The sequence below is a fragment of the Triturus cristatus genome, chromosome 10 (assembly GCF_964204655.1).
Source record: "Triturus cristatus chromosome 10, aTriCri1.1, whole genome shotgun sequence".
NCBI lineage: Eukaryota > Metazoa > Chordata > Amphibia > Caudata > Salamandridae > Triturus > Triturus cristatus.
In genome coordinates, this window is record NC_140593.1 from 958,896,250 (window position 1) to 959,472,965 (window position 576,716).

At 45.9% G+C, this 576,716-nt stretch overlaps 2 protein-coding genes across 4 annotated transcripts; one reads left to right on the forward strand and one right to left on the reverse strand.

Annotated features, from left to right (window-relative positions):
- Positions 1 to 76,158: 76,158 nt before the first annotated feature.
- Positions 76,159 to 431,040, reverse strand: LOC146796323 (uncharacterized). 3 transcript variants are annotated; one of them, XM_085628847.1, is made up of 15 exons: positions 430,942 to 431,040; positions 354,539 to 354,629; positions 314,484 to 314,678; positions 310,000 to 310,043; positions 222,083 to 222,197; positions 207,935 to 208,002; positions 197,172 to 197,248; positions 196,932 to 197,059; positions 189,560 to 189,745; positions 179,947 to 180,025; positions 177,130 to 177,294; positions 141,009 to 142,300; positions 108,222 to 108,349; positions 103,253 to 103,322; positions 76,159 to 77,828 (listed from the first exon to the last, which is right to left on the reverse strand). In XM_085628847.1, exons 1-15 carry the CDS (start codon positions 430,986 to 430,988, stop codon positions 77,568 to 77,570), a joined length of 2,946 nt encoding a protein of 981 aa, XP_085484973.1. In that variant the 5' UTR covers positions 430,989 to 431,040; the 3' UTR covers positions 76,159 to 77,567. The 3 variants fall into 3 exon arrangements, with proteins under 3 accessions (XP_085484973.1, XP_085484972.1, XP_085484971.1); XM_085628846.1 differs by having other exon boundaries at positions 177,130 to 177,297; XM_085628845.1 differs by having other exon boundaries at positions 177,130 to 177,297; positions 197,172 to 197,251.
- A 64,084-nt stretch (positions 431,041 to 495,124) lies between these two features.
- Positions 495,125 to 562,898, forward strand: COQ7 (coenzyme Q7, hydroxylase). The gene is made up of 6 exons (XM_085628850.1): positions 495,125 to 495,280; positions 506,728 to 506,927; positions 538,071 to 538,185; positions 549,417 to 549,556; positions 558,975 to 559,043; positions 562,710 to 562,898. The coding sequence occupies exons 1-6, from the start codon at positions 495,220 to 495,222 to the stop codon at positions 562,785 to 562,787; spliced, it is 663 nt and encodes a 220-aa protein (XP_085484976.1). The 5' UTR covers positions 495,125 to 495,219; the 3' UTR covers positions 562,788 to 562,898.
- The last annotated feature ends 13,818 nt before the right edge of the window (positions 562,899 to 576,716 follow it).

Sequence of the window (576,716 nt, forward strand, 5' to 3'; positions counted from 1 at the left end):
TACCATTCCAGTGACCACTCATGATATAAATTGTATATGAATGCATTCCTGAATCCTGAGTTTGTTGCTGAATTGTATGTGAGAGGTGGGTGTCCTGAATTCAAGAGGATATGCACACACTCCTAGGAAAATAATCAAAATGCAGCATTATTTGAGTACTAGGGTATGAAGACCCCATGTCACAGTTGTCTCAGGTATATTAAAAATGTCTGCCTTCATCTCGGCGCATGCATACACAAGCACATTTCACAAAGCATGCGTCATGACACGTTTCCACATCGAAACCCATCTTGAAATGCTTTTTTCTGTAATAGGAAACCCATTCCAACATTTCCAGCCATGCTTGCATATGTTTCTTGACAAATGCACATGCATGCTGCTAGAAAAAGCATTGGCTGAGCCAATAAATCTGCTTTTGGAGCTGAACTTATTGACTTTGTTAATGCTTGTTTATTTCTGGCATAGCCACTAGGGGGCAACATGTCTGTATGAATGTAGAGATGGACCCAAGACACGAAGTTGTTGGCTCCATCACTAAACCTCCCCTGCGGAAAGAGTGCAGTGTTGCCAATTACTCTAAGGTAGGTGGATTCAAAGCTATATGCAATTACAGCAGTGTTACAACTGTTTGAAAAGGTACATGTCACAAATACACAGGTCACCAATGCAGACTGTCCTCTCTCCTCTACCTTGTCCTGCCCCCTTAGTGCTCGACACCTTTCCATCTATTTCCTGCCCTGTGCTTTTCCGCGACAAACCATTTCTACTTTGAGTGCTCGGCTCATAGGGTTTTGTTCACCTGTCTCGCACTCCCTACCACTCCTCCTTTTTGTGTCTGCCACTCTTGAAACTCCTCACCATTCTCTGTGCTGCTGCAACCATTTATATTGCCTGTGTTTTCTTGCTCTCTCTGATCCAAAATTCCCTATGGGTTTACAAGTCTTCCGAATCGCCTAGCTTCTCAGTACAATGATATGGGCCTATTTGAAGCCCATCATTAATACCAAAATTGAGACGCATAAGCATTATTAGATGACCAAGTGAACTTATGAAATTTGGACTGCATGCACGTGCACCATAATCGGTCAGGAGATCAGGCATGTAGCATACTTTTTGTGAAAAAAACTGCATCTTTATTTTTTGTGCACGTCTCAGCTATGTATCAAACATTTCACCAGGAATTCACCCCTCGGTTTCTTCACTAATCACAACATAGGGCCTCTGAAAGTAGATGTTCACTGCTTGTCTAAATTATATGTGCACTATTAAACTTACTGCGTTTTGGGAGCATTAATTGGTATCATCTGTAAAACAATCTCTGGCAAACCAATAGGTCTTCCATTGGGAATTATTTCTGTGGCATATGCTTGCACTACAAAACACAAGAAAAATGTTAACCATCTCACCAGACTGCTGCTAGGAGGTCACGAGCAGTGGTGACAACTTGATTATTGCTAAGGGGCAAGTGCTATTTTACCTGTTCTCCTGTATGGAAACTACCTACAAGCTCACCCTTGTACAGCCAATCCACTCCCTCTTAATGTGTTATGATCCTCATTTGTGGGAAATGTGTGGTTGATGTGAGGTTTGTGTTCCTTTAAATGTAATCAAAGGAATGTGGGTGTCCATTTGGGACACTGCATGCATGGCTGAACGATCTGGGTGCCAAACACTTGCTGCCCTCTTCCTTCCCTCTGTACTCTTATCACATGCCGAGCTGAGTCCCCCAAATTTTCCTGATCCCAGACAACTCCTATTGTGCTTTCTACCTTTTTACTGTGATCCCCTAGTACTCCTCCTTAGTGCCTTCGCTTTCTTACCCCCTTCTTCTTGTCACATCTTGTTCCCCTGCTTCTGTATTCATTCTTCCAACCTTCAGTGCTATGTTGCATTGTACCTAGGTTCATGCTATACGGGTCCTTAAGTGTACAGTATAGTTGCCTCCCTGAATACAATCCTTCGTCCATGGTGGAAATTGACCCCATTTGTCTGCATGATGAGATTTCCCGTTTTAAACTCAGTCTTGCCTATAGAGGTTTCCATCCACTTAGCCAAATTCTCCTGTCTCGTAACCCCGCCCCACCATCTTTTTTCGTGTATTGCAGATTGATGCCTCAACCATGGACTGGCCTTTGGCTTTGTCTGGCTCAGAGCAAACCCACAATTTGCTGACCATTGGTTGGCTCATTTTCCCCACTCTGGCCTCTGCAGGAGGAAAACGCATGCTACCCCATTTGACCCCATAACTTATTCACTGTTTGGAATAAAGGAAACTCTGCAACAGCATTGTAGAGACAGCACATCTAATTGGTTGCTGGCTCCCTTCTCAGGCTAGGGGCAATCATTGATTTACGGAAACCTGTTGGGACTTGTTAAACAAGGTGATATGAACAACTATTCAAAGAAAAAGGTTGTCCTGTTAACTGTTTAAGTCCCACCATACTGAAGACCTCTATGCAGGATGCCTAATGAATTTGGGCCTGCCTGGGAGTCATGCAATCCTTATAGCTCATCTTGCTTTGTAGCAAGAAAAAAGCCACATAAGAGTATTTCCTTAATCATGGAACTGCAGAGATGCCTTACAGCATCTTTGCAAGTGAGCTTGTTCTATCCCTGCTCCTTCGTGCACACTCAGCAAGCCAATATCTGCCATTTCCAGCCCCTGACGTGTAGTCTGCTCTCATTTGTGGAAGTCCACTATCTTGAGTCCAAAATGTAGGCATCCCTTAAGACCTTTCGGTTTCAGCAATATCACTATATAAATTCACAGGCCCACTTATGCAAAGTCCAAGTAATTTGAACAGGACTGTCTACTCTGACTACCAATAACAAACCCATGGGTTAATCAAGAGTAACTTGTGATATCATGGTCCATATTAGTCCTCATTTAAGTGTACATGACCTCTTCATTGTTGTCCCTAGCTTGAGAAAGCATTCACGGACTTGAATGGTGCAGTGTCACTGACAAAATGTCTAATTACCACCCCCAACATTTGATGCCTCTTCACATGTGTTACAAATAGCTTCCACACCCTCTCAAATGTAGAAAGTCTATCGTGTACATCAGCCAAAAGCTTTTCCATTGCATGCCTTGCCAATACATTGCCCCGCCACATAAAAAATTGAGGGACTCTTGACAATTTCCACATCTTAGCAATGCACAATCACAATGCTAATAGCATGTGAAAGGTAAGTTTCCATGGAGATGAGGACAATGGAAATGCACAGTTTTCTTAGAGGTATCCTAGAAGCAACAACAGAGGTTTTCATGGTAGTATGATGCCAGTTCTCTCTTTAATGTGTGAAATATTTTGCGCAAAAATGTTTGGATGTTTATACTAGGCATGGATTGATGTGCTCCTCTCCCCACAGCCCTTCCAGCACGTGTCAGGTCACTTGAACTTCAATTTGAGGTCAGTAGGTGTGAAATACTATCTGATCAGAAGTAATTTTCCCTGTGTTGTATGCAGATGGAGGATTTGGCCACTTCGGTAATTTCTGTTTCTAAATCCCTTTCCCAGTACTCTTCATATTTATGTTTTGGAGTTCCTGGATATAACTACAGAGCCATGTTATACCCTTCAGCCTAACTATGCTGATAACAAGAATTCCAAATGAGTTACCTCTCTACCTGCTTTATCCCTTGTATCATTGTTATTGACCCAGTAGATCTGTGATAATATATATTTTCTCATATTTGGTCAGAATGAATTTGTCCCTTAATGCTGCTTCAGGTTTGGAGTGGCCACCTTCATGATTTCAGTTATGAAAGTATGGGTCTGTGAGGACAGAGGTGAAGGTGGAGTTAGAGACCACCAGAGTCAGCAGAGCTGAGTAAGAATAAACACCCTTTTTCCTTGTCAGCTGACACCAAAGGCTCAAGAGAGAGCAAGAAAAAATGGGATACTGGGGTCTTAGGAAATTCCTGTTCTACTTCTACCCATGGTTTATTCCCTGGCTATAAGTTTATCTAGGGCTCAGGGCGACTGAGCCAACCTTATATAACCTGATCATCTAGAAAGCCCAATGATCCTTCTGTCAGTGAGTGCATCATGATCGTGCTATGAATCTCCCCAAACAAAGTGTATCAGTTTCTTCATTTGTCCTAATATTGTTTTTGGGAATTCCAGTGGTAATGTTTGGGCTAGGTAAAGGAGGCGCAACATAAATTTAATTTTGAGGCTCGTTCTTCTCCTCATCCAGGATATCTCTAGCTTGTCCTATCAATACAGGTCTACTTATTTTCAAGATACTTGTACTTAAATGTTGATACACAGCATATCGCCACGCACAGCATCTCCGTCTCCAATTCTGCTAACTAACTTACTAAAGCTACCTTAATTATACCTTCGCTTTATTCATGTTCCACCCACTAAAGTTTCAATATCGTAAAAATACGAACTATGATTGGTCAGGCAAGGGGGGGAGATCATCACACCATGCTTACATGACATTAAATTCTATTCAACTATTGTTCACAAACCCATCCCCTTAATTTTTATTTAAAGGTTCAGTTCTCACACATCTTCATGGTTTACTTGCAACAATATATAACATTAGAATGAAACTTCATCTTCGTTGAACTTTTCACCATCCGTTCCCAGGGTATGGCACTCAAATGTTGCTTTCTTAAGTGTGCTGTCATTGACCTTCCTGGCTTCATTCAATGGACATGCGCAGTCTTTCCTTCACTAAGCTTACTTCAGTTATACAAGAGAGGCCCAAATGTGCACTAGTAATAGTCAGAAAGACAAAAATTAATTTCACAAATAAAGTGGTTGCACTGTATACCACCCACCTCTACTCTATTCCCCTTTACTTATTAATACTTTCCCCGCATTAGCGTTCGTAAAATAGCTTGTTTTCTTTTCAGCTAAGCAGATACCATGCAAGCGAGTCTTCAAGACGCCATGTTAGTAGCTTCTGCTCATGCGCAAGAATTTCCCTCCAAGCATTACTCGTCATCCTACGTACATGTAGTTGATGCATGTGCAGTAAAGATTTCCTGTTAAAGTGGTTTTAGTTCTTCGTTCATGTTATCCACGTTAGTAAACACATAAGCAAGCTTGACTAACCCGCGTGTTTGTGTGGTGCGCATTCGTTTTACACAAATTTTAATAACTTTTTAGTGAGTTAAAGGAGCGTATTGCTTATGAGCAATTTTCTTTTCTAAGAGTCCTTGCTCCATCAATCTCTTCTCTGATGGCATTTTGAGCCATCACAAAATTACCCATCCCAAACCAGTTGCCAACTTTCAGCACTTCTCATTCTCATTTTTCTCTTTCTTTCTTATCTTCATCTTTGTTTTCTAAATCTTTCATCTTTTTTGTATATCCTCCCTTTCATTCCCTCCATCTGTATCTCCTCGTATTCCCTTTTTCTTTTCTTTCCTTTCCCAATAACTTCATATCTTCTCCCCTTTCCTTTGTTTCTGGAACATTTACACCAAATCATTATTGTTAAAACTATTATTGTTATACCAACTACTGGAAGAATTATTTGACCTAAAATACTTTTCCCTAGATCAGAAAACCAAGTCCCTATTGGAGAAATACTTTTTGTTAGTCTTTCCCATACATTGTCAAACTCTAGTGGTTTCAAATATTCATGAAGTTTTTTAATATTCTTAATATACCCTCTGATTTCCTTACTTTTATCAACAATGTTGAACTTTCAGCATTCTACAGACTCCGCCCTCTTTTGCTAATAAAATATCAAGCGCAAGTCGATTTTGTAAAACCATAGACCTAATTGCAACCATTTCTGTGTTCATCATCAAGCAACCCCCAGCAGTATCAGTCGAGAGACGATCAACTACTATCGACAATTTACAAATTCTGTGGGAATTCAGAATGACTCCCACTGAAGGTATTAATGCACCAAATATATCGCCTACTATTTCTGAAAAACTAGCTCTCTTTCTCCGTGTGAGTCCGTTAGTGTTTTCACTGTTTCCAGTGATTCTTTTTACATGATAAATTTTCGGAAATACTATGCCAAAGTAGCAGCTTCAGTACCACCGTGCAGGCAACTTATAGTAAGCATTATTCCCACACACGTAGTAAACCCCAGGAAATACTGGATCAGTTCCCCCTTTTAGTCCCCAAAATTAGGAAGTTATGTTCACATTGACTGGAACCAATAAATATGTTATTATAATCTGTCTTTAACCTATGGAGGCAGGTTTTCTCTTTCTTCACAAAGTCTAGCGACATCGCAGCATGAGCCATGCCAGTTGTATAAATTCCCTCCTTCCCAGCCCATGGTGGTTCATGAGCTTTCTGTTCGGCAGCTTTCTTTTTGAAATCCTGTCTCCTTTCCTCAACTGAATTAAAAAACACTTTCTCTTCTTCACGTAATATACACGCTAGATTATTCTCGTGTGCCTTTACTATATCTATTGATTTCAGAGTTAAGAAAAATTCACTCATGAACTGTGCGTCTTGGCTACTAAGTACTGGAATCATATTCTTTCAAATAGGAGGTTTTGAAAATACTACATCTAAGTTTGAATAATACTGAAGTTTTCCGGTTTTATAAAACAGACTTACTAGAACACTACATGATATACCATATGTTAAAGGTAAATGGTGATATGTAACTCCCTCCGACACTGACGTTGGTAATTTCATACAGACCTAACAATCACTAATCTCCATTGTGTCTACGTATAGAAATAACAATTTTGTAAAAACATTTAAAGACGTATCATTATCTAATACTGTGTGATGCAAATTTGTCATCTGCTGCTTCTAATTCTACGCTATCTCCCTTTATAGTAGCTGCTTTCTCATTAGTATCTGTATCATTCTTCTTATTTATCATAAAATAAGGTACCGCTACTGTTAGAAATAACCACACTGAGATCACCAATAACATACTACATATGCAAGCTCTACAACATCTTTGTTTTAAACTTCGTTTCGGTTGCTCAGTGACTTCATTTTTCGCCATTTTAACTTAAGAAGAGATTTCTTTTTCTTTCTTCACTTGGAAATTCAGACTTTTGTTTTTAAGGTGGCCTCAATTTTCTATCATCAATCAGTGCAGCATCTACTTCTTCCGATTCCTCACTTAAATAAAAAATTTCGAGGGGGCGTGGCTAGCGACCGGCAAAGATGGCTGCAGCCTAAGGGAGCTCCGGCGACCACCAGACATTCCCCATTAATCCTGGCATAAATCCGGCATCTGCACCATGTGGTAGCAAAGGCAGAGGCACAGTAAAGACTCGGACAGCAGCTGCGGCAGTTTAGACGGCGAGACCGGGACCGCTGGAGATATAGGGGCAGAGTTGCGGTCCGGAGCCTGAAGTTAAGCTGGGACCTCGCGTGCCCGGAGTGCCCGCCCGCGATAGAGGCGTGGCGCACCGGCTGTGCGGATACCCTGGACACATCGCAAACGAGCGGTGAGTTACCCGGCGTGACAGTATTGGAACCGCCTGATATACGGCTAGCGCAGAGGTCCAACAGACTGGGAGTCCGCTCAGCTGCGCGATCCTTAAGGACGTCGGAAGACTGGGAAACAGCGTCTGAGCCCCGGCAGTGCCCGATCACATGAGGCTAAAGCGGCGGACATAGGGGAGAGAAAGCAGGGGCCCCACACTACGACCAGTATTGCATAGAGCGGCCGTCATAGGCTTTCCCAAGCGGGGAGATAGGAGCGGCTCCCTAACAAGAGTATCGGCCGCAGTACCACCGGAGCAGCCCATAGAAGCAGAGCAGCAAGGCCGGTACAGACTGATGAGCATGAGAAACCCCTAACACCATTGCAGTTTGGGCACCAGCAGGGGGAGGATATACTGTGGCTGGCACTACACAAGAGCACACAAGCGCAGCGCCCCCCCCCCCCCTAAACTTCTCGGGGTTGAATATCTGATGCCCGCCCTCGGAGGGACTAGCACTCCCATTGCAGTTGACGTGAAGCGAACCACTTTGGCCCGGAGGGCCAGTGAGGGAATGTGCGACATCCACTGACACTGATTACAAGGGAACACGAGGGAGCGGGACAGAGAGACTGGCAGACCGCCCGCAATACTCACTCACATCGGTAGGAAGCGACGAACACCGACATCCCCACGCCGACTAAGGGGGGTGCCCTTCTGGGATTTGGGACACCATGGGGGGAAGAGGACAACACCCAGTGCAGAGTAACCGAATAGATAAATACGCTTTTACTAAAGAACAACAAGCCACACTGGGCACGGGACCAAGCACTGACAATAGCCAACAACCAGCGAAACAAAAAGAGATCACCTTGCAGGATGTGATGACCACCCTTCAACAAATGAAAACCTCCATCGGTACTATATCGTGCGATATAACGCTGCTCCGTGCGGACATTTCAAAAATGAACATGAGAATGTCAGAGGTTGAGACCACCACGGCAGCCCTCTCGACGGACACTGCGACGCTGCAAAGGCAAGTGCGTCACCTAGAGCTAACGACCAAGCAGATGGCAGAAAAACTGGATGACCAGGAAGGGTGCTCGCGGCGCAACAACGTTCGCTTGGTGGGGGTGCCAGAAAGCGTCAGGGGGCCAGCTTTAGATCTCTTTGTGGAAGAACTGGTCCAAATACAGCTACAACCTCGTGGACTTTAAATTTCTTTTCGGTGGAAAGAGCCCACCGAGTACCAGGCGGACGGCCTAAGCCAGGAGCCCCACCGCGACCTATTCTGGCACGAATATTCAACTTCAGAGACCGAGATGCGATTCTGCAGGCGGCCCGGGTCGCACACCCCCGAAGGTAGACCACAGCAATGTGACACTATACCCGGATTACACAGCGGCTGTAACTAAGCAGCGACTGAATTTTATGGATGTCAAAAGAGAGCTACGTAATCGAGAACTTAAATACGCAATGCTCTTCCCAGCAAAACTGAGGGTTGAAGCAGAAGGGAAAAGTTGGTTCTTTACGACGCCGGAGGAGGCCCAAGAATGGCTGGAAGAATGGCGCCCAGCCAAAGGACATAACCGGCAAGGGGCAAAACAAAAGCATCAACTCTCTCAAACAACCCCTACCCAAAGAGACAGAGATTAAAACGGGAGCGGACACCGGCACCAGGGCTAGCAGTGACACAGAATGATGCTACGGATGCCATACACAAAGCGGCACGATCATCCCAAGGAGGCGTCGCCATGCCTGGGGAACACTTCACAGCATGCCAAGACAGTAGTGACCCACAGATAAGACATCTGGTAGGTTGAATGGCCTACAGCCCTATACACCAAAGGCCCACACCACAGACGCTGCATGGCGACCTGGTTGAAAACTACTGCTTGAATCGGATGGAAGGAAGGTGCAGATCATACGCCACGGACTATGAGGACACAATCGGGAATGGGCGGGGGACACGGAGTGACTCTCCTCCTTACGCAAGTACACAGTTATGGGACTAAAGCACTCTGCTGAGTTGAGGAGGCGAGTAGTTTTAAATCCGCTGTGCAGGGAGGGGGGTGGAGGGATGGGTTCAGTTAATTGGTTTATTTTTAGTTATGGCAGTATTTAGGATGTTAGGTGTCACAGCAAGGGACAGATCAGACGACATTAGAGGGGACAAGTTGCAAACAGCCCAGAGAGGGCAAATCATTAATGACAAGCATGCCGAAAACAAACTCGGAGGACAGTGATGCAGGTTTTCCTATGCAGACCTCCCAACGATCTGGCCCTCAGTTGAGAGTGATCTCGTGGAATGTGAATGGTCTGGTGGACAAAATAAAACAAGGTCTAGTCTTACACTACCTTAGACGTAAAAAACCCGCGGTTGCACTCCTCCAGGAATCTCACCTGCAGGGAACAACCGTAAAGGCCCTGGACAGATGGGGGTTCAAAATGATAGTACATTCGGATTTTACTTCCGGTTCCAGAGGGCTGGGGATCCTAATAAACAGACGTTTCCCTTTGATTATAACCGGGACACATAAGGACGACCAGGGACGATTTGCAGCAATGTCATGTCAATGGGACGGTAGGATGTATAACATTGTTTCAGTGTATGTCCCGCCGACACAACATCAAGCTTCCCTTCCGTACCTGGGAACATTCCTACTTGCACTCCCCAGCGGGGAACTAATTATGGGGGGTGACTTTAATGCCACCATGAATGCATCCATAGATCGTAAGCCCTCTAGAGACCCCAGTGGTGCCAACCTCCAATTAGTAGAATTCATAGAAGCGCTTGGCCTATTAGATGTCTGAAGAACTAGATATCTGACGGAAAGGCAGTATACGTTCCACTCTGGAGTACATAATAGCCTCTCCAGACTAGACTACATCTTTACCTTAGCTACAGGGATGCTAGGAATGTCAGAGATTGTGCACTTATCCAGGGGTATATCAGACCACTCACCAATACTCATTACATACACGCCCTTCGCCCCGCAGCGACAAAGATTGTTCCCAATTCGTCCGGGATATCTCAAAAAACGTAAAATAAGCAAAGATCTCATTAAGGCAACAAAGTGCTATTTTGAGGAAAATCAGGGCACGGTCCCCTCTCCAAAGACTTTGTGGGAGGCATACAAGACGGTGCTACGTGGGCACGGTGATATCTTTAATTGTGGGACAGAAGAGGGAACGGCAAAAACACATTGATGAATTGGAATTAGAAGTCTCCTTCGCAGAGACGGCCCATATAGCGGACACTACTGATGAGGCGGCACATAGGCTACACCTTGCACTGCAGGCGTATAACGCTTACATACGGGAGGAGGCTAATAGTACGCTTACAAAAACACAGCACACAGTCTACGAACTTGGAGATAAAGCAGGTAGGCTGCTGGCCTGGCTGGAAAAGAAGGAAAGAGCGAGTAAATGGGTGGCGCAGATCCGTTTAGATGATGGACGTATAACAACCGCACCGCAGCAAATTACTGAAGCGCTGGCGACACACTATAAGACAATACACACACCAATAGCCACCGCAACCAGAGATGACAATCTCGCATTTCTCCAAGACATACGTATGCCCACTCTAGCTCCAGAAGCAGTAACAGATCTGGAGAAAGATATAACACCGGAGGAACTCACACAGGCAATAAGAGCATTACAAACAAACAGTGAGGAACTGTTGGTCTAATGGAACAAAACTTGTAAGGAACAAAACTACCAAACCCCAAATACAGAAAGAAACTTTACTGCTTCGGATTATACCTATGATAGGACGTTCAGCGGAGATCACAAAAAGTTGTCAGGATTTCCATCAACTGCCAAGAGAGGCCAGTGTCCTCATCTGGTCATCCTTCAATCTTAGCCACTATTCCTCAAATCCTTGAGGGAAATTGTGTAGCAGTAAGATTGCTTTAATACCTGTACAAACCATGCTTTTGTCCTCTGAAATTAATACTGCCTTTATGTCTTTTATTACTCAATACCTATACTTGAGATGCACTTTACTTGAAACTCGTAGTAAATTAACATCAATCCCCATCTCAATAAAGTTCTTCAAGGAGACCGATAGTCCTTTCTCCATGACACTTATTTCAGCATTTAAGCTCGCCTCCTGGGAACGTCCCGTAAACAGGAAATCAGTGTCAGCACAAGTCGTGACTGCACCAGAGCCGCGGTACGAGGAGCACCATGGAAGACACGTAACGTTACCGAGCACCTTGCCATGCTCTACATTGTTTGTACTTGTTCTTTTCTTTCAACAGCAATATCGCTGCCTTTTCCGCCCCACGGAGTTCTAAATCGGAACCACCGAGGTATTTCACAACTTGCGCATGCGCAGTACAGCGACTTTGTGTTTGCCGCATTTGCTTTCCGTTCTCTGTTGAATGACCATTGCTACTGTTCTATGGCTCGATGTTTGCATCTAACTCTGATATTACCGCATTATGTCATACTGGCACTGAACAGAGATAGCTCTTATTCACGCTTTATGACGTCCTGGGCATAACCTCATGATCATCTATGAGCTACACTTAACATTCCTCACGAATACTAATTTCACAATAATACGTGTGCTACGTTTTTTGCTAATGATTCATGGCCCATTGTATGCATTTAACCCAATTTTCTGACATGACTAGAGGTCTCTACCTCTTTATTTACAGCAGTATGCCACATTGACATTGAACGGCGACAGCTCTCCCTTGACCCTGTCATATCCACATATATTTACGCTTTATGACGCCCTGGGCGTAAACTCACGGTCATTTAAAGACTAACTTCACAACAATAAATGTGTTTTCACCATGTTCCTACTAATACTTTTAACTGTACTAACTTTTTAAATCACGTCTACCATATAGACGGTTCGAATCTCCACTTGCCTATGAAAGGTGTACACCATTATGTATCTAAAGATTTGCCATCTATAATTGCTTCTGTATTATGATTGCAGCTAGACACTGGATGAAACCATACTAACTTAGGACATATGTGTCTGCCTTTCCTCCTCCCTCACTATACATAGGTATTAACCCTACTGAAGTCCAAGCGATTAACTTAGGAACTTCCAACAGATATTGGATATTATCCACTTTCACTTCACCTGAGGTCCTGAAGAAAGCCCCCCGACCCCTTTTGGGCACTCTAGGGGCTGAAACATGTCGACCGATCACTCACTTTTAACTGCAGCGGATACATCACCCATCCTTTCTGCAACTAACTGTTTTTTTAAATATTTTTTCCCTGCGCCTAATAGAGTAAAATTGAATACAGGTAGCCAGAGGAATTTTTTAACTTATCACAAACACCTGAGCACTCCTCACATTTTTTGAATCCCTTTTTTTCCCCTGATCACTACTGGAACGACCAGTGGTTCACCTCCGGGTTGGAGGAAGCTGTTCTTTATTAAACAAAAAGTTAAAATAAGAACGCAAGAACATAAGAGCACGTTCAGATGCAGCAAGACCAACACAAGGCTAACTCGACATTTCGTTGAAAAGAATCACAAAGCAGAGGATTTCACATGGACGGTCTTAGAAAAACCATTTATACCGTCCTATATCACTGACAAAACCCACTTTTTGTTTAATAAAGAACAGCATTGGGTATTCAAGCTGTGTAGTGACCAGCTTGGTCTCAACGATTCGATCCCATGGACTACTTTATCATAGTCCTTGATGGAACAGTTATTCCATGATTGCTGAATGAACCCAGTGGTATATTGTGAACCATTCCAATTTGTCTGGAGTTTTATAATCAGTAATCCCCTTGAGACCTGTTTGAGTTCTGCTCTTTGCCGACAAAAAATCCCTTTCCTTGTCGATAAAGTTACTTCAAAAGTTTTTTTCATCAGGTTTTTTTCATTAGCTGATCAGCGCATGTCTGCTGGCCTTTTATCAATAGACATACTTACACTCATGCTGGTCAAACCTATGCAGACCATGCAACGTCCTACACCATATATAATTGAGGACACTAGTCATGATAACTATCTGGGCTGTCCGGAATTATGACTACACTATTGTGGTACCTATTGTATAGACATTCTCTCGTCCGCTTTATGCATTCGTCCTCACAGCTTACATCGTTAGTACCTGTGGGATGTATTTTTACTTGGCAGACACTAAAGAACTATTATGTTGTGAAATTATGTGGTCATCTTGTAATTTGATTGACCACAGTTCTGCCGCTATGTACACGCACATATACATCGCTTGAACTACCACTTCCTTAAGAGATGAGGTCATCTCGTAGTTCTAACCGAGTGCTCTGATTGGCAACGGCTCGAACGTTACGCATACACATAAATACACCACCTGATCGGCGCCTCGGTACCTCCCACAAACACAGGGGAGCCCGAGGCACCGATGGATAGGTGAGTATTGTGCGTGCATAAATCGTTCTCTTCTATTTTCAACACTTAGAAGTCTGCTTAAACATTAGCGAAGTTTGGGTTCTGCGCAGCACTATACTCTTCATTGGTATGTCTCCAGTACATGAGAACTCACTCATTTCTTTCCTAGTACGTGAGATGTCTTAATCGTCTCCCTATCTTGAGTCGTGAACCACACTTGACCGAGGTTTGACACTATTTTAAATCACCTTGTAAATCACCTCACGATACAATCACCATCGTGACCACTCGACCGAGTGTTCATAGACACACCTGCTTGCCACTCGGTTCTCTATCACACCGACAGACTGTTGCATCTATCGTTGCTCTATTTCTACGAGCATTTCTGACCCAACACAATACGGATGTGGCCACTTGCTTTCCGTTTTCCTCTCTTTCCCTTTTGATAATTGTGTCGAAACTTATTAGGGAAGTCGCACAGTTAATGTCTCCCTTTTTTTGTATGTTTGGATGTTTGGTTGACATAATGAAATAAGACGAACAACATTAAGATTTTAACACATTTCTGAAGGAATACACAGCATTCTTCGCACTAACACTGATCCACTCTCTTATTCATTGTAGAGCGGGGTCTCCCATCCCTGAGTTAGTGACCAGGTGAGGTGAGGTCTGTATATAGAAAGGTGCAGGTGAGTGCACAGCGTTAATAGCTTACTATTACAGTGCGCCAATAATTATTGGCATTTGTTTATAAAGAACCGCCTCGAATGAGGCATTGTTAAGACTTGTAAGAAACTCACTAGACTATACCTATTTCTCCAAACAATAAATACTCTGATTTCTCTATGTATCCATTTGTTCCAGGTGTGAAGATCACCCTGCCCTCTCTGAGATCTCATCACCCAAGGATGTACATTTGACAATTTTGTTTTAAACCACAAGTTCACTGTTGCAGTAGCTCATTTTGATATATAGGTCCTGAAGAAAGCCGGACACAGTTCCATCTAGGCTGAAACTAGTTGACCCACTGTGAAGCAACCTATTTGTTCAAAGTTGCTTTAGCATGTTTTTAATAGGATTGGTACAGAGATGGTGATTAAAGGCTGTTTCTCTCTTTTCCAACTCCTTTTTAAATCTCACTGTCCTGCACTGCACTAACATCATTTCCATCAAGCAAGAGATAACGTACTATCTTTCAAGATCACATTGATCAGCCACCTTTTGCTTCTCTCCTTCTGTGACTAGACTTTGTTTGCTTAGTTGCAATCTTACTGCTACACAATTTCCCTCAAGGATTTGAGGAATAGTGGCTAAGATTGAAGGATGACCAGATGACACTGGCCTCTCTTGACAGTTGATGGAAATCCTGACAACTTTTTGTGATATCCGCTGAACGTCCTATCATAGGTATAATCCGAAGCAGTAAAGTTTCTTTCTGTATTTGGGGTTTGGTAGTTTTGTTCCTTACAAGTTTTGTTCCATTACACCAACAGTTCCTCACTGTTTGTTTGTCATAGGTATTGGGGATTGGAACTGTATTTGGTCGGTAAACTTTCCCTCAGACCCTTTTTCTCCCTCCCGGAGTAGTATATGATGTTCTTGAGCAGCGGACAGCTGCGGGTCTTTTTACACACCTACATTTGGTCTTGCGCTGTTTACTGAAGAACATTAACCCAGAGGTAATGTGTCAGTTAGGCGCAAGTCCATTGTGAACACCAAACATTTCCTTGTTGTCTTGTGAGTTTATTGTCTCTTCTTCCACTGCATCTCCCTGCAGTTTTTTCTCTTTCGTTCTTAGACATGGCTGAATTTAGCGGTCTCACATATGACGACTCTCTTTACCAGTCGATACTGGACACCACACCGAATATATTGAATAGTGTCCCAAATACCACCACGGCCAATATAGATGATTGGGATAAAGTAACAACTCTAAAGAAATCCCATTCACGTACAATAATACATGGTGCCATCATGGCAGAATATCTCAGAGGGAACTGTGCACCTCCAGGCCTAATTGTCACCAATGTCCCTCGGCTATTCCTACAAGATAAAGGCTTTTTAAAAGATTGGTCCCTAATAGCCTGGCGCTGCACACAAGACTGGCTTATCTTGATTATCACCACAGCCAAACGCATAGCTGATGCTATCCTGATAGAAATACAGGTGATAGAGGCACAAATTAAAACTACCATCACTAGTACTCTTTTTAAGAAACAACAAGATGATTCTAACAAATCTAATAAAGAGTTTAAAGACACAATCTTAATATCCAAGATTGAGAAATTCAAAAAAGACCTGGCGAAATTTAAACACGAAGTGGTGTACCCTTACACTAGTGACAACTACACACCTGTAGAATTTAATAAAAAAGGAAAAAGATATGGTTCCACATATTCAGGTAGCAGTTCAGAAGATTACTCCAGTGACTCTGAATTCCCAGAAACGATCAAACAACAACCAAGAGGCCGAGGTTCGAGACGCCCTTGGAGAGGATATGTAGCACCACATTTCCAACAATGGTGGCCCCCCACTCCGTGGGGTTTCCCTCCACAACATTTTCCACAACCAAGTGCATACCAAATGCAGATGCAGGATTTCACCAACCAGCCTTTTTTAGGGTTAGGCCAAGGCCGAACCAGAGGCAGAAGAAGAAACCGACAAGCACAAGTCCACTGGAACTCACCAACTCCGGTCCCCCCACAGGTGAACACCCGCAGCAGATCCAAACAGAACCAACCCCAATCAGGGCAGAACCCGGAAGAGATCTGATAGTGAACCTAAGCCAGAGGGTTCTTACTTCAGATGAACAATCAGTACTCAATAAGGGTTTAGGTTTTGTTGTTACATCAAGTGGTGATGATTTTCAAATACAATGCGAACTCGCGAAATTTGTTCAAAAAATTCGCCTACACCATTTCTTTAAAGATAAAGACATGCTAACATCTACCACAGACATTACCAATACGGGCCTGAGAACACGCTCCACATTTAATCCTCCAGTGCATCAAATTCCACCACAAGTACTCGCTTTCGAAATGAAAGTGAAAGAAGAAATCTTGAGTCTCTGCACAAACAAAGTGAAGAGTTACAGTAACCTCTCTAGGTGTGAATCAACTGCTCTCCGGTCTCTCACTGAAGATAGAGGAATAACCATCAAGCCTGCCGACAAAGGTGGAGCCACAGTTATAATGGATACCCAGAGTTATCGAGAAGAATGTCTCAGGCAACTTGACAACGATAGATTCTATCGTCGCCTGAGAGAAGATCCATCTGGAAGAATTGGGAATACCATCAGTAGGTTAGTGGAAGAAGGACTAACGGAAGGTTGGATAACCTCGCAAGAAAGTACCTATTTGCAGACAATTTATCCGGTAATGCCGTATTTCTACACATTACCTAAAATTCACAAAACCCAAAGACCTCCCCCAGGAAGACCAATTATATCTGGGATTGGTTCCATGTTAGAACCTCTATCAACGTTTGTAGATTTTTTCTTGAGACCACTGATGAGGGAGATGCCAAAGATGTACTCCGCCTCCTTCCCACAGTAGATTTTGATCCAGAACAAGATCTCCTTGTTTCTTTTGATGTTGAATCTCTTTATACATCTATCCCACAAGACGAAACATTGGATACCATTGCTTCCATCCTTAACGATGCGAACTTAGATTCCATCACGCCAGTTCATTTTATCATGGCATTAGCACAGCTAGCAATGAAAGAAAATGTCTTCATGTATGAAGACAGGATCTACCTACAAGTCTCAGGCACGAGCATGGGAAGCGTTTTTGCGCCGAGCCTGTCGAACCTTTATGTGCATAGGTTCGAACAAGAACACATTCTCAATGAGAATAACCCCTTCCATCAGTCTATTAGACTATGGAAGAGATATATTGACGATATTTTGGTAGTGTGGAGAGGCAGCTTGGAATCGGTTGTATCCTTTCAAGAATGGCTAAACACACAAAACGCTTTCCTGAGGTTCACTCTAGAAGCACATAAGACCAGAATTTCCTTCTTGGATCTGCCAATTTTTGTAACACCCAATGGCTTAGCCAGCGAACTTTATCGCAAACCAATGGCCCGCAATTCTCTGTTAAGATAGGACAGCCAACACCCTAAATCTTTAAGAGACAATTTACCGTTTGGACAATTTTTACGTCTCAGACGGAATTGTTCGTCTGCTGATTTATACAAACAACATGCCAGCAATCTTTCGAACCAATTATCAGTGAAATTATATCCTAAAAAACTGATAAAAAACGCATGTAAACGTGCTTTGAACAACCATAGAGATTCACTACTTGAACCTAAACCTGAAAAACCACCACTGGAACGCCTCACTTTTGTTCACACCTTCAGTACACTCTCTAATGGCATCCAGAAGAGCATCCGAAAAAATTGGCGGATTTTGAATACATGTCACCAAAAAATCCCCATGCCTCTTTTTGCCTTCAAACGAGGTCAGAATCTCCGTGACAAGTTGGTCAACACTCGCCTCAAAGAACGAGAACTATCTACGCAAGGCACTTTATGGAATCTACCAGCTATCCAAGGTCACTATCCCTGTGGGATGTGTGCTGTTTGTCCGCAAAGTAAACATTCCAAAACTATAGAGATAGGTACTACTAGACCTTGGATACAAAAATCGTTTACAAACTGCAATAGTGAGAACCTGATCTATCTACTGAAGTGCCCATGCCAATACCAGTATGTAGGTATGACAACCCGGAAAGTTAAAATAAGAATGCAAGAACACAAGAGCACGTTCAGATGCAGCAAGACCAACACAAGGCTAACTCGACATTTCGTTGAAAAGAATCACAAAGCAGAGGATTGCACATGGACGGTCTTAGAAAAACCATTTATACTGTCCTATATCACTGACAAAACCCACTTTTTGTTTAATAAAGAACAGCGTTGGGTATGCAAGCTGCGTAGTGACCAGCTTGGTCTCAACGATTCGATCCCATGGACTACTTTATCATAGTCCTTGATGGAACAGTTATTCCATGATTGCTGAATGAACCCAGTGGTATATTGCGAACCATTCCAATTTGTCTGGAGTTTTATAATCAGTAATCCTCTTGAGACCTGTTTGAGTTCTGCTCTTTACCGACAAAAAATCCCTTTCCTTGTCGATAAAGTTACATCAAAAGTTTTTTTCATCAGGTTTTTTCATTAGCTGATCAGCGCATGTCTGCTGGCCTTTTATCGATAGACATACTTACACTCATGCTGGTCAAACCTATGCAGACCATGCAACGTCCTACGCCATATATAATTGAGGACACTAGTCATGATAACTATCTGGGCTGTCCGGAATTATGACTACACTATTGTGGTACCTATTGTATAGACATTCTCTCGTCCGCTTTATGCATTCGTCCTCACAGCTTACATCGTTAGTACCTGTGGGATGTATTTTTACTTGGCAGACACTAAAGAACTATTATGTCGTGAAATTATGTGGTCATCTTGTAATTTGATTGACCACAGTTCTGCCGCTATGTACACGCACATATACATCGCTTGAACTACCACTTCCTTAAGAGATGAGTCTCGTAGTTCTAACCGAGTGCTCTGATTGGCAACGGCTCGAACGTTACGCATACACATAAATACACCACCTGATCGGCGCCTCGGTACCTCCCACAAACACAGGGGAGCCCGAGGCACCGACGGATAGGTGAGTGTTGTGCGTGCATAAATCGTTCTCTTCTATTTTCAACACTGAGAAGTCTGCTTAAACATTAGCGAAGTATGGGTTCTGCGCAGCACTATACTCTTCATTGGTATGTCTCTAGTACATGAGAACTCACTCATTTCTTTCCTAGTACGTGAGATGTCTTAATCGTCTCCCTATCTTGAGTCGTGAACCACACTTGACCGAGGTTTGACACTATTTTAAATCACCTTGTAAATCACCTCACGATACAATCACCATCGTGACCACTCGACCGAGTGTTCATAGACACACCTGCTTGCCACTCGGTTCTCTATCACACCGACAGAGACTGTTGCATCTATCGTTGCTCTATTTCTACGAGCATTTCTGACCCAACACAAGACGGATGTGGCCACTTGCTTTCCGTTTTCCTCTCTTTCCCTTTTGATAATTGTGTCGAAACTTATTAGGGAAGTCGCACAGTTAATGTCTCCCTTTTTTTGTATGTTTGGATGTTTGGTTGACATAATGAAATAAGACGAACAACATTAAGATTTTAACACATTTCTGAAGGAATATACAGCATTCTTCGCACTAACACTGATCCACTCTCTTATTCATTGTAGAGCGGGGTCTCCCATCCCTGAGTTAGTGACCAGGTGAGGTGAGGTCTGTATCTAGAAAGGTGCAGGTGAGTGCACAGCGTTAATAGCTTACTATTACAGTGCGCCAATAATTATTGGCATTTGTTTATAAAGAACCGCCTCGAATGAGGCATTGTTAAGACTTGTAAGGAACTCACTAGACTATACCTATTTCTCCAAACAATAAATACTCTGATTTCTCTATGTATCCATTTGTTCCAGGAGTGAAGATCACCCTGCCCTCTCTGAGATCTCATCACCCAAGGTTGTACATTTGACAATTTTGTTTTAAACCACAAGTTCACTGTTGCAGTAGCTCATTTTGATATATAGGTCCTGAAGAAAGCCAGACACAGTTCCATCTAGGCTGAAACTAGTTGACCCACTGTGAGGCAACCTATTTGTTCAAAGTTGCTTTAGCATGTTTTTAATAGGATTGGTACAGAGATGGTGATTAAAGGCTGTTTCTCTCTTTTCCAACTCCTTTTTAAATCTCACTGTCCTGCACTGAACTAACATCATTTCCATCAAGCAAGAGATAACGTACTATCTTTCAAGATCACATTGATCAGCCACCTTTTGCTTCTCTCCTTCTGTGACTAGACTTTGTTTGCTTAGTTGCAATCTTACTGCTACACAATTTCCCTCAAGGATTTGAGGAATAGTGGCTAAGATTGAAGGATGACCAGATGATGACACTGGCCTCTCTTGGCAGTTGATGGAAATCCTGACAATTTTTTGTGATCTCCGCTGAACGTCCTATCATAGGTATAATCCGAAGCAGTAAAGTTTCTTTCTGTATTTGGGGTTTGGTAGTTTTGTTCCTTACAAGTTTTGTTCCATTAGACCAACAGTTCCTCACTGTTTGTTTGTCATAGGTATTGGGGATTGGAACTGTATTTGGTCGGTAAACTTTCCCTCAGACCCTTTTTCTCCCTCCCGGAGTAGTATATGATGAATAAGAGCATTACACACAGGGACAGCGTTCTATAAACACGCAGCTCCCCATCTTGTGCCACACCTATTGGCCATGTACACGGATAGCCTAGAACAAGCGATTCTCCCTAGGGATCAGCGCCTGGCCACTATAGTTGCAATATATAAACCTGGCAAACCGACGCAGGAGTCGGTTTGCCAGGTTTGGCCGATCTCCCTGATAAATGCGGAAGCAAAAATACTAGCCCAGACACTGGCAACCAGATTGCAACCACATCTGTCCACAGTGATTCATCCGTATCAGTCCGGATTTATGCCCAACCGCAATACTGCGCTAAATCTGAGTAGGTTACATGGTGTCATAGAGCGCACATCAACCATAGCGGAAGACACAGTTATATTAGCACTAGATGCACAAATGGCATTTGACTTAGTTGAATGGCCCTTCCTTTTTGCAGTCCTTGGACACCTAGGATTCGGGCCCAAATTTTGTGCTTGGATCCAATTATTATATACTCAGCCACTGGTGCAGGTAGTGGAGAATGGCCATATATCGACTGAATTCCCACTTGGATGAGGGACGAGACAAGGCTGTCCATTGTCACCACACCTGTTTGCAATAGTGCTTGAGCCTCTGGCAGCGTGGATTAGGCAGGACCCAGTGATACGTGGCTTAAGGTGGACACTGGACTGGGGAGACCGTATATCGCTATATGCGGACGACATATTATTATACCTATCGTCCCCAGCATGCTCCATTAACTGCCTGTTAGATATATGCACGGCTTATGGGCAAGGATAAGGATACACCATCAACTGGGCAAAGTCACTTCTTTATATCCTACGTGGTCCCCCACCATGGCTCCCATGGGGTTGTGCACTTCAGGTAGCAGATAATGGCTTTAAGTACCTGGGGATATGCATAACGCATGATCGAGCACAGTTCACTGCTCAAAACCTGACACAGCCCTTGATGAAATTAAAAAAAGACGTCAAACACTGGCGCACATTACCGCTGACACTGCTAGGAAAGGTAGCCCTCTATAAAATGTTGGCACTTCCCAGATTTCTTTATGCGCTACAAAATACACCGTTCCCTGTCCCCTCAACATACCTCACAGGGATAAATGCGGAAGTGACGACATTTCTCTGGGATGGCAAAACTCCTTGTATAGCCATGCACAAACTCACTAGAAGCTGGTACGATGGTGGCATTGCCCTTCCTGATATCAAAATATACTATTGGGCATCCCAATTGGTGGCTTTCAACCAATGGCTTCATATTCCCCAAGAGGACCCGGCATATCGAATGGATAGACATCTATTAGACACACCAGGGATTATGGGGGCGCTTTACAACAGGACGAGAAAACACAACCTCACAGGCCCAACTGCACACACGATACAGGTATGGTTTGAGGCACAGAGGGCACTGGGATGGGAAGGAGTGATTACACTAGCTATGCCATTATGGGACACAAAGAGGCTGGGTATGCTGCGCAATACCAAAGGCTTTCACAGCTGGGATCTGATCGGGATATCAAAAGTCAGAGATCTGTGGAAGAAAGGGGAAATGGTCACATTTGCCCATCTGCAAACCACCTACGGATTAGCACAGACAGAAATATTCCGCTACATGCAGGTCAGACACGCACTTCAGTCCTTGTTGCCACCGGGAACACCACCTAAAGAATCCTCCCCATTGGAAGATCGACTCTTAACAGACCTTCTTCACAAAAAGGCAATTTCACAAACCTATCGGAAAATAGTGAATAACTGCCCAGACCCCACGATGGCATTGAAGGCCAGATGGGAGCTAGAAATAGGGGACATAGATGATGCTGACTGGCAGGAGGCACTGGCATCCCCTAGAGAGGCTGCAATACCATTGAGACTTAGATTAGTGCAATTAAATTTTTTACATCGCACATACTATACCAGGACACTATTACACACAATACACCGAGCAGTCACGCCACTTTGTCTTAGGCAATGTGGAGAGACCGGTATAGTTTACCAAACTATATGGCTCTGCCCAGAGATAGCGCGCTACTGGAAAGCGGTGATGTGTACGCTCTCGCAAGTCACAAGTGTCACGATTCTCCCAGAACCTAAATGTTTTCTTCTCAATATCTGGGAACCTACGGATTTAAACACCACTGCTCAGGATTGGGCAACACTGGGCATGACAATAGCAAAACGAAACATAGCGCAACGTTGGGGGTCCGGATAAACCCCCCCCCCCCCCCATTGGAAGAGTCTGAGTCAGACATTAGTGATTGAACATATTTTGACACAAGATATTTATTGGATACGCCGGATCTATCAGGCCCACTGGTTCGAACGGACAACTCTCTAATAAGTATAAACGGCAGAAATAAATTATGTACACTGTTTTACCTGTGTCTGTACACCATAAGAAACATACAGTCATTGTAATGATAAACACAATGTTAATAAAAATTGTTTTAAAGAAATAAAAAAATCTACATTTTCAAATTCTTCTAATATTACATCGGTCCACTCAGGGGCCTTGTATTTATTGTTCAAAGTTCTCAGTCTTGGGCTTCTTCGTGTGTTTCTCACAATTGACTATTTTGACTGAGTTGGACTAGTAATTTCATTTACTTGCTCTGGTCTTTCTCTTGTTTTTCTCAGATAGTATCTCAATCTTTTCACTCCACCTGGCCAGTTGTCACCTTTTCTGACCCTTTTAACCTGAACTGCACTTTCACCCTCTTCGTCTTTTTCTAAAGTTTTTATTTTCAGTATGTCTAGGCACAATCTGTTCTTGATCCAATCACTCTGTAACTGTTCCTGTTCAGGTCTTATTGTTGTTATTTCATCCGCCTGAACCTGTTCTTCTTCCTCTATGTGGTCCTGTTCAGGTCTTACTACAATTTGTTCTTCTGCTGCCTGAACATGTTTTTCATTCTCTATCTGTCCCTGCTCAGGTCTTTGAATAGTTCTGTTCACTTTTGCCTGAGTATATTCTTCTTTCCCGGTCTGGTCCTGCTCAGCGTTTTGAGTAGCTTTATTCACTTCTTCATGAGCGTGTTCTTCTACAGCTATTTGGTCCTCACTACTTTCCTGTCTCTCTAATCTGGTTCTTCCTCTTGTTTGAACAACAACTTCAGGAATGTCAATCACTGGTATCCATTCCCACTGACTTGTGCTCTGTTGTTCCTCGTCTGTTACTTCAGCATCCATCACTCTAGATTCTCCAACTTCACAACCTTTAGCTGTTTCAGCTGGTTCAATCAGTTGCTGTTCTTCTCCACTGGGGCCTGGAACTCTTTTAGTATGGCTTGCATGAATCCAATTGCGTAAACCTGCACACTTCACTGCTGTGGTAGTGACCAGTATGACTTGATGTGGTTTATCCCACCTGGGTGCTAGGCAAGACTTTCTGGAGTGTTTCTTTACTACCACCCACTCTCCAGAATTCAAATCATGCACCTGCGTTGGCTGCCTGGCAACTACGTCTTCTCCAACCTGGTGAGAGACAGAACGCACTAGGTCAGCCAATCCTTTGCAATAGTCCAATACCAGATCATCAGTTATATTCATCAATTTATGTCCAGGAATAAATGCTTGTCTCATTGCCCTTCCCATGAGTATCTCATGTGGACTCAATCCTGTTTTTCTATCTAGAATACTTTGTAGTCCCATCAAAACAAGAGGCAATGCATCTGGCCATTTCAGTGATGTGGATGCACACACTTTTCCTAACCTTGACATGATTTTGCCATTTAATTGCTCAACCACTCCAGAAGCCTCTGCGCGGTATGCACAGTGCAGTTTTTGTTCAATTTTGAATGCTTCCCAGATTAATCGAATTATTTCATTATTAAAATGAGGTCCTCTGTCTGATTCCAAAGTGACGGGGAAACCGAAAACGTGGAATCAACTCCCTCAACAGTAATTTAGCAACTGTGAGGCTGTCATTTCTTCATGTGAGGTATGCCTCTACCCATCTCGAGAACAGGCACACTATGACAAGTACATATCTCAATCCATTGCACGGAGGCAACTCAATGAAATCTAACTGCAATCTCGTGAATGGTCCTTCTGCCTTTCCAATTTTTTCCCAACTGACCACTGTCTTTCTGCCTGGATTTAACTGCTGACAGATTAAACATCTTTGGCAAAGACTACCCTAATCTTTGGATTGTACCAACTCTGTCTGAATAGTCTGATCATTGAATCCCTGCCAATTTGTGTTGTTCCATGGTATACTCTTGCTATTTAAGAGAGTAGGCAATCTGGCATGACTGGTCTGCCATTGGTATATACCCATACATCATCTTCTGTCCTTCTTTCACAGCCTGACTTTATTCAGTTTTCCTTTTCTTTCTCCTCAACTTCATCCTGCAACTGTCTAACCTCATCCCATGTTTCTAGAGCTTAGAAAAACATAAGTTGGCAGCTGATTTGACTTGTTTCAATCTTTCGGTTAAGTGCCATGTTATTTCTTGCACAATATTGAGCAATTTGGTCTGCATATCTGTTACCTGCCGCTACATAGTCATTTCCTGACTGGTGAGCAGCACATTTGACCACTGCTATTTCTTTTGGCAATTGTATTGCTTCCAGCAACTCTTTTACATTTTTGCCATTTCTGATAGGAGATCCTGAAGAAGTCAGAAATCCCCTATGCATCCAGAGCTGGCCAAAGTCATGCACAACCCCGAAACCATATTGACTGTCCGTGAATATGGTTATCCTCCAATTTTTCCGAATTTTGCATGCCTTTGTTAAGGCCACCAATTCAGCTACTTGTGCAGACTTGACTCCAGGTAAACTGGTTACTTCAGTGACCTCCGATATCTTACATACAGCATAAGCTGCACTAAGTCCTCCTCCTTCTGTTCTCATGCATGACCCATCTACAAATATTTCATGATCTGGTTCTTTTAAGGGCACTTCCTTTATGTCAGGACGGGGCTTAGTACACATCTCAGTCACATCCACACAATCTTGATCCTCTTCATCTTTCACTTCTTCACAACATGGATCTGGCAATAATGTGGCGGGATTCATTATTGTACATCTAATTACTGTAATATTTTCTGCTCCCAGAATCACTCTCTCATACTTAGTCATCCGACTAGGGGAAAGGTGCTGTGTATGAGTTCTTGTCAAAAGAATCTCAACTGAATGTGGAACATAAACTTTAACTGGATGTCCCATCACAATCTGCTCACTTTGCTCCAGACTCATACAAGTAGCAGCTACTGCTTTTAAGCAGCCAGGTAAAGCTGAAGCCACAGGATCCAGAGTAGCTGAGAAATATGCTACTGGACATCTGCTTAATCCATGTCTTTGGGTCAAAACTGAAAGTGCACAACTTTCTCTCTCACAACAGAACAGTGCAAATTATTTTGTATTATCAGGCATGCCTAAGGCAGGGGCCTCACACAGACTATTTCACAATTTCAAAAACGCTTCCTCGCACTCATCATTCCAGACAATCTGATATTTTGCTCTTTTCCGAGTCAACTGAATCAATGGTTTTGCCAACAGATAAAACCCTATAATCCACTACCTACAATCCCCAACTACTCCGAGAAACATTCTCATCTCCTTCTGTGTCTGGGGTAATTGCATTTGCTTGATTATCTTTATTTTCTCTGGGGTCACTGTTCTAACTCCTCTTTCTATTTTGTGACCTAAATATTTAACTTCTTGCTGACAAAACTGCAATTTATCTGGAGTCCCCTTGTGTCCTCCTTTGGCCAAATGGTACAGTAATACAATTGTGTCAGTGACACAATCTTCTCATGTTTTTGATGACACCAGTAGGGCATCAATGTACTGAACCAAAACTGAATTCCTGGGCATGACCAATGTTTCTAGACACTTTTTCAGGATTTGATTTAAAATTGAGGCACTCTGTAAACCCTTGAGGAACTCATCACCATGCGAAGACACGGTCTTCGAACTTAAAGGCGAATAAATATTGGCTGTCTGGGTGCAAAGGAATAGAGAAAAAGGCTTGGCATAAATCAATTACTGTAAACCAGCCTGCATTCCAGGGTATCTGATAAAGGATCACTTCTGGATTTGGCACTACTGGGCAACAAGGCACTACAATTTAGTTTATTTTTCGCAAATCCTGCTAGGCTTTTTAAGTCCTATTATAGGCGAAATACAAGGACTACTCATTATTTCTTTCAAAATGCCTTGCTTAATCATTCGGTCAATTTCTGGAGCAAATCCTGCTTTCACTTCTGGACTCATTTTGTATTGTCGTGTGTTTGGATAAACTACATCTTCTTTCACCATTACTTTCACTGGATCTACATTTGACATCAGCCCAATATCTTTTCCTGTGAAATCCCACACTTCTGGGTTTACTGTGGTTTTCAACTCTTCTGGCAATTCACTCTTGGTTATTAATGAGAACATCTCATCTACCTCAGTACCTTGCTTAGCTAGCATCATCTTGTATAGAACGTCTTCATCAGGGGTTTGGAAAGCAACACCATCCGGTGTACAGTAGATCGTGTAATTCATTTTGCACAAGAGATCTCTTCCTAACAGATTTACTGGACTGGAATCACAAACTACAAATCAGTGCATGCCTTTAAAATTTCCAATATGTACCTCCATTGGTTTTGTGATTGGGGTTCTAATCTGTTGATTCGACACTCCTACGACTTGCATTGATTCTCCCGAGAGGGGTAGGTGTGGGATGTCTTCTGTTCTCACAGTAGACCAGGTAGCACCAGTATCCAATAGAAAAGTGATATGACTAACTTCCGCTTTCCCATCAATAAATGGACCTGACTGATCTACCGGCAAGGATGCGCCAAGCACGCACTCCTCTTCCTCCCCCCTCAGGCACCGTCATTGCACATAGTCCGCTTCGTCATTATCATTCTGTAAAAAATATTGTGTAACCACAGAACTTTTCTTACCACTTCCTCCGTGAAATCCCGCGTCCGCACCGTATTTTTGAGTGTCCACAAAGTTTGGCATAGGAGCTGGTGGTTCTTCCAATGTCCAAGCTTTCCACACGCATGACAAGGAAATTTCTTCTTTGCTTCCTCTCTATTTATTTGCCTCTTACTTTACCACCATTTGCCACTTGATCATTTTGATTCTGCTCTTTCACCTGACTATTGGTCTGGGTATTTAATTTATTTTCCTGCTGTTCTGCCAATTTCACCTGTGCCCACATCATTTTCTCCTTTAACTTTCTATGCCTTGCCTCAATGTCATCTCCGTAATACTTGGCATATTTCAAAATCTCATCAATAGACTTGCTCTGCCAGCACAACATCTGCTTCTGAATCATCTGACTAATCTCTGGTTTCAAACGATACACAAACCGATACACAAAATGTTCCATATCCTTATCACCAATGTACTCAAAGCCACTATACTGCTTAAACACCTGCAGTAACCGCTCATAATATGCATGTACAGACTCATTTGGTTCTTGAGTTGTTCTATCTATCTTTACCCAATCTGTTTCTTTCGGAGGGATTTTTCCTTTCAGAAAAGTAATCACTTGGTGATATTTCTTCATCATCTCCTCTAAAGGTGCTCCTCTTTTTGAGTCTCTCGGATATTCCTCATTCAGCCAATCAACTGTAATCTTACACTATGTCCATAAATCAGCAGGTACCACAATATCAAACAGACCATCTAGACTCCTTCAACAGAACCTTAAAAACTTTCGCAAATCTTTCAACCTGTTTGTACCATTTTACGGGTTTCTCTCTTAACCTAGGGAAATGGTTTGTAAATGACAATATATATCCTGTCTGCTCCATGGAACATGAACATATACACCTCCAGGAACCTCTCTCATGGGACACAATCTCTCTGCTTTTTCTGATTCTTTTAGTAAGAATGCAGATGATGCTTCCTTTGCTAGTGCTTTCTCCTTTTTCCTAGTCAACCTAGTTCTCCATTTGTCAATGTCTACCCATTTCTGAAAAATTATCAATAACTCTTTTATCTGTAGTCTTTTACCAGACACATTCATATTCTCCAAATCCTTATCAGTAAACTCCACGCTATATGGTTTCTGTAACAGTTTTGATCTCCCTATATCCACTCCAATCTCTGAAGCAACCTCTGTCAATCTCTCATGAAACAATCTTGCATTTCTGGTTATACTCTTGCATATAAACAATAACTCCTCATTATTGTAAAGGTTCAACCTTTCTATCCCCACATTTCCAGCGATCATCTCTTCCAATTCCACTTTCAATCTGTAAATCTCTAAGCTCTTTGGTGTTAAGCTTCGTTTTTCTATTCCCTGTACCCATCTTTCCAAATCTTCTGGAGTGACCGCTGTTGAGCTTCTAGTTTCTAAAGGAACAATAGATCCTTTTTCTTTCAATTTTCCGGGTGTAACTCTTTTCAGAGTTTCAGTTAAAGGTTCCCTTATTGGAAGGTCCATTAATGAAATGAGTGAATCGCACTCACTGGCCTGATCATCAGATATTACCACCTCTTTTCTGGGATTACTTAAAGGAATTGGTACAGCTTGTGATTTATCTCCATATAATGGAATAACAGGAGCTATAGTCACAGCTACTGTCAAGGCTTCAGTATTTAAATTCAATTGACCTATTTTCTGTACTACTTCTTCTCTAGTTTTATTTAAGACTTCTCTCTCATTATCTTAGAGCACCCTATTAACTAATGTATCATGTAAAATTTCTGGAATTAAGGGTGTTCCCATTACCGGTGCACTTGAGGTGACTCTACTCAGTCCTTCTTGGAATGGTGGAGGATTTTTAGTTAAAATATCCTCTAACAATTCAGCATCCGATTCACCATATCCTGTCACATTCATGCGTTTGTTTTACTCCTTACACTTGCTTCCTGAATGTTCTTCTGCCATTAACACTGGATATAAACCTTCTGATACCATAGCTCTTATCCATTGCTTCATCTGACCTTTGCGTGACTCATGCACATATCTAGGAAAAAATCCTCTATATCTCTTGCCACCTCTGCATTTCTCACGCTCAAATGACTGTCTCCCATTCTTGCAAAGCCTCATACTGAGTTAACCTAGGTCTTGGTTCCAAATCATTCATTCTCATTCTCAAATTCTGAAGAATTCTCCCATTAAACGTACCATGTTCTGGAAAAGCTAAAACTCCATCACCTTCTGTATATTTCATCCAATTCTCCAACCATACACAAGTATGATATCCTCTTTCCATCATCATAAAGGAAGCGGGTGTTTTTGGTGGCGGAATAGGAATTTCCTCTCTAGTCAACACAGGCTTATCTTTCTTAAAGAAATTCTTAATTTTCTTTATTAACAACATTTTTCTCTTTTCTCCATACATTCTAGATGAACGATTTATGAAAGAGTATTCCGTAAACCCTTGAACTCTGCTATCAGTGCGACTTACACCAGCAGTCAAATCCGAATACAACATACAATTTCTTCCTTGACCAATGCTAACAAAGCTTCTATCTAACAACCAATCAGACTCGGACTCGCGCTCGTGGTCTGACCAATGCCAGCACGGCCTTTTGTGATGTCAGTATTGCTCCTTACTACTGACCCCTCATTTACAATATGTTTCTGTCTCAACCAATACCAGCGCGTCACTCTGTGACGTCAGTGCAACTCCTGCGACTGACCCTCCCTACACAAGGTAATGCGATAAACTTATTTTCAACTTATTTTTGTCAACTTTTAAATTGAAACTTCATTAATAACAACATGAATCATTCACTACTCTGTCCCGCTAAACAAAGGATATATTTCGCCTTATTCTGGAGTTTCAGAATTACTCCTCTTCTGCTGCGAGTAAAACCCCTGTTTACCCTTCATTCAAGCTCGGGAGAACCTGCTTCTCCTTCAGTGTTACCCCTACTGGGAAATAAGACCTTTATATGAAATAGTCCCTAGTTTAACACTGCCAGCCCTGCGTAGCTTCTCAGTATTATTGCAAAGACGAGTAACCTCACTGCAGTGTGGCTTCTGTCACCACCCGCTATTCATTTCCCCGGGATTCTGGACGACATAAAACAAGACGCTTACTCTTTTGTTAAAAATAAATCAGTCCTCAATAATAAATATTTATCACCAAACTAGTCAATAATAACCATACCTCTGCTACCAGAAAACTGATCCAGCGGCGTACCAACAACAGATACTCTACTACCATATACTCACCTGGGCCCATAAACACACACAATTTGAGTAAACCGCTGGACTGGTTGATAGGTTTTTTACAATGTTTAGGATTAGTCTAAAATACCTCTATTTATCGTAACTAACCCTTCACAGATCAAAAAGTTCTTTCCTCTGGTCGATGGACCATTAGTTGAGCTAGTTGACGGTGATAATTAACTTAATACTAACTTATCTATACTTTGAATAAAATAACCACAGACTCAGGAAAGTTTTTAAATCTTTATCTAAATTAATTTCTTGTGAACTACTTCAAAAATACAATACAGTCACCATCATCCACTAGGAGAGAAAATTCAATTTGTTAAACACCAAGCATATACTTCGGACTCACACAATGATCAATGCTCAGAAAGGAGAGGACAGAGAGAAAAGTACATCTGCAAAGAATAACGAGAAAATATAATTATCAAGGATGGTGTGAAAGACCAACCCCCTGGCCAAGGAGCTGGTAAGGGTCTCCTAGGATAGGTCAGGCGACAAAGACTTCCGGACAGGATTCAGGGCAGGATAGTTGACCTCTCTAGAATACCAACGATTTCGCCGCACCCCTCTCTGACACTCTCTTCCGACTCGAGAGTCTACCGTGATCTTCTGATCTAACCCAATTAAATTAGGATAGAAAGTTCTGCTTCAGGTTCTGCATTTGGCTCTTTATCAGCATCTCACAGCATCTCTCCCAGAATCAGCATCTCCCACAGCATCTCACCAGCACAGCATCTCCGTCTCCAATTCTGCTAACTAACTAAAGCTACCTTAATTATACCTTTGTTCTCTTCATGTTCCACCCAATAAAGTTTCAATATCGTAAAAATATGAACTATGATTGGTCAGGCAAGTGGGGGGAAGATCATAACACCATGCTTACATGACATTAAATTCTATTCAACTATTGTTCGCAAACCCATCCCCTTAATTTTTATTCAAAGGTTCAGTTCTCACACGTCTTCATGGTTTACTTGCAACAAAATATAACATTAGAATGGAACTTCTTTTTCGTTGAACTTTTCACCATCCATTCCCAGGGTATGGCACTCAAATCTGGCTTCCGCTCAAGTGTGCTGTCATTGACCTTCACGGCTTCATTCAATGGACATGCGCAGTCTTTCCTTTACTCAGCTTACTTCCAAATGTGCACTGGCAATAAAGTCCAAACGACAAATAATAATTTCACAAATAAAGTGGTTGCACTGTATACCATCCATATCTACTCTATTCCTCTTTACTTATTAATACTTTCCCAGCATTAACGTTAATAAAATAGCTTGTTTTCGTTTCAGCTAAGCAGATACCATGCGCGCGAGTCTTCAAGATGCCATGTTAGTAGCTTCTGCTCATGCACAAGAATTTCCCTCCAAGCGTTACTCGTCATCCTATGTAGATGTAGTTGACACATGTGCAGTAAAGATTTCCTGTTAAAGCGGTTTTAGTCCTTCGTTCATGTTATCCACGTTAGTAAACACCTAAGCAAGCTTCACTAACCCGCGTGGTGCGCGTTAGTTTTACACAAAACAATTTTAATAACTTGTTAGTGAGTTAAAGGAGCGGATTGCTTAAGAGTAAGTCTCTTTTCTACGAGGTCTTGCTCCATCAATCCCCTCTCTGATGGCATTTTGAGCCATCACAAAATTACCCATCCCAAACCAGGTGCCAACTTTCAGCACTTCTCATTCTCATTTTTCTCTTTTTCTTTCTTATCTTCATCTCTGTTTTCTAAATCTTTCATCTTTTTGTATATCCTCCCTTTCATTTCCTCCATCTGTATCTCCTCGTATTCCCTCTTTCTTTCCTTTCCCATTAACTTGCTCCATCACGACTACTGCTTGGAATTCTTAGTGTAACATGTTTTGACTGCTTGTTTTAATTATCTGTGTACCAAGGTTAAGTGTTATTTCATGTGGCACGTCGCATCTGAGTTTCTAACCTCTATGACCTTGCAAATTAAGCCTTGTGTTCTCATCTCTTGGAGGGACAAGTGACTAAAGGGAATGATTTGATTATCCAATTGGAGTGCAGTATTTAGTGGTCCACTCGGACACCAGTGGTAAATACGTTGGATTCCTTTCTGTCACCGGTTACTATCCTTGGGCCCTAACAATATGCCTCCCACATGGACAGCAGCAGTGTATGCTTCTAAACATATGCAACAGGTAGAGAACATGTGACAGCAGCATTTGTTTACACCAACAATTAATATGCAGACTTTGTGTGTGGAATATACGCCTCTGCTAATTATCCATGTGCTAGTTGTTTTGTGTATTAATAAAGCCTTTGAGCATTTATTTCTTTAAGTAAATGCCAACATGTTTTACAAAGTTATAATGGTACCTCCTATGGCATCATTTATTAATTTGCATCATGCTTGATTGCCAGCATCAGGTCTTTAAAATCCCCATCCCTTAGTAATTATTGTTGTGGCAATAAGAATTCTGAACCTGTTTTCTTTTCAATTTCTGTTTTTGATTGTCAGTGCCTAAATACTCACGAAATTGTATGAATATTTTTTTAACTTACCTATTGTTCACCAATATGTTCTCAGTAAAGAAATCCCCTTTTCTCCTCACATGTCACTTAACTTGCTTGTTGAAAACTTGAGGTTTAAAACCTGCAAGAGTTTCTTCTTAACAAAACCACTGTGTTATAAAGAATGAAGAATGTTGCTATCTCAGATTAAGCCCATGGTGCTTACTTCTGCATTACAAGCAGTCTCTGAGATATAAACATATTTATCATTAGTACTAGGTTTAATGTACAATTATCGTTTTGATATCTTCATGACATCCTTAGTACCTTGATGCTGGAGACGGCAAAGGTATACATTGTACCATTGTCATTGCGGTATCAAGAATAGCTGTATTTGAGGGAGTACTCATTGTGTCCCTGCAGGTTGGCTCATCTGGCCTTTATACCAGGGATAAATGGATTACAATATCACATGGCCTGCTGGTTCTCTCTGTAACATCTCTGACATGAACTCAGGCCTTCCAAAGCTGTGCAGGTTGGTGGTCATTTCGTTTGTGCCAACAGGAGTCCCGCAGTGGGCACTTTAAAGCAATCTGTTTAACGTAGTTTCTCGTAATTGGATCATCTTTGTAACTTGGGGGCGCTAGGCTTTTGCTCAGTCTTGAGCGACCTTTAAGGTGACTGTTACATTCATGGGGGGGGGAGCCTCCCTCCTGACACCAGGGATCGCGCGCGGCCTACTTAGCGCGCTGCTGAAATAATGAGGCCCACTCGGTAATCACTGTATGGCACGGACTGCCCGCCGGCTCGGCCCATCTTTATTTAATATGCGCGCTCACGCCGGCCGGCATGAGCGCATGGGCGGTCACGGTGTAGCGCGCCAGCGGTAAACGCTGGTGCGCTAACCGTCACAATGAGCACTGCTGATTGATTCGTTAGTTCATTGATGGATTATGATCCAAGGTATCTCCTTATGGACCCTCCTGTTCTTTAGACTACATACTTAGGACCGCATTAAGAGTGATGGTATCCCATCCAGACCTGTAACTTTGTGTGGTATTCTGCCGTTCTAATTAGCCTAATTTTTCCGGGTCTGGTAATCTGGGGTCTGCACACTCCAGATCGGATATTTTCAAACTGGAGACACCCGGCCCTGTTTCACTGTGTGCGGTTGTGCATCGAGTGATGCACATCAGGAACTGTAACTGAGGGCCAAAGCAGGGTCTGGCCTCCACCGGACCCTGTGGCAGTATGGGCAGCAAGCCTTGCTCTCCCCAAAGGCTCCAGATTCCCCGCTCTGCCAATTTCTCATTCTGTCTTGATGGAACTTTGCGCAAGATTTAAATATGTGGTTCTTGTCAGGTTACGTTTTTCATTTTGTGACCCTTGGTGTCAATGCTTCTAATTGTCAGGTCACAGTTAGCATCTTACTTATTGCAACATGTGTAACTCTTTTAGTGGAAGGGCACTCAAAGGCCCACCATTGCTGGCATGTTTTTATTTTATAATCTTTGAAAGTTAACACATTTCCCCTCAAACATCTGTTCTTTGAGACCTGTTCTGTCAGAGCTGGTAATCAAATTTTCTTTATATGTTTTTTGAATTAGTCCGTCACATCCTTTTAGATACATGATTGGTAGCAGAAAGAAATGCCAAAAATCCTAAATCAAAGGGTTTTTTCCTCTTCAAACCCGAAATTAAAGAAGCAAAATCGATTATAGGGGAATTTCCTTCTCTCACTATCCCACTCACCCACTTTCTATTTCCATGAACCTGCAGACCTTTTGTGTGTGTATGGGGGGGGTATTTGTTTTTGACTCCTGCTTCCACCTCCTACCCTCACATCCCCCTGCATTCTCCATCCCTTCTCTTCATTTGGTATTAGACCTGATATCCTTGGCATGGTTTTCCCCCATGCATTTTGCCTACACTTCTCTTTTGTTAAATGTATTCTTATTGGCATTAGGACTTTCCACTTTACCACTCCTACCAATTGATAAAGTGCATGTGCCCTCTCCTTCAATTATGGCAACATTGGATTACAACCAATTGGCACACTTAATTTACTTGTTCCTAGTAAATGGTACTACCTGTACTGAGGATCTGTAAATAAAATGCATCTGAAAGAGACTATTAGTTATGGATTCCTTACCTTAGAATTACCCCCAGGCATCAGACTGAACACAGAGAATTTTATCTCCGAACGACCCTTGCACATCAGTAGGTGGCGTCGGTTGACTCCGCATTCGTCGTGATTGCCGGAATGATGTTGCCGTATCTACTTAGACACCCTCCCTGCGTGCTGACATCAGTTCTTTCTTTTTCCGTGCCAGCCAAGCCAGCGCAGAGCCGGAGAGAGCGGTACCTCTAGTCACATTTTCACTGTCATTTTTTGACCCGCTTCAAACCTTGTGGCTGTTGTCACAAGTTGATGTCTGTTATGGATCCACACCTTGTGTGCTTGGAGGGCAACCACGACCCGAAGTCGTGCTCCGCCTGTCGGGCCATGAATCCGAAGTCTTTGCGGGAGTAGTCCCGAAAGCTTCTAGAGGCCCGGCAGTCGGATCCGCTCCCCTCGTTCCCGATCGAGTGGGAGGTTGCGGGACCGGTCACGGAATCACCACCATCACTCCTCTTCGAAGTCTTTGTCTTTGGGTAAAAGCACAAAAAGAAGGCGAAGAAGCACCGTTGCTCTTCGCGTTCTCCACGGACGCGGGATGCGGAAGGTAGTCATCCGGCTACGCCCGCAGAGCCTGTTGGGTCGGCTGCGGGCTTCCCTCCCATTCCGGGAGCCGGAGTGACTCCTGCCCAATTTCTTAGTTTTTACGAAGCCCTCCACTCCATCTTTAGGCAGCCCAACTCCGCAAGCGCGCCTTTGGGTCCGCGGACACTCTTTGTGGGACATGGCCGCGCAGGTGCTGCCACAGTGCCCGGAGGAGGCCCGGGCCGTTCTCTCCTGTGCAGTTGCTGAGGGTAGAGATGCAGCGAAGTTCACCATACGATGTGGGCTGGACACTGCCGACTCGCTCGGCAGGACTATTTTAACGTCGGTAGCCCTGAGACACCACGCCTGGCTGAGATCCACTGGTTTTTCGGGTGATGTCCAATCAACTCTTTTGGACATGTCTTTTGATAGCCGTCGCTTGTTTGGCGACAAAGCGGAAAATGCGCTAGAGTGCTTTAAGGATTCTAGGGCTGCAGCTAGATTCTTGGACCTTGCTACCACTTCTCTCCCCGCACAGTCTGCTTTTTGCCCCTTTCGTGGGTACAGAAGGGGCGCCCCACTACATCCCACCCAGAGCCACAGGCCACTACCCAGCCTCTGTGTGGCCGGGGACGTGGGACCCAGTGTCGTGGGTCTAGGGGCCAGCGGGCGGGCTAGTCCACTAGCACCCCCTCTGCAGCAGCCTCCAAGCCTTCCTAGTTCCACTTTTCAGGGGCACCAGTTGCCAGTGGGCAGCCAGACTCGCCATCACCTCCCCCACTGGCACAACATCACGTCGGACAGGTGGGTTTTTCAGATAGTCCAAAGGGGCTACTACCTCCGCATCGAGACCACCCCTCCCTCCATGCCACCTGCTTTCCATCGCATGTCAGAGGATCACTAGACCCTTCTCCATCAGGAAGCTATGGCTCTCTTGGCCAAAGGAGCTATCAAGCGAGTCCCTGTGCCAGATAGGTCGTGGTTGTTATTCCCACTACTTCCTGGTACTCAAGAAGGACAAAGGTCTGCATTCTATCTTGGATCTCAGGGACATCAACCTCTTCCTCCGAATGGAGAAGTTCAGAATGTTGACATTGGCTCAAGTCCTGTCTGCCCTTGACCCTGGAGACTGGATGGTAGCATTGGACTTACAGGATGCCTATTTTCACATCCCTGTCCTGCCTGCCCACTGGCGTTACCTAAGGTTCATGGTAGGTCTTGAGCATTTACAGTTTACCGCTCTTCCCTTTGGCCTTACAAGTGCCCCTTAGGTGTTCACAAAAGTTATGGCGGTGGTCGCAGCTCATCTGCGCAGATCAGGGGTTCCAGTCTTCCCCTATCTCGACAACTGGCTGTTGAAGGCGAACACGCCGCAGGCTGTCGTCTCCCACCGCCAGACTGCGGTCGACCTCCTGTATTCGCTGGGGTTCACTGTCAACATGATAAAGTCACACCTGATTTCCTTTCAGAAGCTCCTTTTCATCGGGGCGGTTCTGGATACAGCGCAGTTTTGGGCTTATACTCCTGAACAGCGATATTTGGGCTATGATTCTGATCTTTCAGCCTCTATCCCGGGTTTCGGTCAGAACGACCCTGAGGCTGCTGGGACTCATGGCCTCCTGTATCCTGCTGGTGGATCATGCCAGGTGGCATTTGCGGGCTCTGCAGTGGGACCTGAGGTTCCAGTGGTCACAGCATCAGGGGAATCTTTCCGATTGCGTCCAGATCTCGGATGGCACTGCACACCAATTGCAGTGGTGGCTAACGAACCAGGATTGGGTCAACGGCAGATCGCTCTCCCTTTCCCAATCAGAGTTCACTGGGGTTGACAGATGCATCACTTCTGGGGTGGGGCGGCCATATGGGGGAGGCGGAGATCAGAGGCCTCTGGCCTCCGGCGGAGTCCGGGCTCCACATCAACCTTCTGGAGCTCCGGGTGATTCGTCTTGCACTGAAGGCATTCCTGCCTTCTATCAAAGGGAGAATAGTGCAGGTGTTCATGGACAATACCACCGCCATGTGGTACTGCAACAAACAGGGCAGGTGGGGTCGTAGACCCTATGTCAGGAGGCCCTTCGCCTCTGGACATGGCTGGAGTAACAGGGCACGTCTCTGGTGGTTCAACACCTGGAAGGTTCACTGAACGCCAGTGCGGATGAACTCAGCCACCGGTGCTTGATGGATTACGAATGGCGTCTTCACTTTAAGGCGGTGCAAGGTCTCTTTCAGCAGTGGGAAGAGCCTTGGTTAGACCTATTCACCACCAAAGAGAACGCGCAATGTCCGCAGTTCTGCGCGTTGGAATTTCCAAGGCGGCACTCGCTAGGCGACAAATTTCGTCGCGAGTGGAGTTAAAATCTTCTATACGCCTTTCCGCCTATACCACTTCTGCCCAGAGTGCTGAAGAAGATCAAGCGCGACCGAGCCCAAGTCATTCTTGTGGCTCCGGATTGGGCACGAAGAGTCTGGTATGCCGAGCTTTTGAACATGGCCATCGATCCTCCGATCAGACTGCCTCTTCAGGAGGATCTTCTGTCGCAGCAGCAGGGGACGGTCCTCCACCCGAACCTGTCCAGCCTCCTCTCCTTGCATGGAGATTGAGCGGAGACAGTTGACAGCCTTTGATCTTCCTCCCGAAGTCTGTAATGTAATCTTGGCAGCCAGGCGTCCCTCCACTAAAACTGTATATGCCTGTAGTGGAACAAATTTGTGGCATGGTGCACAGCAAAGGCTGTGCATCCCTTTTCTGCCCCCCTTTCAGAGGTTTTCCTCTTCATTCTTTCCTTGGCCCAGCAGGGCTCTGCTGTGGTCACCCTTCAGACTATCTTTTGGCCACTTTGGCCTTTCTTCGGCTTCCCGATCAGCCTTCTCTTTTCAAGTCCCCTATTGTAAATTGTTTCCTTGAGGGCATTAGTCACTTGTTTCCTCCTTTTCCTTTTGTAATGCCCCAGTGGGACTTGACCCTTGTTCTGACTTACCTTATGTGCGCTCCCTTCGAGCCGCTACTTAATTGTCCTCTCAGACTCTTGACCTTAAATAATGCTTTTCTGGTTGCCATCACCTCTGCTCGCAGGGTGAGTGAGCTTCAGGCTCTTTCTTCTAAACCTCCTTTCCTTGCTTTTCATCTGGACAAGGTTGTCCTCCGAACTCGACCTTCTTTTCTTCCCAAAGTGGTTACCTCTTTTCACATAGGACAAACCATCACTTTACCCACCTTTTTCCTGCCCGCATCCTTCAAAAGAGGAAGAGAGGCTCCACCATCTGGATCCAAAACGTGCGCTCTCAAGTTTCCTGGATCGCACAAAACAATTCCGGATGGATGATCAGCTCTTTGTTGGCTATGTGGGTGCCAAGAAAGGTCGGGCCATGCAAACATGAACCGTCTCTCGATGGGTCATTCTTTGCATTAAAATTTGTTATTCCTTGGCGAAAAAGGAACCTCCAGTAGGGTTGTGTGCCCGTTCCACCAGGGCGACGGCAGCCACTACTGCTTTGGGACGTGGAGTCCCCCCTTCATGACATCTGCCAGGCAGCCACGTGGGCTTCATTGTACAGGTTCACTAAACATTACTGCCTGGACAACCAAGTTAGAAGAGATGGCTTCTTTGGCCTCTCCGTTCTTCAGGACTTCCTGGTGTGAACTTGGTTCGCAGACCCACCTCCGGGATTGGTATTGCTGGGTATCTATTCCAAGGTAAGGAATCCATAACTAATAGTCTCTTTCAGATGAACAAGTTACTTACCTTCAGTAATGATATATCTGTAATAGACTTCTATTAGTTATGGATTCCTTACCGCCCCACCCATCCGCCCCGTTCTGCAAACTGACTGCTAGAGTAAGGGACTCCCTTTCAGGGTTCTAGTTTCATGCACCAGTGGTCAGAGTCTTCCATGGCTCTGCGCTTCCGGCGTGAAATGTCGTGCGCAGGGGCGGCGTCTAGGTAGATACTGCGACATCATTCTGGCGATCACGACGCCAATGACGAAGTCAACCATTGCCACCGACCGTCGCGCAGGGGTACTGCTGAAGAAAAATTCTCCATATCCAGTCTGACACCTGGGGGTAATTATAAGGTAAGGAATCCATAACTAATATATGTCTCTTACAGATATATCGTTACCAAAGGTAAGTAACTTGTTCTACTGGTGGACCTGCTGCACTCATTGTGCCATCAACCAAAGTAACCTTTTAAAACCTGTCTGTTATACCATAGCAGCCTGTAGTGCAGTTTTAAACTGACATTTTTACCTGACAAAACCTTTTGCCAGGTCTTAACTTTACTTTTTAATAACTATGTCACCCCTAGGGTGGCCCTTAAAGCTCAAATGGCAGGATACATTTTATTTATAAAGTTGGATTTGTACTTTTTTGTATTACATGTGCTGGTAATGAAACACTCCTAAATTTGTTTTTCACAACTGCAAGGCTTACGTCTCCCATAGGATAACATAGGATACCTTATTACACTTAATAACTGATAACATTTGCATGGGAGCAGGTAGAAATGTCATGTGTGCTGTCTGAGGAGTTGTAATTTAAAACCCTCTAATGGTAAAGTTGGATTTAAGTCACAATTTTTAAAATGCCCCTTTTAGAAAAAGCATTTTCTTGTCCTAACCATTTGATGACTGCAGCCTGTTCACTGGGTCACATGATTGTTGTTGGAAGTTGGCCTTTGTGTATTACTCACAGACCGCATTACCATAGAAGGTCTGGTTGTTTGCAGGATTTGCCATCTCTGGCAGGATGAGGGTGCATAGCTGTCACCTACCACACTTCCAATTCAACATGGATGCCTCTGCGCACACAGAAAGGAATTCACAGTAACCTATTGTGCCCCCAAATATACTGAGACCAGGGCAGGGAGGCAAGACATTCCAGACCCCTCTGTAGAAGAAAACTCCTTAAGCTTCTCCCACTTCACAGTCGGCACCAGGTATGAAAAGGGGACCCTCAGATCCACTCTTCAGTACACTTCTGGACCATTGGTGGAGCACTGGGACGAAAAATTAAACCTTTTAGTCAAGTCTTAAAAGATTCTTCCCCATTGGTCATATGGACTTGTATTAGATGACTTCGAGCATTGAAAGGGAGGAAACATCAACAGTGCATTTTAAACTTGTGAAGCCAACGTGACCCCAAAATAAGGACCAGAAATCACTGAATAAAGTTAGTTTTATTTTGGTCTGCCACTCAATCCAGTATATATGCAAACCAAAAATAGTCAGTAAATGCAGCAATACAAAAGGTAAGCTAAAGAATCTCAGTAAGTTAAGGTGCAACAAAATTGCATATCAAATTGCAATAATCACTATTGTATAACAGATTCAAGCGTGCAGGTAGGTATTGCATAACAAAACGTAGAAAATGAAAGTTCTCTCCCCAACATAAAGTAATCATAGGGTTATCTGTCAAGGGTCTCTAGATCTGGAGCACTAAAGAAAGTGTTGGCATGATCAGACTTCAATAAAAGTCAGAAAATAAAAGGAAATAAGTGTTTAGCATAAAGCTTACACTTGCAAGAATAGGACAAGCAGAGAGGTCTGTACCTTCTTAAATCAAAACGGAATGTGCTCTACCATCAGCTGTATGAATACCAATTTGAAAGTAACAAAAGATTCAGAAGCATTCTTATCTCCCTCACACCACCAGGGACCAATCAAAAACGCTATTTGAGTGCATCTGAAACATATCTTCAGGTTCACATCGCATCGGACTGAACCTTCAGCTCCCAACCTTAAACAACTTGCCATCCTGGTACATGATGAACAGAAGGATGATGAACCTGCAAGAAAATGAGGAAACATGCTGGCAGGGCAAAAAGCATTTCAGTTGAGACATTTAGTTGGACAAATTTTAGTTAAGCATTTAATGTGCTCTTTGAATATCAGTTAAGATACAAGTTAAATTGTTCCTGTGAGCATAAGCAGTATCTAACATCAGAATGGGTTTAAAGAAAATATCAGCTGATTCCACCTCTTAATCTTTGGGGTTGCGATTCAAATGTTTAAACAAAGGGACTTTAGAGAGCACTAAATCATAATTGGAAACATAATCCTGTAAAGGACCCTTTCTATATAAAAGGCCATGAAACACCAGGTGTTAGAGGAATATGATGGTAGGTGATACCCTCTGCGGCTGATGCAAGTAACTGGATACACACATAGCAGTCCCTTGCACCATAGTGTCAATGTACTTGACATATATCTGGCACCATTGGCTGGAGTCATCAGGTCTTTTGGCTTCCAGCTTACCACCTACGCTGACGACACACAAATTGTGTTGTTGCTGACGGAGGGAGCTGAAAAGAAATCTGGGGAACGCTTCCATGACTGTATGAGTGCTATTTCAGTCTGGATGTCCTCCAATTGTTTAAAACTCAACTCCAGAAAGACCTAGGTCATAAAATTTGGAAACAATCCTCGGGTGTGGACTCCGGAATGGTGGCCGGAGAACCTTGGTTCATGTCCAGCACCCACAAGGAAAGCTATAGACCGTGGAGTATTGGTGGACAACAAACTTACCATGGGGGATCAAGTAAGTATGGTGACTTCAGCCTGCTTTATGATCCTGAGAATCATAAGGAAAATTAAGATCTTCCTAACTGATAGTAATCTAAAGACAGTGGTGTCGGCCCTCATAATGTTACTTTTGGACTATTGGAATGGTTTATATCTCAATGTCCAAAAACAGCATATAAGTAGGCTTCAACTTGTCCAGAATGCAGCTGCCAGACTGATATCGGGAACACCTAAGTTTATCTCTGTGAAGGGAGAACTCCGGAAACTGCATTGGCTCCCTGTTAGGCAAAGAACACATTTCAAAGCATTATGCACCGTTTTTAAGTCCATTAATGGGACTGGTCCTGAGTTCCTGAAGTGTAAATTCCAATGGTATGTTCCAGGCAGAATACTACGGTCTACAGTCACTAAACAAGTGCAAGTCCCCAAATTTAAAAAAAACAATTGGGGAGGCAGAAGCTTCATTCTATGTGCCTCTAGAGCTTGGAACGAGCTTCCTTTTTATCTTAGGAATGCCCCGGAACTCCTTTCTTTTCGAAAGAGTTTAAAGACATGGCTCTTCACTCAGTAGCATTGACCCGTCTTCCCCAGTAACCAGTGCTTAGCGCCAGGACACCGTAGGGTAACCGTGCGCTCTATAAGTGCAAATAACATAACATAACTCCTAAAGTTACTTGAAATAAGCGTTTGAGGAAAAATCTCCTCTTGACGAATCTACATCCATCTAAAATCAAAGTTGTGTAGGCTAGCACCAGGAATTGGGGTTCTAGAAGCAGTTCTAGATCGAATCCTAACTGCTACTATAGTCATACTCCTACTGTGGTTACTAGTTTCCATGACTTCTCTAGAATCAGACAGTTGAGCAGAAATTTGCATCAAGCAGATTTCTTTGTGTGTTTCTACTTATTCAGATGACAAAGTCCATAAATCTGGTGATGAATTTGATTTACACAGCATTGTGAGTCTTCCTTAACCCTACTCAGTCTTCTTCTAAATGATACCCTTATGCAGTCTCTGGTCTAGGTAATCTTAATTCTTTTTAACCAAGTCTATTGATTTGTCTCTAGTAAAAGCGCAGATCAAAGTTCAGTTTAGAGATCTTTAACAATGATAAATTGTGTCAGTCTATTCAGTGTCCAGGAAAAAAACAAAACATATTTCAGCCACAATCTTTAGTTCATGGGGGTTAAACTGTAATTGTCCTGTTATCCTCAAAATCCCAAAGTTCTCTCTCTTCGTCATTTGTTGCAAAGTATGTCCATTCAGGGATAAATACCTCAGACAGGGCACTCTAGGTCTCTTTGAACTCCTGAGTGCAGGTTGTTTTTCCTCACTGTCACTCTGACCAGAATCCTCAGTATTCTCTGGGATAATGTGAGGGCACACACACACTGTAGGCAGACTTGGTCTCCAGCTCCCACTCGGCTTGCTACAGCACTATGCCCTGCCTCAGGGTCTGTGTCTGGCTCAGTTAGTGACACAGGACGAGACTCTCCTGTCTCAATCTCAGCTGTACTCATCAAGACCCTCCCCATGCCGAGCATGTTCTTGCCAATTTACTTTGACTCACTCAACCTCCTCCCGCTGCCTTTCAGTTGCAGCTTGCACTTCTGGAAGAGGTACTTTCACATCACCAAGGTGACACTCTACTCTTCGAATGTGGACAACATAAATCCAGTTGGGGAGACCTCCACACTTAACAGCAGTGTTCGTTATGAGAATAACCTGGTACGGTCTGCGCCATTGAGGTTCCAGACTAAGCCTGGGCGGTAAACCTCGCTCCGCTGGCAGAATTCACAGAATTTTTGGCGCTCCGCGGTCTGTTTTGAGTGAGAAGTTTGGCAAAAAACTCCACCTACTGCTGGAGGAGTGGAGTTTACCACCATGCGCCCAATCGGGTGCATACAGGATGTGTTTCTCACGTCTGAACTCGCTCCTGTTGATTTCTTGTTTTTTTTAAATAAATTTTATTGGCTTACTGCCATTTAGCATGTTTTAATTTGATTGGGCAAGGCTGGAGCACGGACCCACCTCCCCCTGCAGGATGAGGGCTGGGAAGCGGATGTGCTGGCTATGTGGTGGAAGCAGCAGGAGAGGACCGGAAAAACAGACCGGAGCACACAGGTTGAGAAGACAGACTACAGAGCGCCCCTGCTATGCCAGGCTTCTGCAAGGCAAACATTGAGCACAATGCAGGCTGCTACTGCCCTCCTGAAGGCTGCGCTGTTCTTTGTCCTGCTAGCTGCAGATGCTGTCTGTACAAGGACGGCAGTGCGTATTTTAAATGTTTTGATCTCCTGTTTTTTGCTAGCTGCTTTGCTCCCCTGTTACCAATGGGAGAAAGTGAAGGTGGGGCAGTAGCACAGCCGGTGCATCAACAGGGCAGTGCTTGCTTCTCGTTCTCTGGTGCCTGCTTGTGGTAAATTTCCCTGTCACGGTTAGATGACTTGGTACCTTGTCTGCGTTGTCTTCCCCGACCATGCATTGCACACCATGTTATTTTTATCAGGACGACGACATGCATGGTGCTCAGTATATTATTTTTCTGTGTATGACTGTCTATGCGCATTTTATACACCAGTGGGATGGGGAATAGGTAACCCATGCTAAAGAAGTCTTGGGACTAGGTTGACTCGAGTTAGTTGTTTACCAATCAACGTTGTATGTGTTAAGTAAGTTCATTGTATTTTAACCCCTTCGCCGCGGCAGGAATTCCGCCGCGGCGCTGGGGGGGGTTTGGGGGCAGCGCGGTGGCGCTGTGATCGTGACGGAACCACTCCGTCACGAGCCACGGTTGAGCTGTGCTCATGACGGAGTGGTTCCGTCACGTCTCCGCCCACTGCGCTAATCGCCCGCACAGGCGGGGAATTAGCGCCGCGTGGGCGGAGCGGCCGCCAACGGCCACAGCATGACGGAACCACTCCGTCATGAGCACAGTGCAACTGTGGCTCATGACGGAGTGGTTCCGTCATGAGCGGGGAAGGGGTTAAGGTTGCAGTGCCCTATAGTGGCAAATTATATTCACGGGAATAAGATTGTACATTCAACTCGCATTCCATGAGCATAGCATTAGCATATATTTTTATTACACCAGCTCGCAGGAACTCCGTGAAATTCAGCAGAGTTTCTGTGCAACTCAGCGATCTCCACACAGGCCTGTTCCAGACACGATTTTCGAACATGTTTCTTCACCAGTACCTAGTCACCAGGACTGAGATAATACACTGCTCCTAATGCATTGGGGCGGTAGCAGCTCCAACCTGGTGAGACACAGAATGCACCACATCAGCTAGTCCTTTGCAGTAATCAAGAATCATGTCCAATGTTATGTTCGCAATCGCATTTGTAGGTACAGCTGGCAGTTTCATTGCTCTACCCATGATGAATTTATTGGGCGACAGTCCTGGCCTCCAATCAGAAATGCTGGAAAGATTCATTAACACAAAAGGCACAGCATCTGGCCACTTCAAAGACGCTGAAGCACGCACCATGGCTAATCTGGATTTCAAAGTGCCATTGGCCTGCTCCACTATACCAAAAGCCTCAGGTCAATATCTGCAATGTAGTCTTTGCTCCACTTGTAATGCTGTACGCAACATTTTCAGGACCTCATTATTGAAATGAATACCTCAGTCTGACTCCAATGAAGTTGGGAAACCGAACCTGGGTATGAGCTCCCTCAACAACAACTTAGCTACCGAGAGACTATCATTTCTCCAGGTCGGGTAGGCTTCAACCCAGTGTCCGACGATTCACACAATCACCAGGACATATCTCAGTTTGTTGCACACAGGCATCTCTATATTGTCCAACTGCATCTTGTTGAATAGCCCACCTGAGCTTTCCATGTGGGTCCGTGTCACTGCAGTTCTTTTCCCTGCGTTCATCTGTCGGCACACAACACATCTGTGTCACCATCCTTCAGCCAGCAACTGAAAACAGGGATTAAACCAATTCTGTCGAAACAATCTGGCCATGGCATCCCTCCTGACTTATGCAGGGACCATGAAAATGTCTAGCCATTGGAGACAACAAGCTAACAGGCCTTCCATCTGTCAAAACCCAAATGTCATCATCTGCAGCTGGCACTTTCTCCTGTAAACTCTTCACTTTCTCCCAAGTATCAGCTATCATTAACAAAAGGTTGTAATTGGTCTCACCTTCAGATTAATGTACATATTCACCATTGAATGTTAAGGCCCCATGGGCACAATATCTTGGAACCTTGTCATCATATCGGTTGCCAACTGTCAAATAATCGTCTCCGCTAAGGTGGGCAGAACATTTAACTACCGCAATTTTGGTAGGCAGTTGCAGTACCTACAACAATCTCATGACGTGCGCCATTGCATATGGGTGATCCTGATGAAGTCATGAATCCCCTCTGTGACCATAGCTGACCGAAGTCATGAACAGCACCTAAGCCCTACATCAGAGAAAATCGTTTCTTTCAGCTGTTCAGAAACACAGCACACCCTAGGAAGAGCAATCAATTCAGCCACTTGTGCGGATGTTACTCCTTGAAGCAAGGAGGCTTCGACTACTCCTGTGACTGTAAAGGCTGTATATGCAGCTCTTAGGGTGCCACCATCGTCTCTCGTGCAGGACCCATCAGCAAACAATATGAGATTAGCCTCTGTCAGTGGCTCATCTTTTATATCTGTTCTTGGCTTGGTGCATAGTTCAGTGATATCAAGACAGTCATGCTCTAATTCTTAATCATCACCTTCAATTTCAGGTATGGGCAAAAGGGTTGCAGGATTTAAGGTAGCTCACCTCTTAAGGGGCACGTTCTCAGCTGCAAGAATAATCGGTTTGTACTTAGTCAATTGGCTATAGGTGAGGTGTTGAGTGCGTGTATGCATAACAGTATCTCCATGGAATAAGGCACAAATCGGGTAAGGGGCTGACCCATGACAATACTTTCACATCGGTCTATGCTGACACCTACAGCTGCCACAGCTTTAAGGCAGGCCTGCAGCTGCGGAGTCAAGGGTGGCCGAAAAATAAGCCACTGGTCTTTCCATGCGTTTGAGTAAGCGCAGCCCTCCCTTTCACTGCAGAAAAGAGCAAAAGCTTTACTGTAATCTGGCATTCCCCAGTGCCGGGGTATGACTGACTTCCACTCAGCTATAAGAAGGCAATCAAGCAATCTTTATCCTATGGTACCGGATCAGACACATCCTTGCGTGTCAGCCTCTGTAAAGGCTTGGCCACTAGGGTAAAGTTGGGTATCCGGACAATAGCCCACCATTCCCAAAAACATCCCGACTTCTCTCTGGGTAGTTGGCAGATTTGGTTTCAGAATCGCTAAGATTCTTTCTAGCGTCACCTTCATCCCTCCCTTCTCAATGTGATGTCAGAGATACAGAATTCTTTTTGACTTGTAACTTGTAACTTTCTCGGGGACACTTTATGTCCATTCTCAGCCAAATGGTGCAGCAGGGCAATTGTCTCATTTCCAAGCTTTCTGTGTATCTGATGTGACCAGGGGGATGTCAATGTGCTGCACTAGGACTGAATTACAGGGCATTTGTAAGCACTCAAGGTTCTTTTTAAGGATCTGAAAAAAAATTGAAGGGATCTCTGAGTACCCCTCTGGGACTCTGCCTCATTCCAAACCTGGTTCTGGAATCGAAAGGCGAAAGTATACTGACTGTCCTCATGCAAGGGAATTGAGAAAACTGCCTGACACACATCATTCACAGTGAACCATTCAGCCTTTCATGGAATCTGAAATAAAATCACAGTAGGATTTGGCACCCCAGGACAACAAGGAACAACAATGTTATTAATCTTTCTCAACTGGACTATGCAGGACTTACTGCTTGGTTTCAGCAAGCCCATAATTGGTGAGTTAAATGGACTTCCCACATCTGTCTCAAAATCCCTTGCTGTATCATTGACTCAGTCATCGGTGTAATTCCAGCAATCGTTTCAGGAGTCACATTGTACTGAGGGGTTTTTGGGTACTCTGCATTAGGCTTAATGTGGAGAGGCTCAACTCCCTTAATGAGACCTATGTCCTTTCATGAGCAATCCCAGACTTCAAGTTTCACTATATCTCTAAGATCTGATGACAAATCATAGTTTGTCATCAGAGGGTACAATCCAATTGTAGGAGGCTGGCTTAGTATATGGTGCACACTTATTCAAGTGGTGCACCCTGCACTAATCCAGGCAACCCTTATGGTGGTTTTTGTGGTCTTTGCTAACCACAGAAAGCTCTCAAAGTCATACCTGTGAAGAGCACCCTTTAGGCTGATCTTGGAGCAGTGTTAAGCAGCTTGTTTTAACCAGTTTAATCTGTAGTGTGAGTTAAATGAAAAAGACCACACAGTGTTCATACAAAAATACATCTATTTATTACACAACACTCACTACCACATTAGTATAGCTCCTACCTTGAGATATCAACACAATACACAAGAATACTACAAATGCAATCAGGAAAGTAGCACAAAATGCAGTTATCTCCAGGGGAGACCAAACCATATACTAAAAAATGTGTAATGCCCACTGCAAAGGTGAACGGTACTTGGACCAGAAGACTCAGAGGTGCTGGGGACACAAGGAACCACTGTGGTAAGTACCCAGAAACCCCACGGAGGCTGTGTGCAGAGTAGAAACACAGCTGCGTGCCCAATGGAAGTCAATGGAGAAGTTGCAGTTTTAAAGAAGAACCCTTTCCAGAGGGCCCCAAAAAATTCCCTTAGAGGATGGAAGGTTGGAGAGCCACCCCAATCGTGGATGCCCTGTTAACCAGGTTACCTACCCAAAGGAAGCCAGGTGCATAGGGGTGAAGAGACGTCGGAAGCCTACGTAGATGACAATGGATGACTTAGAGAAGTTCAGTAAGGAGTCTGGTGGAATCCAAGGGTGGATTCTGGAAATGAAAAACGTGCACGCAGAGGGGACAGAGTCTATGCCACTCGGAAGTGACCAGGAGGCATGAATACACAATGCCCTCTGATTTTGGGAGGGTTAGAAGAGTCGACGGTGACGTTGCCGCTGCAGCTGTGAGTACTAGGGAATGCTGAGGAAGAAGACCAGGAGCCATCAACAATCTCTGCCATATTGAATGTCAGTGGCTAGGTGGTTGGTGTCCGGCGGAAGCACCAACAAGCCTAGGTAGCAGCAACTGGCTTGAAGATGAAGAAGGAGCAACATTGGGACCAGCAAGGTCCAAGGGACTCACCAACAGCAGGAGAGTCAGAGCAGGCCACAAGCTCGCAGAGGAGGGCCTAAAGCTGTAGAAGACCCTCAGGAGGACCCACAGGCCAAAGGCACAGGAGTCAAAAGAGGCACTCAAGCAGCTCTCTCAAGATGAAGGCCCAGGGTGCAGAGGATGCCGTGAGCACGCTGATTTTGTAGGGAAGAGATGCTGGAACTTCTTGTAGCCCAAAGATCTCTGGAGTGCAGAGACAACAAGGCATGACAATGGAAAGTTGACACGGTGCACAGTGGTTCAGTCTCAGCGGGTCCAACAAGGGATACTGGCCTCAAAATCACAAAGAGGACAGGTCAGGCCTCAAGGGAGTTGCCGAACCACCTGTGTTGCTGAGCCTCGGGAAGTCCATGAGATCACAGGAGCAGCAGACCGGTCAGCTTTGTTGCAGTGCCTGCAGATGCAGGAGAGTGACTCCTTCACTTCAAGAAAGATTTCTTCGGGTGTCCTTGATGCCCACAGGTCTGTGGAAGAACCTGGCAGAAGCACAGACACTGACGACGAAGAAGACATGCACAGCGAGACCAGGAGCAGCAGGAGTATTCATTGGTGCAGTCTTGGTTCCAGTCGAAGTCCAACAAAGTCCAAGTGTACAGACGTGTGAAGAGTGACGTAGTTTCAGGCTTGAGTCTTGTCCCACGATGAATCTAAAGACGCACAGCATGTAAGCTCTTAAGTACCTTAAGGAATGGGTTGGAACAATTCTGAGGTCTCTCCCAGAGGATGGGCTGGACCGAGGGGCTCCCATGTCCTTTGTCCAATTTTGCACCAGAGCGGAAGCCAAGAGCTCCCTGAAGTGGCTCAATCTGGAGTATGAAAGGAGGGTACTAATTGTGCCCTTCAAAGCAGTTTGGTGGTGCTGGCAAGCACCCCCAACCTAGCCCAATACACTAAGTCTTGGCTCGGAGGTGTTCACACCTCCCTGTGACAGGAAACCTAAATTTTCTACCTTCCCCTGCTCGAGCTTGGCTCAGCAGCAGGAGGGTAGAATTGTGTCTGTGGTCGGCAGCAGTAAAGCTTCCTGGTAGACCCTGAAAGGCTATTACCGGGTGTACAGGGGGGGGTACCCAAAGGAGCCCCCAATACATGGGATCATACTTTCAACACTGGAATCGGTGTTAGGGTATGATTCCAACATGTTTGATAGCAACCATGACCGGATTCGGTGCAGCCACTATATAGTTAGACATCTCTTTGACTGATGTCCACTATATGTATTAAAATGCCTGCCACACTTAAAATGCCTGGAGAAACGACTCCGGGGTTTGTAGGGATGTCGTGCTTATGCAATAGCACCCTCAGAACTGAAGAGCCTGCAATAGGGGTGACATAGGTTTTAATTGCAGTGACCTCAGATATAAGGAAACTTATATCTGTTGTGAGAGTTGTTGCAATAGCAGGCCTGTAGTTACCGTTTAAGTGGACTCCAATGGGTGGCACTGCAGCCCATGGGAGACCCCTGGTGTATCTATGCTCTGGGTACCTTAGTAATATATATTAGCAGGGTACACCAGTAGCCAATTGTGGAGGTGCCAAAGTACTTACCATTTCAATTTAGGGGAGAAAGCCCAGTGACTGGAGTCCTGAATATCAGGATCCCAGTCAGACTAGATCACTGGCACCAAGCAAAAAGTGGGGGTAACCATGAAAACAGAATCTACATTCCTACACCAATGTTTAGCCCTTGACTCGCCAGTTTAAAGGCGACATCTTCATCATGTGTCTGAAACTTTACTCTCTTTGGTGTACAGTAAATAGTGTAATTTAACTTGCACAGTAATTCACCTCCTAAAAGATTTACAGGACTAGAGTCAGACACCACAAGCTTGTGGTTCTCTTCAAAGGGCCATATTTTAACAGACACTTCTAGTGTTACTGGATTTGTATTTTGTTTGTTTGCACCTCCTACAACTTGGCTTATCTATCCCGAGAGGGGTAAGTTTGGAACTTCTGCTGTTCTACCAGTGGAACATGTAGCACCAGTATCAATAAAAAATGATACTGGGTCGCCATTCACTTTAGCTTTTACAAATGAGCCACTCTGGTCTACCTCTAAGCCTGCGCTAAGCATGCAATCTATCCGCTCCCCCTCTCCAGCAAGCACTGTCATTGTGACGGATCTGAACCATAACCTTCAAGGTGTCAAACATGGGAAACTTCTGAAACAAGTTTTGGTTCTGGAAGGAATTCTGATTAAAGTTTGGGACTGTTTACATTTTGTTGTGGAGTCGGGGTTTGAGGAATTTACATCACTGGGCTTGTTGCATATTATGACTTTGAAATCTCTTTCTCTGAACATCTTGTTGCTATATGAGGTTGTTAACCTGTACAAACCCAGAATTTTGAACTCAATCATTACTCTGTTGGGATTAAAGACGACATTCCTTCTTCCAGAACCCTAATTTATTACAGTAATTGCAGGGATTCAATTTCTTTAATGTGCCAACATAATTTCCAGTACTCTAGTAAAATTGGGACAACTCGTCCTCTAGCGTGTTGTGGATAGCCATTTCCACCTTGCTTCATACGAACTTCCTGCGGTTATACACCTTGCATAGCACCAACATTTCCTACATACGGTTGACTTTGAGTTCCTCTCTGTGCTGCTATCATCTGTACCAGCATCAACTTCTCCTTCAACCACTTCTGTTTAATTTCTAATTCATCACTGCAATATTTTGAAAACCTCAAAATCTCATTGATCGACTTATTCTGCCAACAAATTAAATGCTGTTGAATCATCATGCTAACTTCAGGTTTTAATCCTGTCAGACACAAAACTTCCAATTTCTTTGCATTTGAGATTCTCCATTCCACTGTGTTGCTTAAACACCTGCAACAAGTGCTCATAAAAAGAGTGCACAGTCTCTTAAGTTTCCTGAGTTGTTCTGTCACTCATAACCCAACCAGTGTCTTTCACAGGCATCTTTCCTTTCAAAAAGGTAATCACTTGTTAGTACAGTTTCATCACCAAAGGCGAAAGGACATGAGATGTTGGATTTCTCTGTGGCTCTTTCTCTGGGCACTGAACAGCTACTTTACATTATGCCCATAAATCACTCGGTACCACTATGTCAAAAACAATTCGCGTGAAATCTTCACAAATCAATCAACCAGGGTGTACCACTCCACTGGTTTATCTAACAATTTGGGAAAATCATTTGTGAATGACACAAGATCACTCCTACTCCATAGTATATGAACATAGTCTTCACCAGGCACTTCTCTCAATGAGAAATTTGAAGCACCTGCTCCATCTATCAAAGACTGAGGCGGCTCTCACTTCGTTTTCTTTGGTTCTTTCTTCTTTGCCCATCTACCTTTCCACTTGTCTAATTGACTCAATTTTTTAATGCTACCAATTAATTCTCTAATTTGCATTTTAATTCCTGAAGTTTTCATACGGTTTGTCATTTTTGTTAAAATATACATAGTAACTTTTCTGCAGGGACTTCATCCTACTTAAATCCACATAATTTGTTCCATCTAATTCAGACATTTTATCATGAGCTTGTCCTGCACATTGAGTGATGTATTTGCACATGTATATGAGCTCATTCTCTTGGTAAGTATCTAATCTGGCAAGATGAAGATTTCCTAAATTCATCTCATCCAACTCTAGTTTTAAGTTGACCACATCTATTGCATTCTCCCTTTTCCGGTGATTGAGTTTCCCTGTGCTCAATCCTGAACTCTCTGCTTCTCATGGGTATCCATTGAAAAACCTAATCAAATTGCCTAATTCCTGTGAATTAAAACTATTTTGGACTCCAGAAACATTGGCATAACCATTCCTTGGGTACTACTGCTGGTGTTAACTAGGGTGAATTCCAAATGGACATGAGCGAATTTTGCAACTCCTGAGAGTGTTCCTCTACAGGGACAAGTCCTGTCTGATTCATTACGGATAATACAGGAGCAACATATTGTCAAGTCGCCATACTGTGGACCGAAGGAGTTCTTCCCGTGCCTCCACATCCGGGAGCAGCATAAACAGTAGTTGACGTATTTACTCTAGCAGTAATTGTCAAAGCATGTGTCGTGGTTCCTGAAGACTCCGGTTTGTACAAAGGTCCTGCGTGACAAATAGTAACCGGAACAGTTATTGCATCTGGGGCATTAGAGACAGTAGATTTAACAGGAGCATGAATTCCTGAACTCTCTTCCATATGGTTCTGATTTGTATTTTCTGGGACAGTGGCACCTTCTGAGCTTCCACTGGTAACAACACCACTCATTCCGGCGTTGTCCGTTCCGGAAGTGACATCCATGGTGCCTGTACAGCCTTTTTAAGATGTATTTTTCTGGTGTGCCTGGAATGTCCTCTAGCAGGGCGGACTGCAACACCTGCAGCACCTGTCCCCGCTCGATACCAGTTATGGATCCTCTGGTGCCTTAAGGGGTGACCATGACATTACGATCTACAGCAACTGTTGCACGATTAATCAGAAGACCACGAGGGAGCAGTCTCTCAAGCTCCTGAAGGCCTGTCGTGCGATGCCGCGACAGTCTTGATCCCGGTCGGGAGGAATGTCCTGGGATTGGTCACAGGGACCGAAATCTTTGTCGCACTTAGTCATCGGGTCAATCGGGTAAGTCCCACTGCAAGAAGTGGAGGACGTTGAAGCGGTCTTTGACTTTGTCTCATCCATTGGGCGGAGAGATGAGGGAGCATCGCCATTCAAGACCTGGCTACATGGTTGAGCCATTTCTTGGGTCAGCTCCACGCTTCCCTGAATTTCCAGGAGCTGTAGCCTCCCCACTCAACTCCAAGAGTTTTATGAGGTCTTGCACCTCATACTCGAGCGCCTGTTCCTGTCGGTGTGCCATCGGGCCTGCAGTTTTGGGAGGGACCCCTAGTGGTTCCACACCGGTGGCTCTGGCCTTGGTGCCAGTTGGGTCCCTTGGATCCACAGATGGATCCACACTGGTGCCCGTCATACCACCTCCACCTTCCCTGTCCCCATTCTGATGCCCGATTCCAACATGAAGCAGGAGGTGCGTCGTCTGATGCTGACTGGAGTCATGCCGTCCAGGCCGGAGCCTGACCCTATTCTTATAGGCAAGGATTGGGAGGAATACCAGCCTTTAGATCACGAAATGGACTAATGTGAGGACTTGGCGGAGGCCAGTGGAATGGACACTTCTCCAGATACTGGTATGCTTTCTCTCCCTACCATGGCTATGGAGGAGGGAGCATTCTTTGCAGTGGTGGTGAGAAGAGGGGCTGAGGTACAGAACCTTAGCCTGCCCTCAGTGGCAGTCAAGACAAACATCTTGACGGAGGTGCTATAGCCGGGAGTGTACCCCTCAGAACCTCTTCTCCCATTTAATGAGGCCCTTACAGATGTCCTGCTTTGGACCTTATCAAAGCGCCGCACAGGGGCTCCTGTTTTGCCCACCCTGATTGCCCACCGCCACTGACCTCTCCAGGGGACCCCAGCTTCCTCACACAACACCTTACCCCAGAGAGCTTGGTGGTCCAACCTTCTACCCCCTACATGTAAATCCTTGTGTATTCCCCACCTCCCCGCCCGTCAGGGAATTCAAGAGGCTGGACACCTAACAGAAAAAGATGTTTTCTTTCACCAGCCTGGCACTGTGGTCCGTGAACACCGTGTGCCTTTTGGGCCGTTACTCCCATGCTCTATGGGATTCGGTTGCGTAGGTGCTGCCCGTAGTTCCAGAGGTGGCCTGGGCCATACTACCCCGGGCAATTGCTGACAGGAGAGATGCAGCTAAATTCACAATCAGATATGGACAGGATACCATTGACTCACTGGGCAGAGTGGCTTCCTCAGGCGTGGCCTTGCAGTGCCTTTCAAGGCTGAGAACAACTGACTTTTCAGGGGATGTCCAAGCTTCATGTATGGGACATGCCCTTTGATTGCTCCTATCTCTTTGGAGACAAGGCGTATTCAGTGATGGAGCGCTTTAAGGACAGCAAGGATACGGCCAGGTCCTTGGGCCCTTCCATGGCCCCTTGCCATTCCCAATTCATCTTTCACTCCTTTCGTCGCCACAGGAGAGGTTTTAGGCTGCATCTATACCCTCCCAGCCACCTCTGCGTGGTCGAGGACTCAGTACCCACAGACCCCTTCGAGTCGGGCAGCCAGAGGTCAGGCCAGTCCACCACTCACCCAGCAGCCTCCATACCCTTATAGTATGCCCTCTTATCATCAATCTAAATTGATGCGAGGAGATACTCCCTCCCCTTCGCGAATACCTCTCCACCTGTGCCACCTGGTTACAACAGACTGATGGAGGGCCATTTCTCCTTGCTCCACCAGGAAGGGGTGGCTCTCTTGGCCAAGGGAGCCATCGAGAGGGTGGCGATGCCAGAAGGAGGTCTTTGTTGCTATTCCCACTACTTCTTGGTGCCCAAGAAGGATGGAGACCTTCGTCCTATCCCAGACCTGTGCCCTCTCAATTTCTTCCTCAGGAAGGAGAAGTTCAAAATGCTCACGCTCACTCGAGTCCTGTCTGCCATGGACCCAGGAGTCTTGATGGTAGCATTGTGCTTGCAGGACGCATATTTCCACATTCCCGTCCTGCCTGACCACAGGCGTTACCAGTGGTTCACGGTGGGCCATGAGCACTTTCAGTTCGCCGTGCTCACTTTTGACCTTATTCGTCCTCCTCTGGTGTACACCAAGGTGATGGTGGTGGTTGCACCTCATCTGTGGAGATCAGGGATGCCAGTTTTCCCCTATCTCAATGACTGGCTGTTGCAGTCAGGCTCACCCCAGGATGCCGTCTCCTACCTCCAGACAATGGCGGACCTCCCGTATTTGCTGGGGTTCACCATCAACGTGCCGAAGTCACACCTGACTCTCTCTCAGATGCTCCCTTTCATTGGAGCTGTTCTGGACACGGTGCAGTTTCGGGTTTATCCTCCCCAAAGGCAAGTCCAGGATATTCAGGCTATGATTCTGATGTTTCAGCCTCTATCCTGGATTTCGGTAAGACTGACTCTGAGGCTGCTGGGCCTCACGGCCTCCTGCATCCTGCTAGTGATACATGCCCACTGGCATATGTAAACACTGCAGTGGGCCGGGAAGTTCCCTGGGTGCAACATTGGAGGAATCTCGCCTACATGGTCCAGAACTCAGAGGGATTGCAAAAGATCTGAAGAGGTGGTTAACGAACTGTAATTGGGATCGGTGGCAGACCCCTCGCTCTTCCCAACCTGATCTCACAGTGATGACAGATGCATCACTCCTGAGATGGGGCGGCCAAATGGGAGAGGTGGAGATCAGAGGCCTCTGGTCTCTGGCAGAATCTGGACTCTACAAAAACTTTCTGGGGCTCTTGGCAATGAGGCCGGTATTGAAAGCCTTTCTACCCTCCATCAGGGGAAGGCTAGTGCAGGTGTTCATGGACAACACTACCTACATGTGGTACTGCAAGAGACAGGGTGGGGTGGGGTCATGGACCTTTTTTCAAGAGGCCCTACTTCTCTGGACATGGCTGGAACAGCAGGGCAACTCAAGGTTCAACACCAGGCAGGCTCCCTGAAAGCCAGAGCGGACAAACTCAGATAAAGTTGCCTAGCGGATCACGAATGGCATCTCTATCCAGTGGTGGTGCAAGGTTGTTGTGTGGTTCCCACTAATCCGTAGGATCTGCACATTTGTTGAACAACATAAAATTTGGATGAGGGGCCTAGACTGATTCCGGGTACTACCGCAGGTTATGTTGGCCTAAAGACCAGCTAGTTCAATGTGACACCGTAAGCCCCCTAACCTTACAAGGGAGCAAATGGTTTCTGGCAACCACTGAACATGACAACCTTGACCCCTCAGGGATTGTGGAAACAGATAAGGACCTTTTGCTCAGCCACTATGGTTACTAGTGCTCAGAGAAATATAGAGTCCACAGTGGGATGTGTTCAATATATTTATTGTACCAACGTTATTCCTGTGTAGAATACATGTGCGGCGATAATCAGTAGACAGAAGCAGATGAAAGTGATTACAAGCACCAAAAGAGTAAATAGTAGATACAGTTCTACCATGGCGCTACAATGGAGTATATATACAGGCATATGATACAAGGCAGTAATCGGGCGTACTCCTACTATGCAAACCCTACTCTCAGTGTACCTAGAGTGTGTGTAGGTGTGAAGCCAGGAATCCCCCAAAGGATGATCCAACCCCATTACCTGGTGGGAGAGAATGTAGGTGCCCGTGTTGGTCACAAACTGGACATCCCCTCACAGAGATGTCAAACAGCTGTTTGGTGAAGTCTCAGCATGCAGGGACCCTTGGTGTCAGCAGAAGTGCCTCCTCTACTAATCTTTGAGGATGCTTTTTATTTATAATAGAAATCAGCCTTGCAATGTGCGTATAGATTAGCGATGTTATGGATATGTAGATAGCCCTGTCACCCCGTGGATGAAGATAGAACAACATTTGTAGATAGTGCATAGAAGGGGCTTGTGCATGATGTTCAAGGCATTGTGATAATGTTGTGCAAAGCTAGATGTGTAAACAAAGAAGTTTTGGGGAAACTAATACAAGATTGTTGTGCATGCAAATGTGTGCAAAAGGTCACAGCAGAAATGTTATTGTGAAAAACAGGACAATGTAAGAAATGAACCAATTCGATACATGGACCTAATCCAGGCACCTAACAAGGTCCCTTTCTGCAGTGGGGAGAACCTTGGTTAGAGCTGTACACCACCGCCGAGAACGCCCAATGCCAGCAGTTCTGTGTGCTGGAATTTTCAAGGTGTCTCTCGCTCTGAGAAGCTTTTTGTCTCGCGTGGAGCTCAGGCCTCCTGTAGGACTTTCTGCCCATACTACTCCTGCCCAGAGTTTTAAAGAAAATTAGGAATGACTGGGCCCACGTCTTCCTTGTAGCTCTGGACTGGGCTCGAAGGGTTTGAGTAAGGCCATTGGTCTTCCAATCAGGCTGCTCCTTCGGGAGGATCTTCTGTCGCAGTAGCAGGGGAGGGTTCTCCACCCAAACCTGTCAATGCTCTGCCTTCTTGCGTGAATATTGAGTGACGATATTTGACAGTTTTTTTACCTTCTTCCCGAACTCTGCATTGTTATTTTGGCAGCCAGACGTCCCTCCACCAAAACGGTATACACCTGCCGTTGGGGTAAGTTTGTGGCATGGTGTGCAGAAAAACAGTTTGACCCCCTTTCTGGTCCCCTTCCTCAGGTTCTTCTATTTATTCTTTTCCTTGCCCAGCAGGGCTCTGATCTGGGCACCTTAAAGGGATACCATTCTTCTATATACGCCTTTCTGCGGTTGCCTGCCCTTTCATCTCTCTTCAAATCCACTATTGCACATCGGTTTTTGAAAAGTTTGCAACATATGGAGGTCAGTGAGCACTAGGCTTTATCATCCAAGCCTCTATACTTGAACATCTACCCTGACAAGTTGGTTGTACAATCTACAGCTTCCTTTCTGCTGAAAGTTGTCACTTCCTTTCATGTAGACCAGTCCATCGCCGTGACTACTTTGTATGCTCTGCCACATCCCTAAAGAGGAGCAACTTCATCGACTGGACCCAAAAAGAGTGTTGTTGTTCTACATGACCACATGAGAGAATTCCGAGGAAATGGCCAACTCTTTGTGGGGTATGTCGGAGTGAAGAAGGGAATTTCCGCGTTGAAGTGGACCATCTGCAGATGGATCATGCTCTGCTTTAAAATCTGCTATGCATTGGCCAAGAAGCAACCCCCTGAGGGCTTACGGGTTCATTCCACTAGAGTCAAAGCTGTAACCACTGCATTAGCATGCAGAGTCCCGGTCCTAGACCTCTGCAATGCAGCAACGTGGGCCTCTCTGCACACATTCACAAAACACTACTGCCTGTACAGTCTGGTCCGTCGATACAGGCACTTTGCCCATAAGATACTCCAGGACTTTTTGGTGTGAAATGTTTTGCAGAACCACCTCAGGGGAGGTATTGCTTGGTTATCTTTTCTAAGGTAAAGATTCATTGGCTAGAAGTCTTTATCGGATAAACAAGTTACTTACATTTGGTAACGTCTTACCTTGTAGAGACTATCTAGCCACAGATATCTTACCGACCCACCCATCATCCGCTCTCTGTGAACGGACTTCCTGTTTTCCACACCAGTGATCAGTGTTCACGAAAAGAAACTGACGTCAGCGTGCTGGGGTGGCACCTATATAGGTACCGTGCACGTCACTTTCAGTACCACCCATCCTCCGCTCTCTGTGAACGGACTTCTAGGCACAAGGCTGTTCCCATTTCAGGGCCCTTGTTTTCCACACCAGTGATCAGTGTTCACGAAAAGAAACTGACGTCAGCATGCTGGGGTGGCACCTATATAGGCACCGTGCACGTCACTTTCAGCACGGCCGACACACGCAGAGCTGAATGATGTCACCAACTGGCGCGCCGGGGTACTGCTTAAGAGACATTTTCAGATCCAGTGTGATGCCTGGTGATAATTCTAAGGTAAGGAATATGCAGCTATATAGAGTTTCTACTAGATAAGGCGTTACCAAAGGTAAACACCATGTTCATCAGGAGTAAACGGCTGACCCAAAGACCACTACATCTTTATATTCAAATATATTAGTGGCAATAGGTCTTCGACAACAGACAGCTGTTAATGTTGTCAGTAGGCAAGACCTAAAAAGTAGCATCACAACAGGAGAGCTGATGCTGCAGTCTTGTTCTACAGACTTTAGAGAATGTGCTCAAAAAAGGCATTCTCATCCAGACCCCAAAGCCAGACCGTTACAAGGACACCCATCTGTTTATAACCCACCCTGTTCTTAATGATTTTTCTTAAATCTCAGGCCTTGCTTATGAGATGTGGATGGTTACTGATGACAGATACATCTTAACACCCAAATTGTGCATGGAGAGCAAATCGGACACTAAGCTGCATGACTAGGAGTAAACATTAAACTATGTGCCACTAAGAGGACTTTGAACTCCCACAAGTCAATGGGAAGCAGACATTATATGGCGATATGGAGATCTCCCTTTTAAGTTATTATGCAAGTGTTTGTTTTCATTAGGAACTTACTTGATGATGTGACGCGCATCATGAAAGTTTGCAAGCAAACTATTTTGTTTGTCTAGTTAAAGTATCACTTATTTGTTTTCTTCTTGTTAATTATATTTTAATGGACAGCCCAGAAAAAAGGAACCCTGACAGAATCATCTCTTAGATCAAATCAATCCAACCAAAGAAAAGTACATGGATTCTTTTCCATCTCTACAGATCATCCATTGTTTTATAGAAGATTGTTTTTGAAACCTAACTTGAGCACCTGTAAACCGCACCTCTAAATATAAAAAATATTTACCACCTATTACGCCTTATGTATTGAAAGCCATCCTTAAGGCTGTGTTTTTCAGGAGCCAGAGCTTGGTTACAGCCACTCTGAACCATAGTTGCCAATTCCAGGGCTAAATAATTTGTTTAAATTGCTAACTTAGAGAAGAAACTATTGTCCATAGCCTGGAAAATCAAAAAAATGCCTTTTGGTTTGTGTGAAGTTTTAGTAAATGTTGAAACACGCTGTTAGAAATGGAAGTCTTTAGTTGCTGGAGGTTTGCTCCCAGTCCAAGCAGGGACCCTTCCTTCTAGTCAGGATAGGGGAGTTACACATCTAGATGACCCTTACTCACCCCCTTGGTAGTTTGGCAAGAGCAGCCAGCCTTATCTCAGAGGCAATGTGTTAAGTATTTGCACAAAACACACACAGTAACACAGTAAAAACACTACAAATGGACACCACACCAGTTTAGAAAAATAAAGTATCTTTATCTAAACTACACAAGACCAAAACGACAAAAATCCAGCATAAATAGCTCAAAATATGATGTTTAAAAGGTTTTCAAGCAAATCTGTCTATGGAAATCTATAGATGCGTGATTGTTACACAAAGTACCTCAAATGCGTCAAAACCCACAAGGTAAAACGGCCGCTGAGGAAGGAAGTGATGGATAGCATAGCGATGCGTTAGTTCCTGAGTCCTCGAGGAGGCAATACAACAGTTCTGCTGCACGCAGGAGAAGTGATGCGACGAATCTGGACTGTAGGGAGAAGTAATGCATCGATTTCCCAGGCAATTTTGGTCTGCACGTGTTGCATCGGAAAAACTTGCCGCACAGGTGCGATGCGTGAGAGAATTCAGGCACAGCGGCCGCTGCATCGATTTCTGTAGCGGCTGACCGGTGATGCGTCTTGTAGCCGCGCAGTAGGGTCTGCCTTGGAGTCAGTTCAACAGCTGTGCATCAGGAATTTCTCCCACACGTCGATGCTGCATCGGAATATTTAGCCACAAGAAGAGCCAAGCGTCGATTCTGTAGATTTCCTCAGTTCTACACAGCTTCCATAGCAGGAACAACGTCCAGGGGTCCAGACTGGAATAGGCACCCCCAGGAAGGTCAGAACTCCCAGGAGTGGAGTTCAAGAAGGCTGTAGGTGAAGTATTTGTGTCCCTGAGACTTCAGAACAAAAGTCCAGTACTTTTCCTCTCCTTGGTAGAAGCAGCAACTGCAGGCCAATCCAGCAAAGCAGCATACAGAGAAGAGGCAGTACTCCTCCTCACAGTTCTTCAGCTCTTCTCCTTGGCAGAGGATCCTTTTCATTCCAGAAGAATTTCTAAAGCTCTGGGGTTTTAGGTTTAATACGTATACACCTTTTTCCCTTTAAAGTCTTTGTTCAGCAAGTCTCTCCTGCTCAGTAAAATCAGTTGTGGTCTCCCTGGTCCAGCTTCACTACAGGAGGTGGAGACAGATTGTGCAGAGCAGCCACAGCCTGTTCAGGTGTCGGTGACAACTCCTCCTACCACTCTAGCCCAGGATGGCCCACCAGCATATGCAAGGCACACCTCAGCTCCCATTGTGTGGGTGTCTGAAGTGAATGCACAAACAGCCCTTGTCAGTTGAAAACCAGATGGTGAATCCACAAGCAAGCAGAGACACACAGGATGGCATTTTCATACACAATTTAAAAAACACCTTCACTAAAAGGTATGTTATTGAATTCTGAGTTCAGAAACTCTAAACTCCAAATCCCTACTTTTCCTAATTGAAAGTTACACTTGTAAAATGTTACAAGGCTGCTCCAATGATAACCTATGTGAGAGCTAGTCCTTCCAATGTTGAAAAACGAAATGCACAGTATTTCACTACCAGCACATGTAAAACACACCAGTACATGTCCTTCCTTTTACATACACTGCTCCCTGCCCAGGGGGGTACCTAGGGCCTACCTTAGGGGTGACTTACATGTAAGAAAAGGAAAGGGTAGGGCCTGGCAGGTGGGTGCACTTGCCAGAGCAACATGGCAGTTAAAAATTGTGTGTGCAGACACAGCAGAGGCAGGTCTGAGACGCACTTGAAAGGCTACTGGTTTGGGTGGCACAATCAGTGCTGCAGGCCCACTAGAAGCATTTGATTTACAGGCCCTGGGCACGCACAGTGCACTTTACTAGTGACTTACCAGTAAATCAAATATGCCATTCATGGATAACCATTCATAATCACAATTTACACAGTGAGCACTTGCACTTTGGCACTGATGAGCAGTGGCAAAGTGCCCAGAGTACCTAAGCCAGGAAAAACGAAATCCAGCACACAGTCAAAAATACAGGTGGTAGAGGCAAAAAGGGGAAACAACGCTAAGGATGCCAGGTCTAACACACGCACTTTCAGGAATATTTTGTTCAGTGTAATTTACCTACCCATCATCAGCCTCTGCATAACCACAGGCACAAATGCACTCCTTCACCCTCCACACCAGGAAAAACTCAAACCTAAGGCATCCGCTTCCTGGTACACTCAAGGGTGAAAAATATGCTTGACCCCCGAACGGGCCGGCTAAGCAGTCATGCGCACTTAAGGAGTGTAAACCACTCCTCTCCCTGATCTGGCCATCCCCTTCCCTAAAGTCACTGACTCAATAGGAAAAATAAAATGATAATAACAGTACGTTATTATCGTTTTTTTTTCCTGTTGAGTAGTGGGGCAACGCTCCTCCTCCTTAGCGGTGGAGCCGCCACTGCAGTTCAGGACAAATTATTATCTTTTATAAGGCATCAGGCCCTTGCACTTACACCCGCTGAAGATTTTTGAGATTGTCGATTAACAAATAGTAACACATATTGATAACCATGGTCTGCTAGTCAGATGTCTGTCTGGGTGTTGAACAAAATGTAGACCTAAGACAATATTCATCTCACGAAGACGTTCAGATGTTGAGGTTGATTAAAATAATTGTTCACTGCTCCGATCAAATCTCTAGCATGCTTTGTTGCCATTGATATCATGTTCTCATTCAGTTTGCAAGCACGACCTCAGACCTACAAGGCAGTGTTTATCAAAATATCCACCTCTCTTATGCTGTCATGGATTAATCCTGGTCTCACATGCTTTACAATGTCTGCCTTCATCTGCTGTCTTGCCTGATCCCAAATTGTGGGTGCACGTTCCATGTATGCATGCACAAATTATATTTTCATTTTAGTATGGCTAGTTGAATGTCAACAGAAAGTCAAAGAAACAATATTGTTTTTATGCCTCAAAAAATAATCTGCTGTATACAATACAATTGGATCAAACCCAATGCTAGCTAACAAAGCAGAGATAGTCATATTTTGAAGAAACATTAATCCTTAATGCCATTCTCTTAAAATGTTCTGCTATTCTGCAACACATTCCGCAGAATCTGGGTCATTTCCTGGATCGTGGCTTATAGATAGTCACTCATAGCAGTGCAGTTACTGTAGCGGCCATTTCAGACATCAAGTCAAAGTTCTTCGCTAGCTACTCTGAAAGACCTGGAGGCCTGGAAAAGTAACCTTAATTTAATCCGCTCACATAGTCAAGTTTCCAAGTTGCGGCGAGCACCGCTGATAAGCTGGCCACTCTCACCATTCTGATCGAGAAGTCAAGAAGTTACTTTTCCATTATTATGGATTTTGGAGCGGCTTTTGATTGAGTCATTAGAGACCAGAGACCACTTATGGAACAGAAACTGTCTGACTGGTACATACCAAAGAATCTACACTTTGCCGTTCAATTACTCTGCTTGGTAACTTGGGTCACTCTGTTTTGTTCCAAGACCTACATAAGTCGCAGCCTGGAACAAGGATGATTAGTACCTTTGCTGTTCAACTTGTACATTGACAATTTGAGTCACCAACTTGATGCTGCTGACCCATTACTTTTCTCCTCTATGCCAAAGACATTGTTTTATTAACTCACAGTGGCTGGCGGGGGGGGGGGGGGGGGGCTGCTTAAAATATTATATTTGTATTTGTAAAAAAGAGAAAAACTTACCAGAACTCAGTATCATCCTCGCTCCGGACCTCTCCTTTCGACACAGGAACTGGAAGCAGCAACTCCCTCGACCAATCCTAGGGCTGCTCTCACCAACATAAGAGCAAACCTAGGATTGCTGGGAGCGGCCTCACTTGGTGCTCCAGAGCGCTCTGGAGGCTTTGGCTTCCTCTAACCCAGTCTTCGTAAGACAGCTGGGTTAATGATGTTTATAATACGCATGTGTGGCTGGCCATTGATAGACGATCAGCCAAAAAGACACGCACACTTTAAACAGTGCCATAACAGCCCACCCTCCTTCCTGATGAGTAACATGCTTCTGTCAGTCCGCAGCGATACCGCCTCCATCCTGACGCTCGGCTCGGGACGGGAGATGAAAAGTAAAATGGTAATTAATTGCCATTTTATTTTTCATCTTGGGGGGATTTTATTGTGGGGCAACGCTCCTCCGCCCAAACAGAGTAGCTGCCCCTGTTAAATCATGCAGGGGTCGGGCTACAGAAGCGCCCCTTCCTACTGCCAGGCAGACTACATGTCCGTTAGTTTAGACAAAACAAGAATTGTCATTTTCAGCAAAAGGATTCACAAACCAGGTTCATTGCACCTTGAAATAAAAATGGTAGAAAATATTTTTAAATGTAAATATCTAGGAACTGGTTGGAGGAAAGAGGTGGCCATGTCAGCAGTTACATTTGTTAAAACCAAAGGTATCATCGCTGTGCTTTACTTTCAACACTTTACTAAATTCCACACAAAAACCCTTTCTGATGCCAACACTTAGAGTGTTGTTAACGCTAAGTTAATTTCTACACCAACATAACTCTCAGAGGCTTTTTTGGGCAAGGGCGGTCAATTTTGCAACATCTACAGGCAGCTTTTCAAACTTCCTCAGAATTCCTCTTGGGGCCCAAAATCGAATAGAGTGCGGCCTAGCAGACCAACAACTGGCCTTGAAAGAGTAATTCCTGAAGAACTGCTTCAAACTGAAAGCAGCCGAAGGAAATACATTAAAACTGTACATTTAGCTGGAAACGACCTCCGAATGCAGCTACAAAAAAATGCTTGGCGCACCTATTTCATCTCCACTAGAAGTGTTAGAGGCACTGGCCCTGTGGAAATCAAATATTCTGTTTTTTGAATTCAAAAGGTCAATAAAAACACAGCCATCTGTCGTTTCAAAACGATAAAATGACATGTCAAATGAGAAGACATGCTTGCCTAGTGATTAATAGTTTTGAAAAGCAACGCCCATGAAAATATTTAGCTGGGCCTATTCGGCCCACTACACATTAAAATGAATGTGGCATTTGTCTCGGCGTCCTGCCAGCTTTGGGCATTCTTCTATGTTTGTCTGAACCTAGGAGCGCTCAGGGATGCAGACTTTGCAAATTGAAACCAGAATCATTGATTCATATCCTCTGAGCCTGCCCGCTTTTATTGATAGAATGCAGGAAATGGCACCCTGCTTTTGCTAATTGTTTTCTTTCTGTTATTCTTTAATTTTCTGCCTCAAAGGAGATCAACCCCATTCTCTGACCAGATTCATAAAATATATGTCCTATGCTGAAGTCTTGTAGGTCAGTGGTTCTTAACCTTTTGACAGCTGTGGACCCCCACTTAATCATTACTGGAACCAGGGACCCCCACTGAATCATTATTGGATTCTAGGGTACCCCCAATGAGTCATTTTTGAATTCTAGGGTACCCACAATTAGTCATTACTGGAAGCCGGGGACAGAAATAAGCATTTATCAAACAAATACACAAATGATGAAATATTTAATTTAATTCACAAACAAATATTAAAAAATAATAACAATTTGAATGGAAAGATTGGAGCTTTTCTAAATTCAATAGAAGCCCTTCATCATCCATAAACCATATTCTGTTTGATACACTTATACTGCTCCCGTGAATTAGTCTGAGAATATCAACTTCCTTAACATTTACAGAATGTTTTACAATGTTCAATTTTACAAATCGCTTCTTTATTATTATACATTTTATTAATCAGTTAATATTATTTAATTTTCTAAGCAATCATGGACCCTCTGAGCAGGGTTCGCGGACCCCCAGGGGTCCTTGGACCACAGTTTAAAAACCACTGTTAAGCATATCAAATTTTTCTTTCCTTGGTTTAGATTATTTTCAATTTTAATGAAACATTGTGCACTTTCTGAACTGGCTCATTTACACTACAATGCACACTCCGCTCTGTTGCATGGCCAACTCTACCCCCACCCCCCTTTTTCATGCTCATTTAGTAGAACTGCCTGCTCGCATCTAAAGCTCATCCTTGTGGTAACTGCTTTTAAATATCTACCTTGCATGATGCTAACTGGTTTCTTGTTTTTGGCTAAGTGGCTTCTTTGACAGTAAGTGTATTTTTTTAATCTATTTTATGGTTGAAATAACTGGAGTAAATTTGGCTTGACTCAAACATGACTGGTTTGCAAAAAGCACAGCCTTGCACCATGGTGCAGTATGAACTGTCGAGCATAGGATTTGTGCTGTAGGTAAACTCTTCCACTACAGATTGCCATTCACAAACAAACTCAAAATGTTTCGGCCCATTGGATGTGCGCCGTGCATTTGGTATTTGCATAAATGAAAACATATCTCCTTGGTTACGGCTGCTTTAAGTAATCGGTCTAGCTATCTTAGCAAATCTTGCTTTGTGCCCAAACTTGTAGGTGTTCTACCTTAACAATACCACCTTGATGCAAAGCATTTTCATGCTGTAAAAAGTGCGCCCTTACCATGCAAAACACCTTTTGCGCAGGATAGTAATGAGCATTTAACACTTCCTGTTGCCTTGCGTTGCAGTATCCTCAGCTCAAATCCTTAGTAGATCTCGGCCAGGTAGCCCTCTTGTGGTACGGCAAAAGTATATTGGATCACAGGCACTCGGCTCTGCACAAGGGCACCTACCATGTTCCTGCTGTTCCTTCACAGTGCAGGGGTGCAGCAGTAATGTACCATTCATCCGTTGTCCCCCTTAGTACAAATATTCCTTTTTATCGACTTGCTATCTTGCTCTCCTCGGGTCCCCAAATCTCTGTTTGGCACTGAATTTTTAATGCAGCTTTTTCAAATAGGGCTTTGGGGGGGCGGCCGACCAACGGGAGCAGCCGCGGCCCGTGGAGGGAGTTCCGTGGGGCGGAAAGGCAGGGCGGGGGAGGGGCAGGGTGGGGGGTACTAAAAACCGGAATATGGATAATTGGAGGTAAGTAAACAATTAAATAAATAAAACAAATTTAGTTGCGCGCCCTGCATCGCAAAATGTGATGCAGCGCGCGCTACGAAATTCATTTTATGTATTTAATTGTTTACTTACCTCCAATTATCCATATTCCGGTTTTTAGTACCCCCACCCTGCCCCTCCCCTGCCCTGCCTTTCCGCCCCACGGAACTCCCTCCACGGGCCGCGGCTGAATGGGAGGCTTGCCCCCCCAGGGGGCTTTGGGCCGGGGGGGCAGCCGGAGTATGGGGGCGGGTTGGGCTGGTTTTGGGCTACTTGGGCAGGTTGGGCTCTGGTTGGCCTCCTTTTGGGCTGGGGGCTATATAGCCGGGCAATTTGTGTGGCGATCCACCATTTTGGTGGATCGTGACACAACGGCCGGCTGGGTGGTTGGCGCGAACATTTGTTGGTTCTTGGCGAACTTGGTTGGGCCTGTGCTCGCGAGCGTCGATCGGCGTGATATTGTCCTGCATGTGTTCCTGCGAGGGAGCGACGTCCTGGGTATCCTGAGGCAGCAAGAGCAAATTGATCTGCAGTCTGTCTATCAGCGTGTGTGGTGAGGCAGGGGTATGGCGCGCTCAGACGACCCGAGGGTGGTGGAGGCCCTCCGCCTCCTTGATGATGCGGGCCGCAACAGATCAGACACGAAGGTGAGGCCTCAGTGGCGTGCGGTGAGCGGAGTCGCCGTGGCGATTCTCACGCGCTGGGAAGCGGGGGGCGACGGGGGGCGCAGCCGCATGGCAGCGGCAGCGCCAGCACGGCGGAGGCGGGGGGAAGCGGTGCGGGGCACCGCGGCCCGTATTGCAGTTTGTGGGGGGCAGTGGGGGGGTCCACCACGTGCGAGGGGGGCAGGCTTTGGCAGTAGAGGTAGGAGAGGCGGGGTAGGCAGGGGGAGAAGGCGACCAGGATGGAGGCTTGAGGCGGGGGGAGGGGGGAAATCAGGCAGTGGGTTTTGAGGGTGGGTCCTCACCATTATTGATTGAGAGCTCGGATGAGGGGGGGGGAGGGGGGGTGTGGGGGAGCTTTGCGGCCAGCGGGGGGGTGCGCGGGGGACACAATTGCAGAGCCCGGGTGGGGGGGAGGTGCAGGACAGGGGGGTGCCAGGGGAGGGCTTGTGGCAGAGGGGGGGTTGCCTTGGAGGTGCCGTGTGGGGGGGTCAGGTGGGGCACCGGTGGGAGGGGAGGGGCATGGGGGAGCTGGGGGGAGGCCTGTGGGGCGCTGGCAGGGACATTGGGGACCGGGGGTGGGATAGGGGGCTGGGTGCGGCCGGGGGGGGGGCAGTACGGCAGGAATTGGATTCTCTTGAGTGGAGTGAGGGGGAGGAGGGTGCGGGGGAAAGGGGTGAGGGGTGGGGGGATGCTTGGGGCAGGGGGTGTGACTCAGGGGCATGGCGGTCGACTCCTTCGCGGCACGGGGGGCATTCAGCCTGGGTCGGGAGGGGCAGGGGGGCACGGGGGAGGCGGGAGGGTGGGGGTGGCGGCGGGCCACTTTACCCCCGGCATGTTGGACTCCACCTATTTGTTTCCACAAGAAAGGCTGGCGAGGTGCTTGGGAGAGCTGCATGTGGCTCCAATCCGCCGAGGGGATGGGCCGGCTCTGCCTTATGCGGGCGGTCACGCTCCAGCAAGGGACCTGGCAGCGGTAGCACACAAAAGGCGGGGCATTAAGTCCCCGCCAGCCCCACCCCGATGGGTCGATGCGGCCACTGGGGGACAGGAGCAGAAGTCCGTCCGCTCAGATCGGGACCCCGAAGAGCGTCACACCAAGCGGCGGAGGGAGAGTGTGGATCTTAGTGAGCTGTTACACACGTGTAGGGAGCGGGTTGGTTTGAGCAGGGGGGAGTGCCACTGGATTATGATGAGGAGAGCGAAGAGGAAGGGGAAATACGTGAGCGGGGCTGGGGGGAGGAGCGAGGTGGGGGGAGCGGAGTAATGCTTTTTCTAGTACCTTACAGGAGGCGCCCCGTCGGAACAAAGCAGCAAGAGTGATGGCCCCCCCTGTTCCACTAGTGAGGCGGCGGGATCCGGTGCGGATGCCGACCTTGACGCCAGGTAAGGCGGAGAACGGGGCAGGGAGGGGTTCAGGTGGGGACACGATCACAGTCTCGGTCGGCACGGATGCGGGGGGGAGGGGGGGTGCATCTGAGTAAGGGCACGTACGTGCGCGACGCAGGGGTGGGACCGGATGGCGCAGGTTCTGCGGGGGGGGGCACAGCGGGCCCGGATGGGGATGGGGGAAGGGAAAGGGCGGCAAGGAGGGGAAGGAGAGCCATGAGCTGCCGGTGCGCAAGCTGCCTTATATGGGCATTACGAAACCTTTGGGGGCACACTTGTCGTTGGCCACTAAAGAAAAGATTTGGAAAGGGGATTATGTGGACATCTTGAGGCTCCTGCATAGGGAGCTGACAGCGAAGGAGGGGTCCAAGAGGAGGAACAGGAGTTAGCCAAGCGTCCGAGGGTGCCCCTGAATATAGAGAATTGGTCCGCGAGGTTTTTGATTTTCGCCAGTGTATACTGCGAAAAATATCCGGAACGGTCCGTTGCCCTTTTTAAGTACATGGACGTGGTCCGGAGGGCACAGGTTACCTACGGGGGATACGCGTGGTCACATTACAATGAGGAGTTTCGGGCGCGTTTGGCCTGGGATCTGGAGGCAAAACGGGTGGAGATTGATTCGGATCTGTACCAGCAGACCTTGGTGGGGGCGAAGTTTGGCAAGACAATCTATACGGCGAGTGGGCTGCACCTCGCGCCCCGCCCTTTCCCAGCCGCCCCACCCGTGGGGGGGTGGGGCAAGGTGACAATACTGGGGGGTCCCCAGTGGGAGCGTGCTGGGATTTCAACAAAGGTCTTTGTACGCGGCAATACTGCAAATTCCGGCATGAATGCTCCAAATGTGGGAAATGTCACCCGGTGGTGCAATGCTGGGGGATGGGAGGCAACCAAGGGCAACAGTCCGCTCCGGGGGACAGCAGGCGGGAAGCCGGGGAGGCCGAGGGGGACAGGGGACTGTGGGAAAGGGCTCGTATGCCGGTTAGACAGGAGCAGTTGGAACCCCTTCTGGCGTCTTATCCAAGGACCGAGGACGCAGGGCTGCTACGGCGGGGGTTCCGGGAGGGTTTCCGGCTAGGCTACGAGGGTCCGCGCATCGCCCGGTGGGCCGAAAACCTGAAATCGGTCACAGCGCATAAGTTAGTGGTCCCAGAGAAATTGGACAGGGAGGTACGGGAGGGGCGGATGGTGGGGCCGTTTGGGGAGGCACCGATCCGGGATTTGATAATCTCGCCCATCGGAATGGTGCCAAAGAAGGAGGGGGGACAGTTTCGCCTGATTCAGCATCTGTCCTGGCCGGAAGGGGCGTCGATCAATGATTACATTGCGGCGGAGTTGTCGTCGGTATCGTACTCGTCAGTGGACGTGGCGCGGCGTTTGGTGACGGCGGTGGGGCCGGGCACACTCATGGCGAAGTGTGATATCAAGTCAGCGTTCCGGTTGATGCCAGTCCACCTGGATGATTATCAACTGTTGGATACACAGTTTGACGGTGCCATTTTTGTGGACAAAGCGTTGCCCATGGGGTGTTTGATTTCTTGTGCTTTGTTTGAGCGCTTTAGTACCTTTTCACAGTGGGCGTTTTCATGGCGCACGGGGAAGGAGACAATGACGCACTACCTGGATGACTTTTTCCTGGTGGGACTGCCCGGTTCGGCGGACTGCCAGCAACAGCTGGACAGTTTTACAGAGCTCATGGGCTAGCTGGGTGTGCCCCTGGCGCCAGAGAAGACACAAGGTCCCAGCACGGTGCTGTCGTTTTTGGGCATTGAGCTAGACTCGGTGGCCATGGAGGCTCGGTTACTGGAGGAGAAAAAGTTGTGCATGCTGGGTTTGGTGGACGACATGCTGGGGCAGCGGAAGGTGACGGTGCGGGAGGTGCAGGTTCTTTTGGGACATTTGAATTTTGCCTGCCGGGTGGTGCGGGCAGGGCGTACGTTTTGTAGACGACTGGGGCGGGGCCTGGCGGGGGGTACATTGCCGCACCATCATATGCGATTGTCGGCAGGCACAAAAGAGGATCTGTGTATGTGGCGGGCGTTCTTGGTGCATTTTAACGGGATCCCGATGGCTCCCCCAGAGGATTGGGAGTGGGATGTCACCATCTCTTCGGATGCGGCGGGAGTGGGTGGTTTCGGGCTATTTTGGCAAGGGAGGTGGTGCGCGGAGGACTGTCCGCCACACTGGCAGGGCAGAGGGAGGAGCATCGCGTTTTTGGAACTGTTCCCGTTGGTGGTGGCTGTGACAGTGTGGGTGCGGGAGCTGGCGCACAAACGGGTGATTTTCAAGGTGGACAATATGTCGGTGGTCCATGTCATCAATCGGCAGTCTGCTAGGGATCCGCAGGTGCTCAAGTTGTTGCGGGTGTTTGTGCTGCGTTGTTTGGAGCATGACATCTTGTTTCAAGCACGGCATGTGCCGGGGGTGGACAATGACATTGCGGATGCTTTGTCTCGTTCACATTGGCAGAGGTTCCATGGGCTAGCCACGGAGGCGGAGGAACACAAGACGCCAGTGCCAGCGGGGATGTGGTCGGTAGGAGAGAAAGGGTCATACAACTGGTAAGAGGGTCAGTGGCCAGGTCAACGTGGAGGGCATAAGAGCAGGCGTGGCGGGAGTTCTTAGACAGTGGGGCGGGGAGGCAGGGCGATCGGGGGGTTCGGTGTGAGCAGGTAGTTCAGTTTATGTTGACGTTGATGGATAAGGGTATGTCGAAGGCGACGATCGCGGGTAAGTTGTCGGCGATGGCGTTTATGGGGAAGTTGTGGTGGGGCTATGCGCCGTCAGCGGGGGAGTTGGGCGCGCGCTTATTGGAGGGCTGGGTGCGAGAACGAGGTGCAACGACTCGTCAGCGTCGTCCCATCAAAGGGCACATTTTACGGGGTGTGCTACAGCACCTGCCTAGTTTCTGCCATAATCGGGAAGAGATTCTTTTGTTTTCCCCTCTTATGTAGTGGATGTATTGTGGGGCCTTCAGGGTGTCCGAGCTGGTGGGGCAGAGGGGAAAGCCCGGGGTTCGATGGGAGGATGTGGAGTTGCCGGCCGGGGAGGTGGCGGTTCGGTTGCAGCGCTCGAAGACGGATCAGCGGGGTGTGGGGACCTGGGTGTTTCTGGGGCCCGCGTCAGAGCAGGCCATCTGCCCGGCCGAGTGGGGGTGGCGGTTGGCATCCAGTTTGCGGTTGGTGGAGGGGGAAATATTTCGCCGGGTCGCGGGGGATCGGGTGACGGCGGCCCAGCTGCTGTGGGTTCTGCGGCACGCCCTGCTCAGCATGGGTGAGGAGCCAACATTTTTCGGGACGCATTCCTTTCGGATAGGTGCGCAACGGATGCAGCCCGCCGGGGATGGGGGAGGGAGGACATTATGCGCTTGGGGAGGTGGAAGTCGGACTGTTACCACATACGTTCGGTTGCAGGGTTCTGGGGGGGAGGAAGTAGGCAGAGTACTTCCTTTGTGCTGACATGTGTCTCTTTCTAGGTGCGGTGGCGGGGCCGGACGTGGCCGGGTTGTCCATCCTCATCATGGGCCACTCTTTCGTCAAGCGAGCGGAGCGCTATGAATGGGAAAAGAGCAGGAATCTTAACTTAGAATTGGATCCTAGGTTGTTTCGATGTCAGTGGCAGGGACAGGGGGGTATGAGATGGCATGAGCTTTTTCCAGTGCTGAACAGGGCTGTAAAAGGGGGAGTGTGTCCTGATGTTTTGGTCATACATTTAGCAGAAAATGATTTGGTGCAATGCAAAGGCCTGGCATTGCTGAAGCAAAAGAAACGGGATTTGCTGGAGATTCGGACACAGTGAGCAGGTTGCTACGTTATTTGGTCAGAATTAATTCCACGGAGACTTTGGAGGGGGCCTGAGCGCCCGGCTGCCCTAGACAGGGCACGCCGGAAGATTAATAGAGACAAGCTGGTTTTTTGTGACAGGGAGGGGATAGGTAGGATGGAACATCCGGAATTACACTATGCGGCTGTGTACTTCTTTAGAGAAGACAGGGTGCATTTGTCTCGGTATGGCATGGAGTTATATATTATTCAGCTGGAGGAGGCGTTGGACAGGGCCCTGGGTGTGTGCAGGTACCCGAAGCGTCGGGAGGCCTAAAGGGGGGTCGAAAGCCGGCAGCTCCGACTTTCGAGTGGCGTTTTTTCCTAGGTCATTGGGGATATATACTGAGCTATGGTTACAGTGGGATAGAACATACGAAGTTACCTAGTTAGGTAGGATAGGAAAGTTAGGAATTGTAAGTTGTGTTATGATTGTTGCAGGGGGGGAAACAATGTTAGGGGAGGGGGTGGGGGGCCAGATAGGAAGGCTATATTTAGTGAGGATTAGTTTTGTACGGCACAGGCCAAGGTATGTTTTATGTAAGGTGCACCTGTTTCCAATAAAGCGGTCTTTTTTTACACCAACAAGCTAGCCTGTGGTCTGTGCTGCCCCCCTTAGGGCCCAATAGGGCTTTGGGGGGCGGCCGACCAACGGGAGGCTCGCACCCCCGGGGGGTTTTGGGCCAGGGGGGCAGCTGGAGCACGGGGGGCAGGTTGGGCTGGTTTTGGGCTACTTGGGCTGGTTGGGCTCTGGTTGGGCTCCTGTTGGGCTGGGGGCTATATAGCCGGGCATTTTGTGTGGCGATCCACCATTTTGGTGGATCGTGACACAAGGGCCGGCTGGGTGGTTGCTGCGAGCTTTGTCCCGCCCTCCCTCCCTAAGAGTGTGTGGGCGCCCCCCCCCTATGATGGTGAATGGGGGCTTCGGTCCGGGCTTGTCAGTCGGGGGTGGTTTTCTTGGGGACAGGTGCATCGGGGGTGACGCTTTGTTCGGGGTTGTCGCTGGAACAGGTACTGGTGTGGTTCACTTTGCTTTGGGGGGCGTTTTTTCCTAGGTCATTGGGGATATATACTGAGCTATGGTTACAGTGGGATAAAACATAAGAAGTTACCTAGTTAGGTAGGGTAGGAAAGTTGGTAATTGTAAGTTGTGTTATGATAGTTGCAGGGGGGGAAACAATGTTAGGGGAGGGGGTGGGGGGCCAGATAGGAAGGCTATATTTAGTGAGGATTATTTTTGTACGGCACAGGCCAAGGTATGTTTTATGTAAGGTGCACCTGTTTCCAATAAAGCAGCCTTTTTCACACCAACAAGCTAGCCTGTGGTCTGTGCTTGCCCCCCTTAGGGCCCAAAGCTTACATGTGTACTTGAAGTTACAGCTTTTCCTGTGTTCTAATTTTTCCAATTGGGTACCACATGAGAATAATGTAACGTATGTCACTAGCACAAACCTTCCAATGCGTGGGTTCCTGACATGGATGTTTTTAAGTATAATAGCCATTCATAAATGTTCGAGTCACATATTTCATTACCGATCAAAAAAACACCAATAAGCACCCCTCCACATCACTAACAGAGTAAAAATAAGCAGAATTTAGGGTTTTATGGCAAAACAATTAATGAAGACAAGAGGTAAATTATTTTTAAACTATAATTGGTACTTTTATTTCATAAAGCCGGAAAAATTACAAAAAAGAGCCAACTAAAATATGTTTAAAGTATGTTGAATTTGTCACATTATATTCCGGTTACTTTAACAGAGCATAAACAAATCCTGAGGAAAAATACATTTTCAAGAATTTTTTTAAAATCAGAAAGTAAATATCATGTGTATTTTGATTACAATCATGGTACAACATTTTCAATGTCCTTTGCAAACTCTCTTTGAAGTTCCCCAATACATAATTTTGTATGAATTGAAACAGCATTCTGTATCTCCTGTGTTTTCTACATGTTCGAGAGCGACTTTTGTTGTTCTGACACTTTATATTTTCATAAACAGTTCTAGGCAATACTGAGTTCCCATTTTCAAGGCACTTAGCTTTGTTAAGCTTCTGGAATTTTTTTAAAGACCTTTCTCTTACTTCCTCGCATCTTTTGATTTCACGTTTTTCATTGTGATGGGTCTTTGAATCATGTCTTCCATCTTGTGGACAGGTTCTATTGTATTCTATTCAGACAGATTGCAAAGAATAAGGAATCATCCAAAAAGGTATCCTGGCACTGGGTTGATTGCTAACCAAGTCAATAGAATATCCTTAGAGGGAGATCTTGTTTAGACAAATTCCTGGATATCGTTGTTCAAAAAATGATCATGAAGGTTGTGCAGCTCTAAAGGAAGGGAATTCCAATGCTTGGACAGCAGAAATGAGAATGGGTGCCTGCCGGCGCGTGCACAACACACTTTGGAAAGACTAAGCAGTTTGAGGTTGTAACCTTTTAAGGGACAGGTGGAAGAAAACTGATGAAACTTGGAAGATAGCGTTGGCCTATGTTGTGAAATGCCTGACGAGTCAGACACAATGATTTTAAGATCATCAGCTTTTAGATTGATAGCCAGCAACAGTAGTGGAGGGATCCTTGCACAAGTACAGTTCATCAAGTTAGTTGAGATCATTTTGAAACCATCTGAGATAATGATTGGCAGATATTGGGCAGATAAAAGATTATGTGGCAAATATTTGTTCCTGTGTCCGTTGCATCAGAATGTACAATTGCCATGTGACCGATTTATATATTTATAATAGTGGTGCAATGAATTAAAGTGTTGGCTAAAGCCGTAGATTACATGAAACCATGATTGTCACAGTGCTATAAGACTTGAAAAATATTTTGCCTTTGTTCATTAGTCTTCCAAGCACCAGTAGAACATTTTAATTCTGTTTTTCCTAAAAGGCACATCACATTGTATTCCTTTATTTTTTTTTTGCTTAACTAGCAGTACTTCCTGTCGAGTACACGAGGAGACAAACTAGGGAAGCAGAAAGAAAGAACAAACCATTTTTGGATGGGAGATGTTTGACCTCAAGGTATAAGATAGTGATTTCTTGCACATCCTTAATCATAAGCACCTATATTGAAGGAAGCCAGCCAATGGGCGGGTATGTGCTGCCGTCATTACCTTCACCATACACATGCCACTCAATAAGGCTGAGGGCAAGATCTAGAACTGTTTGAGAGTTCTGATCGGGGATTTCATATTTTGCTTCTTCATTTACAAGAAATTTAAGAACAGCACTGTTATGCATTTGAAGAGCGTAATGCAGAGCGGTTTTTCCATAAATATCTTGTAGGTCCAGCTGCATTCTTCCAATGTTATCCTTCAGGAGAACCTAGCGTAAAATAAAAATGAATTTCCATGCATTAGAACAATAACACATCTATTCATGCTCAACCTTTACATTCTATTAATTGTAAGGTTTCTTGATGACTCCATGTTATCCAATGCTCCAGTCACTGGCTTTCCTTTTACAGATCTTTGTTTTCAGGTTTATTGCTTCAATTAATCAACTGAAGTGAACCCGGACCATACCTCCCGGAATTTATTAAGTAGTTATGCAAAAATACAGGACTAGAGCATTGTCTCCTTGGTGACACAAAGTCATCTGAAAACCTTGATAAATTAGCACTGCCATTTATATGTTTTCACATCTATAAAAATACACTTTTTTTAAAATTGCACTTTCAGTGAAGACTTTATTATTACTAGGCACTTAGGGGCTCATTAGGATGGCGGACGGACTGGAGTTCGTCTGTCATCCTGGTGTAAACCGGGAGCGTCTGACATACATGCGGCGGTCTTGCACACCGGATCAGGATGTGACCGCCACCGTGGCGGTCGGTTCCTGCATCTTAACATTGCGGCGGTTGTTGCTGACAGCAGCATCCGCCGCGATGCGAAAATGCCATGACGGTGCCTGCCACGTAGTGCTGTGAAATGTAGGGTGGTACCATGGGTACCCCGCAAGTGCACGCTGGCTTCCCCCAACACAAGGGGGGCCCGCAACGGGCCCCCAAACCAAATTCCCGCCAGCCTTTCCATGGCGGTTCCACCGCCATGGAAAGGCTGTCTTCAGCCTTCATCATAATTTGGCGGATGGTGCCTGCTAGGAAGTGTGAGAATTAAAAATCAAGTTGCTTTTTTTAATAAAAACTTGAGGTGTAATTTATGGTGCACATAATGAATAGCAAATGTCTTCTGTTACTAATTAAATCCCAGATATACAAGTATGTCACATTAATATTATTACTACATTTAAGGGGATATCAAGAACAAATGGTAAGACAATACATGGAAACTGGGTTGACGATATGGCACAGGATTGAAAAAGCAGAGCTGTAAGATTAAGCAACCAACAAATAGTATCATATACAAATAACCATGAAGTAATCTTTGCATAATTGTCATTTAACAAGCCCTAACATCTCCAAACTCATCCACAACTGCACTCCCAGGAGAACATAACTTTTTTGTTAGCGGCCATATAAGCCACTCTACAAAAGTAGTCCTTAGTCAAAGGAACTGTATTTATTTTCCAGTGTATGATGATTTATACTTTGCAGAGGTACACACACACACACACTGTACTTTGAACTACAATGAGAAACCATTGAAGCAGCAGGAAATATCCTAAAATACCTGAGCAAGGTGATCTTGCTTTATAGAAACTAATACATCATCTATATCTTTCAACATTCTAAAAACCCAATTGTCTTAATAGAAACAAACGTTCTAACTAGTTTATAAACTAGACTGCACAAACATTAGTTAATTAGCTTGCAGGGTTGAATCTACAACAACCAAAAACATCAAAACAAAAATGATCAATTACAAACAAACTAAATTAAATGAAAAGGATGAAATCTCGGAAACAAAATTATCCTCTCTTGAGGTTTGGGAATCTGTTAATGCGAAAAAACAGTGCCACACATTAATAATTCACTTCAATATAATCTTGAATAATTAATCTCAAAGAGATTAAAGTTGGTTTCCTATACTTTTATTTTTATTGAATTTTCATTACTGTTGTATGATTTATACTCTGGGAATATCTTTTTTAATTTGATTAAATTCTCATTGGTATTGTCCCTCTTTACCTTAATTTTACTTTAACCATTCACCCCTAACATTGGCTATCCATTTTCTTTTATTTTAATCAACTATTCCCTTCCTTTTTTATTTGTTTTAGTTAGCTCAATACTGCTGCTTCTCTTTTTTCATTTTAGACTAACCAGTGAATCTAATTCATTTTGAGCCCTTTCCATTGTTTTGCCAAGTTAATTGCCCGGGAATATTTGTTTCCCAAAGTAATTGAACAAGAAAAACATGTGGCAGAATAGACTTACCAGGAGGAATATGGTGGCTGATGGGACGTGTATTTCCTTTGCAGTGGATGGTTTGTTTCAATGGGGAGTTAAAGTCATGGAGTAGGTTAGAATGCATGTGGGGGGAGGAGTTCTGTTTGGGGATATGTTGGGAAGTGTCACGTGGGAACTGGTGGTTGAGCACTTTTCACGATGGAGGCAAGGGAAGAAGCTGTGGCTGCTTCACTACAAAAATGCACAGAATGAAGATTTTGCAGGTATGGGTTAAGGTTTGCGCTAGTTTGGTGTTAGGATTCAATAAGGTGCGTGTGTTAATTTGGCATACATTGAGTGTGATCTAGTCACACGGTGAGTTTATTCAGGATTTATGGTAGAGTGTATGTAGATATGTGTGGAAGGGTTAGGAGGGAAATGCATGGAGTGCATTATCTGTATAATGGGGTAGAGAAGTATAGTTAGTGTTGCATGTTTAACATAGTAAAATAATTAATGGTGGATGTTATCTTTGTAGTTACCCCCGACGAAGGGCTGCTGAGGCAGAAATGCATTGGATCTATGCAAATAAGACTGTCAACGATGAACAATGTATTCCCACGTGCTAGAGAAAAAGGCCTGGATAGGCTCAGCTTTTTATGTGGCTGGAGAAAGATAAGAACAAACATTACAAAATATGGAAAAAGATGTATTAAAATGGACTATCATATCAAGAATGGAGTTGTTTGAGTACTGTAGGATGTTTCTGTGCGACTGGTAATGGAGCGTAGCTGCGCTCCATGTTTCTTGGATTTACATATTCGTGCTAGTGGGGCAAGGCACCCGCCAAGTCTGCACATGGGAGGAAATCACTGATGCCTGGAGCAATTTTGAACAATTGGTAAATAAAAGATGGTGTTCATTCTATCACTTACCCTTACAGAATAAACTTACCAACACATTGTCCTAAGTGCAGCTGCAGTAAGGCTATTTTGATCTTATCAAGAAAGTACTCTGACTTAAACTAGCTGATTTCAAATAGATTTATAGGTGGAGTACATTATAGGTGAAAACGTAGCAGTTTGCCACATAATGCATTTAAAGACCTATAGAAGAGCTTCCATAGTGTAGACCTAGTGTAAGAAACCCAATAACAATTTTACATCATTACCTTTTAAAAACAAGGGTTTAAGTAATAGTTATTTTCACTTTATAAGACCTGAGTATATAAGTGAAACACATTCCATTGATTAATTTCATTTTCATATCATATAATCTTTGATTCAATGTCGAGGCTAAAAAGCCTGGACTGCCATAATTCTGTACACCTGTAACATCTCGATGGCTATTATTGAAACCAAAATTTCATGAACATGTTCAACAATATTGAGTATTGCTGTTTGCAAAATTACGGGTGATGGACAAGATTGGGACCGAGCTCAGCAGCTACTACAAGCTCTAACAAGTGACATTTAGAAAACTTCAAAGCTGCCCCTAAAATGACCTGTTTTATAGCATCATAAATACAGATTTTTCACAGAAGTGTAGAACCACACATTGTTTAAGCTCAATTTCGTTAACTACTTTTTATGCAACCTAGAGCTGGATAGTTTTGTTCCTGCTATTTCTATTCAGAGAAATCCCAAATAATGGATGCCATTATGCTGCGAGGCATTTTCTTGATTTGCGTGCAACAAGGCTAACCTTCTCAAGGAAATATTTACTACCTGGTGATGAAGTAAAGTTTGTGAATTAGACATTCCAAATAGTGAACAAATTCTATTACAGTCTACAATGTATTGTATCTATTGCATAGAGAAGAACAGAAATGATTTTACGAAGTGAAGTGACAGACAAACCATCATATGGCTTATTACTTCTCTACAGACCAAAAGATAGTTTAAGGGCTTGTCTTCTTTAATTCCTTGTACTGCACCCATTTAAGGGCCCGATTCCAATGCGGTTATGAAAGTATTCCCACCTAGGGCCTGATTACAATGCGGTTAGGAAGGCCTCCTAATGGCATTTGCTCCTTCCGAATCGGATCGGGAATGTGTCTTCCCGACCGAGGGACCGATTACTATGCAGCTAGGAACATAGGCTCCCATTGAAGTCAATGGGAGTCCAACCAAATCGTATCTGGAAGTATCCGGATGCATCATACTCGGTCGGTCGGACTCTCCTGATCGAAGTGGGTCGGATACCATTTCCAAACCAATTCGATCGGGAAGATTTCCTAACCAGATCAGAATCGGGCCCTTTGTGTAGAATTCAAGATAAGTACACAATATAGAAAAGCAGTTTCGAACTTTGAGAAAGAAATGAACAGAGATTGCAAACATGTCTCTTGCCTAAAATACATTATTTGTGGCAGCCCATACCTAAATTAATCTGACGTTCAATGGGAATTCTTTCCAAAAGGAGCAGGTCATTGGCATGAAGAAACAATATGTGTCTACCCATAATTGTAGATGGTAACAGTTTACCTTAATAAGTATCATCACCCCTTAATTCGGTGTGTATTTGGCAAGTAAAGGTAAGTCTTTCCCACCCATGTTCCCAGATGATTCTACAAATCTAGCTTCCCTTCTGTTACAGAACCTCATAAACCATGAATGGAAGATCTTTATGTGCTGCCAACATAACTCCACTCCTCTTAGTATCTGCTTTTGTGAAATATTGCAGTAGGTATAATGTATTTCTCATAAGTGGTGCATATTGTTGTATAAGCTGGGTTTCTTGAGAACAGATTATGTCATGGTGTTCAGCCTTCACTGCCCTCCAGATTTTGGAATTCTTAATAGAGGAGTTCAGGCAAATGACATTCCAAGAAAGTAGCTTCACCAGTTGAATGGGGCAGTGTACGTATAAATAAGTACATCGTAACAGAAGCGTAATCCTTTCCCAGATATTGCATGCATACCCTAAATGTGTGCTCCACCCCTCTGCCCCCACCCACTGCTCTCTCAAATAAGACAACTGAACTTCGTATACCCAACATACATAAAATCCACTCTTTTGGGAAGGGATTTGATACATCCCTGATACCATGATAAAGTGCACCTTGACCTACCACCCCCCTCTAGACCCCCCCAAAGTATCCTTATCCTTCCAGTAACACCTGTACAATAGTGCTAAAAACAAAAAAACAGTCCGTTGTTGTCATACATGTCATTCGCTAGATCAGTCCAATTTTCTTCTTCAACTGAGCCCCCAATCCTTCTTTGTCCGCCTTCTTTCAAGTTTTGCAGGTCGCTTTGCTTGGTGGTTAGGGCTTCTCTTCTTCTTGTCCTTCCTCCACAGTGCATACTGTGTAATCCTTGCAATCTATTTTAAATCACAGTTTGAAAGGGAAAGCCCATCTGAAGAGAACATATCTTTTCCGAAGCTCCATTGTAATGGACATCAATGCTCTACTTATGATTGACTTCTCTGGGAAAGGTCTTGGAATAATGACCCAGAGCTATCCTTGAAAGTTATTTCCTTAAATGTCCTTGCCTCTCTAATGATCTTGTCTTTTCATTGAGATGACCCTAGTTTTGCTAAATTATCTTTGTGTTGAGACCCTGGGTCTTTCCTTAGTGCTCCCATGCTGCGTGCACTCACAATTGGTATTGCTCTGACCTTTTTCTAAAAAGAGTTCTGAACAAATAGGCATAATTTTTTTGAATATATTTAACTTCTTCCCCTTCCTTCACATTGCAGATTCTGATGCTGCCTCTCTGTGATCTGTTTTCGAAATCCAGACATTTCTCTCGCAAATATGTCAGCTCGTTGTCCAAGCTGTTGCAGGTCGACTAAGATATTTTCATTTCCTGACTTATACCAGCAAAGTCCTCCTTGTTTATTGCAACTCTTTCCCCTATACCCTGCACATGTATTTGTCTGCCAAGGTTGCTGACATTTATGCCTTCAGGTTTTGTAGCTGAGCTGCTAGTGAGTCAGATATTTTCTGATGAAGCTATCTTAAGTAAGGTTGGAAATCTTTGGCCAAAGGGAAGTGCTGTCTTCTTTCTTTGTTGACGTTCAGGTGAATGAGTCAAGTTACCTTTTAAAGTTTGCAGCTTCTTCTGTGCCTCTACATGTATTCTCCCAGCACTCTTTGAGGTCTATCTGTGCAGAGGTTGATTTTACTTTTGGCAGCTAGAGCAGACCTATGAAATTCCTTGTGGGCCTTTATGTAGAGACAGGCTCCTCTACTGCTCTTTTGAGGAACGCCATTTTGAAGCCAACTCTCTGGTATTCATGTTTCTTGGCACAATCCATAGGTTCAGGACCCCACAACCCAGCTACAGTCACAAAAACACATCATTAAGTGATCTGAGCACCTGGAAAAGGCCATTATATTTTTAATCTCATCTCAGCTGGCTGGTCCCACAGGGTGAAAGTGCCTTGGACTCCCCTTGTTGCACTCAAATGTCACAGCCCTAGAAGAGACGTTTGTCATGTCATCTGCTTTCCAAGTGTGTGCATGATGCTGACTACCCCCTTTTCTTCCCCAGGGTCACTGAGCTGATCATCCATGCTTTACTCTCTAATCAGACTGGGCTCTGCTCGCACACCAGCCTGGCCTCACTTTCATGTCACGAGGCGTGTGCAGGACTCAAGCCCATTCTTCTCACAGTAACAGGAGTTGGTGTAACCGGCTGTGCCGGGTGGGACCGGGTCCTACCTGCCTCCAAGAAGCCTTCCGCACAGCTTCACTGAGATACACATGTAGCAGTGTCCATTACTGAGTATCTATGTCTGCTTCCGGGCAGCAGGGGTGAGGAACCCGACAGGATCTGCTCTCCGAGGTGTTATCTTTACCTTGGAGCAGGCTACGCCATCCATCAATAGCCTTTTAAGCATCAAGAGCCAAAAGACATACTGGGAATTTGTAGGAAAGAAGATTTGAAAGATATGGCAAATCAATCTAGTTCTATCTGTGCTGAGAAATCAAGCTTGATCTACATATAGGGTTTTTAATACGTTTAGACCACTATTCGCAACCAGAACTGAATAACTATTCAGGCCTTTGGTTGGAAACAATGCAAGGCATTTCAATGGTTTAGGAATTACAGTTTGCTACATCTGTAAACGATCTTTCCTTAGCCCCAGAACCTACAAAGATTTGTTACATATCTGTAAAACAATCCAGGTAAAGCCTCCCAGGGCAAACAGAAGATACTTGGTCCAACTGTAAAAACCTGGAACATTTGTCTCTGGAGTCCTGGGGCTTCAGTATTATAGACTCTCAACCTGGGAATGAAGTGACCCCTTTAGGATTTGACTCTCATTGCAGTGAGAAAGAAGAGTTCCAATCTTACTCCTGGGGTGCTGTGGGCTGGAGAAGTCAGTGCCTTAGCTTTTCAAACATAAGAGTACTTTATTATACACAAATGAACATACCTATACAGACTGGCAGGTGGAAACCACCTGAGGACAACCTCTAAGAGTCTTATGGACTACAGGAGGAGCATCAAAGAGAAATTTCGCAATGGTCAGAGGTACGGTGGTCCCCCTATGCTGGAGGCACCTCTAACTGTTTGCACAGCAGCAGGACCTAACTCCTATAAACACATTCCGGGCCATGTGCCAAACACATGAAGAATGCATTAATAAAAAGTAAGGTCTACTGGCTTTGTCAGGGTGTCACACTAATAATCAAATGCAGAACCTAAGCTCTTCAACCATAATGTATTTCATCATTATCCAATATTTTCGGTGTTACTAGCAATATGTACTCAATGTAACTTTAATTGGTATCAAGGTACGTTTTGGTCCAAAGTACACGCCTAAATGTCCAGCACTAGATAATATCCCTGCAAACAGAGCATTCAAAAAGTTAATATTTCTATGTTAGAGTGCTATTTCTACATGAAGCCAAACACAACGTTCCTTGCATCCCACACTCTGGTAAAAAAATCCCCGGCTCCAGGAATGCGTGTTTTGCTGTGACAAATCTCCTGGAGTCACTCTTTGTACGCCCCAGGAGACTTGGGGTGGTGTTGGAAAAAATCAGTGTGGACTCCTTTGAGCAAATGGACGTGGAGGGATTAGGGGGTGAAAAGCAATCAAGTCCTACTGCAGAGCACCTAATATGCAAACTGACGTGGCCTCAGTTGGGGCATAACTTTAGCGTCAGGCCTCACTTCCCCGCCATTTGAAGCTCGATGTAATGTACTATTATTAAATATTTTATTATTAATATTATTGTTATGTATGCCTCTCACGAAGCACCATTATGACGAATATCAGATTGTAAATCTAGTTATTCAATACAATGACGTGCTGACAGTGGGTAACAGAAGTTCCTGTCCACTGTTGCTACTTCATAAAGGAATTCCCCACTGCATCACATTGGTTTTCAAAGAGTCTTTCGGTGCAGGGCTGGCTCTTTGCTCCGAAAAACAGCAGAGAGCAAAACTTCAGGAGGAAAGTGAATTGCACAGAGGGTCGTAGAGATGTGTGGAAGGAAGCCAGGTATTTTTTTCACAGTTTGGTCAGGAAGGAGCGGCAATATTATGTATGGCTCCTACACACCCCGCTGCACCTGCGTAGCAGTTGCAAGCAGGGGAAGATGATTTTGGGGCCATATATAACATAAAATTATAAATGAGTAAAAAGTGAATTTGTTGCCTATTTCATGTCACTCAGGGTACCTGAGTGGAAAAAAAAGATGAAGTTTAGGGGAATAATTTTCGGTGCACAGGTATGCGTGCTAAAGGCATATGCGTGGTAAATGTTTTTGTGGTAGAGACGCATGCATTGTAATGACGGCGTTGTAAAGGTATGTGTGGTGCTACAAGAGGACCACAAATACCTAAGAGGTGTACTATCATGCACACCACATCAACAATTTTCACAAGTTATTTAAACAGGTACCTGCAGCATCCATAGTTATAGAACATATAGTGATCACTACAGCTACCCCCCATCTGCAGCACGGAACGATCCAAAACAACATAAACAGCCACCCACTGATACCCATTCGGCCATCTTCAAGCATCCTGTGCTGTCATGTCCCGTCACCAGTTTCAGTTACTGAGAGTACAGTTTCTCTCTTGGCTCCTAATGCATCTTTAATTCATCACCAGACACTCTCTACCCCTCAAAGTCACTCCTGCTTTTTCCCTCTGTCAATCTTTTTTCATCTTTCTCCTTCTTTCACATCTTTTGTATTTTTCTCTCTCTTGATCTAGGTAAAAGTCTGATGAGGACAAATAAGTGCTGGTACACAAATATAAGTGTTGACGGGCCCTTCCTGGAACCACTGGCTCATATTAAGCACAGCCTAAGCCTCATCCTTCAAATTGTGAATTGTTTTCATTACGACTGATGCTGATGAAAAGATTGATCATCAATCAGAGGTGCATCGCTCTTCAGCTCCCATATCCTCTATGTGTGGCTTTATTAAAGATTTCTATCATTTTCTAGAACCTTTCCAGCACTTTTTCGGCCAACTCCCAAAATATTACTGGACGAGTAAATGAGAATTTGGTAGTCGGGACTAAAAAGAAGTCCAACTCTTGCCACAAAATGTATTTGTTTAATAAGCAAAACCATAATGTTCACGGGTCAAAAATATAGTTTGAGTAACACAAAGAATAGAGTAGATTTCAAAAAGCTGAAACTCTGCGAAAGCAACAGTGGTTTGGACTCCACATACAATGACCCACAAAGGGCTTCAGATATAAATGAAAGATTGAAGGACCACAGAGGCCTTCCGTTACAACTGTTCCCTTCCCCACTGAGAGTCCAGGCAGTATGGATTCGGATATCAATCCCACAAATTCCTTCAACAGATGTCTCCAGAATGTTTAATATATATACCACTCTTCTCGGTAGACCTACTGAGTAGGATGCTGACATTGCTGCTCTTCTGTGCTAGACTCTTTCAGAAACACCAGAAGGTCTTTAGGGAGATGGGGCATGGAAGCCCTCATCAATCGAAGGGCTTGCACACAATTGTCCGCTTCCTCGTAACACTTCGAAGCATCATGCCCTTTGAGTCTTAAGGAACTGTGTAGCCTGCAATCCAGTATTGCCTCAAATCCGTATTTTTGTCAAACATCAACTAACAATGGAAAGAGAGGTGAAAGAGGCTGACCTGGTAGATTTTATGTGGAGCACATGCACCACTGGATGTATTCTCAATTTATGCGGTAGGGCCAAGTGTGAGGCAGCGGATCACACCAATTGGGGGACAGTAAAGTGACCCACAAACTGAGGCAAGAACTAAGGATACGACTCCAGGATAAAAAGGTGTTTAGTGGAGAGCCAACCCCTGTATGCAGTCTAATAAGTGTGGGCCTGTCGCTTATGCCTGTCAAAGAATCATTGTGTCGGCTTGAAGTGAACAGCGTCTTTGAGATAATTTCAAGCCTCTTTTTCATCAATGCCAAAGGTAAAGTCTGTACCAGCCCTGGTAAGTTGCTTTATAGGGGATGCAACCCTGAAAACACATAGAAGTTTGCTAACTTCCGAACTTGTTATATGGTCCTCGGAGAGGGACACTCTAAAACTGCCTTTGCATTATTAGGACCCATTTATACTCCATTTTCCGAGATTACAAATCCCAAAAAGATGGCATAAAAATGTCCTAATTCCCATATTTCCAATTTTTCGTGTAATGTAGTTGACATAGTATTTCTGTCATGGGCGCGATCATTTAGAATTGAAAGGAACATTCACAGGTACAATGGAAGGAATGAACCGCACCCAAGTAAACAGAGCAAGTAGGCACAAAAGTTGAACTAATCCCGTTTCACACAGGAGGCCAAACAGGCTGAGTGGCGACGTCTGCATTCCTGATAAAGAAGTTTTACGGATCATTGTATTTAAAATGTGTGCTTTTATTCGTAGGCTTAGGGGGTTTTAAACGTGCTAATATCCGTGTTAATATATATCTAGATGCTGTGCTTTACATGCTTTCACTGCTTTGTTAAACTTGCCTTTATTTGCTGGAACTGACTTTGGCATATACTTGTAATTACTAAATTGAGGTTAGAATGCTTTACTCAGTCTCTCAAGGAAGTTCTTTTATTATTGTAAATGGGTAATCTATGCCTGTACAATCTTCATGCTATTGTGTTTTTTGTGTGACTGCCGCCTATTGTTTTATTTGACCTTTTCTTGTGTCTCGTCTGTTTCTGTAACGTGTAAATATGTAATATTCTCCTCACGTAACTTACTTGGTTCTATTGTGAAGCGCTCTGACACCTTTGGGTAAAGTCTGTGCTATATAAAAATGCATTAAATAAATAACAACTTAGAGATTGATGGCCTTTGATTGAGCCTCTGCGAGCGGTAAAGAGTTTAAAAGCAACTCATGTTGTAGGGCAGTGAAGGAGAGGGCTCAAGGAGGGCGGGGGTCTGAGGGCCGCTCCCGTCCTGGACTCCATACTGTGATATTCTGGAGCTCTGCTGTGCAGCAGGGGCTGGGGCATGTTGGGGGCGCGCCACGTGCGTGGGGCCTAGCGCGTGCAGCGCGCAATGAATACACGGACCCAGTCTGATAGTCGGGCGCGAACTGCCTCCTGTTCGCCCGCCCCTTTATTTTATACTGACGCGCTCACGTCCACCGATGTGAGCGCAAACTACGCCTTCTCACCATGCGCTCTAGCCGAAGGCTAGAGCGCTAACTGTAACATCCCTCTCCAAGTTAGTCCTTGACAACAGTTCAAACTTTAATTCACGGCGCCACTTACTTGACATGCAAAGTCTCGCAATCGGCTGCTGGGCCTGGGGTTTTCTCTTAGCCCATACCTCGCGGTTCCCCGAGGAGTCGGGGCTTGGGTCGTTGGTGCGGCCTCTTGCTCTGGGCCGCTGTCTGGGCGTTTGGCATCGCCTGGACCGGCCCCTGGGTTGCCCTGCGAGATGGGGCTCGGCACACTCGCTGGGAGGACCCCTGGGTCAGGGTCTGCACCAACGACTGTAGCTTCATGGTCGACCGCGGGCCTCTTCACCACTTTGAACCATGATATGTTCCGGGTGTCCAGCTCGCCTCCCCGGCGTGCTGTCACCATGGTCCCTTGCCGGTCGACTACTCTCCAGTAGCCCTGTTCATACCGAGTCTTGAACTTTCCTCCGGGTCGCCGCTCTCGTAGAACCACCATATCCCCGGCGTGAATCTCCCTGGGCACCACCCTCCGCGCTTTGCTGACTTTGTCGTTGCGCTCCTGGCGCCTCCGGAATTCACTCTCCGCATCGAACGGCGGGGTTGTCCAGCCTGGGACGACTGGTAGCCCGTCTCGGCGAGCTCCTTTGAACATCAGGGCCCAAGGTGCTTGGCGAGTGGAGCAGTGGGGGGTGCTGCGGTATTCCCCCAGAAACCACTGCAGTTCTTGTTCTGGGTCTGACTGCTCAGATACGGCGATGCGCAGTATTTTGTTGATGGTGCGCATAAGCCTCTCTACCTCTCCATTGGCCTGCGGCCACTGCGGGGTGATGCGCCGATGGCGGATGCCATGTGACTTTAGGAGCTCTCCGAACTCGTGCCCTTGAAATGGGGGCCCGTTGTTGCTCCGTAGCTCCTCGGGGCACCCAAACATCCTGAATACTTTCTCCAGGGCGGGGCCCACATGCACGAAGGCTGTGGACGGCAACGCCTCAGCTAGTGGGTACTTCGAGTAACTGTCAATGATCACTAGCGTGACTCGTCCGTCAGGTAGGCTCCCGAAGTCCACACTGATTTTCTCCCACGGGCCTCTCCCATGCTCCTCGGTGATGATGGGAGCTGGCGGTTGGGCTCCGCTGGTCAACTGGCATGACTGGCAGCTGCGAACCGCGTCGTCTACGTAGGTGTCCATGCTCGGGAACCATACTTTCTCCCTCATCCGAGCCTTCATTCTCTCGGTTCCCTGGTGTCCTTTGTGCGCCAGTTGCGTGGCCCTGGTCCTGAGGGCAGCCGGGATGACGATTCTGGATCCTCGGATGACAAGCCCCCCTCTAGTCACGCTTAGCTCGTGGCGTACTCTCCACATGTGTTGGAGGTCGTCTCTCCCTTCATGAGACCACGAGTTCGCTGCCTGGAGAAAATGCTGCCAGGTTCCCGCGAGTATGGTGTCCTTGACCTTGATTAACACCGGGTCTTGTTCGGCCGCGTCCACGATTTCTTCTAGCGTTAAGGCCCGGGGGCACGCCAGGGCAGCTACCATGTCTAGATGACCTTCAGCCTCCTCTTCCCCATCCATCGGTATCGGGTTGCTATGGGTCTCGGGGTGTCGGGATAGAAAGTCTGCTGAGTTTTTGGCCCCTGGCCTGTATACCACAGTGAGGTGGTACTGTTGAAGGTTGATGGCCCATCGTTCTATTCGTGGGGGTGGATGTGGCGCCGTTCCTCGGAATAGTGGCACTAGCGGCTGGTGGTCTGTCACCACCGTGAATGGGTGTCGGCACACGTACAGATGAAAGTGACGGCAGCTCCAACGAATCGCTAGGGCCTCGCGCTCGATTTGGGAATAACGCTTCTCCGTGAGGGCCTTGCTGGCGTTTGCCAGGGCTGCCCACTGCCCCGGTTCCTGCTCTTGCATTAGGACCGCCCCTAGTCCTACCGGACTTGCGTCTACTAGGACTTCAGTCTTCTTGCTCGGGTCAAAGTAGACCAGTGTGGTCTGATCCAAGAGGGCTTTCTTGATTGCCTCAAACGCTTCCTCTTCTGCATCTGTCCATCGCCACATTACATCGGTTTTGGTGAGGTGTCTGAGAGGTTCGGCTAGAGTGGCCAAATTCGGGATGAACCGCCGACAGTAAGTGGCCATCCCCAGGAAGCTGCGGACCTCCGCCACTGACGCCGGAGCTGCGGCCGCTTTGATTGCATGGGACTTCCGGGGATCCACTTGGATGCCTTCTTTGGTGAAGATGTAGCCGAAGAATTCGATGGTCTGTCGAAATAGTTGGCACTTCTCCCGGTGCAGGGTGACACCATGTTCTTGCAGCCGTGATAGTGTGGCTCGGACGTGCCGGTAGTGTTCTTCCACCGTCTTGGAGTAGATGAGGATGTCGTCACTCACGTTTAAGACACCAGGGAGCCCGAGCAAGATATCCTTGATGGTATTTTGGAAGATCTCTGCTGCCGAGGAGATCCCGAAATTCAGGCGTTTGTACCGCCTTAGCCCTAGGTGCGTGCTGAACGTAGTAATGTATCGGCTTTCCTTTGCCAAAGTGAGCTGGTGGTATCCCGCGTTCAAGTCTAGTTTGGAGAACCACCGAGCTCCGTTTAGATCAGACACAATGTCATCCATAGTTGGCGTGATGTGTCTCTCGCGCTTGATAGCTTTGTTCGGAAGCCGCATGTCTATGCACAAACAGATTTTCCCCGGCTGACGTGGTTTCTCCGCGATCACCATGGGTGATACCCACAGTGTGGGTCCGGTCACCTTCTCGATCACTCCTTGCTCTTCCAACCTTTGGAGTTCTTCCTCCACCAGCGGTCGTAGGTGGAACGGTATCCACCTGTGCCGGAGGGCTGTCGGTGCCACTGCGGGGTCGATGTGAAGGTGTATCGGTGGCCTCTTAATCTTCCCTAGTCCAGAGAAGAGGCCTTTAAATGTATCCAGCAGGTCTTCGGCTTGCTTGTCCTGGATCTTCCTGAGGAATGCGATCAGTCCGAGGTCTTCGGCTGCGTGTCCGCTGAGTAAGGTGTCCACCTCCTGGTCAATGACGTGAATGTCAATGACTATTTCTGAGTTTTCTGCACTCACAGCTACCGTCATCTTCCCTTTCAGCGGTAATGGCTTGTCGCTCCCATAGGCGTATGTGGAAATTTAGCTTGCAAACTGAACATTATCTGCGCCATCTTGCCTCTCCCCAGCGCCACGCATAGCAAATGCACGGTCGCCATTTTAGGCACCCCACTCTCTCTCCCCGCTCACTCTCGATTGCCAGCGCTGCGAGCATCCCCCGCGCGCCGGCCACCCCCGCTCTCTCATACAGGCCATAAACCCTCTCCTTCTGCGCGACCCTGCTACGGAACCACTTCCGACCGACAACCCATACATGGTCATGCCTCTCCTTTGATAACCCCCTTCCTCTGCGCCCCATTGTCTGAACTAGTCCCAGGCCATCACCTAGCCCTGCGGATGCAGTTTATTGCCCCTACTGTAAGGGAAACACCCCACATCAAAGGGATTACAGTAGATCAAAGCCCCTACTCCCTGAGACCCGACCGGTCACACACCCCCCCAGGAATTGGCGGAATACCCTGCTGCGCAATAGCCATCTCCTACTGTGGATGGGGTGGGAACTTCTACTGTATCTATGTGTGGGATCGGATCTAAACCGGGGCTTCAGGGGATATTTCCCCCGCACATCAAGGGAATCTCAAGAATGTACTATGTATAATAAAGCAATAAACCAGTGTATAAGAGACCAGGTCTCAGAGATGCAGTTAGAGCACCTCGTGACGATACCTTGCTGTCTGATCTGATGTGTTCTGCTCCGACGGAATAAAACTTTGTTTCCTGCCTTCCAGTCTCCGGCGCCTGCCTCTTTTATTGGTAAAATCATCGAGTGGTATGAGAGGCGATTACCGCCGGGCAAATACTTGAAAGGTTATCGACTGAAACTGCCGCTACCATTTAACAATTGGCGTCCCAAACGTGGGGCCCATCAGCGACACGTGGATCCAGTGGGAGAGGTCCCGACGACAGAGTGAACGACTGCAACGATCGGGAGAGCTCCTGCCCAATAGACCCTCGTCTGGCAGCCGATCATCCGAACTTCACTGGTTCCGAGCAGACCTCTCTCTCGAGTGATCTACGGTCCTGACTAGGAACCATCAGGAGTGCCGCGGCAAATACGGAGAGTAGAGGACGATCGGGCGCTGGAGGCGGAAGACGAGAAACTGTCCACGCGGTCCGGGTAAGGTCGTGATACACGACAAATTGAGAAATAATTGATTGATTGTTTGACGCTTTGGAAATACTAGTATTGCTCATTGATTGTTCTTTTTGAGATATTCGCTGTCTACAAACGGGGAGGAGTAGAAATACTCTCTCTCTCTCTCTCCCTTTGCAGATAGTGAAGGGTAGGTAACGCAGACTTTTGTCCCCGTTGAAACCCGTCGTGCCTATCTTTATCTCCCCATTGATTGATTGTCCGAACATTGATTGTTTTGGAGAATAGTGCTTTTTGAGATATTCTCTGTTTGCAAATAACGTAGAATAGGAATATTCTGTCTAGTCTTTGCAAATAGTGAAGGGTAGGTAATGCTGACTTTTGTCCCCGTTGAAACCCGTCATGCCTATCTTTATCTCCCCATTGATTGATTGATTGATTGTCCGAACACTAGTTGTTCGATATTGGTTCTTTGGAGGTATTCTCTGCTTACAAATAACGAAGAATAGAGATATTCTGTCTAGTCTTTGCAAGCAGTGAAAAGATAGGTAGTGCTGACTTTTGTCCCCGTTGAAACCCGTCATGCCTATCTTCTCCCCACTGATTGGTAGTTGGTTCTGCCCGGACCGCTTATTAGAGGTGAACCACCCGGCTCCACTGGAAGGCACCCCTAATAAGGACATGTTCACTAAATATGGACTAGTCGCCGTAGCTTATAGCAAGCTGTGGCATAAATATACCAAGAAGGGCCCCGAGAGTCAGTGGCCACTGATGGGATCCTTCGACGACCATAAGATAGAAACGCTAGAAATAGCTCTGCGTAGCAATAAGACGACGCCTACTATGCTTGACAGTATCGGCATGTGGCGCAAAGAAGCGACGCAACGGAAAAAGAGGGAAGAAGTAAAAGCAGAAAAGGAATTACGAAAGGCAGCTCACCTTGCCGCTAGAAAGTTAGAAGAAGACATAAAGGAGAGAAGGGAAACTAAACTAAGACAGGAGCCCGAAACCTCAGGCCAGTACGCTGTTAGGACCCCTTCTTTGCTCTACCCTGAGTTGTCCTCCAAGCAGCGAACGAATGACGAGTTACTGTTCGGTCCCCCGATCATTTACATGCCCCCTCCGTATGCACCCTCCCAATCAATAGTGCAACACCCACAACCCCCGAACACGAGCGAAAGCAGTACAGGGGCCTCGGCCCTCACGGCCTCCGCGCCGGCTGAGCCTCTTGTGCCGAACCCAACGTCGACTACAACGCTAGACGACCATGAGATAGGAAAGAAAGAGTCCACCAGAATGAATCGATTAACTAAGGATGAACGAACAGGATTCGACAAGATAGTAAAGGCACTGGTAGGATCCTTTTTGACCTTACAAAAACTAAAATAACGCTAGGAGTTAGCCCTTTGTGGGACATATGAAACCAAGGGAAGGAGTCAAGCTCACGGTCGAGACGACCGCGAGGTAGCCCGACTCCATTACTCCCGCTACCTAAACATGTCTGCCCTACTGCCCACCCCGCCCAATAAGCATGACAAAATCCCGCACAAACGGAAGCCTGCTGACACCCACCATCGACGTCACCAAACTAGGGCTAGATCGCGCACAATTGGGCTATGTTATTTTTCCGATTGCACAGTAACCTCCTTGTGCTCGTCATCAGACTGCAAATATGTACAAACACTCCAACGAAGTAATGTAGTTATAACATTTTAATAACTTATAGGATATAACAAACACACCAACAGGGTAAACAGGTTAAAACACGTTTTAAAACAACTATTTACATGACAGTCTGCTGCAACCTCCATCCCAAAGCCTTAACGTCCACGTGACACCGTCCTCGCCTCTCCTTCCTCGAAATTGCAACATTGGCCTGTTTTGGGCGGTCCCTCTTAGTTGACTTTGGGCTATAAAAGCCATGCAAAAATCCCTTGACATCAGTGGCGGGCGATTGTGCGAATAGGCCGGAGGCTATACGAAGCGCCGAAGTTCTGGCAACACCAAGGCGGAGCCCGCCACGCTGTGCGGGCCTTTCCGCCTTCTCTTCTTCTTTCTTTAATGAGGGCTGGTGCCCTGGCGGGGGGAGGCGACGCGGACGGGCCTCCCCCACCTCCCCAGGTGGAGGCTCGCCGGGCACCCCAACCGTCTTTGACTCACCGGCCAGCTAAGCTGCACCCAACCGTCTTTAATTCGCCGACCAGCTAAGCTGCACCCAGCCATCTTTTTCATCGGCCTGCTGAATTTCACCCTGGCACGCTGTGCGGATCTTCCCAGTCACTTCTTCCTTCAATAACGGAGGGTGCCCTGGCGGGGGGAGGCGACGCGGACGGGCCTCCCCCACCTCCCCAGGTGGAGGCTCGCCAGCAGATGAGGGCACCCCAACCGCATCTTTCACACGTCAGCCAGCTGAGTTGCGCCCTGCCACTTCATTCGCCGTTCGGCTGAGCCGGCACCCCTGCACGCGGCCGCCAGGCAACCACCCAAGCACCGGGTTCACCAGGACTGCCGCTAGCACCCGACGTGAGGAGTGGGCCCCCGCAGCAAGGTAATCGGGGACCCACCCCGGTGGTGATACCATCCAAACTGCTGTCGTCACTGCTACTGGAATCACCCCGGTGGCGGTACCATCCGAACTGCCGCTGTTACTGCTGCTGGCTCCTCTCCGGTGACTGTACCGAAGAGCTGCTGCTACTGCTGCCCTTGAACTCCGGCGGTTGACCCCTCCGGTTCCAGGCCTGACCCACCGTGAGACTATTCTGGACTCGAAAGCTTGTTTGCTAGGGCATGGGCCCCACCCTTGACAGAACGCTCCCCTCAGCCTTGCAGAATTGGTTGGAGTCATTTGACATTCGACTCCTGCGGACTTCCGGTAAGGACAAAACCACCACCATTGCTCTTTTTGCCCCCGGGCGGCAGCCACCTTGCCTCCGCTTGGTGCAGTGAGACAGTAAAAGCGTCGGCGGAAGAACCCGCCTGCTGCCCCGCCCTAAGAACAAACCGTGGCATTGCTACAAGGTTGCAGTGACGCCATACTGACGCAAAGTTGACGCTAACGAAAGTTCTCGAACTACCGAAAGGAATTCTGGTTCAACAGCTAATTCATGGAAAGACTTAGACTGTGCACTGGCCCGACCCCGCCCCAAGATGGCGCTGATGTAGGAGTGGCCTACAACTCCTTGTGGCGTTCCAGCCACGTGACATTTGTGTTAAAAAGAGATATATAAATATATGTATGCGATGCTTTCACACATGATGGTGGGGGAGAGGGGGGGGAACCGATTTTTATGTTAATCTAGTGTTGCTCATGTTGCTCGACGCCTCTCGCACCGTGGCCGGCCTATAGCGGCTGTAGGCCCGTATTTCTACACTGACATTGTTTTAAATAAAGGGCTTCTTAAAAAGGAATTACGGAATCAGTGTCATGACTAATCATCTGGGTTGTTGAAGGTTTCTCTTTTAAATAAAAGATTGTCACTCCTAAGCGAAAGCATACAGATAATACGGACTCAATTTGCCTAAAATATTTTTGTTTAACGGAATTTGTACCCATCACGCCTGCCCCCCCCCCCCTTTTTCCAAGAATTGTCAAATCAATAATGAACTATAACTTAAGATATATGTCGCACGCAAGGTATGGTATCCTGCACCATAATACACGACCAATTGAGAAATACATGCACGACCAGGGAACCCGAATTTAGGAGATGAATGAACTAGAGCATCTTTGCCTCGAACTAAAGAATAATAGGTCCGTGGTATTACCCACCCCTGCGGCTAGCCTGGTACATGGTAGGTAGAACTTTTCGTGTCTGCGCGCGCTGGGGTATTTTGAATACTGCACCTCCCCTCCCCTCTTATTTTCCCCTCTATAGGTCAAGACGAAGTTCCGACTGAAGAGTGGAGTGGACATGGACCGCACCAAGTTCAATATCAGGGAAAACATAGACAAACGTTGTGAGATAGTGCGTAAAATTACAGACCACCATTGGGAACATGAAAAACTGTATGATATGATTGTGCGTGTGTACCACGATTATACGATATGAATGTGTATGCATTTCATGTTCGGGTCACTTGAAGAGAGCGTCATTGTATGATTGAAGTGCTCGTCCACCGATCAAAGGGAGGAGAATAAAGGGTCAGACAACCCATAAGATAAACTACAAAATACTAAAGGTACGCAGCATGCATAGGAATAGAGGACAGGAAAGGAGAGGTCCCCGTGCTCGACGCAGCCCTGAGTCTCCGTCTTGATGCATGTACTGTCACACCCTATCCGGCATTTGTGTGTACGTGATCACCGAATTTATGTCTTTTCCCCGCTTGTGTTTTCTTACATGGAACAGACCCATGCTACTCCATGTTGTGTGTGCACCAAGTGGCCTATTATCTTACCCATCTCTCTCTCTCTCTCTCTCTCTCTCTCTCTCTCTCTCTCTCTCTCTCTCTCTCTCTCTCTCTCTCTCTCTCTCTCACTCTCTCTCACTCTCTCTCCCCCTCCCTCGCAAAAGGCTCTTTCTTGCCCTCTTTTCTTCTTGAATAAATTAACGACATACACCTCTTTGGTAAGTGTATAATTGGCCTGAACACAGTGGTGTTCGAACAAATTGACAGAAACAAAAACAACCATACTTTACCACGTTACTACCTCTCCTTTTTACAAACGTTAAGCCTAATCGGCTGAGAAGGAAAGGACAGGTAAGACGACTGATGTCTCCCAATCTGACCCTCAACACGGGGACTATATGTCAGTGGTTTTTGTTTTTAAAGGACACCATCTCCACCGCCCAGAATTACCCCTGACCAATTAGCCCGAAATAGAATGTCTAAAGCACCCTGTTCTCCCAAAGATAACTCCAGCCCTATACTAGCCGTCTCAGAGTATCCCGAACGAAACAGCTGATGGCCCTGTTTTAAACTGATAAAGGGTCACCTACTGTATGAAAAGGATACTCGTGAACGCATGACCGTAGCACCTCGCACTTACGGGTATTACCAAACCTTGTATTATAGGGCGCAGAAACTGACACCTAGAAGGCCAGACGATGGACAGGGACACCCACAGAACCCTGCACCACAGCAGTAATTAATAGATTAGTAACACGCACCTTAACATCAGAGTTAATAGACACCAATCATATAGTAACAGATAAGAGCATTTCCGCAACTACTCAGTGGTTGGGAGAGAGAATGAAGTATGTAAATGTCTTCCCTGCCAAAATCCCTAAGACTTTCGTTTCTTATAACCTATTCAAGGATAACCTGCAGCCATCGGAAGAGAGGGGTCGGATGTGACGCACAGTCTGGCTGCGGATCATAAAGCATCTATGACATCGACCAAGGGGGAAGCGACGAAGCAAAAAGGGTGTGAGACGAGACACCATTATCAGAACGATAAGCGCGAAGGGCTACATCGAGGCCCCTGCTCACTGACCAGCGTGCCTGAAGTCTCAACCCGTCGGGCCCGATTGATGGGCCCAGTGCTGAAAGATTCTGCTCTCCTTGGTCCACATTTTTGATCCGATCCCACGCCACCCCATTCTCTCTTCCTCTTTCATTTGGACTATGACTTTGACATACTACCGAGGAACAAAAGGCCGGCACCCTGTCTCAAAGTACCTATGGTGAACTGTGTTAAGGAACAGGACTGTGATCAAAGAACAGTGAGTGGTCACACCCTGCCACGTGAGAAATCGGATTTGAGCTGGACCTTAGCTCCACCGCCGGTGCTCAACAGTGCCAACGAAAGAAGAACAACAATGAGAGCTTACCAGTGATAGCTCTTTATAAAACAAGGACACTGGAAAGAAGGACCCATGTCAAAGTTGAAAATCCTCTCCCAACCACCTTATTATATTAACTATCTTCTTCATGATGTTGCATCAATCACTTCCGACTGTACACTGAGAAGTTAAGAAAATGTAACTTTGTATAGTAACATTCATACAACACCAGCCATGTACACGACTATACTGCAACTTTGAATGTACTTCCTCCTCGCCTACTTTATCAAACTGTATGAGACAATGTACAAATGTGTCAGATTACTCCTGCCTACCCTAAAGACTCTGTATCTTTAAATGTATGACGAACATTGACGATACTGTAACTGAAAGGCTAACAAAGGTGAATATTGGCCGGACAAGCTGGCGAGATATGTTAAAAGGGAGGACTGTGGAAATTTAGCTTGCAAACTGAACATTATCTGCGCCATCTTGCCTCTCCCCAGCGCCACGCATAGCAAATGCACGGTCGCCATTTTAGGCACCCCACTCTCTCTCCCCGCTCACTCTCGATTGCCAGCGCTTTCCCCCGGCGCTGCGAGCATCCCCCGCGCGCCGGCCACCCCCGCTCTCTCATACAGGCCATAAACCCTCTCCTTCTGCGCGACCCTGCTACGGAACCACTTCCGACCGACAACCCATACATGGTCATGCCTCTCCTTTGATAACCCCCTTCCTCTGCGCCCCATTGTCTGAACTAGTCCCAGGCCATCACCTAGCCCTGCGGATGCAGTTTATTGCCCCTACTGTAAGGGAAACACCCCACATCAAAGGGATTACAGTAGATCAAAGCCCCTACTCCCTGAGACCCGACCGGTCACACACCCCCCCAGGAATTGGCGGAATACCCTGCTGCGCAATAGCCATCTCCTACTGTGGATGGGGTGGGAACTTCTACTGTATCTATGTGTGGGATCGGATCTAAACCGGGGCTTCAGGGGATATTTCCCCCGCACATCAAGGGAATCTCAAGAATGTACTATGTATAATAAAGCAATAAACCAGTGTATAAGAGACCAGGTCTCAGAGATGCAGTTAGAGCACCTCGTGACGATACCTTGCTGTCTGATCTGATGTGTTCTGCTCCGACGGAATAAAACTTTGTTTCCTGCCTTCCAGTCTCCGGCGCCTGCCTCTTTTATTGGTAAAATCATCGAGTGGTATGAGAGGCGATTACCGCCGGGCAAATACTTGAAAGGTTATCGACTGAAACTGCCGCTACCATTTAACACGTAGATCTTGGACTTGGACTGTCAGAGCTCCGGTCTCGGCCTGAGACGGTTGTACTGCTGTACGCCCATTACTGTCACGGACGCACCCGTGTCTATCACAGCGTTGACTTCTGTTTCTGCTATGAGTAGGTCGCATCGCGGCTGCGGTCGCCTGGTACTTTTCACGGCTTTTGTGAATGATACGAAATACGTTTCTTCTCCATCCTCCGACTCAGTGCTCGAGTCCTTGTGACCTCTGGCTTTCTCATACCTGGGCGGCGGTTGGGATGACAGCGACGTGTGCGAGAGCTGTCTTACTAGCTTCCTCTGCGGCTTGTCCCACTTGTTCCCGCCTTTTTGTGTCTTCCTCCGGCAGACTGACGCGAAATGGTTTTCGATTCCACAGTTTGTGCACACTTTCCCTCTGGCTGGGCACGTCGTGAGCGGGTGGTCTTCGTACTCGCAGTATCTACACAGCTTGGGTTGGGGGTCGCCGGTCTCGGGGCCTATGTGGTCTTTCCCGCGCTCGCACCGCATCCGCCTTTTCTGTTTTCACTTCCACCTGTTTGTCTACCCCTTTTACTAGGGCCTGGTCCATTTCCTCTGCTCTCGCCGCTGACAGATCATGCGTCCTGGCCAGGACTAGGATATCGTTCATCGGGATGTTGGGTCTGCGAAGTATCAGTCCACGAAGCGTCTTGCTCCGGATCCCTAGTATCAATTGCGCCCTAATTTCCTCTTTGGCCCTGTCACCTACGAGGTGTGTGTCCGCAAGGGCTCTTAACCGTGCCTGGAAGGCATCCACTGATTCCCCTTCGCGCTGCCGCGCTTGGCGGAGTTTAAAGTGTTCATAGTCCGGATTGACCTGCGGGTCGAAGTGCGCATTTAGAGCCGCCACCGCCGCCGCGTAGTCATCCTGGTTCCCCGTGTTAGGCAGGTGTTTGAAAAGGAGGTATACTTCTTCCCCCGCGTAGTGGAGTAGGAGGGACCTCTTCACCGCTCCGTCTGTCTTCCTCGAACCAATGAAATAGTTCTCCAGTCTGCCCAGCCAGGTCTGCCATCGCGGGGCAGCTGTCGTGGGGTCAGCGGCTTCGCTGAATGGGGGGTGATGGGGCAGCGCTTTGGCTTGGTCCTGTTGTTCCGTGTCACTCATCGCGGCGCAGGAACCACGTGCTCGGCGTACCAGGACAATTGCCACTGACCTCCTCAACAAACTTGTCCACTTTTATGCTGGCACGCGTCGCGCCGCCTTGCTGGGCGATGCACCTTTCAGGCCTGCAGGCCTTCTGCTGCTCCGGCGGCTGGTGGTGTGGCCTCGCGACCTCCAGGCAGGTCGTGTGTGCGTCTCCGGTGACAGCAGCTGTTCTTTGGAGGAGCTACTGGGCTGCCTGTAGCCTCGGAGATCAGTGCAGGAAGGGGGTGGGGTGGGGGCCCACCTCGTCGCCAGTGTGATATTCTGGAGCACTGCTGTGCAGCAGGGGCTGGGGCATGTTGGGGGCGCGCCACGTGCGTGGGGCCTAGCGCGTGCAGCGCGCAATAAATACACGGACCCAGTGTGATAGTCGGGTGCGAACTGCCTCCTGTTCGCCCGCCCCTTTATTTTATACTCACGCGCTCACGTCCGCCGACGTGAGCGCAAACTACGCCTTCTCACCTTGCGCTCTAGCCAAAGGCTAGAGCGCTAACTGTAACACATACCTCCTCTCAGCTCGTCCAGTGTAACTCCTATCAAACCTCCATGTGAAAAGAAGAGCTCTAGGGAGAATCATCTAGAGGCGCCTAAGAAAGTCACTCGGACTAAAAAGGAAAGACCGACTACATCCTCCAGATGCAGCAACAGCGCTATTTAATTTTCAGTGGCTCAGCGCCAAAGAATTGTCCAATGCCTGAGCCGCTCTCAAACACATTTAAATATGGCACACTCACCGCACAGTTTTTTGTCTTTTCAGAGAATTGTGCACCTCGATCGATCATCGCTAAAGGCCTCTTGCACGGCACGGTATCCACGTCCTGATGTTTATGGTTCAACTCAGCATAAGAATACACAAATACTCCTCACAGACTCCATCACCTTCTACCAGTCAATTACTAATTGAAATTTATTTGCAGCATAAAAGTGGGTGGGAGGAGAAGGTGCTTAAAAAGCGTCTCTCTGAAAGCGCCTTCCTTGTCGTCCGTGCAAAAGGATTCCTTTAAAACTTCTCTTACAGCCTGCAGTGGCCCAACCAACCGTCATCAACAGTTAAGTGCTGGACACACCATTATAAAGTCAACTTAGTAATTAAATGTACAAGCCAAGTCAAATATAGGAAATAAAAGGTGGTTTCACAAGGCATAGAATGACGTGTAAGACACAGCGCCTAAGAAGATATTAACATGAATATTAGCTCGTAAAACCTCCGAACACATACACATATAAGCACGAATTTAAAATACAGCGATATGAAAAAATGTGCTTATTAAGAGCTAAAATGTACGACTCAGCCTTCTTGGCATCCTGTGTGAAACATAAGATTGGTTCGACTTGTTTGCCAACTTGCTCTCTTTACTTGGGTGTGGTTCGCTCCATTATTCCTTCTAAATGTTCCTTTCGAAGTTTAATTTGTGCAGAACGAAGGCAGTTAAGCAATTTCTGAGTACCTGGCAGATGTTGACGTTCCCGTGAGCTGCTGCATGATGTAACAGAGTCCTTCCTTCGGAGTCCGTGTAACTGAAAAACACAGGTTTACCAAATTAATGACACCGGGTGCAGGGATTATGGGAAACACTACACATGAACTGGTAATAGTGCTTGGTACACACGCGAATTTGCCAACGACTGTTATAAACATTAGACCAGAAGCGTGAACGTGAAAATATTTTTTTTCCGAATTAATGTCCACATTTATGTTTTAACATTTTCTGTTTGAGTGGCACCCTCGTGATCAACAAGCATTGGCAATGCCAATCGGCCTCACCTATACACAGGGCCACTGGAATTATGCAGCAGGGATGGACCAAGTTATGCTTCAGGCTTGAGTACATTATGGTGCAAGTAAAGGCAAATTATGCGTTGTAATGCGGCACATTTTATGATAGTATTACTTCATTATTTTGACATTTTTATGCTTGTGGACTGCCTGCAAAAGACACACAATTGATGGACGGAATGCAGAACAAATCAAAATTTTCACCCCCCAGTCAAGAGATCTGGGTTAAATCCATCATTCTTTTGCTCACCATGCCACCCCAGTTTAGACCTGGCTATATGCAAATCAGTCTTGACCCTGTGCCTCATGGGAACAGTCCAGCCCGAACTGCCAAGCCAGGTCCTCCCTGGACCGGAAACAAGCATCCTAGGACCGGTTTTGGGGTTTCACCCCTCTTCAGCCAGGATAGCTTGATTCCAGTGACACAGTGAGCCCAGGACTCACGTCTGAGGCAGCATACCTGGCGCACTTGGGGCGAGAAAGCAAAAGACACTGCCTGAGTATTGGTTGCATGTCATTAGTAGCAATTTAAAACAAAAACATAGCAATAATCAACAGAAAGGTGACCAGTCAAGCTTTGCAACAGGCGTTCCACTGCACAGCCGCACTTTTTTTTGTGTTTTAGTAACTTTTGCACCTTTCAGCTACAAACAAAATTTGTTTTTGTTATAATCTCTAGATTATGAAGCTAAATGTGGGTTATGGGGCAAATGCGGCAAATCTATACTAATACGAAAAATGCTGTGGATCCAGAATTGCATAAGTCCAGTGGCCCTACCTATACAAAAAAGGAAGACCGATTGGCATTGCTAATGCTTGTTTATAGTAGACTGTCAAGAACGATTTTGCGTAATTCTCAAAATATTTCTCTGTGCAAGTCAGACTTGCATGAAAAAAAAAATCTCAGTATCTGCTTGAAAAAGTAACAGGTGCGTTTCAAAGGCATTTGAGGTGCCGCTTACGCATGCATACCATTTGCTATGAATTTAATTTCTCTGAATTTGTTAGTGACACCAAAAGAAGTAGTTGTGGATAATGCTGCATATGGTCAGAATGATGGTCAGGAAAATGTAATATGCTAAAGTGGTGAGTGGCCACACGGCCGTCACTTTGATGGAATTCCCCAACATTTGCTGTTATTCCGCACAGGGTCTGACTTTGCCACTCTGAATCTAACATGTAGACTGCATGCTCATAGGCTGCTGTCGTGAAAGGCTGGGCTGTAGATTGCTTGCTCATGGGCTGCTGTCGTGAAAGGCTGGGCCTCTATGACCTAACAATGGCTCGAATCAAGTTAGGGCCTTTTGCAATGTGGGGCAAATTTGAAGATTTTTGATTAGGCTGTCAATGGTTTCCAGTCCGGCCCTCTTTCCCCCAGCAAAAGACACACAATTGATGGACGGAATGCAGAACAAATCAAAATATTCACCCCTAGTCAAGAGATCTGGCTTAAATCCATCATTCTTTTGCTCGCCACGCCACCCCAGTTTAGACCTGGCCATATGCAAATCTATCTTGACCCTGTGCCTCATGGGAACAGTCCAGCCTGAACTGCCAAGCCAGGTCCTCCCTGGACCGGATGCAAGCATCGAAGACCAGTTTCGGGGTTTCACCCCTTATCAGCCTGGATAGCTTGAATCCAGTGGCACAGTGAGCCCGGGACCCACGTCTGGGCATTCCGAGCGCACTTAGGGCAAGAAAGCGATAGACACACAAGTGATGAACGGAATGCAGAACAAATCGAAACATTCACCCCCAGTCAAGAGATCTGGATAAATCCATCATTCTTTTGCTCACCATGCCACCCTAGTTTAGACCTGGCCATATGCAAATCAGTCTTGACCCTGTGCTTCGTGGGAACAGTCGAGCCCGAACTGCCAAACCACAGGGCACATGCTGTTTGTTGTAAGTGTAGGTAAGTGCAATAAAAAATCCAATATTCCCTAGGTCTGCCTGCGAAAAGCAGATTTTACACAGAGAATGGGTTTCATGCTAGGGATTAAGTATTTGAAGATATTTGTACAGTTTTGCAGGTGTCCTAATCATATGCGTTGAATTTCCACATTGCAGCCAAGCCATCCCCCAGTGATCTTCACTTTGGTCCTTCCAGCAAGATGCTTGCCTGCTTCCTCCATCATCCTTCTCCAGTACTTTTCCACTAGTGGGCCACCAGCTGAGAGTTAGTTAAATGATCTGAGAGGTAGGAAATCTTGTGCAGGTCCAGGCATTAACATACTTAGGAAAGGAGCCATCTCTGCTGTTACTACTGCCTCAGCTGGTGGCAAGAAAGAGGGCTGCACCCACATCTAACCACCACAAATTGGCAGAGTACCGGTTAAGGTCCTATGCGTCATGGCCCTTCCTGTTTTAGTCGCTTGTACTCGCTAAAAAGAGATAAGCGTGCCATTGTAGGAGGTGTACAAGGAGTCCACAGTGAGAGGCTGCTCAACCTTACCTGCTGCCTAAAAAGTGGTACATGAAGGAAAAACAGGCCACTTAACCATCTTTTTCGTTTTATAAATAGCACATTTTATATACTTTTCAGTCCGTAGGTGTGATTATTATTATTATTTTTTTGTAAATTAAGATACCTCTTGACTCTAGTTCAAGATATATTGACAACATACACAATTGTTTTTGTATGTTGGAAGTACCACTTGGACTACAGTCGAGTTATTGGCAACGTACTCTAGGGCTTATTTACAAGCCCCTTGCGCCGCCCGTGTTTCACTTTTTCCCATGTTAAATAAGCCCCTCTGTTTTTATCTTTCTTTTAAAATGTTCATGATTTTAATGTACTATTTAAGGTATCCACATCATAAAGACTTTAGCACTATTGCACCATGTACTCATATTATGAAACATGCCAACAAACAATATGAGATCACACAATAGTCAACGCCAAAATCAATTAATTTTGATCACAGAGTTGTTCAGCCACGAAGGTTAATGGCTTGAATCCGACTTACATGCTCTGAAAGACTTTAAGGGATCAATAAGATACATTGTTGACTGGCTTCACTGCCTATCACCCTATCAGCATACCTATGTGCTGCTGACATCACTACTCAAGGCCTCCCTCATTTTCTCTGCTGCCCTCTCCTTCCAGCAGGACCCTAGGCATGTATGTGCCATAATCCACACAATCTAACAAAGAGGGGGAGAAGGATACACCCTACCTCGTCCTCCTCACGTATCATACCAAAACACATCAAAGAGGTAGGGTAATTCAACTGTCGTCTAAGTTTTGTTGGACGTCGTCAAACGGGGGAGCACACCACATTTGTTAAAACTGCCCTCACCCACAACAAGTTGTGGCATGCTTCATCATAGGGCTGCTACTAACGTCTCTGCGCAGACCAACGCTAGAGACGGAGCAATAGGGAGGGGTAAACAATACAACAATGATAAAGACACAAAGGAAAAAGAAAGGATCCTGTAAAAGTGCAGAGATTCGTGATATTAAAACTGACTTAGAGATATCAGTATAATAATTGTATTCATAGATTCCCTAGTCAGGGCTAAAAAGATTTACGGATGATGGTGGTGTGAGTTAATAATGTACTCACCACCCCCCCGTCTGCATAGAGGTCGACATGTTTCAGCCGGTTATAGCATCTTTATCCGGCCTTCATCAGGACTAAAAGGATCCCTATGCTCTTTTTCTAACTACCCCTTCTAAACTACTCCCAATTTGGGTTATTACTCCACCTGGAGATTTGGAATTGTTGGTAACTTAACTCTTCAATTTTTAACAAGTTTATCGAGTCAGGTGCTAAAACTGGCAGCGGAGAAGAGGGCGACCCCCTGTAGTCACACATTCGTTAAGGGTGGTTCACTGCCCCTACACTCCGTCTCTCTCAGTGCCACGTAGAAAACTTAGACGACAGTTGAATTACGCTACCTCTTTGATGTGTTTTGGTATGTCTGTGCCATATCAGGGAAATCTGCAGAAGCGAATCAGTGGACTGAAGGCTGAATTTGACATATAACAGAAATCTGTGAAAGTTCTACTGATACCATAGAATAGTTAGTTAGAATTCTGATTAGTTGGGAATTTTGTACTCCCCGCCCATTTTTCGGATAGGAATTCCTGTATGCCAGCACAAAATATCAGACTCTTCAGAAAAGTACATAAGAAAGGCCGAGAATTAAGATTCTCACTCAAAAAAGTCAAACTGCAAGAATTGCAGTGGAAATTGACCTTTCGGCACTGCTGTGCTGACCAAATACTTATTTTTGCCGCTCTCAAACATTTCTAAGTTAACAAGGTGAGTTACACAGACTCTTAAATGAAATCACAGCGATAATCAGTGAGTATGGTTGTAAATAAATGACAAGGAAATTAGAAAGGTTTCACCAAAGATAATGGGTTACCCGCCCCTGAGGAGCGCAGTCTGCCACTAGAGCGAGGCAGGGAAAAACGTGGGTGTGGGGAGACTGGGAGTCACTAGTGAGATCAAAAGTGGGGTCTCAGAACACAGCCAGTAGCATTGTGTTACGTTGACTGTCTCGCGGGGTAGTTTCCTCGTGTTCATCACAGCAGTGATGCCAAGTGCACTAATGTAAATATCCGAACATTCACACGATGTACTGTTGAATGATGCAAATTTACAAAACACATCCATTAGTGATCATACCTCAAAAGAGAAAAGTTATCGTGGCAAAGTGTTTCAAGCAGGTGGGAATTGTTTGTCTTGATGCAATCCACCGCACTGTAAAATAGACCACTGGAATCGAAGTATTCATTATCTTCATGTAAACCCATCTAGGATAAAGAAAAATATTGTTATATTTATTGTGAAGTCCTTATGTTGAAATCGTGGTCTTCGTAGTTTTCACATGTAAACCTAAAGAGGAACTTTGCAACATTTGTAGTTACATTTTTTTAGGCGATCACTTGTATTGTGGACCACGACAATAAGTGACAATATATTCAGGAGCGGCTCCTACGCAATGGCGGAGGAGCATCGCCCCACTGCCTCAGAGCCAGCAGATGAAAAATAAAACGATAGTCATCATCGTTTTATTTGTCACCTGCTGGCTGAGCCAGCGTGTGTAGGGAGGGGCGGGGCCATGGGAGGGGGCAGAAGGACTGGTTTGAGCACAGTGCGCATGTGTATTTGGCCGGCCGTCTTAGGTTTCTCCAAACTAGCTGTATTGAACTTCAAATCAGCCCAATGGAGCATCAAACCAGCCCACTCAGGCCGATCCCCGCGCTGCTCTCATAGATTGATAGCAGCACGGGGACTGCACGGTCAGTCTGTGATGCTGTTCCAGTGTCTGCTGGGACCCAGAAAGAGAACACCGAGGAGTGACGGGGGAGGCTTCAGGTAAGTCTTCCTTTTTACTGTTTTTTTATTTATTTATTTTTTTAAAAAACCTTTATTTACGTCAACATGGTACACAGCTATTCAGCCGACATCCTGGAGGTTCGGCAGCACGATGGGAACAATACGTAGGAAGGTCCATATCCGTACATCAGGAGTAACAAAGGTTTAGTTTTAATGTAAACCAAAAAATAAAAACACGAGCAAGGCAAAGCATATAATAAGCATGCGCTAGTTCTCAGCTGGGGCGAGGTCCCACTCCCATCAGCGGAGCGGTACACCACGCCAAAGAAGTGAGGGGAAAGCAGGGGCACGGACTCCAGGTTATGAACAGTTTACGTATATAGTTGGGAGTAGAGCTAGGGGGAAAGTTGCACATCGAGCATCTCAGCAACCGGGGGCACACAAATATCTCCCCTATAATGGTTCCATTGCCCCCATATCTTATGCCACTTCTTAGGGCGACCCCGGGCACTGTACACCATTTTCTCCCGGAACATGCCCCAGTCCATATTTTCCATCCATGTTACCAAGGTGGGAGGTCTCTGGGATCCCCACAGCTGCGCAATATCTCGCTTCGCCACCATATTCCCCAGAGTCACCCATTGGGTCTGAGCGGCATCATAGTCGGTGGGGCCCCAGACATTCAACAGGCATCGTCTTGCCTCCGGGAAGAGTGCGATACCCGTGACCTCTTCCATCACATCATGAGTTTGTTTCCAGAACTCTACGATCTCCCCACGCTCCCAAATAATGTGTAGAAAGGTGCCCAACATCCCACAGCCTCTCTTGCATAAGCCATCATCAGAGAAACCCATATGAATCAGGCGGGGCCCCGTGACATAAACCCTGTGAAGTATCTTAAGCTGCACCAGCCGCAGTCTAGCCGGGATCGCAACCTCCTTCGGAGAGGAGACGGCATATTGCCAGTCCTCATCGTCCAGTTCGAGACCATCCCTAGTCCATTGTTCTCGCACATCAAGGAGGAGGTCGGTCCGGACATTTACAAGCTTCTTGTAAATCAAGGAGATTGTACTCTCCGGCATATGACCATCCAGAATCCGATCCTCCAAAGGAGAAGACTCAGGCACGGCCTCCCCCTCGGCACGAACAGATAGCAGAGCGTGACGCACCTGGGCATATCGAAAGTATTCAGTACCCCCTAATTCGTACTCCGTCTGCAGCGTCTCAAACGATTTCACCTTACCCTTAGTCAGCAAATCCCCAACTCTAGAAATCCCAATTAGGTCCCACTTCTCAAACCCTTTCGTGTGCCATAATTTCCCTAGGATATCGGATTCAAAAAGCGGAGTAGCCTTGGTAAGTCTGTCCTTCCAGCCCAACGAGTTTGTAACCGCCTTCCACACATGCACTGCCATCTTGGTCGGTCCTGTGAGGGACCCATCCAATGATTTGGAATACAGCGCCCTAAGTTAATTACCCCCGCGCAACAGCCACCGATCCATAGCAAACCCAGGGTTCAACGCCGGACCGTAAACCCCATGGTTGATCGCTCCCAATTGGGTTAGCCCAATAATATCTTCTGATGTCAGGGAGTGCTATCCCCCCGTCATACCATGGAAGGGTCAACTTTGCTATAGCTATACGCGGTCGACCGTCCCATAACAGCGAACGCTGGAGGCTCTCCACCTCACGAAAATAACAGGCAGGAACTAACTCTAGGGTGTTCTGTAAGGCGTAGAGAAACCGGGGAAGAGACATCATTTTAAACAATGCGGCGCGGCCTAGGAGGGAGAGCGGTAGCCGCCTCCAACCCGCAACATCCCGTCTCAAGCGTGACAGCGGAGGGAGGAGGTTCTTCTCGTATCGGACAGAGGGGTCTGTGGAAATATATATCCCCAAGTACAGAAAGCCCCGCTGGGCGATCTGGATGGATCAATCCCGCGGGACGGTAGGGGTGTCCCCACTGAGAACATATAGGTGCGACTTTCCCCAATTAATGGCGAGACCCGAGTTACTACCAAAAGACTTCAAAACGTCACAGACCACTATGAGGGATTTCCGAGGCGAGGTCAAGTATAACAAGATGTCGTCTGCATACAAAGAAATGCTGTCCTCGTGGTCTGGCGACCATCGGATCCCTCTTATGTCTGGCTGCCATCTAATCCATGCCGCCAGCGGCTCAAGGGCGAGAGCGAACAGTAGTGGCGACAGAGGACAACCCTGCCGGGTGCCCCTCCCAAGCTCGAACGGAGATGACGCCCTACCGTTCACCGCGATTTTAGCCAAAGGTTCCTCATAAAGTAGCCTAATCCAGCCTATAAAACCCGGTCCGAAGCCGAATTTTGTGAGCGCTGCCCACAGATACGGCCATTCCACAGTGTCGAAAGCCATCGTGGCGTCGAGTGACACCAAAATGGCCGACTCCCGCAGCGTCTCAACCCTCGCGAGCGCGCCATGAAGTCGCCTGAGGTTCAACGCAGTGTTGCGGTGTGGGATAAACCCGGATTGGTCCGGGTGGATCAAGTCCCCAATGACCCTGATCAGACGGTTAGCCAACAGTTTGGCGAGGATTTTGGGCTCAGCGTTGAGTAGGGAGATCGGCCTATACGATCCGCATCTGTTCCGGGGCTTGCCATCTTTATGTATAACCACTATTGTCGCCAGACGTTGGTCAAATGGAAGACACCCATGCTCCCGCGCCTCTACAAACATATCTCGCAAATACGGAGTAATCTTATCCGGTCTGAGTTTATACAACTCGACCGGCAAGCCATTCGGGCCCGAGGCCTTGCCCGGGCATAGCGAGCGGATAGCAACTGCAACCTCATCCGCGGTGATGTCACCATCAAGGTCCTCCCTGTCGACGTCGGATAGACAAGGCAGGGCAATGTCTCGCAGCAGTTCATGCGAGTCTTCCTCCGGCTTGTCCGACACAGACGTATAGACCATGCGGAAGTGGTCCGCGAAACACTGGACTATCCCATCGGGTTCAGTGACAATATCCCCGCCATCCGTCAGTAGTTCAGGCACAACTCTATTCACTCGTTCTTTCCTGTCTAACCACGCTATTAATTTCCCAGCCTTGTCGCCCACATCATACAATCGCCCTTGTTGGTCCCTGCTAAGAACCTTAGCCGCGTTTGTCACCAGTGCTTTATATTCAGACTGTTTTAATCTCAACTTATGCAGTGTTTCCGCCATAACCTCGTCTTCCAGGACAGAATCTAATGCCACTATCTCAGCCTCGATCTGCGCCACCTCCGCATCTCTCCGACGTTTGACATCCGCTATCAAGGAGAGGGCCTCCCTTCTCAGTACTGTTTTAAACGCTTCCCACAAAGACACCGCGGAGGTAACCGAGCCAAGGTTCTCCGAAAAGTAAAGATCAACCGCTTTCAACAACGCTCCACGAGTCTTAGGGTCACGGAAATACCAGGGGTTAATAGGGGCAACCCTACCTGCCGCGCCACGGCCAAAATCCATACTAATCCACACCGGCGAGTGATCGGAGATGCCCCTGGCCATGTGCCTAGCCTCAGACACCAAGGAAGCGTGGGCAGCCAAGGTGAGAACATAATCTATTCTAGAGAGACTGCCGTGCGCCCCAGAGTGAAAAGTATACTGCCGCTGAGCGGGGTGTAGCAGCCTCCAGCAGTCAACCAAACCTAGTGTATCAGTAAAATCTGGGAGCCATCTCTGCGCCCCCCCCGGGGTCCCTTGGCGGATGTCTGTCTAGTAATCCGGAACCAACTGCATTAAAGTCACCACCCATTACCAACACTCCCTCGGGGAGATCCAACATGGCCCTCCCCAAGTCGGCAAATGTGGCGGCCTGCAGGCCAGGAGGGACATAAACAGAGACCAAAACCAGTGTCCTGCCCTCCCATCTCCCCGCAGCCGCCGCAAAGCGCCCCCTCTCATCAACAGTAGTAGAATCAATCTCCAACGGCAGCGAGGTCCTAACAAGTATTCCAGCCCCCCGAGATCCCGAGGAAAACCCAGAGTGAGCGATGAATTTATAACCCTTTCTATTGAGAGCATGACACGTGTTGCCTATCAGGTGCGTCTCCTGCAGCAAAACTATGTCAGGAGAGCACCTCTTCAGAAATTGCAGAACAATCCCCTGCTTAATACGATCCCCCAAGCCATTAACATTCCAACTAAGTATATTCAAACCCCTACCCCCATCACAAAATGGCAAGAGACCCCCGCCCATCCCCGAGAGCAGCACACAAGACTTGCATTGCGATACCTTGCAAAACGAAAAACAACAACAAACACTCCAACAAGCCCAAACCACCCCCCACCCTGCACCCCTGCATAAGCCTAAAAGCCCCCCCAACTTGCAGTGTGCCTGTCGCCCTAGCAGAAGCTAATCTACAAGAAGAAACCCCGTAGGAGGAAAGAGATCCCATTGTGCCCTCGCCACCCCCGGACAATAGCTAGCAATGAAAACAAATCAGCGAACCACTGTCCCGAGCTTGGCCAGAATGGTCAATCACCAGAGTCCTCACTCTTTTGCGACATGGCTTCCTTCCGCTCCGCCAGCATGATCCCCGCTAGTCCGCCGCAGAGGCAATGTGTCGAGCCATTCCCCAACCTCGTCTGGCAAGCCAAAGAAAAAGGTTCGTTCTTCGTACTCGACGCGCAACTTGGCTGGGAAGAGCATGGCATACTTCAGGCCCCTCTCACGTAGCCTCCTCTTAACCCCCAGGAAACTCTGCCGTTGCTTCTGCACCGCCTGGGTGAAGTCAGGATAAAAACTCACTGCAGTGTTCTGGAAAGTAACCGGTCCGGACCCCCGTGACGCCTGCAGGATGGCATCGCGGTTCCTGAAGTTGAAGATCCTGGCGATGATCGGTCTCGGGGGGGCTCCCACCTTGGGCCTCCCGCCCGGGACTCGGTGGGCCCGCTCGACCGCAAAGAACTTGCTGAGGCCCTTAGGCGCCAGATGGTTAAGCACCAAGTCCTCGACAAACAGGTCCGCCGATTGCTCCTCCGATTTCTCCGGAACGCCAACTATGCGCACGTTATTGCGCCTCGCCCGGCCTTTAAAATCCTCCATCTTGCGGGCAATGAGGTCGTTGGTAGTCCTCAGTGTGCGGACCTCTATTTGCAGATCAGAGACGTCCCCCGTGAGGCTAGTGGTTTTTTGGTCCAATGATTTTACTCTCTCATTAGTTTTCCCCAGGTCAGCGCGGAGCAAATTAACGTCGACTGAGATGGTGTCCACTTTGTGTGCCAGGGCCTCAAACTGTTGCCCAATAGAGGACTTCATCTCCTCAATGGCGCCCATAATATCTTGCAGTGTCAATTCCGGTGCGGGGACCGAGCCGTCTCCCGATGATTCCTGTAGATTCCCCGGTCCGCTTGGCGATCCCTTTTGCTGGGCATAGCGATCCATATTGTTGGTTTGGGTGTAGCCCCCCCGCCTGGTATTCTTGGGCTTCTGTTTGTCGGCCTCCGATTTGGTCGACATCCTCAACCCCGGAACAGTCAGCGTCAAAAACAGGCCGCTCAGCCACGCAATTGACACGAGGTCCGCTGGATCCGGGTCTCCGATGCAAGCCCATGCATATGCAGGCCGAGCTACAGGCAACTGTTGTCCAAGACACTCACGGGCCGAGGCACGTAATTGTGAGAGAAAGCGAAAGTGAAAGTAGAAACAGCCCCCCTCCGATGATCCGCACCGCACACAGCCGCTGTTGTTCAATTAGTGTCCGGGCCCATGCCAACGCGAGACCCGGGCACCTCCCGGGGGATAGGCCGCAAACTTCAACCTGTCACAACTTCGGTCTCCGGTGTACGATTTCAGTCCGGACAACGACGCTCGCCTCAGCAGTAGTTCATCTCCAGTATTCCGGATATTTGACACAGGATTTTCCCAGGATAATTGCCGGAGGGAACGAGGGTTGCGGGAGCTCTGTGCTCACGCGGCCATCTTGGTCCCACGCTAGGCTCCTCCCCTTCCTTTTTATTTTTAATTATTATTAATCCCCTTGCCCTACCACTTTTTGTTGCGGAAGCCGCTACTGAATATATTTACCATAAATTAACCTTTTCCATCCACTATAAAGATATTAAAATTTACGAATGATCAAACAGGAAACGAGGTAGTATCCAAGCTCCCCTCATAATTTCACAGAACCCAAATGTGACTTGCAAAAACATTTTTATGTACAATGCTTTATTCCATATAATCATGATGACAGGAAATATGTAGCAATGCAAAATCAAATCATGCTACTGATTGGCTGGTTTATGCAGCATAAAAATCGATCAATAGCAAATTATGCAGTATATTACAGCATTTTGCCTTTGCGAACGTTTTACCACCAAGGTATTGAAATAGAAATAAAACTGTACATATTCAGCAGATACCATTCAAAATGTTATTCGCTAAAATTAATGATTTAGTATCTCATGGAGACCAAGGAACACCATTTTATTCGTTCTGACCTTTCGGTCGCCCAAAGTAAAATAAATACTACAACACACACAATACTACACTCATCATAGAACAAAATAACAGGTACACTTTGTTTGATCAAAAAAGTGCTCCTCTTTTATCCTGCTCCTCACAGCTATGTTTTGAATCAGGAGTGCCCACTTAGATCAAAGAGGGATGTGGGCATGACACGTTTAAGGATAGTTACATAAGATAAATTTACATACAACGAATCAAAATAGAACACATTGATGTAATAAAAATATGGTATGGATTCAGTCCCCTTGCTCATATGATGGAGCATATGTCGGATAACCCGTATAAACTGTCTGCAGGAGCTCAGTGTTGCCAAATACATCCTTTTCTCTTTTTGTACACTTCGTGATGTGGCCCACTGGGCGTACAAACTTCTGGACGAGTATCATCCTGCCTTCTTCAGGCAGCCGCGTATCTCCTTTACACGACCACACTGGTGTCCCAAGGCCATGTGGGCCTGCAGTCCTCACATCTACATGATACTTGGCGAGAGGAGGCTGGGTGGGGAAGACTGATTTCCCCCATAGTCCTGCACAGCCACTTCACAGCACGGAAAGTGGAACAAGACCATAGTTGCATAGGAGGGTCCCCCTCATCACGGTGCAGCAGAGGTCATGGTTGGGGGACTATACAGGAGGGGAAGCTGTGAGCAGCGTGTGATGTAATCAAGGAGGAGACAATCAGGGAAATAGTGCGAGGGAATCAGGGAGCCAGTGTCACAAGCCCTAGAGACCACCAGAGTCCAGGAAAATAGGTCGAGAGCAGGAACTCCACATCCCAGACAGTGATCACTGCCTGTCTCCCTCCTAGTGTTCCTCTTCTCAGCTGTTCTCTCCTGTGCAGGGCTTTATAATGAGGGTGGAGAGTTTTAAAAAATGGGAGTGACCTGCACAATCCAATGATGGCACATCATATATACACTCAATCCCCCTACTTCTAACAGGCACTTTCAGAGATCATCCAAATGACTTGCACAGTAATCTTGGCAGAATCTAAGATCAATCAATCAATCAGGGTTCTTAAAGTGCAGCTACTCACCCGAAGGCTCTCAAGGCGTTAGGGGGGCGCAGCTCTCAGATGTTAACCCTGATTCGTCGAAGAACTAGGTCTTGAGGTCCCTCATGAACTTCGAGAGTGTTGGTGTCCGACGGAGGTGGAAAGGGAGGGTCTCCCATACCCTGGCTGCAAGGTAGGAGAAGAAACAGCCTCCTGTTCTGGTCTTCTTAATGTGTGGCACCGTAGCAAGGGAGAGCTGGGCTGAGCTGAGGGATCTTTGCGGTGCGTGGAATAGGAGGCGGTGGTTCATGTAGGTAGGTCCGGCGTTGTGGAAGGCTTTGTAGGCGTGGGTGAGGAGCTTGAAGGTGATTCTCTTCTTGACGGGGAGCCAATGTAGTGTCTGCAGGCATTGGGTTATGTGGCAGTGGTGAGGTAGGTTGAGGACTAGTCTGGCGGAGGCATTCTGGATGTTCTGGAGTTTGCGGTGAGGTTCTTGTTGATCCCGGTGTAGAGTGTGTTGCTGTAGTCCAGTCTGCTGCTGATGAGGGCAAGGGTGACGTTTATCCTGTGCTCGATCAGAATCCAGTTGAAGATCTTTCGTAGGATACGGAGAGTGTGGAAACAGGAGGAGGAGACGACGTTGATTTTGCGGACCATTTTGAGTTCAGAGTCCAGGATGATACCGAGGTTGCATGTGTCGTTCCAGGCATCGGAGTGTGGGCCCATGATGAGTACTTCGGTTTTGTCCGAGTTGAGTTGTAGGCAGCTGTTCTTCATCTACCTGGCCACAGCTTCCATTCCTTCCTAGAAGTTGTGTTTGGAGATGTCGGGTTCATTGGATAGTGAATGAGTTGGGTGTCGTCTGCGTAGGATACAATGTTAAGTCCACGGGATCTGACGATGGGTGCGAGCGGGGCCATGTAGAAGTTGAACAGGGTGGGGCTGATGGAGGATCCTTGGGGAACTCTGCAGGTGGTCGGTGTAGGATCCGAGAGGAAGGGTTGTAGTCTGACCCGCTGTGTTCTGCCGGATAGGAATGATCGGATCAAGTTGAGGGCCTTGTTCCGGATTCCCGCGTCGTGTAGTCTGCAGGCTAGGGTGCGGTGAGCTACAGTGTTGAAGGCTGCAGAGAGGTCCAGGAGGATGAGGGCCACAGTCTCTCCTCTGTCGAGGAGGGAGCGGATCACATCTGTTGTGGCGAAAAGGGCGGTTTCGGGGCTGTGGTTTTTCCTGAAACGGAACTGGGAGGACTCAAGAATGTTTTCCTCTATGAAGGAGGTGAGCTGGCTGTTGACGGATCGGTCTGAAGTTTTTGAGGTCGGTGGGGTCTGCCGAAATTTTTTCAGGAGAGGGTTGATCTCGGTGTGTTTCCAGCCAGGGAAGGAGGCGGTCCCGAAGGAGTGGTCGACGAAGCTCTGGGGCGATGAGGTCGGCAGCTCTGTGTTAGATGTGCTGGGAGCACGGGTCCATCGGGGGCCCCAGAGCGGGCTGACTTCATAGTCTTCAGGGTGTCATCGATGGAGATAGCTATCCAGATGTCGAGTGTAGGCTGCGTGGTGTAGGGAATGGTGGTTGTAGGTTCCGCATGAAGGTTGTTGTTGTCAAAGTTGTTATAGATGGTCCTGATTTTGTGGTGGAAAAAGGCGCTGACTCTGTCGCAGAGGTCCTGGGAGGAGGGATGTCGGTTGTCTCACTGTTGGGTTGAGCGAACTCTTTGATGATGCCGAAGAGTTCCTTGCTGCTGTGTGCGTGGGCGGAGATTCTGTCTTGGAGTGCTTTCTTCCTTGTATGTCTGATGAGCTTATGGTGGGCTTCTTTGAAGTTGTCAAGGTCTGCTGTGGTTTTGGAGTTCCTCTATATCTTTTTGAGGTGTCTACAGGTTTATCTCAATTCTCGGAGTTCGACGGAGAACCAGCTGGCTCTCTTGGCGTGTGGGTTGGAAGTTTTTTTGAGGAGGGCGATGGTGTTGGCGCACTTGGTGAGCCAATTGTGCAAGGTTCAGGTGACGGTGGTTGGGTCGTCGTCCGTGGCAGTGGGAGCGGAGCTGCTGAAGGAGGCAGTGAGTCGGTCGTTGGGGCTCTTGTTCCAATTCCTGCATTGTAGTTGTTGTGGACATTTGCGGGTGGTGTTGGTTTTGAAGGTGAAGTGGATGCAACAATGGTTCGTCCATGGGCGTTCGGAGGTGTGGCTGAAGGTGATGGAGTTTCCTGCTGTGAAGATGGGGTCGAGGGTGTGACCTACTTAGTGCCTGGGTTATGGTACAATCTGTTTGAGTCCGATGTTGAGGAGGTTGTCCAGGAGGGAGGAGGAGTTGGGGTTTTGGAGGTTATCAAGGTGGAAGTTGAGGTCTCCCAGAAATGTGTAGTCGGTAGAGATGATGGCTTGTGGGGTGATGATGTCGATGATAGAGTCAGAGAAAGGTGCGTAGGATCCGGGGGGTCTGTAGATGAGGGTGCCTAGGAGGGTGGTGGTCGGGTTGGTCTGTATCTTGAAATTAAGGTGTTCCATCAGGTCTGAGGGCCTGTCGCTGTGGGTGCTCAGTCTATGGTTGGATTTGTGAACAATGGCGATGCCTCCTCCGGGGTGGTTGGGGCAGTCATTTCGGGTGATCTTGTAGCCTTCGGGATGGCAATTGCGATGTCAGGTCCCGAGGCGGTGTTCGTCCAGGTTTGTGTGAGGGAGGCGTGTGGTGGAGTTGTGGCGGGTGGATTGCGGTGGGTCCTGATGGAAGCTGACTTCAAAACTGTAGCACATTCCCACTCTGTGACATAATCTTTCCTTACAAACCTATTTCTTCATCTATCTCAAACTTCAAAGAAACCAGAAACAGACCTTTCCTGTCCTCTCTTTGTTCCATTTTGAGATATCCTGCAAGCAACCATAGAGGGAGGTGCTGTTAACAGCTATGGCAATTCCACCTGTTCCCCTTTCTAAGCCAGGAGACGCCTAATCTCTTTAGGATGGGCCCATTGAGGTTTTGATCTGCCAGATGGACAGCAGACAAATGCAGTCTCCCAGCAGGGCATCCCAAGCATAAATCTCATTAAGTCTGGCTCAAAGAAATGTACACAACTTAAAAGTATGTGAAATAACTCATATAGAGTAAAATAGACTCCTGATATGAGTTTGTGACCCAGTAATTGATACACAAGGTTTAATCAATGACCTTGTACTTTGTACCAATGAAAAGTTCCACTTTAGGTACACTTTATCCCAAGTGCAAAACAGTTTAAACATAAATGTACATAAAAACAAATAGAACATTTGTGTTTGGATCCCCTTTTGAATCATAAGGCTACAACCAATTTAATCTGGGTCTAATATATGCATACTGCGCAGGACTACCTATATTCAGATGTCAGACCGAGTTAGAGAAGCACACAACTACTCCTCTCTCTCTACCCCAGCTATACATAGCAGCTGACTTTATTTTAGAAAATGACGGTGTCAGCTAAAATCCATTGTAACAGGAGGAAAGCACTGAGTGAGACTTCATGGGGAGGCTTACAGCAGAGGTCAAAAGCAAAAAAGCAAAACATTTAGGTATTTTTCCCTTTCAGACCCAACATTTCTTACAAAAGACATACAGAATGTTTGGGTCCTATTCAAATCCTGAACCTCCTTTAATAAAAGTTGCTTTCAGAATACTGTGAATTAGCATGAACTGAGAAAAACATTTTCATGATAAAGAATACATCACCTGCAGAAGCAGCAGTAAATTTCATATTTAGAGCTCTTGTAATATATATTTTTTCTAAAGCTCTTTTTATTGGGTACTTGGCTTGCAATAGTATTGCTTGTAGTAACTAAACTTACATATAGCATATCCACGCTCCACTTTACATCATTCCAACAACAGGTATGCATTTTTATCACACATATACATTTGGTGAGTTATTTCGCCTGTGGCATCCTGGTATATTAACTGTCTTCTAGTGAGGACCTCATCAATGGTAGGGTACAGATGCCTCACCTGAGTGTGTTCCATTTTCCCACATCCGTTCCCACTTCTTGGGGCACCCTCTGTAAATATATACACAGCCTTTTCACCCACCATGGCAATATCCATATCAATATACCAATGTCTGGCAATGTTGCGTTTGGCTATTCTCATGCCTAGTGTTTCCCAAGCTTGAGCTGTATGATTCAGGTCTGTTGCTTCCCATATATTTAGGAGACATCACTTAGGCTTCGGTGGTACAGGAGACTCACTAACCTGTGTAATCGTGCTCATAACTATCTCCCAATACATCGTGATTTCTGGGCATTCCCATATGGTGTGGTAGAATGTGCCTATTGCGCCGCACTGCCGCAAGCAGAGTTGGTTATCGGTCTTTCCCATCTTACATAAGGTCACCCTAGTAAAGTAGGTCCTGTGGAGCACTTTAAGCTGTATTAAGCGTAACTTTGAAGATATCGCCACCTCCCTCGGGATTCAAGCGCCTCCTGCCAGTCAGTGTCATCCAATTCCCCAACATTGGCCTGCCATTTTTCCTGGAGAGACTGTGTAGGATCTGGCTGGTTGTTAATAATTTTACGATAGGTTTGGGATATGGCTTTCTTATTCATATATTCCGTTAAGAGTCTATCCTCCAGTGGAGAGACTTCCAGAAGGATAGTGTCAGGCGGGATGACAGCTTCAAGTGCATGCTTGATCTGCAAATAGCGGAACATTTCAGTAGATGCCATCTCATACTGGTCTTGTAGTTGGTTAAATGCAATAATTTGTCCTGTGATCCAAAGGTCACCCACCCTTGATATTCCTGTTGTGTCCCATTGTTTGAACCCTTTACTATTGCCCAGTTTGCCCAGTCTACCGGTCTCCCAAAGTGGTGTTGATTGTGTTATCTTGTTTTCCCAGCCTAATTTTCTCAGTACAGCATATCATATTTGGACTATATGTGCAGTGGGTCCCATGAGAGCTGTTTTCCGTGTTTTGTTGTAAAGTGCTTGGCTGATTCCTCCCACTCCTATGACATGTCTATCTACTCGATAAGCAGGGTCAACTTGGGGGGAGTGGAGCCACTGATTAATCACAATCAATTGGGAGGCCTAATAATATGTCTGTACGTTTGGGAGTGCAATGCCTCAGTCGTACCAACTTTTAACTAATTTAGCCATGGCTAACCCAGCCGGCTTACCATTCCAAAGGAGATTGTTCACCTCCGTCTCTATTGTTCGAAAGTATGACACAGGAACCAAGAATGGGGTATTGTGTAAGGCGTAAAGTAATCTGGGGAGTGCCATCATTTTGAAGAGTGCAGCTCTTCCTAGCAGGGTTAGGGGTAAGGATTGCCAGTGTTTGGTATCTTGACACAATCTTTTCAGGGGCTCTAGAAGATTTCTGGTCATAAAGTCATCCGGGTCAGATGTAATATGAATCCCCAGGTATTTAAAGCTGTCTTCTACCACCTCCACTGCACATCCTCTAGGCAACGCTGGTGGGGGGCCATTCAGGACATATATAACTGACTTATTCCAATTAATGGTGTATCCAGAGTATCTTCCGTATGTTTCGCATATTTTTAAGAGTCTATGTAACGAGCATTTTGAGGATGCTATGTATAGTAGAACGTCATCTGCATATGGAGATATGCGATCTTCCCATCCCTCTGCCCAGCGGAGCCCACGGATAATCTGGTCTCTTCTTATCCAGGCTGCTAGTGGCTCCAACACAAGGGCGAAAAGGAGCGGCGATAAGGGACAGCCCTGTTTTGTTCCATGCAATAGGGGAAATTTGTTGGATATATATCCATTTGCCACTACGTGCGCGAGCGGTTTAGTGTATAGCAGCTGTATCCAAGAGCAGAATTTGGGCCTGAACCCTATATGCTGAAGGACAGCAAAGAGGAAGGGTCATTCGACTGTGTCAAAGGCCATGCATGCGTCAAGAGATAATATAATGGCCTGTTCCTGAATGGTGTGTTTACGACCTTTTATACTATGCAGGGGCTTCAAATTTAATGCTGTATTTCTACCCGGTATGAATCCGGATTGATCCGGATGCACTAACTTTGTTAGGTAAGGTGTCAGTCTATTGGCCAGCCTTTTGGCCAGGATCTTGGCCTCCGCATTGATCAATGATGTGGGACAATAAGATGTGCACTCTTGGTCCGGTTTTCCAGGTTTATGAATGGCCACTATTGTTGCCATGCGTTGGTCTTTGGGGAGTTCTCACTCCACCAAGCTGGCTCGATACATATTTAACAAGTGTGGGGTAATTTTGGTTACAGCTCTCTTGTATAACTTGATGGGGATGCCGTTGGGCCCAAGGGCTTTCCCTGATTCTATGTTTCCTATGGCCAATGTTAGTTCTTCTGTTGTGAGGTCTGTTTCTAGCACCTGAATCTCATCCGTTGTCAGTGTGGGAAGTTGTATGTCCTTGAGGAATGCTGTCGCATCCTCTAGTTCTACTGTGTCTGTCGGGGTATAAACGCACTCATAATGAAGCACTAGTGTATCTACTATTTTCTGCTAGTCTGTTATGGTTTTTCCAGTGTCAAGTCGGAGTTTCGCCACCCACCGGTCAGTCTCGTTTATCCAGCCAGGCCAAGAGCTTGCCGGCTTTATCCCCAACTTCGTATATCGTGTGCCGAGTGGCTGTTAGCCTGGTTAACGCGTCTTCCCACAGATGCTCTTTATATTCTTTTTTTTTTTATACGTAGTTGATGTGTATTTGTGTCAGAGGGATTTTGGGAATGCATTGCCACTAATTGGCTCACTTCTTGCTCTAGGGCCACCACCACTTTTTCTTTTTCCTTTTTGTGGCCTGAGATCAAATAGATGGCTTGCCCTCAAAGAACAGGCTTATATGCTTCCCATAGAATAAGCGGGGAGTATACCAAGGGTTAATTTTCTCTAAAATAGTGTTGTGTGGTGGTAATCAATCCCTTCCAGATCTTGGGATTCTTTAAGTAGCCTGGATATACCTGGAATATGCAGTGTTGTGTTGGGGCGTGTAATGCATATCTGGCAAGAACGGGTGAGTAGTCCGAGATGCCTCGGGTAAATGAGCCACCCCCCAAACCTTCCCCTACAAACCGCTAATGTGTGCTTGAAGTCTATCAGGCCTATTGCCTCCAAAAACTTTGCAAAGTTGGAGTGTGTACCGTGTTGCTGTCTGGGGGTGTCCGATCCAGAGTGCCATCAACGGTAGTGTTAAAATCGCCCCCTATTATTAGTTCTTTCTCTGGAAGTCTGTGTAGGAATGAATTAAGTGCCGGAAAGGCCAGAAAATGGAGTGCGGGGGGGATATATACCGTAAACATGTTGATTGTGCGTCCTTCCCACTGGCATGAAACGGTTGCAAAAGGACCTTGATCGTCCATCTGAGCTTGTTTGATGATAAGTGGGAATTGTTTCCTAATTAGGATCCCCCCACCTCGTGAACCTGATGTGAATTCCGGATGGACTGCCAATTTAAAGCCCCATCTGTCAAGGGCTCTACCTGTCGACCCCACCACGTGGGTTTCCTGTATCATGGCCACTGCTGGTGCCTGGCACTTGAGATACTGCAAAACAAGTCCCCTCTTTAACTTGTCTCTTAGGCCACTTACGTTCCATGAGATGAGTGGTAATCGTTGAGCATGTGGGGGGGGTGTCATGGGTGCAGGAGTGCTGTGGTTAGCCCGAATGGATGTCTGTGTCATGGGAGCCATCCGTGTGAGAGGCCCGGATTGGATAGTGGGGTGGAGGCTCCGCCTGGAAACATGCAAGTCGTATCGCAAACCATACCAAAAAGTAAAAACAAACTAAACAAGAATTGTCGAACCTTATTACCCGTCCCTCCCTCTGCCCCCTGCATGACGGATTTTAAACTACCCGCCTGCCCAACGGTGCCGAGTGCCTAATACCCATTCCCTGTTACCTTTGTAGGGGGGAAACGCCTCCAGTATTCCCCCCAGAACATCCGCATATCTGAAGTACATCAAGTTGGCAATTTTCAGTGAGGTACATAACTAACCAAGAGTACAGTGACAACAAATTAGTTTATACAGGACATCAGTCCATTGTGCGTCTCTTGCCTCTCCAGGAGCGGTGTTAGATGTTACTGTTCATCCAGTTACCAGTTATTATCTTCAAGACGGTCTTCACTGAAGTTTGTATCATTTTAACTCAATTCGCATGGAGGTCCATCTTCTCGGAGGGTTAATACAGTAGATTCTAGTCTCTTGTGTGGGGGGGATCCCCTCCTTCTCAGCCTCCCGTATCCCATTCTGCGTTTGTCGACACTGCCTCCTTTAGCTCTGACTGTATTGTCCCAGGTGGTTGTCAATCTTGTTTTTTCCTGGCCTTTCCAGGGTTGACGACTCAGCGCCAGCCCTCGAGCCATTCTTGGGCCTATTCCGGTGTTGTGAAGAACCATACTTTTTCCTCTGCTTCCACTCTCAATTTGACAGGAAATAACATGGAGTATTTAAGTTCGCGGTTCCTCAGTTCCATTTTCACGCTAAAGAAGAAAAAGGTTATCGTACTGTGTTCAAAGCGTACCGTTGGAGCCGCCCTGGCCGTCTGAAGAATAAGATCGCAGTCTCGGAAGTTAAAGATGCGGGCAAGTATGGGCCTCGGAGGGGCACCTGGTTTTGGTCTGCCGCACGGGACACGGCTCTTTCCCCTGAAAAATAATGGGATAGACCTCGTGGTTGCAGATATTTTTTGATAAGACCCTCTACAAATAGGTCCACTGTTGGCCCCCCTGCCCCTCTGGCACACCAATGATTCTGACATTATTATGCCTAGACCGGCCTTCGTAATGATCCAATTTTGCGGCCATAGCTTTGCTTTCAGCTTCTAGTTGGTTTACTTGGTGTTTAAGTGCGGCAGTATCTTTACAAAGAGTCATTGTTGTGGTTTCTACTTCCGCCACTCTGGTGCTCATTTTTTTTAAATCTGCACGTATTAGGTAGATCTCCGCAGAGACCATATCTATTCGTGATTCCAAGGATGTATGTACCTTGTTTAGTGTTGTCATTATGTCCTGCAACGTGACCTCCGTGTCTGTAGTAGTTTGTTCCATCGTCTCCTGGTGAGTTTTGGTGCATGCAAATTTGTCTAGCTTGGTTTGGTGTGAGTTCTTGTAATATTTGACAAATTTGCGCTGAAAGCAGCATTTTTTTTGAATCTGCAAATTATGCTGCAAATGGTGGAACATGTAACAAATGCAAATTTACAAATGTGCAGTACATAGTGGCATAGCCCAAGAGGCCATTCCTGTAATGCACAGTGACACCGTTCATGGTCATCCTCCCTCCCTACCTTTACTGCTTCGTCTTTTAATCCATCAGATGTCGAAAACTCAATGTAAAAAATGTCATATATGTTGTGTAGCCTGTACTGTGAAAATAATTCACATCAGTATCAATCTAGTAATATGCAGCAAACAAATGTTTTGAGTAGTTTGACCTGAGCCCTTCTGAAGCTAATTTAGTGGTTCTAAAAGTATGGTAACCAGCAAAGGGATTCCTGCTCCCATATGCACTATGTAAGAGTCACAACAGGGGTCTACAACCATTTCTGTAATAAGAGCTACTTATTTTCAATGAAAATCCTCCCAAGCTGCAAATATTATTACAGATGAAATAGTTAGCATATCAGACAAGATTACATTAGTGGCCATCATATGGAAAGATTACAAGCAGTGATTATTCAGTGAATCAGGTACAGCTGTCAGCAGTAAAAGAAACATGATCTGTCAATTAGGAATGCTTCCTTAAGAGTAATAGATAACAGCCATAGTGGCAATGCCCCTTGCACCAAGTTAATAATATTAGTAATAAGTCTCCCCAACACCGTTTGTTTCTAATCACTCAAATTTCAGCTTAAATTATGTCTTGGAAATTCAAACCTTTTCATCCAAACATCAGCTTATGATTTTTGAAAATTCACACATTTTCATCTCCAATACATGCTTTTTCAATTTTAAGTACTTATGTTAATTCAACCCAGCAAAAGCTTCTAGGTAAGTTGACAAGGCAGCACACAGGTGAGCTACCTACAGGTAGTAGGTCACGAGTCTTACAGGGTAAATGGTAAGTGAGTGAGTAGCAGAATCCATCCTATAGTAGGCCATAGGTGAGTGTGTGCATTAAGACAAAGCAAATATTGAGGATGCATGTTTCATGTGGCAGTGTAGTCTTGACAATATGGATGGTGTGGTATAACTGCAATAGCCCTACAAGTCTTAATGAATCACAAACATTGAATTAATGAAGCATGATTTGGTCACTGAATGGAGTTATGCATGAGAGGCCACGTTAATACCCAGTAACGATGAACTGCGTTTAATCTTTAAATATACATTAGTAAATGCTGTGTAGGGATACAATGACAATTTTGATAACTGCTGAGAAAAGAGGACGTATGAGAAAATGCGACAACACTTCCTCAGCAGATAAGATAGAAGAGAGAACAAATAGTTATGTGCATAAAAGAAAACCAATGCAAATGTTCATCCATTTTTATGTGCAGCCAAGCCAGCTTGTAAATAGCAATTGTATGGGGATGAAGAACCTAGACCTTATGGGCCTGGCGGCGCAGGGTATGCCTTAATCTCCTGAGTTCACCTGCTTTGTCGAACAGAGACATGGGACACTCTGTTAGGCGTAGAAGATAAGGTTTATTAGCTGCAGCTAAGTACAGTTGTCCCAGAAGTACACTCGGTATGTTCTTAGGAGACTGCCCCTTTACTTCGTGGCGCACAATCTTTTATAACACACATATTCACAAAGAACACTCCCAATGCATACAGGGTTAACCAATGAGAAGAATATGAAAACAAGATATTAAGTAACTCAAAGAAGCCTCTCTTCCAACTGTGTTTGTCACCCTTCCCCACAAGGTAATCAGTGGTAGTGTTTATAAGTCGACTTGCAGGTGGCAGGACACATTTGTATGCCCCGGAGGACAGTTGTGAAATGAGAGAATACGAGTAAAGAATAGCGAAGGCCAGAGGATAAGATAAAGTCAGGAAAGAATGGTGCGAACCAACATATAGTCGAGACAGGGATCAGTCAAACCAGACGAGGATTAGTGGAGTCGGCCGGACCCTGACACCAGCTTTAAACAGAGGCAGGAGGTTATTTGACACGTTGCAGTAGGAAGAGGGAAAACAACACCTCGTTCACCGAGCTGCCTGAGTGAGGGCAACACAAAATGGCGGAAAGACACAAAATGGTGGCTAAATACGAACGGGATCGGAAAACTGAATTACCTCAGACCCTCCTTTTGCCATTACTCAGGCAAGACACACAGACTCATTTTAATCTGAGTCGACGTCAATGGCCATGAGGTCATCAAGCTGTTGCTGCAACATCATTTTAATGCTCTCTGTCTTCCGTGGCACAGGCCTTGGGACACACATAGTGGCACAAAGACCACAGATGGCGGGGCCACACTGCATACAGAGACAACAGGAAAAAATGATGGCCAAAACCACTCCAAGGAATGCTAATACCTTCCATCCCCATTTGGACAGTAATCCCGAAAACCATTCCAATAAAGACCAATCTCCTTCGTCCTGATGAATCGACTCGGAGATCACATGTAATTTGGAGATGGCTTGGTATACCGTAGGGGCATCGTCAGGTATATAAATGCAACAGCTAGATCCGATCAATTTACAAACTCCACCACGATCCGCAAGAATAACATCCAGAGCAATCCGGTTCTGCAATGTTTTGAGACGATCTGCCAGAAGTTCAGCTGTGAGATTACTCAAGGCTCCCACAGTGACATCTATGGTAGTCTCAACAACACAAACCAATTGTCTCATGTTTCTACTGTTGGCCATTGGGCCCCAGAAAGGGAGAAATCCTTTAAGGAAATCACCTCCCTCTTGTCCTGCCGTGTCTTTAGAATCAATAATCCCTCTGCCATATCTGTTTCTGTGATGTCCCGAAGGAGCAGTGTATGTAGGAGGGAGAAGAAAGGCTATATAGCACGTTCCTGAAAAATCCGTCGGTAGCCACGTGTAGGCTCTATCGTGGCAGGCAAAATACGTGCCCTGGGATGGCACTAACGGTGGTGAATTCTGAGATGTGTGAATGTATGTATGGGAACAAAAACTCTTTCCTTGTCCAGTGTCAGTAGTCTGGCCATTCATTTGTAAACAAAAGTTACCTCGATGAGGCACAGTCCAAATTGGTGGAGATTTTCCCTGTTTAACTCTATCTGTAAGGCTAGTAACGTAACGAGTCACGTTCCAACCATCGTATGCCCGTTTCTCATCAACAGGAACCCTACTATTCTCCACAATTCTAGCCATAGCCACTATTCCTTTTATCAGAGAACTATGACTAAAATCTTGCCCACTACCATATATACCAACTGGACGTCTAAATCGGTTCTGATATGCATTTGAAAACATCACAAAATAGGCCCAAGCGGAACCTTCATAAGAAAATGGAAGGGCTAAATATGGCATCCCTTTGTCTGTGGTATGAGGCATAAGTCCACACACCCAACAGTCGGTTGTGTTGACTACCAATTGGTGTTGATGCAACAACTGGACAAATGAATTGTTAAAATATTCGGTTCTCCTGATTAGTTCATGTTGGGGAAGTGTATGTAATTGATGTGGGGAGATAGTAGAATGAAGAGGCAAGGAAATAGAAGTAGGGACAGATTTGTGCTGCATAGCATGAACAATCCAACCTACACAAGCCAATAAGGTACTGAAAAACATAAGAACACACAATGTTATGCCACATTGACTGTACACTAATTTACAATATTTCTTTCTCATCTCTTCCTTCTTATTATTCTTTCCCACTTTGACATCCATCCTCTAAAATTGTTGCTCACTGCAATCTTCCTTACTCACTTGGCTGTGATTATTAGCCGTCCTATGACACTCCAAGTCCTGGGGGCCTAGCCACTATACAGGTCACGAACCAAGACTCCTACCCTGACCCTGCAACCTGGACAGATGATACATGTCACGAAAGAGATGAAAATCTCAGGTGTCCTTGACCAGTCTAGGCCTTAAATTATATCGAGTTCTGTTCAGTACAGTTTGGTCCTGAAATAGTGTCTGTGGATCTGTAGTGTTCAATAGGCCTGGGCTAAAATTTCGTTCCGTTCGCAGAAATTGCGATAATTTGACATTTTTGTGTTCCGCGGAAAGCGCTAAAATGTCAAAATTTCCGCATTCCGCAGCTTGGCGATAATTTGTTTCTTGCTCGCGCTGTAAAATAATACATTCTCGCACGCGCGCGATCGCCTTACCTGAATCCCTGCGTTCGCCGACAAGTTTTCTTGATCCGGTCGCGTTCTCCATGAGATGTTGTATTGTTTTTAGCCATTTGCGCTGTCTCGCGACAGTTCGCGCCCGCAGTGACGTCATGCGTCGCGCGATCACAACCATGCAGAAAATCTCGCGAACATGCGGGAAAAAAACTTCCGCATCTTCGCGATATTTCCGCGTGTTTGCGATAATTTTTAACATTTTCGCGATGATTTGCGAAAGTGGATTTCGCAAATTCCGCCCACCCCTAGTGTTCAATCGGAGATGTGGCGGTACGGCTTCTTGTAAAACGTCATCATCTTCTTTCTCTGACTGAGTTCCATCTAGGTGTGCACTACTGAAAGGTACAAACTGAGGGACCCTTTCGCCTTCAAAATCACCTACACCCTTACAGACCCACTGGTCAAAAGGCAAGGGCACTTTTTGGCAGTGCACGCCATGGATCCAGTTCTTTTTCCCTTCGACTTTCACTGCTGTACGTGTCACCAGAAGAACTTGTCGAGGCGCCTTCCAACGAGGTTCCAAATTCCTTGTCCTCTTAAAAATTTTCACATAGACCCAGTCTCCCGGTTGGATAGAATGACCTGGGTCTGTGGAGGCCTCTGGTAAAGCGTTTTGAACCTGTTGGTGGAGAACACGTAATTTAGTGGTGAGGTCATGTAAGTAGTCAATCAGCATTGGATACTGTATATCAGAATACTTTTTAGGGCGAGGGACTCCCCAAACATTAGCCGGGCGCCCAAAAACAACCTCGTATGGGCTGAGTCCCAAACGAGAATGTACAGCTGTTCTAGTGGATAGGAGAGCCAAAGGTAAAGCATCGGGCCAGGCAAGTCCCGTGCTAGCCTGTACCTTTGCAAGCTTAAGTTTGAGAGTGGCGTTATAGCACTCTACCAAACCCGCTGATTGGGGATGGTTCGCCGCATGGAATTTCTGCCTGATACCAAGACCGGCACACACCTTTTTCATAATTTGGCCCACAAATTCACTTCCATTGTCACTCCAGACAATGCGTGGCAAACCAAACCTAGGGAAGAACTCTTTCAGAAGAACTTTGGCAGTGGACAAAGCAGTGTTGTCTTTCAGGTGGTAGGCCTCTATCCATCTGGAGAAGGCACACACCACCACCAAAACATATTTGAGATTGTTGCATCGTTCCATGTGAATATAATCAATTTGCAACACCTCAAAAGGATATGTTGGGGGAGCAAAATGACCTGCTGGAGTTGGGGTTCCCTTTCCTGTATTATGCATCAAGCAAACGATACAATGCTTCACTAAATTATCTGCACATTTTGGCATCCCTTCGTTCAGCCACACTGGAGCCAGAAGCTTACATATTCCTTTCGCACTGATGTGGGCTGGACCATGTGCCATAGCAACTACAGGCAGTACATAGGCATCTGGTAACAGCCAACGCTGATGTTCTGACAATTCTATCCAACATCCCATCGCGTCTAACATTCCTGTACTCTCTTTCCACTTACTCAACTCTTTCTCTGTAGCCTCTCCTTGAATCGATCTCACACTTTCTATTGTATCCTCACACATTCCTTTTTCCTTGACCCAATTTGCAGGGCCCGCAACATACATGCGACTCATAGCATCTCTGGCTGTTTCTTTCGCTACCTCATCCGCAAAAGCATTCCCGCGACCAACATCATCAGTAATCCTCTTATGCGCACTACACTTTATGATTGCTATCTGGGTAGGCAAAGCAAGTGACTCAAGAAGATCAGTTACCAACTGACCATGCTGTATTTTAGTACCGTGGGAGGTAAAGAATCCTCTTTCCTTCCACAAACGACCAAAACTATGTTCCACACCAAACGCATACTGGCTGTCGGTATATACATTCACTCTCTTCCCCTTAGATAACACACACGCTCTTGTCAAAGCTATCAGTTCAGCTGCCTGAGCTGAATTATGTCTGATGCGTGCTGTCTTCACGATTGTATGCAAGGTGGTAACAGCATAAGCTGAAGTTGTTTCACCATTAGGGAGTTTAAAACAAGAACCATCCACCCATAGGATCCCATCCGGGTCCATTAGTGGTGTATCTTTCAAATCAATCCTACATTTTGTCTCCTCCTCAGTACGGAGAAAACAATCATGTTGTTCCTGAATACCTTTCTCCTCTGGAAGAGGTAACAATGTGGCTGGATTTAAAGTGTTACATCGTTTGATGTGCACATGACTAGCCAAGAGCGTCAGCTCATACCCAGACAAGCGAGCGCTTGTAAGATGCTGCGTTTTTGTCCTATTTAGAAAGGTATCCACTGCATGTGGTACCATAACAATAAGAGTGTTATCTAGCACCACTCCAGCAGACTGACGATTAGAAATTACTGCTGCTGCTGTAGCTTTAAGACAACTAGGCAATGCCTTGGCTACTGGATCTAATGTAGCCGAAAAGTAGGCACATGGCCGCTGCTTGTCTCCAAATCGTTGTGTTAAGACTGACAACGCACAACCCTCTCTTTCATGGACATAGAGCATGAAGGGCTTACTGTAATCCGGAGTACCCAACACAGGAGCAGAGCACAGAGCAGCACGTAAATCAGAAAAACTCTTCTGACATTTGTCAGTCCAAGGAAGGGGTTGGGGTGTGTCTTTCAAAGTGAGTGCCAACAAAGGTTTAGCCAACAAAGAAAAATGTGGAATCCACTGTCTACAATAAGAGGTAATGCCCAGAATGGCACACACTTCTCTTTCTTTGTGTGGATGGCACAGACATTTGTGCAATTGCTTGAATACGTTCTGGGGTCAGTCGCTTTCCCTCCTTCGACAAGAGATGACCTAAATAGGTAACCTCTTGGCGGGCATATTGTAATTTAGAAGGTGAAACCTTATGGTGAAGGTCAGACAAGTGACGCAATAGTGCAATAGTCACGTTCTTGCAAATATCCTCTGAATCAGCAGCAATCAATAAATCATCCACATACTGAATAAGGGTAGCACCTGGCGGCAAAGGAAAAGTATCAAGCTGGCACTTCAGAGCTTGGCTATAGATGGAGGGACTTTCACAATAGCCTTGGGGTGCGCGCTTGAACCGGAAACTTCGGCCTCCTAAAGAGAATCCAAAAAGATCCCTACTCTCTTCAGCAATGGGGATGCTGAAGAAAGCATTTTTCAGATCAATAAGAGAAAACCAAGCTGCCGAGGCAGCTATTAAAGTTAACAGGGCAGTGATATCTGGAACAACAGGAAACTGCGGTACAACAATTTTATTAACCTCCCGGAGATCAATAACAAAGCGATAAACAGGAGGCTGAGAAGGATCAGTGCGTTTAAGAACCGGGAGAACAGGACTATTGCATACATTTCCCCTCGTCTCCTCAACCACACCCTTCTGAACCAAATAATAAATAATAGCAAAAAGCGCTCTTTCACCATCATTGGGAATTTTGTATTGAGGGATGCGTGGCAATTTAGCATTGGGCTTGAGGGTAACGACATAGGGTGGGATCTCAAGATAACCAATATCATTTGGACCCGTAGCCCAAAGTGTTGCAGGGAGAGAGAGCAATTCAGGTGGAAATTGATCTTTAGACAAATACATTGGAGAGGTCAGTTTCTGCCCCAAAGCGAGATGTACACCAGAAGGAGAACAATATATCGTTGCATGCAATCTTTTCAATAAATACAAACCCAACAGATTTTCGCCGCAACCAGTCTTTAAAATAAGTGGAGCTTCCAAATCATAAGAACCAATTGAAATAGGCAGAGGACAAGAGACCGGGCTATGAACTGGGGCGCCAGAAAATCCTACGGATATGTTTGTTAAGCCAGACAAGGGTGCCCCAGGGAGTTTGGAGTGAATAATAGAACTTCTCATCGCACCAGTATCTAAAAGAAATGGCTCTGAAACACCCATTGTAGTGACATTAACATAAGGCCCATTCTGATCTACTGGAATCGATACAACTCCCTCACTTTGTCTATGGCTGTCCTAGTTAGCGTGAAGACTGTCATTCTCACCTTCAACATAGTAATCATCATTGTAATACTGTGTAGACTGAGTATTTTGCTGATCAAAGTAGTTCATAGAATGTGGAGGTGGAAGGGAACGCTGTGTCTGGGGCGACATACCTCGACCTCTACCCCTGGGCGCTAACTGGGAACCACCACGACCTCGTGGAGTAGATAGTCCTCCATTACGCTGTAATAAAACCGGGCAGCCATTCTTAAAATGACCTTCCTCCCTACAATAGGCGCATTGGTTAGGACCTAACAAAGGCCGCGGAATATAGGGCTCACGCTTTTGAAACACCCTCTGAAACTGGGGAGGCTGTTAAAACTGGCGCTGAGCAGAGCGAGGAGGATAAGCTTGTTGCAGAAGAACCTTCGTTTTTAATTCTTTAGTCTTTTTCTCTTGCTTGTCTTTTTCCTCTTTGTCCCTGGTTTCGTAATATTGAGCAGTAGCCAATATCTGAGCAGAAGAAGAAACAGCCCATGAACTTTCAGAGTCTTTTAACTTATGTGACAACTCGGGGAGCAAATTAAATACGAATTTATCTACAAATAATCGCTGTCCACCCTCCGTAGTCATATCCTGACCACTGTGATCAATAAACGTCTCCTCAAAACGAGTGAAGAAATCGGAGACACTCTCATCTTTCTTCTGTCTACACGCAGCTAATTTATCCCAATTAACTCGTAAGGCGGGCATCATTGTTTTCATTAAAGTAATAATCCTACCAGGGAGTTCTGTGATCAAAACATCAGGCTTAACACCACCCACTTGTGCTCTATCCGAGGCAGTTATAGCATTCCATGTACCACCCAATTCTTGAACGTGATCCTCTCTACGAATCCGAGCCCATAACGCTTGTGGGACTACATTTCCCTTTAACATGTCAATATCGGCTAAATTCATAATACAGGCATCAACAGTCTGGGACAATTCTTTATAGTAACCAGCAGGGTTTTTACGGGGATCCGGTAAAGATTGTTTGAGGGCCAAAACATCAGATCTCTTCCAGGGCACATGTACCCATATACGCTGGAAGTGAGCGAGAATAGCTGGATTATTACCTGCTTGCGCAACCTCTTCCCTCCATATCGGAGGAACCTCTCTCATTGGGTAATGTTTCAATGTCTGCTGAACAGCAGGATCAGAATCAAGAAAAGTTTGTGAAGAAAATATGGACCTAAAAGTAACAAGTGTCCTTACGGCGTCCTCAATCTTAGAACACACAATGAGTCCTTTATCGAAATTAGCCTGAACGTCCAACTGACCCTGGGGAAGTAAACCCAAATCCATATCCTCCCATCCTTTAGCAAGAGTGTCACACATAACATTAAATACATATCTCTGCGTGGGCGCATCCCACTGATGAAAGGTGATCATGATATCTTTCACACTATACTGGGGACCCTTCTCGATCCATTTGCGAGCGAGAGAGTCCAACACCACCCGTTCGTTGGAACCTGGAAGTTGACTACGAGACTGTCTTCGAGAAAAAGCCGGAGACATGTTCAGAGTCCCAACGAAAGGGGACAAAAAACCAGAGACAGTATCTGTTATTCGTTTGCGCACAGTAGGAGAATTAGACATAAGGACAGGGGACAAGGTATTAGGCGATACAGGAGAGGAACTGGCAGTTATAAGGGGAGCCGAAGGCAAAGAAGATTGATGTTCAGGAGATGGAGACAAAGGAATCGGTGACTTCGTCTAATTAACTACAAGAACCTACACAGGTCGCCAGGATCTTTTTACTTGCAGAATAGCGTAGAGGGAAGAATCACAATTATCAAGTCGTATTTACCGCAATTGGACATCTCAGGAAAGAAGACTCATAATCTGGGAGGTTGACCTTTTATTATCAGCAAAAACATCTGAATATATAGGCACCTCAATACCAAACACAAAAGATATATGGGGATTAATACAAATGCTAGTCTGCGAAGTATTCGCATACGACTGAAAATGAACAGGATTACAGCTTCCAAGAGCATCAAATACCCTATGGCAATCGTGATATCAAAATTTAAAGTCATTAATCAAATCATTTCTGTCCCTACTCTACTCTAAGGTGACATACCTACTTAACATTCCCTTCCAGGTGAGGATCGCATAAAAGGTGTCAGCAGTGAAGCTTCCTAAGAAGTTTTCACCATATGAGAGCTCGATCTATGTTGCTCCTTTCCGTCCCTCGCCTAAGTCTCGTCTGCTCCACCCACGGGGCTCTGTCCCTAATACAAAACCCCAAAAAGCGGTACACGCCCTTCAACACACCCCTTCAGGCAGCCTCTTTCTTCAGTACATTTCCATTTGGGTCCTTTCTTCTTCCATCCACGAATTCGACCTTGGGTCCCAGGCCTTCTCTGTACCAGGAGTTGCAACTTTACATTCCAATCCACTCCCTTCACGTCTACTTCTTCTGTCTCCATTCCATTTGAACAAAGGCTCTTTCTAACTAACGAGCTACATGGCCTTGTACCTGCAGCCAAATGCTGAATAAGAAAAAACCCCTAACATCATGAGGTTTCACCATGCACTGTATTTTAAGCTCTGCTAGCATCCTGCCGCCTTAATAAAACATGGCTAAAATAAACGAGGCCTTCACTTTACACTCTAGGTTAGGCCTCAAACTAAACACTCTACCATTAGTAACTCTAATTATTCGTTCTATACTTAAGAGGTTTGCATTCTTCACCCCTCTAACACAGCTTTATGTTACTTAATGCACAACATTTTATACTAAGCATCACATATACACATCAATATATCAAAATAATTAAAGGCCCTTCTCCTCTCTCGAGGCCTGTTTACATTTCTACTTTTCTATTTCATTGCATACATTTCCATTATACTTGTATAACATGTTCATATATATGTGGGTGCTGACTAACAAAGAATATGGTGCACCCCTACAATTTTCGCATCAGCACCGCTCTATCAGTCGCACGAGAGGTGGGAGTGGCAATACCGGAAGGGGCAAATGTGGAAGAACCGGAACAGGTGGGGGGACAACAGGCAACTGAACAGGTTGTAACAACAGGGGTGCATTAGCACCTTGTACATAGGGTGGAGGCAATCTCAATAGGTGAGACATCAAAGGGGTCTTCCTCCAGATCCTTACTTTTATCAGAAGGGGAATTAGGCAACACCGGATAGCATCTATCTATTGCCATACGATGCTGTCTCTCTGAGATTTCCATTGCATTATCACTCTCATTATCTTTAAACTGCTGGGCAGCCTGTATAATCATCATGTTTTGTGCTTTCTTATTTCGTTTTGCCTGCTTAATTTCTTACTGTTTTGCTTCCTTACGCCAGAGGCGGAAAGAGTCAAACATTGCCGGCCGGGCTTGTTTTTTGAACAATATCGCTTCCAAATTGTCTAATATGTCAGGCTCAAAACTACCATTTTGTGGCCACTGTAGAACGCCATCGTTCTTCGTGCATCGGATCCATGCCTTATTAAAGGCAATGGGGCCAACACCATGTTTTGAATAAAGCTCATAGGTGGGAGTTCCAACCGGAGGAATTGGACAAGAGTCCTCCAGCCGGGAATTCCTATTACAACCAAGGCAACAGAACTTCCTAAACTTGCTCAGACCAGGCATCGTTATTTCACTGGACTGTTCACAAACATCAAGGGGTTAAATCAAATAATACAGCACAAACGTACTCACCCCTCGGCTTCGGCTTTTGCAATAGCCGAATCAAAGACCCAAAGCAAAACAAAATAGTGGGAGCTACCCACCAATACTTAACTAAGTGTCTTCTTACGCCAACAGAGGCCCGTCTAATGTCTCGCGATACCAAACATCATCAAAGGGACCAAAGCAGGGCGGCAGTCAGGGCAGCAGTCGTCAGCAGCCGTCAGAAAGGCGAAACCGCGCTGCAAAATACCTTCGGACCACTTCGACATACAGGGGTCGCTTGACGTGGTTCGCGATTCCTCCAGAATTTTCTTGCGGGGCTCCTCACGATCCTCGGGCAGAACTGCTACCTCTGAAGCCGGCCCACGTTCGGGCACCAATTGAAGAACCTAGACCTTATGGGCCTGGCGGCGCAGGGTACGCCTTAATCTCCTGAGTTCACCTGCTTTGTCGAACAGAGACACGGGACACTCCGTTAGGCGTAGAAGATAAGGTTTATTAGCTGCAGCTAAGTACAGTTGTCCCAGAAGTACACTCGGTATGTTCTTAGGAGACTGCCCCTTTACTTCGTGGCGCACAATCTTTTATAACACACATATTCACAAAGAACACTCCCAATGCATACAGGGTTAACCAATGAGAAGAATATGAAAGCAAGATATTAAGTAACTCAAATAAGCCTCTTTTCCAACTGTGTTTGTCACCCTTCCCCACAAGTTAATCAGTGGTAGTGTTTATAAGTCGACTTGCAGGTGGCAGGACACATTTGTATGCCCCGGAGGACAGTTGTGAAATGAGAGAATACGAGTAAAGAATAGCGAAGGCCAGAGGATAAGATAAAGTCAGGAAAGAATGGTGCGAACCAACAGATAGTCGAGACAGGGATCAGTCAAACCAGACGAGGATTAGTGGAGTCGGCCGGACCCTGACACCAGCTTTAAACAGAGGCAGGAGGTTATTTGACACGTTGCAGTAGGAAGAGGGAAAACAACACCTAGTTCACCGTGCTGCCTGAGTGAGGGCAACACAAAATGGCGGAAAGACACAAAATGGTGGCTAAATACGAAAGGGATCGGAAAACTGAATTACCTCAGGGATGGGCATATTTCTGGCTCATTTGACGCAACATGGCTGACAAAAAATCATTAGGCAAAGAGACTTCAATGTGGGTAAGAATGCAATCTGAGTACATACACATCACCTATGGGATAACATGTAAAAAGGTTTGTAACGGGTTCAGGATTTTGGATCTCTGATTAAAGGATGTGTGCAGAACAGAACAGAACAGGTAATACAGTCTTTTGGACTTGATGCAGTGGTGTCAAAGCCATTGTCTGTTTAGCCAAAATGTAGATAACATTCACTGTCAAGCAATGCGGAGGGAGACATTACATATTAGCATCACACAGACTTTTATCCTTCATGGCATGTTTCCGAAGGGCAAAGAAGAAAATATTGTATTTATCATTCTTAATGTGTTGTTCATTAGATAAGTGTTAGAGTGTAATTTACTTTAGATTGTATTCTCTGTAAAGTAAAAATGTTCTAAATTGTAAGGGTTTATGGGCCAGATGTACTAACATTCATTTTGCGAGTCTCTAATTGTAATTTTTTGACTTGCTATTAAAGTCTCACAAAATGAAATGTACTAATGCGTCTCAACACACATTGGCGATTCCCAAATGGGTCGCATGGGACCTGCCTCATCAATATTCATGAGGCAGGTCGCAATTTGTGACCCATTGGGAATGGGCAATAACACAGGTATGGTGGCCTGCTGGGGACAGCAGACCATCATGTATGTGTTCGCTTCTTAAATAAAACAACTTTTTTTTCTTTGAATGCAGCCCATTTTACTTAAAGGAAAACAGAATGCGTTTAAAAATAATAAATTAAAAGTTATTTTTTCCTTTTTGAAGAGCAGGCAGAAGTTTGTGGGATTACTGCCTGTAATGAAAAAATGTTGGCGCCCCCATTCACAAAGGGTAAGGGATCCCTATGGGACCCCTTCCCATTTGCGAATGGCTTACCACCAACTTGCAGTTGGTGGTAACTGGGAATGTTTTAAACCACATTTCCGGTTACAAAACATTCCTACATACTATAGCGGCTCGCTATTATGAAGGGACGCCTTTAACATGCCCCTTCCTAATAGCGACTCGCAAACCCTATTTTGGGAGTCAGTAATAGGTTACCGGCTCGCAAAATAGGGTTGGTACATGCCTAAAACCATTTTACCAGTTGTAAACAGTCCGATGGGCCGTTTGCGACGAGTAAAATGCTTTGTACATCTGGGCATATGAATTTAAATCCAGTCATGATGACAAATTTAAAGCTTTGTCCTGAGGAACTGTTTTGTGATCACCGAATGAAAACATCATTGTAAATGTTGACATTAGAGTGGGCAACAATTGCAAATTAAGGAGTTTAATCTTCTTGCTAGATTGGAAGGATTTTACTTTTGGCTGAAGTCTGACCAATGCAGAACTCTCTTAAATGTTGATGCAGACCATGAATCGTGCTCACGCTTTCTGAACTTCAGCATTACTGCTTCTAATAAATAGCACTAATAAATAGCACTCAATCAATCCAGTTAAACTGGAGGCACCAGAAATACTGTGCTGTGTATTGAGCTACAAGCTTGCCTTTGAATTTTCTATCTTTAATACGTCCCACCTCTTAATGTTCAGCAGAATTTGATTTTCCCCAAAAGAGATGATTGAATTGGTTGACTCTTTTCTAGACAAAATCAAGTACCCTAACAATGGAGGACGTTGCCTGGTACAGTGGATACACTGACATCGTTTGTAAAGTTGTATCACACTAGCTATGCAATGACCTTGAGGCCTTTGGGGTGCATTAGACACAGTGCAGATTCCTGAATACCTTACAGCAATAGCATAATTGGTATCAAAGTCTCAAGGGATACATTAGATCAGTGTTTCCCAAACTGTGGGTCGTGACCCACTGGTTGGTCGAGAGACGGTTTTTGATGGGTCGAGAAAATCCAAGCAATAAATAAAGATGCCTTTCAGTTCACACTGCACTTAAAAAAACAGAGGTCAAATGTCAGACTATGACTTCTGACAAATTGCTGCTCATTTTTTTAACAAGGGGATTGCTGTTTACATATTCCTCTCACTTAGTAGTCAGAGAAAGAAACGTAAAGTGAATTATGTAACAATCTTGCTGGGTACAGACGGCATGAATGGAAAGGCTATAGGAAGTATTTATTTGTAACACACAAGATGGAAATTCCTGTAAATAAACTGTACACAATCAACAGTTAGGAAAGCACAAAAAGAAGCACCTTTTTTTGTAATTCTGAAGTGTGATCGAAACAAAGATTTTAATAAGATCAAAAATATTAGGATACTTTACTTGGTGATGCACAAATTGTAAATATTCCCAGAAACCCAGTTTTCACACATTATCATTTCTGTGCAATATAGTTTTATCAGTAAAACTGGTTGGCAAATTTAGGGGGCATCTCAGTGGAAAATGTGTTTTCTGTAAATGACAGTGAGATACTGCAGGATGCTTTAGTTACATTTAAATCCCCCACCTCATGTCCATTGAGGCTAGGTGAGTTGCAAATGTTTGTCGTTCTAAAAAGTGGGTTAGGATTCTAAATGTTTGAGAAGCAATGCATTAGATTATTATATACAAGCATCATGTTTGTAGAGTTTGATGTTTAAACATACAATACAGACAGAATAGTCTGTAAACATTCTTAGCAATTTTTTAAGATGATGTTGTGACAAGTAAAGTAAATAAAATATCATATGTGCCTTACCCTTTCTTCATCATCATTCTGAGAATTTAATGAATGTAGAAAATCTGAAGTAGAGGAAATTGAGAATCCAAGCTCATCGGTTTCTGATAAACTCAACTCATCTGAATTTGAGTGAATGTGTTCTTTACACGCTGAATCAGAAGCACCATTACTGTCTCTTGGACCAATCCCATGCTTGTTGTGGCTCTGCTGGGACAGACAGTTTGTTGTTTCCTGTTCCAATGATCGATTACACTTGGGTGTCTGGCCTGAATCAATCTTATTGTCTTCTACAGTTCCATTACAGGGACTAGGATTTGAATCTCCCAGGGTATTTTCAGTTTTTGAATTATTACTTTTACTGATTGTTTCTGATACATCTGAATAAGGTGCCATGTCTCTTACCATGTTGAGAAAAATGTTATATAGAGGGAGGGGCATTCTGCATGTGATATCGGGGATGGGCGCTTCGTGTTGAGTGTCCGAGTGGTGGGTCCATACAATTTCATTCTCTAGGATACCATTTTCAACTTCACCATCTTCTGCTTTGCAAGCAATTCTACTTTTGCTGTGTTCTGTCTCTTCAACAACATGGCATATTTCCTCAGTTACCAAAGGGATTTTCTGGAGGTGTTTATTTTCAGGCAGGATTGTACCGGACTCTGTATTTGGGTTTTCACTTTTAAGTGCTACACCTTCATCCATTTTCCTTCCCTTGTTGATTTTATTCTGACCTTCCTCTAAACAGTTTTTCTTTTCAGTTGCTTTACACACATAGCTCTCTTTTTGAAATTCCCCCGTATGTGCTCTTCCTTTTTGACGATGAATGTCAGTCGATAGAACTGTCTGCAGGGTTTGTTTCTTAGCGGATTTGTTGGCATACTTTTCAGTCTGTTCTTGAGTAAATGGAGGTGCACTAAACGGCCTTGGTTCTGGTACAGAGTTTAAACACCTTTTAGCAGCGGTATCTTTTATGCTGGAGTTATTTATGGTAGTAGTTTTATATAATCTGCGACTTTTGATTGCAGGTTTTTGGTTGGAGCTTTTCAAATCATATTCTTTTGTTTGATTGGATGGAGATCTTACACCTCTACTAGATGTAATTCCTTCAACATATTGCAATGTTTTGCTGGAAAGTATTGACGAAGATCTATCAAAGTCTGAGGACGTTCTTCGGCTTGTAAAACTTCCGCTGGACCCTTTTTCTTCAACTTGTTGAAAAGAAGGTGACGTTTTTGCACTTGAATTTGAACTAGAAATTGAAGATTTCCTGGAAACTGGCAAAGATATACTCTGATTTTCCGACGTGCTACCTGTGATAACAGAAAATTACAATATTTTCCAGTTATATCAGGTTTTATGTGATTTTGATTGGTTAATAAACACCTTAGCTAACTAGGGCTTTCTTCGCTTTGAATCCCTAAAAAATATTTATTTCCTTAGCCAACAGATTAAAGTCAACTATGGGCAATAGTGAAAGTGCAGCATGGATATATCAATGCTTTAGATGTGGTTTGGCAATAATTACTCCATAATTAAGGTCTAATAATAATTTCCACTGTAAATGGGAAATTGAGATGGGCTACAGGATTTGCATCTCTTTAACATTTTTATCCACCCTGATGTTGCAGCCACAGTTTTGCCCTGATCTCAGTTTACAATAAAGCATTGAGCTGCACCCACTGCATGGTTATACACTTGCTTTCATTAGTTACATAGTCGGGATTATCAGGGGTGCTAAGGTCACCACGCTGCTGCCCTGCATTAATGTCACACAGAGGGCCCATATTTGTAATTGTTTACTTTTTTATTTCCAACACCAACTTTAGGGGTGGGGATGTAAATGTGTACTCTACTGCTAATGCATTTAGCTAAAGTGTAATAGAGCGTCAACATTTCAGGCAGGGGCATTTCTGCCAGTGAAGATATGGAATATTGAATATAGAATATCGGCCACAATATCATCACAAAAATTCAGAAAAAAAATTGATGGGCAAGTGAGTGTAGATTTTCTATATCTAACTCTGTAGATGTATGCCTTTACACACACACACACACACTCTCTCTCTCTCTCTCTCTCTCTCTCTCTCTCTATATATATATATATATATATATATATATATATATATATATATATATATATATATATATATATCCCAGCACAACTGTAACCTTCTTCACAGCGTTAATAAACACGAAGATAAGAGCAGAGCCGATACTCTATTTGAAAAGCGTGTATTTAGTAATCCACACACGGCAACCAAATTAAGAAACCCAACGCGTTTCAGAGTTCACGCACTCCTTGGTCACGGGTTAGGCAAATGCTGACTTCCTTCCACATTTAAAGTGGCAGGAAATGCCTTAACATAAAAGAAATACTTTGCACTGTTGTGTTCAAAGTCGACAAAGTGGGTAGCAGTGATATTACATTTCATTTTTAGGCATGCGACATGTTGTGCAATAATGTTTAACTGTTCTCATCACAGAAAATGTCCATTGTACATGTTTCAACACCTCAACATAATTATCTGTGATTACGATCATCATCAGAGTATGTCCGCCTTTCTGCAGGCAAAAAATGCTTCGTACAACGAGTATGAATGTTTTTTTTTTTTACGAGTATGAATAGTTTTTTTATGAATAGTTTTTTTATGTTCTAATGTGGCTCATTCCTAAAACAAACACGCATTCATATCAACGTGATTTGCTGCTGTTGTCATTTCAACATTGATCAATAAAGTTTTGCAACTACTCGCGCGCTAAAAATTTATGCGGGTTTGTTTTAGCAATGAGCCACATTAGAACATATTCTATAAGACCACGTAAAGCCAAGTTACATGGCTTTTCATGGCCTATAAATATGTGCCTTTTTCATGCAGAAAACTGTGTGACAGGGGAGTTACATGGGTGTTGCTGGGGGCGTTCCCAGCAATATCCATGGCTTTTTGACACTGCCCCAGATTTACGAGAAATCGTAAGTCTGAGGCAGCGCCAAAAATGTATGCCTCCCAAGCGGAGGCTAAGGGAGGCACAACCATAGGCAATATATATCTATTTCTCCTCGTTTTTCCTCTTTCGATGTGTGCTGCATTCTGCCTCTTGTGATTGTTTTTGGTGCAGGAAGGTTTCCCAGGAGGGTCCCAAAACATGTTTTTTCCATGTTATGTCTATGGGGATTTTTCATTTTTTGAACATGACTACAGCCTGAACCGCTGAATGGAATGACACTAAATTTGGCATAAAGCCAGATGTTGGTCCAGAACACGTGCTTTTTGTGATTCAGTGCAAATCCATTCAGTAGTTTAAGAGATATTTAAGTTGAAAAAATATAGATATCTGGTAGCCCAAAATCCTACTGAAATTTGATTGGCTGCAAACACTTGAACCAGGAAGTGTTGGCAGCCAAGCCATCTTGGGACTCAGTTGAACCGAGTCCCACAAAAATGTTTTTTTTTTAAAAGAAAAGGGGGGTAGGGTAGAAACACACTGACCTCTAAGCCAGGGCCAAAAAAAGCACTTTTAAAAAACATTTTTGGCAAAGACCTCTCAGCAATTCCGCGGTGTTGGCCTTACTAAGGTAACAGGAGGGCTTGTTGGCCCCCAAGGACCTCATGGAGCAAAGAGAAATTCATCCGACAACCATAAGTGCGCCAGGAGGTGTGTTTGCAGAGTGGTAGAGAAAGGGGGTGTGCCCTCTGAAGACCGATAAAGCAGTCACGCTGTGTGGGACTTACTGGAGGTAACAGGAGGAGTAGTTGGCCCCCAAGGACGTAATTGTGGGCCAACTACCACTCCTGTTACCTTCAGTAAGTATAACACTGTAGGATTGCAGAGAGGTCTTCTTGGCCCGCCCCCTTGCTCTACCACTCTGCAAACATGCCTCCTGGCACACTACTAGTTGAAGGATGTAGTCCCCTTGGCTTCTGAGGATCCTTGAGGGCTAACAACCCCTCCTGTTGCCTCCAGTAAGTCTCACACAGCGGGATTGCTAAGAGGCCTTCGGAGGCCATGCTCCCTTTCTCCCCCACGTCTTCTAGTGCACTACTGATGGGAAATGAAGTCCTCTCGGATGCTGAAGCCCTCCTGGTACTTTCTTTAAGTCCTACACAGAGGGATTCCTGAGAGCTGGTCAGAGGCCACACCCTCTTTCTCCACCACTCTGCAAATGCCATCACTACTTTAAAAAAAATAGAAATTCACTAAAAAAAACAAAGGTTACAGGGACGTTGTAGCTAGGAAACAGAATTTAAAAAAACCTTGTAAATTCCCTGAAAAAACCAAAGGTGACAGGGACGTTATAGTTAGGCTCAGGTTTCACTCGTACAAAGCCAGTGAAATTCAGCAGTTATAGTTAACGAAGCTAACTATAACTCGCGCCCCCGCAATGCACTGCTTATTACCTCACATATTACATCACTCATGCATGATCAGTGACATCACTGATGACATCTCAAATTACATCACTAATGACATCACTGATGACATCAGCCACAAAGTCACTAACGTACCCACTCACACCCCTACAGAGCCTTTCATACACCCACTCAACCTTTCCCAGTCACAGACCCATACCAGTACTTACACACCCACTCACTGATTCATAGATCTACACACACATCCACTCACTCAACCATACAGCCACCCATACACCCACACACTCACTAATACAGTCACCGACATATCCACCCATACAGCCACTCACACACTGAGTCAGTCACCCATAGGGCTATTCACACACCTACTCACTCACCACTACAGTCAATCACACAGCCCCTTACTAAACCATACAGTTACACACCCACACTTACTCATACATATACTAACGTGTAATCACTCACTTATACAGTCACTGACACAAGCATACACTCACCCATCACTCACCTATACTGCCTTTCACATACCCAGTTACTCACCCATATACCACTGACACACCCACTTACTTACTCACACAGCCATGCACACACTCACTCATACAGCCTCTCACACACACACTCACTTACCCATACAGCCACTGACTCACCTACTCACTCATCCATACAAGCAGTCACATACCCCCTCACCCAACCACAGAGACACTCAGACACCCATAGAGGTACTCAGACAACCTATCAATCCCCCATACAGCCACTCATGTAACCACCCATATACCCATACAGCCACTTAGACACCAACTGACAGACTGATACAAACATTCACACAACCAGTCACTCACCCATACATTCACCGAGACACCTAATCACTCACTTATACAGCCAGTCATGCACCCACTGAATCATCTATACAGGAACTCATACACCCACTGATTCACCAATACACCTTGGTATATATATTTAACACTCATAAACGTTTTAAAAACACTAACAGTCACTGGATGATAGCATCAGTGATGTCATTTGAGAAGTCATCTGTGCAGTTATTAGTAAATGTAACTATGTCCCCACTACAATGTTTCAGCTTCTGCCTTCTTCAGGTAGTGCAAGATTGTTTGCTCAGTGGTTGCGCAGGTGACACTGCTAGATTTTCTAAAAGCATTGTGAGTGAAGATTCCATTTGGAATGTGGAATCAATGCAGTCCTGCGATCTCAGAAGATAAACAGTAATCAGGTGGTATTGTCAGTGATGGTCAGTCCATCTGGAGGCAACGATTTTAAATGGTACATCCAGATGTTTTTACTGGAGTCCAGTAGTTCTTCCTTGAAAACATGTTCCACAGGGAAAATACACCTTGGAATAAGTAAGTAAGTAAATACTTTATTCGATAAAATAATTCATCATAAAAGAGTACAATTTACAATACAATACAGATATAAAAACAAGAACCCACCAATCCTAAAGTACAAACAACAACTCCTATTTCACAATTACTAATTTAGTAAGCAATACGAAAGGAACACTGTCAAATCTCAAGGAGGCCTCCTTCCAAAGCCTTCTAACAATTAAATGAGGTGGGAGAAGGCTTTAATACGCCTCATGCGTGACAACCATGCACTGCCCAAATATTTAGCAACTCCGCACACCATGGCAATGAAAGTCGTATCAGTGCAGAGAATCCTCAGGGCCATTTTGTGACATCTAAGGCCCAGCCCCTTACATAATGGTTTTAGCCATATCCTCCTAGCTACCCTGTAAGCTGGGCAGGCAAAAAAGAAATGCGCCACGGACTCAGTAGGGGCTGCGCAACCTGGACAAGAGTTCGATTGGCCACGCTGTTTTTTCCACCCCAAGGTAAAATCGTTCACCGGGAGGGTCCCAAACCTAACCTTTAAATAAAGTGCTCTGTCCAGGGGTTTCTCTATAAAATCCAAGAACGGTTCAAATCTTTTTGTCCATTTAAATGACATGAATCACTCAGTTAGGGAGCCCCCAACACAACTACAATAGGTCTCCTTCTGAACCCAATCCCAGTACAACTGCTTAATCACTAGCTTAGGTGGTGGTACTTGGCTCTTCCATGCTTCGCTCAGACCCAATCGAACAGCCAGCTGCCTCAGATTGCTCAACCACTTAATCCTGTTTCCTGTATTAAGCGAAATGAGTTCATCTAAAGCAGCTGCATACTTTTGAAGCTCCCTGGTCCTTCGCAGACGAACCCAAAAGAGTAATGGGGGCAGGCGCACTAGATCTTTGAAAGGGCGCCTGCCCATGTCTAACCGTAGAGGGACTAACGGGGTAGAAGCGGGAAGGGCAACCAGCTCCCTCAAGAACTTGTTTTCGGACATGACTAACTCCTGTGTGTTCTCGAATCCCCATAATTCAGAGCCGTATAGTGCGGATGGTAATACTTGGCCCTCATAAATTGCGAGAATCGGTGCCACGGGCTTGCTCGTAGACTCCCGGTGTTCTTTTAAAACTGCACCTGAAACTCTTTTATAATTTAGCAACATTTTGGCCAAGTGGTCTTTCCAACTCATCCGACTATTAACCCTAATACCCAGATAATCAAAGGATTCTACCAGCTCCAAAGGCTCACCATTAATCAAAAGATTGTTCCTAAATCTGGTAGAAGGTGATAAAGCCATGAGCTTTGTTTTTGAGGTATTGATGGTAAGACCTCTATCGGTGCAAAACGCACTAAAGCGATTCAGGAGCTTTTGGAGGCCTGAGGGGGACTTGGAGATCAGAATGGTGTCATCCGCGAAGAGGAGTGTGGGGTTTTTTTCGCCTGCCAGGGATGGTGCATCAGCCGGGTCCTCTCTCAGATGGTCCACCACACCATTCACAAAGAGAGAAAACAGCGTTGGTGCCATAACACGTCCCTGGCGTACTCCCCTCCTCACGGGAATCCTCTCAGTCAGTTGGCCTTGGGTGCCCCATCTGATCCTCGCATAATTCCCCTTGTGAAGTTTCACAATAAAGCCCAAAAGTGATCCTGGAATGCCCATCTTCTCTAGGACTTCCCACAACCTTTCACGAGGGACCAGGTCAAACGCCATCCTGAGGTCTATGAAAGCCAGGTATAAGCTACCTTTGTTGATGGTTACTGTCTTCCAATAGATCGCAGAAAAACGGAAGACCTGGTCCATCGTGCCCACCTTTTGGCGGAACCCTGCTTGGAAGTGAGACAAAACGTGCTTTTCTTCCATCCAGACTCCTACCCTCATAATAATGACCCTGCCAACCACCTTCTGGATCACGTCAATCAGACTGATCGGTCTGTAGTTGGCAGGGTCATCTCTGGCACCCTTCTTAAACACAGTAATCACCTCCGCACCCTTCCATGAGTCTGGAACAGGGAATCCCCTAGAGATCAAATTCATTATTAGGGCAATGAGTTTGGCCCATAATGCGGGTTCTTCCAATAGGAGATCTCCTGGAATACCATCAGGGCCAGCAGCTTTCTTCGGTGTCAAGTGTCTGATAGCCAGCACCACCTCAGAAGTCAAGAAGGGATCTACAGACAGCAATAAGGAAGAAGCCCTATTAGATGGATCGAGGGGAGGGGAATGGACCGCTTCTATCCCACCATACAATCCAAAAAAATGGCGATACCATTGCTGGCTTGTTATATGATTAACTAAGGATGGTGAATTACGCTGCCTAGCTTTGTTAATCAATTCCCAAAACAACAATGAGTTCTTCCTTATAGAAGCGCATTTAGGGTCCTGCCAGTATTGTTCCTCCCACTCACGTTTGGCCTGCTTCAGTGCCTTTGCATAATCCTTTCTGGCTGCTCTAACTAGGGGTTGACTCTTTTTACGCAAGGCGGCTGTTATCTCTTTTCTTTTTGCCTTGCACTGGTCAGAGTACCGAGGGTTGCTGGGTTTGGACGTTTTTTTTGCGAAACTACCATTTTTGTCTTGAATTAAAAAGAATTTCCCTACTGCCTCTACTGCATTTTTGTAAGCCTGTTCAAAGGACGATCCCTGGGCGTTATTTAATCCCAATTCGAGATCCTTCAACTCTATGGTCAGGTCTACTACATGGGCCCTGATCCTTGCCAAGTTGTCAACCTGGGGTTGAACCTTGTCCCATTTCAGTCTACGATTACCTTTATATGGGAGCACCTCATTGGTTGTCCTCAGGGGGACTATCCTCTCGCCAGCATTTCGTTTGCCCCACCTTAACTTCATACAAAGGGGGTTGTGATCACTATCCTGCGAGGGTACCACCTCCATATCTATTAGGTCACACCACAGTGCGACATCTATTAAAATGTAATCAGTTCTGGACGGACTGCTAAGCCTGTTAAAAGTCATCGCTCCATCACAGTCGGAAGGAGTCCTGCCATTAAGTGCTCTAAGATTGTGTTCCACTGTGAGAGCGTTGATCTGGATTACCTTAGTAGACCAATTTTTAATTGGGGCTAGTGACAGGGCCGGGATAGACCATCTAGAGTCCTCCTCTTCAGTACCCAAGGGATCATCTCCACTTAGGGGCTCAAATGTACAGTTAAAGTCCCCCCCCACAATGATTTTGGGGGAAGGGGGACAGTTAGTTATTGCCTGGTCTAGAATTGATACTGTGCTTGAGGTTCTATCCCCCATGGTCCCTCTTGAATAGATATTAAATATATCTATCCTGCTGCCCTTTGTTTGTCCCCTTGGAATATATATTTAACCACCACTCTAGTCAGGGCAAGGAAGTTACACGCCAAAGATAACCCCTGCTCACCCCCTTGGTAGCTTGGCACGAGCAGTCAGGCTTATCTCTGAGGCAAGGTGTAAAGCGTTTGCGCGCGCACCCAGCAACAACACCCAAGGCCCACCACAAAGGAAACTCCACACAAGGTATTCTATAAAAATAGCCTTTGTATTATACAAAACACATTAGATAAAAACACACACTTTACAATGTGCCAACAGGCACGGGCAGAATTTACAAGGGATTATATGTACAGGGGACAGGGCCACATGGACCACTGTCAAGAATCAGCACTTTTAGAATTTAGCACTTAGCACCAAATATAAAATTACTGTAGCACAAATATAACATGTATAGCACACAACCAGTAACTACTGGTAACAAGCGAGTACCACCTACGCAACCCTAACCACCTTAGGAGACTATCGCGCAGGGACTCAGAACCTCCCTAGTACCACCTGTACTAGGAGAAAACAAACAACCACCTAAGTATCACAATACCTGTAGGGGTAAACGCACATTACACATGATGCATAAAACATTCAGAGGTGTAGGGAAGGAAAACACATGATGCATAAAATACATTCAGCGATGTAAAGCAATGGCACATGACGCATAAAAACATTCAGAGGTGCAGGTTAGGAAAACACATGATGCATAAAAACATTCAGAGGTGTAAGGAAGGAAAACACATGATGCATAGAAATACATTCAGCGGTGTAAAGCAAGGCACATGACGCATAAAGTACATTCAGAGGTGCAGGGTAGGAACTTTAGCGAGAAACTCACATACGCCACCACCTGTGGCAGTCCCTAGGCCAACTGGCCGTGTCGGGGCTAGGACGCTCTGTCCCAGTCAAGCTGCACCTGCTGCGCAAGCCAAAAGCGTAAGGATCCCAACCTAAACGTTGCAGCTGCCCACTAAGTGCTGGGCAGCTGTAGGAATGAGCGTGGCACCACTGTGCCCTTCAAAACGAATCCGCCTCTCTCGTGGAGCCTCTCCTGGGCTCTAGCCGAACGAATGCCCCCTAGAGCCTTCGTGGCCCTAAACGTTACTGTGGGGCAAGGGGGGAGCGACCCGCTACCATCTGGGGCCGCTCCGTCACGAAACAACTGGTGCCCCCTTAAGGTGGAGCCTCGATGGGCTCTTGCAAATATTGCCCCGTCGTTGGAGCCTCGGGGCTCTACACAGCAACGACAGCCTCCTAGAGCCTCACAGGCTCGAGAAATAATGCCCCCAACGTTGGAGCGACCCCATAGGCGGGGGCCGCTCGAGGAGTCAGCCGGTCTGGGACCGGCACCCACAGCGCATGAACGGAGTCCCCCAGCCCTTCCCTACTCACCGGGCCGTTCTCCGGGGACTCCACTCCTCTCCGGGCCGGAAGGCGGCTTCTCTTCTCCGGGCCCCGGGGCGCAGGGTAGGCTCCTGCCTGCTCCGGGGCTTGCAATGCAGCGCGAGTCATTCGTGGGAGGCGGGGTAGGCTCCCGCCCTCCTACTTCCGGTCCTGGGTGTCCCGGTCAGCGCTGCCTGACTTCCGGTACGATCCGGGCTGCAGCGGTTATCGTCTCAGCGATAAGAGGGGTGGGCTCCCTCGGTAAATGCAATCTTCGGCGGGGTGGGCACCCGCCGCGGCAATAATCAAATAAGCGGGGTGGGCACCCGCCGACAAGCACCCAAATACGGGGTAGGCTCCCGTCACCAGCAGCACACGGGGTGGGCACCCGTTGTCATAAACAAAGCGCTCCTGGCGCCGAGGGCAAGTCCAGCGCTTCCAGGCGCTGGAGGCTGTAGTGGAGCGCCAAGTATCACGCTCCTTGACGCTGGGGTCCCAACAAAGCGCTCCTGGCGCTATAAAGCAAATACAAGCGCTCCCAGGCGCTTAGGGATAGCAAGTCCAGCCAAAAAGTCTTCAAAGAGCAGGGGGGCAAAGACTGGGCCCAGAGCCAGCTCACAGGGCCCTCCAGCAGGGAGGCAGTCCCCAGTGGCGGTCTCTCCTGGTGCCCAGCAGCAGCAGGCCCCCCCTCAAGTGGATCCTGCAAGAGAACAAATTGTAAGGGGACACAGCCCCTTTTTATACAGAAAAACTCTTTGTCTGAAGGTGCAGGGAAGGGGCGAACCAGTTACAACAGGTTCCTGAGCACTTTGTTTTGCTCAGCCCCTCTCCCTATTCACTGGCAGGGCTAGGGTCATCAGACGCACCACAGGGGCCGGAGCCAGCATTGTGTGGGGAAAGCCCTGTCCTATTCAGGACCCAGGTGTACTCCTCCCCAGCCATCAGTATGCTAAACTCCCTATTCACCACTGGGTGACTCCTCCTGACTCTGGGGATTTCCCTAGTCCGTCACATGACCTCAACCAGCCAATCGCCAGACAAGCCACACATTTCATACTGCACACAGAAGTGCCCACTTCTAGAAGTGGCACTTCCACACTAGGTACATGCACGCCGCACACATCATCGCGCAGCATTCAATCACACGAGTCCGCACATACCAAACTCGGGCCTGCACACCCCACGCATCAGGAACTACCAGGACACATACATTACCCCATGCATTCCTATGGGAGGGCAGGCCAACCTCACAACACGCACGCACTTTACCCTGGGACGCAGCGGTAAAGTGCGCAGAAACCAAAAATCACTACACCAAGTCACCAATAAAAAAGCAAAAAAAGTTTCGGGGTGAACCTGCCAGAAGGGCCGGGTCCAACATAAACGTTTTAAAAACACTAACAGTCACTGGATGATAGCATCAGTGATGTCATTTGAGATGTCATCTGTGCAGTCATCAGTAAATGTAACTATGTTCCCACTACAATGTTTCAGCTTCTGCCTTCTTCAGGTAGTGAAAGATTGTTTGCTCAGTGGTTGCGCAGGTGACACTGCTAGATTTTCTAAAAGCATTGTGAGTGAAGATTCCATTTGGAATGTGGAATCAATGCAGTCCTGCGATCTCAGAAGATAAACAGTAATCAGGTGGTATTGTCAGTGATGGGCAGTCCATCTGGAAGAAACGATTTTAAATGGTACATCCAGACGTTTTTACTGGAGTCCAGTAGTTCTTCCTTGAAAACATGTTCCACAGGGAACATCTTCAAATACGATAGCAAATAGTCCACCAGGTTAAAATGTTTGGCTACAGGCTGGTTACATTTCTTATTAAATATTGCTGACTTGTGGTTCCTGAATCGCGTATGGAGATCATTCACTGTTTGGCCCACATATTGTTTTTTTACATCTTTGGTGCTGGCACTAAATCACATGTTGAGTGGCATGTAAGATGCTGTCTTATTCCACATGTCCTTCTCGTAACAGAGCTAGTTACTGGCAATGGCTGTAAATGGTATTCACATGTGATGCACCTTTTCGAATCACAGCAATGAACCCCTGCATTTGTTACAGATTGCTTTAGTTCATCTCTCACAATAAGAGATTGTAAATTGGGAGCTCTGCGTTAAGTAATGACTGGTGATTTTGGAAAAACCTTTTGTAATTTTTCACGAGTGGATAATAAGGGAAATGTTTTTTACATCATGTTTCTGTAGTTTGGAGCTGATGAATGATAGTCAGTCACAAATGTGATTCTGTCACTTTCGTTTCTGCTATTGGAATTCTAAATAAGTGCTTCCCTGGGTAACTACAAAGACATCAATTTGTTGCTGTATGATATGTAGAGGATAGACCCACATTTGAAATAATCTAGTAAGCTCCTGTAGTTGTTTTTTTTAACTGTCCTCATTGCTGCAGCTGCGTCTTATTCTGAGTGATTGGTTGTAAATAATGGTGAGTTTAGTGTGGTGTGGGTGACATGTAGCCCAGCTTAGATAGAAATGAGCATCGGTAGGCTTGTGGTACATATCACTTATAAATGGTGAGTAACTCATCCAGAAAAGAGAGATGGTGCTTCTGTTTAGTATTGTTGCTGGTAAATTTGACGGCAGGGTGGATACTGTTGATATAAGCTGTAAATTCTTCCAATTTTCTACTTCCTGCATTTCATATTATAAATGTCATCAATGTATCTTAACCAAACCAGTAGTTTGATGCTAGAAGTAGCAAGTATATAGTCCTCTAATTTACCCATGAAGATATTTGCATGGGATGGAGCCATCTGAGTGCCAATGGAGGCTCCTTGTATCTGCAGATCATGTTTACCGTCTTAGGTAAAATTGTTGGATTTAAGAATAACCCTTTCAAAGTTGGTAAGCAAGTTGGTTGGTGCCTTTTTCACAGTTATTTTAGACCATCCTCAAGTGGTATGTTGGTATATAATGATGTAACATCAAATGTAGTCATCATCAAATGTGTAGGTGTTGTTTAATTTTTCAATAATCTTAAGGAAGTGACTGGGATCCTTAACAAATGATGGAAGCTCCTGGACAGTCGGCTGGAGATGCAGGTCAACAAAAAAAGATCGTCTCAGTGGCTATACCATTGCCAGAGATGATGGGACAGGCAGGATTGTTCATGCGGGGAATTTAGGGAAGCATATAAAATCTCCCAGGTCTTTGTTTGGGATGAACATTTATATCTGTTGTTGTTTCATCAATGAGATTTAAGCTCCTGTACTTTACAACCATGTTGTTAATATCTTTGCTAAAATCTTCTGTGGGATCATTTTCTAAGGGTTTGTAAGCGTCAGTATCCATTAGTTGTCTCATTTCCCCCTCAATATGATCACTTACGTTCATGGCAACAACAGTGCCGCTTTTGTCTACTGGTTTTATAATGAAATCCATTCACTGGTAAGGTGGCGGAGAGCTTTTCTTTCTTCTGTGGAAATGTTATAAAAATCCTTTTAGGTGTTGATTCCTTGAGGAGTTATAAACATATACATTTAAATGAAGTGAATAATGATGTATTACTTATTGGTGTAAATTTACTTTGGATTTTAAAATTATTTTTATATTTAGTTATTTTTGTTTGTTTCATAAATGTTCCTTTCAAAATAATATTCGTTATTTACATTTTGTTAATTTAGGGCATATGCCTCTGTATATATGTTATTTACTAAAACATATAATGTATTTTACAAAGTTCAACATTTTTGGACCTTTTCCAAAAAAAAAGGAATTTCTATTTTTAAAAATTAAAATGTAATTTGTCAAGTTATTTAATAATTAGATAAATAGATGTTTACAAAAATATTAGAACGTTTTAGGGTTGATCTAAGATGTTTAGAGTAAATACTATGTAATTTCAAAAGTATTTATATGATTTGGATTATTTGGAATTAAAAATACATATTTTTTAATGAATAATACATCAATAAGTGAATTTCAGTTACGCAAAATACATTATTGCAACTTATTAAACTGTACATTTATTTTTAATGAAATACATTTAATATTTTCAAAATATCTTGGTTGTTAATATTGTTATTAATTCTAATATTAATTTGAAAACTCAATATTATTGTAATTTATGTTATTGTAATTGATATTTTTTAACTTTAGATACATTAGTAGGACAATATTTTGGAATCAACATTTTTGTCACTTTAGTTCAGTCAATCATTACAAACTATATTTGGTTTAGAGCAAAAATAAACCATAAAAACATAATATCATAATTTCATAAAATGATGAAACATTATTAGATTATAGTCAGTAAAAACTACATTTTGCATCACAAAAACATCAATCGGTGCAAGGTTGACTGTGCAGAGCTGTTATCACAAGGACATTGCCAGGTACTGGAGACCCACCGCCTCTCTTCAGAAATGCAACAAGATAGTGAATTATCGAAAGAGAAAATCGGGTTAGGAAATAACTATGATACACATTGGAGGCCAAACCAATATAGGAAACTCATATAGACTAGGGCTAGGGTTAGGCCTTCTATTGGATATCGAGCTTAGGGTTTCCTGTGTGATTGGCTGATGGTACTAGGATTGGGACTAGGTTTAGGGTCAGGGTTAGGCTTTCTATTGGATATAGAACTTAGGTTTTCTTGTGTGATTGGCTGCTGTGAATAGGGTTGGGACTAGGGTTGAGATTTAGGCTCTCTATTGGACGTATGGTTTAGGGTTTTGTGCCTGATTGAGTGCTTGGACTAGGGCTATGATTGGTTGTAGGGACTTGGTCTTCTGTTGGTTCTAGGATTTAGGGCTAGTGTTGTGATTAGCTAGGTTTAGGGCTAGGGTTCCCATTAGCTGAAGGGGTCACCAAATTACTAAGGCTATACAAGGCCAGGCCTTAATGCGCCTCAGCCCGGGTCTCGAGCCTAAGGGTGGAGAGGACAAGGGTGAGTGTCTGTTTGAGCCTGTTCTAGACTGGTAGGGAACAGGGCCAGAAATGCTGCTAAATTTCATGTACACCAGCACCCACCCAGAACCGCTCACATTCACTAAGTACACGCTCACACCAAATGTACTCCACTCAAATACTACAAACTAACCCTATGCACAGTTCAATTTCTCAGCACTCACTACAAAACCACACAAACCACACCTATACACCTTTCTTTCCCTGCTACCACACATTTGCACCATCACTTACACAACTCTATCCTATAACACTAGCCAATCCACTCATGACTAACACAACCCAATTACACACCATACTTAACTATTTCCCAACCAGAAACACACTCCCTGGTCTAATTATCCGAACAGACCCCTTTTTGTCACCAACAAACCTATACTCACCCTTCCATCATTTCTCCAACCAACACCCTCATCTTCTTTCAACCACAATCAGACAACCACACAACATTTACACCCTACTACACAACACATAAAACCTCCTACAGCAAACAAGTTTAAAGACAAACACTCACAAATCTACTTCATTCCCTCTTACACACACCATAAAATCTACTCACAAACACATCACCACCCCCTTTACCCTACAACTTTCACTCACAAACAATACTATACTAACAAATCCATCTCATAAAACAAATACATCAGCATCCCCTTTCACTACTCCTCATAAACAAAACATATCACGCACACCAGCACAACAAAATCTCTCAAGCGCAACACCTCATAATACTTACAAACACAAACTACAACCATACACCCATCTTTAAAATTACACAAATGAACAAACTCCAATACCAAACTTTCGCTCTTCCAACACATATACAGCATCACAACAACTCTCTTTTAACCGCCTCTCATCCATTGGACAATTTAGAACCTTACTACATGACCCACATGCTGCACCACCACCCCTAACTCATACACCCTCCGCCCTAAACAGACGCAAAAAAAAGCAACGTGTCACAACTCATAACTTTGCTTCTTCATGTCTACTGTACAACAAGGTTACACCAAAAAGAACACAATGCACCAACTCGCTCTCATACACTGTCTCCACCACCTACACACACTGACACATCAAAGTACCTTCTTATCAAACTGGATGAAAAACACGATACAGAAAAGCTACACGATTGCTATCCTCATATACCTAATACCAACACTAAGGACACATCAGCTTCAAGCCCACAAAATACTGCTCACTCCTCTTCAAAACAAAGTCACACTATCTCCAAAGCACATTCTCTAAACTGTCTATTAATAAATGCTTGATCACTCTCTAAGAACAAACATCACATCCACGACATTCTCACTGACGCAAACCAGGCATACTATTCATTACTAAATGGTTGGGAGATGATATTAATCCAGTCCTGTATGAAGCCATTCCTCTAGGCTATCAAACAATCACCCAAAAACCTATTGGCAAAAAAGGAGGTGGCCTAGCGGTTGTGTTCAGGCAAACATTACATATCACTAAAGTTGACGACGTCTCCATAGAAAACTGTGAGGCCCTCTTCACCTGATGCAATCCTACATCATCTTCCTCCTGTAACTTCCTGCTCCTTCACAGACCTCCACCTAACAAGGAAACTTTCCCAGACGCACTTCTAGACACGGTTTCAAACCTTATATCACTACACTCCAACCTATGCGTGCTGGGTGACCTCAACATTTGTTTGACAAACCAAATATGCTCCATCCAAAAACAATCATAGCTGGCCTGGAAGCACTGAACCTGCACCAGATCGTCCACAAACCCACACACATTGCTGGACACACCCTAGATGTCATTTCTGCTAATACAGAATTAGTTACCTTTCAAACGATGACTCCGGTCACATGGTCAGACCACCATTTGCTTGCCTTCCAACATAAAACAACATTAAGTGACGCACCTAAAACCACCTTACGTTCATCCAACTATCGGGCATGGAACAAACTCAATTTGGAACACTTAGAAACACAACTAACATCCAGTAGAGATCTAGAAACAATAAATTCTGTCCAAAAACTACATGAGTGTCTACAGGAAGCTTTTGATTTCCTGACACCACTAAAAACTAGAAAAAAAGAAAACAAACACCTTAGAGAAATACAGAGGTAAAAGAGATAAAAAAACAAATTAGAAAATAGCAACGTGCCTAGCTAAAAACAAACGCCAACCAAGACAAACTTCGCCTTCAGAAAATCAACAGATTTCAGAGGTCAGCTATCAAAAAACCAAAGAAAATATACTATTCAGACAGAATTCAAAATGCTAAATGTGGCAATAAAGAATTCTATAAAATTCTCAATGAATTTAATAAACCAAATTGCCTAGAAGCAGCTCATCCCATTAGTCAAGAGTTCACAAACTGGCAAATAATTAGACGGACAAAGCAGACACGTTGGACTCATACTTAAAACAGAGACAAAGCATCAGCACTAACCCTTTTACAAATCTACAATCCAAGAATACTCTAACCCAGCCTTTCCATTCCTTCCAACACATTTCACAAAAGGAATTTATTGGCCTGGTCAAAGAAAGCAGGCCTGCCGGCAGCCCTTCTGACCCGGGTCCTCCACAAACCTTCAAGGAAATTCATCTAACAACCTCTGCTGCCATTTCAGTAAGGAGAATCATCAATAACTCATGAACTACAAGAATATTCCCAGAAGAACTCAAAAAGTCATACAAACGCACATTACTGAAGAAAACAAACTTGGACCAGCTGAACCCTGACAACTACAGACTGATTTCAAATGGACCCTTCCTGGACAAACTGATAGAAAGAGCAGCGTTCGCCCAGATGTCACAATTAATTGAAGAGAATGCCATACTTTCAGATTTTGAAACAGGATTCCATCCAGGAAGAGCCACAGAATCTGCCCTCCATGCCATCTGGGATGATCTAAAGAACACAGTTGACTGCAACGGGGTTGCTGCGCTACTTCTCTTGGACCTCTCAGCTGCCTTTAACACAGTTGACCATGACACTCTGATAGAAAGACTACACGAAGCTGGCATGGAGGGGACTGCTCTAGCCTGGATCGCATTCTACCTTTGCAACAGAACTAATGTCATCCATACCCCACCTTTGTTGTCCAAACCGTACTTCACAAAAGCAGGGGTACCTCAAGACTCTAATATCTTGCCCATGCTTTTCAACATCTACATGAACTCATTACCAGCACTGATCAATCAGTTTCACCTCGCGTGCTATAACTATGCAGATGACACGCAAATACTCCTTCAACTGCAATGCTCCAAAGACATTGGAATCTCGCCAATTTTCTGTTGTCTCAGAGCTGTGGATCAATGGATGATGTGGAGCCATCTCAAATTGAATGCTTCCAAAACGGAAATACTCATGTGTGGCAACTGGAAACATTATGACCCACTCGCCATGTAGCCTAACGATCTTGGAGCACTGCCTAAAATATTCAGGGAAGTAAGAAACCTCGAAATGACCATGGACTCCAAGCTATCGATGAATGCCCAAGTGGACAAACTAGCAAGATCAAGCTTTGTTACTAACACAATTCAGCGACAAATCTTCTCCCATTTGGGATTTCCACACAAGGTCCAGGCTACCATCTCCCTTGTTTTGTCCAAACTTGATTATGCAAATAGCCTCAACCATCACCTTTAACAACCATGAATAGACTACATCGGATTCAGAACTCAGCTGCCAGACTACTCTTACATATAAAACCGCGAGACCACATCTCCCCGGCCTTGAAAGCACTGCATTGGCTAGCAGTTGCCAGAAGATCCACGATTAAGCTGCTATGTATCACCTACAAAGTGATACATGGAACGGGACCGCTCTTCACCAGGAATAAAATCACCAAACATATTCAACAAAGTAACCGCCGCTCTAGAGTGGCACCTTGCCTTTAAATCCCAAGACACAAGAAAAACCAGTGGGTGGTACATCATTCTCTGTTCAAGCAGCCAAAATATGGAACTCTTTACCCCTCAACATAAGATCCACCGATAACCACCTTATCTTCAGAAACTACTCAAGAATTGGCTCTTCCCCACATAACCACCATACGCAAACATATAAAAAATATACAGCCTGTCTCTCTGTATATAAGCATTTATTTGTTATATAGATATGTACCTATATATGTGTATTGCTATGTATAAATGTATAGAATACTTATGTTAAAAATATATATATATAGATTTTCATTAGTTCTGCTTAACAAATGTACATATTACTGATAGTTACATTATTCTAAGTTTTTAACATGTATATAAGTGACTGCATAAATAGGTAGATCTTTTTATCATAACTATTTATCCACAATTGTTTCACTATTGATCTACTATATATATATATATATATATATATATCAGCATGCTCTCGCAGATTTAGATGAATCTCTCCAACAAAGGTGAGTGAAGACCCGTAACTAGTGCAAATTTGATTATTTATTTATCACCAGATATGTCCATAATAGCTCTTAGGACTACAAGTCCCAGCCTGCGTGAATGATTACACGTGACGAGCGTGGCCCACTGGGGGCAGTATAAAGGTATGCAGTCAATTGGAGCCTTCTAAACAGTCGCAATCCAAGCTGCCTATGATTAAGAGGTGTAAACCTTGAAACGCGTCAGGCGATATGGAGTAACAGAACCGGAATGAAGAAGCTGGCCTTCCTGTTGAAAATTAAACTGCAAGGTTTACATCCACTGTTGTGTACGCCCTCGCTGCTTTCTGGCCTTTGATATACAATTAATCTACATGGCTGCCCTGCTGTGGAGGAGCTGCACCACCCCAAACACGAAAAGGAGAGGCTGCAGGGGGTAACTTGTGCAACCATTGCAGAACAGTGGATGGGATTAATGTTACCAGCGCTCCATCCGGAGGCCCACCAGGGAAAATAATTGCTGAAAAGACGTGACTGTTTTAGAACCTACTAAGGATAATTATAGCTCTTAGGACTACAAGTCCCAGCCTGCATGAATGATTACACGTGACGAGCGTGACCCACTGGGGGCAGTATAAAGGTATGCAGTCAATTGGAGCCTTCTAAACAGTCACAATCCAAGCTGCCTATGATTAAGAGGTGTAAACCTTGAAACGCGTCAGGCGATATGGAGTAACAGAACCGGAATGAAGAAGCTGGCCTTCCTGTTGAAAATTAAACTGCGAGGTTTACATCCACTGTTGTGTGCGCCCTCGCTGCTTTCGGGCCTTTGATATACAATTAATCTACACGGTTGCCTTGCCATGGAGGAGCTGCACCACCCCAAACACGAAAAGGAGAGGCTGCAGGGGGTAACTTGTGCGCCCATTGCAGAACAGTGGATGGGATTAATGTTACCAGCGCTCCATCCGGAGGCCCACCAGGGAAAATAATTGCTGAAAAGACGTGACTGTTTTAGAACCTACTAAGGATAATTATAGCTCTTAGGACTACAAGTCCCAGCCTGCATGAATGATTACACGTGACGAGCGTGGCCCACTGGGGGCAGTATAAAGGTATGCAGTCAATTGGAGCCTTCTAAACAGTCGCAATCCAAGCTGCCTATGATTAAGAGGTGTAAACCTTGAAACGCGTCAGGCGATATGGAGTAACAGAACCGGAATGAAGAAGCTGGCCTTCCTGTTGAAAATTAAACTGCGAGGTTTACAACCACTGTTGTGTGCGCCCTCGCTGCTTTCGGGCCTTTGATATACAATTAATCTACACGGCTGCACTGCCGTGGAGGAGCTGCACCACCCCAAACACGAAAAGGAGAGGCTGCAGGGGGTAACTTGTGCGCCCATTGCAGAACAGTGGATGGGATTAATGTTACCAGCGCTCCATCCGGAAGCCCACCAGGGAAAATAATTGCTAAAAAAACGTGACTGTTTTAGAACCTACTAATGATAATTATAGCTCTTAGGACTACAAGTCCCAGCCTGCATGAATGATTACACGTGACGAGCGTGGCCCACTGGGGGCAGTATAAAGGTATGCAGTCAATTGGAGCCTTCTAAACAGTTGCAATCCAAGCTGCCTATGATTAAGAGGTGTAAACCTTGAAACGCGTCAGGCGATATGGAGTAACAGAACCGGAATGAAGAAGCTGGCCTTCCTGTTGAAAATTAAACTGCGAGGTTTACATCCACTGTTGTGTGTGCCCTTGCTGCTTTTGGGACTTTGATATACAATATATATATATATATAAGGTAGTTATAGTTAGGACCTATTTTCCATAGGAAATCCGCAACATTCTATTCCCAATAAGTCTGGCGCCGGTTGACGAAACGTAGCGAAATTTTCCAAACTTTTGGCTAGCTCCGGTCTGCTCCTATCCTGAAAATTTCGTGGTGATTCGTCAAGCGGGGGCTGAGAAAAAAGGGGGGTCCCAAAACGCATTTTCCCCATGCAATTTCCCATAGGACCTGTTGACGCAGCTACAGCCCGAATTGCTGAACGGAATTACACCAAATTTGGCAGAAAGGTAGACCTTGGTTCAGAGTCGTGCCTTTTGCTTAAATGGTGTAAATCCGCTCATTAGTTCCTGAGACAATCAAAAGTAAAATCACATATATATCTGGGCGGAGCCTAACCACACATCTCATCATGAGATCTGATTGGCTGTCAGCACTTCATCCAAGAAGTGATGGCAGCCATCTTGGGACTAATATACATGATAGCACCTCATTAAAAAGCATTGCAGTTAATAGAAGGTTTTAGTTACATTATAAATCATTTGTTGATGGTACCATACTCATTTGAGGAAAATTAAACTGCGAGGTTTACAACCACTGTTGTGTGCGCCCTCGCTGCTTTCGGGCCTTTGATATACAATTAATCTACACGGCTGCCCTGCCGTGGAGGAGCTGCACCACCCCAAACACGAAAAGGAGAGGCTGCAAGGGGTAACTTGTGCAACCATTGCAGAACAGTGGATGGGATTAATGTTACCAGCGCTCCATCCGGAGGCCCACCAGGGAAAATAATTGCTGAAAAGACGTGACTGTTTTAGAACCTACTAAGGATAATTATAGCTCTTAGGACTACAAGTCCCAGCCTGCATGAATGATTACACGTGACGAGCGTGGCCCACTGGGGACAGTATAAAGGTATGCAGTCAATTGGAGCCTTCTAAACAGTCGCAATCCAAGCTGCCTATGATTAAGAGGTGTAAACATTGAAACGCGTCAGGCGATATGGAGTAACAGAACCGGAATGAAGAAGCTGGCCTTCCTGTTGAAAATTAAACTGCGAGGTTTACATCCACTGTTGTGTGCGCCCTCGCTGCTTTCGGGCCTTTGATATACAATTAATCTACACGGTTGCCTTGCCATGGAGGAGCTGCACCACCCCAAACACGAAAAGGAGAGGCTGCAGGGGGTAACTTGTGCGCCCATTGCAGAACAGTGGATGGGATTAATGTTACCAGCGCTCCATCCGGAGGCCCACCAGGGAAAATAATTGCTGAAAAGACGTGACTGTTTTAGAACCTACTAAGGATAATTATAGCTCTTAGGACTACAAGTCCCAGCCTGCATGAATGATTACACGTGACGAGCGTGGCCCACTGGGGGCAGTATAAAGGTATGCAGTCAATTGGAGCCTTCTAAACAGTCGCAATCCAAGCTGCCTATGATTAAGAGGTGTAAACCTTGAAACGCGTCAGGCGATATGGAGTAACAGAACCGGAATGAAGAAGCTGGCCTTCCTGTTGAAAATTAAACTGCGAGGTTTACAACCACTGTTGTGTGCGCCCTCGCTGCTTTCGGGCCTTTGATATACAATTAATCTACACGGCTGCCGTGCCGTGGAGGAGCTGCACCACCCCAAACACGAAAAGGAGAGGCTGCAGGGGGTAACTTGTGCGCCCATTGTAGAACAGTGGATGGGATTAATGTTACCAGCGCTCCATCCGGAAGCCCACCAGGGAAAATAATTGCTGAAAAGACGTGACTGTTTTAGAACCTACTAAGGATAATTATAGCTCTTAGGACTACAAGTCCCAGCCTGCATGAATGATTACACGTGACGAGCGTGGCCCACTGGGGGCAGTATAAAGGTATGCAGTCAATTGGAGCCTTCTAAACAGTCGCAATCCAAGCTGCCTATGATTAAGAGGTGTAAACCTTGAAACTCGTCAGGCGATATGGAGTAACAGAACCGGAATAAAGAAGCTGGCCTTCCTGTTGAAAATTAAACTGCGAGGTTTACATCCACTGTTGTGTGTGCCCTTGCTGCTTTCAGGACTTTGATATACAATATATATATATATATATATATATATATATATATATATATATATATATATATATATATATATATATATATATATATATATATATATATATATATATATATATATATATATATATATATATATATATATATATATATATATGGTAGTTATAGTTAGGACCTATTTTCCATAGGAAATCCGCAACATTCTATTCCCAATAAGTCTGGCGCCGGTTGACGAATCTTAGCGAAATTTTCCAAACTTTTGGCCAGCTCCGGTCTGCTCCTATCCTGAAAGTTTCGTGGTGATTCATCAAGCGGGGGCTGAGAAAAAAGGGGGGGTCCCAAAACGCATTTTCCCCATGCAATTTCCCATAGGACCTGTTGACGCAGCTACAGCCCGAATTGCTGAACGGAATTACACCAAATTTGGCAGAAAGGTAGACCTTGGTTCAGAGTCATGCCTTTCGCTTAAATGGTGTAAATCCGCTCATTAGTTCCTCAGAATATCAAAAGTAAAATCACATATATATCTGGGCGGAGCCTAACCACACATCTCATCATGAGATCTGATTGGCTGTCAGCACTTCATCCAAGAAGTGTTGGCAGCCATCTTGGGACTAATATACATGATAGCACCTCATTAAAAAGCATTGCAGTTAATAGAAGGTTTCAGTTACATTATAAATCAATTGTTGATGGTACCATACTCATTTTAGGAATTGTGGTATGTTCTAAGGTGATTTTACCATGTGAAAAAGCCTTCTGCTGGGATATCATGAATCATGTTTGAGAGAAAACTATTTTCACATGCTTTTCCCACAGAGGTTTGGAAGGTGATCTATAAGCTAAACTGAGAGCATATTTTCTGTAAATTCACATTATCTTTCTTAGTCATGTGAGAATGAAGTCTGACATTCTCAGTAAAACATGTACATCCAACAAGGGCAGAGACTGTCAGTTGATTCCTTTGTGTTCTACTGCAGCTTCCCAGAGTGTTCCAAAGAACAACTAGAGCGCTAACACTCCTACTTATGATAAACGTATGGCACACCTGAAGCCATCTTGATTGGAATAAAGTGGTAACTCTTAAAACATTTAATTTAAAAAGGAACAAAATGAGGGGGTTCATTTTGCCATAGAATGTATGATTAGTGCTGCAGAAAGAAAAATTAGGGCACATTTTGAGTGACTTCTTAAATCCTCTTCTATTTCATTAAAGAATTCTGACATGCAGACTGAAACATGCACTTTCAATACCAGCAGCAGACTTCCCTGGTGAGCAGTAGCTTTACTACAGTGATCTAATGAGCAACTAGAGTGCTAACATTCTGAATTTATGGCAAATGTGTGACACATCTGAATGCCTTCTTCATTGAATCAAAGTAAAACACTGACAGTATGCCTACTGAGGAGACTGTAGTAAATGAGGAAATTAGGAAACTTCATAACAAGTCTCCCAAGATGGCCACCAGAGACAAAAGAGCCCAAATGTAGCACAAATATCACCGAGATGTAGCCCAAGTATAGCTCAATGACAGAAATCCCAGAGTGTTTTAAAGAACAACTAGAGCGCTAACAGTCTTACTTATGACAAAAGAATGGCACACCTGAAGCCATCTTGATTGGAATATAGTGGTAACACTTAAAACATTTAATTTGCAAAGGAACAAAATGAGGGGGTTCATTTTGCCATAGAAATTATGATTAGTGCTGCAGAAAGAAAAATTAGGGCACATTTTGACTTCTCAAATCCTCTTCTATTTCACTAAAAAGTTCTGACATGCAGACTGAAACATGCACTTTGAATACCAGCAGCAGACTTCCCTGGTGAGCAGTAGCTTTACTACAGTGATCTAATGAGGAACTAGAGTGCTACCATTCAGAATTTATGGCAAATGTGTCACATCTGAATGCCTTCTTGATGGAACCAAAGTAAACAAGCATTGAAAATGCAATAGGTCTCGCCCTCGTTTAAGTTAAAGCAATTCTGTTTGTAATTAGGTGGCTTTTAACTTTGCTTTTATTAGTGTTTTTCAAACTTTCATGTACATACCATGCATATGTATGCATATATGTATATGTATATGTTTGCATGCATTTATATTTATATAGATATGCAGATTATATTTATATGTTTATATATGTATATATATATATACACATACATATATAAATGCATATATATGCATATATATATGTGCATGTCCAGAGAGGTAGAGGTGTATAGGTAGAGGTGTAGAGGTAGAGGTGTAGAGAGGTAGAGAGGTAGAGAGTAGTAGAGAGAGAGGTAGAGAGAGGTAGAGAGTAGAGAGCGAGTAATAGAGAGTAGAGAGTGAGTAGTAGACAGTAGTAGAGAGTAGTAGAGAAAGTATCAGAGAGTGAGTAGTAGAGAGTAGTAGAGTGAGTAGTAGAGTGAGTAGTAGAGAGTGAGTATTAGAGAGTGAGTAGTAGAGAGTAGTAGAGAGTGTGTAGTAGAGAGTAGTAGAGAGTAGTAGAGAGTGAGTAGTAGAGAGTAGTAGAGAGTGAGTAGCAGAGAGAGAGTATTAGAGAGTAGTAGAGAGTGAGTAGCAGAGTGAGTAGTAGAGAGTAGTAGAGAGTGAGAAGTAGAGAGTAGTAGAGAGTAGTAGAGAGTGAGTAGTAGAGAGAGAGTAGTAGAGAGAGAGTAGTAGAGAGTAGTAGAGTAGTAGAGAGTGAGTAGTAGTGAGTAGTAGAGAGTAGTGGAGTAGTAGAGAGTGAGTAGTAGAGTAGTAGAGTGAGTACTAGAGAGTAGCAGAGAGCAAGTAGTAGAGAGTGAGTAGTAGAGAGTGAATAGTAGAGAGAGAGTAGTAGAGAGTGAGAAGTCGAGAGAGTAGTAGAGAGTGAGTAGTAGAGAGTAGTTGAGAGCGAGTAGTAGAGAATGAGTAGTGGAGAGGGAGTAGTACAGAGTGAGTAGTAGAGAGTAGTAGAGAGTGAGTAGTAGATAGTGAGTAGTAGAGAGTGAGTAGTAGAGAGTGAGTAGTAGAGAGTGAGTAGTAGAGTAGTAGAGAGTGAGTGGTAGAGAGTAGGAGAGAGTAGTAGAGTGAGTAGTAGAGAATAGTAGAGAGTGAGTAGTAGAGCGAGTAGTAGAGTAGTAGAGAGTGAGTAGTAGAGAGTGAGTAGCAGAGAGAGTAGTAGAGAGTGAGTAGTAGAGAGTAGTAGAGAGCGAGTAGTAGAGAGTGAGTAGTAGAGAGTGAGTAGTGGACAGTGAGTAGTAGAGAGCGAGTAGTAGAGAGCGAGTAGTAGAGAGCGAGTAGTAGAGAGAGAGTAGTAGAGAGTGAGTAGTAGAGAGTGAGTAGTAGAGTGAGTAGTAGAGAGTGAGTAGTAGAGAGTAGTAGAGAGGGAGTAGTAGAGAGAGAGTAGTAGAGTAGTAGAGAGTGAGTGGTAGAGAGCAGCAGAGAGTAGTAGAGAGTAGTAGAGAGTGAGTAGTAGAGAGTGAATAGTAGAGAGTAGTAGTAAAGAGTAGTAGAGAGAGTAGTAGAGAGTGTAGTAGATAGTGAGTAGTAGAGAGTAGTAGCGAGTGAGTAGTAGAGAGTGAATAGTAGAGAGTAGTAGAGAGTGAGTAGTAGAGAGAGTAGTAGTAGACAGTGAGTAGTAGAGAGTGAGTAGTAGAGAGTAGTAGCGAGTGAGTAGTAGAGAGTGAGTAGTAGAGTAGTAGAGAGTGAGTAGTTGAAAGTGAGTAGTAGAGAGTGAGTAGTAGAGAGCGAGTAGTAGAGAGTGAGTAGTAGAGAGTGAGTAGTAGAGAGAGAATAGTAGAGAGTAGTAGAGAGTCAGTAGTAGAGTAGTAGAGAGTAGTCAGTCAGTGTCAGTCAGTGTAAGTCAGTCAGTGTCAGTCAGTCAGTCAGTGTCAGTTCAATCAGTGTCAGTCAGTGTCAGTCAGTCAGTCAGTGTCAGTCAGTGTCTGTGTCAGTCAGTGTCAGTCAGTCAGTGTCAGTCAGTCAGTGTCAGCTAGAGCATCTCTGCTGACCTGGTTCTCTGGCTCTAAAGCAGCTCTGCTGACCTGGTTCGATGGCTCTAAAGCAGCTCTGCTGACCTGGTTTCTCTGGCTCTACAGCAGGTCTGCTGACCTGGTTCTCTGGCTCTAGAGCAGCTCTGCTGACCTAGTTCTTATGCTACAGAGCAGCTCTGCTGATCTAGTTCTCTGGCTCTACAACAGCTTGGCTGACCTGGTTCTCTGGCTCTAAAGCAGCCCCGCTGACCCAGTTCTATGGCTCTGAAGCAGTTCTGCTGACATGGTTCTCTGGCTCTAGAGCAGCTCTGCTGACCTGGTTCTCTCCCTCTAAAGCAGCTCTACTGACCTGGTTTCTCTGGCTCTGCAGCAGCTCTGCAGACCTGGTTCTCTGGCTCTAGAGCAGCTCTGTTGACCTGGTTCTTAGGCTCTAGAGCAGCTCTACTGACCTGGTTCTCTGGCTCTAAAGCAGCTCTGCTGACCTGGTTCTATGGCTCTAAAGCAGCTCTGCTGATTTGGTTCTCTGGCTCTAGAGTAGCTCTGCTGACCTGGTTCTCAAGCTCTAAAACAGCTCTGCTAACTTGGTTCTCAGGCTCTAAAGCAGCTCTGCTGACCTGGTTTCTCTGGCTCTACAGCAGCTCTGCTGACCTGGTTCTCTGGCTCTAGAGCAGCTCTGCTGACCTGGTTCTCTGGCTCTACAGCAGCTCTGCTGACCTGGTTTTCTGCACTCACGATGCACGCACCCGACTTTGCGAGAATATATTTATAAATAATATAAGTTTATTATAAGTACAAATATATTATTTTGATGAATCTCTTGCCTTAATATGTATATTAAAGACACATACATATCATTTTGGAACATACATTTTGTTTGCGGGAGTCGCGCACCCAGCGCGCCCCAGCACGTATATGATGTCACGCGGGACCCGCAACCGCGCAAACATCTCGTACCGTAATGCGCATGTGTCACGAATGCGTGGGAGCTGGAGTCGCAGACTGGTCGCATACCAATCGCGCATATCACGTGATATTAAATGTATATGATGTAACTGAAAAACACGCAGCAGTCGCACACCACACGCGGATCCTTCATGACTTTTCTAAAATGGCGGGTAGAATGCGCGCACCCACCGTGATGTGTACACTTTGAGTGCGCGATTCCGAAAAAAATTGGAATTGTTTTATAAAGAAAATAATATAAATATATTAAAATAAAAAATGAAAACAAGAAAATTAATCAATATTTCAGTTTTAATTAAAAAAAAAAAATTGTGCAATTTTCAGAAAAATATATAATGTTATTTAATGAATAAAATATTTATAAATAAACAGTTAAAAAACTGTAGAAAATCAGTACAAAAAAATAGATATAACTACTATCGCACTTAAAAAGTTAGCGTTTAAAAAACCTTTGAAATTCACTGAAAAAAACATAGGTTTCAGAGACGTTATAGTTAGAAATTAGCATTTAAGAAACTTTAGAAATTCACAGAAAAAACTAGGTTTTAGGGGTGTTATAGTTAGCTGCCCATTTCACTCATAAAAAACCATAGAAATTCCTCAGTTATATTTAGTTCTGCTAACTATAACTCACGCGCCCGCAATGCACTGCTGATGATGTCACATATTGCATCATTCATGACATGGTCAGTGACATCACTGATGACATCACTGATGACATCTCAAATGACATCACTGATGACATCATCCACTTGACAATCTGATACACCTCATCATACACTAGTATAACCTTTCATCACTCACTGTAAAATACAGAGTACCATATTTGAAACCATTGACACACCAATACCAGTTACTACATACCCACTCACTGATTCCTAAGTCTACACACATAACTACCCATTCAACAACAGAATCCTCTATACATGCAGGCATTAATTAATAGAACACTATCAAATGCACTTATACACATATATAGACATTGACACATCAGCAGTCATCTTAGTCGGTTATGCAGTCATCCTACTCACTCATGAAAAAAATGTATCGCACTTAAATTTACTCACTTACACAATTATCCAACAACACCTCATTTATTCAAACACATAGTAACTCATCGTTAATATGTTTAAAAAAGCACCATTACAATTATACACTCATTCATATAGTTACTCTCACAATCACTGACTCATACACATACTTATTTATATACACCAACTCTCACATACAATGCCTTTCATTTTTTTACTTTGTTGAAGATGTACAACTAAAACAAATATTCGCTCACCAACACACAAATAAATACACTCAGTCACCCAAACAACTGTTTCCACATGCACTCTTAAACCCATACACCTAGTCAATCAACTATTCACACATCTATGCATAGAGTTACACACACCCCATCCAACCACACACAAACTCAGTGTCCCATACAAATACTCACCCAACTAATCAATAACTAATATACACACTCATGTAGTTAGTGAACAACTGATGCAGCATGTTATACAACAACAGAGACAGTGCTGCACACATTCACATAGTTTAGCTACTAATCCATGTATTAAGTGAGACACTTTTAATTACTCACTTAAAAAGACAGTCAGACAGCTACTAAATCCTCCATCCAGACAGTTATATATCCACTCAATCTTCAATACAGATTGGTATATATATATAATACATATTTAAATTTCAAACTAAACCACATTCAGTGGATGATGTCATCAGTGATGTCATCAGTGATGTCATTTGAGATGTCATCAGTGATGTCACTGACCATCTCATGAATGATGCAATATGTGACATCATCAGCAGTGCATTGCGGGCGCGTGATTTATAGTTAGCAGAACTAAATATAACGGAGGAATTTCTATGGTTTTGTATGAGTGAAATGGGCAGCTAACTATAACACCCCTGAAACCTATGTTTTTTTCTGTGAATATATATATATACCAGAATTTATTTAATGCATCTACATATACTACCTTCCTATATAGCTTTATTTCTTTTGGATCTATATATTTATTACTTTTACTTATCTATTACTTTTGTTCGAATTCAGCATATCCAATGCACTACCCTATTTTTCACCCTATGCTGCTCTCAATGTGTCCTCTGGCTCAGCTGTGACTCATCTCAAACCTCTTTCTACTACTCTTTCCAATGCACTAGCCTATTTCTCACCCTATACCTCTATCAATATATCCATTACCCACACTCTCTCATTCATCCCAAACCCCATACCACTACTATGATCCCTGAAGTGGCTTTTCGGGACACTTCCTTACTCTACCCTTCCTTGCATCAACTCATACCTCTTTTTACTATTCCGATCCTCCAAAACAAGCCTTTCTAAAACATCCCTCTAACTCTTCCCCCTCCACCTCCCTCAACCCCTCCACCTCCCTTTTACTCAACCCCTCCACCTCCCTTTTACTCACCTCAAACCTCCTCCTACTGCTATGAGCTCCAAAACAAAACATGTTTTTTCAAAAATATCCATTCCTTCTCTCCTTCCACTTTCCTTTTCAATCCATATAACAGAACGAGCATGTCCACCACTCAAATTGATTTCATATTTCACTATACTAATTCTCCATTAATCCTTAAGGGTTCCGGAGTAGCATGTTACTCGCTGCAAGGGCACTTCAACACCTCGTCAGGGGTAGCAAGTATACAAATGCAAACCTTTTTACCTCTTCTACCCTGTCGCTATCCTTCTCAATCCAAATAACTGACTAGCATATCCACCACTCAAATTACTTTCATATTTCACTATACTATTTCACCACAAACACTGTATGGGTTCCAGAGTAGCGTGCTACTCGCCAAAAAAGCACTTCAACCCCCCATCAAGAGTAGCAAGTGCTATACTAATGCAAACCTGTTTCCCGATTCTATCCCTCCACTATCCTTCTCAATCCAAATAACTGACTAACATATTCACCACTCAAATTACTTTCATATTTTCACTATACTAATTCACCACTAATCCTTTCTGGGTTCCAAAGTAGCGTGCTACTAGCCGAAAAAGCACTTCAACACCACATCAAGGGTTGCAAGCGCTAAATGCAAACCATTTTCCCTCTTACAACCCTCCACTATCCTTCACAATTCAAATAACTGACTAACATATCCACCACTCAAATGTCTTTCATATTTTCACTATACTAATTCACCATTAATCCTTCATGGGTCCCGGAGTACTGCGCTACTCACCGAAAAAGCGCTTTGACACCTCGTCAGGGGGTAGTAAGCACTATATAAATGTATTACAATTACAATATACTGACATGTAATTCGTCAATGTGGGTAAAATTTAATCACTCAAAATCCTATTCTGTGTACTCAATCCAAAGACATAGGGCGAGATTCCCTAAGATTTTGCTCCGTGTTGGTATCAGAAAAGTTACGCAAATCGGCGCAAAATCTTTTCCCCCAATTTACTTTCCAACACGCTGGATATAAGGGAAAAATAATGCGAAGCAGCATTAATTTGTGCCATGGGGTCGTACCAAGGGTGGTGCATGGGCGTTTCTATGCAACCACCTCAGTTTTCTCATGCTAAATCCAATTTACTAAATAAAGTAGATTGGGTTTAGCATGAGAAAACTGCGGCCTTTTCAAGTAGGCGCAAGGAAATAGAAATGCTTTCATTTCTTCTTCCTTTTCTCATTTTGCATGTGTGCTGCACTGTACAGCACACATACAAAGTGGGAAAAGGCTTCAAGGTAATCTAAGCATAGTGTTTTGTACTGGAAGGATTTCCTTCCAGTACAAAACCTATACTTGACTCACGTGGACACCCTTGCACCATGGGGCAAAAGAGTCTCCGTGGTACATAACAGCTGATTTCAGCACTGGCACAGTGAGAGGGGGGGAGAGTGCCTAATTTTACTAAATGGGGCACTCTCCTTTTCACATAGTTCAGTGCAGCATTTGCGGCTGCTGCAGTGTGCTACATGAAAAATAGTAAATCTGCCCCATGGTCTTTTGAGTTCCTTTTTGAAAGCTGTGCAATGTTTTTCTGAGATTTCCAAAGATTCTCATCTGCTTCATCAAGTCCCTTTATGGCATTTTTAAAATGAGTTATCTAAGGAATTGTATGTGCGTTCTCCAGTGCTAAACAATCTCTAAGGATTTTTTAGTAAACTAAGTTTCAGTTTTAGACTAGACTAGTGGTATGAAGGAAGTGGTATTGTAATCCAATTAAAAAAGGCCCCACTTCTCTGTGTGTAATGGTCTCTGAAGTTAAATGTGGTGCTGCAAGAAGTCTTTTAAAAAAACGTATTCTCTTGCTTTTGCAGTTTTGTGTTGTCCCCCAGCCCCCCACATTCCTGCACCATATGTAGCTGAGTAAAAAATGTTTGGGTAGCAAGGTGTAACCAGACTGAGTCAAAATATATGTGCTGAAAATACAGGACCTGAGGTTTAAAGGAGGTCAACACGAGGGGACCGGAAGGTCATTCAGAGGTGGATGAAAGTGATACTGTTGGATGTGCATATCTGAATGAGTTGTAAGAAAAGAAACATTTATTGACTGCATGAAGAAAATATGAAAAGAGAGGAGGTATATATAGAGAAAAATAGAGGGTCAAATAAAAAGCCCTGAGAGATAACAATGGGAAGTGGGGTGGACATGGATAACTTGGAACCACAGGTGTCAGAAGCAGAGAGGTCATAGAGGAGAACCATAGAGAAGCACCATTTGTGTGCAAAACCTATGATTCCTATAGAGTTGAGCGAAATGAATAAGTAGGGTGATCAACAATGCTCAAGGAGATAATAGGTCTAGAAGTAAGAGAAGAAGTGACATAGGTGGTCACATACGGAAGAGCACTTTCCATTGAATAAAGGGTTTGGAAACCAAAATGGTGGTTATTAGACCTATCAGCCTTAGAGTGGTCTTCCCCTAAACATTTTGCCTACTTACCTTCAATTTTGTTGGATTTTTGCAGTTATTGGCTTTACAACTCTGTGCTCTTTACCACTGCTAACCAGTGCTAAAGTGCTTGTGCTCACGCCCCTAAACATGGTTTGATTGGCATACACTTAATTGGCATATTTAATTTACTTACAAGTCCCTTGTCAAGTGGTGTATCATATACCCAGGGTCTTTAAGTTAAATGCTACAATTGGGCCTGCTCACTTATTGTGCCACCCACTTAAGTAGCCCTCCAAAACATGTCCCAGGCTTGCAACTGCAGCCTAAATACAGTGTTGCATTGCCATGGCGACTTGGCATTCATGGCCCACTTGCCAAGCCTTAAACTCCCCTTTTATTACATATAGGTCACCCCTAAGGTAGGCCCTAGGAAGCCAATAGGGCAGTATGCTGTGTAATTAAAAGGTTCGGCATGTACTTTTAAGTTTTACATGTCCTGGTAGTGAAAACCTCCCAAATTAATGTTTTCACTACTGTGAGGCCCACCCCTTCCATAGGATAACACTGGGGATTCCTTATTATATTTAATAAGCTAATCTTCCTAATTGAGAGGAGGTGGACATGTCATGTTTGGCACCTATGAAATTGTAATGATAAACACTAGATAATACTAAAGTCAGATTTGTCATTATAATTTAGAAAATGCCACTTTCAAAAAGTTGCCATTTCCCTGTCCTTAGCCCTTTTATGCCTGCGGTCTGTCTTGGGTCATATGACTGAGTGTAGCTGAAAGTTGGACTTTGTGAATTCCTCTCAGACAGTCACACAATAGAGGGATTAGGTGTGCCTAAACAGCCCATCTGCTAGAAGGATGGGGGGCCGAGCTCAGCACAGCCCCACTTGCGCCTGAATAGGCTGTGCTCTGCCTTCACACAAAGGGCCTAACGACCCTGGATTGTTACTGCAACCAGCTTGGAGCCAGGGCAGGGGAGTCGGGAAACTTCTTGCTCTTCAAAGAAATTTTCTAGAAGCTTCTCCCACCTTCCAAAACCAGGGCACCAGGGTATAAAAATAGGACCCTTAGACCGACTCTTCAGTTCACTCCAGAGCCTGTGAAAGGATGACTGCCTGCTGCTGTGACCTGCTGTGTACTCTGCCATTGTGCTGCTGTACCTGGAAGGACTGCTTTGCTGCCCGCTGCCTGACTTGAGCCATCAGAGGCCAGCCCTGCTGTTGAACTCTGTATCTATCCAAGAGCTAGTTTGCTGTCCTCTTTTGCAGAGCACAGGGACATAACAGGTTCCCATCATCTTAAACCCGCACGTGGACCCAACCTGAGTGAATCCTGAACCCCCAAGAGTTGTCCCACCAGTCCTACCAACTCTTGGTTGTGGTGCTAAAGATGCCCAAATGGCCAATTTCTTAAGCTGAGAACTTAGACAAAATGTGGCTAAAAGGTGCTCTGAGAGCCAGGAGGAGACCAGAACCTACCTGCTCGCCTATCCATCTTAGGTGCATCACAGGTCGGATTGACTTCACTGCTTCTCCCAATAGGTTCTTTTATGCAGCAGCATATTTGTTTCAGTGGTCCTTCGCCAAAGGGGTATCCAACCTCATGGAATTTGTCTTCGGCTACAGCCTTCTGCTTCATCCTGCTGGAGTTCTTTGACTTCCATTTCGGCGACTAAGTCTGAACATAAAAATCTTCACAGCGGCTTTGACTCAAGGCTACCCGATGACGACACTCCCTCCTTGGACAACCTCTGTAGCCTTGCCCCACTGAACTTTAACTTCTTCTAAGTCTGAAGGTAAGTGCTGACTGGAGCCAATCCACCTCTTGCATCTGAACCATGCTCCATCGCGGTCAGCTTTAACTTTAGACTGTGACCTGGTCTTGCGCAACCAGATGTCCGCGGTTAGCACTTTGATCTTTTAGGCACTATTTTGAACCTTACACTTTAAAAATTACTGACTCTGGTTGTACTGATTGGTTTTTTGTCGTTTTGGTGTCAAATAATTTATTAAAATGTACTCTATTTTTCTAAATTGGTTTGGGAGTTTTCCTGTGTTTTGTTTTCGCTTAATTACTGTTTATAGGATGCATAAATACTTTACACAATGCCTCTAAGATAAGCCTGACTGCTTTTCGTGCCAACCTACCCAGGGTTAAGCACAGGTTAATTTAGTGACATTTTGTGGTTGACCTTGCAAGAAATTGTGTCTGTTGCTTGACCAGGAATCAACCCCAGTAAACCAACCACCCAATTTCTCACAGTGGGGATATTGAGTTGGTCCAAGGAGGGTAGATAGATTGTGCAATGTTCAAATAAGTCACTGCAGTATTTTAGAAAACAAAGGGTAGTTGAAACACTGGGCAATACTTGGAAAGAGTGGACGGACCAGCAGTGGATTTCTGTTTTTTAGATTTGAAGTAAAGTGAGTAGGTATCAGGTGTGTGGGAATAGTTAGTGAATAGTTAAATAAGTTAGACAGCGGAGGACCTTGGACGTGAGAGCAAGAATTGAGTAGTTTGCAGACTTTTTGTATATGTTTAATGATCTAAATAAACATCATTTCACTGTGAGTTGCCAACATTATTCATTTCAGCTTTCTGTGTCTTGTGTATGCCTGATGCTTCTGTGACGTTCGAATTTTCTAAAGAGGGGAAAACATATTCATTTTCTAAGTCCTGGCACTGAGCTTACCATATGTGTCACTGTCCACTCATAGCTAAATATCCCTTTTTTGCATAATTAATGTTATTGTCCTACCTTCACTCGACAGTGCTGGAGAACCTTCATGAGACTCTGATTCTGGCAGGCACTGCAGGACAATTTCAACTTCTGAAGACAGCCAAGTGTTACAAGGAAACACATACAAGTCTGCAGAACTCCCCCATTTCTTTATGATGACATCCTCCAAGTGCAATGAGTGACCTGCTAAAACAATCCAATAAAAACTCGTTTTCTTATTTTCCATTCTTTCTTGCATTGTTAGGTACTTCAACATTTCTGCAATTTTCACAATCTACTTTATTTCATCTGACCTTTGGAAGAAACCATAATGATGTTGCTCGTTATATCATGGACACAGGGGCTCATTCACAAGGGAATTTCAAGGTGTAAATTTATGTCTAAAATCGTCACTCAGTCTTCCATCATTCTGAGATCAATAAAATGGGTTTCAGTGAGTTGGGTAACAACAAACATTTATTATTCAGTGCCCAGATACTCAAGGGGGGAATGTGTGCTTTACAGTTTCGTTTGCTACCTAGAATTGCAGTATGTTCCTTGTCTGCTTTGAAACACCTCATAGAACCAAAATACCCCAAGGATCATTGGTATACTTGGGCTTGTAGTGCAGGCAGAGGATATATGTCTTCCTTCCTTGCATTTGCTCTTCACTTCCATAGGATCTATGTAGGGTCAAAACTTGCAAATAGGAAGGAAGATACATGGACAGCAAATCATTGTATATTTGAATTTGGAATACAAAATATGTATGCAAGCAGTTCTCCTTGTTCTGCCTACGATTAAATATGTTGGCTGAATGCACAACTCAGGTTAAGTGCATTATATGAAAGAACTCTACATGCTGTGAAAGAAATTTACGGTAAGGCTGAGTCAGAAGTATTAACAAAAATGAAACAAATCTGTGATTCACAAAAGAATTCCTTGGAACCTTGAAAGCATAAAAGCTAAAGCACACATATGCTAAAGCATAAAAGCTAAAGCACAAAGAACTCAAATATATATGTTTTCATAGACAGGGGTTTAAATCATGTGATAACACCTAAACAAAAGAGCTGTGTAGGTGCATAAACTGAAATCGTAGGATAGTACATACGACCTTCATGCTAATAGCAAAATATAAACTTTTTAGAGCTGGACAATCTATTCACGATTTCTCTTCTATGACGTCAGGCATTAGAGTAACAGAATGGCAGAATTTAGCAGCTTTGGCTCAGCATTGAGCATGAATATGGCTGCACCTGCTCCAGTTACAGTAAGGCAATATTTTTACATTTCACAGTGCATTATATTATTTGCATGCACAAATTCCTTTTGTGAATTAGCCCATATGCAAAGAAGCATATCTCCATTTCGACCTTGTGCACATTGTGGGGAAAATATGTATGCCTGACTGTGTGCATACTGTGCTCAACAAATATGTATATTATGCAAAGTTATTTTCCACATAAAGTAGATTGAAATATTGGCTTTCTTATGCCAGTCAGAGAAGTGGCAAAGGACATGCAAGGCAACTTTGGTTTATTATTGTATAATACATGGGAGCTTGCAATTCCTGTATAAAAGTCAGTTACTAATTTCCTTATTACAGGTGACTTGTGAGGTCTCTAGTTGCCTGTAAGGAAGAAATGGACATAGCTACTCAACTGTAATACATATTAAAGTTGATTTCTGACGTCACAATGCCTGCTGTCAGCAGCCAAAGTCAAAGACCATAATTAAAGCTGCTGTTTTAAAAGCAAACCTGGCTTATCCAGCTTTCAAAGAACAACAAACCAAGGATTTAAGTGTTTTGTGAGAAAGTTCATGGTGTGACTATGTATTAACAGGAATAATCCTTGGAGCCTGACCTGGCCCCAAGCTGGTTGCAGTGACAATCTAGGGTCGTTAGGCCCTTTGTGTGAAGGCAGAGCACAGGCTATCCAGGCACAAGTGGGGCTCTCATGCATGCAACCACAGAGGTCCATAACCTTATAAAGGAACTCAGCCTTGTTGTGTGTATGGTCAGAGAAATCCTCTGTGACTTGCAAGATCCTTAGAATGTACGGTAGGTACACTTGATCCTATTTATTATCGAACCCTTTAAGATGCATTCAAAGAAACGTATCTGAGAACCTAACTTATATCCAGTGAATTATTTAGGAAGTACATGACCAAGATATGACCAATACATGCTGTAGATTTATATTTGCAGAAAATATTTGGAAGCTCATTTCTTCCTGGAAGTAGATTTGCACACATAGTTATGAATCTAGTGTAAATCACCATTATACGTGAATATCAAACAGATAAGAAAGTACATTATAGTATGCACACTTTATGTATGAGTCTAATGAAATATACACGAATACCCAAAATGTTAGAAACTACAGAGATGCGGAAAACACAAATTATGCATTGCTTAGTCTGCTATGTAAATCCACACCTTGGTGAATCACGCCCAGTGTGTACAAACAGAAACTTATCTAACGCAGGCTACATGTGACATTGTACTATTTCTTGTTCGTTCAGCATTCGAATTTAGTTTTTTGGGATAAATGTCTAATCTTATATCCTTCTATGCCCAAAATACAAATCTTGTATTGTACAACTATGGCCTTTATGAGTATTAACTTTGTTTATGCAGTTGTACAGAAGGGGTATTTTCTTATGATTTTCGAAAAGCACTCTCATTATTTTGATCTTGATAATGGCATTATTTGTTAAACCATCATTAACAAATTAAAGGAGGTGTCTGTAGAGCGAGAGCTTGTGAAAGAACTGTGCATTCCTACAAGGGGCCATTTAGAGTAACAATAAGTACATCCCATTATAAAGACATTTGGGGTCTAAACATACTCTTGTTGTTGTCTTCATGTCGGACTATGCAGTTTTTCAGCTGCCCCACATCTTTAGTTTTCACCTTAAAAATATCGGTCTTCAAAAGAAAACAAGAAATAGAACAGCAAACATTAAAATAAGTATATACATAATTTTAAAAACAATAAAAACACGTATCCTCAATGGTTTTCATTCAGATAGTTCCTCAAATGTTAGTGCTAGCTACGGGCCTGAATCACCAGAAAGTAGGATATGTGATTTTGTTCTCAATTCGCAAAAAACATTAAGCTTGTCAGCATACACGAGTTTGTCCTAATCCTATGTTTGTAAATTGTTTACATTGCAAAAACTCTGCAGCATAACTTTAGGATTATAGTGAAATCTGACAGTTTTTTACTCACATAGAAACATTGACCCGTAAAGACTTTCCCTGCTGTGCCTCCTCTGAAAACAAGTATTAGCTAAGGCAATTGGTCTTGCTTTGTTTCGGCTAATGCAGACATACTGGATTTCCCAATGCTTTTGCCGATGGTTTTCAGTATCGACAAAAAGAGAAAAAAATATGTTAGGCCGAAGCTGTGCATCGTTGGAAAAAAAAAAGGGAAATGGCGCAAATGTATTATTATGTGGTTGTCATGTTGCTTTTAATTTACTGTTCCAGGATGCCAGATGTAAATGTCAAAGAGGCTTCTAAAAATAAAAAGAACATTTAAAAAACCATGCCACGAGGTGTGGGGGAGCAGCTGAAGAAAAGTGGAGAGCAATAATGGAGCGATAGGGGGACTGGATGTTAGAAAAAGAATGCCGCATGTTGATGTGAAGGGAGGAAGGAGAGTTGCAGTTGCACAGGGGAGTGAGAGAGCAAAAAAATGTTTGAAGGGTAGGGATTTAAAAATAAAAATCAGACGAGGAAGAGTGGTGTAAGCAATGTAGGATCTGGGGGCAAGAGCAATATAGAAGGCACAAGGGGGACAGGAATTTGAAAGGAGAAACAGCACATGAGGGAAGAGCAAGAAAACACATTCATTTACATGGAGTGCTGAAATTAAAAGAACAAAGTAGTTCCCTGATTCCAAGAACTGGGTAGATTTAATTCATCCATTCAAAAGAATGGTAAATATGCTATATTCAAGTGGAAGGAGAGACACAAAAAGAGGAAGGGAAGCCATTAAATATGAAGCAAGCAAATGGTAGCAACAAGAAAGCCAACCAACAAGTCATCCATTCAAAAAGCTGAAAAAGAATTTATGCTCCAGCGGAGGACAAACACAATAATTAGAAGGAGAGCCATCTAATAAGAAGCAAGCAAATTAGAGTGGTAAGAAATCTAACCAATGGTAAGCAATGGAATGCCCTAAACCCCACTGTAATTTGTTGGTATGGCCCACAAGAGGTCTTTCAACAACAGACAGCTAAAAACTATCTTTAGGTGTGACCTAATGAGGGCTCTGTATTCACGTTTCCTTCCAGCGGACACTGTACCACATACTCCTGGTCAATTTAAGTATAGATTTAGAAGTGCAGATAAGAGTAGAAAACACATTCCAAACGTTTGTGGATGCCCACCCAATTACAACTTTGCAGCTATCCATACCATTTACGTTGCACACGCCCCCGAAACTCGCTTAGGAAAATATAGCTTGCCACACAACAGAGTCACTTACAACTACAGCAACATCTGCAATTTTGCAGATTTTCCACAGAGACATTTGCAGATGTGAAAATAAGCAGCCCCTGACTTTGTGAACCACAATCTTGATTTTATGTGTTGTGTTGCAACTTTTCTAGCACAGAATAAGTTTTGTGAATCTGAACCATAATTGTTTAATACAAATGGATTTGGAATTAAAATGAAACAAATTAAACAACCTTGATACAAGCAACATGAACTTGCTTTTCACTTTATCTCAGAAAGGACATCAGACCTCAGAAGTAAATGCCATGTACAAAAATACTCAGCTCTAATACCTACTATGATTTAAACCCATGTCTGGTCACTTTGCCAGCATCCTACTGACGTGAGAAAATCTCAAATTATGTGTAATTCGGCCCTGAAGGCTTGCACAGTGAAATCACTGCAAATATTCAAGCAATAAAAATTAAGAATATTCTCAACTGCAGGAAATCTGACAGATTCAGGATCCTCAAAGAAATGTTAGGTTTACATATAATTTGTTTGCGAAGAATGGACTGTATAACTGAGTCACTTCTTGTAACGCATAAGATGACATTTGTAAAAGTGGAAAACATGGCACTATAGTGGCAAATGGTGAATTTCTGCAGCCTGGGTTCTAAAAATGTGATTTGCAAATTATATTATTTTTACTATATCATTTCATTGGTGCATCACACCACACAGTCCTTTTGAACTCTGCCATGTATGTTGTCATGGTGCCATGCAATGGTGAATATGTCTTTGTGGGATTATTCCAATAGCTCTGAAGAATGATCTAGCGATTTAGTACCGGTCTCAATGAACTAGTTTGTATTGAATAGAGTGAATGTATTAGGAGACAACTGCTTCTGTGTGAATTTATTGATTTTTATGCAATTTTAATTAAAGAAATATATTTTTAAATACATGTTTAGTTTTTGTGTAAAGATTTGATTTTTACCCTTGAGGTTGGGTTATGAAAAGTTTTGTTCACCCTCATTTTGTGTTTATATGGTGGCATGTTATTAAGATTTGTTCCAGAGGGAACTTATATTTTACATATTTTACTCAATGAACTGTGACCAGTGCATGGGATTCTCTGAAAGTGACATTTTTTCAGAAGAGGAGGTTACCAAGCAGTCGAAGTTGATGAGGTCTAGTTGACTAGGTATTAGTCTGATCCTCATGTCTTCCTTTTTTATCTCATTGGATTAGGTTGTTTAGGTTGAAGTGGTGGGTTTTTAGTCTTGCCATGCAGTCAATGAGGCTTGGGGCTCTTCAGATGCAGAGGGCAGGTCATTTCATAGTGGAGGGACTGAGAGGAGTCTCTTTCATCTTTATTTGCGTTTAGTTCCAGCAAAGTTTAGGGTGTTAGGTTGGATGGAGGGGATTGAGTGCATTGGTTGGTATTGCCTGGTTTAGCCAAGCAGGTAGGTGAGTGGTGGCTTTCAAATGTATAGCAAAGAATTCAGAAATTGATTCTGGTCTACACGGGCAAGAAGTGCATGCTGCAGAGATGCAATGAGACTGACCAGTTTTTATTTAAGTCATCAATGTAGCAGATCTCTGTATTTTGGGCTTTTTGTAGCCTTCCGATTTAAGTACTGATAGGTCAGTGTAAAGAGCATTGCAATCGTTTAAGCACAGGTTCACTACCTTTGCCATTACCATAGGGCACTGTTTAGGTTTGATCAAGGGAAATGTTGTTTTTTAGCAGAATAAGTTGGTGAAAGGTAGACTTGACTAGCTGTTCCTGTTTCGGGTATTGAGACTCGGATCTCCATCTCACATCACTCCTTGGTAGCTGTCCTTGGTTTTGATTGGTACCTGTCACCAGAGAAGGTGGGGAGGGGCTTAGTATGTTGAGTTATTTTATTAGCTGGGGTGGACCCTGAGTATGCATATCTGTTTTACTGTAGCGTCAGGTGTGCTAAGTAACAGTGACCAATCAGGGGCCTTATCTTTGTATTCAATGTTACCCATTAACTGTGAGCTACAGATCTTTTCTGCAACCTTTGGTAGATCATTTGCCCAATCACAGTGATCATTTGTTGAATCAAGGTCTGAATCAATGGGATCAGTGGGACTTATGACCGCTACCACATGGTGGGCCTGTTTGAATAATATATAGAGGATCACTACAACAGTTGTTTATTAAGCAATTAGACTTTAAAACAACTAACACCTGCATCCCAAGCAATACAGATTTGGGGGGCCTCGAACACTCTGAATTGTCACACTTGTAGTAGTGTGATGGCTAGTAGTTTTGTAAGTACTGTCATTGGCAGCGACGGCAGTGCAATGGGTGGTGCAAGCTGGGCTGACCTCCTGAAGGGGGCCCTGGCACTTATTTTTTTTAATTAAGCACTGGTCTGGATGAAGCATGTTTATATCCATAGATTTTATTTGTAAATGCCAACAATTGGGAGTCATCTGCAATTGATATGTGGGATCTCTGTATTGCACCCTTAGTGGGGTTTTGTGGTGGTGACTGAACTTGGATGTGGTTTATTTCCAGCTGGTCTTTATTTTGGGATTTCATTTCCCATGGCAAAGTGTACAATCAATTGTTGTTTCTAATCCAGAAACCTTGGGGATTATTATATTCTTCTCAGTACTTATTTGAGTTTCTCTTTTTTCTTGGCTAGTAGTGGTTCTTTTCTTCAGGTATTTTAATATTGCTACTGGGGCTGAAGGTGTGGTTGTATGAGCCCCAGAATGCTGTTTGTATTGTTCCAAAGACCCAGGTAGCCTGTCTTTCCTGTGCATTTTAAAAATGTAACCAGAGGCGCCTCTATTGTTCTCAGGCGACCTGATTTCATTTTTGCAAAGAATATGATAGTTTGTTATTTAAAAAAAACCTAAGTACTGCTATCTGATTCACTATCAGATTTCCGGGCATACTATAAAGTGAGGCCTTGTGATTAAAAAGCATTAATAATAAGCATAAAATACATCCACTTATTTTGTTGAGGCCTTAGCCATAAAAACCCTGCATTGTATTGCCATGGTTTGGTGGGGGATATGTTCAAACTTCTCACTGAGGAAGGTCTGCGCCCAATCCACCACTGGCCAGATTCCAATGGTTGTGGGTGTACTCTACTAGCCAGCAGTGGGCATCCAGCAAGGTGGTGAGCAAACCCACTAGTTGCCCCAATGGCAGTTCAATCTGTTGACTTCGGGGCTCAATGTCTGTTGCAGAAATGTGTAGAATAATGAGCCAGCCAGCCCTAGCCCAAGCCATCGAAAAAGCCTAGGCCAACCACTAGGCCACAAGTAGCGCTGGCGCCACCTTCTCTGTACCACATTCGGCTTGACTGTTGCAGCTCCTCAATCCCCAACACACATTTGTCCATTTTTGAGCCCGCCATCCCCGTTTGCTTCCCAGCAGGGAGGAGTGTGCTATCAAGTGCCCAAGAGCACTCTCACCCACAGTTAAGGAGCAGGCGGGGCTTAAAGGAGAGAAGCCTGCATTCAAACCCACAGTGAAAGGGCATGAGCGTAGCCAGATGCTTCTGCAGCTAAGGGGGCTTCACAGCATATCTGTTTTAGAATGATTCAGCCCATCTGAACTGTAATCACTTTGAGGCCCTCACTTACCGTGTTGAATTTATCATTGCTTCATGTGAGATGAAGGTGAGTTTGTGTGCCTGTTTAGGTGGTGGGCTTTGATGTGGTCCATAAATGACCTGGATAATAATATTAAAAAGGAGTGGTTGAAGAAAGGTCCTTATAGGACAGCAAGTTCAGAAGTCTGACTTTTTGGCTCTGTCTTTCAAGAAAGGATTTTAATGCCACATGTTCTAGGGATGACGTGGACATGACCATTCTACAAATAGATGATAACAGAAACTTAACTGTCTGACCATTCTTTGTTACAGGGTATCCTTAATCTGGGTCTTCTAGAATGATCCACATATGACAAGATGAATTGCATGGGCACATTTAAAGGAACATGAAGCCAGTGGAAGATTTAAACAAGGAACCCGTAGACAAGAATGATGGAAAGCTCTAAGTGTGGGAGAGCTGTGAGGCAAGTCTAGAAGAGGGGTTGCTATGGATCAGCAAAGTTGGGGTGTTCTTGGGTGAACCATGGTGTTTTTTTAAATCTTCTCTTTTTCCAATGAGGCCCTGATGATAGAGACTGTCAGTGCACTCCTGGTAGGTGTCATCTCACTTGGGTTGAAACCTATGTCTTACAGGTTAAACACAGATTTTTATAGTAGACTTTGCAACAAGTGAACGTTCTCTCTGAAGTTAGAGGCTGTTCATAGAAGATAACTGGCATATCACTGCTTTCAACCACTGCTAGTTCCTAGTTAGAACTGAACCTGTGACTTATAGGTGTTGGCTCACAAACAATAGCCATGCCTAGCATATGATAGCTTTACATGTAACTTAGGTCACTTGCTGATTTTAAAAACAAAATAACAGAAAAATAATCCACCTCAATGACCACCAACTCGACATCACTCAGTCTACTTTCAGGAGAATAGGCAGCTCGCATCCTCCTGGACCTCTTCACAGGGTTTGACAATGTCTCCCACCCTATCCTCATCCAACACCATCAAGTCACTTGAAATCAAATGACACACACTCTGATGGATCTGCTCCTTTCTGACTGGAAGGACCGGGTCAGTCAGCCCTGCATGTGCACCTCAGCCATGACCTCATCTGTGGAGCTTTGTAAGGATGTTCCTTGAAACAGACGCTCTTCAAAGCATACATGATCCCTCTAGCCAGCATTATCAAGTCTCATGAGATTAATATCCTCTCCTAGGCCAGTGACACACAATTTATTCTCTCCCTCATGTACAAGTCGCCCAGTACCCGGATCAAGGACCATATTTACTAATGGCTTGCATAATTGTTGCATCACACAAGGAGATGCAAGGCAAGCCTTTAATTCAGATTTACTAAGCCATGCAAATCCATCCCTGCGTGGCTCTGCGTGGCTTAGTAAATGTGGAGTAACACAAGGCAGTGCAACTCACTGTCTTGCGTTGCTCTGTGCTGGAATGGTGCACCATTGGTGAAGCCTGGGTGTTCCCACACATCCACCCATGGTCTTTGATGCATTCCCAGATTTACTAAAACTAGTGAACCTGTGAATGTGTCAAAATGGTATGCCATACTAAAGACAGGCATAATGAGGGGAAACACCTTTATTTCTCCTTCTTAATTCCTCTTTCTATATGTGCTGCATTCTGCAGCACACGTAGAGAAAGGAGTATGCTCTGATGATTGTTTTTCTGCAGGAAGGTGTTCCTGCACAATAATCCCTGCATTGGCACTAAGCTGTTCTCTGTTGCTAGCACAGAGAGAGAGCAGGAATGTGCAATATCTTAGGAGATATGTTGCATCCCTGCTCTCTCCCTGTCACGCAATGCAGCGAAGTGCAGAAAATTGCCTGGCTTCATTGCATTGCATGATTCCTTAGTAAATCTAGCCCCAAGTTCAATGCCTGCATGACTGAAATCACCCACTGGATGAAGACAAACTGACTAAAGCTGAACACAGACAAAACCGAAATCATGATCTTTAGGAAGAGCACTTCACCCTGGGACTCCACCTGGTTGCCATTAGAACTAGGACTGACACCCATGCAAAGGACCTCCGGATTGTTATTGACAGCATACTTGACATGACCACTCAAGTCAACGTTGTCACCATCTCATGCTTTCATAACCTGAATATGCTGAGGAAGATTTTCAAATGGCTCCTAAGCAGCCACACACAACCTGGTCACTAGCAAGGTGAACTACAGGAACCCCTTCAATGCGGGGGTTAAAAAGAATCTTCACTAGAAGGCTGCAGAATATTCCTAACACACAGGCCAGAATCACTCTCAACCTCCCATCTCGCACCCACATCACACCAAACCTGAAGGAGCTCCACTGGCTCCCCATACACAAATGGGCACAAATCACACTCCTCACCAACACTTTCAAGGCACTGCAAACCACTGGCCCAGCATACCTTAACAATCACATCTGCTCTCACAAACCTTCCACACACCTCCGCTCGTCTGGACTCCTACTTGCACACATTGCATGCATACGGTAAACCAAATGTGGAGGTGGAGCCTTCTCCATCACTTCTAAATCATGGAATGACCTGCCACTACATATAGAAAGGTCCTTTTTACTTCTTGAATCCACAAAAAGCTGAAGAGATGGCTTTGTGAGTAGTCCTACTAGGCACTAGGTATTGCAAGCCTCACACCTGCTCAGCACCAGGATACCATCCCGAGACATCGCGAGGAAAAGACCGCTGCTGGTTGCCTATTGTTGACAATGGTTTTACAATCTTGGGTGTTTTTGTGGTGAACCCCCAAATACAACTTCTCATAAACTGTTAACTTGCTAGAGTATATTTTTCACTTTCTGCCCTTTAATCTTTGAGGCATCCAACCCTTTTACTTATTAGGTAGATATCGATAGGTTTATTTATTTACTGATTCTTGTAAACCTATACAGTGTCACTTTACGGCCAGACCACTGGTACAGTATAGTTAACGGAGCTCAAGAGCATACATTATTAAGACTGGGCAAGGTACCTAAAGTCTAATGGGATGCAAATGGGTCCTCTAAACAAATTCTTCACATTCTGCCACTCTGTTACCCATCTTCTTAATTGAATGTCACCATGCACGACTGCATCAGGAGTGTTCTGAAACTAGGTGCTTGTTGTCTGCCTTCAGAATGGGATTCAACCTGTTCCAGAATTTGGGTCCCTGTACTCTCAGCGGGACCTGCCTCCATGTTTTATCTATCAGAAAGGTTTTTGTAATGAATCAGGTTGGAGGTGGCTGACACAGATCTCTGACTGGGATTGCTCGCCTGGCGGTCGTGAACATGGAAAAAAAGAGCCCTGCACTCAGTGCCTAATTGGAGCTGGTGGTTGCAGCTGGAGCCCACTGACGCTCATTTTTCCTCATCAAACTTTGACCCAGAGCGAGAGAGTGAAAAGCATGCAAGAAGGAGGAAGAAATAGACCCATGAAAAAGGAAGAAAACAGGCACCTGCAAGAGTGAGGTAAAGTGGGCAGGGAGTGACTGGTGATGGATTAAATAGGCATGAGGTGGAATCTAAACTACACAGTCTTGGTATTGGGCACGCCTGACATTAGATAGTGCTGGCCGTGGGTTTCTGAGAAAAACTTTAGGCCCAGCACTTATTCTGCAATGCCACCCTAATAGGCCATATCGTCTGATACTATGGTGGTCCTGCGATATCCGACACAATGCAAAGGGATTTCCGCGGTGGAGCCCACTGAGGCACTTGTACTGGAAACCAAGTGGTTCACACGCATACATGCAGATGGGAGACAGGATGCTGACAATTTTTTAAACATGACTAGGTACCACTCAACACTGAATGAAGCCTTAAACCAGTGCTTAATTTGAGCCAGTTGTTTCCAGTGATCAGCACCAACACTTAATTGTTTGCACCGGTGCTTGTGACAGCCTGCCTCAAGGTGGCGTTACATGACTAATTTAGAGAGAACCACAGCAACAGCTAATTATTAATGCAATATGCTTTAAAATGACTATTACCTGCTGCCCAAGCCATTAATATAGCTTTTGGGGCCTGAGATAGTCCAAATTGTTACACTTGTAGGAATGTGATGGTTAGTAGTTGTGTTGCTACTATCATTGCAGCATGTCAGGGGCAATGTGTGGTGCAAGCTGCAGCGGCCTCCTGACGAGAGTCCGGGCACTTATGTTTTTACAAATTAAGCACTGCCTTAAACATAATAAAATTGCCATTACGTTACAGTTGCTCCTTGCTGCCAGTGGTGAACACACAACCATAATGCAATATGAACATTCACAAGGTTTTGGAATACCAATTCCCAACAAAGTTTTATGCTCTGTACCTCAAGAGATTAAACCATAATTCTGTCAGGGGTTGTAACATTTCTTTTTGAGCCATAAATCAACAGTGGAAGTTTTGTTAAACATGGAGCACTTACCTGACCTTTATGAAATGGAACGCTATTCGTCAATGAATTTGACAGCAACAGTTCCTCGGATCTTCCAATGTTGCCAACTAAGGTTACATGAACCTTTGCTGGGGCACTTGAATGAGCTGTTGTGCCAGTGTGGACTATTATTTCATATTCTTCCACCTTTGTGTTTGTACTGCTGAGTTCATGCTGCTGTGGAACACAATATTAATTTAAGTTTTTCCAAAATATTTTTCAATTTAAAGATACTGCTCAATTTCGAACTTTGACCCATGAGCATAGGTCTTCTGGGGGCCTGAATATTTTCCCTCTAGGCCATTATATTACACCAATTAAGTAAATATAATCGCCCTTCTCCTTGTAAGCATCAGGGATTAACAGCCAATGATTTTAAGGGCATTCTACTCGAGATTCTGGCCTGGACCCTTGTTATAAAAGTCAGTCAATCTGCGGAAAAATATAATAAATTTTCTGCAAAACTATTTTCTCACATTTTTTCTTGAAGAAAAGTTGAAACCGACTTGTAAGAATTAACCTTCATAGATATAATAGTTAAAATGGACATTAGGTAATGACAAAAATGCAAAAGATCCAATATTAATCACCACTCGCTTTTATTTTTCCATATTTCAAATTTCTTAGTAATTAAGCTATTTTAGATATTTATTCTGTACACACTGACTTTTTGGTGTGAATGCTGCGATTCTTCCATCCGTTTCTCCAGTATCTAGATTCTTTGGCCTAAACAGAGCTTCAGGGAAGAGATACTGGTGACGTAATAGACTCTATCTAGTCCCAAATAGCCTGTGTGGTCACTAATTGAGTGGGACCTGTGTTCAAAAGCATAGTTGGAGGATTTTTAATTGTGTTTTTCAAAGCTTATTTGATTTTGACCTATAGTTTCCACAAATTATTACGTGGACAGGAACAAATGAAATTGTCTCACATATTTGATGTTTGGTCAGAAGAGCAAGGGGCAGGCTTTGGGCATGATTCATAATCAAAGAAATTTGAGAATTTTTTAAAAAAAATGTTCTGGATACAAATGTGCAACAGCTGCATCCCACTGCTTATGGGGCGTCATACCAGAAAATCTCAATCAGAATATTATCTGACACAAATATTATGTCCTCAATGTCATTTACAAACATATTGCTCCTTTTGAGTTAATAATAGAAACCGCTATTCAAATAGGCAATATATATATATATATATATATATTTTATTCAGACCATGATATTTATGTCAGAAGATATTTTTGTATTTAATACTGTGACATACAACTGCTTAGGAAGAGTTGGAACCTATGAATAGATAATATATGCTGGGGGCGTTATAAAGAGCCAGTTTTCCTATGGCTTATGGTATGGACCTGGGAGAATTTTGAGAGTTAGTCATTGTATGACTGAGGCTTATAACAGGCCACCTCGATAAAAAAACAGCTTCTAATTAGGGAAAAACACAGCTTGATTTTTTTTTGGCTATCTGTTGCGGCTAAGAAATTAATTGTCCATCTTTGAAAATCAAGGCACAAGCTGAACATCGAAAGCTGGTGGAATGATCAAAAAGAACCTCACCATTATGGAACAAGCAATGCATCAGTGGACTTCCATCGCAAGTCCACGTCAAGTGGAACGGCATTTGTGGTGCTTTGAATGCATTGATGCTAAAGCTTATGTTGATTGAATAACCCAGATCCTCTGTACATGCAGGTGTTTCCGCAGTATGTCATGTGCCACTCCCAGCACTGCCTCCGGTACGCTTTCTTAAGGCAGTCCCGCTTTATAGCCTTTCTTCTCCGTGCGCCGCGACAAGGGCTGGGTAGCAGGTACAGCCAGAGGAAGCTGTTGCCTGGGGCCCCGAACCATCAGTATAGGCAGTGACAATTTCAACACTCCCCCACAACACTTAAGCCACCACCTCGAACATTAACCCCAAAAATTAATTTAGTTACTTCAATTACTGTCTTTTCACAACCCCCAAAAAACACTTAAGCTACAAAGCCATTACCACGCATAAATCTTTATCATTCATGCTTTTCCAACAAAATTCGCTGTAAAGTCATGCATGGTAATGCATACTCATGGTAAAGCATGTGTGCTAAAGGCATGCGTGCTAAAGGCATATGCGTGGTAATGGCTTTGTGGTAACCGCCACTCGTGGTTATGCCCGCATTGTAATGGCTGTTTCTCTCTTGTATCAGCAACATTCAGCTAGGATTTGTGTCTGTTTTTCATTAGATTTGGTCAAGGATGCAGTCTTTGCCGTCTTCTCGCTTCAATAAATAACAAAGATTTAAAAAGTAAATGGTCAGTCCTAGCTATACAACCTAAATCATCAATGTTGCAACTGCTAGGGTGAGGTGGCTTCAGGTCTGAGGATGTTAAAATGGTGAGGAGTGATGAAGCTGATTGAGTGATTATCAAAAATAACAGCATGTCTACCAGAAGATTCTAAGATTTGGGTAAACCTCTTTGGAGGCGGTGGAAACAGAGAGTGGTGAGTGACAGTCCAACAAGGATCAAGTAACACAAAACAAAGCATATTAGATATATATAAATCTTTCTTTCAGTGAGTTACATCCTCTTGGAGGCTGGCTAAAGCACAAATGGGCCCAGTTTACAATCAGCCTCCTCAGTCATGGCCAGGTTTCCGCAGATGTGGTGGAGTCTCTGCACTTGTGCCTGAATTTCGACAATGAGAACTGCAGTGCCTAGATTCCGCCATGAGTGCGGAGACTCTGCCATGACTGCGTGTCCTCTGCCACAACTGAGTAGGCTCTTTGTGAATTGGACCCTGGGTGTGTTGTCTGTAGAGTTATGGATGAGCAGAACATAGAAAATGGATCATTTGCTGGTGCGAAGTTTAGGTCAGAGATTGTGGTTTTTTAGTGCAGTCTTGAATTCAGGAAGGGAGGGGATTGGTCAACAGTCATCTGGGAGTGAGCTCCTATGTAGGAGAAGGGACAACATCTGGAATATGGAAGTAATGCATGGTGGTTGTGGTCTGTGGATCACTAGGTTCTATCAGGGGTTTACGGAGAGGTTGTTGGTGAGTTATGTAGGGGAAACCCCATGGACAGTGTTGACATTGAGAGTCATCAGTAAGTGTAGAATCTTTTTCATAGCATTCCCATAACCAGCTGCTGTTGTTAGGAGGGAGCTGTTAAGTTTGAGGAAATTAATGAAAGCTTATCTTGCAAAAATGAATGACCTCTAAGCCTGTAAATGCATATTGATGCAGGGCAACCAGGAGACTGCTGCAGTAATTAATTTCCCAACTTGCCAGACATTTGATCATACCATTAACTGTGAGGAATGATTTTAATGGACTGGAAGTTCTAGAAGGGAAATTGAAAAAGGAAGCTGTCACAATAGCTGCACTTTTTGAGGCCCAGAATCTTGTATTTAGACTACAGAAAAGTTGAGATGAGGGTATATAGGTCTGTGGTATTTCTGGAATGCAAATCTAGTGGAAAGGTGGCTGTCTGCCTGTGGTACAGGGTAAATGCAACAACACAGCAGCGATTGGAGGGAAAGCTGGGTTCTGAGAGTGAAAATGGACTGTTCCTTTGTTGTGATGTAGTGATCTTCAAAGGGGTGCGCCTTTAGCTCATTTATTAAATATTGGCAGGGTTGGGTCTGTGGATGGATATGGAGATGTTGTTCCAGATAATGAATGCATAGATGAGAAGGTTTGCTGCCTTGTCCATTCTTTTTTCGACTTCTTTATCTGCAGTCTAATGATATGTTAGCTCCGGGTGTACCAAGAGTCTGTCAGCCAGAAAGACACAGGTGTTGATCATGATGGATTATACTGGTTTCCGTTGGGAATGTTCAGCAGTTGATAATATCAACTTCTGTATGCAATATATGGAATCATTTTTTTTTTTTTTTTTACAAATTGCATACTGCAGATGGGACATTCATGAACACAACTTGTAAAATGTTTCGGTCCACACTTCTTGAAACGCAGCTACTGCTAGGTTGTAAACAAGTTTTTGCAAAGGTCTTGCTTTGTGTAAAAGAGGTATTTTGAGTCATATTAACACGTCGTGAAAAGCTAAAATCATAGCCTACCTGTTGCAGGCTGCAATACATTAAGCATTTTAGGGATCCGCTGATTCAGACACAAGTTCAATTAAAAGCAGAGATATGCAGGGGGCGAACTCAGCCAATGGCAAGATAGCCTACTGGGATAATGGGCCTCCTGCAGAAGTCTATAGGTATGTGTGTGCGTGTGTCACACCAAACAATTAGAATTCAAGCAAGACTGCTCTGATATGTACACATTTAGAAATCACTTGAATTACGTCACTAATAGGATATATGGCCTTCATGTAATGTGACTTCACTATAGCAGACAGCACCCTAAAACAAGCATTGGAAATGTCAATTGGTCTGGCTCTAATGTGCTGCATCCTGCCTTTATCCAGCAGGCCAGTGGCGTAGCTGGGGGGCGGGGTGGTCCACCCCGGGTGGCACTGTTTTTTGGGGGCGGCAGGAGTTGTGTATGTCAACTATCACCATTCCCCTACCCCCGAGAACAAGTTGTCCGTTGGCTGCCCCTCCCCCCAGAACAAGTTGTACATCGGCCGCACCCCCACCGCTCTTACATGCACCCGGGCGGCAAACTTAGGGGCTCCCTCGAGTGGCAGTACGCCTAGCTATGTCCCTGCAGCAGGCACACCACTCACCCTGCACTCACATAGGCAATTTGTTTCCTTTGGTGTACGTTGGTTGCCTTACTGTACAACCTCAACCGTTTACCAAATACACATGTTTAGATCTTCAGGGTAGCCCAGGAGAGCCGTTCAAAACATAGTCAGTTGGCTTGTACTGGAAACGGAGAATGAATGAAAGAGTAATGTTTTCATAAAGTGCATTAGTTGTCCAAAAGCATCTGGGCTCTAGGGAGAAAAACCCTACCAGGAAGGAGAGAACAGATAGGTCTTCAGCTTTTATGAAACACCAGATGGTTGTTTGTTTGTCTCAGGTACTCAGTTATATTTTTGCAGTGAGTAGGAGTGGCATCTAAAAAAGTATCTGGACCCTACTCTGGTGTGACTAAATATGGGCACAATCAAGAGTACAAGAGAAGAACAAAGAGTGCAAGAGAGTGCGTAGTGCTAAAGTTGACAGTTGTAATACTACGGACCAGTGCAAATAAGTGCCTTGTGCACTGTGTCTTAAACAAGAACTGTTTATTGCTATTTGGAGTAAGCCTTATTGAGATTTAACAGAAGTATGCTGAGGTAAATTAAGTAACTGATACAAAGCTGGGTTTTGCACATTCTGAAGATAATGGATATGTTATTTAGGTAAGTTAGACAGGACTTAATTCTTGTAAACCAAACAGGATGTGTGGTTTCCTAGAGCGAAATACCTATCCTTTCAACCGGGAGACACAGAAGAGTTTTCCTTAAACTCTTTGAAAGTGTGGCCTATGTAGCTGCAATCCAGTTGGCATGGGTGATGATGGTAAGTGCAAAATAGATAGTAACGCCCAGATTTCTTATCTCAGCTGCCAGGGCCAAGGGTAGGCCAATAGCCTGTGGCCACCAAATGGAGGACCTGAATGAAGGCTAATTCCCTAAGACCAACAGCAGTGTTTTATTTGCATTCAATTTCCAAAGGTCTTTGGTCACCAAATGTTATTGAACCAAGACATTTCTGAACTTTAACAGGCCAAACACTTAAAGCCTCATTATGTCAGGAGGGAACTTTCTGCCCGACTCCTTCTCGGAGTCAGTTCCTACTGACTCGCGATTGGCGGTTCCGCATTCCCGATGACGATGATTTCAAACACCATTTGGTCGGACTCCCATTGACTCCTCTGGGAGCCCGTGTTTCGACCGACAACACAGGCTCGTATGGGTAAAATGGGTGTCTGTAGAAAACCTTGCACCCTGACTCGGACACCCCATGGTGCCTGCCACACAGTGCATGGTTTTAAAGGGGGGGTCCCCACGGCCCCCAACCGGATGCCTCAGGATGAAAGGGGGCATGTCAGGGGTTCTCAAGGTCAGTTTCCGACAGCCTTTTCATGTTGGACAGACCGAGTCGGAAAGACTGTTGAAATCCGACATTGTTAATTGGTCGGACAGAAACGTTCTCTGTAGAGCTGTACGATTCGACTCCGACCGACACAGATTCTCTGGGAGCATGTCGGAACCGATTCGGTAAGTCCAAATGGTTTACCTTCTGACTGGGAACATCGTAATCGGTCGGGCGGACAGGATTCCGCCGAGTTGGGCGGATGGGTTCAGACACGGTCTGGGAGAATCCGACTGTCGGTCGGAGGCTTTCCGCCTGACATCTTAATGAAGCCCTTAGTTGTATTAGGTAATGTAGCAATTCTTGCAGAGACCTGTGTACGAAAGACCCTTTGTGTTAAACAATGTAAAGACCATTTCATTTGCTGTTTGTCAAGGAGCTCAAAATGACAGTGTAAAACCACATTTTCTTGTATGTGTCAGAGCTCAAAATGTAAACCCATTCCTATTGCATTTGTCACATGATTCATTTGGTAAAACCCCTCCCTATCGTATTTGTCAGAGAGTCTACAATGTAAAACTCATTTCTGATCCATTTGGCACAAGTTACAAAGTAATACCACTTCTATTGTATGTGTCAGAAATTTGCAATGTAAACCCTCTTATAATGTTTGCTAGGAGCTCACAATGCAAAGCCTCTTCCTAATGAAAGGCATTCTGTTCCTTATGGAAAGCAACCTACGCAATAGCACTCCGAGGTCAAAGAGCTGCCACCATATATAAAGTGAAAACCCACAACAAGCTTTTAGTTGTCTGTGTTGCATCTGCTGTAGAGAAAAATAACAACTTTCTTCAAATCCCACAGCGAAAACCAAATGGCATCACGAATGACACAGAATGAAATAAAATGTAACCTTCTACTAAATGACATATATTTGACAGACAACCCATTAGAGAGTTTGGTAGACATGAAAAACCTAGGAAAGGCAATCACTGCAAGTTGCTAACCCAAAACCTACTCTCTCTGTGCTATTTCTGACTGTACTTTCTTAAAGTAAAGTACTGTCAACATTAGCGCTTTCAAATAACGAATCCTGTCTGTAAAGACTGCAGAGAAAATCCTTAGAAATTCTAACCTCATTTTTAATTGACTTGGTTCAATTGTTGTGTTGTTTAATTATAGCAGGTCCTTGTATTGTCAACAATCAGACAAAATATAAATTACGCTTTGAAGTCATTTAGTATGCAAGAAGTATAGTATCACAGTCAATGTACTTCTTGTGTAAAACATAAACTTAGTATCCATGTTATCTAACCTTTAGAAACACTACAGTACATGTTGTTTACACTTCTATTTCTTGGTTTAAGGACTTGATAACTTACCTTGTTATTATTCATCTGATCCTTTATGTCCACAGCAGAATCTGAGTCTGAGTCAACTTGAATACTTTCATACCACGTGATCACTGAGCTGAAGTCTCCAATGGCAGGGGATAATGACGTGGAGTTGCCTAAAGTGTATTTGTGTGGTTGTTAATCTTCAGCTTACACTCAATCACCAAGGAATCATGTTATGAATATAAAATGATAACTAATAAAGATGTGTAAATAAAAGTAACTTACTGTTTCCAGAACTATTTGCAGACATGTCTTTGTTTGGAACATTGGATGTTTGCTCTTTTGAATAGTGTGTTTCAAAACTACTTACAAATGAAGAGAAAAACAACACACTTAGAGTTGTCAGATATCAGGTTTACCTGGAATTATAAGTTCCTGTCTTTATGCTAATATCATTACAATATAGTATGCCAAGAAGGTAACTGCCATTTCTATGAAAATATGAAAACACATATAGCAGTAACTGTAGTATTATTTGCCTCTGATTACCAGCTTCTGATAAGTTAGCCAATATGTGAAGAAGAATGAAAACTGACAGCTTTAAAAAAAATCAAGAGGTGAGGTCACAATGCGTCAGGGCTAGACAGGCCGTAGCGGGCACCAGGTGCTTCCCCGGTGGGCTAGAAGGGTGAGGGCAGTTTTTTAAGTGGTGGGGGCCGTTTTTGCTAGGGGGCCAGTTTTATATAGCCCTCCTGTAACAAAAGCAGCAGCAGTACTTCTCACTAGACCCCCTCCGTCCCCCACCCGGGCAAGTCCAACTGAATTGCCAGGGCTGGTTTGTGTTCCCGGTCCGGCCCTTCCATGCGTGCATAGCACTCTGAGGCTCTGATCTTACCCCATTTATGTGTTTCATCCAACCTCCGGTCCCTCGGTGTACTATGAAGATACCCTGATCATTAAACCTTTAGCTGAAGTTGAACTTGTTATGTAGGAATGCTAGAAACATTTAACCATTAGAATAAGAGCAGCAGGTTGCTGCAGGTGGTGGGCACCAACACTCACTTCTGGAGACTGGAACTTCTTCTAATCTTTTTTTTATTTTTTATTAGAATAGGAAATATAAAACAATCTCAGTAACATCTAAAACAGCGTAGGTAATAAATCGCTTGCAGCAAAAACAAGCAATTGACAGATCATAGTTAACTACAATTATAAAATCCAGTCCATAATAGATACATGATGAATCTTATCTAATGAATATAGAACATATTTCGTAATAGTCCACAGTTATAAGATGGCTAATAACAAATAAAAAACCCCTAATAATGTTTTTTATCCATTTCATACTCTCTGATCTAAAATAGGAAATCACAGTAGATAACATTCTTATATTAAGTGCATATATGTATCTAGCTGCTGATGTATTTCTAACCATTTAAAAAATTTATAAAGTATACAGTGCAATGTGCAAGAGAAAACCGACAACCAATTTTAACAAATACATCAACGAAATACATTTTTAAAGTGCCTTGTGCTAAAAAGGGCCATATGGACCCAAGTCTTATGATCAGATTTAATCAGCGGCCTCATTAGAAGAGAAATTACACCAAATACCCCTAAATCTTACAGTCGCTCCAATACGTTTGGCATAGGCTTCCTCTAATCTACTGGTCCTGGACATTTTATTAAACCAGTGCTCATTGCTAGGTTGTATATTAGTTCTCCAATTTTGAAGAATAAGTGACCTGGCAACTGCGATTGCAATTAAAATAAAATACTGTTGATATTTTGTAAAGCGTTTCACTTCTCCGGAAGAACCAAATAGCACTAGCATGGCTGATGGCTCAATTACCAGTGATAGAATCCGAGAAATGTCGGCAAAAACCCCCTTCCAGTATTGCAGTAAATTATTACATTCGTAAAATATATGCCGCCATCCACCGTCCCCCTCTTTATTACATCTGAAACATTGATACGGGCTTGTTCGTAACATTTTAGACAATCTCTGAGGTGTATAATATAATAACCATCTGGATAAAAAAATTCATCCTTTTATAATTAGCGCCTCTGAGTGCTTTATTCGCTAATTCACTAAGCTGTTTCCATTCTTTGGTATTAAACATACAGCCCGTTTCTGAGTAAATTTTTAGGAGCTCTTTCGTCAAAATGTCTTCAGAATTGGCATTTTGATGAAGTAACCAATACCAACCCCAACAATTTTATTTGCCATCTGCTTGATGATTTGACAAACGTCTCCCTCAGCATTGAATAATTAGTTTTAAGAAAATTCACTATTTGTAAAAAAACTCAGAAAGAGAGCAGTAGTCGACGTAGTAGCCTGCAAACAAACCGTTTCCCAGGTAATCAATGTCTCATAATTGTAAAAATTCCAGAGCTGGGAATAGCCCGGCCCTTGCCATACCCGATCAAGCCCTCTAGGCAATATAATACCTCCTACTACCCAATCCTGAATAGCGGTATATGCATGGAATGTAGGGATATCTTGTGACTTAAAAAATAACTGGGTTCTCTCAGCCAGTAGGAGTATCACCTTATATCTTGTTTTCTTAGGGAGTTTCGCTAGTCGTAAAAACACAGTGAGTTCTATATTACTATCCTTCAACATATGAATCAATAAAAAAACATCAAAAACTGAATTTTTCTCGCCCAATTGGGAGAGTAAATTGATTAAAGCAGCCTGATAATAAGTTGAAAAATGTAGGGAGTGCCAGTCCTCCTGATGTTACATCCATTCGTAATGTAGTTTTCTTAAGCCTAGGATGTTTATTATTCCACACAAACTTCCTAATTATTTGATCCAGCTCCTTAAAATAATGATTCGGAATTTTCAAGGGAAGATTAACAAAAAGGAACAGAAACAGTGGGAGCAATTACATTTTAACCAGATCCTCCCTCTAAGGACAATTGAAGCAAAGACCGTTTATCCAATAGTTTTTTTACTTTTATAAGCATATTAGTATAATTTAAAAAAAATAGTTGCCCAAATCACTTGTGACGTGTATCCCCAAATATCTAACTGGATGTGGTGGTTTTAGCTGGATAGAGGCTGGAATATCCGAAGGAGTCACATTGAATGTTAAAAGTTCGGTTTTCACTTAATTAACTTTGTAACAGCCCACCTTTTCATCCAAAGCATTCTGTACATTATCAGCCCCCGCTTTGAGATATAAAATAATATCATCTGCATAAAGCTTAATTTTTGCTATCCCCTCAATGGGCGGCAAGATCATTGAGTTTTTTCGGATCTTCGCAGCTAGGGGTTCAATGAACAAAGAAAAGAGGAGAGGGGATAACGGGCATCCCTGGCGAGTGCCACGTTTAATTATAACCTTACCGGCTTCTGACCCATTATTAATAATTTTGGCTCCTGCACAATTATAAACTTTTTTTTAACATCTGTAAAAAGTGTAGCGGGAACCCAAACTTTTGTAAAATAAAAAATAAAGCACTCCAGTCTACCAAATCAAAAGCCTTCTCGGCATCCATCATCATAATCACCACATTAGTCTTATTAATAGAAAAGTAATCGATGGCCTGCGTTAAAAAATATGTATTGGATGCCATCAAACGTCATTTTGATCGTTGTGAACCACTTGTTGTGCACAAGGAGCTATCCTTTTTGCCCAAATTTTCATGAGCAATTTATAATCTGTATTTAACAGACTAATAGGATGATAAGAACTGGGATCACATGGATCTTTATCTTTTTTAAGAAAGACAATTAGCACAGATTCCTTAAAACTATTGGGAATATGAATATCTTCTTTTATTTCATTGAGCAGCTTTACTAAAAAAGGAAGTAACTCATCTTGAAATGCCTTGTATACTTCTACAGGGATCCCGTCAGCTCCACTGGCCTTAGTATTAGGCATACTTTTTAATACCGATTGAGCTTCTGAAATCCCTATTTGGGCATTCAATGCCTCCGAAAGCTGCTGCTATAGCAAATGCAGCTCCAAAATTTCAAAGTAACTAATTAAATCTGCTTCATCTATTCTCTGGGTTTCTGCATAGATTTGATTAAAATGTGTAAGGAACACCTAAACGATAGCTAATTTATCATCTTCTAGCATGCCTGTTGAAGGATTTTTGATTTGACTAATTAATTGGGCAGCTTTTTGAGATTTCGTAGAACACGCGAGAAATCTACCAATCTGCTGACTTTCCTTATAGAGCTTTTGTTGGTAGGCCTTACTACATGTAATCTCCTCGATTAAACAGAAATCCTTCAATTTGTCCTTAGCCCTAGCTAACTCTTGGTGCTGTGCTTTTATAATTGGCTCTGGTGAGTCTGTTAAGGCTACCCCAATCTGGCCTTCTCTACGGCAGTCTGGAATACCAAAATCTTCTGTTTCCGTGAGTTATTTATTCTTGCCTTGTATGATACAGCCTGGCCTCTAAAGGTAGCTTTAAACGCCTCCCAGACCATAAACAGGGGGCCTGTGTTTAAATTAAGCCGGAAAAACTCTTTGATAAATTCTCTGGTTTCTGTTAACCAAGTCAAATCTTGTAATGAAGATGTATCAAATTGCCATCTGGACGTCTTTTTAAAGTGCTAATTAATCTTAATGTAAATGCAACTAAGGAATGATCTGAAAAAGAATTGGCCACTATTTCTGCTGGGCCGTTGGCAACCAATTTGTTGATTAAAAAATAATCCAATCGTGAAGCTGATCTAAACCTTGCTGAGTAGCAGGTAAATTGAAGGAGAGTGGAATGTCCTAGTCTCTAAGGGTCTGTTCATGAGAAATCTTTTGTAAGGCTGTTTATTAATTTTGCGTTTTTTGGCTTTAATTGGCGCTTTGCCTTGTTTGATGTATCAAGTGCCAGATTCTGAGTGAAATTAAAATCAACCCCCAAAATTAATATGCCTTCCATTCGTACTATTGATTGATATATAATAATTCACCAGGTTCAGAACTGCTTCCTGCAACTTAACTTTCACCCACAGCCATCTACCTTTACCATTTCGTTGCACCTCCTTAACCCGCCAGGTAAGGGTGTTCGCTAATAAAATCCCTACCCCTCGGACAGCCAAATTAGCAGAAGAAAAATATGCCTGTAAATACCTCTTGGGAAGTGCTATCTTCGGGATATTAGTTCTAAGATGTGTTTCTTGTAAAAAAACGAACTCCGGAGAGAGGGAGGTGACCCAATTTAAAAGAGCAGCGCTTTTTCGCGGGTTAAGTAATCCATTGACATACATGTCACTACTTTTATGTTCTGCATTTATTGATTTCATTTTGTTTGACCTGCCGTATTCTGTCTTTTTGATCCCATCTGACCTGCCCTACACAATTTAGAGTAATTAAAAAAAATAGTTTAAATCTTTCCTGTTCAACTTTTACTTTTGCTAAACCCACTCCCCCAGAAACCTCACCCAAAACACCACAACTTCTGACCCCTGGAACCCACCCCAGACATGTGGTCATCCCTCAGGCCCCTCAAACCACATCTCTCCCTCCCTTATAACAAAGGGGTGCCCTGTTTCTGCACCCTAGCTGATCTACCCCCCTACACACAGCAGCGAAGACCCAGTTAACATCATAAATCAAACATTTAGTAATTCCGAGAGCTTAATTTTGCAGTAGTAATCTCTTTCAATAGCTCCTGGGCTTCCTCTAAGCGTGAAAGCATACAAAATGTTCCTCTAACCAACACTCTTAGCTTAGATTGCTGTGCGATGGATGCTTGAGCCCCCGTGCTTTAAATAAATGCAAAAGCTTCACAAACTCTTTACGTCTGTATGCCGTCCCTGCAGACATAGCTGGAAAAATCCGGCAATTAGTGCCCTCCTCAATAGAAAACTGTCTCTGCTGAATCGCTTTAGTCAGAATGTTCTCTTTTATTCTATAGTCAGCAAAGTTGGTCAAAATTGTACAAGGGTACTTAGAATTAGGGATAGGGTGAGAAGGAATCCGATGTGCTCTGGTTAATGTCAGATCTCAAGTGAAGTCCGGGAGCGCTTTTTGCTTAATGAATGTTTCTTCCCATAGGAGGGTATTGGTCCCCTCACTCCCCTCGGGCACTCCAACAATCCGAAGATTAGAGTGGCGTGAATGGTTTTCCAATTCTTCGAGCTTGTTTTCAAGGATAATCTTGTCTGCCGTTGCAAAGTTGATTTTCTGGTTCGTGGAGCTCATCTGATCATCAATGTAAGCTATCCTTGACTCCGCTTCTTGGAGTCTTGCGGGAATACCTGCAATTGATTCTTACATTTTTTCCAACCGAAGATGAAGTGTGGCTGTCTCATGCTCCTGGGTCATTTTCATATCCCGGATCTTATCCAATATGAGATTAAGTAAAGTTTTTATTTCAATCTGTTGCGAGTTGGCTCCAGTAAATGGGAGTTCACAATTCTCTTGTGGGCTCTTATTTTCTAAATTGATTTTTGACCTAGTAATTCCGAGCCCTTCTCTATTGTTGCATGGGATTTTCCCTGGGACTGTGGCTGGCCCTCTAACTGTTGCTTTAAGATGTTTTCCACAGCAGACGAGGGATCAGGGAGCAAATGCTGATCCGATGAGACCGCTAAATTTGGCTGGCCCTGTGACAAGCTTCTCTCTTCTGAATGAGCAGGTACCGAAAACTCCAGACCTAAGGTTGGAGCTTGAGAAGGTGGAGATATGTATAACATCTCAAGAGAATGAATTGTTCCTCTGGTGTTACTGGGAGAGTAGTACTTAGGTGTGGCAAACCTTGAGCAGATATTGGCAGAGTATTCTTTTTCACAAACAGGAAATCTTTATAGTTCTTCAGCTCTGCCTTTTTCATCGTTGCCATAGATTCTCTGGTCCATCCCCTCTCACCATCATTAGATCCATTCATTACATGAGTGGGGTCCCCCCTTTTTGTTGTAACTCGGACTGTGGTTTAAATAAATCCTCAGCAAAGCTCTCGGAACTTGAGTTTAATCGTGAAAGATTTACTGCGCTTGGGGCCTTAGCTGAGGTTAGTGTCTCCTTTGTCTGCAATAAGCGTTCTTTTGCTTTAAGCCCCGTCGCTGCATCAACTTTGGCTACAGTGTTTGCTTTCAAATGTCTTCCCATTTTGCTTTAAGTTTCTTAAGCCCGGGACTCTCTGCCAGGACACCCAGGACTTGGCTCTTTACGACAGCAAGTTAGCAAAAGAAGAGAGAAAAAAAAAACAGCTGGCCTCAAATTATCCAATACTGAGAACTTGCTAACGTTATTGTTCTTTTTTTGGGGCTTTTTTTTTCTTTCCCCCACAGTAGACTCTCCACAATTTATTCCACACTAAGAGCTTGTGACAGTTCTTATAGTCTTACTGCATCAGACACCAGCTCCTCTTACTGTTCTTCAATTACTGCAATTAACTCCTGTCAGCTTCTCAAAGGAGCCTCTGTGCCTTTGGCGCCTTCTATTTTACTGTTTGCAGTTTTTGAGCAGCTTGAGCAGTTTATGCAGCTTGGGCGGGTTGCTAATTTGCCTTAAGCCTTCAGCGCTGAGCCTTATGCTAAAATATTCCAGAGCCGGGCAGCACTCACTATGCTCTTCTTGCCAATGTCGAATGAAAGGTTATCCCCTTGAGGTTACTGCTGCTGCTTTTCACCTTCTGCCTCCTATGTTCACTCCTTGGTGCTCAGCGGTGCTCAATAAACAGCAGTCTGGGCTCAGATCCCCGGTTCAATCTCTCTTGAGCTGACCGCAGAATTCTCCACAACACAAGCTATCCCTGATTATCCCTCGGTTGTGCCGAAAAAACTCAGTCTAATCTTACATTAATACTCGCTTTTCTTTTTTTTCCATCAGCGAGTTTTGGCGTCTGCTCTCGGCACTATCGGCGGCTCTCTGCAGTTCCTTAAACTCTGCGTTTCAGGCTGCCACCATTACGGCATTCAGCGTTCACTACCGTCTTCGCTGGTGGTGGGAGGAGCACTGACCACCTGTGCTACGGAGAGGCGGGAATCTCCATAGCCGTTCCAGTGTTCACTGGAACTTCATTTTCATCATCAGGCCATGACACAGAGCAAGAGAGAAAGGCAGAAAGGTAGAAAGGGAGAAACGAGTAAGAGAAATATAGGAAAATAGGGCGAAGAGATTGTTGAACCAGGCCTTTTTGCAGGGTTATCCCCAAACTTTTGCCTTCTTCCTCCTATTTTTCTACCCTGTTTTTGTTGGCTTTAGAACTCTGGGCCCCTGAACTGCAGTAAGAAACTGATGCATCACCTCCCCTGGGATTAAGGAACAGATGCATTGCTTTGCTTTTCTGGCATCTCACCTCCCCTGCTCCTGTTTTATCTTTGATTTTAAGCTTTCCTTGTACTTTGTGATAAAAGTGACACATCCATAGTTTCCTATCAACTGTACTATTTTGAACATTTTAAAAGTGATATCTTGATTGGTATATCTTGTATGTTTGTGGATTTGGTCTTGTTTCATTCAGGTAAACATTGGTTACTTTTCTAAACTGGTGTGGCGTCCTTATGTAGTGTTTTCATTGTGTTACTGTGTGTGTATATACAAACGCTTTACACATTGCCTCTGAGATAAGCTTGGCTGCTGGTGCCAAGCTACTAAGGGGGTGAGCAGTGATTATTTTAGCTGTGTAATCCCCTTACGCTGACTAGAATAAGGGTCCCTAATGGACAGGGTGCAAACTGCCAACTAAAGACCCTCATTTCTAACAGGGATCAAAAAAGAGTAAAAAGGAAGCTGCAAGAGAAAGATAAAGAAATAGGAAATGTAGGGTGGTAGAAAACAGCATCAGAAGCTGGCACATTTTTGATTCACCAACCCCAGCATTCAGGAGCACTGGCAGCAGACACGGGCACTTATTCTTATTTGACAAACTAAGTACTGAGTAGCAATTCACATTTGGCAATGTATCTCGTATTCCCTTGAACTGCAAACATGAGGGAAAGAGATACATGAGTTAACAATATTTCTGGTGATTAGATCACAAAGAACTACTAATGAGACAGTTTAGTGCTTACAGAATACATGTGTATTTCATTTACAGACCGGAACTAGTGGCCAATAAAATAGACTAATCAAAAACCTAGAAGAGAGATTCAGAGAAAAGAGGGGCACATGTAATGGAGTAAGATAAAGGACTGAAACAAGTGGACCATTTGCTTGGTAGGTGTGTCAGACACCTAGATATGGTAAAACAAAATAGTGAGAATGAGACAAAGCAGTGATTATTAGCAAAGCTGCTGAGAAGGTGGGAACAACAGCATAAATTGAGAGTGACAATACCCATGGAGATTTGTGAGGAGACACCTAATATAAAAAACAAGGAAAAGTAAACTCCAAATTTTATTACTGAATTGTGACACAGGTCTAATGAGAAGATGATGAAACTAAGTCCATAAGAACAAGGACAAGTATATAGAAACATAATATTTTAAAGTGTGGAAATGGAATGAGCCAGAGTGCAAATAAATAAATGAACCTATAAATTGTGAGCTTAGCACCTTCTTCATCATATTGCTACTTTATGTACTTCAACATGCAATTCACAAAAATCCACCTGTTCAATCTTTTCTGTAGGGACACCCCTGCCATGGTAGTAGAGAGCAATGCACATGGAGGTATACAATCATATAAATCCAATTGGCACACACTGTTTACAAGTTATATTTAGTAGTTTTCACAATACTATGTTTATCAATTAATGAGTTCTTAAGTATTTTGAACTTTACACGTACATTTGATGCTCCAAATCTTGGAGTCCACAAGTCATTTATTATGGTTGTTCATACAGCATGCTCTTCCCAGTAGCCAACACTGGAGGGTCCCACCCGAGGCCTAGGGGGTCAGGGTGTTTCAACCCTGTCCCCTTTTCTTTATTTTACCTTTTTTCTTGTGACTCGTTCAACTGAGTCACAAGATGGCTGCCAACACTTCCTGGTTTGAAGTGTTGGCAGCCAATCAGATACCAGCACGAGAGAGGGAGGGGTCGCGGATCCACCACATGCCTATATATACAACTGGATTTTTTTTAGATCTACACTATTTAATAAAAAGACTGCTTTCTGGACTAAGAGCTAACTTTCTGCCAAATTTGGTGTAATTCTGTTCAACAGTTCGGGCTGTCGCCGTGTTGAAAATTTCCAACGGAAATTAACATGGAGAAAAAGCATTTTTGGACCCCCCCCCCCCTTTTCCTCGGCCCCTCTTGTAAGATCACCCTCAACATTTTGAAGACAGCACCTTAAGTGAATGTTAATCTAGTTTTAGAAATTTTGCGCAGATTCGTCAAATGACGCCAAAGTTATTGGCAGATGAAAAAACGCTGTTTCTTTGGACACTACACCCTAACTATACCTACCTACTGGCGACTTTCGTACATGAAAGGGGCTCTCAGTCAGCCCTATTCATCTATTGGCCTATTTAGGCATCATTCTCGTTGTCTCCTGCCACCACAGTGTATTGCAATTTGGTCAGGCCACTTCAGCCACTGAGTCCACTCAGTGTGAGTGATGGCATTTTGCTGGTGCACAATGTGCACATGCACTTAAGAAGTAGCCCACTTTTAGTTTTCAGAACTCCTGGGAAAGTGTGTCTTTTTAATGTTATATTTTTATTCTTAAATACACACATAATTTTCCAGTATCCAAAAATTGTAATTGCACATTTGGATTCATGTCCACTTTGTGATGGAGTCACATGCGAGTAGCACTCTCCTGCGAATGCCCATCCAACCTGTACTAGCATCATTGTGGATGAATTGCCTATGGCCGTGAAGATAGAGTGCATTGTTATTTTATTTCATTTTATTTTAACTGTGCTAAAATGGTTTCGAAGCTCTATTCATTTTTTTCTGCATTCTCATGAGGCTTTTTTCTTTTTTCACTGCTCCTGATGTCAGACTACTTCTGGACAATGTCTCCTTTTCATGCATGGCGATGCACATTTGAAAGAAACATTTCTAAAATATACACAAACTGTACTTTAATGAATCTGCTTATTTTTGAAAAATAAAAATGATTAGCTGTGGGTAAAACTTACATATAAGACTGCCTGATATACATTGAGTCCTGATCAGCAGTACATTCATACCTGAGAACCTCTTTACTTTTGATTCTTTCATTTTCATTCTTGAGTTCTTGCAACGTTGTCTCTGGAGTCTGCAGAGATAAAATGAACAATTTCGAAAGTGGTGGCACCTGCCAGGTACTCCTTGCGGAAGGTCATTGGGACCTTCTCATTTTTAATTAGAATGTAGTGAGGTTAAAGCAGGTAACGGTGGTTCTTTCTTTCATTTCATTCTTAACTCATCACAAATGTTTTACATACTTTCTTCCTAACTACCATAGACCCTGTTTCACCAAAATACCAGAGGTAGCGGAAGTGGCATCACATACCCATTGCCATCAATGGCATCACAGGAAGTGACATCATATGACCTTTGCAACTGAATCCCAGGTAGTGAGGCTACATGACTTTGAGGGCACAATAATTGAAGTTACTGTTGCCTAGTGTAGAACTCAAACAGAAAATAAATTGATAAATCACAGAAAGATTTACTAAAGAGATTTAAATAGTGGTAATGTCAAATATTAACTATCTTTAGGGGTTGCTAAGAAGGTGTTAGGATTTGCAAGTTACAAGCCGAGAGTCACAACTTCTGACAATGGGCTGACCCTAAACGACATCCATGGTGACAACTGCAGACAAATATTTAATTTGCATGAAATTAGCTAATAATAGAAGGGAAGTAGAAGCAAGACCAACTTAGCTGGAGATTTGGATTCCACTATGGTTGTCGAGTATATGGACCAAAAGTATAAACACCATTGTGGAGGTCTGGAGAAGAAAACATATAAGTAGCCTTTGTATCTGAAGACGATCTCTGTGTTTTTTATGTTTCTAATCGAAGTATGCGTCTCTGTGAATTAGGTAATTCATGGGAGTCCGGTGTTCTGTTTGGACCCTATGCACCTAGCACAGTCAACTGCCGTGGAGCCTTTTGATTCCCTGTGCACTTAAGTCATGGGCAAAAACACAACGCCGGGTCTGGTGGCTCAGTGGACTAATGCATCCACTGCAGGGGCCTGTGTTCGACCTCATGGTCACAGGTTCTAATCCCAGCGGGTCAACTCAGCCTTTCATCCATTTGAGGTCGATAAAATGAGTACCATTGAGTTGGGTAACAATATACATCTGTTATCTCAGCGCCAAGATGCCCCGTTGCTGGGGTGAACGTGCTCTTTACAAATACACCTGTAGATTTGAAGCACTGTGTGGGTGTCAAACTGGCTAGTGCACATGTGTGACACGTCAATGTTTGCATACCAGGCAAGAGAGGAATGTGTAACAAACGTCAGCTAAGCAGTATTAAGAGAGAATTTACAGCCAGACGAGCACAGGCGAGTCTAGGGCAACCTGCAGAGAGGAGTAGCATTGAAGAGTGGGGGCAGCTGCGGCTCCTCTGTTAAGGAGAAGCAGCGTTGTCCCACTGCTCTTTCATCAGTGCACACAGGAAAAATAAAATGATAATAAACCAAGTTTATTATAAATTAATTTTTCTTCGCTGTCACAGAGCAAGGTGTTGGGGGTGGAGCCATCCTGAGGGACAGTCAGCAACAGGGAAGTGCTTGTGGGTTTGGCCGGCTGTGTCAGCACGGCCAAACCGACATGCACACTTAGCCTTTCTCCAACCAGGGCTGTGTTGTACTGCCAGGTGGAGAAGAGACACAGCCTGCCAGTTGCTGTCTGAGTACCAAACCAGCCTGCTCAGACCAATCCCGGCGGTGCTCTCATGCTGTTAAAAGCATTACCAGCATGGAAGCAGCATCTGGAATGGCCATGGGGTGTCTTGGAACCTGTGCATTGGCTGCTGGAAGTCAACAGGAGCAGACGCACAGAAAACCACAGAGGCGGCGGCGGCCAGCAGGTAAGTAATATTTTCTTTTCCCTATTTTCTCTTTTCTATATCAGCAGAAAGCAAAAAGCTCTTACAGCCTTTACGTATTCAAGACTGCAGATACATGGATTATATAACAGCATGAATGGACTCTGAAGGTGGTCCCTGGGGTTATCCCCCCCCCAAGGACAGCAATTTACTCTATCCTGTTTGTGATCCTAATGCCTCCACAGGAAGTCTGTTCTGTTCTATGCCTGATGGAGGATAAACGTTACCTGGCATTGGGGACTTCCACAATGATTTATATGGTTAATCTTTGCTGCCTCCTGACCATCCTGAACCCTCAGGACACACATATGTATATATATATAGTCTATTTATTTGAAATGTTTTCTATAGCGCGGACTAGACCCTAGAAGAGCGCTTCACAGAGGTTACAACACATAGAAGTTTAATACAATAGGTACAATATGAGAGTAGTGAGTAGGGAGGGCAAACTTGATGTCAAACATTCGTAGTGGGTCCAGGGGTACTCAGGAGTGTGATAGTCAATGTTCCTGAAGATCAAGTGTAAGTTCTGTTTGGAGAGCAAGTTAAGGGATGGGTTAGGTGGTAATTTGTTCATTAAAAGCAGTTTGACTTCATTTTTTAAGAAAGTGCTAGAGGGGTTCATTCTAATTTCCTGGGGAAGGGCATTCCAGATTCTAGGTGCTAGACCGGAGAAAGTATGGTTGTATGTTTTTTTTCCCCGGATTTTTTGTGGTCTGAGTAGCCAGGTGCTTGTGCTTCTCGATGCTCTGCCACCACCGTTCCATTTTATCCGCTAGGTACTTTGGAGTGCTGAAGTGCAAGGCTTTATGTGTCATACAGGTGATTTTTAGCTGTGATCTTGCCTCAAAAGGGAGCCAGTTCAGTGCCTTTAGATCAGGTGTAATGTGGTTTTTCCTTTTGGAGCTGGTGACCAGTCTCGTAGCCACGTTGAGCGAGGCTTTTAGGGGAGCCAGACTGGATCTCAGCAGACCACATAAGTTTGTATTCCTATAGTCTAGTCTGGGTATCACTAGGAATTGCACTGCTGATTTGAGGTGGTCGATGGGAAGGAAGGGTTTTAGTTTTCTGATAATGTTCATGTGAAAGTTTGCTCCTCTGGTAGCTGCACTGATGTGTTCCTGCATGTTGAGATTTTTGTTATTCCTAGAGATTTTGCGGAGTCTATGATGTGTGGTTTGCACTTGAAGGCTGTTAAATGTTTCATCCAGTCTTCAATGTTAACGTGTCCTCGCGTCTGGGTAATTAGGAGCAATTCGGTTTTGAGCGCGTCGAGCCTGAGGTGGTTTCTGGTAAGCCAGTTGTGTGTTTTTTGCAGGGTTGATGATACTTTTATCGTATAGTTGGGTGTCCTCCGCATAGATGTGGTAGTGAACATTGGAGAGTTTCAGAATTTATATATGCATACATATTCCAGCACATCTTTCCTCTCAATGGTTCCTGCATTTTGCATTAGGAGTGAATAAATACCAGTTCACTATCATTCCCTTTGGTATGTCTTTCTCTCACTTATGACCTGATTCACAAAGGTAAAGTTGCACTTTTGTGTACATTTACGATTGTTTGCTATTCACATGGGGATTTACGAGTAGTACCTTTACAAGTGCTGAGTCTCCAAACATAAAAGATAGGAGTTGTTATGTGCTAAGCCTCCACACTTGTAAAGATACTGGGGCAGATTTACAATAACTGGCGCATCCCTGCATATTAGCAGGGATGCGCCAGTTATTTTGCGTGATGTAAAAAAACCCTTGCACCACCATAGATGAGCCACATTTACAATGTGGCTCACAGTGGCGCAAGGATAGACAGATGCGTGATGCATCTGTCGGCGTAAAGGTGACGCAGTGCTGGAGTTGTGTTGCGAAGGGCGACACAACTCCAGCACTGCTCAGGGGTGACCTACATTTGCTATGCTGCATCACTCCTTACGCCTGCCACAAGCAGGCTTAAGGTTTTGACGCAGCGGGGTTGTAAAAGTGACTCAGTGAAATCTTGTAGATTTCACTGCGTCATTTTTATGGGGCTTCCTTGCGACGGAACGCCCACCCTGCATACATTCTACCTGATGCAGGTATAATGTAGCGCAGGGCTTTACAACGTGATGCATCTCCCTAGATGTGTCACGTGGTAAATATATTGCATAGTGGCGCATTGTTTACAACGCCGCTGCGTTACAGAAGTGACGCAACGGTGTCGTAAAGTTGTGCAAGGAGCTTGTAAATCTGCCTCACTACTAGTAAATCCCTTTGTGAATAGCAAACAATTGTAAACTCACACAAAAGCCTAAATTTACATTTGTCAATCAGGCCCTAAGTCTTCACAAACGTATTGACACTCAAGGTGGCTTTTCTTCAGGTTCACGGTCAACAGTTTCCTTACCTGGATGATTGGCTAATTTGTGGTTCTTCTTTTTAAAGGCTCAGCAAGACACATCCAATGTCTGCCAAACACTCCAATAATTTGTGAATGAAGGAGGAAAAGAACCCAGGTCTTTGGTTCTACAAGGAAATAGTTGAATCAGGAATATAAATTGTGTCCCTTGACATGAGTATGGCAACCTATCCCACCGTACATTAATGCATATTAATCAGAATGTGACTACCAAAGTTCATAGTGAAAATCCCACAAATTCATACAAACAAAAATTATTTGACCAGCCACCATTAGTGTGAAAGTAAATCTATTTCTCCATTCATAGGTTTGTATACTGGTTGTTTGTAGAAATAGTTCTCCGTAACACAAACATTGCTCTTTGTAGTGCCGGCCAACACTTGTTTTGCCCTAGAGGTGTACAATAAACTGCAAGGAAAATTTAAATCATCAACAGTTTTACTCTTCATTCTACAATCAAGAAAAAAACGCAAGAAAAGGAACCCATGGAATTCATGGCAAGGTTTCACGAGGGACACCATCCCAAAAGCACTGGCATCTTCTATAGCCTTAGAGCTTGATGTAGCGGACTTTACCTGCCATTAAAGGCCCTCTCCAGCTTTAAAGGCCCGAGCCGAAGATGAGGGCCTTTAACAAGGGAATGAGCCTTTAATGGCCGGCAGAGCCAGCTATATAGGGCTCTAAGGCTATTCGAACATTCCTCCTCTAGAGGGCAGAATGTTCTAATTTGCAAAAGAAAGGCCTACCAGAGCCCGAGGAGGTTGAAATCCCCTCGGGCTTCGTGAGGCCTTAGCTGTGAACAAACATTGGAATGTTGATGTTCCAGGCTTCTACCTGCCATTATAAACCCGGAGCACTCCATTGTCTTCAAGAAGAGGTCAACATTCCAATGTTCTAATACAGAGTAACGTATCCATCTGGTACATCATGCAACCAACTCCCCAGCTAGGATTCATACAAGCTAATAAAGTTATGGCCCTTCGCTTTTAGTCTGAATTCATCAATCACAAACAAAAAATGTTTTTCAATAAAGCAAAAAGCTTCTATACCCCCTATAACTGTTCAGAATTGGGGAAATTAAAACAATGCAATTTCAATATCAAAATGGACCACCATCCAAAATAAACCAGTCGATAATCAGCAACAGCAACATAGCGCATGCAGAGGTCCATGGAAGATGGTCTGCACCTACCGATGTCAGTGGCCGGCCCAATGTAAGCCATCAAATATTGATAACACACACCTTGGAAATGAATATCTCCTACCCGGGCAGTTGGTATTCACTCGTAAACATTCATACTTGATCATTCAATCAATCAAACAATCAATCAATCAATCAGGGAATTGTAAGCGCGCTACTCACCCGTGAGGGTCTCAAGGCGCTGCGGGGGAGGGGTTGTGCAGATCCGTTCTGCCAAGAGCCAGGTCTTGTGGGTCTTCCTGAAGGTGTTCAGGTTGGGGGCAAGTCGGATATTTGCTGGTAGCTCGTTACAGGTTCTGGCTGCAGTGTGGGAGAACGATCTTCCGCCTGCTCTGGCTCTGTGGATGCGAGGGGTTTCAGCCAGTGCGAGGTTAGCAGACCGGATGTTTCTTTTGGGTACGTGGAAGTTTATTCTGTCATTGAGGTATTTGGGTCCGTTGTTGTGTAGGCATTTGTAGGCGTGGGTGAGGATCTTGAAGGTGATTCTTTTCTCCACGGGGAGCCAGTGGAGCCTCCGCAGGTGTTGGCTGATGTGTTCGTTAGGGTGGATGTCGAGGACGAGTCTGGCTGCGGTGTTCTGTATGGTCTGAAGTTTGCGGAGAAGGGACTTGTTGATGCCGGCGTAGAATGTGTTTTCATAGTTCAGTCTGCTGGTGATGAGCAAATGGGTGACTGTCTTCCTTGATTCTGGGGGGATCCATTTGAAGGTCTTTTGACGGATGCGGAGGGTGTTGAAGCAGCTGGAGGTGACGGCTTTGACTTGTCTGTTATGGTGAGCGATGAGTCGAGTATGATGCTGAGGTTTTTGACATGGTCTGAGGGGGTAGGTGGGCTCCCGAGGGCGGTTGGCCACCAGGTGTCGTCCCATGCTGAGGGGGTGGTTCCGAGGATGAGGACCTCTGTCTTCTCAGCGTTTAGTTTTAGGCAGCTGTTGGTCATCCAGACTGTGACGTCTTGCATTACTTTTTGGAAGTTTAGTTTTGCAGTGGAGGGGTCTCTGGTGAGGGAGAGGATGAGCTGGGTGTCGTCAGCGTAGGATACGATGTTGAGGCCATGTTGTCAGACGATGGCTGCGAGGGGGGCCATGTAGATGTTGAAGAGGGTCGGGCTCAGTGATGACCCCTAGGGGACTCCGCAGGTGATCTCCGTGGGGCGGAGAGGAAGGGTGGTAGTCTGATCCTTTGGCTTCTTCCAGTGAGGAACAATCGGATCCAGTCCAGGGCAGTCCCTTGTATGCCAGCTTCGTGTAGTCTGGCGACTAGAGTGCAGTGAGAGACGGTGTCGAAAGCTGCGGAGAGATCGAGTAGGATGAGGGCTGCTTAGTGGCCTTGGTCCAGGAGGTTGCAGATGTCGTCTGTGGTGGCGAGAAGGGCGGTTTCGGTGCTGTGGTTCTTCCGGAAACCGGATTGGGATGGGTCGAGGATGACGTTTTCTTCGATGAACCGTGCCAGTTCCCTGTTGATAGCTTTCTCTGCTACTTTGGCTGCGAAGGGGAGGAGCGAGATGGGCCGGTTGTTCTTGAGGTCGGTGGGGTCAGCTGTGGGCTTCTTGAGCACGGGCCTGACTTCTGCGCGCTTCTAGCTGTCTGGGAAGGGGACTGTTGTGAAGGTGGTGTTGATGGTCCATTGTATTCCAGGTGCAATGATGTCAGAGGCTCTGTGGTAGATGTGCGGGGGCAGGAGTCGGTGGGGATTCACAAGTGGATGCTTTCATGGTCGTGGTGGTGTCCTAGGTTGTGATTGGAGTCCAGTCGGTGATGGTGGGCTGGGCGGTGTCTCTGGGGGGCGGGGGGCTGGCAGTGGCGTCTTGCGTGCGGTCGATGGAGTTGTCGTAGAGTTTTCTGATCTTGAGGTGGAAGTAGCTCCCAAGCTTGTCGCAGAGGTCTTGGGATGGGGTGGTGTCTGTGGCTTCGCTGCGTGGGTTGGTGAATTCCTTGATCACAGTGAAGAGTTCCTTGGAGTTGGTGGCGTTGGTGAGGATTTTGCTGTGCATGAAGTTCCTTTTGGTTGTTCTGATTTGGTTGTGGTAGTTTGTCATGGCGTTCTTGTAGGTGGAGTAGTTGTCGGTTGTCTTGGTGGTCCTCCAGGTCTTCTCCAGGCGTCTGTAGGTGCGTCTTGCTTCTTGGAGATCTGTGGTGAACCAGGTGGATTTCCTGGGGCGTTGTTCGCCGGGGTTCCGTAGCGGGGCGAGTTCGTCTGCACAGTTGGAGATCCAGGTGTGGAGTTCTTTGGCTACGGCATTAGCGTTGGGTGTCCAGGCGGGGATTTCTTGGGCGAGGGTGGAGCTCAGTTGCTCGTTGGTGACCTTGCTCCAGTTCTTTCGAGGTAGGCGGGGGGAGGTTTAGGTGCCTTGGGTTTGTCGACAGTGAAGTGAACGCAGTGGTGGTCGGTCCATGAGGTTTGCGTTGTGTGACTGACGCAGACGCTGTTGCCAGTGGCGAAGATTGAATTGAGGGTGTGTGCTGCTTTGTGTGTGGGCGTGGTGACGACTTTGTTGGGTCCGATGTTGGCGAGGTTGTCATGGAGGGTGGTGGAGTTGAGGTCGCTGGGGTTGTCTAGGTGGAAGCTGAGGTCTCCGCAGAGTATGAAGGTCATTGATGCGATGGCGTGGGGTGTGATGAAGTTGAAGATGGTGGTGGCAAAGGGTGTCGGGGGCCGGGGGGTCTGTAGATGAGGGTTGCTTGGAGTGTGGTGTTGGGGCTGGTCTGGATCTGGAAGTGCAGGTGTTCGGCGACGGGGAAGGTTTCGCTGGAGGTGGTGAGTCAGAGGGTGTTCTTGTGGTTGGGACGGTCCTTCCTCTAGATCTTGTATCCGTCCGGGATGGCGGTGTTGATGTCGGGGGCAGAGGCGGCATTGGTCCAGGTCTCCGTGAAGAAGGCTATGTCGGGCGAGAGGGAGTCGAGTAGGTTCCAGATTTCCGTGGCGTGTTTGTGTACGGAGCGCGTGTTGAGGAGGATGCACCTTAGCGTGTTGTTGTTGGCGGCGGTGTCTGCGGTTCCGGGAGTCGGGTGGAGGAAAACATCTGGCGGCAGTGGTGGCAGGAGAACTGGCGGTGGGTCGAGGCTGGAGATGCCAGTTGGCAGTCCATGAGTCTTCCGGGGTTGAGTGCGAGGAGGGTGGCATTGTTGGAGCAGTGGGAGGTCGTGGATCCAGGGTTCCTGGCGCTAGCCGCTTCCGGGACGCTGACGGGCGCAGATGGGCTTGCCTTAGGCTTTGCCTTAATAACTCCAAAAGTATGTAAAGCAGAATTCAAGGGGGCAATACCCCTTAATCACCCTCTTTCTCTTCCTCAGAATTCACAACGCTTCTTGCATTGCAGTTAGTAATAGCAACTTTAAATCACAATGCTCCTATGTGTGTTACCAATCAGGACTTTGCATTTACAAAGCCACTTTTACTGGATCTGTGAATACAAAGACTGTTGAGCGTCATGCCCTATAGGTCTTCAGGTCAATGATAGCAAATGAATAAAGCAGCCTTCTAGGAGAGGTGGTAGAGATTAAAACAGCAGGTTGACTTTCGAGCCAGGCAACAGATACACTTGAAAAAGGTATTGCTGAAGTAATGGTAAAGCTGTAGGCTGTGGCTTGGGGTCAGGGGAAGACAGAGAGCCAGAAAAATAAAAAATATATATATTTGAGGTAGCATTAACTAACTTTGCACAATTGTCCTCCCATTCTTAATTCATATGCCTCATCTTCTCCTGCCAACCTCACTCATAATTCAAAGGCTCGCCAAACACTAGTCTGAGATATGGCACCATGGTGCACATGCATCAAGCAAACCAAAAGCGATTCCTTATTAGCGAGAAATAAGGAATCGTTATTAAGGAATCGCTTTTGGGCATGCATCAACAGATTCGGTAATTATTAGCGATTCCTTAAAAATCGCTATTTTTACCGAATATACAATAGCGGGGCATGCAAACTCCGAATAGCTAATAGCGAGTTCGGTAATTCCGAATTAGCAAATAGCGAATTCGGTATTAGCGAAATCGCAAATGACCGCGTCGCACCGGGAGCGTGCAGATGACATCACCAACCAGGAAATACAGCAGCCCCACCCTCATTGCATCGACAGAGGAGCAAACAGGAGCACTGACTGCAGACTGCCTGTGCAGACTGAAGCCACACAGACTGTTCCATCTGCTAAAATACACCATCCATGGAGAAGGAAGCCCCATCCAGCGCTGAGGCTGCGCGCAAGCGCAAGCGCAAGTTCTCCGACAGGGAGCTGGAGCACCTAATTGAGGGAGTCTCGAGCAAGCACGATCGCCTCTTCGGCAAGCTGTCCCTCAAGGTGCCTGAGGCGGAGAAGCGCCGCATATGGCTGCGCATCCGCGAGAGGGTGAATGCAGTAGGTGTGACGCCCCGCAGCATCGACGACCTAAAAAAAAGGTGGTACGACCTGCGGAAGCGTGCGAAGGAGAGGATAGCAGAGAGGCTCCGGGACGCAAGCAGAACGGGAGGCGGCCCTTCCACGGTCCAGGCTAACACTGCCCTGGAGGAGCTGGTGGAAGGAACAATTGAGCGGGAAGCTGTCGTGGGAGTGACCCAGATGGACACGTCCGGCGCAGCCACAAGTGCCCAAGGTAAGATGCATGCCTGTTGCCATACCCAGCATAGCGTGAATCCCATTCCAGGCCCCCATCAGGATCTGAGTGTGCATGCAGCTTTGCAACACACAGCTTTACTCCTAACACTAGTGCATCATGGGAGTTGTAGTCTACTCAGGCAAGTGTGCATGTACAGGGGTAAATGCAATAACCATTCACCAGATCAGTAGAAGCTGGGTATAGACAGTATATTTAGTGGATCACAGAGGGACATGTATGTGTACAACACTACGTAGGTCGAACTATCCCACTAACCATGCACTGTTTCACACACAGATGCATCACCTGGGGATTCAGATGACAGCGGCCAGCTGATAATCTCCGAAACACCGGTTGAATCAGACCTTGAGACAGCGCAGGATGCCCTCACATCAACTACACCTGCCACCCCACCAGCACCACCAGCACCAGCAACACCAGCACCAGCAGCACCAGCACCAGCAACACCAGCAACACCAGCACCACCAGCACCAGCACCAGCCACACCAGCTGCTGCCACGACAGCCACCAAAGCGCCGCGGCGCAGGTCCCAGGTTGCGCCCTTGCCGGTGATGGAAACACCCACTACACAAACGGGACACGGTCAGCGCGCCATCACACCACCTGATGCACAACCTGTCCGCGCCAGGCTAACACAGCGGCGCAGGTCTCGCCAACGTTCGGTCTCCTCAGGCAACCTGGATCTCCAACACACTCCTGGCATTGAGGAGAGGATGCTGTCTGTACAGCGCGTGCAGAGCCGCCACATGGCAACCATCAGCACCAACATCGTGCACCTTGTTCGTGAAATGCGAGCCATGACTGCCGCAGTAACGGCCATGGGCACGGCGGTCAGGGACACGAGCACTGTGGTGGCAGAGGGCAATGCTCACCTCAGGGAAGATATACAAGAGCTCACCAGTGCCATGAGGGAGGGCCATGAGTGCCAGAAGAGGAGGCACCAACAGCAATTGTTGCGTTCCGCTGCCGCTACTAAGGCTATCACGCGCCACAGCAACAGTACCGCAGTGTTGGCACACCGCACTGTGTCCTTGCAGGTCGACCTTGGGCACTTCTGCGGGGATGTGGCAAAGGCACTGGGGCAGTTGACCACTGCTGTGGAACACTTCCAGAGCAGCACATGCAGTGCTGCAGCTTTGGGGGGGATGACGCTAGTGAGGCTGCCTCCAGTGTCAGCAGCGTGTCACTGGCAGAGGCCAGCACCAGGCGCCGCAGTTCGCGGGCATCCACGGGGACAGGCCGTGGTGAGGCATTGGAGACACCTGAGCGGAGGCTTGGGGTACGTGGCAAGCGCCACAAGACAGTTGAACATGCATACAGGACCATGGTGGGGCAACCATGGACATCCACTTACTGAGTATGCACAGGCGTGACTTTAAGGTACATTTTATTTTACTTTATGCAATTGGAGCATGATTTACATAGCTGATTTTGTTGCACAAACCTCAGTGCTACTGTGCATTAAACAGTTGCACCCCAAACAAACTTGTAATGTTTCATTCTCACATGTTTCAAAAATTATTTTGCATGATGTATGTCCGCCTCCTATGGCCCTCTGCTGTGTTAGGGACGTGTGCCTGTCGTTGTTGGGCGGGTGGTTGGTCATCCCGGTGGTCGTCATTCCTGTCCACCTCTATGGGTATCCCCCTTATGGTCGCAATGTTGTGCAGCATTGCACATACAGCAATTATCCGGCAGCATGTTTCAGGTTTGTATAGCAAGGCGCCGCCAGTCTTATGTAGGATTCTGAAGCGACTCTTCAGAATCCCAAATGTCCTCTCTATGACATTCCTAGTGCTGATGTGTGCAGCGTTGTAGCGATGTTCCTGTGGGGTTGCCGGATTGATGTATGGGGTGAGTATGTATTCGCGCAGGGCGTAAGCACTGTCACCTAGAAGATAGAAGCATAGACTTAGCATTGGTGATGTACATACATGTGTGGTGTTGGTGTGGGGAAGCGTAATTTTTACGTACCTAGCAGGAGTCCCGCTCCAAATTCTCCGTTGATTAGTCGCCTGTGCATTCCACTGTGACGGAAGATGTAGGAGTCGTGTGTGCTCCCCGGGAATTGTGCCACTAGGTCCGTTATGATGTTATTGGCATCGCACACAACCTGCACGTTGATTGAGTGGTATGACTTGCGGTTCCGGAATATGTACTCATTTGCTGCGGGTGGACATATGGGGATATGCGTACAGTCGATGCATCCAATTACATGTGGGAATTGTGCCACCTGGTAGAATGCCTGTTTGGTGCGGTCCAACTGCTGTGGGGTTGTGGGGAAGCTGATGTGGGTGTGTAGCATTGTCAGCATGGCATCTAGGAATTTCTTGAAGAAGCGTGACAGTGCGCTTTGCGATACGCCTCCGGCCACCGCAATTACCCCCTGGAAACTCCCTGAGGCCAGTAGGTGCAGGCTGCATAGGACCTGAACGTGCGCAGGGATTGCATTGGTGCGGTGTGTCTGGTGCTGCAGTAATGGTTCCAGGTCTGCAATCAGGCGCATGATCATTGCACGATTGAGGCGATACTTCTCGTACACCTCGTCCTCATTCTGCCCGAGCAAGGTTATGCGCAGTCTGAAAACTCGCTCCTGGACCCTTCTCCTGTGCTGTCCTGCTGCATTGATACGCATCCTCCTTGCAAGCACGTAGAGGGCAGCCATTTTGTGGGAGCCAACAGGGTCTCCTGGGCCACATTTAAGGGTTTTGTGATTGCCTCAATCATTTGCACATGTTGAATTTTTTTTGGGGGATTTGCGTTTTTTTTTTTTTAACTGTACCTCCAGGTTTTGATTCCCCTTATTTAGCTCTGGCAAAATAGTGATTTTTGGGATTTTCGTTATTAGCGACTGTTGTTGCATTGGGGTGCGAATCGTTATTTGCTATTGGCACTTTCCGGGAGCTAATAGTGATTTCGGTATCTGCTAATTCGGTATTTAGCGATTCGGTGATTTTGCATTTAGGTTATTAGCGATTCGGTATTTTGGCGGATTTATTTTTTCCGGTTTGTTATTTGCTCACGTTTTGGGTTCATGCATTTGAAGTAGGTATTTTTTAATCGCTAACAGGTGATTTTTGCGATTCGGTATTTTACCGAGTGGATTTTGGCTTGATGCATGAGGCTGCATATTCGTTCTCATTGGTTGCATATATTTTTGCTATAGTGAATTTCATTACAAGCAAACAGTTCTTATACAGCAAACAGTTCTTAAACGGTTAGGAAAACCCTTACTAAAACAGTTACACTGTATGACAAGCATAGTAAAGGGGATGCTTATCTGCGTAGAGCCGCATTTCAAGGAGAAAGATAGTACAGTGTGCATACCGATTATGGTCTAGCAGTATTCTGTTCTAGAACAATCTTATTTGTCATGTCATACTTCAAAGTGGCTGTGGAGTTTGCATTAAAGGAATAATGCATAATGCTAGTCTCCCTGTCTTTCATAAATTCATATTCTCTTTGCATAATAATTAGGAGACTCGCTTTTCTGTAGTTCGGACCACCCTCAGATCATGCCATAATTTTTTTTATTTCCCTATAATTCTATAGCATATAAAGTGCAATAAAATGTCATGTACATTAAATATAATGTTATAAAAGTGTTTTAAATCACAACAGAATAAAAACAAATATACACAAAAAATGTTATAAAGTTTTTAGGCAGACATTTCGCCTTGAAAATACAGCTAAAATTCATTTCAATTGATAGTCTCCATCACAGACTTTTTGTATTGAGTGCATTTCTTTAAGTGTCTATCCCTTCATCTCTTGCTTTTTTTGTTCAGTATACTTTTTTTTTAATCATTCACTTGTGTTCGCTCTAGTTAACATCGGGTGCTTGGCTATTGTCCTGAACCTTACCCGCTTTTGTCATATTGTTCAGCTTTCACACTCTGTTCTCTTATAACAGACTACAGTTAAATCTACAGCTTCGTCTCGGTTTTAAAGTTTGTCATCATTGCTAACTTCATTCTCTTGGGCCATCTGACCACAGTATGGTAAACACATCCTAGAGAAACCAGGGTCATCCATCATTCAGCGGGTAAGGTTTCACGTTATTGGAGATGCAGAAGATACTTACAATGGCGGAAATGATCTTTGAAGCAGACAACACGAGCCTTTTGAATTCTTCACGCGAGATGTACGGGCGCGAGACTTGAACTTCAGAGGTTCGGCTGTGCAGGCGTTGCTTTTCTCTAAGGTGATAAATTATGAGATAATTACTTTTACTTCACACATAAACGCAACACATAGCAAACACGGTGAAAGAGTACCCGTTTTAAAGCTAACATCCTTATCAGTAATGCCTATTATTGAAAAACGAAAAAAAGTAAAATTGTCATTTAATATATATATACTTTTTTTTAAAATGAGGTCAGAGAGAGAAACTGCTGCACACCTGCCACTCAAGGTAGAACAGTGAGCCCTTTAACTGCAATGGGGTCTGTCTTCAGTGCAAAACCGACCAGGTGTCAATATTCCTCCCTCTACCTCTCCAGGCACCTGATCATTATGAGGAGTCTGAGCAGGAAGAGTGCATTCTGCAACACATGTCATCCTTATACAAATCTTCACATCGAGGCTACTCCAGGGAGTGGTATTTAATCCCACGAGATACACTGGTTTAAAACTTTGAGTGGACCGCAATTGCGTCAATGATAATATATATTCCCCACTCGCTGCGATTTTATAGAGCCTTAGGGCCTGATGACGAGTTTGGCGCAGCGGCGCTGGCACAACTCCGCCTCCGCTGCGCCAATCCCGTGCAAGGACCACCAGCTGTGTTACGAGTTGAACTTGTGTAGCACAAGTTCACCTCATAATATGATTGGCGGCGCTTTGACTTGGGAACTTGCAATGGGAACAGCAAAAAGCTTCCAGCACGGCATGGACGGTGACGTCCACGCCATGCTGGAACTTTGTGGGGATACAGACAGGGGGGCCCATGTTGTCCCCTCCTGAATGTATCCCCATGGCGGGGGGCACAAGTGGACCTGGTGGGTCCTCTTTGTTCCTCCACCGCCAGTCTTTATATGGCGGGACTCCTACCATGAAATGCCTGGGCGTTGGATGAACTCGTAATATGATGTGCAGGACTGTGCCAGTCCCCGCTCAGCATATTGCGTTGTGGCGCAGCTGCCACCACCAAGGAACGACTACTCCTTGGTGCAGCTGGCAGTCTACGACCGATACCACTTTGAAAGTTGAAATCAGCAAAATGGTGGACCGCCAGACTCGTTATCAGGCCCTTAGTAATGGGCTGGATTTAGTGCACCCAGGAAGTAGAAATACAGAGGATCAGAATATCCATAAACTAATCATTTGTGAAAAAAATGTGATTTTAATAGTCACATTCAGGTCTTGTACTAAGTAGTAGTGATGCCAACCTGTTTGTTATTCACAGTTTAGGAGCCCTCAGTAATTGTAAGAATGAACTAAGTGACCCCAGGAAATTAGATAGTGCACATTTCATTACGATGGTAAGATACCTGGTTAATGGGTATTAATATTAGACCTAAATGTTAACAAAATCAGATCTAAAGTGTCCTTCAAATAATTCAGTTTTTACGATTAGATCCTGAAAAATGGGAGCCCAAGATTTATAAGAAAAAACCAAGGAAGATTACGTCCCCTTGATATATGAATTGTAATATTTTCAAATCCCCACCAGCGGAGAAGGGAAGGCCCATGTCAAAGACTGTCTAACCTGAAAGTTGCGAAATAGATATACTTGCATTTGCCAATAGGAAAGAGAGTTGTGGGATATCCCAAAAATCAAATAAAAAATTCCTTTCCCCTAGATCAGAGGTCTTCAAACCTTTTGATGGCGAGACCCCCCTGTCAACATTTTTTAGGTGTACGGACCCCCTCCTGACAAAATTGTTTAGAACCTCGTATTCATCATCATTGACAACCATAAATGCCCCTAATATCCATGGCAAATCATTTTCATGGTGGGGAAATAATATTGAATATTGTTTAGCAAACCAATGGTTTGTAGGTGACTGTGGTTCGGTGTCAGAAGCTTATCACACCGTTCAAACAAAAAGTCTCCAAAAAGAATTACCTAAAAGTGCACAATGGTACTTTATTTCTCACAAACAAAACATAATATGACAAAACAAATTTGGATGATAACACCTTTCTGAACTAATCTAATGGGTGTTCCTGTTTTTCTCCAGAGAAACGGTTAATCTGTGGTTGCACCTCATTAGTACCAGTTTAACACCCAAATATAGCAATAAGCAACAAAAAGGTGACCAGCCCAGCTTTGCAAAGGGCCTTCTACTGCGCGGCAACACGTGTCGCTGCTTTTAGTAACTTTCGAACCGTTTGAGTAATAAAAAATGATTTTTTTTTTTAAATCAGCAGATTATGCCGCAGATGATGGATTATGTGGCAAATGCAGCAAACATAGAATTATGCTAAAATCGCAGCAGCCACACAATCTCATATTTCCAGTGACCCTTGGTATAATGGCTGTAACACGTGGGCTACAACTTTAGTGCGAGGCATCCAAGGAGAATTATGCTATATTTCATGGGATGCTGATGGAACGGAGGTTGCTGAACATCATTCATCATAATTAAATCATACCATTTATAATCCTTATTGATGAACTGTAAGGTCCAAGCAAGATGATTTCTTTAATTCCCGGGGAGGAAGTGGTCCCTTAATCTTATTTCATATTGTTTTTCTAAAATGTTTTTTATTTTTAACATTATGAAAACAGATGCTTCTATTTTAGCAAAAACTGGCTCCTGGTCATATTAGTTTGCTGCTGTTGTTGACTTCAATCATGTTTGGAGGGATTAGAGGACCTTGAGAGTCTGAACATGGGGAGGGTTAAAGATGTGGCTAAAAACATCAAAGATTTTTAGGTCTTTCATCATCATGTAGCTACATATAAAGTAACGGAAAGCTTAAATGAAAAATGAATAAATATAAAAAGTTCTTACTCAGTGGGAAATGCACCATAGTACATTATGAAACCTGTATTAGTTAATGCAGTGCAGAGGTCTCTGTGTAACCAGAGAGCCACATAATTAAATCTTGATTAGTGCAGAGGAGAATAGTGATGTGTATTTTTGTGCTAGAGGGTCACAGCATGTGACAGAAAGGACTGTGAATATGTAAGTCATTATTTTATACTTGCATTATACACAGTATACAATTTACTGCTACAAAGTGCGCAAACATTTTTGCGATAAAATGGTGCTTCCAAAATATAGATTTTAGTAATGCCCAGGCAGTACGTAAGGCTATTATTTTTTTTACATAACTGTCCCTTCAACACCTCCTCAGGGATAGTAAGCACTATGTCAGTACGCTGACAGTTTAGCACTTTACAGCTCAGCTGTTTACTCTTCGCACGACCACTCAAAAATAATAAATATTTGTCATCACAAAGCTTCAAGTGATTCAAGTGATTTGATCAATTAAAGCCGGCTTCCAAGCATCCTTTACATTTGCAGATTTCCCTTCACAATTGCAGATTAAGTTGTTGTGTACATTTGCATTTCTTTCAGGCAAGCAGCACACTGGCGGAAAGGCGTGTTTAGCTGTCTGCCGGGCTTTGGTTTAACAGCTCAGCAGAGTCCCTGAATGACACTCCTGCTGAAGAGGCCGAAGAATGCGTGCCCCCTTCCCATGACTCCTTGGCCCACCTTGAGGGTCGCACATCATAAATTAAAGACCTTTACCTAGGTTGACTGCATAATGTTGAATTCTGTGAATCATAAATAGAGAAGAACTACACTGGGCACTTTGATCTGAAATGTAAAGCCTGATATAGTAGTCTTTTATCTCATTCAATAGTGAGTGCTAAAAAGTTTTTGGGGTGACTGGAAGGGAAGGTTGGAAATGGAAGTGTCACAATCCTTGTGAGAACCTAATGGCATAATCAATTGACACAACACCCCCATCACCAGGGATTTGAATGACTGCAATGGTAAATTGTGTAACCTAGACCGGAACTCAAATGTGCATCCTTAGGGATGTGAATAAATGGAGTAAAAAATGGTTATGTAGTAACTTGAATGGTGAGGTATGGGAGTAATGAGACCAACTTTGGCCGATGAGCATGGAAGAAGAAATGCCTAGAGATTGTAAATTTGAGTACCACAAAGATATTGTTTGCACTGAGATTTTATGCTATTGGAAATGTACCATGGAGTATTTGTTATTACTCTTTTATGCAGCTTTTAATCATCTTATTGTGAATTTCTGATGGAGATTGAGCAATTTTTGTTTCTTGTCCTGAAGAAAGTGGCAACATATCATAAGATCCAAAGAATTTTGTCTACGTAGTTTTATATGCAGGATCCCCTTGACATTTCGATATTGTAGATGATTGTCCTAGCAAAGCATTACACATTGGGGGCGTGGCTTAGGTGCCGTGCAAGATGGCCGCCTAGAGGGGCTGTTCCGTCGCATCGGGACGTTTCCTGGACCTGAAGAGGCCGAAGAATGCGTGCCCCCTTCCCATGACTCCTTGGCCCACCTTGAGGGTCGCACACCATAAATTAAAGACCTTTACCTAGGTTGACTGCATAATGTTGAATTCTGTGAATCATAAATAGAGAAGAACTACATTGGGCACTTTGATCTGAAATGTAAAGCATGATATAGTAGTCTTTTATCTCATTCAATAGTGAGTGCTAAAAAGTTTTTGGGGTGACTGGAAGGGAAGGTTGGAAATGGAAGTGTCACAATCCTTGTGAGAACCTAATGGCATAATCAATTGACACAACACACCCATCACCAGGGGTTTGAATGACTGCAATGGTAAATTGTGTAACATAGACCGGAACTCAAATGTGCATCCTTAGGGATGTGAATAAATGGAGTAAAAAATGGTTATGTAGTAACTTGAATGGTGAGGTATGGGAGTAATGAGACCAACTTTGGCCGATGAGCATGGAAGAAGAAATGCCTAGAGAATGTAAATTTGAGTACCACAAAGATATTGTTTGCACTGAGATTTTATGCTATTGGAAATGTACCATGGAGTATTTGTTATTACTCTTTTATGCAGCTTTTAATCATCTTATTGTGAATTTCTGAGGGAGATTGAGCAATTTTTGTTTCTTGTCCTGAAGAAAGTGGCAACATATCATAAGATCCAAAGAATTTTGTCTACGTAGTTTTATATGCAGGATCCCCTTGACATTGCGATATTGTAGATGATTGTCCTAGCAAAGCATTACACATTGGGGGCGTGGCTTAGGTGCCGTGCAAGATGGCCGCCTAGAGGGGCTGTTCCGTCGCATCGGGACGTTTCCTGGACCTGAAGAGGCCGAAGAATGCGTGCCCCCTTCCCATGACTCCTTGGCCCACCTTGAGGGTCGCACACCATAAATTAAAGACCTTTACCTAGGTTGACTGCATAATGTTGAATTCTGTGAATCATAAATAGAGAAGAACTACACTGGGCACTTTGATCTGAAATGTAAAGCCTGATATAGTAGTCTTTTATCTCATTCAATAGTGAGTGCTAAAAAGTTTTTGGGGTGACTGGAAGGGAAGGTTGGAAATGGAAGTGTCACAATCCTTGTGAGAACCTAATGGCATAATCAATTGACACAACACCCCCATCACCAGGGGTTTGAATGACTGCAATGGTAAATTGTGTAACCTAGACCGGAACTCAAATGTGCATCCTTAGGGATGTGAATAAATGGAGTAAAAAATGGTTATGTAGTAACTTGAATGGTGAGGTATGGGAGTAATGAGACCAACTTTGGCCGATGAACATGGAAGAAGAAATGCCTAGAGAATGTAAATTTGAGTACCACAAAGATATTGTTTGCACTGAGATTTTATGGTATTGGAAATGTACCATGGAGTATTTGTTATTACTCTTTTATGCAGCTTTTAATCATCTTATTGTGAATTTCTGAGGGAGATTGAGCAATTTTTGTTTCTTGTCCTGAAGAAAGTGGCAACATATCATAAGATCCAAAGAATTTTGTCTACGTAGTTTTATATGCAGGATCCCCTTGACATTGCGATATTGTAGATGATTGTCCTAGCAAAGCATTACACATTGGGGGCGTTGATGAATACAAGCCCCAGCTAGGCCCGCAAGAGACAAGGGTTCGCTCTTCTGTAACGAGATCTATAAGGAAGTTGGCACGGAAACTGCAAAGTACAAAAACAACGTTTATTAACCCTTAAGGGTGGTCCTACAATCCACACAACACTCTTCAGTATTGCAAGGAGTAGCACACCGAACATTCGTACACAGCCCCCTTTTATACACAACAGAGGGGCTCATGAGTGGGTGGATAGTACATGAAGTCGAAGAACATTACCATTTAGGGTCATTCTCGATTCTAAATCAATACATGGGCGGAGCTAACACACTCCTTGAGCCCGCGAAAACACATGGTCAAGCAAAGCTAATTATAACAGATGCGGTCAAGTCTGGGCATGCGCCAGATGGACAAGAGGGAGCTATTTATAACTGTTGCTAGGCAGATTACAAGAGCAACTAACACAGAGGTCGGACTCTCCTCGTGGTGAACACGTGGCAGCATGTCAATACAAAATGGAGTCCGGACTTCGGCCAACATAATGGGGAAAACACGATAAAAGGGAAACACTAATGTTTTCAGTAAATGCTTAATCACATTCTGCCTTAATTTACAACAGACGACCCTTTCAGCATTTACTGAAGACATCTGGCTTCCAAGAATAATCATCGTATACGTCAATTATCATCATTCCTTTAACCTCTTTAGCTAGACCCTTCTGACGGGCAACTTCGGCAATAGCTTTCTTATCTGGAATGCAGAATGAAATGCATACAGAACAACATAATGGTCCACATTGAATACACATACAGAGAAGGAATAGAATTGCTATGATAATACAAAGACCAGTTAAGACCTTCCATCCCCAGGCAGTAACCAATGCCCAAAACCATCCAGAAAAGGACCAAGTGCCGTTTTCCGTGTGGATTTCAGCTGCTATTTTATGCAGCTTATTAATGGCGTTATAAACGGATGGTGTATGATCAGGAATGAACACACAGCAGCTACTTCCAATAATTTTACAGGCTCCTCCTCGATCAGCTAGCATTACATCCAATACCATACGGTTCTGCAATGCAACAATTCTGGTAATCTGTAATTCTTCCGTAAGATTCCCAAGAGCAGCAGCAGTCTGATTTGTCACAGCTTCTACCACTCTTGTTAATCTTCGGATCTTCCTACTATTCAAGGCGGCACCAACAAAGAAGAACAATCCTAAGTTAAAATCAATATACTGTTGCAAACTGGTATCAGTCTGATCCACATCATCCGTCGATAAAGTACGTTTATACCTATTTACAGTCACATTATTCAACAATTTCAAGTCTTTATGATACGATGCAGGTGCTAGGAATACAGGGGGTAGTAGGAATGATACATAGCATACCCCAGACCACCCAGCCGGCAAACGGTAATAACCTTTATTTCCACATACAAAATAGGTATTATGGGATGCTAGGAAGGTGCTGTTATTCAGTCCGTCGATATTCAGAACAGTTAAACAATCACTGACACCAACAGGGATAAAACCCACACTCTGGACACACAGGTCCGCTTGGGCTTGTGCCACTTGGATCACAAACTTGTCCTTCCCCATAGCGTCTCTAGTGTTCGTAAAGATATAGGGAATGGATTCATTGTCTGGTCGGTACTCTTCCCATTCCCAAATTGTTCCATTTGCTTGTGGATATCCATTTCTGTCCTGATGACATTCTTTATTAAGTCTAAAAAGCAGTCGTCCCACTGTCGGTTTCCGAGTGGCAAACAACAAAGTGTACCATGCTCTACAAGAGCCATTGTGTGAGAAAGGAAGTGGTATGAATGGCGTACCTCCTTTCTTCTGATGGGCTGGCATCATCCCACATATCCAACAGTTCGTAGCATTTGTAGCAACGTGGGTGTGATGCAGCATCTGAATGAAAGTGTTATTCAAATAGGATTGTCGATGCTTCAACTCTTGATATGGCAATGTGTAAAAGTAGTGCTCCGCAGGCACTGGAGTCGTCAACACAAGTGTCTCTCGAGCTGGAGTTGCCTCCTCCACAAACCATGTGGTTATACCAACGATAGCTACAGTTAGCATGAACCCCAACGCACAAAAAATCTTCTTTTTCTCCATGTCAAAGGAAACAATACCCTAATATCTTCCTGAAACTAAAAGTCTGTCAGAACTCTTCCCCTTGGGCAGCGGTTGATTTCTTCACCAACGGGCCAAGACGGGTGTCGCTACACTAATGCAGGGCTGATCCCCCCCCCTTGCCTCAGCGGCTCTCCGTTTCACTAACCCAAGGGCCGTTCTGACAGTATGTCCCAGTACTGAAGATCTCACTTCCTTGGTCGCAGATGATATCGCCTTCCTCCAGAAGTCGTGTGGTCCGAAAAGAGCTCCTCAGTGTCGTTTGGCCTCGCAACACGGCCTGTCTCTGCTGCTAGGACTTCTCGTTGATCGGTCAGCACGGCAGACTCCACCAGTCCGGGCGGTACCTTTCGACAGTGCAAGGAATGGATCCAATTCTTCCTGTTCGAGACTCGCACTGCCGTCCTCGTTGCAAGAAGGACTTGCTCAGGTCCGATCCATCTCGGCTCCAAACTGTTCGTTCTGTCGAAGACCTTCAGCATGACATGATCCCCAGGCCGGAGACCATGTCCTTCACCGGTAGACCGATCAGGGAGCGCCTCTCGGACCTGTTGATGAATAGAAACCAAGTTATCCGTTAACTGTGCCAGATAATCGCTCATCATTACACAAGGTACATCATACACAGCCTTAGGCCTTGGTGGACCCCAGATATTCATTGGGCGTCCAAATACAATCTCATAGGGTGTAAGGCCGGTTCGAGAGTGTGGCACCGACCTAATTGACAATAACGCCAGTGGCAAGGCGTCTGGCCAAGTCAAAGATGTTGAAGCTTGAATTTTGGCGATCTTAAGCTTCAGTGTACCATTATACTTCTCGACTAGTCCTGCAGACTGAGGGTGGAACACGGCATGGAACTTCTGAGTGATGCCTAGGCCCCTTAAGACATACTTTATAACATCCGCTACAAAGTGAGGGCCATTATCACTCCACAGAAGTCTACAGATGCCGTATCGGGGGAAAAACTCTTTCAGCAATAGCTTCGCTGTAGTCATTGCAGTATTGTCTTTCGCAGGGTACGCCTCAACCCACTTACTGAAGGCGCAAACCACTACTAGAACATACTTCAAATTGTTACAGCGCTCAAGCTGGATATAATCCATCTGCAGAACCTCAAAGGGTGCAGTGGGTGTCGCAAATCCTCCTGCTGGAGTTCGCGTGCCTTTCCCTGGGTTGTACTTCAGACAAATCATACAGGTCTGCACCACCCTCTTTGCTGTGCTAGCAATCTCTGGATGCTCCCAGACTTGAGTAAGCAATTTCACAATTGCGGAAGCTCCAACATGTGCTAGCCCATGTGCCATCTGAACCATAGGTTGTACAAAAGCCGTGGGTAATTTCCATCTATCCATCTGCTTATTTCTCCAGCAACCCTCGTCATCCAGCTCTCCTTCGCTAACCCATTGTTCCCGCTCTTTGTCAGAAGCGGTCTTTTGTATTTCTCGCACTTGCTCCTTCGCATCATGCCATCTCTCCACCTGTGACTTCACTACATACATGGCAGTAGTACCGGGCTGCATCGCAGTCTCCCGTGCTACTCGATCTGCTAACGCATTCCCTTCTCCAACCTTATCAACCACTTTCCTATGGGCGCTACACTTAACAATGGCGATTTTCTTTGGGTATGTCAATGCAGTTAAAAGATTATGAACTAACTCCCCATGCATTATCTGTACCCCATGTGACGTTAGAAACCCTCTCTCCTTCCAGAGTAGGCCGAAATCGTGCGCTACTCCGAAGGCATAGCGGCTGTCTGTGTAAACATTCACACACAATCCTGTACTGAGCTCACACGCTCGTGTTAACGCTATCAGTTCCGCTGCTTGAGCTGATTTCTGTGGTATGCGTGCTGTTTCCACTATCGTCTGTAACGTGGTAATTGCATACGCTGCTGAAGTCGTACCATCTGGTAGCTTCAGGCATGATCCGTCTACCCACAACTCTCCATCTACATCTAAAAAGGGCGTATCCTGGAGATCAATACGACCCTTTGTTTGTTCCTCAGTCACAAGAATACAATCATGCGCTTTCTGCGCCTCAGGCTGGGTCTCGGGGTATGGCAACAATGTGGCCGGGTTTAATGTCACGCACCTTTTTAACGTAATATGAGGAGCCAAAAGCGTCAACTCATATCCCGTTAAACGGGCACTGGTCAAATACTGCGTCTTTGTTTGATTAAGCAGAGCATCAACAGCGTGGGGAACTAACACCAACAGTTTATGGGACAATACAATTCCTTCACTCTGCCGTATTGACACAGCTGTCGCCGCAACCGAGCGAAAACACCCTGGTAACGCTCGGGCGACAGGATCAAGCACAGCCGAAAAGTATGCACAAGGGCGCTGCTTATCGCCGTGCATCTGCACTAAGACTGATAATGCACATCCATCTTTCTCATGCACATACAACGAAAAGGGTTTTGCATAATCAGGGGTCCCTAACACTGGTGCTGAACAAAGGGCCTGTCTTAATTGCTGAAAAGCAGCGTCACACTCATCTGACCAGGGGATCGGGATGGGCGTGTCTTTTGTCAAGAGCGCTAGTAATGGCTTAGCTATGTGTGAAAACCCCAATATCCACTGTCTACAAAAAGAAACAAGACCCAAAAATGCACGCACATCCTTCTGCGTGGATGGCCTTGGTGTGTCCAAAATTACTTGGATACGATCTGGTGTGAGTGCACGCCCCTCCTTAGACAAAAGGTGACCCAAATAAGTCACCTTTGGTCTACAGAATTGCAATTTCTTCCTAGAGACCTTGTGATTGTGGGATGCTAAAAAGGAAAGTAAGGCTATCGTACTTTCCTCGCACAACTCCAGGGTGTCAGCCGCCAACAGGATGTCATCGACATATTGAATGAGGGCGACCCCCTCGAGTAAAGCAAAGGAATCCAACTGTCGTTTCAAGGCCTGACTGTAAATACTAGGGCTTTCTGTGTAGCCCTGGGGAATTCTACAAAAGCGATAAGATCTATTGTTTAATGTGAACCCAAAAAGGAATCGGCTATCAGGGTGAATGGGAATAGAAAAGAAGGCATTTTTCAAATCAATCACTGAGAACACGGTCGCCGTAGGCGGGACCAGGGTGAGCAACGTCGTGATATCGGAAACCACCGGGTACTGAGGTATCACGATCTTGTTCACCTCCCTCAAATCAATTATGAACCGATAAACCTTTGCATCCGTGTCCTTTTTCAGAATAGGGAGAATCGGACTGTTACAGATATTATAGGGAACTTCTTCCACTACTCCTACCGCGATCAAATCTTGCACAATCTGTATGAGAGCTTCCTCGCCCTCCTGGGAAATACGATACTGGGGGAGGCGTGGTAGCACCGCCCCCTCCTGGACACTAATGTGGACCGGAGGAATCACCATTTGTCCCACATCCGTGTCCGACGTGGCCCATAAAGCTCGGGGGAGGGTAGCCAACAACGCATCCTCTGAGATCGTACACATCCGCCCAGATCGGGGGTAGTTGTCATTTAAAATCACCCTCACACCCTCGGGGGAACAGCGAATTGTAGCCCTAAAGTGCTTTAACATATCAAGGCCCATAATGTTATCCGGTGTGTACGGAGCAAGCAGAAACGGACAAGGCGCAGAAAAACAATCAACTTTAAATGCAAGGGGCTGTGAAAGAGGGCTTCGGGAAAGTGTACCGTCAAACCCTACCGATGTAACTATTGAGCCGGATGGGGGAGCCCCCGGAACCAAGTACCTAGACAATGCACTACGTGTCGCTCCTGTATCCACTAGGAACTGATCAGTAGAACCTAAAACCTCAGCCGATACATAAGGACCCGTCTGATCGACCGGCACCTCAACTGATTCGGACCCCCATCCTACGCATTCCTATGCATGCTGAGAATCGTGATATCCCGAGTGATCGATGTCCGATACATGGTACTGATGCTGGTGATCAAAAATATTCGAGCTATCTCGGTGCTGTCCGGCCGTATCAAAACGGACATTATCATTAGAGGTCCCTCTAAAGTTCGAGAAGCCCCCTCTCCCCCTCTGGCCACCCAGAGTGTGCCCCTGCCGCGAAGCGCGCAACGCTGGGCACTCCCTGGCCCAATGGCCCAACTGCTTACAGTACGCACATTGGTTCTTATTCAAAGCAGGTCGGCCCGAAGGGGGACCATAAGATCCGCTCCTTCCCCTATTGTTATTACCCCGGCGGGGCGGGCCATATACTTGTGCTAACATAACTTTCGTTTTGAGATCTTTTGACTTCTTCTCCTCCTGGCCCTTCGCCTCGTGCTCCTGACGCTCATAATACTGGGCGATGGTCAGAAGGGCCGTCGGTGTCGCGGAGGACCAAGAACTCTCACTTGCTTTTAACCGGGCCGCAACTGCCGGCAGTAGATTAGCCACATATTTGTCCGCAAAAAGGTGGCAGCCTGTGTCGTCGGTAAGCGACTGGCCACTAAAATCATGGAACGTTTCTTCAAAACGCGTGAAGAAATCTGCCACTGACTCATCAACCTTCTGCTGACATGCCGCCAACATATTCCAGTCAATCTTCTTGGGGGGGATTATTGTTTTTAATTTAGCCACAATAGCAGCAGGGAGATCTAGAATATTCCGGGGAGGTTTCTGTGCGGGCTTCCGCTCCCTATCCTCATCCTCAAGGTCAGACCACCGGGCCTTAAAAGCAACTATATCATCCACCTTTCGGACAGATCGCCACGTGTCCGGTGGTAGAATAAGGCCAAAGAACAGATCTATATCCGCTAAGGTCATAATGCAAGAATTCAAGGCCCCCTCGACTTCTTCATAGAAAGCCGCTGGATTCTTGCGGGGGTCAGGCAATGCATTCTTTAACGCCATAACATCGGCTCTATGCCATGGAGTATAAACCCAATTATACACGAAATATCCCTTAGCATCGACGGAGTTAATATCGGAGCTAGTCCCCGCTCCCTTAGGAGGAACATACAAAGGCGCCGCCTCTCGCATTGGTTTAGCATGCACTATGTCATCCTTATCTGACTGGGAGGCGGATGGGTGGCCCTCTGCTGCAACCGAATCCGACTGCTTCTCCGTTTCCGCTCGTTGGCGTGCTTTCTCTCGAAGGGCCAGTACCTCGTCCCGCAAGGCGAACAGCCTCCGAGCCGCCTCAGGAGCCTTAGAGGGAGAAAAAGCACCGTTACGTATTGCTCTGGCATCCGAAGACACTTCGTCAGGCTCAAAAACATGAGAATATTTTCGGAAAGCATTAATCACTTCATCCGCGAAATGACCCAGAAAATACACTTTATCTCTCTCCTGCCATGGCCCCCAAAGTTGAAATAATTCCTCCTGGGATACCTTGCCTTTCAGCGCACGGAAGGAGATTTGCCGAAGCTCAGCCATTTGCTCGGCTGGCAACATGGACCGTGTGTCTACCTTACCCGAAGCCGGGTCGGAATCTTGCGGCCGCGGAGCGGATGCGCCAACATAAGGGGGCGGAGAGCGATCTAGTAAATAAAAATCGTCATCAGGATTATTAAGGACAGGATAAATTGGCTGGCGAACAACATATTGGCCCGAAACTTGTAGCCTACGCTCTTTCTCTTGTCTATCCGTCTGTTCTTTGTCCTCCCGACGCTTTGCTTCCTGTGCTCGCACATGATCATTCTTTCGTTGCTCTTTATCAAACAATGCTTTCTCACGTTTCTCTCGCTCACGCACTTCCTTCACCCATAACCGCACACACTCAAACATCTCCTGACGAGCACGTCGCTTACACATACACTGTTCCACATACTCAATCTTACGCATATCAAACGATCCATACAAAGGCCATCGCAACTCAGGATCCTTCTTGGTATATTTCCTCCACAATGTGCTGTACATTATGGAAGAAAGACCATGCTTCACGTACATATCCCTATTAGGAGTCCCCTCTGGGGGAGCTGGAGCAGATTCCTCGAGGTTCAACCGGTTACCCAAACAGCAGCACCACTTACGGAGTGCGCTAAAAGCAGGCATGTTAGGAATAATGCAAAATATGCAGTATTATCAAGAAAAATGGCACTTAATCGTTGCGCCGTTCCAAGTTTACACAGCTCCGGAGAAATTTCTCCACATTACCTGCCTATATGTGTTGCAACGCATATATGTTCACAAAGACAAATTCAAAATATGACTAGTCACCATCAATCAAACTCAAATAGCCAGACCAGGCTTCAAAACTCGGAGCAAGTACCGTACAACGGTTCTTACCAATCAAGAGTCCAGGTTCCAACTGCCAAGCTCCACAATCGCCCAAACGGCTCTCACGGCAGGACCGACAGAAGAGGTCTCAGTCGATGACCGGCGCCACCCAGATGGTCAGCTCGGAAGGGAAGGAAGAAAAACCTCGGGATGCCAAGGCTAAGACGCCGCTGGCAGTGATCACGTCCCTGGCCAAACTCCTCACCTTCGTCGCGACCAGTCCTTCGAGCATCCGAGTCGCCGATGAGCCCCACGTGCCGGGCGCCAATTGATGAATACAAGCCCCAGCTAGGCCCGCAAGAGACAAGGGTTCGCTCTTCTGTAACGAGATCTATAAGGAAGTTGGCACGGAAACTGCAAAGTACAAAAACAACGTTTATTAACCCTTAAGGGTGGTCCTACAATCCACACAACACTCTTCAGTATTGCAAGGAGTAGCACACCGAACATTCGTACACAGCCCCCTTTTATACACAACAGAGGGGCTCATGAGTGGGTGGATAGTACATGAAGTCGAAGAACATTACCATTTAGGGTCATTCTCGATTCTAAATCAATACATGGGCGGAGCTAACACACTCCTTGAGCCCGCGAAAACACATGGTCAAGCAAAGCTAATTATAACAGATGCGGTCAAGTCTGGGCATGCGCCAGATGGACAAGAGGGAGCTATTTATAACTGTTGCTAGGCAGATTACAAGAGCAACTAACACAGAGGTCGGACTCTCCTCGTGGTGAACACGTGGCAGCATGTCAATACAAAATGGAGTCCGGACTTCGGCCAACATAATGGGGAAAACACGATAAAAGGGAAACACTAATGTTTTCAGTAAATGCTTAATCACATTCTGCCTTAATTTACAACAGCGTGGCTTAGGTGCCGTGCAAGATGGCCGCCTAGAGGGGCTGTTCCGTCGCATCGGGACGTTTCCTGGACCTGTTGGTGCGTTTTCCTTCAGCCCTTCGATGAAATAACTACCGCATCTTGTACCGGAATTATTGGAGCATTTGGTGAGACCTTCAGCGTTTCAAGCCTTTCGCGCTTAGAGACTTATTTAATCGCTGCACCGATTGCCTCGTAACGGCCGCCATTTTATATGTGCGCACCCGAAATTCGAAATTCAGCGCCTTCACAGAATGCTCTATGTGTGCTGGCTCCTTTGCTTGTTTCTTCTCGAACCTCTAGCGGGTTTATTTGATGCACCATGCAACTAAAGAAGTCACTTCCTTCCTACATGATACCATGTTTAATTGCTCCCCGCTAGTTGTGTTTCTCTCCTCAAGCCGTCCGCCATTTTGAATGCGATTTACCTCACAATCTCATTTGGATGACAAGCTTTCTGCCTACTTCTTTGTTAACCCCACGAATTGCGTCATCTTTATTACTATGCGCTCATTTTGCTTTTGCTGTGGAACCTTTTAATATATGTTGTGGATCATTTTTCCCTTTCATGCCTGTTACTGGATGCACCGTCATCATTGATTTTGCCTGAGTTCTGCTGTGCTTCACAGAGCACTTTGTTTCTGGATGTTGGCTTTTTCATGTTCCTTTCATTTGCTTCCTCATGCTGGCAATCAGTTGTCTATGAACTAAACTCATTGGACTTCCTAGAACTCTGCTGCATTACCAATCTTTATCATAATTGCTTTGCGCATTCCATGCCCTGAAGTTTGGAACATATGAGCAAACTGCGCAATCCGAAATTTGTTTTTGTCCCTTCCAAAAGCATCTCTTCAGCAACGTCCTTATCGTCCTTGGCGTCAGTCTCATCATACCACATAACCCAAATGGCGGGTGTTGCCTCTAATCGCTCATCCTCGACGCAATCCATTTCAAACAAATCTTCTCCACCTGCCACGTTTTCTAAACGCTTAAAACATGATCCTCCGTCTCCTGATAAACCATCATCTCCTATTTCTATGGAACTGATTTTAGAGGAGATTCGTGCCTTGCGCCCGTTTGTAGAGGAAACCAATAGCAAAATGCAATTCCTTGAGGAGAAATGGTCTACCATGGATAACAGAGTGACGTCTGTGGAGCAGCAAATTTTAGAGATATCTGTTCATTCGCAACGCATCTCTTCTTTGGAAAAGATGGTTCTCGCTCTTCAACAACATACAGAGGACTTAGAAAACAGAAACAGGGGGAATAATCTGCGTATATACGGATTACCGGAATCTTTGGAAGGAGATGATCCTGTAACATTCTTCACTTCCTTCCTTCCGAAACTCCTGGACATGCCAGCAACTACTTCTCTTAGCATCCAAAGAGCTCACAGGCTTGGTCCTCGTTCATCTGCTTCAACTAAGTCACGTGGTGTCATCATCCTTTTTTTGAAATTTACGGATCTTCTTTCAGTTATTACTGCAGCTAGGTCTAAACACCAAGTTTCCTGGTTGGGTCAGAAGGTATTTCTATCTCAAGATGTCTCCAACGCCACTGCATCTAGAAGAAAGGAATTTTTGAACCTCCGCGCCCCTTTGCGAACTCTGGGCGCTAGATTTGGTTTGTTTCATCCTTGTATCTTCAAAGTCACACACCAAAATCAAACATGGACTTTTCAAGACCCTGCAGAGCTTAAAATTTGTATCCATATTCAAACTAATAGTCACATGGATACTTCTACTTCTCCTAATGGCTGATCATTAACTTCTTTTTCTTTACAGGATTTTCTGCATTTGTTCTGCATTTACTTGCTATAATGCTGTTGATTTTTCATTCACTTTTTACTTTATGTTTCTCCATTGGTTTATTAAGCTTTTCTTGGATGTTATAACTTTTCAAGGTTTTTAATTTCTTGTGTTCTACGGTGGCTTTTTGTCTATTCCCTTATGTTTTTTTTCCTTTTTTTTCCCCTGATATTAATCGTCTCTTTTGCTCATTCATATAGATCAGTTGGTCTCTATTTCTTCAACCCATATGGCTCCCTTCCTATGTCCCACGTCCTGATGTGGCCGGACTCCCAATCCTGGGAGGCTCATCTTATTGAGTGTCTCCATTGCCCCATTGTGCTTTTTATGTCCCCCTCAGGTATGTTACTCTCAGTCATCCTTTTTGGATATGTACTGTCTTTTCTTGTATTTCTTTTCTCTTTTTCCTCCCTTTTTTCCCCTCGTTTTCCTTTTTGTCGGCTAGTTGCACTCCTTTTTCATCTGTTTATGTCTATCTTCTTCTTTTCTTTATATGCAGTGTTTCTCTTTACCTCTTCGTACTCTTTCAGCTTGTTCTTTACATTCCCTCTCTACTTTTATTCTCTTCTTCTTCCACTTATAAATATTTTCATTTCCTTTTTTATTAAGGTTTCTTTACCTCACCCTGGTCTTTTTTTTCCTGTTCTCTGTTACATTCATTTTTTCTTTCTCTCTCTCTCATTTTTCGGCTGTATATTGCATATAAGCATTCTTGTACTTTTTGTCTCTATTGATTTTATGCTATTTGTAAATTCAAAGTTGTTTCCTTGAATGTAAAAGGTTTTATTAACCCCATTAAACGGCAGGGAGTCCTTTCCCATTTAGCCTCCTATAATCCAGATATAGTTCTCTTGCAAGAGACCCACCTTACTGAAATTGAATCCCTTATATTAAAACGGAATTGGGTAGGTACAGTCTTATTTTCACCTTCCATCAACAAAAAGAATGGAGTTGCCATTTTATGTCATAAGAAATTAAAATGTAATGTTTTATCACAGGAAAATGATACTGATGGTCGATGGATACTAACTAAGTTGCTAATGAATTCTATACCTTTAACTGTTTTTAATGTCTATGGCCCTACACAACCTGATTGCTCTTTCTGGCCTTTAATCACGAAGAAATGTATTCAACATAAGGATGACTTATTTATTTTAGGTGGAGACTGTAACCAGATTGTTGAACCATTCCTTGATCGTAAATCCACAGTTCACTTCATACCTCACAAAACTCACAATTTCTTGACACAATCCTGCAATCACATTTTACTGACTCTTGGCGACTCTCGCATCCTGATACTTTGGACTACTCCTTTTTCTCTCCTCCTCATACATCTTTTTCTCGGCTTGATCACATTTTTCTTTCCCAATTTTTATCTCAAAACTTATTGTCTTCTTCTATTGAACCTATAGTAATTTTGGATCATGCCCCTATTGTAATAGACCTTGACTTACTTCCGCCACGACCCAAGCCTTCCCGTTGGCGTTTCAATAGCGCACTTCTTACTGATCCCAATTTCTCTTCCTCTTTTCGTTCCTTTGCTAAGGATTTCTTTTAATTTAACTGCGACCCTAGTACCCCTCCTCATATCCTCTGGGACTCCTTTACAGCTACTGCCAGAGGATTCATTATTGACTTCGTCTCTAGGAAAAAGAAGCAATATCTTCAGAAATGAAAAACCTCCCTAGCGCATATAAAATCTTTAGAGCATACATTTTATACCTCTTCAGATAAATCTATGTCACCAGATCTTTTACAAGCAAAATTGCAATTTAATAAATTTACTACTGATAATGCATCTTCAATTCTCCTTCGTAGTAGTGCTCGTTATTATGGAGGTCGCATTAAATCAGGGAAACTCTGAGCTAATTATCTGAAATCTCGTAAAAGAACGTACTCTTATAGAATCTATTTACTCTTCTGATAACACTTTCCTACATAAAGATAAAGAAATACTTGACCAATTTCAATTGTTTTATCAACAGCTCTATACCCCAGAATCTCCTCCTACTCCTTCTCTTGTTCAGAATTATTTTGAGAAACTTCCTAAACCTCCTAATTCTCATCTCAATTTTCCAGACCTTGAATTAGACCTCTCATTACATGAACTTTCCACGGCTTTGGCATCCCTTACTAAAGGCAAAACACCCGGCCCTGATGGATTTCCTGTTAAATTTTATTTACATTTTTCTGATCTTTTATTACCCAAACTTTTAACGCTTTTTCAGTCATTTTATTCATCTGGTAAAGCAGAAGGTACTTTTCAGGATGCTACCATTTGTCTTATCCCAAAAGATGGTCGTGACTCCCAATTTTGTAAAAATTATCGTCCGATTTCTTTAGTTAATGTGGACTATAAATTATTTGCTAAATTACTTGCGTTGCGCTTAGATCCCTTTATGTCCCTGCTTATTGGCAAGGAGCAATGTGGCTTTGTTAAAGGTAGGCTTACCTCTGATAACTCTCGCCTTTTTCTTAATGTTTTGAATAAAGCCTCATCTCTTTCAATTCCTTTAGCCACTATCTCTGTTGATGCGGAAAAGGCTTTTGACAGGGTTGATTGGTCCTTCTTGTTTGCTTCCTTACGTTGGCATGGCTTTGGCCCTAAATTCATATCCCTTATCTCTCTGTTATATTCTGCACCCAAGGCTTTGGTGCTTGTGAATGGTCAACTCTCCGCGTCCTTTACTCTTCGGCGGGGCGTTCGTCAGGGCTGTCCTTTATCCCCACTTCTTTTTGTCCTGGCACTTGAACCATTTTTATCCTCCATTCGTAGCAACTAATCCATTTCTGGTTTTCCTTATGGTAACAACCAATTGAAACTTTCTGCATATGCAGATGATATTCTCTTGTTTATTTCCAATCCAGAAGTATCTGTTCCCCCTTTATTATCTGAATTCGACTCATTCTCTCTGGTCTCAGGATATAAGATTAACTCAGATAAGACTGAAATCCTTCCTGTCACCAAAACCTGTCTTCCTCATCTTTTCTCCTCTACTGGCTTTGCCTGGAATAGTTCAAAGATTAAATATCTAGGTATTTGGTTCTCTAACTCTGTTTCTTCTTCAGTTAAATTAAATATGTCCGCAGTTTTATCCAGAATTGAACAATTGTTCTCCGCCTGGAATCCTCTTTTTCTTTCCTGGTGGGGTCGATTGGACTCAATTAAAATGATGATAGCCCCTATTCTAATTTATATTTTTTCCATGTTACCTGTTCATGTTCCTGCACTCTACTTTAAACGTATTGATTCATTCCTTTCGAAATTTCTCTGGAAAAATAAAAAACCTAGAATTTCTCTTGCAGCTCTTCGTAAGTCCAAACCTAATGGTGGAGTTAACTTTCTGGATTTCCGTCTCTATCATAAATCCTTTTCTTTTCGCCAGGCTTCGAGATGGCTTTCATTAGATCTTTCCCAGTTTACCCTTCTTTGGCTTCTTATTGAACAAACATTATTATTACCCTTTTCCTTCGGTGAAGTGGTATGCTTCTCTACCAAGACTCCCTATACTTCATTTCCCTTGTTCAAACATACTTCTTCTCTTTTAAGACCCTTGGTTCACCCTACTACCATCACTCTTGAATCCTTTTTAAATACCCCCATTTGGTATAATTCACTTATCCTTTTAAAGAATAGACCCATCTTCTGGAACTCTTGGAGATTAAGGGGTGTTATGTGGGTTAACCAACTCTTCAATGGATTATTACCTTGCTCCTTTCCCCAATTTCAACTCTTATTTCACTGCCCCCGATCTTCTTTGCAGAAATGTACTACTCTCATGGCAATACTTCTTGACCGTTATTATTCTCTTCCCTCTTCATCATCATTAGTGACTCCATCTCCTCTTCGTAAAATTCTCACTACCATCCCTAAAGCATCTCTTATATATACAATTTTCTCCTCTCCTAATCCAGCTAAATTGGAGCTTTCCTGGGAAGCGGATTTTGATTGTACTTGGTCTGTTGCTCTCTGGGATAAACTTTGGTCCAGATCCTTAACATTTTCTCGTTCTGCTTCTCTTACTCAATCTCTATTTTGTTTGTATCATAGACTTTATCTTTCTCCTCTTTCCTTCTCTCGCTTTATACCCTCTTCTGATTCTAAATGCTGGACTTGTGGTACTTCCAATGCTGATCTTCTTCACCTGTTCTTTTTCTGTCCTGCTGTCTCTGATTTCTGGGAAAAGGTCTGGCTATACCTTTCTCGCATTTTTACACTTTCTGTTCCTTACTCAACCACACTTCCCTTTTTGGGTAGTCTCTCTGATTCTTTAGCTCTCCCTGCACACTCACATGGTCTTTTCGATCTCATGCTTGCTCTTGCATTCCAACAGGTATCTTCTAATTGGAAATCCCTTACAAACATTTCCATACAAGTTTGGTGGAACACTTTATGTCACTTTCACAGGCTTGATGTCTCCTTTGCCTCCTCCTGCAAACCAACACGTAACGTTGATTTTTTCTGGTTACCCCTTACTACATATGTAGATCGATTGGCTCCGAAGAAATCTACACATATCAATTCAGAAAATTTTAAACCTCCTTGAAGAACTTCAACTCTCTCCCTCTTGTTATCTTTTACAGATTTCTCATGTTACATCACTGTTTATGCTGAACATTTCTAGTGTTCATTTATACCATTTGATTATATGCCGTAGTTATCTTTAGTGCAATGTTACTGTTTTTTCCCTCCCCTTCCTTCCTTTCCTATCTTCCCCTTCATTCTCCTTCCCTTAATCTTTAAAATTCCCATAAAATGCTTTTTGTTTCTTTAAAATTGATATTAGCACTGTTAATGTTCTATTCTATATTTGAGCATATTTCCTGTTTTCTGCTGATGTCTTTATATGTTAACAAATTCTTCAATAAAGCTTTTCAAACATAAATAAAAAGCATTACACATTACTTTTTATGATCACAGCTGACCAGCAGCACTAGAATAAACTTGTGTACTGTCTTGTGTTCTCTCCCTTTTTAAATTAATTTGTGAGTTTTAGATTTTATAATTGATATAAAAAACTTTGCGTCGTATTGTGGGGAGGGGGTTGATGCATGTATAATTGAGATCCTGTATTGCGCAGCCACTTTTAGCATATAAACACTTTGTTTAATGTGGAGAATTACTACTGTACAATAATGGACATGAACATTTTATAAGAACGGACCTCTGTGTGCTAACTAACACAAGATTAAAGCTCTGTGCAAATCTAATATGGATGTGGTACTCATTTATGATTGTAAACCTTTGTGGTATGACACAAGAGTGCTGATTGTTTGTTTGACTGTGTATTTTACTGTTTTTTTTAAGGGGGAAATTGATTTTACTGTTTACTACTAGAGTCTGAACAACAACACACCACATCTACTGAGGAATATGTCTATTTTGTGGTTGAAGGCACCTGTCCGAAAGCCATTAGCTTTAATGTGATTTCAAAGCCACTAAGATAGATGTATACAAGCCATCGCTCTCACCACAGCCAGAGGCAATGGAAAATCTTTGTAGAAGGGTATCTACACCGGGACAGTGAATCCAAACTCTCCTCAGAATTCACCATGAAACCTGCACCACTTATGTTGGCGTAATTTTATATCGAAATTGCATCAACCAGTCAAGAACACTAATATCCTAGACACTGCAACTCGTTCACCAAGGTGTTAGGAATAGGAGAACTGTCTGGATACGGGTATTTGCTTCTGGGACAGGTGGTCATAGAATATGGTCGCGAAAACCAGGAAGGCTGCAGCAGAGGCTGTCATAAACAAAGGGTGGTGGGATGCGTGGGTTTGTCCGAGAGGTGGGGCGTGTGGGGTCGCACGAGAGGCGTTGCTCGAGAGGCATCACACAGGGGGTCGAAATGAGGTGAAAAATACACTATGAAAAAAAATCTTACCTTTTGCTGCAGGCCGCCTCCTGTGTCGCGTCTCATTGCGCCACCTCTCTTCTTCCTGCCTGGTCCTAGGAGCCCCTGGGACAGACTCCCCGTCCATTTGTCTTAGCGGGCAGGAAAGATGCACTGCTCAGACCAGGGCGTCTGTGGGGTTTCTCCAGCTCAGCTGCTCAATACAATTGGGCTGGTGAAAACCCAAGTGTGCATGTGTGTTTTGGTCGGCCAGAGACGGTTGGCCAAACACACATGAGCACTTAGGAAGTGGAGTGCACTAGCACTCCTCTTCTCCCTCCCATGCCTCGGCCCGTCATTCCCAACACCGCTGGCTAAGAGCCGGCAAATGTATTATAAAACAATGCAAGAAAATCGTTTTATTTTACATATGCTGGCTCTGAGCCAGGCAGTGGGGCGACACACCTCTGCCATTGCGGAGGAGCAGCCACTGGAAGGTTGTGGAGGACTGGCCCATGGCCGCAAGGCTGTCATGAGCAGCACTGGTAGAGGACAAGGGAATGGACTTCCAGGTTTTGAATGGTAGCAGAGCTTTAGAAGCAGTCCACTTTGCTCTGGAAAGTGACTGGCAAATATTCGGGGGCCGATTACGATCCTGGAAAAACCCGGTACAAACCGTGGGTCGGAGCTTTTTCTCCGTCCGACTCGTACCGGGTTGTAAAACTTTACAAACATGCAATTACGATTCGTATGGAAACACCATTCCCGTACGATTCGGAAAAAAGACCAACCGACAGAAAAATACATACAAATGTGATCCGGGACACCGCGGACGTGACGTCCGGACGGAGTTAGGCATGTTTTTACGTACCAGCAATTACGATTCGCACCGACTGCAGTCTGGATGGGAAAATTTTTACGGCACCTAAAAAGTGCCGGAAAAGCTAAGTACGCAGCGATGCAAGCTGATTAGGAGGCCTGGTACGTGCCGTACCCCCCCCCACCCCCCGTATGTACGGAGCGTACCCCCCAGCCCCCCGTATGTATGGAGCGTACCCCCCAGCCCCCCGTATGTACGGAGCGTACCCCCGTACCCCCAGCCCCCCGTATGTACGGAGCGTACCCCCGTACCCCCCAGCCCCCCGTATGTACGGAGCGTACCCCCCAGCCCCCCGTATGTACGGAGCGTACCCCCGTACCCCCCAGCCCCCCGTATGTACTGAGCGTACCCCCCAACCCCCGTATGTACGGAGCGTACCCCCGTACCCCCCAGCCCCCCGTATGTACGGAGCATACCCCCGTACCCCCCAGCCCCCCGTATGTACGGAGCATACCCCCCAGCCCCCCGTATGTACGGAGCGTACCCCCGTACCCCCCAGCCCCCCGTATGTACGGAGCGTACCCCCCAGCCCCCCGTATGTACGGAGCGTACCCCCGTACCCCCAGCCCCCCGTATGTACGGAGCGTACCCCCCTGCCCCCCGTATGTACGGAGCGTACCCCCGTACCCCCCAGCCCCCCGTATGTACGGAGCATACCCCCCAGCCCCCCGTATGCACGGAGCATACCCCCGTACCCCCCAGCCCCCCGTATGTACGGAGCGTACCCCCGTACCCCCAGCCCCCCGTATGTACGGAGCGTACCCCCGTACCCCCCAGCCCTGGGGGTCCGCACCGTACATATGGGGGTGGGGGTACGCTCCGTACATACGGGGGGCTGGGGGGTATGGGGGTACGCTCCGTACATACGGGGGGCTGGGGGGTACGCTCCGTACATACGGGGGGCTGGGGGGTACAGCGCGAACATACGGGGGGCGTGGTACGGCACGTACCAGGCACTTGTTTGGACATCTCCATGGTTGCTATGGGAGTTCGCTCCGGACGGTCTTTTTTCCATACAGTTGTACAATCGGACGGATGGGACGGATCGTAATTGCGCATTGGGACTTCAGTTTTCCCATTTGTACGTAAAAATGTCCGGGGACGTGTCGGAGACTTTTTCCGACCCGAGGACGTGTGGGGGAATTTTCCCAATGTGATTTGTATGGACTTTTTCCCATACGAATCGTACTTGGCAGTTTGTACGGCGCTTTTACCATTTGTACGGAAAAAAGTCCAGATTCAATTCGGTTGGGGAAATTTTTTCCAGGATCCTAATCGGCACCAGTGTTATATTGGCTCCTGGGCTTTCGCTCAGTTCATTCACGGTTGGTGCATCCCTCACCTTTGTTGTTTTGTTCCCTTACAATCCCCTGATCCTATTGCCTAATATCTGACTTGGTCTCTGGATTATGATGTGGCACTGTTTGCAGACCTGTTATCTGAACCTGACTCCCCTCTTGGTCTATAATTTGGTTGTGTTTGCCTGATCTCTGTCTTGCCTCTGGATTACATATTGGTATTGGTTGCTGTGCTTGTTCTTCCTCTTGGTCCCCGAGTTACAGGTTTGTTATCAATCTGTGCTTCTACTGTTGCAGTTAACAGCTTCTTTCATTTGTGGCTTAGGTTCCCAGCAAAACACTTACAAAGCCTGCAAGCATATTCACCAATGCCTTTCTTTCTCAAAGTTTTCCAGTGTTTATGTAAAATAGTAAAACTTTGCTTGATTTATCTTCAGTATATTTTTGGGATTCACTTTTGAAAACTCTATTGCAAATCCTTTAAAGTACAAAAGAAGTGTGGCTGGAAAAACCACGCAATTCCAGCTGTCTTTTCTCTCTTTCCCTCCTTCCCATTCCTCTTCCCTTCCAGTGTTTAGTTCTGCATTAGTGATTACTTATGCACAGGAGGAGCTACATTCTAGTAAGTAGGACAGATTGTCTTCAGATTCTCCTGATCAAGATCTGTGAATTCTGACAGAAGGACACCAAAACATAGTGAAGACAAAGGCAAGTCTTAGAAGAAGATGTGGTTCCTGGACCTTGAGAAAGTCTGGAAGAACTAACATGCAGTTGCAAACCCTGCCAAGCAATCAGAGCACAAATTAACCTACACTGATACTGGCTAAAGAAGAATGGCCAGGTACAAGTACAACATCAGAGCTGACATCTGCACCATGCTAGATAGGTGATGATTGTACTGATGGACTCTTCCACATTGCCATCAGAACAGTCTCATCTATCACTCTTGAGGCCATAAAACCCACACTGAAAACTATACTGGTGGTCTATGACCTTCTCCGACTTCTTAAAGTAAACAATGGGTCTCACTGCAGAGAAATGAGCTTCATTTCTGCCATTGAAATCTCAACATTGATCACTAGAAAAACCTGCCATGATGGTCCCAGGCCAATGAAGAAGTTAAGCATTTCATGCGCACATTCAAGAAAATGATCATAATAATACAATGTGCCAGTTACAACAGGCTATGGCTAGGAATGGGGTAAAAAGAAAGAAAAAAATCCCGTCGGTGGAAACAGCCCAAACCAGTTCTGTGCCCATTGGGGTCGCGAGTCTTGTTCATTCTCCTACTACCGGGCCTCCTATCACAGCTGCAAATATGACAGCTGTGGCTGCAGGAGTTGGTGCTGGGGCAGTACCGGCAGTAAATTTGAGTACGTCCACCTCAGACGCGATAGCACCAGAGGAGGGAGAGTCTCTACCCAATCTTACACCCCAGGTTGCAAAAAGAATTGATTTACCACCTGAAACCAGTCCGTATGTGGTGGTATTGACAGGTATTCCTGAAATTAGCAACTCAGGTCAGGAATCATTTATGTCCTTAAACAATAAAGTGACCCAGTGGCTCAATCATAATAGGCCCCTACCGCACAATGTAAAAAGTGAAGTACTGATGGTACGTAGGATAGCTTGGGTGGGACGGAGTAGAAAAACCATCCCAGGCGATTGTGTTCTGGTTAATTTTAGGGACCCGCGCACAGTAGAACACATATGCAATTGGACTCACGACAGTGTAGGCTCAAGGATCAAACCCTATCCCCTGTCCTTCTTTTACCCTCGACCTGTAACACCAGTTTGCACATCGGATTGGTCACTGGTGATGCAAAGGCGGGGTCAAAGGGTGAACAGGGGCGGTCACAGAGACCTAATCACCCAAAACTACCCTGTGACCCATAATAGGTTTAGTTCCCTTGAAATGGTGGACTGACTTCATACGGATAGGGAGCTGAGAGTGAGCAATTCCCAGACTATGGACCCTAAAAAGACTACTGAAAGTGCAGAGGAATCTGAGGGTGGTCTAGAAAGTGTGTTTCCAATTATCCAGACCTGGGTACCTAAAACGGCAGAGGGGCTTGTGACTCAAGAAAGTGTGGTGCTACAGCACCAAGCTCAACCTGATTGTGGGGCACAGAGTATAGGTGTGACACTAGGAAGTGCTGCAGTAACCAAAGCAGCCACGGCACTGACTTCAATTAAAATACTGTCCTGGAACGTGGCGGGTATAACAAACAAGCTACATTGCACAGAGTGGGGTGCCCTGGTAGACCAGATGGACTTATGCTTGTTCCAGGAGACTTGGGCCAGGGAGGAACACTCAAGAGTGGGATATGCCACTTATCATGTACCTGCAAGGTGGGGAGGGAAAGGAAGACCTTCTGGGGGATTGGCTATATGGGTTGCTCTTCACTTGGGTTGCGTGGTGGAAAATATGCCCACTCATTCAGAGGATGTGCAGTGTTTAGTGCTAAAATGGCCCAATGGGTATGGACTGGCGGTTGTGAATGTTTATTCGCGGCCAGTTCGGATAGGGCTCGAGTCATCCACAATCGATGATTTATCCCAATTCTTGAGTACATTGCCAGGGGATTCTAGGCTTTTGGTGGCAGGGGATGTGAATTGCCAATATGAGCCTTTTTTGGGAAGTAGCGATGATGCGCTTATGGGAGAGGACGACTATTGGGCGATCCCCCAATGTCAGTCCCAACGCCCTAAGGTGTGGTCCCCATTGGCTACTCAGATCACAGCCCTTGCATTAAATAATTCCCTTAGGGCTTGTAATGGGCGTTTAGCGTCCGATAGCCCGTCAGTATGCACCTATAACAAGAAGGGGCAAGAGTCCCGAATCGATTACATCATGGTGGAAACCCGGATGTGGTCGATGCTCATTGATTTTAGGGTAGTTCACAGGGCTGATAGTGACCATAACACGTTACGCCTGGAGTTGGTGAATCCAGGGCAACAAGAAACAGACTCACTTAATGCAGGAGGAGATGATGAGGGTACTGGTCTGATCTTATCAAGTAACAGGCGTAGGGTAAAGTGGGGGAGAATAGTAGGTTCGGAAGAGAACTTAGCTAAAGTCTACAACATAGTTCTTTCACGATTCCTGGAGGTCGAAACTCTAATCTCTCAAGATGCTCCTAGTGACTTCAATGGAGAATTTAGTGTAATCCACTCAGATTTGGCCAATAACCTGGCTGAAGTCTTCTACCCCCAGGCACCCACGAGAAGGCCCAGACAATCTGCCTCATCCTGGTATAATTCAGCATGCAGGAGAGCAAAGAGCAATCTTGTTACAGCAATTAAGGCAGGGCACAGCAAAAAGGGGATTCGAGATTGCAGATTGCAGTACAAAGAGGTTATGGGGCATGCAAGAAAAGAATGGGATATGGAAAGGTGGATGAACCTAAAGCTAGCCCTGGACACAAAAGATGCACGCAGATTTTGGTCACTTGTTAACCATGGTTCGGGTGACTTAAAGTCTGCCATAGAACCGAATATTGCGGCATCAGCATGGGAGGCCCATTTTAAAGGCCTATATGGGGGGGAAGCAGCGTTGTGTAGTTTGCCCGACTCACAAGTCCCAGAAGATCAGCAGGAGCCCCTGGAGTTTACCTTGGGGGAGGTGATAAGCGTAATAGGCAAACTTCAAGCGGTAAAGGCCCCGGGACTTGATAAATTACCGGGGGATCTTTTTAGACACCAACCTGAAATCTGGGGCCCCTATCTCCTCGTCGTATTTAACGCTATCTCGAGAGGCATGGAAATTCCCAGTACTTGGCTTGGAGCAGAGATAGTCCCGATATTTAAGAAGGGGTCACCTCTGCTCCCAGCCAACTACAGGCCAATCAGCTTAATCGACGTTCAACAAAAAATATTTGCAAGACTGGTCCTGGACCATTTGTTGACGTGGATGGAGGATCACGACGTACTGAGCCCCTTCCAGGCGGGATTCAGAAGGAATACGTCCACTATGGACCAAATTTTCCGACTGATCCTACTGTACTGGAAGACGGTAAAGGTAGAGGGTGGCAGCCTCTATATGGTCTTCGTCGACCTCCGGTCAGCGTTTGACCTAGTTCCTAGGGGGAAATTGTGGGCTGTCCTTCAGGATCTGGGCCTCCCGCATCAGATTTTAGTGCTACTCATGAGATTGCATGGGGGGAACTTCGCCCAGGTACGCTGTGGCAAGAATGGGACGCTGTCACCTCGGTTCCCATTTGGCAGGGGGGTGAGACAGGGTTGTGTCTTAGCACCGACCCTGTTCAGCCTTTATGTCAACGGGGTAATCTCACATCTGGACAGTGTTCCTGACAATGACGCACCAAGGCTGACTGGTAGGAGGGTGCCGGCGATCATGTTCGAGGACGACACCCTCCTACTCTCCATATCTCCCATGGGGATCCCGAGGATATTGAATGGCTTTGGGGACTTCTGTCGGAGTAGAGGCCTTGAGATCAACGCTGACAAAACAAAATTCATGATCTTTAACCCGCCAGTGTATACTCGCGCAAATCCATCACTGGGCGATGTATGTCTGGAAAGGGTTAAGACCTTCCAGTACCTGGGTGTTACAATTCATGAAAATTTGTCATGGGGTCCGCAAAAGGCCAAATCCCACATGAGACTTTCACAGCTGTCGGGTGCTATCTCAAAGGTTTCCAACTCATCAAGCTTTAGACCAGTGAGTCCTGCCCTGGAGGTCTATAAGACGCAAGCAAGGCCAGCTGCTCTCTATGGGGGTGAGCTTTGGGGTCACTGTGCTGCCCCTGAAATCACTAAAGTTGAGTCCAAATTTGCAAGGCGATTACTATCGCTTCCTCAGAGTACTCCATTAACACCGCTGAGGTTAGACCTGGGACTGACGCCTATTGCAAACGAGCTAGCAGTAAAGCCCCTAAGGTTCTGGCACAGACTATGGACCACTCCAGATCTTTTTAACTATAGGGACGAACTCAAACAGATCCTTAGTTTTAATTGTGTAAGCAAAATTCTCTGGCTTGCGTTCATTAAGCGTGAACTTCTAAGTCTAGGACTACAATCCATGTGGGAAGATCCAGATAGCGCATGTGGCCGGATATCACGAAAGATGTTTACCAAAATTTATAAAGGGCAAAAGCTGGAACTTTTAATCACGGCCCCCAATGCAGGTTCCCTCACTAACTCTTTTTTAGAATTCAAAAATTCTTATTATTTCGAGGACTTCATGGATGTTGTCTTCCCAATTTTAGCGCGCAAACTTCTTATCCAATGGCGACATGGCACTTTACCCCTCAAGGCCGTCACAAGCAAGTGGACGGCCTCCTCTAATAAGTCTTGCCCGGCCTGCAGCTGCGACTTAGAAGATGAGCTTCATGTTCTCTTCTTTTGTCCAGCATATACCAAATCAAGAAAATATTGGTTGATACCATTGTGCAGAAATCTGGGTTTTAAACATTGCCTGAATGCTTTTAGAACTTTTAAAACCAGTACATCGAGCCCTATTGTCTTTGCACTTTCTAAATTTTTGCTAGCTATGTGGTGCAAGCGGCGTAAAGGAATCGATATCGATTGCTAGCCTTAATGTTTATGAAATGAGTGTTTGGAACCTGATGTATTTTTAAATATTTTACAGATGAGAGGGTACTTTTGCCTGTACGAAAATATTCCCATGTGTATATAAATGACTTTTAAATGTTACTTGCCTTTCCTCCCCCCCTTTTTCCCCTTTGTGTTTTACTTTGTACTCTTTTATGGCCAAATTGGCCGAAATAAAGAATTTTTGAAATTTGAAATACAATGTGCTGCATGACCTAAAGCACACAAGCTTCAAAGATGTTTGTGCATAAGGTAGGTGCTACCATACCAGAAACACCTGCATGGTTGCTTGCAACAACAATGCTGGAAGGCATGGGAAGAGGTGTCACACCAGCAATGACTGGACCACTCACAAGAAGGGTGAAAAAATCCAATGCTTAGCATGTGAGGCCCAGTGCTGGTTCAAGACTGACACTTGAGAGGACATTTCTAGATGATGTTCATATATGGTTTCCAGACTGTAGATGGAATTACTGGTACTACGGACAGTGCAGAATTAGGTCAAGAAACTATTACCCAAAATGTTCATGCATTTCAAGGTATACATGACAAACAATACAACCAGAACTCCCCAATGAGTCCCCTTAAAACTGGCATCTAGCTGAAGCCTGAGCTAGGCATGTGACCTGCATGAGACATCAACCCACTTGTGAACAGCATTGCACTCAAGGTATTAGTAACAGCCTGCACAGATGTCAAATCTCATTCAACAAGGCAGAGGAAGGTATGCTCTCAGATGTTATTCTTCATCACATCACAATTTTGATTGCTGCTTGAAGAACCCTACGCTGGAAGATACTGGTTTCTGAATACTTTATTTTTCTGTTAACTGTCGTTTTAGTGTTTAGAGGGATGTGGTTTACTGCTTATAACTTGAAGTGAAGTGCATACACCCCTAAGTCTAAGTGTGGACTGAAAGGCGAAACTAAAGGGAGAGGGGAACTTGTACTGTCATTTTTGTGACTCAACCCAGGCTGGAGACAGCACAACACCCACGCAGAAAATCAAGCAATTTGTGAACAACAGAAGCATACAAACTCTGATATCCAGCATTCTTATGCTTCGATTCCTGTGCAACATGTGAACCTATAAAAGGTACATTGCTTGTACTGAGAACAGCAAAAGAATCACTCATAAATGCATTGCACAACCACAAAAGCAAAACAACGCTGTGCATAATAATGCTTGACGAATGAAAGAGAATGCCTCTCACCCCTAACATGGACTATAGGCCGCAAACGCTGCAAAGGCTGCAATGTCACTCCCTGTACATAGACAGGCACATGGCTTTTAGTAAAAAAAAATCCTCTGACCACACTTATCTTCTCCGTCTTCACCAGGGGTCATTTTAGCTCCTTTCAGACAGTAAACACTCACTGTTCATAGATTCTGATACCAGCTGGCAGAAATGGTGACAGGGAAGCGGTACCTTCTTACTATGAAATGTGCTCCTCAGCTCAGGTCTCCTTCTAGCCCTACGCTGGACTTGGGAATTTGTAGGCCTGGCGTGGAGACAGCTTTAGCTGTCTTACCAGCCTCATGTTTTCCAATAAAATCATGATAAATATACATACACCTGGAATTATGACTTATTGCACTAATTATATGATAATCCCCTGGGGAAGATATATTGATGATATTCTCCTGTTTTGGAAAGGAACCATACATTAATTCGTTTTCTAATAGGAATGACTTCAACATTACATTGACATTAGAATTTAGTGTTAGTGACATTAGAATACAGTGTTACCAGCATTGTGTTCCTGGACATTCAATTGTATCTTGAGCATGATCCACTACAAAGTACAATATATAGAAAACCAAGATTTTGGATTTGGTCAACCATAAGACTTACACTGTTTGGTTATTTATGAACTGTAATACAATGTATTGTGTTTATATTATGTTTTATGAATGCACGAACCTCTATGTCAGGTCCACAAAAAGAACACTTAAAACGTACTGAAAAGAACAGTTATGTGCTTTACAGAATAGGGATAAGTCATATCCAATTTGCGATCCATTTATGGGCTCATCATGAGAGTCAGGATATTATATCGAATTTCTAGGGGTTCAACAGGTGAAAAGTGATAGAAGAGGTGGTGTTCAAGTACAGAATCTAAGGAATCTGAGGCAAGGTGGATTGACAAGCTTTAATGTGTAGATTTGGGTTGAATTTAAATAGGGAACTACATACATTCTTATTTGATTAAATTCTATGTCTATTGGAAAAGACATGAATGTAAAGCATTTCCATATTGCAAGTTTGGCCTGCATGTACCTATAAATCATTGCTAGTGAGTGGCCTAGTACTTAAAAGATTACTAGGACTGCAATCTGCACTGCAAGAGAGTTTTTTTTCTTTCATTCAATTCTGATTTTTAATCAAAACAATTTTCAAGCAATATACATTTTTCATATGCATATACTTTCATCCTTTTCAATTTTTAACATAAAAAAACTAAGATTGACAGAATTACATATTTTCTGAACAAAACAAAATGTAAATTGGCTTAAAACACCCAATGCATTTCGGGACGCTCTGTCCCTTCGTCAGGGGTATACTGTGAAAAGAAAGGAGAAAATTTCAAGGTCTGCACTTTTGGAATCAGATATAATATTAAGTGTTGTAATTTGTGAGTGCACTGTGCTCCCCTCACCAAAGTGAATGATCACGTTATGAGTTGTTAATGATACCAGATTATTCAACACCAGTACTCTGGACTTCACAAGATTCAATCACTGTAATGAGAAACACTATGGTGCCGATTAGGATCCTGGAAAAAATTTCCCCGTACGACTTGTATCCGGTCTTTTTACCGTATGAATCGTACAAGTGCCGTACAAACTGCCAAGTACGATTCGCATGGGAAAAAGTCCATACGAATCGCATTGGGAATAATTCCCCACACGTCCTCGGGTCGGAAAATGTGTCCGACACGTCCCCGGACGATTTACCATACAAATGTGAAAAGTGAAGTCCGACCGCGCAAGTACGATCCATTCCGTGCGTCCGATGTTACAACCGTATGGAAAAAACACCGTCTGCACCGAACTCCCATAGCAACCATGGAGACATGTGCCCGCATACGCGCCGAACACCCCCCCAGCCCCCGTATGTACGCGCCGAACCCCCACCCGTGTATGTACACCCGTGTAGGTACGAGTCATACCCCCACCCATGTATGTACACCCGTGTACGTACGCACCGTACCCCCACCCGTGTATGTACACCCATGTACGTACGAGTCGAACCCCCACCCGTGTATGTACACCCGTGTAGGTATGAGTCGTACCCCCACCCGTGTATGTACACCTGTGTACGTACGAGTCGAACCCCCACCCGTGTATGTACACCCGTGTACGTACGAGTCGTACCCCCACCCGTGTATGTACACCCGTGTACGTACGAGTCAAACCCCCACCCGTGTATGTACACCCGTGTACGTACGCACCGTACCCCCACCCGTGTATGTACACCCGTGTACGTACGAGTCGAACCCCCACCCGTGTATGTACACCCGTGTAGGTACGAGTCGAACCCCCACCAGTGTATGTACACCCGTGTACGTACGAGTCGAAACCCCACCCGTGTATGTACACCCGTGTACGTACGAGTCGTACCCCCACCCGTGTATGTACGGTGCGTACCCCCAGCGCTACGTGCCGTACATACACGGGTAGGGGTACGACTCGTACCTACACGGGTGTACATACACGGGTGGGGGTTCGACTCGTATGTACACGGGTGTACGTACACGGGTGTACATACACGGGTGGGGGTATGACTCGTACCTACACGGGTGTATATACACGGGTGGGGGTTCGACTCGTACGTACACGGGTGTACATACACGGGTGGGGGTACACGGGTGGGGGTACGGTGCGTACGTACATGGGTGTACATACACGGGTGGGGGTTCGACTCGTACGTACACGGGTGTACATACACGGGTGGGGGTATGACTCGTACCTACACGGGTGTACATACACGGGTGGGGGTTTGACTCGTACGTACACGGGTGTACAGACACGGGTGGGGGTACGGTGCGTACGTACACGGGTGTACATACACGTACACGCTGGGGGTACGCACCATACATACACGGGTGGGGGTACGACTCGTACGTACACGGGTGTACATACACGGGTGGGGGTTCGACTCGTACGTACACAGGTGTACATACACGGGTGGGGGTATGACTCGTACCTACACGGGTGTACATACACGGGTGGGGGTTCGACTCGTACGTACAAGGGTGTACATACATGGGTGGGGGTACGGAGCGTACGTACACTGGTGTACATACACGGGTGGGGGTACGACTTGTACGTACACGGGTGTACATACACGGGTGGGGGTACGGTGCGTACGTACACTGGTGTACATACACGGGTGGGGGTTCGACTCGTACGTACACGGGTGTACATACACGGGGGGTTCGGCACGTACTCACGGGGGCTGGGTACGGCGCGTACCGGGCCCCCTAATCTGGTCGTAAAATTATTGCCGTCCGGACTGCTGTCGGTTCGATTCGTACTTCCTGGGTCGTGAAACACTGCCTGAAAGCATCCCGACGTCACGTCGGAGCATTCCCGGATCACATTCGTATGTATATTTTCGTCGGTCGGTGTTTTGTACGACTCGTACGGAAATGGTGTTTCCGTGAGAATCGTACTTCCATGTTTGTAATGTTTTTGTCCCGGGTACGAGTCGGACGGAGAAAACGCTACATACCGACGGTTCGTACCCGGTTTTTCCAGGATCCTAATCGGCACCTATGTTGTAGAGATATGTGTAACTCTACCACATCGAAGCCAATGAGAGAATTGCTGTAAATCTACTCCTACATACCTAAGGTTGTAACCACTTAGTTTCTTTCGATTTTTAGGAACATTAAACAGGATAACCGGGAAAACTTCGTCCATTTTCATAAATATATAGATGGCAGGTATGTAGGAGTAGATTTACAGCAATTCTCTCATTGGCTTCGATGTGGTAGAGTTACACATATCTCTACAACATAGGCGCCGATCACGATCCGGTAAAAACCGGGTACGAACCGTCGGACGGAGCATATTCTCCGTCCGACGCGTACCCGGTCGTCAATTCATACAAACAAGGAATTACGATTCGCACGGGTACACCATCACCGTACGAATCGTAAAAAAGCCCGGCCATGTCTCCACCTGCAACAATCGTGGCATCCTTGGTGATCACTGTACTTGTGTGTGGAGTCTGTTGACATGAGTTCATGGGGACATGTTCCCTTGTAGGCAGTATGCATGTGGATAATTCTGGCCTCACACACATGTGTTACACCCCTCCTGTCTCAGGGCACTGCTGGGAGTGATAGGCACCCACCCCTCCTGTCTCAGGGCACTGCTGGGAGGACTCCACACCCACCCCTCCTGGCTCAGGGCACTGCTGGGAGTGATAGGCACCCACCCCTCCTGTCTCAGGGCACTGCTGGGAGTGATAGGCACACACCCCTCCTGTCTCAGGGCACTGCTGGGAGGACTCCACACCCACCCCTCCTGTCTCTGGGCACTGCTGGGAGGACTCCACACCCACCCCTCCTGTCTCAGGGCACTGCTGGGAGGACTCCACACCCACCCCTCCTGTCTCAGGGCACTGCTGGGAGTGATAGGCACACACCCCTCCTGTCTCAGGGCACTGCTGGGAGGACTCCACACCCACCCCTCCTGGCTCAGGGCACTGCTGGGAGTGATAGGCACCCACCCCTCCTGTCTCTGGGCACTGCTGGGAGGACTCTGCACACACCCCTCCTGTCTCAGGGCACTGCTGGGAGGACTCCACACCCACCCCTCCTGTCTCAGGGCACTGCTGGGAGGACTCCACACCCACCCCTCCTGTCTCAGGGCACTGCTGGGAGGACTCCACACCCACCCCTCCTGTCTCAGGGCACTGCTGGGAGTGATGGGCACCCACCCCTCCTGTCTCAGGGCACTGCTGGGAGTGATAGGCACCCACCCCTCCTGTCTCAGGGCACTGCTGGGAGGACTCCACACCCACCCCTCCTGTCTCAGGGCACTACTGGGAGTGATAGGCACACACCCCTCCTGTCTCAGGGCACTGCTGGGAGGACTCCACACCCACCCCTCCTGTCTCAGGGCACTGCTGGGAGTGATGGGCACCCACCCCTCCTGTCTCAGGGCACTGCTGGGAGTGATAGGCACCCACCCCTCCTGTCTCAGGGCACTGCTGGGAGGACTCCACACCCACCCCTCCTGTCTCAGGGCACTGCTGGGAGACATCAGGCTTCCCCCCCCTGGGACCCTCCCTACAGTACATGGCATGTGTGTCACACCAGGACACAATGCCAGAAGTCACAGTCACAACATAGGGACAGTCTGTGCCAGTGGCCTATGCACTCACCTGATACCCTGGTCGCCCACACAGCATGGAGTACTGTGGGAGGATCACATCCAGCAGAGCCATGTTCTCCTCCAGGGTGAATGGCTGTGTCCTCTCCACAGCCCTTGACATGGTTCCAGGGAATCAGTAGCAGCAGCTGGGTCGACGAATGCAAAGATGTGCAGGCAAGTACTCCCTCATGGGACCTGGCTGCCTTATATCTGCCTTTCTGCCCTGTCTCATGCACAGGAGTACAGAGTGATTGGTCACTCACATTTGCATCCTATGTTTCCACCAATCCCTTCAAACCTAGAAGTCTGTGGGTTCTCTATCGGTTTCATTCTCCTGCATGATGTCAGACCCACAAACACATTGCAACAATGTAGAGGAATTCCAACTGACTTCTGCTGTGCACCTTCCAGAACAATTTCGGATTTTGAACTTGGTCTCCATGACAACCAGCATGCATGTAGGCCTCAATACTTGTCCCCTATGTAATTTGGAGCATCACACACAGGTACGGTGCGTTTCGGGGCCCTAGGGCACCCCAAATGCGTTGCAACGGCCCGTACACGCATGCCTACGTTCACTATCAGTATGGGTGTCCTCGCGTATGCGTATTCGTAGTGGTACGGCCCGTACACACGCATCTACGCTCACTATCACTATGGGTCTGCACGCGTATGCGTACTCGTAGTGGTACGGACCGTACACACGCATCTACGCTCACTATCACTATGGGTCTGCACGCGTATGCGTACTCGTAGTGGTACGGCCCGTACACACGCATGTCCGCTCACTATCACTACGAGTACGCATACGCGTGCAGACCCATAGTGATAGTGAGCGTAGATGCGTGTGTACGGTCCGTACCACTACGAGTACGCATACGCGTGCAGACCCATAGTGATAGTGAACGTAGATGCGTGTGTACGGTCCGTACCACTACGAGTACGCATACGCATGCAGACCCATAGTGATAGTGAGCGTAGATGCGTGTGTACGGTCCGTACCACTACGAGTACGCATACGCGTGCAGACCCATAGTGATAGTGAACGTAGATGCGTGTGTACGGTCCGTACCACTACGAGTACGCATACGTGTGCAGACCCATAGTGACAGTGAGCGTAGATGCGTGTGTACGGCCCGTACCACTACGAGTACACATACGCGAGGACACACATTGTGACAGGGCCGTACACACGCATCTACGCTCACTATCACTATGGGTCTGCACGCGTATGCGTACTCGTAGTGGTACGGACCGTAAAAATGCCTGTACGCTCGCCATCACGATGGGTACACATACGGCAGCACTCCCACAGTGATTTGGGAACGTACACAGGCCCTCTTAGCAGCAGTACGGCGGTTTTTACACATCACAGTGGTGATAGGCGACACACAGGTAGGAATAGGGCGGACATACTTGTCCATGGATGGACATACTTGTCCATGGATGAACATACTTGTCCAGGAATGGACATCAAGGCATCGTCTGTGCATTACTACATGTGTGGGGCACAGGTGTGACAGGCTATGATGTGGAACATGACTCCTGAGTGGAGAAGGCACCAGATGTATGATGAGATGTGTATAGGTGTACTGTGTGACGGTGCAATGTGTGCCAGCCATGCCCTTGACTCCTTTGACATGTGTGCATGTCGGACTGCACACTTGGGGTAAGCGTCACTGGCATGGCACGGACACCAACACACGGAAGTGTCCCATGATGCCCGGTACAGGGGTTATGACACCTGACTTGTCACTACCCACAGTGCACAATGTGACTATCTCATTTATGTGTGGGGGATTTACATCAGGTTGATGTTGTAGCACCCTCATAAGCTGCAGCCGTAGCAGCAACCAACATGTGTCTGTGTGTAGATTGTCATTGCACACTGTTCCGCACACCATGCCACATGTGGTATCGGATGTGAGGTGCACATGTATGCATGGGACACGGAGTAGCGTGACAAGGCCATGTCTGCATCCTCACAAGGAATGTGTGGTGAGTCCTGACATGTGCACCTTCATGGCAAGGTGTGTGGGCTGTCCTAGTGTAATGTCATGTGACCTGTGGCTCCAGTGTTCCGCGACCAGTCTCTGCAATCGGCATCCTACTTCTGCTGATGTGTGGGTGTATGTCACTCCTGTCTTGCGTCTGGCTGTTCACTTGCACTGGGACACAGCTATTCCCATGGCGTGGCATGGGGAGGTTCTCAATCTCCGTGTGTAGCTGGGTCTTGGAAGGAGTGCCACCTTGCATCCATACGTGTGCTGGCCATGTAGCACATACCTGACTCCCTATGTAGCATGTGTGTATTGCCAGATTAACATGTGCTCAGTAGACATGAGTTGTTGTCGTGGTGCACTCACTCTTCCTTGTCACTTCCAAATTACTGCAGAGCGCCGCCTCTTGCCCGAATAATTCCAGACTTGGCTGCCATGCAGGAGAATGACAGCATCCGGCTCTACCGCTTCACCCAACCGTTGATTCTGGAGTTGACGGCGAGACTGGCACCACACCTGCAACCGCTGCACAGGTATCCTACGGCACTGACACCCCAGCTGAAGGTAATGGCTGCCCTACATTTTCTTGCCACGGGTACCTTTCAAAATACCATAGCTCATGTTGGTGGCATGTCCCAGAGCATGTTCAGCGGTGTGCTGCATGATTTCTTGGAGGCCATGTTGATTCACCTGGATGACTTCATCAAGTTCCCAACCCCTGAACAGATGACTGAGGTCAAGCGTGGATTCTATGCCCTGGGAGGGATGCCCCATGTCATAGGGTCCATAGATGGGACACATGTAGCTTTGGTACCACCACACGCACGGGAGGTGGCGTACCGCAATCGGAAGCACTACCACTCCATCAATGCCCTTGTGGTGTGTCTCTCCAACATGGTGATTTCACATGTCTGTGCTCGTTTTCCAGGATCAGCACACGATGCCTACATCATGAGGCGTAGCGGGATGCCTGATATGATGATGCAGCTGCGCAACGAACGGGCATGTGTTGTAGGTGGGTACAGTCTGTCTGTCTTCTATTCTGTATCGCCTACCAGCACGACCGCTTCACCACTTCTAACGATGACCATGTGCTTCCCATGTAGGGGACGCTGGCTATCCCAACATGCCATGGCTGATCACACCTCTCCGCAATCCCATCACGCCGGCACAGCTCCGCTACAACACCGCCCATGGCCGGACAAGGCGAGTGATAGAGAGGACGTTTGGCATGCTGAAGAGCCGATTCCGGTGCCTCCACAAGACCGGCGGTGCACTCCCTTATGCCCCGGCAAAGGTCTGCAAGATCTTCATGGTCTGCTGCATGCTGCACAACATGGCAGTTGAAAGAGCTGTGCCACTCATCCTGAATCAACATGACCATGGAGGACGAAGGGCTTGGCAATGGGGCTAATGATGTGGAGGATGTGGAGCCGCAAGAGGACATCCGGACTCGGCTCATACGCGACTTCTTTGCTTAGTGGTGAGTACCAGTGTCTGAGTGTGCACGCATTGGTCCCCGTGTGGCATGCGTTGTGATGTGTGTCTCCACCTGCATGTATGGCACGTGACTCAGAGGTGTGTGTGGGTGTGTCACTGGAGTGATGGTGATGGTGCCAGTGATGGTAGTATTTCCCCAGTCATTATAATGACCTAGCATGTTGTCATCCATACAGGTGTCGAGTAAATGCACATGCAAGTGGCTGTGCATTTTTGTGGCTGACTTCTTGTGTGTCTCTCTTCCCCAGGTACCTGCACATGCCGTCTGCTGGTTGCATTGTTGTGGCACTGCTATTCATCATGGACATGACATCGTGGGCTGACTCAGCGTTACAGGCACGGGCACGTTTGGAAGTCTCCATGGGGTAAGGGATGCATCTGGGGTGTATTGGGTGTGGCAGTTGTTCACGATGTATGCACACTGCCCCTGTCGATGTGTTGTTCCTCTGCAGCCATGTCGCATCCCCATGGGACACGACATGCAGCTGTGTACACCTGAATAGATGGTCTGCCTGGTTGACAGGCATCAGTGATGGGATAGGGGATTGTGATGATGGCATCAATGTGTGTGACACTGCCCTTGGCCACATACGGTTAGCATTGGCTGGACATGGTGTGGGACTTCGACATCAGCGGATCTATGGTGTATGGCAGGCTCTCCGTGTGCAGCTGTGGGTATTTAGCTGTTACCCGACGCTTGTGTGCCACTTCCATGGCAAACACGCATGTGTGCTGCAGAAGGGGGGTGCCAGTGTTGGACCCACATGTTACTCCACATGATGTGTTCATGTGTACTTCGAGTGGCCTCTGCAATCCCGAATACATGTCTAATAAAGGTGTCCCTATGCCTCCAAGGTGCCTCTTCTCAGTCAATGCTGGTGTGTTGCCACGGTGCATCCTGCATGTCTGGCATGGTATTCCCTGATTGTTGCTATGTGTCAATGTGTCGAGTTGCAAGATGCAAGCTGTGTGTGTGGGCTGAGACTGTGTATTGGGCATGATGTCCATGACTGTGTTGGTATTGTGACATGTGCCATCCCCATGCATCCAACGTTGGCCAGGCCCCCATTCTCGGCATCCACCGGACTCCGGCTTGCAGGACATGGTTCTGCCACCTGTGTACACATGCCTGGGTGCCCCCCAGGACACTGGACTGGATCCCTGACCACTGCGCATGACAGTTGCTGTACTCAATGTGTGTGTCAGCACGGTTGTTCGGCAACCCCCTCAGCTGGTTGGGCCCATCACGGGTGTGTATGGTGCTCCATGTCTGTCTTGCCTAATACACTGTGACCCATGTGTCCTGTGCCAGACTCAGGCCCCAGGGTGTGGATGGTTGAAGACAAAAGATGACTCAGGCATGTTTTGACTTTACAAGACACATGTTAGTTAATAATGCTACCAGCAGGCATCTACTCATCATAGTGTGATTTATTAGTGGGGGGGGGGGGGCTAAGTAAGGGTCTTTCCGGGATGTTTGAATCCAAAGTTCAGTAGGGGAGTTGGGGTCCTGCCATTGGAAATCCTCAGAGTCCATGCCACAGTCTTTGTCAACATTGGTCAGCCAGTGACCAGCAGGGCCATGTGGCAGAGAATGTCTCTTGATGCTGTGATGCTGTTGCTCCAGTGGGCCAGGTGCCAGGCCAGGTGTCCTGGGAGATGGTGATGTAGCAGCCACCCTCACGGTCCTTTCCGTGGACGACCCGGCCTCCTGCGGGGAACCTCACCAGCAGGCCGTGACGACGTCTGGGATGCTCCGTCGGATGTTTCCTCCTCCTACTCCTGATCCCTCCCTGTGGGTGGTGATGTTCTCCGCCTTCTGGCACAGGGAGGGTCGGCCATGGTGTCGGCCATCCGACGGAGTGTAGCGTGAATCCCCTGGAATGCCGTCACTTGCTCAGCCTGTCTGTCCTCCATCCTCCGTTGGTGTACCAGTAGACAGGCAATTAGCTCCGCATGTTGCTGGGCCTGCTGGGCCTTGATCCCCTCGAGGACGGACACAACCTGGGCCATGCCCGTGGTGTCCTGCAGGTATGAGTCCAGGATGTTACGGACATGGGAAAATACCGGATCCCCAGCCAACTGGTCAGGCTCGCGCCTCCGCCGTCCTCCACTCCCACCACCCCAGCCCACTTGCACCTGGCCTGCACTTGTGGGCACATGGGGTCTCCGGGACCCCTGAGGGGTGGCATTGGCGTTGTCGCCTGCCTCCTCCTGGGTGCCCGGGACACCGTGTCCCTCCTGGCGAGCCTGGCTGCATTGTGGTGTTGGGGCAGGGATCCTGGGTGTCTCCTGGGATGTGGCAGGAGTGGGGGTGGTGGTTGGCACAGTTGTACCTGACGCAGGTGCTGCAGGTGGTTGGACACCAGAGGGGCCAGGTTGGTCGGGGTCGTCCGCAGAGTGGTGAGAGTGGTCGCTGCCGGTGGGATCGGGCTCCTGCAGATCCAGGTCCTGTGAGTGTTCCCCCCCAGTGTTGGGGGGTGCACCACGACGTTGACCTGTGTGTGAGAGAGATAATGTTAATTTTTGTCCATGCAACATCCATGTTTCATCATTTTCACAGTTGGCACATTTCCTCTTGGAATTAGGATTGGTCTTGCATTCCACTCACAGTGCACTTGTGCATGGGTGTGTCCCTTGGGCACCACTTTGGCCCCTTTAACTATGTGTGGCACAGTCTTACTTGCTGCGTCAAGTGTGACTGCAGTCAGCAGTGCAGTGGGCAGGTGTGGCGAGCCATGCACTGTACATGTGCACATGGAGTGGATCCACACACTTATATGATCCAGGTAGCTGTCCTTGTGCTCGTGAACAGGTTGTGACATGGCCATGTGTTTTGCCATGGTGAAGAGGGGGGCTTCTGGCACTGGCCACCCTTGTCTACATGCACGCAGTCTACCTGCTGACGAGCAGACATTCACACACGCAACACGGCTGATTGGCTCTCCCTGTGTCTCGCTCCCTCTGTGTCCCCCTCTCCCTCCCTCTCTGTCCCCCTCTCCCTCCATCTCTGTCCCCCTCTCCCTCCCTCTCTGTCCCCCTCTCCCTCCCTCTCAGTCCCCCTCTCCCTCCCTCCGTGTGTCAGCCTCCTCCCTCTGTCCGTCTCCCTCCCTCTCTGTCCCCCTCTCCCTCCATCTCTGTCCCCCTCTCCCTCCCTCTCAGTCCCCCTCTCCCTCCCTCCGTGTGTCAGCCTCCTCCCTCTGTCCGTCTCCCTCCCTCTCTGTCCCCCTCTCCCTCCATCTCTGTCCCCCTCTCCCTCCATCTCTGTCCCCCTCTCCCTCCCTCCGTGTGTCAGCCTCCTCCCTCTGTCCGTCTCCCTCCATCTCTGTCCCCCTCTCCCTCCCTCTCTGTCCCCCTCTCCCTCCCTCTCAGTCCCCCTCTCCCTCCCTCCGTGTGTCAGCCTCCTCCCTCTGTCCGTCTCCCTCCATCTCTGTCCCCCTCTCCCTCCCTCTCTGTCCCCCTCTCCCTCCCTCTCTGTCCCCCTCTCCCTCCCTCCGTGTGTCACCCTCTGTCACCTCTGCCCAGCTTCCTGGGCACACACTGTTAGCAGATCTTTGAGTGGCCCTTGGATTGTTGATGTGAGTTTGTTTCTGATCTCCAGGCACCCATTGGGTATAGTGTCTGTGTCTGTGCGCTGCTGCTGTGGTGGTGTGTGCTGCCACTCGTTCACAATGTTGGCTGTTCATTAGCTGCTGTCATGTGCAAAACAGTGCCTTCACCCCCATGTGTTGATGCAAGGCGTCCGCCATTTGCTGGCAAGTCATTCCTGTGTTGGGACACACTGTTTGTCTGGCTGTGACCTAGGCCATATGGGTAGAGTGAATTGTTGTCTGCTTCTGAGTTGCACTATGTGCTTTTTTGGGCCCAGCCTGCCGCCATCCGGGTTACCGTGTCATGTGTTGTTGTCTTCTGTGGCCTGTGACTTGCCATTGTCCAGCTGGGTGCATGGGGCATGGTGGCAGCAGTGGCATGTGCGTGCTCATGGAGTGTGGTTGAGTCATGCGATGGCTTGTGGTGGTTGCGTGCCTGTTGGTGATGTTGGTTGTGGATGCCGTTCCCCCCTTGTGAGGTGCGTTGTTTGTGTACTCACCCGGGTCTCGGAGTCCTTCTAATCCTTCGACTGCCTCCACCGGCAGTATGGCCATCACCCTCTCCTCCCAGGGATGGTAGTGTACGGGTCTGCGGGAGGGCCCTCCTCCGGTGGCGTTGGCCTGGTCGTGTTCATCCTGCCTCTTGGCTCGGACCCTCCTCCGCAGATCGTACCACCTGTTCTGGCATTCCTGCTTGGTCCGTCTGGTGTCCGCAACAGCATTCACAGCATCGACGATGGTCTGCCACATGGCAGTTTTTGCTGCCAGGCTGGTGCTTCTGACCAATGTTCCAAAGATCTGTGGCTCGACTCTGAGGATTTGATCAACAAGGACCTCCAATTCTCGGTTACTGAACTTTGGATTCTTGGTGGTGGGCATGGTGAGGGGTGTGGGTGGGGATGGTGGGGGGGGGTGTGTGGATGTTGGGGGGGTGTGGATGGTTGTGTGTGTGTGTGTGTGAATGTGATGAGGGGGTGTTTGTGAGGGTGGTTGTGTGAAGGTGTGCAAGTGTAAGATGTGGTGTAGCTTGTAGTGTGGTTCTGTGGTGTCTGGCAGCAGTGAGTCTGTTGCAAAGGCTCATGGTTTGTGTGTGTGGGCCCTTTTTATTGGTCCATTGGTGGGTGTGGCTGTGTTTGAATCTTGGGTGGGTTGGTTATAAGGAGTGGTGGTGTATTTGGCCTCTGTTTGTTTTTGGCAGTTGCAGGTCAGTGAATGTGTTGTTTTAGTGGTTGTTGGACATGTTTAGTGGCTTTGTGCCATTCGAATGGTGTATTCTTGTGTTGTTTTGTTTTGTCCAGGTTGTGTACGTGCGTTTTGAGCGTGTGTACGGTGTGTACATGGGCCATTTGGTTGTACGGTGCTGTCCTTGTGTGTGGGTTGGTACGACTCGTACATGCGGTGGTGATGTTGGGGCCTGGGGTGCGCTCCGTACTTAGGAGGTTGTGTCGGGGGTAGGACCGGAACGTACTGGGGTGGGGGTAGGACTGGAACGTACTGGGGTGTACATAGACGGTGGTACGACACGTACTGGGGTGGGGGTAGGACTGGAACGTACTGGGGTGTACATTGACGGTGGTACGACACGTACTGGGGTGGGGGTAGGACTGGAACGTACTGGGGTGTACATTGACGGTGGTACGACACGTACTGGGGTGGGGGTAGGACTGGAAAGTACTGGGGTGTACATTGACGATGGTACGACACGTACTGGGGTGGGGGTAGGACTGGAACGTACTGGGGTGTACATAGACGGTGGTACGACACGTACTGGGGTGGGGGTAGGACTGGAACGTACTGGGGTGTACATTGACGGTGGTACGACACGTACTGGGGTGGGGGTACGACTGGAACGTACTGGGGTGTACATTGACGGTGGTACGACACGTACTGGGGTGGGGGTAGGACTGGAACGTACTGGGGTGTACATAGACGGTGGTACGACACGTACTGGGGTGGGGGTAGGACTGGAACGTACTGGGGTGTACATTGACGGTGGTACGACACGTACTGGGGTGGGGGTACGACTGGAACGTACTGGGGTGTACATTGACGTTGGTACGACACGGACTGGGGTGGGGGTAGGATTGGAACGTACTGGGGTGTACATAGACGGTGGTACGACACGTACTGGGGTGGGGGTAGGACTGGAACGTACTGGGGTGTACATTGACGGTGGTACGACACGTACTGGGGTGGGGGTACGACTGGAACGTACTGGGGTGTACATTGACGGTGGTACGACACGTACTGGGGTGGGGGTAGGACTGGAACGTACTGGGGTGTACATAGACGGTGGTACGACACGTACTGGGGTGGGGGTAGGACTGGAACGTACTGGGTTGTACATTGACGGTGGTACGACACGTACTGGGGTGGGGGTACGACTGGAACGTACTGGGGTGTACATTGACGATGGTACGACACGTACTGGGGTGGGGGTAGGACTGGAACATACTGGGGTGTAGGTACACGGGGGGTATGACACGTACTGGGGTGGGGGTAGGACTGGAACGTACTGGGGTGTACATAGACGGTGGTACGACACGTACTGGGGTGGGGGTAGGACTGGAACGTACTGGGGTGTAGGTACACGGGGGGTATGACACGTACTGGGGTGGGGGTGGGGCTCGAACGTACTGGGGTGTACATAGACGGTGGTACGACACGTACTGGGGTGGGGGTAGGACTGGAACGTACTGGGGTGTAGGTACACGGGGGTATGACACGTACTGGGGTGGGGGTGGGGCTCGAACGTACTGGGGTGTACATAGACGGTGGTACGACACGTACTGGGGTGGGGGTACGACTGGAACGTACTGGGGTGTAGGTACACGGGGGGTATGACACGTACTGGGGTGGGGGTGGGGCTCGAACGTACTGGGGTGTACATAGACGGTGGTACGACACATACTGGGGTGGGGGTACGACTGGAACGTACTGGGGTGTAGGTACACGGTGGGACGACACGTACTGGGGTGGGGGTACGACTGGAACGTACTGGGGTGTACATAGACGGTGGTACGACACGTACTGGGGTGGGGGTAGGACTGGAACATACTGGGTTGTACATTGACGGTGGTACGACACGTACTGGGGTGGGGGTACGACTGGAACGTACTGGGGTGTACATTGACGGTGGTACGACACGTACTGGGGTGGGGGTAGGACTGGAACGTACTGGGGTGTACATTGACGATGGTACGACACGTACTGGGGTGGGGGTAGGACTGGAACGTACTGGGGTGTAGGTACACGGGGGGTATGACACGTACTGGGGTGGGGGTAGGACTGGAACGTACTGGGGTGTACATAGACGGTGGTACGACACGTACTGGGGTGGGGGTAGGACTGGAACGTACTGGGGTGTAGGTACACGGGGGGTATGACACGTACTGGGGTGGGGGTGGGGCTCGAACGTACTGGGGTGTACATAGACGGTGGTACGACACGTACTGGGGTGGGGGTACGACTGGAACATACTGGGGTGTAGGTACACGGTGGGACGACACGTACTGGGGTGGGGGTAGGACTGGAACGTACTGGGGTGTACATAGACGGTGGTACGACACGTACTGGGGTGGGGGTAGGACTGGAACGTACTGGGTTGTACATTGACGGTGGTACGACACGTACTGGGGTGGGGGTACGACTGGAATGTACTGGGGTGTACATTGACGGTGGGACGACACGTACTGGGGTGGGGGTAGGACTGGAACGTACTGGGGTGTACATAGATGGTGGTACGACACGTACTGGGGTGGGGGTACACGGGGGTATGACACGTACTGGGTTGGGGGTACGACTGGAACGTACTGGGGTGTACATAGACGGTGGTACGACACGTACTGGGGTGGGGGTACGACTGGAACGTACTAGGGTGTAGGTACACGGTGGGACGACACGTACTGGGGTGGGGGTACGACTGGAACGTACTGGGGTGTACATAGACGGTGGGACGACACGTACTGGGGTGGGGGTAGGACTGGAACGTACTGGGGTGTACATAGACGGTGGTACGACACGTACTGGGGTGGGGGTACACGGGGGTACGACACGTACTGGGGTGGGGGTACGACTGGAACGTACTGGGGTGTACATAGACGGTGGGACGACACGTACTGGGGTGTGGGTACACGGGGGTATGACACGTACAGGTGTGGGGGTAGGACTCGAACGTACTGGGGTGTACCTAGACGGGTGGGGGTGTACATACACGGGGGGTACGTGTCGGACGTACGGGGGCTGGGGGGAGTGTTGGGCGCGTATGCGGGCACATGTCTCCATGGTTGCTGTAGGAGTTCGGTGCGGACGGTGTTTTTTCCATACGGTTGTGAGTTCGGACGCACGGGATGGATCGTGATTCCTCGGTCGGACTTGACTTTTCACGTTTGTACGGTAAATCGTCCGAGGACGTATCGGACACATTTTCCGACCCGAGGACGTCTGGGGAAATATTCCCAATGCGGTTCGTATGGACTTTTTACCATGCGAATCGTGATTGCCAGTTCGTACGGCACTTGTACAATTCGTAGGGTAAAAAGACCGGATACGAGTCGCACAGGGGAATTTTTTACCGGATCGTGATCGGCACCATAGTGTTTCTCATTACAGTGATTGAATCTTGTGAAGTCCAGAGTACTGGTGTTGAATAATCAGGTATCATTAACAACTCATAACGTGATCATTCAATTTGGTGAGGGGAGCACAGTGCACTCACAAATTACAATACTCAATATTATATCTGATTCCAAAAGTGCAGACCTTGAAATTTTCTCCTTTCTTTTCACAGTATACCCCTGACGAAGGGACAGAGAGTCCCGAAATGCATTGGGTGTTTTAAGCCAATTTACATTTTGTTTTGTTCAGAAAATATGTAATTCTGTCAATCTTAAGTTTGTTCATGTTAAAAATTGAAAAGGATGAAAGTATATGCATATGAAAAATGTATATTGCTTGAAAATTGTTTTGATTAAAAATCAGAATTGAATGAAAGAAAAAAACTCTCTTGCAGTGCAGATTGCAGTCCTAGTAATCTTTTAAGTACTAGGCCACTCACTAGGTTTCACTTATATGCTATGCAGGCATATTTGCAACGCTGCACGCATACCAAAAACACATTTCACTTAAATTTGTTCACTCGTGTGCGCTCACCACCTACAAATACATCTATAAATCATTGTACATGACTTGAGCAGTATGCTCTCTGAAGAATAGTTTTAGAGTCTACATCAGTGGTTCTTAGCCTGTGGTCCGGGGACCACTTGAGGACAGCGAAGCCTACACATGGGGGGTGCGGGCCACGGCTTCTTAAAAAAAAATATTAACAGATTAGGAAAGTGCATACAAATAAAGAATCAAAATGTAAATTTACATTTAAAAACGTTTTACAAATTTGAAGGAATTTGAAATTGGAGGCTAAAAGTTAAGTTAATATCCTCCGATTGATTTGTGAGAGCACAGCAAGTGCATCAAGTAGAATCTAGTATGGAAGATGAATGGCCTCAAATGAATTAAGAAAAAGCTCCAATCTTTGCATTAAACATATGTTTTTTAGATTTGTTTTTGAATTAAATAAAATATTTCGTCCTTTGTGCATTTGTTTTATGAATGTTTGCATCTGTATTTTTTGTGTATTTTTTTGCTGATTAAATCATCAAAAATGCTTAGGCCTGGGTCTATGACTTCCACTAATGACTCAGTGGAGATCCCTGGATTCCAATCATAATGCAGTGGGGGTCCCCAAACTCTAGCAATGATTGAGTGGGGTTCCACAGACGTCCGAAGGTTAGGAACCCTTCATCTACATCATCATAAGTGATTGGGCCATAGTGTATTTACAGTGAGGTTGATTTTATAGTTTGCATCAATGTAAGTGCGTTGAATAAATAATTTACATCTCTGAAATACTTATTGGTTTTTAACTCTTGTGGATTTGCAGTGGAAGTAGAAGAATTAACAGTGAGATGTGACTACTTACTTGTCCTGAGGTAATGAACCATAGTGTATGCAATACATGACTTTCATATATATGGAATTTAATTGTGTAGTAAGAATTCTTAGGTAGCGAATTTTATGATTTAGTAAGGACTGCGAGGGGATAAAGGTCTTGTTTTATATGTCTCAAAATGGAGATTTGAGGGGGACATTTGAATAATGATTTATGATGGAGAAATAGGTGCCGATCACGATCCGGTAAAAAATTCCCCCGTGCGACTCGTATCGGGTCTTTTTACCGTACGAATCGTACAAGTGCCGTACGAACTGGCAATCACGATTCGCATGGTAAAAAGTCCATACGAACCGCACTGGGAATCATTCCCCACACGTCCTCGGGTCGGAAAATGTGTCCGACACGTCCTCGGACGATTTACCTTACAAACGTGAAAAGCCAAGTCCGACCGAGGAATCACGATCCATCCCGTGCGTCCGAGGTTACAACCGTATGGAAAAAACACCGTCCGCACCGAACTCCTACAGCAACCATGGAGACATGTGCCCGCATACGCGCCCAACACTCCCCCCAGCCCCCGTACGTCCGACACGTACCCCCCGTATATGTATACCCCCACCCGTCTATGTACACCCCAGTACGTTCCAGTCGTACCCCCACCCCAGTACGTGTCGTACCACCGTGAACCTACACCCCAGTACGTTCGAGCCCCACCCCCACCCCAGTACGTGTCATAGCCCCGTCTACCCACACCCCAGTATGTTCCAGTCGTACCCCCACCCCAGTACGTGTCGTACCACCGTCAATGTACACCCCCCCACCCCTGTACGTGTCGTACCACCGTCTATGTACACCCCAGTACGTTCCAGTCGTACCCCCACCCCAGTACGTGTCGTACCACCGTGTACCTACACCCCAGTACGTTCGAGCCACACCCCCACCCCAGTACGTGTCATACCCCCCGTGTACCTACACCCCAGTACGTTCCAGTCGTACCCCCACCCCAGTACGTGTCGTACCACCGTGAACCTACACCCCAGTACGTTCGAGCCCCACCCCCACCCCAGTACGTGTCATAGCCCCATCTACCCACACCCCAGTACGTTCCAGTCGTACCCCCACCCCAGTACGTGTCGTACCACCGTCAATGTACACCCCCCCACCCCTGTACGTGTCGTACCACCGTCTATGTACACCCCAGTACGTTCCAGTCGTACCCCCACCCCAGTACGTGTCGTACCACCGTGAACCTACACCCCAGTACGTTCTAGCCCCACCCCCACCCCAGTACGTGTCATACCCCCCGTGTACCCACACCCCAGTACGTTCCAGTCGTACCCCCACCCCAGTACGTGTCGTACCCCCCGTGTACCTACACCCCAGTACGTTCGAGCCCCACCCCCACCCCAGTACGTGTCATACCCCCCGTGTACCTACACCCCAGTACGTTCCAGTCATACCCCCACCCCAGTACGTGTCGTACCACCGTGAACCTACACCCCAGTACGTTCGAGCCCCACCCCCACCCCAGTACGTGTCATACCCCCGTGTACCCACACCCCAGTACGTTCCAGTCGTACCCCCACCCCAGTACGTGTCATACCCCCCGTGTACCTACACCCCAGTACGTTCGAGCCACACCCCCACCCCAGTACGTGTCATACCCCCCGTGTACCTACACCCCAGTACGTTCCTGGCGCACCCCCAACACAACCTCCTAAGTACGGAGCGCACCCCATGCCCCAACATCACAACCGCATGTACGAGTCGTACAAAGCCACACACAAGGACATAATCGTACAACCAAATGGCCCATGTACACACCGTACACACGCTCAAAACGCACGTACACAACAAGGACAAAACAAAACAACACAAGAATACACCATTCGAAAGGCACACAGCCACTAAACATGGCCAACAACCACTAAAATAACACAATCACTGACCTGCAACTGTCAAAAACAAACAGAGGCCCAATACACCACCACTCCTTATAACACACCCACCCAAAATTCAAACACTGCCACACCCACCCATGGACCAATAAAAAGGGCCCACACACACAAACCATGAGCCTTTGCAACAGACTCACTGCTGCCAGACACCACAGAACCAGACTACAAGCTACACCACACCTTACACTTGCACACCTTCACACGACCACCCTCACAAACACCCTCTCATCACATTCACACACACACAACCATCCACACCCCCCCCAACATCCACACACCACCCACACCATCCCCACCCACACCCCTCACCATGCCCACTACCAAGAATCCAAAGTTCAGTCACCGAGAGTTGGAGGTCCTTGTTGATCAAATCCTCAGAGTTGAGCCACAGATCTTTGGAACATTGGTCAGAAGCACCAGCCAGGCAGCCAAAACAGCCATGTGGCAGACCATCGTCGATGCTGTGAATGCCGTTGCGGACACCAGGAGGACCAAGCAGGATTGCCAGAACAGGTGGTACGATCTGCGGAGGAGGGTCAGAGCCAAGAGGCAGGAGGAACACGACCAGGCCAACGCCACCGGAGGAGGGCCCTCCCGCAGACCCGTACAGTACCATCCCTGGGAGGAGAGGGTGATGGCCATACTGCCGGTGGAGGCAGTTGAAGGAGTAGAAGGACTCCGAGACCCGGGTGAGTACACAAACAACGCACCTCACATGGGGGGAACTGCAACCACAACCAAAATTACTAACAGGCACGCAACCACCACAAGCCATAGCATGAACCAACCACACTCCATGAGCAGGCACATGCCACTGCTGCCACCATGCCCCATGCACCCAGCTGGACAATGTCAAGTCACAGGCCACAGAAGACAACAACACATGACACGGTAACCCGGATGGCGGGAGGCTGGGCACCAAAAATCACATAGTGCGACTCCAAAGCAGACAACAATGCCCTCTGCCCATATGGCCTAGGTCACAGCCAGACAAACACTGTGTCCCAACACAGGAATGACTTGCCAGCAAATGGCGGACGCCTTGCATCAACACATGGGGGTGAAGGCACTGTTTTGCACATGACAGCAGCTAATGAACAGCCAACATTGTGAAAGAGTGGCAGCACACACCACCACAGCAGCAGCGCACAGACACACAGCTGACAAAATGGGTGCCTGGAGATCAGAAACAAACTCACATCAACAGGCCAAGGGCCACTCAAAGATCTGCCAACAGTGTGTGCCCAGGAAGCTGGGCCAAGGTGACAGAGGGTGACACACGGAGGGAGGGAGAGGGGGACAGAGAGGGAGGGAGAGGGGGACAGAGGGAGGGAGAGGGGGACAGAGATGGAGGGAGAGGGGGACAGAGAGGGAGGGAGAGGGGGACAGAGAGGGAGGGAGACGGACAGAGGGAGGAGGCTGACACACGGAGGGAGGGAGAGGGGGACAGAGAGGGAGGGAGAGGGGGACAGAGAGGGAGGGAGACGGACAGAGAGGGAGGAGGCTGACACACGGAGGGAGGGAGAGGGGGACAGAGAGGGAGGGAGAGGGGGACAGAGAGGGAGGGAGACGGACAGAGGGAGGAGGCTGACACACGGAGGGAGGGAGAGGGGGACAGAGAGGGAGGGAGAGGGGGACAGAGAGGGAGGGAGACGGACAGAGGGAGGAGGCTGACACACGGAGGGAGGGAGAGGGGGACAGAGAGGGAGGGAGAGGGGGACAGAGAGGGAGGGAGACGGACAGAGGGAGGAGGCTGACACACGGAGGGAGGGAGAGGGGGACAGAGAGGGAGGGAGAGGGGGACAGAGAAGGAGGGAGACACAGGGAGAGCAAATCAGTCCTTTGGTGTGTGGGAATGTCTGCTCGTCAGCAGGTGGACTGCATGCATGTAGACAAGGGTGGCCAGTGCCAGAACCCCCCCTCTTCATCATGGCAAAACGCAGGGCCATGTCACAACCTGTACACGAGCACAAGGACAGCCACCTGCATCATATAAGTGTGTGGATCCACTCCATGTGCACATGTACAGTGCTACAAGGAAGGCGCAAATGCATGGCTCGCCACACATGCACACTCCACTGCTGACTGCAGTCACACTTGACGCAGCAAGTAAGACTGTGCCACACATAGTTAAAGGGGCCAAATTGGTGCCCAAGGGACACACCCATGCACAAGTGCACTGTGAGTGGAATGCAAGACAGATCCTAATTCCAAGAGGAAATGTGCCAAATTTGTAACGGATGAAACATGGATGTTGCATGGACCAAAATTAACATTTTCTCTCTCACACACAGGTCAACGTCGTGCTGCACCCCCCAACACTGGGGGGGAACACTCACAGGACCCAGATCTGCAGGAGACTGATCCCACCGGCAGCGACCACTCTCACCACTCTGCGGACGACCCCGACCGACCTGGCCCCTCTGGTGTCCAACCACCTGCAGCACCTGCGTCAGGTACAACCGTGCCAACCACCACCCCCACTCCTGCCACATCCCAGGAGACACCCAGGATCCCTGCCCCAACACCACAATGCAGCCAGGCTCGCCAGGAGGGACACGGTGTCCCGGGCACCCAGGAGGAGGCAGGCGACAACGCCAATGCCACCCCTCAGGGGTCCCGGAGACCCGATGTTCCCACAAGTGCAGGCCAGACGCAAGTGGGCAGGGGTGGTGGGAGTGGAGGACGGCGGAGGCGCGAGCCTGACCAGTTGGCTGGGGATCCGGTATTTTCCCATGTCCGTAACATCCTGGACTCATACCGGCAGGACACCACGGGCATGGCCCAGGTTGTGTCCGTCCTCGAGGGGATCAAGGCCCAGCAGGCCCAGCAACATGCGGAGCTAATAGCCTGTCTACAGGTACACCAACGGAGGATGGAGGACAGACAGGCTGAGCAAGTGACGGCGTCCCAGGGGATTCACGCTGAACTCCGTCGGATGGCCGACACCATGGCCGACCCTCCCTGTGCCAGAAGGCGGAGAACATCACCACCCACAGGGAGGGATCATGAGGAGGAGGAGGAAACATCCGACGGAGCATCCCAGACGTCGTCACGGCCTGCTGCTGAGGTTCCCCGCAGGAAGCCGGGTCGTCCACGGAAAGGACCGTGAGGGTGGCTGCTACATCACCATCTCCCAGGACACCTGGCCTGGCACCTGGCCCACTGGAGCAACAGCATCACAGCATCAAGAGACATTCTCTGCCACATGGCCCTGCTGGTCACTGGCTGACCAATGTTGACAAAGACTGTGGCATGGACTCTGAGGATTTCCAATGGCAAGGACACCAACTCCCCTACTGAACTTTGGATTCCCTAATCCCGGAAAGCCCCTCACTTTGTCCCCCCCCCCCCAATAATAAATCACACTATTAAGAGTAGATGCCTGCTGGTAGCATTATTACCTAACATGTGTCTTGTACAGTCTAAACATGCCTGAGTCATCTGTTCACTTCAACCATCCACACCCTGGGGCCTGAGTCTGGCACAGGACACATGGGTCACAGTTTATTAGGCAAGACAGACATGGAGCACCATACACACCCATGATGGGCACAACCAGCTGAGGGGGTGGCCGAACAACCGTGCTGACAGACACATTGAGTACAGCAACAGTCATGCGCAGAGGTCAGGGATCCTGGCCCGTGTCCTGGGGGGCACCCAGGTATGTGTAGACAGGTGGCAGAACCATGTCCTGCAAGCTTGAGTCCGGTGGATGCAGAGAATGGGGTCATGGACAACGTTGGATGCATGGGGATGGCACATGTCACAATACCCACACAGTCATGGACATCATGCCCAATACACAGTCTCAGCACACACACACAGCTTGCATCTTGCCACTCGACACATTGACACAGAGCCACAATCAGGGAATACCATGCCAGACATGCAGGATGCACCGTGCCAACACACCAGCATTGACTGAGAAGAGGCACCTTGGAGGCATAGGGACACCTTTATTAGTCATGTTTTTGGGATTGCAGAGGCAACTTGAAGTACACATGAACACATCATGTGGAGTAACATGTGGCTCCAACCCTGGCACCCCCCTTCTGCAGCACAAATGCGTGATAGCCATGGAACTGGCACACAAGCGTCGGCTAACAGCTAAACACCCACAGCTGCTCACGGAGAGCCTGCCATACACCATACATCCGCTGATGTGGAAGTCCCACGCCATGTCAAGACAATGTTAACCGTATGTGCCCGAGGGCAGTGTCACACACATTGATGCCATCATCACAATCCACTATCCCATCACTGATGACTGACAACCAGGCAGCCCATCTATTCAGGTGTACCCAGCTGCATGTCGTGTCCCATGGGGATGCCACATGTCTGCAGAGGAACCAAACCCCGACCGGGGCAGTGTGCACACATCGTGAACAACTGCCACACCCAATACACCCCAGATGCATCCCTTACCCCATGGAGACTTCCAAACGTGTCCGTGCCTGTAACGCTGAGTCAGCCCACGATGTCATGTCCATGAGGAATAGCAGTGCCACAACAATGCAACCAGCAAACGGCATGCGCAGGTACCTGGGGAAGAGAGACACACAAGAAGTCAGCCACAAAAAGCACAGCCACTTGCATGTGCAGTTACTCGACACATGTATGGATGACAACATGCTAGGTCACAATTATGACTGGGGAAATACTACCATCACTGCCACCATCACTCCAGTGACACACCCACACACACCTCTGACCCACGTGCCATACATGCAGGTGGAGACACACATCACAACGCATGCCACACGGGGACCAATGCGTGCACACTCAGACCCTGGTACTCACCACTAAGCAAAGAAGTCGCGTATGAGCCGAGTCCGGATGTCCTCTTGCGGTTCCACATCCTCCACATCACTAGCCCCATTGCCAAGCCCTTCGTCCTCCACGGGTGGATGGTCCTCGTCATGTTGATTCAGGATGAGTGGCACAGCTCTTTCAACTGCCATGTTGTGCAGCATGCAGCAGACCATGAAGATCTTGCAGACCTTCGCCGGGGCATAAGGGAGTGCACCGCCGGTCTTGTGGAGGCACCGGAATCGGCTCTTCAGCATGCCAAACGTCCTCTCTATCACTCGCCTTGTGCGGCCATGGGCGGTGTTATAGCGGAGCTGGGCCGGCGTGATGGGGTTGCGGAGAGGTGTCAGCAGCCAAGGCATGTTGGGATAGCCAGCGTCCCCTACATGGGAAGCACATGGACATCGTTAGAACTGGTGTAGCGGTCGTGCTGGTCGGCTATACAGAATACAGGACAGACAGACTGTACCCACCAACAACACATGCCCGTTCGTTGCGCAGCTGCATCATCATATCAGGCATCCCGCTACGCCTCATGATGTAGGCATCGTGTGCTGATCCTGGGAAACGAGCACAGACATGTGAAATCACCATATTGGACAGACACACCACAAGGGCATTGATGGAGTGGTAGTGCTTCCGATTGCAGTACGCCACCTCCCGTGCGTGTGGTGGTACCAAACCTACATGTGTCCCATCTATGGACCCAATGACATGGGGCATCCCTCCCAGGGCATAGAATCCACGCTTGACCTCAGTCATCTGTTCAGGGGTTGGGAACTTGATGAAGTCATCCAGGTGAATCAACATGGCCTCCAAGAAATCATGCAGCACACCGCTGAACATGCTCTGGGACATGCCACCAACATGAGCTATGGTATTTTGAAAGGTACCCGTGGCCAGAAAATGTAGGGCAGCCATTACCTTCAGCTGGGGTGTCAGTGCCGTAGGATACCTGTGCTGCGGTTGCAGGTGTGGTTCCAGTCTCGCCGTCATCTCCAGAATCAACGGTTGGGTGAAGCGGTAGAGCCGGATCCTGTCATTCTCCTGCATGGTAGCCAAGTCTGGAATTCTTCGGGCTACAGGAGGCGCTCTGCAGTAATTTGGAAGTGACAAGGAAGAGTGAGTGCACTACGAGAACAACTCATGTCTACTGAGCACATGTAAATCTGGCAATACACACATGCCACATAGGGAGTCAGGCATGTGCCACATGCCCAGGACACGTATGGATGCAAGGTGACACTCCTTCCAAGACCCAGCTACACACGGTGATTGAGAACCTCCCCATGCCACGCCATGGAAATAGCTGTGTCCCAGTGCAAGTGCACTGCCCGACGCAAGACAGGAGTGACATACACCCACACATCAGCAGAAGTGTGATGCCGATTGCAGAGACTGGTAGCGGAACACTGGAGCCACAGGTCACATGACATTACACTAGTCCAGCCCACACACCTTGCCATGAAGGTGCACATGTCATGACTCACCACACATTCCTTGTGAGTTTGCTGACATGGCCTTGTCACGCTACTCCGTGTCCCATGCATACATGTGCACCTCACATCCGATAACACATGTGGCATGGTGTTGGGAACAGTGTGCAATGACAATCTACACACAGCCACATGTTGGTTGCTGCAACGGCTGCAGCTTTTGAGGGTGCTACAACATCAACCTGATGTAAATCCCGGACACATATATGACATAGTCACATTGTGCACTGTGGGTAGTGACAAGTCATGTGTCATGACCCCTGTACCGGGCATCATGGGACACTTCCGTGTGTTGGTGTCCGTGCCATGCCAGTGACGCTCACCCCAAGTGCGCAGTCCCACATGCACACATGTCAAAGGAGTCAAGGGCATGCCTGGCACACATTGCACCCTCACACAGTACACATGTACACATCTCATCATACATCTGGTGCCTTCTCCACTCAGGAGGCATGTTCCACATCACAGCCTGTGACACCTGTGCCCCACACATGTAGTAATGCACAGACGATGCCTTGATGTCCATTCCTGGACAAGTATGTCCATCCATGGACAAGTATGTCCGCCCTATTCCTACATGTGTGTCGCCTATCACCACAGTGATGTGTAAAAACCGCCGTACTGCTGCTGAGAGGGCCTGTGCATGTTCCCAAATCACTGTGGGAGTGCTGCCGTATGTGTACCCATCGTGATGGCGAGCGTACAGGCATTTGTACGGTCCGTAGCACTACGGGTACGCATACGCGTGCAGACCCATAGTGATAGTGAGCGTAGATGCGTGTGTACGTTCCGTAGCACTACGGGTACGCATACGCGTGCAGACCCATAGTGATAGTGAGCGTAGATGCGTGTGTACGTTCCGTACCACTACGGGTACGCATACGCGTGCAGACCCATAGTGATAGTGAGCGTAGATGCGTGTGTACGGCCCTATCACTATGGGTCTGCACGCGTATGCGTACCCGTAGTGGTACGGACCGTACACACGCATGTACGCTCACTATCACTATGGGTCTGCACGCGTATGCGTACCCGTAGTGGTACGGACCGTACACTCGCATGTACGCTCACTATCACTAGGAGTACGCATACGCGTGCAGACCCATAGTGATATAGAGCGTACATGCGTGTGTACGGTCCGTAACACTACGGGTACGCACACGCGTGCAGACCCATAGTGATAGTGAGCGTAGATGCGTGTGTACGGCCCTATCACTATGGGTCTGCACGCGTATGCGTACCCGTAGTGGTACGGACCGTACACACGCATGTACGCTCACTATCACTATGGGTCTGCACGCGTATGCGTACCCGTAGTGGTACGGACCGTACACTCGCATGTACGCTCACTATCACTAGGAGTACGCATACGCGTGCAGACCCATAGTGATATAGAGCGTACATGCGTGTGTACGGTCCGTAACACTACGGGTACGCATACGCGTGCAGACCCATAGTGATAGAGAGCGTAGATGCGTGTGTACGGTCCGTACCACTACGGGTACGCATACGCGTGCAGACCCATAGTGATAGTGAGCGTAGATGCGTGTGTACGGCCCGTACCACTACGGGTACGCATACGCGTGCAGACCCATAGTGATAGTGAGCGTACATGCGTGTGTACGGCCCTATCACTATGGGTCTGCACGCGTATGCGTACCCGTAGTGGTACGGACCGTACACACGCATGTACGCTCACTATCACTATGGGTCTGCACGCGTATGCGTACCCGTAGTGGTACGGACCGTACACACGCATGTACGCTCACTATCACTATGGGTCTGCACGCGTATGCGTACCCGTAGTGGTACGGACCGTACACACGCATGTACGCTCACTATCACTATGGGTCTGCACGCGTATGCGTACTCGTAGTGATAGTGAGCGTACATGCGAGTGTACGGCCCGTACCACTACGAGTACGCATACGCGTGCAGACCCATAGTGATGGAGAGCGTAGGCATGCATGTACGGGCCGTTGCCATGCATTTGGGGTGCCCTAGGGCCCCGAAACGCACCGTACCTGTGTGTGATGCTCCAAATTACATAGGGGACAAGTATTAAGGCCTACATGCATGCTGGTTGTCATGGAGACCAAGTTCAAAATTCGAAATTGTTCTGGAAGGTGCACAGCAGAAGTCAGTTGGAATTCTTCTACTTTGTTGCAATGTGTTTGTGGGGCTGACATCATGCAGGAGAATGAAACCGATAGAGAACCCACAGACTGCTAGGTTTGAAGGGATTGGTGGAAACATAGGATGCAAATGTGAGTGACCAATCACTCTGTACTCCTGTGCATGAGACTGGGCAGAAGGGCACATATAAGGCAGCCAGGTCCCATGAGGGAGCACTTGCCTGCACATCTTTGCATTCGTCGACCCAGCTGCTGCTACTGATTCCCTGGAACCATGTCAAGGGCTGTGGAGAGGACACAGCCATTCACCCTGGAGGAGAACATGGCTCTGCTGGATGTGATCCTCCCACAGTACTCCATGCTGTATGGGCGACCAGGGTATCAGGTGAGTGCATAGGCCACTGCCACAGACTGTCCCTATGTTGTGACTGTGACTTCTGCCATTGCGTCCAGGTGTAACACACATGCCATGTACTGTCGGGGGGGTCCCAGGGGGGGGGTGCCTGATGTCTCCCAGCAGTGCCCTGAGACAGGAGGGGTGGGGGCCTATCACTCCCAGCAGTGCCCTGAGACAGGAGGGGTGGGGGCCTATCACTCACAGCAGTGCCCTGAGACAGGAGGGGTGGGGGCCTATCACTCACAACAGTGCCCTGAGACAGGAGGGGTGGGGGCCTATCACTCACAGCAGTGCCCTGAGACAGGAGGGGTGGGGGCCTATCACTCACAGCAGTGCCCTGAGACAGGAGGGGTGGGGGCCTATCACTCACAGCAGTGCCCTGAGACATGAGGGGTGGGGGCCTATCACTCACAGCAGTGCCCTGAGACAAGAGGGGTGGGTGTGATGCACAGTGTGAGCCTTGATCATTGATTGTGACATTGCCATCATTCCACCTGTGTACCCACTGTGGCACGTACAGCTTTTTCCCTCACCAGGGGATGATGTCCCTATGACAAAGGTGCAATGCGTTGGCTGCATGACATGCCTTGTTGTAACCAGCTAATTTGTACCCATATGTCTCTCTGTGACATGTGGCTGGTGTATTGATGTGGTGTCACTTGTTCCTCCTCACAGGTAGGCGCCACTGCCAAGGAGCAGATCCGGCTGACCGCCGTCAGTGCCGTGAGGGGTGTGGATGGTCGGAGGCGGAGCCTGCCCCAGGTGAGAAAACGCTGGCAGGATATCCGGTGCTGGACGCGGAGGATTGCACGGCTCCTGCTGGGGGACTCACCTGAGAGCCACAAGAACCGCGGCCGCCGCCGTCTGAGCCACCTCCACAGGCGTGTGCTGCCGGTGGTCTTTCCAGACCTGGAGAGGCGCTTACAGGCGATGCAGCAGCCGGAAGGGGGTAGGTACATGTGTGTTTGTTGTGTGTCACCGGCATTTGTAAGGGCACAGTAGCATGAATTCACTGGCAGGGTTTAAAGGTGCTGTGCTGATCCTGTTTGCCCCAGTATAGCGCTGTGCCCCTGCCACCCTTCCCCTCCTTGCAATGTGTTCCCTGGTCTGTGTGTAGTCACTCCTTCACAAGGTGATGTAGGCTGGTGCTTTGTCCACGAGAACAATGACTGTAGCATCATGTGTGGGGGTGGTGTGTAACAGGTTGTGGGACCTTGCCTGTGCACTGTCAAGTTCACTGCATGTGGGTTCCATGTCAGTTGGCACTGATGCTGACTCCAGACATGGGAGTTGGTCTCTCATGTGTCATGCCTTACAGCGCGCATGTCCTATGTAGTGGCCTGTGACATGATGTGCATGAGTGTGCGATACACATAGTGCAGGGATGGTGACGTGTGTTGCAGTCATTAACATTCAGTAGCATGTAGTTGCGTGCCCACTACTGTCCCCTGGGGCACCTTTTCCTCAGTGGTGTATGTGTCATCATAAACGTGGACAATCTCAGTGTCTACAGCGTAGGTTGTGCTCTGTGCCATTGTCCCCTGTCACCATGTATATAGACGTGCTATTTTGTACAGGTGTCCACTGTGCAGCCTGACCTGATTGTCCTTCTTCATACTCACAGTTGCCAGTGCCTGTGTGTCTTGTTATACTCATCTGAGGATGGGCACTGGTACCTCATTATTTGTACAGGCGCACCTTGGCTGTTTGGCGTACACTCTTGCTTTTTGCCTGCCCCTGTGTGTATCAGCCAGACTATGAGATGTTGGTGCCACCTGTGTCTCAACAATTTGCCTCGTGTAGGGTCTTGTTGGTGCGGGCAATGCCTATGTGTCAAATCCTGATTTCTACTTGCTGGGTCTGGGCAGTGTGTGATGTGTCTGGACACACACGCAATGTGCAGTGACCGAGTCATGTTGGGCATGTTTTCAGCATTACCTATGCAGCATGTGTCTCAAGTTCATGGATATGGTCCCTGGTCATCGGTATTTTCGCCAACGCTGTGTGGTGCAGATGCAGTGCTGGATTGTCCCCAGGGCCTGGGTGCTCTGTCAGACTCCGTTTCCTGTGTTTAGCTATTGTCTCATGCTCTCCATGGTATTTCAGTGGCATGGTGGCTCAACCAACTGTGTGTTTCATGCCCTACATCGGTACCTTGTTTAGTAGATGTTAGGGATCTTCCTTTTCAGGCTATGCAGTGTTACCTATGTCGATTGTACTCATGTGACTGATGTGTACAGCTGTCTGATTAATTTATGTCTCTCCACCCTGCCCACAGCATCGTTGGGGGACACAGAGGGAGACATGGACACAGGCAAGGCGGAGGGACCGAGCACCAGTGCCAGCCGTGACATCGGGGCTGGCACATCGAGTGGGACAGAGGTGGAGGATAGTGCGGCCGAGGACCTGTCGACTGGCACGTCAGAATACGAAGCTGACAGGTCCGAGGAGGATGTCTCCGAGTGGGCGGTGGCTGCACCAGCAGCTGACAGCGGAACAACACCTCGCACCGCCCCCTCAGTTCCCACCAGCCGCCTCCCACTTGCTCGTGTCCCTTCCCAGCGTGCCCGGTCACAGCATGTCTCCTTCCTGCCAGGCACCGCACCCCCTGCCCCTGTCTCCACTGCTGCCGCCAATGCAGAGTCTGTGGACATCCAGCGGCAACTGCAGGTTGGTCAGGCTGCGATCCTTAATGTCCTCCATGCCCACGGCAAAACCCTCACCAACATCGAGGCTTTCTTGGAGGGCATTCATTCATCGCAGGCTGACCAACGCAACTTGCTGAGGTCCATCGACTCCACACTGACTGCAGCAGTGGGTCTCCTGCAGCGCGACCTCCCCCCACCTACCCCTGCCCCATCCACACTTCCCACTCCCATGCCTGTCCCACGTACACCCAGACGTCGGCATGCACCCACATCAACGGACACGGGCACCACACCAGCAGGGAAGGTCCACCGCACTCCTCCTGACACGCACACACAGGGTGAGGTAGGCACACCCACTGGGTCGGGGGGCAAACGTGTGACACGCAGCCATAGTGGGAGTCCGCATTCCACCCAGTCCACTCCCTCCAAATCCCCTCCCCTCAGCTCTCCTGGCCACATCTCCCCCAAGGACTCCTTCATGGCCGCTCTGTCCCTGAGCCCCACAGTTACACCACCACGCAAGCGGTCAAGGAGGTCCCCGGTCAGGGTGGTTGAGTCTCCCCCCCTGTCTCCACCCTCCCCCGGTGGCGCTGCGACCCATCCCTCTGACCCCCCCCCCTCCTTGGGGCCTGAGGTCCCTTCGGGTGCAGGGGACTCCCTGGAGGACCTTGCAAAGGTGTGTAGTGCCATCCTGGCCTCCGCCTTTGGCACTGACCCACCCCCTGTGGTGGAGTCCTCCATCCCTGCACCCACAACGCCGCCCCTTTGCCCTGATGTCCCTGCGGTGCCTGTTGCTTCCCCCCCCCTGATGCCCTCACCAGTGTGGAAGACGATGCCATTTGACTGTGCAGGCAAGGTAGGGGACACGCATCCCACTGTGTCCCCCATCCAGCTGAGAATCATTGACTGCCCTATGGGCTTTGTGAATATTGAACTGCCTGCGATCCACGGACATTGTGCTCATGCTGAATAAAGCTTAATTTTGTTTTCATTATCACACTACTGCTATGCTGGTATTGGTGTTGGTGGGGCTGCTACATGGTTTTGGGTGGTGTGTAAGGGTTTGGGTGTGTGGGATATGTAGTAGTGTACTGCTCATTGGTGGGACCCTGGGATCTGTGTGCCATCACAAGGTGTTGGCTAACTTTCTTTGTTCATGTAAGCAGTTACTGCATGGTGCACTTGTCCCAGGGTGTATTCCTTCCTCTGTGTACCCAGCTTTCTTCCCTGCAGGGTGTTCCCAATGTTTAGCGCAGAGCTGTGTCTACATGAGCTGTGTGTGACGGAGCCCTTCTACTTTGGCCATGCATGCAGGGCCATGTCTCCACCTGCAACAATCGTGGCATCCTTGATGATCACTGTACTTGTGTGTGGAGTCTGTTGACATGAGTTCATGGGGACATGTTCCCTTGTAGCCAGTATGCATGTGGATAATTCTGGCCTCACACACATGTGTTACACCCCTCCTGTCTCAGGGCACAGCTGGGAGGACTCCACACCCACCCCTCCTGTCTCAGGGCACTGCTGGGAGGACTCCACACCCACCCCTCCTGTCTCAGGGCACTGCTGGGAGTGATAGGCCCCCACCCCTCCTGTCTCAGGGCACTGCTGGGAGGACTCCACACCCACCCCTCCTGTCTCAGGGCACTGCTGGGAGTGATAGGCACCCGCCCCTCCTGTCTCAGGGCACTGCTGGGAGGACTCTGCACACACCCCTCCTGTCTCAGGGCACTGCTGGGAGTGATAGGCACCCACCCCTCCTGTCTCAGGGCACTGCTGGGAGGACTCTGCACCCACCCCTCCTGTCTCTGGGCACAGCTGGGAGGACTCCACACCCACCCCTCCTGTCTCAGGGCACTGCTGGGAGTGATAGGCCCCCACCCCTCCTGTCTCAGGGCACTGCTGGGAGGACTCCACACCCACCCCTCCTGTCTCAGGGCACTGCTGGGAGTGATAGGCACCCACCCCTCCTGTCTCAGGGCACTGCTGGGAGGACTCTGCACACACCCCTCCTGTCTCAGGGCACTGCTGGGAGTGATAGGCACCCACCCCTCCTGTCTCAGGGCACTGCTGGGAGGACTCTGCACCCACCCCTCCTGTCTCTGGGCACAGCTGGGAGGACTCCACACCCACCCCTCCTGTCTCAGGGCACTGCTGGGAGGACTCTGCACACACCCCTCCTGTCTCAGGGCACTGCTGGGAGTGATAGGCAACCACCCCTCCTGTCTCAGGGCACTGCTGGGTGGACTCTGCACACACACCTCCGATTTCAGGATATGTACGCTTGGCACATACACGGTGGGGGTACGCTCAATGCATTCGAGGTGAGGGTACGAGTCTACTTACACTGGTGTGGTGGGGGTACGCTCCTTGCATACGCGGGTGGGGGTACGGGTCGTACTTACACTGTTGGGCTGGGGGGTACGCTCCTTGCATTCGCGGGTGGGGGTACGGGTCGTACTTACACTGTTGGCATGAGGGGTATGCTCCTTGCATACGCGGGTGGGGGTACGGGTCGTACTTACACTGTTGGCATGGGGGGTACGCTCCTTGCATACGCGGGTGGGGGTACGGGTCGTACTTACACTGTTGGGCTGGGGGGTACGCTCCTTGCATTCGCGGGTGGGGGTACGGGTCGTACTTACGCTGTTGGGCTGGGGGGTACGCTCCTTGCATTCGCGGGTGGGGGTACGGGTCGTACTTACACTGTTGGGCTGGGGGGTACGCTCCTTGCATTCGCGGGTGGGGGTACGGGTCGTACTTCCACTGTTGGGGTGGGGGTACGGTCCGTGAGTCCGCGGGTGGGGGTTCGAGTCGTACTTACACTGTTGGCATGGGGGGTACGCTCCATGCATACGCGGGTGAGGGTACGGGTCGAACTTCCACTGTTGGGGTGGGGGTACGGTCCGTGAGTCCGCGGGTGGGGGTTCGAGTCGTACTTACACTGTTGGCATGGGGGGTACGCTCCATGCATACGCGGGTGAGGGTACGGGTCGAACTTACACTGTTGGGGTGGGGGTACGGTCCGTGAGTCCGCGGGTGGGGGTTCGAGTCGTACTTACACTGTTGGCATGGGGGGTACGCTCCATGCATACGCGGGTGAGGGTACGGGTCGAACTTACACTGTTGGGGTGGGGGTACGGTCCGTACGTCCGCGGGTGGGGGTACGGGTCGTACTAACACTGTTGGCATGGGGGGTACGCTCCTTGCATACGCGGGTGGGGGTACGGGTCGTACTTACACTGTTGGGCTGGGGGGTACGCTCCTTGCATACGCGGGTGAGGGTTCGCGTCGTACTTGCACTGTTGGCATGGGGGGTACGCTCCATGCATACGCGGGTGGGGGTACGGGTCGTACTTGCACTGTTGGGCTGGGGGGTACGCTCCTTGCATACGGGGTGGGGGTAGGGTCCGTACATGTCCGTCCCCACGCTATGTGATGTTTGTGCGGCCCGTACCCAGGCCTTTGCCACGTGGGTGCGATCCGTCCCGCCATTGTTGGGGTGACGTGTGTGGGCGTGGTACGACTCGTACCCACGCTCTTCAGGCGTGGGTACGGGACGTACCTGTCTGGTTGTGTTGCCGGTTCGCGTGGTGACGGACTTCCGTTGTGGCGGTCGCTGGCTTATCAGGACACGCCCCCACCCCCTCGTGGTGACCAGGGCATGGGAGTCAGGTATGTCCAGGCCATGTGTGGTGTGTGACTTATGTGGTTGTTTTGTGGCCTGCCCTGGTCGTGCCACCCCCACCCCACCCCACTTTCCCCCCTCCCTTAGTTATTCTGACCTTCTGCGGCGTCTGCGTCATAACCTGTAGAGGAGGTGGACTGCTATGAGGGCAGGGATGACTCGTAGGTTCGGGTCCATGTCTGTCCGTCGCGTACTGGTACTCCTTGCTCGCGTCGTCCTGTCGCGTACGGGTCCTCCTTGATCGCGTCATCCTGTCGCGTACGGGTCCTCCTTGGTGGCGTCGTCCTGTGTGTCCGTCACGTACTGGTCCTCCTTGTTCGCGTCGTCGTCTGTCCGTCGCGTACTGATGGTCCTTGTTCGCGTCGTCCTGATTTCCCGGCAGTTTTTGGCTGCCGCAAAATATTCACCGTGCGGAGTGACGTCGGTGCGAATCGTGATTCCTGGGTCGTGAATGGCTGGCTGCGAGCGTCCCGACGTCAGGTCGGCGCTTTCCCGGATCGCATTGGTAGGTGTTTTTTTGTTCGGTCGGGCTTTTTTACGATTCGTACGGTAATGGTGTACCCGTGCGAATCGTAATTCCTTGTTTGTGAAAATTGACGACCGGGTACGCGTCGGGCGGAGATTGTGCTCCGTCCGACGGTTCGTACCCGGTTTTTGCAGGATCGTGATCGGCACCATAGTGTTATAGGAATTATTACCTATAGTATGTTTTTGGTCGTAGGCCCACCTCCCTCTCCCATTTCTGATGTGCAAGAGAATAGTGTCTTTTGTATATTATATTACTCTGAATTGACTATGGTATTTGAATGAATGCTTGCGTTTTAGACATAGGGAGTCTGAAAGCAGTAATTCCAAGCGGGCATCCATGGCTATAGTCTATCTTTTTCATCTACTTATGTTGTTAATATTTCTAGGATTAAGTATCAAATTTATGTGCAACAGATAAATAAATAAAAATGATCAATATGAACTTTTTGGGAAATGTGAAAGGATGATGAATATTTTACTTGAACACTATGAACATTATTCATATAAGAATTGTTGAGTTATAAAGTATTTTTATTCCTAATGTCGTTACAGCTTCGAAAAAGTAACAGGACTCACAAAACAAGCGTTAGCTGTTTTTTAAATTAGATTTTGGGCTGCTGTACTTTGGGAAGGTACCACAATTCAAAACTATTTGTTTGATTCCCCTTTGAGAACTATCTTTATTGTATACTTTCTTTGTTATCTTTGTTAATATACAGACAGCTTAATGTTTTAAATCTTGTATCATAATCAATTTATTCATCACATGCATAGATTTGATGAGGAAATATGCATAGATCAATTACATAGAAAACTATTTTTTTTAAATGGAAGAAAGAAATTTTGTATATTGAGAATAAATATATTTGTAACTAAAAGAAAATGGATTTTGATGGTTATTTTATGTGGGTGCCTCCAGTCTTAGCTTGTTTCAATTAAATGTTTTTGGTGATACACAGCAACTATCACTGTGGGGTGCCCCTATACACTGGACAGATCATCTCACTTATTTCCCTGATCTTTTCTTTAAAAATACATACATATATACTTACATCCAGGGGCTTTTAGTCATCCAACTTTCTGCATTGGCCAATTAATGTGTAATTCACATTTTGCTTCCACACAGCACAATAAACACCTTGGTCAATGGGTCAACCTAATTCAGCATACTAGATATAATTACATAATAAATTGCATGCTTGCTAAGGCCAGACCTGTAGGCTTTGTCAAAGCTTGTTTTCTTTGTTAGCTGCTCAGATCTTCTCATTAAGTAATAGCAGCTGCTTACTTTCAAACCAGCAGCAGTAGCTTTTTTTCCTGTTTGCACCACTTTTCTCACTGTCTTATGAACTGAGATTTATGTATATATTTATTTGTAGGGTGTGCATCGTTCCAGGGGCAACAGAGGACTGTATTGAATTGAATTGAATTGAAACAGCATTTCTAAAGCGCGTGGTTACCCGAGGGCATCCAAGCACTGCGGCAATGCAACCAAAGGCTCCAGGCAGTATTTATGGAAAGAGAAAAGTTTTAATTTGTTTCCAGAAGATCAAATAATTTGGATCAAGCCGAATCCGAAGGGGAAGGTGATTCCACAGCTTGGCAACAATATATGAAAAAAGGCGTCCTCCACTCCTCGCTGTTTTTATTTTTGGTACTACTACCAGACGTTTGTAATCTGACCTTAGTACCCTGTTTGCACGATAGGGCAGAATAATAGATCGGATGAAGGAGGATCCCTTCCCTGACAGTGCTTTATGAGCCATGCTCAATGCCTTGAATTGGATTCTTTCATGGATAGGAAGCCAGTGGAGAGCCGCAAGAGCAGGCTTAGCTGATAGATGATTGGGGATGTTCAATAGCAGGCGTGCTGCGCAGTTTTGCACAATCTGTAATTTTTTTGTGGTACAGCATGGAGCTCCTAAGTAAAGGGTATTGGCATAGTCAAGCCGGGAGAGAATCAATGCTTGCACCAGCAATCTTGTGGCTACAAAAGGGATCACTGACATAATATCGAGGAGAACAATATCGACCTACAAAAATATCGAGGAAAAAATATAGAATGCCAAAATATCGAATCCCTATCTACAAACAGGTAAGTAGAAAAATATCGATTCCAAAATATAGTTGTAAAAAATATAGTTGGTCAAAATATCGAATGTTTTAAATGTCTTAAAAGTAATGTAAAATTAATGAAATAATAAATATAATTAACTAAAACATACTTAAAAATACTTAAATAACTTTAAAATTCATAAATATTTAATGTAACTAAAAAAATAATTTTTTTAATACATATATATATTCACGTAATATTAATTAAAAATATTCAATATTTTTAGCGTAGGATAGCGGGCGGGTAAAATTGACTATTACCACTCTAGTAAGTGCAACAGTAGGAAAAGCGTTAGATAGCGGGAGGGTAAAAATTACTATTCCCACTCCAGAGAGTGCAACAGTAGGGAAAGCGTTGGATAGCGGGAGGGTAAAAATTATTATTCCCACTCCAGAGAGTGCAACAGTAGGGAAAGCATTGGATAGCGTACAGGTAAAAATTACTGTTCCCACTCCACAGAGTGCAACAGTAGGGAAAGCGTTGGATAGCGTATGGGTAAAAATTACTATTCCCACTCCACAGAGTGCAACAGTAGGGAAAGCGTTGGATAGCGAGAGGGTAACATTTACTATTCCCACTCTACTGAGTGCATCAGTAGGGAAAGCATTGGATTGCGTTTTGTTAAAAATTACTATTCCCATTCCAAAGAGTGCAACAGTAGGGAAAGCGTTGGATAGCATAGGGGTAAAAATTACTATTCACACTCCAGAGAGTGCAACAGTAGGGAAAGCGTTGGATAGAAGGAGGGTAAAATTTACTATTCCCACTCCAGTAAGTGCAATAGTAGGGAAAGCGTTGGATAGCATAGGGTTAAAAATTACTATTCCCACTCCAAAGAGTGCAACAGTAGGGAAAGCGTTGGATAGCGAAGGGGTAAAAATTACTATTCCCACTACAAAGAGTGCAACAGTAGGGAAAGCGTTGGATAGCGGGAGGGCAAAATTTACTATTCCCACTCCAGTGAGTGCAACAGTAGGGAATACATCAGATGGCGTAGGGGTAAAAATTACTATTCCCACCCCAAAGAGTGCCACAGTAGGGAAAGCATTGGATATCGTAGGGGTAAAAATTACTATTCCCACTCCAGAGAGTGCAACAGTAGGGAAAGCATTGGATAGCGGGAGGGTAAAATTTACTATTCCCACTCCAGTGAGTGCAACAGTAGGGAAAGCATTGGATATCATAGGGGTACATATTACTATTCCCACTCCAAAGAGTGCAACAGTAGGGAAAGCGTTGGATAGCGTAGGTGTAAAAATTACTATTCCCACTCCAGTGAGTGCAATAGTAGGGAAAGCGTTGGATAGCGTAGGGGTAACAATAACTATTCCCACTCCAGTGAGTGCAATAGTAGGAAAAATAATAATTTAATATTTTATTAAAAACAAATTAATTATTAATAGTAATAAAAAAAGTATTACAATTATTTACCAATCACACAACGTTTAATAATTAATTATTTATAAATACCAATAAATATGTTTTTAATTAATTGCCTATTAATAATTATTTAACAACCAATTAATTTTCAATAATTTTTTTTAATAAATACAAATACAAATTAATAATTAATTATTAATAAATTAATTATCAATATACAAAAATAATTTCAAAAATTAATTATTTACAATTAAATTACTTCCCACCATATTCCCCTATAAACCCACAACCCGCTACAAATAATAAATTAATACAATTAACATAATTATCAATTAAACAATTAATAGAAATTAATTACCAATTAATACACATTAATTACCAATTAATAATTAATCAATAATAATTAATTGGCTATTAATAATTATTTAACAACCAATTAATTTTCGATAATTTTTTTTAATAAATAAAAATTAATAATTAATTAATAATAAATTAATTATCAATATACAAAAATAATTTCAAAAATTAATTATTTACAATTAAATTACTTCCCACCATATTCCCCTATAAACCCACAACCCGCTACAAATAATAAATTAATACAATTAACATAATTATCAATTAAACAATTAATATAAATTAATTACCAATTAATACACATTAATTACCAATTAATAATTAATCAATAACCAATTAATTTTCAATACCAAAAATTGATAAATAATAAAAAATACCAATTAATAATTAACAGTAAATTAATTATCAATACACAAAAATATTTTCAATAATTACTTAATTATAAATAAATTATTTACCGCCCTATTACCCTATAAACCCACAACCCACTCCAAATAATAAATTAGTACAATTAATATAATTATCAATCAACCAATTAATACAAATTAATTACCAATTAATAAAAAATAATTGCCAATTATTACAAATTAATTACCAATGAATAATTAATTACAATAAATTAGTTACTACCAATTAATAATTACTTAATAACAATTAAATTACTTCCCACCCTAGTCCCCTATAAACCCACAACCCGCTACAGAAGTAAAACGCAAAATTAAATTACAATTAATTAATAATTCCTAAAAATTATTTTTTATTGTACTATAATTAAATTACTTCCCACCCTAATCCCCTATAAACCTACAACCCGCTACGGAATTAAATTACAAAAAAATTAAATAACAGAAAATTCATTACTTTAAAAATATTCAAACATACATTCCAAAATTAATACATACTTTTAACACATATACTAACACTTAAAACACTATAAAAAAATTCGATATTTTTAACAACTATATTATGACTGTCGATATTACTTACTTCGATATTATGTAAATCGATATTTCTTACCTGATTTTCGATATTCTTCACCACTATATTTTGGCAATTCGATATTCTGTCCATTCTATATTAAAAACTCGATATTCTGTCCAGTCGATATTTTTTTTTCGATATTTTGACTGTTTACCCTGCAAAAGGTAGCAAAGGAAGGATTTTCCTAATCATTCTTAGGATCCCAAAGCAACTGGCTGCAACCTTCCGAGCTTGTACCTTGAAATCAAGGTTCCGATCAAGGTAGACACCCAGGCTCTTAATCTGGTTTTTAGGTGAGGGGGCTAGACCCAGACAATTGGGCCAAGATGGTCCTATATTGAGGGAAGACGAATTGCCGAGGAACATCAGCTCCGTCTTAGCTCCGTTGAGTCTCAAATACGAACATTCCATCCATAGTGAGACCTTCTCAAGACACCTGTACAGGGCCAAAGTTCAACAGTACAATTCGGTGGGGCTTGGTCTTGCCATGATTGTTGATGGCCTCTTAGTATTGAGGCCCGGGCACTGGTGAGCCCTTCAGGGAAGTGGCGGGCGTAAATGAGCCATAGGGGCTGTACGACCCAGACCTGCATCACCCCCCAACTCTGGTGGCAAAGTTGGGGGGTGCATTGAGCCCGCTGACGATAGAGACCCAACTGCTCCGACCAGAGCTGCACGGACGGGTCTCTGCAGAGAGAAGGAGCACCACCATCAATTACCGGACGGCCAGATTCTGCTCCAACAATACGGGATGTGCACGGTCAGAACGAGGACTCCCACTTCCTTCACTGCCGGCCCAGCGATTATCAATCAATAATCAATCAAGTGGCTTGTAGAGCGCGACTACTCACCTGTAAGGGTCTGAAGGCATGGGGGGGCCGTGATGACTGCAGATCTGTCTCAAGGCACTGTGGTTCAGTCGAAGAGCCAGGTCTTGAGGTCCTTCCTGAATTGGGGCAGTGCATTGCTTCTTTGCGTGGCCCCTCTCCAGCCGCATGCTCTGGCCTGCCCCAAACGGCTCGGTCTACCAGTGGGTCACTGAATTGCACTGCACCACGTCCAGACTGCAGGGCTCCTCAGCAGCCCATCGGAGTCAACCCGATCACTTCCTGCAAGCCCTGGACTCGGTGAGTAGCCTGCATTGGCTCCCTCCTCCTTTAACTATATTGGGGGGCCCAACCGCATTGTGCCCCATGCAGGCCTTTTGCCCCAGCCCACTCCCTGATTCCTAGTGCTGGGCTGCTATCCCCTTGTCCCCGAGTCTCAGGGCTCACCCAATCCATTTTACTTTGCCACGGGCCAGGAAACTGCTGCTACAAGGTACCTACCCTGCATCCTCCCAGACACATGGCGAATGAGGGCCTGCTGTGGACCTGCTCCTCCACTCCCCCCTGGGCCACACCTACATCTGATGACTTCTATGCCTCTCCCCACCTCCTCTCCATCACTGCACAGCTGCTCCCGGCCGGGAGCGGTGGGACCTCCTCACCTGTGGCGTGCCTCCAGGATCAACCCTATACATCTTGCCCTTAGTGGGTGCATTTTGATATATGTGGACACAGGACTGCTCTCTTGATTACGCAGGTACCCCAGAGGACGAAGGGGGTCCGAGCAATTTACACCCTTTGTTGCCCCATGCTTCATTATCTTAAGGCTCTCCCTACAGCTACCGCTAGAGCCCAAGGTCCCCCTTGACTTCACCCTCTGCCTTCTGTGACACGTCGTTGGAGTGCCCCAAGAGGGGGCTTCATCCACCCCTCTGGTGCACTGTAGCTGGATGGACCCGGGGCTTGCAGCCCTGCTTGGATGTGACCTCCCGGACGTCTGCATCCCACTGGGTGCTTCCTCCTCATCAGCAGTCCCTGCACAAGGCTGGATACCTGACCACCCTGTCTCATGGTACACCTTTAGGATCCTGGTCTTCTTCCTCTCTGTCCCCTTGATCTGGTGATACCCTCAGGCAAGTCATCCGGGAAAATTCTCCCGTCAGCTGCTATTCTCGGAAGCCGTTTAACAACATCGGCCCATAGCTGCCCCCACTATGCCTGCTGCCACACCGGCCACAGAATACCACGATGGACAGCATGCTACAGAAGGTCACCTTGGTTGGAGGTAATGGACTCCAAGATCACAGCCATCTCTTCTGATTCTAAGTCCATTGGCGTCGACATCTCCTGCTTCTAGGACAATGTGGAGGCGATGGAACACCGCCTTTCGGCGGTAGACGACCGCCTCCACTGCTTGCCGAACAGGGAGCAGGAACTTCTGCTCCTGCATAGCAAGATCACAGACCTGGAAGACAGAAGTCAGAGAGACAACATCTGTTTTTGCGGGTTCCCATAACGGGCTGGTGGTACGGACATCAGGGGCTTCCTCAAGAACCTCCTCTCTATGCTTACTGGCCTTGTCTTCTCTCCCGCCCTGGAGATACGGAGGGCTCACTGGGTCAGTCCTCCTTGTCTTAATCCAAAAGTAGGGGTGCGTCCCCTCATCGCTTGTTTTTTCCGCCATGAACAGGTGCATCAACTCCTAGCTGCAGTCAGCTTACATGGCCCTTACGTCTTTGAGGGGAATGAGATACATGTTGCCGCTGACTATTCACAAGAAACCAATGGCAAGGGGAAGGCCTTCCTGGCTTTGCGGTCCCAGCTGTGGAAATTGGACATTAAGTACAGCCTGTTTCAGCCTGCCCATATGTGGATTATGAAAGATAGCAGGTTTAAAAACTTCTACGACCCAGACGCTTTTCGCTCCTTTTTGGATGAACTCTCTGACCAGGTCATAGACCGTAGACCATCTGACCCATCTAAGTCCCCTCGCTCTCATGTCCTACCCTCTCCTCTTACCACCTCTGGTGAATGTCAAAGCTTAGATGGGGACTGCATCTGGGCCAGGAACCTGTATTGACTGACCTGCTCACAGGACAGTCTTCAAGGCAGTGGCGGCCCTTACTCAAGACCAGGACCGTAACAAGCCCCACTCCCGTCTGAAGCCTGCCCCCACATTGGACAATGGATGAGACTCTCTCTTTTTTGCTCATCTGCTATTTCACTACCTCTGCGGCTGGATGTCCGGCTGCACAATGTGACCCTTGTCTCCCTCCAGCCGGATGGATGAGTATAATGTTGCTGACACTGTATCTCTCTTTCACTTCGCATATCTGTCTTGCATTGTGATGATTGCTTATGATCAACTGTGCTTCGCTTCATTTTTACATTGCTCTTGCCTGCCATGTCATGGTCTTGTTCATAGGTAAGGTTATATTACATAAATTGCAGATAGATGTGGTTAATGTTCTAGGTGCGGCATTTTCTTTTTATTCCGCATATTTGTCATGTTCCGTGATGCCTCGTTCTGACCAATTACATTTCATTACGCTACGTATTGTACCTCCCAGCGTTGCCATGTCTATTGCCTAAATGTCTCACTGTGTTGTGCAATATTAATGTATATTGCATTGCTACTGGCTGTTGGCATTCACTTGTTGGTATTCGTGGACTTTATTCTGTAGAGCTATACGCGCACCTGCATTCTTTCCTGGTCAATGGGTTCCCTTGGGCAACTGTACCTCTTGGTCCCTAGCCCCCTTGGCTTTAACCCCACCATCCTATTACATATCTGTTTCCTCCCTTGCCCCTCCTTGCTGCACCCCGCCTTCAGTCCACTGCTGAAGTTAATGCCATCTTGCCCCCACGCATGCCCCTTTTCTGTCCCTTTTTACAGGGCTGTGATGATCCTTTCCCTTACCCTCACCTCTCTGACTCTTGAGTCCCCCATGGCTCTCCCACCACTCTGGTTCATTCTATAGTGTCTCTTCCTCCTCCCCTTCCCTGTGGGGACACCGGCATGCCTGACCCGTGAGTTTAAACCTACAGACCACAGTTACTGGCTGTCGATGAGGCTCCCGTCCCCAGTTTTGTGCCAGATTGTTTTTCCCTTCATCTCCTCTCCCTCTTCCCCCCTTGTTCTTCCTCATGGGCTTCTCGCTCTCCATACATCCTAGGGGTCCTTTTGTGGCGTAACCCCCACTCGCCTCCTTCACCACTCCTCCTCCCTTTCCTTTCTTCCCTCTACCTCACATTTCCCCTCTCTTCCCCGTTCTTTCTTCTATCTTCTTAAACTTCCGTTAGAGTCTTTTTTTTGTTCTCTTTGTTTTCCTTTCTCAATCCCCCACTGCCCCTTGCCTTACCTCTAAAGTGGAATGTCAACGGCCAGACACACTTTATCAAACGCAAAACGTTCCTATCCTACCTGCAGACTAAGAGGGTGGACGTGGCCCTCCTGCAGGAAACCCACCTTTTCAGTCTAGAGTCCTATTAACTGCATCGAGACTGGGTGAAACAGGTGGTCCATAGCAGTTGCCAGGCTGTATTGTCAACTCATTGCAGCCCCCCTAGAAAATGAGTCAATACGATCGTCCTGCGCAGGGCCCTACCCTTTGTTACCCTCAAGACGTTGGTGGATCCGGACGGCCGCTACGTCTTTAACTCCGACTTGGCGAACATACAATCTGCATCGGCTCGGTATATGCGCCCAGAGACCACAAGCATCACTTCTTCCTCCAGCCCAATCATCTCCGCACAGAAATCCGGGCCTCTCACTACCTCATTAGAGGAGACTGGAACCTGGAGCACAGTCGCACTGGCCCACCTCATGTGGGTAACAATGCTGTTCAGGCTCTTCTTGGGGACATAACATCTGACCATGGGTTGGTGGACCACTTGGAGTTTTCCCATCCGGAGGATTGGGAATATACTTTTTTCTCACTGGTCTATGGTACCCAGTTCCTTTTGGATTATTTTCAAGTCTAACACCAGATGGTTACCTTCTCCCAGGACTCCCAGATCCTGGAGGCTGCTCTCTCTGACCACTCCCCAATTTTGCTGTCCCTGGATTTGGGTCTCACCTCTACTGGCTGTAAACCCTGGTGTCAGAATCTGCGATGCTACGGAACCACTCAAGGTAAATACCAGCTCTGCTCCCATGTCTCTAATTATTTGGATCTCAATAAGGGATCTGTCTCATTATCCTGTACATTGTGGGCAGCTGCCAAGGCGACTATCTGCGGCCAGCTTATGCGGGCCATCGCCCTAGCTAATGCTCAGAGAGCATCCCGACAGAGGGAGCTAGAGGATGAAGTTTCTACACTGTGTGTCCCTCGTCTATCCTACGCCACCGCCTGGAGAAGGCCTGGATGGATCTTAACGCCTTGTTCACCTCCAAAGCTGAATATGCACTCCAACAGCTTAAGAGCCGCCACTACTAGCAGGACATGATGTTATCCACGGTATGGAGTAGCCAGTCCTCCAGAAAGAGTTTCATGTTGGGGCCCTCCCCTTCCTCTAGAAGCCCCACTACATGGATATTATTCTACCACGACCGGTGCAATGCGTCTTCCGCCTTAGCATGCAGCAGGGAGAGTTCTGCCTGGAGCACCTTGATGTGGGATTGCATCTCCGATATTTAGGGGTGCATATCAGCCAATGTGGATTCATTTGCCTCCACTTTGTCCCGTAGATTTCCCTGATCAGCTTGTAGGAGCCCCATATCTATCACCAGAGTTTCCAACTCAGGTTCCAGAGAGGGTTTTACGTCTCTTATGAGTTGTAGCAAGTCATCGAAACAGTCAGTTTGTGCCTGCACAGTAGAGGACGAGATGTCATTTACTCCCTCCTGTGGCGAGGGGACGGGGAAGAATGAGGTTTACTTCCTCCCTCTGGGCCACACTTGAGATGCTGCTGTTTCACAATTGTCCCGAGTTCAAGTTTTTTATTTCTTTAACATATACATCGTACTTTTAACTAGTTTAACACATTTTATACATCCAAGTTATTTGACGAAATTGCATCCAGGCTGGAATGAAAGGGTTTTGCTGCCCCTTCCCTCCTGCCACTTCAGACAAATGTCGTATGTACATGATTACAGGACCAGCTCTTTCTGCTTGGCAGCTAGGCACCTGCAGGAAAGTAGAACTGCTAAATATGTATGCACAAGAGCTTACAGACACATCTAATGCAAATTTCACCGCAGCAGACAAATAGATGAATCTTGTGGAACTGGTCAGACAAGTGTATCAGGAAACTGACCGGAGATTGACACTGTTGACTTCAAATATTTTGGAAAATAGTACACTCATGTTTCCGAGAAAGGCCATGAATAGTATTCTCAGTATTCTAAGTATGTGCCCTGTGACCCCATGCAAGGATGCCACAAGCTGTAATGCACGCTAGGGAAATGTTCTCACTTCCCCGAAGTTGAGTAGTAAAAGACAATCATGATTGGGGTTTAGGAGGCTCCTCGGTTGACTTGGGCCCTGGTGCTATTGCACCTGCTGCACTATTGATACCTATGGGATTGCCCGTGACATTGCTTTTGGCCCACACCCGTGGAACACAGGGTTTCTGAAGACGTTCTGTTCATGTGATGAGAGTATGAGGGTGTTACTTGCAGCACATGTACCAGGTAGGTCAGCAGGGAGTTATTGCCTCACCACAGTGCGAGTCCTTTCCTTGGAAGATAAAACCATGCTAATCAAGGCAGTGAAATAAGCAGTTTCATCGTGAAATGTATCTGACTGTAGACTGCACAAGTGCAATGTAGCAAAGATTGCCATTCTTGGCAACTGCTTTTGGCTTAATGAAGTTCAGAAAAGCGACAGCGCCATCTAGTGGCAAGTAGTCTATGTTCTTTTTTGAATCCGAGAAATGTGTTACATTACTAAAGCCAGTGCGTGGTCGCTTGCGCTGGTCACTGGCGCTCGTTTATAGACCAAGACTTACTTACTTTTCATCATCTGCCCATTATCAAGAGCAAAAGATAGAAAAGCAGAAACTGGAGAAAGAATGAGGAATACAAAGAAAGGACAACGTGTGCAAAGCACGAAACCAGGAATGCAAAACAACCTGCAGGAGTGATGTAAATAACCAGGAAGTGTAGGGTGATGGAAGGAAGAGGTATGGGGCGTGATCAGAACTAGCGTGCATGGTATCTGCAACGGCAGCGGGCTCCTAGGAAAGATTCTAGGCCTCTATTCCCACTTGTGATGGCCAACATTGATTACTTTGGCATGATCAGAGATAGTCGTGAACAAATAGTGCCTGATCAACATCTATGTTCCTCTGAACTGCTTGTTCAGTCAGTTAGGTGCACTCTCTCATAGAGCTTGTTTTCATAGGTTTTCTCTTTGCATAAGGTAGTCTTAATCCTGCATCGTTATACCATAAAACAATCAATCAAGAAAAAACATTTGACAAGCATTGGCAATGCAAATAGGTCTGGCTTAATTAGTCTAGAAAAATGGGACCCCGGTTTCTATATGGTTACTGGGACAGGGCAATACTGCAAATACGATTCGGAACCCTAGTCTACTTTTGTATTCAATGTTTTGGAAACTTCTCGCATGAATATGCATGCAAAGCTCAGATGATATGGTTTGTTTTGATTAAAGATGGCGGGCACATGCGTGCAAGAATAAAATTAAATCTAGCAATGAATGACCGTCTTACACTGTACAAAGTGTATCCTTGTTTTAAAGTTCCATCATGGCTGCCACGTTTAGAGACAAGGACTTGGATTGGTTGATCAAGGATATAGTGAGGCCAATACCATTTCATGATAGCCGGCTGATTTAGAGGCAGTGGCCATGCAGGATGTGCTACACTGCAGAATAAATGAGAGAGAAGTAACTGGCCCATTATCATGGTCTGTGGAACTGTAATTCACTGTAAAAATAATATAAAAAGAAGAGTCAGAAAAAAATGAAAAGAAACCTATAAAGGTAAAAGACCACTGGCACTGATGTGCACACATTTTCAGTCAGATGTGCACCTGTTATCAGACAACTGCTGCCACTCACAGGGCAAGGCAGCCCATGAGTGATGTGGGTTCATGGATGGAAGGTGAGTGCACTGGACACTCATACAAACAAGTGGTAGAAGAGGACTGACCAAAGCCTCTCAATGCATGTTTATGTCTATATATTTATATATCTATATTTTTTTATTGAACAACTAACCCTGTCAGAAGAAATTCTAACAAGAATTATTAGGGTACAAACCTTATACAGCTTGAGTTTGTCAAAGTCGGTAATCAGAACCCAAATCCTTGATTACAAGGCTAATCTGGGAGATTTCATGTACAAAGAAATGCCTGCAGGCTTTAACTAGGATTAGTCACAATCCCTCCTTAAAAGCCTTTTGGCTTTAACACATGCATTTCATAATAAATAAATCAGGCCTAATGCTTTTGTCAAAAAATTTCATAATAATCCGATTCGACCAATGGCATCTGACCTACTTTTTCCCAATGAACCAATCATGGCTATACCTTTATTATTGTCTTATCACCATAACCAACTACTGCATTCAGCTAAGGCTTTCCATTACGTCATCCAATCAGTTTACCTTAAAATAACAAGTATGTTCAAAATTACAGCAGTCAAAACATAGACGTCCCTCCGAAGAGGGCCAAAATACAATTAACATACTGCAAACTTCTAGCGCCATGGTTTGTTGGAGTGGGTCATCAAGAAGAAAAACCTTGTCTCCTATTATAATCTCTGAGATTCCATGCCACAAAATACATGCCTACTGGCTTTAGCACAGTGTGATAACAATCCAATCTTAACAGATAAAGCCTTTAGCACAATATGTAGTATAGGTTACTTCTTTGTCATAACTTTTCATAATAAACAGCTCAAACCTTTGGAATCTGGTATAACTGTTCACAATGAGCCAATAACGCCTACAGCCTTTACCGTAGGCTTGACACAATAACCAACACTGGCCTACCGAATGCAAATAAGGCCGCAACCATCATGTTTACAGTTATAAAATTACAAATATGTACAAAATTATCAATGACAAAACAGTATGCAACCCCTCTCAAGAAGGCTTAACAAGGATGGACACAGTGGACCTCAGAGGGGATGAGAAAAACCAAAAACCATTGGTTACTACGGTAATCAGTGAAACTCCAAGTAATAAGATATCTCTCCGCAACCTTTACCACAAAATAAAATTCACATTGACTTTAACATATGCTTTTCACAGTAAATATGACCTTTGTGGGAACATTTCACAATAGCTAGATCAAGCCAATACTGTTGATAGTTGGCTTGCCATCATAATCCACTAAGTCCTGTTGTATTGAGCATATGCACAGCAAAGCATGCAATACAAGCACTCTTTTTCATTGGAAACACACAACTTCTGCCCAATCAAATGGTGTGTTCAAGGCAACCCGCACGCAGCCAGAGTCTATATCCCCATCTCAGTAGTATTTCTGAATGCTCTTGTCTGTAGATCACATAAGATCTGAAGACAGCTGCGCAGCCAAGCCAGATTTAAAAATCTGGCCCTTTAGTCCATGGATTTAAAAATATCTAATCTAAATGCCACTAAACATACTGTTTTACAGGAAGGGTGACCAGAGGCGATCTATGATACAAGGCCTGTGTGACGCAATGCTAATATCAACACAAACAGAAACAAGTATTAGCAAAGCCAATAGGTCTCAGATCTAAAATGCTGAGCTCTTGGCTTTGCCAATGCGTTTTGGCAATCACGCATATGTACATGCATCACAACACATGTGCACGCATGGCTGGCCTTCTTGTTATGGGTTTTCTGTAAAAAATAAATCTGTTCCAAATAGTCAGCTGATCCTCACCCTTGCATGTGTGTGCATGCGATGTAGGATACGTGGCCATTTTTAATTTACTTTTAAAATATGGCTGATGTCTATGTTATAACACTAATTTAAAATGTCACCAACTCTCAGTCTGCTCTCCCACTGTGATACTTACTCATTGTCCAGCCAGTATTTGTTTGAATGTTGTTTCCCCAAATTCCTCAAGGCTGTGCCTTTCCACAAATGCCTTTTCTTGTGGCTTATGCACTGGGGGCCAGACCTATCCTTCAAGGCAGATCAGATTTAACAGGAATATGTTACTGACACCCGGGGTATCCGCACTGCAGAGTACAGGTGCTCCACCAGTCAGGTTGGTTGGAGCTTCTTCACTGAGGTGTACAAGACAGCTTTACACCTTCTTATTTCTCCAGTTTGGTCCTGTCGGACACATATCTCAATACTTTTAAAAACTCTCTCACTCATTGGCCTTCCTGGATGCTCACCAAGTCTTGAGAAAGACAAGGGGCTGTAGAGTGGTTGAATCTTCGATGAGCAGTGATCTCCAGCACCCATGCCGAGACATTTGGTCCTTCCTTCTTGGTTTTCCATACTTTCTTTTTTTTGTTAGAGTTTTATATAGCGCAAACTAGACCCAAGACATCGGGTCTCAGAGCGCTTTAAATAAGCACCAGTTTTGTTACAGATTGACACATGAATTATTTTTTTAAACATTTTTTGTTAGGCACGGGGAGATTAAGTGATTTGCCCAGAATCACAGGATGTTGAGCGTCGTTGCCGAGACTCGAACCCGGTTCCCCCGTTCGAGGTTGACCGCTCTAGCCGTAAGGCTACATCCCCTCCCTTAAATGCTCCTCAGTCAAAAGACTGGCAATACATGATATGCTATTTACTTATTCAATGTTTGTTGATGTCCTTTTTAATGTCTTGTACCTGTACAGGTAAGTCACTGCCGAGCAAAGTGTGTATATTTGCACAGATCATTGGTTTTTAACCTTGTTTTAGCACTAATATTTTAATGTGGTGGGGGCATTTGGTGTGACTTTTAGACTGGCAGAGCTATAAGTGGGGGCATTCACTTACTCGGGAGCGAGTAACAGGAAGGGCCACCATCTTAGGAGTAGTTGAGGTCAGCTGACCAGGCTACCGAGCTCACGCATAATACAGAAGCTGGCGCGAGCGTGCAGCCCTGATTTCTCCTGAGGCTTGAGCCGGGAGTTTAGAGACGCGCTGAGCGATTTCATAAAGGCAAGGCACTTCGTTTGCATATTTGCACAGATCATTGGTTTTTAACCTTGTTTTAGCACTAATATTTTAATGTGGTGGGGGCATTTGGTGTGACTTTTAGACTGGCAGAGTTATAAGTGGGGGCATTCACTTACTCGGGGGCGAGTAACAGGAAGGGCCGCCATCTTAGGAGTAGTTGAGGTCAGCTGACCAGGCTACCGAGCTCACGCATAAAACGGAAGCTGGCGCGAGCGCGCAGCCCTGATTTCTCCTGAGGCTTGAGCCGGGAGTTTAGAGACGTGCTGAGCGATTTCATAAAGGCAAGGCACTTTGTTTGCATATTTGCACAGATCATTGGTTTTTAACCTTGTTTTAGCACTAATATTTTAATGTGGTGGGGGCATTTGGTATGACTTTTAGAGTGGCAGAGCTATAAGTGGGGGCATTCACTTACTCGGGTGCGAGAAACAGGAAGGGCCGCCATCTTAGGAGTAGTTGAGGTCAGCTGACCAGGCTACCGAGCTCACGCATAAACCGGAAGCTGGCGCGAGCGCGCAGCGGGTGCGCCGCTGGCACGCCCAAGGCAACCCCAAGGCAAGCCCGTCTGCGCCCGTCCGCGCACGCTCAGCGCACAGCGCCAGGGACCCTGGATGTGTTGGCATAGAATCTCGGCCTGCTCGCAGGTATGACAGCATAATGCTGCTTAAGCTAAGAGGGGCCTCCTCTACTAAAAATTGTCCTTGTATATTCCCCAACACTCCATCGTCAGTGATTCCTGAGAGTTGTGTTGGCTGTGGATCCGACCTACCAAGGATCCTAAACCTACCAATCTCTTGTGAGAAGGAGAGGACAAGAGGGGCAGGTAGCAAGGAAATTCAAGCAATAAAATGTATTTTAGTTAATGTGAGGTCTCTAGTCAAACACAGCGTAGAATGTGCTAGACTTATGGAGGACCTAGAGGTCAAGGTGGCCTTCATCACGGAGACCTGGATAGATGCGGCTTCCGGGCCGGATATTGTGAAGGCCACTCCCCCAGATTTTCTATGCCAGACACTGGATAGACCAACAGGGAAAGGCGGAGGTTTGGCAGTGATCTATCATTATTCAATCAAGGCTGCCTTCCCGCCAGTCCCTATGGATACCTGTGAGGCATTATTTTTTAACCTTTCCCTCACCCATCACCACTCTTTTAAGGGGTGTCTTCTATATAGGCCGCCAGGATCTAGGAATGCTTTCCTAGCCTCTCTGGGTACCCTACTAGAAGAAGGGATGCTTGCAGAGACCTTTTCTATCGTGGGAGATTTTAATTTTCATTTAGAGTTGACTGAAGAAACTGATATGATGGCGTTGAATGACTTGATGTTGACCGCTGACCTGAGGCAACAGGTAGTGGGGGCCACGCATAGGGGAGGGCACGCCCTGGATGGGATTTTTTCTAACCATCAGAATCTACATTTCAGGGACATTCTCCCTTTGGTATGGTCGGACCACTCTGCGGTCCAATTTGAGATCCTGCTGCCGGGGGCTCATAAGAAAAACACGGGCCCTAAGGAGTGTATTAGAAGAAGAGCATGGAATAAGGTGAGGGGAACTACTTTTAATGAATTGCTAGTCTCCTCCGCAACGCAACTGTCCTCTGAAGTGAATGAGGCATGTCAAAGCTATACAAGATGGCTGCAGCAGGCCTGTGATAGTGTAGCTCCAAATAAAGTCCTGCGTCCCACAGAAACACACCCCTCGGCCCCCTGGTACTCGGAAGAGCTTAGGAACCAAAAGCTCACGTGTAAGCAGTTTGAAAGAAGCTGGAGGAGTAATTACAATGATATGGAGAAAAAAGTGTACAAAGCCCACTTGCAGTCCTATAAACAGGCAATTGTGGCAGCCAAACAGATTTACTTCACTGCACAGATCAGGAAATCTAAAAATTCTACCAAAGAATTGTTTAAGACGGTGGCCTCTTTGGCCTTGCCGAAGCCCGTGGTAGTTCAGCCTAGCCAAGGACTTTGTGAGGATTTGGCAAAATTCTTCTTATCTAAGGTAGAATCTATTTACACGGTCTTTAGCACTCTAAGTGCTGGGAACTCAGACGGTTGTATGGAGACCCCTAACCCAAATGGGGTGCACAGCCCGGTGTTCGAGAATTTCCGGCCAGTACTTCCCGGGGAGATTCAAAAGCTTCTATTGGAAGCTAATTCGGAATCTCCTTTTGATCCCTGCCCCGCTAAGGTAGCGAAATTGGCCTCGGGTCCAATAGCGGAATCTCTAACCACAATCTTTAACTTAATGTTTGAAACTGGGCATTTTCCCAGTCAGTGGAAACTGGCCTCGGTTTTGCCCCTCCTAAAATAATCAAATCTCCCGGTTAATGACCCTAATAGTTTTCGTCCGATTTTCAGACTTCCCCTACCGGCAAAACTGATGGAGAAAACTATGAATAGGCAACTTAGCCAGTTCTTGGATGAGACTCAAGTGCTTGACCCGACCCAGTACGGCTTTAGGCCAGGACATAGCTCGGAAGAGATCACGGCTGCGGTGGATCAGGGAGGGAGGGCGGCACTGATTCTGTTGGACCTGTCCACAGCATTTGATACGGTTCACCACTCTATACTGTTGAGCCGATTAAATACATGTGGAATTCAGGGGAAGGCATGGGATCTTTTAAGATCCTTCCTTGCAGACAGGAAACAGACGGTTGCCCTCGGGGATTTCAGTCCAAACCCTTCTCACTGCCTTGTGGGGTCCCGCAAGGATCCTCACTTAGTCCGACTCTTTTTAAAATGTATGTTAGTGCATTGGCCCCAGTTATAGATGCTTTTGGTTTTGGCCTCACATCATATGCAGATGATACTCAAATTGTGGTATCTCTGACACCGGAGGGAGAGGCTGATACGGGAGGACGCTTTCGTGAGTGCATGCTTGCAGTTGACAGTTGGATGACCAACAATTGCCTTATGCTGAATTCCGAAAAAACTGAGGTGGTATTGTTTGGGAATAGCACTAGTTTTTGGACCCCCTCCTGGTGGCAGGACTCAATGGGCAAACCCCCCTTCCAACTAGAAAGGTAAAGAATTTGGGAATTTTACTTGATGATAGATTGACCTTAGGACCTCAAGTAAATGCAGTAGCATCTAAAACCAGCTATATCATTAAAATGTTGAGGAAAGTCTTGCCCTCGCTGCCCAGGAAAAGTAGACAAACTGTAGTCAGTGCTCTGTTAATGGCCAGATTGGACTATTGTAATGGACTCTACCTCAATATACAACAAAGAGGGTTAAATAAATTGCAGATACTTCAGAATGCAGCAGTTAGACTACTCACAGGCTCCTCAAGTTTTTCCTCGGTTTCTAAGGAAAGGAAAGCTCTACACTGGCTCCCAGTTAAGACCCAAATACAATTTAAGGCGCTGTGCTTAGCTTTTAAGGCCTTACACGGCACGGGTCCAGAGTTCTTACAGCTGAGACTGCGATGGTATGTCCCAGGAAGATCACTGCGGTCTAAAGAAGCCTTCTTGGCCAAGGTGCCTCGTATAAAGAAAGCCCGTCGGGGGGGCAAAAGCTTTATTCACGGTACTGCAATAGCTTGGAACGAATTGCCCCGCTATCTGAGAACCATCACAGATCTCCTGCCTTTTTGTAAAGAACTAAAGACCTGGCTCTTTTCTAAAGAGTAGGCGTCCTTCTACTTTTAGCTTTTACTAGTCTCAGGGAATCAGTTAGCGCCAGGACACCTCCGGGTATTTGTTGCGCTCTATAAATTTCATTAACATTAACATTAACATTAACATTATGTGGCTATAGATCTTGCACTGCCTCTCACCTCTCATGGTACTTCTCTCCCACAGCACAGTCCTGCATCAGGCAGACCTTAGTGGGTAGAACAACTCATTGGTGACAACCCCAGGACCCATAATGGTCACAACATGAATCCAAGCCTTACAGTTTGCTAGATGTTTGACACCTCAGATGCACATCCTTAGCAAATGATATATAGCACATCACCCTAAAACATTACATATTAGACTGAACTCATGGCACCATCATGCGCACAACATGGCTGCAAGACATAGCTGGTTTAGAGTTTGATACCGCAATGTCACATCCAGAACAGAGTGACCTACACATCACCAAACAAGATTACATATTAGACACAACTCCCAACATCATCATGAGGATAACAAAGCTTAAAGTCATATTAGTGGTAAGCATTAGCCCCCTAAAGAGAACATCTAACCAAATTATACTAACATTTCATGCTACACCTACGGTATTACACTTGACACAACTCCTTGCATAATGGCACAGATCATACATTTGAATGTGTAGACTATGGCCCTCATGCTGCATAACATATTAGAAACAAACACTAATCAAAATAATTTTTCATGTTTAACTTCAATACATCATTTGCACCTCCATGCTTTGAGGACTAATTAATCAAGTAGGTATAAATTTCCACAAACAATGCATCCTATTAGCGCCTATATCCAAAGCACAACATGTTAAACTGATATCAATATCCATAGAAAGTACAATACCTGCTTTTGTTCTGTAATGTTCTCTGGCTGTCAGTTGTGGATTTCTGCAAAATTATGCAGCGTTGTTAGACACTGTTTTGAATGCACCAATGGAAATTCCAAAATCAACACCACGTTCACTTTTCATTTATTACAAAGCCTCAGAAAATAATTCATTTAATCTTTGATCCTTTAAGGGTGTCTGTTAGACCAGAACTTGTGTTGATGACTTAAGACTGTGTAACAGGCCTGGCTCTTGGATTTGGGAACTGGGAGGGCCATTAAGAAGAATGGATAGGCCATAAAGATGAGCGTGGTTATGCAGAGTTTGCCAGGCATCTGAGAGCTGTGTCTTGGCATGCTGGAAGATCTTGTGCGGGTGTGAGCTGCATACCATCCTTACAGCCGGGATCTATCTACCAGTTTTACCTGTGTATTACAAGAGGTTTAAACCTATGGCTTGATCTCTTCTCCTCTCTCCATCTAACACTCCTTTCTCCCTATCTCACCATCCACTCTCCTGGATTCACCCTCCTTTGGCTCCACTTCATTCTGCTGTCCCACTCACTTCCCCCTCTACTTCCTCCTGCCTCACCCTCTTCTTTCTTTACCTCATACTACTGTCTGTCTACCATAGCCACCAATTATTCTGCTGTGCCCTTTGCTTTCTCCACTTCACCGTCACCTCATCTGTTCCTGCCTCCAGGAGCTTCAGGCAGAGTAAATGTAACTTTCTAAAAGTTACTTTCTCTTTACACTTATTAAAAACCCAATGTAACAATTGAATTGGATTTTTAATAACTATTTAAAATAGTGGTTTACTTATTTTCTTTGCTTGTACCAAACCCGAGATAGCAGTGTTAATATTTTAATCTGTACTCTGGCTTTTTGTCTAGGCCGGTGAGGACTGTCACAGTGAAAATACCTTTTGGGGCCTTGTCATCGTAGGGACTGTTGGTGTTGCAGGTCATAAGGTGCATTTAACTTCTAGACCCTGAGTGCATTTGCTACACCATATGCTAGAGACCGATAAGCAAGTCAATTGTGTTAATTAAGCCAATTTAACCATGTTTAAAGGTGGAGCACAAGCACTTTAATCATACCTACCAGAGGTCAAATATACAGAGTTCAGAACCCAACAAAAAGAGGGTCTAAACAAAGAGAAATAGTCTGGGGGTGACAATGCAGAAAAGGTTGTATTTCCCACTCTTTTTACATAATTGGAAGGCCGAGTAGCAAGATTTAAACGTGTTAATTCACAGATTATAGGAACATTTCCTCAGCAAGTGCTTTAGCTAGTATATTATCTGATCAGTTTAAGACCGGAGGACTATAGTAGCACTATAATCAGGGCCACTGGAATGATATAATAGGGGAGGGCGAAGTTATGCAGCAGGGTTATACTAAACTATACCAAGCAATGAAGGGTAGAATTAATGTATTATTTTTTCATTTTTTTGCATATGTCTTAACAATGTCTGGACAAAGGTTTCACTGCATTAGGGCCAGTTTAAAACTCAACTACAACAATGAGCAGCAGAAGCTGGCCAGTTAAGCTTTGCAAAGAGTCTTTCACTGTGCAGCAACACATCACTGTGTTTTTAGTAATTTTTTAGATGGATTTTAGTTAAAGTCAGCAATTTATACAGCAGTTGATGGATTATGTGACAAATGTGACAAATGCATAAAACGCTGCACCTGCAGAATCATATAGTTCCAGTGGCCCTGACTGCAATCCATTTTTGTCTATTCATGTGACAAACTGAGGGAAGTTGTTGGGAGAGAGTAAATGCACAGTCACCAGTGCCTCAAAGTAGGGTGTCTTTTCTTTAAGTTCCTTCTAATTATATTAGTGAGCTCCACTTTCTGCGAGCACCTTGAGTGATTGAGAGTAGGCAAAAAGTGGCAGCACACATTGCTTGTGCTGCTATGAAATTGTTACTAGTGCTTTTCTTTGTATAATGGGCACTTGCACTGCTCCTTCTCATTCTGTATGTGTGCTGTATTAGTGAAAATTGACAAGCTATTTCACTTATGACGAATCAAAGTGTTTCTTTGCTTAATATAGTGTTGCAAGCAGAGCCACTGGAATTATGCGAGTCCGGTGCTGCACTGTATTTCGCATTATTATGGATGTGCCATATTTGTCACATAATACTTAATCTGCTGTACAATTTTCAGATTTTAACAAAAAAATATAGTTTCCAGATCATAGGGATCAAAAGTTACTAAAAAGGCAGTGACAAATGTATCTGCACAGTGGGATGTGCTTTGACAAAGTGTACTGGTCACCTTTCAGTTGCTGTATTTTGGTGTTACATTGGTACTAACGAGTTGCAACCTTTGGGAAGTAATACTATCACAACATGTGCCACATTGTGCTGCGTAATTTGTCTTTTCTTGCTACATAATTAAGTATACCCTGCCGCATAATTTGGATTTCCCCCACCGCATAGCTCCAGTGGCCCTTGCCTAGTTTTTCTTTAAGAAAAAGAAAATGTCTTGCTGAAATGGGCCTTTAGTGGGCCACAGGGCAATCTAAAGAGGGCTGGTCCACCTGTCCCACCCTCTAGAAGAGGGAGTGCTGTGTAATGAGCTGTCTTACCACAGGCATGATCCACCTTTTGAATTTCCCTCTCTTCTTTGGTTTCAACATTTTGGATGAGTCCTGGATATGGGTTCAAAAATCACTTTCCTTGCTGCCAGAGGGAGTACAATTCAAGGGACCAGTTAGCAGCAGTGAGTGTATGAGACCTTTTATCTGGGTGGTATGTCAGAAGGTGACTGGTTACCAGCCACTTTGCATTTTATTTTACCACAAGGGTGCACTAAAGTGGGATAACCAAGTTACTTGTATATTGTACAGGTACAGTCAAGACTTAGGGGGTTGGTAGAGGTAGGGCAATCTGCCAAAACGTTTACAATACCCCACCTACTCACCTCTGAGTTCTACCATGTAACTACCCATCGCCAAAATTGCTTCAATACATTGGGGTCGAGTTTGCGTTCTATAAGAACTACAGAAAAATGCGCAAAGAGGAGAAAACAAAGCATCAACATAAGGAAAGGCAAATGTATACCCATTTACTGGCTGATTTGTACAAAGTCAAACCAGAAAACCTAAATCACCGCTTCTCTGCTTAAATTGTGAGATTTTAAGCAATTATTTTATTTTACTCAAACTCCTTTTTTGTCATTATCACGTACAAGCCCTCTCAAACATGTGAGTTCAGAATATCAGTTGTAGAAAAACCTAGGGGCATATTTACGAGAGCCTTGGGTCATGTTTGGACCTTGCAAAGTTGTACATGCGTTACGCAAGGATCTGAGTCAGATTTATGAAGCCACGCAAAGCTGCATTGCGTGGCTTTGAGTGGCCTCATAAATCTTGAGTAAAGCAACACAGTGCAAATTGCTGTGTTGCCATACTCTTCGCAAGGGAGCCATTCCATGGACATTGTAGTGGGTTTTCGGCCGCAACTCCCATGGTTTTTGACACATTCTCAGATTTACAAGGACTTCTAAACCTGGGAATGCAACAGAATCTTATGCTTCCGAAGGGCAGGCGTAATGAGAAGAAAAATCTTTATTTCTCCTTGTTTTTTCCTCTCTGTATGCTGTGTTCTGCAGCACACATAAAAGGATGAAAACATCTCTATGGATTTTTTTTGTGCAGGATGGTGCCCCTTCCTGCACAAAAACAATCCTGCCTTCAACACAGGCACCTTTGAGGGATGGTGCAGGGGTGCCTGCGTTGGCTCTAGGCTGCTGAAACAGTGCCAGCACAGTGGGAAAGGGCAAGAATGCACTGTATTGCATACCTACGGTGCATTCCTGCCCTTTCCCTGTGGTGCAGGGCAGCTCAGCATGGTTACTTGCTGTGCTGCCTTGTGACATAAATCCCATAAATGAGCCCCCTATTATGTACTGATTTATTAGACTACAATGTTTCTCTATAATAATCGTCACCAGTACAGGGTTTCCATGAACTTTTAACAAGTACTTCCCAGTGCAATGCCGTAATGTGCCATATTAATGGAAAAGCTTCCACATGTTAAAGAATAGACCCTTTATGGAATTTTGAAGAAACTATCAAATTTTACGAGTTGTTTGTTGTGTGATTTACATAGTAAACATTTTCAGGGCTTGGCTCGTGCACAGGGTCTATGAGCCGAGTCAGAACCGTGGCTCGGCTCTGGCTCAGCTCCGCCTGTTAATTTGTCGGCTAGCACACCTATAGAAAACCCTATACGCGATTATTCTCTGGCTGTTTAGAAGGAAAGCCTAAATATGACAGTGGTTGCTACTGCCGCCTGCTTCCCAAACTTCAAATGAGCCCCTTTAATTCAGATATAAAGTTTAGGGGTAAATGAAAATATACCAGGTCAATTTCCTCTGCAATACTATCCCTAAAACAAAATAAATTAAGTCACTGGATTCTCCACTGTAATTTGCATTTTTTCCAGAAATTGGAGAAGAATAGAAATGTTTCTGACAATACTCACAGTAAAGTTCATGTTTGACATTCTCCTCTTGATCACTCCCTGCACTAGCAGCTGTCTTTCAGGGCTTGTCTGCAGTTTTCTCTCTGACTGTTCTCCAGATTTTCCAATACTCATGCGAAGGGAGGCTTCTGCCCAGTGGCTAGCAAAATTTCTCCGAACACTCCAACCTGGGGGTCGTTCATTTTCCAAAGCACGCTGATGGAAAGAAGAGAAAATACTCAAATGTGTATATATAACCAAAGTAAGCATTATTTTTCCTTTGCTCTGCTTCGCACACTCTTTTGAAGGCTATGTGATGGCATCCAAGACCTGAACATGTGGCTTGAAGCAGGCGAAGCTCATGACTGTTTCTGAATGTTGTCCCACGTACCAAATTGCCTGGCTGTGTACATCACTATTTTGAGGTCAACAATATCAACCTATACAAATATTACGTTCTCTGTTTCACCTACCACTAGATCATCAATGTATGTGGAGATAATACTAATCTTAATTTTACATCTACTTATCTTGATGATATAGCGGTAGTCGACATTGTAGATGCAATATTTTGTGATGCGCTATATCGCCTGTGATATATTTACCCCATCCATACCAATTAACGCATTTCATCCACCTTATTTATGTACATATACAAACACCTCTTCCAAGTAATGTGTAACTACTTAAATGTATGCATTCTTTATAAATTAAGCCTTTCTTTTGTCTCACTGACTGCTGCAAGTGCATTCATTGCCTTACCCCACCTCCACAAGATATCTTCTAATACCTATAGGACTGTTCCTTCATAGAGTTCCAGGATAAGTGGTGGGGTGGGGAGAATGGCCAACGATGTGTATGGGCTATGGCCACACTCCTGAAAGAGGCAAACTAAAGGTTCCCTGAAAGTGTCCTGGTATGAGCCTTCAATGGCATGGCCCAAAGTGAGTGGTAGGGGTGCGGGTAAAAAGATTCAGTCAATCAAATCACAAAGCAGGTAGAGAATGACTAATGGAGGGAACAAATCAAGCTCTAAAACATAAAAATAAACATACTAGATACTACCACAGAAAAATGCACCGCAATCTTATAAAGGGAAAGCGAAGAGAATGGTTTCAACTGTTCCAAAGCAAATCAAAGGCAGTTATCAATAAGATGTTTTCCTATGAAAATCATTTCAAGAAAAGTGAAGATGTTGAAAAAAATCACTAAGACCTGGATGTGCAGAGCAATATATGCACCCAAGCTCAAAATAGGAACATACTAACTGCATTACCGAGGGAAAATCCTGTCACAAGGCACTAAATCAGAAATGGTGGGATTTTTCACCTATATATTCAAATTGCAGTCACAGCATTTCTGCCAGTGTGTTGGAATCTCCATTTGTGAGTTAAACTGTGGAGGGTTTACCTATGGATTATGGCCAGCATCCTAAATAGTGCAAGTTTGAGGGTAAACACCAAACTTTGCAGTTAGCTCCTTACTCCGAACACACGTGTACATTTACTCCAATCCATGATAGTAATATGGTTCTAGGACATAGAGTTTATCCAAGTAAACAATAAACAAAAAACCCATGTTACAGCTTGCACTTTAGCATTCCATTCTGCATGCTGAAATATACACTTGTGACATAGGCTGTGAGTGAAAAACTTCAAAGAACACAACACTTACTCCATCACTAAGATCAAGTGGGAAACCAAAAATATGGTCAAATCTCGATGAAACAAAGACAGCCCATGCACATAAGAAATGTGAATGACACAAGAACAGACCAATGGATGAAGAGAGGTGGCTTAAAGGCCCTTTAAGTAAGTACATTATACGTAAAATGAAAAGGTATTTGGCTAACGCCGGACAAAAAGACAGTGTCAAGCCATTAAGCCAACATTCCATCATGTAAAACAAGAGAACACTGGTTTGAGGGTCTGCTGTTATCACCCGTATAAAGCATTCCTCTTTTTTCATTTCCAAGTTCCCAATAATGAGTAGCACCGCGGTGCCTAAAGAGGAAATTGATGTGTGTTAATTAATAGAAAAACAAAAACTAAGAAACCACATTGGAGGACACCAGATTATAGAAACTCAATTTCAAGGAAAAACAATTCTATGAAAATACAAAAAAAAATGAAAATTAAAGGAAACATTTTAAAGGAAAGATCATTTTAAGGAAAAATCCAAAATTGGGTGGGGCTTAGGAAGAGTGAGGGGTTTTTAGGTTCAGGGATCAGTGATGTTTAGGGGGTGATGAGGGTTTTTTGGGGGCAGGATGGATGATTATTGTGAGGAAAGAGGTTTTTAGGGTTCTGGGATGGACGAAATGTAGTGGTGGTGAGGATTTTTAGGGATCAGTAATGCGTGGAGTTTAGACGTGGTGAAGGGTTTTTACGAATGAGTGGAATCTAGGGGTGGTGAGGGGTTTTTAGGGTGTGGAGTGTTAGAGCACTGAGAGGTTTTTAGGTTTGACACATGGGCAGAGTTTAGGGCTTTGAGGGATTTTATGGTTTCGTTCTTCTATGAAATCACATACAACCAGTGAAAATATGTCATCATCATCCATGCAAAGGGACTGGCTCTATTCTAGTACTACTTAGACCTTGATTATACCTAAAGTGCTATTCTGGGTACAAATTGCACGTCCAATAAAAATATGCCTACCTCGCTATTTAATGGGTAGAAATTTGAATCGGATTGTGAGTATGGTACCCTGGGATCAGGAATAAATCACAGTTTCACTTTTTCCCCTTCTTCCACGTTGCATAAAAAAGGATATTCAGTAATTGAGCCAGGGCTGATCGGTGGAAAATTCGGCGGCCAATCACTTCAAGTGTGCACAAACTGTGCCCAGGCTGTAATGCAGCTTTTGGTACAAACTCATGTTTGTACCTGAAATGGAATTAGCCCCCAACGTGTTATTAGCGCCTTGACAACTCTTCCTTGTGGCAGTCCTTATACATTCAGTAATGCAAATATAACAGGTATATCTTTATAGGAATTAATATCAAGTCAGACAAATCAGAAAACTCCACGGGTTGGTGTGATAACACAAATTAGAAGGTCTAAGTACAGTTTCTATGAATGTGCTCCTTGGGATGGGATGAAAGGTGTTATGTAAGATTGCATTTTATTCTCGGATGTAAGAAATTGGCTTACTGGTTAATTGCATCTTATACTTGGATGTAAGAAATTGGGTTACTGGTTGATTGCACCTTATACGTCAATGTAAGAAATTGGGTTACTGGTTGAGGGGGGTGAAATCTTACTCTAGAAGTAACCACAATCCTTGTCAGGGTGAAATCACAAGCAAACGCAAAATTAACCTGTGCTCAACCCTCTGGTAGCTTAGCAGAGCTTAATTTAGAGACAATATGTAAAGTATTTTTGTAATAATTCAAACAGTAATACAATGAAAACACTACACAAAAAGTATCCCATTCCTAATTAGAAAAAATGTGCAGACTTTAATAAATAAGAAAAGACCAAAACAACAAAAACCCAGTCAGTAGAAGAGCAGATATAGAATTTTAAAGATTTAAGCGAAAATAGTGCCAAAAAGTCCAAAGCATCACTCACGACCGGGAGAAAGTCTCAAGTTCAGGCCGACCACAATGTAGCGTATGTTGGATAGAGGGACTAGGTTAGTCCCGCTGACCAGTTACTTTCTCAGTCCAGGGCAAAGAGTCCTGTTTTTGTGTAGAGGAGGCCCAAGGAGCAGGGTAGTGTCACATACAGTCGTTGTTCCAGCGTGAAGAGCTGGCCTGGCATCGCGGATGGTCGTCACTTTAGCACAAAGATCCTGTTGTCCATGCACATGATTGATTAGGTCAGAGCTTGAGGATGGCATTTCTAGCAAGTGTGTGATGCTGTAGTACGAAGAGTCAGAATGACGGAACTTCGCACTGGTGAGCAGTGAGTGACACTGTTTTAGTGCCAACGGTCCCGTTTGTGGTCACGAAGAAACCCCAGAAACTTCATATTTAACTCCACTGTGGACACCAAGCGTCCAGCACCTTAGTAACACCACATGGGGTCAGGGGAAGGCTTCAGCTATATCTGGGTGCTTGTTCAGTTGGTTGGCAGCCTGTTATGTCTCTGTGGTTCTGAACAAGAGGCCAGCAGACCAGTCCTTGGAGTCACTGTAAGTCCAAGGTGCAGGTGCAGGTCCAATCTCTCTAACTCAGGTGGGAAGGCAGCAGTGCAACAGGGTAGCAATCCAGTAAGGCAGCAGTCCAGCAAGGCAGTAGTCTAGCAGGGCAGCAGTCCACCACAGTGGCAGTCCTTCTTCCTGGCAGGAAATTAACTTTCTGTTTTTGGGATCGTTGCCTCCCAAGTATGAATTCTTCTTTTATATACTTTGATTTATCCTTCTTTTATATAATTTAATTCATCATAAAGCACTTATAGTCTTCATTGCTTTTTGAAAATGCAATCCTTTTATTCTCGTGCATGTGTAATCCATCACCAATAAAGTGTACAGTGTCCCCATTGCATTTCGTGCAGAGGTTAGCCCTTTGTTAGGGGGTGAAGGTTCCCATGGGATAAAAGAAAAACTCTCAGTCAGGGGAGCCATTGTATATATAACTTAAGGCTAAGACATCGAACCTTCATCTTTTTGTTAAACCAATAAACTCATAACAAGTGAAAATTATAACAAATGAACACTGTATTAAAACGAGAACCCAAAAATGCAGAGAACTGAGCCAGTCGTTCATGCGTTCACATGATGTTATAAAAGTTTTAAAGGAGAAAAACTTGGCTATGTCATCAAGTTACCCTACAACGACACAAGTGCCTAAACACGGAACCTTGATGTTAAAAATTAAGCTGTTCCAGATACATAGTAGTCCATACAGTCTACATATTATCTGCATTGTGAAAGATATCTCGATTAACTTATGCGTTGTCGCATGTCCCTTGTAGCTCTGTGCCTTGTCTCTCAGAGTGAGTATCCCGCCATGGCGTGCGTATTGATTGCAGCCATGTGTGAGAAGGTGGCCTGGTATATGCTGTCCACTAATTAAAGTGGGCACCCTGTACCAGTCCACACGACCCCTATGATATGAGGTCAAAGATAACCTTATTGAAAGCCATCCTGGTGGTAGCTATGGAGAGCAGCCTTTAGGTTTAATCTTGAAGGAATGTAAAGCAGCTTTTTTTACCAGAATATCACCTCCTAAATGACTCAATGAAAGGAGAACCACACAGTGTTTATATTAAAATATGTATTTATTAATATAACACTCCCTACTAGCCTCTATATGAGACTAGGGCACAAAGCACACAGTACTGAATCAATAGAACATTAGTAAATAGCAAAATACACTGCAGGCTCCAGGGGGAGACCGAACCATATACTAAAAAAATGGTATGACAACAACGACTTGACTAGACACAGTGCCTAGAGCATGTAGAATCACTGGGACCCCAAGGAACCACCCAGAGGAGTGACATAGGGGGCCCACGGAAGAAGGGTGCAGTGAGGAAACACAGACGTGTGCTCCGTACAACTCTATGGGAAAGTCGTGGTTGTAAATTTACAAGTTAATGACACTTCTAAGAGGACTTCGAGAACCCTTTGGAACTTAGGAGGTTCTAAGGCCAACCCACCAGTGAATACCAAAGTACCCATGTTACCTGTCCCAGAGGAGCTGGGTGCATAGGGGTCAAGTGGTGTCGGAAACCTTTGTTGTTTTCAATGGAGAGCTGCAAAGAAGTCCTGCTACCAGGAAGGCGAAGAATGTCCAATGGAATCCAAGCCTGGATACGAGGTGAGAAGAACCTGAAAGCAGAGGGGACAGAGTCTGGGTCACTTCAGATGACCAGGGGCTCGGTAGTCGAATGCCCACCGATGTTGAGTGCTTCAGGGGTGAAGAAGAGTTGCTTGACTCTGCAGCCACAGGGACCAGGAGACGTCGAGGATGAACAGGATCTAGAGGTGAGCTGTCCCACAAAGGATGCCGAGAGCTGAGGGGTCGATGTCCGCCTGGAGCACCAACAAGCCTTGGCAAATGCAATCCATGCAGTCAGAGAAAACAGGTTACAGTGAGGACCAGCAAGATCCAGGGGACTCTCCAAGCAATGGAGAGTTAGTGCACATCTGGAGTAACCAGGTAAGCCCAAGAATTACCAGTGTGACCCTCGCCAGGACCCACAGGCTAACGGATCAGGGATCGCGAGGAGACATCAAGCAAGTTTGCAAAGTACCAGCACACAGGACACTTAAGGAGTAGAGGCTGGAAATCTTCGGTACAAATACTGCGCGGGGTCAGGACTACACAGAGTCCAATGCACAAGCTCGGGAATCGTAACTAAGCATATGCAACTGCAAATGTACGCGGTGCACAGGGGTTCGGTTTGCATGGTCCTCACGAGGGATACTGGTCTCAGAATCCCTGAGAGAGCAGATCAACCTCAGGTTCCTTCGGGAACCCACCTCCTGTGTAGCTAAAATCTTCGGAGTCCTCAGGAGCTCGGGAGAAGCAAACTGGTCAGATGCGTTTAGGTGCCTGCTTTTGCAGGGGAGTAACTCCTTTACTCCAAGGGAGATTCTTCAGTTGTCCAGCAGGAAGTCGAAGTATTTGGTTTCTTCTTAGTAGAATCTTGTCCAGGTAAAATCTAAAGTCCTCTAGTCAGGTAACCCACTTTATACCCATGGGAAGGGGTTGGAGAGATTCTGTGGACCCTCCTAGGGGAGGGGCAGGACAGAGGGGGGGGGCTACACCCATGTCCTTTGTCCAGTTTCGCGCCAGAGCAAATGGCTCCCAGAACTAGTTTGAGCTGGACTATGCACAGGGACACCGAATGTGCCCCTTTCATGGCACTCTCAGAGTGCACCCACTCAGCCCCATTACACTAAACCCTGTCTGGGAGCTGGTCACACCTCCCTGTGACAGGATGCCTATGGTCATGCCTTTCTCTGCTCGAGCTTGGCTCAGCAGCAGGAGAGCAGAATCGTGTCTGTGGCTGACAGCATTCATTTTGTGCTGCCCAGGTGGAGAAAGCTGGTATCAGGTAGACCGGTGACCCACATATGTCCCTTTGGAAGGGTGGAATCATACCTCCCACACCAGTTACTGGTGTGGAGGTATGATTCAAAGGTGTTTGACTGAAGAGGAGTGAAACCCCGAAACCGGTCCTAGGATGCTTGTTTCCAGTCCAGGGAGGACCTGGCTTGGCAGTTCGGGATGGACTGTTCCCATGAGGCACACGGTCAAGACAGATTTGCATATGGCTGGGTTCAAACTGGAATGGCATGGTGAGCAAAAAAACGATGGATTTAGGCCCAGATCTCTGTACTGGGGTGAATGTATGACATTGTTCTGCATTCTGTCCATCAACTGTTGTTTTTGCATTTGTCACCCCGAGTGGGACGGGTATGCCCAAACGTGGGTCCCGTGCTCTCCATGCCACTGGAATCAAGCTATGCTGGCTGAAGAGGGGTGAAACCCCGAAACCGGTCCTAGGATGCTTGTTTCCAGTCCAGGGAGGACCTGGCTTGGCAGTTCGGGCTGGACTGTTCTCATGAGGCACAGGGTCAAGACTGATTTGCATATGGCTGGGTTCAAACTGGAATTGCATGGGGAGCAACAAAATGATGGATTTAGGCCCAGATCTCTGTACTGGGGTGAATGTATGACATTGTTCTGCACTCTGTCCATGAACTGTTGTTTTTGCATTTGACACCAAGCACGACATGTTTCTAAGCAGCCGTTTTAAAGTTAGCATTTACCGCAAGGTTATAATGCACTTAAACATATATGTCTGGCTGCCTCACGGACAACTCCGGAGAATGGTCTCCGAAGGCTGCAGATGGGCTCTGCTCATGCAGGAGCACCCTCTCACGGAAAACCCAGCACCCAGCCTTCAGGATTAAGGCCTGCCATAGGGGTGACTGATAGGTATTTAAGTGTAGTGATTTAGATAGATATAGTGAACATATATCTTAAGTAAGTGGTGCAAGCACCAGCTTACACAGTCTGCTGTAGCAGGGTTCTCATGCCAATTTGGATAGCCTCTCAGGGGTGGCATAATACATGCTTCAGCCAATGGGAGGCCTCTGGAGTACCTATGCCCTGGGTACATGGTGTACCATATACTAGGGTCTGATAAGGGTACCCCAGAATCCAGTCTGGAGTGTACCTAAAGTACATGCATATCAACTTAAGGGAGACCGCAGACAGACTGGGGTCCTTAATATCAGGATCCCAGACTAGTCCAAAAACAGTGTGACATCAGCAAAAAGTGGGGGTAACCATGAGAAGCTGATACTATTTTCCTGCACAACCCCCCCATGCAAGGACATTAAACTAACCTTGACCAGTTGAGTCTTCATGATCTCAGTGGAAATATCTGGAGAGTCAATTTGCATTGGAATGGTTACTCCCAGGTCTATGTTCCACTGTATAGCATCCCCTGTAGGGAAATGGACCACCTCAAAAGTTTGGGGTTTTTACCCTCCATCTGTTTTAGCCATAAGAGGGGCTTATGGCCTGTCTAAACAATGAAGTGAGTGCCAAACAAGTATGGCCTCAAGGTCTTCAAAGCGCAAGCCACAGCAAAGGCTTCCCTCTCAACAGCTGACCAACGTTTCTCTATGGGGGTCAGCCTTCTGCTTATAAAAGCTACTGGCTGATCCTGACCCTCTTCATTCAGTTGGGATAACACAGCCCCTACTCCCAACTCAGATGCATCAGTTTGAACAATGAATTGTTTGGAATAGTCAGGACTTTGCAGAATGGAAGCAGTGCACATGGCCTGCTTCAGGTCATCAAATGCCTTTTGACAGCTAACTGTCCACTGAACTTTCTTTTGGAAGTTAGATCATTCAAAGGGGTCACTATGGAGCCATAACCTTTGACAAACCTCCTGTAGTACCCAGTCAGGCCCAAGAAAGCTCTTACCTGAGCCTGGGTGGTTGGAGCAACCCAATCCATGAGAGTTTGGATTTTGCACTGAAATGGTTGAACCTGTCCTCCACCTGCAAGGTGGCCTAGGTATACAACCTTACTCTGCCCTGTCTGGCACTTAGTGGCCTTGATATGAGGCCTGCCTTCTGCAGGGTCTCCAAAACATTTCTCATGGTGGACCAGGTGAGCCTCCCAGGTGGAGCTAAAGACAGCAATATCATCTAGATAAGCTGCACTATAGGCTTCCAGACCTGTGGGAACTTTATTCACCAGCCTTTGAAATGTGGCAGGTGCATTCTTCAAGCCAAAAGGTATCACCACAAATTGGTAGTGTCCACTTGGGGTTGAAAATGTTGTTTTGTTTGTTTTGCATCCTCAGCTAATCTGATTTGCCAGCAACCAGCTGTCAGGTCAAATTTACTTGAGAACTTGGCTGAGGCCAAAGTATCAATTAGTTCATCTGCCCTTGGAATTGGATGAGCATCAGTCCTAGTGACTGCATTGAGTCCCCTGTAGTCAACACAGAACCTCATCTCTCTCTTACCACCCTGGGTGTGAGGTTTTGGTACCAAGACTACTGGGCTAACCCAAGGGCTATCTGAGGGCTCAATCACTCCCAGTTCCAACATCTTCTGGACTTCAGTCCTGATACAGTCCCTGACATGATCAGGTTCCCAGTAAATCTTATTTTTAACAGGCAGACTGTCACCTGTGTCCACCTCATCTGTAGAGCAGGTAGTCTGACGTGGAGTCAGTGAAAACATATGTCTGTACTGATTGAGGGCTTCCCTACAATCAGTCTGTTGCTGTTCAGTGAGGCTGCCTGCCAAGGCTACACCATCAACTGAACCATCATCAGAGTTCTATGAGAGGAGATCAGGGAGTGGATCACTCTCTTCCTCCTGTCCCTCATCAGTAGCCATGAGCAAGCCCATGTCTGCCCTGTCCATATATGGCTTGAGCCTGTTCACATGGAGCACCCTATGGGGGCTCCTGGGAGTTCCAAGGTCCACCAGGTAGGTAACCTCTCCCTTTTGCTCAAGAATGGTATGGGACCCACTCCACTTGTCTTAGAGAGCTGCTGGGGCCACAGGCTCCAACACCCATACCTTCTGTCCTGAGTGGTATACAGTCAAAACAGCCTTTTGGTCATGCCAGGCCTTTTGCAATTCCTGGCTAGCATCAAGGTTTTTGAATGCCTCCGTCATGTACTCAGCCATCCTGCAGAGGAGACAAAGTACATAGTCTACTATGTCCTGTTTAGGTAGTTTGAGAGGTAACTCCCATCCCTCCTTAACCAAACATAAGGGGCACCTAAATGGATGTCCAAACAGAAGTTCAAAAGGGCTGTAACCAACCCCCTTCTGAGGAAACTCTCTGTAGGCAAAGGGAAGGCAGGGCAAAAGGATTTCCCATCTACGCCTAAGATTTTCAGAGAGACCTTTTATCGTGCCCTTGAGGGTTTTGTTGAATCTCTCAACTAACCCATTGCATTGTGGGTGATAGGGTGTGGTGAATTTGTAATTCACGCCACACTCCTTCCACATAGCAGTCAGGTAACCAGACATAAAGTTTGCAACTCTGTCTGATACTACCTCCTTAGGGAAACCCACTCTGGAAAAGATTCCCAGGAGAGCTCTAGCCACAGCAGGAGCTGTGGTAGTCCTAAGGGGAATTGCCTCTGGATATCTAGTGGCATGGCCCACTACCACTAGTATGAATCTGTGCCCAGATGCAGTTGGAGGATCCATGGGACCAACAATGTCAATCCCAACCCTCTCAAAGGGAACCTCCACCACAGGTGGTGGTATCGGGGCCTTTGTGGTACCACCTGCCTTACCACTGGCTGGGCAAACTCCTTTGTGTCTTCTGACATGTGAGGCCAGTGAAAATGAGGGACAAGCCTCTCCCAGGTCTTACTTTGGCCTAAGTGTCCTGCTAATGGGATATCATGTGCCAGTGTTAATAGGAAGCCTCTAAACTTCAGAGGTATAACAAACCTCCTGGTAGCACCAGGCTTGGGGTCTCTACCCTCTGAATACAGAAGTCCATCATCCCAGTAGATCCTGTGGGACCCACTGGCACTTCCAGCAGCCTCAGGAATAGCTTGCTGTCTGAGGGGTTCAAGAGAGGGGCAGCTCAGCTGCTCCTTGCTCAGATCGGCCCTGGAAGGGCCCCCTGTCCCCAAGAACTCAGCCTGGTCAGGTTCAAGTTCCTCTGAGACACTTCCTTCACAGGGACTGAAATCATCTCCCTGAAGAGACTGATCCTCACTCTGAGGCAGGGTGGAAGACACTGTCCTACCCCTTCTGCTCCTTCTCTTGGAAGGCACCTGGTCCATCTTTTCAGGATCCCGGGACTGTTCAGTGGAAGATACGTTTGCCTGTGACCTAGTCATGGCAAACACTTCTGCAGGGATGCTCAGCATTTCTGCATGTGTCCTGAGTTCCACTTCAGCCCAAGCTGAAGTTGCCACATTTTTGCCCAATAAGCATTCTACAGGGAGGTCTGAGCTAACCCCAACTTTCTTAAGGTCAGTTACCCCTCCCTGGTGATATTCACAACTGCCAAGATCTTTTGTCACCATTGTGACACTTGCACCTGTGTCCCTGTATGCAATGGCCTCCTTACTATTGATCAAATGGTGGTGTCTGTACTAGCCCAGATTACTGGGACTAACAAATAAGGAAGCAATAGCCATGCCTCTATCACAGACCAAAACAGCCTGAGTTGGAATTCTGACTAGGCCAGAATCCATTTCAGATCCCAAGGTTAACCCTACTATACCCTTGTTCTGTACACCACCACTTGGAACTGAGTTAGGGGGAACAGTTGCCTTTGGGGCAGTTATGGCTGGTGTAGATTCCTTGGCCTTTGGACAACTGGCATCTTTTGTCCAATGTGTCTTTTCTCTACAGATATGACACTAAGGTTTCATTTAGCCTTTTCCCTTGTTAGACTGTGACTCCCCTCCCCCCCGATGCAGGTTTATGGGACCCTTTTGAAGACGTCTGGTCTTTACCCTTCTCCCCACCTTTATCTGAGGTTTTAGCATCTTGATCCTTTTGGTCACCACCTTTATTCTGATGTTTCTGCTTCACTCTGGTTCTGACCCATTTGTCTTCCTTCTTTCCCAATTCTTGGAGAGAGGTCAGATCAGAATCAACCAGGTACTGATGCAACAACTGATTTTGGCAATTATTAAGGATCTGCTCCCTCATAATTAAATTGTACAATCCTTTACCTTTGTCAGCAAAGGAGAGCCTCAAGATAGTTGCACATTGCTCTTGAGGGACCCTCTGTACCTTAGATGACCTTTCTAGTGCAGTTATCCATTTGTGGATGTCATCCCCACTCTGACAGGGTGGGACTATATAATTCAGGTTCCTATGTTCATGAGTATATTCTCTAACCCTAGGGACAGGTTTGCTGCCACCATGGGATTCTAGTTCCAATCTTTTTGTTGCTCTTTGGAGCTCTAGGGATTCCCCGTCTAGGGCAAATTGCTCTTTCTTGAGCCTGAGCTTGACTCTCTCAAGCTCCAGAAATTAGCACTGTCTATCATAAGAGGTTTCCCTCTTATTTGATATGGAAGTCCCTACAGAAGTTCCTAAGTGATTAGACTCCACAGAGGGAAATCTGGATCTCCTAGGTAAACTCTGTACTCTTCCTAGTGGAGTAAAGAGAGGGCCACTGGGGCCTTCTCCCCCACCTGAAGGAAGATATATGTTGTCCAGGTTAGAATCATCTTGATTCTCCTGGTCAGGGTTTGATTCCAGGTGAAAGAAGGTTTCACTTCCTGCCCATTCCTCATTCCCTGCCCCACCCACTCTGTCTACCTCATCAGACCTTGGGGTCTTTTTAAGGTCATATAAGAACAAAATCTCACTGAGACGTTGAGTGTTTGCTGTTCTCCCTGTCCTCAGCTTCCTAGATGCATACATGGCTCTCAATTCTTGCAATGAAAGGACATTGTAGCTAGTTGGCAGAGAGCCACTTACTTCTCCTCTAGAAGACATACTAGTGTTATGAGGTGTAGGCACCTACCTAACCTAGTGGAGACTAAACTTTATTGAGTTGGAGAAAGGGTGTGCTAGACCCTTGGCTTGCCCAACTCCAAGTTCAATGGAACTTACTTTATTCTAATGTTGATTGTATTATATGCACCTGATACTTAATGGTTTTCAGTTAATCATTCAAAGAGATTTATCTGGTAAAACAATAGCAAGCTTGAATCCTAACCGCTGCACACCAATGTGAGAAGGTGGCCTGGTATATGCTGTCCACTAATTAAAGTGGGCACCCTGTACCTGTCCACACAACCCTTATGATGTATGAGGTCAAAGATAACCTTATTGAAACTATCCTGGTGGTAGCTATGGAGAGCAGCCTTCAGGTTTAATCTTGAAGGAATGTAAAGCAGCTTGGTTTACCAGAATATCACCTCCTAAATGACTAAATGAAAGGAGAACCACACAGTGTTTATATTAAAATATGTATTTATTAATATAACACTCCCTACTAGCCTCTATATGAGACTAGGGCACAAAGCACACAGTACTGAATCAATAGAACATTAGTAAATAGCAAAATACACTGCAGGCTCCAGGGGGAGACCGAACCATATACTAAAAAAATTGTATAACAACAACGACTTGACTAGACACAGTGCCTAGAGCATGTAGAATCACTGGGACCCCAAGGAACCACCCAGAGGAGTGACATAGGGGGCCCACGGAAGAAGGGTGCAGTGAGGAAACACAGACGTGTGCTCCGTACAACTCTATGGGAAAGTCGTGGTTGTAAATTTACAAGTTAAGGACACTTCTAAGAGGACTTCGAGAACCCTTTGGAACTTAGGAGGTTCTAAGGCCAACCCACCAGTGAATACCAAAGTACCCATGTTACCTGTCCCAGAGGAGCTGGGTGCATAGGGGTCAAGTGGTGTCGGAAACCTTCGTTGTTTTCAATGGAGAGCTGCAAAGAAGTCCTGCTACCAGGAGGGCGAAGAATGTCCAATGGAATCCAAGCCTGGATACGAGGTGAGAAGAACCTGAAAGCAGAGGGGACAGAGTCTGGGTCACTTCAGATGACCAGGGGCTCGGTAGTCGAATGCCCATCGATGTTGAGTGCTTCAGGGGTGAAGAAGAGTTGCTTGACTCTGCAGCCACAGGGACCAGGAGACGTCGAGGATGAACAGGATCTGGAGGTGAGCTGTCCCACAAAGGATGCCGAGAGCTGAGGGGTCGATGTCCGCCTGGAGCACCAACAAGCCTTGGCAAATGCAATCCATGCAGTCAGAGAAAACAGGTTACAGTGAGGACCAGCAAGGTCCAGGGGACTCTCCAAGCAATGGAGAGTTAGTGCACGTCTGGAGTAACCAGGTAAGCCCAAGAATTATCAGTGTGACCCTCGCCAGGACCCACAGGCTAACGGATCAGGGATCGCGAAGAGACATCAAGCAAGTTTGCAAAGTACCAGCACACAGGACACTTAAGGAGTGGAGGCTGGAAATCTTCGGTACAAATACTGCGCGGGGTCAGGACTACACAGAGTCCAATGCACAAGCTCGGGAATCGTAACTAAGCATATGCAACTGCAAATGTACGCGGTGCACAGGGGTTCGGTTTGCATGGTCCTCACGAGGGATACTGGTCTCAGAATCCCTGAGAGAGCAGATCAACCTCAGGTACCTTCGGGAACCCACCTCCTGTGTAGCTAAAATCTTCTGAGTCCTCAGGAGCTCGGGAGAAGCAAACTGGTCAGATGCGTTTAGGTGCCTGCTTTTGCAGGGGAGTAACTCCTTTACTCCAAGGGAGATTCTTCAGTTGTCCAGCAGGCAGTCAAAGTATTTGGTTTCTTCTTAGTAGAATTTTGTCCAGGTAAAATCTAAAGTCCTCTAGTCAGGTAACCCACTTTATACCCATGGGAAGTGGTTGGAGAGATTCTGTGGACCCTCCTAGGGGAGGGGCAGGACAGAGGGGGGGCTACACCCATGTCCTTTGTCCAGTTTCGCGCCAGAGCCGGAGCAATTGGCTCCCAGAACTGGTTTGAGCTGGACTATGCACAGGGACACCGAATGTGCCCCTTTCATGGCACTCTCAGAGTGCACCCACTCAGCCCCATTACACTAAACCCTGTCTGAGAGGTGGTCACACCTCCCTGTGACAGGATGCCTATGGTCATGCCTTTTTCTGCTCGAGCTTGGCTCAGCAGCAGGAGAGCAGAATCGTGTCTGTGGCTGGCAGCATCCATTTTGTGCTGCCCAGGTGGAGAAAGCTGGTATCAGGTAGACCGGTGACCCACATATGTCCCTTTGGAAGGGTGGAATCATACCTCCCACACCAGTTACTGGTGTGGAGGTATGATTCCAAGGTGTTTGACTGAAGAGGAGTGAAACCCCGAAACCGGTCTTAGGATGCTTGTTTCCAGTCCAGGGAGGACCTGGCTTGGCAGTTCGGGATGGACTGTTCCCATGAGGCACACGGTCAAGACAGATTTGCATATGGCTGAGTTCAAACTGGAATGGCATGGTGAGCAAAAAAACGATGGATTTAGGCCCAGATCTCTGTACTGGGGTGAATGTATGACATTGTTCTGCATTCTGTCCATCAACTGTTGTTTTTGCATTTGTCACCCCGAGTGGGACGGGTATGCCCAAACGTGGGTCCCGTGCTCTCCATGCCACTGGAATCAAGCTATGCTGGCTGAAGAGGGGTGAAACCCCGAAACCGGTCCTAGGATGCTTGTTTCCAGTCCAGGGAGGACCTGGCTTGGCAGTTCGGGCTGGGCTGTTCCCATGAGGCACAGGGTCAAGACTGATTTGCATATGGCTGGCTTCAAACTGGAATTGCATGGGGAGCAACAAAATGATGGATTTAGGCCCAGATCTCTGTACTGGGGTGAATGTATGACATTGTTCTGCATTCTGTCCATGAACTGTTGTTTTTGCATTTGACACCAAGCACGACATGTTTCTAAGCAGCCGTTTTAAAGTTAGCATTTACCGCAAGGTTATAATGCACTTAAACATATATGTCTGGCTGCCTCACGGACAACTCCGGAGAATGGTCTCCGAAGGCTGCAGATGGGCTCTGCTCATGCAGGGGCACCCTCTCACGGAAAACCCAGCACCCAGCCTTCAGGATTAAGGCCTGCCATAGGGGTGACTGATAGGTATTTAAGTGTAGTAATTTAGATAGATATAGTGAACATATATCTTAAGTAAGTGGTGCAAGCACCAGCTTACACAGTCTGCTGTAGCAGGGTTGTCATGCCAATTTGGATAGCCTCTCAGGGGTGGCATAATACATGCTTCAGCCCATGGGAGGCCTCTGGGGTACCTATGCCCTGGGTACATGGTGTACCATATACTAGGGACTGATAAGGGTACCCCAGAATCCAATCTGGAGTGTACCTAAAGTACATGCATATCAATTTAAGGGAGAAAGCAGATAGACTGGGGTCCTGAGTAGAGGATCCCAATCAGACTAGTCCAAAAACAGTGTGACATCAGCAGAAAGTGGGGGTAACCATAAGAAGCAGATATTTCTTTCCTCCACCATGTGACTATAGCTGCTCCATGTGTTGTTTAATAGCAAACAGGTGCACAATTTTCCATGGATGTCCCAGTCAATTGCATAGAGAATTTCATCCCACCTGAAATAACTGTGATACATTGTGAAATGGACCAACTCTAAAAAACTTTTCGGTCTTCTGGTATAGAGGCAACAATCAATGCTTGTTCCACTGCTTGAGACCCTCTTTGTGGGTTATGAAGGTGTATAATGACTTCACATTTATGTTACATAATAAGTGATTCCACAAATCTACTTCAGACAATGGTTGAAGTTGGCTTAGAAAGTCTGTGGTGTCTCGTGAATGAGATTGACCCACTTGTATAAATGGTTGTAGATGGTAATCTAGGAACTTTACTATGGGTTCCTGTATCAAACCTGTAGTCGATACAATGGGTCTGAATGGAGGATTTTCCTTGAACTTGTGTATTTTCTGGTAATATGTACAGAGTGGGAATCTTTGAAACTATAATTTCTCTGTCTCCATAATGATACCTCCCAACAAAGCGGTCTAAAATCACTCTCAATGTTTTCATGAATGCTCTAGTTGGATCTTTTCCCATGGATTTGTATGTGCGTGAGATCAACATTCTGTTTATAGAATTATTCATCCATCATGACAAGGCACCACCCTTATCTGCTTTTTTGAAAATTATGGTGGAATCATTGGTCAGTTTTCTCAGAACCCTGCATTCATTTCCTGCTATGTGGGAATGTCGATGCTTCCCGGATCTTATGGTTTTCTTCAAATTGTGGTTGATCATTGTTTTGAATGAATCCAATTTGTTATGCCTAACCGGAGATACGAGATTTCTTTGGGTGTGAATTTGTATGTACGGTTCTCTTCAAGTTCTTTCTTTTTCAACAGGTTCTCAAAAAAATGATGTTACAGTAACTTCCATGTAAATCTAAATATCTCAATCTCAGTCTCCATTTGTGTAGTAGGCAGTGAGAGGAAGTGGGTGCCACCAAGGTTCACGCACAAGTGGACATGACCCAATTGTGGCTATTGGCACAAACCTAGTCGGTGGTTTCACCCAAGGACCACCTGGTAAGACAGCATGAAGTTGTGTATGGCATCCCGCCGAGGGATGCAGGATTTGTCCCAGGACTTTTTTGACGATTAGCCTGGACACTTGGCTATGATCTTTTGACTGATTAGCCTGAAGCTTTTGCTATGACCTCTGTGCCTTAAAGAAGCCTTGGCCAGCAGGCCACTGGGCGAAACATGTGTCGGCTGTCTCTGTTCTCACCTAAGAAAACTATAAATAAAAAGGACAAGACCACTACAGCCTTTTTTGTTTCCTTCTTGACACCATAACTGCAACGACAGACCATGTCACCTCAAGTTGCTTTGACACCAACTTAAATTTTGGGATTACACTAACCCTGAAATTGAAGTAAATCTTGAAGGCACAAAACCCTATCATTCTGTGAATATCCATTTGTGTAATAGGTGGATACAAATTAAGTTCCTTTTTGGAGAACCTGACATTCCTCCTTTGTCAACTGCCATTTAGAAATGTTTATCACAAGGGTTTGGCCCTACTTCTTGTAACCTTCTGATGTTCTACATTGAGCTCTTCATCTTCAGGCTTTTGGTTTGAAGCTGGACTGTTTGACAAAAAAGATCTGTCATTCCTTATGGTTGATGCCTCCAATTCTTCAGGAGTTCTTATTTTCTGTCGGTACTGGGAACATTTTATTTTTAATCGGTTTCTCTTAAATACTTCCTTCATCACAGTTAGATGTTTCTACTTGTGATTTATTACTGTTTACTCTGTATTGTCTACTTTTTGCATATACATCGGCCCAATTATTTACCTCCCCAAGAGGTAGATTTTCAAACATTTTACACTGGGTTAGCATCCCAAAAGTGATGCTAACCCAGGTAGGTGTAATGTAGGTAAATGTATTTTACCGATTCATAAATACCGATTTTTACCGAATCAGTATTTATGAATCGGTAAGTTATATGTAGGTAATCATTCGGTAATAATTACCGATTCGGTAACAATCGGTATTCAAGAATCGGAATTTACCGATTCGGTAAATACCGAAGTGTTATTTACCGAATCGGTAAATACCGAAGTGGTATTTACCAAATCGGTAAATACCGAATCGGTAGTTACCGAATTGGAAATACAAAAACACATGACTGGATGAATCAGCCAATCCTGTGCAACCAAACCCCACCCAACCAGGAAGTGGCCACACCCAGGCAGGTGCACACAATCATCAGACTCTGGAGAGGCTGGGAGTGCAGAGGAGAGGCAGGGAGCCAGTGCCTGATTGTGCAGCTCAAACTCACAATGTCCACCCAGGAGACACAGAGAGATGGAGGGGAAAGGAGGAGAAAGCAGAAATGTAGCCCTAAGGAACTGCAGGTACTAGTGGAGGAGGTGGTCAAGCAGCACCAGAAGCTGTTTGGGAAGCAGTCCCTGCAAGTGCCTGAGTCGGAGAAGCGTAACATATGGCTGGGAATCCAGGCGCAGGTCAATGCCATTGGAGTGACCCCCAGGGACATTGAGGTGCTGAAAAAGCGCTGGTACGACCTAAGGATCGTCACGAAGAGGAAGATGGGGGAACTGCAGAAGGAGGCCAGCCGGACAGGAGGTGGAAGGAACAGGGCACCTGCCCTTACCGAACTGGAGGAGCTGGTGGAGTCCACAATAGAGCCCGAGAGTGTCGTGGGGCTTGGGGATGCCGACAGCTCTGCCAGAGCCGCCACCCAACAAGGTAAGACGCATGCACAGCAATGTTGCCCCCCCTACCCCTATCCCACATCCCCAATTGTGAAATGACTATCCCACTCCAGTCCATGTGTTAGTGCATACTGGCAATGCATTATGGGAGATGTAGTCTGGGAAACCCCAACCATGAACTGAATAGCACAGAACAACAAGGCATGGTACACACATTAGCGAAAAGCAGGCAGAGGACAATGTGAGAGTGTTACAGAAATGTATTGTGATGCTTGCAATGCAGGGCTTCAGGTACACTGAGCTGATGTTGCATTTCTGTCCACAGATGATACATTGCGCAGGATTGCACATGCAGCAGGAGAGAGGGCACACCGGCAAGACAGTTCAGGGCTGGCTAGCACAAGTTCTGCCCAGAGATCAGTACCACATGCAGCCTCACCACCACAGCCAGCATCACCACCACAGCCAGAATCACCACCACAGCCAGCATCACCACTCATGCTTGAGTCACCGGCATCATCACCGCCTGCATTGGTGAGGTCGAGGAGGCGTGCTGCTTCCAGGTTGCGAGTGTTAGAGTCCTCATCTGACGACTGCAGGGGCCCGGAGCCAACCACTGTGCCCCAGGATGGGAGCCATGCCACTGTGCCCTCCTCCTCAGAGGGAGCACACACAGGTGCCAGACGGCGCCGCAGGTCTCGGGTGCAGAGTCCACCAGCACACGATGAGAGCCATGGGGTGTTCTCGGGGCTCGAGGGCAACATGTTGAAGATACAGCGCCTACAAACAAAGGCAATGATGTCAGTTCAGCGCCAAATGCGGGGACTGAAAGCTACATTTGAAAACATGGACAGGGGCATCAGCGCTATGGCGGTGGGGATGAGTGAGATGGCTGCGGGCATGCGGGACATGTCCCAGTCCGTCATGCTGTTGTGCAGCAAGTATGATGCAGACAGAGCTGCACGGCGCCGGGAGCGGCAGAGGAGAGATAGTCATACGAGGGCACTCAACCGGCTGGCAACTGCCACTTCGCTGCTCTGCAGGCGCTCTGTGGCTATGCAGGAGGGCCTGACACACTGCAGCAGCAACGTTTCAAGGGGGATGGTGCAGGTCACCAGTGCACTGGAAGTGCTACTGACAAGCCAGGCGGCCACAACTGGTGCTGGGGATGCTGTGGAAAGCATAGAAACCAGCAGCAGGAGCAGCATTACCCCCCCGGTCCCAGATACACGGAGGAGCAGCAGGCGGCATGGGGCTGCCACTAGTGAGGATGCACAATCCGTGGCATCCCACACTGTAGTGCGTGGCCGCAAACAGTAATGCTGCACGGCATAGCCTAAGACAATTGGGTGTAGTAACCCTGGACTTGCTAGTAGTCATTACACAATGTTGACAGAATGGCTTTTTCTTGGTGTTGTGGCGTAGTGCCGCATTATTAAACTACGTCATGACATCCAACAACTGGCTGTGTCCCCTTACTTACTCAGAAATAGTTGCATGTGATCTCTGCCCGTCTCTCTCTCTCCCATCTGTTGCTGTTGCCACTCCTGCTGCATTGGCCTCTGGCTGTGCAGACTCATCATCATTGTCCTCAAAATCTGTTAGTTCCACCTCTGTACCTCTCTTCGTGGCAAGGTTGTGCAGCATTGCACAAGTGGCAATGATCTTGCAGCAGATGATGGGTGTGTACTGGCATGCGCCTCCGCTTTTGTGGAGGCAGCGGAACCTGCTTTTCAATAGTCCAAACGTGCGCTTCACCACGTTGCGTGTAGATTTGTGTGCCACGTTATATCGTCTCTCACTCTGGGTTGATGGGTGTAGGTAGGGAGTGAGGATGAATGACCGCACGGCATATGCACTGTCGCCTAGGTGAGTATGAGAGAACCATCAGTCACATGCCTCAATACACGATGATTTGCACTTAGTAGAATGGAGCGTCACTGTTACTTACCTAGCAGGTATCCTTCTCCAAATTCTCCCGCAAGCAGTCGTGTGTAGATCCCACTGTTCTGGAAGATGAAGGAGTCGTGGGTGCTCCCAGGAAACTTAGCTATGATATCAGTGATGATGTTCCCTGCATCGCAGATTACCTGCACATTTATGGAGTGGGTGGACTTTCTGTTCCTGTAGATGTGCTCAGTGGCAGCTGGTGGGCAGATTGGAATGTGTGTGCCATCAATACAGCCTATGACATGGGGGAACTGTGCCATGTGATAAAAGTCTGTTTTGGTTTTCTGCAGTTCAGCCTGTGTGTTTGGGAAGCTGATGTAGTGGTGCATTCTCTGCATCATGGCATCCAGGAACTTCCTGAAGAAACGGGACAGGCAACTCTGGGATACACCGCCCACCGCAGCTATCACCCCCTGGTAACTGCCAGATGCGAGTAGATGTAGGCTGCAGAGAACCTGCACATGTGGTGGTATGGCATGCGCCGTTCTTGTTGGCTGGTCCAGGAGTGGGTGCAGGTCCCTTATCAGGTCCATGATGGTTTGTGGGTGTAGCCTGTATCTTTCATGTATCTCAGCCTCAGTCTGTTGAAAGAGTGTGATGCGCTGTCTGTAAATGCGTTCCTCCCGTCTCCAAATCCTCAGACCTGCTGCCTGTAGACGTAGGCGCCTTGCAATGACATACAGAGCGGCCATATTGTCCATGCTGTTGCATTTTGGGATTGCTTATATGCACTGTTGATTTCCGAATTTCATGGATTTCTTAAATACCGAATTTACCTACATGTCTTTTCTCGTTTTACACCTTCATATTTACAGATTCGGTAAATATGTATTCGGTAAATATGAATCGGTATTTTAGAATTCGGTAATTATGAATCGGTATTTACCGATTCATATTTACCGAAAACTGGTTTTTGGCCTCCTACATCTCACTAGACTAAATACCGGTCGGTAACGGGATATTTACCGAATTTCGGCCGTTACCGACCGGTATTTAGCTACCTACATATGGCCCAAAATGTTTTGGGGGGAATTTACTTTTGTTCTGGAAAGTACCCTAAAAGTAGCGCAAAGCAGCACGATACACTGCTTTGCGTCACTTAACGCCAAGGGAGCATTACATGGGTGGTACATGGGAATTCCCATGCAACCACCCATGCCTTTTGATGCAAAATCGTATCTACAAAGAATTGTAGACAGGGTTTAGCACCAAAAGTTAATGCTAACTTCAAAGGAGGCGCTAACAGGAGAAATGTTTTTATTTCTCCTTTCTTTTCTGACTTTGCATGAATGTTGCACTGTGCAGCACACATACATAAGTTTGATAAGCTTGTAAACTTGTCTAGGCATTATATTTTGTACAGGAAGGGATACCCTTCCTGTACAAATCCTATATTTGACTCATGCACATACCCTGGCGCAATGGCACTGAGGTGTGTGCATGGCGCATGGCCGCTGAAATTATAGCCAGTGCCAAGGAGAGGGGAGGAGAGAACAATATCTCTGTAGATAGGGCGCTTTCCTGCTGCCTCCGTGTAACGCAACGCAGTGTAGTCTTTATGGGGGCTGCGCTGTGTTGCGTGCATTTCTTGAAAATCTGTCTCCAAGTTTATAATCATTGGTCTCACCCTAAAATACATGTATTCTTCTCTCACTGATTTCTTTAGTCAACTTATCAATTTGTGCGTTAGTATCATTTAGAATTGAAGCCAATTATTTTCATCTGTCTTTTCTCACTTTCTTGTTTGAGTTGTGTGATTTCTTGTGTCAGGTCATCCAAAAGTCTTGACAGCTTTTTCTTGTTCTTTAACTACTATATAATAGTCACCTGCTCGGCATTCAATATATGGAAGATTGTATGTTTTCATTACTTTGTAATGCTTACAAACACTATATCAGCTGACTTAATAAAAAGAGTTTTGAAAAACAAAGTCGTGACAGCTCTTCTATGATTTATGTGATCAAACCCAAAGTTCATTGATTGAGATTCCAAACCACCGGTCTATGAATTTCTGATTGTTCTTACAAAGAGTGGGCTTCAATGAAATCCGTAGACCTCGATGAATTCACCTTGCTTTATGATATTTTATCAATATTGTAGCATGCATGCATTGATTAACTTCTTCCTTCATCAAGTATGTCAATTGTTTTATATTGTTTTCTAGTGTCCTAGAACCACTGGTTATCTCTTTAGACTATTGAATCAATGTGTATATCTGTTGTGCTTCTTTCGTTGAAAAGCCTAGCGTTGTTGCTGTATTTTCAGGAACGTTGTTGATGAGAGGAAGTATGGACCATAGAAACGATAGGAAGTAGTGGGAAAGAAGAACAAATTAAAAGCACAGAAAGAGGACCAATATAAAAGACTATTTTTGTTGTGAGTGACACCATTGTGCTTGGGTGAAAAACCGTCAATCACACCCAAAGGAGCTATTGTCTAAAATGGACTGACCCTTTTCCGCGAGCAGGTTTGGACCTTGTGTACCAAGGATGTTGTACCTTCCCCCCAGGCCCCAACCACTTTGTAGAAAATAGAAAACCCAAGCTTTGTAATGCCTCCTGGTCCCTGGTGCTAGGGAAAGCTCGCCTAGCTCCCTTAACCGGGGCTTGCCTGGATATTCTCCGCCCCCTCTACGGGTGTGAGTAAATGGGTGGCCTGGTGGTCCACAGGATGTAAGAGGTAATCCCCCTAAAATAGTTAGCACCGATTGGTTAGGCCACATTGCAATCTGGCTCATCAGGTGGGCAGGGGAGCTTAGGGGTGTCACTGCTGCCTGCCCTTGGATCGCCCGTAAGTGGACCCACCATGTTGGCATATTTATTGTGCGAAATAAACCTGCAGCAATATTTTCTCCAACAACTACTGTGTCTTACGTGTTCTTTATTATGGTATTGCTGTGTTTGCGGGTGGGCTGAGTTGTACATATCGGCCCTTTGGCAGTGTTGATCTACTTCACGGTGAACGTTAGTGAGGGGATGTAGCCTTACAGCTAGAGCTGCGGACTTTGGAGCTGGGGAACAGGGTACAAGCCTCGGCGTTGGCTCAACCTCCTGTGATTCTGGGCAAATCACTTAATCTCCCCGTGCCTACCAAAAATGAATGTGTCCTAATGTAACGTAACTGGTACTCATGTAAAGCACTCCAATACCTTTGGGTCGAGTTCACACTATATAAATCTGCAAGATAAAAAGAAATGTACATTCCTGGTTTTACCAGAGGTAAGGTGAGCTCCAAGACGGTTCACGGTTCTAAACAGTGCTTAAAACAAGTGCAATTTACAAAATACACCAGAAGAGGTCACCAGTGTTCTTTGGTACAGCATTCAGCCATGAGCTATGAAGAAAACTTGTTAAATGTATTGCGGAAAGGATTGCGGCTTGCTTCTTTTTTTGTGTTTCCACAGCTGGTAATCAGCTTAGTAAAGAATTCAAGTAGATCCTTAAAAAATATGATACAATTATACAGGTCATCTGAAAGTGGTGGTATGAAGGAACAGTTCTCTCCTTGGATCTGTAATTGGTGAAATAATATATAGAACTGCACTTGGTACGCAAGAGGTTGCTGCTGTAACGTACACAACATTCGTTTTTATTTACAAATTGTATGGCTCATTGGGCAGCTATTTATGTTTTAATATATCTAAATATATCTGTGAACAAGCATTTAAAAAGAAATATTAAGAAAATGATTTATTTAGTTCATACAAAATATAAACATAATAAACACCTAATGAGGTATTCCAAACACACTAATCCCTAGTCAAACTCACACCACATTTTCATGTAAAATCATAGATTGTCCACACAAACAAGACACTTTTACATTTTAATAACACACGTCTCATATCCTAAAGGAACCTCCTGACGGTCCTGGGTCACTTTTCAAGCAAACGTACTATCCAGTAAACACAGGGCCAGTTGTATGAACTGTCTGGTCGCAACAAGCAGTCGCAATTAGCAACTTTACTTCTCTGACCAGAAACATATTTCGCGAACAGACCTATGTCTTTAAATCAGCTTTATTCGGTGCAATACATGTCACCATAAAAGCAAAACAATTATTATAAAAAGCATGCATACCACATCATTTACACAATTTAAAAAATACATTTGTAATGTCTATACAGCTCATAAAGTGCATATTTACAAGTACAGTGACCAGAGCGTACTATCCTGCAGATATAATTTTTAACAAATAAAACTATGTAACAGCTCCCAAGAGTGCTGGTGTCATGTCTTTAAAAAATATAGTTAAAATACCACACATATACCAATATAACAAGGTAATCCACATACAGATCAGTGCGTTAAAATGTAAAACATTTCAATACAGTGCCTTCAACCATTAATTAATCCTGGTTGCCCTCTAGTATTTCTTATTTTCAGTGCAACTTTCAGAAAACTTGTTATACATGCCAGGGTCAAAGGGTCTTCAGCCCTTTGTAAATATAATAGAGCGGCCCTGGCTTGTCTAAACTTGCCATTTTTTAAAATTCTTACTAAGTAATAACGCCTGGGAAAGGAATAAAAAGGGCATAACAATACAAAATGAAGGGAATCCTGCGGAGATTTACTATCGCAGCCGCAGGGTCCTTTCTGCTCAACCGTGGCGGTATAACCCGCGGGATCCGCCAAGAAATGATGTATAAGGTTGAGCCTAAAACGAGTAAATAAAAACCTAATTTCTGCATTATGTATCAGACTAAGATATGGTTCCATGCCACCTACTGTTTTGGTGGTGCTGTGCGCACAAGCTAAAATCTTCCTACCCTCAGAATCAAATCTACAATCTGCAGCTTTCCTCAGGAGCAGCCTCTTAATTCTATCCTTATCTTGGGGTATGATTGTGGTTGGGTTAGTAAAAAGGTCTAGACATTCTATTCCTTCTAATGTCAGTTTTACATATTTAAACCACGGGATGCACATTCCTTTATCCCTACTGATGCAATCTCTAATAATTTGTCTACCCAGTTCCGCATCAGGATTGGACCAGATCCTCAGCCAAGCCATAACGGGCCTGGCCTTGATCAGGTCCTCGATGTATGGCCTCCCTAATTCAGCATGGGTGATGTAGGCTGGGGAGCGCTGGGGCGTTTTGAGTATTCTCCGCAGAAATTTATTTTCCTCAACTTGTATTTGCCGTGCCCCTGCGAAGCCCCAAACTTCTGCACTGTACATGACTTTCGAGCAGCAAATGGCGCCATAGAGGTGCATAACCTGCTCCGGCGACCACCGGCCCAGCCTACGGCCATAATTCATTATTGCTCCTGTAGATGAAATCAATTTTATACACCGTTCTTCAATTAAAAATTTAAAATTTAAAAGCCCATCAAATAAAAGACCCAGGTACGAAAAGGTTTTTACTTGTTCAAGTGTGTGTGTGCCTATACGATATGTGAATTTTTTACACGGTTTCGTACCGGCTATTAAAACATAGGACTTAGTTAAATTGGCTGCCAAGTCTAGAGTGTTCATAAAATCAACAAAGCCGTCTATTAAGCATTGCAGACCTCTTGGGGTGCGTGCCAGAAGGACCGCATCGTCTGCGTATAACAGCACTGGGATTGGGCGAGACCCTACCCTTGGGGTATCAGCGTTCAATTTGCACAATGCCTGTTCCAGTTCGTTTATATACAGAGAGAATAAGAACGGGGCCAAAATGCAGCCCTGTCTTACTCCACTCGTGCAATTAAACGGTGCAGTTGTGTTTCCCGCCAGATTGAATCGTACTTTGGCGGAGGTGTTCCAATGGAGTGCTCTCATAATATTTACAAGACCTGGCTCTACTCCTAGTCTGGTCAAAAGACGCCATAATTTTTCTCTGTTCACGCGGTCGAATGCGGCCGAGAGATCCATAAATCCCAGATATATTGATTGATCACTGGCTATAGTATATTTTGACACCAGTAAATAGAGATTCAGGCATTGATCCGTAGTTGATCTGCCAGTCCTGAAACCGTATTGTAAATCCGAAATAATATGGTGCTCCTCAGCCCAATCCAGTAGGCGGTTTAGTACCATTCTGCCTAAGATTTTTGCGGTTACGTCGATTAAAGAGATTGGGCGATAACACTGCAGGTCGTCCTTTTTGCCTTTTTTAAAAATGGGTACTATAGTAGCTGTTGACCAAGAACGTGGCATACCAGTGGCAACAGCTGCATTGATCACGAGTGTCAGTATTGGGACCCAAAATTCTGTGTTGGATAAAAAGAGGTCTGGTGGTATCCCATCAGGGCCTGGTGCCTTATTATGTGACAGTCCCAGGATGCCCGCTTTAGTTTCACCAGAAGTGAATTCAATCACTGTCCTCCACGGGCAAGTTTTCTCTTCAGCCTCCGGGTATTCATCTAAAAAGTTATATAATTTTTTTAAATGATTGAACCAGCGCTCTGGGAGAAAAGTTGTACCAATTGCTGGTGCTGCAGAATCCTGAAAGCATGGGTTATTTATGGTTCTCCAGAAAGTACTTAAATCCCTCCTCTCCGCGGCTTCCCTTAAAGTTTCCCAAGTTTGGGACTGTAAGGCAAGTCTCCTACATTTGATGGCCTTTTTATAGACAGTCCTACAATGTGCTATTTGTGGTTTGTCTCTGGGTCTCAGTTTCAAACTTTCCTTGAGATCTTTCTGTGCTCGTGAGCAATCTGTATTAAACCATCTTGGCGCATTATTTTGTTTCGGGGGCCGGGAGGTTTTTAATAGACTCTCTATGCGGGTGGCCATTGATTCAAAAGCTTTAGTCACGGCCAAACCTTCAGCCAGGGGATCAGAGCAAATTTCAAACTCTTTGCCCCCTTCCTTAATTAAGGTCTTGTAAAAGGCGTCTCCATCAATACGGGACCACTTTAAGCGCCTCCCCTGATCTGTAACCCTCTCAAGACTGCCTTCCGGCGTACTTCTTATTTCTTTGTTGGAAGACCAATTTTTAATCCATAGTACAAGTGGATTATGGTCACTGAATATACTCCAGTCGACTGTGGCCTCTTTTATCCATTCCCAAAATAAGTTAGAAACTGGTATAAAATCTATTGTGGAGCTACACCCCCTCCCTTTAAAGGTTGTTGGAGGACCGGAGCCTTCATCTACACTCACTAGGTCGAGTGTGTGTTTTAGTGAGTGAGTTTTCATCACTTTCTCTAGCTCCCTCCCCTCTTTCGTGTGTTCAAAGTGCAGACCTTTTATCAAGGTACATCCAGACCAACCCCCCATGCAGTATTTTAGGTTTTGACACAAATGGCAGTTTAGGTCACCCGCCAAGATTATATAGGGGACCACTGTGGACTTACTCTGCTCTATAACAGCAGTCAAGTGAATCTGCAAATCATGTAATATAGAACCTTCCTTGCTCGATGCTATGGCGTTATAAAAACTAACAAGGATAAAACTCATTTTATTTCTTTGAAACCTTAAACCGAGGAAGTAGTTAGATTTCCAGTTCAAGCTGGACCACACTCCTTCCAATTGCAAGTCCACATAGATAATTAATCCACCAGTAGGCCTGCCTGGTGCTAGTTTTTGTGCGGGAACAGCAAAGCAACCATATCCTTCTAGCTGGAAAGGATTATGGTCCACCACCCACGTTTCCTGGAGACAAATGACATGAAACCTGGTTACATATTCCCTCCATTCATTGTTGTCAAATTTGGAGGACAGGCCAGCTATATTCCAGGATACTAGACCAATTGCAGTCGCAATTAGCAACTTTACTTCTCTGGCCAGAAACCTATTTCGCGAACAGACCTATGTACTAAAAGGTTGGTTTGCAAAGTTAGGAATGGGTCGCAGTCCGACCTACCTACTTAATGCTCCTTAGGTTGGTCAAAAACGGCGCCTTGTTCTGATTGGTCACAATCACAGGGAAGGTGGCCTGTGTTTTTTTCTTTAAATAAAAATAAAATACAAAAAACTTTTTTAAAAGCAGCCCGATTTTCTTTAAAAAATAGGGATTTTTTTTAAAAAAAGGTTTTCTTTTTTTAAAAGTTTTAGTGAGATATGGCGGTGGTCTCCTAGACCACTGCCTAACCCCCTGAAACCCTACCCCAATTCACAAAGGTAAGGAATCCAAAGGGAATCTCTTCTCTTTTGCAATTTAGTTACCACTCTAAAGTGTGTGGCAGACACTTTTCAATGGTCTGTAAGCTCTTTTATAATAACAAAATTATAGATATGGATAGGAATCACAATTTGAAAGGTACGCCCACAACATGTCACTTCCAAAGTGCAATTCATAAACTATTTATAACCCCAATTTAGGAGTCAATAATACATTACTGACTCCTAAAAGGGGTTTAGTTCATAGAACCAAATGTTTTAGTGATTACAAACCTATATAGATGTTCGAGTGCTGCGTGTAGGTGCAATCAGAACAAAAAACATTGACAAAGCCAACATGACTTTCTTTTGTCTTTTAATGAAGTGTAAATATGTGAAAGGGGTCATTTTTTGGGGGGGAAACACCACTTCAAAAATAATAATAGTAAAGCAAACACTGGCAAAGCCGATACATCTGGATTTAATGTGACAAATCACTGAAGTTTGGAAGACATATCAGGAAACATAGGGGCATATTTACAAGCCCCTATTGCCACAGAAACGTCATTTTTAACAATGTTCCTGTGGCTATAGGGGCTTTGCCTCATTTAAAAGGCAGCGTTAATCCAATTAACGTGGCTTAAAACCACCTTATAAATAAGGCACCCTTTCACACTATATTTAGTATGAAGGGGATGAGCTATGAGTGTTGTGGTAGGCGTTCCGCCACAACACCCATTGATTTTAATGCTGCCCCTTATTTACAAGGGTGGCATAAATTGGAGGCAGCACCAAATTTAAGACCTGGGAAAACCTGGGGCATTTGTGCAAGGGAATGGCGGAGCATAGCATTAAGCACAAAATGCTAATGCCACGCTCCGCCATTCCGAAAACGCAGGGATGAGCCTTATTTACAAAGATACAACACATCCCTGCATTTTCCCTAGCTCTGGTGCTAAATTAAGCTGCCTAGCGCCAACGCAAGCACCGTTGCACAATAATGCAAGGTGGCCTGCTTTGAGGGAATGATTGTTTATGTGCAGGAAGGTATCCCTTTCTGCACATAAGCAATCACAAGTGGCGATTTGAAACTTCTATGTGTGCTGCTTTGTGCAGCACACATAGAAGTTGCGAATTGTTATTTTTGTAATGATTGTTTATGTGCAGGAATGGACAACTTCTTGCACAGAAACAATCATTCATGGCGTTTTGCTGTTTCTATATATGCTGCACAATGCAGCACACATAGAAACAGCAAAAACAAGGAGAAATAAAACATTTCTCCTTGTTTTGCCATGTTAAGAGCAGGGGGCATAAATACAAGCCCCTCTCGCCATGGAACATCACTTTTAATGGCATTCCTGTGGCGATAGGGGTTTTGCCTTATTTACAAGATGGCGTTAAACCACTCAACCTGGCATAATGCCGCCTTGTTAATAAGACACTCTTTCACAATATACTATGCGTGAAAGGGGTGGACAGTGGGTGTTGCTGTGGGCGTTCTGCTGCAACACCCATTGATTTTGATGCTGCTCCCTACTTACAAGGGTGGCGTAAAGAGGAGGCCGCACCCAAATTAATACCAGGGAAAACCTGGGGGGTCATTAGGATGGCGGTCAGACTAACGTCCGACCGCCATCCTATCAGAGTTGGGACCGCCCGACAGGATGTTGGTAGTCCCGCCATTGGCATCAGAATGCGACAGCCACCCTGGCGATCGCAATGACTATAGTTTGTATTGCAAAAACAACAGTTGATGGACAGAATGCAGAACAATGTCATACATTCACCCCAGTACAGAGATCTGGGGCTAAATCCATCGTGTTTTTGCTCAGAATGCCGTTCCAGTTTGAACCCAGCCAAATGCAAATCAGTCTTGAACCTGTGCCTCATGGGAAAAGTCCAGCCCGAACTGCCAAGCCAGGTCCTCCCTGGACTGGAAACAAGCATCCCAGGACCGGTTTCAGAGTTTCACCCCTTTTCAGCCATGATAGCTTGATTCCAGTGGCATGGAGAGCACGGGACCCACGTCTGGGCATACCCTTCCCACTCGGGGTGACAAATGCAAAAACAACAGTTGATGGACAGAATGCAGAACAATGTCATACATTCACCCCAGTACAGAGAATCTGGGACTAAATCCATAGTTTTTTTGCTTACCATGTCGTTCCAGTTTGAACCCAGCCATATGCAAATCAGTCTTGAACCTGTGCCTCATGGGAACAGTCCAGCCGGAACTGCCAAGCCAGGTCCTCCCTGGACTGGAAACAAGCATCCTAGGACCGGTTTCGGGCTTTCACCCCTCTTCAGCCAGAATAGCTTGATTCCAGTGGCATGGAGAGCATTTGGCCCTTGGGCTAGTCCAGTGGTCCTGGTCCTGGTACCCAAACCTCATACCCAGGGTGGTACAAGAGAAATGAGGTTTTGTGTGGACTACAGAGGGCTCAATAAAGTCACCAGGACTAATGCTCACCCTATTTCTGGGGCAGATGAACTCATTGACACAGTTCTTCAGTACATTTGACCTTACTGCTGGATATTGGTAAATCATACTAGCTGGGGATGCCAAACCAAAAACAGCATTTTCAATCCCTAGTGGGCAATTTCAATTTATTGTAATGCCCTTTGGTTTGAAGAATGCACCTGCCACATTCCAAAGGTTGGTGAATAAGTACTTACAGGCCTGGAAGCCTATAGTGCAGCATATCTTGATGATATAGCTGTCTTTAGCTCTAGCTGGGAGGATCACCTGGTCCACCTAAAGAATGTTTTGGATGCTCTTCAGAAAGCAGGTCTCACTATGAAGGCCACCAAGTGCCAGATAGGGCAGAGTAAGGTTGTGTACCTGGGCCACCTTGTGGGTGGAGGCCACGTTCAACCATTGTAGAGCAAAATCCAGACCATCATGGACTGGATTGCTCCCACTACCCAGACTCAGGTCAGACCTTTCTTGGGCCTGACTGAGTACTACAGAAGATTTGTGAAAAAATATGGGTCGATGGTGACCCCCTTGAATGATCTTACATCAAAAAGAATGCCCAAGAAAGTTCAGTGAACAGTTAGCTGTCAGAAGGCATTTGTTGGCCTCAAGCAGGCCATGTGCACTGCTCCCATCCTGCAAAGTCCTGACTACTTCAAATAATTCATTGTCCCAACAGATGCATCTGAGTTGGGGTGTAGGGGCTGTATTGTCACTACTTAATGCAGAGGGTCAGGATCAACCAGTAGCTTTTATTAGCAGAAGGTTGACCCCCAGAGAGAAACATTGGTCAGCCATTGAGAGAGAGGCCTTTGCTGTGGTTTGGGCTCTGAAGACGCCGAGCCCATACTTGTTTAGCACTCACTTCATTGTTCAGACAGACCATAAGCCCCTCTTATGGCTAAAACAGATGAAGGGTGAAAACCTCAAACTTTTGAGGTGGTCCATTTCCCTACAGGGGATTGGCTATACAGTGGAACATAGACCTTGGAGTAACCATGCCAATGCAGATGGACTCCGCAGATATTTCCACTTAGAACATGAAGACTCAACTGGGCAAGGTTAGTCTCATCGCCCTACGTTTGGGGTGGGGGGGTTGTGTAGGAAAGTAGGATCTGCTTCTTATGGTTACCCCAACTTTTTGCTGGATGTTACACTGTTTTTGACTAGCCTGACTGGGATCCTGCTAATCAGGACCCCAGTCTATCTGCTTTCTCCCTAAAATGTATTGACATGTACTTAGGTACACTCCAGATTGGATACTGGGGTACCCTTATAAGTCCCTAGTATATGGTACCCATGTACCAAGGACATGGGTACCCCAGAGGCCTCCCGTGGGCTGAAGCATGTATTATGCCACCCATGAGAGGCCATGCAAAATGGAGCTACAGGTCTGTCATTGCAGCTTTGTAAGCTGGTGCATGCACCACTTACGTTAGATATAGGTTTACTACATCTATAGGTCACTACACTTCAAACCTATAAGTCACCCCTATAGCAGGCCTTAACAATCCTGAAGGTAGGGTGCTGGGTTTTACATGAGAGGGTGCCCCCAGTATGAGCAGAGCCCCTTTGCAGCCTTCGGAGACCATTCTCCCGGGTTGTCTGTGACACATCCGGACAAATAAGTAGAGGTGCATTATAACCTCGCGGTGAATGCTATCTCAAAAACGGCTGAAACAAAACGATATCTTGTTTGGTATCAAACACCTTGGAATCATACCTCCACACCAGTAAACGGTGCGGGAGGTATAATTCTACACTTCTGAAGCAAGCTTTGTGGGTCCCTGGTCTTCCCGGTACCAGCTTTCTCGACCCGAACAACACAAAATGGTTGCTGCTGACCAGAGACACATCTCTGCCCTCCTGCTGCTGAGCCAAGCTTGGTATAGGAAATAATGCAAACAAGTATATCCTCAAAAGACACAAGGCTCAAAATATCGCTCCAATAGTGACTGTTTATTATTTAGTTACTTTTATGACAGATCACCATATTCAATGCTCCAAATAGAGAAAGAGGTTGCTCCAAGGGGAGTGTGAAAAAGGAAAGTGCTTGTGAGATAGGACAGATATAAAGGAGGGGAATCCAAAAGGCAAATTTGATAACCAATCAATTACACATTCTGGTATCCTTAGTAAAACTGGTCATGGTTCATAGTCGGACCAGATTTACAGACAGGCCTGTCCCTTATGGATTTACAAATATTAATTTCATGATTTTCTGATGAGGCACAGAGAACATTCATCTGTGAAATGGCAGGGCTGGGATGATATCAGGTACAGGCCCACTGGGGGAGAGTGTTGACGTTTCGACCCTGGTGCAATGAGGGTAATTTATATCCTCTGCAGGCAGGTCTTCCTCAGGACGGGGGAGGAGAGGCAACCTAGGCTGAGGTACATTCAGGATCCAGCCCCTCATATGGCAGTCAGCAATGGATTTGTGGTGTGGTAAAGGTCAATTCAGGAAAGTAAAGGCTGCAGTGTTGAAGAAATCAATCACGGGTGAAAAATCGCCCACAGCATCTCATAAATTAGTTTTCTCGCAGCCCGGGTGATTCCAGCTGGCCTCCTTGAGTCATAGAGAGCCAAGCTCGAGCAGGGGTAGGCAGTACAATAGGCATCCTGTCACAGGGAGGTGTGACCACTTCCCAGACAGGATTTAGTGTATTGGAGCTGAGGGGGGGTGCACTTCCAAAGTGTCTGAAGGTCTGCACGATGGGCACATTTGGTGTCCCTGTGCATAGTTCAGCTCAAACCTGTTCTGGGAGCCGTTGGCTCCTGCTCTGGTGCGAAACTGGATAAAGGACATGGGTGTAACCACCCCACTGTCCTGACCCTCCCCTGGGAGGGTCCACTGAATCTGTGGATACAAAGGGCTTACCTGGCTGTAGGACCCTAGATTCGAAGTGGACAAGATTCTGAATAAGAAACCACTGAGCTTCGACCGTCTGAACACTCTGGACTTCACTGGAATTCAGCTAGGCCCGACTTCGTCTCCTTCTCCGCCCAAAGCATTGTCTGTGCCCGCGCACCATACCGGCTCCATGCAGGACATGTGTAGCATCAAGGACAACTGAAGTATCTCCCTTGGGGTGAAGGAGTCGCTCCTCTGCTGTGTGGTTCTCCTTTCATTTAACCAATACAATAAGGTTGCATTCTGGTAAAATGCTTAACATTCCTTCAAGACTGAGCCTGAAGGCTGCTCTCCACAGCTACCACTTGGATAGCTTTCTAAGGTTATCTTTGACCTCTTAAATCACCATAAGGGTTGTTTGGACTGGTGCAAGGTGCCCAATTTAATTAATGGACATCATATACCAGGCCAACTTCTCACATCTCCTGTGAGCCTAGGATATACATTCTCCTCACTATAACATTGAGTGCTTCCATTGCAATTTCCTAAGCTTTTATGTTTTGTACTTGGCTGCCTTCATGAGATTGATTGCAAATTACTTGGCCTTTGCTGTTTTTGTGAATTTTCGCAATTTGCGAAGAGTTAGGGCATATGGGGACAGATGTATGAAGCGTTTTCCCGTTCGCAAACGGGCCGAGTCTCAGAATCTACCCGTTTGCGAACGGGTAAAAGCCTTTTGGGATGTATCATCCCAAAAGGCATTCACAAAATAGGGAATCGCAAAAATTGCGATTCCCTATTTTGCGAATGCATTTAAGGAATTGCAATTTGCAAATCCTTAAATGAAATTCAGGAAGACAAAAAGATTTGCGACATGCCTTTAAGAAATCGCAAATTACCACCAACTTGCATTTTTCAAGGCGCCATGTGGCGTACATACATGCCCTTAGGGCATGAATGTGCGCCACATGTGCACACTTGCCTTTTAGGGGGTGCAACCGGCTGGCCTTTTGGCCCCCCTATCAACCTTGAAATTGCATTTGCAATTTGCGAGAGCCTATTTGATACTCGCAAATTGCGAATGTCTTCCCATTCATTCCTATGGGCCAAGAGGCCCATAGGAATGAATAGGAAGGTATTCCTTAATAGTGAATCACAATTTGCGATTCGCTATCAAGGAATATGTAGGATTCGCAATTCTTTTTGCAAATCCTACATACATTGCATTTTGCTTTTCTTAAATAGCGAATCGGTAAAATTTGCTATTTAAGAATCGCAAATGCAATTCTTGATACATCTGGCCCATGAATTGTGAAACAGAAACGGAATTGCAATCTAGGCAACGAAAATTTTAATTGCAAAATAAGAGCTCTGTAAACATTTGATTTGATGGGTAATTTTAAAGAATCAAAGTTTATTGACGCTTGCTACATCTTACTAGCCCATTTTAATGGTGGCAACACCTCTGTACAGCAGCCACACAAAATTCCTAATGTACAGCCTTCTTTTTAAGTAGGCCTTGCTAATGGTGTTAGCTTGTTATTAAATGACTCCATTCTGGGCAGATAATGGGGCCAAGGGAAGGGAAGTGTTCAGCCCAGGATGACACAGTTTTGGTCAATTGGAGAAGAAGGCATAATAACTTAAATCACCTCATGACTCAGTGACCAGATGAGCCATTTGGCAACATCTTTCTTTGCATGGGTGGAGAACTTGAGGCACAGATCCAAACACCAAGGTTTGTTCTTAAAGTAGCTTGGTGAAACTCATACATGCCAACAGACCAGATTCAGGTTGGAGACTGCCGATTTTTAAAACCCAAAATCGCTTTATGTACGGTGTCTCCAGCTTAAAGTCTCATCCGCTTCAACGTAAGTCAATGGGGAAAATCAGTTTCCCAGTGTTTTTTTTCATTATCTTCTTCTTACTACGTTCAAAATGTTGGCATGTGGTGCTGCATGGCAAAAAAGGGCAACATGTGTGAAAATATAATAAATAGCAATCCTGTGTGGGAGGTGGAAGGAGGTTGTAAAAGGTGTGTAGCACACTCATTGAGTTATGTATTCCTCTGCTTTGGTGAAATTTTCGATGAAATAGAAAACTCCAAGGCTTTCACCTAAAATTAAGTATATCCAAGTGATATTTATCAGAGGCTAAGATATTGAAGACCCTCTCTGTTACGCAAACCACAGGAGGCAGCACGGCGGGACAATTCTGCATAAAGGTTTTCAGGCATGAATATATCGCCTTTAGGATGCTGATCCTCCAGGTAATAGTAGAAGTGGTGTATGGAAGGCTGAGAAAATAAGGTGTTATTAGACGGATTTCCAAAAGCAGGAAACACTGCTGTTCAGTGGACGGCTGAGACAAAAGGGGAAGGAAGAGTTAAGAAATGTAGACAAGGGTGTGAAAGGAAGACGCCTTACAACTTATCAAAAAGACATGCAGTGCTTTGTCCTTTTAAAAGAAGCCTCTTGTGATCACACTAGAAATCTAAATGTTGGAAATTTTCAAGAACTAGGGTAAAGGGTGCTTATTTCATTACAGCCATGCTACCAAAGCAAGTGTCGGTATTTAACAAAATACACAGATTGCCATATGAAAGACAAGGATTAAACAAGAAACGCCTGTCTCATGAACATGGAGACGCTGTAGTCTTTCTCTCATGTCAAGGGACATGCATGTATTTTTACTAGCCTGTTTTTTATGTTTATGATACCTTATGAAGACACAAGAGGTGGTGAGATTGTCATGAAAAGGACTATAAACCAAAAGAAATACTAAGGCGATTGACATAAAAAAAAAACCAGGGCTAGAGCTAAGATACCAAATGCAAGACTGTGTATCATAAACAATAAAGATGGACAACCACAATGAACAGGGTGATGAAACAAGAAATTTCCAAAACATGAAACTAAAAGTACTCTTGAACTGTGTTAACACATCGATGGAAAAAGGGAGTCACGTGGGGGGGGGGGGGGGCAAAAAGAGATACCCTGGCGGAGTGTTGTAAAGGATCAATGAGGAGCCAACACACAGGGGAAGAAGAAGGGTGGTAAAAGCAACAAAAAGCCATCAGACAGGGGAAAGAGGAAGAATTTGAAGCGACAAACAAGATACCAACAAAGGGGCAGATTTACAATAACTGGCGCATCCCTGCATACTAGCAGGGATGCACCAGTTATTTTGTGTGACTCAAAAAACCCCTTGCGCCACCATGGATGCGCCGCATTTACAATGCGGCGCACCATGGCGCACGGATAGACGGATGCATGATGCATCTGTCGCCGTAAGGGTGACGCAGTGCTGGAGTTGTGTCGCAAGCGCGACGCAACTTCAGCACTGCTCAGGGGTGCCCTATACCTTATATGCTGCGTCACTCCTTACGCCTGCTTCAAGCAGCTGGGACATAAAAGTGACTCAGTGAAATCTTGTAGATTTCACTGCGTCACTTTTACGAGGCTTCCTTGCGACGAAACGCCCACCCTGCATACATTATACCTGACGCAGGTATAATGTAGCACAGGGCTTTACAACGTGACGCATCTCACTAGACACGTCACGTTGTAAATATGTCGCATAGTGGCGCATTGTTTACGCTGCCGCTGCGTCACAAAAGTGATGCAACGGTGGCGTAAAACTGCCCCAAAGGGAGGGAAATATACACTAGCTACTCATGCACTGCAATGCATGCACTCAACTGGAAGTTGAATGATACAGCAAAAGAACAACTAGCATTACGTGAGGGAGCATTGCTCCTCTGGACTGAGCCAAGATTAGATTGACATATTCTAAAGCCAATGGCTGAAAGTGGGGGACTGGTCAAAAAAGCCAATCGTTGATGGCAGTGTATCCAAAGCCCATACTTATGGGCATATTTACGAGCCCCTTTGCATATCTCTTGCACCACGCTACATGGCGCCCGAGCAACGCAAATGAAAAATGTGGCCACCTTGAATGGACGTGAGCGGCTTCGTAAATCTCGTGTAATGCAATGCAGTGCACGTAGGTGCGTTGCATAATTCTGCACCTTCAAGGCATTTCCATGGGCACTGCGTTGGTGTTCCCACGCAACGTCCATGGATTTTTATGCTTTTCCAGATTTACCAGAAGTGGTAGACCTGGGGATGCATTCTGAAGAGGAAAACGCCTCAGAGGATTGTTTTTGTGCAGAAAGGTGCCCCTTCCTGCACAAAACCAATCCTCCTTACAATGCAGGCACCCTTGCACCATGGTGCGAGGGTACCAGCCTTGGCGCTAGGTAGCCAAAAGGCACTGCGTGACCTTGCCATAAATATGGCCCTTAGTATATTGGAAATGAGAGGTCTGGTTGATAGCTTTGCTGTCAAATACCTGACCAAAAAAGAAAATCTAACATTTTAAAAAATCTAATTTTTTCATTCACAATTTTTATTGGGGTTGAGGCGTACGCAAAAACAAATGCACAAAGTCTGGGTCATTGGCGATCTTTATTATGAGGAAATACGTTTTTAACGTATCTTTTATTGTTCTTAATTTAGTGTATCTTTTATGGCTGTGTTCATTGCCGAATAAAGATTGTTATTACTGTTATTACAAAATGCAGACTACAGATCGAAAACCAAATGGAAAGCAGTGGAAAAAGATGCATATATGGGGAGGCTATCCAGGCATGTGAATATGCACTACTAAAGACAATGTAAGGAGTACTTGGTGCACGAGGAGGAAGGCCAAGAAGGGGAGGGAGAACCTTACATAGTCTCACTCAACTACCTCTATTACACTAGGGAGAGAGGTATGTGAGACAATGTTACCAACTGCTTGGCCCATGATCCACCCGAGGATGGCTGACCATCTACAAATTACGGTACGCACTGAAACACCGCTAGTGACCTATCAGGAGGTTGTCATGAAAAGTAGCGGCAAATAATTTAGGTTCACAGTAAGAAGTACCTCAATTAATTGTTTTCCAACAAAATGTTTTTTTCTAGTCCTTTTAGGATTCTAAAACTCATTTTTGTATTTTAAAGTACAGCATTTGATTTTTTTAAGATCATCATTTAAAAAAAAAAAAAAAAAAAAGCTTAAGGAAAAATATAAAATATATTCCCTAAAAAGGTCCTTTTGGGAATCACTACTGCTAGTTAAAATAGAGCTTTTCTACTTTCCAGAGCTTGTGTCCAAAACTAGCATCTGTAGGCTTGAGGTGTATAGAGTTAGCAACCACTTCTGTTGGCTTGAGAGCTGTGCGCAGGTCACGACTGGAGGCCATGTCTAGCTCCCATACCTTGCTACACACAGCCAATGGGCAATGGCTATGTGCAGTAGGTCCTGGCGTATGGGAACTGGGCGAAGACCGAGGCTGGAGGCTACACCCTGAGCACAGGACTCATTGAGTCCGGCCAAAGTCATGCACAGCTGTGTTCCTGGGGCCAAGGTGCCTGGTTGCAGGACTTGGCTGTGGCCACTAGCTGCCGGGAGCAAGGCAGTTGGGCACAGTGTTGATGCACATTTTTGTTTCACAACACTTACATGGAGGTCAGTTCCCCACCAGTGAATGGAGCAAGGATTGGAAACGCAAACGGACAGAAAAACTTACTGCATAAACATCCACGCCTTCAATCATGCCTCTGTTGGTCCCGGACAAATCAAAGCCATCTTCCTTTCTTTGAATGTCAGCATAATATTTTCTAAAAAAAAAAAAAATCATATTGATTATTTGAAACAATATGAAGGCTTAAGAAAGCTCTAAAGTAATATGTGTAATGTAATCGCGGAACAGCTTACTCCCTAAAGCATTGAACATATACTACTTATCGTCACAAAAGCATTTATTAATGTATCTGAATACTGCGTCCTAACAGTGCATTAGAAAATAAAACCACAAATTAGATTTTGGTGTGCTTTAATTAGTCACATAAATAGGAAATCTGTATTTAAGATTACACTGTTCACCATAGGTGGATTGCTACTTGCTTACTGGACTTTAAGTAACATTTTGATGCACTGGACGAGATTGTTTTCATAGAGAAACTTAACACAGAAGATTGCATACTTGCTTTCTGTCTCAATAACAGACAACCTTTCCTCATTTCTAATTTGCACGTTGGCCACGAGCGGAATGTACTTTCCATTGTTACAGCAGGATTGTCAAGTTAACCTCACTGTGTACTTAACATCCTGACCGTGACACTGTGCGAATAAGAACAAACACACAGCACTTCCACTCCTTACCCTTTGTTGTCAGGCATTGCTAAGAGTAAGTGTTTGCAATGCGATCGACATGTGTGTTTCCTTCTCTTTCTGTTCGCGATTCTTTCAGCAGATTTTATGTTCAGGTGGCCTTCCTAAGTTTTGTATTCTTACAATAGTCCATACATTCCACTGGGGCTGAATAACTTACCTATAATCACATTACTCCAATTCTGCTTCCGTATCCCAGGGCCCGATTCACAGAACAAACTTAAGACAAAATTCGGGGGTGCTAGCGAGCCCGGAGCAAGATGGCTGCGCCGTAGTGCAGCTCTGTTGGTCGAGCTGCTTATCCGTGCATAATCCGTACATTTTGACGCCATCCGTGGCCACTGCTGACCGCCACCTTGCTATAACTGGCTCCTGACTGCCCTGGGTGAAAGATTGAGCCGTCCCGCTTCCTCCGTCTCCAGATATCGGAGTTTGCCCTGGCGACTCGTGCAGGGAAGAAAATGGCGGCTGCCTGAGAGCCCGGCTAACGGCCGCCGGGAGAAGATCCTGCGTTGCCCTGATGGTGGATGGTGTGCTGCGGAGCTCGATCGCTGTTGGCTCCCTCCGGACTGCTTGGTGCTGACCGCGCCAAGCCGTGTGGTGCCTGGGGGCCCCGGCGACGTCCCTCCTGAGGCGGAGTGCGGAGGCTGTTCGGCAGCTACCGCGGGACTCCTGCATCGGGTGGCGCAGCGGGGCTTTTACCTGCTCTCCGGCGCTGGGCTCCTGGCAAACTCGGTGGCGCTCTGCAAGCGGACGACCTGAGGGGGGCTGCACCGGTACCTGGGCCCTGCGGGCTGGAGCCTCTTTACGTCGGCACTGCCGGTGGGGCCTGGATCGGCAGTTGGGGCCTCTGGAGTGGTCCGATCACGGCGGTGGAGCCAGGCGAGAAGGCTGGTGAGTGAGCGCATGCTGGGGCACCGGGAGAGAGCTGCACCCGCGACGACCTGAGGGGGCTCCCTGGATATTCTGGGCGCCTGATGGGGATCCTGAAGCGCCCCTGATCGGCGGGAGAGGAGTATACAGAGCGCAGCGGCTGACGCACTGGCCCAGAGAGGGTGTGGGGACCCCAGTGCGATAGATGGACAGTGGCTAATCCCTGGCTGGACTGGAGGATCACTGATTGGATTGGGGCTGCGGGGGCTGAGATACTATTGCGCTCTGTGCGGCCGACCTCACTGCAGGGCGCCGACCTGTGTTGGTACTGGTGTGCGATTTTACCCTAGTGCATAGCGCGGCTGCAGGTTCCGATTTGGGCAGCACACCCCCTCATTTGCTATGGGTCGCACGGATAAGCAACAGAGTAAGCTTCCATTTGAAGCCAAAACAAGAGCTAAAGCTCCTGCGCCTCCTGCCCCTGGCTCGGAGTCGGAGCTAGAGCAGGGCCCGGCCACGAGACTGGAGCAAATGATGCTCACAATGCAGCAAAGCCTCCTAACTATAGACGCAAAAATTGATGGGTTAAACCTTCGTATGGACACTATGGCCTCGAGGATAGACAAACATGGTGCGCGGATTGTGGAGGCAGAAATACGCATTTCAGCGGCGGAGGATAGGATGGAGGTTGTGGGTGCCTCATGCGCCTCTATGGAGAATGTGCTTGAAGTCATAAAGGCCAAAAGTGAGGACATTGAAGCCCATTCCCGAAGGAACAACCTGCGTATTATTGGGGTGGCCGAAACTACCAACACTGGTCCAATGGAATCATACGTGGAGGTGCTGCTCACGACACTGCTGGGTGCAGAAATTTTTCCCAAAGTCTTTATTTTGGAGCGCGCTCACCGCTCCCTGGCCCCCAGACCCGTCCCGGGTGCCCAGCCACGACCGATAATTGCCAGACTCCTTAATTATAGAGATAGGGATGTGGCTCTCCGCCTGGCCAGGGAAAAGGGGAAACTCGAGTACCAGGGAATGAAAATAGAGCTGTTCCCGGACTTCACCGTAGCGGTGCAGCAAGCTCGTCATGAATTTCAAACTGTGAAAAAAAAGCTGCAATCCCTTCACATACCCTACGCCATGCTGTACCCGGCCCGCCTGCGCATACAGCATGATGGAAAGGCGAGCATCTTTACGACCCCAAAAGAGGCAATGCAGTACGCCCGGCGATTGGAGCGGAGGGAATCGGCCGGCAGGAAAAATGGACATTCTGATGCTGATGACTGACTGTGGGGCGCTAGGTCTCATGGGATACTTATTGCCGCTGTAGCGGGTGCTCTTATAGCTCCTCACTGTATGTATTGGTTGCTGAGATGTTTCCCCTATATTTGTGTTGTGTTTAGCGGCTGCTGCCCTGCAGTGCGGACGGGGGGAACGCTTTCACGGCTCTTTTACACCTACTGATGTTGCCAGGTGACTAAGGCTCTGATATGCATTTTTGTTTTTTGGGTGCAATTCACGTGATGGGAGTCATTCTTTTCCTAGCTCAACCCACCCCGCCTCAGCGGGGGGCCTGGAGCCTCTAGTGACCCCTGACATGGGAATTCCCCGCAAAGTTGTTGGTATGTGTGGGTGCCAGGTTGGCGTCATTGTTGGGATACGGATTTTCTCTGATCTCTGTTTATTGTGTGTTGCGAGACAGAGCCTGTCCCTTTTTTGTTTGGTTCATACCAGGGAATGTGTGCAGAAGCGGTTGCTGACTGCAGTGGGGGGATGGGGTGGTTGGGGATCTATGACTCACAATGTTGACTTGGTGCGGATGCTCAGTATGCATGCTACGTGGTGCCGCATCTATGGCTGCTCCTCAATTGATTTTCCATATTCCCAAGTACACTACTATGGTGGTTAACCACAGGTCCACTCTTAATTGGCTGAGCTGGAATGTCAGGGGGCTTAACAATGCTAGGAAAGTACGGCAGGTGCTCGCCTATTTGGACAGGCATAATGTACAGGTCGCACCGCTGCAGGAGACACATCTCACGCAGCAGTCCGCCTTGAAGATTGCTGTTGGGTGGGCGGGGGTGCGGCTGGCTGCGTCTTACTCCTCGTATGCTCGGGGGGGTCATGATACTGATAAAAAAAAATGTTCCCTATACGCTGCTTCAGGTGGATGCGGATGCAGAGGGCCGGTATATTATAGCTCAGGGCACACTCTACAATACCCCGTTAACTATTGTTAATATATACGGTCCAAATACAGATGATCCCGATTTCTTTGACACCATTTGGGGTAAACTTTCTAACATCTCCTGTGGGACTGTTATCTGTGGTGGGGACTTTAATGCGGTGCTCGACCCTGCGCTAGATAGAAAAACGTCGGCGATCTCGGAGGGCCCCGGGTGCAATACGGGAGGGAATGAGGTCTATTGGGCTGGTTGATATCTGGCGACAGCGGCACCCACAAGCCATGGAAGGAACATGTCAGTCGTATGCACGACAGGCTTGGTGCCGTATTGATTATTGGCTGGGGACGCCGGATGTTTGCAGTTGGGTAGCACAGATTAGGCATTTGCCAAGAACACTGTCGGATCATTCCCCAGTGGCAATGGATGTAGAAATGCCCTCTCGACTCCCGCCTCCTTTCCAGTGGCGCTTGCAGTCCTCCTCTCTGCTGGACCCGGTGTTCACGGAGGGAGTTCGAAAAGCTATAACAGACTACTTCGCTGTCAATGCAGGGTCGGTTACGACGATGGGGACGCTGTGGGAAGCCTTTAAGGTGACCATTCGTGGGGAATGTATCAGGCTGGAGTCTTGAAGTCTCTCCGCCGCACCATGGAGATGCTGGAGAGGGAGCTGGGTGATCTGGAGCGTTCCTATAGTGTCGGGCCGTGCCCGAGCATTCTGGCGCGAATAAATGAAAACATTTCTGCATATAACAACACTGCAGATCAAGAGGTTAGGCATCTCTCCCGGCGCAGTAGGGCGCGCTACTATGGAGAGGGCGGATGACCGCGGAGGGCTCTGGCTTCCCGCCTCCTTGATCCACATCGGAAGGGGGCATGTAGTGCAGGGGATTAGGGCGGACGGGGAGGTCCGCCATGATGCTGATGGTATTTTGCGAGTGTTCACTGAGTATTACACGGCAATGTATGATCGCCGGCCTACGGCTAGCCCAGAGGAACTCGAGCAATACCTCGATGACATTGCGCTGGTATGGCTGTCGCGCAGGCAGCAGGATTTTTTGATGCACCGCCTAACGCTAGGGGAAATACAAGATGCTATAAAAGCGCTACCTGGTGGCAAGGCAGCGGGAACTGATGGGTTGCCAGCTGAATTTTACAAAGACTATGCTGACCAGCTGGCGCCGTGCCTTTTGCAGCTATATGAGGAGGCATACGAGACCCAGTGTTTGCCGTCGACCCTTCGGGAGGCGCTGGTGGTCGCCCTTTTGAAACCTGACAAGCCACCTGAGCAATGTGATTCGTACCGCCCCTTGTCCCTGATAAATACCGATGTCAAAATTTTGGCAAAGGTATTGGCCACGAGGCCCCAACTCTTACTCCCGGACATGGTGCTCCCGGACCAGTCGGGATTTATTCCCGCCCGCTCCACGTCCCATAACCTACGCACCATATTCGTGGTTATGCATGTGCTGAAGCCCGAGATTCCGGCAGTGGCAGTGCTACTTGATGCTACAAAAGCGTTCGATTCTATAGCATGGTCCTACATGATTACAGTCCTTCATCGTATGGGCGTCCCCTTTGTGTTCACAAATTGGATTTGGTTGCTGTATACTAAGCCGGAGGCCCGGGTCTGTATTAATGGGCACCTTTCTGACAAATTTGCGATTCACAAGGGTACTCGGCAGGGTTGTCCGCTGTCGCCCCTGCTCTTTGCGCTGGTACTGGAGCCTCTGGCTTGTATAATTCGGCAGAGGCACGCTGCGTCGGCGTTGCGATTTTTGCAGCGGCCACTTGCGGTTTCCATGTATGCGGACGACATGGTGCTGTATGTGCGCGAGCCGGAGCAGTATCTAGCGCCGCTCATCCGTGAATATATCAGATTTGAGCGCTTCTCTGGGCTGGGAATCAACTGGTCCAAGTCCACTATACTGTCTCTCACAGATGGCACCCGGCCTTTTGATATGGAATATCTGTTGGTGTGGGGGATGGAAGCAGTTAAATATTTAGGAATCTGGCTGCATAGGGATTCGCAGACGGTTATTCAGGCAAATTTTGGCACAGCGGTTGCCAGACTGGAGGACCAGGTGGCTCGTTGGATCAAGCTGCCGTTCTCCTTCGCGGATCGACTCGCCCTGATGAAAATGATAGTGCTTCCACGCTTTCTCTGTTATTTTTGCAATGTTCCGGTGCGCCTTAGCAAGTCCTTTTTCGGCACTCTGCGCTCCCTCCTGATCACGCTGGCGTGGGGGGGGGGAAGAAGCCCCGCCTTCGCTGGGAAACGCTTACATTACCATATGCCCAGGGCGGCTTTGCAGCGCCGGATTTCTATCTCTATTACCTCTGTGCTCAGGCGCAGTACGCCTATTACTGGCAGCATGACCCTGCATTCACCCCCCATTTGTGGCCGTTGAGGTGGGTGCGGTCCATCCTTTACCCCTCACAGCGATGATTGTAAACAGGTATACGGTGTATGAGAAGGGGGAGTTTGACACGGTGCAGACTACCGCGGACGCCTGGCGGGCTCTGGGGAAGCGTGCGGGTATGTTACCGCTCTATGCTCCAAGCATGCCGCTGCTCCATCACTCGGACCTCTCGGTGACTCAGGAGACGGGTACACTGCGAACACTGGCGGGGATGGGACTCAGCACTATGGCGGACGTGTACCCTGGAGGTCAGTTTATTACCCCAGAAGACCTGGCGGCACGCGGCGAGGTCTCGGCCATGCAGCGCTTTGTATATGCTAGACTGCGATCTGCCATGCGTGCGTTTAATCCACACTTTCCCTCTGAGCCGCCGACTCTTGGGGCACTTCAGCTTCTTTACACGACCACCTCCAGGGCTCGGCTGGTGACCAGGCTCTATAAGGCGTCCCAGAGTGAAGGGATCCTGGTGGGCGCAGCGGCCCTGGACAATTGGAATACGGTCCTCCCGGAGCCCCTCACGGAGAGTGAGTGGCTGGATAGCTGCAACTTGACGGGCCACTTGTCGCCGAATGGCAACCTGCGCTTGGTGCACTTCAAATATCTGCATCAGATGTACTATACGCCGGCGCAATTGTGTAAATTTGGGCTCCGTCAGTCTGATGCCTGTAAACGATGTGGGGCGGCTGGGGCAGTGTTTTATCATCTGGCATGGGAATGTCCGAAGATAAATGCTTATTGGGGCGAAGTGATAAGAGTGCTTGGTCTGATGATTGAGGAGCCGTTGGACTGTCATCCACGGTTGTGCCTGCTGGGAGTAGGGACTAAAGTGCGCCCGGCTACTAAAAAGCTTGTTTCCATTGCACTGCTCATGGCGAAGCGAAGAATCTCTCTCTGTTGGGAGAGTCGCTTGGCTCCTACGACAAGCGTGTGGCTGCATGACTTAGCATATTGCCGGGATCAGCTCACCTGCTATGCGGAGGAGCTGCCGACGGCCTCAAGGCCAAGGGACATCTGGGGGCCACTCACATCGTACCTGCTGTCGCTTCAATAGTAGCTGATGTCTGGATTGGGGTTGACGTGTTTCCCTGCTCATGGTTGACTTTGGGGGTTGTTGCCTGTCTCCCGGGCCCTGGCATTTCGGGACTGATTGGGGCTATGTCATCGCAGCAATGTAAGTTCGCTGTACCACTGCTACTTGTGTCATTCATTGCACTGAAGTCTTGAAATTGCCTGTTTGCATTATTTTGTATTGTGTTTTGTCATGCACGAATAAAATTTCATAAATAAAAAAAAATAAAAACTTAAGACAAAATTCTACACTTGCTACCATTTTGGTATTCACAGAAGGCACTTACTCATTTTGGTATTCGCAGAAGTTAGGAGTCCTAACTTTATGACTCCTAAATGCCTTCTGTGAATACCGAAAGTCTTAAAATTAGGATGTTTCTCAATTTAGTAGTAGTAAAGTTAGGACTCCTAACTTTAGGACTCCTAAATGCCTTCTGTGAATACCGAAAGTCTTAAAATTAGGATTTTTCTCAGTTTATGAGTAGTAAAGTTAGGACTCCTAACTTTAGGACCTAAACTGAAAAAAATCCTAATTTTAAGACTTTCGGTATTCACAGAAGGCATTTAGGAGTCCTAACTTTAGGACTCCTAACTTCTGTGAATACCGAAATGAGTAAGTGCCTTCTGTGAATATCAAAATGGTAGTAAGTTTAGGATTTTGTCTTAAGTTAGTTCTGTGAATCAGGCCCCCAGTCTTTACATTATATGTATTAATGTATTTTGATGCAATAAACCCAGTGCCCTGCACTGTCACTAAAACAAGCCTGTAGTATGAAAACCGCAAGACAGTCTATATCCCCATTTGCTACATTTAAACAGGTGGAAATAATAAATTTAATTTACCCTAAAATCAGCGGTGAGGGGTGTTGCCCTGTTTTGAAGTGAGAAAGAAAAAAAATGCATTTTTGCCAAGTTGGTGTTTTTCCACCTAACGTGAATGTCTCACTACATTGAGGCTTGTTTCACATACCCTTAAGGATGAACCAAGCTAGCCAGGGGGCGCAAGAGCAGTCCTCTGGGTAGCACATGGCAAGGCAGGGGTAGCAGCCGCTACCTCCTGCAACCACCAATTTACACCCATGATCAAAAATATCTGCAGGATAATTAGCTGTCAACAACTCAATCAGAGGTTCATTCTACTGAGTATGGCTCTCATTACAAATCCTCGGGTGAAATCCGATGCAGGGTACAAAAGTGAGAATCTTGGGCTTAGTAAAATCGCATATACAATTTAATACGAGTTCCAACTTCATTCATTAGAAATGGTGCAATAAAATTGCCCCTGAATACTACAACAAGGTGCGGCAACCTTCATGCCACTGTACTCTGCAGTAAATCTGCAGCATGTGGCCTATAAATTAAAGATTGTCCTGGAGCATTAGATGTTAACCTGTATTATAATGAACGCTTGAGGAGTGTTTTGTACATATTGTGACTAATTTATTGTTAGATCTGGCGTTAGCCGAGAGCTTTTAAATTTACTAAAATTACATATATGATATTCTTTCTTATAGGTGCTCTCAGCTAGCCTTCTCATCAATCTGCTATTCTGTCATTCACATTTTTCTTTTTCCCACTTCAGCATACAGCATGGGGTAATGGGTCAGCCCCCTACAGTCATTGATTAACTTCACTGTGAGTGACAGCATTCTTCCCTTTCAAAAGGAGCACATCCACACACAAAATAGTTCCCTTTAGTGGCACGGACTAACTACTATGGCAATGTGTGCTTTATGAGACAAAACAAATGTTTTTGACTTTAATACATTTTTGTTTAGTTTGATGAAGCATGTCAGTTTCCCCTACAAGAAAGATTTGTAATAACCATTGCCCCCAGGTCCCTCCTGTCCAAATCCCATTTGTTTGGCGTCTCCGGGAGCGTGCCGCGTTGCGGTTTTGGCTGTCCTGGTTGGGCTGCCGCCTGTGAGGGCTGTGTGTTGTGGTGGTTTGCGTCTTCTGTCTTGCCTTTGGGGCTGGCGTTTCAGGTTCCTGGCTGGTCCTCTTGTGTGTCTGGGCTCCTAACCTGGTCCCTTCCCTTGCCGCTTCTATGCCACATTGTCTCTTGTGTGTGCTTTCTCCTTTGGTGCGCCTTCCCTCCGCTTGTTCTGGCCCGGTTGGACCCTGGCTGGGTGCCTGCCTGGGTTGCTGAGTTGAGCTCCTACGCCCTGTTGGGCCCTGCTTTGGCTTGTTGCTTTTTTGTTCGTGTTGGCTGCCCGGGGCTGTTGCTCTCTGGCGGGTCCTGCGCAGGTGGCAGGTGGTGTGCTTCTGGTGTGCCGGTCTGCGGGGCTGTTGGTCTGTTCTGGGGTCTCTGGCTCCTCTGCCCCCGGTTCTTGCCTGCTTTCTGGGGATTGGGTTTGGTCCTTCCCTGTTGCGTGTCTGCCTGGGGTTGCTGAGGGCTCTGGGGATTGTCCCTGCTGCGGTGGTGTCATTGAGGGGTGTTTTTCTTTGTTTGTGCACTCCCTGCCTCCTGCTGGGTTTTCTTTGCTGCTCTGGTCTCGGACATTTTCTGGTGGGTCAGGCCTGGCTGGTGTCCCGCTCATGGCGGCCTGGGTGGTTCAGGGGTTCTGGACTTCTGCTGCCGGCTGTTCTCCTCTACCCTCTAGCATTCGGCGGGGTCCCGCTTGGTTGTTTCCTGGTTGGGAATCTCCCGGGTCTGCAGCCGTGTGCATTGTCTCCCTGCTCTCCTCTGCTCTATTTGGTTTTGAGCTTCTGGCCCCGCTGTGGTCTCTGGCTGCCCGTGGGAGGCTGTTCCCTTGGCAGTCGTGTTCTGGTCCTTGCGGGGGTGTGGTGTTCCTGTCCCTTGTGGCCTTGACCCCCCCCTTTCCGGCTGCGTCGGTCTTGGCCTGGGCAGCTACTCCTGTCTTCCCTGCGTGCACCACCTTTGGGCCCGCTCTCGTGGGTGGTATCTGTCATTCTGTGTCCCCTCCTTCCTCTGTTGGGGGTGTGCTCGAGGGGTGTTTGTCTTGCCCCTTGGGTGCCTACCTGCCTGGCTGCTGGTTTCCCAGGGCTTGCTGCTGTGGTTTGGGGGGGGGGCAGTGGGGGGCTTGTGCCTCTGGCTACTCTAGCCTTCCCTGGCCTTTGCCTGTGCCCTGCTGGGGCCTTCACTGGTTTGGGCCTTCCCCGGGTGTGAGTTGAGTTGCTGGGTCCCTCTGTTTGGGCCGGTTGCTTGACTTTGGCCTTGGCTTCCCGTCTTCTTGACGCTCTGTTGCCTTGGTTCTGCCCTGCTCCTGCCCTCCCTGGTTGCGTGCTGGGTCATGGTGTTGGTGGACCTGGGCGGTCTGCTTGGCTTCCGTCCTGGCTTCTGTTGCCTCTCTGGCTTGTATGGTTTTGGGCGTTCTTTTCCCACCCCTCGAGGGTTGGGGTTTCCGGGCTGTGGTGGTTGGCCCTGTCCCACCCCTTCTGGGCCTTTGTGGGTCCGTGTGGTTGGCACCCGGTCTTTGCTGGCCTGTCTGTTGTTGGTCAGCTGTCTGCCTGATCTCTTTGGGGGTGTCTCTGGCTAACCTGTTCTTTCGACCGTTTCTGATCTTGGCTCGTCTGCTGCTGGTGTTGGGGCTTGCTGGGGGTTTCCCTTGCTGTGGTCTTGGGTTCTCTGGGCCACTTGGTCGGCTGGCTGTTCCGTTCTGGGGCCGGTTGTGCCTTTTCTCTGATGGTTGGTGTATGCCTTCTCTGGGGCTGAGGCTTCCTGCTCCGGTCACCCCAGGTTTGCGATTGGGGTGTTCTGCTGGGGCTCTGTTGTTTGGGGCATGGTCTCCATCTTGTTCTCCTTTTCTTCTTCGGTTTCCCCTGGTCTTGTTGGCCTTGGGGGTTGGTCTCGTTGGCTCTTGCTGACCTGGTTTTTCCTGTCAGACACTGGTTTTGTTTGGGGCCTTGCTCTGTGGATGGTGTTTGGCCCTCCTGGGGTTCTGGTCTCTGCCGGGCCTGCTCCCTTCTGGCTCTTGGGGCCTTGTAGGCTGGCGTTCCAGGGATTGTGTTCATGTTTCCCCGATTTTGTTTTTGGGTGCCTTGGCCTTCCCTCTTGACCTGTCCCTGGGCCCGGTCTCTGCCTCCCGGGCTGCATGCTTGGTGGTTGTCATCTGCCGGATCCGGTGATTGGTACTGACTGTTCTCTCCTGGGGCCTGGTGGTCTTCTGTGGGGTTTCGGGGGCTTGTCGTCTGGGATCTCTGAGGCAGGGTCGTTCTGCTTGGGGTGGCGCTTGTGCCTGGCGGGTGGTTCCCCCACTTTTTTTCTGGCATTGTCTGGGTAGTCCTGCCCTTGGTTGGTTCTTGGGGTTTGTGCCTTTTCCCTGTTGCCTGGCCCTGTCCTCTTCCCTTAGACGTGTTCGGTTGGGGATTCGTCTTCTCTGGCCCGCTGCGGTCCGGGGTGTTGGTTGCTTTGGCGCCTGTTCCCCTTTTTGGGGCTTTGCCTTTGGGGTCTCTTTGGGTGCCTCCTTTTCAGATTCCTTTTTTTTGGCCTGGTCACCTTTTTTGGCTTGCTCCCCTCCGCCTCGCAGTTTGGGGTTTGCCTTTTTTTGGCCTGGGTGCTCTGTTTCTCGTTTTTCTGGTTGGCAGCCTCCTTACTGTCGCTGTTGCCTTCTGTTTTCCTTGGTTCCGGTTTCCGGTCCTTGGTTGGGTCTCTGCTGGTCGGTTCTGGCTTGCTGGCCCGTTGGGTCGCTGGGATCTTTTTTGGGTGGTCTCCTCGCTGTCCTTTGTTGTTGGCAGCCTCGGTTGTTTTTTTATTGATTGGCAGGTTCTCCCCCTTCCTTGTTTGTTCGGGGGTGCTCCTGGTGTGTGATGGTTGCCCTCTGTGGGTTGTCCACCTCTTTGTCTTAATCGTCTCCTGTTGTTTTGGTGGGCAGTTATCTTCATTACTCCGGGTCCCGCTGTCCTTGTCCCATTCATTACGCCTCGCCCTCCCTCCAGACGGCCAGCCTTCCTGTGGGGGCTTGGTAGTTCAGGATGAATGCTGGGTAAGTACTGTTTATGCACTCCCAGTGGGAAGGGCTGGGTTTAGGGTTCCAGCATTCCTATGTTATTATTTTCTGTCGGGATATGATTATCTCCACTTGTCATGAATTTGACGAGGACAACGAGACCTGGAGTAATGAAGATTACTGGTAAGTAATAAAGCATAACCAAACAAAGCAAACATTGACAAAGCCAAAGTTCTGGAGGCCAAATCCGGGCCTATTGACTTTGCCAGTGCTTGCTAGTTTCTTTCGGTAGGTAATGATCTGCAATTTTTATCTGGTACTGTGTTATAGTAAGATTGGTCTCAGTGTAAACTGTAATAATATTACATTTTAATTCCCACTGTGGACAGTTTAAATGTTGGACAGCACTGAGAACAATACAATTTTAACTTCTGTAGAAAGGCTGATGTTTGTAGTTTATATGTGGCTCATTGATTTTCATTTTAACATGGTTTGGCATGCTTGTTTTTTTCTGATAAACTGCACAGTATAAAGAAACTTTTTTTAAAGACATCGTATTAAAAATGGGATTCTAGCTTCGTGACGTACACACTTCACTTTTTAAATGACGCTTGTGAAATGCTGATATATTTTTATCTGGTACTGTGTTATAGTAAGATTGGTCTCAGTGTAAACTGTAATAATATTACATTTTAATTCCCACTGTGGACAGTTTAAATGTTGGACAGCACTGAGAACAATACAATTTTAACTTCTGTAGAAAGGCTGATGTTTGTAGTTTATATGTGGCTCATTGTTTTTCATTTTGACATGGTTTGGCATGCTTGTTTTTTTCTGATAAACTGCACAGTATAAAGAAACTTTTTTTAAAGACATCGTATTAAAAATGGGATTCTAGCTTCGTGACGTACACACTTCACTTTTTAAATGACGCTTGTGAAATGCTGATATATTTTGAATTGTATGCGATTTTTACATCTACTTTACTCATATTTATGTGGCGAAAAATTAATTATGAAATAATTGAACTGGTGCAAATGGAGTTAAACTAGAAGGCTGAGATTCTAGGTCTTCCACTGGCTTCAGACAAGTGGACACCATATCATATACCAAGAGACCGAGACAGACCCACTGGAGACAAATGGAGCGATCATGGAGTCAAAGCTGTTGTGTAGAAAGATTGACAAATGTATCGCCCTGTTAGTGGACAAGATGAGTGCATGAAGAGTTGTAATGAAGAAGGCACGTCAGTTGCTAGGTTTGGTTTCGCTGGTGACACAGGGGTCTCTGTTCTATTTAAATGACGAATGTGAAAAGACAGAGGCTCCGAAAAACCAGGACATCATGTGTAGCAAGGGAGTAGCCAGAAAAATAAAATTCCCTTAACTTTGAACTATATGGCTATCATTGAGCGAGTGAGTGAAGCATGTGAATTTCCCAAACAATGTTTTGTTCCTTCCTTCTCTTTTATTCTTTCCAGGTGTGTTTCATTCTTTACAAAGTTTTATATAGCGTGAACTAGATCCGAAGGTATCGGGTATCAGAGCGCTTTACATAGCACCAGTTGCATTACATGCTCTCTTTTTCTTCTGTCTTTCCTTCTTTACATTCTTCTTTCCTCCCTTCTTTGGCGCTCACTCCTTTTTGCCTCTCAATTACATTACGATTTTCAGCATTCCTTTTTCACCCTGTACCCATGCTTGGTTATTTTCCCACCCTTTAGTCCCAATCCTAAACGGTGTCTTCTGTTCTTTATTAGTTTCTGTTTCTGTCTTGTGACCTGAGAAGTCACAGTTCAAAGTGAAGAAGAGCCATAAAAAAAATGCAATCTGTTCTGTGGCCGCCAGTAGACCACAGCGCCGGTGGTCTTCAGACCGCCGTATAACAAGCTTACCACGGTGCCGCCGGTGTGACTGCGCAAATCTTGCAGCAGTGGTGATTAATTTTCCATATGCAATGATGCCTGTGTGAACATTTAGACTGCATCTGTGTTGAATGCACACATATGCATGTGGAAAAATACCATCTACCCATTGTCAGAGTCTGGAGAACTCACCTGTATGTCGCTGCAAAAAGGGTCGTAATCCTCGGGGTGAAGATGTTGCTGTGAAGGGGGTACCAAAAGAAAGGGATCCACATCGAACTCTGATGAGAAGAACAGGAAAGGGGTGAGTACCACCCCAAATCCTTTGTTTCCACCTGCTTGAAGCTGGCAGTCCCACCCCCGCGGTCAGCTTGTCAGAAAGTCAACTCGTAATATGAACGGCCGTTAAACTCCTCTGTACTGCCCTATGGCAGCTACTTTTCCACAACCTCGGTGGTCAGAGGTGTGCTGGCGGTGTAAGCGGTTTAGCCACGGACTTCAGCCCAAGTCGTAATACGGCGGCCGGACCGCCAAGCTTGTAATAAGCCATTTGTCTCATTTTGGGAAGCAGGATTGATTCACATAACAGATAATTGTATGGTTACCACTACTTTCCAAAGTACAGTTTTTGCAGTTTTTCTTGTTGTTGGCAATAAAGCAGAAGGGAGAATCCATGCAGAAAAGAAAACTCGTTTTCAGTGTTGCCCCAGTAAATAAGTAGACTTCAACAGACTCCATGGCACTACTGTCATTGACAACACTGATATTATTTTTGATAGATCTTCTCTTTTCCAATGGTCAATTATCTGTGGGTTGGCAGTGATGCAAGGTTTCTCTATTGCTATGCCTCAGAGCCTACAAACCCATTAAACATTAGAGGTGGTTGTAGAGCTACTAATCAAGTCCAACAGAAGAAAGTAAAGGCGGAGGAAGTAAAGTCCCTCCGAAATTGTGATTCTGAGATATATATATATGTTTTCAAAATGTTATCCAGCCAGTCCTGGTCGGGAGGATCGCACCGCCACAGAATGGTGGACTGTGGCACAAAGACCGTCTGTGTGCTGTTGGAGGAACAGTTTCAGGAACTTAATTAAAACCGGAGGCTTTTTTCGGAGGCTCACTGGAGAGTTTAAAACTGCATTAATCATTTGAGGCAGGACACACTAATGGTGTTTCACTAAAAGGGAAGATACTACGAGTGGCGGAATGCTGGATTGAATAGAGGCCCACCAGAGGGCAATAAACGATGACTCCAAACCTTCTCTTACCTTTGCCTCAATTATTTGCATATGCCCGTGAACAAAGAGAATGAACTCCAAAACGCATAGGGCTTCTGTATATTACTCTGGACACTGCACCGGTTTTCCAAAATAAAGAATGCTGCTGAAAATTGTGGTATTTGCCTGTTCCTGAGTGCATCCTCGAACGGTGGGCACCTTTGTTTAGAAAAAAAAATATATATATATATATATATATATTATCTACTGGCGGTCGCCAGTAGATAGTTATAGTTAGGACCGAGTTCCCATAGGAAAGCTGAAAATTCTATTTTGTATAACTATGGCGTCGGTTGACTTATCTTCGTGAAATTTTCAAAACTAATGGGGCGCTCCGCTCAGCTCCTACCCTGAAAGTCTCGGGGAGATTCGTCAAGCGGGGCCTGAGAAAAAAGGGGGGTCCCAAAACACGTTTTCCCCATGCATTTTCCCATAGGACCTTTGGTCGAAGGTACAGCCCGAACGGCTGAACAGAATTACTTGAAATTTGGCAAAGAGGTAGTCCTCAGTTCAGGCATGTGCCTTTTGCATATATGGTGTCAATCTGTTCAGAAGTTCCTGAGAAAATCAAAAGTAAAATCACATATATATCTGGGCGGAGCCTAACCACACATCTCACCGTGAGATCTGATTGGCTGTCAGCACTTCATCCAAGAAGTGTTGGCAGCCATCTTGGGACCAATATACATGATAGCATCTCATTAAAAAGCATTGCAGTTAATAGAAGGTTTTAAGACTTTAGTTACATTATAAATCCTTTGTTGATGGTACCATACTCATTTTAGGAATTGTGGTGTGTTCTATGGTGATTTTACCTTGTGAAAAAGCCTTCTGCTGTGATATCATGAATCATGTTGGAGAGAAAACTATTTTCTCATGCTTTTCCCACAGAGGTTTGGAAGGTGATCTATAAGCTAAACTGAGAGCATATTTTCTGTAAATTCACATTAACTTTTTCAGTCATTTGAGAATGAAGTCTGACATTCTCAGTAAAACATGTACATCCAACAAGGGCAGAGACTGTCAGTTGATTCCTTTGTGTTCTACTGCAGCTTCCCAGAGTGTTCTAAAGAACAACTAGAGCGCTAACAGTCCTACTTATGACAAACGTATGGCACACCTGAAGCCATCTTGGTTGGAATAAAGTGGTAACTCTTAAAACATTTAATTTAAAAAGGAACAAAACGAGGGGGTTCATTTTGCCATAGAAAGTATGATTAGTGCTGCAGAAAGAAAAATTAGGGCACATTTTGAGTGACTTCTCAAATCCTCTTCTATTTCATTAAAAAATTCTGACATGCAGACTGAAACATGCACTTTCAATACCAGCAGCAGACTTCCCTGGTGAGCAGTCGCTTTACTACAGTGATCTAATAAGCAACTAGTGTGCTAACATTCTGAATTTATGGCAAATGTGTGACACATCTGAATGCCTTCTTGATGGAATCAAAGTAAAAAACGGAAAGTATTTCCTACTGAGGAGACTGTAGTAAATGAGGAAATTAGGAAACATCATAACAAATAATCTCCCAAAATGGCCACCAGAGACAAAAGAGCCCAAATGTAGCCCAAATATCACCCAGATGTAGCCCAAGTATAGCCCAATGACAGAATGTCCCAGAGTGTTCTAACGAACAACTAGAGCGCTAACAGTCTTACTTATGACAAAAGTATGGCACACCTGAAGCCATCTTGATTGGAATAAAGTGGTAACACTTAAAACATTTAATTTACAAAGGAACAAAATGAGGGGCTTCATTTTGCCATAGAAATTATGATTGGTGCTGCACAAAGAAAAATTAGGGCACATTTTGACTTCTCAAACCCTCTTCTATTTCATAAAAAGATTCTGACATGCAGACTGAAATATGCACTTTGAATACCAGCAGCAGACTTCCCTGGTGAGCAGTAGCTTTACTACAGTGATCTAATGAGCAACTAGAGTGCTAACTTTCAGAATTTATGGCAAATGTGTGACACATCTGAATGCCTTCTTGATGAAACCAAAGTAAAAAACTGAAAGTATTTCCTACTGAGGAGACTGCAGGAAATTAGGAAACTTCATAACAAATAAATCTCCCAAGATGGCCACCAGAGACAAAAGAGCCCAAATGTAGCCCAAGTATAGCCCAATGACAGAATGTCCCAGAGTGTTCTAGCGAACAACTAGAGCGCTAACAGTCTTACTTATGACAAAAGAATGGCACACCTGAAGCCATCTTGATTGGAATAAAGTGGTAACACTTAAAACATTTAATTTACAAAGGAACAAAATGAGGGGGTTCATTTTGCCATAGAAATTATGATTAGTTCTGCAGAAAGAAAAATTGGGGCACATTTTGACTTCTCAAATCCTCTTCTATTTCATAAAAAAATTCTGACCTGCAGACTGAAACATGCACTTTGAATACCAGCAGCAGACATCCCTGGTGAGCAGCAATTTTACTACGGTGATCTAATGAGCAACAAGAGTGCTAACATTCAGAATTTATGGCAAATGTGTGACACATCTGAATGCCTTCTTGATGGAACCAAAATTAAAAACTGAAAGTATTCCCACTGAGGAGACTGCAGTAAATAAGGAAATTAGGAAACTTCATAACAAATAAATCTCCAAGATGGCCACCAGAGACAAAAGAGCCCAAATGTAGCCCAAATATCACCCAGATGTAGCCCAAGTATAGCCCAATGACAGAATGTCCCAGAGTGTTCTTAAGAACAACTAGAGCGCTTACTGTCTTACTTATGACAAAAGTATGGCACACCTGAAGCCATCTTGATTGGAATTAACTGGTAACACTTAAAACATTTAATTCAAAAAGGAACACAATGAGGGGGTTTATTTTGCCATAGAAATTATGATTAGTGCTGAAGAAAGAAAAAAAATAAGGGCACATTTTGAGTGACTTCTCAAATCCTCTTCTATTTCATTAAAACAATTCTGATATGCAGACTGAAACATGCACTTTTAATACCAGCAGCAGACTTCCGTGGTGAGCAGTAGCTTTACTACAGTGATCTAATGAGCAACTAGAGTGCTAACATTCAGAATTTATGGCAAATGTGTGACATATCTGAATACCTTCTTGATGGAATCAAAGTAAAAAACTGAAAGCATTTCCTACTGAGGAGACTGCAGTAAATGAGGAAATTAGGAAACTTCATAACAAATAAATCTCCCAAGATGGCCACCAGAGACAAAAGAGCCCAAATGCAGCACAAATATCACCCAGATGTAGCCCATATGTAGCCCAATGACAGAAGTGTGCAAAACACTTATTTTTTGTGTATTTGCAGTTTTATATAGTTCAGACTTGTCAGGTATTGGAGTGCTTTACATGAGCATTGGTTACATCACACAAGATCAAATTCATTTTGGTTGTAGACATTTTTATTTTTTTATTTTTTTTTAACTTATTTTTATTGCCTTTTTCATATTTCATACATTGTACATCATTCATATTCTTCCAGTGGTCGTATCCGATTATACATCCTGTAATGGTACTTAACAACTGTACTGATTGATGATTCGTAACCTGGAAGTGTAAACAATGTATACAGATATCGTAACATTTATATCCTGCTGTCTCGGGTTCCATATATGGCAAAGGAACTGGGGTTTAACACAGGCATAAACTAGGGGACGGGTATGGAAGGATATATCCAATTACACTAGTGAGGGTATGTAGCGTTGTAAGGGTAAGGCACCTCTGATACTCATGTTTGCCTATCCTAGTTGGTGCGATCGAGAATCGTAATAGTGTGCCTGAAGCTAGGGCTTGTTAAGAGCTCGTGTGGTTGGGAGTCTGCGGAATCAGTTGGGCAGGGCCTGTGACTGTGTACTCTGGATTAGCTGTGTAGATGCGTCGTCTGGTGGGTCCGCCCCCGGGGAGAGTCGCCTAAACTGGTACAATAACATGGCCCATTCCATTGATATAGGATGCTTGCGGGTCCCTTTCACCTCCTCCTCCCGTAATGTCTCCTCCTCCGCCGCCGCCCATTTGTGTGTAGCGCCCATCCACGCCGCCACCGGAGGACCGGTGGGGGAATGCCAATGCATGGCTATGCTGCGTTTGGCCAAGAGCACCGCAAGGGAGAGGAAGCGAGTCTGCACCTTGTGCTGCTTACTTACGCGAAAGATGCCTATGGCACTGGCCTCCCAAGTGTTCATGCAAGTTAGCCCAGTGAGGGTACCCAAAGCAGTGTGAATGTGCTGCCAGAAAATTTGAATGACGGAGCAGCTCCAAAACATATGCCGGAAGTCTACATTTTGCTCATGACATCTGGGGCATAGGAACTGAGTATCAGGGTAGAATCGTTGGAGGCGTGCAGGTGTCAGATAGGCCCTGTGTAGGATGTAATATTGGATGTTTTTAAAGCGTGCGTTTCTGGAGACCTTCTTAGGGTACCTCAAAGCGCTCTCCCACTCCCCCTCATGGAGCGCCCGCCCGATTTCCACCTCCCAGGTGGCCCGGAGGGTCTCCAATGGTTTATTAGTCAATTCCCGTATGGCTTTATAAAGCCATGTAGTTAGATGGCGTCCTGCTCCCATGTGTAGGATCGTGTGGAGCACTGGGTGTGTATGTGGTTCCCCTTTACTTAGGTCCTGATGCGGTCGGTAGCTATCTAGGAGTTGGCGGTGGAGCAGGAATTGTCCTGGGGGAAGATCGTACTCCTCCACCAAGCTAAGGAACGGTCTTAGTTGCCCGTCCTCGAAAAGGGACTCCGCCTCCGTTAAGCCACACCTTGTCCATGTGCGAAGCGCGCTATTTGTGTAGTAGCGTTCCCGGTTGGGCCATCCCACCAGAGTGAGTAGAGGGGAGTACAACGGAGTCCCCGGGGACATGCGGTGTATCCGCAACCAACACCTGCAAAGGGTACGTGTGCTTTGGGTGAGTGCCAGGGAGGAGCAAGCGACGGATCTCCGGAGCCGATACCTGTCCTGCGATGGTATGAGTTTCCACATTATACCTGTCTGCCGTCCAATGAGACAGCCATTGCAGTTGTGCTGCCAAGAAGTAGGCTTCGAATGATGGGGCTCCCAAGCCACCCTGCGTGGTAGGCAGTTGTAGTTTTGTCAGGGCTATTCTGTGCCTGGTGGACCCCCAAATGAGTGCACTAAGGAGGGAGTCTAGGTCCCGAAAAAAGGCTCTGGGCGGGATACTGGCAGGTTGGTAAAGAAATACAGCAATCTCGGAACCATGATCATTTTGGCCAGCGCCACTCTCCCAATTGGAGCCAATGGAAGGCTCTTCCAAAATCCGATCGTAGCCCTAATACTCGCCAGTGCCCTGCAATGGTTACCCTTGAACATATCTGTGGAGGAGTGGTAGAGACGAACACCAAGGTATCGGGGGGCTTCCGCGCTCCAGGGCACTCGCTGAGCTCCTATGTGAACCTCCTGCGGAGGCAGTCCCGGATGCAGCGGATAAACTGTGGATTTATCCCAATTCACCCGCAGTCCCGAGGCCGCGGTAAATTCCTTCAAAGTTTCCCAGAGGGGTGTCAGGTCGTCCGTAATGTCCCGCACATAGATCAGCAGGTCATCAGCGTATAAGGAAACACTATGCACTGTGCCTGCTATCGGGATGCCCCAGCTCTCCCCTTCCTGCCGGAGTCGTATGGCAAGAGGCTCCACCGCCAGAGCAAAAAGCAGAGGGGACAGCGGGCAGCCCTCTCGCGTGCCCCTCTGAACCGCAAACTCCGTAGATATGTACCGGCCCAGGCGCACCCGCGAGGTCAGCCCGGTGTACAGTATGCGCGTATAGGCTAGGAGGGTGGGCCCAATGCCGAATCGCTGCAGCACCGAGAACAGAAACCGCCATGTGAGGGAATCGAAGGCCTTCTCAAGATCTAAGATGAGACAGGCCGCTCGAGGGTATATCCCCCGTACCTGATCCTGAATGTGGAAGACTCGACGTATGTTCTGGGACGTACATCTGCCGGGTATAAATCCACACTGATCCGGGTGAACCAGAGAGCGTATAATTTGTACATATCTATCCGCCAGTGTCTTCCCGAAGAGTTTGCAATCGGCTGACAATAGCGATATTTGACGGTATGAGGCCATTAGCTCTGGGTCCCTATGTGGTTTCAGGAACGTCACGATTACGGATTCTCGCATGGATTTCGGCAGTTCTCCCTTCTTCAGTGCCGCCGCAAACACCTCTACTAACCGAGGGACTAGGTGCACCGAAAATGTCGTGTAATATTCTAGGGGGAACCCATCCAGCCCCGGAGCCTTATTTCGGGCTAGGGCACGCAGGGCCCGTGTCACCTCCGCCGAGGCTATTACGGCGTCTAAGGCGTCCTTCTCTGTCCTCGTGATTGTTGGGATAGGTAAAGGATCGAGAAAGCGATCCACTACATCTTGCGGGGCAGAGGTGGGGTCGTTATATGTCTCTGCGTAGTAGTCGCGGAAGGCCCCCATAATCTCCGCTTGGGAACGCACCAACACCCCCCCAGGGTCCAGTATCTCGGTGATGGGCTTGACTTCCGTGTCCTGTCTGGCCAACCACGCCAGTAGGGTGCCCGTCTTGTCTCTCTCTATGCATCCGTGTGGCATATGATCGGAAGTTGCACCTTCGCAGATCCGCGGAGGCCGTTTGATAGGCCGTTTTTGCCTCGGCTATACTCCGCGTCTCCTCTTCGGATGTAACTTCCCGTTTGGTGAGGGTCGCCAGGCGGTGTTCCGCGGTGGTGAGGGCCTGTTCTAGTACGCGCTTAACACCCGTTATTTGCTTCAAGCACTCTCCCCGGGCCACCACCTTAAACGCATCCCATTCCACTAACCTGGATGATGCTGTCCCCGAATTGCGCGTGAAATAGTTTTGGATGCTACATTCCTGATCGTGACGAATAACCTGGTCTGATAGACAGTCCCGCGGCAAGTGCCACGTGGGGACCGGTGGGTGTGGGGGCCGCCAGTGTAACTGGAGAATGTGAGCATCATGGTCGGATATGATCCTGCCCAGGTAGTCTGTGTGGGCAATCTTGGGCAAGATAGTTGCCGTACATAAGAAGCGGTCAAGTCGGACGCGCAAATTGTGTGGGATGGAGTGAAAGGAATACAAGCGGACCAGGGGGTGGCGCATCCGCCAGGCATCAGTGAGCGACCAATGTGTAATCCAAGCCCGGAATCTATTGGTTTGCTTATGCGCCGGGGAATGCGGTGGAGGTGGGTGCGACCGGTCAAGGTTCAAGTCAAGTGAGCAGTTATAGTCTCCTCCCAGGACCCAGGGTATGGAAGCAAATGGGGCAAGGACCCCTGTGAGATGGTCCCAAAACTTGTCTTGGTCAACATTAGGGGCGTAAATGCTACCGAGAAGCACTACCTGACCGTCCAGCAGACCCTCCAGTAGCGCATATCTACCTTCTTTGTCGACTACTCTCCGAAGCTCCTGGAAGGGAGTTCCCGGTCGCACCCAGACCAGCGCCCCGCGTGCATACGCAGAATAGGTTGTGGCACATATGAGACCCCTCCATTTCAATTGCAGTTTCCCGACCTCTTTTGCAATGAGATGCGTCTCTTGTAAAAAGACTATCGGGGTGTTGTGACGCTTTGCGTAGGAGTACACCGCATATCGTTTGCGCGGAGTGTGAAGCCCCCTAACATTCAGGGTGAGGATGGTAACATCAGTGTGTGGCGTATGATGCGTCATGTTCTGTGTCTGCTCGCCATGCGCAGGGGCTACGCCTATTGATGTGCGCATAACTCGATCGCTCCAGTTGGCTAAGGGTGTCTGTATCCCCCGACGCTGTATAAGCATAAGTGGGAGATGGCTGGATCCGTTTCATTCCATTTGGGGGGTGGGAAAGGTGTTGAACTTGGGAATACAACTGAACAAATGGGGTCGGGGAACATCCCCAATGCCTGGGACCCATCATCGAGGACGATGCGTCCAAACCTGTTTACCCAATTAAGGGGGATACAACAATATAAGAAGGGGGCGGCGGTGCATGCGTACTGGGCCAGAGACGAATCGGGCCATTAGCAGGGAAAATGGACGTTGCACCTGCTATAGCAGGCAACGAGGTTGGGGTCGGAGTTCAACAGGTGGGGAAGAAAGTACATTTGGCTCAATGGTAGTTCCAGGAGTCCCCTCTTATTTCGCATGGGAGCCAGATTGTTCATCTAGAATGAGGTCCGCCGTCTGCGGAGTGACCACGGGGGGCGTCACGGAGTCCTCCCCCGACCCTGTTCCATCACTGTCATTCTCCTCCTCCGAGGTAAAGATATGCGGTGGCCGATCAATGTCGTCCGGCAGGGGAGATGCCTGCAGGTCGATCACCGCTTGCAAGGCCTCTCTCCGTTCCTTCACAATTTGCTCGAGGTCAGGAGAGTCCTGGGTGCGTGCACGAGCTCTGCCACTCACGCCCTCGCCTGGGCGCCGTTGCGATCGCTTTCCGGATCGTGGAGGCTTAGGATGCGGGTCTCTTGCGATCTCCGCCCTAGATTGTCGTGTGCAGTGCTGGTCCGCCCAATCTTGGGCTTCCGCGGCATTCGTGAAAAACACAGTAGAGTCGGCGTAGACCACACTGAGGCGGGCCGGGAAAAGCAAGGAGTATTGGATATTGCTCTCGCGCAGCCGTCGTTTTACATTCAGAAAGGAGGCCCGTTGTTGTTGAACTGCCCGTGCATAGTCGGGGAACACCATAACTCGCTGGTTGTCGACCCGCAGGGTGCCCGCCACTCGTGCCGCGCTTAGTACCGCATCTCTGTATCGGAAGTGGAGGAACTTTGCTAGCAGCGGCCTCGGGGGCACCCCTGGAGGCGGTCTGCGGGCCGGGACCCTGTGGGCTCTTTCCATAGAGAAGAATGCGGAGCGATCTTTATCTGGAGTGAAGGATTTCACCCAGGTCTCCAAGTATTGCAGTGGGTCTGTGCCTTCTATTCCTTCAGGTAGCCCTATTACGCGAATGTTGCAGCGTCTTGAGCGCCCTTCTAAATCGTCCGCTCGCTCCTCTATGATGGTTAGGCGGTGTAGCACCTCCTGGAGAGTCTGCTGGTGTTTATCGAGCGTTGGCTGCATGTCCTCCATCTTCTTCTCTCCGTCCTTCACTCTATCCACCAGTTTCCGATGGTCGTCACGGATAAGGCTGATGTCCGTCGCTAGCGTCCCGAGCCGCTCCTCCATTGAGACTCTGGAATGCTCTATGGTGGCCAGAACCTGGTCCAACTTGACGGAGACCGAGGAGTCAGGTGGCAGCTCCACCGCGCCCACCCACGTCCGGGTTCTGGGCATCTTCTCTGGGGCTGTCTCGGGAACCGCCGTCTGTTGGGTCCCCCGGGGCTTCCCCATGGGTGCTTTCGGGGTACGCCGGTGCGTCGTGCCCGTCTGCTGGGGGACGCGGGCTTCCTCTCTTCCCGAGGAGGCAGGGGGGGTCGCCTCGTCGCCGGTCTCGCTCTCACCAGTGATTTGTGTCCCCACCGGGGCTCCTCGTACTCCGCCACAGGCCTCCTCAGCTCCACGAGATCCTCCGCTATCCTGCCCCCGTCCGTGCGCCACAAGGAGGCCGCCGTCCGTCGACCTCGGGGACCGGTATTCAGAGCATGGTGTCAGCTCGCCTCGTGCCTTCCCTCGAAGCGGGTCCCCGTAGGATACTCCACCGCTCGGTACCCTTCAATAGATCCCCAGGATGGCCATTCTCTTGGGGTTCATTGGTAATGTCCGATTTCTGGGTGCCATCCAGGTGTATGCCTCCCTGCAGGGTGGGGCGTCCCAGGTTTGATCCGGGAGGAACGTAGGCTGCTCTCCCCTAATGCCGGTGTTCCCTGCTCTCCGTTACGGGCTCCAGGCCTCACCGTGGCGATGTCCCGTCGGGCGCCATCTTAGGGTCAGGCGTCCCGACCCTGCCTCCAGACCCACCAGGGCTCCCCTCGTAGCTCCGCACTCACCGCGGATGTCGTAGCCTCCAGGCGCCCCCAGGGAGTGCGTCGTCTCTTGTCCGGTGTGTCTCGTCCTCTCAGCCGCGGGATTGATTGCTGTGTGGGACGCGTACTGCAGGCGTCATGGCCGCCCTCTCTCTGCGCGCCAAGACAGGTAAGGGGACGCTCCCGCTCTCAATCTGCCTCCGGAGCTCCACCACCTATCAGCGGCATTCAGGCACCGTTCTAGGCACAGTGGGGGTTCACAGGGTAGTTTTGCCGGCTGTACCCGCGTTCCAGCCGTCCTCCGGGTACTGTATCGCGGACCTCAGGGACCGCTCGCCGCCATCTTGCGATCCCAAGTCCCGGTCCGGAGTTGTACCTCGCCGCCACTCCTCTTCTCCCCTTTAGCGCCTCACCTCCTCGGAGCAGTAGATGCCCGGGTCACTCCGATGCCTAGGGTTGCGTTTTCCTGGGGGTGCAACGTCTGGAATTGACCGCTTGTCCGGCCCGATCGTAGAGCCCTACCAAGATGCAGCCGCCATGGTAGCCGGCTTGGCCACGCCCCCCCATTTTGGTTGTAGACATGGGGAGATTAAATGATTTGACCAGAATCACAGAATGTTGAGCTGAAGCAGAAACTTCAACCTGGTTCCCCAGTGGCAAAGTCTGCAGCTCTGGAAGTAACACCACATCCTCTCCCCTAGGTGCAACATTTAATCAAGTGGTCAACTGGATAAAAAACATAAAGATTACAAATAATTTAAAAGTTCTTTGTCGCTATTTGAAAACTCAGAAAATATGTCCTCATTTTAGTTTTTTAGAGCACTAACCATAATTTTGATGCAAATAAGACCCTCTCATATATGTAATTTCTAAAGGAGATACTGTAGGTATTACAGTTTTGATTACATCAAGATGACATCAGGCGTTCCACACTTTTGTAATAAATATAGAATGTTAGCAATCTAGTTTTTTTTTTTCAAAATCTCCCTCTTACCAAGTTCAAAATGTTCGCAAGTATGGTACATTGGATCATGGTAGGCAGTAGGAATTGGGATAGGGACATGGACTCGGATAACAGAGGACAGGAGGGACATGGAGAGGTGCACCAAACTGACCCTACAGGGCAGGCATCAGGGTTTGCAGCAGCACAATACACCACACAGCGCATGCGGGACGGGAGTGCAGCACAACAATCCATAGAAAGCAATAGGGAGGGGACAGGACCATGCACATGGACAACAGAGAACAGAGGGGAAAGAGGCAATGGTAGCTAGCTGACCATAATGGACAGACAGGAGAGAAAGCTGCAGCATACCAGACCATAAAGGGCAGGAGGGACGGATCCGGGGCATTACAATGGAACAGACAAGCCAGGAGGGAGGGAATAGGGGTCTGCACATGGAAACAGAGGGCTGGGGGCAAGGGGGCAGGGCAGGAGCAGCAAGATGACAGTGGAGGTCAGGCAGGTTGGGCACTAGAAACAAGACACGCTATGGAGAGCAACAATGAGACTATGATGGCATACACACAGACCATGGAGAGAAGGTGGGAGGGGGTCAGGGGCAGCTAGCTGACCACACAGGGAAGGTGGGAGGGGCCATGGCAGCACAGAAGACCATGCATGGCAAGCGGGGGGGTTAGTGGCAGCACAATGGCTATGATGGGCAAGAAGGAGGGTGCAGGGGCATGCATAAAGGACCATGGAGGATAGAAGGGAGGGTCAGGACCTGGGCACAGACAAGAGAGTTCAGGGGAAGGGGCCTCACAACAGACCGCACGGGGCAGGCAGGAGGAGCAGTTGCAGCACAACAGACCAGGGAGGGCAGAAGGGTGTGGCAGTAAAATGGACCATGGAGGACAGGAGGAAGGTGTTAGGTTCATGGCATGTGGACAGGCAGGGTGGAGGTGGCAGGGACAGGTTACAGTCATCTGTCAATGCTAGGAAGGTGGGAGGGGAGTGGCAGCTCAACAGAACACTCAGAGTAGATAGGAGTGGCAGGTCCATGGAACATGGTGGTCAAAAAGGATGGAGCAGGGGCATGCACAAAGACATCGGAGGGCAGGGGGAAGGAGAATAGGGGCAGCAAGCTAAGCACAGAGTTTAAGCAGGAGGTCAATGATGGGCCATAGAATTGGGCAATGGAGGGCAGGAGGAGTGGACTGGTACATCATGCTAAATGGAGGGCAGTGGCAGCACATCAGACCATGTATGGCAGGAGGGAGGAGGCTAGTCCGTGGATTCAGACAACAGAGGATAGGGAGGAGGTGGGTATTAGGAACTTTATTGTTTTAAAATGTGTCTCTGTGCGAACTACTTAAAATATGAACAAGTATGCAGCATAATCTCACTTTTATTCAGGAAGAAGAGGACGTTTGTGACTGTGACTCCGGGCTCACTTGGCAGAAACACCCCCTGACCCTCCACCCCCATCGCAAAATGTAATGCATGTGAAAAGGGTAGGTGGACGCAGTGTTATATAGAACATAGTCATGGGAGCACGATTGAAAATGAAAACTAGATATAGTATATGGTATAAACTATGCACCAAAAAGTGTGATATAAGATGAACCGGGGCGTGAAATATAATATGCAATACATTGTGCGCAATGACAGATTCATTGGAGAGCGCGAGATAGCACAGGCACTAGCGTGTACTATGCGATATGCGCCTTGGAGTGTAATATGCACAGGGCAGTGTTGTGTAACCTAACTAGTCTCTAAAGTTGTAATATAAAATATGTGCTGGGGAGTGTAACGTTGCATATGTACTGTGACAAAGATATGGATCCCAGATTGTAATATGTATGGCATAGCACTGTGCCTTATAACATAGGCATCGAGGAAGGCACGTTAGATGGGGCAATATAACCCGTGTGAAGGCAAGTGTGGCATGACATATTCACGGGGTGGTGTTACAGTGCACATGGGCTAGAGAGTGTCATAGCATACGCACTAACTGGTGAAATACAACACAGAGGTGTGAGGCACTCGGCGGGCACTGGTGGGTGTAGCACAGCATTGGGCTCAGCCAGGAGCACACTGTGACTCTCAAGTGAGGTTCGTCTCCTTTCCAGAGAGTAAAATAAAAAGTATTACACATCCGGCGGTGGATGTGTGTTTTATTAACCGTGAGGGGGGTTTCTTGCATAGTTTGGTCGAATTTTTGTCGAATCCCCTTTGAATGGCTTGGTGTGCGTGTATATTAAATGTGCCCGTCAATAGCTACCCATGTTTGTATAAATAAACGCGAAGGGTGTCTACTTGGAGAGTACCCACCGGCGGGGGCACCGGGATTAGGCACGGTAGGGCGTCAGACACGTCAGAGCTTCACTAGCGGTGTAAATACATTCCATGTGGATTCATTCTATGCATAGTCGCCTTTTAATGAATATCACGCAAATCGTCATGGTGATAGGTACATACGGTTTGTCCAGCATGTCCTAGGTGTTTCTATAAATATATATTTAAAAAAAAAAAAAAAAAACAAAGACCGACCCCGGGGGATGGGGTCCCCGGGGCCATAAGTGGCCTGAGGAGGGGGGCAACGCAGCCCCCTCCTAAAGAATTAAAAAAAAAAAAAGGCCATGAGCCGGGGGTTGGGGTCCCCTGGGCCGATTAAGGCTTTGGGAGGGCCAAATGTATTTTTTTCAACAAAAAAAGTTAGGGTGCAGGCCCAGGGGGTTGGGGTCTCCAGGGCCAGTAAATTAGAAAAAGAAGGGGGGCCACACAGCCCTCCTTCTTAAAAAAATAAAATAAATAAAAGACCGGCATCGCGCCGGAGGCCACGCCCCCTCCTTGCAGCACTCTGAAAACGCGCCCCCTGGCCAGTTGTAAGTTGAGGAATTAATTCCCCTTCAATACTGAGGGTCCCTGAGGGCCAACTAGCCCAACAGGTATCTCCAGTATGTGCCAGGGAGCTGCGTTGCAGACAGGTGTTCTGAGGCCACGCCCCTTTTTTACCTCTATGCAACGCAGCTCTGTGGCGCTTACTGGAGGTACCTAGTGGGCTAGTTTGACCCTAGGGACCCTTAGGATTCAAGGGGACTTAATCTTTCAACTTAGAACGGCCACAGGGCGCGTTTACACAGTGGTGAAGGGAGGGGACGGGGCCTGAGGTGACGTGTGCAAACACGCCCTGTGGTGCATTTTAAGTTGGGGAAATAATTCCCTTTCAATCCTGAGGGACCCTGGAGGCCAACTAGCCCACCAGGTGCTTCCAGTAAGCGCCACTGCTCTGCGTTGCAGAGAGGTAGTGCAGGCTGTGCCCCGTTTTACACCTCTCTGCAATGGCGCTTACTGGACGTACCTAGTGGGCTATTTTGCCCCTAGGGATCCTCAGGATTCAAGGGGACTTAATCTCCCAACTTAAAAAATGGCCACAGGGCGTGTTTACACAGTGGGGAAGGGAGGGGACGGGGCCTGAGGTGACGTGTGCAAACACGCCCTATGGCGCGTTTTAAGTTGGGGAAATAATTCCCCTTCAATCCTGAGGGCCCCTGGGGGCTAACTAGCCCACCAGGTGCTTCCAGTAAGCGCCACTGAGCTGCGTTGCAGAGAGGTGGTCCAGGCCGTGCCACTTTTTACACCTCTCTGCAACGCAGCTCTGTGGCGCTTACTGGAGGTACCTAGTGGGCTAGTTGGACCCTAGGGACCCTCAGGATTCAAGGGGACTGTGAGAGGGTGAGCTCCGAGAGAGGTCCTGAAACCCTAAGAACAGGGGGAACTCACGTTAGTGACCGCGTCAGGGACAGAGACAGTAAAGCGGGAAGAAAAGCACCTTTCTCTCCTATGTTTCCGCAGCCCAGCCATTCTCCGGAAGACATCGGGTGGCCATCTCGAGTGACGGAGAGGAGGGGAGGAGTCGACCCCGGAAGCGAAGTGCCGGGGGAGGTAAAAGGCCGACCTGCCCAGGAAGGATCGTCTTCGGTGGAAGGAGGAGATCGACCAGCGGAAGCAGACGGAGTGACCCGGAAGTCCCGACCTGAGGAAGAAGACGCAGACGGCGGTCCAGGCGGAAGCGAAGAAGACGAAGCTGACGACCGGTGGACCGAAGAGTGGTGGAACCCTCCGGAGGTTGCTGAGGAGCGGCCGCAACTCCGGAGAGTTGCGGCGGGGCCGGTGAGTACCAACCTCCACGGGACCAGGGGCGGGAAGGACCCAAGGGCAGGGGAAAACCACTTACAGAAGGGAATGGGTGGTGGCAGGCGGCCGGAGGACCTTGATAACTGAAGGAGTTTAGCGGGGTGTATCCCTTCCGTTTTTTTTTTCCTTAGTCCACACTACTCCGTAGGCAAAGGAGTTTATTCACTACTACATGATTGCCTTACTTTGTATCACCTAAACCACCTCCTCGCTCCCGTCTCACCCCTGTCCCTCGCACTGATCCTTAATTCAGACCACCCCCTACGTCCACAGTACTCAGAAGCACCGGGTGTTGGTGACGGCACAAATATAACGGTCAACCAGAACTCACCTATGGCCTCTCTTGTTTGTTTTTCTCTCCTCTGAGCCTCCGGTCAAAAACACCACGACGGAGGAAGCGGAACCTTTCTACGGGGCCACAGGCCATACCGGCGAAATCACCACACCATCGTCCCACGAAGGGGGTCCAAATCTAGAGGAAGAGGACAGTTCTACTCCCGTGACAACCCCAATTGTGCTACCTGACAATAAAACTACTTCTATTAAACACTATATAAAGCCTCCACGTCTGTATATCCGACCCCGTCTCCCACAGGTGGTGTCAGAAGTGGGATACAGCGGAGACATGGAGGCCGCCTTAGTCAAGATGGCTGAAAACCAAGAACATTTAGGGAACATGATGGAAAGATTTCTCAATGTAGTGGAAGAAGATCGGGACAAGATGCAGAAGACATTGGTGGGACAAGGACAGGCCCATGGGACAGCTATGGATAAACTCGCTGAGGCCCTGGGTCAGCAACGGGGTCCCACCTCCCTACCATCCATGGTGTTACAAAAATATGTTAGCGGAGAAGACCCGGATTTTTTTTCAACAACTTTGAACGGATTGCCACAGCTGCCTCCTGGCCAGCTGACAAGTGGGGGCAATACCTGGGGCCTCTATTATCTGGAGATCTCCAAACTGCGTATCAGGCAGCAACTATACAGGGAATGACCCCTTATGCAGAGATTAAACGTTGCATTTTAGAAAGGCTTGGGATTGACGATGAGTCCTACCGGATCAAACTCCGTCAAATAAAGGAGGGTCCCCAAGAGACACCCCGAGCCTTATATTATCGAGTAAAGGACATGACCGATAGATGGCTGAAGCCCGCCACAACAGATAAGGATGGTATCATGTCCAAGATATACCTCGAACAGTATTTAACGTCCCTACATCCGCCCATACAGCGATGGGTGAGACAACAAGCCCATCTTACCCTGGAAACAGCGGTGGACATAGCCAGTGCATATAGCCGTGCCCAGGACATACAGAGAGGAAAAGAGGATCCGTCTTGGAAAGGGGGAAGTGCCGGAACAACGTGACCTCGGGTTCCCCTGAACAAGAAGACTGAACCAGTGTCCTTCATTCCTGTACCTCAGGGACTACCCGTACCCCGACCTCTCGCCCCTGGACCACAGTGTTACCAGTGTGGAGGTATGGGACATATCGCACGTTTTTGTCCCCAAAAGGAGGAACCCTTGGACATAGGGGTGGCCCGCAATTACTACTGTTCCACTGGGGAAAAACAACTTCCCCCTTATCACTGTCAAGTGGCCGTGAATGGACAACCCACCACGGCTTTAGCTGACACTGGCTGTCGACAAAGTGTTATCAGACCACAAGATTTAGAGCCCCGGATTGGTCCTGTTGATGGGGTTGTAGAAATTCGGTGTGTACATGGTGACACTAAACAATATCCCACCACGAAGGTCCAGATTCAACATAAAAACGACCCCGGCACTTCCTTGACAGTGGGACTCATCCCCAATTTACCTGAATCAGTCATTCTGGGAAATGACTACCTGAATCTTACCCAATTGATAAAACAAACACACAAGGAAGAAGAGAACTGGTGGATTACAGCCCCCTTCTCTGGAGAAGAGAACAGAGAATGGTCGGAGTCCAAACCAAGGAAAAGTAGGAGACAACGAAGAGCCGAAAAACTAAAAGTACCGGTAGACATACATGTTACCACAGACGACAATCCCTGGGAGACGGATAGGAATTTCCGTGCAGCCCAAAGAGAGGATACAACATTACAAGAGGCTTGGAATGTTGCCCGTGATCAGGAAGATCCCCTTCATGTGGGTCCCTATTTCTTCGTTAAAAACGGATTATTGTACCGGAAGGGCAACCCAACCCAGACACCCCAATTGTTGATTCCAAGACCCTTTAGAGAGAAAGTGTTATTTTTGGCCCATAGTCATTTACTTGGGGGTCATTTTGGGTTAGAAAAAACGGGAAAACAGATAACAGAAAGGTTCTATTGGCCGGGTATTTTCCAACAGGTAAAACGATATTGTCAGGAATGTCCAGTCTGCCAGACCAATAGCCGATATAGACCACCACCCGTACCACTCCGTCCTCTTCCCATTATAGAGGAACCCTTTAACCGAATAGGGATGGACATTATAGGCCCCCTCCTTCCCTCCCGTAGCGGGTGCAGATATGTCTTGGTTATAGTAGACTACGCTACGAGATATCCTGAAGCAGTAGCCTTACGGCGACCAGATACCACCAACGTAGCAAAAGCCATGATTGCAGTATTTTCCAGGGTAGGGTTCCCAAAGGAAATATTAACAGATCAGGGGACACCTTTCGTTTCGAAGGTTATGAAACAGGTGTGTGCCCAGTTAGGGATCCATCAAATTCGAACCGCTGCCTATCACCCCCAAACAGATGGGCTGGTGGAGCGATACAACGCCACCCTAAAAAGTACCCTCAAGAAGCTTCTAGCCCTAGAAACTAGAAAGTGGGAAGACATGTTACCCCTGGCTCTATTCGCTATAAGATGTAAGGTACAGAAGAGTACTGGGTTTTCTCCTTTTGAATTATTGTTTGGTCGTCAACCCAGAACGCTCCTAGAGATGGCGCAGGAGAAATGGGAGACCGAGCCTGACGATTCTAAACCCCTAATAGAATACGTATCTAATCTGAAAACACACCTAGGACAAATCAGGGCGATAGTACGTGCTAATCTAGAGGAGGCCCAAACATCACAAAAAGTACAATATGACAAAAAGACCAAAGAAAGAACCTTTGAGGTAGGTGACCATGTCCTTCTTATGATGGCATCGTCGGAACACAAACAGCTGGGACAGTGGCAAGGCCCTTATATCATATCAGAAAGGGTCACACCTGTCACCTACCGGATCGTCACCGATCCGGTCCGAGGTACCTCCCAACTATATCATATCAATTTATTTAAAAAATGGGAGGGACCTTTACCAGCCCTCGTTGCCGAACACGACGGGGCGATCCCTCTGTTTGTACAATGTATGGACACGACCCTTTCTCCTAGTGGCCAAAAACAGTTGACAGAAGTCCTCCTGCCTCTTAGCAACATATTCTCTTTGACTCCTGGTTTAACATCTATGGTAGAACATTCCATTAGGACGATCCCGGGAAAACGGGTACGTCTCAAGCCCTATAGAATACCAGAAGCCCGCCAGAAAACCATCAGAGAAGAAATAGGAAAAATGCTACAAATGAATATCATAGAACCCTCCAATAGCGAGTGGAATTCACCAATCGTACTGGTGCCGAAACCAGATGGCTCTGTACGGTTTTGTATTGATTTTCGGGAGGTAAATCAGATCTCTGAATTCGACACGTACCCTCTCCCCAGAATAGATGAGATGGTGGAACGAATAGGGAAAGCCAAATACATCAGCACCCTAGATCTTTGTAAGGGCTATTGGCAAATACCTCTAAGAGAGCAGGATAAAGAGAAAACCGCTTTCTCCACCCCTGACGGGTTATATCACTTTAAAGTCTTACCCTTTGGATTACATGGGGCTCCAGCAACTTTTCAAAGGGCCATGAATCATATTTTGAAACCACATGAAAACTATGCCGGGGCATACATAGATGACATTGTAATATACAGCGATGATTGGAACCAACACTTGTCCCATTTATCATCAGTGATAAGATCTTTAGGACAACATGGTCTTAAAATCAACCCAGCTAAAAGCCACTTAGCCGCCCAAACTGTACAATACTTAGGATACTTGTTAGGTGAAGGAGTCATACGACCCCAGCAATCCAAAATAACCGACATTTCACAGATCCCGTTTCCCAAAACAAAAAAAGATCTTCGAGCCTTTTTAGGGTTACTCGGTTATTACCGGCGATTTATACCCCGGTTTTCTCAAACCGCGGCTCCTCCTACTGATTTGTTAAAAAAAGCAGTGAATACGGAACTACAATTAAAACATCCTACGAAAGAAGTCATGCAGGCCTTTAATGATCTTAAAACGAAACTAACATCAACATCGGTATTAGTCAGTCCCGACTTCTCATTACCCCTGATTCTCCAAACCGATGCATCCGCCCACGGTTTAGGGGCGGTATTGTCTCAAGTGACCAACCAGGGAGAAGAGAAACCCATTTTGTACATTAGCAGGAAATTGTTTCCGAGAGAGCAAAACTATGCAGTGATCGAGAAGTAGGCCTTTGCGATCAAATGGGCCATAGAGACCTTACGCTACTACCTAGAAGGCAGGGAATTTACTCTTTTTACGGATCATGCCCCTTTAGAATGGATGGCCCGAAACAAGGGGAACAATGACCGAGTTTTGAGGTGGTTTCTAGCCTTACAACCTTACCGTTTTCGTACATGTCACCGAAAGGGGTCTGAACAAGTTAATGCAGACTTCCTATCAAGATATCCCCAAGAAAACCCCTCTAGTAGTAAGACAGCAAGGGGAAGGGGATGTGAGAGGGTGAGCTCCGAGAGAGGTCCTGAAACCCTAAGAACAGGGGGAACTCACGTTAGTGACCGCGTCAGGGACAGAGACAGTAAAGCGGGAAGAAAAGCACCTTTCTCTCCTATGTTTCCGCAGCCTAGCCATTCTCCGGAAGACATCGGGTGGCCATCTCGAGTGACGGAGAGGAGGGGAGGAGTCGACCCCGGAAGCGAAGTGCCGGGGGAGGTAAAAGGCTGACCTGCCCAGGAAGGATCGTCTTCGGTGGAAGGAGGAGATCGACCAGCGGAAGCAGACGGAGTGACCCGGAAGTCCCGACCTGAGGAAGAAGACGCAGACGGCGGTCCAGGCGGAAGCGAAGAAGACGAAGCTGACGACCGGTGGACCGAAGAGTGGTGGAACCCTCCGGAGGTTGCTGAGGAGCGGCCGCAACTCCGGAGAGTTGCGGCGGGGCCGGTGAGTACCGACCTCCACGGGACCAGGGGCGGGAAGGACCCAAGGGCAGGGGAAAACCACTTACAGAAGGGAATGGGTGGTGGCAGGCGGCCGGAGGGACCTTGATAACTGAAGGAGTTTAGCGGGGTGTATCCCTTCCATTTTTTTTTTCCTTAGTCCACACTACTCCGTAGGCAAAGGAGTTTATTCACTACTACATGATTGCCTTACTTTGTATCACCTAAACCACCTCCTAGCTCCCGTCTCACCCCTGTCCCTCGCACTGATCCTTAATTCAGACCACCCCCTACGTCCACAGTACTCAGAAGCACCGGGTGTTGGTGACGGCACAAATATAACGGTCAACCAGAACTCACCTATGGCCTCTCTTGTTTGTTTTTCTCTCCTCTGAGCCTCCGGTCAAAAACACTACGACGGAGGAAGCGGAACCTTTCTACGGGGCCACAGGCCATACCGGCGAAATCACCACACCATCGTCCCACGAAGGGGGTCCAAATCTAGAGGAAGAGGACAGTTCTACTCCCGTGACAACCCCAATTGTGCTACCTGACAATAAAACTACTTCTATTAAACACTATATAAAGCCTCCACGTCTGTATATCCGACCCCGTCTCCCACAGGGACTTAATCTCCCAACTTAAAACGGCATCAGGGCGTGTTTACACAGTGGGGAAGTGAGGGGATGGGGCCTGAGGTGACGTGTGCAAACACGCCCTGTGGCGCGTTTTAAGAGGTAGTTTTAATCCCCTGCCCTATTATATACTAGGGGTTTACAGAGGAGGTCATGCTGATCACAGGGGGACCCCAACGCATAGTGTTCCCTATTGTATGTAGGTGTTTTCACTGTATTCTGAGTGTCTTTTAACATAGCACTGGCTCTAGGACTGGTTAGTCAGACTCAGTTACCACCAGTATCCGTCTGAAAAAGTGGAGGGTACAGGATGATTTTGCAACAAGGCTTCTTTCTGCTCTTCTGTTTGTTCTTTCTGCACGTTATCCTTCTTCCTGCACTTTTCTTCGTCTTTGAGGACTTCTGTTGCTTCTTTCTGCATTTCTTTTTTTTCTTTCTGTGCGTTTTTTCTTCTTTCTTCACATGTCCTATCTCTGTAGGCATAGTTAGAAATTAGCATTTAAAAAACCTTTGAAATTCACTGAAAAAACCATAGGTTTCAGGCACGTTATAGTTAGGAATTAGCATTTAAAAAACCTTAGAAATTCACTGAAAAAACCATAGGTTTCAGGGGCGTTATAGTTAGCTGGACTTTTCAGTCATACAAAACCATTGAAATTCCCCCGTTATAGTTAGTTCAGCTAACTATAACTCGCGCGCCCACAATGCACTGCTGATGACGTCACATATTACATCACTCATGACATGGTCAGTGACATCACTCATGACATCACTCATGACATCACTGATGACATCACTGATGACATCATCCAGTGAATGTGTGTTTTTCTGAAAATTACATATGTTTTATATATGTATATCTCAAGGTCGATGGAAGAATAAATGGGTATATAAGTGTTTAAATGGATGATTTGTTTTTGAAAAATTGATTGTATAACTGACTGATTAAGTGTATCTTAGTGAATACATGGCTTAGTGAGTAATGTTTAAATATGTAAATATCTGTATCAGTCTCTCACTTTGTGTATAAGTGGCTGCATGGGTTGGTGAGTAGCTACATGAGTGTCTATATAGGTTATTAGTTGGTTTTTTGAGCATCAGTATGAGTGTGTGAGTGTCTGTATGGTTCGATGGGGGGGTATTACGTAGTGCATAGGTGCATGAATGAGTGACTCACTGTTTGTATGTGTTGAAGACAGCATGTGTGCAGGACTGTATGCTTGGATGAGTGTGTGCATGGGTGTGTTAGTGAGTGAATGACTGTCTCAGTAGTGTCTTTATGAGTAACTACATATGTTTTAAACTAGTATATGTGACTATTGGTGTATATAAGTGAGTATATGTGAGAGTGAGAGATTGGAAGAGTTCCTGTATGAATAAGTATGTGTTTCTATAAGTGATTGTTTAAAAGACTAAGTATGTGTAAGTTTCTGTAGAAGTAAGTGTGGTGGTGTGTGTGTATAACTGTATATGCAAGTAAAGGGATGTTTGATTCTTTATGAGCATGAGTGACTATGTGTGTGAGTAACTCTGTGCATGAGTGGCGTTGTGTAACAGGATGTATAGGTGTATGAGTACATATGATGAGTGAGTACATGTATGAGTGACTGTATAGGACTGTTGGTGAATGAGTGGATGTGTATGTGGATCTTAGAATTACTGAATAGGTTGTTGTAACTGGTATTGGTATGCCCATTGTTATGAAAATTTTAGTTTCTATTTTTGAATGTGTTTATCAAAGGTTATATTAGGGGGAGAGGAGGTCTGCCACTATCACAAGGATGATGTCATCAGTGATGTCATCAGTGATGTCATTTGAGATGTCATCAGTGATGTCATGAGTGATGTCACTGACCATGTCATGAGTGATGTAATATGTGACGTCATCAGCAGTGCATTGCGGGCGCGCGAGTTATAGTTAGCTGAACTAACTATAACGGGGGAATTTCAATGGTTTTGTTTGAGTGAAAAGTCCAGCTAACTATAACGCCCCTGAAACCTATGGTTTTTTCAGTGAATTTTTACGTTTTTTTAAATGCTAATTCCTAACTATAACGTGCCTGAAACCTATGGTTTTTTCAGTGAATACATATATATATATATATGAACACCAGCAACCAGCTCCCACAGGGTTAACCATTCAAGAAGGCACGGACTCTAGGCAGTCAGGATACAGCATCTGTTTTATTTGATCAAGTCATCCTCAATCCCAAAGATACACAAGAGACGTGTTTCAGCTTGCTGGAAGCCTTAGTCAATCTATATATATCAATGGTTGAGGACCAAAATACCAATTGTAAACCATTAACAATGTACTGACTACCCACGATGGGGTGGTAACCCAGAGAATGGGTCAGTTGGGGAACCTTTCCCCTTTGAGAATGTTAAAAAAAAACGTTGTTTGGGAGTATGCCGTGGGCCTCATGATCACCACAAACTCTCTAACAAACAAACAAATCAAGTAAAATTTTCCTTTTTTAATGCAGCCCAGTTTCCATTGAAGAAAATCGAGCGCATTTAAAAATGTACTTTATTCAAATTTAATGCCAGAAATGGTGGTCTGCTGACTCCAGTAGTCCACCATGCCTGTAATGGCATCTAATCAGTCGCAACTTGCAACCTACCTCATTAATACTCATGAGGTAGGTAGGATTGCCACCCACTACAATTCGGATTTTTAAGAACCAAGCTTTTTGTTTTTAAAAATCTTTACTGATCACAAAAATATTAGGTGCAATTTGGAGCCAGTATTTTGCGACCAGATATTCGTACATTTGGCCAGTAGTTATTTATAAATTTGAGTGACACAGCTTTCTCCACAACCATGTTTCCAAAATGAGTGGCATAACCTTTTATTGGAAGTGGATCTGACAGTACAAGAGTTCTGGCAGCCAAATGGTGGACACAATATTTGAAGACTGGGTTACAAAGGAAAGTTAACCAAGAACATCAGAGGAAACACAGGATATTGGCTTTAGTTATGAAGCTAACGTACATGTTGGGGACAGTTTGCAAATATTTTGTGGTCTTTAGGTAGTCAGAAAGTGGGAGTATGACTAATTATCACTATCACCATCTTGACAATGAAACTATTGTACCCTACATGCTTAAGCTACCCAAACTGCTGTGAGGCTACAGCATGCTGATAAACAGTGCTTTAGAAAAACACCAATGTTTAATCAAATAATAAAACAAAGGTGATGCCTGATAAAAAAATATTAGAGGACTAACAAAGAAAAAGGCTAAAGTTCAGACCAAATTGGAAAATGTGCGTCGGTTGTATATGGAGCATCCAAGGATAAAGACATGTGTGCAATACAGTATATCATGGACTTTTTTACGGTCGGAACAAAAATTGGGGATTTGCTGTTTTAACATTTAGGAAGTGTACATCTGGCATCCACTCAAGATATTTGTGTGTTGAGGACAGGGGTGAGTTGAGAAAGCCGTTGACTTTTTTATGTTTGAAGCTGAAAGATTATGCCCCCTGTTCATTCATTTATGATGGTATCAGTAGATTGGTCGAGATGGGTAGCATGAAACCTAGGTCAAGAATGCTCAGATGGTGGCTGATGCACTCACTTAACTATTTGCCCGTTGATGTACTTGGGCTGCATGACAAAATATCGACCATGAAAATAATGTGGAACAGAAACATCATCATCATCATCAAAATACCCACAACAAAAATATCAACATAAAAAAAGAAACATTAATTTATTAGTTAAAACAAAAATGTGTAAAAACATTTAACTTTTAAACAATTGATATCAATCAACATTTAAAATTGAAAATTAAACTAGAAATTAACACAAATGTATTATTCAAATAAAATAATTCTTAAAGATAAAATATTCATAATATTTATTAAATATTAAACATAGTTTAAACAGAGATAATTATTAACAAAATAAACTATAAAGATATAGTTTAAATGTATTACACCTTTATAAATAATCTTTGAAAATATAATAGTTTAAAAATAAAAAAAATAACAAATAATATAATATCATGAAACAAGACACCAGAAATAATAAAAGAATTACAATATTATATATTAACTAATTTACATAAACATACTTTTAAACTATATAAGCTAAATGTATCTTAAAAAAAAGTCCTGGATAAAGTATCAAGTCCCAAACAAAATTCAATCCAAAATCATTAAAAAAACATAAATAAGCATTCTAAACTCTATTCCAACTACAGTCCTACAAACATTGAGCAAAATATGTAGATTGAGGGGGGAAGTGGGTAATATTTACTATTCTAACCCCAAGCTCACAAAGGTTGTGGAAAGTGCATACATTGGGGAGGGTAAATACTAACTGCAGGCCAAAAAGTATTAGGGGCAGTCTAAAAAACATAGGGGAAAGTGTTTACGTTAAAGGGTGGCGGTGAGATTTACTAATCTAACTCCAGTCTAACAAACAATGAGGAGAGTGCATAAATTGAGGGAGTTAGATTTACTATTCTAGCTCTAGTCTAAGACACACTGGGGAAATTGCGTTTGTGGAGGGTAGGATGTAGTCTGGCAAGATTTGCCATTCTAACTCCACGGCAACAAACATCAGAGAAAGTGCATATGTTGTGGGAAGTTTGTAGGGGCCAAATTTACTATTCCAACTCCAACCCAACAAACACAAGGTAACATGCAAACATTGGGATCTGGTGGGAGGGGAGTTACATTTACAATTCTTACTGCAGCCTAGAAAACACCAGGGAAGATCATACATGCAGCAGTGGGGATACATTTACTATTCTAACTCCATGCCAATGAACATTGGGGAGAGGGATTGTATTGGGAGTGTACCCATTAAAATGTATTTCTGAAATGAAAACAAAACTTTAAAAAATGTACATTTCTATTAAATACCTTAAGATTTGAAAAAAATAATTTTTCAAAAAATGCAGGTATCATTTTTTTTAAGTTACAAAAATAATTTTCAAAGTAGGGTATTCCATGTTTGCACCCCTAAAAAAACGCAAACCTCAAAGAAAAACGATAAAATGTTTTGTTGAGGAAAAAGTATTTCTGCAACAAAAGAAATTATATAAAATATTTTAAATGGGAATCTTTTACCTTTCATATAATTATATTTTAATAATAGTTTTATTAAACAGAACCCACCCATTTCCCCAATGTTACCAACAACAAATAAAAATACATTAAACTCATAATCACATGTTCACAATAAGTGTAAAGAAAAAACCAGAAAAGCAGCTAATGACTGACTTAATTAAATGGTTAATCAATTAATATATTATTTCACTCAAACACATACCCCGCCCAATCCTCCAATAAATTCCACATACCAAAATGAGTAATCAATAAATAAATGTAAAATAATACAACCTGTACTCAAGTACCCAACAATGTCAAACATTACAAATTAAGGACATTAATCAATGAACAATGATTAATATACACTTTGAAAAGTAAGACTACCCACTCTAACCCCAATACAGAGCACAACCCATAAAGCAATTATTAAAATATGTATACAAATATAAACAGCATTTAATCATTTAAATTTAGACATATAAAAATATTTTCCAATCAACCAAATTAAAATTAATACATTAATCAGCATCATCATCATAAACCATTATTTCGGATTCACAAAGTGTTCCATAAAAGGCAGTATACATCATAAAAGTATAAAAGCAACACTAAATAGTCAGCAAATGTAAGGAAAAAATATTGATAAATAAATACATCAAGGGGCACCAATCCTGTGTCTGACCTTAATATCCTTATAAAATTTACAATAGAAAAACATGTGAATTCATAATGCAACAGTTGTCAAAACAAAAGAGCTGGAAGTGCTTAATAATAACCTCGACCCTTCAACAAAAGTTTAATAAAGGGTCAACTAGGAAAATTGAATATAGCTTTCAAGGCCGCCCTAGTGGGGTCTACTAGCCCTTAACCCCTTCACTGCGGCGGGAATTCCGCCGCAGCGCGGGGGGGTGCAGGGGGCAGCGCGGTGGCGCTGTGCTCATGACGGAGCAACTCCGTCATGAGCCACGGTTGAGCTGTGCTCATGACGGAGCGGTTCCGTCATGACTCCGCCCAGTTGCGTTGTCCCCCCGCACAGGCGGGGAAACAGCGCCGCGTGGGCGGAGCGGCCGCCAACGGTCGTGGCATGACGGAACCGCTCCGTCATGAGCACACGGCAACCGTGGCTCATGACGGAGCGGTTCCGTCATGAGCGGGGAAGGGGTTAAAGGCCCGCTACAGAGTTAAACACCCGAGCCAAAGGCGATAGCCTTTGTCAAGGAGCGGACCTATAATGGCCGGTAGAGTCCCCTACGGAGGGCTCTATGGCTATTGAAACATCTCGCCCCTAGAGGACAGAATGTTCTAATTTGAAAAACAAAGCCAGAGGGGGTTGAAATCACCTCGGGCTCTGTGAGGCCTTTGTTCACCGCAAGAGCAGTAAACAAACATTGGAATGTTGATGATACGGGCTTCTACCAGCCATTAAAAGCCTGGAGCATTCCATTGTCTTCAATGGAGTGCTCAACATTCCAATGTTCTAAATACTCATATAACATAGTAAAATGCAGTGTGTCCTGAGGAGACTCTCAGCCACAGCCACATAACTGTAGGCTCTTAACAAGATTCCTTCTCTTTGGTACAGCCAGCAGGCAATATAACAGGTTTAACTGAAGCCCGACTAAAAAGTATTGTTGGTTGCTGTCAGTAACAAATGTTAGATAGGGCTCTACATATGGTGAGGACTTTAAAAGTATTACAAGTAGAAACCCCTTAACCGTGCATTTTTAGAATCCCTCCCCTCCTCTATCTGGTTCTCTAAAGGAAATAAAAGCCTTTTTAGCCCAAGTTATATCGTTCTTTGTTAAATGATCAGGATGCAAAAACAAATCAGGGCCACCCAAAGCAAAGAATGTGGTCTTGACATAGATTTTCCAAAGGATAGACAGGGCGCTGTCCAAACTTAGACCCTCTCTCAGGACGACCCTGTTAAATTCCAGTTCCTGTTTCATCCATATAGAAATCCACTTGCTCAGCGGTGGAAGAGCAAGGATATCAGAAATATCTTGGTGAGAAATATGAGAAGAGGTACTGGTAGGTACTCTCAGCAAACATCTAGCAAATTGGTTTTCCACCTGTCTTAAGGAGGATAGTTCCTTATATCCCCAAATATCACTGCCTTATGCTGCAGTTGACACACACTTGGCCCCATATAATTGCAGCACTGCTTTTACTTACCTGTTTTCTTATTTGGAATCAAAATCAAAGAAAAAAGCAGTCACCCTAGAAAATATATTTGTCTGCGTCGACAAAAGCGATGCCCATGATCTTGCACAGTCAAATTGTAGCCCCAAGTAAGAAAGGAGCTCTACCCTAGAGCTGGCTGTACTTTGAACAAAAAATGATTTCATCTTAACAGACTTGGGGCCGGCAACCCTGACAAATGGTTTAGAATTGATAGAGAGCTCTTGCGAGTCTATAAAACTAACAAAGGTGTCTAGCTGCCGTTGTAGACCAGCCACTGTTCTTGCCAGTAACACCATTGTCTGAGTACACTAATGCGAGTATGGAAAGCAGTGCTTAATTTGAGCAGGTAGTTTCTGGTGCTCGGCACCGGCACTTAATTGCGGGCTCCGGCAATTAATTGCCAGAACTTGCGCTGTTTGTGTAATTTAAAGTTGAGCAGAGAACCAGTTGTTTGTTAATTCAATATACATTAAAAACAACTAATACCTGCCACCCAAGCCATTCTTAAAGGTTTGGCGGCCTCAAACAGTCTGAATTGCCACACTTCAGTTTGATTGTTAGTAGTTGAGTAAGAACAGTGGCAATGTGTGGTGCAAACTGTGGTGCCCTCCTAATGAGGGCCCCAACACTTTCTTTTTTTTTTTACAAATTAAGCACTGATGAAAAGGCTGCCAACACTTGGTAAATCAATGCTATTTGCCAGTAAGACTGATTCCAGATATATATGTTTTTTAGAACTTTATTTATTATTTCTCAACAAATAAAAACAGTGAAGCTGGTTGCTGTAATCGCAGTAAATAAAAAGATAACTTACATGGGGTACAGCTGGTTACCCAGGAAGGAGGGAGTGAAAACATACAAAGTACAGAGAAACGTGTACGGTAAGATACATAAATAACATACCATTTCATACAAGGAGAGAGAATAAAGCCATCCCAATATTTGTATGATAATGTAGATGGCTAACATATACAACATATTGCAGAGATCTATTATTAATCAGTTGATGCACCATCGGCAGAATCCGGTATGGATAGTGTTGGACTTGGCCCTTCTGGCCGGTTCACCCCGAAACTTTTTGCTTAATATTGTGACTTGGTTTAGTGATTTTATTGACTTCTGCGCACTTTACCGCTGTGTCCCAGGGTAAAGTGCGTGCGTGTTGTGAGGTTGGCCTGCCCTCCCATAGGAATGCATGGGGGAATGTATGTGCCCTGGTAGTTCCTGATGCGTGGGGTGTGCAGGCCCGTGTTTGGTATGTGCGGACTCGTGTGAGTGAATGCTGCGCGTTGATGTGTGCGGCGTGCATGTACCTAGTGTGGAAGTGCCACTTCTAGAAGTGGGCACTTCAGTGTGCAGTCTGAAATGTGTGGCTTGTCTGGCGATTGGCTGGTGAGGTCATGTGACGGGCTAGGGATTCCCCAGAGTCAGGAGGAGTCACCCAGTGGTGAATGGGGAGTTAGCATGTTGATGGCTGGGGAGGAGTGTACCTGGGTCCTGAATAGGACAGGGCTTTCCCCACACAATGCTGGCGCCGGCCCCTGTGGTGCGTCTAATGACCCTAGCCCTGCCAGTGAATAGGGAGAGGGGCTGAGCAAAACAAAGTGCTCAGGAACCTGTTGGAACTGGTTCGCCCCTTCCCTGCACCTTAGACAAAGCCTTGTACTGTATAAAAAGGGGCTGTGTCCCCTTACATGGTTGTTCTCTTGCAGGATCCACTTGAGGGGGGGCCTGCTGCTGCTGGGCGCCAGGAGAGACCGCCACTGGGGACTGCCTCCCTGCTGGAGGGCCCTGTGAGCTGGCTCTGGGCCCAGCCTTTGCCCCCCTGCTCTCTGAAGGAACTTTTGGTGGCTGGACGTTGCTTATAGCGCCTGGGAGCGCTTTCTGGACTTCGTAGCGCTGTGCGCGCTGTTTTCCTGGACTTTGCCATCTTTATAGCGCTGGGAGCGCTGTTTTGCTTTATAGCGCTAGGCGCGCTGTGATTCTGATAGCGGGTGCCCACCCCGCGATTCTGCCGTGTTTGACCAGGTCGGCGGGTGCCCACCCCGCCGTTGTGACCGTTACGAGGGAGCCTACCCCTCATTGCCGCTGTGGACGAGAATCACCGTTGCAGCCCGGACCGGAAGTCAGGCGGGCTGAGGGCGGGCCTCCGGGACAACCGGAACTGAGAAGAGGAGGGCGGGAGCCTACCCCGCCTCCTACCGAAGCGTCGCGGCTGCTTAACCCCCGGAGCAGGCAGGAGCCTACCCTGCGCCCCGGGGTACTGAGGAGAGTGACGAGGACGGCCGGAGCTGGAGCGGAGGGGGGCGCGAGGCACATTGTCGGTGCCTGCCCCCTCCGTGTCGAGAAGCAGCCCCGGAGTCCGCCGGCACCAGAAAGAGCAGAGCGGAGACAACGCGGGAGTCCCCCAATCAGCCGGTGAGTGTCTAGAGGGCTGGGGGACTCCGCGCATGTGCTGGGGGTGCGGGGAGCCGTGCTCACGAGCCCCGTGAGGCTCCAATAGTTGTCACATTGCTCACGAGCCCCGTGAGGCTCCAACAGTTGTCACATTGCTTCTCGAGCCCAGTGAGGCTCCAACGTTGTGGGGCATCGTTTGTTCAGAGCCGTGAAGGCTCCAACGAGCGGCAGATATTGTGCAGAGTCCAGAGCGACTCCAACGACGGGGCATTGTAGTTCCGAGCCACGAGGGCTCCAGGGGACATATTTGAATGGTCAGAGCCCAGAGAGGGCTCCAGAGGCACGCAGAGTGCCTGAAGTTCGTTTCCCAGCTGCCCAGCACTTAGTGGGCAGCTGCCACGTTTAGGTGGGGGACCATTTTCGTTGTAGTCTGCGCAGCTGGCGCAGCTTGACTGAATACAGAGCGTCCTAGCTTGGACAAGGCTAGTTGGCCCAGGGACTGCCACAGGTGGTGGCTCATGTGGAGTTTTGCGCTGTTGTCCCTACTTGCACCTCTGAATGTGTGTTGATGCATCATGTGCCTTGTTTTACACCTCTGAATGTTTTAGGCATCATGTGTTTTCCTTCCCTACACCTCTGAATGTGATGCATCATGTGTAACGTTCTATTACCCCTACAGGTATTGTGATACTTAGGTGGTTGTTGCTTTCTCCTAGTACAGGTGGTGCTAGTGAGGTTCTAGTTCCCTGCGTGACAGTCTCCTAAGGTAGTTAGGGTTACGCAGGTGGTACTTCCCCGATACCAGTAAGTACTGGTTGTGTGCTATACATATTATTTTTGTGCTACAGTGATCTTATATATTTTTGTGCTAAAAAGTGCTAATTCTGGACAGTGGTCCAGGTGGCCCTGTCTTGTACATAATCCCTTGTAAATTCTGCCCGTGCCTGTTGGCACATTGTAAAGTGTGTGTTTTTATCTAATGTGTTGTGTATAATATAAAGGTTATTTTTATAGAATACCTTGTGTGGAGTTTCCTTTGTGGTGGGCCTTGGGTGTTGTTGCTGGGTGCGCGCGCAAACGCTTTACACATCGCCTCAGAGATAAGCCTGACTGCTCGTGCCAAGCTACCAAGGGGGTGAGCAGGGGTTATCTTTGGCGTGTAACTTCCTTGCCCTGACTAGAGTGGTGGTTTCTGCCTGACTTTGGCGCAAGCCTTAGCCAACCAGAAATCGCCAGGTCTAACATTGGTGGCAGCGGTGGGATTTGGACTTACGTTTGCGCTGTACCGCAGCAGCGACTGGCTACACTACAAAACTCTGCATTAGATAAATCACATTTTTGGGGATTATTGTTTTGAAGTTCCTTTATTTCTTCTCCTGAAGGTATCATTGTGTAATTGTGTCCAGTACATTTGTCCCCCGCCCTGCGCCCAGAGTTGGTACCTGTGTCACGTGGTGGTCAGGTTGAGGGATCAGGGGTGGTAGAAACTGCCTTACCAGTCCGAGGGGAGGGTTGTGTGTGGATGGTGTGTGTGGCACTAGACAGTGAGTGTGGGTTCTCCAGGATAGAGAGCTCACTGAAACCTTTTGTGAATTGTGTACTTCTGTGTAGCTCCGACCCCCAGGTTCCTTGTGTTAAACTCTTCTCAGGAACGTCCGCCAAAATGGAGCCTGCTTTTAACTTCTGTAGTCTGTTTAGGTACAGTAGGTTGGAGCTGGTAGGGTTCTGTGAGGAGAGGGACATAGAGGTGGGTGAGTCAGATACCCAGTCCAAACTGAGGGACAACCTGATCCTTTGGCAAAAGGAGGAGTGGGAGCGGGAGCGCAGCGAGGAAGATAGGGCCCGGGCCGCACGCCGAGAGGGTGGTGGGTCTGAGGGGAGCCCTGAGGAATCTGAAGAGGAGGAGGATTACCTGACAGGGACGCCAGTAGAGAGAGAAGACCCCATAGATAGGGAGTCCCTTGCTGGGTCCAGTGTCAGGAGCAGCACCCCATCCCTTTCCCTGTCCCTAGAGGAGTGGGTAGATAGGAGGGAAGAGAGGGAGCATCAGCTGGCCATGGAGAAGCTCAGGTTAGAGCATGCCCGGGGGATGGCGCAGCTGACTATAGAAGAGAAAAGGCTGGAGACCGAGAGGGTCTTAGCGCAGGAGAGGATGGCGGAGGCTGAGAGGGCCTTCGCCAGGGAGAGATTAGCTCTGGAGGGTAAGTTGTCCCCAGAGCGCAGTGGTAGTTTTTTGGGCTCCCCAGGGAGGGTTGAGTCCAGTGGTGGCAGCAATAGAGAGACCAGTGCAGAGAGTCCCATTCCCAGTTCCCCCAGTCTGGTACCTGTTTCCCAAGAGGAGGAATGTAGGTTGAAATTCAGGGGCAGGAAGAAGCTGCCGCACCAGTCTTGGGAGAAGGTTGTGGAGGAATGTGATGAGGCACTGTTTGATTGGGTAAGGGTTAACACGAAGGAGGATTTTGACGAACTGTATGACCTGGTCATCAGAGAGCAGCTATCCAGTAGTTTTTATCCCGAGTTGTGCCAACACCTGTTAGCATGGGGGTGCACTGATCCATGGAAACTGGCAAAGGAAGCAGACCGATGGGAAGGGGCCCCAAGTTATGATGAGGAATGGGATAGTTCTTCCCACACTAGTGACTCAAGTAGTGGTTCAGGTACCTTCCAGCCCAGCGTGGTGGAAGAGGCTCTGTGTAGCCCAGCTAGGTCCCAGGATAGCGAGGAGGGTGTAGGGCCTTACGGCCTGGCTCAGTGGAGCGGGAGTAAGTGGGTGACCGAGGGTCCCCAGACGTACAAAACCCTGCCTCAGGACTTGGATGGTTTCGTGAGGGAACACCAAGTTGGGGACCTAGGCTGTCCTGTTAGCCCATTTGAGGAGGATCACCTAGTGAGTAGAGGACCTGGAGCGCCTGTAAGCAGGGCTCCTGTGGTTCTAGAGTCTGGCAGTACCGCTCCGGTAGGGAGAGTACAGGAGTCCAGCGTGAGGAGTGGTTGGGGGATGAGTTTCCCAGTGGATGCACCAGTGGACCAGGGACTAGCCAGTTGGGCTAGATCTTCTTGGGGGACCCGGGTGGCGCCACTTCTGTTCTGGGGGATCTTCGCGCACTGTCAGGTGGACAGGGGACGGGAGATCTGCGCCAGACAGATGGTCACACGACACATGGGTCATGTGTCAGCCTCAGGGGGATGGTGTGTAAGACCCCAGAAGTCCTGGAGTGCCAGGCAATTATTCCACCGAAGGTTTTAGACCAGAGGTTGGGAGGCCAGGTTCAGGAGCAGCCTGACCTGAAGGGTCTGACTACTGTAACCAGTGTCCTGACCGGTTCTTCTTCCAGAGGGACCGCCCCAGTTGGTAGGGAGCAGGACTCTGGAAGGGGGTGCAGAGGGTGGGAGAGCCCACCTCTGACCCCGGTGCAACCTGAGGGGTTAAACCCTAGGTTGGGAAACCAGTTCTCAGGGAGGGGTCCTGAGCTGGTTGGTGAGTTATGTTACGGGGTCGCCTCTCAGAGGAGGAGAGGACGGAACCCTAGAAGAAGAGGTAGGGGGAGGAGAGCCTCACCCGTGACTTTTGGTCAGCCTGAGGGTACAGACCCTAGGCTGGAAGATCAGTGGCAGTTTAGAACTGCCCTGATGAGGGGTAGAGTGGAGAATGGCTGCTATGTGCCAGGGGTTACTACCCCCCACTCTGTGGCTAGGCAAGGACCAGTGGCACCTGGGTGGCCTAGGGCCTGGTCTTGGCCGCGGACAGCTTGGGAGTACCAGTGGGGTAGCCCAGTTGGTCCGGAGAGTGGTTTGAGAAGAAACCCCATGGGTTCACCGTGGCGTAGAACAGGAGGGTGTCCCGGCAGTGGCGGGCCCGCGTCCGTGTTCTATCGCCCCAAGCAGGGAAGTCCATCACGGTGGTGATTGGTCTACCCTGCGTTTTGGCTGGAAGGGGGTTGTGTTGGACTTGGCCCTTCTGGCCGGTTCACCCCGAAACTTTTTGCTTAATATTGTGACTTGGTTTAGTGATTTTATTGACTTCTGCGCACTTTACCGCTGTGTCCCAGGGTAAAGTGCGTGCGTGTTGTGAGGTTGGCCTGCCCTCCCATAGGAATGCATGGGGGAATGTATGTGCCCTGGTAGTTCCTGATGCGTGGGGTGTGCAGGCCCGTGTTTGGTATGTGCGGACTCGTGTGAGTGAATGCTGCGCGTTGATGTGTGCGGCGTGCATGTACCTAGTGTGGAAGTGCCACTTCAAGAAGTGGGCACTTCAGTGTGCAGTCTGAAATGTGTGGCTTGTCTGGCGATTGGCTGGTGAGGTCATGTGACGGGCTAGGGATTCCCCAGAGTCAGGAGGAGTCACCCAGTGGTGAATGGGGAGTTAGCATGTTGATGGCTGGGGAGGAGTGTACCTGGGTCCTGAATAGGACAGGGCTTTCCCCACACACTGCTGGCGCCGGCCCCTGTGGTGCGTCTAATGACCCTAGCCCTGCCAGTGAATAGGGAGAGGGGCTGAGCAAAACAAAGTGCTCAGGAACCTGTTGGAACTGGTTCGCCCCTTCCCTGCACCTTAGACAAAGCCTTGTACTGTATAAAAAGGGGCTGTGTCCCCTTACATGGTTGTTCTCTTGCAGGATCCACTTGAGGGGGGGCCTGCTGCTGCTGGGCGCCAGGAGAGACCGCCACTGGGGACTGCCTCCCTGCTGGAGGGCCCTGTGAGCTGGCTCTGGGCCCAGCCTTTGCTCCCCTGCTCTCTGAAGGAACTTTTGGTGGCTGGACGTTGCTTATAGCGCCTGGGAGCGCTTTCTGGACTTCGTAGCGCTGTGCGCGCTGTTTTCCTGGACTTTGCCATCTTTATAGCGCTGGGAGCGCTGTTTTGCTGTATAGCGCTAGGCGCGCTGTGATTCTGATAGCGGGTGCCCACCCCGCGATTCTGCCGTGTTTGACCAGGTCGGCGGGTGCCCACCCCGCCGTTGTGTTCGTTACGAGGGAGCCTACCCCTCATTGCCGCTGTGGACGAGAATCACCGCTGCAGCCCGGACCGGAAGTCAGGCGGGCTGAGGGCGGGCCTCCGGGACAACCGGAACTGAGAAGAGGAGGGCGGGAGCCTACCCCGCCTCCTACCGAAGCGTCGCGGCTGCTTAACCCCCGGAGCAGGCAGGAGCCTACCCTGCGCCCCGGGGTACTGAGGAGAGTGACGAGGACGGCCGGAGCTGGAGCGGAGGGGGGCGCGAGGCACATTGTCGGTGCCTGCCCCCTCCGTGTCGAGAAGCAGCCCCGGAGTCCGCCGGCACCAGAAAGAGCAGAGCGGAGACAACGCGGGAGTCCCCCAAGCAGCCGGTGAGTGTCTAGAGGGCTGGGGGACTCCGCGCATGTGCTGGGGGTGCGGGGAGCCGTGCTCACGAGCCCCGTGAGGCTCCAACAGTTGTCACATTGCTCACGAGCCCCGTGAGGCTCCAACAGTTGTCACATTGCTTCTCGAGCCCAGTGAGGCTCCAACGTTGTGGGGCATCGTTTGTTCAGAGCCGTGAAGGCTCCAACGAGCGGCAGTTATTGTGCAGAGTCCAGAGGGACTCCAACGACGGGGCATTGTAGTTCCGAGCCACGAGGGCTCCAGGGGACATATTTGAATGGTCAGAGCCCAGAGAGGGCTCCAGAGGCACGCAGAGTGCCTGAAGTTCGTTTCCCAGCTGCCCAGCACTTAGTGGGCAGCTGCCACGTTTAGGTGGGGGACCATTTTCGTTGTAGTCTGCGCAGCTGGCGCAGCTTGACTGAATACAGAGCGTCCTAGCTTGGACAAGGCCAGTTGGCCCAGGGACTGCCACAGGTGGTGGCTCATGTGGAGTTTTGCGCTGTTGTCCCTACTTGCACCTCTGAATGTGTGTTGATGCATCATGTGCCTTGTTTTACACCTCTGAATGTTTTAGGCATCATGTGTTTTCCTTCCCTACACCTCTGAATGTGATGCATCATGTGTAACGTTCTATTACCCCTACAGGTATTGTGATACTTAGGTGGTTGTTGCTTTCTCCTAGTACAGGTGGTGCTAGTGAGGTTCTAGTTCCCTGCGTGACAGTCTCCTAAGGTAGTTAGGGTTACGCAGGTGGTACTTCCCCGATACCAGTAAGTACTGGTTGTGTGCTATACATATTATTTTTGTGCTACAGTGATCTTATATATTTTTGTGCTAAAAAGTGCTAATTCTGGACAGTGGTCCAGGTGGCCCTGTCTTGTACATAATCCCTTGTAAATTCTGCCCGTGCCTGTTGGCACATTGTAAAGTGTGTGTTTTTATCTAATGTGTTGTGTATAATACAAAGGTTATTTTTATAGAATACCTTGTGTGGAGTTTCCTTTGTGGTGGGCCTTGGGTGTTGTTGCTGGGTGCGCGCGCAAACGCTTTACACATCGCCTCAGAGATAAGCCTGACTGCTCGTGCCAAGCTACCAAGGGGGTGAGCAGGGGTTATCTTTGGCGTGTAACTTCCTTGCCCTGACTAGAGTGGTGGTTTCTGCCTGACTTTGGCGCAAGCCTTAGCCAACCAGAAATCGCCAGGTCTAACAGATAGTAAATAGTTTTGTAATGGTTTGGGTCTTGACGTAATTGGCTTAAGTGTAGTGTATAGTTCAAAAGTAATATCACAATAAGACAAGTATTTCAGCCAAGCTGCAAGAGTAGGGGGGTAATTAAACTTGCCGCTTGGCTAAAAGTAAGGCTATAGCAGTAAAACGCCGTATCCCCAGTGGTAATGGTTTGACATATCCCAACAAGGCTAGAAGGGGGTCAGGTGAAAGTGTTCGCTCAATCATAAGAGATAAAGTGGAAAAGACATCCCTCCAAAAGGCTACTATCGCCTCACAAGTCCATGTCAAATGGGAAAAGTTTGCATAATCGGCCTGGTATTTCGGGCATTGGTAGGACCCCAACAGGGTCAAGCTTTGCCAGTACGGCGAGGGTAGTGCAGGCTCTGCGCAGGCCTTTATAATGTAATATCTTATGTCTGTGATTCTCTGACACAAGTTTAGTCTGCATACAGAAACAATACCAAACAGTATCTGAAAGAGAAATGCCCAGATCACGCCCCCACGCTACCCAGGCTCTATCTAGCCCAATAGGTTTCAATCTAATGGAAGCATGATAAAGTTTCAAAACTAAGTGGCTATTATCCACTGGCGTGATCAGCAAGGTGAGCGGAGCAAAATCCTTGGGCTCACCTGGCAACACTGCCCGCCACATACTGTGCATACGATGGAATGTATATCTATCCATGATCAACAATTGATCTGTGTTAGACATCGCAGAGCTAGGCCTAAGTAACCCCTCATGAAATAAGTCACCCACAACTTGCAACCCATGTGCACCGATCGTATGCTGCACTTGATGTTCAAGAGTAAGCAGAAGTCAAGGGTTGCCCTGAAGAGGAATATGAGGAAAATAAAGAGAATCTTGCCAAGAAAATGCAGGAGCCTAAACCATGCCCAACTAATAGTGGCTAGTGTTTGGATTGCATGGGAATCACGTGGAAGCCTTGGGGTAGGATAGTGTTGAGGGGAAGATGTGGTAGCTGTGCATGTTCAGGTTTGAGAAATGGCAGGTTGGTTTAGGGATGATACCAGTAGTATGTAAAAATAGAGCTGGAGGTCAGGAACCCCAAAACCACCACGTTCATAGGTGAGTGTGAGGGTCTTCCAACGAATACAAGGCCGAGAATCAGCCCATATTAATTGAATATGTAGCCCACATAAGGAGGCAAAAAAGTTACCAGTAAGAATGATGGGGATATTCAAAAAAAGTTAAAGAAAACTGGGTAACACTATCATTTTAATAATTACTATATGACTGGCCATACCCATCGAAAGCTTAATCTATCTTTCCACCTGCGTATCAAGCTTCGTCAAAGCAGGCCCATAATTACTACGGATCACTTCAGAGTGGCCCCTATGTATGTGGATGCCCAGATATTTAGTAGAGTCTGTGCGCCATTGCAGGGGAAAGTCAAGATCAAACAGCACAGTGGAGTCCATGAATGAAAACTACTCGGATTTGTTCCAATTAATGCCCAACCCAGAGAACACACCAAACCGCTGGATCTTGCGCACTAAAGGAGGTAAATTAGTCTCCGGTTTGCGAACAAACAATAGTATGTCATCTGCATAGAGGGAAGCCAATCGTACCCCATGGGAAAGTCTAAGGCCCCTATGAAGGTGTTTTTCCTGAAGATGGCAGACAAGAGGTTCATGGCGATGATAAACAAAAGGGGGGAAAGCGGGGTCCCTGCCAACTGCCATGCCTCAAAGGGAAGGGGTCTGTAAGTGTTCCATTTAGGCGCAATCGCGCCACTGGGTCCTGATACAGCAAATGTATCAGATTGCAAAACCCATTAGGCATTCCCAACTTTGCCCATGTGGCAGGCAAAAAGGTCTGTTCAAGGGAGTCAAATGCTTTTTCTGCATCTAAAAAAGCGACCACTGAGGGGACGGTAGGGGAAATTGGGTCTAGTACTGCAAAGAGGGTGCGAAGATTAACTGAATTGGAGCAGTGTGGCACAAAGCCAGTCTGCAATGGTGAGATAATGCAATCTATAAGCAATAGGCGATAGCTAAGACTTTGGACAGACTGATTCAAGATTATTAATATAAAAGGTGAAGAAGAAAGGTGCAAATATGCATCCTTGTATCCCACCACGTTTAATCAGAAAAGGCAAAGTACACAAACTGTCCATATTATATCTCACTACGGCGGACATGCTAATGTGCAGGTCCCATTGAAGATGTACAATATCCATGTGTACACCCTTGCCCAACAAGATTTTCCATAATTACTCCCTGTTCACTCAATCAAACGCAGAGGAAAGACCCATAAAAGCCATGTAAATATACCCTGATTTTCCCACAGTTCACTTATTAAAGACGACATACAGATTTAAGCACTGATCAGTTGTGCCCATCCACGGCTGAAACCCATATTGTAGGCCTTGAAGAAATTTATTGTCATCGGCCCAAGTGGTAAATCTGTTTAAGATGACCCGCCCAATTACCTTTACTACCTAGTCACTAAAGGAGATAGTTCTGTAGCAACTAGGGCTGTTCCTATCCACTTCTTGAAACCAGCAATTATAATGGTTCTAGACCAAGATAGGGGTATTGCTGCTTAAACCAAAGCATTTATGACTTAAGTGAGTAAAGGAGTCCAGTCTTGAGTTACAGAAAGATATAAATCAGGGGATCCCATCAGCACTGGGAGCTTTATAATACACAACCACAACAGACTGTCAGTCACTTTCTCAAGCATAAAAAATGTATTGGAAACTCCATCTCACATGGTTGAGGAGACTAGGGAGACCTCCTACGAAATGTCATCATAAATGGCTGAGAATGCTCAACCCAGGACGCAGGAGAGATATGAGAACTACGTGATCTTATGACTGCTTGAGCAAATAGCGGTGTATTAATGACATCCCAAAATAAGGAGCTATTTGACAGGCAAGTAGCCTGAGCAGCTGATCACAGGCCTCTTCTTCCAAGGCTTTTTTATCTATGTAGATGGCAGATTTATAGCTCTGTCAACAAAAAGAAAACAATTTCCCTCTCAAGGACCTGCTTAAGTACTTTCAGTAGGTCATGGTGTGCTCTTGAACAGCTATCATTACCTCTACGTCCCTCGTCCTCGACCCAGTCATCACTAATGAAGTGCTCCACTTGACAGGAAACAAAACAAGAAACGCTTTTAGGCTCCGCCCATTCCCCTGCCAGGGGCTATAAGTACATAGCCAACAGAAAGCACTTCCTGTTTTGTTTCATGTCAGTGGACCTGATGGGGGACACTTGGATAGGTGCTGGGCTCTTACCTGCTTCGTGTTGTCCTGTGATTTCCTCTTTTGCTGGGCTCCGGGGGTGCTCATGGACCTTTGTGGGAGCTACTTGAGTCGGGATGCTTGGCTTCCTGGACTCCTTCGGGTTCTTGGTTGCCGGTGCTGCTGGGCTGCACTGGTTTATTGGAGTCCTGCGGTCGGGTGAGTCCTCCTATGCAGCGCATAGCTTTGCGCTGTGGCTGTGGTCCAGCCAGTCGGCCGCTGCAGCTTGCTGGGGCTTTGGTTGCACTGTCAGGCTATTCCAGGCTTGGACTGCCAGAAAAAGTGTTCTGTTCCTTTTTATGCCCTTTGAAAGTTCTGGGAGCGTCAGGGTTGGGATCCGGACGCTCCGTTTGCAGCGCGTCTTTTGGGATCACTCTGTAGGGCTCCGAGTGCTCCATTCTGTGTTCTTTTCATGCCACTTTGGCACGAACGTTGTGGAGCGCCTGAGGTGTGGTCCGGACGCTCTGTGTGCAGCGCATCTGTTGGGAGCACTCGGGTTGGGATCCGAGTTCTCCGTTTGGTTTTCTTTTAGTGCCGCTCAGGCACGTACATTGTGGAGCTCCCGGGGTGAGGTTCAGACGCTCTGTGCACAGTACTTCATTGGAGAAGCACCCGGGTTGGGCTCCGGGTGCTCCGTTTTGATTTCCTCCCATGCCGCTCAGATGCGGACGTTCTGGGGCACCCGGGTTGGACTCCGGGTGCTCCACTGCTCGTCTTCTGTGCGGGGCACCTGGGTTGGGCTCCAGGGTGCTCCGCGGCATTTGGGCAGGTCGGCATCTGGTTCCTGGGCATCCTCGTGGGTGCTGGGCGCCGGGGCTCGGCTTTCCGCGTGATTTCAGCATTCGGCTGCCATGATGGGTGGAGTTTTGTGGCTTTGGTTTGCCACACCCCCTCCTGCCTCGCTTCTAGGTTGTTCTCAGCTGTTTGGCATGCTGTTGATTCGGGGGCGGTTTTCCGGTTTGTGTTTTGTTTAAATGGAGTGGGGGGGGTTACATTCTGGTCTGTCTCGCCTCTGTTGGTTGTGTGCGCTGGGTCCTGTCTTTGGTGTTCGTGATGGGGAAGCATCAGAAGAAGCAAAAAAAGTGTCTCCTGTTTCCTCTTCCTCTTCTGCAGCAGACAGTGGGGATTCTGCCCCTCCGGTGAAGCGAACCTGGTTGGATGACGGCAGGTTGAAACGCCTGATTTTGGAGACTTTGTCAGATCTGAAGTCCTCCAAGAAGTCTGTTGGGGGCGCTCTGGTGGGGGTGTTGCCCTCTATTCGGACATTTCTTCCTTGGATTCTTCTAATGACTCTTCCTTGGGGCGGTGGATCTGAAAGGCAAATATATTTCCAAGGAGTTGTTGCCTGACCTTCTTTCTCATGTACAAGGGAACATGGGGTTTCCTGATGATGCTGTGGCCAGCACTTCCCAGGATGCTGTTCTGCCGCAATTGAAGCCAGTTACTACTTCTCTTCCTATCCATCCCTTTGTGATGGATGTCCTCTTGAAAGAATGGAAGGATCCTGATCACATCATGATGCCGCGCTTTATGTCCAAACTGTATCCTTTGCAGGACATGGAGGAGTCGTTTCCTGAGTCGGTGCATATGGATTCCATTGTCGCCAGTCGTTCTTCTATTGTGGACGATAATATTCTGCGTGATGGTGTGGATATGAAGATTGACTCTGCATTGAGAAAATCTTATGCTGGCTCTCACCTTGCTATCCGTTCTGGTGTCTATGGGGCTTATGTCGCTCAATCCCTGTTGAATGACTTTAAGACTTTGTTTTCCACGATGCAGGAGGGGGGCAGTTGTCCGGACCTGCTGGAATTCATGGAACGTCAGGCCGATTCCTCTTGGACATTGCCTTTGATTCTGTGCACGCTTCTGCCTTGTCCTGTGGTTCCTCTATTGCCGCTCATCGTAATCTGTTGCTGAAGGGTTTTAATACGGAGGCCGCGCAGAGATCCATGGCTTTGCGGTTGCCATTTACTGGCCCTCGTCTTTTTGGGGACGCTCTTGAGGATAAACTTCACAAGGTGTTCAAAGAGCGGAAGCATTCCTTTTCCTTCCATCGCCATCCTTCTCGTAAGGACCCTTCTTTCTCTCATGCCAAGACCTTTTGTCAGCCTTCCCGGTTTCAGCAGTCCTCCTTTAAGGGCCCAAAAGGTGCTGGTAGGGGTTTCCCTTGGAAGTTCCAGAAGAAGCCCCCCCGAGATGCTGGACAGGGTCCGCAGCGTTCCTGACTATGCCACCCCCGGGGTCGGTCACACTGGTGTTCCACCAGAGGTTGGTAGGAGGCTGAGGTTGTTCCTTCCTGCTTGGCGTCTGACGACCTTCGATCAGTGGGTGCTGGATGTCCTGGACCATGGGTATTGGATCGAGTTTCTGTCCCTTCCTCCGCCCTCGGGAGTGACGCGGACTCCGACGGCCTTGAACCGGTCTCGACGTCAGTCTTTGTTGGACGGTGTTCGCTCTTTGCACCTGAAGAAGGTGGTTGTGCCTGTTCCTCGATTGGAGTGAGGTCTGGGGACCTATTTGATTTTTTTTCTTGTTCTGAAAGTCACAGGGGGTTTTCGGATTGTGATCAATCTCCGAAGTCTGAACTTGTTTGTCCGGAAGATCCCATTCAAGCTGGAGACCTTGCAACGGGTGATACCTTTGATTCAGGCCGGCTGGGTGTTGGCTACGCTGGGTCTCCAGGACGCTTATCTTCATGTGCCAGTAGCTCTAGAGGATCAGAGGTTCCTGCGCTTCTGCCTGGAGGGTCATCATTGGCAGTTCTGTGTCCTTCCATTTGGTCTCCGATCCGCTCCCCGCATGTTCACCAAGGTGGTGGCTCCCTTGGTGGTCCATCTTCACCTCCTGGGCGTGTTGGTGTTTCCTTACTTGGACAATTGGCTGCTCCAGGCTCCTTCCCCTGTGGTCCTGTCTCAGCACCTGTCCTTGACCATTCGTACCCTAGAGCACCATGGGTTTCTCCTGAACTTTCTGAAATGCCAGCTGCTTCCTGCCACTCGGAGGTCTTTCATCAGTGCCGTCTTCGATTTGATCCAGTGCAAGGTGTTCCTTCCGGATTCCTGGCTTCTGCGCCTTCAGTTCCTGTTGCGGTGGTTATTGCCCCAGGCTTCGGCTCCCCTCCTTCAGTGGCTCAAGGTTCAGGGTCATATGGCTGCAACTGTCTTCACGGTGCCCTGGGCCAGGGTTCATCTTCGGCCTCTGCTGTGGCATCTTCAATGTTGGGTGCCTTTTCCAGTTCGGGACTATGCTGTCTCTGTACCAGTGTCTCTGGAGGTTGTGTCCGCTCTCCAGTGGTGGCTGAATTCCTCCAATCTCTCCAAGGGGATGTGGATTCGCTGCCGCCTCCACTGGTGTTGACGACGGATGCCAGAGCGTCCGGTTGAGGGGCGACTCTGGGTCAGTGGGCTGTTCAGGCTCATTGGCTCCAGTCGGAGTCCCGCCGGTCCTCCAATTGGGGGGAGCTATCTGCGGTAGACCGTGCTCTTTGTTTCTTCCAGGGTCGTCTGCTGGGGTGCAATGTCCTAGTGCGATCCGACATCTCAGTTACTGTGGCTTACATCTATCACCAGGGCAGTACTCACAGTCCTTCATTGAATCTGGTGGCCTGTGTGATTGCGGGTTGGGCGGAGTGTCATCTTCTGGCCATCGCTGCTCAGCATATCAGGGGGCTGGACAATGTGGTGGCGGATACCTTGAGTCGCAGTTTTCCGTCTTCACTGACCCTGTGTCTCTCCCCCAGGATTTTCCGGATGCTCTGTTGAAGGTTCGGGACTCCCAAGCTGGACTTATTTGCCTCCAGGACCAATGTGCAGCTTCCCCTCTTTTGTTCCCTTGGTGCTTGGGAGGTGGAGGCGTTGTCTCGCCGGTGGCCACCTTGGTTGCTGTATGCCTTTCCCCCCTTTCCTCCAATTCTGGCCTTCTTGGGTGCCCGGGTGGTGGCTGTCTTGCCTCACTGGCCTTGGGGGTCCTGGTTCCCATTGTTGTTGAGTCTGGCGGTGGGTCCTCCTTGGATTCTACCCTGCTACCCTGCATTGTCTACTCTGAAGGGTCAGTGGGCTGCTGTTCGGGCTTTCCGGGATCCGGCTTCGCCCCCGTCTTTGGATGGGTTGTTGGTTTCTCGATTGTTCCGGAGTTTCTCTCTCTCCTCTCCTTCTGCTCATACTTCAGTTCCTCCTTGGGATCTTTCTTTGGTCCTGGGTGCTCTGCAGCCCTCTCCCTTTGAGCCGTTGAAATCCGTTGACCTTAAGTTCCTCTCTTTTAAGGTGGCTTTTCTGGTTGCTGTTACTTCTGCTTGGTGGATGGATGAGATCACTGCCTTGCGTTGTTCTCCTTCCTTTTTGCGTTTCTTGGATGACGCAGTGGTCCTTTCTTTGGATCCTGGGTGTGTTCCGATGATTTGTCCTCGGTTTCATTCCTCTCAGGAGTTGATCCTTCCTTCTTTCTGTCCTTCTCCTTCCTCGCCTGCTGAGCTGTTGTTTCACTCTCTGGATGTGAAGCGTGCGTTATCTATTTATGTTGACCGCTCTGCGGTGTTTCGTTCTTCCGACTCTCTCTTTGTGACCTTTGGTCTGGCTGGTCGAGGTAAGGCTGCCTCCCCTCTTACTCTGAGTCGCTGGATCAAGGCTGTTATTTCCACGGCATATCAGGGCTCTGGTTTGCCTTGCCCTTCTGGGGTTCAGGCCCGTTTCACTAGGGGTGTCTCTGCTTCCTGGGCTGCTTTTCATGGGGTTTCCCTCGATGAGATCTGGCGGGCTGGGACTTGGGCTTCTGATTCTACTTTTGTGAAGCATTATCATCTGAGTTGTGCTCTGTCTGACCGGACCAATTTTGGTTGTGGTGTGTTGCGTGCTGTGGGGGTTATTCCCCCCCCTGATTCTGTGTGTTTATTAAAGATTTTCACTTGCTGCACTCCACTTTTTGTGTTCAGTCTGTGTTCTCTATGTGGTATGCCAAAGGCCTGCTTGTGTGGTTGCTGTGGAATACCTCATTAGTAATGACTGGGTCGAGGACGAATAGGACTAAGAGTAAGGGGGATTACCGGTAAGTAATCATAGCATCAACCCACCCAGGAACAAGGCAGGAAGAAGTTGAAAAGAGCACCCACAATAACAGACATCATCTTAAAATCACTACATATCTCCATTGTCCTTGACATCTCACTAAGACAGACCTGCAACTCATTAGCACTGATAGAGAACAACTTATGCAAAAAATCTTCTGTGTCACTAGCGACTGCTTTAGTTCACATCACTCATCAGTTTTTATCAGGCGGCCAGTCTCACGCCCTGGGGGCCTCTGAAACACTCTATACTAGCCCAATTTGAGACAGACAGAATTGTGGTCACTAAAACCTAGCAAAACCAAAGGAAATGATGGACGGAGTGTTGAACATTGCAAGCACTCACCCCCAGTCAACTGATCTGGGTTTAATCCACCACCGTTCTTTAGCCCACTCTGCCACCCCAGTTCAGACATGTCCATATGGAAATCAGTCTGACCCTGTGCCTCATGGGAACAGTCCAGCCCGAACTGCCAAGCCATGTCTTCCCTGGACCGGAAACAAGCTTTCTAGGACCGGTTTCTGGCATTTCAGCCGTCTTCAGCCAGGCTTGCTTGAATCCAGTGGCAAAGTGAGCAAGGGACTCACGTCTGAGCATACCCTGCCAACTTATGGCGAACAAAGCAAAACCAAAGGAAATGATGGACGGAGTGTTGAACATTGCAAGCACTCACCTCCAGTCAACTGATCTGGGTTTAATCCACCACCGTTCTTTAGCCCACTCTGCCACCCCAGTTCAGACATGGCCATATGCAAATCAGTCTGACCCTGAGCCTCATGGGAACAGTCCAGCCCGAACTGGATTAAACCCAGATCAGTTGACTGGGGGTGAGTGCTTGCAATGTTCAACACTCCGTCCATCATTTACTTTGGTTTTGCGTCACTAAAACCTAAACAGGGAACCTGCTTAGCGCAGTGCAGCACAGCACAGCAAGCCACTTTTCCGCACTGCACTGCATGAAAGAGAAAGGGCAGGAAAGTGCCGCATTTTACATTAAAACTGAGATTTCCTACCCTTGCGCTGATGCCCTTTTTGGGGCCTAGTGCCAGTGCAGGCACCCTTGCACTGTGGTGCCTGCATTGTAGGCAGGATTGTTTTTGTGCAGGAAGGGGCACCTTCCTGCACAAAAACAATCCTCAGAGTCATTTTTCTCTTTCTAAGTGTGCTGCAGAAATCAGCACACAAAGATAGAGGAAACAACGAGGAGAAATAAAGATATTTCTCCTCATTGCGCCTCACCTGGGAGGGATAGCATTTTGACTCATTAACAGGTCTACCACTCATGGTAAATCTAGTAATGCTCCAAAATCCATGGGTGGATGCGTGGGGACACCCACGAACCACGCACGTAATGCCTCCCTGGGGCAGAGTAACGTAAAGCAGCGATTTGTGCTGCTTGCGTTACTCCAGGTTTATCAAGAGACCCAAGGCCATGCAAGGTGGCCTTGGTTGGCTTGGTAAATCTCACATAGGCTTTGCATCACCCTTGTGCCCCCTTGACACAAAACCCTTGATAAATGTGACCCCATGAGACTAAACAGTGAGCTGAAACTAAAATAAAATCAATGACCAACGAACAGCCACGGCCAATGAAAGTTGGAAGTATAGACGGCTGGGCATGAGACAATCTTCTCAAATGAATGGACAAGATTAAAATGACGCGATATAGTATCTACAAAGTCCCTTTGTTGTGTATGCTGCATTTTAAGTAAATCATTCAATGAATACTTGGTGTTGGTACTAAGTCTTACAACAGCACCACCACACAAATACAAATTAAAATCACCCATCGCAACATAGCAAAATGAAGAACACCACTCCCTAAACTTCTCCATTAAGGAATGTAGGCCAAAACAATATCCAAGGCTCCTGGATGATGAATTAGAATATAAACATTGATCAATAACAGTCTGAGTTGCTCTACCAAAGAAAACAAAAGCGCCTGTAAATTAGGAGAACCAGTAGGAATCTCTTGTCCCTGTCCCTTAACTGAAAGAGGCACCTTAATCATCAAGCCACCCTTGGCTCTGCGAGGAAACGATGGCATAGAGGGGACGAAAAAAGAATAAGCTTCTAAAGAAAAGATTTTCATTGCAGCCCTGGTTTCTTGGAGGCAAATCACCCCAAAGTTGGAAAGATATCCAGGCCATAATTTATCTGAAGACTTATCAGTTGACCTGGCATTATTAAAACTTAATTTATCACAGGAGCTACTCACATTTTTTAGAGTAATTGGGAGGGGGACCATTGTCCTACTTATTGAGTCATTCATTGCTGCCAAACAACTTAAAACTTTGAATCTATCGGTGGTTGATAGTTTGAGGCTGGCCAAAGGAGTAGTGGTTTTTTTTATGTTTGGTGGCGCATAAAGAAGGAGAGGATAAATTAAATTGGGAAGTTTGTAAAAAAAAAAAAAAAAAAAATCAGCAGTAAAGCCGATACAGAGGTATAAGGGTCACCAACAGTAGACGGCTGGGACAGCCCCCGGGCAGCTACTTTCAGTTGGTCTTAATTTAAGATGACGCAATTCCTTTCAGATGCTTAGGGCCTCGGGCCATCAATCCAACTTCTCTGGGCATAATTATGTGTTTCTGCTATGAGGTCACCCCTTCAGCCCCCATATGACTATCGAGCCAATGTATTGCTTTATTTCTGAGAAAAATCTTCCCTTGCCTCTACTTTCAAGGTAGAACATTTTCCAAAACAATAACACAAGGAGTCTCTTCCTGGACGGATTTATACAAATGTCACAACCATGTTTTGAAGAGCTGCCAAGCAGCTCATTGGTTATATGTGCTTTCTGGTATGAGTTAAACACTGAGGCACACTTTGTGGAGAGAGACTCCTTGATGTGCAGGGGGGTTGAATGCTTGAATGAACTAGATGAAATGGGTTGACTAAAACAATTAGAGGTCCTTTGCTCTGAATGTTGGGACATGGCTCGATCGGTGCAGGTTTGCCCCTTCTAACGAACTACCCCCTGCCCTACTAGAGTTCTCATATTGTCATACTCTTGATAGCCCCCCTAGAGATAATATGAAACAGCAATCACATTTTCAACCTCCATTGATCACTTAGAAAAAGTGTCAAAGGAGTTCTTAATTAAGAGCTACATTTTTTCATACAAAGTATTAAACAGGTGTTCTGGTGTTCTATCGATTCTCGGGCTAACCTTTAAAGTGATCTTAGTGGTACTAATCTTGTACACAGTAGGGTTAAGGAAAGTCTTATTAATAGGGGCCTCTCTTTTCTTCCTTTTTAAAGCAGGCTGTTCAAGAACAGGGTGATCATTCAGGACAGACTGGTCAGCAGAACCCCAGCCCTGACCACCAAGCCATCCTTGCAGATGGTCATTTCTAAAGTGCAATGATCCTGTTGTCATCACAAACAGTCAGGCTGCAGCTATGCAATGGCACTCTTCGCAAGCGGTCGATGCTGTAGCATGGAGGGTCAAGTTGATGGAACTTTGGGTTTGTGGGCAGTGTGAGCATCAACGTTTTGGCACCAACAGGCCCATTCAAGGTCGCGAAGAGCCTAAAAACTTCAATTCAGATCCACTGAGGCCACACCAATGATCCAGTACCTGAAGGACACCACTTGGGGGTCAGGGGCTTGCTTTAGCTGATCTGAGTGCTAGTTCAGCTAGTGGGGAGCCTGTTATGTCCCTGTGGCTCTGAACAGGAGGCCAGCAGACTAGCCTTTGGAGTTACTCTTGGAGTCCTGGGTTCAGGTGCGGATTCAATCCGTCGGATTGAGGTAGGACAGCAGTAAGGCAACAGCAAGGCATCAGTCCAGCAAGGCAGTAGTCCAGCAGGGCAGCAGTCCAGCAGAGTGCAGTCATTTCAGCAACAGAGCAGTCCTTCTACCTAGCAGAGTCTCCACATATCCAGAAGTGTACTGAAGAGTTGGTGTCTGAGGTCCAGTATTTATACACCGGTGCCTCCTTTGAAGTGGGAGAGCTTCTAGAGGTTTCCCTTTAAAGTGCACAGGTTTGCTGCCTCCCCCACCCTGGCCCCAGGCTAACAACAGGGGGTACGCAGCACTTTGTGTGGAAGCAGGACATGGTGTATTCAAGTGTAAGTAGGGCATGCCCTACTCCGCCCTCCCATCCTGCCATTGATGGCCCATCCAGTCAGACCTAAGATTTCTACTGTGTGAGCCTATCTAGGAGGAATGAACAAGCTCAACTGTCAGCTACACACAGTCATGTGACCCAGAGACAGGCTGCAGGCACTAAATGGCTAAGGCAGAAAAATACTAACTTTCTAAAAGTGGCACTTTCAAAAGTGTAATTTAAAATTCGGCTTTGCCTTGAGGGAGAGGATTTTGCATTACAATTCCAAACACACCAAACATGAACTGGTTACCTGTTCCCATTTGGAAGTTATAGCTTATCAAATGTATTGAGGTAACTCCTATGTTATCCTATGGAAGAGGTAAGCTGTCCAGGACCTACCCTAGGGGTAACATATGTATTAAATAGGAAGGTTTGGACCCGGCAAAACGTTTCCTTTGCCAGGTCGAAATGGCAGTTTAAAACTGTAAACACATCCTCCAATGGCAGGCCTATGACAGGTTTAAAGTGCTACTCAACAGGGTGGCACTATCAGTGCTGCAGGCCCACGAGTAGCATTCAATTTACAGGCCCTGGGTACATGTAGCATCACTTTATTAGGGACTTAAAAGTAAATTAATGTCCCAATTGGGAATACGCCAATTCTACCAGGTTTTAAGGAGAGACCACAAGATCTTCAGCACTGGTTAGCAGTGGTAAAGTGCCCAGAGTCTGAAAATACAACAAAATGGGTTCAGATCCCAGGAAGATGAAGGCAAAAGGTTTGGGGATGATCCTGTAGAAAGCTCCAAATCCAACAGTCACAGCACGCACTCTCCCTGGAGATAATTGCGCAAACTATGGGGAGGGAAACATGAATCCCCAGTTCTCACCTCATCCATTCACTGGCTGCTTGGACAAAATCTGTGAGCCCCAGAGAACTGCAGGTATCTAGATGTGCATCACTGCCCTGCCTTAAATATGATGTGGTTTACCATACCAGTTAAGGTGTGTCTGTGTCTCATTGTCCCTGGGGGAGAGGGGAACGTGGAGCCCAGTAATAGTCTGTGGAATCTGCAGTCAAACTTGTTGGCAGTGCCCTTGCCCACCTTGCCACTGGTGCACAGTAAGCCAATACACCAGCAGCATGCCAGCCCAATAGTATACGGAGCTGTAGTGTGTGCCCAATGGGTTGCAGAACAGGCCAATCAGCACATGACTGCCGGCAGCTACAGAGTTATGGCTGGGAAGCCAAGCTACCTGTTGTGTGAATGTGTTTTCACACGATCAAGGTGCTTACAGCCGTATGCAGCCCAATCCTACCAAACCATCCCATTGGCTGTTTTGGGCAACAGGACACCTCCAAATCACGGCTGCTGTGCCACATGCGCCCAGAAGTCTCTCTCTGCCCCTGGAAGGAGAGCACCCTGCTGAAATTGTGGGCTTTTCGCTGGCCACATTAATCAATTAATATCAATGATTATATATTTAATATAAAGCACTAACTGATGAACCCCACATCCCGTAATTAAATTCAGGACATACTTTAAATATAATAAACATGTAAAAAAATAACATTTACAAATAACTAACATATTAATCAATTAACATCAATTCATATATAATTGTAACAACACTTCCAAGCAGCGTCTCCCGATAAACGCAATGCCCCCCATAAATAATACATCACTATCAGGCACATGCATCAAAGCCAATTGCGATCACAAACAGTGCGATTCGCAAAAATCGTCTGTTTGCGATCGCGAAAATAGCGATTGCGATGCATGAAACAACTTGCCACTTGCAATTAAAGAAATCGCAAATTTTTGTGATTTCTTAAATTGCAATTGCTTTTAAGGAATCGCAAATTGCGATTCCTTAAATGCAATGCAAGATGCCTTTGAAAATAGTGAATTCGCAATTTGGGCCCGCTATATACCATGGAATCATACCACATGGTAAATAGCGAAAACTTTGAAAAATGTACTTATGTGCATTTTTCAAAGTTGTAGGTTACACACACACATGTCCTTGGGACATGTGTGTGTGTGCAACATATGTGCACGGATCAATTTCAGGGGTGAAACAGGGTGTCCTTTAGACACCCTTGCACCCTTGAAATTGCATGCGCAATTTGCGAGCGAGTACCTATTGGTACTCGCAAATTGCGCTTGCAATTTCCCATTCATTACTCTGGACCTGTAGGCCCAGAGGAATGAATGGGAAGCCATTCCTTATTTGCGACTCGCAATTTGCGAGTCGCAAATAAGGAATGTGTAGGAATCGCTATTATTATAGCGATTCCTACATGCATATGATTTTACGAGTCCTTATTTGCGAATCCTTAATATTTGCAATTAAGGACTCGCAGAATCCTAGTTTGATGCATGTGCCTGTATATATTTTCAAATAATACTTGAAATGAATTACCCAATAATATGAAATAGAAAAAAACAGTAAAACAACTTAATAAAAACCGATACTGAAGTTAATGATATATTCAACTTTAATATTGTAAAATAATAACAGACTTACCTTTGACATTTGTGCCCACGATATTTAGATGGAATACCAATGCATTCACTGTGTTAAAGATTCATCCAAATATTCAGTTCTTCATGACCTCACCCATTCATGCACTCAGACATCCATCCGTTATGTCCTCGTCTGACCTCCCCGTCACAGTCCTTACATCTATGAGCGTCAGCTCCTCCCCGCAGCCTTAATCAAGCAAAACCAAAAAAGCCATATACAGCTCCTATCCATTCCCTCTAGGCCACGCCCACATCCTGTGAGATATAAAACCTCTGACCTAACACCCAGAAATCCTGTTGATTTTTTCTGCAGTGCATCATCATGCAGGATTGTGGTTTCGTATGTCTCCGGGATATGTTATGTTATCTTAAATCAACTTGATATAGCGCTCAAATCACCCTGGGGCATCTCGGCGGGTCAAGAACAGAAATGACATGTGGGGGTAGTTAGAATAGATGAGCTTTAACTTGTTTCCTGAATTTACAGTAACTGGGACAGGAACGGACGTGAAGAGGGAGCTTGTTCCAGTACAAGGGGGCGAGATAGGAGGAAACCATACCACCACTGCGTGTGAGACGGATGCGGGGAATCCACAGCAATGCATCCGAGCTGGATCTTAAAGTACGACTGGGGGCATATGCTTTTATGCACCTCTGATGATAGAGTGGACCTTTACCCTTCAAGGCATTGTATGTAAGCAGCAGATTTTAAAATGTGCGCGTTTCCTCATAGGAAGCCAGTGTAGTTATTTTAGCAGCGGCGCCGAAGGGGTGCCTGCCAGGCAATTGAGTACAAGCCTTGCAGCAGTATTTTGAACCACTTGAAGCTTAGAAATGAGTGATTCAGTGGCCTTGGCCAACAGGGCGTTGCCATAGTCCAATCTGCTCATTACTAAGGCCTGAACCAGCGTTCTCCGGGTGGTGATAGGAAGATACGGGAAGATTCTACGCAGAAGGCGTAAGTAGTGGTAGCATGAGCCAGTAGTGGTCAGGATATGATTTCTCATGCTTAGGTCTTGATCAATTTTTATCCCCAGGTTTCTCACTGCCTGATTGGGTACAGGGGGGCACCCAGCGGCCACCAGTCGTCAGTCCACAAGGCAGGGACTTTACCGAACAGCATAATCTCAGTCTTATTTGCATTCAGCTGGAGATAGTTCTTGTTTATCCAGTCTGCGATGGCTAGCATGCCTGAGGAGAACCGTTCTTGTTCCGCCACCAGGTCCTGGACAGGTATGAACAGCAGCTGGGTATCGTCAGCATAAGAAACTATATCAAAGCCAAAACGCTTTGCGATCCCTGCCAAAGGGGCCATGTAAATATTGAACAAGGTAGGGCTCAAACATAAGCCCTGCGGCACTCCCTTATCTAGGATTGATTTGCTTGAAGAATAGGGACCCATGATGACAATTTGATGTCTGTCACTCAGAAAATGATGGAGCCATTTTAATGCCAAACCCTGGATGCCAATTTCTTGTAGCCTCTCCAACAGTCTCAAATGGGAGATGGTATCGAAGGCTGAGGAGAGGTACAATAATACAAGTATCACTGAGTTTCCCGCATCCACTCGCAGACGCAGAGAGTCAGTCACCGCAAGAAGCGCTGTCTCGGTGCTATGTCCCGGGCGAAAGCCAAATTGGGAAGGGTCAAGGATCTGATTAGTTTCTAGATGAGAGCTAAGGTGCTTATTGACTAGACTTTCGAGTTGTTTGGCCAGAAGAGGTAGTAAAGATATAGGATGACAGTTGCCTAGCAATTTGTAATCCAGAGAAGGTTTTTTTAGAATGGGGCATACACAGGCCATCTTCCATTCTGCCAGGATGGTACCTGTTTTAATTGAACAGTTAAAAATCTCTAAGATTCCAGGGGCACAAAGTGTGGCAAACAGAGTCATTGTTTTAGGTGGGCAGGTATCCAACGGAGAACCTGACTTTGCAGATACCAAAGAGCTAAGGATTTCTCCTAGTGAGAGAGGCTCAAAATTCTCTAAAATGTAAAGGGTGAATATTGACTGCTTAGATTTGGGAGTAGGGATTCCTGGGTCTTGATTAGGGACGGTGTGTAGTTTAGAATAGATGTTAGAAATGTTGTCTTGGAAAAAGTTAGCCAGTGAGTTGCAGAAAATCTGGGACTCAGGCAGCACTTGGGAGCACGCTGTAGGAGTGATGAAATTGTGAACTATGTTAAAAAGAGCTTTGGACAAGTTACTCGCCTGATCAATTTGAATAACGATATGGCTATGTCTTGCTACGTCTTGCTGATTTAATGTTGTGGTGTTATGCACCATATATGCAGGTAAATATATTCTGGTCGGCCTTAGCGACTAGTTGTGAGACCGGAATTTGCAGGGTTCCAGAGTCCCTGCATTAGTGGGACCAGTTCTAGTGTGTTTTTTCTTGCTTTAGAGCTCTTTTTAATGGGGCCCGCATCCCTCAGTGTTCCAAGCGCGTAGTGTACAGCTGTGGCTGCTGGCGTGTTCTGATGGGGTGGGGTCGGACGGCCACGTTGGCATTGGCTGGCACAGCGTGAGCCGCTCGTTGGTCTTCGTTGGGAGCCTCGCGCTGGGAGATAGGAGCAATAACTTTGAGGCAAGTCTATACCTGATTAGAGGCACATGCCTCCCTCCTGCAAGGGTTCTAGTACCACCAGTGGAGCCAAGGTATTGTTGGGTCGTCCTTTTGAAATTGGTTGTTTGGCGCGAGGTCTTCAGGGGCTTGAATGTGGTTGGAGGCTTTGCGCATGACAGTGCTACGGGGGAGCGAGTCACCTCTGTGATGTTTTTTGTTTTGGGTGCCTCGCCTGGTCATTGGGCTATGTGAGGCTCCATTGAAATATTGATTGCTTTACCCCAGCTGACCCTTCTTTGGGGATGTGCAAAATATTGTTGGAGCTGCTGTTTCTCTGGCGTTTCTTTCCTTAGTTTCTATGGTTCCTGGAACTCTGTGTTTGTATTCCCCTGGGCCTCCAGATCTTGTCGGTGATTCTGAGGAGGAGGTGAGGGGATGGTTATTTAGGCTCGGAGCTTTATAGTTTCTTGCCGCATGTTTTGGCATTTCTGGACACCCTAGGTGTGGCGGACACATGGAATTTCTTTGCTACCTACTGGCGGGGCGGCCTGTGACTCTACCTTTAAATTTTTCACTCAGGTAGGTTTTGGAGGGTGAGTTGAAGGATGTGGCCAAGCATGCCTTCCAGAGTATCCTGGCTAGGTGCTACCGTCTTTGGAGTTTTTGGGAGGTGTTGCCTTTGGTGGTCGTTGTTGGCTGTGGGTCAGCAGATCCCTTGCAGTCAAATGGCTCTGTTCCCCGAGTGTGGACTCGGAGAACGGACACGGAAGGTTGAAGGTTGAGATTTGCCATTTGACTGCAAGGGATCTGCTGACCAACAGTCTAACCACGGATGTTCGTATGTGTACTCTTGACCATACATTTTCCCGTTAATTAGAGCTTCACGGAGCCCACTCTCCTTGACTGCACAACTTGATCCCACGGGCTGTTTGCCAGATTAGGTGCTCCTTTCGCACTGTCCTGATGAAGACCCCACTCTAAGGATTGAATCACCTTGAATTTCTATGGGGTTGAAATGTTGACTACTACATACCATTATACAAGCTCTGACGACTGAGATTTATTATCAGTGTCCTTAAATGCTATGTGTATGTACTGAAATATTTGGCCTGTGATAGGCCGGACAGGTTTCACCATGTAAATTTACTGTATATATGTCACATTACCTCTCCCTTGTCAATTACCCTCACTCACTTTGATCCAAAACACCCCTACCCTTCCTTTCCCCACACTAGAGCACCTTAGTTGCAAATATATATATGATTCTAGATACATGAACAACTGAGTTGTCTATAGGAAGAGATTAATGCTTTGAAAATAAATCGCATTCACTGCGAATTTTGCAAATTTGGTGTTGCGAATACCACTATTTCTTTCGTAGAGCAGAGCAGCCTGCCCACTCGTAATGCAACAAAGAAACATAAAATAATAACAACTAAAAGTCATTATCATTTTATGTTTCTTTTATTTGCACTGCTTAAAAGCAGGGTGGCGACGCTAATCTGCCATAACGGAGGAGCTGCCACTGCTACAAATGGCAAATGCACTGGGCACAGGTCATGCCTGCACTAAGGACCAATATAGTTTTACAGGCTATGCCCTGCTGGTATTTTGGGCATTGGTAAGATACAAGAGGCATAGCTTTTAAGTATGCCCTACACCCAGTGACTGCTGGTCATGGACCCTTGTTTGAGGGTATGGTGTAAGACAAACTCTAAGCCTCAAACCTTTGCCACTTCGAGCATGACGATTCCCTGCAAGGTCATGCACCGTCGTCATTGCCGGCTGGAGACAGGGGACTGTGAGCACATGCAATGGCCACAAACAGGCAATCAATCAATCAATCAATCAATCAATCAATCAATCATTTGTAGAGCGCACTACATACCCGGGAGGGTCTCAAGGTGCTGGGAGGTGGGGGCGGGGGGGCGCTACTGGTCAAACAGCCAGGTCTTGAGTAGCCTCCTGAAGGTCAGCAGGTCTTGGGTCTGTCATAGGCTCAGAAGGAGGGTGCTCCAGGTCTTGGCGGCGAGGTGGGAGAAGGATCTTCCGCTGGTGGTTGTTCTCCGGATGCAGGGACAGTGGCGAGTGCGCGGTCGGCGGAGCAGAGCTGGCGGTTGGGGATGTAGAAGGAAAGTCGTCTGTTGAGGTAGGCTGGGCCGGTCTTGTGTGGATGAGGAGCTTGAAGGATATCCTCTTGTTGACGGGGAGCCAGTGCAGGTTTCTCAGGTGGGGAGTGATGTGGCTGTGGCGTGGTACGTCGAGGATCAGTCATGCAGAGGCGTTTTGGATGCATTGCAGTCGTTTGATGAGCTTGGTCGGGGCTCCCTCGTAGAGGGTGTTTCCGTAGTCGAGTCTGCTGCTGACGAAGGCCTGGGTGACTGTTCTTCTTGCGTCTGTCGGGATCCACCTGTAGATCTTGCGGAGCATGCGGAGGGTGTTGAAGCAGGAGGAGGAGACGGCGTTGATTTGGTTGGTCATGGAGAGCCTTGAGTCGAGGATGATTCCCAGGTTGCGTGCGTGGTCGGTGGGTGTCGGGGCTGCCCCAGTGCCGTCAGCCACCAGGAGTCGTCCCAGGCTGAAGGGTTGGAGCCGAGGATGAGGACCTCTGTCTTGTCCGTGTTCAGCTTCAGTCGGCTGATCTTCAACCAGTCGGCGACGGCCTTTATTCCTTCGTGAAGGTTGGATTTGGTGGTGATGGTGTCCTTGGTGAGGGAGAGGATCAGTTGGGTGTCGTCGGCGTAGGAGATTATGTTGAGGTCATGGTGTCGGACGACGTGTGCGAGCGGGGCCATGTAGATGTTGAACAGTGTCGAGCTGAGGGAAGAGCCCTGGGGTACGCCGCAGATGATCTCGGAGGCTTCGGATGAGAAAGGGGGGAGGCGGATGCTCTGGGTTCTGCCGGAGAGGAAGGAGGTGGTCCATTCCAGAGCCTTGTCTCGGATCCCTACGGCGTGGAGGTGTGTGCGTAGTGTGCCATGGCAGACGGTGTCGAAGGCGGCGGAGAGGTCCAGGAGGATGAGGGCCGTGGTCTCACCGTTGTCCAGCAGGGTCCTGATGTAGTCGGTGGCGAAGATGAGGGCAGTCTCGGTGCTGTGGTTGCTGCGGAACCCTGACTGGGAAGGGTCCAGGATTCTGTTTTCTTCAAGGTATCTGATTAGCTGTCTGTTGACGATCTTCTCGATGACCTTGGCCGGGAAGGGAAGCAGGGAGATGGGCCGGAAGTTCTTGAGGTCTCTTGGGTCCGCCTTGGGTTTTTTGAGTAGGGCGTTGATCTCAGCGTGTTTCCAGCTCTCTGGGAGGTCGCGGTCTCGAGGGAGAGATTGATGACATTGCGCAGATGGGGTGCGATGGAGCTGCTGGCTTTGTTGAAGATGTGGTGTGGGAAAGGGTCTGACGGGGAGCCAGAGTGGATCATGCTCATGGTCTTGACGGTGTCATCGAGGCTCACGTTGGCCCAGGCTAGCAGGGGGCCGTGGTCGATGGTGTGCGGAGAGTCTGTTGTGTTGATGTCTGTTGGGGCTGTCTGGTTGTTGAAGCTGTCGTGGATGTCTGCTATCTTGCGGTGGAAAAAAACGGCGAGGGAGTCGCACAGGGCTTGCGACTGTGGGATGTCGTTGGTGTTAGAGCTGGGGTTGGAAAGTTCCTTCACAATGTTGAAGAGTTCCTTGCTATTGTGTTCATTGTTGTCGAGGCGGTCTTTGAAGGAGGTCCTCTAGGCTGTCCTGATGAGGTGATGGTGGTTGCGGGTAGCGTCCTTGTGGGCTGCATGGCTGTCCGGAGTCTGCGTGGCTGTCCGGAGTCTGCTCACTGTGCCACTGTACAGCTAGGGTGGTGGGCAACCACTTAATGCCCTTTGATTTGAATGGCATTCGTCACCCAAAGTGGCTCGTACGTCTTTGGCATCAAGTTCTGGTAGAAAATAGAACACTGAAAGCAAGCAGCATGACTGACTTGCTGTCACTTATATTATTCCCGCAGACATACCCTCTAACTACAGGCCTGTCTTCAGACAAAGTTCCCCACATGTGCTTGACGTTTTCTAGCAGTGTGTCGGGGACATTTCTGGACTTATTCTCCAGAAGAACGCCATGGACTACATGCAGACCTGGAAAGGACAGATGATGATGGAAATGGAAGAGTTACTGTTTCCTTCCGTCTCTATATGCCCCTGTAAGTGAGCCCCAGCACTGTTTTAACAGCGTGAGGAGTACATCAATAGTTTTCAGGAAAGATGCCTTGGTTGTGCTTTCTTGCACACGTCAAATATTCTTTAACAACCGATGCTGCTCAGCTCACATTAGAAATATCCCAATCGGTTAAATGCAAATTTTTCTATCATCTAGACCACTTCAATGTATTAAAAAGACACCTTTGTCCAGCTTCCTTTCATGTCAAGATCAGTGAACAGTTAAAACATTATCCTAAAACCAGAACAAAACACGTTATAAAACGACACCATTTTAATAAAAGCGCAACATGTAAAACTCACGTCAAAAGGGTAAAGTAAGCTAGGAAGTTGGACAAGGACCTGTAGAGCATGAAGATGAAGTCGATGGAAATGGAAAAGGAACTCTCTCCTGGGCAGAATGTCCCATAGAGAGCAGCAGGCCCATGGGTAAAGTGCTCAAAATTTTCACCACGTCCAATAATCTACCTAGGGCTTTTCTTTCTCCATGTGGAAAATACATTTCCCATGGATATACTTCTTCCCCCAGACCACACTGGAAATGGAGGCATCCCTTCTAAACCCCACCTCAGAGGAGATAGGGTATATATTTTGACGGGTAGGGCTATGGTATATTTTCACGTCAATTGTTAGTTTGGTTTTCAGATCAGTTTTCAATTTGATTTTTATGTTATTTTACTTTTGTTTAATCACTCACCTTTGTCCCCTCGCCCCCACCCCATGACGTTCTCTTTTGTGGGGCCTGGCCGGCCCATGTGGCTTCAGGCCTCTCCATCTCCAGGTGCAGGCTGTGGTCCCCCCACTCACGTCCCGGTGTCCAGTGCTGCAGCCCCCTCGATACCAGCCTTTCATACACAGAAGACGTCACAGTGGAGACTCTTTCACGAGCAATTATTTCATCACCATTTTGCGGGTCATACCATGTGTTTCCAGACTAGAGAGGGAGCAGGTCAAGCCACTGACATATTCTAATTTCTCGATAAGGTCACTTATTAAGTGATTAAAATGCATCCAGGCGATTATCTATCTGAACACGGCCCTGTGCTCTCTGACATCTAACCTCAAATGTGGTTTATATTTCATTGGCTCACGTTGTGGCGGAACTCCCCTTTTCGGGAACAATGCAACTTAAGTCTCGTGACAGCCAGTGCAGGGCCCGTGATGTCATAAGTATTCTATTCACGGAGCTCCGCTTCTGCTGGGAAGGGACAGAGGCACACTTTGCCTTACTTTGCAAAGGTAACATGTCTATGCCTTTTCATGTTAGGAAACTACCTGCATTTTCTGTTTGAATGCCCACAAATCTCGAGTTAGTCCCCAATTACGAGTCAGATGGAGCAGAGTTACCTCAAGAATTCTAAATAGGTAGGTTTTTCTATACCCGTTTTTCCCCAGGTGTGGGAGAAACAGGCCCCATTTTACCGTGTAGAAATTCCACATGGTAAAGTGGCATGAGACTTTAGCTACAGCAGCAGTGTTTTTTCTCAGTCAGGATCATACAATGCTTCCTCTGCCAGGAATAGCCTTCCCCGTCTCTCCTCCATTCTCTCCACCACCCCCTCACCATCCCCCCCGTGGTCCCTGCATACATTTACCACCTGCACGGAACAAGTGGTAAATGTATGAGTTAAAACCCATGGTAATGGCATTACAAACTGGAATAATCGGTCCCACGAGGTTATTCCCCATTCCATGGTGTTTAACTTCTAATTGCACTTTGCTGGGTCAGGCTTACCACGCAGTAATGGTAAATGTGCATGCGAATTTACTGGGTGGTAATTTCGCAGCAGTATTGTGTAATGTATAAGGGGGCCATCACCTTCCTTTACAGACTTCCCTACTGAGGAACTCCCAAACTCCGACATCCATCCTCAGACTCGTAAAATGAGCCAAAATAATGGAATTACTGCACTCGTAAACCCCCAATTTACATTTCGGAATTTATATTCCCAATTTAGCCACACGGCACATTTTCAATAGTAACCCACAAGTTCCCCATGTCACATTTATTTCTAAAGAAAGGACAGGAGATGGGATTTGAATCGCTCATGCAGTTTGTCATGTGAAAAAGGAGTCAAACAGATTAATCTCAACTTAATTAACGTATATATTGTGATGGTAGATGGTGGATACTAGTTCAGTGTTGGTTTAAAAAAACAACCTGCACAAGTGCACATCATCACTTTTGGAATCAAGCAATCGCTCATTTAGGGACATTTTTTAATTTATCGTACTCAGGTTAGAAATCAATGCTGCACTAAAAACACAAGAACAGTAATGCAAGAAAAACTAAGAACTCTTTCTAGCAGTGCAAGGCATTCAGTGGCTGTTGACACAAGAGCCTGCCTCTGTAAACAATGATTCGCCCTGCTCTTTCCAAAGATACATTTCCATTTTGTATTAAGAAATCAACTCACAGTCTTTTGGCCACGGACTGCACGATTTTGGGAGGCGCGGCCCCCATGCTGCTGGCCTTAGGTGTTCTGCACAGTCTGAGGCTTGCGCGGTTTACCTGTGGCGTCTCCATGGCGACCGGAGCAGGATCCCGCCCCGCACGCGCCTTTAAGAGACCGGTAAGAAGCTCAACAAAGACACGAAAGTAAAGGAAGCCGGCACTTGTGAGAACAAGAAGCGTTGTAACTTGACCCTGCGCGTGTTAATGGAATACAGCTCTCAGGCACAAGTCCTCTCCACGGTGTACTTTTCTTAAGCCTATTCAAATATCAATACCAAATGTTTTTGCACTCTTCCGTGTAATGCACGGGTCTGACTCAATGTCTTCGCTGATTCATCTATCCCGCCTGCTTTCTCCCTATAGAAGTCCTTCTCCTCCGGCTCCGTGTAGTGTCATTTGCAGATGCTTTAAATGGGCAGGTACTGTCCGGTACTGAGTACCGGCATCTTTTTGTTTTGAAAAGAAGAGTACCCGGACTTCTCAAGAGAAATGTAATACTTTTAATTGGAGAGTACCGGCACTTCTCAGAAACAAGCAGGTACTCTGGTACAGAGTACCTGCACTTCTATTTTGCGATTTCAAGCACGGCAGATACCCCTTGCAGGTTCAGTCATATTTGTTGTATTTCTATTTTATTGGTATTTATAAAGCACTTTCGATACCCTTTTCGAGGATTTAAGCACTGTACGTAGCAGGGATGCAACTGGATCCTAAGTTATGGGGGGGCTAAGACTCCCAGCCTGAGCCAGCTCCAGTGCTGAAGGCGGCCGTTATGATCAGGGCCGGCTTTAGCGCTGGTGGCGCCCTGTGCGCCAATGTTTGTTGGCTCCCCTTAATGACCACCTCCACCAGGGATTCTCTCACTAGCACCATTTAACAGTGACCACGTCTCCATAACCACACTCTCAGATGCATTGAATTAGTTATACAGCACCACTCATACCAGTGTAGGGTGTCAGAGCACTTTGCATCACACACGCATCACCTGCACTGCGCCCCGATCCCGGCGCTTGGATCCTTCCTGGCTGCCCCTTCCCTGCACGCGACCAGAGACCAGACCGCCGCCGCTGATCGCCCCCTCCTCGCTTGACTCTCGGAGGGGACGGGCGGCTCCACCATCTTGGGCGGGTCTGTCCTCGGCGCTGCAGCGCTTTTGGCTCCTCCCCCCTGGCTTGGTTCTTAAGGAGCTCACTCACCTGGGCTCTCCGACCTGCTGTGATCTCCCGAGGCGACTCCGGGAGCAACGAGACTTCCTAAGCAACTTTGCTTTGCTTTTTTAAACCACTCGCTCACTCACCTGCACTGCGCCCCGATCCCGGCGCTTGGATCCTTCCTGGCTGCCCCTTCCCTGCACGCGACCAGAGACCAGACCGCCGCCGCTGATCGCCCCCTCCTCGCTTGACTCTCGGAGGGGACGGGCGGCTCCACCATCTTGGGCGGGTCTGTCCTCGGCGCTGCAGTGCTTTTGGCTCCTCCCCCCTGGCTTGGTTCTTAAGGAGCTCACTCACCTGGGCTCTCCGACCTGCTGTGATCTCCCGAGGCGACTCCGGGAGCAACGAGACTTCCTAAGCAACTTTGCTTTGCTTTTTTAAACCACTCGCTCACTCACCTGCACTGCGCCCCGATCCCGGCGCTTGGATCCTTCCTGGCTGCCCCTTCCCTGCACGCGACCAGAGACCAGACCGCCGCCGCTGATCGCCCCCTCCTCGCTTGACTCTCGGAGGGGACGGGCGGCTCCACCATCTTGGGCGGGTCTGTCCTCGGCGCTGCAGCGCTTTTGGCTCCTCCCCCCTGGCTTGGTTCTTAAGGAGCTCACTCACCTGGGCTCTCCGACCTGCTGTGATCTCCCGAGGCGACTCCGGGAGCAACGAGACTTCCTAAGCAACTTTGCTTTGCTTTTTTAAACCACTCGCTCACTCACCTGCACTGCGCCCCGATCCCGGCGCTTGGATCCTTCCTGGCTGCCCCTTCCCTCCACGCGACCAGAGACCAGACCGCCGCCGCTGATCGCCCCCTCCTCGCTTGACTCTCGGAGGGGACGGGCGGCTCCACCATCTTGGGCGGGTCTGTCCTCGGCGCTGCAGCGCTTTTGGCTCCTCCCCCCTGCCACGCCCCCTTTACCCTCCCTCTTCATGTGTCGTCCCCACATAACTGTTCCTGTCTTCCGGCGGCGCAGCGGGCGGGCGCAGCGGGCGCGACGAAGGCGCGCCGAAGTTGCGCCTAAGTTAAGCCCGTCTGCGCCCGTCCGCGACGGGCCGGGACCAGGGGCCACCCACTCTGCCTCTCGCCTGGTTTACACTGCTGCCCAACTTATTGCACTATCTGCCTTTCCCTCTCCTGCCCCTCTCCCCCTTCACCACCTACAATCACTTGGCATTCTCTCTTCTCCTTTACTTCGCCCGACTCTTGTTTCTCCCGATTCCCTTCCTCTCCCCCCTATTTCCCCTCCGGTTACTCGTTCCCCTCTGGCCCCTACGGTTGCCTCTGCCTACCTACTCAACACCCGGTCCGCAGTTAAACACCAGACGGCACTTTTTAATCTTCTAACCACTGATTTTCCAGACTTTTTATTTCTGACCGAAACCTGGTTCACTTCTGACTCTCTCCCTGATCTGCTAGCCATCCTCCCTGACACCTACTATGCTCTCCGAGCTGACCGCCCGGATGGCAAGGCTGGCGGGGGGGTGGCGATGATTGTCCGGTCGCCATTTAAATTTCAGCTCCTCCCTCACCCCCTCATTCCTAACGTGGACTACCTGGTGGCCCGTTCCCTCAACCTTCCTTCCCCCCTCACTGTGGTTCTTGTCTATCGCCCCCCTCAATCGATGCCTTCCTTTGTAGCCTCCATCCAGGAGTTGCTGGCCACCCTTGTGGTCAACAACTCCTCTGTGCTCCTTCTTGGTGACTTTAACTTCTGGCCAGGAGACCTTAAGGAAGACCTTTCCTCAAAAGACTTCTCTGTCACTCTCCAATGTTTGAACCTTACCTCTTATGTCACAGCCCCGACCCACGTGCATGGTCATATACTTGACCAAATCTGGTCGTCTTGCCCCCTTGCTTTACCTCCCTCTATCTCTCCCTGTGTTTGGTCTGATCACTTTATTATTTCTTTTTCTGTTCACTTAGGTATGGGTGTCAAACCCTTTCCCCCTAAAAACCTTCTAGCCCGCAACTGGAACCAAACCGATCTTGATTCCCTTTCACTCTCTTTGGTATCCTCTGCTCCTGATCTCACTTGTCTCCCCCTTGAATCTCAGGCCAAAGCCATAAGTACATGGCTTGCTGCTTCGTGTGACCGTGTGGCCCCGCTTAAAAAGATCAAAGCGGTTCGTCCATACGACGCGCACAAATGGTTCTCCACTGAGCTCAAGGCATTAAAACTTGATCTCAGACGGGCGGAACGCCTTTGGAGACGTCAGTATTCCCCTCCTCTGCGAGTTCAGTACAGACAACTCCTTACCAACTACAAAAAAGCAGTCCTTAATGCCAAAACCTCTTATTTCACGGAGAGAGTATCGCTCTCCGTGAATAAACCTCGTGAAATCTTTTCTTTGGTTCGCAATCTTGCTACTTCTGATCGCTCCACCCCCAGCCTGGTTCCCTCCCAACCCCTCTGTCTGTCACTTAATAACTTTTTTATTGACAAGATTGCGAAAATTAAAGCTGACATTCCTATTGTGCCTCAGCCTACCCTCACCAGCCCTGCTACCCTCCCTTCTTCTTCCCTCGACACTTTCCCCCCTATTTCCCTGGACTTGTTTCACAACTACCTGTCTAAAGTTAAATCTGGCTCTCCTTTGGACGGTGTTCCTGCACGGATCCTCAAAATCCTCTTCACTAATTGTTCTGGTCCCCCCCTCTCTTTTCTCAACTCCTCACTGGCCTCCGGTGCTGTCCCCTCTTCCTTTAAATCTGCTGTTGTCCTCCCTATTCTAAAAAAACCTGGTCTAGATCCTTCCCTCCCAGCTAATTTCCGTCCCATTTCACTTCTTCCTTACCTGGGTAAGATCCTAGAGACCCACGTCACCTCCTGCCTCTCCTCATACATCGAGGACAATGGCCTTTTAGCTTCTCACCAGGCGGGCTTCCGCCCTGGCCATTCTACAGAAGCGGTGGTTCTAGCGGTCTTGGATGAACTCAAGGGCAAGGCAGATGTTAACCTTCCCCAAGCCTTGGTGCTTCTCGACTTGTCCGCTGCGTTTGACACGGTCGACCATTCCATTCTTCTCGACCGTGTCTGCGCAGCGGGCATTCGGGGCGCGGCCCTCTCCTGGCTAGCATCCTTTCTTCAGGATAGGCATCAGGCTGTTCATCTCTCCGGTTTCTCTGCCCCTTCCTGTTCGGTCACTTGTGGTGTTCCTCAGGGCTCTTCTCTTTCCCCTCTCCTCTTTAACCTGTATATCTGTCCCCTTGTTTCTTCTCTTCTCAAGCGGGGGGTCTCTGTATATAATTACGCAGATGACCTCCAGCTTGTCTTTGATCTGTCTTCTTCTCCTGATTCTATTCCCAAGTTCAGTTCCTCCCTTATCTTTATCTCGGAATGGATGAGCGCCAATCATCTTAAGCTCAATCCCGATAAGACGGAACTTGTCCTCACGGGTGGTCCCTCTAACCCTTGGTCCCCTGCACATTGGCCCCCCTCTTTTGGCCCCCCCCCACGCCCTCTCCCTCTGTTCGTACCCTTGGCATCAAAGTCAGCTCTGACTTAACCATGCACAGCCAGATCAGCTCTGTTGTGTCTTCATGTTTCCTCTCCCTCCGTCTTATTCGGAAAATATCACGCTTTTTCACTACCGACGCGCTTAAATCCATAGTCTTGGCTTTAGTCATCTCACGCCTCGACTATGGCAATGGCCTGTACGTGGGTATCCCCTCCCACGAATCCCGACGTTTACAGGCCATTCAAAACCAGGCTGCCCGTCTCATTCTCTCCCTTCCCAAATCCTCGCACATTACCCCGGTTTTGAAATCCCTTCACTGGCTCCCCATCCGCTTCAGATCCCTTTTCAAACTTGCTTGCTTTGCCTTTCGCGCCCACTCCCGCTCTGCCCCTGCTTACATCACTTCCCTCATTTCTTCCTATGTTCCCAGTCGCACTCTCCGCTCTTCCTCTCTCTCCCTTCTTCATATTCCCCGCTTCCGCAAATCCAGATCCGGGGGCACTCGTCTTTCCGTCTTAGCTCCCCAGTTCTGGAATAGTCTCCCACTTCATCTTCGCTCCATTCCTATTTTTAGCCACTTCCGTAAAGCCTTAAAAACTTTTCTTTTCTCTTTGGCTTTCCCCTCTTAGGTCCCCTGTGTCTCCCTCTGTGATTTCTGACCCAGGTCCCCCAGCGCCAGGAAGCCGCTTGGCAGCAGTGCGCTTTATTAAATATTGTTTTCACACACATTACACAGAGACAATCAATCATATGTGTGTAAATCAGTGTATAGGAAAAGTTACATAAGCCAAAGGACTAAAAGTGTAGGAGTCACATGTCATCCATACTGGTATAAGAAACAACAATGATTCTCAACAGGTATCGTTTGAACAAGACAAATAAGTAGCATGTATGAAACATTACAATAGGAATAAGGAACCCCTCTCTTTCCCCCCCCCCTCGTTCCCATCTACATAAGCTTGTCCTTAATTTTCTTGGTTGTCCTAATTTACGGCCTTTCCTTTCTCTGTCGTTCATTGATCAGGTCACTTTATTTATTTCTTATTTATTTCTTTTCTCAATTTTCTCTTTCCCTTAATTCTTTTCCCTGATCTTTTTCCCTCCCTTTTTTCTTGTACAGCACTTTTTTGAATATGACAGCCCAGTCCTGATGATGATCCCAATTTGCTCGGATCGAAACGCCGTCGACTCCTCAGCTTAAACTGATGGCCCTATGGTTCCTTATTGTGTATATTTAAGTAATTCTACTGTAAAGAAATTTAACTCAGAACCTTTGTATATATTTTCTAAATTTCACTTTCTACACTTTCTACTTTCACTTCACTTTGCGCCGTCCTCTGCTGACTTCACCTTGTCACTTGCGTCGCCGTCTTCGTGTCACGTACACTTTTAAGCACCAAGTACAAGTTCGGGTTGTTCTTATACGTTATTCATTTTACGTACAGTGTACAACTGTTCCATTATTTTGTTCATTTACATTATTGTATGTCAATTTTGTAAAACCTTTTTTGATCTAATACATTATGACCTTTTTCTACCTAATCTTTTCAGAGTCTTCCTTATTCCTATTGTAATGTTTCATATATGCTACTTATTTGTCTTGTTCAAACGATACCTGTTGAGAATCATTGTTGTTTCTTATACTATTACCCCAGTCTCAACGAGGTTTAAGGGTTTATGCTCCTGTTGTTTATTATAAAATCCATACTGGTAGGCAGTATAGTTTAAGAGTGCTTGGTGTGGAGAAGCACAAACTCAGAGTCGAAAAAGAAACAGGATAGTTGGGCGTTTTCTTTAATAATACAAATCGATTTCTAGCCAAATTAACCCTTTATGCAACATTAATCAATCTTCTAATGCAGTGTTTCCCAAACTGGGGTCGGAGGACCCCCAGGGGTCCGTGCGTGGCACATTCCCAGGGGGTCCGCAGGCAGCAGTTTTAAAAGCACTGCAAAGTTCCTTGTAAAATTAGCAGTTTTCGAGCAACTATAAAAGTGTCAAGAAAATGCCAGTGACTAATGTACCTGCTGGAGAGAAATTAGAGTTTTGTCTAGTGGCAGCTTTGACTTATCTAATGTGACACAGAGGGTTAATATGCCTACTGCAAAGAACATGTACAATGCATGTATTTTATGTGCATAGGTCAGTGGGCTACTGATTTTGTCACAGAGATTATTTTGTCACTGTGCAATTCATAAGGTACAATCATAATCTAGCTCAGTGTCCTATAAACTGTCAAAGAGCTGCTTGCAAACTGCATGGTAAAAGTTAGCAACATATGTTTATTCCCAGTCTATCATTATCCGGATGCTGCTATGTTTCCACTTCCTGCACATGAACAATTTTGTAATGCCTTTTTGTCACTTCTATGTGTGCTGCCTAATGCAGCACACATGGAAGTTACAAAACTGCATTTTTATTAAAGATTGTTTATGTGCAGGAAGGGTCACCATCCTGAACATAAACAAGCAAAAACGAGGAGAAATAAGGCATTTCTCCTCATTTCGCCAAGTTAAGACCATGTTTTTCATGGTCTTAATTCTGGTGCTGTCTCCTATTTAAGCTGACCTTGTAAATAGAGGGCAGCGTCAAAATCAATGGGTGTCGGAGTGAAATGCCCACTGCAACTCCCACTGCCCACCTTTTTCATGCTAAGCATTGCGTGAAAGGGGTCCTTATTTACAAGGCAGCGTTAAGCCACAATAAGTGGCTTAACGCTGCCTTGTAAATAAGGCAAAGCCCCTATTGCCACAGGAACATCGCAAAAAGTGACGTTCCCATGGCGATAGGGACTTGTAAATATGCCCCTAAAACCCTTAGTAATTTGAGTATTTGTTTTGTGTGCACACGTTTGTTTATTTTTTTCGAATTACTGTTTTAATGTTAGAAATTTAAATCCTTCAAATTGCTTGGGGGTCCCTGGCTTCCAGTGGTGACTCAATGGGGGTCCTCAGGAGTCAAAAGTTTGGGAACCACTGTTCTAATGTATTCTTTGCAGTGTGTATGCAGTTCTATGATGACAGTTAACAGCTCACTGTTGAATATTAGGACTTTAAGTTATAAATTGCAAGTAACAAAAGGATGTCTCTTTTAAAAGCAGTAACCTGCTGATCTGTTTTCATTATATGCACTCTGTATTCTACTTGGTACACGTTCTTTACAGCATGCACATTAACCCTCTGCACTAACTTCATATAAGTCAAAACCTCATCTATACAAAACTCTGATCTCTCCCCAGGAAGATAATTAATCACACGAGTTATCTTGACATTTTTGTGAGGCCTGGTAATTGCTGGAGGAAAGAAACGCTGCAGCAGGTGCTTGAAAAACACACTAAACTTGCAAACCCGGCCCTGGTTACTATATATAACCTGCTTCTCCATGAATTCCCTCACTACCACTCTCCAACAGAGCCCCTCATCTCTCCATAGCCTCTTTCTGACACACATTTAATTTTGTTTACAGTGCTACTCATAGTTCCCTCGCACTCAATTCTGTGATCTGCATCGTACACGTTCTTTGTAGTAGGCACATTAACCTTCCACGCTACTTAAGGATGAGTCAAAACTGCCACTAGACAAAATTCAGAATTCTCGCCAGCAGTAACATTAATCACCAGAGTTATCTTGACATTTTTATTGTTGCCTGAAAACTGCCCGATGCACAAGGAAGACTATCTGCTTTTAAACCAAATTTTTTTTTAAACACATCGCCCCTCACCAAAGTTAACACCAGGTGCGGCTGCACTGGTCGCACTGCCCTAAAGCTTGTCCTGCTCCCAGCAATGGGGCAGGACAAGCATTTCCAGAAATGGGGTCAGAGCTAAGCTCATAGTCATTATAGGATGAAAAATACCTATGTAAGTTATAGGGTGTGATACTTCCCCCAAATTCATGAAATATTCTAGTACTTTCATGGTGCACCAGGGAAGCCTGACCTTTCCTAGAAGTAGATCTTGTGTATTTAAAATTTCTTAAGTCAGAAATTGCTTCCACTATAGCAAGGTCATCATTCTTTCTTGGGTGAGCCCCTTATGCCCAGGAAAACATTCAAGATCACAGTGCCAGAAATTTACAACGGATACTTCAGCCGCAGTCATGGGTACCTCTAAAAATTCCATCCAGTTATACAAGGGTCAGCATTTTGATATTGAGACCCACTATAAAATGAGTACAGGAAATCTTGTGAGAAGAGTTACCTCATATATCAGTTCCAACATTTTGCTATGGATCCAACCCATGTGCTAAGGATTAAGTGCATCATGTTAGGGCCTTCGGCCAGGTATGATTGCGCGTTTTCTATGTCCCTGCTTCCGGGTATGACTGGGCTAGCAGCTTTCTCAGTTAGACTGTTAAACCTGGCATGGTTTCCCCTGTCTTGTTGCCTCTGCCTCCTGTATTTTTGATTGTGTGCTGGACTTCGTTTTTTCTGGTTCGTGTTCTCTTGGCACTTTACAACTGCTGATCAGTGCTAAAGTGCAAGTGCTCCCTGTATAAATTGTGATTATGAACGGTTATTCATGATTGGCATAATTGATTCACTGGTAAGCCCCTAGTAAAGTGCACTATGCATGTCCAGGGCCTATACGTCAACTGCTACTAGTGGGCCTGCAGCAGTGGTTGTGCCACCTACATGAGTAGCCCTGTAAACTTGTCTCTGACCTTCCATTGCAGTGTCTGTGAGTGCAATTTTAAACTGCCCTGTCGACCTGGCAAGTGCAACCACTTGCTCAGGCCCAACCCTGCCGTTTTACTACATGTAAGGCACCCCTAAGGATGGCCCAATGTATCCCCATGGCCAGGGTGCAGTCCATGGCCAGACTAAGGACAGTAACCAGCCCTGGCAGGTTGCTGTTCGATCGGCCATGAGAGCGGGGGGAGGGGGGGCGAGGGAGGTGGTGGCTAGCATGAAGCACCGCTCCCGCTTTTGTTACAGGGAGCGGATATTGCAGCACTGCTGCAAAACCGGCCCCCGGTGACAAAAGCGGCCCCCATTGGCACAAAACCAGCCCCCAACCCGCCGGCCCACCGGGGAAATGCCCGGTGCCCACTATGGCCAGTCCGGCCCTGGTGCAGTCTATGTGAAAGGTAGGACATGTACAGGTGTGTTTTACATGCACTGATAGTGAAATACTGACACTTTAGTTGTTTTACTATTCCAAGGGCTAGCTCTCCCATAGGTTATCATTGGTGCTGCCTTGTAACATTTTACAAGTGTAAAGTTCAATTAGGAAGCACAAGAGATTTGGGATTTGGGCTCTCTGAGCTTAGGACTTGAAGCACATCTTTTAGGAAAGGTGGTTTTTAAATTGTGTGTTTGAAAATGGCACTTTCAGAAAGTGTAAAGAAAAGTGGTGGTACGCGCACTTCCTAAAATTTCATAAAATTCTCAAGGTTGTGCCGTGCTCACGGGGTATCACTCTCCGAGATGGAGTGAAGATAGAAACATTGAAAAGCACCCCCAATAGTATGGGGTGTGTCCCCCAGGCACTGGCTGATTGCCGCTGAATGCGGTTTTTAATTTGTTAGGTGAAAATAGTTCATCACGAGTTGAGATATTTTCAAGGTAAAGTTTTTATTGTCTTCTATTAGTTCATAGAAAAACAAACAGCATTTTTGCTCCTTGACTGACGGAAGTTCCGTTGTAATTCACAATTATATGATCATTCCCATAGTCGTTCCCAATGCATTTCGGCAAAATTTGCCTTCATCAGGGGAGATCTATAAGCAATTATATACATAGTGAGTATACAATATACCATATTTATACTAAACGAGGATATAATACAATATGTGTGATTAGGAGGATAAAGAGAAAAGCGTCGATAGAAACATGACACGAAAAGATGGTGACGGTAAAACAGAGTGACTGATACAATAGTTGTGAAGAAGTATAAACGAGTGCCCGTGAGTAAACGGTGAAAGGTAACAAAAATGGTGTGTGACTAGCGCGTTTGTGATGCTAACGAATAGCGAAGAGTGTGAAGTGCCTAAGATTGTTAATTCGAAGTTGTAGCGTCGTTACAGGTTGTGCCGATAATGGTTGTGAGGTGTCGTACGGTTAATGCGAAGCTATTAAAGTTAACGTGTGGAAACAATGTTGCTAAACATGCAAGAAAGTAAATTACATTGTGCGCCGATGTTTAAATGCGTAGTCTCTTACCGGGTGTACGGGATTCAGAAGCGTGGATTCAATGGTGAAGTGGTAATCGGGATTGGTGCGTGAATTTTAAAAAACGAAGACGTGATCACGTGATACAGGTAATAGGTCAGAGAGTGAAAACAGACTATATGCTGGTGGTAAATGGTGATGTGACCTAGAAGAAGGACTGAGAACGTAATGCAGAGAGTAAGATATGTGAAAAAATTAACGTGGTTATTGACATTTCAGAAAGTGGGCATTTTCTTTCTTTACCATCCTGTGCCTCTGCCTGCCTGTGGAATCAATGTCTGGTTTAGACTGATTGCTGGGTTGTTTGTGCATTCACACAAAGGGAGCTGAGGTATGCCGTGCATATCCTGATGGCCCATCACCAGGCTGATGGGCCTTCCTGAGCTGGAGTGGTGGGAGGAGTTGTCACTGACACTTGAATAGGGATGTGCCTGGCCTCTCACAATGTTGTCTCCTCCCCCCTGTAGTGTGCCTGGAGCCAAGGCAGGGCAAGGCAGGATCTTGTGGACAACAAAGACTTTCCTTTGAAGTATGCCTACTACAAAGGCAAAAAGGGGTATCCATATTGGACCTGTAACCCCACATCTTTAGAACACTTCTAGACTGAAGACTCTGCCATTAAGAAGAGCTGAAGCGCTGTCAGGAGGAGTACTGCCTCTTTGCTGTGTGCTGGTGTGCTGCTTTGCTGGGTTGACCTGCAGTTGCTGCTTCTGTCGCTGGGCAGTAAAAGAACTGGACTTTGCTCTCTTCAATCCTGCTTTTCCAAGATTCTCCAAGGGCTTGTGTGTTCTTGTCTCCTGTTGGAAGTCTCAAGGCCATCAAAGACTTCACCAGCAGCATCCCTGAACTCCACTACTGGGAGTTCTGACCAGCCAAGAGCTGCCAATTCCATTTTTGGGCCTTTGGAGGTTGTTCCTGCTGCAAAAGACTGCAAAATCGGTGCATCGCCCTTCCAGCGCCTGTTTATCCAATGCAGCACTGCTGTGCAAGAGAAGTTTCAAAACTGTGTGGCCGAAGAAATTGAGGCAACGCCTGCTTGCGGCCTGTAGAACTGTCACAGCCTGAGTCCAGAGCACCATGTCTCCGACGTCCGAGCCCACTGCATAGACTCCGACGCAGGCACTGTTGTGTCCCTGAAAAAATCGACGCATCACTGGTCCATGGCTGAAAGAATCAACGTAGCTCTGTCTACCATCGCATCGACCTCCAGCGCACCCTGATTTCTACGCATTGCACCTGAGCACCAAGTTTTCCACCTCATCACCCACAGACCAGAACCGTCTTCGGATTTTGACGCATCGCTTGTCCTAACAGTTTGGAACCGTTGGAACACTTGTCCTGCGTGCAGTAGAACTGACGCATCACTTCCCCAGAGACTCAAGAACCAACGCATCACTGTGTTTTCCAATGCTTCTCTCCTCTGCGGCTGTTTTTCCTTGTGGATTTGGACGCATCAAGGGACTTTGTGCTAAAATCACCGCATTGATAGAGTTCTATTAACAGAATTGCTTAAACATTTTAGAAGTGATATTTTTTGTTCTGTATGTTGGATTTTTGCTGTTTTGGTCTTGTTTGGTTTAAAGATTGTTTATTTTTCTAAACTGGTGTGATGTCCATTTGAAGTGTTTTCACTGCTTTACTGTGTGTGTGTTGTGTACAAATACTTTACACATTGCCTCTGAGATAAGCCTGGCTGCTCGTGTAAGCTACCAAGGGGGTGAGCAGGGGCTATCTTGAGTGTGTAACTCTCTTACCCTGACTTAAAGGAAGGGTCCCTACTTGGACAGGGTGCATACCACTGCCAACTAGAGACCTCCATGTCTAACATTGGAAGGCATTGGTGGAATAGGACTTGTGTTTGTACTTGACATACAGTGAATGGTGTACACTATTGCATAGTGCAGACCATTACGTGACCAAATACTGTTTTTGATTTTTTCTATTTTTGTGTCAACGCTTGAAGTTATCTACCAGTCATGTCTCAGCATGGTGAGCCAGTTGAAGTTGCAGAGGTTGTGTTTGAGATTGGGAGGTTGATGTCCTACTCAGTGCGTCAACTGAAGCAGATCTGCAAGGATCTTAATTGCCCTTTAAAAATCTCCTACAAAAAGGATGACCCGCAGAAGGAGCTAAGGGCCTTTTAGGCATTTAGGGAAGCCGGGAAGCTGGGAATGAGGAGGCATACCTGTATGCACAGAGTCAGCAAAGGAATTATGGAGATCAGGATCTGACTGTGGAGGGAGCATCTTCCAGGGGTGGCAGCAGTGTGTCATCCCAGAGAGCATCAGCGGGAGCTTGAGAAGCTCAAGTGAGAAATAGGAATCAAAAAGTTGGTAATGGAGTAAATGCAACAGGAGAAGTATCACACCCTTGCTCTGGAGGACAGGAAGTTACTTTTGGCCCATGAATTGAGTATGAAGGAGCTGGACATCAAGGCAAAGCAGACAGAGTCCAGTCCAAATGGTGGCAGCGTATGTCCAGTGCAATCTGAGGGGAGGGTGCACATTCCCAAGGATTTGGTAAAACATTACAAGAGGGAGGATGACATGCATGGTTGGTTTTTGGCATATGAGGCAGCCCTCCACATGAATCAGATCCCTGGCATAGACTGGGGGTGGGCCTGTGGAAGCACATTGAGGTAGAGGGAGGGACACTTTGAAAAGCCTAGGGCCACCCCAGGGTGTCACCCACACCACCATGAAGGATGACCTGATCACTAGGTACAAGATAAAGTTTAGGGAGTATAAGAAGGTTGATTCCCAAACTTGGCTTGAATGTGTTGATCATTTTTGAAGAGCATGGGATGGTTGGGTGAAGGGCAGCCAGGTAACAGACTATCAGGGGTTGATAAATTTGATTGCATGGGAGCACTTGTACAGTCTTTGTTTTCCAGAGCTGACCAGTATCGGATTGACAGCAAACTGACTGACACCAGAAAGATTTCTCAGGTGGCAGACCAATGGATGAATACCAGGGTCCACATGATGTATTTGGGAAACTCGGCCATGGGTGGGCAGGGTCCCCAGCAGAAGAGTAGGGGGGACAAGGGTAATTCTCGAAGGGACCCAAATCTAATTCCCAGGGTAAGGCTTCCTGTTCCCCAGGTGAGAAGAATCCTTAGATCGGTACAGGGAAGCCTGCAGATAGGGGGTCCCCACAAGTGTTATGCATGTGGTCAGGAGGATCACATGAGGGGGATACCAAGCATCCCATGTGGACACCGGCACCCACTTTTGCGAGTCACAGGGGTTGACCAGTGTAGTGCTTGGGGAGGAGTTGGTCCAAGGAAAAGGGTGGGAACCAGATGAGATGGCCCATGTCTCACTAGGGGGCAGTGAGATGGTCCTGAGGACACTCATGCCTGAGAATACTAAGAAGTACTGGCAGTGGGTGATCATCAATGGACAGAGGTTGGAGGCTCTGAGAGACACTGGAGCCAATGAGACTATGATAAGGTGCCACCTAGTGTCTGAGGAGCAGGTAGTCCCCAATGTGTGCCGCCAAGTAGTTGCAGTGAACTGAACTACTCTGAGCACCAGTACAAGCTGCTTCAGGTTCCCTTTAAATGGGGGGGGGGGGTTCAGGTTCCATGTGGGTAGATGTGAGCCCATCCATGCATGTTGATTGCCTGCTGGGTAATGACCTGGAGGATTCCCAGTGGGGTGAGGTAGAATGCCATCTCACTTGGAGATGGTGGGCTTGCCTGAGTGGGCATGCGTGAACACTCGGTCCTTGGCAGCCGGTAAAGGTGATCAGAAGGACCTGGAGTCTGAATGAGTGGCCTAGGTCCCTGCTAGAAAGAGGAGGGGCAGGGAGCACAGAAAAATCACCGAACGTGCCCATGGTTATGAAGTAGGCTGACCTTGAGGGGGATGCCCGGGAACCTACAGGGAAGAAAGTGGTCAAACTGGGAGATTTGCCTGAGCTGACCCATTTGGAGCAAGAAGCGGGTCCCACCAGGGACCAATTTCACAGGAAGCAGCAGAAATGCCCTACTCTTGTGGGTCTGCAGACCAGACACCTGGCAAGGTGTCTGGATCACACTGGATTTACTGGGAGAATGGTCTCCTGTATAGTGAGCCTAAGGTTGCTGAGCTTGGGGCAGCCTGTGTCCTGGTGGTACCCCATGACTTCAGAACTTCCCTTTTGAATCTGGCTCATGATGTGCCCTTGGCAAGACATTTGGGGAAGGACAAGACCTTTAACGGGTGAAAGCGGGCACCCTTGCCTGGTCCCCCGATTAACATTAACTATCCCGCTAAGTTAGCATTAATCAAAACCTGTGCCTCTTGGTAAATATTCCATAACATTTTTGTGACCTGGGGGGGGTCCCATCTCTCCCCAGACCATAAAAAAAGAGTATCCGAATTGACCAGATCGAACGCCTTTTCCGCGTCTACCATCATAACAGGAGCTGGAGTTCGATCAATATTGAAAAAATCAAGAGCCTGGACTAGAAACCCTGTATTTGTGGACATTAGTCTCCCTGCGACGAACCCTGTCTGATCCCTATGGATCAATTCTTGTGCGAAAGGAGTGAAACGCAATGCCCACATTTTCATAAGAATTTTATAATTGGAGTTAAGTAAACTATTTGGTCTATAGGAATTAATTCCCTAAGATTTTTCCCCTTTTTCACAAAACTAACAATGATTGATTCTTTAACAGTTATGGGGACCGTGCCAACCGCTTTGTCATAATTAAAAAGCTCTATCAAAAAGGGTGTTAATTCCTTAGCAAAGACCTTATAAAATTCAGCTGGTCGCCCATCATTTCCACATGCTTTCCCTCCCGCCATTGTATCCAGGGCTGCCAGAATTTCTGCTCCTGATATATCGAGTTGAATCTTCTATACCTGAGTAATTGACAAATGCGGGAGATTTACATCCTCAAAATATTGCTGAATTGTCTCTTGCCCAACCATATACTTGGTAACATATATCTGCTCATAAAGCTCCACAAATACTTGAGCAATCCTGTCCTTATCAGCCACCGGAACTCTAGTACCAGGATCTATAAGTTCAGTAATTAAGGCTGCTTCCTGTTTTACCTTAGTAAACAAAGCTAGCAGTTTGCCTATCATTTGACTCTCTTCGTAGGCTCGCTATTGAAATGTCCGGGAGCTATTTATTTCTTCTATCAAAACAAACTCTATTAATTCCTTTTTTGTTCTTTCAAGCTGAATTCCAACTAACCCCTCACCCTGTAGAGAGGCATTCTTCTGCAGCAAAGCAATATCCACTGCCAGCTGAAGTTTGGCTATGCGAGTACTCCGACTTTTGGACTGAGCAGCCATAAAAGCAACCATTTGTCCACAGACTGACGCCTCAAAAGCCCCCCATACTGAAAAAAGTTCAGCTGTTCCCTCATTGACCCAAATAAACTCTTGTATCCATTTCCTTGTATCTGCTACTCATTGTTGATTTGAGAGGAGGAGTCGGTCCATATGCCACCTGGTTCTTGTCCTCCTACCCGCCTCTATTTCTAGATCTAACTTGACCACAGAATGGTTTGAGAATGAATTGGCCCCTGTTTCCGAGCCAATATGTTTCAAGGAGCGAGATGTTTAAAAAAAATCAATACCAGATGCTGCTTGGAATTGACGGGAATAGCAAGTATATTCGGGTACTTCCCAGTGAGTTTTACGCCATGGGTCAACTAACTGATGGTCTTGTATTATGACATCTAAAACATTTTTAGTCTTTGGCTTCAGTTGTTTTTTATTTTTATTTGAAGTATCCTTTGTCAAGTCTTGAATATAGTTTAAATCCCCTTTAAAAAGAATCTGTCTTGAAGCTCCTTCAAGTAGTTCATTAATCTTAACCACTGACGTGAGGTCATCAATAATTGGGCCGTAATAATTAACAAAATTTAAAATAGTACTGTTTAAATACACCATTACCCATAGCAATCGTCCATGAGGATCCCTCTGAACTTGGACAAACTCTCAATCCAGACCCCTACAAAAATATAAAGCTACTCCCCTTATTGCAAACCCTCCTGAAGCAAAAAAAACTTTTGGAAATCATCTTGGGACAAAGAGTTTTGGTGAATTTGTTTTCAGATGAGTTTCCTGGAGAAAAAGGACTTGTGGCGAGAAAGAAGCTAGCCATCTTATTGACCCTCCATAGTTTTGTTTGTTTAATACTCCATTTATATTAACCAAAATACACTTAATACCCAGCGCTATGATTTATACCTGAATATAATAATACTTGGTTCGGAGCCCTGTTTTCCTCCCACCTCTCCACTATGATTCTGCTCATTTTTATCTTTTTTACACCATGAATCCACCTACTCCCTCCCCCATCCTAATCCCTTCCCTCCCCAAGAGATGTGGAAAGACCCGCGAGCTACATCTCAATTCTCTCCAAATACTCTTTTGGGGTGCCCTGGTACTGCACCCTGGGTGACCCCTACCCCCACCTCAGTGACCCTTCATGACAATATGTAAGGGGGCAGCATGTCTGCATGTAGCCACCAGTAACCATTGCTCCTCCCCCCAACCTTCAGACCAGTCACGCAGTTGAATGGATGCCACGGCAGGAGAGGCAGTGGCGGCGGCAGGTCTTACTCTTAATGTCTTCCACAGGCGGTACTTTTAGAGACGCACTAGTACTGGGAGCCGGATTGTACATTTCTTTGTTCAAGCCTTTTGGATTTGTGAGTCGGCAAGGGCTGATGGTGGCTGACGGCTGATGTCTGAGCTTGAAGGAGGACTCTTGGTGGTGGTGGGATTGAATGAGAAGGTGAGCCTAGCAACCCTGCGTATGCAGTGAGAGCGGGAGAGGCGCTGTTCTGCAGCTTGCTAGCGGTGAGGGACAGCAGCTTTTGGACTGTGTGGGGCACTTACCCCGGGTCAGGGGGAAGACCTGGCTTTCTCTCCTATTTGCCCTTGTTTTCCTGGTGTTTTACTGGCACAGAAAAGTTAAAAGGCCAGTGAGAGATAAGGGCAGACACGCGGATGGAAAGCTGGTGAGCGGCTCATTGCATTACAACTAACAGTCCTTCTCCCGTAATACAAAGACTTGAGCTGAGCTGGGCTGAGGCAATTGAGCAAAATTCTGAGCTTTGAAACTACGTGGCTTGCTCCGATTTAAGAACTTCCGCTGGAAGAGACACCCAGACTTCAAAGGCAAAAATGGGAAAACACTTAAAGCAGTCAAATCTAATGGCTAAAGTTGATTCAGCAGCAGGTCTTAAAGCAAAAACATGATTCGCTCAATCAAAGGCAGTGTTAACTGCGGCAAGAGCAGAGCATAATTCAAAAACGCGACCTGGCATAAACTCTAGCTTTGAGAGCTCGTAAGAAGAGCTACTAGAACCACACCAGGAAATGGGTACGAGAGACCTAGTTGCAGAGAAGGGAACGCGAGGAGTGCCAGAGGAAGGAATACGACCAGAGGAAGAACAGGCATCTGATTCAACTGCTGGGGCTAGTGAGGATGGAAAAAAAATTATAAAGACTACCAGCTAGTCTCAAAAGGCAAAGCGTCCCCGGCTATTCAGTTTACACCGGCAAAACTACAAGGGCCTCTTGGGGGTCTCTTGAGGAAATTTCAACTAGTTCCTCTCAAAATGTGCAATCACCCTCATTACAATTAGTTACCTCTGAAGAAAAAGCTTTAAAAAGCTCCCTTAATAAGGTCAGTAACATCTTGATGGGCTTCCAGCCTCCGGTTCAGGCAATACCATAATTGCCACAGGCTTAGTCTCAGGCGCTCCCACAAGATTCAATACTCCCACAGCAGCCATCTCAACATCAGGCTCAGCCCCAGTCACCAAGTAAAGTAAGATCGGAAGCTTCAGGGCAGCAAGTCTGGAACCAGAAAGAAAATGGAGAGTCCCAACATAGCCTGCCAGTACAAATCCAAGAGAAAGGCACCATCCTACAATGGGACATAAAGACCATGCTGAATCTTATTTTAGACTAGATAAGAGATCTGAAGATATATCAAGTGAACAAAATAGCCTCCCTCCATCAATGCACAGAAAAATTGTGGAGGCAGTGGCTAGTTTCCCAGCCAGGGTGCAAGAAGCAGAATCAATGATTGCACACCTGGAAGATCAAATGAATACTATACACCAGAAAGTGAATGAAGCAACAAAGGAAAAAATTTCACTAGAGAGTAAACTTCAGAATCTTTCACAGTGTGCAAACTTACGTATAGTTGGGGTTCCTGAGGGGAGTGAGGGGTCTCAAACACTTCAATGGATCGAGACTTTTATCAAGAAAAACGTCCGGTCAGAATTCACTGGAGACCTCACTATAACAAGAGCACATCGGGTCCCCTCACACCTGCTTCCAAATTCAAAAATGTCACGTACAATTCTGATTAACTTTGCCAATTACCGTATTAAAGAAAAGATTTTAACTAAGGCAATTCAGCACAGACAATTTTCGATCAATGATGTTTCTAGTTGTCGTATTTTTGGTGACATGTCGGTTGCTGAAACGCGTCAGCGAAAAGAGTTATTTAAATTGCTATATCTTTTTAAGGCTTAAGGCGCGCAGGCTTCAATGATTTAACAATCGAAGTTACAAATGCTTGTGAGAGGCAAGTTTCATATGTTCACAAACATAGAGGAAGCGCAGGATCTGCTAAGAGAACTTTCCTCTGTAAAATAGAATAGAATTACATATTTCTTGTGTCCATGACACTGTTGAAATCCCCTCCTATCGACCGTGGTATGTCACACCATTTCGCCAGTATTGGCGACAGCAATCTCAGGAAGTGCCCCTGTTCTGTATTAGGGGCATGTACATTCCCCAGCAGAATATAACGCCCGTCCAGTCTGTCCTTTAGGAACACATATCTGCCTTCTCTGTCTGAAAGAGCCTCTTCCACCAGGAAAGGTGTGCCTGGACGAACCCAAATTAAAGTCACTCGAGCATACAAGGAGAGATCAGTAGCAAAGACTTTACCTCTCAATTTTCACTGCAATTTAACTGCCTCAGTCCGAGTCAAATGTGTCTCTTGTAGGAGAGAGATGCGGACATTGTGCCCCTTAAGATACGAATACACCACATATCTATGAGGGGGTGTGCGGAGGCCTTGCACATTCCAAGTGAGGATCCACCACCATTGGGAAGCGACTAATCATGTTCAGGACCATGTGTGCAGCTATGTGTGTAGGACAGCTATTTCAGTGCCACCTCCCATGCCTCCCATAGAAGCCCAGTTAACAGGGATTAAAACGAAAGGGCCAACCTGGCAACATACGAATACTAATAGAGCAGCCACCATTAACAAAAGGTGCTACCTAAACCTTGGTGGGGAAGCGTACTGCTCGCGTAACCGCCTAATTCCCTATGTTAGGGAAAATAAAAGGGGGTGTACGCCTCAGGGGTCATGCCACAATAAAATCCCCTATGTATCTAGTGTTGTGTCATTGAAAAACATGTATAGTAAGAATAACATCATGGTGGCCTGCGCAGCCCTTAGCACATTATCAGGTAAATCACACCCCCAAACCGAGCAAGCGATAGATAAAGGTTACAATACCGAATTGTGCTAGAGTGCAGTCATGTAGAATTATCATAATGCGGGGCAGGTGCTCTAACATCATCTAATACCATCGGCAGTCTGTGGCATTATGTACGGCAACCGCAATGAAGCAATGTCCGACGGGCCAGCCATTGATGAGGCCCCATCATCCGAAGTATGGTTTGGCGTCCTTCCTTACTGACTGTCTCTAAAGCCACTGCTATACGTTCTGCCACCCGGACCACCGCCTGTCGTTTCTGCCTGATCTGGTCTGGATCTGGTATGGCCGATAGATTGGTGGATCATCTCCTGCTTTGTCGGCTGCAATTCCTAGGTCCTTTTGCTTCATCATTCCTGCTTCCTGGCATGCCTGGTGGACGAGGACCTGAGAATCGACCCGTGGTTTCCAGCCAGTCCCACGTGTCTTGCGGAGTATCAGAAAATCTCGCTTTGCCTTCGGAGATTACTCGGAGCCTTGCTGGGTACAGCAATGAGTAAGAAATGTCCAGCTGTCGAAGCTTCTGCTTGACTGGTAGGAAAGATCCCCCCTGCTGCTGCACTCTTATTGTGTAGTCTGGGAAAAACAGGACTTTCGTGTTCTCAAATTTGACCTCGGAGAGTTTCCTCGTTTCCCACTGAATCATATCTCTAACTTTAAAATGTAGCAGTTAGATAGATAAACAAGCTTCACTCGATTTCTTTGTAAGAAAATCATAAAAGCACATGTAAGAGCAATACCAAGCAAATGACATATTCATCATCTAATTATTCGACACAGCTCTTTAAAAACATTTAAAACATGCTCTTCACCTCTTTATATTAGCAAAACTATTGAGCAATTTATCCATCATAATATTATCGATTTTCTACATTTTACAATACTTTTCAAAAACATTGATAAAATCCATATCATAAATTCATTAAAAAAAATGTAATGCTAAAAATGCAGGTCGACATCTTTTAATACCAAGCTTCTTTAAAAAAGGTAATAACCAATTTTTTCCTTTGAACGTTATAACATTTACAGAAGAAAACTGCATGGAGTGTCGTTTGTTCTAATCTATCAGCGCAGGGGCAAAATTGCATCACCCTGGTCCAATCATTCATATTTTGGGAAACTAATTATTCTATGTAAAATCCCCAATCTGAATCTTGTCAACAGTAGTCTATCATAAGTACTGCGCACTAAAAAGAGATATGATTGAATACTATAAGTGGTTAAGATCAGTTGATTATGCAGTACTGTGGGGTTAGAAATTTCTACTGCTAGTCTAAGCAATTCAAGTAGAGACATACCTTTAGATTTCAGCTCTTTTCTTGAAATGCTACTCATTGTACTGGGTTCATTATAAAATTCTGGATAGCCTAGGTCATAAAAGAAATCCCGAACATACTTTAACCATTTCATTCTTAGAACACCAGTCATATTTAAATCATCCGTTAAAATATCCCGATTTAAAACAGTTTCTGCAGACGTCCAGATCCTATACCAAAGCATGACTGGTTCCATCTGGATTAAAGCTGTAATAAATGGGACTCCCAATTCCGAATGGCAAACTTGCGAAGATACACTACTCGGAAGTGCCAAAATATATCTTAAAAACTGATTTTCAATGATTAGTAAAGACTGAGCATTGCAGTGTCCTCAAACTCCTGCCCCATACATTGCCGTTGTAACGCACTTAGCCCTATCGATGTGGAGTGGCACTTGCGGGGGCCTCCTATCCAGTGTTTTTAAGAAATTGGCTAAAGCTGTGGTTGATTTCATAACAGCTAGTTTCCTTGCTTTCACTGCCTGAGCCCAAGTAGCTTTATGAACGAAAATAATTACCAGGTAGCTAAAACTATTTATAAAATCTATTTTTTGTCCGTCAATGTACATGTCTCTACATTTGTTACTAACTGAGACGCACCTCATAACGAAGGTGTTTGTTGTGTTCACCCTTAATCCTAAATCATGCATAAAAGCTGCAAAACAATCTAGTAGTCTTCGTAGAGCCACCTGGGTGCGGCACATCAGGACTGCGTCATCCGCATACATTAGTACGGGTATGGCCCGCCCTTTTATCATAGGAAAGTCTTGGCCCACATTCCTAAATGCTTGGTCTAACTCATTTATGTAAAGATTAAAAAGGAAGGGGGCCAACACACATCCTTGCCTGACCCCTGTATTTATTTTAAATTGGGCTGTGCATTCTCTATTTAGACCATAACGTACTCTGGCCTTAGCATTCTGGTAGAGTTGTTTTAAAAAGTGGCTAATGGTACGATCTACCTCTTGATTCTGGAGCACTCTCCACAGCCTATCATGCCTTACACAGTCAAAGGCTGCGGTGAGGTCGAAAAATGCTAGGAACAATCTGCCTTGTTTTAAAAGAGTGTATTTATCAACAAAAAGACTCAGATTTAGACTTTGTTTGGTGGTTCCCAAACCCTTTCGGAATCCAAATTGTAAATCTGAGAGAATCTTGTTCTCCTCTGCCCAATCCTGAAGTCTCTCTTGTACAATTCGTCCGACTATTTTAGCCAAGGAGTCTAACAAGGATATTAGGCAATAGCAGGTGGGGTCTTGTCTATTATACACAAACGAAGCGGGGTATAAGGTAGGTACTTGAATGCACCAAATCATTTAGTTAGGTCAAAATTATCAATATTCTTCAGGTGCCACGGATCATGAGGTTAAATACCCCTAAAGCTTTGTCTAAATGCCTTCACTTGACTAGTCACAAAGACTGCTCTTGCGATAATGAATTAATATATTTCTAGAACATGAACGTAAGGAAGAAATGTAAAATCGAAAATTGAAGTGGCAGGTGTAAATCAAGGTTAATGATGGATTACTGTAGCAATCCGTAAGATATGTGTATAAGGAATTATAGAAAAACAATTGGTGTTTTAGCTTTTCTCTGTATAAAGGAGCGATCTATACAGAATTTTAATCTTAACATAAATGTTTTAAATTGTATATAATTTCATAAACATGTTTGTAAGATATTTTGTATCTGTTTGTTGTAGCCCTGAAGAAGTCCGCTGGGACGAAACACGTCGGCTCCGCTGTTTATGTCTTTTACATTTGTAAAGAGAAGAAGAACATAATAAAGAAATTATTGTGAAATCACACCTGCTGAATGGACTGATATATTGCATGATTATAAAATAACTCTGTGGAGTGCTGGATCTCGGGGTCTTGTCTATTACCTGTTTTATAAATAGGAACTAAAATAGATTCCGACCATGTCTCAATGAGCTTGGAGGAGCAGGTAGCCGTGATTACTTGAGTAAGGAGGGGGCCCCACAACGCTTTACTATTTTTAAATAAATCTACGTGAATCCCGTCTGATCCGGGAGCCTTCCCTCCTTTACTGGCCATAATCGCCCTGTTTACTTTGTCCAGAGTTACCTGGAGGTCAGTTATTTGTATTGGGCATGACGATGTCATTTCATCGCCATCCTCCAAATTGGTTTCCACGGCATCGGCACTATCTATCATTAGTAAATATTTTCAAGAAATGCTCTACCCATTGCCCCCCACCACGGTGATCGCAATTTTAATGGAGGGAGCATCCCCCGACTCCAAGAAGGAGGCCTACACTGCCCTCCCTAAGGCCACACCATCCTTAAACGCAGAGGACTCCTGCAGGGTTTGCCAGAGCTCATCTCTTATTTCCTCCTTACATACTTTGGTCAAATTTTTATAATCCCTCCTTGCCTCTCCTAGGGCTACCGGGTTTCTAGGTGTTTCATGGGCAACATTTTTCAAAGTTGTATATGCCCGCATACACTTTGTATCAAACCACCCATTTGTCTTCCTAGATGATTTTGTCTTTTGTACCCATAAAACCTCTTTAATAGCCCTAGTAATATGCCGAAAGGCAGTTAGAACTGTTTCATGTGTTGCGTTTACATCTAAAATGGCCACCATCTCCGAATTACTATTTGCCACAAGCATCTTTGTGGTTTCTAGCAGGTCGATCAACAACCACTTCAGAGCATAGCCATTTATCCTATTTATTACCAGTTTTTGAGGAGCGTAAATAAGTTTGCACTCATGGTTTGTTTGTTGTGTTAAATATGTAAGAGAAATACTCTGTGGAAAATGATTGCTTAAAATATATCATGTGCTTCGAATGACTTCACTCTAGTCGCGTATCTATTTGAAATGAGGATATAGTCTATTATAGTAGAATATCCTCTCCCATTAAATGTACTTTTGAAGGGAGCAGGTTTAACCCCTTCGCTGCCAGGCCTTTTCCCCCTCCTGTGCCACGCCCTTTTTTGGCTATTTGGGGTAGTGCGCGCTGAGGCCCCTGTAACTTTTTGACCACATAAGGTATCCACGCCAAATTTGCGTCCTTTTCTTCCAACATCATGGGGCTTCTGAAGGTACTCAGGGTTTGTGGATTCCCCTGGAGGGGTCAAAGAAATGAGCCAAAATACAGAAAAATTTAGTTTTTGGGGGGGAAAATGGGTAAAACGGGCTGCAAATGAAAGCATCTGGGTTTTTTCCTGCAAATGTTATCAAAAAAGGGTTTGTGGGGCTGAAATTACCATTTACCCAGATTTTAGGGGATACCAGACTTTTCTCAGAAACCCAAAATTTTTTACTCAGTTTTGGCATTTTTCTGGGACATAGCCTATTTTTGCTATTTTTTGTGCTTTCAACCTCCTTCCAGTTAATGGTAGAAATGGGTACAAAAGCAATAATGGATCCTGGAAAGCTATACATTTTAATGAAGTAGTCAAAATTCTGAATTCAGCAAGGGGTCATTTGTGTAGATCCATGAAGGTTTTTTTTATAGAAACTAACAGTTAAATATAGGATAAATTGAAAATTTGTTGAATAAAAAAGCCTTTTGTGTCAACGTTTTCACCTGTAACTTCTTCTAATTATGACAGCTCTTTGAAAGCAATATACCGTTACATCCGCTGGACATTACTGGTTGTGGGGATATATAGGACTTGTAGGTTCACTAAGAACCCGACGAACCCAGAGCCAAAAACTGAGCAGCAACTTGCAATGGTTTTTTATTATGTACCGGGTATATAGTAATTATTCTGTAAAAATGTGTACATGGAAAAATCGGTATGAAAGACACCTATGTATTTCTGAAATGGGAACAAAATATAGAGTTTAGAAACCGTAGATATTTGCACATTTCCGAAATTGGGAATACTCATACTAGCATGAGAATTATCAGTCATTTTTTAGAATGACTTCTTTTTTACACAATGTCTTTCATTTGGAAGGCAGAAATGCATCGAAAGTCAATAAGTAATAACAGTTCCTTTACAAATCTGAATTACCCTAAGTCTCCCGATAAAAACGGTACCTCACTTGTAGGGGTAGGCATAGTGCCCACGACAGGAAATGGCTCAAAATCCAACGTGAACACACACATTTTCACAATGCAAAATTACACTTTTTTAGCAAAGTGCCTAGCTGTAGTTTTTTAACCCTAGCTTTGCCGGCACCTAGGGAAACCTAACAAACCTATACATTTTTGAAAACTAGGCACCCAGGGGAATCCAGGAGGGGGTGACTTGACTGCCTCCCACCAGGTTCTGTTACCCAGAATCCCTTGCAAACCTAAAAAATTGCCAAAAAAACCACATTTTCCCCACATTTCTCTGGTGGAAAGTTCTGGAATCTGCGTGGATCTACAAATTTCCACCCACCCCGCGTTCCCAAAGTCTTCCGTGAAAAATGGTACCTCACTTGTGTGGGTCAGCCTAGTGCCCGCGACAGGAAACGGCGCAAAACGTAATGTGGACACACCTCAATTTCACAGCAAAAAATGACCCTTTTTTGGCAAAGTGCCTAGCTGTAGTTTTTGAACCATAGCTCTGCCGGCACCTAGGGAAACCTAGCAAACCTATACATTTTTGAAAGCTAAACACCCAGGGGAATCCAGGATGGGGTGACTTGACTGCCTCCCACCAGGTTCTGTTACCCAGAATCCCTTGAAAACCTAACAAATTGCCAAAAAAACCACATTTTCCCCACATTTCTCTGGTGGAAAGTTCTGGAATCTGCGTGGATCCACAAATTTCCACCCACCCCGCGTTCCCCAAAGTCTTCCGTGAAAAATGGTACCTCACTTGTGTGGGTCGGCCTAGTGCCCGCGACAGGAAACGGCGCAAAACGCAACTTGGACACACCTCAATTTCGCTGTGAAAAATGACCCTTTTTTGGCAAAGTGCCTAGCTGTAGTTTTTGAACCATAGCTCTGCCGGCACCTAGGGAAACCTAGCAAGTCTATACATTTTTGAAAACTAGACACCCAGGGGAATCTAAGATGGGGTGACTTGACTGCCTCCCACCAGGTTCTGTTACCCAGAATGCCTTGCAAACCTAAAAAATTGCCCAAAAATACACATTTTCCCCACATTTCTATGGTGGAAAGTTCTGGAATCTGCGTGGATCCACAAATTTCCACCCACCCCGTGTTCCCCAAAGTCTTCCGAGAAAAATGGTACCTCACTTGTGTGGGTCGGCCTAGTGCACGCGACAGGTAACGGCGCAAAACGCATCGTGGACACACCTCAATTTCGCAGTGAAAAATGAACTTTTTTTGGCAAAGTGCCTAGCTGTAGTTTTTTAACCCTAGTTCTGCCGGCACCTAGGGAAATCTACTAAACCCACACATTTCTGAAAACTAGACACCCTGGGAATTCCAGGGAGGTATGGCTTGCGTGGATCCCCCAACGTTTCCTTACCCAGAATGCCCTGCAAACCTCTAATTTAGCTGAAAAAATCACCTTTTTCACATATTTTTGTGTGGAAAAGTTGTGGCATCACCGGGCTGACACAAATTTCCTACCACCCAGCGTTCCCCCGGGTCTCCCGATAAAAACGGTGCCTCACTCGTGTGGGAGGCCCAAGTACCCGCGACAGGCAAGGGCCCAAAACGTAGTGAGGCGACATGAAAATTGCCTATCTCAAAACGACCTGGTTTTGCAAGGGGGGTCACTTGGGTTTTTGGCCCGGTGCTCTGCGGCCACCCAGGGAAACCTACCAAACCACACATTTCTGAAAGCTAGACACCTGGAGGATTCCAGGGAGGTATGGCTTGCATGGATCCCCCAACGTTTCCTTACCCAGAATGCCCTGCAAACCTCAAATTTAGCAGAAAAAATCACCTTTTTCACACATTTTTGTGTGGGAAAGTTGTGGCATCACCGGGCTGACACAAATTCCCCACCACCCAGCGTTCCCCCGGGTCTCCCGATAAAAACGGTGCCAAACTTGTGTGGGAGGCCCAAGTACCCGCGACAGGCAAGGGCCCACAACGTAGTGAGGCGACATGAAAATTGCCTGTCTCAAAACGACCTGGTTTTGCAAGGGGGGTCACTTGAGTTTTTGGCCCGGTGCTCGGCGGCCATCTAAGGAAACCTACCAAACCCACACATTTCTGAAAACTAGACATCCAGGGGATTCCAGGGAGGTATGGCTTGCGTGGATCCCCCAACGTTTCCTTACCCAGAATGCACTGCAAACCTCAAATTTAGCTGAAATAATCACCTTTTTGACACATTTTTGTGTGGGAAAGTTGTGGCATCACCGGGCTGACACAAATTTCCTACCACCCAGTGTTCCCCCGGGTCTCCCGATAAAAACGGTGCCTCACTCGTGTGGGAGGCCCAAGTACCCGCGACAGGCAAGGGCCCAAAACGTAGTGCGCCTCAACAGGCAAGGGTCCTAAACGTAGTGCACCTCACTACGTTTTAGACCCTTGCCCGTGGCGGGTCCTTAGGCCTCCCACACGAGTGAGGCACCGTTTTTATCGGGAGACCCGGGGGAATGCTGGGTGGTAGGAAATTTGTGTCAGCCCAGTGATGCCACAACTTTCCCACACAAAAATGTGTGAAAAATGTGATTTTTTTCAGCTAAATTTGAGGTTTGCAGGGCATTCTGGGTAAGGAAACGTTGGGGGATCCACGTAAGCCATACCTCCCTGGAATCCCCCGGGTGTCTAGTTTTCAGAAATGTGTGGGTTTGGTAGGTTTCCCTAGGTGGCCGCCGAGCACCGGGCCAAAAACCCAAGTGACCCCCCTTGCAAAACCAGGTCGTTTTGAGATAGGCAATTTTCATGTCGCCTCACTACGTTGTGGGCCCTTGCCTGTCGCGGGTACTTGGGCCTCCCACACGAGTGAGGCACCGTTTTTATCGGGAGACCCGGGGGAACGCTGGGTGGTAGGAAATTTGTGTCAGCCTGGTGATGCCACAACTTTCCCACACATAAATGTGTGAAAAGGTGATTTTTTCAGCTAAATTTGAGGTTTGCAGGGCATTTTGGGTAAGGAAACGTTGAGGGATCAACGCAAGCCATACCTCCCTGGAATCCCCCAGGTGTCTAGTTTTCAGAAATGTGTGGGTTTGGTAGGTTTCCCAAGGTGGCCGCCGAACACCGGGTCAAAAACCCAAGGGACCCCCCTTGCAAAACCAGGTCGTTTGAGATAGGCAATTTTCATGTCGCCTCAGTACGTTGAGGGCCCTTGCCTGTCGCGGGTACTTGGGCCTCCCACACGAGTGAGGCACCATTTTTGTCGGTAGACCTGGGGGAATGCTGGATGGTAGGAAATTTGTGTCAGCCCAGTGATGCCACAACTTTCCCACACAAAAATTTGTGAAAAAGGTGAATTTTGTCAGCTAAATTTGAGGTTTGTAGGGCATTCTGGGTAAGGAAACGTTGGGGGATCCACGCAAGCCATACCTCCCTGGAATCCCCCGAGTATCTAGTGTTCAGAAATGTGTGGGTTTGGTAGGTTTCCTTAGATAGCCGCCAAGCCCGGGGCCAAAAACTCATGGGACCCCCTTTGCAAAACCAGGTTGTTTTGTGATAGGTAATTTTGATGTCTCCTCAATTGGTTTTGGGCCCTTGCCTGACGCGGGCACTAGGCCTACCCACGCAAGTGAGGTACCATTTGTCTCAGAAGGCTTTGGGGAACGCGGGGTGGGTGGAATTTTGTGGACCCACGCAGATTCCAGAACTTTCCACCACAGAAATGTGAGGAAAATTTGTTATTTTGGACACATTTTTAGGTTTGCAATGGATTCTGGGTAACAGAACCTGGTAAGAGCCAGTCAAGTCACCCCATCCTGGAATCTCCTTGGTGTCTACTTTTAAAAAATGTACAGGCTTGCTAGGTTTGCCTACGTGCCAACTGCGCTAGGGCCCAAAATCCACAGGTATGCACATTGCTAAAAAAAGCCGGAGCCCAGTGGGCTTTCTGCCGCCCTGGGGGGGGAATCGGGGAAGGGGGTTTCACCCCGATATGCCCCTAAAGGGGCAGAAAGACTGTGGATATTTTTTGTGGGGGTGGGGGCATTGGTATGACCATTTTGGGCAGCCCCCACCCCCACGCATAAAAAAAGCCTGCGTACTCGCTGGCGCCTAGTGGGCTTTCTGCCCCCCCAGGGGGCAGATCAGGGGCCGCTGCCGCCAACTACCCTCCCAGGGGGGCGGAAAGACTGGAGTTTCTCTGGGGGTGGGGTGGGGGTATTGTCATGCCCATTTTGGGGAGCCCCTACCCCTACACTAATAAAACAAAGAAATCCATGGTTTCTAGTGGGCTTTCAGCGCCCCCAGGGGGGGCCAGATTGGGGGCTACAGCTCCCATCTGCCTCCGGGGGGGCAGAAAGACTGTCATTTTTGTGGGGGGGAGAGTGGGGGCATTGGCGTGCCCCTTTCGGGCCGCCCACACCCTAAAAACAATTGCGCAAAAAAATCCCTGGTGGATAGTGGGCTCTCTGCCCCTCTGGGGGGGCAGATTGGGGGCTACTGCCCCATCTGCCCCCGGGGGGGGGGCAGAAAGGCTGTAATGGTGGCGGGGGGTGGGGGCATTGGCGTGCCCATTTCGGGCAACCCCCACCCTAAAAAAAATCTAAAAATCGATCCCTGGTGTTTAGTGGGCTTTCTGCCCCACCGAAAGGGCAGATTAGGGGCCAATGCCCCATCTGCCCCACGGGGGGGCAGACAGACTGTAATAATTGGGGGGGGGCATGGGCCTGCCCGTTTGGGGCAGCCCCCACCTCTATTTTTTTTTTTATTCCCTGGTGTCTAGTGGGCTTTTTGCCCCCCCGGTGGGGCAGATTGGGGGCCGATGCCCCTTCTGCCCCCAAGGGGGGGCAGAAAGGCTGTAATGGTGGTGGGTGGGTGGGGGCATTGGCATGCCCGTTTCGGGCAGCCCCCACCCTAAAAAAAAACCTAAAAACTAATCCCTGATATTTAGTGGGCTTTCTGCCCCCCCAAAGGGGCAGATTAGGGGCCAGTGCCCCATCTGCCCCCCGGGCGGGCAGAAAGACTGTAGTAATTGGGGGGTGGGGTGGGGGCATGGGCCTGCCCGTTTTGGGCAGCCCCACCTCTATTCTTTTTACTTTTTATTCCCTGGTGTCTAGTGGGCTTTTTGCCCCCCGGGGGGGGGGGCAGATTGGGGGCCGATGCATCATCTGCCCCCCAGGGGGGGCAGAAAGGCTGTAATGGTGGCGGGTGGGTGGGGGCATTGGCGTGCCCGTTGCGGGCAGCCCCCACCCTAAAAAAAAACCTAAAAATGAATCCCTGGTATTTAGTGGGCTATCTGCCCCCCCGAAGGTGCAGATTAGGGGCCAATGCCCCATCTGCCCCCCGGGGGGGAAAGAAAGACTGTAGTAATTGGGAGGTGGGGTGGGGGCATGGGCCTGACCGTTTTGGGCAGCCCCCACCCCTATTTTTCTTTTTTTTTTTAATTCCCTGGTGTCTAGTGGCCTTTTTGCCACCCCCGGGGGGCAGATTGGGGGCTAATGCCCCCATATGCCCCCCAGGGGGGGCAAAAAGACTAAATTGCGCCAAAATAACCAGGGGGGAGTAAAGGCCCTTGCCCAAGGGGCCGCTCCCCCCTCCCTGGTGTCTAGTGGGTGGATCCCTGCTTGGGGATCGCCCTCCTGTGGCGATCCCCAAGCAGGGATCCACTGGGGAGGGGTACCATTGGATAGGGGAGATTCTCCCCTTTCCAACGATACCCCTCCCGTCTTCTACGTGCTCAGGGGGCTGAGATAGCCCCCTGAGCACGTAGAAAGTGAAACTGAAATGAGCCTCTTGGCTCATTTCAGTTTCACTTTCCCTGTAATGACGTCGGCGCGACGTGCGCGACGATCGGCATTACAGTGAAAGGGGGGGGGGGCCTCGGGAGCTGGGGAAGCTCTTCCCCAGCTCCCGAGGCTATTTTTAATTAAAGGGAATCCCTCTGGTGCCCGCACCAGAGGGATTCTCCAGGGAATGCCTCATGACGAGCTGGACTCGTCAAGGGCACAGCGCGACTGTGCTCCATGACGAGTCCAGCTCGTCATGGGCACTGGAGGGGTTAACGCTTAACTCATTTGCGAATCCCAGGTCATGACCACATAGTATTTCATTTAGAGCTTCACCTTAATGTAAATGTGGGAAATGGGTTTCACTATTCCTTTCTTCGGTCATGATACCACAAACATCCTTACCGTTATTTGGGCACAATACTGTATTAAAATCACCCGACCCCTATATTATACATGCATCCCCTTCCCTTTCCCTCTCAACTGTTTTCAAATCATTGTCTAATTTTTCCAGGATTCTCCCAATCTGATCCAATTGCAGCAGTTTAAAAATGAGCGGACGTGCTCCTGCACCAGGCACGGGTTTTCTAGCAGGGATGCGGTGCGCTCGCTCTATAGTAAAGAATGAAGAGGAGGGCAAAATGTCTTTAATTCATTGTTCCATAAAAGCAACTGCGTCTTGGCCCTCCGCCCGTTCCGGTAGGCCAATCAAACGAACATTGTTCCTTCTAGAGCAGCCCTCCGCATCCTCCACTCAGTCCTCACTGTAATGTATTCTAGCCTCATGTGCATTTTGTTGTTTCTCTATGAAATCTGTGGCTGGTTTGAGATCTGTTATGTCTTGCTCCACAGCGTCAACTCGGTCCCTCAATTTTCAATGATCCACATGCAATAACGTAAGGTCCACTGCCACCTTATCAATTTTGGATTCAAGGGAATCTCTAGACCTCTCTATGGCGTTCAGGATTCCGTCCAGCCTGTCCTCAGGACAGCCCTGCTGTGGCACAGATCGAGCACCATCCATGTCTACCCGGCCTCTGACCTGTGAGGAGGCCTGCGATCTGGTGCCCTTAGTGTGTCCCATCCCTGCAGCCAAGTGCTCCGATTCTTCTGGCTGATGCGTTGCACCACGCAGGCCCAGACACTGTGGCTGGGAGCAACTTTATAGATCAATACAGCGTGTCCCACAACTTCGGTGCTAAACTTGTACCAGCACCACCAGAGGCTCAGGACGCATCTTTCCCACCCACAAGTCCAGCGTAGAGGGCCATCCGTACATTATAATATTGCTAGGCTTTCAGTAATAATTCCGAGCATAAGCGCCCCGTAGCAGCTGCCCTCTTTGGTCAGCTAGTGCAGCTGGTACTATCTATGGTGCTACGGGGATAGCAGTTATTGCTCAGCTGGGGGGTTCATCATGTGTAAGGGCCAACTCACCGCTGCAGGCCTCGTCTGGCGGGTGGCAGCGTCGAAGCTATTTTCTCAGCTCTTGCTGGAATCCGATCTGCAGAGCCCGGAATCTCGATCAGCCAAGCTGTTCCTTACAGATTCCCCTCCAGAGCTCTCCGATCTTCAGTCCCACGCAGGGGACGCCCAGCTGTGCCACAAACGCCAGACCTCATCGCTCTCAGGCAGGACCATTACTCATCCAGCTGCGGACGGCTACGTTCTGTTTTCCGGGCCCGATGTGGCCTAGCTTCCCCTTTGCATAGACCCAGCTCCTGACTGCACCCGCCTAGTAGAAGCGCTCGCAGCAGGCCTCGCCTCCTCAATGGCACACCACAAAGCCTCATGCCACCCGCTCTTAAGCTGTCTCGTCACCCTTTCGTCCCAGGGTACCGTCTCTTCTGCTCCCACCAGCTCGCCTCCTTAGCGTCAGACACCCGCTGCATACGGCTCTTCCGGAGCCTTCTCACTTTTTTCAGACTTGACCTCTACATGAGGATTCCCACAAGCAGCAGCCATCGCGTTCTTACCAGCAGGTGTTCGGGCCCCCAAGGGTTAGAAGGGCTCATCGCCACCATCCACCAACCGCCAGCAGACCCTTGCTTGCTCCTGCGAGGTGGCAAGAGCAATCTCCTTCCGGCTCAGGCCTGAGCCTCGCCCTGAGTCAGCATCGATAACTGCCGCACCGTTCGTCCCCGCAGTTATCGAGACGCGTGTCGTCTCTCTCTCTCTCTCTGGTCACACCGTCTGCCTCATCGGCGCTCCTGGATCCAGGTTTTCTGGCTCCTGTCTGTGACTTCACAGGCAGCGATCTTCTCCGCTCACACACCGCACGTCCGGCGCCTCCCCGATCCTGCTCACTGAGCCTAGACCTTGCGGGTTCGGGCTGCATTGTAGTCTTCACTGGGGGTGAATAGAGTCCTCCGCAGCAGAGTCCTGTGTTAAAAGTCACAGGTTAGCTTATAAATGTAACAGATTTTGGGGATATGTGGCGAAGCGAGCCTAAAACGTGTCCGCCATGTTGCCAGTGCTGGCCACGCCCCCCTACATGCAGCTATTTTATGGCAGTTCATAGGTCAATGTGATAAATTAGGATTTGAATTTATGAACTGTAAGTAACAAAAGGATCTCTGTGTAACCCGCTGAGATATCCTTATAAAACACAGTTCTATGACCGCATTATACACGTTCTTTGCAGCAGGCATTTGAACCTTTTGCTCTACTTTACAAACCTGCCACTAGACAAACCTCCATCATTCTCCAGCAGGAGCATAAATCACTAGCATTATCTTGACATTTTTATTGTTGCCTAAAAGCTGCTGTACACCGAAGGAACTCTGCAGCAGATGCTTTTAAACGCGTTATTTCAAAACAGTGCCCGCCCTCCCACTTCAGCACCAGCAGTGGTTGCACCAGCTGCACCGCCCTTTAATTGAATTATATAGTTTTATGGTCACTTTGTAATTTTGTAATTGTATGTGTATAGAGCCTACTACCCTTGATAAGGTGTTGAAGCGCTTTATGGAGAGTAGCACGCTACTCCGGAACCCAAGGTTAGTGGTTAATCCAGTGGTTATTGTGATTAGTCATGTGCTCCCAAAAGAAATACATAGATTTATTCCAGTTACTTTGCCCTATATTAATACCAGGTAAGCAGAGCCATTAGTGGGGGCTATGTGGTTTCAGGTGAATGGTTGGTGAGGTAGATAGGCTGGTGGAGATTACGTAATGTTAGATTACCGAGTTGGGGTTTTAAAGAGCAAAGGTTGTGATCTATGAAGCTATCAGACAATTGCAGGATTACAGTAAGGAAGATTAAGGCAGCCAGGCCCGAGAGGAGGCTATACTCAGAAATAGGAGGCATGCAGAAGGTAAGAAGAGGGTCACCTTGGAAACAGAGTGGAGCAGGCTGTTTACAAAGACTTCATAGCTTGGTTTACTTGCTGCGTTGACGTGTCTCTCAAAGTGTCAAGCATTTGGCCGTGGAATGTTACTCATGCTCATACTGAACCAATGGAAATGAGAAAAGGCGTCTTTCTTCCACAGCCAACTTGATCCAGCAAAAAACAGACCGAGAGAACTCTTCAACATTGTCAAAAGCCAAACAAACTGCACTCCCTCTCACGAAATCAAAGCCGCCAAAGAGCGATGTGAAGAAATTGCCACCTTCTTCTCTAATAAAGTCTCAAAAATTGAACAATCCTTCATCCAAACCTCAAATCCTCCTTCCCTCTTAATCTGCCCCCTTTAATAACCCTTGACCAACCAGAAAGAGTTCTTACCAAGGACTATCAGGTCTGCCTCCAGCTAAAAAACAATGCGTATTGGTCCGACTTCGAGCTAATGTCGGAAAACGAGGTTTTCAGTATAATTGCAAGCCTAAAAACTTCTTCCCACACTATGGACCCCCTACCATCCACAATTATAAAAGAACTCAACCACACCATTACCCCTTTCTGGACAAAAATCATCAACTCCTCTCTCATTTCAGGCTGTGTCCCAGACTCCCTTCAACTAGGTCAAATCACACCCATACTCAAGAAATCAGGGGCCGACCCCAACGATCTCAACAACCTCAGACCTATCTCCAACCGACCGTTCCTTGCAAAAGCATTGGAAAAATGCATTCTCCACCAATTCAACAAACACATTGATGAATTCAACCTCCTCAGCACCTATCAATCAGGATTCAGTAAAGGCTGTAGCACTGAAACAGCTATGCTCAACATCACTGACGATATTCACAGGGCCTTAGATGAAGGTGAAGCCTGTCTACTCGTCCTTATTGACCTATCTGCGACATTCGACACAGTAAATCATTCAGCTCTGCTGGAGACCTTGAGGAGGCGCTCTGGCATTAATGGCACAGTACTAAAATGGTTCACCTCCTTCCTTCAGCAACGCTCGCAACAAAATAAAATCAACTCCTGTCTCTCGAAGCCAACAAAAGTCACACTTGGGGTCCCCCAAGGCTTGATCCTCTTCCCCTCCCTCTTCAATCTCTTCGTGGAGCCCCTCACAATCACCTTGAAAAAGCAGGAGTGAATTACCACCTTTACGCGGTCGACACCCAAATCTATTACAAAATCAAATCACCCAGCGACATCCAACACCTTAATGTCACTCTAACCGAGATCCAAACTTGGTTCAATGCTAACCACTTAAAGCTCAACCCAGATAAAACGGAATTGATTCTATTCTCTCCAAAAAGTAACCACCATCCAATCCAAGAGTGGCTCAAGAATCTGGATACCCTAAACTGCCCCCTCATCCTATCCGACTCAGTTAAGTCGCTAGGTATTACCCTTGACAAGAACTTATCAATGGAGGTGATGGAGCGCGGGTCACCAGCTCTGGTCACACATACACCTAATACTCAACTGGGCCCAAACCACATTCACACAATAAGCTAGTAAACCCCGCTGGCATCAATTTTGAGTAATAATACCTGTAATTTTGTTATTCACCTTTATCAAGTCTTACCAGTTCGAATCAGGTTGCTGAGTTAGTTTAAGGTAGAATGACATTTACCTCTTTACTCTGAATAACCACAGACTCAAGAAGTTTTGAAAACCTTTATCTAAATTAATTTTTGAGTCAAAATTCAATTACAGTAACCACCTTCATATCAAGAGGCAAAATACACCAAATAATTCATAGCAAATTGAAATGATCAATGATGACGGTACCTGGAAGGAAGAAAGGGGGGAAAAAAGGACAGCATAGGCATAAAGGACAGATTTTCTAATTATATTTACCTATTGGTCAAGATGAACCCAACACCGTAATGGGGGGCCAGAATAGACTCTCCAAAGCAGGTCACAGGTTGAGGAAACATGCAGATTCAGATCTGGAAGGATATCTTCTTATAAAGTACAACGCCAGCGTTGCACCCCTCTCTGACACTACTCTCCTCTGGTGTCCCTTTTCCATAATCCCTCTAGATGAATAGATTCATCGATCAGTATCTCAAACTCTCGGACAGAGTTTCTGGCAGCAGCAGGGTCTGAGACAGCATCTCGGACAAGAACTGGAGCAGCATATGCGTTGGGTCAGTGACGAGTCGGAATGACAGATCTGACAAGTCGGACAAGGTTTCTAGCTATCTTACCTTAATTATACTGTTCTTGATTAGTGTACCACCCCTCCAAGTATCAATTCTTATGTCTTCCCTTATTCTCATTGGTTGGGATGAGGAGGTGAATTCATCACACCACTTAAAATTTTAACATTTCTCTGTGAACCATTGTCTATGTGCCTGCCCCTTAATTTTCTTTTCCCCTAGCTTTATTCCCACACGCATTTCACATTTTATTCAACATTGTTGCATTCGCTGGGGTCATCAGTGCGACTTTCCCAGGCTTCTTCATTCAAAGTGTCCTTGGCTGAGTGACATGGGTGCCGTCATTGTTTTCGGCCAATCTTTATAAGCATGCGCGTAGTAGGGATTCCAGTCACCCTCCGAGGCCCAAATAAGAACTAATAATAAAGTCAGAAAAAGACACGTTAGAACACAGAAACAAATGATTTCACTGTATACCACTTATCTCTAATCTATCCCCATTTACTTATTTTTAACGTTTTGCATTAGTGTTTAATACAACTTACGAGGTTTAGTTTATCAGCAGCAGGTGCATTAGTGTGTGAGTTCAAAGCGGCCATTTTTAGTGCCATTGCTCAGCTGCAAAAGTTACCCACCAAAAGCGACAGAGTCCTACTACGTAGATGCAGTAGACGCATGCGCAATAGGAATACCGCGTTTTGTCGGCCATTTTAGAACATTCAAGTTACGGTTTAGTAATACACATAGGAAAGCTTCCCCATGATAAATCAGTTTGTGATATTTTGCAGTTTTAGTATTTACAAACAGATTGATTACATTGTTACATGTTATTTGAGAAGATTGCATCCAAGCAAGTTTCTTTTACGAACCCTTGCTCCATCAGAGGCCCACATCAAAAACTCTGCAAAAGGTGCGCTTTTCTCACTAAAACACCTAAAGAAATGTAAACCTTTTCTTCCCCATGATGATCTCAAGACAATAGTTCTCTCTAAAATTGACTATGGGAACGCCACCCTAACAGGGACTCCAAAAGCTCACCTAACCCCGCTAAGGGCAGTGCTGAACATGGCCGCTAGACTCATATCTGGGGTAAAAAGATTTGAACACTCACACCAGCTCTCAACTCCCTCAACTGGCTTCTGATGGAAGGGAGGTGAATTTACAAACTGGCCTGCATCACACACAAAACCATTCACTATCCGTCCCCCAACTACCTAAACAACAAACTGGTAAAAGCAGGAAAATCCAGAACTCTGAGAAGCTCCAACTCACTCCTTCTTATCCCACTGAAACTGAAAAAGAAAACCTCTCAGTACCGATCATTTTCTGGCAACGCACCCAGGATGTGGAACGCTCTCCCTAGAGACCTCCAATGCAACCCCCTCCTTCTCCTGTTTCAAAAGGGACCTGAAACTCCATCTCCTCAACAAATACTTTCCCGTCCAACGTCAACGAACCTTGACTTCAATATCCGAGTTGACTCCTCTCTCACTTGACATTCAAGTACAGTTGGTGACCGGACTGTGTTAGCCACCTTAGTTTGTTTTCTCTCCCTCCCCTGCACTGTTTACCTATTTTTTATGTTGTATTTTTATCTCCGTTTTGCTTCCTTACCGACTCCCTACTGTGTAATGCAATTTTCTTCTGTCTTTTCTGTGTGTATGTAAAGCGCTCTGATACCCACGGGTCAAGCTAGCACTAGAACGTTTTAAATAAATAAATAAAGCGGAGGGGAGGGGGTTTTTGACAACACCCCTGGGAGGGTTTATGTGTAAAGTTAAGAGCAGATGTACAGATAGAAATATGGATGATGAAGGATGCAGCGCGCGGATGTGCGAAGTGGAGAGAAAGATAGAACAGGGTGTAAAGCCTAGATATGGAACATTGATAGAAAAATGCCGTGTGGAAGCGAGATGTATACTAAAAGAGCAGAATGTATTAAAAGGAGAGAATTGAAGCGTGTTAGAAAGGATAGACGGACCGGGAGGGTCGGCCGGGGTCAGGAGGAGAGGTCTCCGGGGAGAGCCGTCTCCAGCGATCGTACAGATAAGTAACTTCCCCCCCACAGACAGATACCACACACGGATAAGGTTCAGTGTTCTTTATAAGCACTTCTTAAGGTACGGTTGAATGGTACAAGGAGGTCTGGACTCAGGGGTCCCCTCGATTCAAGTCTCTCAAAGCAGGGTAAGGGGTAGCGGGACAGTCTGTCTACCAGTCAGGTAGTTTGGATGAGATGATGATTAGCTCACAATCCTCGAGCTTAGTTGGTGCGGGCCGCGGCAGCGCCAGCAGGTCCCGGAACGATGGTCGATGTACGGTCCGCGGCAGCGCCAGCAGGTCCCGGTGAGGATGGTCGTTACAACGGGCCGCGGCAGCGCCAGCAGGTCCCGACGAGGATGGTCGTTACAACGGGCCGCGGCAGCGCCAGCAGGTCCCGACGAGGATGGATGTTGTAGAAGGCCGCGGCAGCGCCAGCAGGCAGGACGATGGTTCACAAGAGCGGGCTACGGCAGCGCCAGTAGTCCGTCAAGGCTGAGTTCTCTCGGTGTCTCTCGACTCCAGGATACAACTGCCTTCCTGCTCCGGAGTTGCCCCAGTTATAGGGCAGGCGCTCTTTGATGTCCGGACCCTCGCACTTGGAGGTCGGAGGGCCCGGGATGAAGGTGTCCAGACACCCAGCAGGGGGTGGAGCCAGCGCCTGGGGGAGCTGGGGGCGATCGGCACCTGGCGGGGGAAGAGCTCTTGACACTTCGTCCTCCCATTGACCTGCCAAGTGGTCCGCTCACCTCCTGGGTGGATGGTGGTGCCGGGATGTCGGGGCCGGTCAGGCCCGGGGTTAGGGTCGGGGCGAGGCCACGCGGCCTCGTGGTGCAGGGCCCAAGATGGCGGCTTGAACCGGCCGGGGAAGCCGGTGGGGCTGGGCCCCGTGATGAGTAGAGGTCCGAGGGCAGAAGATCCGTCGGGAGACGGGGTACGGGTGCTTTTCGTGGGTTATGCCTGGTGGGCCGGAGCTCGGGCCCTGTCGTGCGGGGAGGGAGCAAGCCCTTCGTGTGGCCTGTCCAACATGCGTCCCCCCCAGCTGAAGACGGGGAGAGTCACCCATCTCCTTGGGGACTCTCTTCGTCGAGGCGGAAAAAGCGGGACAGGCCATCCGCGTTGGCGTGGTCTTGGCCTGGTCGGTGCTCCACAGTGAAGTCCATTCCCTGCAGGGAAATGGACCAGCGCAAGAGTTTTGGGTTCTCCCCCCGCATCTGCATCAGCCACTGCAGGGGTCGATAGTCGGTTTGTACCCGGAAGTGGGTACCGAAGAGATAGGGCCGGAGCTTTTTGAGGGCCCACACCACTGCGAAGGCCTCCCTCTCGATGGTGCTCCAGCGCTGTTCTCGGGCCAGGAGACGTCGACTGATGAAGGCCACCGGCTGGTCATGACCTTCGGGGTTTAACTGAGAAAGGACGGCTCCGATGCCGTGGTCGGAGGCGTCGGTCTGTACCATGAATTCCCGACTGTAATCGGGGGCCTGGAGCACAGGGGCGGTGCATAGAGCGGCCTTCAGCTTCTCGAAGGCCGCTTGACAATCGGGGGTCCAGTTAATCCGCTTCGGCTGGTTCTTGGACGTGAGACCCGTGAGGGGCCCCACGATGCTGCCGTAGTCTTTCACGAACCGCCGGTAGTAGCCGGTGATCCCCAAGAAGGCTCGGACCTCGGTCTGGGTGACGGGGGGCTGCCAGGACTGGATGGCAGCAATCTTAAGTTGTAGCGGGGCCACCAGCCCGCTTCCCACTTGGTGCCCAAGGTAGGTCACAGACCCTTGGCCAATTTGGCACTTGCCGGCCTTAATTGTGAGGCCGGCCCGCTGGAGGGCCTGTAGGACCTCTTGGAGGTGACGGAGGTGGTCGGGCCAGTGGTGGCTGTACACAGCGATATCATCCAGGTAGGCAGCGCTGAACTCTTCGAGCCCCGCCAAGACCTGGTTCACGAGGCGTTGAAACGTGGCGGGGGCATTCTTCATGCCGAAGGGCATGACCTTGAATTGGTAGTGGCCATCGGGGGTAGAGAAGGCTGACCGTTCCTGAGCCCTGGGTGTGAGGCCGATCTGCCAGTAGCCCGCTGTTAGGTCGAAGATACTGAGGTAGCGGGCGGCCCCCAGCCGGTCGATCAGCTCGTCTGCTCGGGGGATCGGATGAGCGTCGGTCCGGGTGACAGCGTTCAAGCCCCGGTAGTCGACGCAGAATCTCAGTTCAGGTGCGGTGCCGGGGGCAGCGGCTTTGGGGACCAATACAACCGGACTGGCCCAGGGACTGTCCGAGGGCTCGATGACCCCGATTGTGAGCATCTTGGCCACCTCCTCCTGTATGCAGGCCCGTACCCGATCTGGTACGCGGTAGGCCCGGTGTCGGACAGGGGGACTGTCCCCGGTGTCCACGTCGTGCAAACACCAAGGGGTGACCCCGGGGGTGAGGGAGAACAGGGTAGCGAACTGCAGCAGGAGGTTCCGGCAGCCCTGGCGTTGCTCCGAAGTGAGGGTGTCAGAGAGCCGGACCCCGTCCACGGAGCCGTCATTCTCCTGAGTCTTCAGAAGATCCGGGAGGGGTTCGGAGTCTTCCTCTGCCCCACTGTCCGTAGCCATCAGGAGGCTGAGTTCTGAGCGCACAAAGTGTGGTTTGAGTCGGTTGGTGTGGAGGACCCGAAGGGGGTTCCGGGAGGTCCCCAGGTCGATGAGGTAAGTGACGGGGCTTTTGCGCTCGACCACTTTGAAGGGCCCCGTCCACTTATCTTGCAAGGCACATGGTTCGGTGGGGGACATCACCCATACTTGTTGTCCAGGCTCGAACTCAACGGAGGAGGCATTGTGATCATACCACCTCTTCATGTCCTCCTGGCTGGCCTCGAGGTTCGCCTTGGCCATCTCTCTGAAGCGCCGGGTCTGATTGCGTAGGGCCAGGAGGTATTTGAAGACGTCTGGAGGGGTCTTTAGGGGGGCCATCTCCCAACCTTCTTTTACTAGGCTGAGGGGCCCTCGCACAGGGTGCCCGTACAGGAGTTCGAAAGGGCTAAAACCGAGGGACTTCTGGGGAACTTCGCGGTAGGCGAAGAGGAGGCACGGGAGTAGTACATCCCACTGGCGACGGAGGGGCTCTTCCAATCCCCCAATCATCCCCTTGAGGGTGCGGTTAAAACGCTCCACTAGTCCGTTCCCTTGGGGGTGATAGGGGGTCGTGAATCTGTAGGTGACCCCGCATTGTTGCCAGAGGGACTTCATGTATTTGGATATAAAGTTCGTGCCTCGGTCGCTGACGACTTCTCGGGGGAAGCCTACCCGGGAGAAGATCCCCATTAGGGCCCGGCCAACCACCGGAGCTGTCACGGTCCGTAGGGGCACCGCCTCGGGGTAGCGGGTGGCATGGTCCACCAGTACTAAGATGAACCTGTGTCCTTGTGCCGTGCGGGGGTCCAGAGGCCCCACGATGTCTATCCCCACCCTCTCGAACGGGGTGGTGACCACAGGGAAGGGTTGCAGAGGGGCTTTCAGCTTCCGACCACTCTTCCCGCTGGCTTGGCATGTGGGGCAAGATCGGCAGTGGTTCAGGACGTCATTCCTCATCTTCGGCCAGAAAAAGTGGGTCACTAGGCGGCTGTACGTTTTATCTTGGCCCAGGTGTCCAGCCAGGGGGACATCGTGGGCCAGGTTGAGCAGAAAGTCTCTGAAGCGGAGAGGTACCACCAGTACTCGACCGGCCCCCAGCTCGGCGATTCTTTGCTCGCTGTATAGCAGGTCGTTATCCCAGTAGACCCAGTGAGTTCCGGTGGAGTCCCCTGCGTTCTGGGCGCTGGCTTGTTGGCGGAGTCCCTCGAGGGAGGGACAGGTCTTTTGTTCCTGGCGGAACTGTGCTTGGGTGGGCCCCCCCTCTTGACGCCACTGAGCCAGGTCAGGAAGGTCCTGGGGTTGCGCGTCCCCTTCGGCCGTCGGGTCTGGGAGGCTGGCCTCGTCGGTGTCTTCTACTGGGGCGACTGGGGGCGGAGGTGCTGGCCATTCTGGTTCTTCTGATCGAGGGACGGCACGGGCGGCCATGGACCGGGTGGTTATGCAGGCCCAGTCCGGGAGGCCCAGCATCCCCAGGTGCTCTCTTCTCTCAACGGTGGCCCACGGGGAACTCTCGAGGTCATTTCCCAGGAGGCAGTCCACGGGGGCATCGTCCCGGACCGTCACCTTCAACAGGCCGGAGACCCCTCCCCATTCGAATGGAACGCAGGCCATTTGACACATACTTTCAGAGTTGTCTGCCGAGCGGACGGGGCAGAGAATGTTCGGCAGGATCTGCTCGGGCTTCACCAGGTGACAGCGGACGGCCGTCACACTGGCGCCTGTGTCACGCAAGGCCTCGGCTCGCTGTCCATTAATGGTCACCCACTGACCGTATTTCCTGGTGTTAGCGGGTAGGGGAGCCCGCGGGACCATGTCTCTTCCCCCTAAGCATGCCAGGACCATGGCGGCCGGTTCCCACTCTTGCTGGGCCGGCTCATACTCCTCTGGTTCCTCCAATGATCGCTCTTCCCCCAGGGCGGCGGCAGCTACCTGGCGGGGCTTGGGTGTTTGGTTCTGCGGGCAGCTCGGGTCATTGGCGTAGTGGCCGACTCGCTGGCATCGGTGGCACGTGACGTTGGCTCGGACCCCAGGACGCCACGGGGGGTTGCCCCGACCGGCCGGAGCCGGGGTGCTGGCCACGGGTGTTGCGGGCAAGGCGTCTCTCCCTCGCCCCTGGCCCCCTCCTCCTCCCCGAGGACGGTGCTGGCCTTGGTTGTTTCTGTTCTGTTCGTGTGGCCCCCTCCGGCCCACTCGGGTGCTTTCCCATCGGTCAGCTTCGGCGGCGAGCTGCCGGGGGTCAGTCAGCTTACTGTCGAGGAGGTGCTGCCTGAGCTCGACGAAGCAGTTGTTCGACAGGTGCTCCCATACCATCAGGTTAAAGAGTTGTTCGTAGGTGGTGACCTGGCTCCCCTTTATCCAACCCTCGAAGGCACGGCTGAAATAGTTCACGTATTCTACCCAAGTTGTACCTGGGATCCGGGTGCAATCTCTGAACCTCTGGCGGTACATCTCGGGTGTGAGGCCGTAGCGGGTGAGGAGGGCAGCCTTCATGTGGTCGTAGGACGACATTTGGTGATCTGGGAGCTGCAGTAGGGCATCGCGCCCCTCGTTGATAAACCTCCCCCAGAGTCCGGCTCCCCAATCACTCCGGTCGATCCGGTGGGAGGTCATGGCGATCTCGTAGGCTTTAAACCACTGTTGTATGTCGTCTTCTCGGACATACTCGCGGACAACATCCTTGGGGATGTGGACTTTTTTCTCGATTGGCCCCGGGGTGTGTGGTCGCTCAGGCACCCCCAGTTCTTGATTCTGTTTCCGAAGTTCTATTTCCGCCAGTTTGCGCTCGTGCTCGAGCGTTATTTTTTTCTCCTCCAGCTCTCTCTGTCTCTGCTTCTCTTCTCGTTCATCTCGGAGCCGCATGTGCTCGAGGTTGAGTTTCTGTTCAGCTAACTTGAGTTCCCCATCCATCTTGAGTCGTGCCATTTCCAACTCGTGCAATCTGGTTCTTTCTCTTTCTCGGATCTCCTCCTGCGAGAGGCCCGTTCCCCGCTCCTCGGGAGCCGTGGCGTTCCCCTCTGGTGTGATGCTGCTTTGGTCGGAGGGTCCGGCGACCACAGTTTCTGCCCACGACTCTAGGGCGTGCTTTAGATCCTCTTTGGTACTCAGGCCGGTGGTAGCAATGCCAAGTTCTATGCAGAATTGTCTCAGTTCGCGGTGGTTGTATTCTTCTAATTTCTCCATTTGGAATTTCTCGGTGGAGTTGCTATCTTTGGCTGACATCGTGTTGTTGTCGTGGGGTGAGCTACTCTCTGTACGATTACGCGTTGATTCGGATCGCGCCGCTGGCCACCAATGTTAGAAAGGATAGACGGACCGGGAGGGTCGGCCGGGGTCAGGAGGAGAGGTCTCCGGGGAGAGCCGTCTCCAGCGATCGTACAGATAAGTAACTTCCCCCCCACAGACAGATACCACACACGGATAAGGTTCAGTGTTCTTTATAAGCACTTCTTAAGGTACGGTTGAATGGTACAAGGAGGTCTGGACTCAGGGGTCCCCTCGATTCAAGTCTCTCAAAGCAGGGTAAGGGGTAGCGGGACAGTCTGTCTACCAGTCAGGTAGTTTGGATGAGATGATGATTAGCTCACAATCCTCGAGCTTAGTTGGTGCGGGCCGCGGCAGCGCCAGCAGGTCCCGGAACGATGGTCGATGTACGGTCCGCGGCAGCGCCAGCAGGTCCCGGTGAGGATGGTCGTTACAACGGGCCGCGGCAGCGCCAGCAGGTCCCGACGAGGATGGTCGTTACAACGGGCCGCGGCAGCGCCAGCAGGTCCCGACGAGGATGGATGTTGTAGAAGGCCGCGGCAGCGCCAGCAGGCAGGACGATGGTTCACAAGAGCGGGCTACGGCAGCGCCAGTAGTCCGTCAAGGCTGAGTTCTCTCGGTGTCTCTCGACTCCAGGATACAACTGCCTTCCTGCTCCGGAGTTGCCCCAGTTATAGGGCAGGCGCTCTTTGATGTCCGGACCCTCGCACTTGGAGGTCGGAGGGCCCGGGATGAAGGTGTCCAGACACCCAGCAGGGGGTGGAGCCAGCGCCTGGGGGAGCTGGGGGCGATCGGCACCTGGCGGGGGAAGAGCTCTTGACACTTCGTCCTCCCATTGACCTGCCAAGTGGTCCGCTCACCTCCTGGGTGGATGGTGGTGCCGGGATGTCGGGGCCGGTCAGGCCCGGGGTTAGGGTCGGGGCGAGGCCACGCGGCCTCGTGGTGCAGGGCCCAAGATGGCGGCTTGAACCGGCCGGGGAAGCCGGTGGGGCTGGGCCCCGTGATGAGTAGAGGTCCGAGGGCAGAAGATCCGTCGGGAGACGGGGTACGGGTGCTTTTCGTGGGTTATGCCTGGTGGGCCGGAGCTCGGGCCCTGTCGTGCGGGGAGGGAGCAAGCCCTTCGTGTGGCTTGTCCAACAAAGCGTGCTAAAAGGTCGAGATCGACAGGCATTCCTATACCTTCCTATTTAAAAAAAATCCAAACTGGTGTAACTCTCACCAAGGCGGCGGGTAGATTCACTGCCTCACTCACCGGTCATCTCGTCTCTCCTTGCTGTCTCTCCTATACCCTTTCCCCTCCTGCCAGAGCGCTGCACTTGATTTAAAACCCTGCACATTTCCTTGTTTTTGTCTCAAAATAAACACAGAGAGCAGCTGGTATAAAGCCTCCAATTTTAGCTCCACGCTCGCTGCTTCAAATGTCCCTCGTTTTCAGCTTCATGTAGGACAAGGGACTGTCCTGCACGCTGCAGTGGAGTAAGTGCGTGATTGTTTGGACACCACAATTACCTTCACTGATTGGCCGAAACAGCCTAGGGGCGGGTACAGGTCGACAAGGTTGGTTGCAGGAGAGCCCTTATCCATTTCCGTTCAACAATCAATCAATCAATCACAGAATTTGTAAAGTGCACTACTTACCCTCAAGGGTCTCAAGTCGCTGGGGAAGAGCAAGGGGGGGTGCCGCTACTGGTCGAACAGCCAGGTCTTGAGTAGCCTCCTGAAGGTCAGCAGGTCTTGGGTCTGTTGTAGGCTGAGTGGAAGGGTGTTCCAGGGTTTGGCGGCGAGGTGGGAGAATGATTCGCCGCCGGTAGTAGTTCTTCGGATGCGCGGGACAGTGGCCAGGGAGAGGTCGGCGGAGCAGAGCTGGTGGTTGGGAGCGTAGAAGGAGAGTCGCCTGTTGAGGTAGGCTGGGCCGGTCTTGTGGAGTGCCTTGTGTGCGTGGATGAGGAGTTTGAAGGAGATTCTCCTGTTGACGGGGAGCCAGGACAGGTTTCTCAGGTGGGGGGTGATGTGGCTGTGGCTTGGAATGTCGAGGATCAGGCGTGCCGAGGCGTTTTGAATTCTTTGCAGTCGTTTAATGAGCTTGGTCGGGGCTCCCGCGTTGAGGGTGTTTCCATAGTCAAGTCGGCTGCTAACGAGGGCCTGAGTGACGGTTCTTCTCATGTCTGTCGGATCCATCTGTAGATCTTGCGGAGCATGCGGAGGGTGTTGAAGCAGGAGGAGGAGACTGCGTTGAATTGCTTGGTCATGGAGAGCATTGAGTCGAGGATGACTCCCAGGTTGCGTGCGTGCGTGGTCGGTGGGGGGTGCCTCCAGTGTCATGGGCCACCAGGAGTCGTCCCAGGCTGAAGGGTTGGAGCCAAGGATGAGGACCTCCGTCTTGTCCGTGTTCAGCTTTAGTCGGCTGCTCTTCATCCAGTCGGAGACGGCCTTCATTCCTTTGTGGAGGTTAAATTTGGCAGTGAGGGGGTCCTTGGTGAGGGAGAGGTTCAGTTGAGTGTCGTCGGCGTAGGAGATTATGTTGAGGTTGTGCTGTCAGGCGATGCGTGCGAGTGGGGCCATGTAGATGTTGAACAGTGTCGGGCTGAGGGATGATCCCTGGGGTATGCCGCAGATGATCTCGGAGGCTTCGGATTGGAATGGCGGGAGGGGGACTCTCTGTGTTCTTCCGGGGAGGAAGGAGGTGGTCCATTCTAGGGCTTTCTCTCGGATCCCTGCGTCGTGGAGGCGTGCGCGTAGTGTGTGGTGGCAGACAGTGTCGAAGGCGGTGGAGAGGTCCAGGAGGATGAGGGCCGCAGTCTCACCGTTGTCCAGCAGGGTCCTGATGTTGTCTGTGGCGGCGATGAGGGCAGTCTCGGTGCTGTGGTTGCTGCGGAACCCTGACTGGGATGGGTCCAGGATGCTGTTTTCTTCGAGGTATCGGGTTAGCTGTTTATTGACGATCTTCTCGATGACCTTTGCTGGGAACGGAAGTAGGGAGATGGGCCGGAAGTGCTTGAGTTCTTTCGGATCCGCCTTGGGATTTTTGAGTAGGGCGTTGATCTCGGCGTGTTGCCAGCTCCCTGGGAAGGTCGTGGTCTCGAAGCAGAGGTTGATGACGTTGCGCAGGTGGGGTGCGATGGAGCTGCTGGCTTTGTTGAAGATGTGGTGCGGAAAAGGGTCTGATGGGGAGCCGGAGTGGATAGTGCTCATAGTCTTGATGATGTCGACATCCCAGCCAGGACTGGTCAGTCCCCCCCAAGAGCAGGTTCTGCTGTGCCTCCAAGGGTTGGGAGGTTGGGGAATAGGGAGATACAGCCAACGAGTCTCCCAGTAATAGACCTGCCACCAGAATCTACTCCTTATGTAGTGGTTTTGGGGAGTGTTCCTTCTCTCCCCTGAGGGGCTAGTGAGGACTTCGGGCAGCTGAAAAATAAATTAACTCATTGGTTTGCACATAACACCGTTCTGGGTGCCCGTGTGGCTAAAAACATTCCGATGGCCCGTGGGGTGAGTTGGATTGGGAGCTCGCGTAAAAAGGGCACGGGTGACTGTGTCATTGTAAACTTTGATAACCCCCATACTGCGGGCAGGATCTTATCTAGGGACACTTGTCATGCTCCTTTTAACTCTGGAACTGTCATCAGGGCCTTTCCATTGGGTTTCTTTTATAAACCCGTTTCTTCTAGGGAAATGCATCACAATGTCCCTATGGCAGCTCCTGGAGGTGGGTGGTCAAATAGACCAGTACCTAGGCAACAGCCTATTCCCATGGTTTATTCATCATTTGCAATAGATGGTCAGTTTGGCACCTGCACTTTGCTGGAATTAAATAACAGATTTTTTGTTTTAACAAGGTTGGAGGAGTGTGGTTGACTAAGGATCCCTACGCCCCCTGAGCTTGCTGCACATACTGAGTCCCCAATAGAGGTAGCTGAGAGGAGCTTAGGTGAAATATCCAATAATTCTATATCTTGGAACATTGCAGGGTTGGCAAATAGGCTCCGAGACCCATTATGTGTGCAATTTGTGAAGCAATTCCTTGTAATTAATTTCCAAGAAACATGGTCGGTGGATTGTGATCTATCTTTGGAAGGTTATAAGGCTTTCTTTGTCCCAGCTACCCCTTCGGCGAGTGGAAGACCCAAGGGAGGTCTAGTTGTATATATATCTTTGGCGGACGATTGTCAGTTTCAGGTTGTGCCGACCACAAACCCAGGAATACTGGCATTGATAGCCAAAAAGGGAGACACTAGATGGGGACTTATTAATTTTTACAACTCTGTGACCTGCCCATATGGTGCCTGTAACATCACCACCCTGGGCTCATTTATTAGACAGTCTTTCGGTTCTATTCTACATAACCTTATGTTTTTTGGTAATTCTAACATCCATCCATGTGGAAATCCAATGTTATCCTGTATATCTGAGTTGGGCTGTCCCCGTATGAAGGCGTTTCACATCATGCCCAGGAGAAATTGCTGAATAATTTGTTAAATGATTTGGATATGATGGCCTTGATGTCCTTAACTGCCCCGCACACTATATTCCCTGTGCCAACTTTTAAAGAGAGTGGTAGGGGGTCGTTCATAGATTTTATTTTAATTTCTTCTTCCCTACAAACCTTATTTTATGGTTTTAACATTGTTGAGAGCGAATATAGTGACCATAACCCACTTTATGTCCATATGCAGGGCCCATTATCAGCACAAATTGGCGAGGTAACAAGCAGGGGTTTACTTAGACCAACTGATGGCAAACGATGACTTAAATGGTCCCAGATCTCCCCAGATACATTTTATAGTGAAGCAAATGTATTTTGTGCTCCTGAGTTAGCACTATGCACTTCTGCAGGCTCTTCTCCCAGGGAAGTTATTGGCACGTATGAATCCATAGCGCGTAAAGTCAGTGAAATCCTAAGTGTCCCGGCTGGTAGAACGGCTACTTCCGGCCCCAGATGTTTTGACTCTCACTGCTCTCTGGCGGCGAAGAAGTTGAGGGAAGCTCTGTCAGCCAAACCAAGAAATCAAATCGAGGTACGTGTATGCCGTAAAGAATATAAATAGTTTTGGTCAGTCGGAAGGGTGCCCTGAAAAAAGAGGCTTGGAGGGAGCTGATTGATTCTAACACTCTCAGGAACAGCTCTAGGTTTTGGAGTGTTGTGAATCGCCCCCTTTTTGGTGAGGAAGTGGGGGGCTTTAAATTCACATATCACTGAGGAGGAATGGGTGCTCCATTTTAAATCTATGTTTGACAGCACTATGGAGCACACTTGCCAAGAAGGTCGGGATATAAATGCCCCTGTAATGATTTTTAAACAGGGTGAGGTTGTGACAGGCATTGCCGGGCTATCCACTAATAAAGCGCCGGGTCCAGATGGTATTCCTCCGGACCTGTTTAAGTCCAATCCTTTGTTCTGGCCTCCGGTGCTGGAGGCTGTGTTTAACGCAGCTGCAAAGAACGGTTGTCCTCAGTCTTGGGCTGCTTCCACTATAGTCCCTGTCTTTAAGAAGTGTGACAGGAATAGGACTCACTGTTACAGGCCAATCTCCCTCCTTGACTCAGTGGTTAAGGTTGTAGGACGTATTCTCTTGCAGAGACTATCCACTTGGACGGAGGAGCATAAGATCCCGTCGGATGTCCAGTTTGGATTTCGGTCGGGACGTTCAACCGTTGCGCAGTGTCTCAATTTATCTATGTTATTGAGCAAATATACGGTTGCCCGCCCTGGCACTGTCTACCTTGCCTTCATGGACTTGTCCTCTGCATTTTACTGTGTCAACAGGGTTAAATTGTGGCAGTCCATGAGGGCAATGGGGTGGATAACAGTATTTGTTATTTTTTTTAGAGGATTTGCACAAGTCAACCAAGGCTAATGTCAGGTTTTCTCAGGACCTTCTGGTCACTAGGGACCTGGAGACAAAGAGGGGAGTACGGCAAGGTTGCATCTTGGCCCCATTCTTCTTTAATCTCTATATTAACGATCTGGATACTGCATTAAGAGCCACCGGGGTAGACTACCCGTGTGTGGGGCGGCGTGGCATCCACGTCTTGCTTTATGTGGACGATGCAGTCCTTATATCTAGAACTGCACTAGGTTTGCAATCTCTATTAAAGGCATTTTCTAAATTTATGACTGATCAGGATTTGGCAATAAATAAGTCTAAATCTTATATATTGCAAGTGGGGCAACAACCCCAAAAAAGTTAGCAATTTAGTGTTGGCCCTGCTAAAATCCCCGCACTAATGTTTTTTCCTACTTAGGGGTTCTCTTTGATGATCATTTTAAATGTAGTCCATTAATCTTGAGGAAAAGGGGGGACCTGGCCCAGGTGAATGCGGCAATTTTTTATTTCGCATCAAAAATAGGGAAGAAACCAATTAGAGCCATGTTGAAAGTTTATCAAGCCAAAAGCATGGCCATAGCTATCTATAGAAGTGAAATTTGTGGACACGTTGCTGCGGATTCCCTCCAGGTGGCTGAGAATTACTTTTTGAAGGGGCCTGTTGTGTGTTCGGCGCGGAATATCTAACCTAGCGGCTCATGAGGAATTGGAGGAATTAGGGGTCCCCTATCTAAGTGATGTCCTGGCCCTGCACCCTCTTGTGTTTTGGTTGAAGTGCTAGCTGAACAAGGAGTTAACCCTTAACCATTTAAGAGAGTGTATGTCCCTCGATAATGCATCCCGAATTCCTTGGCTTAATTACATTAAAAGTAGCCTTGAAGGGGTACGGCACGCTGATTTATTTTTAAAGCCCGAATCCATTGTTAAGAAGGGTGTGGAATTAATTAGGGTAGCCTTCTTAACCTCAAGGAAATTGGACAGGGAGGAGCAGGAGATGTTGAAACCAAGTGTTTTTAATGCTCAAAACAACTCAGACAACGGAACCTTATCTTATGGGATTTTTATCAATACATGAGAGGCTTTTATTAAATAGGTTTCGGATTAACCTTTTTCACCTCCTGTTAGCTAGGCCTATTGGATGCAGTAGAGGTCAAGTGCCAGCTCCCTGTGGCTGCGATGGACAGTCTCCACAGGATCTGCTGCCATTCATGTTTTTAAGTAATTTTTATGAAACCCCTCGAAGGCATTTCCTGGTTCCCATTTTAAAACAAGCATTAAAAATGCAATAGGTCTCGCCTTTTATTAAGTTAAAGCCATTTGCTTTGATATACAATACCATTAGCAAAGCAAATGGCTTTAACTTAATCAAGGCAAGACCTATTGCATTTTCAATGCTTGTTTGAGAATTGCGAAAACCCTAAATGTGGAAGCGATGGAGGATGTGGGGGATGTGGTATGCATACAATACGGTGGAGAGATGAGTAGTGTCAGAAGAAGTTGACTTGGGTGTGCGGTGTTACTGGGAGGCATGCAACAAATAATCTTGACACCTCTAGTATTTGCGATGTCCGCACCTACCCTTCACGATCTTCCTGAATGTGGCGTGATGCAGATCCTGCAAATATCTAGCCATTGCCTCTACCTCAGCCAATGACTTTACCTCTAAAAATACGTCAGCTAAAAATCTGTACTTAGTTTAGTGTGCCGCCCGACTTGTATTTTGCTGTTTCTCTCACTGCATCCAGATATATGATACAACAAAAAAATCATACCTACAGCAAGTCAGGGCTATTGGCTTTGATAATAATATTGAAAACTCTTCCACTTAAAGCCCTGGTGACGCCACAACAATGTTGCTGCTCCTGAGTTTAAAAAAGAGAAGGGAAATCCAGAGAGAAAATGACTCTTTAAAGGATTTCCCTTCACTGGCATGACATCATGCTGTAACTTCTCCACTCGTGAGAATTGAGCAGTGTGAGCGGTGCTAATGATGTGCCTGCTGTCTGAGGTCCGGAAAAAACGGACCGCCCATGCCAGGGAACAAAACAGAGCCCGACAGAGACCGTTTAGAAGCCACCTTTAAAAAACTGCCAATGCTCAGCACCGGTGAGACCCGGCCCACTTAAAGCCCTGGTTGCAGCTTATTGAAACTGCAAATCTGTGGCAATCAGCGCTATAAACAAATGTACTTGCTACTACTGTTATTATTAATGGTTTTCAGTTTTTATTATCTCAACAATGTTACTGCAGAAGGTCCAAGGTCTTCGAGGCTTTGTATAAATTTGAATCAATACTAATTAAACTCCGTTGTTTCTTTGAAAAGAAAAAAAAATACGTTTGTTGCGACAGAAATAAATGCCCTGGTAAAATTTCCCAATTAAAATATAGAGTAATATTTAGAAACAAAACGGGGGTCTGTTGTATGACTCAATGGAAAGTCTCTAATCACCATAAAATGGCTGCTGCCCCCTATAGATCTGTTGGGGCTAAAAGTTTGCTTCAATTTCTGAAGTACCTGGTCAGATGTAATTAAACCTAGTAGACATTTCATGCCATCATTTTTATGTGCATCCAACTGGGGCTTCTATGTGTTTTATTCCGAACCACAAATGTCGATCCGAAAAAAACACAATGTAAGGTATGCGTATTAAATCAAGGTGGCAACTAGAACCAATAGACATCATTGGGCATTAAAAGCAGTCCCAATGTACAAATGGAATCAACTACATGTTGCGGTATTTCCGTACCTGTCGAAGCCCCACCTGACGTAGCTGGGTTTGTTGTAAACCATTTAGAACTAGAAAACTGGAGCCCCACAAAGAGGCCCTTTAAATGTAATAATGCGCACTGGTTACATAGAATACACTGCTGGCGGATGTGCATCTCGCGCGTTTCATATTTATTTATTTGTTTATTTTATTTCTCTTTGTACTTTGCAGCACACACCCAATTAGGACACACAGTTCAACACTGACTCCACAAAATGGCTCCCACTGGGAGCAATGTCAGAGAACACACAAGTACATTTCCAGACATTTCCTTTCGAACTGTTGCAGTCAGAAGCAGGTTACATTACACAAGGGCACATTCAGTTTTTCTGAGGTGGGGAGTTATCAAATAATTTGCTCAGAATCGTAAGCTGCTGAACCGATGACAAGAGTCGAACCCGGATCCCCAGTTTCAAAGTGGCAGCTCTGACCGTAACGCTTGAAAGGGACACGGTTGAATGTGTCTTGTAGCAGGGTTAGTCTGGCATGGAGCCTCCTGTTTTTTTTAGCAGTAACACACGGTATCACTGGGGTTGTGTGTTTCAGGTATAAAAGGCATGTCCTTTATTATTGTGGCACCCACTGCGACAATGGCTTTTCAAAGGAAATGGCGTCCACCACTCCACAGCCGTCCGCAATGTGAGGAGGTATTTTAAGGGCACATTTGGGGATCACTGCCCTGTCTCTCACTTAGCGCTCTGGAGACTAGGAGCGCTCTCTTAAAACTTGTGAAAAATAGAGAACACATGTTCGATGACAACCTGCCCATATCCCCAGAGAGCCTAAATCCACTCCCCCACCCCCACCCACCTGCGCTCACTCTGTCCCCAGCAGAGAATGGGACGCTTTGCCCATTCCATGAGGGCAGCTCGACCCATGCTGCCGGCCACTCAGACTGGCATCTGTACTTGTTGTGTTTAATTGTTTATGACTGGAAGGGTGCCTGTACTCTCTGTACCTCTCTGTGCAGTATTTTGCGGTTCATCTCAGGTGCAGCACCCTCGCATACTTGGCCTGTTCACCCACACAAACGACCTCGAAGCAGGTGAATCGGGTTTGAGTCTCAGCAGAGACGCTCAAACATTCTGTGATTCTGGGCAATTCACTTAGTCTCCCCATGCCTAACTAAAATGAATATGTCCATCTGTAACGCAACTGGTGCTCATATAAAGCACTCTGATTCCTTCGTTTCGAGTTGACGCTACATAAAACTCCCCCAAATTAAATAAATAATTGCCCAAGATTGGCTATAATTTGTTTACTGAAGAACAAAAATCAGAAGTCACAATGCCAATATGATACACGGAATCAATATTTTGTTTAGAATTAAAACATACTCCCGCACCACAGGGGACACTGCGCCAAGTGAAGAAGGGAGGGTGCTGCAAAGTGAGTTGTGTTACGTAGAACCGCCTCTCCTTGCCGCGCGGATCAGGCTGCTCACCAGCTGCACCAGGGCACAAGTCGTAAACAAGCACGGTCCGCTTTCACTTTCGTCCGTTGTGAAAGCTTTTTTGTCTTTGTGGGGCCATGTGTTTAAACACATGGCCCCATAAAGATAGGAAAGCTTTCGCAACGCACGGAAGGCAGACGAGCCCGTCCAAATGGGACGGCTCAAAAAGCCGAACTAAAACGTCATGAACAGCTCTTTTCCAATGGCTGGCCATTGTTTAGCATAAACGGTGACGCCAGCCAATGGAAAAGAGGGGCGGGGCTTAAAGCTCTTTACAGAAAATACCACAAAACGTTCAATCTCGCCAGCGAGACTGCGCATGTGCGCAGGCCACGCCAGGCGAGGCCTTAAGAATGAATTTTATTCAGGCCCGTCCTGCCCTTGTGTATCTCCAACTGTTGAAAGAGGATTGTATTATCTTCATAGTGGGGTTTTTAAAATCAACTGAGAAATCCAGGGCCTTTATGGATGTTTAGATAATGGATGATCTATGTAGGAACTATTAGTTTTGACGGCTTAGCTTGCGCCATAAAGTAAATATAATAGGATGACATGTTCTCCGGGCACATTGCACATTTAATGGTTACTGATTAATTTGGGAGGCTGGGTACTGGGTTCTATTTATAAATTGTGTATGGGGTTTTACTTTTTAAAGCATGTTTGAATGTATTACTGCTTTTAGGTAAATGTAATTTTTGTAAATTTTATGGTTCTCCGAAGTGAAACCGAATAAAGTTTATTTGATTGATTGAAGTTGCTAAGCTTTGCTGATGACTTCGAGAGGTTGATGATGTCGCATGATGGGAAAATGTATTCTGAGGTAGTTGGATGATCATCTGATGACTCTGGGATGGCTTCTAAAGTAATCCTGTTTGACTGGGGGCCACACGTAAGCAGTCTGAAACACATACGCAGTCTGAAACTTGGCATCTTTGCGGGACGAGACTTTGAAGCACTTGTTTGATGCTGAAATGTTTCCATTGTTATGGCATAAACTGAAAACAATACACATTTGATTCAAAGATGAAAGCACTGGGTCCAGGTACTGGGTGTGGCAGAGAAAACAACTTGACCTCTGAGTTCCCATTTTCCCCTGGGGCATGCTTAATTAACTCAACCAGGCAAAACTTAGGAAATTTGAGAGTTTAGTGACGTCCTCCTCAACCTCACATTTTAAAAGGGATGTGGATTCGATTGGCTGCTATTCATCCTTTTCACTAACCAATGCATCCTGCCAGCTGTAGGTTTTTCTTCTCTCCACGTTGTGCATCCCCATTTCCATTCGGCCCCAATTGCACTGGTCTGTGGTTTGTTTTTAGGTCTCGCCTAGGCAGGGCGCATGAGCTGTCTCTCCGAGACATCCAGTAATCCCTATAGCGAGAGTAATCCCGCCTGCCGCTTGCCTGCTTCTTGCAATTGGGTTAATAATGCTTTCGGCCTCCCTATTGGTTGCTGCTCCGATTCGTCACTTCCATTTTTATCGAAAGCAGCACCGACCAACTACAGTGGCATTGCGCTACAACTTTAGGAATGTTATGTTTAGGGATTACTTTAATTTTTTTTTAATTGATGCTTTCTGCCGCCGCACACTGTGACATCTCAGCCCACAGCAGGAGGCGCGCGCCCTTTTTTCTTTATTAAACACGGCGCCCGTTCAGGCTGAACTGAGTATAACAAAACTTCCCGACGTTGTTCTCTGAAGAAAGGTGATCTGCTTCTGTTTTTTTAAATTTTTATTAAGAGGATGGGTGGCATGGGGTCGGAGACCTTAACCCACGGTGGGCTCTGAGATTTTATGATCAAGTCGACAGTGTGGAGATTGCATGCACATGCGAGCAGTCTGGCGAGTGGGTGCGCGCACACTTATTACTTTGTGATTGCATGAAGAAGTTCGTTCCAAGTAAGGTTGCTTGAATAGGTTGAATATGCGCGACTGCAGGTTTTGTCTGGGGATGTGCTGCAACTGCACTCTTGGAAGTGAATACAGCCACTCCACGTGCCCTCTTATTATGGAAAGGAGCGTTACAGAATAATTTCTCCCAAACTTTTTAAAACCTATGCGTTGTTACGCTGCTGTTTGGGATCCACACTGGTACATTGTGTTAAGTTGTTTGTTACTGGGGCACCCAAGGCCCACTACGGCTCTTTCAAGTCTATAATGTTAGCTTTCTGAGCTCTTGTCAGTGAAACCTCAGGACTGGCGCGTGAACTGTGACGATTGTCTGTGAAACAAATTAAAGGGAAGCCTTGAAGTGCCTCAAAAGCACACGAGACGGTAATGCCACCGGCTTCTCGATTCTATGTCAGGACCGGAGGCTTCCGATTATGCAGTCTCAATTTCTTTACTGACTCAACAGCAGCCAATTAAAAGTAAACTACACAAGTAAAAAACATCATTTCCCATGAGGCTTTGAACCACGCCTCCTCAAACAGCCAATGGCAACATGTCAGAGTATTCAAAATAGAGAAACACCATCCTGGCTTCCTCTTTCTTTGCTGCTCCACAGTCAAGATAAGTGTCTCTCTATTTTATCAATTTTGCCATCGTGCTTGATTGCTAGTGTCATTATTGATAACTTTATTGATGATTATTGGGATTATACACGTTGTGTTTATGCTTTAATTTATGCGTTATGCTCCACTTACTTAGTACAGCGCTGTAATTACTTCGCAAGTCGGGTGCTCGAACACTCCTCTTCAGGCGCACTCTTATCTCGCTACTGGTTGTCAGATTGTTGAGCGCATGTTGCACTTTAGATATATTTCCCCTTTTTTCCTTTGGAGTGCTGCTGTCAGCACTGCGAGCTTCTCCGTTTGTCCAGCGCGTTTGGAGGGGCTTGTCCCCCCCCCCCCCGCAGGGAGCGAGACATACGCCGGAGCCCGCTCGGGCTACCAGCGTGCATCTCGGGAGCTCGCACGCGGCTCCCTTCCTAATTGCTGGTCTGACGCCCTGCCCCAGGCTGAATCGGGGACATATGCAGCAGGCTCTGGAGCCAAGAACGGGCCGTTTTCTCCCTCAGTTAAGGCAGCGCTTTTGTTACGCTTGTGGTGGACATTAACCCTGTAGCTCCCAGGTCCACTTGACATTAATTTTTGGGCACTCCTGGTCTGTACAGGCAGGTGGGGGTTTTCACTCCCTCCATTAGCCCTGAGTCTTTGCAGGATAGTTTTTCCTATATTCTTCATTGGCTCCTTTGCCCCGGCATTGCTCCCATCAGACACCCTAACTCTTTAGTGTGGGTTGATAATTGTGCTTCCCTCTGGGGACCTTTTGATTGAATATTGGCAATATTCACCTGAGTCATGGCAGACTGTGAGTTCTACCAAGAGGAGGTAGCTGCGTGTGAGGACCAGTGAGATGACGCTTATTATTATGATGAATCAATGGAGGAAATTATTGACAAAAAGTTGGATGCCAAGCTTGATAAGGCGCTCTTCTCCGCCTTGTTACCAATAGCCCTGAAGCTAGAACTTCTTGTTCCTTCTAACCCCTCTCCCTCGGGGCCCTCATCTGTCCCAGCGCCCCTTCCCACACTAGATCCTCCTGGACTTCCCTGGCCACATGTGCACACTTACTCGAAACTCTATAAATCCAAAGAGCAGGCTCAGTAAGGCGCCCCGGCGCTCCCCCACTTCTTTCCCCATTCATATCCCAGATACCACTACAGATACAGGCACCGACACAGCCTCACCTCAAGAGTCTAGGCCTGGCAAATGCGCTAAGAAGCGCAAACACTTATCTTCCCCCATCCAATCCTCTCCTTTTATGTTCGACCCCACCGACATTGTCCACCTGCGCTCCGCTGATTGGGTCCCACCCCCTGCAGTTGCAGATTACATGCAAACACATTTACGTAAAAGTTTCGATAAGGATGTGAGGGCTCTCTTAAAATCTGAATGCCCCCGTCCAGATCTAGCGCATACGGTGGCAGTTACCCCAGACATAGACTCTTCTATGACCACCTTCTTGAAAAAATACAAAAAGGATCCGAAGAAAGGGATGGAACGCGCCCTTCGGGAGTGTCAAGATAAAGTGTTAGACCTTGCAGGCCCTCTGGCCAAGATTCTTGAGTTAGCCCTACAGGCACAAGTGACAGGGGCCCAAAGGGCGATCTGTATGCTTGGTAACGCTAACTGTGCCTTGGCCTCCGAACAGCACAAATCTGTCCTACTTAGAATTGACCCACAATTGGTGGAGTTGGCCTCATCTGAACCGGTCCCGAAGGTCTGCTTTTTGGTGAGAAATTTGTAAAGGACATTGCCAAATTCGTGAGCACCTTCGCCTCACTGGATAAGTCACAGTCCTCGTTGAAGAGAGTGTTTCATCAGGTCTCTGGTCCGGGCCGGGCCTGGCAGAGGACGCTCGACCGGCCGCTACACCAACCCCAGTCCTCAGAGAGGTTTCGCTCCCAGACGCAGGGTTTACACCCAAGAGCCAGAGCAAGCCTGCTTCTACCCCTCCAGGTCTCGAAGCTATAGGGGCCGCTTCAACAGAGGTGTTAATCGAGGCTACAAAAACTTTGACTCCCAGTCTTCTGGTAAGTCCTGTGTGTCCGACGATTCCCCTAGGAGGCAGATTGTTGCATTTTGTTGTAAATTGGACACAAATAACCACAAATGTGTGGGTCCTTCAGGCTGTTCAGGGATATCAGATAGACCTTCTGGATTCCCCGTGTCAAATGACTCCTCCTCGACCTCTCCTTTTTTCACTTCAAGAACAGATTTTTATAGACTCCGAGCTTCAAGAGCTTTTGGCCAAGCAGGCTATTGCCGTAGGATCTTTCATTCCCGGAGGATTTTGCAGCGTCTTCCTGGTGCAAAAGAAAGGAGGAGGTCAGAGACTAGTATTAAACCTCAGAGATTTCAATCCATTCGTAGTCTTCAGACATTTCAAGATGGAGGGCATCCATCTTCTGAGAGATCTCCTGTTGGAGAAGGACTAGATGGTCCGTCTGGACCTGAAAGATGCCTACCTCACGGTCCCAATGTGCCCCTCTCATTAGAAGTTCCTTCAGTTCCAATGGAAAGGGCAATGGTACCGCTATCACACACTCCCCTTTGGTCTGTCGTCAGCCCCGTGGGTTTTCACCAAGCTCTTGAAACCGGTAGTTTCCTGCCTTCGGGAAATGGGAGCCCGCATGATTGTCTACCTCAACGATATGCTCATTCTGGCTCAAGAGCGGAACCTTCTCCTCACTCACTTGGAGTGGACGATGTCCCTCTTACAGGATCTGGGCTTCATCATATACATCAAAAAGTCAATGATGTTTTTGTGTATAAAAGCTTCTATATTATTGGCAGTCGTATAACGCTATCAGATATTCTCGTGGAGCCAAGCACTTTATATAGTGATTTGTGTAATTCTTTCAACTGTTGATATTACTTTCTAGTGCTTTATGAGGTTTTTTTTGGCTTCTTGCGCACAAATGCACAAATCCAATTGTCGACACATTGCTTTTGTTTCTTCTAAAACATGCGCCTTTGTGTGCGAGGGAAACAGCCGGGAGGATTGAATCAGCTAGACTGATAGCCTCTGGTCACTCTGGAGACCAGCCCAACACACATTCAGGTGCCCCCCTCCCCCTTCCAGGGAAGAAATAATGCAGTTACTGCATAGGCCACTTTGGAATCTATATACGTTATTACCCATAGGCAACAAACAGATTAGCCCCTTACTAGACCTCCTGGAAGCCTATGGCACCTCGGCAAGAAGCGCTATAAAATGTATGTAGTATAGAGCACTATAAAAATGCAACCGTTCAGTAGCATCCTTATGTTAGAAGTATGCACCCTTTTCAGTGTCCAGTTTCAGCATACTGTTTAACCGATCCTTTCGAAAATCGGGTTTAGGATATATATCCAATGCTGCCGGATGTTAAGGTAAACTTTCCTCCTTTCTCGGTGTTGCGTATTTTCCCTCCCCAGAGCAGGGGACTTTCACCTCTCATATCCGCGCAGTGTTCTGCTACAAGTGCACATTTTCCATATTATCAGCCCTCCCCAACCCGGAATGCACTCTGCATGTGTGATGCCTCCAAGCTTCTGATTGTGTGCCCTTTCCATCAGGTATCGTCCTTCTCTGCTTAGCTTCAGTTCAGGTGGCTGTATCCCGGAGTATTTCTGTAATTTGCCTGGCTTCTTGTAAACAAGCATTGGCATAGCCAATAGGTCTCGCTTTTGGGACCTTATAAGTATTTAGTTATGCAACTGTTGCATGGCTAAACACTTATAAGGTCCCAAAGGCGAGACCTATTGGCTATGCCAATGCTTGTTTCACTGTGTCGACGAACTAAAGCATTTTCAATATTATGTACAACGTTGCTTCTTTAGCTGAAGCAGCTAACAAACATTGACAAAGCCAATAGTCCTGGCTTGTTTTAGGTGTAATGTTACTTGTATTATATTTTACTTATTTATTTGTTGCAGTTTTATATAGCGCAGACTTTACCCAAAGGTGTCAGAGCTCTGTACAATAGAACCGAGTACATTACATAAGAGATTTATACAGGGCTTTAAGTGGGATGAAAAAATTGAGGGGTCTCTCAAAGGGGCGTGGCCAATGTAATTAAGGGCATGGCTGAAAAACACGTAAGGTAAATACTTGTATTTTCTGTTTCTGTCATTGCATTCAGATATATGATACAAGTAACACCATACCTACAACTCAGGACTATTGACTTTGTCAATGGTTGTTAAATGCATTAGATAAATAAGCAGCAACTATGGCTTGTATATAATATTGAAAAATCGTTCACTTAGAGCCCTGGTGACACCACGACAATGTTGCTGCTCCTGAGTTTCAAAAGAGAAGGGAAATCAAGAGAGAAAATGACTACAACGCTCAGCTGGCATGACGTCATGCCATAACTTCTACACTAGTGAAAAGTGAGCAGCGCACATCGATGTGCCTGCTGTCACTGCAGTCCGAGGAAAAAATGGACCGCCTGTGCCAGGGCACAAAACAGAGCCTGATAGAGACCAGTTTCGAGGCCCCCGTTAAATAACTGCGATGCTCCGGCCCACTTAAAGCCCTGGATTTATATATATATATAACTGGGTGTACTGACAGAAACAGCAAAATACCAGTCGGGCGGCACACTATATATGTTTATAAGCCATGCCCTCAATTACAAAGGACATGACCCCTTTTCGAGACTCACCATTTTTTCATCCCACTTAAAGCCCTGTCTAAGAAACTGTATGAAACGAAAGAGCAGCATTCATTAAAGCATCGTCAATACGAAAAATGCATGAGGATTTTCGACTGTTTTATGGACAAAACCTCCGTGCCCTTCAATCTTTAAATACCTTGATGTAGCCTGCGTTGTTGCACTGTACTTCACTTTGCGGCATGTATATATGTGATTTGTTTATAGCTCGAATGGTCCTAGCCAAAAAGCAGAGGAGACCGATTGTTTGATACCACAGATGCCTAGATACAATAAAAATATGATTTTGGAAGAAAGTTTGAGATGAGGGAACCCACCACTTTCGCACAAGGCACTGCGGGGCCCCTCAGGATACATCACAGGTGTGGGTGTGCACATTACGTAGGAAGATCTGTGTGACATCAGGCTAGTTTAATCAGTTGTTTTTTCCGGCACTGAAGTATGCGGCTAAACATATTATATGACACCCTGGATGTGCCAAGCGCGAGCCCGGCGAAAGGTTAAACCATGAACTGACTGGAGCTCACACAATGTTCTTTAAGAGTTTTTGGAAGCGTGTGAAGAGTTTGAGCTGGGAATTGCTCCTCCAGTATGTCACGTGATGGGCGCAGTGGCAGGGACTCAACAAGCATTTGCAATTGAATCTGTGGCACAAAACACTCCGGAAATACAATGCACAATTTGTAGTTGACAGATCGCCTTAGAAGGTGATCAGAGAGTGTGTGTCTTTAATGAGCAGAGCTATTCGCATTTCATTACATGATGAGTCGCCCATCACGTACATGCCTCTGAAAAAATTTGCACGGCTGGCTGAATCAGCACCATGTGACACAAGACATCCCCGGTGAGCCAGCTTTTAAACTAACAGCATTTGCAAATCCAAATTTGAGAGGCAATAGTAATTTCAAAAAGCATTGGCCGCGCGGCGAAAGCGAAAGTGATCGCGATCACTCTGAAAGCGAAAGTGATCGCGATGACGCGCTAAAGCACGCTAGGGATGGGCGGAGATGGTGCTGAAGGCTCGCGCAGGAAAGGCAGATGGCTGGGTGAGAAGGGAGGGGGGAATGCGGGGAGCAGCTGTGCGCGTGCACGCCATCGTGCACAGAAGCTTGTAGCCAGCACAAAAATGTGGGTAACACTTTCGAAACCCACCTACTAAATGTCTCGACAGACCAGCGCATGCGCTGGGTCAGGCGAGACCTAAAAAGGAGAACTCTCTCTCCAGGCTCCTGCTCTCACATCGTTCTCCAGGCTCGTGCTCTCACCTGCCTCTTCTTACACTCGATCAGGCATACCTTTCACACCTTACCAACAGTTAAGTGTGTCCGCCTTATATACTCCTCATCGAATCAGGACTGTAGAGTTTTCATTTATTTCATTTGTTATTCCATGAGTCTGTTACACAGACTAGAAGTACCTCTGAAGAGAAGACTGTAATTGTGCACACCGGTAGCTACGTGGGCAGTGTTCCCATAGATAAACAAGCATTTGCAATGCAAAAGGTCTCACAATTGCAACATTTTGACCTATTGGCATTGTAAATGACAATGTCATTTATTTGTGTTTAAAAAACACCGGCAAAAATAAAAAGGTATTGTCATTTACAATACAAATAGGTCAAAGTTTCTAAAATGCGAGACCTATTGCCTTGCAAATGCTTGTTTTTTTGTTGCAGTTTTATGCAGCGCGAACTCGACCCGAAGGGTAATATAGCTCTTTATATAAGCAACAGCCAGGTTCATTACACAAAGTAATTCACTTTCTCATTAAGTCATTCATTTTAGGCACGTGGATATTAAGTGATTTGCCCAGAATTTACCGCTGTTTGCCTCATTTTGCCACAGTCACACACAGTCCAGCTTGATTTACATATTCTATACAGTCACAGTCGTTCCTGAGGTTTTTGGGAGGGTGCGAATGCGGAATGTCGATAGCCATTGTCTGTGTTGAAGTTTCACTACGAGCCGTATGATGCAGTACTTATCGCCGACTGCAGATGTCACTGTCTCCCAAGTGGCGCTCTAGCTCATTTGTTTTCGCGTTCCCAACTAGTGCTGAATGCAACTTCCTATTGCGTCATCACAGATGGACATAGCTGTAGTTTTGTAATGCACTTAACCTCATGTGGGCAGCTACGCGCATGCGCCAGCCAATGTTTTGCACGCTTGGCCCTAGGTCATTGAAAAGTCGTTTCCTGTGACAGGATTAGGCGCTGTCCATGGAGAGAGTTGCTCTGTGTGCATGGGGGCTTCGCTTGCAACCACTCAGAGCGTCATCAGGTAATGCTAATTTGCAGCTCTTTAGTGTGTGCACACGACACTGCCATCTAGGGACAGTAAAGAGAACACGCAGAGAGTTATCCTATCATAGCCAGGGGTCACTTATCATACATGTCCATCACACATTCGTTTGAAGGGTGTGTACCTCGTTTTAATAAAATTCGCTCATCTTATAGCAATGCAGTTCCTTAGGGTTTGGGAGGGTCACCCTCTCTGCCATCCCATAGCGCCCTCTTCAAATCCTTATCCTTCATTTACTTACATAGAACCAGCCCATTAAAATATCGGCTTCGGTCAACAAGTTGGAAGGTATGCACTAATGTGTGACCGTGGGATCCCCTGAGCCCACTAATGGCTCATCATTCACACACCTATCCTCCTAACGCTTGTGAGGTTGATACTCTTGTCAGATTTAATAGCGTTTGCCAGTCTTGGACATGGGAGGAATATCAGACAGTTGGCTGTTTTTGTCAAGGGGTGTTCGTCTCGGTAACATTTTAGAATGTTTGCTAAACAAAGATAGATTTAGTGTCGATAATTATTAAAATCCAATTAAGCCTCAGGTCACCAGCTCAAAGCATCTATCTGTTCGACTGACTGCTTTGTTTGAAGAATCCACCCCAAAAGGATACAGCTGTTGAACAGGAAATCTTTTTTCTTTTTGCCCTCTCGCTTGTGCACATGCTATGAGGAGAAGAAAAGTGTGGTGTAAATTATTCTTGTATATTAGCACCAGAATCTTATGGAATTGCTTAGTGTTAGACTTAACCAGGTGGTATTAGGATGTCCGTAGCAGCACCAGGTTTGGGGGGTCTGTTCCTGACAACTTTATATTGTTATTAGTAACACAGTTTAAAAATCCCACTCTGCTCATGCTCCTTTCATTATTTCCGTGTTTTGAGGAAACGAGATGAGTTGGAGACATTCGAATTAAGTAACAGGGATACTAAAAACCCCATATACACAAAAAAATTGATGATCCTACAAAACCTGTACTGTTCCTTGAGCCTCTTGTTTTATTTTGCTTTGGCTAGAAAAGTGATATGTAATCAATCAATATACGCATAATACCGTAATAAATAGCTTTAGTGGTGTAAGCCTGCAAGTGTACACCCTTTACCTTTGTAGACGGAGTTAGTTTTTTTGTAATCAATGGACCATTAAAAGTTGAATTGACTCGATTCTATTCTTGTGTTGTTCGGTTCTAGTTTGGAGATGATAGCAAGTCCCAAAATGTTTCTTTCACCCCCTATTATTGTGAAGAAATACTGTTCAGATCTCTATTCCTGCACAAATGCGGTGGTGTAGAGGAAAATACATTCTGTTATGATACTGTAGGGCGGCGGTAAGGGGTTAATGTTCAGGGTATGGGATTATGGGTGATAAAGTAAAGGGTTTAGGATTATATACATCTATTTTAAACAGGAAACATAGTTTACAACGCATGTGATACATCCCATGGCATTAAAACGCGGTCATTACAACGACCGCATTGTTACGTTGCAAACCATTACAAAGCAAGTCGTTATATAATGACTTGCTGTAGGGGGCAGAAGGTGTTGGATTTAGAATCCAACACCTTCCCTACTGTTGCACAGACTAGAGTTGGAATAGTAAATTATACTATTCTAAAATCCAGCGCCCCCCTACAGCAAGTCGTTGTAACGACTTGTGTTGTAATGGTATGCGATGTAACAACGCAGTCGGTGTAATGACCGTGTTGTAATGGCATGCGACGTGTCGCATACGTTATAACGTGGCCTATTCATGATAAACAGTGGCAATAGCCACTGTATATTTATGTTTGAGACAGCATTTCTTTTGAGAAGGCATTTTTTGATTTGCCTATAACTTTTGACACTATAAACAGGTTTGTGAAGATCCGTTCACGGAGAAAAAAAGTTAAGATGCGTTAATTTCCCATATTAGCTCCCAAAGGAAATATTGTGAAAAGATCTAGCAAAAACCGCTGGATGAATTTACACTAAATTTGTCATGAAAGTAGTGCTTAATTAGAAAGCGGGCCTTTTGGGATTGGTGTAAATCAATTATTTTGTTTTTGAGATGTAAGCATTTAAAAAAGCATTGGCAAAGCCGCTACGCCTCGCTTTTGCGAGAGTTAGGCTATTGGCGTTGTAAATGACAATGTCTTTAACCAGGTGTTATGAAGTGGAGTGGCTGTATGGGGTGTGGAGTGGAATTATGTAGGTTGTTTTGGAATTGTTACTTGTGGAATTGTGTGGTGTGGATTCAATTTGTGGTGTGGAATTATGTGGCATGATGTGCAGTGGAATTATTTGGATAGTAATTATGTGATAATTGAGTGTACTGGAATTATGTGGTGTTAGATAATGTTTCATGGAGTGCAATAATGTGGAATGGTATTTTGTGTTGTGGAGTCGTTGTAGTTGAGATTAATTTTGTGGTATTCTGTGGTGTGGACTGGATGTATGTGGTGTGTTGTGTAAATGTGTTGCTGAGTTGAATTATGTAGTGTGGAATGGAAATGTGTGGAGTTGAATTGTGTGGCGTGGAACTGTGGGGGGTTTGAGTAAAATTATGCTGACTGGAATCATGTGGCATAATGTGTAATGTATTTATGTGGATTGTTTGTGGCATAGAGTGGTTTAATGTAGCATACATCTAAGCTAGTAGAAAGCCACTACACCCTCCTTCCCTCTATCACGTACAAGAGTTGCAAGGATGTAAGATTTCACTTGAAGTGAAACACTATGGCTTGAAGACAGAAGCATGCACAACTCAATTGATTCTGGAAAAGGCTGAGGCTAGGCATAGGCCCCGAATAGAGAGGCCCACGTCTGTGTGCGGATGTCATGTTACTGCTATGCCTGTAGAATAGGGTGCAGCTTCCCAAGTGCTTGAGGTGAATTTCTCAATGCACTACTTCGTACCTTTTATACCCAATCTGAGCAGTTTGGGAAAATGTACTCATCTCACAAGAAGTGCAACTTCTGGAACAATGTGGCCATTTTTCATATCATACACAATCATCGTTTTCAGGTTACCGTGGATAACTGGGACCTAATTCCACCTTGGAGGGTCAAGGTAAGAGCTCAAGAACATAGCCTGTGAATATGTTGCAGTACAAATCACTGGCTTTCCAGATATTAGGAATTATCTCAACCTAAACGCCTTATAGGATGCTTCTGGCGAGCCTGGCGTCCTCTAAATGTTTTCATAAGACCTTAGTTCCGGACCTTTCCAACTTGCTTGTGGCACAGTCTTGTGGGTGTGTACAAGTCCTTATAAAGATGCATAAACCATAAAATAACAACACAAGTTTGAATTACATGCTCGAGGATAGGTCAACAAAGTAGTACAAGTTTGGAAGTATGTCTCCTGGTGCCGCAATCATTTCTGGGTGTAGTCGATAACCTCCGGCGCACCACCAGATAATATCTAGCAGAGAGGTGCATGCAGTCTAACAGACATACAAATAAAAATCACAAACACTAAACTTTTATATGTTAATATAAACAGGCAGTGGAGTTTCAGGTGGTAAAACAAATACACCGTAGACACCCAGCCATGGCAGCGAAACACATATATTAGAAGCGCTTATTCAACGGTTCCTAGCAGTGACGCCGGCCTTTACCTGCAGATTATGACATACCAGGATTAACAAGACATGGGACAAAAGATCGGGGATTGTGCTGATCACACCAGGTGCAACACAGCAGAACTGCCAATCAAACCCCCACATTCCCCATGCACTTCTAAACTGCCTTAACAACAGATATGGGTGCAGGTTCAGGGCAGTACCATCACATTCACCAGGAAATACACGAATGGAGTTGCTTGTGTGCAGTCTGTGGCCTCAGTTGGAATCCTGATGTGATTGATTCAACCCTTTCTCCACCCAAGGTCGATACAATTAAAATAATTGCATTATGCAGTAGTAGTAGCACCACACCAACAGCAAATATAAACAAGCCATTTTAAAGTTTCAAATGGTTGTGTACTAACAATTTCAGGTGGGATAAGAGCAGGAATAGCAGACGACGTTCACGGACTGTGCTAAATAACGCACATTTCTGGTCCTTATGATACAACAGGGGTTTTGAGTGCTTGTTCCTCACCTCCCATGCTATGTTACTGATCACGAGCATGTGTCACAACGCAAAAGGTAAACATGATGCTGGCTTTGTTGTGGTGCACCAAGTGACCAGCAAGTGCACATGAGCGTTTTAAATAAACTACATAAATACATCACTTGAGAAAGAACAACTACAACACTGTGGAATTGTTCGCCTTGATGGTAGGACATGCACAGCTCTACACCTCCGTCCCCACAGAATATTTTCTCTTAGTTGTCTGTTTACTGCCTTAGACATCAGAAAAACAATTTTTTTTAAATTATTTCCGCAGCCTGTTCTCACATGCTACTGCTGTATGTAGGCCTGGGCAAAAATTTCGTTCCGTTCGCGGAAATTGCGATAATTTGACATTTTTGCGTTCCGCGGAGAGCGCGAAAATGTCAAAAATTCCGGTTTCCGCAGCTTGGCGATAATTTGTTTCTTGCTCGCGCTGTAAAATGATACATTCTCGCGCGCGCGCGATCGCCTTACCTGAATCCCTGCGTTCGCCGACAAGTTTTCTTGATCCGGTCGCGTTCTCCATGAGATGTTGTATTGTTTTTAGCCATTTGCGCTGTCTCGCGACAGTTCGCGCCCGCAGTGACGTCATGCGTCGCGCGATCACGTCTTTCTTCTCGCGATCATGCACCGCGAGAACAACTCAAAACAAGATGGCCGCGCCCGCAAGCAACCACATGGGTAAGTTGGCGACCCGCAACCATGCAGAAAATCTCGCGAACATGCCGGAAAAAAACTTCCGCATCTTTGCGATATTTCTGCTTGTTTGCGATAATTTTAAACATTCTCGCGATAATTTGCGAAGGTTAATTCCGCAAATTCCGCCCACCCCTAGCTGTATGCTGCTTTTCGTGGTACCAGCGCTTTAAACTCGAAATCGTGCTTGACTGATGACCTGAACAACACCTCAAAATCTCCCAACAGGCACCCCTTGCCCACAGCCTTTTCTGCAGAAGAGCAGTGCGCATTTATCAATTCCCAGAAATGTCTCTGGCTTTAAAGTTTGTAAATTAATTAAAGCTTCCGGGCCAGACCTTTCCGATTTCGATAGACACAAAACATGGTAGCTTCAAACATTGCGTGGAGCAGTTTTTTTCAGCAAGTTGCACCTCCTGTCCCTAACTGCTGGTGATGACCACATAGGGATGTGATATTCGGTGGTGGCAGACAATGAGGCGTGAAACCACATTGCTTGTCAGCCATCATGTGAAGTTATGTCTGCAGACGTATTACGTCGGAGTGGAAACAAAGCTTTTTGAAAAAGTTCTGGGAAGCATGTGTGTGTGCTTTGGAAACCTATTTGTTTATTTTTCTAAAGTGCACACACTCTTCCAGTTGTTTAAAAAAAATAAAAATTCGATTAATAATAAAAAGTGTGTGCGTGTTTAAAATGCATACCGCAGCCGCAACGAATACTGTAACGAAGTGGAGCGACTAAAAGAAAACAATGTAATTTGAAGCGGACCAACTAAACACGTTTTAAATACATACTGTAACCGCAATGATTAGAGAAGAGTGACAAAAAAAACTGCAGAGCTCGAAGCGGGGCAACTAAAAGAAAATGAGCGGAGACCAAAAAATAAATAAATTGTGCACTGAAGGTAACAGAAATAGACAGAAGGTAACCACTACATGTAATAGGGCAGTAGCCATGGGAGGGAACCATACACCTAAAGGAGGGACAAATAAAGCCAATGCACCACTGAAAACCAAGGATTTCTGAACTGCACACCAAAGAACAAATGAAAAACAATGGGCGTGCTCGAAGACCACAGATTAGATACTGCATTCCTTGAAGAGGCAGCGTTGATGCCTAGGCGAGACTTAAAAAGTTCCCAAGCGGGCTTTAAAGGTTTATTTTTGCCTTTTTAAGTTGTGAATCATGTCAATTACATCTTGAAAATTTTACATGATTCGCTGGATTGCACCCAAAATCTTTTGGCCTTCTTGAAATATGCAAGTTCACTCCAACTTGCATGTTTTGTGCTGGGAAAACTCTTTTTCGTAACCCACTTAAAGGTAGTTAGCACTTGTTAAATGCTGCAACAGGTTGCTTCGTTCCCTTCAGGGTGAGGCCTCACCTGACAGTTCTGGATGGGGTGTACCTATGAGGAGCAGGGTCAATACTGAATGGCATGAAGCGGGTTTCTGTCTTGGTTGGTGAAAAACTGTGGGTTGAATGCTACCCAGATCCATTGGCAGTGGTTAGACTCCTTGCCAGCATTTCTCCTTTCACATTTTATGGGTTTCGAGATGTATAGGATTTTCTGAGGTAGGGAACGCTGTTAATTGGTGCGTAGGAAGAATCTGCATAGCTTGCTAATTTTACGCAGTTGAAAGTGAAACCTGCAAAGGCAAACTATAACTTTGTGAATCAGGGTTTCACTTGATTTCAGTGCAGGGAATGCTTCATTACACAGATTGACTCAATTTCTCAGCCTGCTCTTAGTTTGTCTACTATCTCCTCTGAGCTTTTTTTGCCCGTTTACCACGCCCTTCTCATTCTGTCAGTAAGCTGTCATTACTGTTTCATTGTCACAATATTGTTGTTTCCTAAGTTACCTTTTTTAAGTCTTCATTTATATAATTTGAAAAAATAATAACTTGAATTATTCATTAACATGGTGGACAATTACAGCTACATCGTCTACTGCAATATGAGAATGACAGGAATGCAACATAGCTTGGTAGCTTGGAGCACATCAACAATACACAGCTTTATTCAGTGGTATGACAAAAGTGAAAACACAGCGTCAATGTTGTATTTTAGGGGCAGTGCTATCATGGCCATTTAGTTTCGGTTGGTGATGAGGGTACATCTCTAGGACCAAATGTATTTTGGTCAAGATGTGAGAGGAAGTGTGGCTGCATAAACATTCACATTTTCATTGTAGTAAATTATATTCTGCACCCAGTCATTTGCTTTAGGAGTGGGTCAGTTCTGCTCTTCGCTATTCAAAGGGCTAAAGGTGTGCCTGGGGATAAGCGTAACATACCTTAACAGTGCCTATTTATTTATTTATAAAGTTTTATATAGCGCGAACATGACCCACAAGGGTATCGGAGCGCTTTACAGTCACGAACATAAATGGATGAGATGGTATCCACACATTCAAAAGTGTCAATTCGAACATAAGAAATAGCAAAATAAGAATAACATACATAGAGGACCATGAAACTGCAGACGTTGTACTATAGACAGTTAGTGAAAATTAAGTTAAAATTAAATTAACTATCTTAGGGTTAAAGAGAGAGGAATGGAGGAATCCCTTAGAGAGTTTTGTAGATCGACTCCCAGTAGGAGAACACATATGGACAGGCCCAAGCTGGGTGGAAACATTCTCCCTCAGGGCAGCAATACTTTGGACACGTGGCATGCTCAGTCAGTCCCATGACCCGTAAGTGTGCAGGGGAGTAGTGTATACAATGTAAGAATTTGAAATGAAGTTGCTTGTGCCTACTGTTCTAGGATACTCTTTTGGTTTGTAGGTCCACATCTCCTCGTTCACACGTATATTCAAATCACCTTCCCATTTACCCCTAGATGAAGAACTGTCTCCCTATGTTGAGCCCATTGTATCAACGTATAGCCTCATTATGAAGCCACCAGCGAGGTGGAAGCAAAGGTTAACTTTAAAGTTCTGAAGGTTCGTTTACTTTTTCAATTTATTTTTTAATGTTAGCTTTCCCAAAATTCCCTAAGAAAACAAATTAAAGTGTTACCACAGAACCTCCTCTCTACTGCTCCCTGTTGTATCTTCTAGTTCTAGGAGTGCCCTTTTAGTAAAATTGCAGCTGCTCATATTATTTTAATTATTTATTAATAATCAGCAGTGCATGCTCAGATGTGTGCCTATCTCGAAGCAGTCCCCTGTGATTGCATGCATCTCCCACTCATCTTGCTGTATTCCTCAAGGCATGCTCAGGTGCTGCATTCATCATGCACAGATTTACCACCAATTACGAAATAATCCTGCGGGTAAATTAAGATTTGACACCCATCACTTGGTGGAGAACTGGTGGGCATGGACAATGGAGAATTAATTTGTCCCTCTATATTTCCATCTGTAACTCCCCACCCCCTTCTGTCTATGACTCCAAGTGCCCTTTCACTGCATGTGTGTATTTCATTATTGTGTGTGTGTGCGGGTGATTGCATACTTTTTTTTTGAGCCCCAGAAAGTTAATCGGTGTGCACGGAATCCAGTCTACCTGTTAATCTGTGTGCATGTGAACATCTAGTAGTCTGCATGCATTGGTATCTGTGTGCCAGGTTGTTTTGTGGTGTCAGTGTCCATGTGTTGCTCTGGTGTGCACCTGGCTATCATTATGCATATTACTTTGTGCATCCATACTTCCGTAAGTCAGTTCAGTCTGCTCATGTGCTTATATGTGTGACCTAATGTGGTTTTGGATGTTGTGATTCTGGGAGCATGTATAATACTGGAGCTAAACCTTTTGCCTTTTTAAGCGACTGTGTTTCCTTTCATCGTTATATTGAGGATCACTCTGGCTTTAGAAAGAATGAATAAATATATACACATACACTTTATTCGGTTGTTACACACCATCAAAGTATACATCCACAGTAAAAAGTAAAAATGTATAATTAAATGAATCCACAAAAACACAATTAACGTACAGTTCAAATTAATTAATTAAATGATACATCACAGCCCTCAATGTTGTTAATTCATGCTGATGTGTAAAGTATCTTGTGCTTGACAAAGAGAGAACTGCAATAACAGTTTCCAGAAAAATGGTAAAACAACTACACAATCCTAGCAATGAGAGATATCAGTGTACAGATTTTAAAATAAGAAAAGGAGAAAAAGAAAAAATAGCCCACATAGTGGGGTAAACTTAAGTATAGTCAACAACCGTAAACACATAGCAAGAAATATGACAATCTCATCACAAGGATCCGTGGGTTGAAGAAATGCAGTAAGAGTAGATAAATATATATGAAAACCTTTTAAAAAATTTGGAGATGACTGAAATGGTCTATGAAATCATTAAACAGCCGCTTTTAAAATTGTTCTTCTCTCGTACCAGGTTGCCTGTAAAAATGTGCTTACGGCAAATACAGTTTATGGGGAGGCAACCGTTTTTAACATTTTAAGAGCTACCTGATATCTAGCTATTCCCATATCAAGACATAAGTGGCATATCCATTTGCGACGAGAGTTCAAATGCTCGAGCAAAAAAAACAATAAGTGAGATTCATTTTTGTCAACCTGGCCGCACATAGGGCGAACAATAGACTCCTGTTTCTCACACCATTTGTGAGTGAACGGTCTTAATGGGAGAGTCCCAAAGCAAAAGCGTAAATACAGGCTCTTGGATAGTGGGGATAGCATTAAATCTAAATAATGCTCAAGAAACGGTTTAAGCTTATTGTCTAAGAACGCATTAGTTAGGGCGCCATTTGAGCTATTTTTTAAATACTCTTCATTAATGTAGGCCCAATAGGGAGCCTTCAGTACACTCAAGTCCACTTTGTGGATTGCAGTAGGATCAATCCAGTATCCTTGTAGCCCCAGCTTCCCCATCCATGCACCTACAAATTTTACCCAGGGAAGAATCCTGGCCCCTGCAAGTTTTAATAATTCTACAAGCGAGTCCTAATAATTTCATAACTCTGATGTGGTCCGGAGGCGGACCCAGTAAACTAGTATTTTTAATACAGCTACGTCTGTTATTCTTTTAACCCCAACTCAAAATACAGTGCAATAAGGGGTGATCTAGATGGAAGGCAAACCAGTTTTCTAGCAAAGTTATTTTCAGCAGTGGCTAAAGACTTGACATTGGCATAACCCCAGATTTCGGTGCCATAGAGCGCGGCTCCTTGGGCCATAGCTCGGTAAATCTTGTGTGAAATTGATTGCTTATGCTATCAAATAATAGCATTTGATCTGTGCTCAATTACAAGGGTGCTCTTATTTAGTTGGCCCAGCCACTTAAAGTTCTCCATAAGTCTCACCCCTACGGAATCAAAGCTGTTTACCCTTTCTAGTGCCTCGCTACCAACTTGAATGACCGTTTTTTTTTCTCGCTCCCTTGCTCAGTACCATGAATTTGGCCTTGTTTATATTCAATTCCAGGCACCTGCAAAGATCTAAAGAACTATTGACTAAAATGTGAAACCCCATGGGCGTCTTGGAGATGAGAAGAGTGTCATCAGTGAAAAGTAAAATGGGTAACTTCCTGTTGTTCAAGGCAGGAGAGTCGTTTCTACAGTTTTCTAAAACTTCAATCATATCATTCATGTATAATGAAAACAGTGTGGGTGCGAGAACACAACCATGGCGCACTCCATGTTCAATTGGGATGCATTAAGTCAGCTCTCCATTAGGGCCCAAGCGAACCTGTGCAAAATTGTGCTCATGCAGTTTGTTTATAAGCTGGACAAGACTGCCATAGTTTTGGGCATGGGATAAGATCAAATGCAACTCTTCAATCTACAAATGCCACATAAAGCTTTTGGGGTTGTAGTAAGACAGTTTTCCAATCATTGAGAATCTAAAAAGCTGGTCGATTGTGATGATTTTTGGCCTAAAGCCATCTTGGAGAGGGGACCTGATTTCGTTAGCGTCCGCCCAATCTATCAGTTTGCTTAGCACTTGTCTAGCGATTTTTTTTTTTTTTTTTTTTTTGTGCACATTATCAATTAAACCGATCACTCTTTAATTAGAGGGATTGCTTGCATCACTCTTTTTAAATATAGTTATGATCTTAGCTTCCCTCAACGATTCAGGTAATTTGCCCCCTGCAGCAATAGCATTAGATAGCAAATTCATGTAAAACTTCCAGATTTGGGCACTATTGTGTATAGACCTCATGGAATTTTATCTGGACCGGGTGCCTTGGCAACTTTTAGGGAGCCAATGGCATTACTTGTTCCATCTAGACTAAAGGAAACTGGGGTAGCAGCTACTTCTTGGTCTTCAAGGGGTGTCTTTATGGAAGAAACCTGGCAACTGCTTAGCCCACTATCATTATAGTCTTTTGCAGTATAGAGAACAGTAAAATGCGACCACCATTTTTCAGGAGATTTATTGTAATGACGGATTTTCGCACTTCCTGACTTAGTTGGGGCTACTAATCTCCAAAAAGTTCTATTATCATTTGTTTTACTAGCAATAAGCAGATCTTGCCAGTGTTTTTGATCCCAGTTCCTTTTTGCCTCTTGCAAATGAGGATTTCACCTTCATGGTTGTGTATGTCTAAAGAAAACCGTTGTTTGAACATAGTTTGTCAATTATCTGCTTTAAGTATAATGTGAACCTCCTCAGTGAACGCTGTCTATTGAAATCTCATGTCTGTTTTTAGGTGCTGGCGCGAGATGGCATTCAAGAATACAGAAGACCTCTTTAAGATTTTCAAGCAGCGGAATGACCTTCGACCCTATGGATAGAAAAATAGTCGATCGTATAATCCGAGTCGATCATGCCGGTGAATACGGGGCCAACCGGATTTATGCTGGTCAAATGGCTGTCCTTGGCAGAACAACTGTAGGGCCAGTAATACAGGTTAGTATGTGTAATAGAAAATGGCCTTTGTTGTGGGGCTCAAGTGTTCCAAATGGCACAGAAAACATTGATTTCGAAAACATTGTACAATAGTGTTGGCTGCTTTATTTCCTGAAAAACATTCGTAATTCGGAGGCAAAATAGATATATTGTAGAGGTACTAAAACTGGCTGTGTAGGATAAGCTGGTAGCAGACTGAAGACGAAGGAAAGGAGTAGGTAGGCTAAGAAAGTCACATGCTGTCTCCTACGTTCACCACCCTTCCCAAATAAGAGCATTTTCAAGTTAGTTACAATATTGATGTAAAACATGTCCGTTCCTATTTAATACGACATTGCGCCGCAGGGATTCCCTGCAGTCTCCCTATCACAGATGCTTTGCTCTTTGTTTTCTTGACGGTTTCTTTAAAAGTCTCTCTTGACATGGATTGGACAGTTGTTTCAGTGAATCATTTCTAGAGTTTGTTATTTACATTGATAAAAAGTTGTACACATATGTAAGATGGTTCTTTGATTATTATATTTTTGTGAACGTTTGAATGGAAACTTGAAATCCAGGCTCTTTGTGTCCTTCAATAGAGATGAAGAGGCCGTGTGTACTTGTTATTCCATAATTCTTGGATGGGAAATTTTGGTAAATCAAACGTTGAGAATCTCATTGCTTTGATTTTTGTGCAATGAAAACATTTTCAGCAGGAATCACATGGATGAAATTTGTAGCGTAAGATTCCCTTATATATGCCCAGCAGTGAATGCAAGTGGTTGCAGATGGTGGGAACCTGCACTCAGTTTTGGGGACCTATACTTAACTTTTCATCATCAACCTTTGACCAACAGCAAGAGAGAGAATGGTGAAGAGAAAGGTAGAAAATATGTTTCGAGAGAAAGCAGGGACGACAAATTACACACAAGTGAGATAGAGAGAGGCGAGAAGTGTACAGTGATGGAAGACATAGGCATGAGGTGGAATCAAGTTTAGGCAGCTGTGAAATTAGGCAACCCCAGCGTTTGAAAGCGCCAGTGGTAGGTTTCTAAGAAAAACATGGGCTCCCTCTACATACTTTCTCTACATACTTTTTATTTTATAATTATTTATTTATATATATATACACATAAGCACCAAAGTACCAACAACTACCACTGGATCATCGGGGTGTTCCAGTACACCCTCTGCATAAGCAGTACAAGATTTGGTCGCACACTTACAGTACAAAGCACTGACAACTGCATTCAAGCTTCTGTCCTTCACAGGATAGTAATTGTATAGATCAAACAAACCACAGACACTCACACACTTGCTCTCTCAAATGCTCTCTCTTACACTAGAGTGGACAGCCGTGATGCATTTTGCAGGCTGGTACTGCAAGCAGGACCCCTGTCCCGCACAGAAGCACTGCTGGACACCCATTGTGCTGCATCTTGGTTCCGCACCACTTACACCCTCTCTAAGGTCAAGTAGTAGTGGGGAGAGGATGTAGCCTTACGGCTAGAGCGGTAGACCTTGAAGCTAGGGAACCGGGTACGAGTCTTGGCAACGACGCTCGACATCCTGTGATTCTGGGCAAATAACTTATACTCCACGTGCCTAACAAAATGAATGTGTCCTTCTGTAAAGAAACTGGTGCTCATGTAAAGTGCTCTGATACCCAATGTCTCGGGTCTAGTTCGCACTATATAAAACAAAACAAAAAAAAGTAACTTTCACTCTTTCAGCCCTATGATCTGTCAAGGTTGTGTCTGGCAGTGGCTAGGGTGGAGGAGCTGCAGCACAGGAAGCGTCCTGTACAAAGCGACTTCCGGAGCACTTTGGGTAGTGAGATGCAGATCCAGCCACCTGCCGATAAAGAGCCCTGGATGTATGAAGAAAACCATGTTGGAGACCTGTTCTGGGAGTCTGCTCATGATGGGTATTTCTTCCATTAAGCAGGTTTCAAAGTGCTGACATATTGTCAGATCAGTTGACAGAGGTACAGAGCGAGTATGGTTTGCCCTGGATCAAACAGTTAGTTAAGTAATAGGTTCGATAATGCAGCACACCACTACTTTCTGCAGAGGGTGTACATGTATCTCCATGTTGCATTTTGGTGACTATGCCATGACACTAGAAACTTCTTCCCTCCTCCTGGATAATTTTCAGTCCACTTTATAACCACACACTTACTAGCTAGCTTTCACAGAAATTCTGAATGCTCCAAATCTTGCTGTAAAGGGAGCAGACAATAAGTTCAAAAAGTGGTTACCCAAGAGCATACAACTTGACCAAATAGGATGCCAGAATTAAAAACTGCTCCTTGTTTCCAATTAGCCCAAAAGACCACTAACTGGGGTAGCAGTGATTCTTGCGGCAAGGCAAGGGTCTGCCCGTCCCATGCAAAAGTCACTTTGTTGTGTGCCCTAACTAGTTTTAAATGCAGTGCTTATTACCATCATATTTAGGTGAAGTGATAAACCTGAGATTAGATGTTGAGAATGTACCCAGTGTGTGGTAAATATTTAAATTACCTGTACTATTTTTTATGCGGTAAAGTCTAGTAAGAATAACTCAGTCAAAATAAGAGGCAGAATCCGTGGTATTAGAGGTTCTGAAAAGGGCTTTATTCCTTACAAAGGAATTATAGTTCGAACTAGGCAACCATATTCCATCACCACGAAGGTTCAGGAAGGGATCAGCAATACATTATTGACAAGTAACAATATTTATACGGAAAGCATTGCATTAGGACAGATGCAGGAGGCGTAACAGCTGATAATACAGATAAGAATACACATACGTAATGAAAATAGGCGTATACTAGAAACGTCATTAAAAATGATGTCACAAGTGGGTGGATCCATAAGAGAATCCTGCAGTGTCAGCAGAAATATTTGACAGAGATGCGCGCGCAGCCGCATGACGCGTGATTGACGTACAACTAGAGGGTGAAGGGAACTTGACATTTGGCCCTACATGTGGAGACAGAAGTCTGGGGTGTCAGGACAACCTAGTCCTAAATCATATCTAATATCTTGTGTTTAAGGAACTATATTATCTGGAAGGAAGGGTCTTCTCGGACAGATCCTATTCTATACTGACTGTTAGTGCGTGTACAAGCGTCTATGTGTCTACATGTGATGCGAGGGGGCAGGAATCTTCCATAGTAACAGGGGCTATGAATTACTTGCATAGAGATAGCGAGGCCGAGCCTTTTGCTCGGTAGCTGGAGGGATGTTTACCTAAACTACTAGACAGGAATGCATTGGATGAGGAGCGGAGCAGATAACTTGAAGGCTGAATACAGTTTTTGGCAGGCAACAGGCTGCAGGGAGTAAGACAAAGTTCATGGACACGGATGCAGGTCCAAGCTGGAGCATTTCAGAGGCAGAAGCAGAAAAAGGCTTGATGGCAGAATTCAGGGCCTACTCGCCTTAACTACAAAACTAGAAAAGTGAACCACATAAAGTCGGTGGCCTTTTATACTTAGGAATGGAATATTCGACCCATTCATGGCGGATCTGAAAGAGGGCATGTTGACGTTGGACGCACATGTATTTGCGTCTTCATAGCTGGAACTGGAGAGAACATACATGTACTTATAGCATGTACATGGAGCCGTTGGGGTCTAAGATAGGGGACACAATTGACCATAAAAATTCATATTTCCACATTCCCTCCTTGTCCCCTACGGACCCTCATGAAATATCCATCTTCATCAATCCATCAATCTGTTCATATAGCATCATTTGTTCTTCTTTCTTCTTCCGAGATCTTGAATGAAAATTTGAAGGCGGGATACACGATGTGGCACACAGACCACAAATCGCTGGCCCACATTGTAGACACAAGCAGCAACTGAATAGTATGAGAAAGCCAATACCTAGGAAGGATAGGATCCTCCATCCCCAGGCTGACAACACGCTCCAGAACCAACCGGACCAAGTCCAGGTGCCTGGATTCTGGTGTATCTGGCTTACGATCTTATGAAGTCGAGTTATGGCTTTATATACTGACGGCGCGTTTTCTGGTATGAAAACACAGCAACTTGATCCGATGACTCTACAAGCTCCGCCCCTATCGGCCAGAATGACGTCAAGGACAAGACGATTTTGGAGAACAACAATCCGCATCGCAGACTGCTCCTCCGTTAAGTTGCCCAAAGAGAAAGTAGTTTCATTCACTACTGCTTCAAGGGTTCTAGTTAATCTACGTATCAGCTTACTATTGGTGACTGTACCTATGTAGGGAAAGAAACCTTTATTGAAATCTGTGTATTTCTCCCATGCTGTTTCAGTGTAGTCGACAATCGGGAGGTCTCTCTGCTGTCTATTGTGTACTAAATGGGTGTTCCTATGATAATCAGGCGGGGCTAGGAAAACAGGTGGCAGAAGGAATGCAATGTAACAGGTACCATCCCAATCTAGGGGTAGGCGTATGTATGCGGTGTGACCACAGATGAAGTAGGAGTGACGGGAAGCTCTAAATGTAGATTTGCCTTTATCACTGAATTCTATTACAGTGGTACATTTACTATGGCCCATGTGTTTTGAACCATTCTTTCTTACACATAATTCGCCTCTAACTGGAAATACTGACATAGCGGGCAAGATTGGTGTAGCTTCGGATTCAATATTCAGGATCATAAGATTAAGTGTAAAGTTACCTAATCCATATACTTCATTTTCTAGATCAGTTCCTGTTCTTTTGGGAAGTCCCTCCTTGTTAGGGTAGCAGACTTTAAGTAAAACTAGGTTCAGGTTTCCCCATACCCAATTGTCTTGGTAAACTACTGTATTTGAATCTAGGGAATTAATCAAACTAAACCATGCTCCACAGGAGCCATTGTGTGTGAATGGATACGGAAAGAGGGGCAGAACTCCCTTGTATTTCTGATAGGGAGGGAGTCGGCCACATATCCAACAATTTGTAGCATTGCTGGTCTGATGGGAATGATGTAACATACTAATGAATGTGTTGTTGCGCAGCGCAAATCTATAGGACAACTCATGTGGGGGTAATTCGCTAAAAGAGTGTTCGGCAGTAGTATTGGAAGCACGCTTGGAGATAGGGTAATACATGTGTAATAATATACCGGAGATAATAATCAGAAGACTTAGAAAAAACATAATTAACAATGTCACTATGCAGTGACTACGAAGTGATTTACAGTACGCATGTGTCCTGAGCTGTTTCTGTCCATTTTTCTCTCTATTTCGGTCTAGAGGATACATGTCAGAGACAAATTCAACCGATTCACCTTGGAGAGGACTTAAACAATCAAATTGTCTGACTTGCTAGACCTTAGTTTTAGTTTATAGTTTTCACTCTTGGTTTGTTCAACCAGGGGTAGTTTTGAATCAGTCTGTGAGGGAATGCAGGGCTGAGGGTTCACGTCGGACGGTAGTCCATAAAATTTTTTGATGTGGCTCGAGTGCAACCACCCTTTACGTCCCTCAATCTTCACGGCTGTCCTTGTGGTCAAAATGACGAGCTTCGGCGACCGCCACCGAGGCTCCAGCTGGCTCCTCCTGTCAAAATTCCTCACAAACACGAGGTCCCCCGGAACCACGTCGTGGGGCTTCACCTCAGTGTTGTCGGGAAAAGCTGCAGCTACCTGTGAACGACAAGATTGTAGTGCAGACATCAAGGAAGCCAGGTAATCTGTCAGCATATTACAATCAACATCAGTTATTTTACGAGGTATAGGCGTCCCCCACATATTTGGTGGTCTACCGAAGATCACCTCATACGGGGATAGCCCTGTTCGAGAGTGTGCTACCATTCTCATGTAAAAGAGCGCAACTGGTAAAGCTACTATCCAGTCGACACCTTTTTCTCTACATATTTTTGACAGTCTAATTTTCAGAGTTTGATTATGTCGTTCCACGAGACCTGCTGCCTCGGGATGTCGGACACAGTGGAATTTCCATTGGTAGCCTAACAGAAGTGAAACATGTTTCATGAGCTCGGATGAGAACGGTTGGCCATTATCTGAATACACGATACGGGGCAAACCATACCGTGGGAAGAATTCTCGAACTAACTGTTTGGCAGTAGTCGGGGCAGTGTAATCTGAGACGGGATACGCCTCTGTCCACCGGGAAAGAGCGCATACAACTACGAGGACATATTTGAATCCTCGACAACGTTCCATCTGGATATAATCCATCTGGAGGACTTCAAAAGGGTGATCGGGGGGTTGAAATCCACCCTGGTCTACAGGTACGCCTTTTCCTGGATTGAACTGACAACAAATCATACAGGTACGTACTTTCTGTTTAGCCGCTGCTCGTAAGTGTTTATTAAACCAAATGTGTTGAATACTGTCTAGCATAGCTTTCTCTCCTAGGTGCGCTGGACTATGTATTGTGTTAATGATGACCTGAACCATTGAGTCGGGGAGAAACCATATAGATTTTCCCTTCGTCATCCATCCTTGATCCGTTTGGATCCCTCCTAATTCAGTCCATCTCTTTATTTCTTCTGGTGTAGCATGTGTCTGTATGTCAATTACATCAAGGGCGGGATCCTTAACTGTCATGCAGTGTGTTGGTGTCGGAACTATTGTCTTTGTCGTGTCAATTGGACGAGTCTGATTCTGAGCAGTCTGTTTAGCTGTTCTGTCAGCTAGGTTATTACCCTGAGAAATAATGTCAGTTACTTTTGTATGGGCTTTACACTTCATGATAGATATTGAAGTAGGCAGATGTATTGCATCTAACAGAGCTTGAATAAGGGGACCGTGCTGGATGTGGGCACCGTGAGAAGTTAAATAACCTCTCTCTCGCCACAGTACGCCGAAGTCATGGACGACTCCGAAGGCGTAACGTGAATCTGTGTATATGTTGACTTTCTTATTTTTGGCTTGAATACAGGCTTGTGTCAGAGCGATGAGCTCTGCTGCTTGAGCTGACAAGGTATCGATACAATTTGTTTCAATAATTTCAGTGTCTGTTGTGACTGCATAAGCGGCCACTAATTCTCCTGCATTTGTTCTCATGCATGAACCATCTACATATAATGTCAGGTCTGGGTCTGATAATGGAATATCTGTCAAGTCTTGTCTGGGTTTCGTTGTAATAGTAATGACTTCAATACAATCATGTGCCAATGGGTCTGTTCCATTTAATGGCAAAAGTGTGGCAGGATTTAATGTACTACAGCGTCTGATTTCTATGTGTGGCTGGAACAATGTTAATTCGTAACCCGTCAGTCTTGCTATAGTCTAGTGTTGTGTTTGGGTCCGGTTCAGGAGAACCTCTACTGCGTGTGGTACTTGTACTGTCAATTGATGTCCTAACACTATGGCGTCGCTTTGTCTGATTGCTAAAGCTGTTGCTGCGACTGATTTCAGGCACGCAGGAAGAGCCTGAGCTACGGGATCTAATGTACTAGAAAAATAAGCACATGGCTTGTGTGATCCTGCTTGTTCCTGCGTGAGTACTGACAAAGCAGTACCTTCACGTTCTGTAACAAAAAGTGTAAAACGTTTGCTGTAACATGGCGTTGCTAAAACAGGTGCTTGGCATAAAGCTTTCTTTAAGCTTTCAAAAGCTTGTGTATGTTCCTGAGTCCAAGGGAGGACAGTCGGTGTCGCTGCCTCCTGTGTTGTTAACTGAATGAGTGGTTTAGCTAAAAATGCATATTGGGGGATCCACTGCCTACAGTACGAAGTGAGGCCTATGAAGGCCCGTACCTCCTTTTGTGTCTTGGGTGGTGGCATGTTTACAATTAACTGGATGCGATCAGGTGTGAGCTGTCTCCCCCATTTGGACAGCAAGTGCCCTAGGTACACAACTTGCTGTACACAGAATTGTAGTTTCGAAGGGGACACTTTGTGCCCCTTGTCGGCTAAGAAATGTAAAACCGTCAGTGATGCTTTTTCACATTCAGGTTCGCTTCGTGCGGTGATCAGCAGATCATCGACGTATTGAAGCAGGGCAGTGTTAGCTGGCATGTGAATATTGTCAAGTTCTCTTTTCAGTGCTTGGCTATAGATGCTGGGGCTTTCTGTGAATCCTTGAGGTGCGCGTGTGAATTTAAAACTTCGTCCATTTAAACTGAATCCGAACAAATATTGGCTTTCCGGATCGATTGGGACGCTAAAGAAAGCGTTTTTGAGATCAATTACAGTAAAGAACGATGCTTCTGAATCTATGGCCGTTAATAATGAAGAGATATCTGGGACCACGGGGTATTGTGGTACAATGCATTTATTTAATTCTCGCAGATCAATAACTAATCGATATACTGGTGGTGCTTTTGGGTCGGTTCGTTTAAGAATCGGAATTATCGGGGAATTACATATATTGGAGTCGGTTTCTACAACCACTCCTTGTGCAATGAGCTCGTCAATGATTTGCAGTAAAGCCACAACAGCATCTGGCGGTAATTTGTATTGTCGCATTCGTGGTAGTACCACTCCTGTTTTGAGTGTGACTCGATATGCTGTAATGTGCATACAACCTACATCAGTGGGGCCTTGTGCCCATAAATGTGCAGGTAGATTCTGTAACCGGTGATCCATGTCTCTAGACACGTAGTGACCTTTAAAGTCACGCAAAAATAGTCGTACTCCTTCCGGAGAACAACATATTACAGCTCCTAGAGCCTTCAATGTTTTTATACCTAACAAGTTTTCTGGACATGATTTCGTAAGTAATAGATCTGTAGTCCGTGTTAATGGACCGACTGTAAATGCAAGTGGTTGCGATACTTCGTTAACAGTAGGCTTTCCTGAAAAACCAAGGGAAATATTTTGTGAGCCTGAGAGGGGTACCCCTGGGACTTCGCTGTGACGGATAGTGGTTCTGCTTGCCCCTGTATCGAGTAGAAACTTTCTATCTTTCCCTAATAACTGACTTTGTACATAAGGACCCTCTTGATCTACTGGAACCTCAATAAGGGGTAAGCCAACTTCCCTCTCTAGGCTATTTCATGTGTAGCGCTGATACTCTGGATAGTCATTTTGTGCATACTGGTACATCTGTTGTGTCGTGTTTTGTGTTGCAGCAATAGGCTGTGGCTGTTGTTGTAATTGTTGTTGTGGTTGTGGTGCGGTCTGTTGTACAGCTGGCATAGGCTGTATACTCTGAGGTACTTGTTGTTGGATCTGATCCTGTCTAGGCGGACGTGGTCTCTCTTTCGTTATACCCGTAGAGATATTATGTTTCAGAACTGCGCAATCGTGTATATAATGACCTGGCTGTTTACAATAGTTGCATGTCCCTCTAACAGGACCTACTGAATCATTGGACTGTGTCATACCCTTTTTATGACCGTCAACTGGAACTGACTGAGCAACAAGCATTTTCATTTTTGTGTCTTTCATACGTCTTTGTTCATGTTCTTGTTCTTCCCTAATTCTATTGTGATGATATTGTAACATTTGTAACATCTGTGACGGTGTGTTTCCTTGCCAGGTACTCTCGAATTTCAGTACTCTACTCTTGACTTGGGGCAGGGAATTCTCAACTAATTTTGTCACAAACAGATGTGGATACGATTCACTACTTGCTTTTATGCCACTATTAATACCAAAACATTTTTCAAATCGGGAATAGAAATCACTAGTGTCTTCATCTTGTTTTTGTTTACAGGCTGAGATTGCACCCCAATCTTCCTTTTTCGTAGTTAATAAACGTGGTAGTACCTGCACTAATAATCCTGGTAATGCTGTAGTCCTTTCCCCAAGCCCTGAACCTGCAGCTCGGGCCTTTTCTTCGTTTTCTAATACTGTCCAATCTATCTTTTGGTCTCCCACCTCCCATTCCTTTTCTTTGAGTTTCTCGTAAATACCGGCGGGTAATAGGACTTTTAATATTTTCATAAGGTCCGGGTAAGTATACTCTCCCAAGAGTAACATGTCTTTTATCTCACGGTGGAAACCTGCTGGATCTTTGTCATGGCTAGGTACTACTTTCTTCATCTCTAATAATTCAATTTTAGTTATGGGCGCGTACACAAACACGCGTTTAAAAATATTGTCCTCCCCTCTGACTGGGTGCACTTCGCGTAAGGGATTCTGTCTGTCTATATGATACGTTTTTCTTTCCAACTTGGGGGGAACTGAAACATGTTCTGGGCATATGAAGACAATGTACTGGTGTCGATATTCCAGAATTTCTTTAATTAAATCAGTACCTGAACCTCTCCATTTATTCGTGAGTAATTCTATCAATATATCAGGCAGGGGACCGGGATCGGAGTGTTGGCTTCTATATAATATAACGAGATGTTGTATCATGTATATACCAGCTAAACGCTGTTCGTCTGGGGTAAGATTCAAAAACGTGTGTGCCAACGCATCATCACTGTATTTTTCAGAACTGTCAGCCCATTGTACTGTTGACCTGGCTAATTCTTGTTCATCCATAGAATCGAGCATATGATACCCCCTTCGGTCTCGGAGTAATTTATCAGCAGCCTGGAATAAGTGTTCAGGGGACTTCATATTTAACATAGGGGCTTGAAAATGTCTGTTACATTCTGGACGTATCTGGCGTATCGGGTCATTAAAGTATCTGGTATTGTTACAAGGTCTTCCCCTACCTACATAAGCTATCGTTTCTAATTGTCCTGTGGGCATTTCTGATTCTTCCTCCTCCTCTCCCTCTGATTCAGTTTTGTCTGCCTCTAATCTGGCTTTATGTATTCGTTCTACTTCTTTGCGGATCTTTCGGCACATAACTACTATGCATGTCTGTTTATCATGCTTTCCCTCGGATATATTCTGACCCCATCGGGTAAGTACTTGCATTTCATCCTGGTCTACCTCGGACCTATCTCTGTCTCTGATCAAGCAGTTTATGAAGAAACGTAACAGTTGTCTCTGTATATCCGCTTTCTGGTATTCCATGGCTTCGTCAATACTTTCAGGGCCTTGCCCTGTTTGGACAAAGCGATATATATTGTCTAAATGTTTAATCATTCCTGGTAGCGTCGTTAAATATATTGAGGCTCGTCGTATACGTAGTGATGATAGCACCATTCTGTCATTTTTACCGGGCACTGGATCATATCTACAATCTACAAAATGTTCCTTAAACATGTCGGATGTTGCTATTTGGGGTGTACGTTGGTTTGCTAAATCTCTAAGAGACGATTTGCTTCTTGATGGTGGTGTGGCAAAAATTGCTGTCGCACCTTCTGAGGTGCTAGGCATGAAAGGATTTGTGGGGTGTAAGGTAGAGACTGTGGATGCAGGAAAAGCGGTGGAAACAGATGGACCTGTTGGATTGTGCGGTGGAGTTTGTTGTTGCGGAGGTGGGGGCAGATGATCTCGGTGTTGAGCTCCAACGACGGGTGGCGTGTGTGGTGGATCATTAACATATTCGGGAGCTACGTCGTCTAAATAGGAGGAAAGGAAAATATCTTTTGCGGTCTTAGGATGTGCTTTAGTCGGGAGTAATGGGGGTGGCAAATCTTTCGGTATTTCCGGGGTGGCCTGAGGTAAACCTTCGGCCAAAAGAGGATACATACCATTCATAAGAGTGTTTCGTTGTCTGTCTACTTGTTCTGTTTTTACTCGGATACCTTCCTTAACTAATACGTTTTCTCGGGCTCTATTTGAGTTCTCCCTACTTTTCTCTTCCAGTCTGAGCGCTTTCTCTGTACGCCTATGCGATTCTTTACGCCATAACTCAATAGCATCTTTCTGTGACTGTCTGGCTTTCTTTTTCCATAATTCTTCTTCTACTCTCATGATGCAATCTGCATCCCATGTCCCAGCTGCGGGCCACCTCTGACTTTCTGCTAGATCCTTGGTGTAGTCCACCCATAAGTCAAGATATAATACGGCATCTAGGCCATGTTTATGATACATAAAATACCCTGGAGTGTCCCTAGGTGGAATGGGAACAGCTTCTTCGAGTACTCCTTTTCTAGTTTTGATCTGTCTTAATTTTGAAAAGAACGGCATCTTTAAACCTTGTTACTTGGTTCTTACTTGAACTGGACTTGAACACAATTAATACGATAAACACAATATTGAACACTCATTCATACCACAATTTTTTTTTTGAACACACTAAAACATTTAACATTTAACATTTAACTTTTAACGAACAATGATAATTAGAAGAAAACTAGTTACTGACATAATACTAATACTAGATAATACTGAATTATATACATGAACATACTGGATATACTGCTAAACAGTACAGATACACTGCTAAAACAGTGCAGACCGGATCTGTGTACCCAAACCCGTCAGGACCGGCACAAATTAATGTGCACGTCTAACTGCCTCCCCAGCAACGGTACTCACCGGGTAGCACGGAACGGAAGGCCTCGGAACTGAACTGAACTGGACCGGACTGGACTCGACTCGACTCGGAACTTCGGAACCTGGTGGGCCTCTGTATACCTCGGATCTTGCTCTCTCAGCTAGGCTCTGGTCGGGATACTTCGCACTTCTCACCGCCTCGTCTGGGTGTTGATCGCAGCCTCAGTCACCCCCGCTTGGTCGGAGGGAGATACAGGAAATCCTGTGGGTACGCGTTGTTGTCCGTCCGGCTGTGGCAGGAGACCGGGCCTGCAACGCACCTCCGGCGCGTGAGATGAGAAAGTGTCCCTATTCGGGCGCCAATTTATGTGGTAAATATTTAAATTACCTGTACTATTTTTTATGCGGTAAAGTCTAGTAAGAATAACTCAGTCAAAATAAGAGGCAGAATCCGTGGTATTAGAGGTTCTGAAAAGGGCTTTATTCCTTACAAAGGAATTATAGTTCGAACTAGGCAACCATATTCCATCACCACGAAGGTTCAGGAAGGGATCAGCAATACATTATTGACAAGTAACAATATTTATACGGAAAGCATTGCATTAGGACAGATGCAGGAGGCGTAACAGCTGATAATACAGATAAGAATACACATACGTAATGAAAATAGGCGTATACTAGAAACGTCATTAAAAATGATGTCACAAGTGGGTGGATCCATAAGAGAATCCTGCAGTGTCAGCAGAAATATTTGACAGAGATGCGCGCGCAGCCGCATGACGCGTGATTGACGTACAACTAGAGGGTGAAGGGAACTTGACATTTGGCCCTACATGTGGAGACAGAAGTCTGGGGTGTCAGGACAACCTAGTCCTAAATCATATCTAATATCTTGTGTTTAAGGAACTATATTATCTGGAAGGAAGGGTCTTCTCGGACAGATCCTATTCTATACTGACTGTTAGTGCGTGTACAAGCGTCTATGTGTCTACATGTGATGCGAGGGGGCAGGAATCTTCCATAGTAACAGGGGCTATGAATTACTTGCATAGAGATAGCGAGGCCGAGCCTTTTGCTCGGTAGCTGGAGGGATGTTTACCTAAACTACTAGACAGGAATGCATTGGATGAGGAGCGGAGCAGATAACTTGAAGGCTGAATACAGTTTTTGGCAGGCAACAGGCTGCAGGGAGTAAGACAAAGTTCATGGACACGGATGCAGGTCCAAGCTGGAGCATTTCAGAGGCAGAAGCAGAAAAAGGCTTGATGGCAGAATTCAGGGCCTACTCGCCTTAACTACAAAACTAGAAAAGTGAACCACATAAATGCGGTGGCCTTTTATACTTAGGAATGGAATATTCGACCCATTCATGGCGGATCTGAAAGAGGGCATGTTGACGTTGGACGCACATGTATTTGCGTCTTCATAGCTGGAACTGGAGAGAACATACATGTACTTATAGCATGTACATGGAGCCGTTGGGGTCTAAGATAGGGGACACAATTGACCATAAAAATTCATATTTCCACAAGTGGACCAAGTCATGTGGCAGCAGGTGGTTACTGGGTAGTATGTGTGATAGATCCTAATTATTACCTTAGGGTTTACAAAGTTTGAGAGTATTTCCATGTGGATACCAGATGTTTCCATTTTCTAAACATGTCTTAAAAGCTGCAATAGGAGCAGTTAAGTCTTACTCCTGGAGGTGGTAAATGGATGAGAACTCAAATATAGTATAAACCGAGAACACATTCTATAAACTCAGTCTCCAGCTGAGTTATAGCTGTTAAGATCGCTTGGTTTAGAGGAGTGGATTTAGCAAAAACCCCCAAAATGTGCTACGTGACTCGTACAGCCCCTTTCCCCAACAAAATCTTCTAATGTTGACATTTGTACAAAGTGCCTCAGCTCTCGCAGTGTGGCTACCACACGCCCCAGGAAAATCAAATGCAGCAAATTCACGCATGTTGCAGAGTAGTATAAAATGCATATGAAGCAATTCCCATCTGTGATGAACTTTTTGAAACTGCCAGGGCCATGCTGTCAAAGGACTTAAACAGCACTCATGCATGACCCATCATAAGACTGAGAACTCCTAGCACATAAGTTGTGAAAGGTTTGCAGACTGTGTTCTTAAATGCAGTAAAACTGTTCACATTGCTGTATTAACTTCAATTGTGTGCAGATCTCACCACTGCTGTTTTTTTTATTAATTTTTTTAGCGTAGTTTATATAGAGCGAAGCTGACCCAAAGGTATCGGGTTTCAGAGCGCTTTACATGAGCACCAGTTGCGTAACACAAAGACACATTCATTTTTGTTAGGCACAGGGAGATTGTGATTTGCCCAAAATCACAGGATGTTGAGCGTCATTGCTGAGACTCTAACCAGGTTCCTCCAGGTTTGAGATCGACCACCCAAGCCGTTTGGCCACATCCTCACCCCAAGTTTAAGTCTCGGCATGTATAATGCTGTTCATGTATAATGCTGTTCATGTAAAGCTGTTGTACTTTTATTTGCACAACACGCTGATCTCTGAACTAAACCTCGTTGCTGCGATTAGTAAAAGCAACATTTTTAACTTGTTGCAACCTTAGCGGGTAACAGCGCAGTAATAGTTGGCAGGCCGTGTAGTACTCAACACTGATGCTGCTTAATAGAAACAAAGATAGATGTATTAGTTATAAAGGAAAGAAAACGAGTAAAAGCACAATGCTGAAATGCAACAAACCATTACAAGTATCGAGTGTGAGATGTTCAAAGCCCGTGGACACGACAATCAAATACCATTTAAATATTACAAGTAACAAAGTTCAGTTTTACCAATAACATGCTTGCAATACACTAGTATTCCGCCTCTCGCAAGCTTAAAAATAGTAGCACAAGCCAAATATATATGGTCAATTTTATCCCACGTGACATGGATGGTGTACTTCCTTTGCATTGAAAACAACAAATAATTCCAAGGAAAGCAGAAGTAATCCCTTGCTTAGTCTCCTTTGCCTAAAACATTGTCTGCTAACAACCAAACGTGTAATACATTTAGAACCAAACGATCAAAGGGAATGATGCCTCATTAGGTTTCACCCGCGATAGAGAGAAATATTGTATACAACAGTAGGCTTGTAGCCTGCCCATTGCTTCCCATTTGTTGGTTTCATTGTCACTCATATTTTCTGCTTCTTAATTGCATTGCGCCTGCCGGCTTCACTTCATCTTTTTTCCTTCGAGGCATGGGCCAAGTACAGAGTGACTGTCTTTGATTAGTCTCCTTCAGCTGCTGCTCGCGCATGCTACATGAACATGTTATTGCTTGTTGTTGTTGTGTACATGGTACTGTCACCTCTTGAACAAGCTCTTTTTTTCTGTCATGCATTATGTTTCTACAAAACAAATGTTTCCTGTTCGACTAAGCCTATTGTGTGTAGCAGCATGGTACCTAGAGCGAAGTACTTGAAGGCTTGCCTTTTTCCACGTCCTCTCAGGAATGCTTGTTTATGTACCTACAGCACATACTGTTTAATTATTATCTATAATTTACTGGTGAAAGCAGCTTTTTATTTTTCTTTCAAAAAAAGGCCAGGCCATTTGCACCAGCTTGACCTGAAATTGTACATCCTTTATTGTTTAACTGTGGCCGAGCATTGCTGGGTCTTCTTGACTCTGAAAACTATCATCTTTGATTTGCAGAAAATTGTGCTCTGGTAAGATCAATAGCTCAGTCTGGTCATGCACCTGCTGCAGAAGTTTCACGCTCTGCCGAAAATTACGCCCAGCCTGTCAGTCTCCCACAGATAACAAAACGCGATACACTTGGATAACATTGCTTCGAAAATCATTTTTAACATGATGCATTAATCCACATTATAATTATGAGAATCAAAAAGAAATCAAGTGAGCTGCATTTGTTATTAGAAATAGTTGTTCCCTAACCTAAAGCTTCCCATATACGTCAACGCCGCACGTTAGGTTGCACGGGTTATTCATAACGTAACATAACTTGTGTATTTGTAAAGCGCTTGTTCACCTGGAGGTATCTTGGCGCTGAATAACAGATGTTTTTCCACTTTGCTGTGGCGGTACAGAAATCCAATTGTTCTAAATCACACACGCAAAGTGCATATGTGTAGTTCAGGCATGTCAGGAAACCAAGCTGTTTTCTCAAGTAGATTGCCAGATGCCAAGAGTGTGAGGCAGTAGTAGTGTTTGTGATTCAGAACTATCCTTAGTCAACCTGCAGAAAGGTTTTCTAATTACACTGGAGGTTCCGGGATTTACAGGATTTTGTGGTTTCTGTTACACAAATGCAGGATTTCGCCCTAAGTGAGTCCGGACGCACATTATTTCAGACCGACAAAGCCAATGGATCTCTTATAGGAGAGACTTATTGGCTTTGCCAATGCTTGTTTTTGTATAGCTCTTCAACCCGAAATCCGGCACTGTGTACAACATGTTTTAGCATTATCTATGTTAAGTGTACGTTTACCAGTCTTTAAAGGATTGAAGGAGGAGCTGGCCGTTCTAGGATTCCAATTTGAGCCTAAAGTGTTAATACCATATGCATGGAAGACATGTCGCTCGCTTGTCCTTCTTGAATGAACTAAATTATCAGACACGTTGAAAGGCTTGCTCTTTACTTTGCTTTATATGTGTATTATTTGAAGCATTATTTTTTTAACCAGTTTTTCCACTCAACTGATTTCTGCCCCCTTGCATTTTTGAAGTTTTTGTTGCATCTTCCAGCTCATGATAGATTAGCCATGGGCCGTGGCTGGATGAGAGGGGACTTTCTTCTCAGTGGTTTGGCATCTTCTAATATTTGACTGGCTGTGCCCACTTGGTGTAAAGAAAGCTGCAGTCAATACATTGCTTGAATAGCTACACGAGTAAAGGATTTGCGTTTTAGTTTGAAATACATTTTATCAGTTGTCTCTGTCATCCATAAAACAGTTTTGTGAACCTTTAGAATGTGTATTGGTCTTAAAGGTGAAAGCCCATGCATAAACAAATCCCTTCATCCTACCTGTCCCACCCATGGCTTTCCTTTTCCTCGTGGTTTCTGTTTTGGTATTAAAGGTCCTGAAGTTCACATGGCCACCTTTCTCCATCCCTTTCACACCTGTGCTCCTCCGCACCGATGTTGAAGGGAGTTTGAAAAGGGAACAGCAGGAGATCAGTGAGAAGACACTCTCGCTCCAGGACCCACACCACGCCCTCTTTAGGGGCGGAGCGTTACAAGGGAAGCCCCCGGTTGCTCAGGATTAAAACCGCCCGAAGGACTAGCGAGGCGCCGATGTTTTAATCCAGGGTCCGCCCTAAAGACTCCAGGGGTTTGGCATGAACGCCCCTGCTGTGCTCCTGAAGAGGATACCCCTATGTACCAGTCTGCCTCCACTATATTTTTGCATGGCCTCCATAACTGTGAGCCCCGGAGGCCACAAGGTGACGAATTTGCTGTTAAACTGACTTTCAAAAGCAGTCCTATATCTGGATGAACAGTTGCTTGATTGTTGAGTTAGGAGGGGGAGGGGGGGGGGGGTCTGGGTCCTGGGCACCTGCCAGTCACACTAAAGGTTGGTGCCAGAGATCAGTGCCATAGCCGCATTGATTGTTATTGTGCAGGTGCAAACCCAGAGCTCTTATTTCATGTCAGCAGCAACAGAAGAACACGGACTGTAGTTTAACCCCCAAAATCTGCTGGTGCCTGTCTTCTCGTTTAAAAATCTGTGTATGTGTGTGCTACCTCTCTCCCAGACTATCTTTTCCCTGCCTCTCCCATTGAAGCTAAATAGGCTGTCACTAAATTAATGGAGTTCCGTGGAATCACAAATGTCCTAGTGGAAAACTGGACTCCTTCCCCAAGAATTCATTACCACCATCAAGGGTAGATCATTACCGCTACATATATTCTTAAAACTACAATCCCACAGTGCCCAGGGCACTAAACACGTGGGGCTGTTGGACCACCGTGTTAAAAGAGTGATTTAAAAAAAGAAAATTAACATGTAATTCTTGTTGAAAGCAACGTCTTTGTCAAACAGATGCATGCTTATTTTCCCGCTCTTAAATCCAAGCGTTCCTGGTGGGTTTTCTGAAGTGACAGATAGAGTGGAGAATAGAGATGGTGAATTTTATAGAAGAAGATATGGTTTCTTACTTGTAATCCCAGTTCTCTCTTGGGGGAATTTCCATTGAAATCATAAGTATTTGAATAGTTCCAACCCCATGCGGGAATCCTCGAGCACGTCTTCATAGAATACCTTCTTAAGTGTACATGTCACCTTTCTTCACGAAAGCTTGCAGAAACACTTAAGGAACATAATTTGCAGCCTAGAAAACGTTACAGTGGTGAAATTCTTGATATTGTACTTTGAAAAGGGTCAAAGTATCCATATAAAGGTATATTTTGAGGCAAATGTTTTACAAAACAGCTCAAATTGCTTTCACAAACCCTTTCTGTCAAAGTAGAGATGAAGGATAGTAGGACAGTGTAGCCCCATTGCTGCTATTATGCGAGTTTAAAATAGTGACTGTGCATTTAAGGACCCAGAGACCACCAGTATGCCATTTTTAAGTGTCAGTGATGGGTAAGTCCAATAATTTCCTCTACTATGTCCACCCTGGAGGAGTGAAGTTTGCGTATGACTTCAATGGACATGCCTCCAAGAGAGAACCAGTATTACTGGTAAGAAACCAAACCTTCTCTCTTGGGGGATCTTCATTGATAGCCATAAGCATTTGAATAGAATAGCAAGCCCATCACTACCAATCATGGTAGAAAGTACAGAGGAGAGAAGATAAAGCAAATACATTCCTGAACAGATCTCCATGTAGCCTCTTTACAAATCTCAGCAATAGGGACATTTCGTATAAAAGCGTCTGTAGCTGCTTTGCCCCTAGTAGAATGGGCTTTCGGTCTAGCTGACAAAGTCTTGTTGGTATTTTGGTAACATAAAAGTATGCAAAATACTATTCAGTTAGAGATGGATTGTTTGGAAGTGGCTAAACTTGTATGGACTGGGCCATAATTGACAAAATATTGGTCCTATCTGCGCTTTCTGCGTCTTATCCAGATGAAAATTCAAGAGCCACCTTACATCTAGGAAATGAAGAGTTCTTTCAGCTGGGGTTGAAGGATTCTGAAAGAAAGTTGGTAAAGAAATTGTCAGATTGACATCAAAATATGAAATAGCCTTGGAAAAGGAATTTCACGTGAGTCTTCAAAACTACCTTGTTAGAGTGGAAAACTGTACAAGGTTTGTTTCAGCATAACTCTTGGATTTCGCTAAACCTATGAGCTGATGTGATCACTACGAGGAATGCGTTTTTTCTTGAGATGCTACAGAGTTGCCTTATGAATGGGATCGAAAGGATCCTGTATGAGACATGAAAGGACTATGTTAAGCTCCCAGGGAGTGGAAGGATACCTGATGGGAGGGAAACCCTTTTTCAACCCTTCTAAAAAATCATTGATTACTAGGATTTTGAAAAAAGAGGGTCTTGAAGGACATTTCCTGTAGCCAGAGTTGCCAAGTGAACCTTTATGGAAGACAATTGCAAGCTAGATTTTGCTAAATGGAGGAGGTAGGGAAGAGTGACGTCTTACTGGCAAGATGGTGGATGTATGTTCTTGGAAAAACACCAAATGCAAAATCTCTTCCACTTGAAGGCATATGCTGAATGGGTTGACAGCTGTTTAGCCGCTTAGAGGATGTCCTTGCAGTCTTGTGGAGAGGATGTCCTTGCAGTCTTGTGGAGGTTCATGTCCATACTGCACTAGATCAGGAGCCATGCTGCCAAATTCAAGGAGGAGAGATTGGGGTGGACCATCTGGCCTCCAAACTTTGTTAGCAGGTCTGGCCTGCATGGCAGCTTGAGATGTGAACGCTGTGACTGGTTAAGGAGGTCATAAACCACCATTGACGTGGCCACTCCGGGGCAATCGGAATGAGTCTGGCTGTCGAGTAGGACAGCTTGAGGAGGACTGCGGGATCAGAGGGATTGGTGGAAAGGCGTAGAGCAATTTGCTTGACCAGTTAATCTATGGGGCATTCTCCAGAGTCCCTTGTTGGAAGTACCTTGAGGTGAAGTCTTGGTATTTTTAGTTTTCTGCGGTGGCGTACCAAGTTGATGTTCAGAGAGCCCTATAGCTTGAAGATGTCTTGCACGACGTCGTTGTGAAGGACCCATTTGTGGTTTTCTTGCAGAACCCTTCTGAGGGCATTCGCCTGCGCATTTTGTATACCTGGAACGTGAGTTGCCATAATCTGCAGGTTTCTGGCTCTGATCAATTTCCAAATTAATTGGCCTTTGTGTGATAAACATGGACCTCATTCCCCCTGATTGTTGAGGTAGTACATGGTGGTTGTATTGTCTGTCTGAACAAGCAGGGACTGGGTCTTGAACGACGGGCGAAAAGCTTAGTTCCAGATTTACTGACCTGAGCTCGAGGAGATCGATGTGATATGTCATCTCCCTTGGAGACCTTGTACTTTGAATTTGGAGATGATCATTGTGGGCTCCCCACCCCAGTAATGACGTGTGTCACTATGGTTTGGGAGGGAGTCTGTTGGTGGAATTGCATCCCTTGAAGCAGGTTGTGTGGAGAGCACCACCATGTTAGAGATTGGTTCGCATGAGGGTAGAGAGTGATCTTGTCCTCCCAGTTGCCTGTTACTTGGTCCCACTGGTCCGCAAGACATTCTTGAAGGGAACGCATGTGGAGGTGTGCGTAAGGGAGCGAGAAGGATACAAGAGGCCATGGAGCCAAGAAGGGATGACACTGATTTCATCGTGGGATAAGAGGCTTTCATAAGAGAGTCACATTTCTGACAGATCAATAAAAGTCACTCCTCCGAAGGACACACTCTTGCCTGCATTGTGTTGATGGTAGGTCTTAAATACTGCATAGTCTGAACTGGAGTGGAAATTGACTTGTAGTTAATGTGAATGCCCAACCGTCAAAGGGCCTCGCATATCCAGTTGTATTGCCACTGGGCTTCTTGTGAAGTGGATGCCTTTAATAACCCAACGTCTAGGTAGGGGTAGATGAAGATTTGGTGCCTTCTGAGATGGGCAACAACTACTGCCATGCACTTCAAGAAAGTTCTTGGAGCTGGCTTGTGGTCAAATGGAAGAACCAGGTATTGATAGTGGTCCTGCCCCACTGCAAACCTCAAAAACTTGCAGTGTTTCTTGGCTGTGGATACATGAAAGTAAGCATCTTGGAGGTATATTTAGCAGAACCAATCTCCTTGGTGTGGTTGGGGATATATCTGATGAAATGCAGGCATCCAAAACGTTTCTCGCTGAATCCATTTGTTGGCTATTTTTAAGTCAAGAATGGGTCTAAATTCATTCTTGTCTTTTTTCTTCGCCAGAAAGTATCAGGAGTAGAGGCTTGTACTCCGTTTTGTGGGGAACGACCTCCACTGCATGCTTCGACAGCAAGATGACTTCTTCCCGAAGAATGTGCAGATGGTGATTGAATGTTTTTGATGGTATGGTCGGGGGAGGACTGGTGAATCTAAGACAATACCCATTTTAAACAATAATCAGAACCCAGGCGTCTTTTGTGATTTTTTTTTTTTTTTTTTTTTTTTTTTTTTTTTTTTACTGTTTGGCAAAACATGAGAGGTAATTCTTTCTTTCGGAGTGGATAACAGAAGGGGGAAGGGAAGATGCATGGCTTGGCGCCTGTCATAGGTTTCCCCCTTGGGTGGGCTGTTGGGAGGATCACCCTCTAGACTGCTTTCACTGCTGCTGCTGGTAAGGTCGTTGTTGTGCCTGCTGGTGACCTTGATACTAGTGAGGGTAAAACCGGTGCTCTTTGGGCCTGAACACATGCCTCTGTTTTTTTGCCTTTCTAAGCCTACCTCCTTAAACGTCTCCATCTCAGACTTCATACGAGCCATCTCATTATTTAGACTACTGCTTTCATTGGTGCCAGGTCTTTTAGAGCCAGCAGTAGACCTTTTTCTCATGGCTATCCCATGACAATATTCATGTGCCGCTAACAAGGAGAAGTCTGCTGCGGCACTGATGACCTAGTTGGATACCATGAGACCCTCATTAACTATTTAAAGGAAGTCTCTCTCTTGTTCCTGGGAAGATCCTCTGCCAATTGTTGTATAAAGTCCCAGAGCGCTCTATTGCATCTATTCAGGAGGACAATAGCATTGGCCACTTTCATGGTGGTTGCAGCCGTGTTGCAAACTTTGTGACCTTGTCACGGGGTAAAGATGGATTGGGGGAGATGATACCCTGCTCCCTGCTATCCCAGGAGACTGAAGTGCTATTCCTCCGTGTGCAGGCTTCAGGATGTTACTTTAACTCGCCTGAGTTTCCCATCAAGGAGGAGCGCTGTACGGAGAGCTCGATGACTTTTCCCACCCTGGACCAATCAAAAGAGGGCATCATGAGGAAGGAGGCATTGGAAGCCTTTGGAACAGAGGAAGAGAGCACAAACGCCGGAGGACGCGAGAAAAAAAAGAGCGTAACCAGACCGTGTGGACGAACGCCAGGACTCGATCGGCAACAGAAACCCGAAAAGACGTCCAGGAGGACAAAGACGCCAGGAGGCCAACAACCCCACGCTTCGCCCCGCCACTCTCCTGGAGGAGCGTGGCTGGACAAGGTACGGTTCATCCCGCAGAGCTTTACCGGGCACTGGGCGGGGAAGGGAACCAAATAGAGGGAGGACACACCATCTATGTATATTTCCAACCTGGGTTGACCTCGGTGGTGTTTTTTTTTGTACAATGTGGTGTTAACTCCAGCATGGGACCCCTACCCTCTGTCAGGATATCCCTGTCCAGATTAGTGACCAGAGTTTTCTTTATTTTTTGATGTTAAAACCAAGGGGCATCTACGCTCCAGGACCAACGCACTAACAGTTCCAGGTGAAGACAGGAAAGATTCTTCCTAAACCAGGACCTGCCAGCCCCATAAAGGATAACAAGAATGACTGATTTCAATTTTTTGTAAGGGATAAAAAGAAGGAAAAAGAGTACAGAAATCACGGCCTCATTTTTAACTTGTTCTGGGGTTGCTCGTCCCTTAAGATCCTGTGACAGACCTATAGAGTCCAGTTTTTTTCTCTCCTTATCAGGAGGAACTGAAGAAACCGGAGTGGTGGTGTGATGCTTCTTGGCTGCCAGGCAGTGGAGCCGATCAGAGGAAAAGAGGATCTTGCTTGGGAGGCCTATATTTTTATTTAGTCTCAAAGGAGCTGTTTTGTTTGAGCTGAGGTCAGAAAAAGTTCCATTGCTGGCTCCAAAAGACCTGGCACCAATGGAATCAGTAGTCTCAATGCTGACCGCTGGTGGAGCATCTTAAAATAACATGTGGTAGGTGTGTAACGGACAATTCTACATTAAGTTTTGCCGCACCCCTTACCAGAACCTCCTGTAAGGTGTTGGTATCATCCACCAGAGAGATGCTAGGAGACCGAGACTCTTACAATATCGGCGAATATCACCATGTAGTTGAAGATGAGGACATCGTGTGTCTTGACTCCTGTCTGGAGGCGGTACGTGCCCTGATTTGTCAATTGGATCTGTGGCTTCGCTGGTGAGAGCGCTTGGAAGACAATGAATGCCTGTAATGACGCCTGTGATGGTGTGACTGATAGCGCATTCTGGTGCGCAATCTAGTCCTTAGCGGTTCCACAGGTGGAGAAATGGGCGCTGCTGGAGAAAGCGCAATTGTTGGTGGAGGTGGAGGAGGAGGTGGTAAAGGTGGTGGAGAGTTCGGTAATACGATTGGCGAAGAGAGGAAGCATGCCCTTGAGTACTCCAAATCCAGGAAAGAATAGATTTGCCTCCTTTTTCTCGTCTTTTCTGGCCTTGATGTTGAGATGGATTGCAACATCGACATCACCACCGAGTCGTTGAAGGATCTCCGACGATGTCTCGACGTCGAACTGCTCATTGAAGTCGATGGGTCTGGCTGCCTTGACATCTATACACTCCTCGATGTCGATCTTACAGTGCGCATCGCCGGGGTGCGAGTTGATCTACCTTGCCTCAACATCGGTCTGTGTGTCTGACTCGAGGTCGAACCAGCCCTGGACGGCGATCAAGTTGGTACCGTACCTGGTCTCAACGTAGACCGGGAAATATAAACGCTCTTTCTGGACCTTCCACATCCTTCAGAGGCAAATGTAAGAGCCTTGGTAGTGGACTCTCCCTCTCCTTGCTCTGAGGTCTCACTTTGAGACTGGACTTGCTGTCTTCGCTGTTCCTCCGTGCCATGAAGACGAATTTCCTATCTATCAGGGTGCAATGTGAAAGCTTCTTGCAGTGTTGGCACTGCTCTGGAACATGACTAGATGGAAGGCAGAGTATACAGAAATTGAGGGTCTGATTTGACCTTTCTCCCACAGGCAGGCTACTTGTCAAACAGAGAAGGCATATTAAATGACGAAATGCCTCAATTTGATGTCAGAAAAGGCTTCAAATAGTGAGAGATTGATGGAAGACTTCGAGTGAATTTGATTAAACAAAATTCCACAGGCGAATTTTGAAGAAAAAAAGCGTTAAAGGCCGAACTCAGTGCTCCAGGATCCTGTCACCAGGTGCCGGGAAAAAAAGAAATGAGGCAACTGCCACCTGCTGTGCATGATGGGCTACTGTTGTTCTGCGGGTCTTTAAAGGCACAGTCACTGATTTAAACTCACATAATAGCAGCCTATGGGGCTACACTCTCCTGCCCCTACACCACTGTAGATATTTGTAATAAATGTGATCCAGTTTTGAACAAGGCTGCTGCCCAAAGTGTTTTACACACAACTGGAAATTAATTTTCGCCAAACTTAATTGAGAATAGCCACAGCTCCTAAAGTTTTCTAATCATCATCACAAGCTTTATTTCGACATAAAAGTCATAAAAGCATCTTAAAGCAATGTTAACATAGCCATAAAAATGAGTATAGATAAAAAAGAGGTACAGTAATAAATCTTAATCGTCCTAAAATCAAGTTAAAAACAAGTAATAATTCACCATTTTATAGTGTAATACATGAAGAGACTTTCATGGGATGCCTCCGGGTAGCCATGCGCTATATAAAAACATCTTCATTCATTCATTCATTCATTCATTCATTCATTCATTTTGCTCGGGATAATTACCAATATGTAAAAAAAAAGTGCTTGTGCATGATAGTTTGTACGGCAGTGCTATTGTGACTTTACAGTCCTAGCAATCGTCTGTACAACGGGAGCTACATCTTCCTTGAAAGTGCTTTCCGCCGTATCAGCCAAGCTTGACCCAAGTACTTTGCTACACAGCAAGATGAAAGAGGTCTAGAGTCTGACTTAAGAATACGGAGTGCAACATGATGGGCCCGTGTGCCTAGCTGCCGACCAAGCGGGCTCAGCCAGTTTTTCCGTGGTGTTTTATACGCCGGGCAAGCAAACAGTAAGTGGGCAATGCTTTCCACAGGGGCTTTGCAGCTAGGGCAATCTTTTCCGTTGTTTGTGGACCATTTTGCTGTCACTTCACCCACTGGAAGAGAGCCATACCTGAGATGCATGTAGAGTGTTCTATCTCCAGGTACTTTGATTAAGTCAAGGTAAGGCTCATAATATCTACTTTGCTTGTGTGAGTAGGATTTAGTTGTCAATTTGCCCACATTGGACCTACTGATCTCTCGTTGGTCCACCCATTCCCAATACAGGTGTTTAAGTTCCTCCCTCCTTGGGGGTTCCTGACTGGCCCAGCATCCAGAAAGCCCAATTACAGATAGCATCTTTTTGCTATCTCGTATTCAGCCTATTCACCCCCCCCCCCCCGCTCCTCACCCCCGGTGTGTCAAGGCTAAAAACCTCAGTAAGGGCCTCTGCGTAAGGAGAAAGCTCAGGGGTCATCCTAATGCGGGCCCAGAACAATGAGGGGCGCAGCCTAGCTATGTCGCTTATCAATCGCCTGCCCATATCCATTAGTAGCAGGGTGAGGGGAATGTATTTTGGTCCTGTTACTAGAGCTCTTAAGAATTTATATTCTGATCTGCAAAGCTCGTCTAGTTTCTCAAATCCCCAAACTTCAGCTCCGTAAAGGGCAGCGCTGACCTCCTTAGTGTCTTATATCTGAAGGGCTGGAGCTACAGGCCTAGTTTGGGAAAGGCGATGTTCTTTTGCTATTGCTCCTGCCGTGCGCGTGTGAACCATCAACATCTTACCTAGGTGGGGTCTCCATGACATTTTATCAGAGAATCTTACGCCTAGGTAGTCAAAGGTATCGATCTTTTCAAGGGGAGTCCCACCTAGTAGTGGGCCACTCCTGCATGCCCTGTGGGGATTAAAAAACCATGGATTTGGTTTTACTGGCGTTTATGATCAGACACTGATTTTCGCAAAAAAGATGTAATCTGTCAATTAAGCACTGTAGCCCTGCTGGGGTCTTAAATATCAACAACGTGTCATCCGTGAACAACAAGGTTGGTATCTTTTCCCCCCTAGGGTAGGTGAGTCTGCCGGCTCCTCCAAGAGAAAGTACACTACTCCATTCACGTATAGGGAGAACAGGGTTGGTGCCAGAACGCATTCCTGTCTTAATCCTCTCTTGACTGCGATGCGCTCAGTTAGTTGGCCCTGGTCTCCCCACCTAACCTGGGCAAAGTTCCCCTCGTGCAGCCGAACTAGTAAGTTAAGAACAAAGTGGGGTATACTCATTCCTCCAAGCGTGTCCCATAGCCTGGATCTAGGAACCAGGTCAAAGACAGTCTTCAAATCAATAAATGCTAAGTAAAGACTGCCTTTGCCTAGCACCACAACCTTCCAATAAATTAGAAGGAATCTAAATACTTGGTCCATTGTCCCGGTCTTTGTTCTGAAGCCTGCCTGGAACTGAGAAAGAATATCCCCTTCCCCGATCCATGTCTGGATCCTATGCAGAAGCATCCGGCCATATTGGTGGGCTGTGAGCAGTGACATTGCACAAGGGTAACATTTTCCTTGCAGGGCGCGACCTTCCTTGCTATAGTTGTAACTAGGGTTGTGAGATCCTCAATCATTCTTTTCAGTGTGTCAGTCTCTGTTCTTAATGCGTTTATGGCAAGGGCAGTATATGTGGGTTCAATTTGGCTTGCTGTACTACATGCCCCAATAGTGCAGTGGCTGCGCAGAGTTGTAAATATGTTCGTCCCCAGTTGCCGGAAGAGGTAAAAATCTGTTTGAGCAAGGGATAGTAGGTTCTTGTTCATGAGCATCTTGAGATACATTAGTACTAATGTTGGCAGGGGGAGTGATGGGAGCTTTAGATGTACCTTGGACAGGGGGAACTGCCTTCCTTTTAGATGGTAACTTTTGAAACATTAATGGGATAGCAAGGGGGCGGGCTGTTCTCAAGCTTGAGGGGGATCTAGCATCCAAACCCCCATGAGTTTGGGGTATTGATTGATTACCCTCCAGGATTTCTTCGCACTCGTGTATTCGAGTAACTATCCTATCGAGTACACAGTTACTGCCCGGATGTTTGAGAGACTTCCTAGCCCATTTCCCTTTAGTAGGCCTGCCTACCCCACTTTCCCCAGCACCTTCCATAGTTTTCCGCTTCCCCATGTTGATTAGCCAGGTATCACCGATGGTAATGTTAGTGAGTGTCCACACTATTATCGGGTCAGACAGTAGATAATTGTATATTCCCCCACAAAGAGTGCTAGGAAACAAGGAATACAGGCCAATGGATCAAAGTGAAAAGCAAAAGTCTAGTCCCATGTAACACAAAGAGGGCAAACACCATAAAAATCAGCAGGTCAAGATTAATATATTGTCAAGTGTCTACCGTCAGCGTCGTAGGAAAAAGGCCAAAGTGTTACAGTACCTTGCTTAGCGTTGACAACAACAAATTCAAGGGGGTGGCCCAGCCCTGCCTCTTCCGGCCAATGACGGGCAAGGGCCGGCGCGATGATTAATGCGCCTCCTGGCGCGATGCTGCTGACGGTGGCGTCGAGGCCTCTGGGAGTTGGAGTCCTCGCTCCTCTCCCTTCTCCGTGTGGTGCTCGCGCTATGGATCCCCGATACTGCGGGCAAGTGGGCATTTTGGCTGGCCCAAACACAGAGGTATTTTCCTGAGGTCCCGCGCTGCGGGAGCCAGCGCGATGATTTATGCACCTCCTGGCGCGATGCTGCTGATGGTGGCGTTGAGGCTTCTGGGAGTTGGAGTCCTCGCTCCTCTCCCTGTGGTGCTCGCGCAATGGATCCCCGATGCTGCGGGCAAGTGGGCGTTTTTTCTTTAAATTCTGTTATTTCTTTTTACTAATGTTGGTGTCCCAATATCCCTTAAAAACATGACTGTTCACATACCTTGATAAAAAATTCCTATGCAAAAACAATAGCATACTCAAAAAGAAGAAAAGAAAATTAATTGTGTAGTTTCCAATGATAGTGTATAGTATCAGTTTTTACAAATATTTTCTTTATGTAAACACTCTCCTTCATTTATATTGTAGTCACTACTGGGTACAAGCCCCCCAAATCATATAGTCATATAAACCAGCCATATAACCAGTCATATAAACCAGGTCATAGTCATACGTGTCTGGGTCATTTTATGCCTCACCACTTTCGAACTTCACCAGCCGCCCCCGATGACAGCGTCTCAAGGGTCACAGTCAAGGGTATGCCTCACACACTGCAGCCTGAGCACTGAGTTAACAGAGAAAATAATCTACCCTGTCCGAATCCCAGTGCTGATGCACTGAGATAGTGGCTATTCCCAAGGTGATCTTTGGAAAATATATGTAATGCACTTCTTTAAAGACAGTTCCCTAAAACGATAACGTCCGAAACAAGAAAAATGTCGAAAATCACCAATTATTTTTATATAATAGTCTATTAGGAGCCTCCTGTCTTCCACAAGTATCTTACAGCAACTCCTTTCACCTTTGCTCAAGCCCCTATCTCATGAGAAATCGGATGTCATACTTATATAGGGCAGCCACTTCAGTTGCGCCTAGTTCCCTAAAGCCCTCCTTTACAGCAGATGTTGGTTGTGCTACTTTTTACTTCATGCACAGGTGAGGGGTGTGTTTTGTGTCTAACCTTGTGTTTGATTTGCTGGTGTTGGATAAGCTTCATCTGTTAGCCTAAGTGACTTTGGCTCTCCTGATGGGGATTCATTGAGCCTGATACGACTTCAGACAGCATAACGTAAACCCCTTCTGTGCAGAGGCACCGGACCGGAGGCCATGGGACATCTTCAACAAATTTTATTTCATTGAAAGAGACCAGTTCTCTTCAACAAAATTGCAATATCAAGTGGGATGGGTGTTTGGTTCCTACACTTGCGGAAAGGCACAGAAAGGATCATGATATAGCCTCAAGAGTAGCTGCAGCTGCCCTCATCAGAAAGAGGTGGTGCTCCAGGCCACACTGATCTAGCTTTACCACTCAGAGATGCTGTCGCAACTTAACATCTGCTCTCATATCTAGGTCGAACCCAGTGTGCCTTATTAGGTGTCCTCTTGCAGTGGTAACAGTGGATTCAGTCCCACCCACTACTCCCTGGTGGGCTGTCTGCTGACTGGCGCTCCTTATTAGATTGTGCTACCAGTCGGTATTCCATATGCTACTCTTGTTTGTCTCTTGAGGTGGCTTGAACTCTGCACCAGTGTGGAGCAAAGTGTCTTCATGTGACTCCTGCTTTTTGCAGATTGCAGGAAAAATCCGCTCTGCTGGCACTGATGTACAACTTAGTAGATGCAGTTATATGTGGTGGCTCATGCTTATTTCCAACGAGGATGTTCATTTAAAATCCTCACCAGCACATTGGCCTAGTGGCGCTTGCATCGCTGTCTGCGATATGCAAGGGTGCAGGTTGGTAGGTGGGAATATTTTTGCGCTTGATCTAGGGAAATATTTTTTTTCCGTTGTAAACTAAAATGGAAGATTTTTTGGGGCGTACCATTACAATAACATTGTGGTATAATCAAATTATATGTATGTATCTTCATACAGCCAACCACACTGAGTGTGACTCTATTCATTTTTGTTGTGTTTCATATCTTAATAGAAGTATACCAGTTCTGGAATATTATCAAATGCTATAATATGCATGTAATCGCGATGTAATTGATGCTGGGGCATGGCACATCAAGAAAGTATGATGTTTGTGTTTCTGTACACCATTGTCCATTTGGTTTAAAAATCTACAGACATTGTGCTAATGAAAATCTTTGTAAGAAAGCTCAATATATCACCCGAACCTAAGAGAACTCAGTTTGCTTCCCCTGCCTTCTTGCACCCTGGTAATTGTTTGCCTCATTGTATATATGGTCATTCACACAAACAAACAAGATAGCATTGCAAGTAGCTTCATCTCTAGTGGTGGTCATGATGCCTATTGCACCTCCCTTGTTGGACTTGTAATTCAAAAGGCTCTGAAACAAAATACATGGAAGGGGACTTCAGCATATGCCATAAGAATATATATAGACCGAGCTTCTTCCCCACAGCAGATTTTCTCACTTTATTTTAAGTTTTAGTGAAATTCTGTAAATTCATATCTTCATCTTCCTGCCTCATCTGAACTGAGCATAACCCCCATATCTGTCCCTTAACATCTCACCATATATGTGTATTTCCTGTGAGCTATGTAAATGTCACCTGTAATCCGTGCACGCAGGGTGTGCTTTCTTATGGCTGTACAGTGTTCCACTGCACACTTGGGACAGGTCAGTGTTATAGAAATACCCTCAATAAACAAAAGCCCATCTTGCAGGTCTGTTTTGCATTATATTACATGCAGTAGGAACCAGACGGTATGATTAGTCCGTGCATGTGAAATTAGACACATCACCAATGACATAATGTAACCATCCTTGATACGCCATTGACTGGTATTGTTGAATTGATGTCATAACCGCTTGCGATGTAAGATGCTCAAAATTTGCTGACAACTAAGGTTTCTTCCTGCTATTCATTTGTATAATGTATTTTTCAGCAAATGTGGGATCAAGAGAAAGAACACTTGACAAAATTTAATGAATTAATGATTGCTCATCGTGTTCGGCCAACGTTCTTGCTGCCTGTTTGGAATGTTGCCGGCTTCATGTTAGGTGAGTTTTTCTTTTGATGCAAGAGAAATGTTTTCTTTGTATACCTGTTTAAATCGGTTGTATTCCTCATTACGTCACCTGTGGACCTGTAATGGGGCAGAGCTGTCCACTGTCTCTTGGCTCATTTGCATTGGCCAAGGACAAACGTCCTCCCGGGCTAGCATGCTGAAAGACGTCAGCCATGATGGCCGCAGGAGTCAATTGGTTCCTGCCTCGTTTGACATAAGTTTTAAACAGTAGCCAAATCTTTTTAAACATAAACATCTCATTGTTAAGTAGTGCAGTTAGCTGTTCCATAGCATAAATGTGCCACACCTTGGTCCACCACAGTGTAAGGTGCTGTGTTGGAGTAAACCGAGTTTTACCCTACCCCAATCAACAGCAACACCAGTGGGTCCAATGGCAGAATCACTGAGCAAATCAGGCCAATCTGTTGGAGTACCTCACTCCAGAACCGCTTTACCAGCGCACACTGCAACCAGATATGGAAATATGTGCTCCGCTCCCCACAACCTCTCCAGCTAAGGTCAGAGCCCCAGTCATAGTATTGATGCATACTCTGGTAAAGTACCACCTAGTGAGTATTTTGTTACTGTTAGTTTTGTGTTGAAGGCAGATAAATGTCGCAGCCACCTGTATCCAAAGTCGCTGCCAGATTTAATCCGGTATTGGTGTCTCAAGGTCACGCTCCCAGTGTGACTGATGTGTGGTTATGTGGATGTGAAAGGACACAAAGGGCTGTATATAAGCACGTAATACCTTTCTCCAGACAACTATGGGTGAACAATTGCTCAAGCATTTTGTTTAGCCCCGTTTCCCTTTTCTTTGACCGTTTCTCTGTTTGTTCGCTGAAGAAGTTGGGTGAGGCAGAACTCGTCTGCGTCGGATAGCTAGAAGAGTTGTCTACATGCATGCCTGTCAAGTGTGACCCTGTCTGGATGCAGGTCACCCAAAAGCGGGGGCACTCCCCCTCTCCAATCTTCAAAATCATTCCCGGATGGAACACGCGGATTCCGTGTGATGGGGAGATTAGGGACAGGTACATTGTAGCAGGCTGGTGCAGTTGATTTTGTCCATGTGCCTCAGGGGGGTGGCTGAAACCTAGAGGGTCATGTGTGGGGCCGGAAAATGATCCCAGGGTCTCATCCACAGGACGCAGTTTAAGGGGCTGGGCTAACAACCCTGCTCAAGGAGCACCCAAGGTTTAGTGTAGGGAAGACAGTGCCAGTCCGAGGCTGACTGGAGTTGAGCGGCGTGAATGTAATATTCTGTATTGGGGAACCCCAAACCTCCATCTGCTATGGGTCTGTGAAGTCTTCCTTGGTACTTTTGATGTGGAATTGTACCATACAAACTTGAGTACCTGTTTCTGAGTTTGAAGTGTGGTCTCAGTGGGTATCCATAGGACCAGTGTGTGAGTGACCTAAAGTAATTGGGGAAGGTAGTTCATTTTAATGCTAATAATGTGTCTGGGCCATGAGATCTCGAGCCTCCCCCATTGATCTAAATCTTTGTGGAGCGCTTCTAGCACAGGTGGCATAGTAGTAGCATATAAAGTGTGGGTGGAATTCATGAGCTAGATTCCCAGGTTAATCGGGGAAGAAGCATCCCACAAGAAACCTGATGCGGTCATTAGCGATTAGACACTGCAGTGGAGTCTGCCACTCCTATGCCTATGGACTTCACATAATTAAGACTAACGCCCAAGTGTGCTTCAAATCATTGCAACTTACTCAATACGAGTGAAAGGGACATGGCAGGGCATGTGAGGAAGCACAAAATATCTACTAAGAGCTAGCTTATGCTGTTCACCGTCTGCCTCCATCCTTTTAATCTCTGGATTAGACTCTAGGCCGTATATCAGCGGCTCCATAGTTAGCTCGAAGATAAGCGGCGATAGAGGACAGTCTTGTATGATTCCTCTGTGTTGAGATATCGAGCAGAGAGATAGATCTTGAGGCGAGACCTCGGGCTATATAATTTTTGAGCAGGTAAGTCAGCATATGAGAACCCAGCCCGGTGCTCGAAAGGACTGACTCTAGGAACTGCCAGACCATCCGATCGAAAGCCTTTCCAGCGTCAAGTGAGAGAAGGACATTTGTTGTTCGTGTATGCTCTGCCACGTCGATAACATTACTCCCAGTCTGGCATTATCCCTAGGCTGTCTGTTCTGTATAAATACTGACTGACAGTAGCAGCAATGGCCAAACTGCATGTTGCTGCAAAACAAAAATAGAAGTGAAGATTTCTACATCGAAGTTGAGTAATGCAATGGGCCGATGAGCGGACCAAGGAACCCCTCCCTGGTTTCAACAGTAGGGTAACCGTTGATTTCAACATGGTTGGTGTCACCATTTTGGTCTGCAGGAAGGAGTTATAGTCCCTAGATGGAGGTTCCGCGAGTAGTTCGCAGCACACATTGTAAAATGACAATAAAAACCCGGGGCCTTATTAACTTTCAGTTGTAGTATGGCTGCTCTCACTTTGTCTGGTGTGATGAGGTCCTCCAGCTCTTGGAAGAGTGTGGGATCCATGGAAATTCTTGTATAAAGTCTCTCAATGCCGTGTCGTAAAAAGCAAATTTGTTGACTTACCATGGGGGTGGGGGTGGGGGGGGGGGGTGTTATTTGTTGAGGAAGGGCGATCACATCTAGCAGGAGCAATACCAGGGAGTGATCGGACACGGTCTGGGTACCAGTGGTGGCTGAGAGAGTGCACGACTGAAGAGATTGGGAGACGAGAAAGAGGTCAATTTGTGTATGTGTTTTGTACATTGGAATAGAAGGTGTAATCCCTCTCCCTCCATGGGTCTCTCTCTATATATCTAGTAAGAGTAAGTCTAGCATCCATTGGGATAGGGATGAAGGAACCGGATTTGTGTTATAGCGTACCACCGAATGGTCAACCTATGGGTTCAGGACCGTTTTAAAATCACCTTCGATGACTAGATCGGCCATAGCAAAGCATGCTATTTGTGGAAGCAATGAATCGTAAAACTTGTTTTTGCGTTCATTGAGACCATAAATGGAGAGAAAAGTGAAGTGGCATTTGCCCATACGGGCTCTTGCACTGGGAACCATACCCTCTTTATCCACATATGTTCGATCCAGAGTGATAGGTAGGCCGTGTTCAAACAAGAGGGCCACTCCCTTAGTTTTAGTGTGACTTGAAGCATGCACTTGAAGTGGGTATCAGTAGGAATGGAGCCATCTGGCATCCAGCTGTAGGTGGGGCATCTCTTGGATCATGGCTATGTCCACCTCTTTAGTGTGGAGTCATTTTAGGAGCGCCTTTCTTCTCATTGGGGAGTTTAGCCCCTGTAAGTTTAATGAAAATATATTGAGATGACACATAATCTAGTGGGGGGAGGGCAAAGTCTCAACAGCGCAAACAGCACTAAGCATGCGAGCGGCCTGAATCTGGGTTGTGCAACCAACCACACCTCGCAAATGCACCACAGTCCTGTCATGTTCGCTAAAAAGTGCATACAGCCTGGAAAAAACATGGGATATACAATAACCTAAAAAGTGGGAGAATCAACCAAACAGAAAAGACTGACATTATGAACAAGAAAAGAAAACATCACATAATGGTCGAAAGAAAGTTTGCAGACTAGGAGGAAGAGGCAAATCCAGAGAAGGCTCTGGAGGCCCCGCCAGCCCCAATAGCAACTCAAAGGATATCACTCGTATATGCATTGTTCAGTTTAAGTTTGAACAGAGATGTCTTGGAAGAGTGTGACTGTATTACCTGAAATGTTTTAGAGTCCAAGGTCCTGGCTGCTTTTATTATTGCTTCCCTGACCTGATAAGAGTGGACCCTGGTTACAACATCCAGAGCAAGGTGGTTTAGCTGCTGGGAGGAGGAGAAGCCCAATGTGTGCGGTCTAGGGTGAGATCTTGGTCTGTAGTGTTGTGAAGGATATGGTGGAACAGGGCTCACACGTGGCTTTCGAACTAGTAATTCGGGATTGTTGTACTCCTGCCCCGGATCTGAATGTTATTTCGGCAAGCGTGGTTTTCATACTCCTCCAAGGCGTTGGATAGGGTTTGCAGGTGAGTTTCCAGTGCATTGACTGTTTCGGCCTGCTTGTCATGCTCCTGATCCCACTGCGCCACCGCTCCTTCCACTGTGTTAATACAGGTCTCCACTCTCTTCACTGACTGATTGAGCTCCTTGGGGGCTTTGGTAAAAGTGGTGAGAATGGCCGCAATATCCTTCCTCATATCTTGGAAGAGTGCCTGATGTCCCCGTTCATGACAGGTGAGGTGAGGTCTAGTAAGGCAGCTTTGTCCCCCACCAGCATCTTCCCTGCGCTCTCCATTGGGCCACCAGTTATTGTTCAGCATCTCTTTAATCGTAGAAGTCCTCTGTGGCTAGTTACGGGAGGACACCATTGAAGACCCTCTCACGGAGGTCGACGCACTTGGCGGTAGAACGGGTCCTCCTCTGTCCCTGCAGGATACATTCTCTAGTGGGCAACCTTAATTGAAAGGTAGGTGAGTGTGCCAGTAACACACTTCCAAACTGTGCAATATCCATGCCATTACCACCACAAACCTAGAGGCATGAGGTGAATGACCCAGGCCTTACGATCTACTCCCTGTATATGCCCTTTTGTTCTTACATTCCGGGCCTTATCCGCTTTAAACCACTGAGACCTGGTTGTAATTAAAATTGATCAAGATTGTGAATCCTAATTTTCAGTTCTAACTTTGTTTTCCTATATGTCTGTTTTATAAGCTTGAAGGTTATAAAAGAGTTGTTATCAGGTGCTAATATGTCCACATCTTGTAATAATACTGTATATATGAAATACTGAATAAAGAATTGTTGCAAAGATGGTAATATATCCAGGGCTGTAGTGTCACTATCAGCTCAGTGGGATTCTGGAAAAGGTTGCCATTGTTTGTTATAGGGAGGATGTCTGTCTGAAAAGACTTTTTTTGTGAATATACCAGTGATTGTTAAACCCCCCCCAACCCCAATAGATAGATTAGAGATTCATTCCCTGCTGACACAGTCAAGAATAACTATATTCTGTTCACAAGGTACCATAAAAGTATAACATACATACCAAATGAATAGAATTTACATGTTCAATTTGTACATTGATAGGTCACTTGATTCAAATACTCAACAGTTTAAAAAGAAAATTAAACATTCAAGTTTCTAAAATGAAGAGCACTCATTTTGTTTACATTTCATACCGTTTCCTTATTAAAAGTGCAGTTCTAATAAAATATAATCCTGCAGTGCAAATAACTTTGGTGGACAAGGAGCATAAGAGATTAAAACTATCCTGGTGATTACAGGGGCGAGTTTCTCTTAAGAGTGATATAAGGAGCCGTGACCTTGGCTCTTTGTAAAGTGCACAGAAAAGGGTAAAGTGCAGCGTGCTTTGATGAGCTGAACTATCACAAGGGCAAGGGGTGAGGTTATTGCACCATCCAGCCTGTTTGGGAAAGGCCGCTAAAAAGTGCAATGTGCAAAGCCGAAACCTAGTCAATATCTGTGCTGCACATTTGTGGTAAAAGCCAAATAAAATTGCTGTTGTAAAAGGGGCCGGTCCAGGTGAGAATGCAGTCCTGGTTGCCACCGGTGGTTCTCAAGTTCAACAAAATATGCGTCTTTTATGATCAATTTTATGTTTGTATCGATGCTAGCAGGATTATCATAATAATGCCCTTGGCCTATTTCATTACATTTTCCTTTCACATAGCAAAGCCATGGAATGGCCTCGGCATTGTGCAGCATCATACAATCCTTGATAATTTCCCTTGTGAGCGTTAAATCTTCTGACAGACAGACTTCGGCCCAAAGAATCAGTGGGGCAATATTAATCCGATCTGTGATAAAATCTATCCCTACCTCGGAGTGACAGAATGCTGTGGAGGCCCTTTTTGGGATCATCAATAATCTTTTTTAAACTGGTTTTCTAATATTTGCAGTTGAGAGCTTTTATGATCTCCCCATACTCCAGCCCCGTAGGTAGCGATGGATAAGCATTTCAATTTATATAAAGTGATCAATTCCGCTACTGACTTATGGCCTAATTTACATGCGAAGCGGAAAAGGCCGTCCACTGCCAGACTAGTGTTCCGGACCCTAGATGTAATAAGGGAGTCCCAGTTCAGTTTAATATTAAAAACATTCCCAAGGTAAGTAAAATTAGAGACCTTATTGATTGTCTTGCCCTTTACAGTAAATTTCCTAGATCTAGTTTGACTTGGACCATAAACCATAATGTAAGATTTAGTCAAATTTACTTTTAGGTCCAAAGCTAGTATAAAATCGTTAAAAACATTCAGGGACTTCTGTAGGCTATTTGCAGTTAAAGCCATTAAAACCGTGTCGTCCGCATATGACAGCAATGGGATCGGCTTGCCTCCAACTCGGGAAATCTAGTTCCTGACCTATTAAGGCTGCTTCTAGGCTGTTTGTGTACACGAGGAAGAGGAAGGGGGCCAGTATGCACCCCTGTCGCACTCCCTCTGTAGAAACAATGAGTCCAGTCCTCTCTCCCCCCCGGGCCAAATCGTATGGCTACCATAGTGTACGCATGTAACCTACGCAGGAGGGTAATGAGAGGTTCCTCGAAACCCATTTCTCCCATCATGGACCACAGTTTTCCCCTATTGACCGTGTCGAACGCACTGGACAAGTTCATGAACTTGCCCATAATCAAGGCCAAGTTGAGGCACTGTTCATTTGTCCCCCCTGCCTCTTCTAAATCCATATTGAGTTTGGGATATTAGGCCAGTAGAATCAGCCCAGGTTTCGAGTCGCGCTAAAATGACCCTCCCAACATTAGGGAAATAGGCTTATAACAGGCTGGGTCTTCCTTGTTTCCCTTTTTGTAAACGGGTACCTCTATGGCCTCTTTCCATGATGTTGGGATGGGACCAGTTATTGCTGCTCTAAAAACATTTGTCAGGAGGGGTGCCCAGAGTTGGATATTGCTTTAAAATAAATCAAGGGGTACCCCCATCAGGCCCTGCAGCTTTAAGTTGTATACCTTTTACTGAGGGCGTCCTCACCTCACTGACTGATAGGGAAGAGCTCAGATGGAGTGCAATAACTGGATTTAATGAGACATCTTGACTTATTTCCTGGCTAGTGATGACCTTCGGGTTAAATATATTTGTATAGTGCGATACCCACACTTTCCCGGGAATTAGTGAGTCCATTCCCCTTGCATTGTTGGAGAATAACGGGCGGTTTATTACCTCCCAAAAACTCCTAGAGTCTTTTAGGGCGCTTGCTCTCTCTAAGTTCGCCCAGGCCAGCTTTCACAGTTCTTGCTTCCTCTGAGCAACTATTCTCCTGTAAGTCTGTCTTGCGTACTTGATTAAGGTAGTATCTCAAGGGCTTGTGTGTAATGCCTTCTTTAAATCCTTTTGGGCCCTTGTGCACTCGGTGTTGAACCATTTAGCACCCCTAGTTTCCCTTATTATTTTTGGGTTCGTCAAGTTTCGGGACACTTCCCTGCAAATTTCCTGGAATCCCTGTATAATCGTTTCCGGGGTGGGGGGAATCATGGTCTAAGCATTTCAAAATGGAGCTTAAATTTGCTCTGATAGTACTCTCCTCAAATTGGAGGGGATTTATCTTGTTCCATTTCATTCTCCTCCCTTAATTTGGGTTATACTTGAGGTGGCGGCCATCTCCCTCCTCCTGGGCGGTTACATGTAGGGAGGCAGTGAGGGGGTTATGATCGCTTGCATTGTTGGGCTCTACTTCAAAACTATCCACCAGGGAGACAGGTTTTCTGGATATTAACAAAGTCAATAACGCTTTCCCTTCCTCTGCCCATAAAGGTAGGATATTGAATTTCTGTGTTACTGACCAAGGTGTCAACAAAAAGCAAGTCATTCACAATGATATTATTTAAGGCGTCTCCCTGTGGCGTGTGTATAAAATGTGTTCGTGGTTGACCCTCAGTGTCCGTTAACCCACACACACTACTTGGGCTATGCTGGCATTAGGAGCAGTTGAAATTCCCCACCCAATATATACACAGAGGCTGCCACTTCTCCCAGATCTTATCAATTTCCTCCTTAAGATTTACAATAATATCACATCTATTTGAATCAAAAACATTGTAGTACCAGTTAATTAAAAGTGTCTTGACCTGAAACGAATTAAAAATCAAAATCAGTTGATACCAGGCTGAATTTATAACAGACTTTGCTTGGATAGACCCGTATTCAAGGGAGATCAGTGTCGCCAGTCCTCCCTTCGCTCTCCCTGCAGGTGAGGCAATTGCATGTACATTAAGGGAGCAGTAGCCATCTACTTCAATATTCTCCCTAGACCATGTTTCCTGGGTACAGATTATATCAAAAGTGTTCACACACTTTAACCACATTTCATCCTCTAATTTCGGGTGGATACCTGCAATGTTCCAGGAGAGAATTCTAAAAGGACGGGTTTTGTGCGGTCTAATACCTTTATCCTCCCTGTAGCAAACAATAGTGGAGTTTAAGCCAGACCCCCGCATTCCTAAATTAGGTAGGATTGAGGAGCTAGTTGAAACATCCCCAGTCTCCAACTCCTTGTTGCTAGTAAAAGTATCAGGTGGTTTATGTATTTGGTGATCCAAGTGTTTTGTCCCCAGCCTATTCCCTTCTATTCTGTCAACTGGATGATGGATGTACCTGGTTATCCCTCCTGTCATTAACATCTTATTTGAACTATATGGGTCCGAGGGCAATCAATCAATTTCTGTTAGACCAGAGCCTCAAAGCGGTTGGGATGAAACCATACGGGGAGCCGGGGGGGAGGAGGGGGGGGGGGGCGTTTCTATTCTGAAGGCGCTGGCGAGGCATAATGCCCCCTTGATGGGGAGGGTAAAAAAAAACAAAGGGGGTGCCTGTATCTGCTCCAAAGGGGAGTCTCTATGATGACATAGGGCGAAGTCCACCCACCTCTCATTGTTAAAATTCAGGACCACACAATTATCACCTTTTTTCTTTTTGTGTTTTCCCCAACCAGCTTACCCTCCTTGCCATTATGATGTGCTTGCGCCAGTTTACCTGGGGCTGTATTTTACTGGTACATCAGTGAACAGATTTATTAATGAGGCTCTGGCAGCTTTCGTGGTGACCTGGTGGGACATGTGGCACCCCTGTCAGGATCAACGTGTAGGGGGTACACTCCAGGGGGAGGTTTAATCTGGCATTTTCAACCTGCCTAGATGACTCTGTGCCCATATTCAGCCTTTTCTTATTCTCTATGCTCCCTCTACGGTGTCTTTCAGGGGTCAGGGGGTTAGGTTCCCTTTCTTCCCTTTTTTCCCTGATGACCTCTCTTGCCCACTTGCCTGAGTTAGCTGCGCTATTTCAGGATCTATGCGATTGACCCTATACCAGTGGGGATCTGATATATTGGCCTCTACACCACTGGCCATAAGACCGTCTAGAGCTGTCCTCCCACTCTTGGGAGCACCAAGGGTAACATTTTCTCCCCTCTCTATTGGGCCTTTACCCAGAGAACATCTTTCATTGAAACCACTTTGCAACCGCGCTCCCCATTGTCAACAGCAAATGGTCAAGCTGTTCCTCTATACGGGCCAGCCGGGATAAAATGGGTTCCAGGGAGTCTGACACTATTTTACCAAGTCGGGCTGACATCATGTCCATATCAGACAAAGTATTTGCCTTTGCAGGCCCTCCACCCACTCTGGGTATACCCACAGAAGCTGACTCAGTTAATGTCAAGGGTCAGCCATAGGAAGTTGGCTTTGCACAATCTCCAAATAATGACCAGGGAAAAAGGCCTGGGATGCCCCAAATTTGAATTTTATTACTTAGCTGCACAGCTACAATGGGTGGCACAGGGGAAGTTGTCAGAACACCAACTGATTTTAATGGGTATGGGTCCAGAGTCATTTCAAGAGGGGTTATTTGAGAAGCACCACAGGAAACCAAGCACTTTAGACTGTTACATTTTGGCCCAATATTACTGGTTCATGTATCTAAAGATGATAATTAAAATGGTTTCATGTGCTCCAGATTTGCTCATCTTGTATTTACCTAGATGTAACCGCTGGCCAAAAGGGGTAGGATTGTATTCTGTCATGAATAGTTTCCAGAAAGAGGATCTATGCTAGGCAGGTGAGGGAAGCACATTTAGAACATCAGCAGCGAATATGAGGTGCCAAAATGGAGTCCCCAAAGAACAAACAATAACATGCATCTACATGGTCAGGGCGTCAAATCCCACGAGCCAGGTGCTGCACCTTGAGCCATCGACAGATGAGATCAATGCAAGAAGATGATCACCTTATTATACTCGATACTAAGAGAAGCCACTAAGACCTGCTGATTGGACACACTGAGATAAATGGACGGGAGACTTGCATAGGGAAGTGGTGCCCGTGGAATGGGAGGTGAGCGAGTATCTAGGAATGTTTAATTGTATGTATCAAATGTAATTATTTACATCAAGTTTACTTAATCCCAAAGCACCGAGGTAAAACTAATATTGGGGATGGAGATGACTGTCCACGGAGTGTAAAGGTATTAACTTTTATCATGTGGTCTGTGGCTGTGTAGGATTGTCATGTGGTATCCACGTTGACGGATAAGGAGAACCTGAATGATCCCAAGGTATGTCTGCTGGGTGTTATTTTCAGATGTAAGAAAAGAATGGAGATAAACCAATGTATCGACCATGTTTTGTTGATAACCAAGACATTAATAGCAATGAAATGGATTTCTAGGATGGCATCTTCAGTGACCACCTAGCTGAAAGAACTGAAGGAGTGGTTTGATGATGAAGTAGTGGGTAAAAATTTTCTTTTAACTCTACCAGAGAAAACTGGTGAACTTCTGCCTTAAATCATTTCGATGTCAGACATCACAAGACTTTGGGACAGGCATAAAATTTGTGATGGTGAGAATATCAGAGGATGCATCATAAAGGGAAAAGCAGGGTCCCTCCCTTATTCTTTAATAAATGCAATGGTAGGGTATAGATAAAGTAGGAGATGATCCTAGACCAGTCCAAAACCAGCAGAAACATATTTAACAAAACGCCAAGATTAGAAAATAAACAATTGATCGGATCATAATGTGGTCAGATGTTTATAGGTAATGTTCCTTTTTTCCTTATGCTTTCCTTAATGTTTGTGTTCTAGAACTTCACAATGGTATCATTTATTGTTCTTCGATGAAACATGATGAAAAAAGCAAATATATAAAAGTCCCATTTTGTCCATTGTCCAGGTGCTGGCACAGCTTTACTTGGCAAAGCGGGAGCAATGGCTTGCACTGTAGCAGTGGAAGCGAGTATATCAGAACACTACAACAATCAAATCCGAACTCTTATGGAGGAGGACCCTGAAAAATTCAAAGAATTATTACAGGTATTGAAACTACAGACTGTTGTTTATATTGTTTTACATCATTACCAAATACTTAGTTACTATTTTTTTTATAAATTTCATCCTGACCAATCTAGAAAGTGGTGTTAAGCTTTTTTAATGTCATTACATCATAAAATAATGTAGAGAATGTCTTAAGGAAGTCTGTGTCTTATTCAACGACCTTGAGTTGTTATTTTTTATTTTTTGCAATAGTCTGGTTTTCATTGCTTTATATAATTTTGCTAGATATATATTATGATAATTTTTACACTTTTGCATTTACAAGTACTCTCTTAAGGTATTTGTTAATGATTGATTAAGATGTTGTTAGCCTGTGAATGTATCTCTTGGGTTGAAATAAACACTATTTCCATTGGAAGTAATTGAACACCTAAACAAAAATAATTAAAAATATATTTTTTTTTTACTGCACTTCTGTAGAGACACGTAGGTAACTTGTTCTTTATAAATTGGGAGAACCTTTGTAATTACCATAGACTCTTTTTTACAAAAGGATTTAGCAATATGGCTGTTTTGCTTTTAATATGAAATACAAAAATGTAGTGTATTTCTAAGTCTGCATGCCTCGACACCCGCTGTGGGATTGGAAGTACACCTAACCATATTACAGAGCTGTAGTTTACTAGGTTTAAAGAATCTGATTCCTGTAATAAGCTACTCAAACGCTTACCAGCACAATGTCTATCTCTGCAGTACTCTATGAAACACCCCATTCGATTCGTACTGTAGACGTGACATTGATAAGACATAAAATATCGCTTCATATGAAAAGTCAGATAATCATCCCTCTAGAATTTATAGGAGAAAATCTGTTTGTGCGGTTTAGAATCAAAGTCTTCAGTGGTGGTTATTGAATTCCATATTAAAATATGTGTATAAGTAAATTACCCAGAAGACCATTCCTAGTCTTTACGGGTAAATGCCCACTGTTCTGCCTGTTACCGAATCCCACCATGTCCCTAGTGCCCCCTCATCTCTGCCTGCATCAACGGATAGGTGCAGAAGAGCCTTTACCATTCACTATTTGACCCACCTGTATGAGGTTGAACAGTGGATTTCTCCAAGTCGCGAAGAATTTAGTTTTTACATACAGGGTAGGACTGGCCTTTAGGGTAATCAGGCAGTGCACGACAGGCTGATCTGACAGGTCAGTATGTGGGTAGTTTTTTGGGGACAGTATGTGGCCCTGTTTTATAGTCTGCTGGTGGGTTTTTCCACTTGATTTCCTTGATGTTAAAACAAACATTACATACAGCAAATTCAAATCCATGCAGTCTACCATAGCTTGCAACACACCTATACAGCGTGTCTTTACAAGTTCAAAATGTCCCTGATTTGCAAACATTAGCTATCTGATTCGCTATTATGGGCCACTTTTATTTTGGTGTTCGGCCCTGTCTTCTGTCCCAGCTCGAACAGGTCTACATACCTAGTTCCACCCCATGGAATTTCTTTACTGACTCCTCTCCTAAGATCTCAATAAAGCTGAGAGTACAATCAACCCTTAAACCCAAAGAATACCCACTGTGATGCTTTAACACCCCACCTTTGTTGTCCACCCTGATGAATGTAAACTTTCAAGGGAATGCATACACCTTTTTAATTCCTCCAAATGGTGCTCTTCTACAAGTGCCTTAGATCTCCTTCAGGCAAACGTAGACAAGGAAGGGGTGACCAGTTGTGGAACTAGAGTTTGCTTACATTGGTATCGTTTTTGAAAGAAGTTTTTTTTTAAAAAAACAACTCCCACCCCTCTGGAGTGGTTTTGGTGCATCCAGTACCTTTAGGATTGAGGGAAATTCCAGCCTTGATCCCAATGATGGTATGTGATGGTACCATCTTCGGGCATCCTGATCCTGGACATTCGGGCTTGCACTGGTTGTTGTTAAATGGCTCACTTCTCTCCTCTCAGCTAAAAGCTTCTGCAGATTGTGGGAGTAATAAGGAAGAGGGTTTCCTCAGCAGAGGTTCCATGGACTTAATAGAAGACGTGATAATCATTTTATGTACCAAGGAAGTAGTCATCCCTTTTGAAAGAAGTGGATTCAGGTTCCCATATTTTCAAATTGCTTCAGGCAAAATATGTCTGTTGGTGATGTGTTGGAGTTTTCTTTTCAGCTTTGAAAAAAGCCTAGAGTCTCACATGGGTTGAAAACAATAGAGAACCCGTTCTCGACTCCCAAATCCTAGAGGGTACAGGGATGTGGAATTCCTATAGCCCCACGCCCGGGACATATTGTTTGGGGTCAAGGGCAACACGTTTTCATGTGTATTTTGTCCTTGGGACAAGTAGGCCTAACCCCTTACAGCACAAATCCTTTGGCTGCCAGTTTACAGTACCACATTATGGATCAGGGAAAGGCATTGCCTGCAGTTAAGGTCATATTTGTGTCCATGTATTAATGCTGTTCAAAATTGTATTTATGGTTCATTAATGCAAAGCCTTTATTATTAGGGTGAGCGCTCTAAGCAAATGTTGTAAGCTCAGACTGCACTGCTGACAGTGGTTCCAGTATAAAAATGTGTACAAGCGTTTTTAATGTTTAGCAATATGAGGCTATGTATAATGCTCCCGGAATGCTCTCTGATGCAATGGAAATATTTGCAGAAGCTTGAAAGCAATATTTATGATTCTTTGCTTTCAAACTAAAATGTTCACACAAAAAATGCAAAAACTTTTTGCTGAACTACTGTAAAATGTAGGTACCATATCTTTGCAGCATCATTTAGTAAAATGTGTTGATGTGTGCTGGTATTTCCCCAAAATATTCATATTGGAAAATCAATGTAACCAGTTTTAATAAGATTATGGGAAACATAAAAATAAGCAAGAAACGGTAAAGCCAATAGGTCTGAAATTGTTAGTCAGCCTTTTGGTTTTGTCAATGCGTGACTTGTTTTGGCATGGGTTTTGTTAAACCTTATCGGTGTGAGAGCTGCCGGGCCCTCACCATTATAACAAACATTGGCAAAAGCAAAAATAGTTTTGGTCTCAAGAAGCACATTTTGCCACAGAAGTTCCTGGCACTAAACAAAACGAAACCGAACAGAATGCTGTCACTCACAGTGAATATAGCCGATAGACAGAGAGGGAGAGAATTTTAATAAGCACAAAAGTTCATAGTTAACACCAGACCTAATTAGTGGGCCCAATTATTAAATAAAGTTTCAAAGGTGCACCCGTGTCCTTGCATTAAGTGCAGTTATCCGGCTTTCGTGAATTCACAAGACTTTACAGAAGTAGGCCAAGAAATAGTACTCCTAGAAAATATTTTTGAACTGTGAAAAGTGTTTGCAAGTTCACTTTGCCTCCAACCACTTTTCCCCAACCCTTTAAGAAGTTTTATGTCTGCCATTGTCAGGAGTAAATTTCCAACCTTTCTCAGTATGGTAAAAGATTAGAGAAGAGTTGGTGAAAACCCTTAAAACATGCAAGTTAGTACGTTTGCACAGACTCCAAAGGGCATTCCAACCCTGGAACTGTTGTTTACCACTATCTTCAGCCCCAGTTTGCAGATCTGTGGAAACGTAGCAACTTAAGGGAATTGCTTGTATTCAAACCCTTTTATGGAAGGCGCCCTAGCATAATCAAAGAAACTATTTCAGAGCTCTTATATAATGTTTTTGCTGCCATAATTTGTCGCCGCCTTACATGGCACAAAAGGACAGGTTGATTTTGTTACAGGACTAGTAGATTTATGAAGCAATCTGCCCCATGGACAAGTAGATATTTTATTAAATTTCACACCCCTAGGGTGTTTGTGGAAAACAGGCTACTCAACATGATTTTTCTTCTGTTGTCCCATATGCATTGGTTTGAATTTATTTAAAGGTTAATTTTATGCTACATATGTTTATCAAGCTGGGCCCATGGTTGGTCGAGCAGTATGAAGGGGTGCAGTAGAGCATGTAATGGTTTCTTGCATGTAGTGATTGAATGACGTGCCAAATCTGTTGCTTGTGAATGCAAGGACTGAGCCAAACATGCTCCATCATTGCAACTGTGATGTTCTTTGTTTCTGGCACTAGCATTTTACATCACATTCTCGCTATTTTCACATTGTTTCAAATCCACTTAACATTAAGAATTCAGGGGATGCAAGTCAGGCTGTAGTGGGGTGAAGATTCTGTTTTAACCAACAGTCGTCATGTTCTTCATACTGGTTTAGAAGGGTTTTGCTTATAACCTCCTAGAGTAATTGATTCCATTCAGTCTTCGGGGAAACCAGACTTTAAGTTCTGACTGAACTGTAATGGTAGTATAAAAGGGTGACTCTTAATAGAGTGCCACAATTTTTTTTATGTAAAGAAATAAATCTGTTATCTCGAGGAGCAATGAGTGAAAGTACTTTGAGTGTTATTAAACATTTACGGTTGAACAGTTTAGGCACCTTGGTAGTGTCTTTGTGCTTTTAGACACTTGTTTCGTTACTGATAGTATGGACTATTCTAGGTATATATGTAGTTTTGGTAACCAGTCTGGGTGTCAGATTTCGCTTTGTGCTTACTTTGTTCTTGTTTATGGAGTCCTGGAGGTCTGTGTGAATGCCAGTTATTTTTCAATAATATGCATGTCAGTTCTCAGTATCCATATGGATTGTTTGGCCTGTTAGGTTTACATGTGAAAGAGAGGCAGTACAATTTAATATTATCCCAAATTAATATGCACAACAGCTAGAAGTGTGTGGGGAGGGTGTAGAAGCTGGCCAAAGCTGACTTGGTGTTGTGAGAGGACATCCTGGAAGATGTCAGCAAACCATTGAAAACTTATCATGTGGAAAGATGGAAATGTGGATACTGGTAAAATCCAGATCTAGGATGCTCAGCTGGTAGAATTTTACAAAACCTAGTGTGACCAGGATGTTTGTAGTTTATATTGAGGCCTTCACTGCTCAGAGACTTCCAGTGTTCAGGAGGGGAGCGGTAGTGATTGACCAGCCTAATCCTAGCAAAGACCAGCTAAGCTGTGACTCATATCTACCTCTGACCTTGAAAAATGTAAACAATAAGATATGAAGCAAAATATTGGCATGCATGCTGTCTAAGGCAGTTGGAATATTGTCAACGGGGATCAATTTTGACTTGTACCGCTCGAAAACACAAAAGTTGAAATCAGATGTTCATTTCTGTTGATGGAAAAGAAACAACACGAACAGACTAGGAAAAACATACGTTGTTTGGGTAGGATGTTCAGGGTTGGCTGTGGGCATGGATGAGCTGGGTTGAGGTGTCCAGGGGGGTAACATTTAAAGGGGCACATAATGAGCTGACCTTGGTATTTTTTAGATTTTATTTCCGGCCGCCAGTCCCATGTTTATTTTCTCTATAAAAATTAATTATTTTTGTCAACTTCTGTGCATTTCCCTTTCTCCCTCTTCCATCTCCTTCTCACACACGCCCCTCCCTTTAGCATCTGAATAGGTGATTCAAGTGAAAAAGGAGGTGGAAATTTGTGTTCACTGGCCAGTCACTGCTGAAGTAAAACCTAAAAAAGCACCCCCCACTAAGATCATTAAGTAGGAGGTTTAGGGGGAGAGAGAGAAGGTCAGTAGCAGCATAGGTATCAGGGCACATACCTTCCATAACTCGCATCACCAGACAGCAACACAGTAGCATTTCTTCTTTTTCTCTCCCTGGGCGTCCCACAACATGCTCTGCTAGGGATCTTCTGGTAAGGTTACTAGTACAGGTAGAATAGCAACAATTAATAATTTATTCCCGAATGGTATTTGTAAACCACACAGTTACCCTCAGTGTGGCGTCCTGGAGCTATTCAAACATAAGGAGTACGACACAAAACAGTGTCAGACATCAGATCAGACTTTTCTTATTCCGGCATAAAGTGTAAGACAGAAGCAGCTAAGCTGTGTCTTAGTAATGGCTGTTCTAAACTGCACTTAGAAAAGACAGAAGTGTAAATGTGGTGGGGGTGGATTAAGAGGGTGGATGATTTAAGAGGGGTACCAAATTTAGTTTTGCTTGGAGCACTTTAGAGCAAAGATCAGCCCTGGGTTTGTCCTATGCTGATAAAGTGCCGAGGATGAAGACCACTGGTGATTTGTCATCAATGTAAACGATACACAGGGCCAAAAAAAGGGTTGCTCCATAAATCCCCTTTGATTTTTGCACTGGTGTTAGAACCCCTATCCCAACATCTGAAATGTCGACTTGGAGAGGGAGGAATCATCATTGGGGGTAAGGTGCATGTGATGGTGTCTGGCTGTGAAGTTAACTGTGCCAAGTCAGTGCTGTTTACAATCCCTGAAATTGACATGTAAAGAATATTAACACTCCCCAGTGAGGTATGAAGGCATCTACTTAAATACTTAGGCATGGAAGTCGGTTGTGAATTCGTAAATTAGAATGGTCTTTTTCGTTGTTGGATGACCTTCCCGTTGTGCTCGTTGAGTAGGACAGAATTGTCTGAATTGTTTATAGTCCCTCAGTTTTTGATTATTTGTCTAGGCATGCCTATAAAAATCCCATCAGCCCTTTTGAAAGAATTGAATACAAGTGATTGAGAGCGATGCATATATCCTTGTTAACACTTGAACTACATTGGGAAACTGGTGAAATGTCAGCCCTCATTTTGTATGTACCAGCTGCAGAATTTGTATCTACCAGTTGCAGAATTTTTAGCTACCAGTTGCAGAATGTGGTCCAGTAGCTGGCGGTTACGACAGACCCGCTCACGATACTCACCACAGACGTTATTGCCTACTGTGAATTATGTGGTGATTCCACTCATGCTCGCAAGGTGTACATCATGTGTACATCATGTGTTCATGATTACCAAAATTACATATGATATGAATATGTATAGCTATTGGTAGTGAGGTGTCCATTTCTCTTAGATTGGATGGAAGGAACTGGTGGACAAACATCTGCAATGAACATGTATGAAGACTGCAGGTTCCCAGGTTTTCAAGAATGTTGTGTCAAATGGCATATTAAAAACATAACGTTTTTAGTTCATGTTTGGATGGCTGGCAAGTTCAAGAAAGCATGGCACGCATTCCTGAGGGAACCTGAGACATATACCATGAATGCCTTGGCTTGATGGGGAGATGGGGAGTGTCTTCTCTGATTATGTAGTACATGAATACCTGCCACTGCAGCGTTGACAGCCCATCATAAATAATTGGGATTCAGATTGGGGAACAGATTCTTATAATACAATAGCAAAGGATACCTAACAGATGTAAGATATTGTCTAGGTGCGTTAGATTTAAGCTCATTCCCTATAAATGCGTCCACAGGGCACACAAGACCACAAGGATTTCACAGGATAAATCCACATTTCATTGGGAAATGACACACAAATAGAGCACATGTGGACTTCTTTCAGCACTTGCAATACACCTGTGCAAAGTTAACCATTGTTTTGGACAGAAGTAGCAAAGGTCCTCTCTGACCTATCTGGATGGGTACTGACTGCTTCACCAGAGTGTCTCTTGGAGTTGGTGCCTATCTAGAAGACAAGCAAACTCACAACCAGATTCTACTAGTGGGCCTTGCGCAGGCACAAAGGTGCATAGCAATTGCATGGAATTTACACCCTAGCCATAACCGCACTAGTGGCCCATTGTGAAAGGGTGACTGTTGAAGGGGATCTGAGACTGCAATGGACCACTTCTATTCACCTGTAGGGGTAGATTTATAGGATGTTGCCCTTACTAAAGTGAAGTTCCCATTGGATAGACTCCAGACATGAATTAACATAACATATCAATATACAGTATTTTGATGTATATGGGGATCAACAGCAGTCCTTGACGTCAACTGAATTTATTTATGGCATTTAAAACATTGAAAGAGATTTATGTAATAAATTATGGATTTCCTACTGTTACGTTTTGATATTGTGACATCTGTGGAATTGACTGCTATGGGGTATGTCTCACTGCATGTTCTTGTGTGGGGGACATTTGTAATTGTAAACTTTAATTTTTTTATCTTCTCAAATAAAATAAGTTAAGAGATATTAAAAAGGAAGTAATTTATCATCGATGAACATAATCAAAAACGTTTAACTGGAAATAAGTAAGCACAGTTTTGTAACCTACTAAATGCATTTCATGCTGTGCTAGGTTCCGGAAGCTGATGGAACAGTGAATGGCGTTGCTGTCAGAGCTTTTATACCACGAAATGACCTTTCTGGATCTTCTGTAGTGTTGAAATGTTATTGAAATCCATATGTGGCCCATTAGTTGCATTAAGAATGGATTTAACAAGAATATGGACTGCTAACTCAGCAAAGTAGTTTGAGACCTTGAATGATTGTTAACAATTGAAACCGTGCAATAAAATTGATTGGTGTACGATCTCAGGACGTTTGCATTTACACAACATATTTAAAGGAAGGAAATAGCTTTTTACACCTGTGGACAGAGAAAATGAAGAGCAGAAAAAGATAACACTTCAGTACAGTTGGCTTTGCGGATTTGAAAATTGGAGCTGCCCTAAATTGTTACTATATCAAGTGACAATGAATAGGAGGTGGAGGTATCCATGTCATGAAGTCTTCCTACTCCAGATCTTCCTCATAGTATTGTTTTATTCGTACCAGATTACGAGTTGTGTGAACTTTAGCGTTGAGGTATCTCCCGGGTGCGATAAATGGATCCTGTTACAAGCACTGCCCTAGGAATGAGCTGAAACATGCAGCTGTTTATATTTACTGCATATCATCTGCATTTTTTGCCTCCTTTTATGAGAATGCCCCCCTCTCATATTTCCCCACAATTTAAACTCCTTACCCACTCTTTCAGGGCACTACATAACACTGGCTCACCATACTTCGCAATCACATCTGCTGTCACAAACCTTCCAGGCACCTCCACTTGTCTGGACTCCTACTTGCACAAATCCCATACATAAACCGGATCCGGCGGTCGGGCCTTTTCCTACATTGCTCCTAAATCATGGCGCCTACACATAAGAGCCTCCTCACTTCTTGAATTCCAAAAGAAGCTGGAGACCTGCCTTTTCGAGTAGTTCCACTAGGCGCTAGGTATGCCTAGACTCACACCTGCTCAGCACCAAGATACCTTCTGGGTGACCACATGCTCTACAAATCTGCATAATGTAACAATGTGTCAGAGGGCAAGAGAACTGTGGCGGTCCGATATTTATTGCATAAATCATAATTCTAATCTCTGCACAAAATCCTGTTTGGCAGGGATCATAATTCACTCCGTCAAACATCATCAGACTCATCACTGTCAGTGTCTAAGTTGACAAACTTAAAACGAGTGGCACTACTCTACTAAGCTATTAAAACAATGACAAAAGAGCCAGTTCAACCCTAGAGACCTCCCTTCACCACTGTCGCCTACTTATTTATGTGACCAATTAATACACTGATTCAATAAAATCTCCTTCTTCTTGTTTTTAGATAATTAAGAATTTTCGTGATGATGAGATGGAACACCATGATATAGGGCTAGAACATGATGCAGAAATGGTAAGGATATTACATATTATGTGCCTTGGTATATGATGCACTGAAATCAAAGCCCTCTGGATGAACTCCTTTTTCTGTTCTCTTGGAAGCACTATATTGAATGGGTTATTGAAGGGAAACAATGTAGTCCAGTGTTTAAGTTGTAGACCATGGAGATAGAAGAGCCCATTTTTAATCCAGACTTGCTCATGTGACCAAGTAATGCGATCCAGTTTACATTTCCACCGCGTGTCTCAGTTTCATAATTTACTACAATCAGGGGCCCTTGTAAGCAGGCAAAAGACAAAGTATTAAACAACATATGACTTTATTATGACTGGGAAATACAAAACGTAACTTTCTTCTATTTCTCCTAGCCGTCTGTTCACTTACCTGGCCTCAAAATCTTGCAAGTCTGATTGTGCCTCAAAAGTGATAAAATAGACAGAGCAGATCTCAGGCTGCAAGGAAGGAGAGTGGGCAAATACTTAATCTGGAAATAGTAAAACTTAACTGATCTATACATAATAATCTAAAAACCATGCAGTAAGAAACATAATTATATTAGTTCACTGTGAACTAGAACAAGTGCAAATATAGGTAAGTTAATGTCTTGATTAGGTGAGGTGTTTTAACGATCTAGTCTTCTGGCATTCAGTCTGAAGATTAGATCAACATACCTCTGATATCCTTTGCAATAGTTGATTCTGTATTTGTATTTTGCTTTTATTTCTTGGATTTACTGAGCAATTGTATGACCTAGAATAGATCAGAGATGTTTATTGTCTTCTGTCAACACAGCTAGATATTTCCACAAGTGTGCCTTCAAACTTGAAAGCATAGATGCACATGGTCCACTAGAGACATAATCTTGCCTACAGTACAGGTAATTTTTGCTGCAAGATTTCTTCGTCGAGGCCTCGTTAAAAGAGATGCCTTCTGAAGAGCATCTATCCTATCAAGTTGGAGGTTCTCAAGATCTTGCATCTCCCAATTCAACTGTCAGCACTCAGGTTCTTGACTTGGCATGAGCTCCTAAACACCTGTCTGTCTTCTCTCTATAACATTGAGTACGTTGAATGTTTAATTTCCAGACACTTTGCATTGTATCATTATCTCATATACTTTTAGTAAACTTCGTGACATCCATTAAACTTTTAAACTTGTTTATAATACCGAATTTATCAGCAGAAAGCAGGCTGAAGAAGGCTTTGGGTAAAGCACCTCCTGCATCGTTCGTGTCAGAAGAGCGGCCTTCTTAGATCGAGTTGCAATATTGTCTCTGCCATCAGGCCCCGGTTGCAGAAAGTAATTACTGAACAGATACCACTAACAGGTGAAGAGGAGGCAACGCATATTAGCAGGATGCCATGAAACCCAAAATCCAATTTAACTGAATCTGAGGTCCTGTAACCTACAAGAAAAGTACAATCTTCGATTTAAAAGCAGACACTTGCTCTTAAAGATGTAGTAATTGACATTGACTTGTTCCCTGGAAGGTGCCTGTACACTGGAAATGCTGACGCGAGGTTTCTCTTGGTTAGTAGCGACCCAGGTTAAACTGTATTCTTAGATCAGTTTGAGAATGCTCCATTTCACTGAACAAGAACTACCCCTTCACAACTTTACAAACTAATAATGCTGTTTCTCACTGCAGATTTCAGGTTTGTATTGCTCCTAGAAACCCATATTCACATATTGGGGAATATTAAACGCTCTTAAAAGTATGAAGGCAATGTAGATTTTCCCTTTTAAAGTCAGCAGTTTATTTCTTTAATGACATCATGGGGTTCTTTCCACCAACACTTCATTACAGTTTTTCTCTTAGCATCTCGTTTTCTTAAGACACTTTTGAGACCTTGATACACACAGAGGATAAGCTGCAAGAAACCAAGGCTGGTTTGGGGACGTTACAACAGCTGGCCTGTCCTTGGTGAACCATTAAGATGCTAACACGAGGGCTTCGAAATTGCAACGTGATTCTCCTCTAGAATCAGGGCCAATTATCTTTGAGATGGTTATATGAGCGCTTATCAAGAAGCTTTGTTCAAGTGACAGAGCAACGTATACTATTTTGGGCCAAATAAAACCAGACAGCTGATCAAATTGGTCTCCCCTCCCCCCCCCTTCTGACTGAGTTTTGATACTTCTCTCCAGACAGTGTTTCCACATGAAAAATATTTGGAGAAAAAACTTCTACCTTGAACATAGGAAGAAATATTTTCTTCTCCCATGAAGCAGTTCCGCAATTTGTTGATGAGGGAGACAAAATGTAGATTATGTCATTATAGGACTCTCCCTGTTAATATATTTAGCAATAAAGCCTGGATAGCTAACAGCCTTCTTCAATTGCACACTTAAATAACTGTATTCGCTGCTATAATTGAGATTCAGCTATCATACCGTTTGATAGCAGAATGTGGCATTTGGGGACAAAACGAATGTAGTGCCAAATATATATTTAAATCCTTTATTCAATGAGGCGCTCTACCGTTGTCCTAAACCTTCATCTATAAGATTAGTGTGCCCATCTACTGTCCTTACCTGTAAGGTCTCTGCAAACTGTGCGAGTCTGTAAAACTGGCCTCGCTGTGGTTGTCTGCCTTAGATTGCTTGTGTGCATTTTTTTATTTTTCACCCTCTCGATCCAAGGAGGCTCTCAGTCATAACATGCAATTGTGACTCTACTTGGAAAGAGCTGGATGTAAAAATAAAAAAGGTGAAACGTAAAAGTGTAGATGTAAATACTTTGGTGAATGATATGGCCGAGTGAAATTGCATTTTATGAACTGCGTGTATCACTCCTGGTTTTTTGGATATTTTTAAAGGAAATGGTGCTTAAAAATGAGCTAGTTTCCCAGTATTTTCTCTTAATGATCTCAAGGTGGGTGGACCTGCAACAACTTGCTTGGCTCCCCGTGTAGATACTACTATATTTCATGGATTCCCCTTCAGAACATATAGGCTTTTCTTCACATGTAACTTATAATTGTATCGTGAAATGCACCATTAAAACAAATTCTCAAGTGTTTTGGAGGTGTGGATTTTCTCGAGTGCCCCTTTAAGGAAGGTAGGCTTTGCTGACTGCAATTCAGAGTACATTTTATCCTCTACCTCGGATCGTCAGCCACCGCTGATCTGGCACCCTAGATGCTGCTCAGCTCTGACTTCACCGGAGCGTATTGACATCCTTGTGGCAGGGGCGTAGCTTGTCAGTAAGACGGGGGGTTCCCGACAATCACGCAGGGATATCATGGAAAACATTATACGGAAGCAGCGCATGAGGGGGGGGGGGCTCAAGGGCCAGTGGAAAGGGAAAGGAGTGCGGATTGTGAGCGTGTTGTAAAATAACCACGTTTTTAAGACCTCCAAAACACAGAGAGAGAGAGATTTTGGATCGGAGTATTTACAAATCCCAGGTGAAATGTGACAGATACCTTACCGTACCCGACCGAAAGCTCCTGTACTGAGCTACTTACTAAATACTACATTTATTAGGGAGTGTAACACCCCAAACAGCTCCCTTGAAACTAGCCCGTGCCTTGTTGTTTCTGTTTGTGTGACGTGCAAATATACAATTCTTAGAAAAAAAATTACACACTGTATTACTAAAGAAGTTCATTACCTAGTACACATTAAATGCATGGTTTTATCTTGTATATATTTTTTTACTTTCTTTTTTTGCAGGCACCGGCCTATTCCGTGTTGAAGACAGCGATCCAGCTGGGGTGTAGAGCAGCAGTGTTTTTATCAGAGCGCATTTAAGACGATTGTTTCAGTTTTGTTACAGTTCAAAAAATGTACATGGTTATTATAAATATACGTGTATTGCAATGTACTTCTAAATTATGTGAAATAAATATATTATTTACTTAAGAGCTGGTTCAGTCTATCATAAAAGCAACCACTCTTGTATGTTTTGGAAGAGTTAATGAAGCTTATCGGTGGTTACATAGTGTAGTCTTCCTGACTCTGAAGATGGTCAATAAAGCTAGTGCTCATCCAGTGTGTAAGCTCGATCCACAACTGAAGGTGGTTTGGGGACGTTAATGAGCATGATTGACCGGCACCAAGGTCAGTAACATTGTACGCACATGAATGACGCGGCATTAGACCCCTCCTTCCTTCTCTTTCTTTCCCCAGTTAATTTGTAATAAACTAGATATTGAGAAGAGGATCTGTACCAACTTCCAAGTTATGGACAAAATGGCAGGTATCCGGATTGTACCCCTTTCATTAGCATAGTGTGGGGGTCTCGAATAAAATAAAAAAAACTTAGATGAAGTAAAACCATACAAAAGACAAACATAATATGCTGCCCCGTACTTATTAAAAGAATGGTGATTTTTTTTTTTTCTTTTTAAAGTTGAGTGATTACATGCACTTGGCAACTACGTTAAGCACGCCCATATTTCTTTACATATCTGCAAATATAACAATCTGCCCTGTTTATAAAGTGATGTGCTAAGCAATTTTGATGGGTGACAATTTTCTACTTAATTTACTCATATTTCATGTTTGACTCTTATTTCATGTTTTGCACCTGCTATTTCTCAAAAACCCACAGGGTGGCAGCGTTGCCGGTGTTTTGTCTTTTACGTAGTGCAGGTGTTACTTGCATAGCTTCATTCTTATTCAAGGGCAAAACCTTCTTTGAATAACAGCCACGGTCTAAGGGTGTGTGAAAGTGCTTATTTTTTTTGTAATGTTGCATGAAAATTGCACAAAATGTATCTTTTAGATGAAAGCGTGGTTTGCCGGTGTTGTGTTGTATTGTATTGAATTTGTTGTCATACAAGCTGGTGGCTGCTTAGCAACGGAAAGCTTCCACTCCTGGAATCCGAGGTTGGAGGAGTCCAGGAGAAGAGAGCGGACGTTGCTGGAAAGGCTCCTGCTGGAGGTTCATGTCTATTTTACTTAAATAAACTTCTTTCTTAAAGATGCACGAGTATTGTACTACTCAAAAAATGGCGACGAGTGTGGGATGCAGCTGAAGAAGAAGGGAAGACTGTAGACTTTAATTATTCTCGAAGTTTTATGAAGTCAAGGTAATTGTGCGGCGAGTTTTGGAATTCAAAAAAAAAATTCCTTAAACGAGCGAAGACCTCCAGCAGTGATTGAAGAGGCTCCCTATTGTGAAATCAATATTCGTGTAAGTAAGACATTTTTTACTTGCATTGCAACTGTCCTGTGAACAGCGGTTGGAAGTGCGCGAGTCAGTGAAGCGAGAGACGAGGAAGGCGCGAGCAGTGGAGGCATCATTTGAAGTGTGCGCAACTCCGGTATAGCGTAACTGGTGAAGAGCGCGTCAAGCCCTTGTTACTCTCGCGAGTCTTGTTCGTCATGCGCTATCTGACGTGACCCTGCGTCCGAGGTCGCGCAAGCGTGCTGCCATTTTGAAGTTACCCGCATCGTGGCATAACGCTGCATTATCCAACCACTACAACAGTGTTTTTGCCAACCAGGAAGTAACATTTTTAAAAAAACAAAAAGAACGACGAGCTCTGTCAAAGTAGTTACGGAGAACGGCGGTGGCATTAGCAACTCAGTACTTCAGGCGCTTTAGTTCTGGGCCTTATTGAATTAATATGAAGAAGAGGTGACATTAGAAACTCAGTATTTCATGCGCAGTGGATCTGGATTTCATTGATCTGTAATTGAAAGCTGAAATTAAATCAATGCCACCTCGCAGTCACCGGTGATAGGCACACCGCCTATCAATTCAGGTAACATGACTTCTAAAGTTATTGCCCCACCCCCTACATTTCTTTATGAACCGGGTTCTCCTTGTATGCCCTGGAAAGAGTCCTTCACAACCTATTTGGAGGCAATTGGGGGTGAGGATTATGTTCACAAGAGAAAATTAGCAATTCTAAAACACCATTTAGGGATGGAAGGAAGAAATGTACTGAAAACACTTCCCAAACCTTCCTCTATATCAAGAAATGACAGCACTGATTCCGATGACGAAGAGGACTCCTACGAAATAGCTTTAGCAATGTTGGAAGAGAATTATGGCAAGAAATTAAGTATTGTGGTTGAAAGACATAAAAAAAATTCCCGTAAACAATTGCATGGTGAAAAAATTGAACAATATGTCGCTGCTTTAAGAAGGTTAGCAACCACGTGTAGATCTCAGGGATGAAATCATAAGAGATCAAATGATTAACGCTACCAACAACAAGAAAATTCAGGAAAAATTGTTAGACTTGATTGACCCTACATTAGAGAAGGCCATAGCAATAGCCAAACGTATTGAAAGTACGTCATTATATGTTAAAGAATTGACAGATACCGAGCCCAAAGTTGATCCAAATTCTACAAAAGTATGTAAAATAAGTGATAAAAACAAAAAAAGTATTGATACAGGTGACGTCAAAAGTGATTTAAAAAAAAAAATGTACTTAGTTTTAACAAATTATGCTACAGGTGTGGCAGTAACAGACATTCATCTGACGCTAGCCATTGTCCTGCAGCAAAAAGCAGATGTTATAAGTGTAAAAGAATAGGCCATTTTTCAAGAGTTTGTAAATCTTCCAACACGTTTCACTCAAAACCTGTCATTAATGTCATTAATGAAGATGTATCTAATGAATCAGTTGAAAGTGACATAGAGGTATATATGATTGACGAAGTTGATGATATCGGTTACGTTGAAAATTACAACCCTCCTAAATGTAACATTTCTGTTGATGATAAGATACTACCTATGTGGGCAGATTCATGTTCCCCGTTTACCTTAATTAACAAACAGAATTGGATAGATTTAGGTTAAAAAAAACTTAAAGTAACTGACGTCAGTCCTGTAGGATATTGTGGTCAGAAATTACATGTCATTGGTTATTTTTTGTCAAAAATTGAGTTTCAGGGTAGGGAAACAATGGCTAAACTTTGTTGTCGAAAAAGGGAAATCCTTACTTGGATGGAGGGAACAAAACGCCCTGAATATTATTCTCAATCATAATCACCCTATGCAAGTTCTCTTAACTAAATCACAAAACGATAGCGAATGGGTGTCAAAATATCCTAACCTTTTTAAAGATGAACTAGGATGTTTGAGGAAATTCCGACATCGGATCATACTTAAGGAAGGGGTTATACCAAAAGTACACAAAGTACGTAATGTCCCATTAGCGTTGAGGGAGCCTCTCAAAAAAGAGTTCGAAAGATTATGCAAGGAAGGCATCATAGAGCCGATCGAAGCTTCTGAGAAGCTTAGTCCAATAGTGATTGCACACAAACCTAATGGATGTATCCGCATGTGTGTGGACTTAAGAGATTTAAACAAATGCATTTGGGTCGACCGCCACCCTCTTCCCCACATTAACGATATGTTAGCCTCTGTACACAATGGGAAATATTTTTCCACCCTAAATCTGTCTAGTGCGTATCATCAAATCTTACTACAACCAGAATCTAAACACTTAACGTCCTTCATCACTCCGGAAGGAGCGTTTCAATTTATTCGTATGCCCTTCGGTCCGGCATCCGCCTCAGCTGTCTTCCAAAGAGTGATGCAAGGAATATTGAAGCAGATGACCAATACTCTAGTGTTTCAGGATGACATTCTTGTGTGGGGAAAAGACGAAGCAGAGCATGATAATGTTTTAAACACAGTATTAAAAAAATTGGAACTTGCGGGATTAACCATTAGCTTAAAGAAATGCAAGTTCTGTCAAACTGAAGTGTACTATTTAGGTCACACCTTAACTCAAGAAGGGATCAAACCCAAGTTCAAGTTAGTGGCAGACTTGGAAAACGCACTTGTTCCACAAAATATAGATCAATTAAGATCTTTCCTGGGACTTGCCGAATACTACTCTAGGTTTATTTTCAACTCCTCTAATTGCGTGTTTCCACTTCGCGATTTAATGGAAAAAAACCCAGCATACGAGTGGTCTGACAAGTGTCAACACGCTTTTGAGGAAGTAATAAAAGCAGTAGCCAACGCTATCTCCTTAAAACCTTTCAATGCTAATGATAAATGCATAATTGTTACAGCTGCAAGTGGGTATGGGTTAGGTGCTATTCTTATGCAAATCCATGAGGGCAAGGAGAGAGTAATAGCCTTCGCATCAAGAACACTTAGAGGAGCTGAGAGCACTTATTCCACCATAGAAAAGGAGGCGTTGGCGTGTTGGTGGGGTGTACAACACTTCCAGAATTTTGTGTGGGGCATTAATTTTGAACTGCACACAGACCATAAACCTTTGGTTGACATTTTCTCCACTTCCGGTGCAGCTAGAGCTAGTCCACGCATTGCGAAATGGATTTATCGCCTACAGGAATATAATTTTAGCATTAAGTATGTACCAGGTGTAAGAAATGTGAACGCAGACTGTTTATCACGTCTCCCTGTTGAAAAGGTAGATAGTGGTGGATGTGATTCAGAAGTTGAGGAGTGGGTAGTAGCCAAGATTGGTGACGTTTGTCATGCCATAGAAGAGCCTGATTGGAGAAAAGCAATTTTAGACGATGTTGATTTAAAGAGTATAGTTGATTGTCTTCCAATTAAAGAAGGATGGAAATTACACAATGACTTATTAATCTTTAAGGAAGTCTGGTGTGAATTATCTGCAGTGAACGGCATTTTGAGAAGGAGCAATAAGCTGATAGTCCCCTCTTCCATGAGATTGAGGTTGTTGCAACTGATGCATGAGGGACATGGCGGTATGTCCGCCATGAAGAGGAAAGCTAGAGAAGACGTCTGGTGGCCTGGCATGGACAAACAGATTGAAAGATTTGTTAGAGGGTGTGTAGCTTGCTCCCGTAGAGATAAAACACATGATGTTCAAGAAACTCCTATCTACCAGGTGATCTGGCCTAAGCAGGAGTGGGAAAGATTAGGAATTGACATTTGCGGCCCTTTCGAGATTCTTGGTGTTGGGTGTAAATTTGCCATTGTATTAATGGATTATTTTTCCAAATGGCCGGTGAAGTGCGTGAAGTAAAATCTAACAATGTGATTGAGTTTTGCAAAGAGATTTTCCGAAGGAAAGGTTGCCCTGCAGAGATATTGACTGATAATGGCACCCAATTTACGTCCAATGAGTTTAGTGAATTTCTCAAGAGATGGGGCATAAAACACTTAAAAAATCCTGTCTATCATCCAAGGGGCAATGGTTTAATAGAATGTTTTAACCGTGTCCTGGGTGAATGTGTACAGATGGCCGTGCATAATGAACTTGATTGGAAGAATTTAGTTAAAAAAAATATTGTGGAATTACAGAACCACCCCACACTCAGTTACGGGGGAAACTCCGTTTTGCTTACTCAAGGGCAGAGTTCCATGTTCCATTGCTGTTCCTGGGTGGATGGGTAGATTTGGTAAAAAAACTATTGACAATAGTGTCATTAGAACAAAAGTTGAGAATTATCAAAGTGCCTATGTGCGCAGGCACAATGATAAATTAATAAAAAATCTTAAAATATTCGTTGCGGGAATGTTTGTAAGGGTAAAGTTGGGAGCTATTCAACACAAAGGATGTTCCAAATTTTCCAATGCAAAGAAGATTGTTTCTGTTAATGGTGATTTCATAAAGCTATCAGGTGGAAAGTGGTGGAATACCAATCGTGTGTCCTTATGTAATGATACTGAAGTGTATGAATGGATGAAAATCACTTCCAATTCAGTTGGGCACAGTGATTCAAAAGAGGTTCTTATCAAGGGTGTAAAGACTCGCCCCTATTCTCAGCCCAAGGTTAGAGAACCCAGCACACGTGTCAGGTCATCACCTAAGAAACTGCATGATTATATGTGCAACTAGTTTTCACAAGTGTGTTTTCTTTTGTATAATTTCTTTTGATTTATTGCTATCTTATTATGATTTTATTGTATATTGTTTTCTAAAGAAAGGGGATATGTTGTATTGTATTGAATTTGTTGTCATACAAGCTGGTGGCTGCTTAGCAACGGAAAGCTTCCACTCCTGGAATTCGAGGTTGGAGGAGTCCAGGAGAAGAGAGCGGACGTTGCTGGAAAGGCTCCTGCTGGAGGTTCATGTCTATTTTACTTAAATAAACTTCCTTCTTAAAGACGCACGAGTATTGTACTACTCAAAAGCCGGATAACTTGTGACTTTTTTTTTCTTAGACAAGGGCATGCCTCACGTAAAAATGCCACACAAAACGCTGGCAATAGACAGGTTCAAGAAGAAAATGTCTCTCTGAAAGATTTTTTTACGCCAAAAGTCTTTTTCGGGTAGAAATTACATACAATTTCATAATGCGAATTTTGTGAACTTTTACTTAACTTGTATTTGTGGACTTTTTATGCATTTTTCTGGGATAATTTAAAATGTGCCCAGGCATAAACTGAGTGTAAATTGACAAAAGCACATTATTTGAAAGCTTTCCGTTTTTAAATTACGGCAGGTACTTCATTTTGTAATAGATCTATGTGATGTGCAAAATGCTTACAATCATTCAGAATAACCATTTAAAATGCGTTCTATCTTGGCATTATCTGATGTATTGCTGAAATGTTGCACAGCGTGGTGCCTCCTCCCCCGTTAATCCCCATTTTATTGTGTAATAAGCAAATATTTCGATTTAGGCAGTGAAATAAGTCTGAATCAGAATTTTAAAATGGCTGTTAAGATGTAGATGCGAACATGAGCGGTTAACGGTGCTGATGACGAGTTGAATGTTTGCACACTGCAGATTGGCTGCAGAGAAGGATCCATGATTCCGCCTTGAAGAAAATCATGCAAGCTGAGATGAGGAAGGGGCCAAGACGTCCTCAGAAGCAAGAGAAACCAAGGTGCTTGTAGTGACCTGGGGCAGGGCACTAGGACCCTGCAGTGGACCATGGGGGACCCCTGGGTAACTGGACACCACATCCGGTCAAGGGTGTGGGGAGGGAACAGTAGAGGGGACAAGGGAGCGTGGACAGACATGATCATGAGCAGCGCTGCGAAGAAGCATAATAAATTAAATAATTTAGGCGCCCGCCCGTGAGGCGAAGAGTGAGAAGCGCCAGCACCGGAGCGTGCACAAACAGAACTGAATGAGAAAGCGCACGTGATTCAAAGGAAATCTCGCGAGAGCAGCAGCCATGTTTAAGTCAGGCAAAACGGGCCAATAGGAACCAAGAACAGTGCGGCGGCCATTTTGAAAGGTCAGGCATACTGAGAGAAGACAAACATCGCGAGACTACAGCGGCCATTTTGAAGTCCGGCAAAATGGGCCAATAGGAACCAAGAACAGTGTGGTGGCCATTTTGAAGTCAGGAAGCCATTAAAATCAATAGGAAAACAGAAAAAGAGAAAAAAAAGCATAAAAGAAAAGAAAAACAGCGAAACAAAGCAGGATACAGTGGAAACAAAGGGGCAAATAAAGAACTAAAGAAAAACAATACAAATAAATAAAAGAACAAGGGAGAAGGACCAGAGAAGGGAAATGAGCGACAATGAAGAGAAGACGAGCACGCAAGCCATTTTCCGCAGGCCTCTACCGTTCTGCCTATCAGAGCCACAAGCGGGCATCCGGTGGGAAAGATGGATCAGGAAATTTGAGCGCTACATGAGCGCCACAGACGTCCTGAATAGCAAGCAACTGCACCTGCTTCTGAATCTTGCAGGGGATGAAATAGAAGATTTATTGTTAATTCCCCGCCGATCAAACGGCGGATTACAAGGGAGTGATAAAGTGTCTCACTCAGAAATTTGACCCCCGACGAAATGTTGATTTTGAGAGATACACATTCAACGCTGCATGCCAACAAGGAGAAGAGAGTCTAGATGACTTTGCAACGAGACTGAGAATATTGGTCACGTACTGCGAGTTTGACAAATTTGACAATGAACAAACAATAAGACTACGCATCATCGAAGGTTGTCAATCAGTGGAGTTCAGAGCACGCATTCTGTAGGAACAAACGACGCTGGAAAAGATATTGACGATGGCTCGCACGGAAGCAAGGGCCACAGAGCACGCCAAGCAGATGGAGCTAGGAAAAGAGAAGAGAGTAGCGTTAGCACATCGCGTCACTGGTTCAAAAGAAGGAATTCCAGGCGCAGACTGTACCAAGGAAGGGTGAACAAACATGCTACCGGTGCGGCCTCGAATTCCCACATGTCGGTGCCTGCGCAGCTATGGGTCAAAAGTGCAGGAAGTGTAACAGGAACAACCATTTTTTAAGCACGTGCATGACTAGACAATTCAGAGGTGAATGAGGCAGAACAATGAGACCAAGGATGACCAGCAACAGGTACGCACGACACATGGAAACAGCAAATCGCAGCTCCTCCGACGAAGCAGAAGAAACGTCAGCTCCTGTGTCGGAAGCGAGACTATATCTCATGTCAGATGCACCAAGAGAAGGAAAAGAGACAGAACACATTCATCTTGTGGAAAAACAACAAATAAAGAAGACAGCCACAGTGGACATCGGCGTAGGGAGCCACCAGGCTAAGTTGGTACTTGACAGTGGATCAACATGCAACATCATGTGCATGTCAGAATACCAGAAAATGAGAGTGAATCCACAACTATCACCGTCAACAGTGGATGTGCTCACTTGGGGTTCCAAAAGGCCAGTAGAAAATAAGGGGAAAATTCACGGAGATCTTGACATACAAAGACAAATTCTACCAAGAGGAAATACATGTGCTCAAAGGAGACATCCCAGCAACATGCCTGCTCAGCAATGTGATGGCACAGGTGATGGGGCTACTAGCAATGACATACCACATGTCAGAAACATCCTACAAGAATACCCTGCTATACTGAAAGGTCTTGGTAAGCTGAAAGGGAAACAAATAACATTGCACATCAATGAAGCGATCAAGCCGGTGGCTCAGCATCATAGACGAGTACCAATACATCTCCAACCACAAGTTGAAGATGAAATAACAAGCTTACTGGCACAAGACATAATTGAACCAGCGGAAGGACCAACGCCATGGGTGTCTCTGATTGTGGCAGTTCCTAAGAAAAACACCTCAAAGATCCGCATCTGCGTGGACATGAGGATCCGAAATACAGCAATCGCAAGGGAACGTCACCCGGGGCCACACCTGAATGACATGATAAGCTGCCTCACTGGAGCGTGCCGGTTCTCAAAGCTGGACTTGTGCAAAGGATACCATCAGCTAGAACTAGATCACCAGTCCAGATACATCACAACATTCTCCACACATCTGGGTTTTTTCAGATATAAGCGACTAAGCTTCGGAATCTCGTCGGCAGCGGAGATATTCCAGGAAACAATACGATAAGTGATAAGGCCAGTGCGGAACAGCCTCAATTACAGTGATGACATTTTGGTATTTGGAAAAACAGACAAAGAGCATGACGCAGCGTTGCGTCAAGTGTGCACACAACTGGAGCAAGCAGGCCTAACATTAAATGGAGAGAAATGTGAACTGGGGAGAGGGGAACTAGTGTTCTTCGGGCACATTTTCTCCAAACAAGGGATGAGGCCAGATCCCAGCAAGGTTGAAACACTGAAGAACGCAAATCCTCCGACGGATGTTGCGGAAGTAAGATCATTCCTGGGTCTCGCTAGCTACTGTGCGTGGTACATACAGGACTTCGCCACAGTGAGCACACCACTAAGAGAACTGACTGAACAAGGGCAGAAGTTCATCTGGTCCCAGGAATGTAACAAGGCATTCGAAGTAATAAGGCAAGCAGTGATGACGGTGGAACATCTGGCCTACTTCGACCCGCTACTATGCACTGAACTGACTGTCGATGCCAGCCCAGTAGGACCAGGAGCAATTCTAGCGCAGCATTTGCCAGGGAGATACTCACAGAGGAAAATTGTTGCATATGCAAGCAAGAGCTTAACAGACATTGAAAAAGCATACTCGCAACCAGAGAAGGAGAGCTTAGCAGTGGTATGGGCATGTGAACACTACCACATGTTTATTAGCGGAAAATCATTTACAATAATAACTGATCATCAGGCGCTAGTGACGATCTACAGCAGCCCATCAGCTAAAATGCCACCCCGGATTGAATGCTGGGGCATAAGACTAATGGACTATGATTTCACGACTGTGCACAAGCCAGGGAAAGAGCACAATCCGACAGACTACATGTCGAGACACCCATTACGAGACGACATCAATGGCAGAAGAATACCTCAACTTCATACTGAAACACCGCCGATAACACTACTAGAGCTAGCAAAGGAGAGCAAGGGAGATGCCACGCTGCAAACCGCAATGGACATAATGAGAAAGCCGAGATGGAAGCACGTCGACAATAATTGCGCCTGGGGAACAGGAGTATGCAAAGAAGAAGTGCTAGCTCTCAAGAAGATCAATGAGGAACTGTCCGAAACAGACACAGGGATAATGATGAGAGGGACGAGAATCGTGGAACCAAGCTCACTCCGGAGGCAACTGGTCAATGTGGCTCATGAGTCGCACCGAGGCGTGGTAGCCACCAAGAAACTACTAAGAGAGAAAGTATAGTTCCCCGGCCTGGATCGCATGGTAGAAGAAACTATAGCGACATGCCACCTCTGTCAAGTGATAGGACCACTGGTTAAGCATGAGCCACTACAAATGTCTGATCTTCCAATAGCGTTGTGGACAACATTAGCAGCTGATTTCTTTAGGCCCCTAGACACAGGCAACTACCTGCTTGTGCTCATCGATGAATACTCACGGTTCCCGATAGTACGACAGGTCTCATCAACATCAGCCGCAGCAACACTACCGATATTGGATGACATCTTTGCAGCATGGGGCTCACCAAAAACACTAAAAACAGACAATAGCCCTCCATTCTCATGAGAAGAGTTCTGCAGATTCATGGTCTATCTAGGGATAAACCACAGGAAAATAACACCTCTGTGGCCTCAAGCGAATGGAATGGTGGAGAGGTTCATGGAGAACATCAAAAAGGCAGTTTAAAGGGCAAAGCTAGCACAGATTTCACTTAGTCAAGCGCTGTGCCAAGTACTACGTGATTACAGAAACACACCCCACAACTCCACAGGAAGGTGCCCAGCAGAGCTAGTACTGGGAAGAACGAGCCGGACGAGGCTACCGCAAATAGAAGCAACAGTGCCACCAGATCACAGCAGCATTGCAGACAGGGACAGAGAGGCGAAAGAAAAAATGAAAAGATATGCAGACGCCAAGCGAACCGCCATCTCGTCAAACATAAAGGAAGGAGACACGGTAGTTGTGCGTCCACGACAACAAAGAAAATCTGACGGCATGTTCTCCAAAGACCCGCTAACAGTAACAAAAGTGAAGGGCCCAATGATCACGGCAGTCAGAGCATCAGAGGATAACAAGAAACAGCTCACACTTCAAAGGATTACAGGAGAAGGAAAAAGAAGCAGATGACACGGAGACAGCAGAACAAGAAAAGCTGGAGCACAACAAGAAAGAAACAAGAAATAGAGAGGGACTAGAGGCAGAGCAACAGACGGAGGCCGGCCCGCGAAGAACACCCAGACGCCCAAAGAGACTAATAGAAGAGATGTAGTGATGGGAAGCATACTGAACTATGCCATGACAGACTTGCATCTATCACCTACCTACACATCTCTGTATTGTCACTTTCTTGTCATTCTTTGTGACACAAGGGGGCGATGTAGTGACCTGAGGCAGGGCACTAGGACCCTGCAGTGGACCATGGGGACCCCAAGGTAACTGGACACCACATCCGGTCAAGGGTGTGGGGAGGGAACAGTAGAGGGGACGAGGGAGCGTGGACAGAAGTGATCACGAGCAGAGCTGCGAAGAAGTATAATAAAGGAAAGCGATAACCCTTACCTGTGTCCTGCATCTTTGTGGGATCGTGGGGAAACGACAGTGCTGTAGTGGGACATGGTAATATGGCATCCTGACTGGTCTTGGAGGGAGAGATGTTGTTGCAACCGTTCCCTGATGCGGAGTTGAGACCTCTGATGGCAGCAAGCGGCCCCAGTTGAACTGATAATGGGACCACTGAGGTAGTTCAGTCCAGCTTTCCTGCATAGCTCAATGGGGTACATCTGGGCCGAATGACTAGCCTGTCTCATGGTCACCATTAAGAATAATGGGGTGACCCAGTGTCCCTCAGAACCTGGGAAATCTAGTGGAAAGCAACAACAATTGGTTCTGTTGGGTTGGCCTCACTGCTAAGCTGGAAGCGGTCATCTGTCTGGCCATCTGCTTTAAATGCACAAACTTCAATGGTACCTCATATTGTAATAGTGACTCTGGAGGCAGCAGGGTCACCGAGAGGGGGAGAGGGCTGTTGAAGGGAGAGCCTATAAATATAAAGTTATGCCCTGAAAATAGAGTTTTAATTTGCTTGCAAACCTCTTACGGATACTGAGTGATTCCCGGCTTCTCATGGACAAACTGAGCTGAAGACTCCTATAACTGTTTAAACGTTGATAGCAGTTTGAAAGCATGATGTTTGTACTGTTAAAATTTGGTGCAACGTCAAACCTCCGCTAGACATACGTGAATGAATCTTTATCTCGAACTGAGGCTTGAAAATCTAATTTAATATCAAATCAATGACAGTAACACATATTTTGCCCCTCAGTAATGACAGAGGGGAATAGATTTGCCAACCACACATTAATTAGTATGTTACACTTTCAAATCCAATCAGTTAAGTCATAAATCGATATCTCCTGAATACACCGGATATAAATATAATCCAGGTGGGTCAAACAGCAAATGCAAATTCAAGTTATTAAAGACAGAGCATGCAAATTACAACCGATTCTGTTCCCCTGAAGGGAAACTCACTACTACTAAACTAAAGTTGCAGGTAAAGTTGGGGAACTCATAAGCAGCAGGTGTCAGCAAATATAATATCTCATAAAGAACCAATGAAGGTTCTGATGGAGAAAATAAAAGAAGTCCTTGCTCTAGAAATGTATTCTATGAGAAGATCCAGAAGAAGCATATGGGTCTATGGAAGGGAAGGGAAAGATATTGTATGCATGCAGAGGTGGACAGAAGAAGTCCTACTAGGTCAGGTCTGTAGCACACACTGAAAACATGAAAATGCATCTAAAGATACATTGAAAGAGTTTCCACAGCGAGAGAACCAATCAAATGTAGACATTAATGATGAGCTCAGTGTCGGCCCATTTCACATGAGTAATGCCATAAGCAGTTACAGTCCTACAGCCTTCAGAGATATCGAGCAAGAGAGGACTTCCACGTCTCCTACCCGTGCAGGTACTGGGAATCAGTCACTCATTAAAATGCAACAACAGTGACCTTTACACGGTAGTTGAACAAGAACATTACAGTTAACAATACGACTGACAATCTTGGTTCCTGGAACATAAGAAACAAATCATGCACAACCAGCAAAAATAAAACATTTTATTTAAAATGGAGTTGGTCCTCTGGGACCGTCCACAGCTAAGTTAAAGTGAACATACTCTAATTATACTTAATTTTTAATGTAAAAAAAGAATTCACTATAGTCAATTCAAATATAAAATACGATGTGCATATGTGTAAGCAATGATTGTGTGTTAGCATGTTCATAAATGAAAATAACAAAATGTCCAATTGTCACAAACTTAATTCATGGTTTTTGCGATTGACTATGGGTGGGCTGGACCACTCACAAAGAAAGGCAGTGGTGATAGAAACTTAGGTGTGAGACCTAACATGGCGAGTTGATCCCTGTGAGCCTTACCTTGGGGAATGGCATGGAGGAGGAGGCTATATGACTCAGACTGACCCAGGGCAGCTCTTGGGGTTGCAG

Excerpts from the sequence above, each read along its gene's own strand:
- LOC146796323 (XM_085628845.1), bottom strand. The coding sequence starts at position 430,988 with ATGGGGGCCGCGCCTCCCAAAATCGTGCAGTCCGTGGCCAAAAGACT. Across the intron at positions 208,003-222,082 it reads CAAAGATCATTTCCGCCATT|ACTCCAGAGACAACGTTGCA; the intron begins GTAAGTATCTTC and ends TTATCTCTGCAG. Across the intron at positions 189,746-196,931 it reads ATCAGATGAATAATAACAAG|CAGCATGAACTCAGCAGTAC; the intron begins GTAAGTTATCAA and ends TGTGTTCCACAG.
- COQ7 (XM_085628850.1), top strand. The coding sequence starts at position 495,220 with ATGGAGAGAGTTGCTCTGTGTGCATGGGGGCTTCGCTTGCAACCACTC. Across the intron at positions 495,281-506,727 it reads ACCACTCAGAGCGTCATCAG|GTGCTGGCGCGAGATGGCAT; the intron begins GTAATGCTAATT and ends GTCTGTTTTTAG. Across the intron at positions 559,044-562,709 it reads TAGAACATGATGCAGAAATG|GCACCGGCCTATTCCGTGTT; the intron begins GTAAGGATATTA and ends CTTTTTTTGCAG.